The following is a 576,716-nucleotide window of genomic DNA, read 5'->3' as shown; positions in this document are numbered from 1 at the left end:
TGACCGTCAACCCAATCTCTGCCTCTCATCATTTGATATACTCCAGCACAAATCCCCTCAGTCTCCGGCGTTCCACAGAAAACAATCCAAGTCTACCCAACCTCTCCTTTCAGCTAAAGCACCCTAAACTAGGCAGCATTCCGGTCGACCTCTTCTGTACCCTCTGCAAAGCCTTCATGTCCTTCCAGCAATGGGGTGACCAGAACATTAAACCAGCCCCAGTTGTATTTTTAACTTGGCTCCCAAATGGACGGACAAATATCGACTATTCTACAAAAGAGTGGTCTAGTTTCTTTCTCATTGTAGAACGACAGCAGAGGAACAGCCCCTGGAGGGCTTGAGTTATAAGGAGAGGCACCACATTTTCCCAGGAGCATATGAGGCTGAGCATGACCTTGTAGAAGTTTATAAAATCACTCGGCCAAGTGGGCCCATTGGGCCCAAACCTCTCCTGCATTGGTGCAGCACCCTCTCCTCCCCCATTCCCCTCTCCCCATTCTCCTGCCTTCTCCCCATAACCCCTGACACCTGTACTAATCAAGAATCTATCTATCTCTGCCTTAAAAATGCCTGTTGCCTTGGCCTCCACAGCCTTCAGTGGCAGAGTTCTACAGATTCACCACCCTCTGACTAAAGGCTAGGGAGGGACGAGGAACATGAACACAGGGAAGGAAGTTTAAAATGGAGGTGTTGCCTGACCTGTAAGTCAGTGCTGGGCCCAGCACAGAGGGAGGCAATGGAAGTCAACTCGGCCTAAATGCTGGAGTAACTCAGCGGGACAGGCAGCATTTCTGGAGAGAAGGAATGGGTGATGTTTCGGGTCGGGACCCTTCTTCAGGCAGAGAGTCAGGGGAGAGGGAGACACAGAGATATGGAAGGGTAAAGTATGAAAACAACAGATCAAAGCAGACGATAATCAAGGAAATGTAGAATGGTTCATTGTTGGCTGGGGGGGAAGGTGAAAACGAGGCATACAATCAGAAAAATTAATCAGGAGGATGGTGAAACTAATCGGAGAACTAGGGTGGGGGAGGGACAGAGAGAGAGGGAAAGCAAAGGTTAATTGAAGGACAGTGAAACATATCTCCAGTCTCCCTCTCCTCTGACTCTCAGTCTGAAGAAGGGTCACGACCTGAAAGGCTACCCATCCCTTCTCTCCAGAGGTGCTGCCTGTCCCGCTGGGTTACTCCAACATTTCGTGTCTATCTTCGGCGTAATCCAGCGTCAGCAGTTCCTTCCAACACACAATGTTAGAAACTGTCGAACAATGCAAAAGGTCACGCCAGAGAAGCAGGGAAAGGCTTTCATTCTACAAGGTAATAATCAAGTAGCTAAGAGAGCAATAAACACAGGGAAAGAATGAGAACAAAAATGAAAACAGGAAGTGCTGACAAATACAAACCAGATCACGTGGTAAAACAGGGCCCAGAGCCAAAACCAAGGCCTCAAACCATGTTCCCTGCCATGGCGTGTTCGATGGAGGAATTATAAACCGAGTCTTTTGATTAATAAATTAAAAAATAAGATAAATGATGGGAACACAAATGCATAGTGCTGGAGAAACTCAGTGGGTCAGGCAGCATCCGTGGAAGGAACGGACATATGATGTTTCTGGTCGGGATCCTGCTTCAGACTGATGGATAGGATGGGGGCGGGGCAATGCCTGGTAAGTGATAGGTGGATACATGTGAGGGGAGGGGCAATTGGCAGATGGGTGGAGTAAGTGACAAAGGCCGGAGGTGAAAAGGAGACAAAAGGATGTCAAATAAGGAGAGAAGGGGGTAAAGTCAGAGAGAGGGATATGGTGGGAAGGTGACAGTGGAGTGGTGAAGGACAATAGACAATAGGTGCAGGAGTAGGCCATTCAGCCCTTCGAGCCAGCACCGCCATTCAATGCGATCATGGCTGATCACTCTCAATCAGTACCCCGTTCCTGCCTTCTCCCCATACCCCCTCACTCCGCTATCCTTAAGAGCTCTATCCAGCTCTCTCTTGAAAGCATCCAACGAACTGGCCTCCACTGCCTTCTGAGGCAGAGAATTCCACACCTTCACCACTCTCTGACTGAAAAAGTTCTTCCTCATCTCCGTTCTAAATGGCCTACTCCTTATTCTTAAACTGTGGCCCCTTGTTCTGGACTCCCCCAATATTGGGAACATGTTTCCTGCCTCTAATGTGTCCAATCTCCTAATTATCTTATATGTTTCAATAAGATCCCCCCTCATCCTTCTAAATTCCAGTGTATACAAGCCTAATTGCTCCAGCCTTTCAACATACGACAGTCCCGCCATTCCGGGAATTAACCTAATGAACCTACGCTGCACGCCCTCAATAGCAAGAATATCCTTCCTCAAATTTGGAGACCAAAACTACACACAGTACTCCAGGTGCGGTCTCACCAGGGCTTGGTACAACTGTAGAAGGACTTCTTGTACAAGGAGGGGGCATTGAAGTGAAATATGGCAGGTGGAGGTGGGAGTTGAGCGTACGGAGGAGGGGAAAGGAGCAGAATGATTAGGGGAGACACAAAGTGCTGCAGTAACTCAGCGGCTCAGGCAGCACCTCTGGAGAAAATGTCGCCTGTTCCTTTTCTCCAGAGATGCTGCCTGACCCGCTGAGTTACTCCAGTATTTTGTGTCTATCTTCGATGTAAACCAGCTTCTGCAGTTCCTGACCACACAGGATGATTCGGGTGGTGGGAAACGGTGGGAGAAATGTGTGCACACTGGGATGATCGAGGGTGGGGATGGGGGTTTGGGGGAGCGGGGATTGGTTGGTGTAATCTTGGGCCAATACCTCACTTTTACATTGGACAGGTCAGCCTCAAATTCCATTAAGGTTACGGTCCTTCCTTCACTGCCAAAGAGTCAGGAGCATCACAAAGGCCGTTGGGACCTGGGCTTAGTTTGACTGCCTTTGGTGCAGCAGTCAGCACAGTGAGATAGCAATGCCCATACAATGCATGCGGTCCCCGATATCGCAGTGTTGACAGATGTTTAAAACAACAACACATTAACCAGCCTACAATGCACTTAAGCAAAGTCTATTGACTGGGCTGTTTTTAGCTGTGACAAGGTCTATGATTAATTTAGGGATTTTCATATTCAGATAAGGGTTCTTAGTACATTCCTGAAAACTGATGGCTTGACAGCCAGCACGTTAACCTTCCGCTGTCTGCCTCTGTGATCGTATTGCTTGTGACGGGCAGTCCTTTGTGCCGGTGGAAAGGCGCTTGGTGCATCACGTAGCTCTCCCCGTTCTCTCTGCATCTGCTTTTCTCCTCTTAAAGGTCCAGAGCCAAGCCACCCCTCCCTCCCTCCGCAGGGCCGCCAGCGATCCCGCCCAGTCCCCAGCGTCACCATCGGGGACGCACACAGAGCCCCTGCGGAAATTCCTGCTGAAGGTTCACCGAGTTTGAACTCGGCTTCGGCCAAATGCAAACCTGAGCCGAAGGCCTCCTGTGATCTGGCTCACATGTCGCCTGGCTATTTCCCAGTGCAGCCTGGCCACCTGCCCAGAAGGTTTGGCTCTCATCCCCCATTGGAACATCACGCTGCCCTCATGCGATCCAGCCTGATGCGATCGAGCCCCTGTCACTCTGTCCACCGGCACTCACGTCAACTTCCACGAGAGCACACTGGCTGGTCGCATCGCGGCCTGGTTTGGCAACTCGAATGCTGAGGCAGGAAGGAGATTCCAAAGGGTGGCAGATCAGTTGATGAGCAGACAGCGGAGGAGAAAGAAGCAAGATGGCAGGGGTGGGAGACTTACGGCTGAGGTTAAATATAGTGGTCATTTCAATTTGCCACAAGCGCTTGGTCTGTTTTCATTATAGTGGAACTGCTTTTAATGGACAGCTGTGAGCTCTTCTGCCATGTTGCTCAATATGCATCGGTTTAAAAATTAAATCAAGGCTTTCCTTAATCCTCTCCCCCCCCCCCAAAAAAAACCCCACCACATTCTGCTCTGTTTATCTTGCACCTGGAGCATGTTTCTAGAATTCTTCGGTTGGACTTCTCTAGGATCTCCTTCATCACTCAAGATCCTGCTGGAATGCAAACAGAGCCTAGCAGTTCTGAAGACGGGGACTAACACCCTGATCACAGCCTCTCAGATCCTTGGTGGAGATCAGCTCCTTCGGCAATGACTGGTTATTGAGGCTGTCTCCGTCAGATATTATTTGGCAACCCAACACATTGGTGCGATCAGAAAAAAATTCAACGCCTCTACTTCCTCAGAAGATTGAGGAGATTTGATACATGACTGAATACCCTGTCAGACCTCTTTTGCCTATGGTACGGAGCACGCTGTCTGGTTGCATCACAGCCTGGTTCCGTAATTCGAAATGCACAGGAATGAAGGAGGCCACAGAGAGTGGTAGACATTTCCTCGTCCACCACAAGAACTGACCTCCCCACCGTTGAAGGGATCTGTAAGAGCAGCCGCTTCAATAAGGCAGTCAGTATCATTCTGAAGAAGGGTCTCGACCTGAAATGTCATCCACACCTTCTGTCCAGAGATGCTGCCTGCATCGTTGAGTTACTGCAGCATTTTGTGTTTACGGTATAAACAACCATCTACAGTTTCTTCCTACACAGTATCATCAAAGATCCACATCACCCTGGCCATACCCTCATTTCACTCCTTCTACAGGGGAGAAGGTACAGGAGCCTGAAACCAGTAACCACCAGATTCAAGAATAGCTTCTTCCAATCAACCATCAAGCTCTTTAATACTGAGCTATAATAACCTCAACTATGAACCTTCATGGACTATCTTTGGTTGCTCTAAGGACTTTGGTTTTTTTGCACTAGTATATGGTGGCATGGTGGCACAGCGGTAGAGTTGCTGCCTTACAGCACTTGCAGCGCTGATCCCGACTATGGCTGCTGTCTGTACGGTATTTGTACGTTCTCCCCGTGACCGCATGGGTCTTCTCCAAGATCTTTTGGAATTTTTTGAGGATGTCACAAGTGGAATGGACACGAGAGAGACAGTGGATGTGGTGTACCTGGACTTTCAAAAAGCCTTTGACAAGGTTCTGCACAAGAGATTAGTGTGCAAAATTAGAGCACATGGTATTGGGGGCAGGGTATTGACATGGAAACGGTTGGCAGACAGGAAGCAAAGAGTAGGAATTAACGGGTCCTTTTCAGAATGGCAGGCAGTGATTAGTGGGGTGCCGCAAAGCTCGGTGCTGGGACCCCAGTTGTTTACAATATATATTAACGATTTGGATGAGGGAATTAAATGTAACATCTCTAAGTTTGCGACACTGAAACAAAGTTGGGTGGCAGTGTGAGCTGCGAGGAGGATGCTATGAGGCTGGAGGGTGACTTGAATAGGTTGGGCAAGTGGGCAGAAGCTTGGCAGATGCAGTATAATGTGGATAAATGTGAGGATATCCACTTTGGTGGCAAGAACAGGAAGGCAGATTATTATCTGAATGGTGTCAGATTAGGAGAAGGGGAGGTGTAACGAGACCTGGGTGTGCTTGTACATCAGTCACTGAAAGTAAGCATGCAGGTACAGCAGGCTGTGAAGAAAGACAATGGCACGTTGGCCTTCATTGCGAAAGGACTTGAGTTTAGGAGTGAGGAGGACTTACTGCAGGTGTACAGGGCCCAGGTACAGAGACCGCACCTGGAGTATTGTGTGCAATTTTGGTCTCCTAATTTGAGGAAGGTCATTATTGCTATTGAGGGAGTGCAGTGTAGGTACACCAGGTTAATTCCCGGGATGGCGGGACTGACAGATGTTGAAAGAATGGGTCGGCTGGGCTTGTATTCGCTGGAATTTAGCAGGATGAGAGGGGATCTTATAGAAACATATAAAAGTATTTACAGGGAAAAGGACACACGTCACTTTACAACTTTCAGTGATCCCGTTTGGCCAGACCACACGGCAAAAGACCTCACAACTGTCCAGTGTAAAGAAGTTCCACTGTCATGAAAACATTGGAGCGGCACGGTGGAGCAGCGGTAGAGTTGCTACCTTACAGCGCTTGCAGCGCCAGAGACCTGGGTTCGATCCCGATGACGTGCTCTGTACAGAGTTTGTACGTTCTCCCTGTGACCTGCGGTGGGTTTTCTCTGAGATCATCCGTTTCCTCCCACAGCGGTAGAGTTGCTGCCTTACAGCGAATGCTGCGCCAGAGACTCAGGTTCGATCCTGACTACGGGTGCCATCTGTACGGAGTTTGTACGTTCTCCCCGTGACCTGCGTGGGTTTTCTCCGAGACCTTCGGTTTCCTCCCACACTCCAAAGACGTGCAGGTATGTAGGTTAATTGACTGGGTAATATGTAAAAATTGTCCCTAGTGTGTGTAGGATAGTGTTAATGTGCGGGGATCGCTGGGCGGCGCGGACTCGGTAGGCCGAAGGGCCTGTTTCCGCGCTGTATCTCTAAAAAAAAAAGAATCCAAAAACTTACAGGTTTATAGGTTAATTGGCTTGGTATAAATGTAACTCGTCCCTGTAGGATAGTGTCAATGTGTGGGGATCTCTGGTCGGGGCAGAGGGTCTGTTTCTGTATCTCTAAACTAAAAAAAACAGACTAAGAGCTTGTGACAAATTGGAATAACCACTAGAAATAACCCCAACTTTTAGTCTCCCATCCCTCCCCACCCCCACCCCCAGTCACCTTGTCTTTTCCCCCTCCTCCGTACACTCATCTCACATTCCAGAGTCTTATATCCCTCCTCTTCCCCCCCCCCCCGTCTCCTTCCACCCATATCCTTCCCTCTGGTTTTACATTTCACTCCTCAGCTTCCTCTCTTTATCTGACACCCATTTTGTCTCCTTTTCACCTCCTTGTCACATACTGCAACCATCTGCCAATTGCCCTCCCTCTCTTGCAATTACTCACTTGCCAGGCTTTGCCTCATCTCCAGCTCTCTTTTCCAGCTCTCTACCCCACCCCCCCTCACCCCACCCCCCGTCCCCCTACCCCACTCCAATCAGCCTGAAGAAGAGTCCTCACCAAAAATGTCTTCTGTCCATTTCCCTTCCCAATTGCCGCCTGACCTGTTGAGTTGCCCCATGCACTTTGTTTGTTTCTGCTTAAGTGTATATTTGCTTCTCTGTGTATCTTGCTTGGCATGAGCACAAAAATCAGTACCAACGACCAGGAACAGCGCGGTTCTCCGCACCCACACCTCCGCCCTGTTTCCCAGGGCCTGTAACTGACCTGGTCTCAGTTCCAAAAGAAGATAGACGCAAAAAGCTGGAGTAACTCAGCGGGTCAGGCAGCATCTCTGGAGAAAAGGAAAGGGTGACCTTTCGGGTCGGGACCTATTTTCCGACTAAGTTCCTAGTTCTATCTGGCTTGTTAACAGATGGTAAAAGTGCACAGCTCCCTGGAGACTGGCTGAAATTGGAACTTGGAATCTTCCTTCTGCGTACAGAATCAGAGCAGAGCTAAGAAGAGAACGACGGGTTAAACGTTAACCTTGGGTTTTGGTGCACTGGGCCTAAAAAACAGGATATTTACTTTTGCCACCGGCTTTTGTTGTTTACTGAAAAACGTTCGAAGTTCCTCTTGGCTGGCTTTGATATGAGATTACATCTGGGCGCATTATCTCAGTGGCCTGCCAAGACTTCAGTGCAGAATTACCAGGACATTACCCTTGTATAGGAAAAAAAAGGTTGCGTCTGCTGTCGTTTGTGACGTGAAATGTCACGTGTGATTTACTGTGCCCTGAACTATTCCGTGCAGAGACCTTGGATAAACTGCAGTGCCTTGTTTAAGTAACTCATGTGCAGGAGTCTGTACATTCTGTAATGGAATTTGTTGAAAGTCAGGAACTCACTGAGCACACATATTTTACACCACTGATGAAGGCGGGCTGCTGTCAAAGTTGAAAAATTCACTGGTGATGCTGAGCACACACATGACTGCCAGGGTGAATCCATGGAATTCCGAAACAATCATGGAAAACTGAAGAGAAAATAGACAGTGCCTAAAAAGGTTATGAAGAATGACAAGCCCAGGAATAGCTGGAGTACCATACAGCGAGTTCTGCTATTATGCAATGCGGTGCTCCTAATAATTCACATGTTGTAGAAAATCATGTTATAGAACAATGGTGTCAGTGAGAAAAGGGGGTGTGGGTGGGGGGGTTAAGGGACTAGAGAGTTTCAATAACAAAGTTATTCTCCTGCAGGATTTTTAAAAATACCGTTTTTTTCAAGAGCAATAAGTTACGGCAAGCTAAAAATACTGAAGGGTGTATGTTACATTTTTTAACACAGTATCGCTGCACAAGTGGATAGATGCAGAGTCTCTTGCCCACAGTAAGGGTAATCGGGAACCAGAAGACATAGGTTTAAGATGAGGGATAAAGATTTAATAGTAACCTGAGGGGCAGCTTTTTCCACACCAAGAGTGGTTGTTGTATGGAATGAGCTGCCAGAGGAGGTAGTTGAGGCAGGGACTAATGCAACATTTAAGAAACAATCAGACAGCTACCTGGATAGGATCGTTTTAGAGTGATAATGGCCAAATGCAGACAGGTTGGACTAGTGTAGATGGGACATGTTGGTTGGTGTGGGCAAGTTGAGCCGAAGGGCCTGTTTGCACACTGTGTGACTATGACTCTAAGTGTCAATAGAAGCCATTGCTTGTCAATTGAAATGGCCGCCCACTGTGAAACTAGCAGTCCGAGTTCTTCATAGACAAGGTTGTAAATACACTGCAGGGAGGTTATATGGAACTACTGTTTAAATCCAAGACAGCTTTTTTTCTAGAGGTAGAAACAAGGAACTGCAGATGCTGGTTAATGCACAAAAGTGCTGGAATAATTCAGCAGGTCAGACAGATCTCTGGAGAACATGGATAGGTGACGATTCGGGTCGACACCCTTCTTCAAGTGCTCTTTTTCTGCTTTCAAGTTTCCAAAGTTACTTTTAGCTGGTTCTCTGGTTCTCCACTGAAATGGTGTTATAACCAATTCAGCCCATGGAATAGAAATATTGTTCCCCAACTCAGCATTGGCATTGTATCTGATTTGCTTTATGCAAGCATGCCTTAAAGCAGAACTACCAGTACAGTATAAAACAGAACCCTTTTCCAGGATATCCTCGTTGTGGTTTTAAGGAAAGATCTTCTCAGTCTGAGGCCAATTGGCATCTCTCAAATCCAGGGGCTACCTCCTCTACTAAATGTTCACCAATTTAAGCCAAGCATCCCTCGCCCACCACATACTGCTGGTGGAAGCAGCAGCATTTAATTTTTAGGCATTGATGTTGAAACCTACAGGGTTTGTATTTAGCAGTGCCGTGCAAGTGCATCCTTGTAATCAGGTGCAGTGCACAGTTTGTGACTGCCTTTGATCAGAGAGCACTCAGGGCTGGTCCCAAGGTTTGGTCTGTGATACACCAGCAGGCTGGGATATCTCAGTCCCCAGCGGTGTTGGTGGGAATCAGTGCAAGGCCTTGACCAGTCTGGGAAGAGGTGAGGAGGGCCCATTGCCAAGGTGGAGTCCGCGTGAGTGGCCACTTCAGCCCCTGTCAATGAACCAATTCAACCATATTGCACAGTTTGGCAGTGAAGGCTGTGGAAGCCAAGTCAATGGATGTTTTTTAAGCGGAGATTGATAGATTTTTGATCAGTACGGGTGTCGGGGGGTTATGGGGAGACGGCAGGAGAGTGGGGTTGAGGGGGAAAGATACTGTAGATCAGCCATGATTGAATGGCGGAGTAGACTTGGGCCGAATGGCCTAATTCTGCTCCTATAACTTGTGAACTTATGAACAATCTTGGGTATGTTTTCCCAGTCACTTTGAAGTTTCAGTTGAAAGTGAGAGGGGCAAAACTCAGGTGAGAGGGGGAAACTTTGAAGGTCCATTTTGTTTTTGCACAGAAAGTGGTAGGTGCCTGTAACATGCTGCCAACGATGGTAGTGGAGGCAGATATGACAAAGGCATTCAAGAGGCTTTTAGATAGACGCATGTATACGTAGAGGATGGCGGGATATGGAACACATGCAGGCAGAGGAGATTACTTTAACTTGGTATCATGTTTGGGACCTTCATTGTCGGCTGAAGGGCCTGTGCTGCAGTCCAATATGTCCGATGTTCTCCCTTTCCTGCGCTTCCATTCTTGGCTTCATCACTTCATAATTGTTAGGATTACTGGAACCAAAGTGAAACTTTCTGCAATGTATTGCTCACTGTGGAAAGAGATCAGGCATTCCTGTCCTAATGTGGGTAAGGTTGAAGCTCTGACTTGGAGAAGGGATGGCTTCCAGCACAAGATGAATCTGGAGGTCCTACAAGACTCAACAAGCTCACACAGAACAAGTAACGTAGTAATCGTGAAAACACAACAGACAGTTGGTTCACTCGTCCGACACAATTAGCAAAGGCAAACGTCGCGAGATAAGGCTCACATGATTTATGCTGCTGTTGTGCAAAGTTAATATGGGCGCCTTCAGATAAATGATTTCTGTGCTTTCAATGCCCCATCACTCCCTGACCGCAGAGTGGAGAGGTAGGGTTCACAATTACAATCACTTGCGAATTTCATCCAGTTTGGTTGGAACAGAGTAGTGTGTAGGAAGGAACTGCAGATGCTGGTTTAAACCGAAGATAGGCACAAAATGCTGGAGTAACTCAGCGGGACAGGTGGCATCTCTGGAGAGGAGGATTCCAAGAAGACGGTTCGGGTCGTCTGAAGAAGGGTCTCGACCCGAAACATCACCCATTCCTTCTCTCCAGAGATGCTGCCTGTCCCGCTGAGTTGCTCCAGCATTTTGTGTCCATCTTTGGTTGGAACAGATTTGGTTGGAAGTGGGGTTCAGTTTGACAGCTGAGAATGTGCGGAATCCTCAGTTAAAATCCTTTGGTTCCCTTCGTATTCAGTCGATCTCTGCTTTGACTAGCAGTGGGTTATGTCTCGACAGTCTTCCTGGGGAGAGAATTCTCTGGGTCAAGAAATTCTTTCTCATCTCAGCTTGATGGATGACCCTTTCTTTTAAGACTGTGATCCCTTGCCCTAGACAGACAGGGAAGCACCGACCTTGTCAAGCTCGGTAAGAACTTTCAATGGGATCGTCCCCCATTCTTCTGAGCTCCAGAGAGGACAGGCCCAGCCTGCATCATCTCTCCTCAGAAGACAACCTGTTATCCCACGAATCCATCAGATGCACAAAATACCAAGGCAAACGTTTCATTAACTTTTAAGAGTTAGAGCCAGCCACATACAAGGTTTGTAACAGTCGATCCACCAGTCTTCTGACTATGCTCCTTTAACTAGTGTGAAAGGGTGATCGATGGTCTGCATGGACGCGTTGGGCTGAAGGGCCAGTTTCCACACTGTATCTCTAAACTAAAGAGGGGGGATCTTATTGAAACATATAAGATAATTAGGGGATTGGACACATTAGAGGCAGGAAACATGTTCCCAATGTTGGGGGAGTCCAGAACAATGGGCCACAGTTTAAGAATAAGGGGTAGGCCATTTAGAACGGAGATGAGGAAGAACTTTTTCAGTCAGAGAGTGGTGAAGGTGTGGAATTCTCTGCCTCAGAAGGCAGTGGAGGCCAGTTCGGTGGATGCTTTCAAGAGAATAGTCTATTGTCTATTGTCTAAACTAAATTAAATTCCAGTGCACTCCTGACCAGCTCATGCCTCTGCAATGACTCATCCAAAACCTGCCATTCTTGTCCTCACCCAACATGTCCCAATAGACAATAGACAATAGGTGCAGGAGTAGGCCATTCGGCTCTTTGAGCCAGCACCGCCATTCAATGTGATCATGGCTGATCATTCTCAATCAGTACTCCGTTCCTGCCTTCTCCCCATACCCCCTGACTCCGTTATCCTTAAGAGCTCTATCCAGTTCTCTCTTGAATGCATTCAGAGACTTTGCCTCCACAGCTTTATTTATTTATTTTTTATTTTTTATTTAGAGATACAACGCGGAAACAGGCCCTTCGGCCCACCGAGTCCGCGCCGCCCAGCGATCCCCACACATTAACACTATCCTACACACACTAGGGACAATTTTTACATTTTACCCAGTCAATTAACCTGTACGTCTTTGGGGCGTGGGAGGAAACCGAAGATCTCGGAGAAAACTCACGCAGGTCACGGGGAGAACGTACAAACTCCGTACAGACGGCACCCGTAGTCAGGATCGAACCTGAGTCTCAGGCGCTGCATTCGCTGTAAGGCAGAGAGTTTACAATTCTCTGACTGAAAAAGTTTTTCCTCATCTCCGTTCTAAATGGCCTACCCCTTATTCTTAAACTGTGGCCCCTGGTTCTGGACTCCCCCAACATTGGGAACATGTTTCCTGCCTCTAACGTGTCCAACCCCTTAATAATCTTATATGTTTCGCTAAAATCCCCTCTCATCCTTCTAAATTCCAGTGTATACAAGCCTAGCCGCTCCAGTCTTTCAACATACGACAGTCCCGCCATTCCGGGAATTAACCTAGTAAACCTATGCTGCACGCCCTCAATAGCAAGAATACCCTTCCTCAAATTTGGAGACCAAAACTGCACACAGTACTCCAGGTGCGGTCTCACTAGGGCCCTGTACAACTGCAGAAGGACCTCTTTGCTCCTATACTCAACTCCTCTTGTTATGAAGGCCAACATTCCATTGGCTTTCTTCACTGCCTGCTGTACCTGCATGCTTCCTTTCAGTGACTGATGCACTAGGACACCCAGATCTCGTTGTATGTCCTCTTTTCCTAACGTCCCAACATGTCCCATTCATCCAGCTCACTCTGTCCATGGGCTACCTTGGACCCAGTTACGAAACATCTCAGCTTTAAAGATCTCCTGCCTACTTTCATGGCCTTGTTTCTTATGTCTGTCACCCTCCTCCAGCTCTCCAGAACTTTTCATCTCTGGCCTTTGGTCAACCATCTGCTAATCACCTTTGTCCCACCCCACCTCTCTTCCTGCTTTATTCCCCCCACTACAATCAGTGGATGTAGTGTATCTGGACTTTCAGAACGCCTTTCATAGGTTCCCACACAGGAGATTAGTGGGCAAAATTAGAGCACATGGTATTGGGAGTACAGTATTGACATGGATAGAGAATTGGTTGGCAGACAGGAATAAACGGGTCACTGTCAGAATGGCAGGCAATGGCGAGTGGAGTGCCGCAAGGCTCGGTGCTGGGGCCATAACTATTTACAATGTATATTAATGATTTAGATGATGGAATTAAAAGTAACACTAGCAAGTTTGCAGATGACACAAAGCTGGGTGGCAGTGTGAACTGCGAAGAGAATGCTAGGAGCTTGCAGGTTGACTTGGACAGGTTGAGTGAGTGGGCAGATGCATGGCAGATGCAGTATAATGTAGATAAATGTGAGGTTCACCACTTTGACGGCAAGAACAAGGAGGCAGATTATTATCTCAATGGTGTCAGATGAGGAAAAAGGGAAGTGCACCGAGACCTTGGTGTCCTTGTACACCAGTCACTGAAAGTAAACATGCAGGTACAGCAGGTAGTGAAGAAAGCTAATAGCATTTTGGCCTTCATAACACGAGGATTTGAGTATAGGAGTAAAGAGGTCCTTCTGCAGTTGTACAGGGCCCTGGTGAGACCACATCTGGAGTATTGTGCGCAGTTTTGGTCTCCTATTTTGAGGAAGGACTTCCTTGCTATTGAGGAAGTGCAGCGTAGGTTCACACGGTTAATCCCCGGGATGGCGGGACTGTCATTTGAGGAAAGATTGGAAAGACTGGGCTTGTATTCACTGGAATTTTGAAGGATGAGAGGGGGTCTTATAGAAACATATAAAATTATAAAAGGACTGGACAAGCTAGATGCAGGAAAACTGCTCCCAATGTTGGGGTAGTCCCGAACCAGGGGCCACAGTCTAAGATTAAAGGGGAGGCCATTTAAAACTGAGATGAGGAAAAAACTTTTTCACAGAGAGAGATGTGAATTTGTGGAATTCTCTGCCACAGAAGGCAGTGGAGACCAATTCACTGGATGAATTTAAAAGAGAGTTAGATAGAGCTCATGCCCAGCGGAATCAAGGGGTGTGGGGAGATGGCAGGCAGGGGTTACTGGTTGTGGCTGATCAGCCATGATCACAATGAATGGCAGTGCAAGGGCCGAATGGCCTCCTCCTGCACCTATTTTCTATGTTTCTTTGTTTCTATCTACCACTTCTCTGCCCACTCTCCCAACCTGTCCAATTCCTTCTAAAGAGTCCCTGCTTTCTCTACACTACCTGCCCCTCCACCTATGTTCGTATCATCCGCAAACTTTGCCACAAAGCCTTCAATCCCCTCGTCCAAATCACTAATGTACAACGTGAAGAGCAGCGGCCCCAGCACCGACCCTTGCGGAACTCCATTGGTTACTGGCACGGTGGCGCAGCGGTAGAGTTGCTGCCTTACAGCGAATGCAGCGCCGGAGACTCAGGTCCTGACTACGGGCGCCGTCTGTACGGAGTTTGTACGTTCTCCCCGTGACCTGCGTGGGTTTTCTCCAAGATCTTCGGTTTCCTCCCACACTCCAAAGACGTACAGGTATGTAGGTTAATTGGCTGGGCAAATGTAAAAATTGTCCCTAGTGGGTGTAGGATAGTGTTAATGAGCTGGCCGGCGATGACCCGGTGGGCCGAAGGGCCTGTATCTGCGCTGTATCTCTAAATCTAAAATCTAAACCAGAAAAAGCCCCCTTTATTGACAATCTTTATCTTCTGCCATCCAGCCGACCTGCTGTCCATGCTAGTGTCTGCCCTTTGATACCAAGTTAAACTAATCTTTTCCAGGTGTATGTGATCTGTATCCCTCCATTCCCTGCCCATCCACGTGCTTATCTGAAAGTTTCTGAAATGCTGCTATTGTGTCTGGCACGTGGATGCAAATACTGCCCTGAGCGAGGACAATCCAAACGATGTCTGCCAAAGATTAAAACATTGGCTCAAGTTATACTTCAAGAAGCAGCTGGCTCCTATTTTCTTGGAGGCTGCAAGTATCGACTACATGTATTCATACATAATAATACATTCAAGGTACTGCCTAAATCACATTAATGCCCATCTGGAACGAGGCGGCTAAAGTTGCAACAATGCCCAACCACATCTTTCTGAAAGCCACTGCAATAGCAGTCCGATGATCCAATCCAACATGCATCTGAGTTGTGTCTCATGCCATCACCTTCTCAATTTTAGATTGAATCGAATGTGACCTTGGGTTTCCTCTATTAATAGCCCAGACAAACGCTTCAGTAGTAATTCAAGCTGCAGTCTTTGAACAGAAGCTTTTCGGACCGTGACACGTAACAATAGAGGAAGTGCATGGCGATTGCTTATTCCATTCTGGAGAGTGGAACTGAAACAAGGATACCATCAGAGGCGAGGGAGAATGTTGAGGAAGCCTGGAGCCGGTTTTAATGGGTGCAGGTGGTCTGGAGATCCTCTGCTTGCCCGCGAATGGACCTTCAAATGAGTGATGAATGTAGTCATGGGCCAGATGGTCAGATTTGTAAAGAGCACAAGTAAGAAGGGTCTCGGCCCGAAACGTCACCCATTCCTTCTCTCCAGAGATGCTGCCTGTCCCGCTGAGTTACTCCAGCTTTTTGTGCCTATCTTCTGAGCAATAATCCTACCCGCCTGCACAACTTAAAAGCTTAAAGGCTGGGAAGTACCTGGCCTCTCCCGAATCTATTCCTCTGGTCATCCCCAAATGTTATCACTCCGCGACTAGTGGCCGTGCCTTCAGATGCCTGTGTCCTGAGTTTTGACATTCTCTCCTTTGAGCTTCTCCCAACCTCCATCTTCTTTACGACGACTGGTTATGCTAACCTCACTCTCTGTGTCTCTTGGTCAACTAATATTCGCCGCGCCCGGTGCGGCTCGGCCGCGGGACCTAACATCGCAAGGCGCGGCTCGGCCGCAGGGCCTTCCATCGCCCGGTATGGCTCGGCCGCGGGACGTTTCAGTGCCCGGTGCGGCTCGGCCGCGGGGACTTCCATCCCCTTGCGGGGGCTGTGAGGGTCGGTCGCCTCGGTAGGGGTCGAGTTGTCTGTCCGTGGGCGTGGGGGGGGAAGAGAGTGGAAGTTTTGTTGCCTTCCAGTGAGGGGGTGTTTGGAGTCACTGTGATGGATGTTTGTGTTGGGGTCGGGTGTCTTGTGTTCTTTTCTTTTTTTGTTGTGTTCTGTGACTGCTGGCAAATGTAATTTTGTTCGATATCTTGGTACCGAATGACAATAAAGCTCTGTATAAATGTCTTGGGACATTTTGCCACATTGGAGGTGCTATATGAATGAAAAGTGTTGGAGTAGCATTGGGTTTGAACACTGAAGTAGTCCACAGTTAACTTACTCATGGAGTCATAGATTCACATGTGATAAGAGCAGAATTATGCCATTCGGCCCATCAAGTCTACTCTACCAATCAATCATAGCTAATCTATATTCCCCTCAACGCCATTCTCCAGCATTCTCCCCATAACCGCTGACACCCGTACTAATCAAGAATCTATCTCAGCCTTAAAAATATCCATTGACTTGACCTCCACAGCCTTTGTACAGCCTTCATAAACAGGCCCTATGGCCCAAGTCAAGTCAAGTTTATTTGTCACATACACATACAAGATGTGCAGTGAAATGAAAGTGGCAATGCCTGTGGATTGTGCTAAACTACAAACAGAATAGAAAAAAAAAAATTAACACAAAAAATAAATGAATACAGTAAATTAAATTAGTCCCTGGTGATATGAGAGTTAACAGTCCTGATGGCCTGTGGGATGAAACTCCGTCTCATCCTCTCTGTTTTCACAGCGTGACAGCGGAGGCGTTTACCAGCTGGAACAGTCCGTTGCTGGGGACTTGCCCGTGCTGACCACTACACTAGTCCAACCTGCCTGGGTTTAGCCCATGTTCCTCTAAACCTTTCCTATCCATGTATCCGTCCAAATGGTTTTTAAATGTTGTGATAATCAGGGGTGCAGTGCTGCCGGAGCTCATGGGAACGTCGCTCCGTCACCTCTGTAAAAAAAAACTAAATAAACAGCGGGGAATTTTAACTAGTGGGAAATTTAACAGCGGTCGCCCTGGCATCAGTGACAGCTCCGGCACCTAAAAAATTAGCGCTGCAACATCTGTTATAGTACCTGCCAGAACTACCTCCTCGAGCAGTTCATTTTATATATCCACCACCCTCTGTGTGGAAAATGTTGCCCCTCAGGTTCCTATTACATCTTTCTCCTGTCAGGTTAAACCTATGTGCTCTGATTCTTCACTCCCCCTACTCTGGGTAAAAGACTCTGCACATCTACCCTATCTGCCCTCATTACAGGAGCACACACACACACACAGTTCCACAACTTCCAGAACGTGGGCAGCACACTGGCGCAGTGGTAGACTTGCTGTCTTTCTAGCGCCGGAGATCCAAGTTCAATCCTGTCTATGGGTGCTGTCTGCATGGAGTTTGTACGTTTTCCCCGTGACTGCATGGGTTTTCCTCCCACGTCCCAAAGATGTAGGTTAATTGGCTTCGGTAAAGATTGTAAATTGTCCCCAGTGGGTAGGATAGGCTGGTGTGCTGGGACCCACTGGTCATCGCGGACCCGGTGGGCCGAAGCGCCTGTTTCTGTGCCATAGCTCTAAACTAAAAATAAAACGACTCTGCACAGTTGCTACCATGTTGTGCGTTCAGGGCTGGCGGCTGGGGGTGAATTTCACGTTGATAGAGAGGGAAGATTTACTTTCCAGTGTGGGAGCCGTGCTGACATTTTCGGGAACATGAAACACTCAGTAGCCACTATTTACAACAGAGCAGACTGTGGAATCCTTCAACAAAAAAACAGATTACTAATGTGAAATAAACAGTTCAAAATCAGATTATTGAAGAATCTGATGGACTGAAGCTCAACAGCATATGGATGAGTACAAACAGGATACTGCTTCCTCAGTGTAGCTTCTTACGATTAAGATACATCTCTTTGCCCATGAGAGATTACAGGGATGAATGTGTGATTGAGCCGGGCAGAGTATCCTGGGTTGAATTATGTCTTAGCTCCGAGCTGTGCTAATTAATTAACTCCTTCGGGGCGGCACAGTGGAACAGCGGTAGATTTGCTGCCTTACAGCGCCAGAAACCTGGGTTCAATCCTAACTACGGGTGCCTGATCCGCTGAGTTACTCCAGCATTTTGTGTTCCAGAAATGCTGCCTGACCCGCTGAGTTACTCCAGCATTTTGTGTTCCAGAAATGCTGCCTGACCCGCTGAGTTACTCCAGCATTTTGTGTCTTCCTAACTACAGGTGCTGTCAGTATGGAGTTTGTATGTTCTCCCTGTGACCATGTGGGTATTCTCCGGGTGCTCCCACACTCCAAATATGTACAGGTTTCCAGGTTAATCTGGTTTTGGTAAAAATTGTGAAGTGTCCCCAGTGTGTAGGATAGTGCTAATGTACGGGGGTTGCTGGTCGGTGGGGTCTCGGTGGAACGAAGGGCCTGTTTCCGTGCTGTATCTCTAAAACTAAAACTTCAAAGCAACCTGCAAACAGCTCGGGAATTCAGCATTGGACCAGTCAAACTTTCATTACTTTAAATTGGAATAGGTTGTTCTATTTCCTACTATGCGACTCATTGCCATCTCCCTTCACAGGAGGGAAGCAACTGCAGGTTATGCCTGATGCGTAATGATCCAAGAGGCCTCTCAGAGAGATGAAGAGAGAATTCAGACAGCAACCCCATGCCGGGTTCAGACCCGAAACGTCACCCATCCTTTTTCTTTCCAGGGATGCTGCCTGACCCGATGTGTTACTCCAGCCAGCACTTCCTGTCTACCTTTGCCTCAAATGCTACACATGGTGTGACTCTGGGCAACCCAAAGGTACAGTCACAGTGGTCACAGTGCAGAGGAGACTAGGGACGGGCATTGGGAAGCTCAGTCATCTAGGTAGAGATGGGAGGGTGGGCTTGCCATATTAGAACGCTCATCGAATCCAAGCCACCAAACACTCAGGGTTGGACCTTCAACATAGTCCATGTCCCTTGGTGCCAGCGCAAGGCAACGCTTTGCCTGGTGGTTGCCAAGGAGGATCTACTATCATCGAATACAATCACCCCACTGTTTTAAATCTCTTTCCCATTTGTAAGTCCAACACTATTTCCAGTTGTACCAACAAGATTGGTACTTGAACTATATCCTGCACTCTGGCATTTTTCCATCCATTGTACCTATTCCACTTGTATTTGGCTTGATAGTTTACATGTATGATATTATCTGATTAGCCCATGTGACAATAAACCTAACTCATTAGCTCCAATGGGACACTCCCCACTTGTGGCAGATCCAGACAAGGATGGGTTGCCTGTTCATGGCCATTCTCTTGATCCTTTCTCCAAGCCCTGGGCAGCCCAGTTGTCTTGCAATTGAATGACTGAGCAACAACTTCAATACTCCATACTCTGTTGCTTTTGGAACTAATTCCTTTCATCTCCCACTTTTCTTGTTTGGATCCTGCAACACTCAGGATCCAAGAAATACACCTCAGGTAAAATTAATTATTTGAAGCAGATTTTCTAAATTAGAGAAAACCAGGGCAGCATGGTGGCGCGGCGGTAGAGTTGCTGCCTTACAGCGCCAAAGACACGGGTTCCGTCCCAGCTACGGGTGCTGCCTGTACGGAGTTTGTACGTTCTCCCCGTGACCGTGTGGGTTTTCTCTGACATCTTTGGTTTCCTCCCACACTCCAAAGATGTACAGGTTTGTAGGTTAATTGGCTTGGGTTTGTATACTTGGTATAAGTGTAAATTGTCCCTAGTATGTGTAGGATCGTGTTAATGTGCAGGGATCGTTGGTCGGTGCGGACTCGGTGGGCCGAAGGGCCTATTTCCGCGCTGTATCTAAACTAAACTAGCAACAATGAAAGTTGTAGGTTTTTTTGACTGATTGTTTAAAGACTGGAGCATTGAAACAGCCTTTCAGCCCACCAAGTCCATGCTGAAAATCAGTCACCCATTCGCACTGGTTCTGCACTATTTAACATTCTACATAATTTCACATCCACTTCCTACACACGAGGGACAACTTGCAAAGGGCAACTTAGCTACTATCTCGTACATCTTTGAAATGTGGGAGAAAGCTGGAGCACACTCCAGTGTGCAAACTCCACACAGGCAGCACCAGAGGTCAGGATCCGACCCACCCCAGGGGTGGCAGGGCAGCAACTCCAACACAGATCCGGCCTTTCTGTAGGAAGGGAACACTTGACATGAGCAGTGGGTGCAGCCCTCAGTGACCTTTGACTCCGCAAATGGTTCCTTTTTTAATATTAAAAATAAACTTTATTCAGAGTAATAAAACATATACAAGGCAGGTACAGTGCAAACAAAAATCTTCTGACATTCTCAGAGGCTATCCACACATTCAGTGCATCATAACATGGTGTTTACAAATGTTACCCCACAGCCTTGCCATCCTGGGGTGATGACCCACCCTTGTTTGAGGGGGCGTCTCCACCACACCTTGCCCCCCAATGTCCAGCAGCGGAAGGACCGCAGTGGTCCTCCCCCACAGTGCCCTGGCGTTGGCTGCACCAGGAGAAGGCGAGAGACCTCTGCTCAGATTATGGAAGAACCAAACTCTTTTCAAGAGAGGGCCAAGGCAGTGTTTTCTCACTCACCTTTCACCCTGGTGAAGTAGGGCCACCTCGACTGCAAGATGAGGCTCTTTGTGGCTGAGTGATCACTATCCACAAACACAGCCCTGGGCCACTCCACTCACCCTCCCCCAGTTACATTTACCTCTTTTATATGTGCACCATATGCAAACAATTTCTTGTCTCATTACTGCAGCAACCAGCGGCAATCAAGCTAGTTGACATGTTAACCCTTACCTTACCAGTAGTTTCTACAATGTCTGTTACATATGTCACGGTGTTTTAATAAACGATGCAAAGTGCGGTGTATTTAACTGGGAGCAATAACTCTCCAAGTTAATCTCCTACATTAGGCCAGCACTCATTTAAAATACATTAAAACTAGAATTTGAAGCGGTTGATCGGTATTGTTACTGGTTTATTATTGTCACGTGCAACAAATTGCAGTGAAAAACTTTGTTTTGCATGTAATCCAGGGAAATCATACCATACATGAGAACAGCAGGTTGTGCAAAGGGAAAGTCATCAGTGCAGGATACACTGTTACACTTCAGAGGAAGTGCAAATGGAAAAAAAAGTGCAAGGGCCGCAATGAGGTTGATCGAGAGATCAAAAACTCATCCTGAGTTTACGAGAGACTTTAGACTTTAGAGATACAGCACAGAAACAGGTTCTTCGGCCCACCAAGTCCTCGCTGATCAGCGATCAGCCTATGCACTTGCACTATCTTACACACTAGGGACAAATTACAAATTTACCAAAGCCAATTAATCTCCAAACTTGTATGTCTTTGGAATGTGGGAGGAAACCTGAACACCCGGAGAAAACCCACGCAGTCACAGGGAGACTGTACAAAATCTGTACAGACAGCACTCGTAGTCAGGATCGAACCCGGGCCTCTGGTGCTGTGAGGCAGCAACTCGACCGCTGCACCACCGTGCCACTGTTGACCATCCCCACTTCAGCAGCGTTCACACAGGCCGGGGTGTGTACTGCATCTCCCTTCCTGAATTCGCCAACCAGCTGTTTTGTCTTGTTGACATTTAAGGTGAGGCTGTGGTCTGGACACCACGGCACACAACTCTTTATCTCCTTCCTTTACTCCATGCCGTCACCGTGTGAAGTCCGCCCCACCACCCTCTCTCACACCCGACCTCTCCCTGTAGATCAGGCCGTTGAGTCCTGGCAACATCCTATTCTCTTTCAAACAGTGCTGAGGGAGGAGGGCTGCACTGTTGGAGTTGGCGTGATTGGGGTGCAATGTTAACTGAGAATAAACACAATATACTGGAGTAACTCAACGGGTCGGGCAGCATCTCTGGAGAGAAGGAATGGGTGACATTTCGGGTTGAAAAGAAACGTCACCCATTCCTTCTCTCTAGAGACGCTGCCTGTCCCGCTGAGTTACCCCAGCATTTTGTGTCTATCTTCGGTGTAAACCAGCACGTGTAGCTCCTTCCTGCACAATGTTAACTGACAATACACAATACACAATAGACAATAGGTGCAGGAGGAGGCCATTCGGCCCTTCGAGCCAGCACCGCCATTCAATGTGATCATAGCTGATCATTCTCAATCAGTACCCCGTTCCTGCCTTCTCCCCAAACCCCCTGACTCCGCTATCCTTAAGAGCTCTATCTAGCTCTCTCTTGAATGCATTCAGAGAATTGGCCTCCACTGTCCTCTGAGGCAGAGAATTCCACAGAATCACAACTCTCTGACCTCAGCTGAAGAGCAAAGATCCTACAGCACCATGTCAAAGATGAAGAAGGGAGTGCGCTGATCAATATATATTTCTCAAACAACAACTTAAGACATCTCCTCTGGCATTGTCACATTGTTGTTTGTGGGTGTTACAAAATGCTGGAGTAACTCAGCAGGTCAGGCAGCATCTTGGAGAGAAGGAATGGGTGATGTTTCGGGTCGAGACCCTTCTTCAGACTGAATTACCACAGACAGCACTGTGGGAGTTGCTATGCACACACTGGCTGTGGTAATTACCCCGTACTAACAGTGGCCGCACCTCAAATGCTCGTCTTTGACTCAATGGTGCTTTGAGACATCCTGAGGCAGAAAGCCCGACTCTTGTTGGTAGTAGTACTCCACAGGGAAACCCCAACGAAACCCATTCACGTATTTTGCAAAGAATTTAATCAATGGCATTCAAGAGTCATTTGAAAAAAAACACAAATCACCAGATCTTAATTAAGACATTCTTTGATTAGGCACAGATATTCAGAGGCAAACAATCCATTTCTGGTCATTCCTCTTGGGGTTTGCTCCATTTAGCATTGACAGCATGTGGATATTTAAACTGTACAACACCTCCTGCTTCTGTGTGGGGTAAACAGACTCCCCTCCCCCCCCATCCTTCCCCCCCCCTCCCCCCCCCCCCCCCCCCCCAATCTCCCCAATCTTTGCACATCTCCAATCCTTCCCACTTGTCACTTTAATTTCATGTTTCATCTATCTGTTGTTTTATAACTGTTGGCAGATCAATTTCCCTCCTGGGATAAATAAAGTTCTATCATATTATATCATTACACCTCAATCTCACATCAATGTAAAGATTAAATGAAGTCTTTCCTTAATCCTCCTTCCCTTAAAAAGTCACATCGCGGTCTGTTTATCTTATCCCCTGTGATGTCCCGGAACTGTCCCGGCTGGACTTCCCTCAGCACTCTTTAATCTCTCAAGGTGCTGTTGCAGCAGGCAAACATAGCGATTAGGTGCCTAGCAGTTGTGAGGACAGTTCTAATACCCTAATAGCCTCAGACCCTGGGCAGAGAGCAGCTCCTTCAGCACTGACTGGCTATCGTGGCTGGCTCAGTCGAATATGATTTGGTAACCCTGCACATTGACACAATCACAAAGAAAATCATACTTCCTCTGATGAATGAGGGGATTCGGCATTTCGCCGAATACTCTATCGAACGTCTACAGGTGTACGTACGGTCCTCTCATTCCCTGAATATCCATGTGCGAGCCTAAAAGCCTCTTAAATAGCACTATCATACCTGCCTATTCCACCACCCCTGGCAGCGCGTTCCAGGTCCCCACCACTCTTTGTGTAAAATCCATGCCCCACACATCTCCTTTAAAGCTTGCCGCACACTTTAAAGCAGCTATGCCCTTTACTCTTTGACATTTACATCCTGGGAAATGAGTTCTGACTGTCTATCGTATTTATGGCTCCCATAACTTGATATACATCCATCAGTCTGAAGAAGGGTCTCAACCCGAAACGTCACCCATTCCTTCTCTCCAGAGATGCTGCCTGACCCGCTGAGTTACTCCAGCATTTTGTGTCTATCTTCCATCTGGTCTCCCCGCAACCTCCAAAGCTCCAGAGAAAACAATCGAAATGTGTTCAACTTCTCCTTCTTTTCGACACGATCTGCTAGTGTTGCCACTTTCTGTGAGCTACGGACTTGGACCCCATGATCCATCTGCACATCACTATGCCAGTGGGGATCCTTTGATTCAACTTTTTATTGACACGCTGCAGGGTTTGTTCCTTGTTTTACCGTGAGTGAAAATCGCAGGTGAGAGGTTGTGCCTTGAACAGCCACTTTCTGTTTGGAAACGGTCGAGGGGCGGCACAGTGACGCAGCGGTAGAGATTCTGCCTAACAGCGCCAGAGAGCCGGGTTTCATGCTGTCTGTAAGGAGTCTGTGCGTTCTCCCCACGACCCACGTGGATTTTAACTGGGTGTTCCAGTTTCCTCCCGCACTCCAAAGACTTGTCGGTTTGAAGGTGAATTGGCTTTGGTAAGAAATGTAAATTATCCCAGGTGTGCAGGATAGTACGAGTGTACCAGGTGATTGCTGGTCGGCGTGGACTCAGTGGGCTGAAGGGCCTGTTACCACGCTGCATCTCTAAACTAAACTAAACTAAACTGAACTAAACTAAACTGGCAGCACGGTGGCGCAGCGGTAGAGTTGCTGCCTTACAGCGAATGCAGCGCCGGAGACTCAGGTTCGATCCTGACTATGGGTGCTGTCTGTACGGAGTTTGTACGTTCTCCCCGTGACCTGCGTGGGTTTTCTCCGAGGTCTTCGGTTTCCTCCCACACTCCAAAGACGTACAGATTTGTAGGCTGGGCAAATGTAAAAATTGTCCCTAGTGGGTGTAGGATAGTGTTAATGCGCGGGGATCGCTGGGCGGCGCAGACCAGGTGGGCCGAAGGGCCTGTTGCTGCACTGTATCTCTAAAAAAAAAAAACCCCAAAAAACTAGAATAAACACAGAAATGGCTGTAACACACTTCAGATGTAATTGAATGTACGTACACCTGATGCTGGATACATGTCAGGCACACAGGGGCAAAATGCTTGGGCTACTTCCAGATCGTTGCAAAATCGACTAGGCATGATGGCTGGCAGGATGTGGCACACACAAGATGACTTCAACACAAATGACACCTAAAACACATCCGTTTGAATGCAATATTCCGCCCCAGTCATCCCCTCTCCTCCTCTCTCCCTTTGGGCAGAAGGTACACAAGCCTGAAAGCACACACCACCAGATTCAGGGACAGTTTATTCCCCATTGTTATTAATCTACTGAACTGTCCTCCGATAAGATATGAGTGCAGTCCCGATCTTCCAACCTACCTCATTGCAGACATTGGACTTTTCCTCTGGAACTGTAACGCTGTAACGTTGTAAATTCTACTCTACGCTCTAGAGTAATTTTTTTGTTGTAAATTCTACTCTACGCTCTGGTATTTTTCTTTGTATTATCTGTTGTACTTGTGGATGGCTGGGTTTTATTCATGCATGATGTGATTTGATTTGACTAGATAGCACAGAAATAAAAGCCTTTCATTGTACGTCAGATCCAAAAGCTTGAAAGTATGCACCACTCGATTCAGGAACAGCTTCTTCCCCACTGTTATTAGCCCCACTGAACTGTCCTTCCACAGGCTAGTGGGTAGTTCCCATCTTCCAACCCATCTCACCACGGATCTTAGACTTTTCCTTTGTAACTGTAATGTTATAACGCTGTAACACATTTTTTGCACTTTGGTATTTTTCTCTTTACACTATCTGCTGTACTTGTGGATGGATAGATTGCCCTCAAGTATAATATGATTTGATTTGACAAGATAGGAGGCAAATGAAAGCTTTTTGCTTCTCTCAGTGCACGTAGCAATAATGAACCAACACCAATGCCAATCTCTGGGTGGAAACACGGACCTGCAGTTGTTGGTCCACACGAAAGGACACAAAGTGCTGGAATACCTCAGCGGGTCAGGCAGCATCTTTGGAGAACATGGACAGGTGACATTTGGGTCAGGACCCTTGTTCAGACTGATTGTGGGGAGGTGGGGGGAGAAAGCTGGGAGGAGAGGTGGGACAAAGCCTGGCAAGTAGTGGGTGACACAGACACAGTGGGTAGGGGTGGCTGTTGTGTCGGCAGATACATGGAACGTAGGCCGGAGATTAACTTCTGAGTCAGAAGGACTGAAGAGCTGCAAATTGTGAAGGCAGAAAAAGGAATGTAGGATATGGGGGGAGGAGAGGGAAAAGGTGCGAGTGAGGGTAGGGCACAGGGGAGGGGGAAAAGGTGGCATGTGGGAGTAGAAAGGGGAGAGGGGAGTTGTTAGAGGTTACCTAACATTGTGTTGTTAGCTACCCAATCTCAGGGTACCTGTTAATGAATTCAGTTCTCTAATGTAGAACAGCATCTTCCACTCCCAACGTCACCAAATGAAGGCGCACAGCCGAGCTTGCCATAGTTGACAATGCTTATTATGTGTTGTGTAACCCAGCCAAGTGTTAGAAAGGTGATCGTCTTACTGCTGCCCGCTAGCTTGGGGTGTATCTCTACCACTGTAGTGCGCTTGGCTTTACACATCGAAGCCCTCCACTCAATCCTGGCTGAGAGTTTACAGGGTCCTGGACAGCTGTATATTTTTCTTTGAAAATTTCAATTCTGAGTAAATTCAGACTAATGCTGCATTTAAATTATTTTCTTAGTACACTTTCTCATTTCTTACACAATACTTTACAGGGAAAAACTTGTCATTAAACACACATTCAGCCAAAGCTTGCAGCTGCTTTTTTTTACACAAATGGGGAAAGATAAGAGTCGATTTTTTTTTTAAACCTCTTTCTTCGAATGAAGAGTCCCCTGAGACAGATACTGGGCACACAGACTCGTTTCTCTCAATTGTCAAACGTCACATCCCTTGAAAAACAAGCTTTTACTTGACTTTCACCGTTGACCGGAATGTTTATGCTGTGTTCCTCTTTCTTCTGAAGTCACTGTGTGATGCTACAACGTTCCAGAATTGCCCGAATCCATTCCCTTCCCAGTGTACACGCACACACACACACACACGAATGCACACACACACACACACGAACGCACACACACACACACGTACACACACACACGTACACACACGTACACACACACACACACGTACACACACGTACACACACACACACACACGCACACACACACGCACGCACGCACGCGCACACACACACACACGCACGCACAAACACACACAAACACCCCCACACGTACACACACACACGCACACACGTACACACACGTACACACACACACACACACACACACACACACACACACACACACACACACACACACACACGTACACACACGTACACACACGTACACACACACACACACACGTACACACACGTACACACACACACACACACACACACACACAGTGTGTGCTATCCAGTTGCTTGCTTTTCCTTATTTGCTCACAGATTCCCTTTTGCAAGAATCAAATCATTTTACGAGACTATGGGAAACTGGAGCAGGAGTCTACCTCTTCATCATTTTTATGGAATTAGACACAATCTGATCTCAGTCTCAGCTCTACTTTCCTGCCTGTTCCCCCCCCCCCCCCCCCCCCCCCCAACTCATGAACTTTTATTATTGCTGTGAATGTAACCCTATAACACCATAACACCATATTCTGACACTGTTCAATGTGCACTTACACCTGGTTGACGGTGGAGGCAGATGCGATAGTGGTGTTTAAGATGGTTTTACAAAGGCACGTGGATATGCAGGGAATAGTGGGTTATGGATTACATGCAGCAGAGGAGGTTGGTTTATAGTTTACCTTGGCATCAAGGTCGACATGGACACTGTAAACCCAAGGGCCTGTTCCTGTGCGGTAGTTCTCTGTCTTCCAAGCTCTATTATTACTTAATAGGTTTCACCAGAAGATACTTGGACACTGTTTTTGGCAATCAATAATCTTTTTAACAGTAACACGTGCGAAGAATGTAAGTATTTTGAGGATTATCATCTTGTTGAATCTTGGGCCAACCAGAGAACAGAGCAGCACAGGGTCAGGCCCTTCAGCCCACAATATCCATGCTGAACATGACACCGAGTTAATCTAATCTCCTCTGCCTGCACGTGATGCGTGCCCCTCCATTCCCTGCATATCCACGTGCCTATCTGAAGGCCTCTTAAACACCATTATCGCGTCTGCCTCCACCACCACTCCTGGCAGTGCTAACCCGTCACCCACTACTCTGTGTAAAAAAACATGGCCTGCACATCTCCTTTAAATCATGCTACTCTCACTTGAAAGCTGTGGCCTCTCGTCTTTGACTTTTCTACCGTTGGAAAAGATTCTGACTGTCTCTCCCATCTAAGCCTCTCGTAACTTTATACGGAAATTTCCATCAGGTCTTCCATCAAACTCTGACGCTCCAGGGAAAACATTCCAAGTTTGTCCCTCCTCTGCTTATAGTTATTCACTGATCTGGGCAGCATCCTGTTAAACCTCCTCTGCTTACATGTGATCCATATCCTCCATTCCCTGCATATCCATGTGCCTATCCAAAAACGTCTTAAATGCCACTATCACATCTGCTTCCACCATCTGCCCTGCAGTTCATTCCAGGCACCCACCATTTTCTGTGCAAAAGACTCACGACGCACATCTCCTTCAAACTTTGGCCCTTTCACCTCAAACCTGTGCCCTCCAGTCTTTGACATTTGCACCCTGGGGAAACAAAGTTATGACTGAAAATCTTTCTCCGGTCAATCATCGCCACTCTGGAGAAAACAATCCAATATTTGTCCAACCTCTCCTTCTGGCCAATATCCTCTAAATCCAGGCAGCAGACTCTTCTGTGTGGGAAGGAACTGCAGATGTTGGTTTACGCCGAGGAGGATTCTCTTGAACATCTACAGGTGTACAGTAGAGAGCATATTGACTGGTTGCATCACGGCCTGGTTCGGCAACTTGAACGCCCAGGAGTGAAAAACACTGCAAAAAGGCGCAAACACTGCCCAGTCCATCACGGGTTCTGCCCTCCCCACCGTCGAAGGGATTTACCGGAGTCGCTGCCTCAGAAAGGCAGCCAGCATCATCAGAGACCCACACCACCCTGGCCACACACTCATTTCACCCCTGCCATCGGGAAGAAAGTACAGGAGCCTGAAAACTGTAACGTCCAGGTTCCGGAACAGCTACTTCCCTGCAGCCATCAGGCTATTAAACGGTACAACTTCAAATAAGCTCTGAACTACAATAGACTATTATTATTAATATTATTATTTTACTACTATTGTTTGTTTTTTGTGTGTACGTATGTGTGCGTGTGTGTATATATATATATAAATATATATAGAAAAAAAGTTCAGTGTGTGTATATAACACATACCCACAAGTATATATATATATATATACTTGTGGGTATGTGTTATATACACACACTGAACTTTTTTTCTCTCGTTTATTATATTGTTTACAGTGTACTATGTTTACATATTCTGTTGTGCTGCAGCAAGTAAGAATTTATTCTTCCATCTGGGACACATGGCAATAAAACACTCTTGACTCTTGACTCTTGAAGATAGACACAAAATGCTGGAGTAACTCAACGGGTCACGCAGCATCTCTAGAGAAAAGGAATAGGTGACGTTTCGGGTCGAGACCCTTCTTCAGATGGATGCTGTCCACAGCCTACACCTGTCTGAAGAAAGGTCTCGACCCGAACCGTTACTTATTCCTTCTCTCCACAGATGCTGCCTGGCCTACTGAGTTACTCCAGCATTTTGTGTCTATCTTCATTAACCTCATCTGCACCCATTCCAAAGCCCCTATATCCTTCCTGGAATGGGACCACTAGGAATGCACGCAATCAAATTTAGAGGCACTATTTAAAAAAATATTTAAACAATAATTTGGACTTTTCCTCTGGAACTGTAACGCTGTAACGTTGTAAATTCTACTCTACGCTCTAGAGTAATTTTTTTGTTGTAAATTCTACTCTACGCTCTGGTATTTTTCTTTGTATTATCTGTTGTACTTGTGGATGGCTGGGTTTTATTCATGCATGATGTGATTTGATTTGACTAGATAGCACAGAAATAAAAGCCTTTCATTGTACGTCAGATCCAAAAGCTTGAAAGTATGCACCACTCGATTCAGGAACAGCTTCTTCCCCACTGTTATTAGCCCCACTGAACTGTCCTTCCACAGGCTAGTGGGTAGTTCCCATCTTCCAACCCATCTCACCACGGATCTTAGACTTTTCCTTTGTAACTGTAATGTTATAACGCTGTAACACATTTTTTGCACTTTGGTATTTTTCTCTTTACACTATCTGCTGTACTTGTGGATGGATAGATTGCCCTCAAGTATAATATGATTTGATTTGACAAGATAGGAGGCAAATGAAAGCTTTTTGCTTCTCTCAGTGCACGTAGCAATAATGAACCAACACCAATGCCAATCTCTGGGTGGAAACACGGACCTGCAGTTGTTGGTCCACACGAAAGGACACAAAGTGCTGGAATACCTCAGCGGGTCAGGCAGCATCTTTGGAGAACATGGACAGGTGACATTTGGGTCAGGACCCTTGTTCAGACTGATTGTGGGGAGGTGGGGGGAGAAAGCTGGGAGGAGAGGTGGGACAAAGCCTGGCAAGTAGTGGGTGACACAGACACAGTGGGTAGGGGTGGCTGTTGTGTCGGCAGATACATGGAACGTAGGCCGGAGATTAACTTCTGAGTCAGAAGGACTGAAGAGCTGCAAATTGTGAAGGCAGAAAAAGGAATGTAGGATATGGGGGGAGGAGAGGGAAAAGGTGCGAGTGAGGGTAGGGCACAGGGGAGGGGGAAAAGATGGCATGTGGGAGTAGAAAGGGGAGAGGGGAGTTGTTAGAGGTTACCTAACATTGTGTTGTTAGCTACCCAATCTCAGGGTACCTGTTAATGAATTCAGTTCTCTAATGTAGAACAGCATCTTCCACTCCCAACGTCACCAAATGAAGGCGCACAGCCGAGCTTGCCATAGTTGACGATGCTTATTATGTGTTGTGTAACCCAGCCAAGTGTTAGAAAGGTGATCGTCTTACTGCTGCCCGCTAGCTTGGGGTGTATCTCTACCACTGTAGTGCGCTTGGCTTTACACATCGAAGCCCTCCACTCAATCCTGGCTGAGAGTTTACAGGGTCCTGGACAGCTGTATATTTTTCTTTGAAAATTTCAATTCTGAGTAAATTCAGACTAATGCTGCATTTAAATTATTTTCTTAGTACACTTTCTCATTTCTTACACAATACTTTACAGGGAAAAACTTGTCATTAAACACACATTCAGCCAAAGCTTGCAGCTGCTTTTTTTACACAAATGGGGAAAGATAAGAGTCGATTTTTTTTTTAAACCTCTTTCTTCGAATGAAGAGTCCCCTGAGACAGATACTGGGCACACAGACTCGTTTCTCTCAATTGTCAGCAAGTAAGAATTTATTCTTCCATCTGGGACACATGGCAATAAAACACTCTTGACTCTTGACTCTTGAAGATAGACACAAAATGCTGGAGTAACTCAACGGGTCACGCAGCATCTCTAGAGAAAAGGAATAGGTGACGTTTCGGGTCGAGACCCTTCTTCAGATGGATGCTGTCCACAGCCTACACCTGTCTGAAGAAAGGTCTCGACCCGAACCGTTACTTATTCCTTCTCTCCACAGATGCTGCCTGGCCTACTGAGTTACTCCAGCATTTTGTGTCTATCTTCATTAACCTCATCTGCACCCATTCCAAAGCCCCTATATCCTTCCTGGAATGGGACCACTAGGAATGCACGCAATCAAATTTAGAGGCACTATTTAAAAAAATATTTAAACAATAATTTAAAATGCGATCCCCTCTCTCTCTCTCTCTCTCTGTTTCTCAGCGGAGGTTCTGCTGGCTACTGGTAACATTATGTGATTACTGTATTTTCTATCCAACTGCTCAGTGGATTAAGTGACCTGAAGGAAAATAATTGTTCAGCAAACAATAGTAATAGGCTGAAGTCATATCACGTTATTCATCAGCAACTTATGTACAAATTAGTGATGCTTTTTAAACCAATTAATCTTACTTGTCAAACCCTTTGACAGTTGTTAACTTAGAAGAAAGAGTAGCACTTAACTCCATGATATCCATCAATGCTTCCATGGTGATGTGAGAAGAAACAGTCTTTGAAAGTTGTGTTACGGCATGTTACAGATTTATCACATGTCTTTGTTGCAGTCCCAGCGGCCTAACATGGGTCTAACTCTACCCTGCATCCCTGTTGCATGAGCTAGGAATATCCCAGACTAGATCCTCTATCCTAGGGGAGATTTGGTGTCATTGGTACACCGGGCATAACCTCAAGCAGGAAACACACTGCATGATCAAGAAAACAAACAGTAAAATGAGGCTGGATTTTTTAATGGCATCAAAACATTTCACTGATTTGAGTCTTGTGTCGGCATGTGAATAATGGGGGCAGATTGGACAATTTATGCTGCTTACACATTTGCAGGAGATGTTGGTGAGGCTGCACTGACAACACTGTCAGTCTTGGATGCCCTGCTTTGGATGTCATTAGGTTTTTCCGCTGGCTGGTTAGCACGCTACAAAAGCTTTTCACTGTACCTCGGTACACATGACAATAAACTAAACTGAACTGAAGCTGGAAAGAGAGCAGAGAAGATTTACGAGGATGTTGCCAAGACTTAAGGGTCTAAGTCTTTATTCTGCCGGGTGGGGAAAAGGGAAATCATGGGGGGAATAGATAGGGTAAATGTGCAGTCTTTTTTCCCAGGATAGGGGAATGAAGAACTAGAGGGCATAGGTTTAAGGCGAGAAGGGAAAAAATTAATCGGAACCTGAGGGGCAACTTTTTCACACAGAGGATGGTGGGTAGATGGGATGAGCTGCCGAAGGAAGTAGATGTGGCAGGTACAATAATAACATTTAAAAGATATTTGGACAAATTCATGGGTAGGAAAGATTTAGAGGGACATGAGGCAAATGAGTCAAACACGGGCAAATGGGACCAGCTCGGGCAGGGCTTCTTGGATGGCATGAAGGAGTTGGGCTGAAGGATCTGTTCCCATGACCGTTCTTGTGCTCTTTCTGCATCTTGTCAAGTGCAGATTAGCAACGGCCATTTCTCAGAAGTTGCCGGTGAATGCTTTGGGCTATCCAGAGAGGAAGCAAGGTGTTCTGGATATATTGGTCTTCATTTGACCTGCCAATTGGGGTTAGGTTTTCAGTTTGCAGGCAGTGGGATAATCATCCATCTTATTGTTCTCACGACTGGAGATTCAGTCTCACTGGAGATGGCCACTGTGATCTGGCCGACGACATCATGACTTTCATCCAAATCCACCTGGATTTATTAGGCTCCAAATGGACTCATTATCTTACCCTTCTTCCTAATGTGAATTCATTCTTGTTTAGAGCCATAGCGTCATGTTTAGTGCAGGACTTCTACACTCTTGAACTTCTACAGGCATATGGTAGAGAGCAGACTGACTGGTTGCATCATGGCCTGGTTCAGCAACTCGAACGCTCAGGAATGAAGGAGATTATAGAGAGCGGTGGACACTGCCTGGTCCATCACAGGTACTAACCTCCCCACCAACGACAGAATCTATCGGAGGCGCTGCTTCAAAAAGGCAACCGATATCATTAAAGACTCACATCACCCTGACCACCCTCTCATCTTGCTCCTACCATCAGGAAGAAAGAAGGTGCAGGAGTCTGAAAATTGTGATCACCAGGTCAAAGAGTAGCTTCTTCCCAGCAACCATCAGGCTCTTGAACACTGCACAACACTGACCTCAGCAACTCTGATCTTCTCGGGACTGTCTTTGGTTGCACTACAAACTTTGTTTTTTTCTTAGTATTATGGTTATTAATTTATTATTTTTAAAAATAATGACTATAATCTAAAAATAGTTATTATATGAATGGGCCTCTAATGTTGCAGCAAGTAAGAATTTCATTGATTAGTACAGGTGTCAGAGGTTACGGGGAGAAGGCAGGAGAATGGGGTTAGGAGGGAGAGATAGATCAGCCATGATTGAATGGCGGGGTAGACTTATAATAATAATAATAATACGCATTTATTTTATATAGCGCCTTATCGGGAGCTCAAAGCGCTTTACAAGAACAATCATAACATAAAAACAAACAGACAAACTATCCTAACGGAGAAGCGGCGAATAAACAGCGCCAGCGTCCTCTCACGTCAGGGTCCGGCAGTAGACAACAAAAAGCACAGGACACACAGATACAATTTTTACATAAACAGCCATCACAGTGATTGCTCTAGGCACACCCTCACTGTGATGGAAGGCAAAGAAAAGTCTTATCTCCTCCTCATTCTTCTCCCGTGGTGCCATGAGGTGATCGAGGCTCCCAACTTTTTGAAGCACCCACCCGACTTGATGGGCCGAATGGCCGAATTCTACTCCTATTCCTTGTGACCTTATGACTTTAGGACCATTGTCCCATTGTCGGTACATATGACATTTAAACACTCTTGACTCTTGTTTCTTGATGACTCAAGATGACGTTAGCTTTGTTTATTTTACTTTTTGTCAAAGTTCTTAATTGTAACTTAGGGTTACACTTGATTATAGTTCGGGCGAGAGTTAGGGCTGGTTACTGCCTCTGATTTTTAATGGATTTATATTCAGAATGTGCAGCGATTGGCATGCCAGCAGCCTCTGTGCTTGATGTTAACTGGATCTTAACTGAGAGTGCACCAGTTTTCCGATGTCACGGGATACTTTCTACAAACTGATAGGCTGCATTATTAAAGAAAAACTTGAGTCGATAATTATTCTCAAGGGTCGTGGCTCTGTGTGAGATTTTTTTGTCAGTTTCATTGCCCCCGGGGATCTGTGAATTAAGTCCATTCAGTCTTGCTACTGCATAAATTATGAAATACTTTGAAATAAAATCAATATTGGTTTTCATATCTGTGGGTGTGGAAGGTTAGCTGACCTTGAATTTCTAATTTATTGGGTTCCGCAATAGGATCAAGACAGACAAGGCCATGCTGGTGACAGATTTACAGCATTGCTGCCTCTCCTCTGAATTGGTCGGGACTGAAATGTTATTAAAATCGAGTGACTTTGGAGTTAAGGGCTTTGTTTCCAATGAAGTGCGAAGAATTATACCGAAGAATGGTCCGAGCACGAAAGTGTAAGAAAATAACTGCGGATGCTGGTACAAATCGAAGGTATTTATTCACAAAATGCTGGAGTAACTCAGCAGGTCAGGCAGCATCTCAGGAGAGAAGGAATGGGTGACGTTTGGAGTCGAGATCCTTCTTCAGACTGATCACGTCCGAGCACGAAACATCATCTGTTCAATTCCCTTCAGAGATGTTGCCTGATCTGCTGAGTTCCTCCAGCACTTTGTTTTTTACTCAAGATTCCAAGCATCTGCAGTTCCTTGTGTGGCCATTTTACATCTCCACTGCAAAATCTCCTCGATCTATGTGTAGATTTTTAGATTTTTTTTTAGATTTAGAGATACAGCGCGGAAACAGGCCCTTCGGCCCACCGTGTCCGCGCTGCCCAGCAATCCCCGCACATTAACACTATCCTACACACACTAGGGACAATTTTTACATTTTACCCAGTCAATTAACCTACATACCTGTACGTCTTTGGAGTGTGGGAGGAAACCGAAGATCTCGGAGAAAACCCACGCAGGTCACGGGGAGAACGTACAAACTCCGTACAGACGGCGCCCGTAGTCAGGATCGAACCTGAGTCTCATGCGCTGCATTCGCTGTAAGGCAGCAACTCTACCGCTGCGCCACCGTGCCGCCCTGGAAGCAACTGCAGATGCTGGGTTACACCAAGGATAGACACAAAATGATGGTGCAACTCAGCGGGCCAGGCAGCATCTCTGGAGAAAAGGAATAGGTGACATTGTGGGTCGAGACTTTTCCTCAGACTGCTGTCTGAGGAAGGGTTCCGACCCGAAACGCCATTGATTCCTTTTCTCCAGAGATGCTGCCTGACACGCTGAGTTATACCAGCATTTTGTGTCTATCTCCTCTTTGAAGAGGTTCTCTTCCTCTCTATGGGGGGAGGGTGGGGGGGGGGGGGAGATCAGAGATCCTCTCTCACTGCTCCCCCTGTGACTCCTGCTACCCTCCTGCTCTTCGATCATGTACTGACAGCCATTTTCCTTCAACACCATCTTGTCCCAGGTGGTTTCCAACTTGGTTTCCAGTTCGGGCCCAGCCAGGATTCTGAAGAATGGTCTCCACATAAAATATCATCGTCCATTACCTCCATGAATGCAAGCTTGCCTGTAGAATGCCTCAACACTTTGTGTTTTACAGTGGCGAAGCGTTAGAGTTGCTGTCTGACACCACCAGAGAACTGGGTTCAACCCTAACTACTGTGCGGTGTTTGTACGTTCTCCCTGTGACCGTGTGGGTTTTCTTCGGGTGCTCCAGTTTACTTCCACACCCAAAAGATGAACAGACAGGTTTGTAGGTTTCGGTAAAATTGCAAATTGTTCCTAGTGTGTAAGATAGTGCTAGTGTACATGGTGATCGCTGGTCGATGCGAACACAGTGGGCCGAAGAAACTATTTCCCCGCTGTATCTCTCTAAAGTCTCTAAAAGGTTCCAGCATCTGCAATGGTTCAATGAAGAACCGGTCTGAAGAAGGGTCTCGACCGAAACGTCACCCATTCCTTCTCTCCTGAGATGCTGCCTGACCTGCTGAGTTACTCCAGCATTTTGTGAATAAATGCAATGGTTCAATGGTACTTTTACTGCCACATGTGTGAAGTGCAAATGCACAGTGAAATTATTTTCTTACAAACAGTCCAGTAGAGTATTGCTATACCTAAGCACATTCCTGATTAGTATTGTGTACCGAAATAATCTTGTTTCTTGTTTATGGTGTCTCCAGATTATTATAAAAGTCCACCAATTTCGCTGCAGGAATGCCACCATTATTCTTCCTTAGTCTGGTTTAGTTTAGTTTAGAGGTACAGCACGGAACCAGGCCCTTCGGCCCACCGAATCCGTGACGACCTGTGATCCTCGCACACTAGCAATATCCTACCCACACACACTAGGGACAATTTACAATTTTAATGAAGCCAATTAACCCACAAACCTGTACGTCTTTGAAATGCGGGAGGAAACCAGAGCATCCGGAGAAAACCCACGTAGGTCACAGGGAGAACGTACAAACTCCGTACAGACAGCAGCGGTGGTCAGGATCGGCCCTGGGTCTCTGGCGCCGTAAGGCCCTAGTCTAGATTGTATGTGACTCCAGATCAGTGTGGTCGACCCTTAACGATCCATGAAGTGGTCCAGTATTGTGAGCCAGCCGGTGGACAACACCATCTAGCCTCGATGGCCAGACCCGTCTCCCATGAGGGAATTTGGAAAATGTATCTTAGTGTTACAAGTGTATGCAAATCAGTTTAATTATAAACAATTGAAACAACACTGGAGAATAATTAGAGCTCAGAAAGAACAACTTGCGTTTAAAAACACTCATTCAGAATGTCCCAACGGTCTCCCGCAACCAGTGAACTACCCTTGAAATGTCGACAATGTTTCAACGTAAGAAAAACAGTCAGTTCCAAAGACCAGCAATGTAATCATACAGACAATTTTCATCCAGGGAGGTTGTTTGAGGGGGTAACTATTATCGAGGGAACTCGGGAGAATTCACGTGATCTTTTTCAGCGTAGCTCTCCTTCTGAGAGCACAGTCTCAGAGCTTCACTTAAGAGTCACATACGGGTGACTAGTGTGACTATTTACAGCGGGTGTGACTAGTTACTTACACTCACAACCTTCTCACACAGAAGCAAGTGTGGTGCCTAATGAGGCAGGGCAGAGTCACTGGCCCTCAGTCCAGGTAGATTTGCTTTTCGAAACCTTAGTGATGTGGAATCAAGAGCATTTAATTGTCATATGCTCTGGGAAAGGAACAATAGAATTCTTACTTGCTGCAGCTTTACAAGCACATTAATGCAACAACACAACAAATAAATGTACAATAATCCAAAATATAATAAATTATCAGTGACGCTAGTTAATTAGACCACGATAGCGCAAACAAAAGTACAGGGTATAACCAAATAAAAGATAATGGCACTGTGAGGTAAGATTGCAGGCAGTGTGGTTTAAGAGCCTGATGATTGATGCGAAGAGAATGTTCTTGAACCTAGAGTTTGCAGTTCTCAATAGACAACAGACAATAGGTGCAGGTGGAGGCCATTCGGCCCTTCGAGCCAGCACCGCCATTCAATGTGATCATGGCTGATCATTCTCAATCAGTACCCCGTTCCTGCCTTCTCCCCATACCCCCTGACTCCGCAATCCTTAAGAGCTCTATCCAGCTCTCTCTTGAATGCATTCAGAGAATTGGCCTCCACTGCCTTCTGAGACAGAGAATTCCATAGATTCACAACTCTCTGACTGAAAAAGTTTTTCCTCATCTCGGTTCTAAATGGCCGACCCCTTATTCTTAAACTGTGGCCCCTTGTTCTGGACTCCCCCAACATTGGGAACATGTTTCCTGCCTCTTCTCAGGCTCCTATATCTACTTCCCGATGGCAGCAGCGAGATGAGGGCGTGATCAGGGTGGAGTGGGCCTTTGATGACATTAGCTGCCTATTGAGGCAGTGCTTCCTGTAGATCCCTTCGATGGCTGGGAGGTCAGTAGGAATGTCGGGCCGGGCAATTGTATTGTGAGCTATTTTGGGGCACCATATTTGAGGAAGGATGTGCTGGCCCTAGAGAGGGTCCAGAGGAGGTTTACAAGAATGATCCCAGGAATGAGTGGGTTAACATATGATGAGCGTTTGACGGCACTCTCTGGAGTTTAGAAAGATGAGGAGGGACCTCATTGAAATGTGAAAGGTTTGGATAGAGTGGATTTAAAAAATATATATTTAAAAAAAAATAAGTGCAGGAGTAGGCCATTCAGCCATTCGAGCCAGCATCGCCATTCAATATGATCATGGCTGATCATCTAAAATCAGTACCCCGTTCCGGATTTTTCCCCATATCCATTAATTTCCAGAGCCTAATGAGCTAAATCTAACTCTCTCTTGAAAGCATCCAGTGAATTGGCCTCCACTGCCTTCTGTGGCAGAGAATTCCACAGATTCACAACTCTCTGGGTGAATTTATTTTTCCTCATCTCAGTCCTTCATGGCTTATCCCTTATTTTTAAACAGTGATCCCTGGATCTGGACTCCCCCAACATCGGGAACATTTTTCCTGCATCTACCCTGTCCAATCCTCTAAGAATTTTATATGTTTTTATAAGATCGCCTCTCATCATAAATTCCAGCGAATACAATCCCCGTCGACCCATTCTTTCATCATACGTCTGTCCCGCCATCCCGGAAATTGACCTGGTGAACCTACGCTACACTCCCTCAATAGCAACAATGTCCTTCCTCAAATTAGGAGACCAAAATTGCATACTCACCAGGGCCCTGTACAACTGCAGTAGGACCTCCTTGCGCCAAAACGCAAATACTCTCGCAATGAAGGCCAACATGCCATTAGCTTTCTTCACTGCCTGCTGTATCTGCATGCTTACTTTTAGTGACTGATGTACAAGCACACGCTGGTCTTGTTGCACCTCCGCTTCTCCTAATCTGACTCCATTCAGCCAATAATCTGCCTTCCTGTTCTTGCCACCAAAGTGGATAACCTCACATTTATCCACATTTTACTGCATCTGCCATGCTTCTGCCCACTCACCCAACTTATCCAAGTCACCCTGCAGCCTCATAGCATCCTCTTCGCACCTCACACTGCCACCCAGCTTTGTGTCATCTGCAAATTTAGAGATGTTACATTTAATTCCCTTGTCTAAATTGTAAATATATATTGTAAAACAACTGGGATCCCAGCACCGAGCCTTGCGGCACCACTAGCCACTGCCTGCCATTCTGAAAAGGACCCTACTCTTTGCTTCCTGTCTGCCAACCAATTCTCTATCCATGTCAATATCCCACCCCCAATACCATGTACTCTAATTTTGCACAATCATCTCTCGTGTGGGACCTTGCCAAGGCTTTTTGAAAGCCCAGATACACCTCATCCACTGGATCTCCCATTCTACTTGTTACATCCTCAAAAAATTTCAAAAGATTAGTCAAGCATGATTTCCCCTTCATAAATCCATGCTGAATTTGACGGATCCTGTCACTGCTTTCCAAATGCGCTGCTATAACATCTTTAATAATCGACTCCAGTATCTTCCCCGCTACTGATGTAAGGCTAACTGGTCCATAATTCCCCGTTTTCTCTCTCTCTCCTTTGATAAAAAGTGGAGTTACAATGGCTATCCTCCAGTCCACAGGAACTGATCCAGAGTCGAGAGAACATTGAAAAATGATCACGAATGCATCCACGATTTCTAGGGCCACCTTCTTGAGTACTCTGGGATGCAGACCATCAGGCCCTGGGGATTTATCTACCTTCAGTCCCAACAGTTTACCTAACACCATTTTCTGACTAATGTGGATTCCCTTCAGTTCCTCCCTCCCACTAGATCCTCGGTCCCCTAGTATTTCCGGGAGATTGTTTGTGTCGTTTAACTGTTCTGCCATTTCCTTGTTTCCCAATATAAATTCACCAGCCTCTGACTGTAAGGGACCTACATTCGTCTTCACTAATCTTTTCCTTTTTACATACCTAAGGAAACTTTTACAGTCAGTTTTTATATTCCCCGCAAGCTTTCTTTCATGCTCTTCCCCCCCCCCCCTCTTAATTAACCCCTTTGTCCTCCTCTGTTGAGTTCTAAATTTCTCCCAGTCCTCTGGTTTGCTGCTTCTTCGGGCCAATTTATATGCCTCTTCCTTGGATTTAACACTCTCCTTGTCTTCCCTCGTCAGCCACGGTTGAGCCACCTTCCCAGTTTGTTTTTTTCTCCAGAGAGGGATGAACAATTTCAGGAGTTCATCCATGCGGTCTTTAAATCTTTGCCATTGCATCTCCACTGTCAACCCTTTAAGTATAATTTGCCAGTCTATCCTAGCCAATTCCCGTCTCATACCTTCAAAGTCTCCCTTATTCAATTTCAGGACCCTCGTCTCTGAATTAACCATGTAACTCTCCATCCTAATTCAGAATTCCACCATGTTGCGGTCACTTGCACAACAAGATCACTAACTAATCCTTCCTCATTACACAATACCCAGTCTATGATGGCTTGCCCTCTAATCGTTTCCTCTACATATTGGTTTAAAACCTATCACGTATACATTCCAGGAAATCGTCAACCTCAGCCTGTTACCAATTTGGTTAGCCCAATCTATATGTAGATTAAAGTTACCCATGACAACTGCTACACACATCCCTAATTTCCTGCTTGCTGCTATCCCCAACCTCCCTACTGCTGTTTAGTGGTCTGTATACCACTCCAACAAGAGTTTTCTGCCCTTGGGCATTTCGCAGTTCTACCAATACCGATTCTGCAGCATCTAAGCTAATGTCTCTCCTTGCTATTGCAGGATGTGGAGAGGATGTTTCCACCAGTGGGAGAGTCTGGGACCAGAGGTCACAGCCTCAGAATTAAACAACGTTCCTTTAGGAAGGAGATGAGGAGGAATTTCTTTAGGCAGAGGGTAGCTAATCTGTGGAATTCTTTGCCACAGATGGCTGTGGAGGCCAAGACAATGGACACTTTTAAGGCAGAGATAGATAGATTCTTGATTAATATGGTTGTCAGGGTTTATGGGGTGAAGGCATGAGAATTGGGTTAGGAGGGAGTGATAGAACTGCCACGATTGAATGGTGGAGTAGACTTGATGGGCCGAATGACCTAATTCTGCTCCCATCACTTATGACCTTATGACGTTATATTTACCACTCTGCAGCCAGGACTAATTACGGAAAGGGTTATTTACTAAGAGTAACCCGCTGAACTGAAAAGCTTGGGATGACAATGCTGAAGTTTTAGATCCCAGGAAACCAATATTCAAAGGTTTACTATGTATAACAAGAACACAATTTCTATTAACATCAGAATGTTCAAAACTGGTTTTTTAAAAAAAATTGCTGGAAATACTCAGGCAGGATCTGTGGAAACCTAAATGGTCAAAATTTCAGATCAGTTACTGTTCATCAGAACAAGACAAAGTTAGAAATTCAACACGTTTTAATTAGTGGACAAGCGGAGGCAGTTGAAAAAGGAGAAGGAATACTTGAGGTAAAGATTAAGAGACTGTGATGAAAGTGGTGATAGTGCCAATGCAAGAGTGGTGAATATTTGCTGATCACAGCTTATCTGTCCAGAGGAGAGGAGAGATGTTTCCACCAGTGGGAGAGTCTAGAACCAGAGGGCATAGCCTCAGAATCAAAGAACAGACCTTTAGAAAGGAGATGAGAAAGAATTTATTTAGTCAGAGGGTGTTGAATCTGTGGAATTCATTGCCACAGACAGCTGTGGAGGTCGTCATTGGATATTTTTAAGGCGGAGATTGACAGATACTTGATTGGTAAGGGTGTCAGGGGTTATGGGGAGAAGGCAGGAGAATGGAGTTGAGCGGGAAATATAGATCAGTCATGATTGAATGGCGGAATAGACTCGATGGGGCGAATGGCCTACTTCTGCTCCCATGACATGAATTTATAAATAGAGGGAGATAAATGAGAGTGGAGGAGATAAACAATTATTGCTTGAAAATGATATATAAAGGAAAGCAGTTGGTGGAAATATGAGATTAAAGGGAACGCTGCCCAAAAGATCACACAGTTGACTTTGACAGCTAACACAGATGGATGACTTTGCAGCGAAACGAGCCAGATCCGACAGCATCAGAAAAGGTTATCTGAAACTGGAAACACAAGGATCTGTAGATGCTGAAATCTTGTACAGAACACAAAGTGCTGGAATAATTCAACAGGTGAGGGAGGATCTCCGGAGGACATCGTTAGGTGACATTTTGGGTCGGGACCCTTCTTCAGATTCCTTGGTGGGGAATGGAGATGTAAAGGTTCTAGACGTGCATAGTAAAGAGGAGGCGATCGGGGCATATGAATTTAACATTACTGAAGTGTCATGTAATAAAGGCAGTGCAGCGTAGGTTCACGAGATTGATCCCTGGGATGGCGGGACTGTCATATGAGGAAAGATTGAAAAGACTAGGCTTGTATTCACTGGAGTTTAGAAGGATGAGAGGGGATCTTATAGAGACGTATAAAAGTATAAAAGGACTGGACAAGCTAGATGCAGGAAAAATGTTCCCAATGTTGGGGGAGTCCAGAACCAGGGGCCACAGTCTTAGAATAAAGGGGAGGTCATTTAAAACTGAGGTGAGAAGGAACTTTTTCGACCAGAGAGTTGTGAATTTGTGGAATTCTCTGCCATGGAGGGCAATGGAGGCCAAGTCACTGGAAGAATTTAAGAGAGTTAGATAGAGCTCTGGGGGCTAGTGGAATCAGGGGATATGGGGAGAGGTTGGGCACAGGTTACTGAATCTGTGATGATCAGCCATGATCACAATGAATGGCGGTGCTGGCTCGAAGGGCCTCCTCCTGCACCTATTTTCTATGTTTCTATGTCGAAGAGCGTGTGAGGTGTCTCAGATGTAGGTCGGAAGGGACTGGACGAGGGGATACAAGATAAAACTGATGTTTAAGGTTATCTGAAATTGTTGACTTACATGTTGGGCTCTGTTGTCTGATGTGTGACGTTCCTTGAGATTATCATGTTGAAGAGTGTAAGAGAATGAGAGAAATAAGATGAATTAAAGTGAGAGGTGAATGCATCACTTCAAGATCATCACTGCAGGTTGCATGGAGGTGTCCTTACAAGAGTCAGACAATCCATTTTGTTTCTCCACACGTTCAACATTAACATCAAATATAGAAGAGAAATTTGGGAAAGCAAGAGCTGATTATGCAGAGGCATGGCTTTGTGTGTGGGAAATTGTGTCTCACAATTTGTTTGAGTTTTTTGAAGAGACGACCAAGAGGATTGATGAGGGCACGGCAGTCTACATGAACTTTGGCAAGGGCTTTGACAATGGTCCGCTTTGTAGACGGGTCTGGAAGGTTGATGGGATCCAGAGAGAGCTAGTCAATTGGAAACAAAGTACAGTTGACACAAGGAATGGCAGAAAAAAAGACACAAAGTTCACATAGGTAGATACGGGTGAGGGGAGTGAGGGTTAATTGACAGATGGTTGGATGGGGGCCAGAGATGAGAAGACAAGAAAGTGTGAGATAAGGGTAGAAGAGGCGTGAATTGTGAAACCAGATGAAAGAATATAGGTAGAAGAGTACGGGAGGGGGAGAGTAAGGGAGAAATCACTTTCCAATAGACAATAGACAATAGGTGCAGGAGGAGGCCATTCGGCCCTTCGAGCCAGCACCGCCATTCAATGTGATCATGGCTGATCATTCTCAATCATTCCAGACTTTGTCCTGCCTTCACCTCTCTTCTTTTACAACCCCCCCCCCCCCCCTCCCCCACCCCCCACCAGCACAATTAGTCTGATGAAGGGACCCAAAACATCGCCTGTCCATGTTGTTCTCCAGAGATGCTGGAGAATTTTGTTTTGGTCACAAAATTGGTTTAGTATTAGGAGTCAGAGTGTAGTGGTGGACGGCTGTTTTTTTTCAGATTGGAGGCCAGTGACTAGTGGCAGTCAAAAACAGTTGCAAAATTAAAGAAAATATTTTGAAAGTTCAGAGCTAATCCCAGGCTTTGATTGTCATTTGCTGAGACATTGAGTATTATTCCCACACAGCTATGGGGGAATATCAATTCAGCTTAATAACCTATCAAGAATGACCGAGTAGAAACAAGGAAACGCAGACGCCGATTTACAAAGAGAAGACTCAAAATGCTGGAGTAGTTTAGCAGGTCAATCCGGGATGAAGGGTCCTGACCTGAAATGTCACCTATTCATGTTCTCCAGAGGTGGTTCCTGATCCGCTGAGTTACTCCAGCACTTTGTGTGGTTTTCCAAAAATCTGAAATGAAAATCTGGTATCAATAATGAGCATGAAAGTGCCGGATTGTTGTAAATGTCCATCTGGTTCACCAGTGTCCTGCTGGGAAGGACATCTGCTGCCCTTACTTTTAGTTTGGTCTGCATATGATTCCCGAACTACCACATTGTAGCTGACCCTAACGTACCTCCCTAAATAGATCAGCAGGCCACTCCAGCCCAGGGTATCTGAGGATGTGCAATAGATGTCGGCCTTGCCATTGACACCCACATCCCCTGAATGACTAGATAGTAAAATACTCATGAATACTCCAACAAGATGTTCTATGACTGAATATAGAACATAGAACAGTGCAGCACAGGAACAGGCCCTTCAGCCCACAACATCTGTGCTGATCATGATGCCAGGTTAAATTGCCTGCACATAATCCATATCCCTTCACATTCATGAGCTCCACTCAAAACCTCTTAAATGTCCATATCATGTCTGCCTCCATTATCACCCCTGGCTGTGTGTTCCACACACCCACCACTCTAAATAAACCCACCCCACACATCTTCATTAAAGGTTGTCCCTCTATAAAAGCTATGCCTTATAGTCTTTGACATTTCCAACCTGGGGAAAACGTTCTAAGTATCTATCCTATCTATGCCTCTCATAATGTTATATACTTCCATCAGGTCTCCCCTAACCTCCAACACTCCAGAGCAGCGTTTCTCATCTGGGGTTCCCAGGAACGCTAGGGTTCCGCGAGAGGTCGCTAGGGGCTCCGAGACAAACAGTGATAAATAGGCTAATCATATGTAGACGCATTTTTTGAGTCATTTTTGTGTTTAATTTCATTTTCGTAATTTTATTATACACGTTATTTTATTATACCAGTTATCAGAAAAATATATTATGTTTGCCTTATGAACTTTAAGTTTATGAAGGAGAAAGAGATTAATAAAGATATATAATAATTTTTATGGAGGGTTTCCCTGAGACATGAAAATTATTTCAAGGGTTCCGCAAGGGTATAAAGGTTGAGAAACGCTGCTGCAGAGAAACCAATTCAAGTTTGTGCAATCTTTCCTTATAGGTAATATCCTTTAATGCAGGCAGCATTCTGGTAAGCCGCTTCTGCACTCTCTCCAAATCGTCCACATCCTTCCTGTAACGGGGTGACCAGAACTGCATACAATATTCCAAATGTGGCCACATCCAAAGTCCTATAAAACTTCAACATTACTTTCTGCATTCTTTTCTGCTAACTATTTCCACTCCGGGATTGGACACATTAGAGGCAGGAAACATGTTCCCAATGTTGGGGGAGTCCAGAACCAGGGGCCATAGTTTAAGAATAAGAGGTAGGCCATTTAGAACGGAGATGAGGAAAAACGTTTTCAGTCAGAGAGTTGTAAATCTGTGGAATTCTCTGCCTCAGATGGCAGTGGAGGCCAATTCTCTGGATGCTTTCAAGAGAGAGCTAGATAGAGCTCTTAAAGATAGCGGAGTCAGGGGGTATGGGGAGAAAGCAGGAACGGGGTACTGATTGTGAATGATCAGCCATGATCGCATTGAATGGCGGTGCTGGCTCGATTGGCCGAATGGCCTACTCCTGCACCTATTGTCTATTGTCCATATTTTGTTTAGCTAATTCACATTTTATAATTTACAACATCTTTTCTTTAAAATAATCCATGAGGTTGTTTGGCGATTTTATCCCAAAGCTGTTTAAGTGGAAGTTCGATGTTTGACGCCGTGGGATGTCCTGAAGTTTTGGAAAACCGTAATGGAAATACAAGGCGTATTTTAAATGTTTTTAAACCTGTTAAGAAGTTTTAAAACCTTGTGCCTTGTCCTTCTCCTTCTCAACGGGTCTCGTGGGATCAAGGATTCCAAGATAGTGGCGTTTAAGAGGCTTTTAGATGGGAGTATGGATGTGCAGGGAATAGAGGGATATGGATCACGTGCCGGCAGAGATTAGTTTAACTTGGCAACATGGTTGGCATGGACATTTTTCTTGGCTGAAACACCTGTTCCTTTGCTGTACAATGTTCTATGTTAAATGCAAAGAAGCATTTGGATCAACATTCATGTTTGGATGAATGTTGGATGGCTTGCAAAGGCTTAAAAATCTCCCTCTTCAACTTCTATCCCAATGCCATTTCCAAAATACTATCCTCAAAAGTCCTGATCCCTTACCGTGCAGGAATTTATTATTCTTTGTTCTTAATGAACACAGTGAGCCTCCTGAACCCTCCAAGGTACAGACCTCCAAAGATTCACAATCCTCTGAGTGAGGAAATATCTCCCTTCCTCAGTGCTTAACAGCACAGTATTATTGTCAAACTGTGCCTACTGGTCCTAGACTCCTTGTTCAGGAGAAAGTCATAAAAACATAGAAAATAGGTGCAGGAGGAGTCCAGAACAAGGGGTTACAGTTTAAGAATAAGGAGTAGGCCATTTTGAACGGAGATGAGGAAGAACTTTTTCAGTCAGAGAGTGGTGAAGGTGTGGAATTCTCTGCCTCAGAAGGCAGTGGAGGCCAGTTCGTTGGATGCTTTCAAGAGAGAGCTGGATAGAGCTCTTAAGGATAGCGGAGTGAGGGGGTATGGGGAGAAGGCAGGAACGAGGTACTGATTGAGAGTGATCAGCCATGATCGCATTGAATGGCGGTGCTGGCTCGAAGGGCTGAATGGCCTACTCCTGCACCTATTGTCTATTTGGCCCTTCGAGCCGGCACTGCCATTCATTGTGATCATGGCTGATCATCCACAATCAGTAACCTATGCCTGCCTTCTCCCCATACCCCTTGAGTCCCTCCCTAAATAAAAGATTCTTAAACATTGCTATCTTGGACCCTGCATTCCAGGAGACGCTAGTTCTCTTGCTATTTTCACCATTTGTATCCCTTCATTATCACCATGTCCCCAGCCAACAATGGACCATTGTGGGCTCCACCTTTACTGAGTCATCGATGTAGGCTCTGCTTTGTTCTGTACTCTCTCATACCTTCAGTTTCCCCCTCCTCGACTCTCAGTCTTGATGAAGGGTCTCGACCCGAAACGTCACCAATTCCTTTTGTTCGGAAATGCTGCCTGACCCCCTGAGTTGCCCCAGAATTTTGTGTCTTCAATGTAAACCAGTGTAAACCGAAACAGTTCCTTCCTACACAAGCTGTTACTGAATGTGGGCATCACAATTTTCAGACTCTTTCTTTCCTATGGCAGGAGTGAAATGAGAGTGTGGCCAGGGTGGTGGCCAGGGAGCTAGATGACGCTGGCTGCCTTTATGAGGCAGTGCCACTTATAGATCCCTTTGATGGTGGGAATATCAGTACTGGTGATGGACTGGGCAGTGTTCACCACTTTTGTAATCTACTTAATTCAAGTTGACAAACCAGGCTGCGATGACACCAGTCAATATGTTCTCTACAGTACACCTGTGGAGGTTCTAGTGAGCATTCCCACTTTCCCATCCACTCCGAGCACATTAGGGACAATTTACAGCGATTAATTGACCTACAAGCCCGGACGTCTTTGGGATATGGGAGAAACTGGAGCATCCAGAGAATATGTTGTCATGGGTAGAACATGCGAACTCCACACAGACAGCACCGGAGGTCAGGATCCAATTTTGGAACACTCTACCAGCTGGGCCACTAAGCAGAATAAGTTCATTTGTTCTAGGAGCAGAATTAGGCCATTCGGCCCATCAAGTCTGCTCATTCAATCATGGCTGATCTGTCTTTCCCTTTCAACCCCATTCTCCTGCCTTCTCACCATAATCTGTACTAATCAAGAATCTATCCATCATTGCCTTCAAAATATCCATTGACTTGGCCTCCAGAGCCCTCTGTGGCAATGAATGAAACAGTTTCATCACCCTCTGCCTAATTCCTTCTCATCATTCTATTTGATTCCTTTTCTTCCGAGGCTATGACCTCTGGTCTTAGAGTCTCCCACGAGTGGAAACACCCTCTCTACATGCACTTTATCCAGGGCTTTGGTACATGAAGATAGCTTGGAGAAAGGGTTTACTGAGTAAAAAGGGACTACTCACTTTGTTGATTAATCTGTGTCACTTGTGATGGGGAGAAGGCAGGAGAATGGGGTTAGGAAGCAGAGATAGATCACCCATGATTGAATGGTGGAGTAGACTTGATGGGCCGAATGGCCTAATTCTTCTCCTATCACTTGTGATCTAAGGTAATCACCTTGTTGGGGTTCAACTGTCGGCCCCCAAATAGTATTTTGGAATTAGAGGAACACATACACTGGCCAAGATGGTTCTCTCTTAATGAAATGTTCTACATCTTGTTTTTATTTACTTTGTAAGGGAAAGATAAAAAAAAGTTGTGAAGGGCCCCGACCCAAAACGTCGCCTGTCCATCTCCCTCCACAGATGGTGCCCGACACGCGGAGTTCCTCCAGCACTTTGTGTGGTTTTTTGTTGTTGTTGTTGCTCCCTCCAGATCCCACCATCTGCAGTTCCCCGCGTCTCCGTGAGATGCTGGCTTTTTGCTGGCCCCGATCGGGTTACATGTAGCACGCAAATGGCTGGCTGCCTCAGGGCACCTCAGCCCTGAGTCAGAGACTCATGTCACTGAGTGCTGCCTGGCTTGTATCTCCCTCCCCCCCCCCCCCCCCCCCCCATGCCCCAACCTCCCAACCTCCCCCATCGCTGGAGCTCGGCCAGAAAAGGGGGATGGAGGGAAGGCTCCACCATCATCATCATCATCACCACCAATCATCTCCCCTCCCCCTGGCCTGGCCTGGCCTGGCCGGCGGGAGGCTTGGCCCGGGACGCCTGCCAGCGAATGGAAGGGTGGCAAGCCCATCACACACCCCCTCGCACGTCAGCCGCTGTTACCCAATCCCATTCAAACTGGCGACACACAAAGAGGAGGCTAGGTTCCCGGCCGCGGCCGCAGAAAGCCATTGCTGGCAGCAGAGGCAGAAGAAGGATGAGCTGATCAAAGTCAAGCAGAGAGAACAGAACTTACAGACAGACAGACACGCACACACACAGAGCAGAGCAGAGCAGAGCAAGCCCCTCTACCGAGAGGGAGAACCTTGACCCACGACCAAGAGAGGGACAGACAGACAGAGAGAGAGAGAGAGAGAGAGAGAGAGGGAGGACTTTGTGTGTATTTTTTAACGACGCTTCAACCGGGAGAGAGAAAGTCTTTCCCGAGAGACTTTCACCGGGAGACTGAGACTGAGACTGAGAGAGAGAAGGAGAGGGAGATTCTACCAGCGGAGAGAAGACTTCTCACCGCGGGTGATTTCCCATCGCCGGGACGCCACCCGCACACACACACACACGAGAGAGAGAGAGAGAGAGTGAGAGAGAGGGGGTGAGAGAACAGTCTTCACCGGGACAGATCGCCTGACAGCGAAGCGCCCTTTGCCCGGGACACCCACCGACACCCCCACCGGCCTCAGGATGGCCGATGACAAGGTAAGAAACCTTGGTGGCCAGCTGGCCGGAGCATGGAGGGAGGGAGAGAGGGAGTTGTTAAGGCCGGGAGGGGGGTTTGTGGCGGCGGCGGGTCCTTGTGAGCTAACGGGCACTGTGTGTGTGGACACATTGAGACCACCCAACCCCCAGCGGGACTCTCCCCAACGCGCTTCGTGTAATCTGAGGCCGGTCGGCCCATCTCTCTCATACTGGCCCGGTAGAAGGGGGGGGGGGGGAGTTCCTGACAGCTCTCTCCCCATGGGGGTGGGGAGTAATGAATAACCCCCCGATCCTCTCCCCTAATCCCGCACCACAACTCCCCACTGTGGCGATCAGTCCCTCCCTCCCTCCCTCCCTGATGTTACAAGACACGGCTCTGTCCGGCCGGGCAGAGGGGTGGGAGAGCAAGGGGCGGAAAGGTGGAGCAAGAAGCCGGCGACTGGGAGCAGAACCCTTGCCCTGTTTGTTGGAGGTGCCCGCAGTCTCTGCTGAACGTCACAGAGCCGCCTGTGTGCGGTGGAGAAGGAAGAACTCTTTAATTAATGGGCAGAAAGACCAGCCGGAGCCCACAGGCCCGGCTTCGTACACAGCACTGAAACCCTCTTTTTCACCCGCAAACCCTTCAAGATTTAGTTTTGTGTGGGGGGTGGGGTGGGGGTAGGGTTTATTATTGTCACGTGTACCGAGGTACAGTGACAAGCTTGGTTTTTGCGTCAAACCAGCCAACATTAAACCTAGATACAACCAAACTGAAGTACAGGAAATAAAGAAAAGGATAAGATACAGAGTGCAGAGTTATAGTTCTCAGCATTGCAACGCACCAATTTCACACACAATGGGGTACACGGGTTATAAGGGTACCATCCAGCTTATGGAAGGGCCATTTACAAGCCTGATAACAGAGGGGAGGAAGCTGTTACCGAGTCTTGTGGTCGTGCTTTCAAACTTCTGTTACAAAAAGACTTATTGTTATGGAGGCGGTATTTGGAATATAGAATCCAAGTTTCCCCCCCCCCCCCTCCCCCTCCCCCTCCTGCCTTGGGGATCATGCCATTCAGACGAAAAGAGTGTAGAGAAGATTTACAAGAATGTTGCCGGCAATAAGCAGGGACATTTTGGGCGACCTAAGAATTTATTGTGGAGGGGGCGAGAGGCGATCTTAGAGGATGTAAAGAACCGTGGGGGGAATAAATAGGATGGATGCACCGAGTCTTTTTTTCCCCAGTGCTGCCAGTGAACCAAGAACCACATGTGAATTGAAGAGGGGCAAGATTTAGTAGGAAACATTGGCATCTGTTTCACTCGGGGTGGTGGGTACATGGAACGAGCTGCCAGGGGAAGTAGTTGAGGCAAGCACAATAACAACATTTAAAAGACATTTAGACAGGTACAGGGATAGGATGGGAGTTGGATAGAGCTCTGGGGGCTAGTGGGATCAAGGGATAAGGGGAGAAGTTGGGCACAGGTCATCGATTGTGGATGATCAGCTATGATTACAATGAGCCGACCATTCGGTTCGAAGGGCCGAATGGCCTCCTCTTGCACCTATTTTCTCTGTTTCTATATGGGGGGAAATGGGACTAACGTACCTTGGAAGAGTTGGACTGAAGGGTATTTTGTTTCTGCGCTGCATGATTCCATGGGTCTCCTTTGACGGAAACGGGATGAAATTAAAAGTCAGATTGAAATCAAAAAGTTCGAGACAAAGAGTCCAATCGACATAAAATCAGAAAACGCGGGAAACGCTCAGTGTGTCGGAGACCCCTCCAGAAGCCCCCATCTCCTATCTCCAACCTCTTCTGCTTCTAGTTTAGATTTCCAACAGTCGCAAATCATTTTTGTTTATGTTTAACCAGTCTATTCGCAAACTTTGATGCCATTAGATTTTTTTTTTGAAAGCTCCATGCCTTTGTTAAATCAGCGGGTCTGAATTCAATGTTGTACGAATTCAATGTTAATAATCCACCGAATTCGATGCTCTGTAGCTGATGCAATGTTTTCCATTGATCGGGTATATAATTTATATAAACACTTCCTTCACAACTTGTCATTCGAAACAGCTCCCAGATACTCGTGGTCGCGTTTGAACCCCCAGATCTGCTGGGGTGTAGAAGTTTGAGCGAAGTAAATTCAGTTTAACATTCGCTGGCATTTATTTCGGGTTATCTCCAGGGGATTTCTGTGTGTGGGGTAATGTCCCCAATCTCTGACCCATGGGGCGGCTCTAAGGTTGATTCCAGGTGGGACGTTGTCTCTTTTTATTCACAAAATGCTGGAGTAACTCAGCAGGTCAGGCAGCATCTCGGGAGAGAAGGAATGGGTGACGTTTCGGGTCGAGCCCCTTCTTCAGAAGAATTGGTGCAGGGGGAGGCCATTCTTCAGAAGAAGGGTCTCGACCCGAAACGTCACCCATTCCTTCTCTCCCGAGATGTTGCCTGACCTGCTGAGTTACTCCAGCATTTTGTGAATAAATCGATTTGTACCAGCATCTGCAGTTATTTTCTTATGGGACGTTGTCTCTGTTGGGACCGCTTTTAAATATAATCTCCGAACGCCTTGGTTTCACTGCTTATAACTCCCCAACTGACAGCTTACAACGTTGTCCAGGGGGCTCGGTGTAAAACAACAGTCCCCACTGATTCATGCTGCACCATCCGAGTGTAGCCGCCTCTCGCCATTGTGTGAGTCCCACGCTGTGCGTGGTTGAGACAAATGGGGCGAGTGGTGTGTGTACGTGAGGAAGTGAGCGTACCTCGTCGCCCACCCACACACACATGCTCTCTCTCTCTCTCTCTCGGTCTGGGAGGCTGCCCTGATGATTTCTGCGAGGTTTTTAGTCCTGCTTTCTTCTTCCCACCAAAGAGACTATACTTTTGAATTCTTAGCTGGCAGAAACCCCCTTCTGCAGGTTGCCAGTTACGGTCAGTGCCATCCCTGACCAGCTTTGCAGATGAAACAAGTCCTTTGGAACTATCGACTTCTAACCAAATTAGGAAGGGAATGAACGGTAGATATTTTTTTTTTAATCGCTGCTGTTCTACAGTGATTTATGATGTTGGACATTGGAGATGGGCCATTGTGGATAATTTGTTCCAACTAGGGCATTAAATGCTATTTTAATAGTTTCTGGCTATAATTTATCCCCCCCCCCTTCTGGCTGTTGGTGATGAGACATCAGTCAGCGACCTGAACAAGGCGGAACTGTCGGCTGGAATCACGTGAAAGGATATCAGAGCTGAAATGCTTTCAGGGATCTGTTGCTGTAGCAACAGTGAATATCATAAATTCTTAATCAGCACAATCTGTATCTAACCAGAGAGAGAGAGAGAGGGGGGGGGGGGGGGGACGACGACAGGGACAGGGGGACTCCTGCGGATCTTCAATCAACTAACATAACAGGTCTCCACATTTATTATCTGAGTATTTTGTTTATGAAAGTGATGAGATCAGTTTCCTGATTAATCCTGGCATTTGCAGGTCATCCCCAATTACAAAAAAGAGAGTCACAGGAGACAGCAGATGCTGGAATCCTGAGCAAAAAAATAACAAACTGCTGGAGGACCTCACCCAAGTTCTTCCCAATACCTTAGTCATGGAGTAAGCAAGCAGGCCCTTTGACTCAACTTGTCCATGCCATCCAAAAATGCTCATCTAAACCATTGCCCCGCTGAAGATGGACACAGAATGCTGGAGTACTCAGCGGGTCAGGCAGCATTTCTGGAGAAAAGGAATAGGTGATTTTTCATTTTGATTATTCCATTTCTCCAGAGATGCTGCTTGATCTGCTGAGTTACTCCAGCATTGTGTGTCTATCTTTGGTGTAAACCAGCATCTACAGTTATTTCCTTCCCCATTTCCCCACGTTTGGCCAATATCCTTCTAAACCTTTCCGATCCACGTACCTTTCCAAATATATTTTAGAAGTGGTTACTGTACCCTCCTCAACTTCTTCCTCGGGCAGCTAGTTCTATATTCCCACCACACTATGGACTGCTTGATTGTAATGATGTATAATCTTTTACCTGACTGGATAGCACGCAACAAAAAGCTTTTCACTGCACCTTGGTACATGTGACAATAATAAACTATGCTAACAGTGTGAAAAAGTTTCCCCTCAGGTCCTATTAAATATTTCTCCTTTCTGCTTAAACCTATGCCCACTAGGCCTTGAGTATAGGAAAAAAAAAACCCTGCAGATGCTGGTTTAAATTGAAGGTAGACACAAAATGCTGGAGTAACTCAGCGGGTCAGGCAGCATCTCAGGAGAGAAGGAATGGGTGACGTTTCGGGTCGAGACCCTTCTTCAGACTGATGTCAGGGGTGGGGTGCAGTTTTGATCTCCAAATTTGAGGAAGGACATTCTTGCTATTGAGGGAGTGCAGCGTTGTTAATTCCCGGAATGGCGGGACTGTCGTATGTTGAAAGGCTGGAGCGACTAGGCTTGTATACACTAGAATTTAGAAGGATGAGAGGGGATCTTATTGAAACATATAAGATTATTAAGGGATTGGACACGCTAGAGGCAGGAAACATGTTCCCAATGTTGGGGGAGGCCAGAACCAGGGGCCCCATTTTAAGAATAAGGGGTAGGCCATTTAGAACGGAGATGAGGAAAATCTTTTTCACTCGGAGAGTTGTAAATCTGTGGAATTTTTGCCTCAGAAGGCAGTGGAAGCCAATTCTCTGGATTTTTTCACGAGAGAGCTAGAAAGAGCTCTTAATGATAGCGGAGTCAGGAGGTATAGGGAGAAGGCAGGAGCAAGGTACTGATTGTGAATGATCAGCCATGATCACATTGAATGGCGGTGCTGGCTCAAGCGGCCGAATGGCCCACTCCTGCATCTATTGTCTATCAGCAAGGCATGAGTTTGATTAAATCTCTGCTTCGGTTAGTTCCATGTTGGGAATGGAATTTACATAAACTTTGAGCAAACTGGAGTTTCAGAGATGCTCTGTATTTCAAGGTTATTTTTAATTTAAAAAAATCAATTTAATGTAAGATGCATATTTAAGTTTCTTCATCTCAATGATGTTTTTAAAAACACTATGTCAGGGAAAAAACCCCAACTCCACAATCAAAGTAGTGACACATCAAAAATCAACATCAAAACACACGATGCTGGCTCGCTGGGTCAGGCAATTTCTGTGGAAGGCATCGACGGATGATGTTTCGGGTCGAGTCTCTTCTTCAGACTGAAGATACGTGAGGTTTTGTGTTGGGATCCTCCAGACTACCTCAGTCGAAGAAGTAAAGTGATTCTTTGGTCTGAAGAAGGGCCCCGATCTGAAACGCCCCCTGTTTGTTCCCTCCACAGATTCTGAGTTCCTCTAGCACTTTGTATTTTGATACTGATTCCAACATCTGCAGTTTCTTCTAGGTCCACTAAAAATCACCAGTTGCTTTTTGCCAAACTTAGTTGCAGATCGACGGGATTTTAAAAAAAAGCTGAAGTCTCCCGTTCTGACAAAGAGTCTGTAAACTGAAACGTTAACTGTCTTTCCCAGCAGACATTGTCTGACCTGAGTATCTCGAGCCTTTTCTGCTTTTATTGCAGATTTTCTGCATCTGTTTTGATAAGGCTTGTAGGAGGAGTGTAGCTGTATGTAAATGTGTACAGATCACAATGTGCCCACACCCTGCTAGTTGTTAGGAATTGCAAAGAGATTTGGGAGTTATAATGTCATAATGTTTCCCATCCTTGAAATAATATGTAAAAGTGGATCAGAATTTGTTTCGGAAGCTACTGAGGAACAACATATCATGGAATTGGGGGAATATCAGTGCATACGTGACAAATAAGCACACTGCCCATCGCATTATCAGGTGCTAAGAAATGTAGCTTTGAATCACATTGAACTAGCTGCTGGTATTTTTGTTACTTGGTTGAATAATTATTACAAAATAGCAGGTCATTGGGTCCATGACAACCCCAACAGAACAATTAATTTGTAAAATGGAACTGCAGCTGCTGGTTTATACTGAAGATAAACACAAAGGAGGAACTCAGTGCTTCAGGCAGCATCTCTGGAGAAAAAGGGTGGGTGATGTTTCGGGTCGGAACCATTCTTCGGATTGAAAGTAGAGGGGAGGGAACTAGAGGTAGGGAAAGATGTCACATTTCACTCCTCTCCTCTCCTCTCCTTATCTGACACCCTTTTGTCTCAGTCTCACCTCCAGCCTTTTGTCACTTACTCCACACACTCGCCTCTCTTTTCCACCTTTCTCCCCGCCTGCTCCACTTAGTCCCAAGGTCCCACCCAGACATTTTGCCTGTTCATTCCCACCACAGATGCTGCCTGACTCGCTGAGTAGTTCCTCCAGCACTTGGGTGCTAGACTCCAATCATTGAATTTGTCCCATTGCCCCCCTGCTTATTTCCCAGTACCTCTGCAGCTTATTCCTTCTTACACACGCCTGCCAGCTTCCATTTGATTTGGTTACCACTTACCTACAGTAGCCAATGAACCCACCAGCATGTCTTTGGGATGTAGTTAGGAACCAGAGTCCCGGGGGAAACTTGTGTGGTCACAGGGGAGAATGTAAAACTCCACACTGACAGCGCCCCAGATCAGGATCTAACCCATTTGGTGGCTTAAAGATGTGCAGGTCTGAGAGTTAATTGGTTTGGTGTAAATGTAAATTGTCGCTAGTGTGTGTAGGATCGTGTAAGTGTAGGGGATCGCTGGTCAGTGCGGACTTGGTGGGCTGAAGGGCCACGCTGTATTTTTAAACTAAACTAAGCAAAGCTTTTTACTATATCTCAGTACACGTGCCACTAAACTAAACCATTCCCACCACAGATGCTGCCTGACTCGCTGAGTTCCTCCAGCACTTTTGATATCGCTTCCAGCATTTGCAATTTTTGTCTCTCCAAAGCAGATTATCTGGTCATCTTTGTGACTTTGTTCCGGTCGAACTGACTAACCCCATTTACCTTGTGAGTTGATTAGGCGTGAAACACATTGGGACATTCCAATCTTTTGAAAGGCATGGCAGAAATGCACTCACTTTTTTTTCCTGAAGTTAGTCTGGGACACTGCTTTGCAATATAATCCTTTCTACAACAAAAGGACAATAAATCCACAGATTTTTTAAAAAAACTCATCTCTATGGTTGCCCGAATTATGCAACTGGTTTAGAGTGTCTCCATGCCTGTATGATTGCATGGTATCAGATTGCACACTGCGTTGAAATCACTTGACTGTTCACATGCGGGACAGGGTTGGAAGGGCACGGATATATCGGGAGAAGGTGATTAAGTTGCGTCTGGGAGTTGTCAGGCGATGGGTGACGTTATTTGGGACGGTGACCGTGCGGTATTAAAAGAATTTGGAGAGAGCAAGTGAACATGTGCTGCACCTCCTCCAGTGACTCAATTCAATGACACTTTATTGTCATATGTACCCAGGTGCTGTGAAAGGTGTTTTGCATGTAACCCGGTAATATCGTACAGCAGACCTCCCCCAGGCAGTACACAAGAGTCACCACGTTCCTGGCGCCAAGAAAGTTAAAAAAAGGTTAATCGAACAGGTTTTATCTTATGCGAACCAGGTCTGCAGCTGCACATGGCAACAGGCAGCCCCCACCGCCACTGGGTCCCCCAATCTCAGCTGCCTCCCCCCAGCCAGGCCCCCCCTTCGTTCTCACGGCCCCCTTGCCAGGTAGCTCTCAGCGGCACAGGGCCCCTCCTCCCTCTCGATGGTGCAGAGGCCTGATTGAAGTGCCGTCATAGATCATTGAGCATTACAGCACAGGAACAGGCCCTTTGGCCCACAATGTCTGTGCTAAATATGATGCCACGGTAAAATGAATCTCCCCTGCCTGCCCTCCATATCCATCTGCCTACCTAAAAGTCTCTTAAATAACATATTGGATTTGCCTCCACCATCAACCCTGACAATGTGTTCCAGGTACCCACCACTCTCTATGGAATTAAAAGACTTACCCCACATATCTCCTTTAAACTTTTGTGTAAGAAAATAACTGCAGATGCTGGTACAAATCTTCACAAAATGCTGGCGTAACTCAGACAGGACAGGCAGCATTTCAGGAGAGAAGGAACGGGTGACGTTTCGGGTCGAGACCCTTCTTCAGACTGAGGAAAACTTTCCTTCTCTCACTTTAAAGGAATACCCTCTGGTCTCTGGCATTTTCACCCTGGGAGAAAGGTTCTGACTGTCTACCCTATCTATGCTCCTCATAATTTAACATATTCTATCAGGCTTTCCCCCAGCCTCCAATGTTCCAGAGAAAACAATCCAAGTTTGTCCAACCTCAGTTTAGTTAGTGTATTGTCACGTGTACTGAGGTACAGTGAAAGCTTTTTGTTTCGTGTTATCCAGTCAGCGGAAAGACCATACATGATTACAGTCAAGCTGTCCACAGTGTTACAGAAACAGGATAAAAGGGTGTTACGTTTGGTGCAAGATAAAGTCCAGTAAAGTCTGATTGACGATAGTGAGGTAGAGAGTAGGCCAGGGTTGCTCTCTGGTGGTGATAGGGTGGTTCAGTTGCCTGATAGAACCTTTCCTTGTAGCTAATGCTCTCTAAGGTCTAAGCTAAAGTGTTCTGGTAAACCAGTTTTGCATCTCACCAAAGCTTCCACATACTTGCTCTAATGGGGCGACGTTATGGGATGATGTTTGGTTTCAATCAGCCTTGAGGTTCTGCTAGTTTGCACCATTGAACCTTATAGATAGGGAGTGATGTGCTGGGGAAACATCAGGGATCACAGCTGTCATGGCGAGTTTGGGCGAAGGTTCCTGCAGGTGCCTGGGGTCAGACTGTGTAGAAATACCCGAGTCCCCTGGGTGGGGCAGTGGTAGTGTTGCTGCCTTACAGCACTTGCAGCGCCTGAGACCCGGGTTCGATTCCAACCATGGGTGCTGTCTGTATGTGAGTTTGTACATTCTTCCCGTGACCGCATGGGTTTTCTCCGTGATCTTCGGTTTACTCCCACACTCCACAGATGTGCAGGTTTGCAGGTTAATTGGCTTGAGTTTGTCTACTTGGTATGTCTAAATTGTGTAGGCTTGTGTTAATGTGCGAGGATCACTGGTCGGTGCGGACTCGGTGGGCCGAGGGCCCTTTTATCAATGCTGCATCTCCAATCTAACTAAACTAAACAAGTACACACTTACCTGTGTTCACCCTTGAGATCCCTCATGTCCAGCAGGAATGGTAGTACCGATTCCTGGTTCAGACTGAAGTTCTTCTGAAGTCTTGTCTGAAGATGGGAACAATATTTGACATGGCAGCTAGAAAGTCCTTGAAAAGTACAAGACGGAACTGCGCCCGTGACTTTTGTTTGATCCTAACCTCGGGTGCCGTCTGTGTGGAGTTTGCACGTTCTCACTGCGGCCGCATGGGTTTACTCAAGGCTGGTAGAATAATTGCCCTCTGTAAATTGCTCCTGGTGTGTAGGGAGTGGATTAGAAAGTGGGATAACGTGGAACTGGTGTGAACAGGTGATCGATGATCAGCGTGGACTCAAAGATTAAGTGAACGGCAGGGTCTCGAGGGTGAGGAGGCAGAGAGAGGTTGTGTCCGCAGGCATTGCCACTTTCATTTCACTGCACATCGTGTGTGTGTGTATGTGACAAATAAACTTGACTTGACTTGTCTGGTGCTGAAGAAGGACACCGGTGGACCCTGTCATCTTGGGTTGTTTGCTGAAGCATCTGTTAAGACTGTTTCTGGTAGAATGGGATGAGTGTAAACGGTGGACACAAAATGCTGGAATAACTCAAGCGGAACAGGTTGCTACTCTGGAGAGAAGAAATGGGTGACATTTCGGGTTGAGACCTTTGTTCAGACACTTCAGGCTGAAGAAGGGTCTCGAACTGAAATGTCACCCATTCCTTCTCTCCAGAGAAGCTGTCTGTCCTTCTGAGTTACACCAGCATTTTGTGTCTATCTTTGTATGAATGGTGCTTTCTGGCCAGCATAGTCTCAGTGGCCTGTTTCTACGACTGTCTATGAGGATCCAGTCAGGGTTCCTGCAATGTCTTCCACCCTTAGCCGTACATTCGAACTCTCCTCCCCTTTCTGATTGCCGTAGATCTTTCCCATCTCCACTTGTTCCCTGTACCGACCTGAAACATTGATCTTGTTTTCCTCTCGCCTCCCAATATGGCTGAATATTTACAACAAGTTATGTTCTTTTAAATTTTGTGTATTTAACCTTTGTCTCAATTTTTATTTGGCTCTTCAATTGTAACTGCCCTTTTGTCATCGAAGGGGAGTTCTTCAGAGTTCATTAACCCAACTAAACCTCAAAATGGTTGTAGCCATCAGAAAACTCGGAAGCTGAGACCTTGAGCAAAACACAAAGTGCTGGAGGAATCAGCTGGTCAGGCAGCATCAGTGGTGGGAATGGACAGGCAATGTTTTGGGTTGTACACCCGTCTTGAGATTGACGATGGACCAATTCGATCAGTCTGAAGAAGGGTCCTGACCCGATATGTCGCCAGTCCGTTCCCTCCACAGTTGCCGCCTGGCCCGCTGAGTTAGCCCAGCACTTTGTGTTTTTGCTTAGAATGTCCGTCTTGCTTTTGAATCTTACCTCCGTTACGGTAATCTTATTACGGTTTTTAATCTTTATTTTGCATGGTTATTGGGGGATGAGAAAAGCTTGCTCTAATTAGTTGGAGAAGGGGGAACTTATTGAGCTGCATTTAAGCTCACCTGCTTTTCAATCAATTCAGGGCTTTGTGCAGCAAGGCAAGTGACCGAAGCCGCTTATTGCGTGGCTGAAATAAAACTGCTGGACGTGGAGAAACACAAATCACTGTTCACGCTCTCCATTCTCTGCATTTTGCTGAAGTGCGTAGTAAGGGACTTAACAATGTGATTTGTCTCTATGAAGCCAACCTTTGTTGTCAGAACAATGCCCTATTTGTTACCAGAAAGAACGATGTAAACAGACTCTGGCCAGCAAGCCATGCATGTGGGAAGTTGCATCAAAGGCAACCGTGCTCTAGAACAGTCAGTCTCTCAAGTACCTGGATCCCTCCATCTGGGCTTGGTTCAAATCCCACCGTGGCCACGGGAGAGATTACATTCAAGTAATTCAATAAATCGTGAACAATGGCACAATCCCCTTTTTTTTCCTCCAGGCGAGGGGAATGCAGAACTAGAGGGCACAGGTGTAAAGGTGAGAGGGGAATGTTTGAAGAGGGACCTGAACGGCAACTTTTTTTCTCACAAGGTGTGGTGGGTACACGGAACTAGCTACCAGAGGAGGTAGTTGGGGCAGGTACTATAACATCATTAAAAAGACATTGGACATTACATGGATAGGAAAGGTTGAGAGGGCAATGGGACCTGACGCGGGCAATAGGGACTTGCTTAGATGGGGCATCTTGGTTGGCATGGCTGTTTGGGCCAAAGAGTCTTCTTGTGCCGAATTACTCCATGAACTTCTAATAAACTGCGTAACAGAACCATGAACAATAAACTTTTTGGATTGTCATGATTTTATTGTTGCCAGAGATGCCAGGGTTTACATAGAAACATAGAAAATAGGTGCAGGAGTAGGCCATTCGGCCCTTCGAGCCTGCACCGCCATTCAATATGATCATGGCTGATCATCCAGTCTGTTCGAACTCCTTCCATCGGGCAGACGATACAAGGCCTTCTATGCCCGCACCTCCAGACTCAGGAACAGCTTCATCCCCAGGGCCATAGCTGCTATGAACCGGTCCTGCTGAGCCGGATGGCCACAACGCATAGATCAACTTGCACTTTACCCTGTCCAAAACTGTTACAACTGTTCGTTTCGTTGGGTTGCTGCTGTCTAAATTACCTAAATTATTGCATCGTATGGGAGGCGCATTCCCTATCTCGTTGTACCCCTGGGTACAATGACAATAAAGATATATTGTATTGTATTGTATTGTATTGTATTGTATTGTATCCCGCACCTGCCTTCTCTCCATACCCCCTGATCCCTTTAGCCACAAGGGCCACATCTAACTCCCTCTTAAATATAGCCAATGAACTGGCCTCAACTACCTTCTGTGGCAGAGAATTCCACAGATTCACCACTTCTCATCTCGGTCCTAAAAGACTTCCCCCTTATCCTTAAACTGTGACCCCTTGTTCTGGACTTTCCCAACATCGGGAACAATCTTCCTGCATCTAGCCTGTCCAACCCCTTAAGAATTTTGTAAGTTTCTATAAGATCCCCCTCAATCTTCTAAATTCCAGCGAGTACAAGCCGAGTCTATCCAGTCTTTCCAGTCGGAGAAAGGGGGAACTGAACTGGGTCTTTATTTATCGAGCCAGTGGAGGGGTGACAAATAAAGAGCTTTAAAATAAGTGAATGCTGAGAGATTGTTTCCACCTGTGGGGAGGATATAATCAGAGGCTGTCAATGCAAGGTGGCCATTGGGAAATACAATTAGGAATCCAGAAGAAGCTGGTCGGACTGCTGCCTCACAAGGCCAGGGACCCGGGCTCAATCCTGACCTCCGGCACTGTCTGCGTGGAGTTTACACATTCCCCCTGTGACAGCTTGGGTTACCTCCGGCTGCACCGGCCCCCCCCCCCCCCCCCCCACATCCCAAAGACGCGCAGGTCAGTGGGTTAATCGGTCGCTGCAAGTCGCCCCATGCATGTCGGGGAGTGGACACGAGAGTTGTGAATCTGTGGAATTCTCTGCCTCAGAAGGCAGTGGAGGCCAATTCTCTGAATGCATTCAAGAGAGAGCTAGATAGAGCTCTTAAGGACAGTGGAGTCAGGGGGTATGGGGAGAAGGCAGGAACGGGGTACTGATTGAGAATGATCAGCCATGATCGCATTGAATGGCAGTGCTGGCTCGAAGGGCCGAATGGCCTACTCCTGCACTTATTGTCTATTGTCTATTGAGAGTGGAATAACACAGAACCGTGAACGGGTGATTGGCGATTGACGTGGACCTGGTGGGCTGAAGGGTTTGCTTCCAGGCCGTATCTTTCAATGAATCAATCAAAGAGCAGTGAGAATTTGCAGCTGACTCCGATGGGCACAGATTGGGAGCCCAGTGGGTCCATTGTCCTTTGATTCAGCTTCCCGCATCCTTCAGGAAGACAGTTCCTCCCAAGCCTGACAGGGGAAAAACCATCTCTACTTAATACGTGTGCCCCAGGGATCAGTGCAGGGCCCATTGCAGTTTGTGGTTTATATGAAAGATATGGATGAGAATGCAAAAGGCATGATTAGTATCTTGGTCGGCATGGACGAATGGGCAGAAGGGCCTTTTCCATGTACTATGCCTCTATGTACTATGCTACTTCGCTGGTCAGGCAGCATCTGTGGAGGGAATGGAGAGGTGATGTTTTGGGTCTGGGCCCTTCTTCAGACTGACAGTAGTAGGGGAGGAGAATGCTGCTAAAGAGGTGGGAGTGGGACAAGGGCTGACAAGTGATAGGTGGGTACAGTTGAGAGGGGAGAGTGGCTGGTGGGCAAATGGATGGAGTAAGTGACAGAGTCTCGAGGTGAAAAGGAGACAACGGATGTCAGAAGAGAGTGAAGAGAAGAAGCGAAATGGAAAGCCAGAGGGAGCGATGTGGATGAAAGTTGAGTGGGTGGGGGAGAGAAAAGGGGATGAAAAGAAATATGGGGATGGGAGAGGAGTGTTTGGCAGGAGAGGAAAGGAGCAGGGTGACCAGATAGTAGGAAACAGAGTAAGTGTGCACTGGAGTAGGGGGACGGGAAAGAGAGATGTGGTGGGGGGGGGGGATATTACTTGAAATTGGTGAATTCAATCTACTCCAAACTGGCCCATGTTCTCTTGAGATGCTGCCTGACCCGCCAAATTACTCCAGCACTCTGTGGTCGTTCAATATTCATACCGTTTGGGTTGTAGGTTACCCAAACGGAATATGAGGCGCTGTTCCTCCCGTTTCCACGTGGCCTCACTCTGGCAATCGAGGAGGCTCATGACGGAAAGATGGGAAGGGAAGCTAAAACGGTTAGCAACCGGGAAATCCAGCACGTCCTTGCAGAACAAGGGCAAACGTAAGGGGAGCTTGATCTTGCGTGAAGGGAGCCGAGATTCAGATGTAACTTGGGGAAGAGGAGTGTTGTGAAGGGTGGGGGTGGGGAGAAGGGAAGGAGCATGGTGGCTGTGTAGATGGAGTGAGCGTACATACCATCAGTCTGAAGAAGGGTCTCGACCCGAAACGTCTCCCATTCCTTCTCTCCAGAGATGCTGCCTGACCTGCTGAGTTACTCCAGCATTTTGTGAATAAATACCTTCGATTTGTACCAGCATCTGCAGTTATTTTCTTATACATACCATCATAGTTGGGCTGAATATATCCTGCTACTCCTGTAGTTCTTTCCACTAATGAATGGCAGGGAAGGCGGCTGCAGACCTTGCCCTGTCTGGCCCGGGATGACTCAAGACTCACCAATGTAGTTAACCCTTAGGTGCCTCTTGTGTGGCCTAGCAGGCCAGTCAGTTCAGTAGTGATGCCAAACAATGATGGAGATTATAGAGATTGTCCAGTTCATCATGGTTACCGACCTCCCCTCCACTGAAGGGATCTACAGGATGGGCTGCCTCAAAAAGGCAGATAGTATCATCAGAGTCCCACACCACCCTGGCCACGCTCACATCTCACTGTTACCACCAGGAAGAAGGTACAGGAGCCAGAACCGTGAACTAGCAGAACAGCTTCTTCTCAGCACCCATTAGCCTCCTGAACACGGCACAACACTAACCTCAGCAACTATGATCTTCTCTGGACTCTGTCTTTGGTTGCACTACGGACGCGGGTGGGGGGTTTTTTTGCACTAGTATTATGGTCATTAATTTATTGAATTTAAAAAAATTGAATGAAATTCTTATTTGCTGCAACTTAAGAGGCCTGCAAATGTAAAAACCATTTTTAGATAACAGTCATAGATTCCTACAGTGTGGAAACCAAAGATACTAACGGAACAAGATAGACCACTCCACCCTAAAGACCATAGTATGTTATGGCGCCATTTTAGTAGGCAGAAACTTGCAGAAACGTTTAAAAAGAAAAATATCAAAAATCTGTGAATTGATAGATGAGATATAATCTGCATTTTAATGGTATAATCACACATACTGTTTACACAAAACACCGATTACACTGCGAGAGGCATAACGAACGGCGGGTTTCGCCTACTAAAATGGCTCCTTTGCGTACTGCACTTCAGTGTTGGCGATTTCAACGGAGTGGTCCATCTTGTTCCTCTAGTATCTTTGGTGGAAACAGGCCCTTCGGCTCAACTTGCCCACACAGATCAACTTGCCCCATCTATGCTAGTCCTACCTGCCTGCGCTTGTCCCATATCCTGTCCTCTAAACCTATCCTATCCATAGGTTCCGACCCAAGACGTCACATCTTCCTTCTCTCCAGAGATGCTGCCTGACCCGCTGAGTTACTCCAGCATTTTGTGTCTACCTGTCCAAATGTCTCTTCAACGTCATGTCAGTACCTGCGCATATGAGTCCGCTCATTTGACAATTAATCACTCGTGACTCTTGACTGATGGACTCTTGACTCACTGCTGGTCTCTGGTGTGACATCTACATCTCTGTTGAGACTAAACAGGAAGTGCGAGAATAATTTGACACATTTAGTTATTATTCATGGAATCCCTTTACTGCGGACGTTCTCTGAATAATAAAATAATCCTTTATACGGAAAGAGAGAGAGAGAGAGAGAATGTGGGAAGGAACTAATCCCACAGTGTCTGTACCCTGACCATCTGTATTCAATTATCGTTTCAGGAAAGTCTGAGCACAAACTTGGAAGTCTGAGCACAGGTCTTGGCCTTTGGTCCATTCCAGCTCGCTGTTTATGTTTGACGCAAGCAGTATGGTGTGTGATTTTTGTCTTCTTTTGAATGTGTTTCAGAAAATTACCAAGAAATTGGTGCTGGCAGTGGGCACTGCTGTGATGGGATCCCTGCAGTTTGGGTACAACACAGGTGTCATCAATGCTCCGCAGAAGGTAAGGTGTCCATCCGCAATAAAGAGCCGCGGGAAATGTCCACTCAGCTTCACAATTACCTTGTCCGAAGAAGGGTCTCGACCCGAAACGTCGCCCATTCGTTCCCTCCTGAGATGCTGCCTGTCCCGCTGAGTTACTCCAGCATTTTGTGTCTGCCTTCACAATTACGTTTGCCGTTCTGATGGGATTGTGTAGTAAACGTCGGCAAATTCATTTCATTCGTTGCCTGTCCTGGTGACAACCCCGAGCCATGTTTCATTGGCGAGATTTCAGCCGACACAGTGGCTTTGAAGGAACAAAAAAGAGACACAAAGTGCTGGGGTAACTCAGCGGGTCAGGCAGCATCTCTGGAGAACAGGGATAGACGATGCTTTGCTCCGGGACCCTTCTTCAGACTCATTCCGAGCCGAAACGTCACCTATCCATGTTCTCCAGAGATGCTGCCTGACCCGCTGAGTTACTCCAGCACTTTGCGTCCTTTTTGTTTCTAAACCAGCATCTGCAGGTCCTTGTTTCTACAGTGAATTTGAATATATTTAAGGAAAAGATCGATTGCAAAGAGCTGGATGTTAGGTTCCTGGGGAGTCTGGAGGGTTACTGTCACAGACATACTTGCACATTGGATCGGACATGAGCCTGGGTCACTCATCACCGCTCCTGATTAGAACACTTGTATCATTCCTTCAGGTTTGTTGTACCGTATCAGAAAATGTTGAGAAATCTTTTTAGCTATTTAGTTCCAAATTTCTCTCAGGTTCTGTGGGTACGTCCATAAAATAAGAGTTTCTGCAGTTAGAATATCTAACCCTACCATAACTTGCCCCCTTCTGCAAAACATGCCCCTCCCCTCTATTCCAGGCCCCTCCCCTCTTTACCATTCCCCCTCTATTCCAGGCCCCTCCCCGCTATAACATGCCCCTCCCCTCTATTCCAGGCCCCTCCCCTCTATACAAGGTCCCTCCTATCATATCATATATATACAGCCGGAAACAGGCCTTTTCGGCCCTCCAAGTCCGTGCCGCCCAGTGATCCCCGTACATTAACACTATCCTACACCCACTAGGGACAATTTTTACATTTACCCAGCCAATTAACCTACATACCTGTACGTCTTTGGAGTGTGGGAGGAAACCGAAGATCTCGGAGAAAACCCACGCAGGTCACGGGGAGAGCGTACAAACTCCTTACAGTGCAGCACCCGTAGTCAGGATCGAACCTGAGTCTCCGGCGCTGCATTCGCTGTAAAGCAGCAACTCTACCGCTGCGCTACCGTGCCGCCCTCTCTATACTAGGCCCCTCCTTTCTATACTAGGCCCCTCCCCTCTATACCAACCTCTCCCCTTTATTCCAGGCCCCTCCCCTCTATACCAAACCCCTCCCCTTTATGCTGTCCCTCCCTCTATACCATGTCCCTCCCCTCTATACTAGTCCCCTCCCCTCTATACCACGTCCCACCCCTCTATACCATGTCCCTCCCCTCTATACCATGCCCCCCTCTATACCAGGCCCCTCCCCTCTATACCATGCCCCTCCCCTCTATACCATGCCCCTCCCCTCTATACCATGCCCCTCCCCTCCCCGTAACCTACATCTCCCAATCGCCCCGTAACCTGCACCTCCCCTCTCCCCGTAAACTGCCTCTCTCCCTCTGTGACCTGTCCCTCTCCCTCACCATTACCTGCTCTTGTCCCTCCATAACCAGCCCCTCCCCATCCGTAATCTGCCCCCCTCCCTCCCCCGTTACCTACCCCACCCCTCGCGGATTATCAGGGGCATCGAGGGAAATGATTATATTGGCCTTACCCACCTGCTTTAGCTATGTGCCTCTGGGAAGTGTATTTTCTGAGTAATGGCACCTCACTGAGGCTTGCTTCATGCCTGAGAGTTGAGGATTCCCCTTACAGCTCTGAGCAAGGCTTGAGAGGAGCTGTTTGAACTGGAGAGGTTTGAGATTTATTTAACTGAGAATGAGTGGCAATAGTGAATGCATCAGAGACTGGAGTTGAGGAGCAGGGCACTCCTGGTACAATGCTGTTGTGTCAATATTTCTATGGTGAGTTCAGCGTTCAAGGTCTCCAAAGGCAGTGCATTGAAAGCCAGAATTTATCATCCTGAACGGACAAATCCACACGAAACCAGGTGCAATGTTTTACAGTTGATGCAATAGTTTCTCCCGCCAGCCACTGTGGCAGCAGGTTAAAGCGGTCCACTCTGCAAAGCTGCGGGGCAGTGCACTGATTGTAGGAAAATCCAACTGGCTTAAAAATGAGATGATTCTCTAGCATCTGAAAGGAAGTAACACAAATGTAATTTGTTTCCGACATTGTACTTGGTTGCTTGAGTGATCTTTCCATTACCGGGAGTGTGATGGGTTGCTGATAGAATTATAGCAATGGTGTGTGAGGAACAGCGTGGTGTGTGTGTACAAACAGCGGGGTGTGTGTGTGTATAGGAACAGTGTGGTGTGTGTGTACAAACAGCAGTGTGTGTGTGTGTATAGGAACAATGTGGTGTGTGTGTACAAACAGCGGGGTGTGTGTGTGTATGTGTGTACAGGAACAGTGCGGTGTGTGTGTACAAACAGCAGTGTGTGTGTGTGTGTCGGTACAAACAGCCGTGTGTGTGTACAAAGAGTGGCAAGTGTACAAACAACGGTGTGTGTGTACAAAATGGTGTGTGTGAATAAAAAAAGGTGTGTGTGTACAAACAGCGGTGTTTATGTGTACAAACAGCTGTGTGTGTGTGTGTACATGAACAGCGGCGTTTGTGTGTGTGAACAGGAACAGTGGGCTGTCTGTGTACATGAACTGTGATGTCTGTGTGAACAGAAACAGTGGTGTGTGTGTATACAGGAACTGTGCGTGTGTACAGGGACAGTGGTGTGTGCGTGAGTGTTAGTGTGCAGGGAGAGCGTGGTGCGATGGAGTACCACGGGCCTGATCAATGTTGGCTGGAATAGCGAACAGTTTCACCGTCATGGGGATGATGCCAGTCTCTCTGCCTCTCTCTCTCTCTCTCTCTCTCTCTCTCTCTCTCTCTCTCTCTCTCTCTCTCTCTCTCTCTCTCTCTCTCTGTCCTACCTTCTCTAATTGGATGAATGTGCTCGGCAAATTCGTCCTCTCGGCTTTTCACAATCCGCTGAAAGTGGGGCAAGTGGGATTCTCCCAGAACGGGGGCAGCAATCAGCACACTGCCAGGGTAACGCGGACGTAGCTGCATGCCTAGGGCCTGACTGCAAAGAGTAAACCTGTCGGACGGAGCTCATTCATCATGAATAGCCTGAGCCTAGCATAACTCTGCCTGTGAATTAGTTCAGTCTCAGTCCCCGCCCCACTAGTGTTCAAACTGCTCCGATTTCCAATGACCCTCAACCCAGTGGAGTCAAATATGTAGCTGCGAGCATTTGAGGTGGAGTCATATATGTAGCACGGAAACAGGCCCTTCGGCCCACAACGTCTGCACCCATTATACGCCACTCACTTGGCCTAATTTGGTCTTCAATCCATTTTGTTCTTTCCATATTCTCACCAACTCCCTCCAGACACTACCCCTCAACCATATACTGGAGAGAGGGGCTGACAGTTACAGCGATGGATTAACCTACTAGCCTTCATATCTTTGGGATGTGGGAGGAAACCGGGGCACTCGGGAGGAACCCATCCGGTCCCAGGGTTCTGACTGTCCACCTTACCTGTGCCTCTCATCATTTTATATACTTGTAACCCGTTTCCCCTCAAGCCTCTGGCATTCTAGTGAAAACCACCCAAGTTTGTCCAACCTCTCCTTTTAATTTAGTTCATACATATAGCAAGGAAATAGGCCCTTCGGCCCACTGAGTCCATGCCGACCATCGATCACCTGTCCACACTAGTTCCATGTTATCCCACGCTCTCATCCACTCCCTGTACACGAGGGGCAATGCACAGAGATCAACGGCACGGTGGCGCCGCGATGGAGTTGCTGCCTTACAGCGCCAGATACCCGGGTTCGATCCTGACTATGAGCGCTGTCTGTACGAAGTTTGTACGTTCTCCCTGTGACAATGTGGGTTTGTAGGTTCATGGGTTCGCTAAAATTGTAAATTGTCCCTAATGTGTGAGGGATAGTGTTGGCGTGCGGAGATTGCTGGCCGGCCGGCATGGACTCTGTGGGCAGAAGGGCCAGTTTCCGCGCTGTATCTCCAAACTAAACTAAACTAAACTGCAGGGACTGAGGAACGTCTGTCCTCGCCCCGGTCGGCCCCTACGTGCAAGGGCTGCCAAGCTGCGGTCTGCTTTGAGCTGTGAGAACGGTGAGCGGGCTTGCCCAGACCTGATGGTCTTTCGTTCAAATTTTGTTTAAATTTCTTTCAAACTTGTTTTGAATGACAAGTAAAAGTATTCTGTTCTCTGTGTTTCACTGATCAACCTATTAGTTTATGATGGAGGATTCTATTCTATGTAACTGGTTATACGTTGAGTCAGCCAGCCCAGCACAACAATGTCTATTCACCTCCCCTCTGCCTGCACGTGATCAATATCCCTAGAAGGACTGAAAGAAGGTCCCGACTCGAAAGGTCACCTATTCCTTCCATCCAGAGATGCTGCCTGTCCCGTTGAGTTACTTCAGCATTTTGTGTCCATCTTCGGTGTAAACCAGCACCTGCAGTTTCTTCCTACACAATCTTGTCACCTCATTCTCTGCACAACCATGTGCCTATCTGAAAGCCTCTTAGCTGCCACTGTCATAGCTGCCTCCAGGCAGAACATTCCAGGCACCCACCACCCTCTGCGTAAAACAATTCCCTCACACGTATCCGTTAGACTTTGCCCCTCTCACTTTAAAGCCACTTTAAATGCCTTTGGATCGTTCACCCTGTCGTGGGGAAGAGGCTCGCGTGCCCTCATGATTCCGAGAGCGATGCCGTGGGAAGCACTAGCTTCTGGTAGGGCCACCCATGGCAGTAGGGTCGAGGATGAGGGTCCAGGCTAAGAACGGTCCAACGTACAAGACCTCAACGGCGGACATAGTTATCTTGAATCCGACGGTTATGAAGGCTGCAACAGATCTACCAGCTCCAATCGTCATGGTTCCCTTGCCATTGGAATTAGTTGATTGATTTGTGAAGGAGCATGTGCTTCTTGGAGTGCAACATTAAATACACGTTAAACAAACACACGCACAGGCGTCTTCGTTCTGTGAGCAGCGCAAAACTTCACTCAAGACTTTCGGCGATGGGGGGTGATGGGAGCAGGCTACGTGGTGGCCGAAAGCTCCTCGTCAAGGACTGGCATGGAAGCAGTGAATACTTGATTCAATCGCTCATCTTTGGACTCATGAGCCACCTGAGAGTTCATAAAATCACCAGAACGTAGACCATCATCCTCGACCTCGAGGGATAGCCACGACAAACGCCCTTGATATTTCCATTGTTTGAGGGAATATATTTCACAGCCTTTTGGAGAGAGCTTTACTCCAGGAGTCTAAAGTCAGGCCGTACAAGTTGAGTCAATGTTCAGTTTTGCTCAGCCTGCCACGGGAAAGATATAATTAAGCAGGAAAAAACGCGGAGAATATTTATGAGGATGTTTCCAAGACCTGAGAGGCTGAGGTATAGGGAGAGGCTAGGAATCTATTCCTTGGAGCGCAGGAGGCTGAGGGGTGATCTTGTCATATGCAGCCGTCAGGGGAAGAGAAGGGTACTTGCACTGTTATTTTTTACCCAGAGTAGGGGAATCAAGAACTACACTTATGATGTCAGCATTTTGTTTTAATTTCAAAACATAAAATTTATTCATAATATAAAAAAATATATATATATATTAAAAAATACACAGTGCAAAGCTCTTAATAGATTTTTAGTATTCCTAGTGATCAGTCTGAAGAAGGATCCCAACCCGAAAACATTGTAGAAACATTCCCTTTTCAGATGCTGTCTGACCCGCTGAATTCCTCTAGCATTTTGCTTTTTTTCCCTCAAGATTCTGACATCTGCAGACTGACTCACTAGTCAGAGGCTGGTGAATCTGTTGAATTCGTTGCCTCAGACGGCTGTGGAGGCAAAGTCAATGGATATTTTTAAGGCAGCGATTGACAGATTCTTGATTAGTACGGGGTTATCAGGGGTTATGGGGAGAAGGCAGGGAGAATGAGGTTGAGAGGGAAAGGTAGATCAGCCATGATTGAATGGCGGGAGTAGACTCGATGGGCCGAATGGACAAATTCTGCTCCTAGAGCTCATGAACTTTAATGTTTCCTGAACATATTCTTAGTGTTGGGTTATACATTCAGTGTTGCTGGTTTTACACACAATAGTCCGAGCACATCTGTTTTTGTACATGGCCGCACTGCCAATTACGTGTCACCTTGGGGTGACACCCCCTCCCCTTGTTTGAGGGCTAACCCCTATGACTCAACATGCAGAAGCAGAAGGTTCCTGGACTGTAGTCCTCCCCACGGAGCAGACATGTGCCACATTGAATTCTTCAATGCAAGAATATCTTTCCTCAATTTTAGGTAACTAACCTACAAACAACTCTCTCCCCTTTTTTCTTCCCTCTCATCCCTGTGCTCCCTTTTCTCCCTTTCCCCTTCCCACCACTCCCTTCCACCTACATCTCTTCCTCTGGCTTCACGTTTCACACCTCTTGTATCCGACGCTCTTTATCTTACAATTTTTGTCTATGGCTTATGTCCAACCATTTGCCATTCAAACCCCCCCCCCCCGCCCCACTGCTTACTTGTATCCACCTATCACTCGCAGCACTTTGTTCTGTCCCACCTCTCTCCATGTTTTCTATCCCCCTACTGCAGTCAGTGTGAAGAAGGGTCCTAGACTGTCGTATGTTGAAAGACTGGAGCGGCTAGGCTTGTATACACTGGAATTTAGAAGGATGAGAGGGGATCTTATCGAAACGTATAAGATTATTAAGGGGTTGGACACGTTAGAGGCAGGAGACATGTTCCCAATGTTGGGGGAGTCCAGAACCAGGGGCCACAGTTTAAGAAGAAGGGGTAGGCCATTTAGAACTGGGATGAGGAAAAACGTTTTCAGTCAGAGAGTTGTAAATCTGTGGAATTCTCTGCCTCAGAAGGCAGTGGAGGTCAATTCGCTGAATGCATTCAAGATAGAGCTCTTAAGGATAGCGGAGTCAGGGGGTATGGGGAGAAGGCAGGAACGGGGTAGTGATTGAGAATGATCAGCCATGATCACATTGAATGGTGGTGCTGCCGAATGGCCTACTCCTGCACCTATTGCCTATTGGGTCCAAACCCGAAACTTCGCTGGATTCCTCCAGTGACGTGAGCAGACCAGACCAGACCAGACCAGCCAGTACAGGTTTCTTCTCGCACAGTGCCTTATGGTACATATCAATCTGTCCACAGGCCAGGGTGTGGTAACTGTAGGTGAAACGGGTTCCTGTAGTTTGTCTGCTTAACCAACATTACTGCAGTTTAAAAATTGCAAATGACAAGTACGGCAGTGAATCCAGGAGATCAAGTAGTGGTAATTTTGCATTGTTCACTTGAACTCTGATCAGGTGCACATGGGGGTCTGCTGTAGATTCTGAGGGGACGGGGAGAGACAGGGAGAGAGACCGAGAGAGATGGGGGAAGAAAGCGAGGGAGCAGGAGGAGGGGGGGGGGGGTGTGAGAGAGAAGGAGAGAGAGAGAGGGGAGGGAGAGAGAAACAGAGGGTGAAGAGAGAGAGAGAGGGGTTTAGAGATACAGCTTGGAAACAGGCCCTTTCGGCCCACCGGGTCCGCGCCGACCAGCGATCCCCGCACATTAACACTATCCTACACCCACTAGGGACAATTTTCACATTTACCAAGCCAATTAACCTACATATCTGTACGTCTTTGGAAAGTGGGAGGAAACCGAAGATCTCGGAGAAAACCCGCGCAGGTCACGGGGAGAACGTACAAACTCCATACAGATAGCACCCGTAGTCGGGATCGAACCCGGATCTCTGGCACTGCATTAGCTGTAAGGCAGCAACTCTACCACTGCACCACCGTGCCATGAGAGAAAAGGAGATTGGGGGGGGGGGGGGGGGGGGGGGGTAGTGGGGGGGAGAGAGAGAGAAAGGTCACTAAAAGGAAGAGATGGGGGAATTCATGTATTTATCGCTCACAGCACCAGAAACCTGGGTTTGATCCTGACCTCAGGTGCTGCCTTTGTGGGGTTTGCATGTTTTCCTTGTGAAAGTTTCAGGCAAATGAACCATCCTATCACCAACTGGAGAGTGGTCCTGACCTACCTTCTACCTCATTGGAGACTCTCAGTCTATCTTTAATTGGACTTTATTGGATTTATCTTGCACTAAACGTTATTCCCTTTATCGAGAAGATAAACACTGGAGTAACTAAGCAGGTCAGGCAGCATCTCTAGAGAGAAGGAATGGGTGACGTTTCAGGTCGAGAGCCTTCTTCAGACTGGTTAGGGATAAGGGAAACGAGAGTGGTAGATGGTGACGTGGAGAGATAAAGAACAACGAATGAAAGATATGCAAAAAAGTAGCGGTGATAACGAAACAGGTCATTGTAAACTGTTTGTAGGGTGAAAATGAGAAGCCAATGCGACTCGGGTGGGGAAGGGAAAGAGAACGAGGGAATGCCGGGGCTACCTGAAGTGAGAGAAATCAATCATAGGTCGGGAGAGATGGGACCAGGGGGGATCAGATGGAGTCGAGGGATGTGGAAATCATTTCTGTGGGTCAGGAGCAGGCAGAAACAATGGGTCTGCCAGGGCAGTTGTGTTTGTGGATTTGGGGGGGAGGGGGGGAGGAGGGAGGAGGGAGGAGGGAAGGAGGGGAGGGGGGAGGAGGGGGGGGGGGGGGAGAGGGTAAAAATAGGTTTTGCGGGGCTGGGAAACGATAAGGTTGGAGGCTGTGGAAGGCGGGCAGCCAGAAGTGATGAAATCAGTAATGGTGTTTGAGATGAAGGCCTGGTGCTATCTGGGGGATCATGATCCAAGGATAAGTAGGAGGAGGTGTCTGAGAGTTGTCGTCTGGCCTCAGCCCGGTCGGTACAGGTCAGCGCGCCAGACCTCCCTTGTCGGCGGGTTTGTTTATAATGTGGGGATTGCTGCAGAGTGAGCGGAGGGCCGTACGTTCAGAGGGGGGTGAGGTTGGAGTAAGTAAAGGGAGTGGAAACGTTGAGACGGTTAATGTCTTGCGCCGTCAGTCAGGAAATAAAGAGGTCTAGAGAGGGTAGAAGGCCTCTGTGGGGCGTCCAAGTGGAGGGGGACCGGTGGAGATGGGAGAAGGGGGTCATCACTGGGTGGTGAGGACTCCTTCCCATAGAAAATGTCAGAGGCGGAGGCGACGGAAGAAAAGCTCTACGTCCCTTTATCCGCTGTGAACACCTTGATCACGAAAATATGGTGTCTTCCTGCTGACTGGATAGCACGCAAAAAAAAAAGTTTTCCACTGTATCTCGGTACACGTGACAATAATATACTGAGCGTGTGTGTTTCCTCAGGGTGTTCTGGTTTCCTCCCACATTCCAGAGGTTAAATTGCCTTGGTGAACTGCTGCTTTGTGTCGGGTGTGGATGTGTAAGTGGGATAACATCTCAGCAGACACGCGATAAAACCAAGCAGCTCGTTACTTTCACCTTTTATTTTTCCATCAACAACATGTCACTAAATCCCCTGTATTGCAAGCACAAACCAGGACATTTTTCTTTGAAAAAGAGGAGGTTCCGCTGTATTCGCTTCCGAGCGGGCGGTTCAGTGTCAGGAAGCATGTCCCCAGGAAACGTCCTTGTGCTGTGACCTTCCACTGAATTCAAAGTCAAACACTTCACTACGCAGTAACATGAAGTGAAATAGAACAGTTGTGTTATCAAGGGGCAGAGCATGTTCTCAACAAATGACCCACTGCTGCCACCTGCTGTTTACAACATCACACTGCCCCTCCAGGAAGTTGTCTCTTTCGCTCTCTTGTTCAGCTGGATTGTACAGGTGCTGCCTGGCTTACGATGCGTTGACTTGCGATATTTCGACGTTGCAATGGTGGAAACGGCAGCTCGCTTCCGGCCACGTGATCAGGAGTATTAAATGCATTTCGACGTAGAATATTTTCGGTTTCCGATGGATTTCTCAGAACGGAACCCCATCGTAAGCTGAGGGGCACCTGTACTCTTGTGCAGATGCTGGTTTAAACCGAAGACGGACACAAAAAGCTGGAGTTACTCAGCGGGTCAGGCAGCCTCTCTGGAGAGAATGAATGGGTGACGATGAGAGTCAGTCTTAAGAAGGTCCTCGACCCGTAATGTCACCTAATCCCTTTCTCCAGAGATGCTGCCCGACCCGTTGAGTAACTCCAGCTTTTTGTGCCTGTCTTTGGGATTGTAGCCATGATTGATCTGATTTAATTTTGAACAGCATGCAAACAAAAGCTTTTAACTATACACGTGACAATAATAAACCAATCCCAATAATTAGCAGCGTTAAGATCGATGATCATGAAAGATTGTGTAAAGTCATGGCGATGACTGTGCACTTTGTATGTGATGCAATATTAATCAGTGTTGAATTTCCACTTCAGGTAATTGAGGGCTTCATCAACGACACTTGGATAAAGCGTTTCCATGAGCCCGTTAGCTCAACATCGCTCACCTCCATTTGGTCACTGGCCGTGGCCATTTTCTCTGTGGGAGGCATGATTGGATCATTTTCAGTGGGATTGTTTGTAAACCGGTTTGGAAGGTAAGACTTGATCATCATCAATTTCCTGATTCACTGAGCAAAATATCAATAGACAATAGGTGCAGGAGTAGGCCATTTGGCCCTTCAAGCCAGCACCCCCATTCAATGTGATCATGGCTGATCATTCTCAATCAGTACCCCATTCCTGCCTTCTCCCCATACCCCCTGACTTCGCTATCCTTAAGAGCTCTATCTAGCTCTCTCTTGAAAGCACTCAGAGAATTGGCCTCCACCGCCTTCTGAGGCAGAGAATTCCACAGATTTACAACTCTCTGACTGAAAATGTTTTTCCTCATCTCCGTTCTAAATGGCCTACACCTTATTCTTAAACTGTGGCCCCTTGTTCTGGACTCCCCCAACATTGGGAACATGTCTTAATATTCTTATATGTTTCAATAAGATCCCCTCTCATCCTTCTAAATCCAGTGTATACAAGCCTAGTCGTTCCAGTCTTTCAACATATGACAGTCCCGCCATTCCGGGAATTAACCTAGTAAACCTAGGTTGCACGCCCTCAATAGCAAGAATATCCTTCCTCAAATTTGGAGACCACAACTGCACACAGTACTCCAGGTGCGGTCTCACTAGGGCCCTATACAACTGCAGAAGGACCGCTGCTCCTATCCTCAACTCCTCTTGTTATGATGGCCAACATTCCGTTGGCTTTCTTCACTGCCTGCTGTACCTGCATGCTTCCTTTCAGTGACTGATGCACTAGGACACCCAGATCTCTTTGTATGTCCCCTTTTCCTAACTTGACACCATTTAGATAATAATCTGCCTTCCTATTCTTACCTCCAAAGTGGATAACTTCACACTTATCCACATTAAACTGCATCTGCCATGCATCCGCCCACTCACACAACCTGTCCAAGTCACCCTGCAACCTCATAGCATCTTCCTCACAGTTCACACTGCCACCCAGCTTTGTGTCATCTGCAAATTTGCTAATGTCACTTTTAATCCCTTCATCCAAGGCATATCACAACTACACTCCATCTCCTCCACTCTCCCGTCAGGCAAGAGGTACAGATGTGTGAAAACGCACGCCTCCAGATTCAGGGACAGTTTCTTCCCAGCTGTTATCAGGCCACTGCACCATCCTGTAATCAACTTAGAGAATGGTCCCGACCTACCATCTACCTCATTGGAGACCCTCGAACTATCTTTAATTGGGATTTTTGTTGCATCTTATCGTGCACTAAACATTATTCCCTTTATCCAGTGTCTGCAGTGTGGATTACTTGGTTGTAATCATGTATAGTCTTTCCGCTGACTGGGTAGCACACAGCTTTTAAAAAACTTTTCATTGTACCTCAGTGTTGTACTTCGTGGTCCGGTACCTGTTGTACCTTTAATGACTCTGGAAGGACCACAAGTACACTTGTGTAAAAGGTTACATTGCTGGAGCTCAACTCCAGGCTGTTTATTCCGTGGCCACCTGCATCCAGAGTGACCGCCTAATCACACCCATCACTTATATACACAGCCATACAAAGTAGTTCTTGGATACACAAAGTAGTCCCAGCAATATCACAACATCCCCCTTGTCTTATATATTACAACACTCAGTACACTATGCGCAAGTATGTGACAAAGCTCAAACCGTGGCAATGTATTGCACGCAACGCAACTTGCAACGCAAGGGCAGTCATTCCCTTTGCTAGCTTTGGTCTTTAAATAAATACTTTCACATTGGTGAGGCCGCACTTGGGAGTATTGTGTTCAGTTTCAGTCACTCTGCTACAGGAAAGATGCCACTAAGCTAGAAGGAGCGCAGAGAAGATTTTACATGGTTGTTGCCAGGACTCGAGGGCCTGAGTTAGAGGGAGACATTGGGCAGGCTAGGACTTTATTCCTTGGAGCCCAAGGGGCTGAAGGGTGATCTTATTGAGGTGTGTAAAATCATGAGTGGAATAGATAAGAGTGAATGCACAGTCTTTTCCCCATGGTTAGGGAATCAAGAACCGGAGAGCAGAGGCTTAAGATGAGGGGAAACGGTTAATAGGAATCAGAGTGAGCAACCTTTTCGGACAGAGTGGTGGGTGTATGGAATGAGGTGTCAGTGGAGGTAGTTGAGGCAGGCGCAACAGCAACATTTAAGAGACATTTGGACAGGTACATGGATCGGAGGAAAGGTTTGGAGAGGTATGGGCCAAATATAGGTATATGGGACTAGCTTACATGGGGCATTTTGACTGGCATGGAAGAGTTGGGCTGAAGGGCCTGTTTCTGTGCTGCATGGCCCTATGACCTGCATTTTGCGTCTCCTATTTTGATAATAGTCATCCCATCTGGAATCCTATGCTCTACAACCTGTTGGCAGTAAACAAGGCTCTCTCCCCATTTGTTGACACCTCTCTGCCCCCCCCCCCCCCCCCCCATCATTCAGGTAAACCTCCCCTGCACCCTTTCCAAGGCCTCCACGTCCTACCTGTAATGGAGTGATCAGCAACATACTCCAAACACGTTCTAACTGAAGTCCTGCATCACTGCAGAGCGACTTCTTGGCCCATATGCTCTATGCCCTGACCAGTGAAGGCAAGCATACCACACTTCTGCTTCACTACTCCGTCTATTGTGTTGCCACCTTCAGGGAGCAATGGACTGGACTCTAAGATCGGCGCGGGAACTGGCCCTTCGACCCACATTGTCTGCGCCGAGCATCATGCCAGTTCTCGTGATGAAATGTTTTTGAAGTCTGTGGGCACTAACTCAGTTTGAATTAAAAAGTCGTGTTTCCCTTCATTCCCAGGCGGAATTCCATGCTCATGGTCAACGTCCTTGCCTTCATTGCCGCGGCCCTGATGGGTCTCTCCAAGGCGGCCAACTCGTTTGAGATGCTGATCGCGGGACGGCTCATCATTGGCGTCTACTCGGGTCTGAGCACGGGCTTCGTGCCAATGTACGTAGGCGAGATTGCCCCCACGGCTTTGAGAGGAGCTTTGGGCACCCTGCACCAGCTGGCCATTGTGTGCGGAATCCTTATCGCCCAGGTAAGCAGTCCTTCATTAACCCCCACCCCCCACCCACCCACCGACCGCACTGCGAACATCAGCGCATCGCTCATGACAACCGTTACGAACAAGGCAACTCGGATGAGGGAATCTGCAAAAGACAGTAGCGTGACCTGGTGCGGGTTTAGTCAGCGACAATGTGTAAAGATGGCCGGGAGAAGGTTGGTTGGCATGGGCAAGTGACCCGCCCTGGCACCACACAGCTTCCCAAGCTCGGCCTCCAGCTCGGACCACTGCCAGAACTGTAGCGCCCCCAGCTGACTGACCGCTCCCCCCTCACCCACCAAACCCCCTCCCCCTGCACCAGATAACAGTCACGGCAGGACGCCACTCGGCCCCTCGAGCCCGACCCACCATTTAATATGATATGGCAGATCTACGCCAGCCTCACCCCTCTTGGCATAGAGCCGCACGACACGGCAACAGGCCCCTCAGCGCAACTCATCTGCACCAACCAAGTTGGCATTCTGAACCAGTCCCATTTGGAGCAGTGTAGCGTAGGAACAGGCCCTCTGGGCCTCAACGTCCGTGCCAAAGGTGGTGCCAGGTTAAACCGGTCTCCTCTGCCTGCACGTGATCCATTCATCTCCATTCCCTGCATATCAGCAAGGTCAACATCAGACTGGTCGCATCGCGGATTAGTTCGGCAATTCGGACGCCCAGGGATGAGGGCGATTACAAAGTGTGGCGGATCACAGTTCCATCACAGTTTGCAGTGGACCTTCCCACCATTGAAAGGATCTACATGAAACCCTGCCTCAAAAAGGCAGCCATTATTACCAAAGACCCACCCCTTGCCCTGTCCATTCTCTCATGTCATTCCTCCCATCAGGAAGAAGTTCGAGAAGTCTGGAAACCGCGACCAATGAGTTCTAGAGTAGTTTCAACCATCATGCTCTTAAACCACACGAGCCAACTTTAACCACAACCGTACCTCAGCAAGAACTTATGAACTTTGTTTAGTTTAGTGTTGAGATACCAAACGTCGATCACCCATACAGTAGTTCCATGTTATCCCACTTTCACATCTAATACACTAAGGGGCAATTTACAGAAGCCAATTAACCTACAAACCTGCACGTTTTTGGTTATGTGGGAGGAAACTGGAGCTCCTGGTGAAAACCCACGCAGGTCACGGGGAGAACGTACAAACTCCGCACAGACAGCACCCGTGGTCAGAATCAAACCCGGGTGTCTGGCACCGTGAGGCAGCAGCAACTGTGTCATGCACAGCGTACTTTGGTTCAAGCTACCAACTATTCTGAACCATAGATACAACACAAAATGCTGGAGTAACTCAGCAGGACAGGAATGGGGAGAAGGAATGGGTGACGTTTCAGGTCGAGATCCTTCTCCAGACTCTGAAGAATACTCCAGCATTTTGTGTCTATCTTTGGTTTAAACCAGCTTCTGCAGTTCCTTCCTACACACTACGAACCATAGACCATCTTTAGTTTGCACTAAGGATTTGCGTTTTATTTGCACTATTATTGTAGTTATTAATTTATTGAGTGTTGTTTATTTACTATCTACTGTCCATGTGCATTGTGTTTTCAGGCCTGGTGAGTTGCTGCAAGTAAGAATTTCAATGCTACATTGTTGATACATATGACAATTAAATGCTCTCTTGAGATTGTGTGGCTTTCTTTCCCGAGACGATGTGGGTGAACTGGTCTCTCTCTCCGCTGTAGGTGTTTGGCTTGGATGTCTTGATGGGGAACAGTAAACTCTGGCCACTGTTGCTTGGATTCACCTGCTTGCCAGCCTTTTTTCAGTGTGCCGTCCTGCCATTCTGCCCCGAGAGCCCGCGCTTTCTCCTCATCAACAGGAACGAGGAAAATAAGGCAAAGACCAGTAAGTTCACCCATCGTCTTTGATGATGCATTAATGCCCGCACTTCATGAAAAGTCAACCCACCAAAGTTCTAACCACCATCCATTTTTTCCTTACAATGAGACCACGTGGCCCATTGGGTCTATGTTGGCTCACCATGCGATCCACCTCATCCCCACCCCCACCCCCACCTGTCTGTGTGTCAGGCCGGAGTTTGCCCTTTCTCCCCGTGACCCTGGGGGTTTCCCTCGGGTGTTCCAGCTTCCTCCCATCTCCCGGAGATGTGCCGGTGGGTTAATTAGCTGCTGTAAGTAACCTGCAAAGTAAGTTCAGGGGTAAGGGGGTTATAAGGAGAGGGGTGTATGAAGTTGTAATAACGAGGAATCGTTTAACTTCATATAAAGTACTTTATTAGCCATAAGCTTCAGAGACCGCAAAACAGAGTCTCTCTCCAGCATTCACTTCTCTTATCAGTAAAACTCAACCAGGCATGCGCTGGACAACCAGGCATGCGCTGGACAACCAGGCATGCGCTGGACAACCAGGCATGCGCTGGACAACCAGGCATGCGCTGGACAACCAAGCATGCGCTGGACAACCAGGCATGCGCTGGACAACCAGGCATGCGCTGGACAACCAGGCATGCGCTGGACAACCAGGCATGCGCTGGACAACCAGGCATGCGCTGGACAACCAGGCATGCGCTGGACAACCAGGCATGCGCAGGATATCAGGGCAAAAACCCGACCTGGATCAAGCATATAGTGACTGATCTGCAAGGGGGGGGGGAATGGACTGATAGGAATGAGACTCACAAGAAAGGTCCATGGCAAGGAGACTGGGCGGTCCCTGGGAAGGGTTGATGGGATTGGTCCCTTGGATTGGGCAGCAGGGTTTGGTCCATTGGAACGGGCCGCTGAGTTTGGTCCATTGGGGTTGGCCTTCTGCGTTCCCGCGGAGCTCCACGCGCGGATGTCGGCCCCTTCGGGGGAACCGTACTGTTGCGAGCGGCGGAGGGCGTGGGTTCTGCCTGGGTGCACAGTCTCACTTCCCCGGCCCCCGGTGTTGGCCCCTCGGGGCACCGTGCTGTTGCGAGCGGCGGAGGGCGTGGGTTCTGCCTGGGTGCACAGTCTCACTTCCCCGGCCCCCGGTGTCGGCCCCTCGGGGCACCGTGCTGCTGCGAGCGGCGGAGGGCGTGGGTTCTGCCCGGGTGCACAGTCTCACCCCCGGCCCCTGGTGTCGGCCCCTCGGGGCACCGTGCTGTTGCGAGCGGCGGAGGGCGTGGGTTCTGCCTGGGTGCACAGTCTCACCTCCCCGGCCCCCGGTGTCTTCCAGTTCTGAAGCAGCTCCGCGGTGTGAATGACGTGAGCGCAGACCTGCAGGAGATGAAGGAGGAGAGCAGGCAGATGATGAGGGAGCCGAAGGTCACCATTCCCGAGCTGTTCCGCTCGCCCATGTACCGCCAGCCGATCATCATCGCCATCGTTCTGCAACTCTCACAGCAGTTGTCCGGAATCAACGCGGTGAGTCCTCGCAGTCCCGTTGTCCCCCCTCACTCCATCTCACCTCACGGGCACGCTTTAGGTCCGAGGGGGTCACTCCAAGCCGTCGCCTTGCTAAACTCATCGGCACTCTCACTGGAAAAGCCAGCTCTGTGGAGACAGAAAACTGGGATCTTCAACAAAACACAAAGTGCTCTTGATCTGGCCAACCCCCTTTCTCTTCAACTACAAAACTGTGGTCCATTGAGAAAAAAACATAAAAGTGCTGGGGGTCAGGCAGCATCTGTGGAGGGAATGGACGGGCGACGTTTTGGATCGGGACCATGGGGTGGGGGGGGGGGGGGGGGGGTGGGAAAGCTGCAAAAGAGACGTTGGGCCTGGCAAGTGAGAGTTAGTAACTCTGGACAATCGGTTGTCATCATCTCCCGTCGCGTGCCTTAGCCATTGTTTTGCGCGGGTTCTTCTGCCAATGTTTATTCAAACTGTGTGTCTTTGCTCTGCAGATCTTTTATTATTCCACAAGTATTTTTGAGAAGGCTGGAGTGGCGAAGCCCGTGTACGCAACCATTGGGACTGGCGCGATTAACACTGCATTCACCGTTGTATCGGTGGGTATTGATGGATTATGGAGGGGTATTGGTGGTGTGCAGGCCGTGGAGATTAGTTTAACGGCACCATGTTTGCCAAACCACACACACACACACGCACACATACACGAACACACACTCCCACATGCACACGCACGCACACACACCCACACGCACGCGCACGCACACACACACGCGCGCGTGAGTACAATCAGCCATACACAAGTACAGCAGGTAGCACAAAGATTCTGTTCAAAGGTTCTGCATCCACAACCTGAAAACGTTAAAGCACGTACCACCAGATTCGGGAACAGCCTCTTCCCCGTGTTATCAGAACACTGAACGGTCCTCCCATAAGCTAAGGCCATAATCCCGATTTTCCAACCTACTTCATTGGGGACCTTGCACTTTAAAAAAATATTTGCATGTTCCCTGTAACTATAACGCTGCAACACTATATTCTGCCCTCTGGTATATTCCCTTTGCACTTGTGTGGGTTTCGATTGTACCTCGTGTATGGTTTGATGTAACTGAACAGCTAACAAACGTCAATGTTTCACTGTCTCTCGGTACACGTGATAATAATTAATCAATAGCAAGAGTGTTTTGAAGACTGAGTGAAAAAAAGTTCTCTCATTTCTGAATTCAATGGGTGGTGCTTATTGTTGAAAGGTTGTGTCCCTCATGATTGCATCTCCTTCATTCTCGTGCCTTTCCACACCCGCCTTGTGGTCATCATGCCCGCCAGGCCGGTCAGGTGTGGAGTCCTCAGGGCTTTGCATGTTTCCCAAAACGATAGCGGGGAGAGGCCTTGCAGCCCCTCGAGCCTGCCCCGCCCGCCGTTCATCAAGGTCATGACTGATTTTCCTCCTCAGCACCATTTACCATTTTCCATTGGGCTTCTGTAAATTATCCCTGGTGGGCGGCACGGTAGCGCAGCGGTAGAGTTGCTGCTTTACAGCGGTAGAGTTGCTGCTTTACAGCGAATGCAGCGCCGGAGACTCAGGTTCGATCCTGACTACGGGTGCTGCACTGTAAGGAGTTTGTACGTTCTCCCCGTGACCTGCGTGGGTTTTCTCCGAGATCTTCGGTTTCCTCCCACACTCCAAAGACGTACAGGTATGTAGGTTAATTGGCTGGGTAAATGTAAAAATTGTCCCTAGTGGGTGTAGGATAGTGTTAATGTACGGGGATCACTGGGCGGCACGGACTTGGAGGGCCGAAAAGGCCTGTTTCCGGCTGTATATATATGATATGATATAGGATGGAACCAGTGTTTTGGTGATTGTTGGTCGGCGCGGTCTCGGTGGGCCCAAGTATTCCACACTGTATCTCTGGAGTAAACTAAACCAACCAACCTCCTCCCGACAATCGCCTGTGAGATACTTTGCAGATCCAATAAGATGGCCGCTGCGAGTCCGTGCGCGGTGGGGAGTGCGGTCGTCGGCGGACGTCACCAACCAGATGTGCGTTTTGTCTCCACAGCTGTTTGTGGTGGAGCGTGCGGGGCGGCGAACTCTACACTTGATCGGCCTGGGGGGCATGAGTATCTGTGCTGTCCTGATGACCATCTCACTCGCCCTTCTGGTAAGAGGCACGCGGAGGGAGGGAGGGAGGGCTTCGGCCCAAGTGAGACGCATACAGAGGATCATCAGAGGGTGGAGTCTTAGCGTGTCCGACAATACGATACCAGACGACAGAACTTTATTTATCCCATGAGGGAAATAGATCTGCAAACAGTCATAAAACACAAGAAACATGAAACTTGAAATTAAAGTGACGAGGATTGGGGATGTGCAAACAAGATATGGGGAGGGGATGGGGGGGAGAGGGGAGGGGATGGGGGGGAGAGGGGAGGGGATGGGGGGGAGAGGGGAGGGGATGGGGGGGAGAGGGGAGGGGAGTCGGTCTATCCCATGACAGAAAGGGGTGGAGTTGTACAGTTTGATAGCCACAGGGAAGAAGGGTCTCCTGTGGCGTTCTGTGCTGCATCTTGGTGGAACCAGTCTGTTGCTGAAGGTGCTCTTGAGGTTGACCAGTGTGTCATGGAGAGGGTGATCTCCATTGCTCCTCCTGCACCATTTGCTCCACCAGGAAGATCGGACCTGATGTTTTACAGCAGAACCATTTGAGAGGGTGGTGGCTGTATGGGACAAGCTATCAGAGGGTGGTGGTTGAGGTACTATAACTACATTTAAAAGGCACTTGGACAGATGCATGGATAAAAAAGGTTTAGAGGGATATGGGACAAATGTGGGCAGGTAGGTCTAGTGTGAATGAGGCATCTTAGTCGGCATGGGCAAGTTGAGTGAAGGGCCTATTTCTGTGCTGTATGACTATGTGAAAAGAGTGGAGGATGTGGAACACGTGCATGCAGAGGAGATTAGTTTAATTTGACATTGTGTTCAGCATGGGCATTGTGGGCTGACGGGGTTGGTCAGGTGCTGTACTGTTCTATGTTCTAAGGAGCAGTAGAAGTTGACGTAGGCTGATCAACTTGCCCCAATTGGCATTTCCAACACAGGGGTTCAACCAAACTACCATGGAGTAGAGTCGCTGCCTCAGAGCTCTGGCGGCCCTGGTTCAATCCTGACCTCCGCCACTGTCTGTGTGGAGTTTGCACGTTCTCCCTGCGACTATTTGGGTTTTCCCTGGGGTGTTCTGGTTTCCTGACACAAATAAGACTCTGACTCTAGATGGGGCGACCTTGGATGGCCTGGACGAGTTGAGCCATGGGGTCGTTTTCCCTTCTGCATGGCTCTGTGTCTGGGTTAACGGGTTAATCGGTTATTGCACGTCGCCGCTAGTGCGTGGACGAGGGGCAGGAGTTGTTGGAAATGTGTCGAGAATAATAAAATATGGAATTAGCGTGGAATCAGTGGACCGAAAGGTCAGCTTCGGTGAGTGCATGACCCTGGGAACAATCTCGGCCTAGGCACTGAGGTGAAAGGGTAGAGCCCTCCGATGAGTTGTATGTGCATCCCGGCCATCGGTGCTGTTTGTGTAGAGTTTGCACGTTCTCCCTGTGACAGTGTGGGCTTTCCTCCGGGTGCTCAGGTTTCCTTCCACTTCCCGAAGCCGTGCGGGTCGGTGGGTCAATTGGCCTCAGTACATTGCCCCCCCGGTGTGTGGGTGAGGGGTAGAAGCTGGGGGGGAGGGGGAGAGTGAAGAACAAAATAGGATCAGTGTCGAGGTGGTGCAAACAGGTTGACGATGGTCGGTGTGATCTTGGGCAACGTGGATTGGAGATTCATTTACAGGGGTGATCCATAAACTTGGTGTTTTGGAACTGCCGGGCCTGCCTCACCCATCGGCCTCAGTGCTTGCAGCGATACACCCAGTCACGGTGACAGTCCTTGGCCTTCCTTCTAAACCCACCCCCCCCCCCCCCCCCCCCCCCCACAGCCGAGCCCCTCCTCACATCCCTGCCACTCCACAACAACTCCCCCAGTTCTGCCCCCTTCACTCCCACCGTGTTCTGGATTTTTCCTTGTCCCTGAATTTAAAGCATCATCTCCTCAGATACACGCGATAATAATTCATCAATACCGAGAGAGTTTTGAAGACTTGCTGAGAGAAAAATAAAAGTTCTCGTTTCTGAATTAAACAGGTGGTGCTTATTATTGATGTATTGGACCCCCCCCCATGATTGCATCTCCCTCATTCTGATGCTTTTCCACATCCACCTTGTGATGAGCCCTCAGGACTTTACACGTTTCACAAAACGATAGCGGGGAGAGGCCTTTCCTCAGACCTCAAGATGAGCTGCCTGGACCCAGGGGTGTGGAAGTTTTTTTTAAGAGATATATGGCCCACTGTCCACACACATTCGCATCCACTCCCTGCACACTTTTGTTAATTTTTTATTCAGATACCAATTAACCTACAAACCCGCGTGCATTTGAGATGTGGGAGCAAAACCCTAAATCTATGACTAATGGGGCATAGCCGGGAACGCTACCGCCTCTGAGTGCCACAGAACCGGGTTCGATCCTGATCACAGGATGTTGTCGTTGTGGAGTTTGCACCTTCTCCCTGTGACCGGTACGGTGGCGCAGCGTTAGAGTTGCTGCCTTACAGCGAATGCAGCGCCGGAGACTCAGGTTCAATCCTGACTACGGGTGCTGTGCTGTACGGAGTTTGTACGTTCTCCCCGTGACCGCGTGGGTTTTCACCGAGATCTTCGGTTTCCTCCCACACTCCAAAGACCTACAGGTTTGTAGGTTAATTGGCAGGGCAAATGTAAAAATTGTCCCTAGTGATAATGTGCGGGGATCGCTAGGCGGCACGGACCCGGTGGGCCGAAGGGCCTGTTTCTGCGCTGTATCTCTAAGTAACTAAGTAACCTCTACTTTTCTCCCACGTCCCAAAAGACATGCAGGTCTGTCAGTTAGTTGTCCTCTGTGCATTGCCCCCAGTGTGCAGGGAGTGGATGTGAAGGTGAGATAACATAGAGTTAGAATGAAGAGAGTAGACTCAATGGGCTGAAGGGCCTGCTTCCATGCCTTATCTCTAAAACGAAAAAGCTCGCTCTTGGATCAAGCTTTTGGTCAAGATGTGTCTCTCTGCGTGATTAATTGGGAGAATTAGTTCCTGTGAATTTAATTGTGATTTGGGAATTTTGTACTGGTGTTAATGTTGGGGTGAATGAGCTAAACGTTTGTCACTCTGGCGGTCTAACACGGAGGTGTTTTCTTTTTTGCCACAGGAAGGGCTGCCTTGGATGAGCTACATTTGCATCATAGCTATCTTTGGCTTCGTTTCCTTCTTTGAGATTGGCCCAGGGCCCATCCCGTGGTTCATCGTGGCTGAGCTCTTCAACCAAGGTCCCAGGCCAGCCGCCATGGCCGTGTCCGGACTCTCCAACTGGACTGCAAACTTCTTAGTGGGCATGTGCTTCCAGTATGTGGAGGTAAGCGCATCGTTTAACACAGCTCCCAACACCGGGGAGGGACAGATCACAGTCGCTTGTGGCATCCAAGTATGCAAACCCTCAGCAGGTCAGGTGACCTTTCAGTTCAGTTTAGAGATACAGGGCGGAAACAGGCCCTTTGGCCCACTGAGTCCGCACACGTAACACTACCCTACACACACTAGGGACAATTTACAATTATACCAAGCCTACAAACCTGTACGTCCCTGGAGTGTGGGAGGAAACCAGAGCACCTGGAGAAAGCCCATGCTGACGCAGGGAGAACGTACCAACTCCGTGCAGACAGCACCTGTAGTCAGGACCGAACCTGGGTCTCCTGCTCCGAGAGGCAGCAACTCTACTGCTGCGCCACCGTACCGCCTTTGTTTTCACTTTGGGCTTTGGTTTTTCCACGACTGAGGTTGCCTGGGAGAAAGGTCAATAATTTATTGAATTTTCTTAATGATATATTTATCTGTGTGTCTTGCTGCTGCAAATAAGGTTTAGAGGGATAGGGGTGGAACACAGACAAATGGGACGAGCATAGATGGGGCACCTTGGTCGGCGCGGGCGAGTTGGCCCGAAGTGCTGTGTGACTCCTGCGTCTCTTTCTCTCTCCTCTCTACAGCAAGTAACCGGCCCGTACGTGTTCATCATCTTCACCGTGCTGCTGGTCCTGTTTTTCATCTTCACCTACTTCAAGGTTCCTGAGACCAAGGGGCGGACATTCGAAGAAATCTCCTCCGGTTTCCGCCATGGCACCGAGGTCGAGTCTCCGGAGAAGATGGGGCCTGACGAACTCAACATCCTGGGTGCCGATGACTCCCAGGTTTAGCGGGTTACCGAGCCACGGAGCGAGAACGGAAGCCAAGAGGACGGTTTAGCCCACACTACTGATATATGCTTAAGGGGAGGGGGGGGAGGGGTGGGGGGGGGGGGGAACCGCGACTTGCTATTCATGAGTTTCCTGTATCTGTGTAGGAGGCTAGTTCCAATTTGCAGGCCAGTCCACATCTCCAGTTCTGTTAAACCTGCCTGGGCAACACGTTGACTAATGTTTTGAATTTTTTCCGTAATTATCGATTAATGTTTCAAGGCTTTCCACGTATAGAGTTAAATATTTATATGTGGGATATGTTTATAGTGTTTATAGTACGATAAATTATAGAGCTAATGTAAATATAATAAGCCCGAGACACGATATAAATGTACAAATGTGGGCAAAATGTGCTCTAGTTTGTGTAGACTTTGATGGTTGTACATGAGGGGTTTCTTGCTGTACAGCACCTAATGTAGAAAGCTATTTCACAGCTTAAGGTAACCCAGAATATTTTTTAAAAGTGGTTTGTCAGTAATGGAGAAAATGTTAAATTGACTAGAGTATTATCCCTGTTGGCGATATTGGTGGATAAATGCCTCATTCATTTCACGTTTCTCTGCTAGTTAACACGGCTATTTATGTTGGAGCAAACCAACAGAGGAATAATAACCGAACAGGTTAAGTAACTCGTCAACTAGTTAAGTACTAGTTCAGTGAGCAGCGTCCCAAAGCCGAATTTATTTTTGCGATTGTTCCCAGAAGCGGTTTAAAACATCTTGAAATAAATTGGTGTCGCCAGTGAAGGACGTGGTTGGGGAGGAGGGCTGCAGGCTTATGTTTGTCCCAGTGTGTGTTGAGCCTTGAGTGTCAGTTGTGTATAGGTATTGTGAAAGGCAACTAGTGTTTTACAGTTTCTAAAGGACCACATGTCCTCTTTTCAATCCGGATGCTTTAGAGAAGGCAAGTGTTTTCTCCAATACCAAAGGTGGCACAACAAGTCCGTTTGTTTCCCTCTTCAAAGTAACCAACACAACACAAAGTTCCATTTTCTATCCAAAGTATTATTCATACCCTGGAAATATGAATGGCAATCTGCCCTGTGGAACTTGTAATCTCTCTCCCATCAGTCCAGCATTGACAGTTCGTATTGCCTGTTTAAACTCTCAAGCGTAACGAGATTCTGTTTTTTCTATTCTCGTTAAGGATTTGGAACCAATTTCCCCTGGAATTCCCACAGAGCTCGCAGACTGGCACAGCTGGCACTGGCACAGCTGGCAGTGCCACTGCCTCAGTCCCAGAGACACACATTCAACCCTGACCCCTTGGTGCTGTCTGCGTGGAGTTTGCGTGTTCTCCCAGTGACCGTGAGGGTTTCCTCCGGGTGCTCCGGTTTCCCCGCACATCGCAAAGGCGTGCGGGTTTGTAGGTTAATTGGCCCTCTGTGAATCGTCCCTCGTGTGTAGGCAGTGGTTGCGAGAGTGGGATAGCATAGAACGAGCAACAACGGATGATCGATGGTCGGCGTGGACACCGAGGGCCAAAGGGCATGCTTCCATGCTGTGTCTCTAAACTAAACTAAACTAAATTAACAGACCTGCTTCAAGGTAGTGTGGAGATTTCTGGAGATTGGACCCACTATGAAACAGTCCTAGGATGGGTCCCTGTACACTGTGAGTAACAGACTCGGCCTGGTGCCTCAGGACTGCTTCACCCCTGGAGCCTCGCTCCCTGACCTGTGGCTGCAGCCAGTATCTCTGGCAACTGCTTCTGTCCCATGCTCTGCACTAAATCCAGCACCAGCTTTTCCCCCACCCTCCCCAAGACCCCGACCCCGTCCACACACACACTTCAAGCCATGTCACTGGCTGAATTGCACCTTCGCAAGGGGTGGGTGCAAAATGCTGGAGTAACTCAGCGGGTCAAGGCAGCATCTCTGGAGAAAAGGAATAGGTGGCGTTTCAGGTCGAGACCCTCCCCCCTGACTGAAAGTCAGAGGAAAGTGAAACGAGAGATATAGACGGTGATATGGAGAAATGTAGAACAAATGCATGAAAGATATGCCAAAAATAAGAAGGGGCTTGTCTCGAAATGTCACTTGCTCATTTTCTCCAGAGATGCTGCCTGACCCGCTGAGTTACTCCAGCTTTTTGTGTCTATCTTCGGTTCCTTCCTGCACACGTTGTGTGGGGGCAAATGTCAGACATTTCATTTCTTCCCCTTTTATTTGGGGTAGACTTCCCCAACCACAGGTTGGAATCTCCAAAACACTGGGGACGCCAACTGGTGGAAGCCAAGGGAATCTTTCTTTTAAACTTTGGCAGGCATTAATAATGACTATTTGCAGGATAAAGTGGCGAAAGGAAGGCCTTCAATAATTTTGGCAGGTGGATCGATTTTAGCTGGGGGAAATATGTATCATAATAACAGGAAATACAAATGTTCACAACACTGCTGGTAACCATTGGGAGGAGGTTAAGGTGGGGCAGATGGACTGAACTGGGGAAGAGGACCTCCTCTATCTCAATGTTGGTTCCCAATCACCTCCTCGGGCAGCCTCTGAGGAGTGCACTAACATGAGCCTCGATTTATTTTGAAATAAAGGGGTACATCCAAACTGGAAATATCTCCCCGATTTAATGAATAACATGGATTTCCCACTATTTTTATAATGCTGTTATTTTACTTTAGAACTGTAATTGTAATGCAGTAACAACGAACATGTCGACCGGAAACGGCACAATGTAAGGCAGATGCATGAGACTGCAGACGCTGGGATCACATGAGGTCTCACGAAGGGTCTCAACCTGAAACGTCATCTGTCCATTTCCCTCCACAGACCCTGCCTGACCTGCTGTGTTCCTCCAGCAGGTTCCCATTGTGATGTAAAGGTTGATGTGAACAGTATCACACTTTGTTTAAATAGTGTTTGTACACAGATTTTGTACTTATTTCTTCCGAAATGCTCACCTTAGTGACGACTAAGCTGAAACGTAATTAAAAAATGGACAAAATGTGCTTGTCTTCTTGTTTTTGTTGAGTTTAGTTTAGTTTAGAGATGCAGCGTGGAAACAGGCCCTTTGGCCCACCGAGTCCGCGCCGGCCAGCGATCCCCGTGCACGTTAATACTATCCTCCACACACTGGGGACAATTGTACTGAGCCAATTAACCGGCTAACCTGTACGACTTTGGAGTGTGGGAGGAAACCGAAGATCTCTGAGCAAACCCACGCAGGTCATGGGGAGAACGTACAAACTGCGTACAAGACAGTAGGATCGACCCAGTTCTCTGGCGCTCTAAGGCAGTAGCTCTACCACAATGCCACCCCGATTACCTACAGTTACTTATCCCAGTAACAAAATAAGTGAGGCTGGATGAATTATTTAGTAAAAGCAACAAGTACGTGTCAAATGCTAGGGAGTTTGATTCATTGCAGAAGCAACTAGATAAGAACTTGAATCACCAAGGCTACAGACCAAATAGGAGTAAATGAGACCAGGAGGGTGAAATCAAGGGATTGATTGTCCTATGGACTGACAATTGAACAAAGAAGTTCTCATTTGCAGCAGCAGTAAGTGCAATACACACAGAAATTTAATTTATTGATTTTAATTTCTACCAGGCAACCATGGTAGTGGAAAAACCGTAGTTCACAGTGAAAACAAAGGTGACACAGTGGCTGCTGCCTTACAGGGCCCCGCCACCCAGGTTTGATCCTGACTGTGGGTGCTGTCTGGAAGAAACCTCCCTGTGACCCCACGGATTTAATCCAGGTGCTCTGATTTCCTCCCCCACTCCAAAGTTTGAAGGTTAATTGGCTTTGGTAAACAAAATTATAAATGTTCCCTCATGTGTCGGACAGTGTTAGTGTGCGGGGTGATCGCTGGCTGGCCTGCACTCAGTGGGCTGAACCGCCTGTTTTCGTGCTTTTTTCTCTAAACGCTAAAGCCTATAAGACACAGTTCATAGTTGCTGAGGTTAGAGTTACGTAGAGTTTCAAGAGCCTGATGATTGCTGTTCTTGATTAAACAGTAGTCGCAGTTTACAGACTGCTGTGCCTTCTTACCGATGGTAGGAACAAAGTGAGAGTGTAGCCAGTGTGGTTTTGGTCTGATGATGCTGGCGTCTCCCATAGACCCCGTCAATTGTAGGGAGGTCAATACCTGTGATGGACCGGGCCGTGTCGAGCTCTCTAATCTCCTTCGCTCCTGGGCTGAACCAGACCATGAATTGCTGAGCCAGACCATGATGCAACCAGTCAGTACAGCGTACATCTCAGCACGGTGGCACAGCGGTAGAGTTGGTGCCTTAAAGTGCTTGCAGCGCCGGAGACCCGGGGTTTGATCCCGACTACAGGTGCTGTCTGTACGGAGTTTGTACGTTCCCCCCGTGACCTCGTGGGTTTTCTCAAAGATCTTCAGTTTCCTCCCACACTCCAAAGAAGTACAGGTATGTAGGTTAATCGGCTTGGTGCATGTGTAAATTGTCCCTAGTGTGTGTAGGAGAGCGTTAATATGCGGGGATCGCTGGTCGGTGCAGACTCGGTGGGCCGAAGGGCCTGTTTCCGCGCTGTATCTCTAAAACTAAAGCTGAACATTTGTAGAAATTCAATTGGATATTCATCGGCATATTGAAATTCCAATCTTCTAAGCCTTCATTGTGATTGCATTCATGTGCTGGGCCCAGGGCACTTCTTCAGAGATTTGCACACCCAGGAACCTGAGGCTGTTGGCTCTCCCCACTGGCATCCTGTTGATGAAGACAGTTTGTGGATCCTTGGCCTTTACCCCTCCTGAAGTCAACAATCAGTCTTGCTGACATTGGGAGCAAGATGGTCCTTCTGCCATCATTCAATCTGAATGGCACAGATAGGATAAGTACAATGGTTGGGATGGATGTAGTGGGCCGAAGGGCCTGTAGCAATGCTGTACGATTCTGTGGCACTAGATTGTCAAAAAACCAGAACACATTAGCAATGGCAACTCGGTCAGTTCGCAGACTTTAGTTCAGCTTTCAATACCATAGTCCCCACCAGACTTGCTGAGAAGCTGTTGGAACTGGGGCTTAACACTCCTCTGTGTTCCTGGGTCCTGGACTTTCTCACCGCCAGGCCCCAAGTGGTCAGGATGGGGGAACACACATCTGGCCCCCTCACTCTGAACACAGGATCCCCAGGATTGCGTCCTTAGCCCCCTACTGTACTCCCTGTACACACATGACTGTGTGGCCAGGTTCAGCTCAAACTCCATCATCAAGTTTGCTGATGACACTGTGGTGGTGGGCCGGATCTCCAACAACGATGAGAAGGCCTACCGGGAGGAGGTGGCTGATCTAGCACTCTGGTGTCGGGACAATAGCCTCCTCTTGAATGTCAAAAAAACTAAGGAGCTGATTGTGGACTTTAGAAGGGCTCAACATCCAAGGACGTAAATGCCACTGGAAATAAATGGGTCTACTGTGGATAGGGTAAGCAGCTTTAAATACCTGGGAGTCCACATCACAGAGGATCTGACATGGGCAACGCACATTGCCGCAATGGTGGGTAAGGCAAAGCAGCGCCTTTACCACCTCAGACAGCTGAGGAAATTCGGAGTGTCTCTGAGGATCCTTCAATGCTTCTACTCTGGGGCTGTAGAAAGCATCCTGTCTGGCAACATCACAGTCTGGTTTGGGAACAGCTCTGCCCCGAACAGGAAGGCCCTGCAGAGAGTAGTGCGTTCGGCAGAACGCACCATGGGAACTACACTCGCCCCCCTGCAGGACCTATACATCAGGAGGTGCAGATCAAGAGCAAGCAAGATTATGGGGGACCCCTGCCACTCCAGCAACGGACTGTTCCAGCTGCTATGGTCAGGCAAACGCCTCCGCTGTCATGCTGTGAAAATGGAGAGGATGAGATGGAGTTTCTTCCCACAGGCCATCAGGACTGTTAACTATTATAACTCCAGGAACTAAAAAAAAAAATTCTGTATTAATTTAAATTTATATGCTGTAATTGTAATTTTTTTTTTGCAGAATCCGCAGGCATTGCCACTTTCATTTCACTGCACATCGTGTATGTGTATGTGACAAATAAACTTGATTTGACCAAGTATAAAATAGTTTGTTTCCACCGCTCAATGAGGATAGTCAGTCTGAAGAAGGGTCTCGACCCGAAACATCACCCATTCCTTCTATCCAGAGATGCTGTCTGTCCCACTGAGTTAATCCAGCATTTTGTGTCTACACAATGAGAATATGTCGATCATTATCCAAAGCTATATAGCGAGCCGCCGAGAGCGAGGAGCGACCTGGTGTGGCGGCAGGCAAAAGTTAGGACTGTTCGGTGAACTTCTGTAACTGTCTGCTATATGATTTTACTGGGTTGTATGCAAAACAAAACATTACACTGCACCTGGTGACTATAATGTATCACTGTAAGAAAATAACTGCAGATGCTGGTACAAATCGAAGGTATTTATTTCACAAAATGCTGGAGTAACTCAGCAGGTCAGGCAGCATCTCAGGAGAGAAGCAATCGGTGACGTTTTGGGACGAGACCCTTCTTCAGACTGATGTCAGGTGGGCAGGACAAAGGAAGGATATTGGTGGCACCTTATATTTTGCTTGGGCAGCTTGCAGCCCAGCGGTATGAACATTGACTTCTCCAACTTTAGATAGTTCCTCTGTCCCTCTCTTCCCCTTCCCAGTTCTCCCCCTATCTTCCTGTCTCCACCTATGTCCTTCCTTTGTCCCGCCCACCTGACATCAGTCTGAAGAAGGGTCTCGACCCAAAATGTCACCCATTCCTTCTCTCCTGAGATGCTGCCTGACCTGCTGAGTTACTCCAGCATTTTGTGAAATAAAGCATCACTGAATCATTAATTATTCCTTTCAGAAGAGATTTTGGTCACTTAGAACATAGAACAGTACCACACAGAAACAGTCCCTCTGCGCCTACAATATCCACGCCGAACATGATGCCAAGTTCTCCTTGGAACTAATCTCCTCTGCCAGGTCATGATCCCTATCCCTTCGTTCCTTGCACATCCATCTACCTATCTAAAACCCACTTAAACAGCACCAATATATCTACCTCTCCCATCACCCCTGCCAGCGCATTCCAGGTACCCACCACTCTCTGTAAAAGAACGTGCTCCGCCTATCTTTAAACTTTGCCCCTCTCACTTTAAATCTGTGCCCTTTGGTCTTTGACATTTCCACCCTGGAAAAAAAGGTTCTGGCTGTCTACCCTCTCTATGCCCCTCATAATTTGATATACTACTATCAGGTCTCTCCTCAGCCCCCCACGCTGCAGAGAAGGAGGTCTGAGGTCCTCCCCACCTGCGGCTGAGTTGCTGGTAGAATTGTGCTGAAGAGGTTCAACAGTCTGACGGACCTTCGCTCAAACCGCTCTCTGCCTTCATGGCGCCGCCCGTACAGCCGCTGCCTCACAGCCTCAGTGAACCAGGTTCAATCCTGACCCCTGGTGCTGTCTGCAGGGAGTTTGCACGCTCTCCCCGTGACCATGTGGGTTTACCACTCCCCCCAGCTACACTGGTTTTCTCCCACGACCCAAAGACCTGCAGGCTGGTAGGTTCATTGGCCACTGTAAAATCAAGGCAGTCAAAAGTGTTTTATTGTCATCTGTCCCAGATAGAACAATGAAATTCTTATTTGTAGCAGCACAACAAAATATGTAAACATAGTGCTTTGTAAACAATATAATAAACGAGAGAGAAAAAAGTTGTGTGTGTATATATATACACATACTCACAAATACGCATGACATATATATAGATTTTATATATATAGATTTTATATATATATATATATTTATATATAAGAAAATAACTGCAGATGCTGGTACAAATCGATTTATTCACAAAATGCTGGAGTAACTCAGCAGGTCAGGCAGCATCTCGGGAGAGAAGGAATGGGTGACGTTTCGGGTCGAGACCCTTCTTCATATCATATCATATATATATACAGCCGGAAACAGGCCTTTTCGGCCCTCCAAGTCCGTGCCGCCCAGCGATCCCCGTACATTAACACTATCCTACACCCACTAGGGACAATTTTTACATTTACCCAGCCAATTAACCTACATACCTGTACGTCTTTGGAGTGTGGGAGGAAACCGAAGATCTCGGAGAAAACCCACGCAGGTCACGGGGAGGACGTACAAACTCCTTACAGTGCAGCACCCGTAGTCAGGATCGAACCCGAGTCTCTGGCGCTGCATTCGCTGTAAAGTAGCAACTCTACCGCTGCGCTACCGTGCCGCCCTATATATTCTTCAGATATATGCACGCATATGTACACACACAAAACAAACCATAATAGTGCAATAATAACTAATAGTCTATGTAGTTCGGAGCTTATTTGAGGTTGTAGTGTTTAATAGCCGAATGGCTGGAGGGAAGAAGCTGTTCCTGAACCTGGACGTTACGGTTTTCAGACTCCTGTACCTTCTTCCCGATGGCAGGGGTGAAATGAGTGTGTGGCCAGGGTGGTGTGGGTCTCTGATGATGCTGGCTGCCTTTCTGAGGCAGTGACTCCGGTAAATCCCATCGATGGTGGGGAGGGCAGAGACGGTGATGGACTGGGCAGTGTTCACAACCTTTTTGCAGTCTTCATCGCCCCTGGGCGTTCAAGTTGCCGAACCGGGCCGTGATGCAACCAGTCTATTCCACTGGTGCATGGGTGAGGGGAAGAATCTGGGGGCAGTTGATGGAAACATTGGGAGATTAAAGCATGGTTGGAGTGTATATGTAAGACTGTTGGGCAGTGTGCACTTGATGGACTAAGCTAGTCCCATTTGCCTGCATTAGGCCCAAAGCCCTCTCCACACTTCCTGCCCATCTATCCATGACTGGAGAGAGGAACAGAGGGGCCCTCAAGGGGTTTGAAAACAGGTGGAACTTTTCACAAAGTTCACTAGGAGCAGAATTAGGCCATTCAGCCCATCAAGCCTACTCTGCCATTCAATCATGGCTGATCTATCTTTCCCTCTCAGCCCCATTCTCCTGCCTTATCCCCATCACCCCTGGCACCCGTTTAAAACTGGAGGCAGCGGGGGTGGGTGGGCAGTCCTGGTGGGGCTTGGCGTGAGGGTACGGGCAGCCGGTGGAATGAAGAAGGTGGCTCTGGGGAGAGTCAGAATGCTTGAGTCTGGAACAACTGACTGGCGGAGCGAGAGGATCCGTGTCAAAGATGGGAATGTTATCTCCAGACCTGACACAGGGCTCTCTGTTGAACTGAGTGCAATGGGAAAGTGATTTGAGCCACCAGCAGAGGGAGCAGTTTCATAAGCCTCACTCCACAGCAGCAAGGTGGGTGGGAAAGACCGAGCAAACGTTGACTCTGAGATTTTATCGGATTTTATCTTGCACTAAATATTGTACACTGTCGATGGCTTGCTTGCAATCATATACAGTTTAGTTTAGTTTAGAGATACAGTGCAGAAACAGGCCCTTCGGCCCTGTTGGATCTGCGCCAACCAGCGACCCCTGCATATTAACACCATCCTACACACACTAGGGACAATTTTTACATTTACCAAACCTACATACCTGTACGTCTTTGGAATGTGGGAGGAACCCGAAGATCTCTGAGAAAACCCACGCAGGTCATGGGGAGAACGTGCAAACGACGTACAGACTGCACCCGTAGTCGGGATCGAACCGTGGTCTCCTGTGCTGCAAGCGCTGTAAGGCAGCAACTCTACCGCTGCGCCACCGTGCCGCCCTTTTCTTTGACTGGAAAGCACGCAACAAAAAGCTTTTCAATGTACACATGACAATAATAAACGAAATGAAACGAGCATGATTTGATTTGACAAGATAGCATGCAAACAAAAAATTCATTATATCTCAGTGCATTTGACAATAATAAACCAATAACAAAATACTGTCCTCTGGCACTGTCTGTGTGGAGCATCTTCATCCTCCCTGCCTACAGGTTTCCTCTTGGTGCTCTGGTTTTCTCTTACAGTCCAAAGATGTGCTTGTTGTAAAGTTAAATAGCTGCTATAAATTACCCTGAATATGCAGGTGATGCTGGATCTTATCGAAACGTATAAGATTATTAAGGGGTTGGACACGTTAGAGGCAGGAAACATGTTCCCAATGTTGGGGGAGTCCAGAACCAGGGGCCACAGTTTAAGAATAAGGGGTAGGCCATTTAGAACGGAGATGAGGAAAATCTTTTTCAGTCAGAGAGTTGTGAATCTGTGGAATTCTCTGCCTCAGAAGGCAGTGGAGGCCAATTCTCTGAATGCATTCAAGAGAGAGCTAGATAGAGCTCTTAAGGATAGCGAAGTCAGGGGGTATGGGGAGAAGGCAGGAACGGGGTACTGATTGAGAATGATCAGCCATGCTCACATTGAATGGCGGTGCTGGCTCGAAGGACCGAATGGCCTCCTCCTGCACCTATTGTCTATTGTGAGTGGTAATATCAAGGGGAGGGTTCGTTTAGTTTAGTTTAGAGATACAACGCGGACACAAGCCCTTCAGTCCACCAAGTCCACACCGATCAGCGTTCCCCGCACACTAACACTATCCTACACACACTAGGGACAATTCACAATTTTACCAAGCCAATTAACCTACAAACCTGTACGTCTTTGGAGTGTGGGAGGAAACTGGAGCTCCCGAGAAACTGGAGCTCCCAAGAAAACCCATGCGGTCACGGGGAGAACGTACAAATCCGTACAGACAGCACCCGTAGTCAGGATTGAACCTGGGTCTCTGGCACTGTAGGGCAGCAACTCTACCACTGAGCCACCGTGCCGGGGGGTATGGGAATTGGTTACTGGCAAAACTGTCTGGGTATCTGTGAACCAGCGTAGACTCGATGGGCCAAAGCGACCTCTTTCTATGTTGTATGGAAATATAAAAATGATGAAAAGACTTGAGTTTATGTTGTGCCTTTCACGGTGCATGCACCCCAAGGTCTCCCTGAACTGCAGCCACTGTGTGACGAAGACGACAACACAGTTGATTTGTACACAGAACAATCCCACTGGCAGGAAGATGATAACAACCAGCCGATTGGTGATGTTGGTTGAGGGGTTGGGTTTTGCAGGACAAAGGGGGCAAATGCTTTGCTCTCAGAATCATAGAGTCACGCACCACAGAAACAGGCCCTTCGGCCCAACTTGTCCATGCCGTCCAAGATGCCCCTAGTCCCATTTTCCCGTGTCTGGCCCAAAATCCCTCCAAACCTTACCTATCCATGTGGCTGTTCAAATGTAATTTAAATGTTGTTATCGTACCTGCCTCAACTAGTTCCTCTGGCAGCTTGATCCATATACCCTCTGCTCTCTGTGTGAAAACATTGCCTCTCGGGTCCCTTTTAAATCTTTCTCTCATCTTAATCCTATGGTTCTTGATTCCATGGGGAAATGACTGTGTGCATTTACCTTACCCATTATGATTTTATAGGCCTTCAATAGGCCGCCCCTCGGGACCTGTCCTGGTGCTGTATTGTTCTATGTTGTATGTTTCTTACACAGAGGGTGGTGGGTACCTGGATCGCACTGCCAGGGATGGTGGTGGTGGTGGTGGTGGTGCTTAAGAAGCTTTTAGATAGTCACATGGATATGCAGCAAATGGAGGGATATGGATCACATGTGGACGGTAGTGATTAGCCCCATGCTCGACACAGATCGCATGGGCTAAAGGGCCTGCTCTGTGCTGGACTTCTACATATCTTGGAGATGGCGTGATGAAGATTGATTCCTGGCACAGGAAGTGATTGAGTAGAAATGGTCTCAACACACTGGAGCTGAGAAGACGAACAGGTGGCAGCAGAATAGATGGTTTTTGGAGGGATTATCAGGTGGATTGATCAGTGACTGAGAGACTGATCCCTTCGGTGCAAGCTCTTGCCGTCTGAGGGTAAGGGGGCTGAAGCATCTAGATGAGGGGACATATTGTTTTAGTCATAGTTTGAGTTGTTTGAGTCATAGAGTCATACAGCATAGAAGCAGGCCCTTCAGCAAAACTTGCCCACGCCGACTAACATGCCCCATCGAAACTAGTCCCACCTGGCCACGTTTGGCCCTTATCCCTCTCACCCTATCCTATTCATGGTTGTGTCTACCTCCTACTCATGTACCTGTCCATTGTGATAGTATCTGCCTTAACTACCTCCCATGGCAGCTCGTTCTGTACAGCCACATCCCTTTGGGTTGCCCCTCAGGTTCCTATTAGATCTTTCTCCCCTCACCTTAAACCTATGTCCTCTGGTTCTTGATTCCCCTACTCTGGGTAAAAGATTCCTCCTTAGTCAGGGGTTTGTGAATCTTTGGAATTCTCCATTCGCTGGAGCAGTGGATGCCGAGTTACTGCGTACCTTTGAGGTAGACATTGGTATGAAGTGGGGGGCTTTGAGCATTTCGGAGTAAAGAAGACCAGTGAGAAAGGAGCAGCAGTGATTGTCATCAGTGGAGGAGCAAGCTTGGGAGGGTGAATAGCCTCCTCCCTGGTCCGCTTGCACAAAGTGGTTTGGATGTCCTTTATTGACAAACCTTAACCTAGTCATCATGTTTCTGATCGCTGGACGTTTTAAAGACTGTTGACGGTGCTGTGTTGCACTCTTAATGCTTTGGTCTGGGATTGTTATTTGATGCTGGAGAGAGACTCCGGCTGTGGTGTCGGATGTTTCCTCATCGATCGAAGCGCCTGACTGTCAAACGTTGTGGCATCCTTCCCCGCAGTAACGATCGAAGCATGTTTAAGAAGACGGCAGCGAGAGAGGGGAAAGAAAGAATCTTTATTAACGCATTGGCCTGCCCGTCGAATTACTGTATCCTCCTTTGAATGCATTCCGTGTTTAATTAGCTTATTATTGCTGATTATTTGGAACCCTCTATTTCACTGCCAGCAGGGGCTGGTTCTGATTCAATCCATTCAACCTGTAATTGCGGAGAAAATGGGAATGTTTTTAAAGTTATCTGCATGCTGTTGTTAAAAGATCAGAGTGAATGAGTCACAAATATCAGCCTTGTACCTAATGATTATGCAGAGGCTTCTCAGCTCACCATTTATGTATCTTTTCTCTTACATAAATCAGTTTCGGTTCACCATTCAAAGTCTTCCTCTGTATTTATTCTTGCATGAATATTTTCAAAGGTGTGATTATGCAAGACCAGGGATGGCTGTAAATTAAAGGCTACTTGAAAAAGGGAAGTTTTTCACTGTACCTCGGTGCATGTGAGAATAATAAAGCTGCACCTATAGCTGACTGCGGGCTGGGTCCAGACCTCACTGGTGGTCTGACCTCTGAGCTGATCGTGCTGTGTGTTCCTGCTATAAAGGCCCATCGTTGTAACACCCCCGACACACACCCCTCCTGCTCGGGGTGATCTGGCTTGCATCAGGCGAATGCCCTCCACAATGGAGGGGCAGGGGGAAAACCAAATGCGAGATATTGGAGTCATTCAAATTGGGATTGATCAGTAGGAGCAGCACAATACAATGCCTTTCGCAGACCGAATGAAGTTTCTTATGACACTACTGTCCAAGAATTACAAGAATAATAATGATTCTTGTGTGCTAACCAGTCAGTGGAAAGACAATACATGATTGCAATCAAGCCATTCACAGTGTACAGATAGATGATACAGGGAATACCGTATAGTGCAATAAAGAGTGATTAAAGATAGTCCGGGGGTCTCCAGTAAGGTCGATAGTAGCTCAGGACTGCTCTCTAGTTGTTGATCGGATCTTTCAGTTGCCTGATAACAGCTGGGTAGAAAATGTCCCTGAATCTGGAGGTGTGTGTTTTCACACTCCGCTACCTCTTGCCTGAAGGGAGAGGGGGGGGGGAAGATGGATTGACCAAGGTGAAACTTGTCCTTGATCATGCTGGTGGCCTTGCCAAGGCAGCGTGAAGTGTAGATGGAGTCAATGGAAGGGAGGTTGGTTTGTGTGACAGTCTTGAGAATAGTCCACAATTCTCAGCAATTTCCTGGATAGCCGAAAGTGATAGAGGTCGCATTTACAGATTAAAAAAACAACTGCATGATTCCACAAAGAACTGTGGATGCTGGAATCTTGAGCAAGATTAAAAAAAAGTGCTCAAGCAACTCAACGGACCAGGCAGCATCTGCGGACGGAATGGACAGACAACGTTGCAGGTTAGAATCCTTCTTCAGACTTATGGTGTGGGGGAGGCCATGAGAAAGCTGAAAGAGTCCATTTCCCTCCATGGACGCTTCCTGGCCCACTGAGTTCCTCCAGAACGTTGCGTTTTGCACAACTGCATGGCGAAACGGAAGGAATAAAGGGGTGGAATATGAATCCACAACCACCACATCATTATCATTAAACCTCACCGATATGGAGTCTTGTGTAGCGAATGTGCTTTAGGCCTGACGAAGCCCCCAGTAGTTGGGTCCCCTGCTAAGTGCGAAGAATTCTCTAAATTGTTCACTCGCAAAGTTGAGAACATTAGAATGAATATTTCCCCTCCCACCCGTGACCTAGCTGTCTCACAGGTCTGTTCGTCTAAATTGGACCGTTTCCAACCCATCACTCTAACCTCCCTTGCAAAGCTTGTCTCCACTATGAAACCTGCAACCTGCCCCCTTGATCCTGCCCCCACTGCCTTTCTGAAGGATGTCATTGCAATAGCCGGTCCCAGCATCCTCTCTATTATCAAAAGTTCTCTGGCCACTGGCACTGTTCCAACCTGTTTCAAGTACCCGGTGGTCCAGGCCCTCCTGAAAAAACCTAACCTAGACCCCACCTTGCCTCGCAACTACAGACCCATTTCCAAACTGCCATTCCTGTCAAAAGTCCTTGACTTTTGCGGTTGCAGCTCCTAGACTGTGGAACAGCATCCCTCTCCCCATCAGAACTGCCCCCTCCATCGACTCCTTTAAGTCCAGGCTCAAAACCTATTTCTACTCCCTAGCGTTTGAGGCCCTCTGAGGGGGCGCTGTGAACTGTTTATGTATGTGCTGTTATGTTTGTGTGCCATTGTATGTATGTGTTTAGTACCTGAACTGACGTACAGCACTTTGGTCAACCTGGGCTGTTTTTAAATGTGCTATACAAATAAAATTGACTTGACTTGACTCTCAAGTACCGATCTCCCTGCCTCCTCTGTCGAATTTGATGGCGATGATTTCCTTAGTCATTTTCAAAGCTGTAAAAGTAGAAGAGTAAGAGTCAGCTTCACCCTTGTAACTGCACCACTGACAGTCATTGTTCGACTCGCAGAGAGAGTGGGGGGTAACTTTACCGTGCTAGAATGACTGAGAGCGCTCTTGTCTGTTGGTGGCTGCAGGTTTTTCATGAAATGTTGGCTCATGTGGGAAATAGTCAGACATTTCCACGACCAGAACAGGAAAACAAGTGGCGAGGGTTCAAAAATTACTTCCTCTCAAATTAAAGAAAACCATGGTTGAATCTCTGCTGAAAGTCCAGATCCAAGATTTTCCCAAGAAGGCTGACTCCACACGATGCAGGAAGACCAAGCATGTTCAGCATAATTTTACAAAAATCATCCCGGCGATGATAGGGTTAACGCTGATGAGAATGATCCTCTGGATGGCTGGGTTGACGTATGATAAGCATTTGACAGCACAGGGCTTGTACTCGCTGGAGTTCAGGAGGATGAGGGAGGGAACCTCATTGAAACTTACCGAAAAAGTGAAAGGCCTGGATATGAGTGAATGTGGAGAGGACGTTTCCACTAGTGGGAGAGTCCGGAACCAGAGGTCATAGCTTCAGAATGAAAGGACGTAACATTAGAATGTAGATGAGGAGGAATTTCTTTAGTCAGAGGGTGGTGAATCTGTGGACTTCATTGCCACAGAGGGCTGTGGAGGCCAAGTCATATATCGGCTAAATATTTCTCTTGGTTGGTTCCTTTTTGAGAGAGGGGTGGCTCGGGAACATCTTGGTCAAATCTCTTACAAAGCTCAGGTGATGGACCAAAGGACCTACACCTGTTCCAACCAGATGGGAAATAAACACAATTATCCTTCCATTGGATAATTGGACGATTAACAGTTGTCCAGTTTCTATCTGTCCGTAGTGCATAGGCGATGATGACAAACCTTCTTTTGTCAGTCTGAAGAAGGGTCTCGACCTGAAACGTCACCCATTTCTTCGCTCTACAGATGCTGCCTGTCCAGCTGTGTTACTCCAGCATTTTGTGTCAACTTTCTTTTAAATGTGTTCTAGCTCAAACCTTTTTGCAGAGGAATTGATTGTTGAGCATTGGAATTCACTGAGGTGTGGAATTAATTGGCTTAGCGTAGAATTAAATTCAGAAGATTGAAATTAAATTCATTCCTTTGTAAGATTTGTAAACATTCATGAATGTTGCCAAGCAGGTCAAGGCTGTAAACAATCCCCTGATTCAGAAGAGCTGGCAGTTGAAGAGATTGCTCTCTCTCCCCCACCTTGCTCATGATACCTGCTCATCGAACCTGATCATTGTGGCTCCTTTTGGATTGAAGTGTCTGCTTCAATCATTGATTGATAAATGACATAAATTACTGCAGAAATTGAATTTATCTTAAAATCTTGATATAAAATTGCCTGTGCGTGTCACTCCGTGTCCTGAATCGTTGAATGTCACAGATACTCTATCATCTGAGTCTGCAGGTGTAGGTTTAAATTGGAGGTCGACACAAAATGCTGGAGTAACTCAGTGGGACAGGCAGCATCTCTGGATAGAAGGAATGGGTGACGTTTCGGGTTGAAACCCTTCTTCAGTCTGAGTCAGCTGGTTTCGGTATAACTGGGAATAGCAGTTAGAGTCACAGAGTCATACAGCACGGAAAAAGGCCCTTCGGTCCAGCTCGTCTATGCTGACCAAGATGCTCCATCTAAGCTAGTCCCATTTGCCTGCATTTGGCTCATATCCCTCTAAACCTTTCCAATCCATGCACCTGCCCAAGTGTCCTTTAAATGCTGTTATAGTACCTGCCTCAACTACCTCCTCTGGCAGCTCCCATATACCCACCGTGAGTGAAAAAGTTGTCCCTCAGGTGCGTATTAAACCTTGTCCTTCTCACCTTAAACACATGCCCACTGGTTCTTAATTCCCCTACCCTGGGTAGAAGACTCTGTACATGCATGCTATTCATTCCCCTCTTGATTTAACATGGTCCTAACATGGTCCAATAACACTGCTGCGCTGGTCAAGAAGGCACAACAAAGACTGTTCTACTTAAGAACACTGAAAAAGTCTGGTCTACCCCAACAGCTGCTGACGACCTTCTACCGCTGCACCATAGAGAGCATCCTAACGCATGGCATCCCTGTGTGGTACCTCAGCTGCATGGAGGCAGAAAGGAAAGCTCTACAGCGGGTAGTCCATAGAGCTCAGAGGGCCATCGGAACACAGCTACCAGACTTGGAGGGCATCTACAACACACGATTGCCTCAGAAAAGCCACCAGCATCCACAAAGACTCTTCACACCCCTGCAACAGTCTGTTCGAACTCCTTCCATCGGGCAGACGATACAAGGCCTTCTATGCCCGCACCTCCAGACTCAGGAACAGCTTCATCCCCAGGGCCATAGCTGCTATGAACCGGTCCTGCCGAGCCGGATGGCCACAACGCATAGATCAACTTGCACTTTACCCTGTCCAAAACTGTTACAACTGTTTCATTTCGTTGGGTTGCTGCTGTCTAAATTACCTAAATTATTGCATCGTATGGGAGGCGCATTCCCAATCTCGTTGTACCCCTGGGTACAATGACAATAAAGATATATTGTATTGTATTGTATTGTATTGTATTTTATAGACAGGTGGCTTATAATAACAAAAATCCAGCATTTTTCACTGTAGGCATGGGATTCAAAATCATCACCCTTACTCTGCATTGAAATCTGAAACATTCACCCTTTTCCCTCACGGCATCCAAAGTGATGAGTTTAAATAAAACCTCATCGACTGTGTGTCCCAGGTTGTGTTGATCTGCTCTGTGGCCATGTTTTAATCGGCCCGAAACGTCACCCATCCTTTTTCTCCAGAAGTGCTGCCTGTCCGCTGAGTTACTCCAGCACTTTGTGTCTACCTTTGATATCCCATTTCCCGAAGCACAGATCAGCCATATTACAGCCAAGCATTTGCAAACCAATATCAAGAAGGAAGAATTAAATGACTAAGGACCTCCACGCTACAAACGTGCTGGCAAGTTTAGTCGATGGACTGAAGGGGCAAAGGCACACTGTATGAGCAAAGATGGGTGTGAGGAAATTAGGTAAACGTATACGAGCTCATGATGGATGATGGCCCTCGAGAGGGGGTGTGGAAGCTGGGTGTTCCTGGCACAGTGGCACGGCAGTTAGAACCACTGCCTCCAGCAACCCACGTTTGATTCGAGCCTCTGGTGCTGTCTGTGTGGAGTTTGCAAGTTCTCTCTGTGGCGCCATGGGTTTCCTCCAGGAGCTCCAGCTTTCTCCCATTATCTCCAGGTTAGTAGGCGAGTTGGCTGCTGTGAATTATTCTGATGGAAAGTACCTCAGAACATTGAAGTCAATGATGAAGGCTGTCTCGTCATTGGGTAAAGTCTTATTCCTTTATCCAGTGGGGCCCCTTAGCTTCAGTCCGCCTGGCAGAGTCTTTGGAGCTCGGGTCTATGGCGCTCTAAGGCAGCAGCTCTACCACCGTGCCACCCCAAATTCAGGATAAGGAGCATCCGAGACAATCACTGAAGATCTAGTGACAGCTTTAAGAACACAGACTGGCGCAGACTGACAATTCTTTTCCCAGAATTTTTTTCATAAATTCATCAACTGTACGTCTACCCTGCCAAGCCCCCTGAGAAACTCATGCTCTTCATTACAATCCCTCTCCTGAACTCACGGGAGTAAGATCCAAAGCTGCTTAACTATCTTCATCAGCCAATCCTGATATTCCAAAAAGAATGATTCCAACTCTATTTTTTCTCCAGTTATATTCGCCTCCTATGCTTAGCTTCAACCATCTACATCCACATTGTTCATACATATTTCAACATATCAATAAAGTATTCATTGAAAAATCCTCATGAACTCACGGAAGAACTGCAGCCGGTGATGTGCGTGGGGCCCGAATTTAATCATTTAAGGCTATAAATCTGCAAGTCTCTCCGAGTTGGATAATATAGATCCCCTGGCCATGTTGTCATGTCCGAGACAATATTCCTCTCTCAGCAACGCTCCATACAGCAGATTTCCTCACCTTTGAGTTCGTGGAATCATCCTACGCCATATTTGCCACCTTAACAACAAATGTCAAAGGGTATTGAGACACGTTTGACACATGAGCTGAAATAGAACCACAGAACTGCGAAGTGAGGAAGAAGACCATTCACTCCATCGAGTTTATGCCGGCCCTTGTGGTCCCTTCCATTCAGTCCCTATCCTAGATCCTCTCCACAGCCTTGCAATTCATAGAGTCATGGAGTGACACAGCATAGAAACAGGCCCTTCGGCAAAACTTGCCCACACCGACCAGCATGTCCCATCTAGATAGGCATAAAATGCTGGAGCAACTCAACGGGTCAGGCAGCAACTCTGGAGAAAAGGAATAGGTGATGTTTCGGATCGAGACCCTTCTTCAGGTCCCATCTACACTAGTCCCATCTGCCTGTGTTTTGCCCATTTCCCTCCAAACCTATCCTATCCACGTACCTATCTAAAGTTTCTTAAACGTTGGGAGAGTACCTGCCTCAACTACCTCCTCCGGCAACTCGTTCAATACATCCACCACCCTATATGTAATAAGGTTACCCCTTAGGTTCCCATTAAATCTTTCCCCCACTCACTTTAAACCTATGTCCTCTGGTTCTCGAACCAGTATCCCATCATTTCCCATCTGTATCTATCCAGTCCCTTTTGAAAACTCCAATGGACTCTGATTCCAGGCAGAGCGATCACCCAGAGGGCAGCATGGTGGCATAGGCGGCTTGGCGGTCGAGCTACTGCCTACAGTGCCAGACACCCGGGGTCGATCCTGACCCCGGGCACTGTCGGTACAGAGTTTGTACGTTCTCCCCGTGACCTGTGCGGGTTTTCTCCGAGATCTTCGCTTTTCTCCCACACTCCAAAGATGTGCAGGTTTGTAGGTTAATTGGCGTGGTGTAAATGTAAAATTGGCCATAGAGCGTGGAGGATAGTGTTAATGTGCGGGGATCGCTGGTCGGCGCGGACTCGGTGGGCCGAAAGGTCTGCCTCTGTATCTCTAAACTAAACTAAACTAAAGACACAAGCTGAGAGAGCACCTACCTGTGCCTTCTCGGGAGAGAAGGAATGGGTGACGTTTCGGGTCGAGACCCTTAGAAGGGTCTCGACCCGAAACGTCACCCATTCCTTCTCTCCCGAGATGCTGCCTGACCTGCTGAGTTACTCCAGCATTTTGTGAATAAATACCTTCGATTTGTACCAGCATCTGCAGTTATTTTCTTATACCTACCTGTGCCTTCTGCCTATCACCTTAAATCTGTGACCCCCCCATCACTGCCTCACTTTCTTCCCCCCTCTCAACCCCCCCTCCCCCCCCTCCCCCCCCCTCCCCCCATCCCCCTCCCCCTTCCCCCCCTCTCCGGCTGGGAAATAAAACCCTCGTGGGAGCAGCAGTTCCTGTGCTTCCTTTTGGTCTTCATTTCCCCGTCAGCGATGCTCTTTGTTCTTGTATTTTTCATTCCTGCACTAACGGCGCAGTGCATTTTCACAACCTGACAGCTCATCTTGGATTCCACGGGAAGGAATGAAGTAGAAGGAATTGGTTTCCAAATGTCAACCTTGCAAACAGTCCTGGATAAAAGGCGTCGAACAGCAGGTCGGACAGAAGAGCTGTGTTCGTCAGAGTTTACCACAATTATTCCCATGAATGAGGAGTTTAGTTTAGTTTAGTTTTGTTTTCATGCGTACTGTATAATGTAGGCCCAGTGAAAAGCTTTTGTTGCGTGCTATCGTTTTTGTTTTTGCGGGCATCGAGGTATCATTTTGGAAAACACAAATCTGGAGTGTTCATTCTGTACAGAGTCATATTGTCGGAGATATGCAGTCACACTTCATGAAAACAGCCTCTTCAGGCCAGCTCGCCTATGCCGACCAAGATGTCCCATCCAATCCAGTCCCGTATCCCAGCATTTGGCCAGGATCCCCCTAAGCCTTCCCTATCCATGTACCTGCACAAATGTATTTTAACAGCTGTTATTGAAAATCTGCCTTAACTACTTTCATAAGCAGCTTGTTCCATATACCCACCGCCCTCGGTATGAAAAAGCTGCCCCTAAAGTGTCTATTTAATCTTTCTCTTCTCACCTTCATGATTCCCCATCTCTGGGAAAAAGGCTCTGTGCATTAACCCTATCTATTCCGTTCATGATTTTAGATATATACTAGACCAAGTGGACCCATTGGGCCCAAACCTCTCCTGCGTTGGTGCAGCACTGTCTCCTCCCCTACTCCTTCCTTCCCTCTCCCCCCCACCCCTCTCCCCCCCACTCCCCCCTCCCCTCTCCCCCCTTCTCCCCCTCTCCCTCTCTCCACTTCCCCTTCCCTCTCTCTCCACTACCCCCTCCCTCCCCCTCCCCTCTCCCCTCCACCCCTCACTCCACCCCCCCTCCCCTTCCCCTCCCCTTCTCCCCACGATCCTCCTCAACCCCCCTAACCCCCCCTCCCTCCCCCCCCTCCAACCCCACCTCCCTCCCCTCCCTCCCTCCCCCCCCCTCCCCCCCCTCCCCCTCCCTCCCTCTCCCTCCCTCCCTCTCCCTCCCTCCCCCCCTCCCTCCCCCCTCCCCCTCCCTCCCTCCTAGGAGATAGATTTAAATTTAAAATATGAATAACTTAAAAAACATAACAACAATTCCAATGAAACTTCTTCCATTAGCACCAAAGGAACGATGGTGAGTAAGTTGGGCCTAAAATTGTCGTGCTATCATGTACCGTTTTGGCTGTAGTTCAGGAACGAACAAACAAACAAACAAGAGTTTTAGTATATAGATATCTCTACAAGATCACCCCTCACTCTAAGAAATACACATATAGCCTGCCCAATCTCTCACTATAGCTCGGGCCCTTGAGTTCCGGCAATATCCTTGTAGGATAGACACAAAACGCAGGAGTACCACAGTGGGTCAGGCAGCATTTCTGGAGAAAAAGGATGGGTGACCTTTCGGGTTGGGACCCTCCTTCAAATTTCTTCAGACATCCTCGTAAATCTTCTCCGTACACTTTCCAGCTTAATGGCATCTTTCCTCTCGTGGGATGGCCAAACATGAACATAACATGCCAAGATAGATAGATTGATAGATACTTTATTGTGCACATGAACCATGAAGGTACAGTGCGATTCTTTGTTTTTGCCTACACAGTACACAAAAAGGTCGCCACAAGGCACAGACAAAGTTACAAAGTACCGTTAAATATTGTTGGTCCTTTCTTCATCCCCCCCCCCAACCCCCACCACCATTAAAGGTCCCTCTTGTTCTCGGTGCTCCCCCCCCCCCCCTCCCCTTCCCATGCCGGGTCCTTTTTGTGCCAAGTGCTGGCTCACCAATGCCTTGTAGAAATGTAACATAACGTCCCAATTTCTAAACTCAATTCCCTGACAGATGAAGGCAGGCATTGCAAAAACCTTGGTCACCACTATCCACCTTCTGTATCTGGTTAGCTTTCTCTCCCTGGATCCCGTGTGATCTAACCTTTCAAAGCAGCCTACCATCTGGAACTAATACTGATACCAATACTTAGTTTTCGTCTTACATCTGTATCATCTGGAAATTTGGCTGAAGTACATTTGATTTTTTCCAAAAATGATTAATGTGCACTGCCTACAGCTTAATTCCCAGCGCGGGTCCCTGTGGTACTCCATTGGTTACAGGTTGCCAACCTAAAAATGACCCTCTTATACCTACTCCCTGTTTCCTGCCAGTTGCTCAATCCGCCATTCTCACCAATGTACGCCGACAATATCCTTCATATTTCTTTGCTGCAAACCTCACCGGTGTTGAATACAAACCTACGTCGGTCCCTACTTTCAGGGTCAGGGACAGATTCAGGGATAGTTTTTTCCCAAGACAGACACAAAAAGCTGGAGTAACTCAGCAGGACAGGCAGCATCTCTGGAGAGAAGGAATGGGTGACGTTTCGGGTCGAGACCCTTCTTCAGACCCTCTTCTGAAGAAATTGTCTCGACCCATTCCTTCTCACCAGAGATGCTGCCTGTCCCGCTGAGTTACTCCAGCCTTTTGTGTCTGTCTTTGGTTTAAACCTGCATCTGCAGTTCCTTCATACACATCGTTTCTTCCCAACTGTTATCAGGCAACTGAACCATCCTACCCCAACTGGAGATCAGTTCTGAACTATTATCTACCTCATTGGACTATCTTTTATTGGACTTTGCTGGCTTTATCTTGCACTAAACGTTGTTCCTTTCTCATGTAATCGTACACTATGAATGGCTCGATTGTAATAAAGTGTAGTCTTTGCGCTGCCTGGTCAGTACCCAACAAAAGCTTTTCACTGTACCTTGGTGCATGTGACTATAAAGTAAACAAAACTGAACGTTTAGATGACCCATGGAGTTGTAGAGCTGCATAGCATCGAAACAGGCCCCTCAGCACACATCCCGACCAACTTTGCATACTGGGCCAATTGAGCATAGTTGACCATATGGACCACCGATCATAATCGGCATATTGTTGCATGAGCAAAGGGCAGAACCTAGGGAGACCTGGTTATCAAATATTTAAACAATTGGTCAAAGGATCAGTTTAGCCTATCAGGTTTTTTTTAATGTGCTTGTAAACATGTAGGCACCTGATTATTGCAATTGGAGTTCGTTATTGTCCTTAGCATAAGTTTGTATAATCAGTTTAAAATCAGTTTGGGCGTTGGGCTTTGTCTTGTAATTGTAATCAAGAGAGATCAACCAAGAAAGATAAGTTTGATGTTTGGTTTAGAAACCCGATAGAGGTATCGCAGAACGCAAAGGCGCTGGAGAAACTCAACAGGTCAGGCAGCATTTGCGGAGGGAATGGGCTGTCGAGATTTCGGGTCGGGACCCTTCTTCAGACTGATGGAAGTAGAAGTATATGGTTTAGGAGATGAATCGATTGGTAGATAAAATCTTTATTTTCAGATGGTAAAGCCCTCAAAAACAAGGGTGAGAGGAAGGAGATTAAATTTGTTTTAGAGATACAGCGCAGAAACAGGCCCTTCGGCCCACCTAGTACGCGCCGACCACCGATCCCTGCACATTAACGCTAACCTACACACACTAGGGACAATTTTTTAACACATACACCAAGCTAATTAACCTACACACCTGTACGTCTTTGGAGTGCGAGAGGAAACCGAAGATCGCGGAGAAAACCTACGCACATTATGGGGAGAATGTACAAGCTAAGTACAGATAGCACCCGTAGTTGGGATCGAACCTGGGTCCCTGGCACTGCAAGCGCTGTAAGGCAGCAACTCTACCGCTGCGCCACCGTGCCGGTTTCAAAGGGGTAAGTGTTTGGCAAAGAGATTAGTTGATATCTGGAACTAATTGCCAGAGGAGGTGGTGGAGTCAAAGGCAATCACTAGATTTAAGAGGCATGTGGACAGATACTTAAATTGGCAAAGCATAGAAAGATATGGACCTAATGCAGTGTCATAGCATGAATGTAGATAATCAAAAGAGTCGGTATAGACATGATGGGCTGAAGGGCCTGTTTCTGTGTACAACTCCATGACTCAAAAGCTCATGCTACGCTGGTTGAGCACAAAGCTGAACGGAGGGAGTTCTAATGATAGCAATTCACTCTCTGAGATGGAAAGGGACAGGTTGGTGTGCAGAATTACTAACGACTGGATTCAGAGGCATTCAGAGGTGAATCTGACCTTCAAGAGCTCGCTGAAAATTGTCCGCGCAATGGAACTGACAAATAAAAGCACACAGGACTTGCAAATGAGACCTGCTGCTCTGTGTAACAGTGTGCACAATGGACACGCCCTACTGGAGCAAACTGAACTTCATTTATAACAAAATAAAAACCAAGGCCGTACCATTCATGTCATCTAAATGGTGGTTCAGGCAAGAACAATGTCACATATGTAATTTAGAAGGCCTAATTTCAGGAGCTTGTTTTTTTTTAGTTTAGTTTAGAGCTACTGCGTGGAAACAGGGCCATTCTGCCCACCGAGTCTGTGCTGACCAGAAATCCCCCTACACTATCCTACACACACTAGGGATAATTTAACATTTTTATCAAGCCAAGTAGCCTATAAACCTGAAGGAAGGAACTGCAGATGCTGGTTTACACTGGAGATAGATGCAAAATGCTGGAGTAACTCAGCGGGCCAGGCAGCATCTCTGGAGAGAAGGGTATTGACCTGAAACATCACCCATTCCTTCTCTCCAGAGATGCTGCCTGTCCTGCTGAGTTACTCCAGCATTTTGAGCCTACAAACCTGTATGTCTTTGGAGTGTGGGAGGAAACCGGGGTTCCCGGTTAAAAACCCACGCAGGTCACGGGGAGAAAGTACAAACTCCGTACAGACAGCACCCCTAGTCAGAATTGAACCCGGGTCTCTGGCGCTGTAAGGCAGCAACTCTACCGCTGCACCACTGTTCTGCCATCGTGCCACTTGTAGGAATAAATGTTGAGCAACGAATATGAAGCGAAGGAGATCAAAATGTCCACATACTCTCCATGTAGAGGAGGCCTCTACTGTTGTACAGAGGAAATGTTCACAAAAATCTATGCTAGTATAAGAAAATAACTGCAGATGCTGGTACAAATCGAAGGTATTTATTTCACAAAATGCTGGAGTAACTCAGCAGGTCAGGCAGCATCTCGGGAGAGAAGGAATGGGTGACGTTTCGGGTCGAGACCCTTCTTCAGACTGAAGAAGGGTCTCAACCCGAAACGTCACTCATTCCTTCTCTCCTGAGATGCTGCCTGACCTGCTGAGTTACTCCAGCATTTTGTGAAACAAAAATCTATGCTGATGGTTTAGGAGAATGCATATCCCTCCAGATATGCAAGTTAAAATCCCAATTACCCTCTCATATGATATGAAACGTCACATGGTGGAAAATCAAGAATAGCTTCTTCCTGACAACCATCAGGTTCTTGAACACTAGATAACACTAACCTCAACTGTGAACTTCAATGGGCTGTCTTTGGTTGTACCATGAACTTTGCGGTTTTTTTGCACTCATATTTCCACAGAGGCTGGTGGGTATATGGATCGAGCTGCCAGAGGAGGTAGTTGATCAAGTACAACAAAAACAACTTTTAAAAGACATTTGGACAGGTACATGGATAGGAAAAGTTTATCGGGATATGGGTAAACGTGGGCAGATGATACTAGTGTAGGCCAGCCATCTTGGTCGGTATGGGCAAATTGGGCCAAAGGGCCTGTTTCCATGCTGTATGACTCTGTGACTCAATGGGGCCATCAATTTGTTTATTGTACGTTATCTACGTGGATTGTGCTTACAAAACTGTTATGCTTATGCAGATAAGAATTTCATTGTTCCGTTTTCAGTACATATGACAATTAAACAGTCTTGACTCTTGCCTCTTGTCTTGAAGTGACATGGTGCAGCGATCTTGCTCTGGGTTATACTTATCCTTGAACCAAACTCAGCAACAGTATCTAATCTGACCATGACTAGTATTGCTGTTTGTGGAAGCTTGCTGGGCACATTTATTGGCTGCCGGTTTTCACTGAGTGACTACTTTTCAAAAATACTTAGAAGCATAGACATAGAAACATAGAAAATAGGTGCAGGAGTAGGCCATTCGGCCCTTCGAGCCTGCACCGCCATTCAATATGATCATGGCTGATCATTCAGCTCAGTAGCCTGTACCTGCCTTCTCTCCATACCCCCTGATCCCTTTAGCAAAAAGGGCCACATCTAACTCCCTCTTAAATATAGCCAATGAACTGGCCTCAACTACCTTCTGTGGCAGAGAATTCCACAGACTCACCACTCTCTGTGTGAAGAAATGATTTCTCATCTCGGTCCTAAAAGATTTCCCCCTTATCCTTAAGCTGTGACCCCTGGTTCTGGACTCCCCCAACATCGGGAACAATCTTCCCGCATCTAGCCTCTCTAACCCCTTAAGAATTTTATATGTTTCTATAAGATCCCCCCTCAGTCTTCTAAATTCCAGCGAGTACAAGCCCAGTCTATCCAGTCTTTCCTCATATGTAAGTCCCGCCATCCCAGGGATCAATCTGCTTTCCTGTTCTTGCCGCCAAAGTGGATAACCTCACATTTATCCACATTATATTGCATCTGCCATGCATTTGCCCACTCGCCTAATCTATCCAAGTCACTCTGCAGCCTCCTAGCATCCTCCTCGCAGCTAACACTGCCACCCAGCTTCGTGTCATCCGCAAACTTAGAGATGTTGCACTCAATTCCCTCGTCCAAATCATTAATATACACTGTAAATAACTGGGGTCACAGCACTGAGCCTTGCGGTACCCCACTAGTCACTGCCTGCCATTCCGAAAAGGACCCGTTTATTCCTACTCTTTGCTTCCTGTCCGCCAACCAATTTTCTATCCACCTCAACACTGAACCCTCAATACCGTGTGCTTTAAGTTTGTACACCAATCTCCTATGTGGGACCTTGTCGAAGGCCTTCTGAAAGTCCAGATATAACACATCGACTGGTTCTCCCTTATCCACTCTACTAGTTACATCCTCGAAAAATTCTATAAGATTCGTCAGACATGATTTGCCTTTGGTAAATCCATGCTGACTTTGTCCGATGAGATCACCACTTTCCAAATGTAATGCTATCACATCTTTAATAACTGACTCTAGCATTTTCCCCACTACCGATGTTAGGCTAACTGGTCTATAATTCCCCGTTTTCTCTCTCCCTCCCTTTTTATGGATGTGAAAGGCTTTGGGATTTTCTGGGTCAGAGAAATGCGATGCTTTCAGTACTCCTACAGGTCATGAAACCAGGGAAAATTAAACACAACTGACAAGCTAAATGTTGACTTGGAGTGATTGCAAACCAATGTCGACGCCACTGTTTGAGAATACTTGAATGGGGATTGGTGTATAAAACAGTGAATGACTCGACAGGCTGTTGGTGGGTCTGCACTGTAGCACCTCTGGTATTTGGTCTCGTTATTTGAGGACGGGGTGTGCTTGCACTGGATACCATTCAGAGGAGGATCACATCTGCAGGAGACACAAAAAAAAGGTACATGGATAGGAAAGGGCCAAACGTAGGTAGGTGGGAATAGTGTAGATATGGGGAATCTTGGTCGAAATGGACAAGATGGGTCAAAGGCCAGTGTCCGTGCTGGATGACTCTGTGACTTTATAACTGCAGATGCTAGAACTTTGAACACAAAGTGCCAGAGCAGCACAGCAGGTCAGGCGGCATCTCTGGAGAACATGAACAGGTAACGTTTCGGGTTGACCACTCTTCGGACTCTGCAATCCCTTGTGTCTCCATCACTAGGTTGATTCCCGGGATGAAGGGGCTGTCCTGAGAAATTGTTGGAATTGTTGAGTAAGCTGGGCCCATAGTCACTAGAAAGAACAATGAGAGCTGGTCTTACTGAACCACATCTAATTCTGCAGGGGATCGGTAACAAAGCTGCTGAGAGGATCAATCCTCTATTTAGGATATCTAACACGAGCGGACATAGATCGAGACTGGGAAGAGGAAGAATTTCTTCTCTCGAGGAATGATACATCTTCAGAACATTATCCCAGAGAGTATCGGGACTGAATCTTTGAACATGGTGAAGACCAACGTTTGGTCAATCTTTGATGTTCCCTAAAGATCCTATAGTGTTTGATCTCTAGGGGAAATCAAAGGTTTCACTAACTAGGTACTGGTAAGAAAGTTAAGCAGAAACCAAGGTCAGATTCTCTGCCATCCTTCCAAAAAGTGAAACAGGCTTGAGAAATCTCATGTCCAATTCTACTTCTTATGTACTCCCATGAAGAGCGATAAAACTCCCTACTGTAATTAGAAGTCAGATCAGATCCAGTTCACCCCGAGCAGTTCATGTCAGTTGTACTTGTCCAAGCATCCCTGCACACTGTACAATCTGTTGGAACGGATCAGTTTTAATGAGAATGGCCCTTACTGTAACTGCAATGCCCTGTAAGTAAGATGGCTGCAATTGGTAATAAAGCAGCAACAGTTGCCTCTCAATTAAACATTGCAGAATCTCAGAACACCGAACGACAAAATTACAGCCTGGGCTTGATTCACATCAGATTACGATCATTATGTGCCTCGAAGGAAATCCAATTGGATGCAGACAGTAAGTCCAGCTGCGGCAAAGGCAAATGTGTTTTTAATTACAACCCTGTGCTGCCTCTGTCTTGTTCTGCTCTTTCACCATGTCTTGAGTTTGCTAATATTAGAATTGTTCCAATGTGACGAATACCAACACTTGTCAATGTGTGATGCACCCCAACAGATACTTAGGTGACTGGGCAGTCCACTTGTGCCTTGGTCTGGTATAGAATTATCATTCCGTTTGAAATTTTTTTTCCAGTATAGAAGTTAGGAGGTCATGTTGCAGGTATATAAGACATTGGAGAGGCTGCATTTAGATTATTGTGTTCAGATCTGGGCGCCATGTTTTAGGAAAGATGTTGTCAATTTCAAAAGAGTACAGAGAAGATTTACGAGGATGTTGCTCGGACTCGAGGGTCTGAGTTATAGGGGGAGGTTGAGCAGGCTGGAACTCTATTCCTTGGAGCGCAGGAGGATGAGGGGGTGATCTTAAAGAGGTGTATAAAATCATGAGAGGAATAGATCGGGTAGACGCAGAGAGTCGCTTGCCCAGAGTAGGGGAATTGAGAACCAGAGGACATAGGTTTAAGGTGAAGCGGGAAAGATTTAATAGGAATCTGAGGGGTAACCTTTTCAAACAAGGGGCCACAGTTTAAGAATAAGGGGTAGGCCATTTAGAACGGAGATGAGGAAGAACTTTTTCAGTCAGAGAGTGGTGAAGGTGTGGAATTCTCTGCCTCAGAAGGCAGTGGAGGCCAGTTCGTTGGATGCTTTCAAGAGAGAGCTGGATAGAGCTCTTAAGGATAGCGGAGTGAGGGGGTATGGGGAGAAGGCAGGAACGGGGTACTGATTGAGAGTGATCAGCCACGATCGCATTGAATGGCGGTGCTGGCTCGAAGGGCTGAATGGCCTACTCCTGCACCTATTGTCTATTGTCTATTGTCAAACAAAGTGGGGTGGGTGTATGGAACGAGCTGCCAGAGGAGATAATTGAGGCAGGGACTATTGCAATGTTTAAGAAACAATTAGGCAGGCACATGGTTAGGACTGGTTTAGAGGGATATGGGCCAAACATAGGCAGGTGGGTCTAGTGTAGATGGGGCACATTGGTTTGTGTGGGCAGGTTGGGCCGAAGGGCCTGTTTCCACTCTGTGTGACTCCATGACTCTATGATTGCAGTTTGCCTGCATGTGACAGTGCATGGGCAGGTCAAAGAATGCATCGGTAATTGCAGAACTTTGGCAGAGACTGCATCTGCAGTTATGTGGTGGGTCACCTGGCTCACTAAAGAAGCTATTAAGCTGGAAAGAGTTCAGAGAAAATTTATGAGGATGTTGCCGGAACTCGAGGTTCTGAGTTATACGGTGAGGGCGGGCAAGCTAGGACTTTGTTATTTGGAGTGCACAAGGGATCTCATAGAGGTGTGTAAAATCATGACTGGAATAGACAGGGTGAATGCACAGATTTTTCACCAGAATCAAGAACTACAGTGAATAAGTTCAAGGTGTGAGGTGCAAGATGTAAAAGGTGACCGAGGGGCAACTTTTTCACACAGACGGTGGTAGGTAAATAGAACGAGCTGTCAGAGGAAGTATTTGAAGCAGGTACAATAACAACATTTAAAATACACCTGGACAGGTACATTGATAGGGAAGGTTTTGACGGATATGTTGCCAAACAAGCACAAATAGGATCAGCTTGGATGGAGCATCTTGGTTGGCCATTTGGCCCCCTGAGCTGCAGGTGGCGCTATGGGACACATGACTCCATCCACTCCTCATACTGTCTAGGGAAGGCGGCCAACATAATCAAGGACATTTTTCACAATGGTCATCCCCTCATCTCCCCTCTCCAACCAGGGAGAGGATACAAAAGCTTGAATGCATTCACCACCAGATTTAGGGACAGCTTCGTCCCCACTGTTATCCGGCTAGTGAATGATCCTCCCTTACAAAAATAAGTGTGTAGTCCTGATCTTCTTTTGCAGTTTTTAGAGATACGGCATGGAAACAGGCCCTTCGGCCCATCGACAGCATGTCGACCACCAATCATCGATCACCCTAGTTCTATGTTAGCCCACTTTCTCATCCACACCCTACACACCAGAGGCAATTTACAGATACCAATTAACCTACGTACCTGCACGTCTTTGGGATGTGGGAGGAAACTGGAGCACGCAGAGGAAATCCATGGGGTCACAGGGAGAACATGCAAACTCCACATAGACAGCAACCGAGGTCATTATCAAACCTGCATCGCTGACGCTGTGAGGCAGCGGTTCTACCAGCTGCACCACTGTGCCAAATTCTAACCTTCCTCGTTGCGGACATTGGACTGTTTCTCTGAAACTGTGATGCTGCAATGCTGTCAACTCTGTTCTGGCATGCTGGTATTACATGCAAAGAGAACATTTATACAACACTATGGCCTTAAAGTCTGAATGTCTAGAGTCTGGAGTCTGAGGAAGGGATTTCGATCCAAAACGTCACCCATCCTTTTTCTCCAGAGATGCTGCCTGACCCGCTGAGTTACTCCAGCACTTTGTGTCTATCTGTTGTACTTATATATGGCTTGATTTTACTCATGTATAGTAAGTAGCATTAGACTTGACTGGATAGCAAGCAAACAAATGGTATTTACTGTACCCCGATACACGTGCCAATAATCATGCCGAGAGTTACGTGTGTTTAATTGTCATATGTACTGAAAACGTAACGTTGAAATTCTTACCTGCAGCAGTCTAACAGGCCGGTGATTGGTAACATAAAAAACAAAAATAGTGAATAAACCAAAAACCGCAATATTATTGTCAAAAGCCCGATGATTTAGTGCAACCAAGACAGTTCGTAGTTCATACTTCAGTCAGTGTTTGCAGTGTTCAACAGCCTGATGGTTTTTGGGAAGAAGCTGCAGTTGGGAAGGTCACAGTTATCAGGCTTGGAGCTTCAAGACTGGAGCGACTAGGCTTGTACACGCTGGAATTTAGAAGGATGAGAGGGGATCTTATAGAAACATATAAGATTATTAAGGGGTTGGACACGTTAGAGGCAGGAAACATGTTCCCAATATTGGGGGAGTCCAGAACCAGGGGACACAGTTTAAGAATAAGGGGTAGGCCATTTAGAACGGAGATGAGGAAAAACTTTTTCAGTCAGAGAGTTGTGAATCTGTGGAATTCTCTGCCTCAGAAGGCAGTGGAGGCCAATTCTCCGAATACATTCAAGAGAGAGCTAGATAGAGCTCTTAAGGGTAGCGGAGTCAGGGGGTATGGGGAGAAGGCAGGAACGGGGTACTGATTGAGAATGATCAGCCATGATCACATTGAATGGCTCGTAGGGCTGAATGGCCTCCTCCTGCACCTATTGTCTATTGTCTATTGCTTCCATACCTTCTTCTTCAACAGTTCAACAGTTCAACGGAGCTTTATTTGTCATTCGGTACCGAGGTACCGAACGAAACTACATAGCAGTCACACACAAAAAAGAACACAAGACACATGACCCCAACACAAACGTCCATCACAGTGACTCCAAACACCCCCTCACTGTGATGGAGGCAACAAAACTTCCACTCTCTTCCCCACGCCCACGGACAGACAGCTCGTCCCCGACCGACCCGCACAGTCCCCGCAAGGGGATGGAAGTCCCCGCGGCCGAGCCGCACCGGGCGCTGAAACGTCTCGCGGCCGACCGGGCGATGGAAGGCCCCGCGACCGACCGGGCGATGGAAGGCCCCGCGACCGACCGGGCGATGGAAGGCCCCGCGACCGAGCCTTGCGCAGCTAAGTCCCGCAGCCGAGCCGCACCGGGCGATGGAAGGCCCCGCGGCCAAGCCGCACCGGGCGATGTTAAGTCCAGCGGCCAAGCCGCACCAGCGATGAAAAGTCCCGCGGCCGAGCCGCACCGGGCGATGGAAGGCCCCGCGGCCAAGCCGCACCAGCGATGAAAAGTCCCGCGGCCGATGGCAGGAGTGAAATGAGAGCATGGCCAATGTGGTGCTGGTCTTTGATGACGCTGGCTGCCACTTTGAGTCAGCGCCTCCTATAGATCCCTTCAATGGTGGAGAGGTCAGTACCCATGATGGACCAGGCATTGTCCGCCACTTTTGTGTAACGTCCTTCATTTCTGAGCGTTACCAAACCAGGCCATTATGCAGCCGCTCAATATGCTGTACGCCTGTAGAATTTTAGGAGAGTATTCATCGACATACTGAATCTCTACAATCTTCTAAGGAAGTAGAGTCATCGATGAGTTTTTTATGATTGCATTAATATGCCGGGCGCAGGATAGATCTTCAAGACAGATTTGCTTGCCCAAGACTAGAAACAAATACCAATAAATAGATTAGGTTCCATATTAAATTCATTCTCATTGCCAACTCATTCAATAAAGTTTTGCAATACGCATAACCAGAATATTTTGCTCACACTTTCTATAAATCGGGCTCAAATGTATTTTTGGACTTTGTTCATTGATGTCTAGTGGTAACTTGTGAAATCATTTTTCCAAACCATCATCGAGTAAAGTCATTAAAGTACAATTATCCTTTAGAATACATGTTTTCAAAAAAAATCCAGCTTGTGTAAAAACTAATTTCCCAAGTGAAATGTTTAAACTGTCGGGCCCTTTAGTTGTTCTTGCATCAGCACTGATAAAGCTCAGGTCAAACCCCAGCTGGAACAGCCGCAATCGGCTGAACGGTCTGTTCCTGTGCTACCAGTGTCGCACAGAGGAAGGTGGCATACTTGCTAGTTTCAAGTTAGGTTGAGTGGAGTTTATTGTCAGAGGCTCAGTTATGGTGAGGTGCAGATGCAATGAGAATCTTGCTTGCAACAACGTCACGGGCACATAGACTCAGACAACACATGGGCACATAAATTCAGTGTGAATTGCGCATAAACCACACAGAAATTCTGCAAGGCAGTAAAATGACAAAGACTGTGCAAAAATCAACACAAGTTTGTGCCAATTCCAATTAGAATGCATCCATAGAAGTGCAAGACATGCTCTGTAGTGTTCCGTTCTCGAGGTAGGAATAGGGTTGTGCGGATCAGTTCAAGAACCTGATAGTTATTAGAAAGTAGCTTTCCCTGAACCTGGTGGTGTGGGACCTCAGGCTTCTGTACCTCCTGTCGACTGTTTTATTCTGCGGACAGCAAGTGTTTCCACCACAATGGTTGTAATTGGATCATCATTACTCAGCGTAACCTCAAACCTCGGGATCTCAGCTGGCATAGGTTCCTGGTTTGTGGCTGGCTTCCCAGCGGCCACCTCCTGGACTAAATGTGTGCAGACAAGCTTGGCCTCAGGATAGTCCCTCTGGCTTTGTCACCAGTTGGTCCGTTGTTAACTCTAGCAATGTTCACAACCTAACTGGATCTGTCGCATGGAAAGGCACATTGACGCAGCAGTAGAGTTGCTGAGATGTGTGTTCAATCCTGTCCTCGAGTGCTGTCTGTACGGAGTTTGCACGTTCTCCCCTGTGAAAATCGCGTACATTTTCATCGGGTGCTCCGATTTCCTCCCACATTCCAAAGACTTGAAGGATTGTATTGTCCCTAGTGTGCAGGATGGAACAATTGTACGAGTCATCGCTGGACGGCATGGACACGGTGGGCCGAAGGGCCTGATTTCAAGTTGTAATCTCTAAACTAAACTGAAGGATAGATGGAACTATTAACCAAAGTCCGTAGACCAGCATCCATTGTCAAAAGTATTCTTTTGAATGGTCATGATCACATTGAATGGCGGTGCTGGCTCGAAGGGCCGAATGGCCTCCTCCTGCACCTATTGTCTATTGTCTATTCTAGTGCAAGTATTTTGTCTGAATCCTAATCTTCACTTCCCAGCTCAGGTTTGGATGGGGATGGTGAGATCACACAGGTGTGAACAAGGTGGGGTGGGTCAGGTGGGACTGGTGCAGTAAAAATTGGGTTGGGTAAGGGAAACTTTTTCACACAGAGGGTGGTGGGAATATGGAATGAGGGGTAGCTGAGGCAGGTACTATAATAACATTTGAAAGTTATTTGGACAGGTACATGGATAGGAAAGGTTTAGAAGGATATGGGTCAAATGAGGGCAGGTGGGACCAGAGTAGATGAGGCATTTTGGTCAGTATGGGCAGGTTGGGCCGAAGGGGCTGTTTCCGTGCTTACAGCTCTGTAACTATAACTCTCAAACTCGTTGTTGACCACTGATCCTCCAGTTCAGCTTCTTGATTAAATGTCAGGTTTTTGACTTTAATCCCTCTGCAGCTTTAAATACTGAGAGCGATTTTCAGAAATTACGTTTTTAATCGCATCATGAACGATCACTCACATCATCAAGGAAGGTTAAAGCTCCCTGGATTTACCTGCGACATAAAGACACTCATCACTAAAATAGCCGAGGATATAAATTTGTCCATGAAAATTAAAGTTGAGCAGATTGGACTTAGTCCAAACCACTGGGTGAGAAATATTTCTCCTGTTTAAAAAAAAAAAATTCTCTGCAAAACCAAATATTATTGTCCAACTTCTGGTAGTCCAGAGAACAGATAGCTTGCTGGGTCATTTCTTTGGCCAGTTAGAGGACTTTCTCAGCTAGCCATGGCTCACCAACTTCCCTGGCTGGTTGGATGTCCAGGAACAAACAGAATGGTAAATGTTCGCTGGAATCCACTCAACTCACAACGGCTTGACTGAGTAAATGCAACTCCTATCCAACCCCCTTCCCCATGTGCAGCCATTGGTGCTACAGTCACCCACACCTTGAAATCCAACCGCATCCAGGAGAACAGGCGGCATAGTGGCGCAGCAGTCTAGATGCTGCCTCACAGCGCCAGAGACCCGGGCTCGATCCTGACCACGGGTGCTGTCAGTACCTTCTTCCTTTGACCATGTGGGTTTTCTCTGGGAGCTCCGGTTTCCTCAAACACTCCAAGGACGTACAGGTTTGTAGGTTAATTGGCTTCAGTAAAAAAAATGTAAATTGTCCCTGGTGCGTAGGACACTGTGAGTGTACGGGGATCGCTGGTCGGCGCGGACTCGATGGGCTGAAGGGCCGGTTTCCATGCTATATCTCTAATCGCTCCCAGGTTCGATGCTGACCTGGGGCGCAGTCTGTGTGGAGTTTGCACGTTAACCCCGTGACCGCATGGGTCACCTCTGGGGGCGCCACCTTCCTCTCACACCCCAAAGACGTGCGGGTTTGTAGGTTAATCAGCCTCTGTAAACCTCCCTTGGTGTGTAAGGAGTGGGTGAGAAAGTGGGATCAAACAGAACGAGTGTGAACGGGTGGTCAGCGCAAAGGTGGGCCGAAGGGCCAGTTTCCAAGCTGTATCTCCAAAACAAAACGATTATTGAACCAGGCGGGTTTTAAGGAACAATATCGCCTTCTCTCCGAGAATGGATTTTATTCTTGTCTTCTTCGATTGCTTGAATTTTAAATTTCCCGCAGGATTCAATAGTCCAAGCCTCTGAGTAACGGTCTTGTAATGTGACCTCCAAGCTACTCATCCCAGGTCATGTCCTATCTTACAGAAATACATTGCGAACAGCTTCCCCTTTGCTTGCACTTTATATTACTGGCGGAAGAAGGACATTAAGATTCAAATCAGGGAGAGCAAAGAGCACAATCTTTTGCTGCATTCATTTTTGCTTTTCTATAATCTTAAAATAAATATTTGAGAAGCAGTTTTTGATACAGCACAATATTTGGTATCCTGGTGTTTTGTAATTTTGCTGCAGATTATTAAGCATTCTATTGATTCACGGCACCCTGACCAGAGAGCACTGCTGCTCCATCACATGCACACATTAGCCTTTTATTGATCTGATGAACTCCCTTTGATCACAGCCAGAGAGCTGCGATTGATTGAATGAAGCGAGGTTTACCATTGAACAGGGGAATACAATGATAAACTGACCCGGCAAATATCCGCATAAACACATTTCTGAGCGGCTGCATGATTTCTTTTTCACAGGCACAACGGCAACAAAAACAAATGCAGTAATTCAGAGACACAAGGAACTGTGGATGCCGGTTCATGAATAAAAGATACAAAGTGCTGGAGTAACTCACCGGGTCAGGCAGCATCTCTGGAGAACATGGATAGGTGACGTTTCGGGTTGGGACCCTTCTTCAGACTGTAATCCATCCAGTTTCTCACCAGGACCCTACATCCCTGTTGGCTGGACCTGTCAATAGCCATCTTGTGGAGTCAGAGTCATACAGCAGGGAAACAGGCCACTCAGGCCAACATCGACCTATGGGCCGAATGGCCTCGGTCTGTGCCACACCTTTCTGAGAATGAAATTTCTCTGCTGCCATTGGAATTTGAACTCATTCTCCAGATAATTAGTACTGGCTTCCCGCATTACTGGCCCAGTAACATAATCTCCCTTCGGCAAGTTACGTAGCGTGATAGAGGTTTAAATATGTAGTGTGTCAGGACTGGTGAAATATTTATACAGAGATAGTTAAATTAATTGTTCATTCTGAGACCTGTGATTATCCTATCATACAAATGGTCATACATTGGCAATGATTAGCCCACTCCAGCACAATTCCTCATACCATATTGAGTAAGAATTAATTTAGTCCGCTGCTGATGTCCGAACTTTCACCATCCATTTTCCCTGATGGTCCTATCCTCTCCAACCCGCACTGAGTCCTCATGAAGCAACGTCTCAGTTTTTAAATTCGCACCCCCTCTCCCTTTGTTTTTCCTCTCCCTACATCTGCACACTCCTCCACCCTGGTGCCTCTCTGAGATGCCCGGACTCCTCCACTTCCATTCTCTTGACCAAACCTCAATGTGATCCCTTCCACCCTGCCCAGCCCTATCCTCACGCACCTGTCCAAAAGTGTCTCACGAGTGGTAATTGTATCCGCTTCCATAACCCTGTCATTCCAGTTCATTCTCTATCCTCTGGAGGAAAAAGTTGTCCCTTGGCTCCCTCTTAAATCTCTTTCCCCTCACCTTAAGCCCTGTGCATAGATCAGCCATGATTGAATAGAGTAGACCTGATGGGCCGAATGGCTTAATTCTGCTCCTAGAACTTATGAACTTCTGCCCTCTAGTTTTTGAATCCTCTACCCTGAGGTAAAGACTGTGAGCATTCATTTCATCCATGGCCCTCAAGATCTTGTACACCTCAAGATACCACCCCTTGGCCTCCTACGTTCCAAAGAAAAGTCCCAGCCTATCCAACCTCCACCTATAACTCAAGCCCCACAATCTCAGGTAACATCCTGGTGAATCACTTCCGCACTTTTTCCAGCTTCCAGCCATCTTTTCCGTAGCTAGGTGAACAAAACTGCGCGCAGTACTCCAAACGTATTCTCACCAACAACCTGTACATCTGCACCACGACATCCCAATTTTTATGGTCAATTCAAACCAAGCAATTAATGTCTTGAGCAAAACACAAAGTTCAGTAGGAACTCAGCGGGTCAGGCAGCATCTGTGGAGGCAATGTTTCTGGTTACGACCCTTCTTCAGATTGATTATAGCAGCAGGGAGAAAGCTAGGGAAGTGAAATGGGAGAAGCACAAAGCCTGGCAAATGACAGGTGGGTATCGGTGAGGCGGTTTTTGAATGTCAACTGGGTGCAGTAAGTGACAAAGGTCAGAGATACAGTAAAAAGGAGGTGAAAGGATGTCAGATAAGGAGGGAAGAGGAGTGAGACATAAAGGCGGAGGGAGAGGTATGGGTGGAAGAGTATGATGGCGAGGGGGGGAGAGGGGGATAGAATCATAGAAAATAGGTGCAGGAGGAGGCCATTCGGCCCTTCGAGCTAGCACCACCATTCATTGTGATCATGGCTGACAAGTAAAAAATTAATATTTTCTGAATTAATCATCATATCATATCATATATATATACAGCCGGAAACAGGCCTTTTCGGCCCACCAAGTCCGTGCCGCCCAGCGATCCCCGTACATTAACACTATCCTACACCTATCCTACAAAATTTCAAGTACTTCATTTTTTTTAAAGTTGAAATATAATTTGAGAGACAAATATGTGAAGCGTGGGATTGCCACGGCTGCATGTTTATCAACAGGCTGAGTGTGCCCTGCTGTGGGTAAACATGATTCTGGTGCAGTAGATTAACCTGGAGACAGCGTGGCCAATGGACCAGATTGATTCTGTTAATGGAGAGCAGCAAAGTTCAGCTCGCTGGAGCACTCACATTTCTGAATGAATGGATTGAGGACACTGTTTCCAATATTTGGAGTGACTGCAGCGTCTCTCTGCGGAGCTGTAAACAGCAGCAGCAAAGGGGACAGACGAAGGTTTGCGTGCCTTCAGTCCACCATCGTCCACCTCTCTCCTCCAGGTTGCAGCGTCAAGGTCTTCCCTTCCAGTTCCTCGAGGTTTGACTTGATGAGATTTGCGGGGTTAACCTTCGAAGCAGTTCACGGGGTCAGTTGGCACAAATAAGCTCAGCAAGCCTCAAGACAGTGTCGTGACGGGGAAGGAGGAGGACCTACTGCTGAGCAGTCACATGTTGCGGGAGATGTATCAATAGACAATTAGGGCACATGGTATTGGGGGTAGGGTACTGACATGGATAGAAAATTGGTTGACAGACAGAAAGCAAAGAGTGGGGATAAATGGGTCCCTTTCGGAATGGCAGGCAGTGACCAGTGGGGTACCGCAAGGTTCGGTGCTGGGACCCCAGCTATTTACGATATACATTAATGACTTAGACGAAGGGATTAAAAGTACCATTAGCAAATTTGCAGATGATACTAAGCTGGGGGGTAGTGTGAATTGTGAGGAAGATGCAATAAGGCTGCAGGGTGACTTGGACAGGTTGTGTGAGTGGGCGGATACATGGCAGATGCAGTTTAATGTAGATAAGTGTGAGGTTATTCACTTTGGAAGTAAGAATAGAAAGGCAGATTATTATCTGAATGGTGTCAAGTTAGGAGGAGGGGGAGTTCAATGAGATCTGGGTGTCCTAGTGCATCAGTCAATGAAAGGAAGCATGCAGGTACAGCAGGCAGTGAAGAAAGCCAATGGAATGTTGGCCTTCATAACAAGAGGAGTTGAGTATAGGAGCAAAGAGGTCCTTCTACAGTTGTACCGGGCCCTGGTGAGACTGCACCTGGAGTACTGTGTGCAGTTTTGGTCTCCAAATTTGAGGAAGGATATTCTTGCTATGGAGGGCGTGCAGCGTAGGTTCACTAGGTTAATTCCCGGAATGGCGGGACTGTCGTATGTTGAAAGGCTGGAGCGATTGGGCTTGTATACACTGGAATTTAGAAGGATGAGGGGGGATCTTATTGAAACATAAGATAATTAGGGGATTGGACACATTAGAGGCAGGAAACATGTTCCCAATGTTGGGGGAGTCCAGAACAAGGGGCCACAGTTTAAGAATAAGGGGTAGGCCATTTAGAACGGAGATGCAGAAGAACTTTTTCAGTCAGAGAGTGGTGAAGGTGTGGAATTCTCTGCCTCAGAAGGCAGTGGAGGCCAGTTCGTTGGATGCTTTCAAGAGAGAGCTGGATAGAGCTCTTAAGGATAGCGGAGTGAGGGGGTATGGGGAGAAGGCAGGAACGGGGTACTGATTGAGAGTGATCAGCCATGATCGCATTGAATGGCGGTGCTGGCTCGAAGGGCTGAATGGCCTACTCCTGCACCTATTGTCTATTGTCTATTGTCTAATAGACAATAGGTGCAGGAGTAGGCCATTCGGCCCTTCGACCCAGCACCGCCATTCAATGTGATCATGGCTGATCATTCTCAATCAGTACCCCGTTCCTGCCTTCTCCCCATACCCCCTGACTCCGCTATCCTTAAGAGCTCTATCTAGCTCTCTCTTGAATGTATTCAGAGAATTGGCCTCCACTGTCCTCTGAGGCAGAGAATTCCACAGATTCACAACTCTCTGACTGAAAAAGGTTTTCCTCATCTCAGTTCTAAATGGCCTACCCCTTATTCTCAAACGGTGGCCCCTTGTTCTGGACTCCCCCAACATTGGGAACATGTTTCCTGCCTCTAATGTGTCCAACCCCTTAATAATCTTATACGTTTCGATAAGATCCGCTCTCATCCTTCTAAATTCCAGTGTATACAAGCCTAGTCGCTCCAGTCTTTCAACATATGACAGTCCCGCCATTCCGGGAATTAACCTAGTGAACCTACGCTGCACGCCCTCAATAGCAAGAATATCCTTCCTCAAATTTGGAGACCAAAACTGAACCATCTCAGGCACTGAATCATCTCAGCACACCTGGAGACAGATCAGGAAATGCTTTTATTGCCACACTCGTATAGAACCAGATAAACTCTGGGACTGCGGAAGAGGCCTTTTGGCCCATCATATCAATGCTGCTGGTCAAAGGACCACCTGTAGTGTATGCAACAGTAACTGTACCTTTAAGGACCCTTGAGAAGTGTCTGCAGTGTACATCTGCAGTGTATGAAGGAACTGCAGATGCTGACTTAAACCGAAGATAGACACAAAAAGCTGGAGTAACTCAGCGGGTCAGGCAGCATCTCTGGAGAAAAGGAATAGATGACGATTCTGGTCGAGACTCTGTACAGTTGGTGTCATGGGATATATTCATGATCTTATCAGGTCTCGTGAATATGTGTGTGGATATGCGCGGTGTGCTTTTGTAAAATAAAGAAGACCCACATTGACAAGTGCTTGACCGAAACCTTATCGTATCAGATTATTGATTAGTAAGGGTGTCAGACATTACGGGGCGAAGCCAGGAGAATGGGGTTGAAAGAGAAAGATAGATCAGCCATGATTGAATGACGGAGTAGACTTGATGGGCCAAATGGTCTAATTCTGCTCCTAGAACTTATGAACTTATCCAGAGGGTCGCGGGTCATTATCCTTGCATTTGTGTGAACTTTCCGTACAGAATTTGTATTCTGCGTTGCTCATGCAACCACAATGCCAAAGTACTTCTGCGGCTGTGAAGCTCTTTAGGTGAAATTGATGCAAAATGTGCCACCACCTTTTCGTTCACAATGAAGCAAGGAGCAAAATCTATGTGCGAACTGCTGACTCCTGGACTGTTCCTGCCAGTGGTGACAGCACTGGACGTTACTGCGGTGTGTGATCCCAGCAATGATTTCTGCACTGGCTGATGGCCATGTTAAATCAGCGGAGTCAGGTTGCTGGGGAGCAGCCCTGGATCGACAGTGGGATGTGAGACAGGCACAGTGTGGAAATATAAAGCTGGAGACTAGAAAATAGTCATTTGTTCAAATTCTTGTCCACAAACAGCATAACACACATGGTTTGGTGTTTCTTAGTGGTGGTGTGTGATCTCCCGGTGAAGCCTGGGGCATTCCTGAAACTTTGTATCATTTTCAAGGTACTTTGCGCACTTTGTGATTCACCAATGCACGCAGGGCCTGTGGTTTACTTAATGATAGAGACTGGAGGAAAATGTCTCAATTTAGGTCCAAGTAATTCACACATCGATAGATACCCTGCTTTATGTATAGGAAGTCAGGCTGAAACGTTGGAACCACAGGCCCTGCATGACAGAATCTGACCTTGTATCTGTGGGAGGAATCTGTTATCTTTACTGAGAGGAAGCAGATAAACTTGGTTAATACGAAATATTTTCTTTGCCTGACATTAATTGCGATATAGAAACGCACTTGCTACCAATGAAGAGAAACGAAATGAGAAGGCTGTCAACAGCTTGGTCTGCGGCGTCATTTTCTGTACAACATAGGAGGCCATTCAGATGAAACATCATCTACCCATGTTCTCCAGAGATGCTGCCTGACCGACTGAGTTACTCCAGCACTTTGTGTGTTTTCTTTTTGTAAACCACCACCTGCAGTTCCTTGTTTCTCCATAATTGTTTCCTTGGACATTGACATGGCCCCGGAGAGGAGATATTTAGAGTTTAGAGAGATACAGCGTTTGGCCCATCGAATCCACGCCGACCATGGGTCACCCATACACTGGTTCTATGTTATTCCACTTTCGCATCTTACACACTGGGGGCAATTTGCGTATCCCAATTATCCTACAAACCTGCAAACCTGAATTATCCTACAAACCTGAATTTGGAATGTGGGAGGAAACCGAAGCTCATGGAGAAAACCCACGCAGGTCTCGAGGAGAATGTACAAACTCCGCACAGACAACACCCATAGTCAGGATCGAACCTGGGTTTCTGGTGCTGTGAGGCAGTGCTCTGCCTTAGTGCCCATCTGTTCCCCTGAGACTGCCGATTGCTGCAGGACTGTTCACATTGCCAGGATCACCTGGCCTAGACTACAATCTCTAAAATCTGTACCGAGTGACCAAAGATCAGGAGCATGGGGCTAAAGTGCAGCCAGAACTTGAGGAGCAACCCCTTTAGATAGGGCATCTCACCCCAGGGTGCTGAGAAGCCCAAATAACTTGGCAGGCAAAGTCATAATGGCACAACGGCCCTGGCCTTGTCAACCAACACATGCCTGCAGAATGTAAAAACAAGGAACTGAAGATGCAGGTTTATCAACAAAAATGACACAAAGTGCTGGAGTAACTCAGGCAGCATCCCTGGAGAACTTAGATAAGTGACTTTTCCGGTCAGAAGCCTTCTTCGGGACTCGCCCCTCGCAATAAGTCTGAAGAAGGCCCCCGACCCGAAATGTCACCTATCCATGCGTAGGAAGGAACTGCAGATGCTGGTTTACACCGACGATAGACACAAAATTCTGGAGTAAATCAGTGGATCAGGCAGCATCTCTGGAGAAAAGGAATAGGTGACATTTCGGGTCGAGAGTCCTATTCAGTCACCTGTTCATGTTCTCCGAGATGCTGCCTGACCCACTGAGTTACTCCAGGACTTTGCGTCTGGTTTTATAACAAAGGGAAGTTTGGTTGGAACTTCACCTTCAGCACCTGTTTGCAGCACAAACTCTTGCTGAATAAAATTTGCAATTATTTATATTGACTCTGCACACACCAAGTTTGCAGGCACTCGGGATATTTGTGCTCGTTAAAGAGATTAACTAAATAGCCAAGTACCTGCGACACGGCTGAGAGAAACTATGGAAGTCACCTCCACATCCGGCCACTGGCTATGTGCGAGATGGGGAACAGAATTCAGACACTCTGACCTTTACTGCAAGAAACCACAGTTCTTTAAATCATATTCGAGTTGACATGGGAGGAGTCGTGCCTCATAACTTAACAACAATCTTGCCTCTTCATGAAGCAATATTAATAATATTAGACATTGGTCCGGGCAATAAGATTATCAGGCACTGACCGCACAAGGAGTAACAGGGTAGTGAACTGAAGTAGTGAGAATAGAATGGGTGGGGGAGGGGAGGGGGGTGGCACCCGAAACCACTGACATTCATCCCCCACCTCCCTGCACAAGGTGGTAACCCAGCAAGTCCACACCCTAAAGGACACAAAGTGCTGGAGCAGGGCAGCACAGTGACGCAGCGGTAGAACTACTGCCTTATAGTGCCAGAGACCCAGGTATGATCCTGACTGCAGGTGCTGTCTGTACGGAGTTTGTACGTTCTCCCAGTGACCGCATGTGTTTTCTCTGGGCCCTTCGGATTCCTCCCACATTCCTAAACGTGCAGATGTGAAGGCCAATTGGCTTCTGTAAATTGCCGCTAGTGTGCAGGGAGTGGATGCAAAGGTTAGAGAGTTTATACATCTAGTGTGTATGGGTGGTCTCTGGTCAGCGTGGACTTGGTGGGCTGAGGGGTCTGTTTCCATGCTGCATCTCTAAAACTAAATCTAAAAACCCAGCAGGTCGAGCAGCGTTTCTGGAGAACATGGATAAGTGACATTTTAGGTCGGGACCTGTCTTCAGGTTAAACCCAAAAACCGTCTAAATACAGGGAGGGTTCCAGGGTCTTCTGCTCTTTTGGTCTATATTCCTCTCCCCTCCTCCTTCCCTTCCCACCCCATCGCTTGGCTGAAAATCAACCTCCTCATCCCCTCAGCCTGAAGAAACATCACCTATTCCTTTTTTCCAGAGATGCTGCCTGACCCGATGAGTTACTCCAGCTTTTTGTGTCTATCTCTTCATCTCATCTCGATTCCTTTTGCCACTTACTCTGTCTGTGTTAAAAAGGTGTGCAGTACCCTTGCCTCCATCGATCAGGGCTACAAGAATCAGGGCGTCATGTTGCAGGTTTGCAGGAGTTTGGTTAGAAGGCATCATAGAAACATAGAAACATAGAAAATAGGTGCAGGCCTTTCGAGCCTGCACCGCCATTCAATATGATCATGGCTGATCATCCAGCTCAGTAGCCTGTACCTGCCTTCTGTCCATACCTGATCCCTTTAGCAAAAAGGGTCACATCTAACTCCCTCTTAAATATAGCCAATGAACTGGCCTCAACTACCTTCTGTGGCAGAGAATTCCACAGACTCACCACTCTCTGTGTGAAGAAATGTTTTCTCATCTCGAAGGATATGGAGACTTTGGAGAGGGTGCGGAAGAGATTTACCAGAATGCTGCCTGAATCAGACGTTATCAGCTATAAGGAGAGTTTGGACAAACTTGGATTATTTTCTCTGGAGTGCCAGATATTCAGGGGGGGACCTCATAGAAGTTTATTAAGTTATGAGAGGCACAGATAGGGTAGACAGCCAGAACCTTTACCCTAGGAAGGAAATGTCAAAGTGTAGGGGGCATAGGTTTATGGTGAGAGGGACAAAGTTTAAAGGAGATGTGCTGGGCAAGTTATGTACACAGAGAGTGGTGGGTGGCTGGAACGCACTGCCAGGGGTCATGATGGAGGCAAATACGACAGTGGCATTAAAGAGTCATTAGATAGACGCGTGGATATGCAAGGATTGGAGGGATGTGGATCACGTGCAGGCAACATGTTCGGCACAGACATTGTGGGCCGAAGGGCCTGTTCCGGTGCTGTACTGTGTGATGTTCTATATTCTACACACCTCATTGCAAAGGGAAATAAGTCATTTGAAAGTAGTAACCGGGGCATCAGGAGAGAGCTCGTGGCTGATCCGATTGTAAACTCAACTCTCCACTCCTGCCCGCTCCTGGTAATCTTTCACCTCCTTGAATACCAAGAATTTACCTATTCAAATACCTTGCTTTTAGCGTCATTCGAGGAAGAGAGTTCAAAAGACTCATAAACCACCATGAGAGAAAAATATCACCTCATCTCCTTGTCAGTGGAATAACCCCTTATTTTTAAACAGTAACCCCAAGATCTAGTTTCTTCCAACAGGAGGAAATGCTCTTTTTACTATCGCAGAGGCTGCTTGACCTGTTGAGTGTTTCCAACATTTTCTGTTTGTCTTTTCCTGTCAAACCCCTCAGGACTCTACAGAGTCCTTCCTATTTACTCTATCTAAGTGCCTCATAACTTTTCACACTCCCATCTTCCATTCCAGAGAAAAACTAATTCCCCAAGCTATTCCAGTTACAACTCAAGGGGCTACTTTCCCGGTCCCGACAACACTGTAAAACTTCCAGGATCACCGCTGAACAAAGGAGACTGCAGAGAATGGAAGGCATAGCCTGGTCCACCACGTGTACTGACCTCCCCACCATCGAAGGGATCTACGCACGCTACTGCCTCAGAGAGACATGCAATATCATAAGGGCGGCATGGTGGCAAAGTGGTAGTGTTGTTGCCCTACAGCACCAGAGACCCAGGTTCGATCCTGACTATGGGTGCTGTCTGTGCGGAGTTTGTACGTTCTCCCCATAAATGCGCATAGGTTTCTCCGCTTTCCTCCCACACTTCAAAGACGCACAGGTTTGTGGGTTAATTAATGTCAGTATCATTGTTCCTAGTGTGTGTAGGATACTATGGCTAATACTATGGCTGGTTGGTGTGTAGGATAGTGCTAATGCATGCGGGTCGCTGGTTGGTGTGGACTCAGTGGGCCGAAGGGCCTGTTTCTGTGCTGTATCGCTAAACTAAACTAAACCCACACTGACCCAGGCCATGTCCTCATCTCACTACTACTACTACTACATTTAAGGACCAGGAGCCTGAGGACAGTGAAATCCAGGTTCAAGAACAGCTTCTTCCAAGCAACCAACAGGCCCTTAAACGGTGCGTAATACAAACCACTACCTCAGTGTGTACACTCTTCTGTTTTTTGGACTTTGTTTGCATTGCACAAAGGACTTCGGTTTTGCACCATTCTGATCTATTATGGTTACTCAGTACTACAGCTTATTAATTTACTGAATTATTGTTTATTGTATATTTATTTCCATGCTATTGCATTACTGGGTCTGTGGAGCAAGTAAGAATTGTATTAATCCATTGCCGATACACATGACAATGAAATACTCTTGACTCTTGAGACTTGAATGCAAGGCCATTGCAGCAGTTGCTTCAGAAGCAATCATCTGACAAATCTGAGTGTCCTCTCCAGTCTCTGTGAATTGATAACGGAGGTTAAAATGCCTCCAATCTAATTTGCCGCTGTGTTCAATTAGCTGACCAGTAACGTTGAGTGAATCAGGCTGGCAGGTTCAGTGCAATTTTAACTTTGCACATCAGCAAATGCAAGTGCAAAAGGCCTGAGGTGAACTTCTGCCAAGGAATGCTGAAAGCACACTTCTGTGATTCTGCGGAAGCCTTGCGATTGGAAGCTGAGATCACTGCCGCCAGTCCTGAGCTTTACGCACATATTTCATAAATGTCAGAATAATCCAAGGGATCGATGGCAACAGACAAGAAATGCAGAGGTGGGTTTAAAAACAATGACGTTGTGCTGCAAAAGAGCCCTTTGATTTGGCCATTGCAGCCGTCGCATCCATCCGTTCGTCCCGTGAACCGACGTCCCCTCTCCTTGCTCAGCCATCCTCACGACACGGTGGCACAGCGGTAGAGTTGCAGCCTGACAGCGCTTGCAGGCTAATTGGCTTGGTATAAGTGTAAAAACTGCCTCTAATGTGTGTGTAGGGTAGTGTGAATGCGCGGGGATCGCTGGTCTGCACGGACTCGGTAGGCCGAAGGGCGTGTTTCCGCGCTGTATCTCTAAACTAAACCAAACTAAATTAAATTATGTTGTGATATTGCAAGGACTACTTTGTTGTATCACAAGGACTACTTTGTTTGCCCGCGTAGTAATACGTGTATAAGAGAATGAGGTGATTTGGTGGGCACTCTGGTTCCAGGTGGCCGTGGATTTGGAGCCTGGATTTAAGCTTCAGCTTTCTAACCTTTTAAACACGTGTACTTGTGGTCCGTCCAGAGTCATTACAGAGGTATAACAGATACCGGACCACGAAGTACAACAAACCTAACTAAACTCGTGTCCCAGGGCTGTTTCCCGCAGCGGACCTTCAAGGCGTGAAGGTGAGACCCTCCTGGTTCTTCCTACCATCCCTTGTCCAGCGTCCAGCGTCCACCGCCGTCCCCGACTCCCTCCACCTCCTCTCTGCCTGTCTGTGGTCTTTGGGTTGAGCAGGGTCCGGGCTCGACGGCTTCCCTCCCCCGGTTCTGCGGCGGGCGAGCCAGGCCTGGTGTCCCGGCTCGCTGGGCCGAACGTGGCTGGTTAGATGGGCTGAGTGGCCTACCCCTGCTCCCCTTCTCTTCTGCTCTTGAGTCAGAGGTCCCCTTGTTTTAAACTCCGCCGATTGCGGTCTTACACTCGGTAGTTAATTTCTTATTATTTTTAAAAAGGAATCTTGTTAAACACTAGCATACCTGTAATTAGATATAATTGCGTGCAATTGCTATCAAACCAAACATATCTAACATGGAACCATGAAGCCCTGGCAACCTGACCAGAAGAACATCACCGATTGAAATGTCTTGTTGTGCTGACTTCTCTCACGGTGAAGTTCACCATGGTCACGGCCTGCCCCCCCCCCCCCCGTACCTTCTCCGATAATCCACATTGCCTCTTGATGAAGACTTTTGCCACTCCTCCCAATCTCACCAATGTTTACCAGCCTCTCCCTCTCCACAAATCACCCACCCACGTGGACTGCAACACCTTCTTGTTGTTTTGATCATCAAGCAAAGATTCAAAGACTCACATTGACTTGGAGCCTTTCACGCCACTTTCCAGCTTTAAGTCATAGAGTCAAACAGTACAGAACGAGGCCTTTCGGCCTAACTCATCCGTGTGGACCATCTAAACTAATCCCATTTCCCCTCGTTTGGCCCATATCCCTCTGAACCTTCCCTATCCATGTGCCAGTCCAAATGTCTTTTAAATGTTGTTATTCGATTACCTTCTCTGGCAGCTTGTTCCATAGACCCACCACCCTCAGGGTGAAAAAGTTGCCCCTCGGGTTCCTACTAAATCTTTCTCCTCTCACTTTAAACCTATGCTCCTCTAGTTTTTGATTCCCCTACCCTAGGAGAAAAGACTACATGAATTCACCCTATCTATTTTCATCATAATAATGTATACCTCGATGAGATCACCCTCTCAGCATCCTGCACTCCAAGGAATAAAGTCCTAGCCTACCCAACCTCTCCCCATAGCTCAGACCCTCGAGTCCTGGTGACATCCTTGTAAATCTTCTCCGCACTCTTTCCAGGTTAATGTTGTTCGTCCTTCGGGTTCGAAGTTGACCAAGACTTCACTTTCAGTTGGAGGATTGGTGACTGTGAGTCCGGAAGTGACTGGTGAGGCCAATCCGGGCCCGGAAGGCACGCCCACAGGTAGGACACAAGTGGATGGGTGCTGCAGTGGAAGTGGAGGTAGCCTGGGCCTTGCACGTGGTGCGTTTCCTCTGGGCCTCTCCAGGTTAATAGCTCCTTTCCTACTGCAGGACTCTGAGACAATCCCAGTATCTGTGGACTAACCAGGTTGCAAAGCTCCAGGCAGAAGCTAATCCATGTACAAGGGTCGTGATAGCCTCGCCACCACATTGACCATGATACTCCCAGTCAAGCATAAAGGGCCAAGTGCTTTTAATTGCCATATGTATAGATATAGGCAATGGAGCAATGAAATGCTTACTTGGCTGCATCTCAACAGACCCATTAATGCAATAATGCATGGGAAGATTTATAATAATAATCTTTTTTAAATCTATATTTGTAGCAGTAATAAGAGGTCATTATAATTGTGCAAAACTAAAGTCCATAGTTCAATCCAAGAGACATCCATGGTCGATCACAGTTGCTAAGGTGACTATTGTGCAGTGCTCAAAAGCCTGATGATTGCTGGAACAACCTGTTCTTCAACCAGGTGCTCACGGTTCTCAGACTCTGATACCTTCTTCTTGATGGCAGGAGCAAGATGAGCACGTGGCCAGGGCGGTGAGGGTCTCTGATGATACTGACTGCCTTTATGAGGCCATGCCTCCTATGGATTCCTTCGATGGTGCAGAGGTCAGTACCTGAGATAGACTGGGCAGTGTCTAGCACTTTCTTGCACCTTTGACCCTTACATTAGCCGGAGCATGAGAACATAACAACTAGTAGGATGAGGCCATTTGGCCCTGGGTGTCAACCACCGGGTGGCGCCATTGAGAGTGATCAGCCATGATCGCATTGAATGGCGGTGCTGGCTCGAAGGGCTGAATGGCCTACTCCTGCACCTATTGTCTATTGTCTATTGCCATCAGCGATGGCAGCCTCGCCAACATTCTGTCTGTCTTTTCGTCTTTTTTGTTATTTTTAGTGTGTTGTAAAAGTTTGTGTTAATGTGGGGGGTGGGGGGTGGGGGAGGGGGTCGGGGGAACTTTTTTTCAATCTCTTACCTTGACGGAGATGCGATTGTTTTCCGGATCGTATCTCCGGTTGCTCTGCGGCAATAGGTGCAGGAGTAGGCCATTTGACCCTTTGAGCCAGCACCACCATTCCCATCATGGAGCTGGAGGCCTTGCTCGAGACTGACTTTGAACCCTACCGCAGGGCCGTGGACTTACCATCGGAGCCTGCGGTCCCTTGCCTCAGATCGACGTTCCAACCACAGCCTGCGGATTTCAACATCGAGGAGCTCGCAGTCTCGGAGGAGACTGATGTCGGGAAGCTCCAAATTGCAGAAGGTTCGACTAACCCCGACCTGGATCCGATCGGCCAGCGCGGGGAGCTGAGATCCCACCGATACAGGAGCTTGATCGCCCCGACACGGAGGGCTCGATCGCCGGCGACGGCTGCCAAGATCGTCCCGTCAACGGAAGGTTCGAGGCCCCCGACCACGGGAGAACAAAGAAGGGAAGAAGTTGGAACTTTTTTTCGCCTTCCATCACAGTGAGGAATGTGGGGGAGTCACTGTGGTGGATGTTTATGTTAAAATGTGTTTTGTGTGTTCTGTTGCTTTTTATTGGTATGTCTGTATGGCAAAACAAATTCCTCGTATGTTGCAAAACATACTTGGCTAATAAAGTATGATTATGATTATGATTATTATGATGATTATGAGGTGCCTGCTCTGCCTTTATAAGGGATTCAGGCCTGACAGGGGCAGTCTCAGGAGGGGGTTGCATGCAGATTGACTTAGCATTGCGATGCATTTTGCATGCGCAGGAGATGCAACATTGCAGGTGGCACAAAGCGAACTGCAGGGTTGCGATTGCAAGTCACTGTGGAAGATGCACACAATTGGGTGTCTGTTCCACTGAAAGCATCAGTCAGTTTAGTTTATTGTCACGTGTACCGAGGTGCAGTGAAAAGCTTTTGTTGCATGCTAACCAGTCAACGGAAAGACAATACATGATTACAGTCGAGCCATTTACAGTGTATAGATACATGACAAGGGAATAACGTTTAGTGCAAGGTAAAGCCAGCAAAGTCTGATCGAAAATAGTCAGAGGGTCACCAATGAGGTCACTAGTAGTTCAGGATTACTCTCTGGTTGTGGTAGGATGATTCAGTTGCCTGATAACAGCTGGGAAGAAAATGTCCCTGAATCTGGAGGTGTGCGTTTTCACACTTCTGCACCTTTTGCTCGATGGGAGAGAGGAGAAGAGGGAGTGGCCAGAGTGCGACTTGCCCTTGATTATGCTGCTGGCCTTGCCGAGGCAGCGTGAGGTATAAATGGAGTCAATGGAAGGGAGGTTGGTTTCCGTGATGGTCTGGGCTGTGTCCGCAATTCGCTGCAATTTCTTGCGGTCTTGGATGATGGAGCTGTTCCCAAACCGTGCTGTGATGCCCTTGTGATGACATTAAAAAAAGTATAACAAGGTCCATGATTCCGGCCATAAAATGGCTGACTGCCGCCATCTTGGCGTGCTGGACCATCGCCGCGGTCGGTACCAGCACACATTCGGTTTGCTCGCAAGCTGGCCGAGGCAGCGACAGGGTGGTTTGTGCGCTCCACACTGTGGATCAGAGACAGGCTGCTCTGTAGTATGCTGAGAAATACGTCGCACACCAACTCTGGCGTCGAGGAGGGCCGACAGGTAGGTGAGAGGAGCTCCGAGCTTTAGCATCTGCGAGCAAGATGTTCAAACCTGCCAGGTCCGTGGGGTGTGCCGGGGAGGTGGGAGCGAAGGGGACCCGGCAGGAGGTTGCTCCAACCCCCCTCCCTTGCGGTGAAATCCCCCGCTGGTCTGGCAAAGCAACGAACGTAAGGTCCTTGCAGGAGATGTCAGGGTGCGGTGCCCACCAGGGCAAACAGAGGCGGGCAGCCGAACCAATAATTGGACCAGGGATTCATCCCGTGGTGTGTTGTGATCCACACGGGTGGTCCTGCAGTGGAGGGGTGAGTCGGTTACGCCCTGCCATCTCTCTCAGCAGGTCATTGATGAACATGGAGAAGCCCAGTTGGTCTGGATTGGGGAACAATGATGGAGTCATACAGGCATTACAGCAGGGAAGCAGGCCCTTCGGCCCATCTAGTCGTAGATACCCCATTGAAGCTGGTACCATTTACCCCTGCCTGGTGTCACTATCACCCTTCCCCATCCATGTACATGCGCAAATGTCCTTTAAATGTTGATATTGTACTTCCCTCACTACTTCTGATGGCTGCCCGTTCCATTTACCCGCCTTCTGATTGAAAACATAGAAACAAGGAACTGCAGATGCTGGGTTACAAAAAAAGACACAAAGTGGTGGAGTAACTCAACAGGTCAGGCATCATCTCTGGAGAACAAGGACAGGTGACGTTTCGGGTTGGGAATCCTACTCCAGAGTGAAAACCTTGCTCCTGTGCGTCTGCAGGTCCATCGATACCTGCACAGTCAGTGCCTCTGTCCACCACTCTGCAGGGAGATGGTATTCCAATGGGACTATCCTCCAGCAGCTTTCCTCACCCTGTTGCTCTCTTGCTATTGATGACTAGAGTCATAGTCATCGGGTCATACAGCGTGGAAGCAGGCCCTTCAGCCCAGCTTGCGCACACCGGCCAACATGTCCCAGCTACACGAGTCCCACCTGCCTGCGTTTGGCCCACATCCCTCCAAACCTGTCCTATCCATGTACCTGTCAACTGTTTCTGAAAAGTTGCGATATCAAAAGAAGCATCCCTACTCTGCCCATTCCCTCCACAGATACTGCCTGACCTGCTGAATTCCTCCAACACTTTGCTTTTTTGCTCACTTATTCTTTTTGTTCCCGTTACTTAAAAACAGGAGTTTCTCATTGCATCCTTTATAATTTAATTGATGACCACAATTTACCTCAGGCGCCTGCAAACTGCAGCTCTTTACTTGAGGTGTGTGGTAATAAATCATGGCTCCACGATAAATCACTCAGTTCCTTCCCACACATATTTAAGACAGGATTTAGCCTGATTAATAAGTTGCAAACTGATAACAAATTAGTTCAGTTACACATTTGTTGATTATTAGGATGAGTTTAGAGATACAGTGTGGAACCAGGCCCCTTGGCCAACCGAGTCCGCACCGACCAACAATAGATCCCCGTACTATAGATCCATCCTAAACTTTGGGGGAACTTACAGAAGCTAATTAACCTGTGATTGGAGTGAGGTGGGAAACCGAAGCACCTGGAGGTAAACCTACGTGGGCACTGGGAGAACTCCACACAGACAGCACCTGTAGTCAGGATCGAACCTGGGTCTCTGGAGCTGCAAGGCAACAATTCTACCGCTGTACCACCGTGCCACCTCCGACGACTGGGGATTATTAATAGAATTAAACTGTTTTCCAGAGGTTATTTTTAACCTGGGTTTCTAAGAAATGTCTTGGAAATTACAAAATATCATTTTGAATATGGAAAAATGCTCACCTTCCACAATTAACAGCAGCTATAAAGCAAACTCTTTTGAAGGATGGGTTTCTGTTCTGGCAAAGATAACTTAATTTGGGTTCGGGAATGGGATGTGCATCATTGCTGGTTGTTTGGGTTTAAGCTTGGATTAAGGATCCCACGACACTGGTTATATCTGGAAAACTAAGGGAGTTCCCAAACCTCCTTTAGCAAGAAGGATTGAGTTGGGAGCAGTATTGGGATGAAACGTCAGTGCCAACTGCCCTGACTTAGTCGGCAGCAGTTAGTGCTGCTGTCTTGCAGCTCCAGTGATGTGGATCCTTTCTGTCCATCGGTGCGATGTGTGTGGAGTTTGCACGTTCTCCCTATGACCGTGTGGGTTTCCTCTGGGTGCTTCAGTTTCCCAAACCCCACACCCCAAAGACATTAGATTGTTTGGGCCATCGTAAATTACCCCTGGGAGTAGGTTCAGGGGAACAAAGCATCGTTAAGGAGTTATCGCTTGAGCAGCTTACAACCCAGTGGAGGTAGACACAAAATGCTGGAGTAACTCAGCGGGTCAGGCAGCATCTCTGGAGAGGAGGAATGGGTGACGTTTTGGGTCGAGACCCTTCTTCAGACTCTCGACCCGAAACGTCACCCATTCATTCTATCCAGAGATGTTGCCTGGAGTACTGTGTGCAGTTTTGGTCTCCAAATTTGAAGAAAGATATTCTTGCTATTGGGGGCGTGCAGCGTAGGTTCACTAGGTTAATTCCCGGAATGGCGGGACTGTCGTATGTTGAAAGACTGGAGTGACTAGGCTTGTATACGCTGGAATTTAGAAGGATGAGAGGGGATTTTATTGAAACCATATAAGATTATTAAGGGATTGGACACGTTAGAGGCAGGAAACATGTTCCCAATGTTGGGGGAGTCCAGAACCAGGGGCCACAGTTTAAGAATAAGGGGTAGGCCATTTAGAACGGAGATGAGGAAAAACTCTTTCAGTCAGAGAGTTGAAAATCTGTGGAATTCTCTGCCTCAGAAGGCAGTGGAGGCCAATTCTCTGGATGCTTTCAAGAGAGAGCTAGATAGAGCTGTTAAAGATAGTGGAGTCAGGGGGTATGGGGAGAAGGCAGGAATGGGGTTCTGATTGTGAATGATCAGCCATGATCACATTGAACGGCGGTGCTAGCTTGAAGGGCCGAATGGCCTCCTCCTGCACCTATTGTCTATTGTCTATTGTCCTGATTAAATATTACTGATTGTATGCCTCATTGTCACCTTCCCCTCTGTTAACAATGCACCATCTTACATTTCCTTTGATCTGTGTTTTCACACCTTATCCTTCCATACGTCAATATCTCCCCCTTCCCTGACTCTCAGTCTGAAGAAGGGTCTCGACCCGAAACGTCACCCATTCCTTCCCTCCAGAGATGCTGCCTGTCCCGCTGAGTTACTCCATCATTTTGTGTCCATCTTCGATGTAACGGTTGTTGAAAGGTGTGTGTGAGAGAGAATAGGATGCAGTGGCACAAAAAATCAGGAGGGGAATGGGTCTGATGGAATTGCTCCCATGATGTCCACCCGTGCTTGCCCACAATTCCTAAACGAACTGAGCCTCAAGAAGCCGTCACCCCATCACTTCCGTTTGGAACCAGCATCCGTCAGTCTTAAGCTTCCCGCGGCGATATGTTTCATGCTTTTGGCATGCCCGGAAGCAAATCCATTGAAGGCAGAGAGAGCGCAGGGACTCAGTCGTACAGACGCCTAACCCATTAACGGCAAAGTTCAAAAGGCACTGCTTGTCTGTGCCTCATCCGGCAGTGAAAGGGTTAAGATTTTGTCCATCATTTGTACAGAACTAGCATTAGATGTGAGCCCAAGGGAAAGACATTGAAGATTATCCCTTGTCAAAGTCTGCTCAGGGTGACAACTGAACTAAGAGCAACAAATAGTCTCTTTGTTACCATCTTCATCATTTTAATTCAGGCTGTTTTATCAAAATCTTCAATGTTTTAGTATCAGGGGAGATGCAATCTATTTGATCGGGAACCGACATTGCCAATGCTTTGAGCTTTAAACTGCTGATAAATAATCCATTCGCTGCACTGGGTCACGAGCTGTTGAGCAAACATTCAGGCAAACGCTGCCCATTATAACATCTCTATTATCTGGACATTTTACAGTGTTGTAATTGTGAGATTGCTTTCCAAATAGCACCGTCTCGTTCTTCTTGCCACATCATATTCTCGTAAACAAATATGTGTCTGACCCAGGCAATTTATTGAGTGGGCTTGCTTCGAAATAAAGAGAACTGCAAAATTAGAAGAAAATACATGAACAGATAGCTGAAATACCAGTCAGCAATCAAAGTACTGTTTGCATAAATAAGAGCGAGACTGCTTAATTTTCATATCTGGCAGTAACCGAACAATGTAAATCATATTTGATGCAGCGTAATAGGCCCGTTAATGCAATAATACACAGTTAAATATATAATGATCAATAAGACAGTAATTAATCATCGTAATGCTAGGTAACCATAATAGTTAAAAATCAAAGTCCATTGTTCAACTAAAGATAAAGTCCCTAGAAGATCAAAGTTGCAGAGGTTAGTGTAGAAAGGAACTGCAGATGCTGGTATATACTGAAGATAGACGCAAAGTGCTGGAGTAATGCAACAATTCAGGCAGTATCTCTGAAGAAAAGGGATGGGTGACGTTTCGGGTTCAGACCCTTCTTCAGACTGAAAGCAGAGGGGAGGGAACTTAAGGTGGGAATAGGCCTTTTGTTGCCAGCCCTGCTTTGTTCTGGCCTTTTCCTACCTCCAGTTCCCTCCCCTCCACTTACAGTCTGAAGAAGGGTTCCGACCCGAAACGTCCCCCATTCTTTTTCTCCCGAAATGTTGCCTGCCCTGAAGGTTACTCCGGCACTTTTGTGTCTATCTTTCCTGAGGTTAATGTTGAGCAGCGTTCTAGATCCTGATGGTTGCTGGGAAGAAGCTGTTCTTGAACCTGGTGGTCACAGTTTTCAGGCTCCTGCACCGTCTTCCCGGCAGCAGGGAGATGATTACATGGCCAGGGAGGATGGTGTAGGTCCTTGAGGGATATTGGCTGCCATTTTGAGGCAGCGCTGCCTGTAGATTCCTTCGATGGTGAGGAGCTCAGTACCAGTGATGAACTGGACAAAGTTACCACTCTCAGTAGTTCCCTTCAATCCTGGGCGTTCATGTTGCCGAACCGGGCCATGGAGCAACCAATCAATGTGTTCTCCTCCAAACACCTGTAAAAGCTCAATGGCGTATTTGTTGAGTATTCAGGGTAATGTTGGTGAGATCTTGCAGTAGGCATCTTCCCAGGAGAATCTGCATGCAGAAAGGTTGTGGAAAATGCACATCCATCCATTTAGAAATGTGCAGCTTCCGCTCATGGAAGCAATGAGATCTTCTTCTTATCGAGTCCAGGTCACAAGATTAGAAATTGTTCACTTCTCAGCATCTGCAAACAATGACGTCTTGCGCTTCTTGTGCGTGGTGGTGGAAAGATTGGTGGAAACTGGGCCGCGACGTGAGCGCTCTTTCCTTGACCCCCATCAATGAGATCAGTGCATCTCTCATCTTCCTTCTCTGATCATGGTTTCAGTTTAGCGTGAAGTTTAGATGGAGTCACTAGTGGGGAGACTGGCCTGTGTGATGGACTGAGTTACAACCGCAACTCTCTGCAAATTCTTATGGCCTTGGGCAGGGCAGTTCATGTACAGTCCAACAGCTTTGCTGTCATCAATACCGATGTGAGCTTTTTATTCTGGGTGCATTAATGAATTGAACTTAAATTCTCCAACTTCCAGGATGGAATATGTAAAGATCTCACATTCTCTATTCTGCATCTTTCAGTGTTGTGATCCCTATGCTAGTGTATCTCAGTCTGGGTTACTTTATCAGAAAGTTGGTAGTACAGTAATTATATTACTAGTCCTAGGATAGTCGTAGAGTCATACAGCGTGGAAACTGGCCCTTCGGCCCAACTTGCCCATGTCGACCATCTACACATCCCACCTGCCCACGTTTGGCCCATATCCCCTTAAAAGTTGCCTATCCACATACCTGCCCAAATGTCTATTAAATGTTGTTGTAATACTTGCCTCAACTACCTCCTTTCAGTTTAGTTTTAGAGATACAGCGGGGAAACAGGCCCCTCGGCCCATCGAGTCTGCGCCGACCAGCGATCCCCGTACACTAGTTACTGTATATCCTACACCCAAGGGACAATTTACAGATGCCAATTAACCTACAAGCCTACACGTCTTTGGAGTGTGGGCGGAAACCAGAGGTCCCAGAGAAAACTCACGCAGGTCACGGGGAGAACGTACAAACTCCGTACAGACAGCAACCATAGTCAGGATCGAACTTGGGTCTCTGGTGCTGTAAGGCAGCAGCTCTACCGCTGCGCCATCGTGCTGCCTTCCTCCGGCAGCTCGTTCCATATATGAAAAACAAGGGGGTGTAGTTTTAAAGGGATCTGAGTGGTAGGTTTGCTGCACTGAGAGTGGTTGATATCTGGAACAAGCTATCTGACGAAGTGGTAGAGTCAGATGCAATCACAGTCTAAGAGCTATATAGTCAGGCACTTAAACAGGCAGGGCATGGAAGGATATGGTCCTAATGTGGGCAAATCAGATTAGTGCAGATGGGCAAAAGATGTTAATATCAAAAATGGAACATATTTAGATGACAAAGCTGTTGTTTCATTTAAAGTGAATTCATGCTTTCTTTAAACAGTGAGTAGAGAAATGTAGTGGAGCTAATTATTTCATTGAGAATGCCACTTATGGTTGTTTTTCATATTATATTTTCAGTTTTTCTCCTGACCTAGATGTAGGCAATATGACCCATCAAGTTCAGTTGAGAGATACAGCATGGGACAGGCCTTTTGAGCCACCGAGTCCACACCAACCATCCATCACCCATTCTCACTAGTTCTAGGTTATCCCACTTATGCTTCAACCTACTATGGTTCTGTTTGTTACTTTGAATTAGAACGGTACCGCACAGAAACAGGCCCTTTGGCCCACATTGTTCATGCTGAACATGATGCCAAATTATGCTAATCTCCTCTCCTCCCACTCTATCTATGCCTATAGTAATTTTCTATACTTCTATCAGGACTCCCTGGGGCAGCACGGTGGCACAGCGGCAGAGTTACTGCCTTACAGTGTTAGAGACCCAGGCTCGAACCTGACTACGGGTGCTGTCTGTTCGAAGTCTGTACGTTCTCCCTGTGACTTGCGTAGGCTTTCCCTGGGATCTCCGGTTCCCTCCCACACTCCAAAGACGTACAGGTTTGTAGGTTAATTGGCTTGGTATAATTATGAATTGTCCCGAGTGTGTAGGATAATGTTAGTGTGCAGTGATCGCTGGTCGGTGTGGACTCGGTGTGCCGAAGGGCCTGTTTCCACACTGTATCTCTGAAGTAATATCCCCTCGTCCTCTAAAGTTCGAGAGAAAACAATGAATGATTGTTGAAACTCTCCTCACAGCTAATGCTTCTAATCCACGTAGTGTTCTGGTAAACCTCGCGCCTTCTCCCTAGTCTCTATATCCTTCCAGTAATGGGATGTCTAGACTGCATACAAACTCTAAATGCGGCCTAACCAAAGTATTCTTAAATTCTGACTTCTTGACTCTTTTACTCAGTGGCCCAACCAATGAAGGCAAGGATACCAAACGCCTTCTTTACCACTCTATCTACTTGTGTTGCCACTCTCAGGGAGCTGCGGAATAATCTAGATTATTGACCTTGATTGTATTCACTCCGCGCATAAACAGCCATGAAAACAAAAGTGAGCGACATTCTTCCTTCTCTCCTGAGATGCTGCCTGACCTGCTGAGTTACTCCAGCATTTTGTGACATTCTAAAGACAGGGGGTATGGGGAGAAGGCAGGAACGGGGTACTGATTGAGAACGATCAGCCATGATCACATTGAATGGCGGTGCTGGCTCGAAGAGCCGAATGGCCTCCTCCTCCTGCACCTATTGTCTATTGTCTATAGTTTATTCCAATCAGTAATCCAGAGGACTTATTATTTTGCATCGTTTTGGAATGTGTGGCCCTGAGGCAGATTTCTGTGAAAATTTGTCTTTTGGTCTTGTTCTCGGTGTCATCAAAATCCATTAAAATCAATGGTTGGCTTTGTGTCAGAATCCATCCCATTTAACGTCAGGGTCGACGTTGTGAATTTTCTACAAAGTCATGCCAAGTACTCCACCAATTAATTACTTTCTCCCAGGTCATATCTCCATCTTGATGCCAAGATACATCAACATTCTATGTCAATTAAAAGGTAAGTGTGGAATATTAATAGTAAGCCCAGGCACACTTTACTTTTTTCACAGTTTCGAATGTTGCCCTGTCTGATGGATAGAATTTCAAGTAGCCAGCGTGTTGAGCCAAGATTAATAATTCAATGCCCACAGCAGCATGCCTGGGTACATAATGCTCGTCACAGAAGAAAACATAGTCATTGAGTAACGCAGCGTAGATGCAGGCCCTTTGGCCCACCGTTTCCATGCTGCCGAGAGTGTTATCCAACAATGGAACTGTGGCACTGTGTGTAGAGCTGCTGCCTCAGAGTGCCAGAGACCCGGGTTCGAACCTGACCTAGTGTGTCGTCTGTGTGGAGTTTGCATGCTATCCCTGTGACTGTGTGGGTTTCCATCAGGTGATCCCACATCCCAAAGATGTATGGATTTGTAGGTTAATTGGCCTCTGTAAATGATGCCTTGTATGTAGGTGAGTGGTAGAATCGGGGGGGGGGGGGGGGGGTGGTGGGGGGAGAGGGAGTTGACAACATGGAGAGAATAAAATTGGATTAGATTAGTGTAGGATTAGTGTAAATGTGTGGTTGATGGTCAGCATAGACTTGATGTGCCAAAGGGATGCTTCCATGCTTCATTTCTCTATTTATCACTAAGAAGTAGGCTAAACCAGAAAGGTTCGGAAACAAAATCTAGCCATAAGAGAAAGGTGGGGTGGGTGCTTATGGGGGCAGTTCCAGAGCTTGGGATCCAATGAAAGGCACCTGTGTTACGGCGACAACACGACCAGAAAGAAAGGAATAGACATCCACGCAGTTTGCATGCTACAAGGATACCAAGAAGCTGAGAAATTCATATTGGTCAAGTAAGCAAGGTGTGTAAGATGGCAGCAGCGGTGCAGTGTACCCCATCCTTGAAATACAGACTTTAGACTTTAGAGATACAGTGCGGAAACAGGCCTTTAGGCCCACGGAGTCCGCTCCTTCCAGCGATCACCATGCACTCTCCTCCCCCTTCCCAGTTCTCCCTCTGTCTTCCTGTCTCCACCTATATCCTTCCTTTGTCCCGCCCACCTGACATCAGTCTGAAGAAGGGTCTCGACCCGAAACGTCACCCATTCCTTCTCTCCTGAGATGCTGCCTGACCTGCTGAGTTACTGCAGCATTATGTGAAATAAATACCTTCGATTTGTACCAGCATCTGCAGTTATTTTCTTGCACTACCGTAAACTAACACTATCCTACACACTAGGGACAATTTATAATTTTACCAAAGCAAATTAACCTACAAACCTGTACGTCTTTGGAGTGGGGGATGAAACCGGAGCACCCGGAGAAAACCCACGCGGTCACAGGGAGAATGTATAAACTCCACACAGGCAGCATCCCGTAGTTAGGATCGAACCCGGGTCTCTGGCGCTGCAAGACAGAAACTCTAACGCTGCGCCACTGTGCTGCCCACCATTCATCCTAAATGGGTTCAGCTCAATGGAAGGACACATCAGGCCAATTTCAGATTGACAATCTTGTGGATCGCCCGAAGTGGGACCCCCGATATGTACCAAAGTAACTAATGAAACAGGAGCAGGAAATACTGGAAGACCTCAGCCAGTCGAACAGCATCTGCAGAACGAGAAACCTCAAGGACCCTTCAGTGTGGACAAGAGGGTCTGAGCAGCCTCCTATGCTATAAACCTTTCAACCTTTAAACGCATTCGTTTCCTCCCGCCTAGACTACTGCAACTCCCTATACACTGGGATCAGCCAATCAATAGACAATAGACAATAGGTGCAGGAGTAGGCCATTCGGCCCTTCGAGCCAGCACCGCCATTCAATGTGATCATGGCTGATCATTCTCAATCAGTACCCTGTTCCTGCTTTCTCCCCATACCCCCTGACTCCGCTATCCTTAAGAGCTCTATCTAGCTCTCTCTTGAATGTATTCAGAGAATTGGCCTCCACTGCCCTCTGAGGCAGAGAATTCCACAGATTCACAACTCTCTGACTGAAAACGTTTTTCCTCATCTCTGTTCTAAATGGCTTACTCCTTATTCTTAAACTGTGGCCCCTGGTTCTGGACTCCCCCAACATTGGGAACATGTTTCCTGCCTCTAATGTGTCCAACCCCTTAATAATCTTATACATTTCGATAAGATCCCCTCTCATCCAATCATCCCTGTCCCGCCTGCAATTGGTCCAAAACGCCGCAGCGAGACTCCTGACGGGTACCCGTAAAAGGGACCACATCACCCCGATTCTGGCCTCTCTCCACTGGCTCCCAGTACGGTACAGAATCAACTTCAAGCTCCTCCTATTCACATACAAAGCCCTAAACGGGCTTGCCCCACCCCCCATATCAAAAATCTTCTAACCCATCACTCTATCTCCAGGTCCCCCAGGTCGGCCGACTTGGGGCTACTGACTATCCCGCGGTCTAGGCTTAAGCTCAGGGGTGACCGCGCTTTTGCGGTTGCAGCTCCTAGACTGTGGAACAGCATCCCTCTCCCCATCAGAACTGCCCCCTCCATCGACTCCTTTAAGTCCAGGCTCAAAACCTATTTCTACTCCCTAGCGTTTGAGGCCCTCTGAGGGGGCGCTGTGAACTGTTTATGTATGTGCTGTTGTTTTTGTGTGCCATTCTATGTTCGTTCTTAGTACCTGAATAAAGTTAGCACTTTGGTCAACGTGGGTTGTTTTTAAATGTGCTATACAAATAAAATTGACTTGACTTGACTTAAAGATTCCAAGATTTTTTGGGGCCAAGTTTCCTTTCTATGTTAATTTTTACATGGATAGAATTAATAACAGGAACAGTTTTCCTGGTTGTATTCTGGAGTTACACAGTAAACCATCTTCACCTGACCTTTATCATATGGATAATTATCCTGCGTGGACCTTATTAACACGAATCCCAATAAAGACATCACAGGAGTTGTAGAATCATTAACCCCCGGGTCAATATTTTCAATTGTTTCCAACCTGGCTGGATCAATATTGTGAATGTAACGTATCCAATTTTGGGTGGACACAAAATGCTGGAGTAACTCAGCGGGTCAGGCGGCATCTCGAGAGAGAAGGAATGGGTGACGTTTCGGGTCGAGACCCTTCTTCAGTCTGAAGAAGGGTCTCGACCCAAAACGTCACCCATTCCTTCTCTCCTGAGATGCTGTCTGACCTGCTGAGTTACTCCAGCATTTTGTGAAATAAATACCTGTGTTATAGGGAGAGGTTGGTTAGACTGTGACTTCTTCCTGTGGAGTGTAGGAGGCCGACAGGTGACCTTACTGAGGTGTCAGAGATTATGGAGAGTGGGGTTAAGAAGCAAAGATCGATCAGCCATGATTGAATGGCAGAGTAAAGTTAATGGGCCAAATAGTCTAATTGTGCTCCTATCACTTATGATTTTTTAAGACTATGAAGGAACTTGGATAAAGTGAATGTTCACAGTTGTTTCCCCACAGTAGAGGAGTCCAAAACTAGAGAAGGCATAGGCTTATCATGAGAGGGGAGAGATTTAAGAATGACCTCAGGGGCAACATTTTCGCTCAGAGGGTAGTCGGTATGCGGAGTGAGCTGCCAGTATAAATAAAAGAAGCAAATGCAATCTGGAGGTGCCCGGTTTAGTTGCCAAGTTGCCAATCATACGAAAATGGTTGCTCTCCAGAGATCCCTCATCATTTGTGACACTCTGAAGGCTGCCGTTCCCTCTCCCGATGCCAAACTCTCCTTTCCAAGAAAGTCCGTCTGTGAATGCAGCTCATTTATTTTCACCGACTGGCTGGCTTTATATTGAAAGTAGTCTATTTAAAACTATTTTGATTAATACCCTGTATCACTGACCCAATTAGGAAATATTGGCAGCTGAGTGGAATTCTGCTGCTGAGCTCCTGACACAGCGATCCCAGGCAGAGCAGGAGGATGGTGGGAACTTTAATTAGGAAGAGACAAGAGAAGAAGAACATGATTTATAGACATATCTCTCTGTGAATATTGGGTTTTGGAAACCTGTTCTTTTTCTAGTGATGTGCAGTTTGCTTCTTCTAACTTAATCTCCAGAGTAAACGAGCCCAGCACCATACCTAATAGCGTAGGAAAGAACTGCAGATGCCGGTTTATACCGAAGATAGATGCAAAATGCTGGAGTAACTCAATGGCTCAGGCAGCCCCTCTACTGTCATGGAGAATGCTAAGACTCCTTTCCTCCAGAGATGCTGCCTGACCCGCTGAGTTACTCCAGCATTCTATCTTCTATCCGTAATAAGATGGACGAAGGAGGATGGGCTCCATAACACATTTTTCCCAAACCCAAGGCTACCTCCCTTGCATTAACCAATCGCTTGAGATAGAGGGTAACTTGCTTCCACTCTAGTTCAATGGTGTCCAAGGTGGCTGAAGTCACAAGTGGGGTCTTCAGTCTCTGCCTTCGCTCATGCAGGAGATGTTTGAGAGTTTGCTCCTCCCACCTTCGTCCTTGGCTTCCACGTGCTCCTGACACGTTACACAGTGAGCCCAATGCACCTTTTCCGCCTTGATCAGCCGTAGGCTTGGCATTCCCATTAGTCGAACTTGGAGTTCACAAGTTCATAAGTTCTAGGAGCAGAATAAGGCCATTCGGCCCATCGGGTCTACTCCTCCATTCAATCATGGCTGATCTGTCTTTCCCTCTCAAACCCATTCTCCTGCCTTCTCACCATTACCCTTGACACCCTTACTAATCAAGAATCTGTCAATCTCCACCTTAACAATTTCCATTGACGTGACCTCCACAGCCATCTGTGGCAATTAATTCCACAGAATCACCACCCTCTGACTAAAGAATGCCCCTGACTAAAGTTTCAATGCCTGTTTCTTTACTCGCTCCGGACAGAATCAATGGTGCAGGGATAGAAATGATCGAGGGCTTCAGGCTCTGAGTCGTAAATATCACCAACGATTTGTCCTGGTGCAACCTCATTGAAACTACGACCAAGAATGCACACCAGCTCCTCGGAGTGAAGCCGGGCAGGCCTCCAACGCCCTTCGGCAACTTCCCCAGATGCACCGTGGGAAGCATCCTGTCGGGATGCATCGCAACTGGGTTTGGCAACAGCTCTGCTCGAGAATGCAAGAAATCGCAGGGAGTTTTGGACGCAAACCCAATCCATGACACAAACCAGCCACCACCCACGCCTCCATCATCTCCATCTACACCACACTGCCTCAGGGAAAGCATCCAACATAATCAAAGACCATTTCCAGCCCATTCATTCCCTCTTCACCCCTCTCCCGTCAGGCAAGAGCTAAAAAAAGCTTGGAAGCACATACCACCAGATTCAGGAACAGAATTATCAGGCCTCCTATATGCTAATGGTGTGGTCCCGTTCTCCAAACCTACCTCATTGTGACCTCTGCATTTTTCTTTAACTGCCCCTGTTCCTCTCTAACCAATGCTATATTCTGCACTCTGATATTCTTCTCCTTCCACCACCTGTTTTACTTGTGTATTGCCTGATCGTATCCATAAGGTATGATTTATGTGGATAGCATGCAAACAAAGGATTTTGCTGTATCTCGGTACATGTAACAGTAAATAACCAATGCCAACACCGAATCAATAGGGAAATGTCGGGAACACTCAGCAGGAGGACAGTCAACATTCGGGGCAGGAGAAACAGATAATATTTCGGATCAATGACCTTTAATATTAACTCTGCTTCTCCATAGATGCTGCCTGAACCACCGAGTGCTTCCACCATTTACTGTTTTCATTTCAGGAATGGGGCAGTGGCTTAGCTGGTAGAGCCATTGCCTCACAGCAACAAAGACTAAGGTTCAATCGTGGCCTACGTGGAGTTTGCATGTTATCCCTGTGACTGTGTAGGTTTCCCCCGGGTGCTCCGGATTTCTCCCACATCGCCAAGACAAGCAGCTCTTAAACATGCACAACACTCACCACTACCTGAGCAACAATGATCTGTTATGGACCGTGTCTTTGTTTGCACTATGGATTTTGGTTTTGCACTAATATGGTTACCTAGTATTACTGATTATTTTTCTCTTGTGTTATTGATTATAATATATAATCCGTGTGTTATCGCATTTATGGACCTTTTAAACTGCAGCAGGAAAGAAATGTAATCGTTCCGTTGCTGATGCAAATGGCAATTATTTAGATTTTGATTTAGAGATACAGCGCGGAAACAGGCCCTTCGGCCCACCGAGTCCGCGCCGCCCAGCGATCCCCGCACATTAACACTATCCTACACACACTAGGGACAATTTTTACATTTACCCAGTCAATTAACGTACATACCTGTACGTCTTTGGAGTGTGGGAGGAAACCGAAGACCTCAGAGAATATGCACGCGGTCACAGAGAGAAAGTACAAACTCCGTGCAGACAGCACCGATAGTCGGGATCGAACCCGGGTCTCTGGCTGTAAGGCAGCAACTCTACCGCTGCGCTACCGTGCCGCATGTACCAGAACAATTATCTGCTCTTCACTCTTGAGTACTGAGGACCTTGGCCAGGGAGAGGGATCTGATGTCCCATGTTGTGGGAACACACTTGCATTATTTCTACTCTGGAAACCAGGAGGTTTCTCCGAGGAACCACCAGGCTCTTGAATGTTACTCAACAATCACCTCAACTTTAAACTACCTCAGACTGCATCTTTGTTTAGTTTAGCTTGGAGATACAGCGCGGAAACAGGCCCTTTGGTCCACCGAGTCCGCACCGACCAACGACCCCTGTACATTAACACTATCTTACACACACGAGGGACAATTTACACTTGTACCAAGACAATTAACCTAAAAAACCTGTATGTCTTTGGAGTGTGGGAGGAAACCGAAGACCTCAGAGAATATGCACGCGGTCACAGAGAGAACGTACAAACTCCGTGCAGACAGCACCCATAGTCGGGATCGAACCCGGGTCTCTGGCGCTGCATTCGCTGTAAGGCAGCAACTCTACCGCTGCATCACCATGGCAACCCTTTGGTTGCATTACAGACTTGTTTTTTCTTGCACGAGGGTCATGCATTATGGTTATTAATTTATTGAATTTTTTATTATTAAATTTATCTGTGTGTATTATGCTTGCTAGGCCTATTATGCTGCTGTAAGTAAGAATTCATTTGTTCCGTTGTCGGCACAGAGGTCAATTAAACAGTCTTGACTCTTGCCTCTTCAACACACTCATTTTCCTGGGAGTTTTAATGTCCACTTTGTGATGTTAAGAACCAGCGGCTATGTTCCTGTGCTGTTCTTTTAATCATGTTAATGCAGTCACCATTAGAGACTCCTCTCTGGGCCACTTTACAATCCAAGTTAAGCTCCCTGGAAGACTCTATGTGAATCTGCCACTGAAGGCCAAAGAGCACATTGACAGCAATGAGAAGGTTGTTCATGCATAACTGGAATGCATCAATATATAAAGATCATACATGCACTCTTTATGAATTTATAATCAGCACGCTGTTATAGAAGCATAACCTTTCAGTAAGCAAGTTTGCTCTTGGCTTGGTGTTTCTGTTTTCGGATTGAATTTAAACGATGCGGAATTTCCCTCAGCAGTGCAAAAGTAATTCCATTCATTATGTATGGTATTCCACAAGCATGGGGTTATCTTGGTTGGGGTGGGGGTCTCAGCTGTGTTAGTTCATACACAATACATGAAGCTTGCAACATGGTGCCATTTTAAAAGCATTCAGATAACTACCTCGTAGAATGGAACGGTAAAGAAGGCTTGCCTTCAAAGGTCACAGTTTAAGAATAAGGGGTAGGCCATTTAGAACGGAGATGAGAAAAAACTTTTTCAGTCAGAGTGTTGTGAATCTGTGGAATTCTCTGCCTCAGAAGGCAGTGGAGGCCAATTCTCTGAATGCATTCAAGAGAGAGCTAGATCGAGCTCTGAAGGATAGCGGAGTCAGGGGGTATGGGGAGAAGGCAGGAACGGGGTACTGATTGAGAATGATCAGACATGATCACATTGAATGGCAGTGCTGGCTCGAAGGGCCGAATGGCCACCTCCTGCACCTTTTGTCTATTGTCTATTGTCTATTGTCAGGGCATGGAGTATAAGGTCAGGAAGTCACATTGCAACTCCGGTTAGGCTGCATTTCAAGCAGTATGTGCAGATCTGGTCGTTCCATCACAGGAAGGATATAGAGGCTATGGAGAGAGTACAGCTGAGGTTTACCAGAATGCTGCCTAGATTATCGGGTATTAGCTGTAAGGAGAGATTGGAGAAACGTGGCCTGTTTCGTCCAATGCATTGGAGGCCGAGGGGAGGCCTGATATCAGAATATAAAATTATGAGAGGCACAGATAAGGCAGAGTCAACACCTATTTCCCATGGTGGAAATGTCAATGACGGAGGGCATAGCTTTAAGGTGAGAGAGGCAAAGATTAAAGGAGATGGGCGGGGCAAGTCTTTTCCGCAGAGAGTGGTGAGGGCCTGGAATGCTTTGCTGGAGGTGATGGTATGATATGCAGCTATGATAGTGGTTTGTGAGAAGTGTTCAGATAGGGACACTTATATTCAGGGAATGGAGTGCCCATGAATGTGGTCACGTGCAGGCAGAGTTGATTAGTTTAACTTAGTATCGTATTCAGCACAGACATTGTGGGCTGAAGGCTCTCTTCTTGTACTATACTGTTCCGTATTCTATGTGCTCCATGTTCTCTCTCCCACAGGATTCCTTGCACATTGCGCATCTATGTTGGTCTCTGTTGCAATTCCAACGTACAGGAACACAAGAGGCAGCAGAGAAGTTGGCCTCAACCACGCCCATCACGGGCATCATCCTCCCCAACATCTAAACAAATCTACATGAGGCGCTGCTTCAAGAGGGCGGCATCTATCTTCAACGATCCACACCATCCCAGGCCATGCCCTCTGCTCGCTGCTACCGATGGGCAGGAGATACCGAAGCCTGAAGTCCCACACCACCATGTTCAGGAATAATATAAGAAAATAACTGCAGATGCTGGTACAAATCGAAGGTATTTATTCACAAAATGCTGGAGTAACTCAGCAGGTCAGGCAGCATCTCAGGAGAGAAGGAATGGGTGACGTTTCGGGTCGAGACCCTTCTTCAGACCGTTCAGGAATAACTTCTTTCCATCACCTCCTGTGCGTTGGAATTTCAATAGAGACCAGGTCCTGAACTGACCCATTGAAGGCCAATCCTACCTCGACAATGGAACACCTCTTGCTCCATCATGAACATTTTGCTTTTAAATATTGTGTTTTGCGCTAGTTTCTTTTGGGCATTTTGTAAAATTCTTGCCTCGCAGGATTGTTTTAATGTCTTGCAGAACTTATGGGTAATTAATGTGCAACTCTTGTTTTCGAGTGTTACCTGCGTCCACGTGCCAGATTTTCATCGCACCCTGTTCGTACAACAATAAACTCGGCCTGACTTGATGTGACTTGACTCTGTTACCTTTCATCATTTTAAGCTTTTGACCGCAGCCACATCTCCTTCTGTTTCAACCTGAGCTTCCAGCTGCCTGTCACTTCGATTCTCCAACCATTCTTCACCTGATTTCTCTCTCTGTTTGGCTTCCTACACTGTTCCAGGGAGGAGCAGCATGTCATCACAGCGCAGTTGTCTGGACTCGACAATGAGTCCAGCAAATTTAGATAATCTGGATTTGTATTCTACATTTCCAGCAGACATTTGCTTTCTCCTCACTCTCTGCTGGTGGCAAACAAGACTTAATTTGATGGCTCCTATTAACAACTCTACTAGACGTCACCATCACCTTTTGCTCTCCATCGCCAGACTTCCCCTTTATCCTCAACAGCTACTGGAGGAAAGCGCTCGAGGAACTCAATGGGTCAGGCAGCATCTGTGGAGGGGAATGGACTGGCGTTTTGGGTCAGGACCCTTCTTCAGATTAATTGAAGTAGGGGGGAGAAAGCTGGAAAGGGGAGGTGGAAGTAAGGCAAAGCCTGACGTACAGAGTTGTATTGCACGGAAACAGGCCCTTTGGCTCATCAAGTCAAGGCCAACTATCATTCACATTAATCTTACACTAATCCTGTTTTTTTCTTCCAATTTCAAAACAACCCCCCCCCCCCCCCCCAGATTCTATCACATAAGCTAGGGATGAAATCCTGATCTTCCAACTGACCTCATTGTGGCCCTTGCACTTTTTTAAAAATCTGCACATTCTCCTAAGCTGTAACACTATGTCCTGCTATCTGCTTCCTTTCTCTTCTTGTACTACTTGTGCTCACGTACGCCATGATTGTACTCATGTAATGTATGGTCTGCCTGGACAGCAGGCAAAACACATTCTTTACACTGGTTCTCCATAAACATGACAATAATAGACCAATGCCAAGTTGAGCACAAACTGCAGGCTGCCGGTCAGTGCGGAAGTGCCGCACTGTCAGAGATGCCATCTTTCCATTGAGATGTTAAACTGTTACGTCTGCTAAGTCTACTCTCTAAAGTGGAGGTTTAGGATGCAATGGATGTGGAGAGGATGTTTCCACTAGTGGGAGAGTCTAGGACCAGAGACCTGAATAAAAGGGCGCACCTTTAGAGAGGGGACAAGGAGGAATTTCTTTAGTCAGAGGGTGGTGAATCTGTGGAATGCATTGCCACAGAAGGTTGTGGAGGCCAAATCATTGGATATTTTTTAAGGCGGAGATTGATAGATCCCTAATTTTGTATGGGTGTCATTCTGGGGAGAAGGCAGGATAATCTGGTTGAGAGGGAAAGATAAATCAACCATGATTGAATGGCGGAGTAGAGTTGAAGGGCCAAATGGCCTAATTCTGCTGCTATAACTTATGAACTTATGAAGTTAAAGTGTCCAAGGCACTCTTCCAGAGAAGAGCATGGGGATTGTGAAGGAGGCACAGGAGGAATTAAAAATCTTGGGAGCTGGGAAATGGTGGTGGCCCCACAAGTGGTTCCACTGGTAGAGCTGCTGCCTCACAGCTCCAGAAGCCCAGGTTCGATCCTGATCTCCGGTGCTCTCTAGGTTCCTCTCCCTCTGTCGTATGTCTTTTAGACCTGCAGCTCCGTTGAGGCGAGCCAGGCCAACGTGTCATCGTCCAGGTCAATCAGACCTCGTTCACCATTCGGTGGGCGGTATTTGGGGCAACTGGCGATGATGTGCTCCACTGTCTGTGTGTTGGGTCCCCACACTCGCAGAAGGCACTGTCCACGAGACCCCACCTCTTCATCGCCACTCCATAGCGTCCCACGCCTGTCCTCGAGCGATTGAGGGTTACCCACTGCTTCCGGGGCAGGTCCTGGCCAGGGACATCCATGGGTTCACCAATGTAGCGGTGTGGCCTAGTTGGTTCCGCTGACTTCCACTGGTCTCTCCATCTCGGCTTGACCCAGGTGGCCTTGGAAGGGTCAGCCGGTGTTGTACAGAGCAGCTCGTGGGCTTGCATGGCAAAGGGTGAAGTCTGCACATTCTCTCTGTGACCATGTAGTTCTCTCCCAGGTTTCCTCCCACATCCCAGAGATGCACAAGTTGGTGGAGACGCAAGGAACTGCAGGTGCTGATTTGCAAAAAGAGGTTCAAAGTGTTGGAGTAACTCAACTCGTCGGGCAGCACCTCTGTAGAACATGGATGGATGACAATTTGGGTCAGGACCCTTCAAGTTGGTAGGGTAATTGGCTTGCTGTAAATTGTCCCTTGTGTATGGGCGATTGGTAAGGAGTTATGGGGATAATAACGTTGTTTAGGGGAGGATTAGAATAGAAAATTATAAACTAATAAATGAACAAAAGTACACAACCATGAACAAATGAACAAAATCCCTTTTGTTCATTATTAGTTTATAATTTTCTATACTAATCCTACCCTAAACAACTTTATATATATATATACACATCAAACAAACAAACAATAATAGTGCAATAAGACCAAAAACAGTGCCCCCAAGTCTCTGTAGTTCAGAGCTTATTTTGAGGTTGTGGTGTTTAATATCATATCATATCATATCATATCATATATATACAGCGCGGAAACAGGCCTTTTCGGCCCACCAAGTCCGCGCCGCCCAGCGATCCCCGCACATTAACACTATCCTACACCCACTAGGGACAATTTTTACATTTACCCAGCCAATTAACCTACATACCTGTACGTCTTTGGAGTGTGGGAGGAAACCGAAGATCTCGGAGAAAACCCACGCAGGTCACGGGGAGAACGTACAAAACTCCTTACAGTGCAGCACCCGTAGTCAGGATCGAACCTGAGTCTCCGGCGCTGCATTCGCTGTAAAACAGCAACTCTACCGCTGCACTACCACTATCCTTTTGGCAGTGGAGAAGAAACTGTTCCTGAACCTGGACGTTACAGTTTTCAGGCTCCTGTACCTTCTTCCCGATGGCAGTGGTGAAATGAGCGTGTGGCCAGGGTGGTGTGGGTCTCTGATGATGCCGGCTGCCTTTTTGAGGCAGCAACTCCTGTAAATCCCTTCGATGGTGGAGAGTTTAGTACCCATGATGGACTGGGCAGAGTTCACCACCTTTTGCAGTCTTCCTTGCTCCTGGGCATTCGAGTTGCCGAACCAGGCCTCGAGGCCTAGTTTATCATTGTCACATTTTCCCAGCTACAGTGAAAAGCTTTTGTTTGTGTACTATCCAGTCAATGAAAAAAAAACTATCCCTGATTACAATCAAGCAGTCCACAGTGAATAGATACAGGATAAGGGGAAAGGCTGGATGTTATGGCCACTCTGCTGGAATTGCATGTAATTGTATTTTAATATAACTGGGTTTGGTATTTGGCCGGCATGTTGGGCAGACTTTTATATACTTTGGGGAACTAATTAAAATAACAATAATGATTGTGATGAAGCTTGAACCATGGAGAATAAATCAGGGGCGGCCTCACCAAGAGTTCTGAAGCACTTGAAACAGACAGGGAATATAGAACTGTCTGAGACGGGCATTCAGGCAAGCAGCGAGAACAGCTCTGGGTTGGAACGGTTCTGTTTTTAATAATGAATGAGCAAGATGATTTATGATTTAATAATGCCCAGTAAATAGTCTGAAACTAGGTGCAGCACCGCCATTCAATGTGATCATGGCTGATCATCCAAAAATCACTTCCTGCTTCCCCCCCATATCGAAGACAGACACAAAATGCTGGAGTAACTCAGCGGGACAGGTCGCATCTCTGGAGAGAAGGGATGAATGGGTGTCGTTTCTGGTCGAGACCCTAAGTAAGAGCGTAATTCCGTTAGACCTCAGAGCCTTTGGTTGTGGCAAGAGTTAAAAATAAAAAGCCCAGTTTCCAGCCCAGTCTCTCCTCTGTGTTTCAACGTGAATTATTATCTGTCTTTTGTCCATTCCTGTCACTCTCTGTTCATCGTTCAACTCGCCCCCTTTCTCTCTCTGTCTGTCTTCTCTCTCTCTGTCTGTCTTCTCTCTCTCTGTCTGTCTTCTCTCTCTCTGTCTGTCTTCTCTCTCTCTGTCTGTCTTCTCTCTCTCTGTCTGTCTTCTCTCTGTGTCTGTCTTCTCTCTGTGTCTGTCTTCTCTCTCTGTCTGTCTTCTCTCTCTCTGTCTGTCTTCTCTCTCTGTCTGTCTTCTCTCTCTCTGTCTGTCTTCTCTCTCTGTCTGTCTTCTCTCTCTGTCTGTCTTCTCTCTCTGTCTGTCTTCTCTCTGTGTCTGTCTTCTCTCTGTGTCTGTCTTCTCTCTCTGTCTGTCTTCTCTCTCTGTCTGTCTTCTCTCTCTGTCTGTCTTCTCTCTCTGTCTGTCTTCTCTCTCTCTGTCTGTCTTCTCTCTCTGTCTGTCTTCTCTCTCTGTCTGTCTTCTCTCTGTGTCTGTCTTCTCTCTCTGTCTGTCTTCTCTCTCTGTCTGTCTTCTCTCTCTGTCTGTCTTCTCTCTCTGTCTGTCTTCTCTCTCTGTCTGTCTTCTCTCTCTGTCTGTGTCAGTCGGATTGCCACTTGGCACAACATTTCCACCTCGACAGTTAACGCAATTAAAAAAAAAAACCAAACAAATTCACCCCTGTCTCAGTGCGAGGGTTTCGCTCGTGGAGGAACATTTAATTTTAAATACCCCAGTTGCAACCCCCTCCCCTCCCTTTATGCCTGGGCAGCCGCTAAGTGCCCATTCCCAAGGGTTAGCACCTCAATGCTGTGTGTGTGTGTGTGTGTGTGTGTGTGTCTGTCTGTCTGTTGGAGTCGCAGCGCCACGGATTTCATCGCTCTGTGCGTTCGGATCCCGGCATCCAGAGATCTGATTTAAAATAGGACGCTCTCCGGTTCCAGTTCCAATGCAGTGAAGCATGGAGCTGTGTGAAGTCACATGGCTCGGGCAGTTTTAATACAGAGGGGAGAGAGAGAGAGAGAGAGAGAGAGAGAGAGAGAGAGAGAGAGAGAATAAAAAGCCTCCTCATCACGATCTGGCAACTGCATTGCTGCAGACTTTAGGACGTGTCCCTCACATTACTCATCTCGCAGCTTCATGAAACCTCCCTCCCTCCCACCCACCCTCCTAGTCCACCCTCCCTCCTAGTCCACCCTCCCTCCTAGTCAACCCACCCTCCTAGTCCACCCTCCCTCCTAGTCCACCCTAGTCCAGACTCCCTCTCTCTCACTCTCTCACTCTCTCTCACACACACCACCACCACCGCTGGTGCACCTACTGTAAGCAGCAGGGCAATGTAAGGTAAGTGGACAATCCTCTGCTTTTAACTTTGGTTTTTTTGTTTTGCGAGGGTTGAATTTGCCTTCCTCCAAGTGCCTCTCCCCCCCCCCCCCAACCCAACCCCACCCCACCCTTCCCAACCCCCCCCCCCCCCAAACCCCAACCCCAACCCCACACCCCCAACCCGAGTGAGCTGGTTAATGTGGAAATAGCCATGACAAGACGCGTCTCAGGTGATGTTGAGCAGCCTCCACTTTCCCCAGTCACATTTTCCCAAATACTTTTTTTTTTCACGCTGTTCGCGTTAATTTGACTTTGTGGACGAGGTACCGGTGAGCATTTTTTTTGTCTTTCAAAGCCTGGAGACCTGGTCCCTCGAAATCCATGCAGACTGGTCCCAAAAAAGGCAAGTTTGTCGTTCTTTTTTAGCAACGAGACCAAGGGAATTGATTTGTGATTTTTTATCCCGTCCGGGCAAGATCACATATTCTGCTACCACGGCCCGGCGAGTTCTGTCGTTTTGAGTCAGATGTTTCTGTCTCTCTCTCTCTGTCTGTCTGTTCTTGGGATTTGAACTGAGTGGTAAAGACTTAAGTGACGGTGTTAGGAAGGAACTACAGATGCTGGTTTACACCCAAGATAGACACAAAAGTGCTGGAGTAACTCAAGCAGCAACACCTCTGGAGACAATAAATAGGTGACTTTTCAGGTCGGAACCCATCTTCGGACATGACGACCTGAGTGGAAATGAGCTTGATATCTTAATATCAGTCTGAAGAAGGGTCTCAACCCGAAACGTCACCCATTCTTTCTCTCCTGAGATGCTGCCTGACCTGCTGAGTTACTCCAGCATTTTGTGAATAAATACCTTCGATTTGTACCAGCATCTGCAGTTATTTTCTTATACTTTAATATCCCCTGTTTCGTTTGACTGCTATTGGCCTCAGGACCTATGACGACCACCCACTCCTCACCCCAACAACATCGCTCTTACACCCTCTTACAACATCAAGGAATTAGGGTGCACATTGATATTTAAGCCCAATTAGAAAAATACAGGTCATTCAAAGGGGTGGGAATGTGGGGAGCAAAGAGCAGTACAGCACAGGAACAGGCCCTTCGGCCCACATTGTCTGTGCCGTACATCATGTCAGGTTAGACTAATATCTCCACTGCCTGCATGTGATCCCAATCCCCTGCAGTCCCTGTGTATCCATGCGCCTTTCTAAAAACAGACACAAAAAGCTGGAGTAACTCAGCGGGTCAGACTGCATCTCTGGAGGAAAGGAATGGATGATGTTTCTGGTCGAGATGCTGTCTGACAGCTACTCCAGCTTTTTGCGTCTATCTTCGGTTTAAACCAGCATCTGCAGTTCCTTCCGACACATTCCTTTGTAAAAACCTCTTAAATGCCATTACGTTTTCTGCCTGTATCGCTGACCCTGCCAGCGCATTCCAGGCATCCACCAATCTTCTGTGTAAGAAAAAGTGCTAAACTGTGCCCTTCTCGCCTCAAAGCCATGTCCATGAGTCTTTCATCTTTCCACCCTGGAGAAAAGGGCTCTGACTGTCTACCCTCTCTATGCCTCTCATTATTTTACATACTTCTATCAACCTCTATCCCCTCAGCCTCTGATGCTCCAGAGTTGGACAAATCCAAGTTTGTCCAACCTCTCCGAATAGCTAATACCCACTAATTCAGGCAGCATCCAATCTGGTGAACATCGGAAATCTACCAAAATCTGCATTGTAAAACCCGAGATTAGCCAAGAAATGGTGATATTCTACAGTCTCCCGTTTGAAGTGCCGTTCCAATAAAGAATCACATTATTGATGTCTGCGCACTTAATTATGTTAAGGCCGATCTCTAGGCTTGGTTCTTGTCGAACTAGGATCTAATTTATCTTTTTGTTATCTCTTTCCTTTGTCAGTAGGAAATTATTACAGTTCATTGAACTTGTGTCTTCAATTATTCCCTGGTGATTTGTCTTAATACCGTAGAATGCAACAGCTTTTATGTCATGCCTGAGATGTAGTTATATAAAAATTACAATATTCCCTCTTTACCCCTGGAGACCATTAATTGCACTTTAAGATAGTCACGGTACAGTTACTGCTGGTGACGTTTATTATATGGAGTGAAAGCAGTGGCTGGCGGTGTTCAGTTAAAGAAGCCGGTTGCATTTCACAGTGAAAATACCATGACTCAGGGAAAAAGCCTCAGCTTCGGTGTGGGAAACCATACCTGCCTCTCTTCAAAGGTAAGAGCAGAGAAGTGTGCAGGGAATTCCAAATCCACGGGATGTAATGTTTAGCTGGGGGCTTGCAGCAACTGTCTGGAACAGATAAGACTAATCTCACAGCACGAACGAGGTACGAGGTACCATTAATAAAACGTGGAAAAGGGGAAAACAAAATGGATGGGATGGGTACATAAGACATTGCAGATGCTAGAGTCTGGAGGAAAACACAAAAGTGCTGGAGGAAGTCAGTAGGTCAGTCAGCATCTATGGACAGAATGAACATGCAATGTCATAGAGTCATAGAGTTTTACAGTGCGGAAACAGGCCCTTCGACCCAACTTGCCCACACCGGCCAACATGTCCCATCTACAATAGGCCCACCTGCCTGCATTTGCCCCATATCCCTCTAAACCTATCCTATCCTTGTAGCTGTGTAAATGTTTCTTAAACGTTGCAACAGTACCTACCTCAAGTACCTCCTCCAGTAGCTCTATCCCATGCACCTACCACCCTTTGCATGCAAAACTTACCCCTCGAGATCCTATGAAATCTTGCCCCACAAAATCCCTGCCTGAAATGTTGTCTGTCCATCCTCCACAGATGCTGCCTGACTGGCTGAGTTCCTCCAGCACTTCTTGTTTTACTGGACAGCAAGAGCAGACCATAAAGCATTGTCTTCCATTTCATCCTCTCAGACCCATCCCTGTTCTCTACAATTGCAAAACTGGGTTCAGTGAGCAAAACACAAAGGAACTTGGCATGTCAGGCAGCATCGCGGAAGGAATGGAAAGGTGACGTTTTGGGTCGGGATTCTTCTACAGACTGGTTGGAGTAGCAGGGAGAAAGCTGGAAAAATGAGGTGGGGGGTGGGGCAAGGCCTCAGAAATGATAAGTAGACACAGGATTCAGCGACAGTTTCTTCCCCGCTGTTATCAGGCAATGAATCATCCTACCACAACCAGAGAGCAGTGTTGAACCATTATCTACCTCATTGGTGACTCTCGGATGATCCTTGATCGGACTTTGCTGGCTTTACCTTGCACGAAACGTTATTCCCTTATCATGTAGCACGGCACGGTAGCGCAGCGGTAGAGTTGCTGCTTTACAGCGAATGCAGCGCCGGAGACTCAGGTTCGATCCTGACTACGGGTGCTGCACTGTAAGGAGTTTGTACGTTCTCCCCGTGACCTGCGTGGGTTTTCTCCGAGATCTTCGGTTTCCTCCCACACTCCAAAGACGTACAGGTATGTAGGTTAATTGGCTGGGTAAATGTAAAAATTGTCCCTAGTGGGTGTAGGATAGTGTTAATGTACGGGGATCACTGGGCGGCACGGACTTGGTGGGCCGAAAAGGCCTGTTTCCGGCTGTATATATATGATATGATATGATATGTATCTACCGCACTGTAAATGGCTCAATTGTCATCATGTTTTGTTTTTCTGCTGACTGGTTAGCACGCAACAGATGCTAGCAATCCCCGCACATTAACACTATCCTACACGCACTAGGGACAATTTAACATTTACACCAAACCAATTAACCTATAGACCTGTTCGTCTTTGGAGTTGTGGGAGGAAAGCGAAGACCTCACTCAGATAAAACCCATGAGGTCACGGGGTGAACGTACAAGCTCCGTACAGACAGCACCTGGAGTCGGGATTGAACCCGGGTCTCTGGCGCTGTAAGCACTGTAAGGCAACAGCTCTACTGCTGCGCCACCGTGCCGCCCACCATGCGAGTGTTCTTCCTGCTCCTTAAGTTACCTTTCTTGGAATAGAGCAGGAGAGGAGACTCCATGGCCAAATTAAGGATCAAGAAGGTACAATGCCTGATGGCGTTATCATGTGAAGGCAACAAGTAGACCCAGTTAATAAGTCACTGGGCACAGTCGCAATGAGCTGTTAACCCAGTTAATTATGTAATAGCGTTGGGATTAAACCTTGTGATTTATCAAAGACTTGAGTTTAAATCTGGATCAAGGACATTAAAACTTTGCTTCAGCTCATTCATTATGAAGACGGATTGCTGTGCATTATTGATGGATTGTTCTGCAGTCTTATGACTGTCATTCCAGTGGGAATGTGTAACACACTGAACTCTCTCTCTTCAGCTCTCCTGTTCCTTGACAAATGGGCATGTGTTGAATTGCGCTCAAATGGTGTGACAGGTTGTGAACTGGGTCACTGTAGTCAGTAAAACTGCTGTTTAGGGAAGCATTCATAGTCTTACAGCATGGAAACAGTCTCTTCGGCCAAATTTGCCCACACCGGCCAACAAGTCCCATCTACACTAGCCCCACCTGCCTGCATTTGGCCCATATCCCTCTAAAACCTGTTCTATCCAAGTAGCTGACTAAATGTTTCTTAAATGTTGCGATAGTCCCTGCCTCAACTACCTCCTCCTTCAGTTCATTCCATACATCTACCACCGTTTGTGTGAAAAAGTTACCCCTCAGGTTCCTATTAAATCTTTTCCCCCCTCACCTTGAACCTATGTCCTCTGGTTCACGATTCCCATACTCTGGGCAAGAGACTGTGCATCTACCCAATCTATTCTTCTCATGATTGTTTACACCTTTTACAAGAGGTGTCTACAAGATGTTGTAATCTTGAAGCAAACACAAACTGCTGGAGAAACTCAGCTGGGCAGGCAGCATTTGTGGAGGGAAAGAACAGATTTTGTTTTGGGTCTGGACCTTTCTTCAGCCAGATGAAGTTGGGGGGAAAACAGAAGGGCCCGTTTCATAGCTGTGTCTTTCAATCTTTCAATCAGTAGAGTTGCTGCCTTAAGTGGCGGAGACCCGGGTTCGATCCCGACTACGGGTGCTGTCTGTACGGAGTTTATACGTTCTTCCTGTGACCGTGTGGGTTTTATCTAAGATCTTCGGTTTCCTCCTGCACTCCAAAGACGTACAGGTTTGTAGGTTAATTGGCTTGGTATAAATGTGCAATTGTCCCCAGTGTGTGTAGGATGGTGTTCATATGCGGGGATCGCTGGTCAGGGCGGACTCGGTGGGCCGAAGGGCCACTTTCCACGCTGTACCTCTGAACTAAACAGTAAATCGGAGATATGGAGAAGTAGAAACAAGGAACCACAGACACTGGTTTACAGGGAAAGAAATCGGAGAAATCGATTATTTTCAGCAAGAAACAAACCCTGAATGAAAAGATTATCTTGTGGCATCTGGTTTTCTTCAGACCTTCTGCCAGTGAGAATTTGGGAGAAAATTCTGAATAACTGCTGTACATTTCAGCGTGGCGGGTCATGCATGAGGCAAAGTCTTGCTTGGAATAACTTGCAGTGGCGCGGGCCTTTCCAAGCACAGGCTCAGTATCTCATGGGTGTGCAGAGTGCATCAGTCACCTCTGAACCATCCAGGATATAAGAACAGCTAAGTGCAGCCTATGTAGCTACGGAACGAGATATCCTTCATGTATTATTAACGTACTGTGCTCCGCTTCAGGGATTAGCTGTATGTGATTCCCAATAATCTGTTTAAAGAAAAATGTAAAGGACTCCAGTACCGTGACGCCAGGTGGAAAGACTAAACGTCAAAAACTCTGCAAAATCATTGACAGGACTAGGCTTGGGTTCCCGAAGCTACTGATTTTGTTTTCCTCTCTCACTGAGGATGTTGTTTTATTGATCCATTCGTGGGGTGTGGACATCGCTGGCAACACCATCATTTATTGTCTGTCTCTAACTGCTGCTGCTAAGAGTCAAAGACAGACACAAAAAGCTGGAGTAACTCAGCGGGACAGGCAGCATCTCTGGAGGGAAGGAATGGGTGACGTCTCGGGTCGAGACCCTTCTTCAGGCCGTTGCCGGAGTCACATGCAGGCCAGACAAGTAGGAACCAAGGGTTCATCTCCCTGAAGGATTGGTGAACTACAAGGGTATTTATAGCATTCCAGCGTTATCTTAATGAGAAGAACATTTTTTTGTTTTTGCATCAAATGCCAGATTTATTTAATTTACTTTAATTTAGTTTCTGCGCTATTATAGTGAGATTCGAATTTGAGCTTCTGGATCAATGGGGCAGAATCCCAATTGTCTGGTGATCTTTGAATCTAGGATTCACATCCATTAAGAGTCTAAAAATAGCACCATCTTGTTGCGCTGACTTCCAACAAATCAATCTTAACCTCTACATGTGTATGTGTTTGTAAGTGACTTTTATTTTTCCATTGGCGATTTAGCAGAGGTATTTTGTTTGCTGATTGACGATTGAATTTATTGAAAGATACAGAATGGAATCAGGCCCTTTGGCCCACTGAAGTCTATGCCGACCATCGATCACCTGTTCACACTAGCTCTGTTATCCCACTCCCTGCACACGAGGGGCAATTTACAGAGGCCAATGGGGAGAAGGGGGTTGGGAGGGCGAGATAGATCAGGCATGATTGAATGGCGGAGTAGACTTGATGGGCCGAATTGCCTAATTCCGCTCCTACCACTTATGATTTTATGAGATTATGAACATTCGGACCCGCACGTCTTTGAGAGATTTCGCCCCCGTACAGAGAGAAAGGTGAAAAGATCAATCTTGATTGTAAATCAGTTTCTTTAATGTAATGAGGATCTGGTCTCATTTCATCTCCCAGAGGATATAAACCCACAACACAAACTGCTGTTTCAATTAGCAGCAATATTGGGGTGTGAAAACATTTTAATTTGCACTGCCATCCAGCTGTGCTGACCTAGATCAGGATGGAGTTTAAAGAGTTTCTGAACAAAGGTTCCTCTAAATTCACAAGTCATCAACATTTTTCAAAATCTTATAAAGCTTGAAACTTTATGAAACCCAATTTATGGTCCCTTCAAATTAACTTCTAAAAAACTTTTTATAATAGTTCTCCAGAGGACCATAGAATCATTCTCAATAAAACAACATATAAATATTTGTTTTGCTTTCTTGCATTTTCATAGAGTTACACATCTGTGGTGGAGATTACTAAAGGCAGGGAGAGATTTAGAGGGATAAGGGCCAAACGCAGGCAAATGGGACTAGCTTTAATGGGGGATTTTGGTTGGCATGGAAGAGTTGGACCAAAGGGCCTCTTTCTGTGCAGAATGATTCTTTGACTCTGAGACTCCATGATGAGCTTGAAAAGGGTTTTTGCTTTAGTTAATTTTCTCAATATCTCAGGCTCTGTGGTTCAGTTTAGTTTAGTTTAGAGATACAGCAGGGAAACAGGCCCTTCGGCCCACCGGATCCGCGCCGCCCAGCGATCACCACACATTAACACTATCCTACACCCACTAGGGACAATTTTTACATTTACCAAGCCAATTAACCTACAAGCCAGTACGTCTTTGGAGTGTGGGAAGAAACCAAAGATCTTGGGGAAAACCCACGCAGGTCACGGGGAGAACGTACAAACTCCACTCAGACAGCACCCATAGTTGGGACCGAACCCGGGTCTCCGGCGCTGCATTCTCTGTAAGGCAGCAACTCTACCTCTGTGCCACAGTGACTGCCAGTACTATCAGTTTGAAGACCAGTTAATTCTGCCCTGTCCTGTCTGAATATCTCCTGCTGGAGACCTGTTTACCATGAAGCAATCCGCCTGTAAACAAGAACAAAAGGATTCCAGTTGATGCTCAGTCTTGTTCAGCAGGGATTAATGGCATTAACGACAGAGAGAAATAATGTAACCTCACCCCTTCCCTCGATGAAGATGATGGGCGATTACAGGAGATTATGTTTGAGGCTTTGTGTTCATCCATTTTATCATGTGGTTCATAGCTGACTTAAGAGTCGGAGAGTCGTACAGCACAGAAACAAGCCCTGAGGCTCGACTCATGCATGCTGACCATGATACACCAACTGGTACCTCTGGCATCATGTTCCACCACCCTCCAAGTTGCCCCTCAGTTGCCTTGAGGCATCTTGGCCATTTGAGGCATCACGATAGCTCCATTCATGGACAACTGTAACATCATGTCCCAACTTCTATGTTCAATTCCCGGACTGATGAAGGCCAGTGTGCCAAAAGACCTCTTCACTATTCTACCTACCTGCCAACCCAGTTGAGGGAAATGATGTACTTGCACTCATATTTCTAACTCCTCTGCACTATTCCCCAGGGCCCTATCATTCCCCGTGAAGGTCCTACCCTAGTTTGGCATCCCAAAATCAGACTCCTTTAGCGAGGCTGAAAAAGGGTCTCGACCCGAAACGTCACCCATTCCTTCTCTCCCGAGATGCTGCCTGACCTGCTGAGTTACTCCAGCATTTTGTGAATAAATACCTTCGATTTGTACCAGCATCTGCAGTTATCTTCTTATACTTCCTATAGGGAGGCGTTGGGCAGGCCAGGACTTTATTCGTTGGAGCATAAGAGACTGAGCGGTGATCTTTTAGAGGTTTATAAAATCATGAGGTGAACCAAGAATGAGAGGGCAGAGGTTTAGGGTGAGAGTAATATGAAGCTGATGGACAACATTCACATAAGAGGGTGGTGGGTATATGGAACAAGCTGCCAGATAAAGTAGTCGAGGTAGGTACAATGATAATATTTCACAGGCATTTGGAAAGGTGCATGGATAGGAAAGGTTTGGAGGGGTATGGGCTGCAAGCAGACAAATTGGACTAGCTTGGATGGGGCATTGAGGTTGGCCTGGATGAGTGGGCTGAAGGACCTGTTTCTGGGCTGTGTGAGTCTTTGATCGATGCAGGGCTTCGACCTGAAACGTCGACAATTCCTTTCCCACCATTGCCGCAACTCGACCCACTGATTTCCTTAGGTAGATTGTTTGTTGTTCCAGAGCTTGTTTAAAGAGGAACAAGCTGACTCCAGTGCCTAGCTGGTGACAGTTTGTTCCCAATCCTGGTAGCAACCATTATCAAGTGGTTTCCGTGTTAGACTAAGAGATTTGCATAAAACGCTGAATGCAAAACAGGTAATTAAATTGGCATGGAAGACAAACAAACAGATGGCAGGCGATCCTTCAAGTGCCCCAGCAGAAATTGAAGCACAGGAATCTTGCTGTTGGCTTGCGTCAGAGATGGAGTGCAGGCAGTGATGCGAGAGGGAGCGTGTGGATGGGGAGAGAAGAATGTGGGAGCATTGAGGGCATGTTTATAGGTCATGGTTGATGGGTGTGGAGATGCTGTTATCAGGCATCCCACCTACACCTAGAGAGCAGCCCTGCGCCACAATCTACCTCATTGGAGACCATCTGACTATTTGTATAAGAAAATAACTGCAGATGCTGGTACAAATCAAAGGTATTTCTTCACAAAATGCTGGAGTAACGCAGCAGGTCAGGCAGCATCTCAGGAGAGAAGAAATGGGTGACGTTTCGGGTCGAAACCCTTCTTCAGACTATCTGACTATTTGTGATCGGACTTTATCTTGCACTCAGCTTTATTCATGTTATTCCTTTTATCATGTATCTGTGCACTGTACATGGCTCGATTGTAAACATGTATTGCCTTTCCGCTGACTGGTTAGCAGGCAACAAAAGCTTTTCCCTGTACCTCTGGACACGCGACAATAAATCAACCTCAAACTCAGAAGCCTCTTCAGCAAACCCAAGTTGCTGGAAGCGGGCCAGGCACCATCAGTGGAGGGAATGGACGGGTGATGTTTGGGTTCAGGAACCCTGTTTCGACAGATGGAGTCGGGAGGAGGAAGCTAGAAAAGAGAGGCGAGGGTGGGGCAAAGCCCGGTAATTGACAGGTGGGTCCAGGTGGGGGGGTGATTGGTAGAGTAAGTGACAAAGGCTCCAGGTGAAAAGGAGACGAGGGTGTCGGATGAGGAGAGAAGAGGAGGAGTGAAATGGAAAGTCGGACAGAGGGATGTGCGTGGAAGGGGACAGGAAGGAGGTGAAGGAGGGGAGATAGACGGAAATATGGGACTTGGGGTTTGGAGATGGGCGTACGGATGAGGGGAAAGGAATGAGATGGCTGGAGTGGGAGGTGGTAGGTGGCACAGTGGCACAGCTGGTAGAGCTGCTGCCGTACGGCGCCAGAGGCCTGGGTTTGATCCTGACCTCGGGTGCTGTCTGTGCTCAGTTTGTGCGTTCTCCCTCTGACAGCGTGGGTCTCCTGCCAAACCCTGCAGACGTGTGGGATTGTAAGTGGATTGACCTCTGTAAATTGTCCCTGGTGTGTAGGGAGTGGATGAGAATGTGGGATAACATAGAACTAGTGTGAAGGGGTGATCGAGGGTCAGTGTAGACTCAGTGGGCCGAAGGGCCTGTTTCCATGCTGTGTCTCTGAGCTAAAATAATCTCTGTTCACTGGGATTAGGAGAGGTATGAGAAAGAGAAGGGAGGGGTGGGTGCTAGGTGGAGTCATTATTCAAAATAACAGTGAATTCAGTTTTCATACCATTGTGCTGTAAGCTACACACGTGGGATACGAGGTGCCGCTCCTCCAGTTGCAGGCGCTCTTCCCTCTTTGGGAAAGGCAAGAGCCGGGCTGGAGCTGGGAACGGCTGTGTCAGGGTGGTCATCATTAGTGACGCATGGATTAGCAGTGCCGCAGAGAGCTTCGCATCATTGCAGTGGCATCGGGCGTCAGTGACTTGGAAGGAAGGTTTGTGGAGCTCGGGGATATAGTTACTCTTGCATGGCCAATGTTGGCAGTGAGTGGCTGCAGAGAAAAAGGCAGAGCCTGGAAACGTACAGCCCCGAGAGAGAGCGGGAGAGAGTGTGAGAGTGTGAGAGTGAGAGAGTGAGAGAGAGAGAGTGTGAGAGAGTGAGAGAGTGTGAGAGTGTGAGAGAGGGAGAGAGGGAGAGAGTGAGTGAGAGTGTGAGAGGGAGAGAGTGAGAGAGAGGGAGAGAGTGAGAGAGGGAGAGAGGGAGAGAGTGAGAGAGAGTGAGAGTGAGAGTGAGAGTGTGAGAGGGAGAGAGTGAGAGAGAGAGTGGGGTGGGGGTGGGGGTTGGGGGCAGTCCATGGCACTGTTCCTGCTTGTTGTTGCTCCTTATCAGGCCACCTCCAGTTCCCATTCCCGACAAAAATGATTTGCCAAATTCCTTTCTGAAATGAATTCTTAAATATCACGACTTAACCCTGAATCCTTGCTGATGCTGTCACATTTACACAGTTGCTGTAACGTCATCTCTGCGAATGGAGCCATTGTGATGCCTCAAATGGTCAAGATGCGTCAAGGAAAACTAAGGGGCAACTTTGTCTCACAGAGGGTGGAAAGAAGAATGAGAATTTTATCGTTCCGTTTCGGGACATATGACAATAAATTTACCCTTGGCGGATATACGCAACGAGCTGCCAGAGGAATTACTCGAGGCAGGAAAAAATAACATTTTGGGGACATGTAGCCAGGTTTAGAGGTATGTTGGCCAAACACAGGCAAATGGCAGTAGCTTAGATGGAACACCTTGGTCTGCATGGACTAGTCGGACGATAGGGCATGTTTCCGTGCTATCTGACTCGATATCTCAAAGTAAAAACAAAACTGATGTATTGACCGTATATCAAATGAAGACGATGCGACGTGGCTAAAAACGAAAACCAGTTTAATCTGCCCGATATCATGGGCAATGTTCCCACTCGTAAAACTTAAATTGAAATTTCATGTAATTTTCTGTTCATCCCCGGTACAGTTTTTTTTTCTAAACCAGATTCAGGTACAGTGGTGCAGCAGGTAGTGCTGCTGCCTCACAGCTCCGGAGACTTGAGTGCAGTACTAACCTCTGGCGCTCTCCGCGTGGAGTTTGCACGTTCACCCTGCACACACTTGGGTTTCGCCCCGGTGCTCTGGTTTCCTCCCACAGTGACACCGGGCATCAGTCAAACGAGTGTGGATTGATGGGTGAGTTAACCACTGCACCTGACCCTTGGTGGGAGCTGGGTGGTGGAAGCTCGGGGGAGTGGACAAGAACGAGGGGAAATAAAGGGTGAGTTGCCAGAACTGAAGGAGAATAAAATTGAGTTGTTTGAGATGGACACCTAATGGTCAGTGTGGGCGTAATGGGCTGATGGGCCTGTTTCCATACAGTATGACTCCTCCATAGTAAAATAGTCAATTCTCAGTGGGATATGACAATTTCCACAGATGTGGCATTGTTTATGCAACAGACACCACACAATAGGTCACAGAAGATAAAAATCAGATGCCAAGGTGATAAGACAGATTACCAAAAACCTGGCCAATGAATTGGAGTGATGGGCCGTGGCCGGGGCCTCATCGAACTGAGCTAGAGGTAGCGCCGCCGGGAACAAAGGAGGACCCGACGTGGGGGCACCGTCATGAGGGGTGGGGGGGGGGGGGGAACAAAGGAGGACCTGGCGTGGGGGGACCGTCATGAGGGGTGGGGGGGGAGAACAAAGGAGGACCTGGCATGAGGGTGGGAGAACAAAGGAGGACCCAGCGTGGGGGGACCGTCATGAAGGGTGGGGGGGGAGATCAAACGAGGACCTGGCGTAAGGGGTAGAGGAGGGGGGGGAAGAACAAGGGAGGACCCAGCGTGGGGAGGACTGTCTTGGGGGGGGGGGAAGAACAAAGGAGGACCCGGCGTGGGGGGACCGTCGTGAGGGGGGGAGAACAAAGGAGGACCTGGTGTGAGGGGAAGGGGAGGGGGGGAAGAACAAGGGAGGACCCAGCGTGGGGGGACTGTCGTGGGGGGGGAAGAACAAAGGAGGACCCGGCGTGAGGGGGGGGGGGGGGGGGGGGAGAATAAAGGAGGACAGAGTTAAGGCTTTAATGAGATTAAAATAGGCCACATGTACTGGTTGCTCACTGAACCACTTTGGACATAGTTGTGCGAGATACAGCATGGAAACAGGCCCTTCAGCCCACTGAGTCCACGCTGACCATCGATCACCCGTACACTATTTCTATGTTATCTGACATTTTCATCCACTCCCTACGCACTCAGGGTTATTTACAGAGGCCGATTAACCTACAGACCAGCACGGTTTGGGGAAGTGGGGGGGCAAACAAGAGCACCTAGAGGAAACCCGTGCGGTCACAGGGAGAGTGTGCAAACTCCACATAGATAGCACTCGAGGTCTGGATCGAACCAGGATCTCCGTCGCTGTGAGGCTGCGGCCCGAGCGATCACGCCACTGGGCATCAGGATGGGCAAGAATCACCACCACATCCCAGTGACAGGGAGGAGGCAATGGCGGAGGTTCACCTGCTCACATATGCATCGCACACACTCACCTGTGATTCCCCGTGCCAAGAGTAGAGTGTTTAATTGTCGTGTGTACCGACAACAGAACAATGCGATTATTTTTGCAGCAGCTTAATAGGCCAGTAAGCACAATAATACACAGGCAATGTATAATAACCAGAAGTACCATGAAGAAAAACAGTAGTACTAGGTAACCATAATAAAGCAAAAACTGAAGTCCCTAGTGTAACCACAGACACAGTCCATAGAAGATCATGGTTGCTGAGATTAGTGCTGTACAGTGTTCAAGAGCCTGATGGTTGCTGGGAAGAGACTACTCTTGAACCTGTGGATATCAGCGTCTCGTCTTTATTTTTCCAAGCCTTGAAGCAAAGAAAAACAAGAAGTTTGACTATTTCTTTTCCTCCTTCTCCTTTCGTATGTCAACTATAACAGTCAAAAGTGCTTCAGAGTACCCTAGTAGAACTACCCAGGGTGGACGACGAGAACCTAAAGCAGCTCCCACCCCATTTCCTTTCCTGTTCCAGCTCTATCTTTGCGGATTCTGGCCGAGCATAAAATGTCCAATGTCAAAAGTGAGCAAAAGTAATGAAAGAAGTCTGAACGCTTCCTAAGTGATGTTTGCCACGTAGTCCATGATGTATTGGGATGCAAGGCACGAGGCTGGGACAAAGCACACAGGGGCCGTTTCCAAGCCATTGGCAGGCAATTGTTGTGGCCATTGAATCATCAGGCACGGCCACACTCAGGCTTGCCAGCGGTAAGCAGGAGTCCCACTGACCAGGATCTACAACAATAAGACTTTATGAGGCACATCCTGCTGTCAGACTGGCCAGATATAGCCACGATGCAACAAAAAAACCTGTTACAAGAAACCCCATCTTGTTTAAAATGGCATTGTATCTGGTGAGTGTACGAACCCGGAATAAGGCGAGGAGAAAGTTTTTTTTCACACAGAGTGGTGAATCTGTGGAATTCTCTGCCACAGAAGGTAGTTGAGGCCAGTTCATTGGCTATATTTAAGAGGGAGTTAGATGTGGCCCTTGTGGCTAAAGGGATCAGGGGATATGGAGAGAAGGCAGGTACAGGATACTGAGCTGGATGATCAGCCATGATCATATTGAATGGCGGTGCAGGCTCGAAGGGCCGAATGGCCTACTCCTGCACCTATTTTCTATGTTTCTATGAGCCAGGTGAATTCCACAAGGGTTGTTTAATTAACTCAAAACCACTACCGTTCGCTTCAGTGGGAGACTGAAGACTGGAAGCCTCGCGCCCAAAAAGCCCTGTATGGAAAGCCAGTGGCCTAGGCCATCCCAGGTCCTGTCCATCACAGTGCCGAGGGGTTCGATCAGTGGCCTAACCTTTAGCAGCTGCCACAGGATTGAGATTGAGAAATCAGGCCATTTAAGAGGACCCTGCATTGAGTGGACCTACGTTTTACAATGTAAAGAGGAGCAATGGGAAATAAGACGTAAAAAGTCAGAAGTCAAGGGACGTAAGAGTGTGTTTATTTATCATATGAATTGTGAACAGAATGTTGACATTCTTACATGGTGCAGCTCTACAGGCTTATTAACATAATGCACACTAATAAATAGACAACGATAAACAACACAATACATTAATAATCAGTTTAAAGTGCTGAGTGTAAATGAGATGGGCAGGGCAGGTTTTTGTACAGAGGCAGTGGTGGGTGCCTGGAGCACACTGCCAGGAGTGGTGCTGGAGACACATGCAATGGGTTTTTGGATGGGCGCGTGGATATGCAGGAAATGGAGAGATATGGATCACGTGCAGGCAGATAGGAAGCATGCCGGTACAGCAGGCAGTGAAGAAAGCCAATGGAATGTTGGCCTTCGTAACAAGAGGAGTTGAGTATAGGAGCAAAGAGGTCCTTCTACAGTTGTACCGGGCCCTGGTGAGACCGCACCTGGAGTACTGTGTGCAGTTTTGGTCTCCAAATTTGAGGAAGGATATTCTTGCTATGGAGGGCGTGCAGCGTAGGTTCACTAGGTTAATTCCCGGAATGGCGGGACTGTCGTATGTTGAAAGGCTGGAGCGATTGGGCTTGTATACACTGGAATTTAGAAGGATGAGGGGGGATCTTATTGAAACATATAAGATAATTAGGGGATTGGACACATTAGAGGCAGATAACATGTTCCCAATGTTGGGGGAGTCCAGAACAAGGGGCCACAGTTTAAGAATAAGGGGTAGGCCATTTAGAACGGAGATGAGGAAGAACGTTTTCAGTCAGAGGGTGGTGAAGGTGTGGAATTCTCTGCCTCAGAAGGCAGTGGAGGCCAGTTCGTTGGATGCTTTCAAGAGAGAGCTGGATAGAGCTCTTAAGGATAGCGGAGTGAGGGGGTATGGGGAGAAGGCAGGAACGGGGTACTGATTGAGAGTGATCAGCCATGATCGCATTGAATGGCGGTGCTGGCTCGAAGGGCTGAATGGCCTACTCCTGCACCTATTGTCTATTGTCTATTGGCTATTTAACATGGCATCATCTTCGCCACAGATATTATGGGTTGAGGGGCCTGTTCCAGTGCTGCACTGTTTTCTGTGCGGTGTAACCAGGCCACAAGAGCCTGGGACAAAACAAACCAAGACAAAGTTGCTGTATAGTTGCCGAGACAGGGTTGTGGTTAGCGGGACAGGCAGCATCTCTGGAGGGAAGGAATGGGTGACGTTTCGGGTCAAGACCCTTCCAGACTGGTTAGGGATAAGGGAAGCGAGAGATATTGACGATGATGCAGAGAGATAAAGAACAATGAATAAAAGAGAGGCACAAAAGTAACAATGATAAAGGAAACAGGCCATTGTTAGCAGTTTGCTGGGTGAAAACGAGAAGCTAGTGCGACTTGGGTGGGGGAGGGATGGAGAGAGAGGGACCTGGAACTGACTTCTCTTCCAGCATTTCACAAGATATTTAGAACAAAAATGCTCTGTGCTGAATGTGCAGTTGAGTGACATTGAACTCTGATTGGGAAATGTTCTCCATTGATCTCAACAGCCACCGAATCATGAGTTTGAACCAACAGCGGAAAACTTCTGCCTCGTGGTCTCCTGGCCCTGAGGTTGTGTTGGCTGGTTACAGATCCCACTCAGATAGAGAGAGGCTTAGCTGAATTCACATGCAACTTCATCCATACAAAAGGACAATAGCTTACATTGATGTGGTGTCTTTTGGAGTAGTACAGCATCTTGTAAAATTTTTGCATTGAGCCAATTTGCGCATGAGACAGTTTCATGAAGAAGAACTTGGCTAAATAGGGGCAGGTCAAAGGAAGAAAGAGAAATGGACAGAATGAAGGAGAGGTTTGGTAAAGGGGGTACTTTCATATCTTGCCATATCTTTCACATCTTCCAAAGAGTTGGCTGCTGGTTGGTGTGTGGTTGTGATAAAGACCGGAACCTGGGAGTGTGGAATCGGGCACTTTAGCCCGACTAGCCCACGCTGACCAACATGCCCCTTCTACACGAGCCCCACCTGCCCTCGCCTGGTCCATGTCCTCTCATGGTTTGATGCACTTGAAAGAAGTATGTAAAACCATGAGGGATACAATTATTAGAGATGTTTAAAATTGGAGGTTGAGATGTTTTGACAGATCCTGGGATTGAGGGAGATGGGGAACTCAAGATAGGCCGTTGGCTGATCAGCCACAGCTTTTAGACAGGAACATGGATATGCAGGGAATAGAGGGATGTGGATCATGTGCTGGCAGAGGAGATTAATTTACCTTGGCATCATGCTCGGCACAGACATTACGGGCTGAAGGGCCTACTCCTGTGCTGTATTGTTCTAGGTTCTCCATTTCTTCATGTATCACAATGTACTGATGCCCACTCAGAGACATAGAGTGATACAGTGTGGAAACAGGCCCTTCGGCCCAACTTGCCTACACCGGCCAACATGTCCCAGCTACACTAGTCCCACCTGCCCGCGTTTGGTCCATCTCCCTCCAAATCTGTCCTATCCATGTACCTGTCTAACTGTTTCTTAAATGTTGGGATAGTCCCTGCCTCAACTACCTCCTCTGACAGCTTGTTCCATACACCCACCATGCTTTGTGTGCAATACACCCACCATGCTTTGTCAGATTAGGAGAAGGGGAGGTGCAACGAGACCTGGGTGTGCTTGTACATCGGTCATTGAAAGTAAGCATGCAGGTACAGCAGGCAGTGAAGACAGCCAATGGCATTTTGGCCTTCATTGCGAGAGGATTTCAGTTTAGGAGCAAAGAGGTCCCACTGCAGTTGTACAGAGACTGCACCTGGAGTATCGTGCGCAATTTTGGTCTCCTAATTTGAGGAAGGACATTATTGCCTTTGAGGGAGTGCAGCGTAGGTTCACCAGGGATGGCGGGACTGATGTATGATGAAAGAATGGGTCGACTGGGCTTGTATTCGCTGGAATTTAGAAAGATGAGAGGGGACCTTATTAAAAAAGAAAAACAATTCTTAGAGGATTGTACAGGATAGATGCAGGAAAAATGTTCCCAATATTGGGGGAGTCCAGAACCAGGGGTCACAGTTTAAGAATTAAGGTGTAGGCAATTTAGGACTGAGATGAGGAAAAACGTTTTCACCCAGAGAGTTGTGAATCTATGGAATTCTGCCACAGAAGGCAGTGGAGGCCAATTCACTGGATGTTTTCAAGAGAGAGTTAGATTTAGCTCTTAGGGCTAAATCAAAGGATATGGTGAGAAAGCCAGAACAGGGTACTGATTATGGATGATCAGCCATGATCATATTGAATGGCGGTACTGGCTCGAAGGGCCGAATGGCCTACTCCTGTACCTATTTTCCAGGTTTCTATGAACCATGCACTTGCACTCCTGGATCCCTCTGCTCTCCAACACTGCCCAGAGCCCCAACATTCACTGTGTAGGTCCGGCCCATGTTAGACTTTTACTTTTACTTGGATATTGTTTTTATCAGAATGATAACGACAGAAAATAGATCTGCAGTAATCCAATGTTACTAAAGCAATTGTGTTCAGCGTCATTAAGTGGAGCTGGATGGCTTTCAAAGTGTCTAAGGCTCAGAAATGCTGTTCTTGGAATAGCTTAATGTGTCCTTTGTGACTCATTTGAATTGTCCCCACTCAAAAGCCGATGGTATAAACTGCGAGCTATTGTATGACTCACCAGAGGTCACTAAGTCCAACACCACTCCTTTATATTTTCTACATTTGTTTTCTAAGTCATCATCTTTCTCTGCACAAAAAGCTCTACTCCAACTCATCCATACACCATAAAGCGTGTCAAGACTGAGTCAACAATTCGGTTCATTCCCTTAATAACACATCCGTTTAAGTGGACAAATGGAGCATTAAGGATACATTTGGGGTGCTATGCACAGTTCTGGTTGCCCAATTTTTGGAGAAAAAAATTGGCAATAAACTGGATTGAGCGCAAAAAGATTTGCAAGGACATTACTGAGTCTGAAGGGTTTAAGAAGAGACTGGGTGTTTTTTCCCTAGTGACCTTATAGATGATTATAACATCGCCAGGGGCATAGGTACCAATAAGTAGTCTTTTCCCCACATCAGGTGAATATTTGCTGCAAATAATAATAATAATAATAATAATAATAATAATAATAATAATAATAATAATAATAATAATAATAATAATAATAATAATAATAATAATATTCATTTATTGTCGTTGCAACAAGTACAACGAAATTAAAAAATAGCAATCCTGACGGTGCGTAAAAACATATATGCAATAAATGCAAACAAGTAAATACCAATATATTAAATACAAAAGTTTTAACAGTGTGACCTATTGCAGAAAGTAGTGTTCAGTTCTCGTATGGCCCTGGGTAAAAACTGTTCTTGAGTCTGTTTGTTCGGGATTTGTGATTGTTTTTGTGTTGGCCACTGAAACCAATCCAATAACTCTTCCCTTTAGGTAATTCGTACATGGTCCAAGATGTTGCAACTCATTTGCCACAATTGCTTAGCTCCCAGAGTAATGGAATCTAAAATTAGAGGGCATAGCTTATGGTGGAGAGGGGATGATTTGAAAGAGATTTGATGGGTAATTTGATGGATTTAATGATGAATAATCCTCATAATAAATGATCGTTAAATCCATTAGTTTGCACCTTCTCCCTGTGACCATGTGGGTTTTCTCCAGATGCTCCGGTTTCCTCCTACATTCTAAAGGCGTGCAGGTTTGTAGATTAACTGGCTTCTGTAAATTGTCCTTGGAGCGTAGGGTAGAATTAGTGTACGGGCGATCGCTGGTCGACGCGCACTCAGTGGGCCGAGGGGCCTGTTTCCACGCTGTGTCTCTAAACTAGACTAAACTGAAGGGCCCATTTCCATGTTTTATGTCTCTCTGGCTCGTTGACTCCATTTGTAACAGAAAGTTGCAATCATTCCAATAGCATTGTACATGGTTGCAAAACTCCTTAATCACAAAAGCTCATAAATAATTAATTTGGAATGAGCGGACAAATTCACGCTTTGCATTTAAATGCGGCAGCTATTGTTTGTGAATAGTTTGTGCAGATGAGTTATGGGTACATCTTCAGTGGCGGGCGTGTGTGATAGGACTTGGGTCTGTCAAAAATGTGTTGTCACTTTCCAACCTCAAGGTTTCTAGTACTATTGGACTGGTTTAAGTCGCTAAGACAAAAACTGCCACAATCTACGTGAAATATTCATCCTATTTCTTTCTTGGGATTCGATGGGCCGAAGGGCTGCATCTCTTAACCAAATTAAACCAAACCATCAACACTGGCCAGATGGTCTATTTTTAATGTGTAGGAAAGAACTGCAGATGCTGGTTTAAATCAAAGGTGGACACAAAATGCTGGAGTAACTCAGCGGGGACAGGCAGCATCTCTGGAGAGAAGGAATGGGTGACGTTTCGGGTCGAGACCCTTCTTCAGACTGAGAGTCGGGGGAGGGGGAGACATGGAGATATAGAAGGGTAAGGTGTGAAAACACAGATCAAAGGGGACGATGATCAAGGAAATGTAGAACGTCACCCATTCCTTCTCTCCTGTGATGTCTGTTCTGCTGAGTTACTCCAGCATTTTGTGTCTACGGTCTATTTTTAATGATGAATAATGCTTATAATAAATGATCGTTAAATCCATTCTCAGCCAAATGGGTACAAATGTTAACAATGAGCATTGGAGACATAAATCCTGCATTCTGTGAGCATCCACAGTCACAGTTCACGAGAGACCTCATTTCAGTTGAATAATCACCGTATCCTTAACTTGATAAAAACACACACGGCAATTATTGGACACAGCCCAGCTGCAGAAAACTGAAAAACGTAAACGAATCCACTGGGCAAAAGAATACCCTTGCAGAATTATCAAGCACGGAAAATGCCGCAGATGCAGAAATCAGACCACGTCTGTGAAGAGGATGTGATGTTAATTTTGTGGGTGTGATTGGATAGAGACGGCAGACTCAGAATGCTTATCTATCCGTCTGCGCACTTTGCTGATTAGACCGTCCGATGCCCACTGGAATCTGCAGTTTCCGCCCCTAATGCTTTCCTCTGTGGAGCTGTTGTTTAACAGCTCCCTCGCTTCACAGCAGAGACATGGGTTCCATCCTGACCGCGGGTGCTGTCAGTATGGAGTTTGTACGTTCTCCCTGTGACCGCGTGGGTTTTCTCCGGGGGGGGCTCCAATTTAATCAGCTTTGGATAAATATTTGTGAAATGTCCCTGGTGTGTCGGATAGTGCCAGTGTACGGACGGGGTGATCGCAGGTCAGTGTGGATTCGGCAGGCTGAAAAACGTGTTCCTGCTCTATTTCTCTAAAGTTTAAAACCTAAAGCTCCACTGGATCTTTGTTCAAGATTCCAGCACCTGCCGTTTCCTGTGTCTCTAGGTAGTTCTAAACTGTATTGGGGGTGCCCAACCCCATCACCATCACCTACTCTGGTGCTGATTCCAACTACCCTCAGAGTGAAACAGTTCTTCCTCATATCATCTCTAAACTGCTTTTTTCTTATCCAATACCCATGTCCTCTAGTTTCTGACGGATCTGTTAAGGGGAAAGCTTCCTAATATCCATTTTGTCCATTCCCTCATCATTCTCTCCACCTCCTTCAGGTCTCACCGCACCCTCTTGTGTTCCAAGGAAAATGAACCCAGAATATCCAACCTTCGCTCCTGACTAACGAAGGCTAGTATTTCGCAAACTGTACGTGGGTACAGCTAGGATATGTAAAATGCACTTGGATAGGTACATGGATAGACACTGTTTGGAGGGATATGGGCCGAGCACAGGCAAGCATGACTAGCTCAGTTAAGCGACTTGATTAGCGTGAACAAGTTGGGCCGAGGGGTTTGGCTCTATGCTGTATAATTCTATGACTCTATGGACATGGTGGACAGACGGGCATGTACAGTACAACTTCATGACTGTAAGGCAAAGTGCTAGAGTAACTCAGTGGGTCAAGGCAGCAATATGTGGAGGAAATCATCCTGATACTTGATAGTTGCATAAGAAGGGTTGACATCAGTCAGTTCAACTTCATCAACAAAGGGCTCATTCTTATTTGATCAGACATATCGACGAAGCAACACAGGCCCAGGGCTAGTCAACCATGATGGCAGCGAAGTACCACTCGAAGAACACCGTTTGAAGTTAAAGAACTGCTCATGTGTAGTAGTATTGGTAGCAGTTGACAGTAGAGATCTGATGGAGTGTAATGCATCTGGTAGAACACATTCCCACTGCTGATCTGGTATGTCATTTGACTTTAAAGCCAGTTTCACTGCTTTCCAAATGATTCCGTTATACCTCTCAACCTGACCATTTCCAATAGGATGATATGGTGTTTTTTTACATGTTGCAATTCCTCTATTAGAAAGGTAGTCCTTTAAATCTTTTGACATGAATGAGGTGCCCCTATCAGAATGTATGTAACTTGGAAATCCACAGAATGAAAACAGTTGATCTAATCATTTGATAACCGTAGCAGCTGACATATTTGGACAAGGAAAGGCAAATGGAAACGTCGAATATTCATCAACTATGGTAAGTATATAAGCATTTTGAGAGGAGGATGGTAAAGGCCCTTTGAAGTCAATACTCAAACGTTCCATAGGTTGAGTAGCTTTGATCAATCTTCCTTCTTCAGGATGGAAAAACCTTGGTTTTAATTCAGCACAGATTCTACATGAAGCACACGTCATCTTCACATCTTCTTCGAGAAAGGTAAGTTTTTGGAACGAACATAGTGTAACATACGAGTGACTCCAGGATGACACAGCCCATTGGGAAGATCAGTGAGTGCAGAAGAATGAACAGAGGCACAAAATGCTCGAGTTAATGTATCCGGAGCAACATTAACCTTACCAGGGCGGTACTCAATTGAATAACTATATGCAGATAATTCAATCCTCCATTCATGAATTTTACTGTTTTTAATCTTCATTCGTCTCCAATTATCTAGCATAAAAGCTACTGAACGCTGATCTGTTATCAAAGTGAAGTGCTGGCGAGCAAGGAAATGACTCCATTTTCTCACTGCTTCAATAATTGCTGTAGCTTCCTTTTCGACGGGTGGGTAATGCAATTCACTACCTTGGAGAGTACGAGACATGAAAGCCACTGGTCGTCCTCCTTGATTTAATGTTGCTGATACTGCTAAATCAGAGGCATCACATTCAACAACAAAGGGGAGATCCTCATCGATGGCGTGTAATGTCGCAGATTCTAATTGTTTCTTTAAAGAAGTAAAGGCACCAATTGCTGTAGAGTCAAGGGGGAAAGATTTTGCTCTAATCAAAGGTTGAATTTTGTCAGAGAAATTTGGTATCCATTTAGCATAATATGCAAACATGCCAAGAACCCTTCGTAGAGAGTTTAATGTAGCTGGAACATGTATCTCTTGGAGTGGACAGAGTCTTTCTGGATCACATCATTTCCAACCCAATAACCAAGAATATTAATTGATGACACTGATATTATTGACAGCCTCATTTAATGTTAGAATTTTAGAATGTACAACTTCTAAAAACCGGTGTACATTTTTGTCATGTTCAGCTTGGTCTTTTCCTGCAATAGTTGTATTATCAAGATAAGGGAAAGTATCTTTAAGGTTTTCCTGTTCAACAGGTTTGTCCATCTCTCTCTGAAAAACTGCCACACCATTAGTTACACCAAAAGGAACTCTGCAGTAGTGGTATAATTTTCCATTTGCTTCAAACGCACTGTATTTCTTTTCTGATTCTTTCAAAGGAATTTGGCAGTAAGCACTTTTTAGGTCAAAAGTAGAGAATACCTTATACTTAGCTAATGTATTGATAATATCTTCTATACGAGGTAATGGATATGCATCAAGCTCCGTGAACTGGTTTATAGTTTGAGAGTAATCAGTGCAGCAGGCAGTGAAGAAAGCCAATGGAATGTTGGCCTTCATAACAAGAGGAGTTGAGTATAGGAGCAAAGAGGTCCTTCTACAGTTGTACCGGGCCCTGGTGAGACCGCACCTGGAGTACTGTGTGCAGTTTTGGTCTCCAAATTTGAGGAAGGATATTCTTGCTATGGAGGGCGTGCAGCGTAGGTTCATTAGGTTAATTCCCGGAATGGCGGGACTGTCGTATGTTGAAAGGCTGGAGCGATTGGGCTTGTATACACTGGAATTTAGAAGGATGAGGGGGGATCTTATTGAAACATATAAGATAATTAGGGGATTGGACACATTAGAGGCAGGAAACATGTTCCCAATGTTGGGGGAGTCCAGAACAAGGGGCCACAGTTTAAGAATAAGGGGTAGGCCGTTTAGAACGGAGATGAGGAAGAACTTTTTCAGTCAGAGTGGTGAAGGTGTGGAATTCTCTGCCTCAGAAGGCAGTGGAGGCCAGTTCGTTGGATGCTTTCAAGAGAGAGCTGGATAGAGCTCTTAAGGATAGCGGAGTGAGGGGGTATGGGGAGAAGGCAGGAACGGGGTACTGATTGAGAGTGATCAGCCATGATCGCATTGAATGGCGGTGCTGGCTCGAAGGGCTGAATGGCCTACTCCTGCACCTATTGTCTATTGTCTATTGCAGAGTCTCTCTCTATGTCTCTCCAAGGGGTCCTTAACCACAACAACTTGTGCCCTCCAAGGCGAAGAGTTGGGCTCTATGATACCTTCTCATAAAAGATTAGTTACTTCTGTGTTGATAAAGTTTTTGTCATCCTTACTAAAATGTCTTGATTTTGTAGCAATTGGCTTGCACTTAGAGGATAAATTAATGAATAATGAAGGACATTCAACAGATGCAGCAGAAAAAAACACACAGTACTGGTGGCTTTGACAATACAAGATCAGGCATAGTTCCTTCATACAATATTTGAAGTGATCTGTGCTGTTTCTGGAAATCCTGACCTAGAATTATATCGCGACACAAATTTTCCAAAATACCAAAGACATACAGATTTATAACTAGTTTTGTTCAGAATAAAGTCTACAATACAAGATCCAATAATTTGAGCATTGAGAGATGTCAGAGCCATCGAGATTTCTCTATTTGAAGGAATTGTAGTTAGATTGAGTCGAGACACAACTTGTTCACTTATAAAACTTTCTGAACTGCCAGAATCAAGTAGCACATTAAGTGTATGGCCATTGATGGATACTGTTGTAGCTGCATGAGACAAGCTCTGAGGAAATGCAGCTGTAATTGCACATAAATAAAGGCATATACATGGCGGCAGTCACACTTTTAGTCGTTCCTTTGGACTTGCATACTCTAGAATAATGTCCCTTCTTGCCACAACTATTACAAGTTGCCTCTCGAGGAGGACATATCTCCCTATTATGAATATTACCCCCGCAAAAGTAACACTTCCTTTTTGGATAAGTATATGCTGCAGCAAGGGCACATTTATCAGTAGAAATTGTTTCAGCTTGCTCCTTATTAGTACTTGGGTAAGATTCTTTTGTAGTAGTTGCAGTAGAATACACATTAGATGAGCCATAAGCAGCATCTGAATTTCTCTGAGCCAAGTCGAATGAGTAAGCATGATTGTAAGCTGACTGTAAATCCAAGGTTTTGTTTTCTAATAGTCTCTGTCATATTAAAGGCGATGCCAAACCATTGATAAATGACTCTCGAATAAGTTCCTGTCGATATTGATCAGCTGTAACTGCTTTGAAGGCACAGTCTTTACTAAGTCTCTCATTCAAGTGAGAGCTAGATAGAGCTCTTAAGGATAGCGGAGTCAGGGGGTATGGGGAGAAGGCAGGAACGGGGTACTGATTGAGAATGATCAGCCATGATCACATTGAATGGTGGTGCTGGCTCGAAGAGCCGAATTGCCTACTCCTGCACCTATTGTCTATTGTCTAAGTTCTTGTAAAAACATCAAGTGACTCACCAGGTTTTTGTTTACGAGTAGCAAGGAGGTGTCGAGCAAATATTACATTGGGTGTCTTAACGAAGAGTCTGCTTAGTACATCAATAGCAGAATCATAAGTTGTACATTCCTCTATGTAATCATATACATCATAACAGAGCTTATTAATGTCCTGAATTTGTCCGGTGCATTGTCACCACACTCATCAAAGAAGTTATTTAGTGTACGGAGCCAGTGCTTCCATTCCTTTGCTACAGTAGGTGAGTTGGGATCCAGATCCAAGCGTTGTGGTTTCAATAGTTTCTCCATCTCGATGTCACCACACTGCTTAACCTCTGAGATTGAGTTGCTTAAATTGTTGTGAGGCAAATGAAAATTCCAATTTACTTAAACTTTATTTAAGCTTTAAGCAACTCATTTCTGTAATGCACATCTTCAAAGCGTCTGGAAATGATCGCTGATTCGGCAGGCCTCGCCCGCCCGAGAGTCCCGCACATGCGCACACTTCACACCCTTTGCTCTTTGATCATGGTTGGTCTCAAAGCAATGAAAGAAGATGATGATTATTTGCCCAAGGAGGGTGTACAACGTTTAATTTTGCATGATTGCAGAGGTATACCCGGAGGGGAAAAGGCGACACAATGTTATCCCGAATTGTTGCAGGCTTTTGAATGCTCAGCACCAACCATAAGGGAAGGTGAATAATTCAGAGAAAGAAAGGAATGGTAATGAGATTTATTCAATTTGTTAATTTTGAGGAACTGCAGGGTGTCGGTCTTGTCAGCGCTGTCCTGTATCATTTAAATCAACACAAGTGCATCATTTCCACAGCTTCTGAGTGAATTCCTGTAACATCTTAGCTCGGTGGAAGACTTCAAAGGGATCGGATTAAACCAACATTCACTTTGATTTCAGTAGCAAGTGTGGTACTGACGGACTATATACTTTCAGCTGTACAACCTGTCAAGTGAAGCCGAGAAAGAGAAACTCTAGAATATTTTCCAGTAAGAATCATTTGCTTCCGGTGCATAATGTCAAATTAAATTTGAAACCATCTCAGCCATCTTGGCCTGATTAGTACGGGTGTCAGGGGTTACGTGGACACGGCAGGAGAAGGGCATCGAGAGGGGAAAGATTGATCAGCCATGATTGAATGGCGGAGTAGACTTGATGGGCCGAATTGCCTAATTCGGCTCCTAGAACTTATGAACAAAGAGTGCTTAATTGTACTGGCAAGGGAACAATAAACTTATTTCTTGCGAGGCCCTTTAATGCAATAATACAACAAACAATAAATAAACAATCATCAATGATATTAATTGATTAAAAATTAAAAGGTGAACAATGAGTAATACAAAACAGGCCATAATAGTGCAAAACGGAGGTCGGTAGTGAAACCAAAACAAAGTCCATAGTCGACCATAGTTGTTGAGGTAATTGTTAGTGTTCTGCGGTGTTCCAGAGCCTGATGGTTGGTGGGAAGAATGTTTTACATTGGTCAGTAACGTGGTGATCCAGCGTGCTGATTGAGGGTTCTATCATTCTGTAAGGCGAAAATGTAGTATCCTTATTTAAACTAGGAAAAGGCCAACTCTGAGTTTGATTTTGCAGTTGCTGCCAAATATACTCTGGGGGCAATTTCTGCATTTAATCATTTTTTTTAGCACTTTAAAGCAGATACAAAATTGACATTTAAGCAGCGTTTCTGTGGATAGACATGACTTTGCAGGCAATGGAGGGATATGGAACACATGCAGGCAGATGTGATTAATTTAAGTAGGTAGACACAAAATGCTGAAGTAACTCAGCGGGTCAGGCAGCATCTCTGGAGAAACGGAATAGGTTCACTTTTTGTGTCGAGACCCTTCTTCAGTAGTTATCAAGTTCAGCATGGACATTGTGAGCTACACTGTACGATATTCTCTGTTCCATGTAAGTGAAGCTTAATGTAATAGTTTCAATGCCACAACAGTGGATGCCGGCGAAAGGTGACACGGTTCACGTGATTGTGTGGATGATCTTGGAGTTTGTCTCCAAGAATATAAGGGGAGAGAGTCATGGTCTCCTGACAACCCATAGTTTTCCATGTGATATTGTTGTGTCAATGTGGAAAACATGGACCTATTATCTACAAGTCACCGCCTTAATCCCAGGGTGGAGATGTCAAAGACTAGAGGGCACTGCTTTAAGGTGAGATGAGCAAAGGAGATACAAAGCAGAGCAACTTACTCAGAGAGTGAGGGTGCCTGGACCACGTCCAGGGGAGGTGGCGAAAACAAATCTGATAGTGACGTTTAAGCGGCCCACATGATGGGCATGTGGATATGCAAGGAATGAAGGGGTTTGGTACAGAATTGTGGGCTGAAGGGCCTGTTCCTATGCTGTACTGTTCTATGTTTTAGGTTCTCTTGATACTCAAACTTGTGAGGAAATTACAAGCTGTACCGCCGGGAACCTCTATCCGCCTTTCATTAGCAATCTATAACATTACATAGTCAAGGCGATAACATAATCAATGAAGTTCCTGTAACTAGGGTGTTGTCACTGCTGTATTCTATGTCCCTTTTAGGCTTTGTCTGCAGTTTCCCCATCACCACATTAGCACAATCTACATCCCCGTTTACTAGTTATGAGCCCTCACTATGTTTTCAGTTTAGTTCAGAGATACAGCACAGAAACAGGCCTTCTGGCTCACCAAGTCCGTGCTGACCAGTGATCTCCTTAGATTAACACCATCTTTTACACACCAGGGAACATTTTAATTTTACCAAGCCAATTAGGTTACAAACCTGTATGTCTTTGGAGTGTGGGAGGAAATCAGAACACCCGGGGGAAAACCCACGCAGGTTACGGGGAGAACGTACAAACTGTGTACGGACTGCACCCGTAGTCAGGATCGTACCCGGGTCTCTGGCGCTGTGATGCAGCAACTCTACCGCTGCGCCACCGTGCCACTGGTGTTTCCCCTACAACAGCAGCACACACAGTGGAACCACCCTGAGGCTTGTCTCCCCTCTTGTCCAACCGTCTGGCGATGCTTGACTCCCCTCTTCAACACCCCCTCGCTCTGCCCCACTCAGTTTTCAACAACCATGTTAATTTACGTGTCCAATATGAAAACCTATCCCTGGAAATCTCCTTAAATCCTACTGCAAAAAGACCAGAGCCACTCTCATCATTTCCAGCACACGAACTGTTCCATCACTACAGCAGCAAATCCCATCTGAATTGGCCGTGACTTCAAGGGGAGCTGGTCTCATAACGCATGGCTGTGAGACTGGCGGAATCATCTGGATATTTTCTCCTCACAGCATGCGAAGAAGTAAGCTGTCTGCTGATGAGAGAGAGAGAGAGAGAGAGAGAGAGAGAGAGAGAGAGAGAGAGAGAGAGAGAGACAGACAGACAGACAGACAGGCAGAGAGAGAGGCAGAGAGAGAGGCAGAGAGAGAGGCAGAGAGAGAGGCAGAGAGAGAGAGAGGCAGGAAAATAGCACAAAGAAACAACATTGAGCCCTGATTAAACTAACCTGTTCTCCCATTTTAGCTTTCGGTGGTTTGAAACATAGAAACATAGAAAATAGGTGCTGGAGTAGGCCATTTGGCCCTTTGAGCCAATGCCGCCATTCAATACGATCAGGGCTGATCATCCAAAATCAGTACCCCGTTCCAGCTTTCTCGCCATATCCCTTGATTCCGTTAGGCCGAAAAGCTATATCTAGCATTTAATGACTTGTTGTAAGAAGCTTCTTTGCAGTCCGCCTCAAACAGGTCTCCAATATTATCAAACACCCACACCAGCCAGGCCATCTCATTCCTACCATCAGGAAGAAGGTACAGGAGTCTGAAAACCGTGACCACCAGTTTCAAGAACAGCTTCTTGCCCTACAACCACAGGCTCTTAAACACTACACAACATCAGCCTCGACAGTGAACTAGAGGCTTCACTATATATGGTTGCACTGAGGACATTGGGGTTTTTAACGCAAGTGTTGGGGTTAATAATATATTGAATTTCTGTTTATTCTCCATTATCATTGTGTATTGTGGTTTCAGGACTGTTAAGAGTCAAGAGAGTTAAGAGTGTTTTATTGTCATATGTCCCAAAATGGAACGATGAAATTCTGAAACATAAAAACACAGAAAACAGGTGCAGGAATAGGCCATTCGGCCCTTCGAGCCAGCACTTCCATTCAATATTATCATGGCTGATCATCGAAAATTAGTACCCTGCTTTTTCCCCATATCCCTTGATTCCTTTAGCCCGAAGAGCTAAATCTAACTCTGATCTATCTGAAGAATGGTCTCGGCCCAAAACATCACCCATTCTTTCTCTCCAGAGATGCTGCCTGTCCCGCTGAGTTACTCCAGCTTTTTGTGTCTATCTTAAAACCAGCATCTGCAGTTCCTTCCTACACAATGAAATTCTTACTTGCAGCAGCACAGCAGATATGTAAACATATGCTGCTGCGTGTGAGAATTTCATTATTTTGTTGTTTCATTATTTTATAATTTCATTATTTTATATGACAATTAAACACTCTTAACTTGACTCTTGACTTCCCATGACTCAGAACCTTAATGTGTCCTGAAATTATTTTAGAGGACAAATTAAAAGTTGCATAGCTTTAAAATTATCCTGCAAACACATGGTTTGATGCCTAAATCTCATTAGTTGCCAACTGGTCTTCACACATTAACAGCCCATCTCGGTTATTCTGCTAATGAACTCATTATTGCCCTTAATTACATTTGTGTTTAGTACAGATGGCACATTTGATTGCAGTTGAAAAGGATGTGGGATGCCAAGTGTGGTACAGCAGCCACCCTTTAAGCTGCTCCAGAGTGTTCCCCTCCCTACCCTCTCTGCGGCACGGTGGCGCAGTGGTAGAGTTGCTGCCTTACAACGAATGCAGCGCCGGAGACTCAGGTTCGATCCTGACTACGGGTGCTGTACTGTACGGAGTTTGTACGTTCTCCCCGTGACCTGCGTGGGTTTTCTCCGAGATCTTCGGTTTCCTCCCACACTCCAAAGACGTGCAGGTTTGTAGGTTAATTGGCTGGGCAAATGTAAAAGTTGTCCCTGGTGGGTGTAGGATAGTGTTAGTGTGCGGGGATCGCTGGGCGGCGCGGACCCGGTGGGCCGAAGGGCCTGTTTCTGCACTGTATCTCTAAATCTAAAAAAAATCTAAAAACTTACTGCAGGGACCACACTTGCTGTGACCAAAAGTCAAAGTGCTGGAGGAACTCAGCGGGTCAGGCAGAATCTGGGCAGGGAATAGACAGCTGACATTTCTTCACTTTAGACTTTGCACTTTAGAGATATAGAGCGAGAACAGGCCCTTCGGCACCGACCAGTGATCACCCTGTACACGAGCACACACTACACACTAGGGACAATTTACAATTTTTTACCAAAGCCAATTAACCTACAAACCTGCACATCTTTGGAGTGTGGGAGAAAACCGGAGCACCCGGAGAAAACTCACACGGTCACGGGGAGAACGTACAAACTCCGTACGGACAGCACCCGAGGTCAGGATCGAACCCAGGTCTGGCTCTGTAAGGCAGCAACTCTGCTGCTGCGCCACTGTGCCGCCCTTCGGGTGGGACCCTTCTTCAGCCTGCAGTTTCCTGTGTCTTCATCTCTCTGTGACTGCCCGCTTCACATCCCTCCTCACCCATCTCTCCTCCTCACCCAGGCACCTTCCCCAGCGATCCTAGGAGATGCAACACTTGTCCCTACACCTCCTCCATCTAGGGATCTAATCAGCTGTTCCAAGTGAGATAGAGTTACCTGCACAGCCTCCAATCTTGTCCGTTGCATTTGGCATTCTCAATCTGGCCTCTTCTCTATCCACAAGACCAAACGCGGACTAGATCACCCATTTGGCCAGCTCTGTGCTTCATCCACAGCAACTTCCCTTAGTTCCCAGATGCATGTCTCTTCAACTTTCCCCTCCCATTCCCACGCCAACCTATCTACCCACTGTCTTCTTCACTGCACATCTTGTATGTGTATGTGACAAATAAAGTAGACTTGACTTGACTTGACTTGACTTCCTCCCACATTCCAAAGATGTGCAGGTTTGTAGGTGGTTAATTGACTTCTGTAAATTGTCCCTAATGCTTAGGGTAGAACTAGTATATGGGTGATCATCGGTCGGCATGGACTCAGTGGGCCAAAGGGCCTGAGTGCATGCTGTATCTCTAAACGTAAACTAAAATAAACTCCTTTCTCACCCCTCCCCAGCACCTCTTTATACAGCCGCTCTCCTCTCACGTTTGTAGGTAAATTACAGATTTAATTTGTTCCTAGTGTGTAGGATAGTGCGAGTGTATGGGGTGATCACTGGTCAGTGCTGGCTTGGTAGGCCGGAGGGCCTGTTTCTGTGCTGTACGTCTAAAGTCTGCATTGAAAAGTGTCCCAAACTATAAGGGGCCATCAGAAGATACCAGTTTGGAAAGGACTAGTTGTGCAGCAGTAGAGTTGCTGCCTTCCAGCCCCAGAGACCCAGGTATGATCCTGGCTACAGGTGCTGTCTATACCCTCTCCCCGTGACTTGCATGGTTTTTCTCCGCGAACTTCGGTTTCCTCCCACACTCCACAAAGATGTACAGGTTTGTAAGTTCATTGGCATAGTATAAATGTAAATTGTCCCTAGTGTGTTGTAGGGTAGTGTTAATGTGCGGGGATTACTGGTCGGTGCGGACTCGGTGGGCCGAAGGGCCTGTTTCCACGCTGTATTTCCAAACTGATTAATCCTCACTGTCAGTGATTGCGACATATTATTGTCCAAGACAGGTTAGCGGGGAGTCACACTTCACCACAAGGAACATGAACCAACTTTGTGGGGCATCAGAGGATTTGCCAGATACTCTGATGATCGAAGAATCTAGTTCAAGTGGACACACTCCACTATGGCATCTTGTACTCCTTGGATGAGTCAAGCAAGTGGCCTAATATCAGCCAAATGTTTCAGTGAGTCAGAAAGTGGCATCAATTATATTGTCTCCTAATATACAAGCCGTTAGCATCGACTGAAGGTTGTTAAGATTTCAGGCGTAAATGTTCTGGGCTCCAGACCAGCGTTATGAGAGATAGTGCTAACTGTTTGTGTCTGCACCAGCTTTAAAATCAAAAAATCTGGAGCTGAAGTGTGAGGTTGAATGTTGCTCTCACAGTTTCCAGTATCTTTGGAGCTGTTTCCACTCCAGTTCTGAGGGTTCTGAGGTGGTTGACTGGGTCATTTTAGGGATCACAGACCCTTCCACAGATGGAGCAGCAAGTGGGGCAGATGGGGTGGCCAGATGGTTAGCTGGTGTGGTGCTGACTTCCTTCTGATGCCAGCACAGTGCATTTGTGTGGTGTCAATGCAGGGACTCAAGGTTTTCGATGTCAGCCTGTATTCTCCTTCTCCACTGAGCGACGGTGGGCCTGATAAACCCAGGAATTGGTGGTGATGTTGTATTTCTTCAAGCAAGCCTTGAGTGCATCCTTAAATCTTTGTCTCTGCCCACTAGGTGATCTCTTCCCGTAGTAAAGCTCAGAATGGTGTCGGTTGGGATTTCTGGGCATGGAAGGCATCGGTCTGAGTGTCCCAAAATCGTCAGTGCTAGCAATGTTGTCCTGGGAGAGCTCATATGATGGTAGTTTATTTACTCTGTTGTTGCATTTCAAACGTTTCCCCAGGGTAAAAATATCAAATACTAGAGGGGATAGCTTTAAACCATCTCCTACTGATCGCTGGTCAGTGCTGGCTTTAAACCATCTCCTACTCTTGTGCTGGCAAGATCCAATTTTATGCAGTAAATGTTTTCAGAGTACAAGGTGCAGTGATGGGTGTATTGATTTGGTCGTATTGAGATAATAAATTGTAGTTCAAGTGATTTAAACCACTAGGATTTGGCAGGCCGTGGCATTGCTACTCAAAGCTGATAGAGCTGCTGACTCACGGCACCAGTGACCCAGGTTCGATCCTGACCTTGGGCGCTGTCTAAGTGGGATTTACACATTCTCCCGGTGACCGCAAGGGTTTTAATTTTAGAGATACAGTGTGGAAACAGGCACTTCGGCCCACTGAGACCGCGCTGACCTATGATCACTTGTACACTAGCTCGATCCCACACACTAGAACAATTTACAGAAGCCGATTAATCTACAAACCTGCATGTACTTCTTTGGAGTGTGGGAGGAAACCAGAGCACCTGGAGAAACCCCACGAGGTCACAGGGGGAGCGTGTACAAGCTCTGTGCAGACAGCACCTGTAGTCAGGATCGAACCCGGGTCTCCAGCGCTGTAAATCAGCCACTCTACCGCTGCACCACTCTGCCGCCCTTTCCCTGGATGCGTCATGTGCCACCCATATTACAAAGACATGCAGGTTTGCAGATTAATTGGCCTCTGTAAATTGCCCCTGGTGTGTAGGGAGCGTATGAGGAAAGTAGGATAACGTAGAAACTAGTGTGAACAGGTGGCCGGCGTGGACTCGGTGGGCCGAAGGGCAAGTTTCCATGCTGTATCTTTCAATAAATCGATCAAATTCCAACCCAAGTGGGTGAAACCAAAGACAGTGGGAGAGGATGCGATGTGCTGCTACCAGAGTCCAGGCCTATGCAAGCGGTTAGTCCAGCTACCTGTCAGTGTCACTGGAGAAAGTGGAGTATATATTTAATCCTCTTTCCTCATTGTGATTGTAAATCCTGATAGTGAATGCGCAGACAAATAAAAAGCAGATTTTAAATATGGGGCTGTCAATTTGCTGACAACATAAACAAATAAGTTAACTTATTTTACCTTGCACCAACCAATTTTTTTAATTGCACATTTGAAAAGATTAACTCATTAGTAATTCCACTTAATTACAAACGCTCTTTTTTCCAATTAGTTGGTATATTTTTGGCATTTTAGTTGGATATTGAGCGGTAGATGCAAGGAACTGCAGATGCTGAAATCTTGGGCATAACACAAATATGTGGTGGTATAATGCACAGCCTCTCGTATAGAAACATAGACACAGAAAATAGGTGCAGGAGTAGGCCATTCGGCCCTTCAAGCCCATTCAATATGATCATGGCTGATCATCCAAAATCAGGACCCCATTCCGGCTTTCTCCCCATATCCCTTGATTCCGTTAGCCCTAAGAAGTAAATCTAACTCTCTCTTGAAAATATCCAGTGAATTGGCCTCCCCTGCCTTCTGTGGCAGAGAATTCTGTGGCAGAGAATGGAGTTTGTACATTCTCCCCGTGACCTGCGGGGGTTTTCTCCGAGATCTTCGGTTTCCTCCCACATTCCAAAGACGTACAGGTACGTAGGTTAATTGGGTTGGTAAATGTAAAAATTGTCCGTAGTGGGTATAGGATAGTGTTAATGTGCGGGGATAGCTGGGCGGCGCAGACCCGGTGGGCCGAAGGGCCTGTTTCTGCGCTGTATCTCTAAATCTAAATCTAAAAAAAATCCACAGATTCACAACACTCTGGGTGAAAAAGTTTTTCTTCATCTCAAAATGATAATCATATAAAACACAAAATGCTGGAGTAACTCAGTGGGTCATGCAATATCTGGGGAGGACTTGGATAGGCAAAGTTTTGAGTCGGGACCCATCTCATGTGCTTCCCAAGTGCTGCTTGACCTGGTGAGTTACTCCATGACTCAGTATTTTATATAAGAAAGGGGAATGGTTGTGTGTTATATGACCAAATGGCAGCATGGAGACACAAGGCATTGCAGACTCTGAAATTGTCAGTAAATAACAAAGTGCTTGAGGGACCTAGTGGTTCAGGCAGCATCTGTAGAAGAAAATGAACCAATGACCAGTTTTCCCTCCTCCACTCCATCGTGGGCTCTTTGCCAATCGGTGCCGGCTCTGATTTGATCTGTACATTTTCATACCTCTAGTTTCCCCCTCCCCCAACTCTCAGGCTGAAGAAAGGTCTCGACCTGAAAGGTCACCTATTCCTTTTCTCCAGAAATGCTGCCTGACCCACTGAGATATTCCAGCATTTTGTGTCTATCTCCAAACTGTCATCTGTCCATTTCACTCCAAGATGTTGCCTGAACCACTGCTCCGGTTTCCTCCCACACTCCAAAGACCTGCCGCTTTCGTAGATTAATTGGCTTTGGTAAAAATAGCGTGCGGGGAATGCTGGTCAGGGTGGACTCGGTGGGCCGAAGGGCCTGTTTCCGCCCTGTATCTCTAAACTAAACTGAACACCTTGAGTTCCTCCAGCACTTTGTGTTCTGCTCAGGCCTTCTCCCTTTGTTGGTGACTCCACCATGGATTATGTTTGTTTAGCTTTATTCACATCATCAGTTGTGTTTGCAATCTTTCCAGCTGTGAAAACCTTCACGACACTATTTGCGGGGAAGTTCCCCAGAGCCATCATTGTCATCGATTCACCACACTATTGTTGGAAAGATGCTGCTGCATCTCACCAGCTGTTCCACCGACTTACAGAACAAATTCAAAGCAATTAATTCCATGTAATGCAGTTTGAAATATCATAATTAGCTTTCACATCAAAGAAACCTCTCCCGCTAACACAATCTTTCCAACGTCACGCTGAATGATCTATTAATATGTCCGTCCCACGAGGTGAAGTGGTGACATTTCTATTTTTATCAAGTCCTTATTTTACAATTGAAATTTAAACTGATCTTGTTATGTTAAAGCATTACATTTCGGAAGATTACATTAATGGATTTCATTGTCAGCTGCAACCTGTCTCGGAACTAAGTAAGAGAATTTTAAAACTGTGATGTTGCTCAACCAAGTGTGAATCTAGATCAGACTCGTGGTTGAGTTAACACAGTGGGAGTTTTTTTGTAAACATAAAGGTGTCAGTACACATATCATTCCTTGCCAGATTTATTCCTTAACAAGGAGCTTTTATTCAAATAATCAGTTACAAAGTACTGGAAGGATCAAAAACTGGCCAGCAGTTTGCCAACGTCAATCAATCAATCAATCAATCAATCAATCAATCAATCAATCGATCAATCGATCAATCGATCGATCGATCAATCGATCAATCGATCAATCGATCAATCGATCAATCAATCATAAAAATGACAAGGTCATCCATAATCCACAACACATTTTACCTCCCTCCCCCCCCCCCTTTCCCCCACCAGCATTCATGGTAGCCGTCAGAGTCCCCGTGGACACTGCATGTTCCCACTCCACAGACATGCGGTCACGGACGTGGGCTCGGAGTAGGGGCAGGCAGTCGACCCGTGCAGGATCCTCGACTGCCCACTGCCTGGACCCGTGAACGGCCATCTTGGTCAAGCCCAGGAGCAAACCGACGGGGAAATCCCCCCCCCCCAAACCTCACCCCCCCCCCTCCCCCTCTCAACAATGAGGGGGGACCTCATTGAAACATACAGAATAATGAAAGACCTGGATAGAGTGGATGTGGAGAGGACGTTTCCACTAGTGGGAGAGTCTAGAACTAGAGATCATCGCCTCAGAATTAAAGGACGTTCTTTTGGGAAGGAGATGAGGAGGAATTTCTTTAGTCAGAGGGTGGTGAATCTGTGGAATTCTGTGGAAGTCAAATGGATATTTTTAAGGTAGAGATAGATAAGATTCTTGATTAGTACAGGTGTGAGAAGTTATAGGGAGAAGGCAGGAAAATGGGTTGAGGAGGGAGTGATAGATCAGCCATGATTGAATGGCGGAGTAGACTTGATGGGTTGAACGGCCTAATTCTTGACTCCTGTTCCTTATGACCTTATGACCTATGACCCGCACCGACCGCCCTCCCCCCTCCCTCCTCTGTACCGGGTGATCAAAGATCAGGACCGTGGTGCTGAAATGCAGCCAATACTTGAAGAGCAGCCCCTCCGGCCACTTCATTCCTTGGTACTGGTGTCTATGTCAGGTAGTCGTCCGAAAGGCTGCTTCAGCTGGTTAAAGGCCTGACTGCGTGCGTTAATTTTTAAAAAACTTTTTAAACTCTGGTAATCATTTTGTAATATTATAACATTTTTAAAATTTGAAAAGCTAGTTTTTAATCTTTTAGCGTTGCCACTGCATCGAACGGACACAAAAACGACACAGTGCAAATACAACAAAACTGCAGATGCTGGAAATGTGGCGATTGTTGGGGGAACTCCAGAGGTAACTGTGCAGGAGTGGGAAGAGAAGCCTTTGATGGTGTCTAAGATTTAAGTCAGTCTCATCAAGCTTGGCAATGGGAAGATGGAGGATGGTACATTTATTTATCAAATAGGCACCCCGGTGGCACCACAGTAGAGTTGCTGCCTTACACCAACAGAGACCCAATTTCGACCCTGACCATGGGTGCTGTCTGTATGGAATTTGCACGTTCATCCACTGACCACATGGGTTTCCTCCAGGTGCTCCGGTTTCCTCCCACACTCCAAAGACGTGCAAGTTTGTAGGTTAATTGGCTTCTGTAAATTGTCCCTAGTGTGTAGGATAGCACTAGTGTACGGTGATCGCTGGTCGGCGCGGACTCAGTAGGCCGAAGGGCCAGTTTCCACGCTTTATCTCTAAACTGGACTAAAAATAATGAGGAATCTTTACCTTTAACTGCTTCTTAAACTACATTTAAGAGTCCTATATAACATAGACCAGGTGCGGACAACAAATTTCCCGTCCTTTAACCTGCAGTTGCATGTTTACAAGTCTGTAATGATTCCTATTCAGATTTGCCGTCTGCATATGTGGGACTTGAACTCGTGTCTCAGCAGCAATGGACCAGAATTCAGGCGACTGCTCATTCCACTAACCACTGTACTACTATTCCTCATCTGTGAAAGGCTGCAGGCAAATCCATCTTGCTGAATCCTGTGTCTATTTTTAAATGCCGTTTGGGTATTCAGAGCTCAATTCAGATGACTGAACAAAGTAGATTAAAGAAGGGATTTATTTAACCAGACTACATTTTATTTGTTAAATTAAACTTCCCAGTAAATCTTAATAGTGATTAAAATGCCACCAGTGATGCTTGTGAAACATTTAGCCATTCAGCAATTGGTTTGAGAAATGATTGACCATGAAGGATTTGCACATTAGAAATAGAATAACATATTGATTAAGAATCGTTGAGATTATCTGTCAGAACATTTTTTCCATTACCACAGTTCTAGGTTTGTCCCAGAGTGTTCAAACGTTAAGGTTAGACCAGTAGCGCAGTTGGTAGAGCCACTGCCTCACAGCACACGATTCCTGGGTTTGATCTTGACCGTGGGTGCTGTCTGTGTGGAGTTTGCATGTTTTCCCTGTGACTGTTCCAGTTTCCTCCCATATCCCAAAGACGCGCGGGCTTGTAGTTCAATGGCTTCTGTAAATCTGCTCTGTCGGAGGTGGATGTGAAAGTTAGATAACGTGGGACTCGTGTGAAGGGGTGGTCAATGGTCAGCGTGGACTCAGTGGGCTGAATGGCCTTTTCCATGCTGTGTCTTTCAATCAATTGATTCAAGTAACCCTGGAAAAATTCAAGGGTACTCTCAAATCACTTTGAAAACTTTTAATTTATTACAGTTAAAATATTGAGAAGAGAAGTAAAAGCTGTTTCCTTGGGGTGCCCTCCCAAAGCAGACAGAGACAACATGTGAACATTAAGCTTGAATCATCCGGTGTAAGATGTCCATCTTCATGGTTCAAAACGGTTAACTATGAAGACACATAAACGAGAGTGGAAGTGATTGAAGAAGTATCAGGATGAAAAGGTGTATACACTGGAATTTAGAAGGATGAGGGGGGATCTTATTGAAACATATAAGATAATTAGGGGATTGGACACATTAGAGGCAGATAACATGTTCCCAATGTTGGGGGAGTCCAGAACAAGGGGCCACAGTTTGAGAATAAGGGGTAGGCCATTTAGAACGGAGATGAGGAAGAACTTTTTCAGTCAGAGGGTGGTGAAGGTGTGGAATTCTCTGCCTCAGAAGGCAGTGGGGGCCAGTTCGTTGGATGCTTTCAAGAGAGAGCTGGATAGAGCTCTTGAGGATAGCGGAGTGAGGGGGTATGGGGAGAAGGCAGGAACGGGGTACTGATTGATAGTGATCAGCCATGATCGCATTGAATGGCGGTGCTGGCTCGAAGGGCTGAATGGCCTACTCCTGCACCTATTGTCTATTGTCTATTGTCTATTGTCTATTGTGTTGGATGTCTGACTTGTTGTACTTCGTGGTCCGGTATCGGTTGTACCTTTGTTGAGACTCTGGACGGACCACAAGTACACGTGTTTAAAAGGTTATCATGCTGGAGCTCATATCCAGGCTGTTTATTCCAAGGCCACCTGGAACCAGAGTGCCACCTAATCACCTCATTCTCTTATATAGACATTACTACACAGGCAAAGAAAGTAGTCCTTGTGATGCAACAAAGTAGTCCCTGCAATATCACAACATGACTCAGACATGAATGAAGAATGAAGTAAAGTATTTTTCTGTGATGCAGTGACTTTACATTGACCTCTGTAAACCACTTCATCATAAAGCCCTCCATGATCATTGTTTAGATTACAGGAGACTCCCTGAGTTTAATTGTTCCTCCCACTGGTGGGGGGGGGGGGGGGGGGGGGAGGGGGAGATGTCATCAGCTGTCTGGGCCTCAAGCTCGGGAATTCCTTGTTGCACCCGACTCAATCTGCCCATCAGCCCCTCCTCATCCAGATCCACCTATTCTGCTATCGGGGAAAAGGCCTAGGAGACTGAAAACTCTAACGTCCAGGTTCAGGAGAAGCTACTGTGTGTGTGTGTGTGTGTGTGTGTGTGTGTGTGTGTGTGTGTGTGTGTGTGTGTGTGTGTGTGTGCGTGCGTGTGTATGTGTGTGTGACGTCACCTCACCCAGCCAGCGGACACGTGCTCAAGCTCCACCAACGGCAGCCGCCCGGGCCGGGAGGCGGGTTGCTATGCAACCTCCATTAGGCAGGGCCTCTGGGCCTACACTGTCTAGGCTTACAGCCACCCCCGGGCCTCCAGAGAGCAGGCCTACAGTATCTGTGTCTGCAGCGCCCCCCAGGTCTAATACGGGACAAGGGCAGTCCTGTACGGGACAAACCAATTTAGCCCAATATACGGGATGTCTCAGCTAATATGGGACAGTTGGCAACCCTAGTGTAATATATATTATAAATATAAATAAATTATATATACTTTGGCTGTTTATTATGGTGTTTACAGGGTACATATTACATCTGTTCAACTGCTGCATGTAAGAATTTTACTGTTCCGCTTTGGGGCATTTGACAACAAAATGTTCTTGACTCTTGCTCGCCAACTCTTGCCTCACTGCTGTCCTCACCTCTTTATCGTGCCTAACTCCCCCCTTTTACGCTCAGTCTGGATGCAGGGTGCCAACCTGAAATGTCGACCATCCCACTGCCTCCACAGACGCTGCTTGACTCACTGAGTTCTTCCTTTAGATCCTCTTTTTGCTCCAGATTCCAATATCTGCAGACATAGAAACATAGAAAAATAGGTGCAGGAGTAGGCCATTTGGCCCTTCGAGCCAACACCTCCATTCAATATGATCATGGCTGATCATCTAAAATCAGTACCCCGTTCCTGCTTTCTCCCCATATCCCTTGATTTCTTTAGCCCGAAGAGCTAAATGCAATTCTCTCTTGAAAACATCCAGTAAATTGGCCTCCACTGCCTTCTGTGGCAGAGAATTCCACAGATTCACAACTCTCTGGATGAAAAGGTTTTTCCTCATTTCCAATAAACCTGTCTCTGTCTCTCTCTGTCTCTGTCTCTGTCTCTCTGTCTCTGTCTCTCTCTCCCCATTTTAGAACCTGTCTCTCCAGCCTACGTTTGGCACAAGTCCCAACATTTTCTTTTGCGGTCGGATGACAAATGACTCTTGTGTGAAGTGCCTTTGGCACATTTAAAGTGCTAGATAACCACCAATTGTTACTGTGTTTGTTTATTTGTTCGTTCAGAAGGTGATCCGTTTCTGGAACTAGCTGCCAGAGGAAACTATAGAAGCAGATACAATTGCAACTTTTAAAATACATTTGGGCAAATATATGAATAGGTAGGGTTTAGAAAAAGGCAGTGGTAGTTTCATCAGTCTGAAGAACGGTCTCGACCCTAAACGTTACCCATTCCTTCTCTCCCGAGATGCTGCCTGACCTGCTGAGTTACTCCTGCATTTTGTGAATAAATACCTAGGGTTTAGAAGAATATGGACCAAATGCAAGCAAATGGTAGCCCAAGATGCCAACTTGGGCAAGATGGGCCATAGGGCCTGTTTCCATATTGTGTAGCTCATTGACTCTACTGTCAGTTCCATGTTCAGCTATAGTTTGGGAACAGCTCCATCCAAGACTGCAAGAAATTGCAGAGAATTGTGGACGTAGCATAGACCATCACATAAACCAACCTCTTTTTCATTGACTCCATTTATACCTCATGCTGCCTCGGCAAGGCCAGCAGCATAATCAAGGACGAGTCTCCAATCTCCCATCAGGTAAGAGGTACAGAAGTGTGAATACGCACACCTCCAGATTCAGGGACAGTTTCTTTCCAGCAACCGAGCCATCCTATTAACAACTAGAGAACAGTCCTGAGCTACTATCTACCTCATTGGAGACACTCGATCTATCTTTAATCGACTTTACTGGACTTTATCTAAATGGTGTTCCTTTTATCATGTATCTGTACACTGTGGATGTTCTGATTGTAATCATGCGTAGTCTTTCTGCAGAAGATGTACACAACGTGCTGGAGTAACTCAGGGGGTCAGGCAGACGATATTTCGGGTTGAGACCCTTCTTCCTGCTGAATCCGAAGTCTGACACAGGGTGGCACAGTGGTGCAGCGGTAGAGTTGCTGCCTTACAGCGCCAGAGACACAAGTTCAATCCCGACTACACGTGCTGTCTGTACGGAGTTTATACATTCTCCCTGTGACCGTGTGGGCTTTCTCCGGGTGCTCTGGTTTCCTCCCACAATCTAAAGACGTGCAGGTTTGTAGGTTAATTGGCTTCTGTAAATTGTCCCTAGTGCTCAGGATAGAACTAGCGTACGGATGGTCATTGGTCGGTGTGGACTTGGTGGGCCGAAGGGCCTCCTTCCACGTTGTATCTCTAAACTAAATTAAAGCAGCACTTGTCCATTCCCTCCAAAAAGCTGGAGTAACTCAGCGGGTCAGGCAACATCTCTGTGGTTAGCATGCACCAAAATCTTTTCATTGCACCTTGGTGCACGTGACATTCAACTAAACAAAACTAATATAAGACAATGGCATTTCACCACTGCATTAGTTTGATTTGGCAAAGAATTAGGCTTGAAGGTTAAATGACGTCAATAAATTTACAACTCTTTGCCCTCCAACTCTTTGTAATGAGACCAGTCTGCATACAATGGATTTATTCAGAAACAAAACAAATAACGTGGCTTTCCTTACTTCCCTGCCAGCCAACGACTTTCACAATCCTCTTCATTTCGTGCTCTGGAGACGTGTTGCCCTGCAGCCTCCTGTCGTATGTTGCCTTCTACTTTTTTTGACACTACAATCATTGCACTCTTTTACCTATTCACGATTGTGCTTATGTATGGCATTATGTTGTACTGGATTGTATGCAAAACAAAGCATTTCACTGTATCGAGGTGCATGTGAGAATAAAGTAGCTGTTAACTCCAATTAACCATTGATGGGCCCTCGATGCTGCCTTGCTAATGAGCCGCTTTCTCTGATTTCATTTTCCTCTCACTCTGAGATCACGATGCTGTCCCATTTTACGTGTGGCATGGAAACAGGCCCTTCGGCCCGCTTAGTCCATACCAACCATCGATCACCCGTTTACACTAGTTCACTTGTTTACACACTAGGGGTGATTTACAGAGGCCTGTTAACCAGGCATGATTTTGGGAAACCAGTGAACCCGAGTGAAACCCACACGGCCACAGCATGAACATGCAAACTCCACACAGAGAGCACCCGATGTCGGGATCGAAGCTGGGTCTCGGGTGCTGTGAGGCAGCAGCACTACCAGCTGTGCTGCTGTAACGCCCTAAGTGTAATGACTTCAGATGTGCTAATGCCCTGGGTGATGTTCAATGGAACCACAAACTTCACCTTCGTTATTCAGGCCCAGCTTACTTCCCTGGCCCAGGACCTTCCATCCATGTTTCTTTCACGCTTTAACTGTGCACTCTTCTTGGGTGTGAGCTGGTAACATGTCACAGAGCCACATAGCCCTGTCAAACTGCCTGGCCTTAATGCAGTATTTAGAGTCACAGAGTCATACAGCATGGAAACTGGCGCTATGCTGCAACTCATCCACACTGACCAAGATGCCCCATGTGGGAGGAAACTGGAGAACTGGGAGAAAGCCCATGTGGTCACAGGGAGAACGTGCAAACTCTGTACAGATAGCAGCCGAGGTCAGGATCGTATCTGGGTCTCTGACGCTGTGAGGCTGCGACTCTACCAGCAGTGCCACCATGGCACCATGGCACCATGCCACCATGCCACCATGCCACCATGCCACCATGCTGCCATGGCATCAGGTTTTGTCAGGGAAAGGTTCTTTCTCTGAGCTGGGTGATCTAAAGCTGTGGAGTGTGAATCAAGAGCAGAGAACTGCTTGATTGCTTCGTTTACTGGGGCACTTTTGAAATGAAGGATTATTATAGTTTTTATAATTGGTGTGCGTGGGAGGTGTGCCGTGTGTGCTGAAATAGTGCAGGCTTACTCTGCATAAGAAGGTTGTGGAAACCCTTTATCACTGACCACTTTACATAATCACAACATAATTCTTCATATCATATTCAATTTCTTGATCCTCTTTCCTGTTAATAGATTGGCGGTATTTACTGCCATAGTCTACTAACCTAGTTACTGTTTCTCTGAACAGTGCGTGCCATGGAAGTGCTGCTCAATTTTGTCTTCAACAAGAAATAGTCCAACTGCCTACCGTTGATAGTCGGTGCTGGAGGAACTCAGCGGGTCAGGCAGTAGAGGGAGTGGACACACAACGTTTTGGGTCTGGACCTTTCTTCAGATTGAAGTCTCCACAGATGCCGTCTGACCGGTTGAAGCTCTTCCAGTACTTTGTGTTTTGCTCAAGATTCCAGCATCTGTAGCTTCTCGTGTCCCTACCTTTGATATTCAATGGCATTGACATTGGCCGGTCCCGCATCATCAAAATCCTGGGGTCACCATTGACCAGAAACACAAGTGGATCAGCCATGTAAACACCAGGGATTACGGGGAGAAGGCAGGAGAATGGGGTTTGGGGGGGGGGGGGGGGTGGGGGGGGGGGTGGGGGGGGGGGGGGTGGGGGGGGGGGGTGGGGTGGGGGGGTGGGGGGGGGTGGGGGGAGGGAGGAGGGAGGAGGGAGAGATAGATCAGCCATGATTGAATGGCGGAGTAGACGATGGACCGAATGGCCTAATTCTGCTCCTATCACTCATGAACTGATGAACCGTAGCTACAAGAGCAGTTTAAGAGCGGACTCTCAATGGACGATTCACTGCCCAACACATCAAGCCCTTTCCACCACCTACAAGGCACAAGTCGGGAGAGTGACGGAATGCTCTCCACTTGCCGGGGTGAGTGTAGCTCCAACATCTCTCAAGAAGCTCAACATCTTGAGGGACAACACAAGCGACTGCAGACACTGGAATCTGGAGCCAGTAAAAACCAACAACATGGATGAACCCAGTGGGTTGACTTGACTGGACAGCAGACACTGTATCTCGGTACACATGAGAGTAATAAATTAATACCAATACCACAGTGTCCAGGATCAGAGGGCACAGTGTCCAGGATCAGAGGTCTCAGTGTCCAGGATCAGAGGGCTCAATGTTCTGGATCAGAGGGCACAATGTTCTGGATCAGAGGCCACCGTCTCCAAGACCAGGGTGTGTGTCTCTGATTAAGGATAACGGTCAGGCCATTTAAGACCGAGATGAGGAAGACTTAATTTTCTCTCAGAAAGGGGTAAACCTGTGAAGTTTTTCTCCATCACAGAAAGCAGTTGAAGCCAAATCATGAATAGATTTCAGAAGGAATTAGAGCTTGTCCTTAGGTCCAGAGAGATCAGGGGATGTGGGGAGAAATCTGGAGCATGGAACTGGATCTGGATGACTAGCCACGATCACATTGAATGGCAGAGCTGTCTCGATGGGCTAAGTGGCCTTCATCTGGTCCTATTTCCTCTATTGTGTAGGAAGGAACTGCCGATGCTGATTTACAACGAAGATAGACACAAAATGGTGGAGTAACTCAGCAGGTCAGGCAGCCTCTTTGGAGAAAACGTCATCTATTCCTTTTCTCCAGAGATGCTGCCAGATCAGCTGAGTTACTTGAGCACTTTCTGTCTTTTTGTGCAAACCAGCATCTGCTGTTCCTTGTTTACTGGCTTCTGTCCCCATGTTTTGACTTCAATCAGTTGATTTAAGAGTGGTAGTGTTGTAGCCAAGAGCGAACAGAGGTTGAGGAAGTCAGAACAAGATGGGGGTTCTCGTCCAGCAAGAATCACGGACAGATGATCGGGTGGATAGGAACAGTGATGTCCAGGAGAGAACAGCAGGCCGGAAAGCCTGTAGTTCAACCTTCCCCCCCCCCCCCCCCCCCACGGCCTTGTATGTGTCACCGACAGGGCTGCATTTCAAGTTCGTACGTCTAAGCTCTTTATCACCACTCAGTGGGGGTTTTTTTAATATTTGGTGAACATTGGTTAAACTGAGAATACAATTTGTGTGTAAATTGTTAAGGTACTGTGGTGGTAAGTTATGAACTTAATATGTCGGAAGGAACTGCAGATGTTGGTTCCAACTGAAGATAGATGCAAAAAGCTGGGGTAACTCAGCGCGACAGGCAGTGTCTCTGGAGAAAAGGAATAGGTGACACAATCGAAGGTATCACAAAATGCTGGAGTAAATCAGCAGGTCAGGCAGCATCTAGGAGAGAGGGAATGGGTCGAGACCCTCAGGAATAGGTGACGTTAATTCATTGAGTCCGAAGAAGGGTCTCGACCCGAAACGTCACCTGTTCCTTTTCTCCAGAGATCTCGCCTGACTCTCTGAGTTACTTCAGCTTCTTGTGCCGATCCTCCTTATGAACTCGATGGCTGGTTATGTCCACAGACCAAATCATTCTTTCCGCTGTGGGAGTGATGATAAATGGAAATCCCTCACTCTAAAGTCTGTGGTGTGTCGCAGGGACCTGCTCTGCTTTGGCCCGCTATTTCTGGTGTATCATAAAATTCACTAATGACTCGAAAGCCCGCCTGAACATAGCAAATGGAAAACAGAATGCTTTTAGAGGGATTTAGATTAATTAAGCAGATCGAGTGAGAAACAGCAGATGGATTTTCAATGTGGATTAATGCAAAGTGCTTCACAAACAAGCAGTGAACATTTGGAGAAGATGGGAGATTGTTCTTTTTTTAATTTTTCTGCTGGATGGGGCTGGGAATATTGATGAAATATTCACAATTGCCCTTGAGAAAGTGTTGGAGTGCCAGCTCCTCAAACTGTTGCAGACCTTCTGGTGAAGGTGCTCCCATGGTGTTGTTGGGAAGAGAGTTCCAGGACTTAAACCCAGCAAGGCCTGTCACTGTACTTGCAGGGCAGAAGGTGTGTGACTGGGGGGGCACCTCCAGGTCGCTGCGTTCCCTGTGCCTGCTGCTGCCCTTGTCCATATTGGCAGTAGTGGTTTACAAGGGGATGCTGCAGTAACGGAGGCAAGGGAACACCAAGGCCAGAAGGAACGCATTAAGTGTTGCTCAAGAGAGCGGTTTCATGATGTGTGCGGGCAGGTTTCCAATACTCCGTGCCAGACTGAGGAAGAGCATCGGGGGCGTGAACCCTGGCCAGACCCACGGTTACTGCCAACACGCATCACCACGGCTACAGGTAGTGTCCATCCCGTCTCCCTTCATATGTGAGCAATACACACTCACACTGAATCTGTACACACACACACACACACACACACACACACACACACACACACACACACACACACACACACACACACACACACACACACACACTGAACCTGTTCACACACACACTCACACTGAACCTGTTCACACACACACACACTGAACCTGTTCACACTCACACTCACACTAAACCTGTTCACACACACTCACTCACTGAACCTGTTCACACACACATATACACACTCATTCACACTGAACCTGTTCACATACACACACACACTCACACTGAACCTGTTCACACACACATATACACACTAATTCACACTGAACCTGTTCACATACAAATACACACTCACACTGAACCTGTTCACACACACTCACACTGAACCTGTTCACACACACACACTCGCGTACACTGAACCTGTTCACACATACACACATACACAAACACACACTCATACTGAACCTGTTCACACACATTCACTCACACTAAACCTGTTCACACACACATACTCACTCACACTGAACCTGTTCACACACACACACACGCACACACTGAACCTGTTCCCCTGTTTTAATCCAAACTCCCAAACTCTTAACACATCTCACAGTTTGTACCCCAACGTATATTGTGAGGATACAATGGTACAGATATCATTCCATTCATTATTTTACACCCACAAAGTATCCGTTAACACAATTAATATTTCTTCTCGTAATACCATCTATAAATGTACAGCCCAGTTAGCAAGCTGCAGCACTCAGGAGAATTCCTGCCATCATAAAAAACCTCATCTCTTTAAGAAATAGCTAACGATCAAACTTTATTACTCATCAACCGTGCATTAATTAATAGAAAACGCCGGTCAAAATATAATTTATGTTTTTTTTTAAATGGAGATCCATATTAAGTGCTCCATTTGACTGTCACAATAAAGTGCAGGGAAGTGTGCATAAGAGCCACTTCGATCAATGGCTTATAGATAAGCCATAAATACAGTCACAGAGAGGATGGCCAAGCCGTATGCACAGTTTGACTATGGAACCATTTGCCCCATTCAAGGTGGACACAAAATGCTGGAGTAACTCAGCGGGACAAGCAACATCTCGGGAGAGAAGGAATGGGTGACGTTTCAGGTCGAGACCCTTCTTCAGACCGAGGGGGCGGGACAAAGATAGGATGCAGTCATAGACAGGAAGACTAGTTGGAGAACTGGGAAGGGGGAGGGGATAGAGAGGGGAGCAGGGACTACCTGAAGTTGGAGAAGCCAATGTTCATACCGCTGGGGTGTAAACTGCCCAAGCGAAATATGAGGTGCCGTTCCTCCAAGCTCCTTTTCAAGCTCACGTTTAAATGAGTGGGTGAACAGTCACTGTTTAATATCACTCTCTCTCATTCCAGATGTGCTAACATGAAGTTCTCCTCATCTCCCTGACAGGAGTTATGTGAGACCCTCTCCCATTGCTCCCCCTCTGGGATTTCCGTTGCTCTGCCATTTAACCCCCCCTCCTCCCTCCTGTATCCACCTATCACCCGGCTGTGCCTTGCTCCCACCTCACTTTTCTCCCTCCTACTCCAATCAGTCTGAAAATGGATCCCAACCTGAAACGCAAGCTACCATTCCCTCCACATGCGCTGCCTGACCCGCTGAGTTCCTCCAGCAATTTGTGTTTTGGACTAACATTAAACCTTTCCGTTTATACCACAAAAACACAGGTGAGTATTGGACGAAAGATATTGCAAAGGAAAGTGGACACAAGACTTAAATGGATGCTCACTATACTCCTAGCATTGAACAGGAGGCCACAAAAACTGGACACGAGAAGAACTGCTAATGCTGGATTCCTGAGCAAAAAAAACAACGTGCTGGAGGAACTCAGCAGGTCAGGCAGCATCTGTGGAGGGAAAGAACAGATAATGTTTCGGATTGGGCCTCTTCTTCAGATATCCCTGCTTTAAGAAATTGCTATTGAGACTTGCTGCCCATTAAGACTGTCAAAAACTGACTTGTGCATTTCACAGACTTGGGCTGACCACAGAACATGGGTCAATGGTGACAGGAGATTTCTCAGTGGCTGGGGTAACTGTGTGTCTATCTCCATGAACACGGTTGTAGGTGGTCACACACCTTGGCCATGAGCTACAGCAATAGGTCTGGTGAGGTGGTGAGGTGCAGGGACCAATAATCTTGTTTTAATGGCATTTGAAAAATAGATAAATGACTTCTCCGGGGAGGGACTCTTCTGGTCACTGGTTGGAGCTTGCTGCACTCCTTGCTTTATTATGTTCCTTTAATGTGAGGACTTTTAATCCAATTTATGTTTTAATGAGTTAGAGTCATCAAGTTATACAGGAATAGAACATGGAAACAGACTCTTTGGTTCAACTTGTCCGTATCGACCAAGTTGGCATACACAAAATGGTGGAGTAACTCAGCAGGTCAGGCAGCATCTCAGGAGAGAAGGAATGGGTGACGTTTCGGATCGAGACCCTTCTTCAGACTGATGTCAGGGGGGCGGGACAAAGGAAGGATATAGGTGGAGACAGGAAGATAGAGGGAGAGCTGGGAAGGGGGAGGGGAAGAGAGGGACAGAGGAACTATGTAAAGTTGGCATACACGATTAGTCCCATTTGCCGGCATTGAACTTGCATCTCTCTAAATTTTCAGCAAAACACAAAGCACTGGAATAACTCAGCGGGTAGGGGAATGCATTGGACAGATGATCCTTGGGAACTCTATATTGAAGGGCCCAACCTGAAATGTAGCCTGTCCATTCTCTCCAAAGATGCTGCCTGATCTGTTTGGTTCCTCCAGCGCTTTGTATCTTGCTCACGATTCCAGCATCTGCAGTTCCTTGTGCCTCCATCCAAATCCTTCCTATCCAGAGACAGAGTTAATATGAGCCACGCATGTTAATGATACCACCGGAAAACCTGCTCCTGCCCTGGGTGATGTGATGGGAGGTGCCTGGACCAATTTCCGAAGAAAGAGATTACATCTGGCAATTGGCATTAACACTTCTCACATAAAAACAACATCAATGGCCGGACTCCCGGCAGTGATGGCCACAAACACACATTAGATATGTGACTGACTGATCTGTACTGGTTGACCCTGGGCCACCCAGTGTGAATTCAGCCCCAGTTCCAAGACTTGACTCATCAGTCTAAGGTCACTTTCCAGAGGTCAATTCAAGTAGTGTTATATGGCTGGATGTGACATTAAATGGTAAAGTGGTCACAGAGTCAAGGAGTCATAGAGCTACACAGCATTGAGGCAGGGCATTTGGTCCGCCTTGTTCACACTGACATTGGATTAATGAGCAACATGTGAATTATTGAGCTAGTCCCGTTTGTATTTTGCCCTCTGTTTGTCTGTATTTTGTCTGTATATAGCACTCTGAACCCATCTTATCCGTGCATTTGTACAAAGATCTGTTAAACGTCATCATTGTACACGTTTCTAATGCTTCCTCGGGCAGCTCAGTCCAGATAGGAGTGGAAAAGCTGCCCCTGAGGTCTAGTTTAGTTTAGTTTAGGGATACAGCATGGAAACAGACCGTTTGGACCACTGAGTCCGTGCCGACCATTGATCCCCGATATACTATTTCTATTCTACACACAAGGGACAATTTACAGAAGCCTAATGATCCTACAAACCAGCACGTCTTTGGAATGAGAGAGGAATCCAGAGGACCTGGAGAAAAGCCATGCAGTCACAGGGAGAACATACAAACCCCATTCACCCCATGCACCCGAGGTCAGGATCCAACCCAGGTCTCTGGCACTGTGAAGCACCAACTCTACCGCTGCGCCACAGTGCCGCCTCTCTTTAACCCCCCCCCCTCTCAACATAAGTCTGCGCCCTCTGGTTTTGAATCCTCCACCATGGGAAAAAGACTGCCAGCGTTGACTTTATCCATGGCCCCTCATGTTCTTCTCCACCTCAATCACCCCTACGCTCCGAAGAAGTAAAGTCCCTTCCATGTAGGCGCACTCAACAAAGCTATGAAAGAGTCATTTATTGCAAAACAATAGGTACATAGCAAAATTGTTAGAGAATAGGCTGGTCTGTATTTGGCAAGAAGGTGGGGTGCATTACTGGTTGTATAATCTAGCTTGCAGCAAAAGTGTTGACTACATCAATATCGAAACACAAATGTGAAATGTGTATAATGTGTGTATGTGTGGAAAAGAACTAGTTTATTTCCCAATGTGTAATGACAACAATGTCTCATCGTGACATTTCAGTTGCTGGATATCTGATATGAAACAGAAAGAAAACACAAAAGGTCAGGCAGTAGCTGTAGAAGGAGGAACAGAGTTCAGGTGGCATGATGACTCAGTCATAGAGTTGCTGCCTTACAGCGCCAGACACCAGTGTTTGATCCTGACTATGGGTGTTGTCTGTATGGAGTTTTTATGTTCTCCCAGTGACTGGGTGGGTTTCCTCCGGGTGCTCTGGTTTCCTACATTGCAAAGGTGTGGTTTGTAGGTTAATTGGCTTCTGTAAATTGTCCCTAGTGTGTCAGATAGAACTAGTGTAGGGGTGATGGCTGGTAGGCATTGAACTCGATGGGCTGAAGGGCCTATTTCCACACTGTATCTCTGAACTAAACAAAATGCTTCAGGTCAAGCCTTTCAACTGAAGTGGGAAAGGTAGATGCGCACAAAATTAAAAGAGGCATGATAAATATGTGGTGGATAAATCAGGAGCTTTTATTCCCCCGTGGTAGGGGTATCGAAAACAAGAAGGCATGGGTTTAAGCTGAGAGGAAGGGTTTTAGAGGAACAGAGGTGTGAGATTTTTATACAGAGAGTGGTTGATATCTGGAACAGGCTGCCGAAGGAGGTGTTGGGATCAGATACAATTTATTTAGGAAGCATTTAGTAAGGCATAGATGATACAGTCTTAAAGCAGGCAAGTGGGATGAGTGCAGTTGGGCAAAAAGGTTGCGATGGACATGTGGGTGATTGATGGTCAGCATTAGACTCAGTGGGCTGAAGGGCCTGTTTCCATGCTGAAGCTCTAAACTCTAGACTGAGACATGGTGGGCTGTTTCTGCACTGTACACTCTGAGAGAGAAACAAGTTGGCTTTACATTGTGAAGAGGTGCTGGAGGGGCAGGACAAAGGGAAGGTCTGAGTGTTTCCAGAAATTTCCGTTTACCCCACTATGAAATGGGTTGATTTATAACGTGTGCGTGCCATTGGCAGTGCCAATATTAATGAATCCTTATTACTGACAACGTATCTTCCAAGCATCTGAAGAGATTGGTGTTCAAATGAAAAGCAGACTTTTATTTCCACTGCACCTTACACAATTGCACAGATGTTGAACAACGCCATGCTGCCAAGTGAGGTCAGCACAGTAGCACAGAGCTAGAGTTGATGCCTTACAGCGCCAGAGGCCCCGCGTTCGATCCTGACTACGAGTGCTGTCTGTGCGGAGTTTGTACTTTCTCCCTGGGTGCTCCGATTTCCTCCCACACTCCAAAGACAAGCAGGTTTGTAGGTTAATTGTAAATTGCCCTTTGTGTGTAGGATAGTGTTAATGTACAGGGATCGCTGGTTGGCGCGGATTCGGTCGGCTAAAGGCCATTGTCACAGGAAATGCAGCTGCCAATTTCCACACAGCAGTATCCCATGAAGATTAACAGATTATTTATTATTTAGACACATTTATTGAGACATAAAAAGGTAGAAAATTGAAGCAAGCATGGGCCATTGTGTCCCCACTGTCTGGTCTTTCATCCAGTAACACCATCTTTCACCGCAGCACCACTTTCCTGCACCAACACACACACCTCGCCATTCTCATGACATCCACCAACCTATCGAACTGTGTCTTTGATCAGCTTCCTATACATCATGGGTTGAGAATTTCACCCTCTGGGTGAAGATGTTCCTATTCATACCTGTCCTGCATGGCTAATCCCTTTCAGAGACTGTGACTCATAGTTCTGGACACCCTAGCCAAGGGAAACGTTAACTGATCATTAACTTGGCTAAGCCTGGAGCACTTCAAATTTAACATAGAACCTCTAGTAGTTCATGAAAATGAACAGGCAAAGTGACAGCCACCCTAGCGATGAGTGAGGACCCCAACACAAGAGGAGAAGATGCAAATGGAGATCTCATATATGACAACACTGAGGTAACTTGGTTTGTTTTCAATTTCCGTGGAACTTGAGTTGAACTATGATTTACACTTGAAATATAATAATTGTCTTGCACTTAACATTTAAGCCTTATATTTTTAAGAATCCATGAACTGGTGACTTTGGGCAATATTTATCTTGAGCCACATAAAATTATAAAAGGCATAGATAGGGAGGACAGGCAGAACATTTTTCTTAGGATGGAAATATCAAATACTAGAGGGTAAAACGTTAAAGTGAAAGGGGCAAAGTTAAAAGGAGATGTACGGGACAAGTTTTTTACACAGAGGGTGGGTGAGTGCCTGGAACATGTTGTCGGGGATGGTGGAGGCAGATGCTACAGTGGCATTTAAGAGACTTTTCGATAGGCACAAGGAAATGGAGGGACTGGAGAGATATGGATTTGGAGAGATATGGAGTTGGACTTGGCATCATGTTCAGCACAGATATTGTGGGCCATCATGGCTGTTCATCTAAAATCAGTACTCCGTTCCTGCCTTTTTGTCAGATCCATTGATTCCTTTTGCCCTGAGAGCTAAATCTTAACTCTCTCTTGAAAACATCCAGTGAATTGGCCTCCACTGCCTTCTGTGGCAGAGAATTCCACAGATTCACAACTTTCTGGGCAAAGAAGGTTTTCCTCATCTCAGTCCTAAATGGTCTACCCCTTATTCTTGAACTCTGACCCCTGGTTCTGGACTCCCCCAACATCGGGACCATTTATCCTGCATCTAGCCTATCCAATCCTTTAAGAATTTTATATGTTTCTATAAGATCCCCTCTCATCCTTCTAAACTCCAATGAATACTCTGAACGTCAGTGAACACAATCCAGTGGTTACAATAGCCAACCTCCAGATTTGTACAAGTACAATTACATTTCAATAATTTGACATATCTAGAGTAAAAGTTAGGTAGTTGCAGCTTTACATGACTTTGGTTAGGCCATATTTAGAGTGTAGCTCTACTCACCCCTTTACAGGAACGATATGGAGGAATTGGATAGGATGCAGCTTGGAGACAGGCCCTTTGGTCCTCCATGTACACACCAACCATTAATCATCCATTCACACTGGTTCTGTGTTATCCCAACTTCTCATCAACTTCCACCATACCAGGGGCAATTTTACAGAGGCTAATAAGCCTACAGACCTATACATCTTTGGGATATGGGAGGAAATTCTGTGGAATTCTCTGCCTCAGAAGGCAGTGGAGGCCAATTCTCTGAATGCATTCAAGAGAGAGCTAGATAGAGCTTTTAAGGATAGCGGAGTCAGGGGGTATGGGGAGAAGGCAGGAACGGGGTACTGATTGAGAATGATCAGCCATGATCACATTGAATGGTGGTGCTGGCTCGATTGAAACCGGAACACACCGGAAAAGAAACCCACATGACCACAGGAAGAGCATGCAAACTCCATGCAGACAGTACCCAAGGTTATGATCCATTAAGCTAGGGCAGGGGGCATGGGCCCAGTGAGTGGAGGGGATAATGGGCATGTTGAGGGTGGGTGACAAATGGGCAAATATCATGTTGTGAGCAAGATGTCGATGGCAAGACTTCTGAATAACATGAAGTGAATTCTTGAAGTTCTACTGTAATCAAAGGCAGCAAATTATTATTGTACTCGGGGCCTGGGTGGTGCAGATGTTCCAGTTGGAATAGCAAACTTGCTGTGAGAGTCAGTAATTAAAGCACAAGGAAGTGATTTTCTGCTTCGTTTGCTCACCTGAGGCTCGGAGGAATCCCATTGTTGAGGCAGCAACAGAAAAACATTTAAGACACGGCGGTAGAGTTGCAGTCTTACAGCGCCAGGTTCGATCCTGATTACAGGTGCTGTCTGTGCGGAGTTTGTACGTTCTCCCTGTGACTGCGTGGGTTTTCTCTGGGTGCTCCGGTTTCCACCCACACCCCAAAGACGTTCAGGTTTATAGGTTAATTGGCTTCTGTAAATTGTAAATTGTCCCCAGTGTGTAGGATAGTGCCAGTGTACAGGGTGATCGCTGGTCAGCGTGGGCCTGGTGGGGCAAAAGGCCTGTATCTCCAAAATCTCCAAAATCTGACGACATTTGGATAGCTACTTGGATTGGAATGGTTCAGAGGGATATGGATCAAATGTGTGCAAAAGGGGCTAGTTTAGATGGGGCATCTTCGTTAGCATGGATGAGTTAGGCTGATTTCCATGCAGTATGACTATTCTAAGAAAAACCTAGACGTGTGCTGTTATCAGGCAACTGAATAGTCCTACCACAACTAGAGAACAGTCCTGAACTACTACAGGTGCTCCCCGGCTTACGATGCTTCGACTTGCGATATTTCGACTTTGCGATGGTGCAAACGGCAGCGACGCAGCTCGCTTCCGGCCACGTGATCGCGTGTAATCAATGCATTTCGACTTACGATATTTTCGGTTTGCGATGGGTTTCTCGGAACGGAATCACGTCGTAAGCTGAGGAGCACCTGTATCCACCTCATTGGTGACCCTCGGTCTACCTTTGATCGGACTTTATTGGCTTTACATTGCACGAAACATCATGCGTCTGTACACTGTAAATGGCTCGATTGTAATCATGTATTGTCTTTCCGCTGACTGGTTAGCACGCAACAAAAGCTTTTCACTGCACCTCAGTACACGTGACAATAAACAAAACAAAAACAAAAAAGAAGGCCTATTACCCAACCTCAATTGGGTTGCGACATGTGGAATGGGACCAACAGTTAGGAGATGGACTGAGTGCAGAGAGAAGTACTCTTCGAAGTACCCATGAATTGTTTGGATGGGTGTTGCTACTAGCAACAGTTGAATTGAAGGTTAGGCCTCACCTCAGGGTTAGGCCTCACCTCAGGGTTAGGCCTGCACATGAGAATTTCCTGCTCATTAGAATGACCGGAGCCCAGGAATGTGGCACGATTAGGTGGAACAATCCTTGAGCCCTCTCAGCCTTAGGGAGGGACGGGTGTTGAAGAGGAATAAGAACACCCATATCTGATTCCAGTTTTTAACTCACTTTCTGAACTACCTGTTCCTCTTTGGGCTTTGGTCTGAAATTTGCCAGCAAACAGCGATCTCTCTTGCATCCATAGTGGAGTTTGATGGAAGGAGATATCTGATCTGAAAGCCGCTGAAATGTCTAACGCCTCTTAAGATGTCACCACTGCACTTCAACCTTTCAGTTGTTAACCATCGAGCAAAAACAGATTAAAAATGTGAAATAAAATGAACATTTTATTTTGGATTAAAATGGAATATTTGCAATGTTGTCATCAGAGTATTGATTTAGTGTTCTAGTATTCCCGGCCTGGCACTCAGGGGTCCCACATATACCTTCTCCCTTTTTATACCCCAGGAAGCTTTAGCATTTGTTTTGATCTTATTTTATAATTAACTCTCAGAAACAATAATCTGATTCCTTATAGCATTTTACTTACTCACTGCTGGTTCCTGAAAAACTCTCAGTCCTCCAGCCTTGCACCAGCTTCTGCACATTGAACGCTTTAGTTTTTGATCTGATGTTGCCTCTGACCTCCTTTGTAAACCACAGGTAGTTTACATTGCCTATTGAATTCCTCTCTCTCTAATTGGGATATGTTCCCGCTGAGCATTGTGGAACAGTTGCCACTTCACATCTCCAGACCTATCCTTTGGCTCATTTTCCCAGTTCCCCCAGACAACTCTACCCTTGTAATTATCCCTTTTTTTTTAAAGTAGAGGACATTGGTTTTGGAGAAGGTGTTTGATAGATTGATTGGACGATATAGCATGGAAACAGGCCCTTTGGCGGAAACCGAGTCCACGCCGGCATCGATCACCCGTTCACACCAGTTCTATGTTATCAATCCTGCTTTCGCATACACTCCCTGCACACTTAGGCCAATGTACTGAGGCCAGTTCATTTACTGTCTTTGGGATGTGGGAGGAAACCGGAGCACCCCGAGGAAACCTACGCTGTTGCAGGGAGAACGTGCAAACTCCACACGCGCAGCAGCCGAGGTCAGGATCGAACCCGGGGGTCTCTGGCGCTCTGAGACAGCAGCTCTGTCGGCCGCGGCACTGTGCTGCCCTTTACGGTGAAAGGAAACAGGGGCGGAAGCAGGCATTTACTACTCTATCAAGCCTACTCTATCATTCTGTAATGTAGAATTCTACTAGAACCCAAAGCAGTGTCTCAAACTTAAAGGAGGATAATGAGAGATGTGAGGGCAAGGGTAGGAGATGCTTTTGGTCGTGGAAGACTGGGCGTGGAGGGGGGAATGGTGTCAGCTGGCGGGCAGGGCGCCAGCAGCTGACTTTATATAATGTCTTCTCATTGGCAGAGAAGCAAAATTATTGAACAGGTTTTCAAAAAGACGGATGCTAAATATTGAATCCTTCTCTTTGCTGCCTTTGTGAAGTTACTGAATACTCTTTCAAAGCGAGGAGTGAAACAAGTGTCTGTATGTATATTGCATTCAAACAGCCACAGCCAATCACTGACGCTGGCTTGGGTTGCCATTTCTGCCTGGAGAGATGTTTTGCGCCCAGTGATTGGCCAATGCCTGGTACGTCGGTGTGGGATGGGGATTTGTGTAAGAGGTTGCAGAGTTTACAAAGAAGGTGGCAGGAAAAGCCTAAATCCTGTGTTGACCTAGATTATTGTTTGCAAAGATGATTTGTTTGTCTTTCTTTGTCTCAACAATGTTCCCATCGATGTGAAAGGCAATAGAGTGGGGAATTGTGTTAGTGATGACAGCAGGCAGCAATGTTCACACACACACACTGTAAGCACAAATTCAGACACAAGGAACTGCAGATGCTGGAATCTTGAACAGAACGCAAAATGCCGGAGGAACGCAATGGGTCAGGCGGCATCTGTGGAGGGACATGGGCAGACGACGTTGCGGTTCGCGACCCTCCTTCGGACTGATAGTGTGGGGTGGGGGAATAAAGCTGGAAAAGAGATGGGGAAGGGGACAAACCAGTCAAGTGATAATTGGATACCAGTGAGGTAGAGTGCGGGGAGATTTGCAGATGGGTGCGGTAAGTGACAAAGGCTAGAAGGTGAAAAGGAGACAAAAGGCGTCAGATATGGGTGGCATGGTGGAGCTGGGGTAGAGTTGCTGCCTTACAACATTTACAGCGCCAGTGACCCAGGTTTGATCCCGACTGCAGGTGCTTGTCTGTGCGGAGTTTGTACGTTCTCCCCTTGACCTGCGTGGGTTTTCTCCGAGATCTCTGGTTTCCTCCCACATTCCAAAGACGTACAGGTTTGTAGGTTAATTGGCTTGGTAAAAAATTGTCCCTAGTGTGTGTCGGGGATCGCTGGTCGGTACGGAAAAATTGTCCATAGTGTTAATGTGCGGGGATCGCTGGTTGGTACGGACTCAGCATGCCGAAGGGCCTGCTCCACGCTACATCTCTAAACTAAACTAAACGAGGCTAATAAGGAGAGTAGAGGAAGAGTAAACGTAAAGCCAGAGGAAGGTAGATGGGTGGAAGGAGTAGGGGGAAGGGAATGAGGGGGGATAAAGGGAAATAGGGGACTCGGGAATGGGAGAAGAGGGTACTAATTGTCCTTGTGAGAGTAAAGAAGAAGTGCAGGAGTAACTGGAAACATTGATGTCATGATGGTGACCTTGATTGCAAAGAAATAATGAACATCCATGTTTAGTTTTGATCACCCTACTCTAGAAAAGATGTTAAGCTGGGAAGATTCCAGAGAAGAGTTACGAGGATGTGGCCAGGATCTGAGTGCCTGAGCTATAGGGAGGGGTTGGGCCGGCGAGGACTTTATTCCTTGGAGCACAGGAGGCCGAGGGGTGATTTTATACAGGTGTTAAAATCATGAGGAGAATAGAATAGATAGTGCAGATGCACTGCATTTTACCCAGTGTAGGGGAATTAAGTATGTTTAAGGTGAGAGGGGAAGATTTAATAGGAACCCGAGAGGTTATTGTTTCACACACAGGGTGGTGGGTGTATGGAACGAGCTGTCAGGGGGGGTAATTGAGGCAGGATTAGTGTAGATGGGGCATCTTGGTTGGCACGGGCAAGAGAGGTGGGGATGGGGCAAAGCCGGCCAAGTGATAGGTGGGTACAGGTGAGGGCAGTGAAAACGCTTTTCACTGTACCTCGGTACACGCGACAATAAATTGAACTGAACTGAGGCAGAATAATTGGCAGATTGGTAGAGGAAGTGATAAAGACTGGAGATGAATAGAAGATAAAAGGGTGTCGGCCAAGGAGAGAAGAGTGGGTGTGGGTGGATTGTCCAAGGGGGAGGGGAAAGAGTAGGGGGGGGGGGATCAAAGGGAAATGAGGGATTTAAGGATTGGAGAAGAGCATACAGAAGTGGAGGAAGGAGTGGGGTGACTGGGGTGGTGGGAGATGGGGGGAGGGCAGTTGTGTGGACACCAGGGTTGGGGCCGGGGCATGCAAAAGAGAGAGGAATATTGCTAGAAATGAGAGAATTCAACGTTCATGAAAAATGGTTTGTTTCTTTGCCTGTGCACTGCCTATTTGCTCAAATGTCTCGGCATGACTTTAATAAAGACAACTTTAAATTATACTTGCCAGGATATAACGCCCTGGTTGGCAAATGTGAACCCTCTCTGCCTAAATCGATAGCGGATGAATGACTGACTTTCACTGACAGGCCAAGCCGCACATACACACATTTACTCTTCCTTTCTTGCTCGTTGTTATCAGCCGATTCCAGCTGCTTCTTAAAGAACACGCTCGTTAAGTTACATTCTGAGAGTCGGTGGGAAAATGCACTTACATCTGTTCATTGAATAAGTCTGCAGGGCTTTTTAAAGAACTCTTGCAATGAAGTCTTTATATTAACTGGTTCAATCGCACTTCAGCAAACAAAGTGCAGAATTGAATTGTCAGTACACTATCCCCTGCTTTGACATAGCATTCTGTACTATCTGTCCATAGAATAGAATAGCCTATGTAACATTAATGTAGACACCAGGAACTGCAGATGGTGCTTTGCAAAAAAAGACACAAATTGCTGGAAGAACTCAGCAAGTCAGGCAGCAACTCTAGAGAATGTGGATAACCAATGTTTTGGGTCAGATGTTATGTGGCTCATTGAACAAGAAATTTCCTTTCATTCATTGCAAAGACTAGACTTGCACAGTGTATCGCAGGGCCCTGGACAGTGTTGTAGATCTTGGAGAACTAGGGCTACAAGTACATAGCTCCCTGGGTGTGGAGACACAGGCAGACAGGGTGGTGGACACACAGGTAGACAGGGTGGTGAAGAAGGCATTTGGCATGCTTTGTCTTTATTGGTCAATGCATTGAGTTAGGACATCATGTTACAACGGTATAAGATGTTTGTGAGATCACACTTGGATGTTTGTGAGATCACACTTATGCACAGTTCTGGTTACCCAATTCTAGGAAGGAAGTCATTAAGCTGGAAAGAGCAAAGAAAAGATTTGTAAGGATATTGCTATGACTCAACTAGCACTAAAGCACTTGAGTTATAAGAGACTGTATAGGTTGGGACATTTCTCCCTGGAGTGCAGGAGGCTGAGGCACGATCTTAATGAAGTTTATAAAATAATGAGGGGCAGATAGATGGTGGATGGTCACAGTCTATTCCCCAGGGTAGGGGAGTCTAAAACTAGAGGGCACAGATTTAAGGTGAGATGGAAAAGTTTTAAAGGGGAACTGAGGGGCAGTATTTTCACATAGGAGGTGGTGGTATGTGGATTGAGCTGCCAGAGGAAGTGGTAGAGGCAAGTATTAGAATGTTTAACAGATATTTAAACAGGTACATGGATAGCAAATGTTTTAAGGGATATGGGCCAGGTGCAGGCAAAAGGGACTTGCACAGGTGGGCATCTTGTTGTTTTACTCTATGAGTCCATGATCATATGAATGGTGGGACATGCTTGAGGGGCCGAGTGGTCTTCTGCTCTATTTTCTTACGTATGTATGTTCTCATGGGCAGCCACAGATGCTGCCTGACTCGCTGAGTTCCCCCAGCACTTTGATCTTTACTCTAGATTGCAGCATCTAGTGTTTCCAGCTTTCATTTTATTACATTACTGCACTATGCTGTGCTAAGGTAAGAAACAAAATAGATCAGAGAATGTTCGATTCCATAAAGTTTGTGAACTATGATTTGGACAAAGAAATACATTCAAAGACAAAAGTTTGCCGACATGTTGTGAATCTCATATTCGGACAGGTTGGGCTGGTGAGGTCTATATTTACAGGGTGGCAGAATGAGAAGGGATCTCAGGGAAACATGCAATATTCTGACAGCAGGAAGACTGCAGATTGTGGAGGGCATTGTGTACAGCTTTAAAGTCAGCAGGTAAAGGAGATGTATGGGGCAAGGTTTTTAAAGAGTGGTAGGTGTCTGGAACGCCCTCCAAAGAGTGGTGGTGAATTTTAAATAGGCACATGGATATGCAAGGAAAGGAGGGATATTGATCACATGCAGACAGAGATTCGTTTAACTTGGCTTCAAGTTCGTCATGGCCATTGTAGACCAAAGGATCTGCTCCTGTGCTGTACTGCTGTCTCAAAGCACTTCATCACCATGGATGTTAGTGCCACCGGTTGGTTGCCATTGAGGCAGATCACCTTACTCTTCTTGGGCACTGGTATTATTAATGCACTTTTAAAGCAGGTGGGAACCTCAAATCTTAGAAACAAGATCGATGTCAATGTTCCATACAAGTAGGTCAAGCAGCATCTGGGCTTGACACGTTGAGTGCTGTTTCCATCTGCCGGGTGAGTCCAGAACTAACGTCACCGTCTCGGGATACAGGGTGAGGCATTTAGTGTGAAGGTGAGGGAAAATCTCTTCCCTCAGAGGAATCAAGAGTGTTTAATTGTCATATGCACCAGCCAAATATGATGCAAAGTTAATCGAATCACCTCTGCCTACACATGACCCATACTCCTCCAGTCCCTTCATGTCCACACGCCTATGTAAAAGCCTCTTATGTCACTTTCGTGTCTGCCTTCACCACCACCCCTGATAGTGCATTCCAGGCACCCACCACTTTCTGTGTAAAAACTAAAAAGCACCTCCTTTAAAAGTTGCCCGTTTCACCTTAAGGCCATGCCCTCTAATCTTTCCACCTGGGAAGAAGGTACTGACTGTCTATTTTATCTTTGCCTCTCATAATTTTATATCGTTCCATCAGATCTCCCCTGAACACCTCCAGTGTTCCAGAGAAAACAATCCACGTCTGTCCACCTTCTCCCTACAGCTCATGCCCTCGAATCCAGGTAGCTGAAATTCATCAGTAAATTCACGAGCAATCTCTCCTGGAAGCTAATGTCCTGGTTTTATAGAATCACAGAAAAATGTCCTCATTATAAACAATGCATGACAGCTTTCAGAATTGTCCCCTGGACCACTGCCACGTGCAATCCCTAATTGACCCTGAACAGACTGAAGTCCACTCCACCTCAAAGGGTTCCAACATCCAACATTATCTGATCTGCCTCTACATTTGATCACCTTGTGCCAAAACCCTCATCCATGTCTCTTGCCAGTACCAGACATACCTCCCAACACACTTGGCTTGTTCTTCTATCCAAACATTTGCCTCTTAAATTTGCCCCCAGCGAGGTTCAACCCTCGCATCACCCTTGTGCTCACCCTTGTGTTTGCCATGCTACACAATAAAATCCCAATCCTCTACAACTCACCCAACCTCTCTGTACATAGCCACCTCTTCAACTTTCTGAGAACTCCGTGTTCTTTGACCTTGGGCCTCTTACCACATTTCTTGATTAATTCCATTTGGAGACGTGGATACCAATGGCATTGGTATTGGTAGATACATGGAACTGCAGACGCTGGTTTACGAAAAAAGACACAAAGTACTGGAGTAACTCAATGGGTCAGGCTGCTTCCCGGGAGATCGTGGGTAAGCTAAGTTTCAGAAAGGGTCCTGACCCGATATGTCGGTACTGGTATTGGTTTATGATTATCTTGTGCACCAAGATACAGTGAAAAGCCTTTGTCTGCTTGCTAGCTAACCACTCATATCAGTCTGAAGAAGGGTCTCGACCCGAAACGTCACCCATTCCTTCTCTCCCGAGATGCTGCCTGACCTGCTGAGTTACTCCAGCATTTTGTGAATAAATACCTTCGATTCGTACCAGCATCTGCAGTTATTTTCTTATACTCATATCAAATCATACTCTACATGAGCTCAATCAAGCCATACACCAGTACAACAGATAGTCCAAAGAGAAAAATGCCAGTGCAGAAAATAGTGTTACAGCACTTTAGCGTTGCAGTTACAGGTAAATGAGTCTAAGGTCCACAATGAAGTCGGTTGGAAGATCGGGACTACACTCTAGCTTAAAGGAAGACTAATCAGTGGTCTGATAATAACTGGGAAGTAGCTATTCCTGAATCTGGTGTAATGTGCTTTCAAGCTTTTGTATCTTCTGCCCAATGGAAGAGTGGAGATGAGAGAATGAATGGGATAATAAAGGTCTTTGATTATGTTGGCTGCTTTTTCGAGGCAGCGTGAAGTGAGGATGGAGTCAATGGTGGGGAGGCTGATTTGTGTGATGGACTGGGCTGCTGTTCCCAAACTAAGCTGTGTTTTCGAATGGGCATCTGTGGAAGTTTGTAAGAATCATTGGAGACATACCAAATGCCTTCACTCTCCTGAGTGTCTGGCCTGTATCTCTCTAACCCTGCAGTTCTCAGCCTGTCCAGACCTGTACATTAGCTCAGTCTTCCAGCAATCATTATTAAGTCCTCCGCAACAGAGCTAAACTACCCATAAAACTTTCAAGCAAAAATAATAGAAAACACTGGGGATATTCAACAGGTCAGGCAGCATCGATGGAAAGAAAAACATCCTTACAGGCCGATCTGAAGTGGTATTTCAGTATTTCCCATTAAAGAAAAATGTTGTATGCAAATATCACAAACTGAAGTTTCAGTTCTTTGTACCTGCTCCCACATTGGCTGCTCGCTTGACTCTTTTACCTTTTTTTATGTTGTAGTGCGGGGGGGGGGGGGGGGGGGGGGGGGACACTATTATCCTCTCAAGAGCAATTAGGGATGGGCAACAATGCACCACCCATATCCGTGAATGAACAAAAAAAATGCTGTACGACAGGTAGTGAGCCTGCGGCTTCTGCCAAAAACAGTGCTGCCTCGAAACAATAGAGGTTGATTCACGGCAGAGCTCAGAACCCTGCAAACACCTCTGAGCAGCACGTCGGATTCTGGAGGGAGCACCAGCTGGAATTGGAAGTTACCAGATCACTGAGTGATCCGAGGGTAACTCTACCTCAACATGCATGGTGCTAATGCCAGGTAAAGTATTGTTGATCGAGTTTAGATTAACCTGCTGTACTCGCTCCCTTCACAGTTCATGTGCATTGACAGCGGTGACTGTGTATTGACTCTGAGCATGAGACCGTGAACCAGAAGTCCGATATACTGTACAGTAGGACTTCTTAAAACTGTGTGTATATGTGACTGGCTTTTGCCAAGTTGAATTACTATTTGCACTTTGGGGTGCGATTTCGACTATTGATAAATGGAAATTCACTTCTGATTACAATACTTTGAAACTTGATTCTGAATTTGATAAGTGTCTGTAATGGTGGAAGAAAGTGGACCTCTTCCCATTTTCCTTTGGGAAGAATGCTAATATTCTATATATATATAATTCTTATGGAATGTCTGTGTGTGTGTATATATATATATATATATATTTATACACCTTAATCCATCAGACATTGCACAAGCTGATTGCTGTGGGAGACTGCTCTGGGTAGATTTGCCTGATGATTGCATTTGGAAGGTGCTTATTTCATTCACATTTGGCATTGCACTGAAGATCAAATAAACCTCCTGACCTGACTGATGAATAATCTCTAAAGGAATAAAATCCAGGCTCCTTCAGCTTCAATCCTGCTTCTGTGACGCAGGTGGGAAAGAGAGGAGCAGAGAGAAGTAGGGAGAAGATTGCAGCTTTCCTTTCCAGAGGCTGTTCACTTGTGGGTCAGCATGACACAGGAGAGTGGAAAGTAAGAATGAAGCTAGCTTAAGGTATGAGAGAAAGAAGATGCAATCTCAGTGGCACAGCTGCTGCCTCACAGCGCCAGAGACCCGGGTTCGATCCCGACCTTGTCTACTGTGTGTGTGGAGTTTGCACGTTCTCCCAGTGACCGTGTGGGTTTCCTCCACATCCCAAAGACGCACGGGTTTGTAGGCCTCTGTAAATTGCCCGTGAGGTGTAGGGAATGGATGAGAAAGTGGGATAACGTAGAACTAGCAGGAATGGGTGATCGATGGTCGGTGCGGACTCAGTGGGCTGAAGGTCCTGCTTCCATGCTGTATCTCTAACCTAAACCTTAAATGGATTTCAAAGCATTGCAGAGAGTGGACTATTTTGTGGTTTTTAGTAACATTTTACATTAGTAAATATACTGAAGGTTAAGTCAATATTTGGGTTACATCAGCCCCAATCACTCTCAAAGACAGAACTAAGAATGTAATGCGTGCAACCTGTCAGCGTAGGATCATGAGCTACTTATAACTTAATGTACTTGTTTCTGTAAAGGCATTGACTGCTCATCTTGAAACAGGCACTTGTGCTCACCACACATTCAATGTATTTTCCTGGGTAGAAACAGGCAATCAAAATGTTGAGCTTTGTTTGCAGTACTGAGTACACTGGCAAAGGGCTGGCGAACATTCATCAAAGTTTGGCTCCATCATCGTATCCAGTTTGATTGTTTGATTGAAAGATATAGCATGGAAACAGGCTCTTTGGCCTAACGAGTCCATGCCAACCATCGATCACCCCTTCACACAAGTTCCATGTTACCCCCACTTTCCCTTTCTACTCCAGACACACGAGGGGCAATTTACGGAGGGCCAATTGACCCTCAGACCCAACTGTCTTTGGGATGTGGGAGGAAACCGGAGCACCCAGAGGAAACACAAGCGGTCACAGGGAGAACGTGCAAACACCACACAGACAGCTCCTGAGGACAAGATCACACCTTGGACTCTGGCACTGTGAGGCAGCAGCTCTACCAGCTGCGCCACCCTGACACCCAGCTGTGGGAGCAAGACTTTAGGAAGAGTGCTCAGGCTTTGCAGAGGGTGCAAGGTGATATATAAGCACATGACTCCATGGGGAGGGAGGGGGGTTAAAACATGAAGGGTAGAGTAATGGTGAAAATCAAACAGTGGCAGGTGCTGTTAAATCTGAAATTTAAGAAACTGAAATTGCTCAACAGGTCAGGAAGCATCCATGGAAAGAGAATCAGCGTAATGTTTCTGGTTGAAGGCCCTTCATCAGAGCAGAGAGCAGAGAGAGATAAATCGTTTCCAATGATTAAAAAGATCAAGAACTAAAGGATGTCGGATGAAGGCATCTAGCAAAAGGACCAGACGTGACCGGTGGACATTTTTTTAACGCAGAGAGGGATGAGAATCTGGAGAGAGCAGATTCCATTATAATGTGCAAAGGAGTGCTTGAAACCAAGGAATTTGTACAGCTGTGGAGAGGGCAGGAGAGTGACAAGCTAGATTGTTTTCTATATTGAGCCAGCATGGACAGGCCAAATGGCCTCCTTAATCGTTCAACATATCAGAACAGTCAGAACAAGGGGCAGCACAGTGGTGCAGCTGTCAGAGCAGCAGCTGCACATCACCAGAGCCCTGGGATCAACCCTGACCTCAGGTGCTGTCAGTGCAGTTTGCTGCTCACCCTGTGACTGTGTGGCTTTCCTCCAGGTGCTCCAGTTTCCTCCCACATCCCAAAGACGTGTGGGGCTTGTAGGTTCATTGGCCTCTGTAAATTGCCCGCAGTGTGTGAGGCGTGGTTGTGAAAGTAGGATGACGTACAGGACTTGAGGGCCTGAGCCAACAGGAGAGGTTGAGCAGGCTTGGACTCTATTCCTTGGAGCGCAGGAAGATGAGGGGGTGATCTTGTAGAGGTGTATAAGATCAGGAGAGGAATAGATAGGGCAAATGCACCGTGTCTTTTACCCAGAGTAGGGGAATCAAGAACCAAAGGACATAGGATTATGATGAGGGGGGAAAGATTTAATAGCAAACTGAGAGACAACTTGTTTACACAAAGGGTGGAACAAGTTGGCCGGAGGAGGTAGTGGAGATAGGTACTATTGTAATGTTTAAAAAACATTTGGTCAGGTACATGGATAGGATAGGTTTAAAGGGATATGGGTCAAGCACAGGCAGGTGGTACTAGTATAGATGGCGCATGGTGAAAGGCATAGGCAAGTTGGGCCTTTGATTCTATATGATTCTATTTGATTCTACATGATTCTATGATTCTATAACTAGTGAGAAAGGTGATCGATGGTCGGCGTGGACTAGGGTTGCCAACTTCCTCACTCCCAAATAAGGGACAAAGGGCGCCCCACGTGACTTCACCCAGCCAGTGGCCACATGCTCCCGCTCCACCAATGGCGGCCGCCCGGGCCGGGAGGCGGGTTGCTATGCAACCTCCGTCAGGCGGCGCCCGGGCCTACACTGTCCGGGAATACAGCGGCCCCCGGGCTACAGTGTCCGGGCCTACAGTGTCCGGGCCTACAATGTCCGGACCTACAGTGTCCAGGCCTACAGTGTCCGGGCCTACAGTGTCCGGGCCTACAGTGTCCGGACCTACAGTGTCCAGGCCTACAGTGTCCGGGCCTACAGTGTCCGGGCCTACAGTGTCCGGACCTACAGTGTCCGGGCCTACAGTGTCCGGGCCTACAGTGTCCGGGCCTACAGTGTCCGGACCTACAGTGTCCGGGCCTACAGTGTCCGGGCCTACAGTGTCCGGGCCTACAGTGTCCGGGCCTACAGTGTCCGGGCCTACAGTGGCCGGGCCTACAGTGTCCGGGCCTACAGTGTCCGGGCCTACAGTGTCCGGGCCTACAGTGTCCGGACCTACAGTGTCCGGGCCTACAGTGTCCGGGCCTACAGTGTCCGGGCCTACAGTGTCCGGACCTACAGTGTCCGGGCCTACAGTGTCCGGGCCTACAGTGTCCGGACCTACAGTGTCCGGGCCTACATCGCCATCCTGGCTTAATACGGGACAAGGGCGGTCCCGTACAGGACAAATCAATTCAGCCCAAAATACAGGATGTCCCGGCTAATACGGGACAGTTGGCAATCCTAGTGTGGACTCAGTAGGTCGAATGGCCTGCTCCCGTGCTGTATCACTAAGCTAAACTAAGGTTCCCAACCCAAATCTTTGTCTGTCCATTCCCTCCACAGATGCTGCCTGACCCACTGAGTTCCTCCAGCACTCTGTGATTTGCTCAGGATTGAAGCATCTGCAATTCCTTGTGTGCCCTCTTTAAAATAAAGAGAGATTTGCATTGCTCTTGAGGCAATTGTTAAAGTTCTCATTTTCTTAGGGAAGGGCATTTTACATTAGGTCACATCCCAAAATAACCTTATCTGTGCTCTAACTGAAAGGTTAATCCAAATTCCTGTGCCCCTGGGAAAGGGATAAAGTGACTAGGCATGTAACGTTGAGTGAGTGATCTCTGCTCTATAAGCCGCTCCTGTCTTTACCATTGTCTCTTCATTGCTCAGATATTTCATGTACAGCTATCCTTCTGCTCCTATTATATTTAATTTGCCCTCGTTCCCCCAAGGCCTAGGGCCCAGTTAATTATCCCCAAGCCTTGCTTTAACACACTAATTGGGTGGAAATGTCCCAAAGTTCACACATCAATTCTTAGTGTAGATGATTGAATAGATTGGTTGGAAGATACAGCGTGGAAACAGGCCCTTCAGCCCATCGAGTCCACACTGGCCATCGATCACCCATTCCCACCAGTTCTGTGTTATCCCACTTTTCGCATCCACTCCCGACACACTCGGGGTAATTTAGTCAAGAGTCAAGAGTGTTTTATTGTCAGATGTCCCAAATAGCACAATTAAATTCTTACTTGCAGCAGCACAACAGAATATGTAAACATAGTACACTATAAACAATATAATAAACGAGAGAGAAAAAAAAGTTCAGTGTGTGCATATGAGTGTGCACACTCACAAATACACCCATATATAGGTACAGACAAACAAAAAACAATAATAGTGCAATAATAACAATAATAGTCCATGTGGTTCAGAGTTTATTTGAGTTTGTAGTGTTTAATAGCCGGATGGCTGTCGGGAAGAGGCTGTTCCTGAACCTGGCCAATTAACCTACAGAGCCACAAGTCTTTGGGTTGTGAGAGGAAACCGGTGCTGGAGTAACCCAACAGGATCAGGCTGTTTCTCCGGAGAAAAAGGATGAGTGACATTTCAGGTCGGGACACTTCTTCAGACTCAAGTGTTTGGATCAGTGGAACGCAGCTCAGGGCTAGTAGTCAGTAACGTGGCCACTATATTAGCATTCCCATTCAGATGTAAATGCTGAATTGGGGAAATTCCAAATCTGTGGATGATTGTATAGGAAGGAACTGCAGATGCCGGTTTACACCGAAGATGGGCACAAAATGCTGGAGTAACTCAGGGGGTCAGGCAGCATCTCTGGAGAAAAGGAATTGGTGACGTTTCGGGTCGAGACCCTTCTTCAGACTGAGAGTCAGGCGAGAGGGAAACTCGAGGTTTGAAAAGGTACACAGAACAAATTAGAGCCGGCACCGACGACTCAAGAAATGTCAAGAAAGGTTGGGTGGATTCAATCGCTATTGTTTAATGGGCATTGCTGGCTGACTGACATTGTGAGCCACAGAGGGGTAATTTGAGTGAGAGCAATTTCTTGCCTGTTGGTTTATACCGTCAATTCTGATGGTTGTGCTGTTTGCTCCTTGTTGGAAACGCACCGCAGATTCCCATTCGGCTTCTCCATCTGTGTAATTTATTGTGAGCAGGACACCTCGCTCATCGTGAACTCTCAATGCAAACCACCACCTCTGACAGACTCAGTAAGGTAATGCTGAGTCGATGAAGTATCGGCTTGGGAAACGCCATTGCAGGAATACAGTTCGCACTCCTAGAACAACTGCAAATGTAAAGTCGGTGAACTTTAGTCACCGTTTCCTTTGCAGATAATAAATGAATGTGATTTTAATTACCAGGGCAGTTGGAAATGAAAAGCAGACACAATAAGCAGGACCACAGATGCTGTATTAAAGTGCACAGAGGCGGCCAATTCTTAATATGAATTTTTAAACATGGTTCTGGTTTTACAAGCAATACAAAGTGCTTTCCTCTGTCAGTCTGGGCGGCACGGTGGCGCAGCGGTAGAGTTGCTGCCTTACAGCGAATGCAGCGCCGGAGACTCAGGTTCGATCCTGACTACGGGCACTGTCTGTACGGAGTTTGTATGTTCTCCCCGTGACCTGCGTGGGTTTTCTCCGAGATCTTCGGTTTCCTCCCACACTCCAAAGACGTACAGGTTTGTAGGTTAATTGACTGGGTAAATATAAAAATTGTCCCTAGTGTGTGTAGGATAGTGTTAATGTGCGGGGATCGCTGGGCGGCGCGGACTCGGTGGGCCGAAGGGCCTGTTTCCGTGCTGTATCTCTAAATCTAAATCTAAAAAATCTAAAATCTAAATTTAAATTGGTCGGTAGAAATAAGGGGAACTGCAGATGCTGGTTTATGAAAATAGACACAAAGTACTGGAGTAACTCAGCAGGTTAGGTAGCATCTGCCTGTTTCTGCCTGACCCTCTGAGTTACTCCAGCACTCTGTGTCTATTTTCATAATCCAGCATCTGCACTTTGTGTCTCTAAATCCATCAGTGTTGTGTGTGAGCCGGAGCAGGTCTCCTCCCCACAGGCTTTGACATTGCATTGGAGGGAAACTACGTACCAGCACCACTGATATGCAAGGCGCAGAAGATGTGGCTTTCCAGCACTTGCGCCATGCCACCACGAGTGCAGTTCCTGCCATATTTCTTTGTTCCCCAGGTTCCCATATTAGCTCAGAGCGTCTTCCCAGCCAAGGGGTTCAGCAGCAGCCTACAGCCCACCTCCACCATCGGGGCAGACCTCCCATGTCTGTCAACGTCCTACGAGATCCACCTTTAGAGCCTCCATGTATGTACTTGTACTTCTAGATCCCTCTGCTCTAAAACACTCTCCAGGGCCCTGCCATTCACTGCCCTGGTTTGACATCTCAAATACAACACCTCATGCTTATCTGAATTAAATTCCATTTGCCATTCCTCAGCTCACTTTCCCAGCTGATCAAGATCCTGCTGTAATTCTTGATAACCATCTCCACTATCCATGATACCACCTATTTTTAGTGTCATCTGCGAACTTTCTAATCATTCTTTCCAAAGGCAGGCACAAAATGTTGGAGTAACTCAGGGGGCCAGGCGGCTTCTCTCCAGGAGAGAAGGAATGGGTGACGTTCTGGGTCGAGACCCTTCTTCAGACTTTTTAGTTTATTTTTTTAGTTTATTTAGTTTAGAGAGAGCGCGGAAACAGGCCCTTCGGCCCACCAGGTCTGTGTTGACCAGCGATCCCTGTACACTAGCACTATCCTTCACACTTGGAACAATTTACAACTTTTACCAGCGGCAATTAACCTGTACATCTTTGGGGTGTGGGAGGAAACCGGAGCGGGGAAAACCCACTTGGTCACCGGGAGAACGTACAAATCCATACAGACAGCACAGGTAGTCAGGATTGAACCTGAGTCTCGAGCGCTTTAAGGCAACAACTCTACCACTGTGCCAGTATGCTGCCTATATATATTCTCATCTAATCATGGATATAGATGGCAAACAGCAGTGGGCCCAGTGTCGATCCCTGAGGCAAACGGCTAGTCACAGGCCTCCAGTCTGAATAAACAACCTTCAACCACCACCCTCTGTTTCCTTCCATGAAGCCAATTCTATATCCAGTCAAAGATACACACAAAATTCTGGAGTAACTCAGCGGGACAGGCAGCACCTCTGGAGAGAAGGAATGAGTGACGTTTCGGGTCGAGACCCTTCTGCAGACCCATTCATTCTCTCCAGAGATGCTGCCTGTCCCCCTGAGTTACTCCAGCAGTTTGTGTCTATCTTCGATTTAAACCAGCGTCTGCAGTTCCGTCCTACACTCTATACCCAGTCAGGTAGCTCTCCAAGGATTCCATGAGATCTAACCTTCCAGAGCAGCATAACAAGTGATGGTAACAAGAGATTACAAATTGTGTGGCGAAGATTTACCCAATGTTGACACTTCAAATACAAGCTATGTAACTACTCTTTGCACGCAATGGGTGGAGACAATGGAGGGAATGCACTCCAGTAACCACATGTGTGTCAGCCTGTGCCCATTAAGTAAATGTTAATGCAATGGCCACAAGCTTGCGTGTCATCTCCCCTCCTATGTATTTAGTGCAGGTGTTTATTGGTTTATTATTGAGCAGGTTGAAGAGGGGATATTGGACAAAGATGCTTTGCAAAACAAGCTGTCCTTCCAAGGTGTCAGGGACTACTTCAAAAACTATTGGCAAATCTGACACTCCAAAGACTCAGAAAAAGTAGTTCTCCAACAGCAGATGCATTGAGAATAGGTTGCAGCAAAAGCCTGATTCAAATTGTCAAAATGTTGGTCAAAAATACCATGAATGGAAGAAGAGTAGTTATGGAGCAGCAGATTAGATTTAATTATAGTTTTAAAGTGATTTTGCTTACGTATTATTTTGAATTGCAGTCACGGAGTAATTTTAACCTTGCCTTCTGCTAGGCGCTGACTGAGGGATTTAGCTCCATGTTTCTGTAAAGTAAAATCAGTCAGCATGCCACTAAGCAGCTGCAACAGTTCAGTGAGTTGATCCATGAGTGAGGGCTTTAATGTGGCCAGCTGTTAACAGCTGTCAGTACGGTGCTGCCTCTCCGGTCTGCAATGGTGTAAGAGAGTCTTGCATTTCCCCATCACCTTTCATGTCCATGGGGTCTCTCAAAGCTATTTGCATCTGCTTAAATACTTTTGCTTTGAAATAAATATTCCAGCCAGGGAATTTATTCAGGGAAACCTCCTAATGACAAATGACCAACTGTTGAAAAGCAAAAAAAAGTTGCAAATTCTAGAAATCGGAACTAAAAACTGAAAGTGTCTGAGATACTCAGGAGTCCAGCGGCATCTGTGGAGAGGGAAATGGATTTGCAATTTAGCCTAATGACGTTTGTAGTAGGGTCTGACTTGCTGAGTATTTTCATGGTCTCTTCTGGATGTCACCAGCTGTTCTATCTTCAGCTTTGTGTGTGCGTGTGCATGTGTGTGTGTCCACATGTATACATGTGTACGTGTGTGGGTGTGTACGTGTGTGTGGGTACGCACATGTACATATGTACATGTGGGTGTGTCACTTGGACAGTTTCCTCTTTCCTCTTGCCATGTTCTAACTGATGCCTAATACCTGGTGTCACCCCAGGACATTGCATGTTTTCATTAGCGACTATTGACTGTAGAGTTCTTGAGGCAGAGCACAGGGAGTCAACTGGAGAGTCAGGAGTGTTTAATTGTCATATGCTTCTTCTTCTTAAGCCCTTTGCTCCTCTAGGGAGCATAGGCCATTGACAAATGTCCTCCACCTCACTCGGTTGTTGGCGGTTCTTTCGAGATCTCCCCAGTTGAGCCCACTCCCAGACATTTCTGCCTGGACACCTCTTCTCCAGCTGTTCCTGGGGCGACCTCTTTTTTCCTTTTTCCTTGGGGGTTCCATTTCAGGGCTTGCCGGGTGATGTTTGTGGCAGGTTTTCTGAGCGGGTGTCCAATCCAACTCCATTTTCTCCTTCAAATTTGTACGTCAAAGGGATCCTGGCTTGTTCCTTTCCACAGGACCACATTTCTTACTTTGTCTCTCCTCCAGATGTTTAGTGTTCTCCTGACGCAGGTGTTAATGAATGTTTGCAGCCTGTTTGTCGTGTGTTTTGTTGTTTTCCATGTCTCTGATCCACACAGCATTACCATTCAAATGTGAAGCAGGTACTGCTGTATGGATCAGAGAGTCATATGTACTGGGGATGAATTGGAACCATAGTGGGGGAGAAGGGGAGAGGGAGAGACCACTTTGCTGAACACCTAAACACCTGCACTCTATCCGTCAGGACTATCTGGAGTTCCCAGTTGCTAGCCACTTCAATTCCCCTTCCCACTTCCATAACGAGTGGGCTAGAGTGTAGCCCCATGCAAACTAGAAGAAGAGCGCCTCACCTTCCACTTGAGTAGCTTTCAAACCTCACTGATTGTGGTCTGGGGGTCAGAAAGTTGAGGATCTAGTGGCAGAGGGAGGTGCTAATTTCTCGGACCAGAAGTTTGCAGATGAGTTTGGATGGAATTACGGTGTTGAAAGCGGACCTTTAGTCAATAAATAGGAGTCTGACGTAGGAGTCCTTGCTATCTGGGTGTTCCAGAGATTAATTTAGGGCCAGGGAGATGGAGTCTGCCCTGGATCTGTTGTGACGGTAAGCAGACTGCAATGGATCAAGGCTGGCTGGGAGGCGAGTTAATGTGCACCGTCACCAGTCTTTCAAAGCACTTCATGGTGGTGGATGTTAGAGCCACTGGATGGTTCAGTTTAGTTTCCTTTATTGTCACAAGGACCAAAGCTTTTTGTTGCATGCTTTCCAGTTAGTGGAAAGGCTACACATGATTACAATTGAGCCGTCCACAGTGTGTAGGCACAGGATAAAGGGAATGACGTATAAGATAAAGTCCAGTAAAGTCCAACTGAAGATAGTCCGAGGGTTTCCGACCAGTTAGATAGTAGCTCAGGACCACTCTCTCGATGTTGATAGGATGGTTCAGTTGCCTCAAGACAGCTGGGAAGTAACTGTCCATGTAAGGCATGTTATTTTACTTTTATTTTGGCACTGGGACGATAGTGGTCTTCTTGAAGCAGGTGGGGACCTCAGAATAGAGCAGTGAGTGGTTGAAGATGTCTCTGAGTACCTCTGCCAGCTGATCTGCGCAGGTCCTGAGGACATGGCCAGGGACTCCATCTGGACCAGGGACTCCATCTGGACCAGGGACTCCATCTGGACCAGGGACTCCATCTGGACCAGGGACTCCATCTGGACCAGTTGCTTCCACGGGTTCACTCTCAGGAAGGCCGATCTTCCTCTCCCTATAGCTCAGGCCCTTGAATCCTGGCAACATCCATGAAAATCTTCTCCCACTCTTTCCGGCTTAATGGCATCTTTCCTGCAGAAGCATGACCAAAATTGAACACAATATTCCAAGTACAGCTTCATCAGCGTCTTGTATAACTAAATGAGCACTTGCGTAAATTATCCTATTTCTGCTTTAAACTGAAAATTGGAAGGGCTTCAAACAGATACCTGAAGCTACCTATTAGAACGATGTCCAAGCACACTCAATATTCTTGGATATGTTTGTTGAGGCGCTTTGAGGAATTATTGTGTTGTAGCCTTTGTAGATGCTCTGCTTCAATTTGGATAGAAATTAGCATTTGATTCTATTTTCCATCCGCCTGAATTTTCCATGTTGAATGGATTTTTGATACAATGTTTGGGCATGTCTATTTGTGCGCCCAATTGTCCAGGCCCAGGATGGCTGTGCAGCTGCGAGAGATTTGCAGCGTGTTGTTCACGTAGAAGTGATTGTTCTAGCCTTCACTTAAATTAATTGCGTTAGGTTCCTCCAAGCATCCGGTTCCCGGGAAAGTCGGGATAATTAAATTAAGTTGCAAATTCATTTGCAGGCATGTGAAATGAGGCAATATCTGGCATTTTTACAAAAGAAATTAAGACCAGTTTCTCCAACCATCAATTTGCACTCGTAAATAAAATCAAAAATTGTCGATGCATATTACGAAGGAATGATTAATTGCGATTGAAATGTGATACCTGTATTTGATGAATTTCAATGTGTTACATCAGTGCTCTTGAACATGTTCTTTGTGTATATTTGACGTACTGGGTTTATCTCTGGATGAACAATTGCCGAAGGACTGAGAAAGTTCAACTTGGGCGGCACGGTGGCACAGCGTTAGAGTTGTTGCCTTACAGCGCTTACAGCGCCAGAGACCTGACTTCAATCCCGACTATGGGTGCTGTCTGTACGGAATTTGTACATTCTCCCCGTGACCGCATGGGTTTTCTCTGAGATCTTCAGTTTCCTCCCACACTCCAAAGACGTAGGTTAATTGGCTTGGTAAGAATGCAAATTGTCCCTAGTGTGTGTAGGGTAGTGTTAGTGTACGTGGATCGTTGGGCGGTGTGGACGGGATAGGCCGATTGACCGAAGGGCCTGTTTCCACACTGTATCTCTAAACTAAACTAAACGAAATTGCTAATTGAGGACTCACCCAAGAGCTTGGTTATCTCATGGTGAGATGCCAACCAGTGATCCTGTGTAACACCTTGAGAGGTGGTGATATTTCGTGTCGAGACCCTTCGTCAGACTGAAGAAGGGTTTCGACCCGAAACGTCACCCATTCCCTCACTCCTAGATGCTGCCTGACCTGCTGAGTTACTCCAGCATTTTGTGATACCTTCGATTTGTACCACCATCTGCAGTTATTTTCCTACACAAGATTTTGAATTGATAATCTTATTGATACAGATACAATCAAAATGGAGTTTCAAGCATTCAGCACTGATTGTTTCCGTTCTTCAAGTAAGTCCAAGTACAAACGGAATTAGTTTTGTTGGTAAGAATCAGAGACTTGACTGACTGAATCTCATTCCATCAGGGACTGTTTTCTATACTGCAGCAGAGTGAATGTCACTCTAAATAAATTCCATTTCGATCCTTCATCCTTTCGGAAAACATGAAGGGAGAGTATTAGCTTTTGCTTGCAGATAATTAAATAAATCTTCCAGAAAGAATTTCAGCGGGCTTTCTTTACCAGTGAATGTTGAAGGAACCGGTTTTAATAAGTAACTCCATTTATTTTAAGTACCTCTTTAATATTCTTTAAGGATGGCCCAATAAAAAAATGTCTGTGGTATTTCTGAAATGCAGTCACTGTTGTAAATTTAGGAAATGCAACAACTAATTTGCACATCTGCACTGCTGGAATAACCATGCAATCTACATTAATTATGGATGTTGCTTAGGAATTGAATATTAGCCCCAGGATACCAAGGAAAATGTCTATCATTTGGAAAGGAATACAGAATTAACAGTGTGAGGAAGAGTTCCAACCTGAAACGTCACCTGTCCAGAGATACTGCCTGACCTGCTGAGTTATTTCAGCACTTTGTATCTTTTTTGACAGAATTGACAAATCTACACTTCATCCAAATGGAGATTAACTTCACAATCTTTATCTCTTGATGTCCACTCAAGATATTCCTTTCTTTTCCTTCTCTAGACACTCAAGATTCCTTTCATTTTGACTGTTGTATTGGACAAGAACTAAGTCCCACCTAGGAATCATTCATGGTCTTGAATACTCTGCCTTAACGTATGATGTATGATATATGATATTACAAATCATGCTTGGTGGCAGAGTATGGTCTTGTATGGTTCCGAGGTTCGATTTAATTCTGCTGCATGTTTTAAAGATGCATCTTTCTCTCAAGAAAGCTATCTTAAATATGTTGGACCCATTCCCAGGAGCATGGATGACTTTCCCTTCCATACAATCTATTTAAACCGCCCCACTAAATGCAAGACAGCTCCCCGCACTTCACGAAGCTTTTGAACATTGGGCAGGTGTGGCATTGACCCTGATGTCCACCCATGCGTGCATTAGCAGGATATTTTTGACACCTCTATCACAGGCTAACCTGTCATTTCTCTCACATTGTTCTAAAGCTATTTCTCAGCAAGTAACGTTCACACCAGCCACGTGTCCGACAGTGGCCTTCTTCATAAAACAATACTCTAACCATCTTTCTCTGATATTTAATTGGATTGCTGGCATCATCCCATTTCAGGGGTCAGCACTGACTAGAAAATCAACTCGTCCAACCACATAAAGACATAAATGCAAGAGCAAGCCAGAGACTGGGTACCCTGTAGTGACTGACTCACCTCCTGATACCCTAAAGTCTTTTTGCAAGCTGCTAGTAAGAGAATGATGGAATACTCTCCACCTGCTTGGGTAAGTAGCTTGACACATCCAACTCAAACTAGCGTGCTCTATTGACATTCATTGGTGTTGGTATTGGTTTATTATTGTTGCGTACCAAGATACAGTCAAAATCTTTGCATGCTACCCAGTTGCACAATACTATCTGTGGATACAAATCAAGCCACAGACTAGCACAACAGGTAGTACAAGGGGAAAGATACAAGAGACCAATATATAGTGTTACAGCATTATAACATTACAGTTACAGAGAAAGTGCAAATAAATAAAAGATCAAGAGCCACATTGGGGTAGGTTGGGAGATCAGGACTACACCCTAGTTATGGAGAACAGGCCAGTAGTATGATAGCAGCAGAGAAGAAGCTGTTACTGAAGCTGGTGGTACATGCTTTCAAAGTTCTGTTAGCATGTTTGTAAGTTCTGCCCGCCGGGAGAGGGGAGAGGAGGGAATGTGTGGGATGAAAATTTCACTTCATTATGTTGGCTGCCTTCCCAAGGCAGTGTGAAGAGTAGATGGAGTTGACTGAGGAGAGGGTGGTTTATTGTGATGGGCTGGGCTACATCCACAACTCTCTGAAATAGGTCTTGGGCAAAGCTGTTGCCAAACCAAGTCATGATGCATCCCAATAGGATGCTTTTTAAAGTGCACCTGACCCATCCACCACCATGAACATTCACTCTGCGGTCCACGAACATTGACGTCAGGTGATCCACCTACAGTGTTACTGACAGACAGCATCCCAATCACCAACTAGAGAGTGGTCCTGACCTACCATCTACCTCATTGGAGACCCTTGGACTATCTTTAATGGGACTTTACTGGACTTTATCTTGCATTAAATAATGTTCCCTTTATTCTGTATCTGTACACTGTGAACGGCTTGTTTGTGATCATGTATAGTCTTTCCACTGCCAATTGACAATAGACAACAGACAATAGATAATAGACAATAGGTGCAGGAGTAGGCCATTCGGCCCTTCGAGCCAGCACCACCATTCAATGTGATCATGGCTGATCATTCTCAATCAGTACCCCGTTCCTGCCTTCTCCCCATACCCCCTGACTCTGCTATCCTTAAGAGTTCTATCTAGCTCTCTCTTGAATGCGTCTTTCCACTGCCTGGGTAGCACGCAACAAAAAAGCTTTTCACTGTATCCCGGTACATGTGACCATAAACTAAACTAGACTAACAAAAAACCTGCAACATTTACCGACGAGAAGAATAAAAGTTCTGGAAACAACTTCTCCTAACCTGGAAATAACTTGTTGTTCCTGGAACTCCCTGACACTGCATAAGCACCTTCTCCACAACAATTCAAGTCAGCCACCTTCTCAAAGGGTGACTCCGTTTGCTGACTCCCAGTCCAGTTAACTTATGAGCCTCTGGAAATAGCAGCATGTGTTTATCGAAAATCCAATCTGGCATTTTTCTACAAAGCAGCCTTTCTTGACTGAAGAGGCAGCTTTTCAAAACTCTCAGTTCTTATCACAGTTCAATGTTTTTCACCAATTTGTGTTAAAACATTTTCTCCATTTTCAGAACAGGATTAATTTGTCGACCGAGGTTACAATGAGGGAGCTTTGTGTTCAAAAGCTACAGTTCCTTTGAACTCCAGTCTAAATCAATACGTTGTTGTCAGTGATGGATTACTGGGACTGTGTTCTCCAATTATCCACCTTTCTATTTGTGGGCATTGACTGTGGTATCAAAGGACGTTTTATAAGTTGAATATTTTAGTATGTTTGCCTCTGAAGTGATGAAATATTAACTATTGAGGAGGTGAAGCTATGCTTAAAAAATGGAGTGAAAACATGAGTTAAGTATTTTCACCCGCAAATGTTTCTGTGCGAAGGTTTCTCAGAGGTTCAGCTGAACGTAATATGAATTACGGAGATGCAGGTGCTGGATTCTTGAGCAAATAGGACGGCACTGTGGCGCATAGGTAGAGTTGTCACCCAACAGTGCCAGAGACCCAGGTTCGATCCTGACCTCGGGTAATGTCGGTGTGGAGTTTGCACGTTCACCCCGGTGAACGCGTGGGTTTGCTCGAGGTGCTCCAGTCTCCTCCCACGTCCAAAGGACTGATTTATAGATGAATGAATCTCTGTAAATGCAAAATGCCCCTGGTGTGCAGGGAGTGGATGAAAAATTGGGAGAGCATAGAACCAGTGTGAAATAATAAAGTGCCGGAGGACTCAGTGGGTCAGGCAGCATCTATGGAGGGAATGGACAAAATAGGCTGTCGATCCACTTCCCTCCACAGATGCTGCAGAACCCGCAGAGTCTCTTTATTATTTGAATTACACCAGGTTTTGGATTCAGGTCAATATTGGAAATGAGGATTCCATTCAGCGAATGTTAGTTCAGTCAGTTCCCACGGTCAACAGGCAAGTGATACATTAGTGGGACCCTTGTCTTATCCATTATCCCCACTCTGCCCAACTGACTGTTGAAACAGGTACAATAACAACATATTTAAAAAAATATTTGAGCAGGTGGGTAGAGAGGACAAGTTTAGAGGGATAAGGGCCAAATGCAGGCAACTAGGACTAGCCTCTTATCATATCATATCATATCATATATATACAGCCGGAAACAGGCCTTTTCGGCCCTCCAAGTCCGTGCCGCCCAGCGATCCCCGCACATTAACACTATCCTACACCCACTAGGGACAATTTTTACATTTACCCAGCCAATTAACCTACATACCTGTACGTCTTGGTCAGCATGGACCAGTTAAGTACAAGGGCAGCTCTGGGGCGCAGAGGGTGGCATGGTGGTGCAGTGGTAGAGTTGCTGCCTTACAGCGCTTGCAGAGCTGGAGACCCTGGTTCGATCCCAACTACGGGTGCTGTGTGTACGGAGTTTGTACGTCTTCCCCGTGACCTGCATGGAATTTCTCTGAGATCTTCGGTTTCTTCCCACACACCAAAGACGCAAAAGTATGTAGGTAAACTGGCTTGGTAAATGTTAAAATGGTCTCTGGTGTGTAGGATAGTGTTAATATGCGTGGATCGCTGGTCGGCGCAGACCCGGTGGGCCAAAGGGCCTGTTTCCGCCCTGTATCTCTAAAACTAAAACTAAACTAAGTTGGGGCCCAATGGCCTGTTTCTGTGCTGTATGACTCCGTGACCGTGAGACTGGAGCACTGAAACAGCTGAAAGCAAGTTGGCTTCAATGTTGGAGTAAGGCTGAGGTATATGAAAGGGGATAATGTGCATCATTACCTTCATAACAATTTTTTTGAACAAGTCAAAATCATCCTCCCTGTTTGGGAATACCTGGAGCTGGAATAGAAATGAAAGCATGTTCAAGTGGCAAGAGTGTTTAGTTGTCTTATGTACCGGCAACAGACCAATGACATTCTTATTTGCTGCAGCGTAGAATAATCAATAATCCAATAAATGAATAAAACGGGCAAATGGGACTAGCGTAGATGAGGCATCTTGCTTGGCATATATAAGCAGGATGAGGGGGCTTTCCGTGCTCTATGACGCTATGACCGACTGACCCAAATACTCAATAACCGGATCATAATAGTACAAAGTAGAAGTCTGTAGTCCAACCAAAGACACAGCCCTTTAAAGATTGTTGCTGAGGTAGTGGTTAGGGTTGTACAGTGTGGTTCAAGAGTCTGACAGTTGCCGGGAGGAAGCTGTACTTGAACCAAGTGGTCACAGTTATCAGGCTTCGTCTCAATGGTAGCAGCGAGATGAGAGCATGGCCTGGGTCGTGTGGGTCTTTGATGATCTTAGCTGTCTTGTTGAGGCAGTGTCTCCTGTAGAACCCTTCGATGGTGTGGGGCCAGTACCTGTGATTGACTGGGCAGAAGATAGACACAAAATGCTGGAGTAACTCAGCGGGTCAGGCAGCATCTCTGGAGAAAAAGGATGAGGGACGTTTTGGGTCAGAACACTTCTTCAGATTGGGTAGAATCTACCACTCTCCTTCATGCCTTGGTGATTGGGTTACTGAACCCGACCGAGCCTGGTGCAACCAGTCAGTATGCTCTCTGCAGCCCACCTGTAGAAGTTCAATATGGTTTTCCGCAACATACCAAATCACCTTGTTACTTTCTGAATCACTTTGTAACCAACCACTGAAGTGAAAATGCAGTTGATGTATGAAATGAACGCAGGAATAATCCATTCAGCCCTGTGTTAAAATTACGGCTAATCCTTCAGCTCAGTATCACTTTAATGCCCTAACCACATGTCCTTCGATTCTCATGTTTTGATGTGAAGAGAGCAACGTAAGATTGCCGTTTTGTCAATCAAGTTGTTACCCCAGCAACATAATAAACATTGTTAATGAGCCCAATAGCTGCGGTCGGTGCTGTCCAATAAACATAATAAACTTTATCTGGCTATCACAGTGCAAGAAATGTCTCGCTAATGGAACAATAGACAATAGACAATAGGTGCAGGAGGAGGCCATTCGGCCCTTCGAGCCAGCACCGCCATTCAATGTGATCATGGCTGATCATTCTCAATCAGTACCCCGTTCCTGCCTTCTCCCCATACCCCCTGACTCCGCTATCCTTAAGAGCTCTATCCAGCTCTCTCTTGAATGCATTCAGAGAATTGGCCTCCACTGCCTTCTGAGGCAGAGAATTCCACAGATTCACAACTCTCTGACTGAAAAAGTTTTTCCTCATCTCAGTTCTAAATGGCCTACCCCTTATTCTTAAACTGTGGCCCCTTGTTCTGGACTCCCCCAACATTGGGAACATGTTTCCTGCCTCTAACGTGTCCAACCCTTTAATAACCAAATCTTGTCATCTCTATCTGGACAATTTCTGAATAATTTCCTACACACTTGTGCAACACACTTTACAAAAAACAAGTAGAAAATGCATGCTGTATAAAGATTGAAATATGTTGTCCAATGAAAGGTAACATTTTATGTCGCCTTCATGCAAATGGCCAGTGTTTTTGGATTACTGTAAATGAAGCCCTGGTTTCTTATTACAACTTAGTGGATGCTTCATTGGTGATAAGTAGAAATCATATCTGACCATTTAAAAATTAATTGAACACCTTGCACTCTCTGAAACTTTACAATGGCTTTGAGCTATTTTGAACTCTGAGCTAATAATCATGAATAAAGATACTTTGTGCATTTCCTTTATAAATATCAATGGTTCAATGTGCAAATGCACAGTGAGAATATTTTCTTACAGACAGTCTAGTAGAGTACTGCCATACCTAAGCACACCCCGATTAGCAAGGTGTCCAGAAATTGTCCACAGAGCCTGCATGCAAGAGGCGCCGGGGTTTGGCGCCATTTTCAAGGTCCAGTCCATTCAAGTTATTCTTTAATGTTATATTTTCTCCATAGACATAGCCAAGTGTGAGGCCTTCAGGAAGATTATTGGAGAAATGCTGAGCTGAGTCTCTTGTATCTTGTATCTTGTGGTCATCACTTCCGAAGAGTCCGCCAGGGACTATACTGGAAGTTGACGAGAGTGGGTCTAGTCTGGTGACGAGTGTGTCATCTGTGGGCCTAGATGGAGGTCTTGAAGGTTGCGTAGGTGGGCATGTGTCAACAGAGGATTGTGGGAGGGCATTCCAGAGGGAAATTGCTTCAGGGAAAAATGACTGGATGTAGGGAGTAGATGCGTGTTCTTGAACTACAAGTTGCCTGTTGTGGCTTGTTCTGGATCTTGTTGTTTTCTCTTTGACGTATAAGTCAGCGTGGAGGTCGATGTCCTTGTTGATGATCTTGTGAAGGGCCGTCAATCTGAGCATCTGGCGTCTGGTTTCAAGGGAGTCCCAGTTTAAGTCGGTGAGCATTTTGGTTATACTGGATTGTCGTCTGAAGTCGCAGTACACAAACCGGGCTGCTCTTCGTTGAACATTTTGAAGAACATCTTTATTTTTCTTGGTACCGGTTCCAAGCAGCAGAGGCATACTCCAAGTGTGGTTGGACTATTGTTTGGTACAAATTTTTTTAAACAGTTTTGGAACAATGGTGGAAGTGGTTGAGCATCTTCATGGCTTTGTTTGCAGCATAATGTGACTGCTTATCCCACTTCAGGTTGTTTTGTATAAAGACACCAAGATATTTGTCTTCAGTGACCTCCTGTAAGGTTTCGCCAAGCATAGAAGTGTGAGTGTACAAGGAGTACGGAGTAGATGAGAAAGTGGGATTACAGAGAACTGGCATGAATGGGTGGTCGATAGTTGGCATGGACTCGATGGGCAGAAGAACCTGTTCCATGCTATACTATCAATCAAACGAACAATCAATCAATCAACCAAAATGAACTTAATTCTCCAGCAGTGATTGCATCATAGGAACATAGAAAAATAGAAAATAGGTGCAGGAGTAGGCCATTCGGCCTTTCAAGCCAGCACCGCCATTCAATATGATCATGGCTGATCATCCAAAATCAGTACCCCATTCCTGCATTTTCCCCATATCCCTCGATTCTGTTAGCCCTAAGAGCTAAATCTATCTGATCAATCTTTGATATATATTTATGCCGTATCTTTAAACTTAAACTAAACTAAACAGTAGATTCTGAGGACATTTGCCTTTTGTAGAAAAGTTGTTATGGAAAGGGGCAGAAAACTAAGAGTTAAGGGAAGAGATTTAAGAAGGTTGTCAGGGGCAACCTTTCACTCGGAAGGTAGTTCGTATCTGGAATGGGCTGCCAGAGGAATTTGTCGAAGCCAAATCAAGTATGACTTTTAAAAGACATTTGGACAGATATATGAATAGGAAGGGTTTAGAGGAGTGAGACTGAACTAATATGTCAACTTGTGTTTAGGAAGGAACGTCAGATTCTGGTTTATACCAAAGATAGACACCAAGTACTGGAGTAACTCAACAATTCAGGGAGCATCTCTGAAGAAAAAGAACGGGTGACATTTTGCGTCAGATTGTTGCAGCCTGAAAAAGGGTTCCGACCCAAAACATCGCCCATCCTTTTTCTCCAGGGATGTTGCCCGACCCGTAGAGTTATTCCAGCACTTTGTGTGTAACGTGTTAACTTGGTCGGCATGGATAAGGTGGGTCAAAGGACCTGTTCCCTTGCTCCATGACTCTGTAATTCTAAGAGTTAGAAGAGTTTAATTGGCATACACACCGGGACCAGAACAATTAAATTCTTACTTGCTGCAGCTTTGTGGCCCATTAATGCCATTAATTAACATGAACATGACAAATAAATGTATAATAAGTAATAATCAGAACAAATTATCAGTCAAATTATGTAACCAGACAGTGAATTGTTGTGTGATACCTTGGAAATGTAAGTAGTTATCAGCTTCAGGCAGCTGTGCTGGGGCTAGTTTTATTTCCCAATAGGTCGGCATAGGCAATTGGGTTTTTGATAAGCAGATGGCTGGAAGAAATGCCAGTGATAAGATCAGAAGGTCCGAGACAGGTTAGGAGAGGTGCATTGTGAGGCTAGAGGTGGGAGTCCAGGTGGGGCATAGGAATGGGAAGTTGGGGGGGGGGGGGGGGGGGGAAGAGAGGGCGGGCAAACAGGGGAAATGGAAAGGAGGGATAGGGGTAAAAACCTTAGTGTCCTCATCTTGTTCAATCCCAAGTGTCTGACACCATGTAGTCTCCATTGCCAGCCCACCCATTGCCACAAAATGTCACCTTTCTCCCCCAAGACCCATCTTCCAGGCTGGACTCAGTGCAGGAGCAATGGCAGCTGGAATAGACAACCTCAAAGAAATGTGCTTTCTTATAATCACTAGAGGATTATAACCACTGATGGAATTATAATGATATAAGATTTTCCTACTTAAAATCAATGTTTCCTTCTAATATTACAACGACACACTCATTAATCGAAGAAAAACATGCAATCTATCTCATTACTTTACAGTCAAGATTTTAGGGTTATGGATCATGTGCACACAGAGGAGATTAATTTAACTTGCAATTATGCTCGGCACAGACATTGATTTTACAAATTACCTTAAATTCAAAACTTAAATGATTGCAAAGTAAAAATCATTCACTGGACAGTAAATGAGTGGTCCTAATTGTGAGCTGGGTACAATTGGCAACCAACCAAAATACCTTCCTGGCTGATCGACCGTGCATATTAGTTTAGTTTAGTTTAGTTTACAGATACAGTGTGGAAACAGGCCCTTCGGCTCAACGAGTCCACGCTGACCAGCGACCCCGGTACATTATCCTACATGCACTAGGAAGATTTCACAATTATACCAAGCTGGAGTGTGGGAGGAAACCAGTGCACCCGGAGAAAACCCACACGGTCACGGGGAGAATGTACAAACTCTGTACAAAACGCGGTTCACTGGCGCTGTAATGCGGTAACTCTAATGCTGCCCCACCGTGCCACCTTTGAATGTTGTTACGCAGTGATGTTTTTTACTCTTATCATAAGTGTTTAGTCAGATAAACACACCTCTGGCAAGTGCTATTGTTGTGTTTGGCTTTTCTACTGATCCAAACAACAATGCGGATTCTCAAGGCCAAGACGTCCTTAAACGTTCTTGTATTTCATAAAAAGAGCATTGGGGTTAAGTTAAAACACTCAGTAAGTCAGGTCACCTTGTAGAAACAGAAATGGAGTTAATGTTTCAGGGTGGAAAGCCCTATATAATGTTATCCGCAATATGAATTTTGGGCCCATTGATCCAGAAAAATGAACGTAGAACAGGACAGCAAACAGGGCCCTTTGGCCCAAAATATCTGTGTGGAACATGATGCCAAGTTACACTAATCTCCTCTACCTGCGCGCGATCCACTGTGACAGAGGGGGCTGTGAATGCCTTTGTTGCAACAAACAAGATTGACATGGGGATTTAGTTGCGTTGTATAAAATTACGCAAGGTGCAGCACGATTGAAAAAGAAGCCCCTATTTCCTCCAAAGGTGGGATGAATAACTCAGGGGAACAGATTGGAGTTTATCGCTGGAAGGATGGCAAGGGAGAGGAGGAAAAGGTGTTGCCATGTGCAGATGGAGTTGAAAGCCACTGAATGATAGGGAGAAGCAGAAACCTTCATCACTTTGAAATGGTTTCTGGAGAAGCACTTGAAAGAGTCTCAACCTTCTTCAGACTGGTTGAGAATCTTCAAGTGCTTCTCCAGAAACCATTTCAAAGTGACGTCACCCATTCGTCACCCATTCCTTCTCTCCTGAGAAACGTCACCCGTTCCTTCTCTCCTGAGATGCTGCCTGACCTGCTGAGTTACTCCGGCATTTTGTGAAATAAATACCGTCGATTTGTACCAGCATCTGCAGTTATTTTCTTACATTACTCAACCAATAACCTACATTGTAGCCGGCATGCAGAGAAAACTGTCCTCCTTGTCCTTTCATGGTCTACCTTGTCCCAACCTAACTCTGGAACCTCTCCTGGCCTCTCTGATTTCTTTGACTCTGAAGTCTCCCCACTGCACCCACTCTGCATTGGTCACTGGTTGGTAAAGGGATGATCTCTGCTGCACTGAAGTCCTGACTGAGGATTTTTAGTTAATGGGTTACGAGCAAAATTCCTTATTCCTTTAGCTCATGGAGTCACACAACACAGAATCAGTCCATTCGGCCCGCCGAATCTCTGCTGACCATCGAGCTTCCATTTACTCTACTTCAATTGAAGATAACTGGGTTAACATGCGATGAGCCTTTGACGGTACCTGCTAGAGATTAGAAGGATGAGGAGGAACCTCGTTGAAATGTACCCAATAGTGAAAGGCTTGGATAGACTGGATGTGGAGAAGATGTTTCCGCTAGTGGGAGAATCTAGAACTGAGGGCGTAGCCTCAGAATAAAAGGAAGTACCTTTCGAAAGGAAATGAGGAGGAATTTCTTTAGTCAGAGGGTTGTGAATCTGTGGAATTCATTGCTACAGACAGTTGTGGAGGCCAAGTCATTGGGTACTTTGAAGGTGGAGATTGGCAGATACTTGATATTTGAGAAAGCTGGAGAATGGAGTTGAGAGGGAAAGATAGATCTGTCATAATTGAATGGTGGAGTAGACTTGATGGGCCGAATGGCTTATTTCTCTACTTCTATGACTTAAGAACATATGAACAATCCGGATCCCATTATGTTCTCCCCACATTATATTCAACTCTCCTCAGATTCTGCCACTCACCGATACACTCGGGGCATTAGACTATCAATCAGCACATCTTTGGGATGTGAGAGAAAACCAGAGTTCCCATGGGAAACCCACACGGTCACAGGGAGAACGTGCAAACTCCACACCGACAGCATTCGAGATCAAGATCAAACTTAGATTGCTTGAGCTATGAGGCGGCAGCTTTATTAACTGTCCCACTGTGCTCATGGTTGAGATAATTATAGGTATCTTAAGATAACTCTTAAGAAAACTCTTCCATTTCTCTTTACCCCTTTGTACCACAAACTGTCCAGTGCAGGATAAAACCTGCTTACGATCCAAAGAGGCACATCGGTATGTATTTGGACTTTAGACTTTAGAGATACAGCATGCAAACAGGCCCTTCAGCCCACTGAGTCCATGCTGACCAGCGATCACCCCATACACTTCCACTATCTTACATACTAGGGACGATTTACAATTTTTAAAAACTGAAGTCAATTAACCTACAAACCTGTACAGCTTTGGAGCGTGGAAGGAAACCGGAGCACCTGGAGAAAACCCACGCGCTCACAGGGAGAACGTTCAAACTCTGCACAGACAGCGCCAGCAGTCAGGATCGAACCTGGGTCTCTGACGCTGTAAGGCAGTAACTCTACCGCTGTGCCGTCTGGGTACATGACCAGGCCAACCTACTGACAAAGAAATCTTACCCCATTTGCCATAAACAATTGTAATTGTATCTCCTCTTTACATTAGGACATTCTTACCCCTCACCACCAATCTAACCACGCTGGCTTCATCTCCTTTCCTCTTCTGCCTGATATTTCTGCTAAATGTTTGTCACAGATTTTAATATTACGCTGTCATAATTTCTGAGAAACGTTCTAGGTGGCCAGGTACAATTTTAGAAAGTTGTATACTTGCACAATGGGATGCATCTCAAGTGGGAGGACACAAGCTTTCACCATTTTCCAACACCTGCTTTCTGTTTATTGAAATCAAACTAATGACATTAAATGCCTTGTGAACTCTAACTAGTCATTAAGCTGTTTAAGTAACTCCTTCTCAATGTTTCAAAAGGCCGCCTGCCTTTGTTAGATTATCTATACATTTCAGAGCCTATTTTCTGGCAAAATGATGAGTTTTATAGCTCAGTCCATGGTCAATAAATAGTAGAAACCAAGAGCTGCAGATGCTGGTTTTTACCAAAGATAGACGCAACGTGCTGGAGCCACGCAGCGGGTCAGGCAGCATCTCGGGAGAAAAAGTTTGCATGACTTTCCGGGTCGGAACCCTTCTTCAGAGTCGAGCGTTCTTCAGACTTTGAATCTGAAGGAGTGTCTCAACCCAAAACCCGAATCATCGTCATCATAATAATAATAATAATAATATATTTATTTTATATAGCGCCTTAACACATGCACAAAGCGCTTTACAAATACAATTAACATAGAAACAAACAGACAAACTATCCTGACGGAAAAGCGGCGAATAATCAACGCCAGCGTCCTCTCACGTCAGGGTCCGGCAGTAGACATTAAAGAACACAAGACACACAGATACAATTTTTTACACAAAACAGCCATCACAGTGATTGCTCTAGGCATACCCTCACTGTGATGGAAGGCAAAGTCTTATCTCCTCCTCGTTCTTCTCCCGTGGCGCCACGAGGCGATCGAGGCTCCCAACCCCTTGAAGCCCCCACCGGGCGATGGAAAGTCCCAGGGTCGAGCCGAGCAGGCCGATGAAAGTCCTGAGCCCCCACCGGGCGATGGAAAATGCCGCGGCCGAGCCACGCAGGGCGATGAGAGTCCTGAGCCCCCACCGGGCGATGTAAAGTGCTGCAGCCGAGCCACGCAGGGCGATGAAGGGCCTGCGAGCGGGTTGATCGTGCCTCGTGCTTCGGGGCGGTCGAAGCTGCTACGGCTGGAGCTCCCAAAAGCCGGTCGCCAGCCAGGGACCTGCGAGCTCCCGATGTTGCGGTCTGCAGGGCCCACGGCCGAAGCCTCCGAGATGGTAAGTCCAGGCCCTGCGACCGGAGTCTTCGAGGTCGATCCCAGCTGGAGGCCGCCGACTCCACAATGTTAGGCCGTTGCGCGAACGGAGATACGACACGGTAAAGGTCGCATCTCCGTTGAGGAGGAGATTTAAAAAAAGGTTTCCCCCAACCCCCCCACCACCCCCTTACATACACAGAATTAAAAATAAAACAAAACGTACATTTAACATCAACAATGACAAAAAAACACAAAAAAAACGGAGAGACTGCCGGTGAGCCGCAGCTGCAGAACACAGCCACGCCCCTAAACTCATCATCATCATCATCATCATCATTCTCTCTCCCTCTCCCTCTCCCTCTCCCTCTCCCTCTCCCTCTCCCTCTCCCTCTCCCTCTCCCTCTCCCTCTCCCTCTCCCTCTCCCTCTCCCTCTCCCTCTCCCTCTCCCTCTCCCTCTCCCTCTCCCTCTCCCTCTCCCTCTCCCTCTCCCTCTCCCTCTCCCTCTCCCTCTCCCTCTCCCTCTCCCTCTCCCTCTCCCTCTCCCTCTCCCTCTCCCTCTCCCTCTCCCCCTCCCCCTCCCAAACATCACCAATGTGTTTCTGCAAAATCCTCCAGGTGTATTGAGAGGATGAGTGTACCAATGCCAATGTCCTACCCTGGGCCAACACGACCAGTATTGAGACCCTAGTTAGTTTGCACAGCTTCATTGGGAAGGTCGTACTATTTGCATGTTTGGATCAAGACTCCAGAAGCAGACACTCTATTCTGAGCTCTATCACAAGGAGTGAATACTGGGCAGTCGATAGACCAAACCTCAATGTCCTCAAAGCCTCCTTGAAGAAGCCCACCATCTCCGCTGACTTTTGGGATCCCTGGTCCTTGACCGCTCAAAGAGTATCAAGCACCTTGGTTCCATGTACCGGGAGCAAACAGAAGCCAGGCCTACGTGAGAGAAGAGCTAACTACCCAAACTACATTTGTGGGGGAAACTGTAACTTCCACAACTTCTCATCAATCATTTCACGATGACTAAACTGGAGTGGAAACAATCCTACTTCAATTCTAATCAACTGCCTCAGAAGAAGAAGTTCAATGAGTCATTTCAGAGCTTTGACAAAGCCAAATCTCTATCCTAGAGTCATAGAGTCATTGACCCTTAGAGCACGGAAACAGGCCCTTGGCACCTCGTCCTTGCCAACCAAGTTGGTATATTGGGCCTGTCCCATTTGCCTGCATTTGGCCCATATCCCTCAATGTGTCCCATATCCTGTGAAATATCCTCTAAACCTCTTCCCCTCCACTTCCCACCCTTCACTTAAGACATCTTATTGAAACTGTCCCTTTAAGGGATTTAGCTCACTCTTTATTGGCACTGCATGCATCTTCTCCTTGCCCCTTCATTAAGTGCCTCGGGATATTTTCCACACGGAGTTGTACAATTGTATCTTTAAAAATACAAAATCTTAAAGGTCAAGCAGCAAATCTGCCTCCTTTTTCTCCCAATATTGCTACAGTCTCTTGATATTCAGAATTTGTGCAGACAGTTGGCTTTTATAAACACATTGGCTGAATTCTAGCACAATCCTCCTTTTCCATTCTAAGTTGGAGTTGTTGATGGTCACATTGACAACCCAAACTTCAGGAGACCAAGGGTTTTCAGATGGTAAACTCAAAATGCTTGAGTAACTCATTGGGACAGGCAGCATCTCTGGAGAGAAGGAATGGGTGGCCTTTCGGGTCGAGACCCTTCTTCAGACTAAAAAGGTTTTTGGATTATTTCTCCCAAGGCAATGTCTCTGAGAAAAGGATTCAAACATCAAGAGTGGTCAATTGTCACATGTACCAACAAGGGAACAATGAACTTCTTACTTATTGCAGGTCTATTAACGTAAAACACACAATATACAATAATCAACAATACAATAAATTAATAACAGCAACACTAGATAGCTAGAACCGAATAGTGCAAAACTGAAGTCCATGGTGCAACCAAAAGAAAGTCCAGAGAAAGTCTTAGATACTGAGGTTAGGTTAGTGTTGGGCAGTGTTCCATTCTGATAGTTGCTGGGAAGAAGCTGCTATTCAACCTGGAGGTCGTGTTTTCCATGCTCTCGTACTTTCTTCCCAATGGTGAGAGAGAGCATGGCCAGGGTGGTGTGGGCCTTTGATTATATTAGCTGCTTTTTTGAGGCAGCATCTCCATTAGATCCTTCAATGGTGAGGAGGTCTGTACCCATGATGATGGGCTGGGAAATGTCTACCATCTTCTGTAGCCTCCTTTGTTAAGCTTAACGAGCAATGCTCTGATGATCACAGAGTTCACGAAGCGCATCAAAGTGTTGCGTTTGATCTACAAGACTTCATGCTGCGGTTGAGTACAGATGTACCAAAAAAATAAAATGCTAGGTGTAGAACACAGCAGGTCAGGAAGCAAGTGTGGAATGAATGGATAGATGATGTATTGGGTCAGGACCCTTTTTCAGACTGATGGAGTCGGAGGAAAGCATTGTCAATTAATTATTATGTTCCGATTTAAAAGGATGGATTCAACAAGATGGATAAACATGCTGAACCTGTTCATTTAGGAACACAAAAACCAAAGTCTATGCTGCTGTGATATTTCTTCACTCCAGATACTTGATAAACCTGAATGAAATGTGCTTTGTAATACAATTATGTGAAAAAATGAATGATAGATAATCACACCTCCTCTATCCTTATCCCCTTGCCTCACACCGTCTGTCTTTCCATACCTGGCCTTTGTCCAACCATCTGCCAATGCCCCCTCCCCTGACATCAGTCTGAAGAAGGGTCTCGACCCGAAACGTCACCCATTCCTTCTCTCCGGAGATCCTTACTGCCTGACCCGCTGAGTTACTCCAGCATTTTGTGTCTACCGTCTGCCAATGAAACTCCCCTCGCCTGTATCCACCTATCACTTGCCAGACTTTGTTGCTTCCCCCACCGATCTTCCAGCTTTCTCTTCCCCCTCCACTACAATCAGTCCGAAGAGGGGGTCCCGAGCTAAAACATCGCCTATCCGTGTTCTCTTAAGATGCTGCCTGGCCCATTGAGTTGATCCAGCACTTTGTGGGGGGGTTTTATAAACTAATATCTGCAGTCTCTTATGCCTATACACATTTTTAAACCTTTGGTTTGCTACACATTCTATGCGCAGGATCACTGAATTCTCAATGATTTGCCGAGTCCAGAAGTAGCGATTTTAAACTTTTATTCAAGCATGATGGTTATTTTGCATCAGGATAAAGCTTTCCAATATCTGCAGACCTTAACTAAAAACTGAACATATCTTAGCTAACAAAACCAAGAAACTATGGAATTAGAACGAAATGACTGAAGACTGAACAAGACTAGAGATAAAAGACACGGGACTTCCAACTAACAACTTTCACACAGAACACGCTGCTGAAAAACAGGCTTCTTTGGTTATTTAGAGTCATTAGTTTAGTTTAATTTATTGTCATGGTACAGTGAAAAGCTTTTGTTGCGTGCTAACCAGTCAGCAGAAAGACAATACGTGATTACAATTGAGTCATTTATAGTGTATAGATACATGATCAGGGAGCAATGTTTAGTGCAAGGTAACGCCAGCAAAGTCCGATCAAGGATAGTCCGAGGGTCACCAATGAGGACCTTGCACCGTGAAGGGCCCATTGCACATTGTTCTGTTCAGGCTCCTATGTTGTAATCTTGAATTCACAAGCTGTTCTTTGCCACCGAGCTTACCAAACCTGTTCCCAAGCAGTTAACGGTCTTTTTTAATAAACTAACACCATCAGTTCTCTGCAAGCGTCAACACATGTAAAAACTAACAAAGGCGAACTTGAGTTGGCCCGGACGCACCTGTCCGGGTTAAGAGCCTTGAGGCTGTGCACTGCTGATAATTAAACTTCTCTCCTCGTGTCAATCAGTTCAGTCAAGTCAGCACCTCCTCTGAAAGAGTGGGAGAGGAACTTCCAGCCAACGAGCTAATTTTTCACGAGAGCATCAAAGTAGGCCGAAGATAGACACAAAATGCTGGAGTAACTCAGCGGGTCAGGCAGCATCTCCGGAGAGAAGGAATGGGTGACGTTTCGGGTTGAGACCCTTATTCAGAATGATGTCAAGGGAGAGGGAGATACATGGATAAGGAAGTGTATCGTGTGGCAGACGACATTCTGCCATCGCTTTGCCACAGCCAGTGCCACATCTGTGCCTCTGCGGAGATCGTCCGCAGTGCATGCCTCTCTGCCGCAAGTCATTAGGTGAGCCATTGTCTGCACCTCTCCACAGTTGCATCTGTCAGAGTCCGAGAAGCCCCACTTCTTCAGGTTGAGTCCGCAACGTCCCACTCCAATGCGGAGGTGGTTTAGGGCTTTCCAGGTAGTGTAAGGCAGGGGGTGTCCTGGTGCCATCTGTTGTTTGGAGTGCAAGGTGTGAAAATAGGACAAAGGGAATGGAGATGAAAATGTAGAATAGATCATTGTTGGCTGGGAGAAGTTAACGACAAAGCAAACAGAGATAAAATGTAGTTGGAGACCGGTCACTCATTCCTTCTCTCCATAGATGCTGCCTGCCCCGCTGAGTTACTCCAGCATTTTGTGTCTGCCTGCAGTTCCTTCCTACATATCAAACTAGGCAGACTGGGAGTTCCTCCATTGTGGTCCCTGAGATCTTCAGTACAATTCAACTACTGATTAAAATCACTCAGAAAGTTTCCATCGTGGTCTTACAGTTTGAATTGTAGTTTCACGCTTGCTGGGTTGAAGGGGGCTTGAAGTCTAAATGATCAGCCAGCAGCCCCAGAACCAACTGGGCTGTCAAGTGCCATTAAGAGCGAATGCGTCCGAGTGATTTCACCGAGGGGTGAATCCAAACAAGCTCTGTCAAAAGGAACCTTTGCTTTCTGTGAGTGGCAAGCTCAGACATATCGAACAGTCAACACTCGATAAGGACAAAGCCTTCAGATACACCAGCGGAAAACTCTGCCACTTTTAACTCGTCAGTTGAACAATTTTGCTTGTTTGATTAAACTTTATATTTAAAAAGCGAGTTAGCGGCATTATATAACAAAGAATGAGTCAGAGAGCATCATCACAGTATTTTGTTCATACTTTCCACAATTATTCCATCCTCTCTGTAGTTGCTATTGGTTTATTGTTGTCACATCTACTGAGATACAGTGAAAAACTTTCGTGTACTTCACAGGTACATTCATGAAATAACACAACAAATAAATATACAATCTGACAATAGTATAATAAATTATAAATAATATTACGTAACCAGACCATGACAGTGCAAACCAAGGTACATGGTGCAACTACAACGAAGTCCATAGTAGACCACTGCTGGGCTCGTGGTTAGTTTTGTGCAGTGTGGTTCAAGAACGGGATGAGAAGAAGCTGTTCTTGAACCTCAAGATCATTCCTCTCAGGCTCCTGCCCTTCATCCTGATGGTAGCAGCGAGGCGAGGGTGTGGCCAGAGTGGTGTGGTTATTTAATGACATTTGCTGGTCTTTTGAGGCCATCGCTTCCTGAAGATCAGGAAATGGTGTTAGATAAACTTAGTCAGGAAATGGTGTTAGGTAAACTGTTGGGACTGAAGGCAGATAAATCCCCAGGGCCTGATGGTCTGCATCCCAGATTACTCAAGGAGGTGGCTCTAGAAATCGTGGATGCACTGGTGATCATTTTCCAATGTTCTCTCGACTCTGGATCAGTTCCTGTGGACTGGAGGGTAGCCATTGTAACTGCACTTTTTAAGAAAGGTGGGAGAGAGAAAACGGGGAATTATAGACCAGTTAGCCTTACATCGGTCGCGGGGAAGATGCTTGAGTCGATTATTAAAGATGTTATGGCAGCACATTTGGAAAAGCAGTGACAGGATTGGTCAAAGTCAGCATGAAGCTTGACTAATCTTCTGGGATTATTTGAGGATGTAACAAGTAGAATGGATAAGGGAGAGCCAGTAGATGTGGTGTATCTGGACATTCAAAAAGCCTTTGACAAAGTCCCACACAAGAGATTAGTGTGCAAAATTAGAGCACATGGTATGGGGGTAGGGTATTGACATGGATAGAGAACTGATTGGCAGACAGGAAGCAAAGATTAGGAATTAACAAATCATTTTTAGAATGGCAGGCAGTGATTAGTGGGGTGCTGCAAGGCTCGGTGCTGGGACCCCAGTTATTTACAATATATATTAACGACCCACTGAATTACTCCAACACTTTGTGTTTTGTACAAGTAATGGGTGGAGGGTGGGGGCTGATTAACACGGGTGGAGTAAGTGACAAAGGTTGAAGGTGAAAAGGAGACAAAAGGGTGTCAGATGAAGAGAGGAGTGAGATGTGAAGAAGGGAGGGAGGGAGGGAGGGAGGGAGGGAGGGAGGGAGGGAGGGAGGGAGGGAGGGAGGGAGGGAGGGAGGGAGGGAGGGAGGGAGGGAGGGAGGTGACAGTGGGAGGAGAAAGGGGTGAAATAACAGAAGGGAGGAACGGGGATGGGAGATGAATGTTCGGAAGAGGGGAAAGGAGCAGGGTGAGCGGGAAGGTGGGAGATGGTGAGAGAAATGTGTGCACACCAGGGTAGGGAGGAAGGTAAAGAGAGGGGGGGGGGGTGTAATACTGTCATATTGGTGCATTGGAACTTACCTTTGAAACTCATTGAATTATCTTCAATGGACTGACTACTATCAATTCCTTTGGTATTTTTTGCTGTACCAGACTTCAGTCATCATATATTATTACAGCAGTAAACATATCTGGGTATATTTTATGATCTGAAGACCATGGTTCAGTGATCACAGGGCTTCCAGCAACTGGACTGGAAGCCGTTACCTCCTTCTGAGTAGCACAATTTTCTAGGGGGGAGATTTAAATTGGTCCCGGAAAACAATGTGCAGGAACCTCATTAGGCGTCTGCACAAATGGTGATAAGCACGGACAGTTTGGGCTTTCTTTGATATTTGCCGAGGGTTTCGGTTTGAGCAGAGAGGAAAGCAGTTTCCACATTTCAGTGTTAGATTCTCAGCGTTTTTTTTGTGGGGGGACTTTGAGTCCCTGTGATCTTTGGATTGGATTTAGATCCCCACCCAAGTCGCACCAGCTTCTCGTTTTCACCCGACAAACAGCTAACGATGGCCTGTTTCCATCATCGTTGTTACTTTTTTTGCATATCTTCCATTCATCGTTCTTTATCTCTCCACATCATTGTCTCTCTCTCTCTCTCTCTCTCTCTCGTTTCCCTTATCCCCAAACAGTCTGAAGAAGGGTCTCGACCCGAAATGTCACCCATTCTTTCTCTCCAGAGATTCTGCCTATCCCGTTGAGCTACTCCAGCTTTTTGCGTCTCTCTTTGGATAGTCTGAGCTTCAGAACTAGACAGTAAACAGAAAGATGGTTTAAACACTTCTCTTTGTGAAGCTGTAAAACAAAATACTGGAGTCAACTGGTGGACAAATTCAAACAACATTAAAATTGAAACTGAATGAGGAAACTCAGGCAACATGAGTAGAAGGAGAAAGCAACCCAAAATACCAATGAGCAGGTTAAAATGTTGCATTATATTTATAATAATAGCTGTAAAGTGCTGAGCTCATTCGGATCAAGTTAGTGGTGAAGTCACCTGCGTTTTCTTGCCTTTATTGTCGCAGAAGTTCATGACGGGCCGAAAAACCCGAGGACAGGAGTTTGGTGAGACTAGAGAAAAGGAAATGGCAAAAAGCTTGTGGATTATAGCTCATCTTGAGTTTACAAGAAACAGTCGTCTGGGTTTTTTTTTTAGTTCTGTATTTCACTATGAACGTGTGTCACAGATTTCCACAAATTTGTGTCAGGTTTATGCCCAGAAATGAAATTGATTTTTGGCACGCTGCAAATTAAACCGAACGAAAAAAGAAAATAAAGTAAAATAAATTATTGCAAAGTATGTAAATGTTTGGAAGTGGAACGATGTTAAATTAATACTTTATTGTCACATGTGACAAATCACAGCAAAAATTATTTGCTTGCATGCCCAAGGTATGCAAACAGTCGCCACATAAAGGGCACTGACAAAGTTACAAAGTATCCTGGACCAGATCCTTCTTTATTTCTCCCCCCCTTTTCCCCCATGTCCATCTTTGGTCTCCCCCCCTTCCCCCCTCACTGCCGTCCTCCCACGCCAGGTCCTCCTTTGTCCCCCCCCCCCCTCCCACATCCCAGCCGTTCCCCCATGACTCCAGCCGTCTGGTTTTTGAGCTGTAGAAATAGTTTTACCTTTCATCAGGCCTGTAATGTTGGTGATTTTAAAGCTCTGTCTCCGAATCCTTGAAGCATGGAAATAGCATTCCTCTACTGATCCTGTACAAACCTGCACGCCTCCATCAAATCCCCTCAGAACCTTTGTAGCTCCAAACAGGACAACCCTTTGCTCCAGTCTAACCTTTAGGTGACATTCCACGACCATGCAACCATTTTAGTACACCTCTTCCACCTCTCCTCTCCAACCCCCACTCCCTTCTGAATTGTGATGATCAAAACTGGGTGCAAATTTCTAGTTGTGACCAGACAAGATTCAATTTAACCATGTAGGCAAAAGAGATTGCAGGTGCTGGAATCTGCAGCAAATAACAAAATGCTGGAGGGAGGCAAAGGGCCGGGCAGAATCTGTGGATGGAGAGGGATGTTTGAAGTTTCAGGTCGACACCTTGTATCAGCACTGAGTGTAACTGCAAGATAGCCAGTATAAAGGTGGGAGAGGGAGAGGTGTGACCGGGGTTGGTGGATGCGAGGTGGAACCAGGGACAACCAGGTTTAACATGTTGTACTTCGTGGTCCGGTATCTGTTGTACCTTTGTTATGACCCTGGACGGACCACAAGTACACGTGTGTAAAAGGTTATAATGCTGGAGCTTAACTCCAGGCTGTTTATTCCGTGGCCACCTGGAACCAGAGTGGCCACCTAATCACCTCATTCCCTTATATACGTTACTACACAGGCAAACAAAGTAGTCCTTGTGATACAACAAAGTAGTCCCTACAATATCACAACACAAAAGCTGCTTCTTTCCAGTAGCACACAAAGTGCTGGAGGAACTCAGTGGCTCAGGCAGCATCTGCGGAGAGAATGGACAGACAAATTTTCAGGTCGGGACTCTTCTTCAGACAGACGGAGTCATAGTCAAGGGGTAGGTATGAGGTGTCCAAGAGTCCATCAGTCTGCAGAAGGGTCCTGACTCGAAACGTCGTTTGTCCATTCCCTCCACAGACGCTGCCTAACCCGCTGACTTCCACCAGCACTTTGTGTTGTGCTCAAGATTCTAGCACTTGCAGTTTCTTTTCCCCATAGTTGATAAGACATTTGAAGTGAGAAAATTTGTAAATAGATTACATTTTGCATTCAATTTCACATCCACTCCCTCCACATTAGGGGCAATTTTCAGAGGCCAATTAACCAATTCTGTGTCAGTTGTGTCCTCCTTGGCCCTTGTAGTAAAGCAGTATCTCAAGGGACAGACGGAACAGTTCCATTTCTGTTTGCTGAATGCTGTGCAAAATTATTTTGTTGAAAACACTCAGCAGGTCAGGCAGCATCGGTGGAGAGAGAAACCGGGACAGAATTTCCATCTGTGTGACCTTTCATCAATACACAATTGAATACATACAAATTGATGCTGATTTAATTTGGATTGTAGAAACAAAACATTTATTATCCTCACACCCAGTTAATGGAAATGTGAACTTTTAATGAAAGGACAATGACATATTTGATTGCCAACTCTTGGTTCTGAAGAGAGGTCCTGGTCAAAGAAACATTAACTCTGTTTCTGTCTTCACAGACACTGCCTGACCTGCTGAGTGTTTCCAGCATTTTCTATTTTTATATCCCATGTCCAACGTTTTTCTCTTTCTTTCTTCAATGAATGATTAAAAACAAACTTACTTGAATCAAATAAGATAAATTGATTTGTTGGTTGCCTGCAATTAAGGAAATATTATGTACTGTTTCAAATGAAAAAAATGTGTTCAAGTCCTTTCGTGCCCCACCCAGATGCATGCTATCCTGCTCCACTTTTCCTTTCCCCCCATCTCCGTCCACCTATATCCTTCTGGCTTCACAATTCGCTCCTCTTCTCTTCTTATCTCACAGCCTTTGTGCTTCTTCCCACATCAGCAATAAGAAACAATTAGACAGGTACATGGACAGGACAGGTTTAGATGAATATGGGCTAATCGCTGGCATGTGGGACGAGTGTAGATGAGAGTGGGAGTCCATTTCAGAGAAAGGATTTGAACAAAAAATAGCGATGCAAGGAACAGATGTTGGTTTACAAAGAAAGGCACAATGCACTGGAGTAGCTCAGCAGGTCAAGCAGCAGCTCTGGAGAATGTGGTAAGCAGCATTTTGGGTCGGGAAACTTCTTCGGACTGATGGCAGTAGGATATGTTGGTCGGTGTGGGCAAGTTGGGCCGAAGGGCCAATTTCCCCGCTGAATGACTGTATGACTCTCTATGACTCTAAATGCCCTTTGTCCACCCATCTGCAAATAAAAATCATCCTCATATGTATCCACCTATCACTTACCATGCTTTGACCCGCTCCCACCTCTCTTACAGCTTTCTTCCTTCCTATTACCATTAGTCTGAAGAGGTGTCTCGACCCAAAATGTTGCCTATCCTCGTGCTCCAGAGATGCTGCCTGACCTGCTGAGAGAGTCCAGCGCATTGTGTCTTTCTTTGTAAACCAGCATTTGTTCCTTGTATCTTTACTTTTTGTTCAAATGCTTTCTCTGAAATGGACTCTCTCACTCTCAATTATCTTTAAAATAAATTATAGCCAGGACCTAATGTTTTTTGCTGAGGTTCCCTGGAGTGCAGGCACATGCAACGCTTAGGGAAAACTGCTGGGGTACAGAAGGGAAGGCCACCATTTCCTAAGCCGCACGTTGTACACGGGCGCTGTCCGCGGTAGAGGTAATAGGCTCGGCAAGGTGGTGCAGTGGTGGAGTTGCTGCCTTGCAGCCCCAGGGACCCGGGTTCGATCCTGACTGCAGATGCTGTCCGTATGGAGTTTGTATGTTCTCCCTGTGACCACGTGGGTTTTCTCCGGGTGCTCCGGTTTCCTCCTGCACTCCAAAGACGTACTAAGGGCCGGTCCAGGAGCCGAGCGTTGTGTGGAGGCATTGGCGTGCTTTCTTGACCATATCATCAATGTGGTTGGAAATTGTTGGTAAAATTTACACTTAGGAACTTGAAACTCCCGACCATTTGCACTTCAGCACCAGCAATGCAGACTGGACATGTACTCCATGAAGTTTTAGACAGGTACATGTATAGGACAGGTTCAGAAGAATATGTTTTTAGAGGCATGTACTATAAAAACATTTGTAAGACACCTGTGCAGGTACATGCAGAGCAAAGGTTCGGAGAGATATGTATCAGGTGTAGAACCAGCTAAGTTAATCAATTGTTCACCATGGAGGGGTTGGGCTTAATGGCCTTTTTCCACGGTTTATCACTTTATAAATCTAATGGACCTCCAGAGAGATTAATAACCAACTTAAAGCAGACATGCTTGACAGGGTTCAGAGAAGATTCACCTGGATGCTGCCAGGACTTGTGGGACTGAGTTATAGGGTGAGGTTGAGTAGGCTAAGGCTTTATTCCTTGGAGCACAGGAGGATGAGGGGTAATCTTATTGAAGTGTACAAAATCATGAGAGGAATAGATTGGGTAACCTCACAGTGTTTTGCCCAGAGTAAGGAAATCGAGAATCAGAGGGCATCAGTTTAAGGTGATGGGGGAAAGATTTAATGGGAATCTGAGGGGTACCATTTTTACACAAAAGGGTGGTAGGTGTATGGAATGAGCTGTCAGAGGAGGTAGGTGAGGCAGGTACTATCGCCACGTTTAAGAAACATTTGGACAGGTACATGGATAGGATGGGTTTAGAGGTATATGGGCCAAAAGCAGACAGGTGTGACTAGTGTGCATGGGGCATGTTGGTCGGTGTGGGCAAGTTGGGCCGAAGAGCCTGTTTCCACGCTGCATGTCCCTTTGCTCTTTGCGAGGTCACCACAAGCTCGAGGGTGCCCCGCAACCTCACCCTGCAAGTAAAATCAAGGGCAGGCCTTGCCCTTGTTTCTCATTCAAAGCACATCACTCTCATTACACCTAGACTTCCCCAGGGATCATGGGAGAGCCCAGACTGGTGACGTCAGTCGTCATTGTCTTTGTCTGTGGAACTGTTTGATCTGCAAATGAAATATCTGGGGATCTCGTCACACGACAAAAGAGCTGGATCTGCACATGTGCGCAGTGGGTAAAACGCATGTAAAAATGGCTCAAAGGCACAGGGGCTTCATTGCACAGACTTTGGTAGGGGGACCGCAGGTTTACCGCACTTGAGTGAAAGCTGAATTTAGTCACCTCGCTAACGCTGACAGACCTTACCCTTTCGGGGATTGCTAACTAGTGCCTGGTGCAGCTGACTTTGCACAAAGCGTTCTCAGCTTTACACTCTCACAGGGACTAGACAAAGGATGGCATTGAGAATATACTGTACATTCCCCTCCCAACAAAGCAGACTGTGTCTGCTCTCGCACTTTAAAAATATGAGGTTAGAACGATATGTGATTTTTTTTGAGTGAAGAGAAGCACGTGTAACATTCCTGTTGGACTTAAAACAAGGCTGCTTCTATCTTCAACTATCTCTGATTTAATTACCTAATTGTCATGCACATTTTCCCTCCTGATGATGAATAGACATACAGTCCCCGGCACAACATAAATCATACAATTGCTTTTATTTTAGCAAATTGATGTAGGCGATCTATTAGAATTGGAGAGGTTTTGCATCGTGTATGAGTCCAGATGATAATTGACAATCAGCGTTATGAGCCAATTTTTTTTTTTCTTCGTTAAATCCACCGAAAGATGCTGATTGTTGGCAGTTTACACTGAGAAGTTCTGGTTGACAGGAGTGTGGTTGTTGCCATGAGATACAGGAAATATAGCTTTGAACTTCTCCTTTCTGCCTGAATGGCAGCAGTTATTTCTTGAGGAAGCAGGCAGTGTGGAATAAACTCACTCGCTGCTGTCCCCTGAGGGGCCAAGTACCTCCCCTGTCGACCCGCCGCGAGGAATCTTTTAGCAGGGGGAGAGAAGATGGAGCGGAGGAAAAGAAGCTTCACTTTTGGAGCGTACGGAGGGTGAGTGGTGAAACCATAACAACAAATAGCCATCCATGAAGTGCTGCTGACTAAACCCCGATGCTGGATCTTGTAAAATACACAGTCAAATCGCTTTAGATGTCCGTTTTAGAACCCGCGTCTTTGGTCGCAGTTCAGTTGTTTGGGAGATGGTTTTGAAACCCTTCCAGGAATTAATTTTGGCATTTTAAATTTTGATTTTGTTACTGGAGTTTAGTTTTGCTCACATGTGAGATGTCTTGCATGCACCAATTTAATGTTGATGCAGAGTCTGCAGTTGAAACATTCTGGAATAAACTGCTTAATAGATTTATAACAACAATTAGGCATCAGTTCGCAAAATTAGACCGAAATTTGTTGAGTGAAGCAAAACACTATTATCAAGATAATTGCATTTTAGCTAAGTGTTTGTCAGTTGGCAACAACTTTATACCCAGCAACAGTTTTGTTCAGTTAAATCTGGGGATCATTGAGGTGCTAAATGATCAGCAAAATCAGCAAAAAAAGACACAAAGTGCTGGAGTGACTCAATGGGTCAGGTAGCACCTCGAGACCTGACCCGCTGAGTTACTCCGGCACTTCGTATCTTTTCTTGTAAAACGCCATCTGCACTTCCTTGCGTCTGAATAAATCACCAACCAAAGCCACCAAATCAATGCCCTTTTATTAATACTACCATTTGGTGCAGCTGTCAGGACAGAGCTGGTGGAAAAGAACTAACCAGAATGAATGATTCTTGCACGGGAATATATGCTTATGTGTGAGAAATAGTTCCTGTGTGCCTAAGTGTGTGTGTAAGTGTGTATCATGAGTGTGGTTGTGCATGGTTGTACATTATCTGTGTGTATTGTGTTTACGGCCCTGTAAGCTGTTGCATGTAAGAATATCATTGTTCTATTGGTGGTACATATGACAATTAAACACTCTTGAATTCTTCAGGCACTTTGTTTTTCTAACACAAGACAATGTCTTCCTCTGGTAGCTTCTTTACATTTTCAGAGTGAACACTGGGAAAGGTACATGTCCAAGGTGCCAACTGGCCCACTCATTGTCACAGAAACATAGAAAAATAGAAAATAGGTGCAGATGTAGGCCATTCAGCCCTTCGAGCCAGCACCACCATTCAATATGATCATGGCTGATCACCCAAAATCAGTAGCCCGTTCCTGCTTTCTCCCCATATCCCTTGATTCCTTTCGCCCAAAGAGCTATGTCTACCTCTCTCTTGAAAACATCCAATGAATTGGCCTCCATTGCCTTCTGTGGCAGAGAATTCCACAGATTCACAACTCTGGGTGAAAAGGTTTTTCCTCATCTCAGTCCTAAATGGCCAAGCCCTTATTCTTAAACTGTGTCCCTGGTTCTGGACTCCCCCAACATCGGGAACCTTTTTCCTGCATCTAGCCTGTCCAATCCTTTAAGAATTTTATATGCTTCTATAAGATCCCCTCTCATCCTTCTAAATTCCAGTGAATACAAGCCCAGTCGACCCATTTTTTCATCGTATGTCAGTCCCGCCATCCCGGGAATTAACCTGGTGAACCTACGCTGCACTCTCTCAATAGCAAGAATGTCCTTCCTCAAATTAGGAGACCAAAATTGCACACAATACTCCAGGTGTGGTCTCACCAGGGCCCTGTACAACTGACACAACCACCTCTCTTGCTTGTCAAAGGCTATGCCCTCATAACGTGAAATGGTAACCTTGAACAAAACACAAAGTGCTGGAGGGGAATTAACAGATCAGGCAGCATCAGTGGAGGGAATGGATCGGCATTGTTTCAGGTGGGGACCCTTCTACCTTATTGTGGAGGCAGGTCAGAGCCCAAAATAGACCCCCCCCCCTGATCATCTTCTCTGACACCTTGGTTCCCACTCTCGTTCACTGCATAGGTACTCCCTGTAAAAAAAAAAAAACTGCAGTTGGCAGAGCACTCTGTACCTATTAAAAAATATACAATTCTGGTCTCAACCGGGCTCCTGTGACCTGATGGAGCTGCTTAATAAAAGGCAAAGTGACCCGCTGGTCTTAAGTCATAAAATTTACAGCAGGTGGAATTAGCCATGGAAATTGGCATCAAATCGGGAGCAAAACATTATTAGTCACAACTATTTAGTGCAGTTTTTTAAATAAAATGTTTTCTTTAGTGTTGGGTCATATGAACACCTGGAGTATGGCCTTGGTCAATTAAAAAGAAAGATTTTGTTTTTCTTTGTTTATTTGTGGATTTTGGTGTGGCCAGTAATGCCCATTTGATGGCCCATTCCCAATTGCCCTTGAGAAGGTGGGGTGAGCCACCCGCTTGGGTTGTTGCCATCCTTCTGGTGAAGCTGTGTCCACACTGGGCTAGGGATTCCAGGATCCCAGCAGCGATGAAGGACTGGAGTTACATTTCCAAATTAGAATGCACTGTTTACAATCCTGCAGGATAGTAGCCTCATGCACTTGCACCTTTAGTTTAGTTTAGTTTAGAGATACAGCGTGGAAACAGGTCCTTCGGCCCACTGAATCCGCACTGACCAGCGATCCCTGTACACAGGCATTATCCTACACGTTAGAGACAATTTACAATCTTTACCGTTGCCAATTGACCTCCAAACCTGTAGGAAGGAACTGCAGATGCTGGTTTAAACTGAAGATAGACACAAAATGCTGGAGTAACTCAGCAGCTCAGACAGATGTTCTACATCTCTCCACATCGGCGTCTACATCTCTCGTTTCCCTTTCCCCCGACTCTCAGTCTGAAGAAGGGTCTCGACCTGAAACGTCACTTGCTCATTTTCTCCGGAGATGCTGTCTGACCTGCTGAGTTACTCCAGCTTCTTATGTTAACCTACAAACCTGCATGTCTTTGGAATGTGGGAGGAAATCGGAGCATCCGGGGGAAAACCCACGCGGTCACGTAGAAAACGTACAAACTCCGTACAGACAGCAACCGTTGTCAGAACCCGGGTCTCTGTCGCTGTAACTCTACCGCTGTGCCATGGTGCCACCCTATTGTCCTTATTGGAACCATTGACTTGAGAGATGCTTTTGGATAGTCTCAGTGAGTGCTTGGCACAACGTGCATTTCTAAAGCACCAATACATCCCTTTCAGGTTATCCCAATGTGCTTTGTGGCCAATTATGGTTTTTTAAAAAGTAAATGCAGCATACAATTTGTGCACAACTTGGTCTCACAGAAAAAACACAATGATATTGATGTGGTATCTGGTTATTTTTCATGACCTGTATTACTTTGGGCATTGCTATTCCAAGGCTGGACAAGAACTGTTCTTCGGCTATTACTGATAGTCAGTCTGAAGAAGGGTCTCGACCCAAAGCGTCACCCATTCCTTCTTTCTAAAGATGCGGCCTGTCCCGCTGAGTTACTCCAGCATTTTGTGTCCATCTTCAGCTATTCCTGATTGTCATCCCAGCCAATTGTCTTATATAATCTCCTTCAGGCCAACGCCACTGGATCGTGAAAATAAACAAATTGCACTTTGGCCTTTTGTTTTTCTTCCCATCCCATACTGAGGTAACAAACTGCAAATGGAGAGGGTTCTCAATTGACCCCGTTCCTACCACAGATCAAAATGAAAAATGTCTCGGGTAAAATGGGACAAAGACCGAGATTTACTGACGGAAATGGGCATTTATGTACAAGGAGGCCGCCCGTATAGGCCATATACGGAGAGCAGCTGAAGACTCCAGAGGAACGCACAGCTTTGTCAGCAGTCTGTATAGATAACTTGCTGCCTGCCACTAACCTAGTTCCTGTGCTGTGACCCAAAGCTCACCCTTACAATCTTTGGCACTCTGACTGCACAATGCAAAATGAAAACAGACAACGCCAGAAATACTCGGCAGGACATAAGGTCATAAGTGATAGGAGTGGAATTAGGCCATTCGGCCCATCAAGACTACTCCGCCATACAATCATGGCTGATCTATCTCTCCCTCCTTACCCCATTCTCCAGCCTTCTCCCCATACCTCGGACACTTGTGCTAACCAAGAGCCAAGGTCAGGCAGCATCTGCAGGCAGGGTGCCAGATACATTTTGGCAGCACCTATCCGAGCAGAGAGAGTGTGAAGTTGAGTGTTCATGCCTGTGAATGCATCAAAGAAATTCCTGGAAGGAGCCCCAAACTGCATCATTGCCTTGGGCTGGTGAGAAAACCAATCAAAGATTAAAGATCAGAAAAGAGAACATAGCACATACTACATAGAACATCTGTGTTGAACACGATGCTACGTTAAACTAATCTCCTCTGCCTGCACATGATCCATATCCCTGTATTCCCAGCATATCCATGTACCTATCCAAAAGCCTAACAAATACCACTATCGTATCTGCTTCCACCTCCGCCCATGGCAATGCTTCCAGAAACCCATTTAACTCTCTGTTTAAAACAGTTGTGCCACATATCTGTTTTAAACTTTGCCCCTCTCACCTTAAAGCTATGCCCTCCAGTCTAATCTTCCATTATAGATGAGGCTCTCACTAGGGCACAGTGCCTCTCACTAGGGCTCTCACTCTGCCTCTATATCCCGCAGCTCCGCTCTTGCTCCCCCTCCCCCCATTCGTAACAAGGACAGAGTCCCACTTGTCCTCACCTTCCACCCTATCAGCCAGCGTATCCAACAAATTATCCTCCAACATTTCCGTCACCTCCAAAGGGATCCCACCTGTCCCTTTACCTCCCTCCTCGACTCCATCCAGGGACCCAGTTTTTCCAGGTGAGGCAGAGGTTCACCTGCACCTCCTCCAACCTCATCTATTGTATCCATTGTTCCAGATGTCAATTTCTCTACATCGGCGAGACCAAATGCAGGCTCGGCGATTGTTTTGCTCAACACCTTCGCTCAGTCCGTCTTAACCAACCTGATCTCCCGGTGGTTGAGCACTTCAACTCCCCCTCCCACTCCCAGTCTAACCTTTCTGTCATGGGCCTCCTCCAGTGTCACAGTGAGGCCCACCGCGAATTGGAGGAACAGCACCTCATATTTCGCTTGGGCAGCTTACAGCCCAGCGGTATGAACATTGGCTTCTCTAACTTTAGATAATTCTTCTTTCCCTCTCGTCCCCTCCCCCTTCCCAGTTCTCCTAGTCTTCCTGTCTCCACCTATATCCTTTCTTTGTCCCGCCCCCTCTGACATCAGTCTGAAGAAGGGTCTCGATCCGAAACGTCACCCATTCCTTCTCTCCAGAGATGCTGCCAGACCCGCTGAGTTACTCCTGCGTTTTGTGATACCCTGCATATCCATGTGCCTATCTGAAAGCCTCTTAAACACCTCTATCGTATCTGCATTCATCAACGCTCAAGACTCATCAATAAAGAGTTTTGTTCTTCATATTAGAAACATAGAAACATAGAAAATAGGTGCAGAAGGAGGCCATTCGGCCCTTTGAGCCAGCACCGCCATTCATTGTGATCATGGCTGATCGTCCCCAATCAATAACCAGTGCCTGCCTTCTCCCCATATCCCTTGATTCCACTAGCCCCATGAGCTATATCCAACTCTCTCTTGAATACATCCAGTAAATTAGGCTCCACTGCCTTCTGTGGCAGAGAATTCCAGAGATTCACAACCCTCTGGGTGAAATATTAAGTATCAAATAACTTCATTGATAAGAGAAAGAATATTCTGTTTGCAAACTCATAAACAACTCTAATTGTACAAAAGGGACGGATTGCACCTTAACAGGTGGAGGACCAGCATTCTGGCAGGCAGGTTTGCCACTGCGACACGGGTGGTTTTAAACTAAATAAGGGGGGGGGGTGTCAAATGGGATAGTCGAGGATGGAGTTAAAGGGAAAGAGAGTAAAGGGATAGTTAATGACCCCAGAATTAACGGGAAAGAAAGCTCACAAAGGGATAGGAGAGAATGGCCAGGTGCAATAGGGATCGATGTGAAGGGTGAGATGAGTAAGGAATTTAAAGTATTGTATATGAATGCGCGAAGTATAAGAAGTAAAGTAGATGAGCTTGAGGCTCAGTTAGAGGTTGGTAGATATAACATTGTGGGGATTACAGAGACGTGGCTGCAGGAGGATCGGGCCTGGGAACTTAATGTTCAGGGTTATACATCCTATAGGAAGGACAGGCAGGTGGGCAGAGGCGGTGGGGTAGCTCTGCTGGTGAGGGATGAAATTCAGTCCCTTGCGAGGGGAAGACATAGGGACTGACGAGGTAGAGTCACTGTGGATTGAGTTGAGGAATTGTAAAGGCAAGAAGACACTAATTGGTGTTATCTACAGACCCCCGAATAGTAGCCCGGATGTAGAGTGTAAGATGCAGCAGGAGTTAAAACTGGCATATAAGAAAGGTAATGCCACTGTGGTGATGGGGGATTTCAATATGCAGATAGACTGGGAAAATCAGGTTGGTTCTGGACCCCAAGAAAGAGAGTTTGTAGAGTGCCTCCGAGATGGATTCTTAGAGCACCTTGTACTGGAGCCTACGAGAGAAAAGGCAATTCTGGATTTAGTGTTGTCTAACGAACCAGATTTGATAAGAGAACTCGAGGTAAAGGAACCGTTTGGAGATAGTGATCATAATATGATTAGTTTTAATCTGCAATTTGAGAAGGAAAAGGTTAAATCGGAAGTGCCAGTGTTGCAGTTGAACAAAGGGGACTATGAAGGCATGAGAGAGGAGCTGGGCAAGGTAGACTGGAAAGGGATCCTAGCAGGATTGACGGTGAAACAGCCTGCTAGGATGTTAGGGATGGAATTTCTGGGCATAATCCGGAAAAGGCAGGATAATTTCATTCCAAAAAGGAAGAAAGATTCTAAGGGGAGTAGGAGGCAACTGTGGCTGACAAGGGATGTTAGGGATGGAATAAAACTAAAAGAAAAGATGTATAACACAGCAATGGAAGCCAGAGGATTGGGAAACTTTCATAAGACAACAGAAGGTAACAAAACGGGCAATACAGGCTGAAAAGATGAAGTACGAGGGGAAGCTGGCCAAGAATATAAAGAAGGACAGTAAAAACTTATTTAGATATGTTAAGAGAAAAAGAGTAGCAAAGTCAAATGTGGGTCCCTTTGAAGGCAGACACGGGTGAAATTATTATGGGTAACAAGGAAATGGCAGAAGAGTTGAACAGGTACTTCGGATCTGTCTTTACTAAGGAAGACACAAACAATCTCCCAGATGTATTGGAGGACAGAGGATCTGGGGGGTAGAAGAACTGAAAGAAATTTTCATTAGGCGAGAAATAGTATTGGGTAGACTAATGGGACTGAAGGATGATAAATCCCCTGGGCCTGATGGTCTGCATCCCAGGGTCCTCAGGGAGGTAGCTCTAGAAATAGTGGACGCATTGGTGATCATTTTCCAATGTTCAATAGATTCAGGTTCAGTTCCCGTGGATTGGAGGATAGCTAATCTTATCCCACTTTTCAAGAAAGGAGCGAGAGAGAAAACGGGGAATTACAGACCAGTTAGCCTGACTTCGGTTTTGGGAAAGATGCTGGAGTCAATTATTAAAGAGGTAATGACGGTGCATTTGGATAGCAGCAAAAGGATAAGTCCAAGTCAGCATGGATTTATGAAAGGGAAATCATGCTTGACTAATCTTCAGGATGTGACAAGTAAAATGGATGAAGGGGAGCCAGTGGATGTAGTGTATCTAGACTTTCAGAAAGTCTTTGATAAGGTCCCGCACGGGAGATTGGAGACTAAAATTAGAGCACATGGTATTGGGGGTAGGGTGTTGACATGGATAGAAAATTGGTTGGCAGACGAAGCAAAGAGTAGGAGTAAACGGGTCCTTTTCAGAATGGCAGGCAGTGGCGAGTGGAGTGCCGCAAGGCTCGGTGTTGGGGCCGCAACTGTTTACCATATATATTAATGATTTGGAAGAGGGAATTAGAAGCAACACTAGCAAGTTTACGGATGACACAAAGCTGGGTGGCAGTGTAAACTGTGAAGAGGATGTTGGAGGTTGCAGGGTGACCTGGACAGGTTGAGTGTGTGGGTAGATGCGTGGCAGATGCAGTATAATATAGATAAATGTGAGGTTATCCATTTTGGCGGCAAAAACAAGGAGGCAGATTATTATCTCAATGGAGTTAGAATAGATAAGGGGGAGGTGCAGCGAGACCTGGGTGTCCTTGTACATCAGTCACTGAAAGTTTGTGTGCAGGTACAGCAGGCAGTGAAGAAAGCTAATGGAATGTTGGCCTTCATAACAAGAGGATTTCAGTTTAGGTGTAAAGAGGTTCTTCTGCAGTTGTATAGGGCCCTGGTAAGACCACATCTGGAGTATTGTGTACAATTTTGGTCTCCTAATTTGAGGAAGGGCATCCTTGTAATTGAGGCAGTGCAGCGTAGGTTCACGAGATTGATCCCTGGGATGGCGGGACTGACATATGAGGAAAGATTGAAAAGACAAGGCTTGTATTCACTGGAGTTTAGAAGGATGAGAGGGGATCTTATAGAAACATAAAATTATAAAAGGACTGGACAAGCTAGATGCAGGAAAAATGTTCCCAATGTTGGGCGAGTCCAGAACCAGTCTTAGAATAAAGGGGAGGCCATTTAAAACTGAGGTGAGAAAAAACTTTTTCACCCAGAAAGTTGTGAATTTGTGGAATTTGTAGAGGGCAGTGGAGGCCAAATCACTGGATGGATTTAAGAGAGAGTTAGATAGAGCTCTAGGGGCTAGTGGAATCAAGGGATATGGGGAGAAGGCAGGCACTGGTTATTGATTGGGGACGATCAGCCATGATCACAATGAATGGCGGTGCTGGCTCGAAGAGCCGAACGGCCTCCTCCTGCACATATTTTCTATGTTTCTATGTTTCTAATTTAAGTTGCTAAATAGCATGAGGAATATTTTACCCTACAGCTAGAACTCCTGACATAAATCACATTTAACTGTTACCCTGTAAACTAGATTAATTTATATAATCTTTCTACAATTTCTAGGTCAAAGTAAAGACATTTTTATACTTGACTGTAAAACATTTTTTTTAAATTTATGAGTACAAATATATCAATCTAGCACAACTCATAGCCTGGGAACAGTTCTGTCATATGTACATATGTAAATATATTCATAAAGTACGCACTGACAATATATTTTCTTTGCAAAAAAAGATAGTTATAATCAGTTTTCACAGAATTAGACTGAATGCAACATGATTTAAATATGAAGAACAAAGCAACAAAGCAAAGAAGAGTGGGAAGCCAGAGGATTGGGACTCTTTTAAAGAGCAATGGAAGATAATTAAAAGGCAATACAGGGAGAAAAGATGAGGTACGAAGGTCGACTAGTCAATAATATAAAGGAGGATAGTAAAAGCTTTTTTAGGTATGTAAAGAGGAAAAAAATTGTCAAGGCAAATGTGGGTCCCTTGAAGACAGAAGCGGGGGAATTTATTATGGGAAACAAGGAAATGGCAGACGAGTTGAACCGGTACTTTGGATCTGTCTTCACTAAGGAAGATACAAGCAATCTCCCAGATGTTCTAGTGGCCAGAGATCCTAGGGTGGCGGAGGAACTGAAGGAAATCCACATTAGGCAGGAAATGGTGTTGGGTAGACTGATGGGACTGAAGGCTGATAAATCCCCAGGGCCTGATGGTCTGCATCCCAGGGTACTTAAGGAGGTGGCGCTAGAAATTGTGAACGCATTGGTGATCATTTTCCAATGTTCTATAGATTCAGGATCAGTTCCTGTGGATTGGAGGGTAGCTAATGTTGTCCCACTTTTTAAGAAAGGAGGGAGAGAGAAAACGGGAAATGGAAAACCAGTTAGTCTGACATCAGTGGTGGGGAAGATGCTGGAGTCAATTATAAAAGACGAAATTGCGGAGCATTTGGATAGTAGTAACAGGATTGTTCCAAGTCAGCATGGAATTACGAAGGGGAAATCATGCTTGACTAATCTTCTGGAATTCTTTGAGGGGAGAGCCGGTGGATGTGGTGTACCTTGACTTTCAGAAAGCCTTTGACAAGGTTCCACATAGGAGATTAATGGGCAAAATTAAAGCACATGGTATTGGAGGTAGGGTACTGACATGGATAGAAAATTGGTTGACAGACAGAAAGCAAAGAGTGGGGATAAATGGGTCCCTTTCAGAATGGCAGGCAGTGACTAGTGGGGTACCGCAAATCTCGGTGCTGGGACCGCAGCTATTTACAATATACATTAATGACTTGGATGAAGGGATTAAAAGTACCATTAGCAAATTTGCAGATGATACAAAGCTGGGTGGTAGTGTGAACTGTGAGGAAGATGCTATGAGGTTGCAGGGTGACTTGGACAGGTTGTGTGAGTGGGCGGATGCATGGCAGATGCAGTTTAATGTGGATAAGTGTGAGGTTATCCACTTTGGTGGTAAGAATAGGAAGGCAGAGTATTATCTGAATGGTGTCAAGTTAGGAACAGGGGAGGTACAACGAGATATGGGTGTCCTAGTGCATCAGTCACTGAAAGGAAGCATGCAGGTACAGCAGGCAGTGAAGAAAGCCAATGGAATGTTGGCCTTCATAACAAGAGGAGTTGAGTATTGGAGCAAAGAGGTCCTTCTGCAGTTGTACAGGGCCCTAGTGAGACCACACTTGGAGTACTGTGTGCAGTTTTGATCTCCAAATTTGAGGAAGGATATTCTTGCTATTGAGAGCGTGCAGCGTAGGTTTACTAGGTTAATTCCCGGAATGGCGGGACTATCATATGTTGAAAGACTGGAGCGACTAGGCTTGTATACACTGGAATTTAGAAGGATGAGAGGAGATCTTATCGAAACGTTTAAGATTATTAAGGGGTTGGACACGTTAGAGGCAGGAAACATGTTCCCAATGTTGGGGGAGTCCAGAACAAGGGGCCACAGTTTAAGAATAAGGTGTAGGCCATTTAGAACTGAGATGAGGAAAAACCTTTTCAGTCAGAGAGTTGTGAATCTGTGGAATTCTCTGCCTCAGAAGGCAGTGGAGGCCAATTCTCTGAATGCATTCAAGAGAGAGCTGGATAGAGCTCTTAAGGATAGCGGAGTCAGGTGGTATGGGGAGAAGGCAGGAACGGGGTACTGATTAAGAATGATCAGCCATGATCACATTGAATGGCGGTGCTGGCTTGAAGGGCCGAATGGCCTCCTCCTGCACCTATTGTCTAAGGTCTATAAGAACACAGGCAACTAAAAACAGCACCTAAAGAGCTTGTACTGTTTATGACGCCTTATCCATCCACAATATGGCCCTGGCACTATGGCACAGCGGTAGAGTTGCTGCCTTACAGCGCCAGAGGCCAGGGCTCGATCCTGACTACGGGTGCTGTCTGTACGGAGTTTGTACTTTCTCCCTGTGACTGCGTGGGTTTTCTCCGGGTGCTCTGGTTTCCTCTCACATCTCAAAGACGTGGAGGTTTGTAGGTTACTTGTGATGGTGTTACTTGTGATAGTGTTCACTAGATTAACCGTCAGGAAGCCAATGTTCTGTTTCATTTGAGGAAAAGGCGGATGAAATAATCCCTCCAACACAGGTACAAATTCAACCTCAATTAGTTCACAGCTCCTTCTGGAGTAGGGAGGTTGTGGGATGGAGCCTCATTGTTCAAGCACTTAATCTAGATCTGAAAAAGGGTCTCGACCTGAAGCAAAATCACCTATATATGTTCTCCAGAGATGCTGCCAAACCCATTGTTACTCCAGCATTTTGTGTCTCGTAAACCAGTAATAGTAGTTTCTACATATAACCTAGACTGCTGCCCGTGCTGCCAGAGTGCTCACAAGTTATAGGAGTAGAATTAGACCATTCGGCCCATCGAATCCACTCTGCCATTCAATCATGGCTGATCTCTGCCTCCTAATCTCATTTTCCTGCCTTCTCCCCAAAACCCTTGACACCCGTTCGACTCAAGTGCTGTGTGGTCAGAGGTGCTCTGTTTTAATTCAGATTTCAAACTAAAGCCTATCTACCTTCTCAGATTCCCGCAGAAGTAAATGTTAAAGAAGGTTAAGAGGAAATGAAATAGAACCTAGAACAGTACAACGGAGGAACCTAAGGCCTGTGTCAAACATGATGCCAAGTTTAACTGATCTGTACACTGTGGATGGCTCGATTGTAATCATGTGTTGTCTGGTTACCATACAACAAAAGCTTTGCACTGTACCTCGGTACACGTGACAATAAACTAAACCCATTGGCAGCTCTTAGTCTCGAAAGACCCTGCTTCTGCGCCATGGTGAGGTCTCCAGGGTCGTTGCACGCGTTGGCAACGTCTGCCGCGGCTGACCAGCCCAATTCTCCAGTGACGGTCTTTGCCGCAGTGGGGACAGATAAAGGAGGCCTTTGGGGCTGTAGAAGCTCGTTTCCTTTCTCCGGATATTCTAGAGAGCATATTGACTGGGTGCATCACGGCCCGGTTCGGCAACTTGAATGCCGAGGAGCGAAGAAGACTCCAAAAAGTTGTGCATACTGCCCAGTCCATCACCGGCTCTGACGTCCCCACCATCGAAGGGATTTACCAGAGTCAATGCCTCAAAAAGGCAGCCAGCATCATCAGAGACCCACACCACCCTGGCCACACACCCATTTCACCCCGGAAAGCTGTAACACCCAGGTTCAGGAACAGCTTCTTCCCCACAGCCATTTGGCTATTAAACACTACAACCTCAAATAAGCTCTGAACTATCCCCTCCTCCTTCCCAGATCTCCCTCTATCAATTCCCCTCCTCCTTCCCAGATCTCCCTCTATCAATTCCCCTCCTCCTTCCCAGATCTCCCTCTATCAATTCCCCTCCTCCTTCCCAGATCTCCCTCTTTCATTCCCCTCCTCCTTCCCAGATCTCCCTCTATCATTCCCCTCCTCCTTCCCAGATCTCCCTCTATCATTCCCCTCCTCCTTCCCAGATCTCCCTCTATCATTCCCCTCCTCCTTCCCAGATCTCCCTCTATCATTCCCCTCCTCCTTCCCAGATCTCCCTCTATCAATCCTCTGTCCCTCCCTTCCCCTCCTCCTTCCCAGATCTCCCTCTATCAATCCTCTGTCCCTCCCTTCCCCTCCTCCTTCCCAGATCTCCCTCTATCAACTTCTCCAACTTCAGATAGCTCCTCTGTCCCTCCCTTCCCCTCCTCCTTCCCAGATCTCCCTCTATCAATTCCCCTCCTCCTTCCCAGATCTCCCTCTTTCATTCCCCCCCTCCTTCCCAGATCTCCCTCTATCATTCCCCTCCTCCTTCCCAGATCTCCCTCTATCATTCCCCTCCTCCTTCCCAGATCTCCCTCTATCATTCCCCTCCTCCTTCCCAGATCTCCCTCTATCATTCCCCTCCTCCTTCCCAGATCTCCCTCTATCATTCCCCTCCTCCTTCCCAGATCTCCCTCTATCAATCCTCTGTCCCTCCCTTCCCCTCCTCCTTCCCAGATCTCCCTCTATCAACTTCTCCAACTTCAGATAGCTCCTCTGTCCCTCCCTTCCCCTCCTCCTTCCCAGATCTCCCTCTATCTTTCTGTCTCCACCTATATCCTTCCTTTGTCCCACCCCCGACATCAGTCTGAAGAAGGGTCTCGACCCGAAACGTCACCCATTCGTTCTCTCCCGAGATGCTGCCTGACCTGCTGAGTTACTCCAGCATTTTGTGAATAAATCGATTTGTACCAGCATCTGCAGTTATTTTCTTATAGATAGACTATTATTGTTATTGCACTATTATTGATTGTTTTTTGTGTGTGAGCTTTTTTTTCCTCTCGTTTATTATATTGTTTACAGAGTACTGTGTTAACACATTCTGTTTGCTGCTGCGTAAGAATGTCATTATTCCATCTGGGATATATGACAATAAAACACTCTTGACCCTCTTGGATCTCCCTCCTATGCTGTAATTCATCTTCATCCGTATTTCGTCCGACAACGGTGGTGTGTCAGTGAATTTAAAGGTGGAGTTGGAACTGTCCGGCTACTCGGTCATGGGTTTAGCACAGGGGACTGAACACACAGCCTCCAGGTGCTCCTGTGCTGATGGTTATCGAGGAGGAAATGTTGTTGCCAATTTACACCAATTGTGTTCTGTTGATGTGGAACTCACGGATCCGTGTTGCAAATGGATGCACAGAGGCCCAGTTCCCTGAGCTTGATAACAAGTTTGGAGGGGATGATGGTGTTGAATGCTGAGCTGTAGACTATGAACAAGTCTGATGTGCTGTAGGTGTTTTTATTGTTCGTGTGATCCAGTGCAGAGTGTAGAGCCAGTGAAATTGCATCCGCCATTGATCTGTTGTGGCAGTAGGCAAATTGCAGTGAGTCCAGGTTCGTGCTGAGGTAGGGGCCGTAACCAGCTACTCAAAGGCACTTCATCACCACGGACATTAGTGTCGCCAGTTGGTAGTCACTGGGGCATGTTCCCTTATTTTTCTTGGTAATATTGATGTTCTTTTAAATGCCTTTTGGAACCTCAGATCTCAGTAACGAGAGGTTGAGGATGTCCGCAGAAACTCCAGCCAGTTGGTCCGTGTAGGTTTTGAGAACGTGACCAGGTACTCCATCAGCTCCAGACCCTTCCTGAGTGTTCATCCTCCTGAAGGATCAGTACCGCACCCACAGTAACACAGCAAAAGGAGGGGTGGGGTGGGGTGGGGGGAGGTTGGAGGATGGGGAGGAGTAGGGCAGCAATCACCTGTGCCGCTGAGCATCCACTAGCCTGATGGAGCTCTGAGCTGAACGCGGTGTGGGCTAATGACGGGGACCATTGTCAGTGATGTTTGTGGACCATAGGGGAATGAGCTTGCGAGAGGATGTGAGAAAATTGATGTTCCAGTGGGGAACCTGTAATTCAGGTTTATTTATTGACATACTGGAAGATTTGATATGGTTTTACCGTGAGTTAAAAACACAAATCATAGATCGCACTTTGAACCACCAAGTTAGAGTTTAGACGTCAGGCTTTAGAGATACAGCGCATAAACAGGACATTTGGCCCACCGGGTCCACGCTGACCAGCGAACATAACCCGCACTTTAGCACTATCCTGCACACTAGGGACAATTTAGAATTTTTACCAAAGCAAATTAACCTACAGATCTGTACGTCTCTAAAGTGTGGGAGGAAACCGGAGCACCCAGAGGAAACCCACGCGGTTACAGGGAGAACGTACAAACTCCACACAGGCAGCATCCGTAGTCAGGATCGAACCCGGGTCTCTGGCGCGGTGAGACAGAAACTCTACCGCTGTGCCGCGCAATTTCTATAGGTAAGTGTAGCAGTGGCCAGAGAGCATGCAAGGTTAGATTGTATATCTGATGTTGGATAGATATCAGACAAACTAAAATGAACTGCAACCAGAATTACTCAGGCCTATTTCCCAATCCTTGCAAATCCACCAAGAAATGTTCCCTGGTACAACCTAACGTGGACTCCACTCCATGTTCAAAACTCCACTTTAAAAGGTTCACTTAAGTGGTCCAATTGCTAAGTGACCTTTTGTGCTGTCGGAGGGGGGAGTGTAGTATGTGTCCAGATGCACCGTTGTTCGGTGGAAAGGAAAGAATAATAATTTGAAAGAGCCGTGGTTTTCCAGGGAAATTGGACACGGGTCGGAAAAAGAGGGAGATATACAATAAATATAAGCGGCAGGGAGTAAATAAGGTTCTTGAGGAATATAAAGAATGTAAAAGGAATCTTAAGAAGGAAATTAGAAAAGCGAAAAAAAGATATGAGGCTGCTTTGGCAAGTAATGTAAAAGTAAACCCCAAGGGGTTCTACAGATATGTCAATAGCAAAAGGATAGTGAGGGATAAAATTGGTCCATTAGAGAGTCAGAGTGGACAGCTATGTGCTGAGCCGGAAGAAATGGGGAGATATTAAACAATTTCTTTTCTTCGGTATTCACCGAGGAGAAGGATATTAAATTATGTGAGGTAAGCGAAACAAGTAGAGTAGTGATGGAAATTATGAAGATTAAAGAAGAGGAGGTACGGACACTTTTGAAAAATATAAAAGTGGATAAGTCTCCAGGTCCTGATAGGATATTCCCTAGGACATTGAGGGAAGTTAGTGCAGAAATAGCAGGGGCTATGACGGAAATAGTTCAAACGTCATTAGAAACGGGGATGGTGCCGGAAGATTGGCGCATTGCGCATGTTGTGCCTTTGTTTAAAAAAGGTTCTAAAAGTAAACCTAGCAATTATAGACCTATTAGTTTGACGTCTGTGGTGGGAAAATTAATGGAAAAGATACTTAGGGACAATATATATAATTATTTGGACAAACAAGGCCTGATTAGAAACAGTCAACATGGATTTGTGCCTGGAAGGTCATGTTTGACTAATCTTCTTGAATTTTTTGAAGAGGTTACCAGGGAAATTGATAAGGGCAAGGCTGTGGATGTTGTCTATATGGACTTCAGTAAGGCATTTGACAAGGTTCCACATGGAAGGTTGATTAAGAAGGTTAAATCGTTGGGTATTAATAGTGAGGTTGCAAGATGGATTCAACAATGGCTGAATGGGAGATACCAGAGGGTAATGGTTAACAATTGTATGTCAGGTTGGAGGCCAGTGTCTAGTGGAGTGCCCCAGGGATCTGTGTTGGGTCCACTGTTGTTTGTCATTTACATTAATGATCTGGATGATGGTGTGGCAAATTGGATTAGTAAATATGCAGATGATACTAAGATAGGTGGTGTAGTTAGTAATGAAGTAGAGTTTCAAAGTCTACAGAGAGACTTGGGCCTTTTGGAAGGGTGGGCTGAAAGATGGCAGATGGAATTTAATGCTGATAAGTGTGAGGTGCTGCATTTTGGTAGGACAAATCAAAATAGGACGTACAGGGTAAATGGTAGGGAATTGAGGAATGCAGTGGAACAGAGGGATCTGGGAATAACTGTGCATTGTTCCCTGAAGGTGGAATCTCATGTGGATAGGGTGGCGAAGAAGGCATTTGGTATGCTTGCCTTTATAAATCAGAGCATCGAGTATAGAAGTTGGGATGTAATGTTAAAATTGTACAGGGCATTGGTGAGGCCGAATCTGGAGTATGGTGTGCAGTTCTGGTCGCCAAATTATAGGAAAGATGTCGACAAAATGGAGAGGGTACAGAGGAGATTTACTAGAATGTTGCCTGGGTTTCAGCACTTAAGCTACAGAGAGAGGTTGAACAGGTTGGGTCTTTATTCTTTGGAGCGTAGAAGGTTGAGGGGGGACTTGATAGAGGTTTTTAAAATTTTGAGAGGGACGGACAGAGTTGACGTGGGTAAGCTTTTCCCTTTGAGAGTGGGGAAGATTCCAACAAGGGGACATAGCTTCAGAATTGAGAGACAAAAGTTTAGGGGTAACATGAGGGGTAACTTCTTTACTCAGAGGGTGGTGGCTGTATGGAATGGGCTTCCGGTGGAAGTGGTGGAGGCTGGCTCGATTTTATTATTTAAGAGTAAATTGGATAGGTATATGGATAAGAGGGGATTAGAGGGTTATGGTCTGAGTGCAGGTAGATGAGACTAGGTCAGGGAGAGTGGTCGGCGTGGACTGGTAGGGCCGAACGGGCCTGTTTCCGTGCTGTAGTTGTTATATGGTTATATGGTTATATGGTTATATGGTTATAGACAAACCTGCAAAAAAACCTCAGGTCTTTTTAAATGGGGAAAAAAGCATGCGTGTGGGATTAATTTAAATCTTTTGCAAAGAGCCATCACAGAAACAATGTGTCATTAGGTTAAGTTTGCTGCTGTTTAGTTTTATGACACTAAAACTCTTGGTACCATAATTAATTTAAACTCCCTGTAGTAAACACCTTATGCTTAGAGTCATAGAACTGTCGAGCCCAGAAACAGGCCAATCCACCCATCTGGTCCATGCTGACCAAGAGGGCGTATTGGATTGGTCCTATATTCCTGGATGTGACCCGTATCCCTCTGAATACTTCCTGTCCAAATGTCTTTTGAAGGCTGTAATTGTATCAATTTAGACTTTAGAGATACAGCGCAGAAACAGGCCATTCGGCCCACCGAGTCATTGCCGACCAGCGATACACTAACACTATTCTATACACTAGGGACAATGTACAATTTTTACCAAAGCCAATTAACTTACAAACCTGTATGTTTTATTTTCGAATGTGGGAGGTAACCAGAGCACCCGGAGAATACACAGGCAGTCACAGGGAGAGCAGACAAACTCTGTACGGACAGCACCCGTAGTCAGGATCAAACCCGGGTCTCTGGCGCTGTAAGGCAGCAACTCTACTGTTGGGCCACTGTGCCGCCAACTTGAAACACCTAAACCATTGGTGATGTAACTGTCATCTTACGCTTTAGGTTGAAAGGTCCTTGGTTTGGGAAAGGCTATTGTAGAAGCGACTATTTGACTACAATCTGAAGCTGCTGGGCCACTGTGCTGCCCCCTATACCTTCCTCTAGCAGCTCATTCTAAATATGGACTACCCTCAGAGTGACAACGTTACCCCTGAGATCCCTCATAAATCTCTCACCTTAAGCCTCCAACCTCTAGTTTAAGAATCCTTTACCCAGGGAAAGAGTCTGTGAGCACTCACTTTATCCATGCCCTTCAATATCAACTTGCGCCATCTCCATCTATTCTGAGGCAATAATCCCACACTAGGACACTGAAATCTCCTGAGTGGTGCCTCTGGTACTGTCATTCTGCAGGGCTTGCTTGAGTACAGTGTACCATTTTCTCTTCTGCCCTCAATGCCGCCTGCAGTCAGTTCTGTTCCTACTAAAAGTTGAGATTTAAACTGGATCACATCAGAATCTTCAACGTTCATCATTCTGGGGCGGCCTGATGGTGCAGTGGTAGAGTTACTGCCTCACAGCGCCAGAGACCCAGGTTCGATCCTGACCACGGGTGCTGTTTATACGGAGTTTGTACGTTCTCCTTGTGACCAGGTGGATTTTCTCTGGGTGCTGCGGTTTCCTCCCACACTCCAATGATGTGCAGGTTTGTAGGTTAATTGCCTTTGGTTACAACAAAAAAATGTAAATCGTCCCTCGTGTGCAGGATATTGTTAGTGTACGGGGATCGCTGGTCAGAGCAGACTCAGTGGGCTGAAGGGACTTTTTCTACTCTCTTGAGTAGAGTTGAGTTTCTACTCAAAACTAAGTAAACTAAACTAAACTAATTCATAGCACACCTGTGACTCCAGAGAACATATTGTGTTGTACTTTTAAATTTGATCATAATCATTATGTATGTGACTCATCAAAGGCCTAAATTATATATAATCAGGTTAAAGATCATGGTCATGAGATTACCTCTCACTGTACACCTCATCACTAATCTCAAAGCCACTTGACATATTACATCGGCTCTGAGTTCTTCTGGGTGCGAGTTAATTAATGTTAGAGTAATCTTTTGAAACATTGTGCTAACATTCTGAATCAAAGTTAGTTTACTCCCCTGTTAATAAAAGTCACCAGTACTGCACTTCTCCTGCATGGTTTGAGGGCAAGGCTTGGTTGGATTGTCGGTAAATGCCTTGTAAAGCAGGAAAGGTGCTGAGTGTTGAAAATAACTTTTTCTTTTGTGGGGATAGGCACAAAATACTGGAGCAACTCAGCAGGACAGGCAGCATCTCTGGAGAGAAGGAATGGGGGGAAAGGAAGGAAAGATGTTGCCTGTCCCGCTGAGTTACTCTAACATTTTGTGTCTATCTTCGGTTTAAACCAGCATCTGCAGTTCCTTCCTACACAGTTTTTTTGTGGGGCGAGGGGGGACCTTATTGAGATGCACAAAATCACGAAGGGCATATTTAGTTTAGTTTAGAGCGGAAACAGGCCCTTTAGCCCATCGTGTCTACACCAAACAGCCAACCCTGCACACTAATACTGTCCCACGCACACTTGGGACAATCTTACAATTTTGCCAAAGCTAATGAATCTACAAACCTGTGTGTCTTTGGAGTGTGGGAGGAAACCGGAACTGCCAGAGAAAACCCAAGCTGGTCACAGGGAGAACGTACAAACTCCGTACAGACAGCACCCGTAGTCGGGATCGAACCCAGGTTTTTGGCGCTGTAAGGGAGCTTTTTCAAAGGATAGTGGATTCTAAAGGTAGAGGGTAACGGCTTAAGGTGAGAGGGGAGAGATTTAAGGGGGACCTCAGGAGCAACTACATTGTTGAGAGGTAGCAGAGAACGTGTATAGGGGGTAAGAAGAAGCCATGAAACTTGTGAGCATTATAATCCCTGGCTGATACAGGTGATTCAATGCTCTAGCTTGCAGTTTTCTGTATCACTATTTCCTGACCTGCACAATGTTCCTCCAATGTTTCTAAGACTACAGAAATATTTGATACTTTCCATATTTTTAAATACATTAAAATCGAAATATTTTTTCAGGCACCATGCCATTGATCTGCTTGGATTATTTTCACTCATTTATTTCACCTTTCATCTTTCTAAAAGCACAGGTGCACTTTGCAACGTTGAAGTTAGTTTGACCTGTCAGAATGTGCCATTATCGCCAAGGTCTTTCACTGGCCCCATTGTTTTCTATGGGAAAGTGCATGCAATGAGAGCGGAGCACAGTTTGTACTGTGAGTTCTACATCAGTGGACCAGACCGTTGCTGGACCATTGTGGGTCTGTGGTGTTTTGGAAGCGGACTAAAGCAGGGATTACAATGCATGCTGCGAGCCGCAGATGAAGGCGGGCTAAGTTGACCGTAGCATCTTGCCACGAGACTGCCCACTCACTGGGTGTTCCAGCAGAGCGTTGGTCGACAGCAAGAGTAGATCAGACAACTGCTTGATTTCTGATATCTTAATGGATGGCTGAGAGTGGGAGCGTATCGGAGCGAATAAAATGGTAAGATGCGACCTCTTTCCCCAGGGTTGAGGAATCGAGGACCAGGGGGCACATGGGTGAGAGGAGAAAGATGTAAAAGGTGCCCGAGGGGCAACTTTTTCACACAGAGGGTGGTGGGCACATGGAGGGAGCAGTTGAGGCAGGTAAAATAGCCAACATTTAAAAAATACATTTAGAAAGGAACATGGATATGAAAGGTTTAGAGGAATATGGGCAAAGGGGACTAACTTAGATAGACATCTATTCACAAAATGCTGGAGTAACTCAGCAGGTCAGGCAGCATCTCAGGAGAGAAGGAATGGGTGACGTTTTGGGAAGAAGGGTCTCGACCCAAAACATCACCCATTCCTTCTCTCCTGAGATGCTGCCTGACCTGCTGAGTTACTCCAGCATTTTGTGAATAAATACCTTCGATTTGTACCAGCATCTGCAGTTATTTTCTTACACCAGATAGACATCTTGGTCGACTTGGGGGATTTGGGCCGAAAGGCCTGTTCCCGCGCTATATAGCTCAATGAATTAATGGCTCTATTTCTGAGACTGCCAAATGTCTTTGCCTGCTGCTAGGGGCAGGTGGTAGATGTCTCTGCACTCTTTACAGTATCTGACTTTTTTTGGTTTAATTTGTATATGTTAGAAGTTTAGACTTGATACAGGCCCACAGCAGACCTGGCTTTATATAAAAATAAAAGTGTGGAAGCACTCATTGACCATCAAAACCCAACCTCTCGGGCTCGCCATCTACTGACCATCAAAGCCATCTTCACAGGATCACCATCTGCTGACCATCAAACCCGCCTCCATAGCTCATCAGCGAGAGTGTGGTCCTGTGGTAGATGGTCCTGTTGTCAATGAGGTAGATGGAAGGTCTACCTATCTTTAATCGGACTTTATTGGACTTCAATGTTACATCTTTGCACCAAACGTTGTACCCTTTATCCGTTATCACTGTGGACAGCTTGATTGTATTCACGTGTAGATTTATTTTTGACTGTTTCTCGGTGCACGTGACAATAATAAACTAAAGTAAACTAAACTGAATATGACTTCCAACCACTGACCACCAAACCCACCTTTAAGAGCCCCAATTGGGCCCTACCCAACGACATTGGACTTATCAAGCACCCAGTGGCAGCCTATAAAAACAGAACCAGCCTGGCTCCCCTCTCCAGGTTAATTTCCTGCTAAATTTTACTTGGTAGGTATTGCAATAAACCTTGTTTTCAAGCTTTTAAATGCCAAAGACCCATAACAGTTTTCCCACTGGTAGTCTTTGTGGCATGTCGGACTATGTGAATTCAAAGAAATATTTCTGGTTCGCACATTTTAGTTGGGATGAGAATTTGAACAAGGAACCAATTTATGTGAAGCGCACGAGTCCAGTCATGGGTTCTTGTGGTACTGGCAAGAGCTCAGGAGAAATCTTAAGTTTCAGGAGCCAGCAAAAAATAGAACACAAAGAAGGGGCTAGTGGACATCGTTACTGTGGGAATAGAAAATAGGAGCCAGGTAAGGCCATTTGGCCCTTCCAGCCATTCAGTCATTCAATGTTATCATGCCTGACCCTTGGTCTCAGTATGATTTCCCAATTTCCCTTGATACCTTGTATTGAGACTCATGGTGTTTGTACAGGGTTCCTCTGTTCGCAGTGTTAACATTGATAACGATGTTGTTTTAGGCAAAATTACCATATGTTAAACAAAACACAAAGTGCTGGAAGAACTCAGCAGGTCTGACAGCACCTGTGGAGGAAATGGACAGATAATGTTTTGGATTGGGACCCTTCTTCAGACTGATCTAACCCGTTGAGTTCCTCCAGCACTTTGTGTTTTGTTCAAGTTTTCAGCAACTGCATTGCCTTGTACCTAACAGGTACAAATGTTTACCTGTTTGAGGATTGGCTTGTTAACTGCTAAGGTTCTCATCACATCACTTAGGCACCAGGTTCACCGAGAAACCAGTACTGACCACTACCCACTGCCCTGGAGTCATCTATATACTAAAACTCTCGTTTGTTATCTTGTTTGTGACTGAACTTTAGCCAAAACGGTACACGATAGCGCCACAATTTTAGGCCCACCTTACTCACCATTGTCACTTTAGTGATAATGCAAGTAGTTTTATTGAAATCGTTTTTATATTTTTTAAGTTATTCACATTTTAAAGTTTAAAAGGAGGGGAGGGGAGGGGAGGAGGGAAGGAGGGAGTGGGGGAGAAGGGAGAGGGGAGGGGGGGGGGTTGAGGAGAGAGGGGGGGGGGGTGCTGCACCAATGCAGGAGAGGTTTGGGCCCAACGGGTCCACTTGGTCTAGAAGAGTCATAAAGTCTTACAGCGTAGAAAGTCTTACAGCGTAGAAAGTCTTGCAGCGTCTGACCCAACCAGCCAACGCCGCCGACAAGTCCCATCTACACTAGTCCCACCTGCCTGTGTTTGGCCCGCATCCCTCTAAGCCATGTACTGCCGAGCTGTTTCTTAAACATTGTGATAGTACCTGCCTCAACTATCTCCTCCTGCAGTTCGTTCCATACATCCACCATGCTTTGAGTGAAAAAGTTGTCCTCCACGAATCAGTTGCACATCAGCTAAAGTGAAGCTCTTGCTTGGGCAGTAGCCCAGTGTCTGACCTGGGCAGACTTTCTTGATTTAACCTCTAGTAATTCTGCCGCATTTTAAAGCACATGGCAAAATGGCTTGATGTGGAAACTTTGACGGGTTCAAGTGAAGCATTGGAGCAATTGTCGCCCATGGTGGAATTGCAAATCAATGGTCTTCTCAGTTTCATTTGTGTTATCTTCACAATGGCACCTCCCACCATAAATGAACCTTTTACAAGGACAGGCCCAGAGGGGTTCTGACACTGCTGAGACTCATTTCAGAGGTGGACATCATGGCAGGGTTTGCTATGGTTTCTGAAATGTGCAGTTGTTATATTTAGTTTAGTCTTAGTTTTAGCGATACAGAGCAGAAACAGCCCCTTCGGCCCACTGAGTCCGCGCCGATCAGCGACCCCCGCATATTAACACTACCCCACACAGGACAATTTACACATGCACCAAGCCAATCAACCTACATACCTGTATGTCTTTGGAGTGTGGGGGGAAACCGCAGATCTTGGAGAAAACCCATGTGGTCACTGGGAGAACGTATAAACTCCGTCCAGACAGCACCCATAGTAGGGATCGACCCCAGGTCTCCGACGATGCAAGCCCTATAAGGGAGCAACTCTACCGCTGCGCCACCGTGCCGCACCATACATTTAATGCTAGTTTATTATTGGCAGGGGGTATCATTATAATAACAGCAGGGAAGTAGCTGTGCCTGAATCTGGTGGTACGTGCTTTCAAACGACTGACCAACAGGAGAGGGGAGAAGAGAGAACATCTGAGCTGAGAGAAGTCATTGATTATGATCACTGTTTTCCCGAAGCAGCGTGAAGTGCTGTTGGAGTTGAAGAGGGGGCCGCTGGTTTGTGTGACAGACTGGTCTGAGTTCACAACTCTCTGCAATTTCCTGCTGTCCTGTGCAGAGCAATTTCCAGCCCAGGTTGTGATGCATGCTGTAGCGGCCAGCTTCTCGTCTATCAATTAGCTCCCAAGCTGCCACTTGCATGGACCGGGTGAGCGATAAGCATAATGACTCGAACAAATAATAACGGAGACCTTCCTTGACATTTGAACAGTTAGTCGTCTTTATTTTGAAGGTGCAATAAACATATTGGCATATCTCTTGTCATCGACTGGTTATTGATTCGCTAGGTAAAATTCCATATCTTACCACAGTCTATGCGATCGATACGAATTGCCAGATATAACTTCGGCGGAGTCTGTATTAATCTTCTTGTTAATAAGATCTTACAACCGATTACATCTTGGTTAATAAATCTTTTGGCGGAGCCTTTGGCTGAACCTCTGTCAGCTCCTCCTGGCTCACACACCCTCTGCCAGCATGTACTCAACTGCTGTAACTCTAGCTCCCCCCAGCGCACTGCATTAACTCTATAGTGTCCAAACCACAGCATGATACAAGGTAATAATAATAGTAAGCAAAAATAACTAATAAATGCAAAATGGCTCCTACACATGCAGATAGCATTTTGTCTGTGGTGCATCAGCAGAAAGTGGTAAGAGTCATTGGAGAGACATGCCATCACTTAAGGCACATCAATGACCTTTTGTGTATATTCAATGTATGCCCAAAGAGTCACCCTGTAGCCTGGTAACAAATGCCTGGTATGCATACAGGGAGCGCCAGTTGCATTTGGCAATCAGATTTTTCAGATAAAAGGAACTGGTGCGTAGTGCATGTAAATGTTATGCTGCATGGAGGAATTTCTGGAGGTGTGGTTGTCCTCTGATTATCTTGGCTCCCATTTGGATGGAGGTGGCAAAATGTAGCACTGCACAGCTTTGTGGGAACGAGTAGGTTGAGGAATGGAGGGACATGGATCACGTGCAGGTAAAGGAGGTTAGTTTATCTTGACATCGTGTTCAGCACAGACACAGTGGGCCGAAAGGCCTGTTTCTGTGCAGTAATGTTCTATGTTCCATGTTCTACATTCTACCGCAGTGCATGCATTGACCCCTGTGGTAATCCACAGGTCATGGGTTGTCCACCTGCAAAAAACATAACCCTTATTGCTGTTTCCTGGCTATGTAGGCTATCTATACCAATATCTGATTCTAAGGCAGGTGGGATAATGTTTCCCATTTTGGAAGGTAGCTTGGGTGAGTAACTAGAGTGTGTTTTGTAGTTGATACACAGACTGTGACTATTGTGCACCGACAGTGCTGAGAGTGAATCTTTACAGTGGTTGATGTAAATGCCATTAACTGATCGATCAGCTATCCACTTTTTTTAGTTTGTCGGGCTGTGCGTTCCCTGTTCAACCCTATCCATCAGGCCAAGATCCCCACTCCCACGCAGAAGCAAAAGAACTACAGATTCTGGTTTAAACCAAAGACGGACACAAAGAGGTGGAGTAACTCAGCGGATCAGGCAACATCTCTGGAGTAAAAGGACGGGTGACGTTTCGGGTTGGGACCCTTTGCGGTCTGAAACGTCACCCATCCTTTTTCTCCAGAGATGTTGCCTGTCCTGCTGACTTACTCCAGCACTTTGTGTTTATCCCCACTCCCACGATCAGTTGACTCTGAGCGTGACTTCCTATGAGCAGATCTCAAACCCTGGGATAAAGGCTCTTGGGTTATGCCAAGTCAGAGCATTCCCATTGTACTTGTGCTTACGGTGGAACTAGGCCAGAAAAAGCCTGGTTCCATTACAAAGAGAAGGAATGAAAATTACAGGGATTGTATACGTATGACACCCGGGCCTCAGGCTATACGTGGTAAACAGAACCGAGTAGGAAGAACAAAGATTACCTGACATGTAAGTATTTTGAAATTTCAGTTATGGAACATGGGCAGGACAGGAATTTAATGGCTGGTCCAAATTGCCTTTGAGAAGGTGAGTTAGATGTTTTCCTGGAACATTTCTCCAGCGTGCCTGCTCTTGGGGAGGGAGTTACAGGATGTAAACATAGCAGGAATGAAGGAGGGGAACCTGCAAGGTTCAAGACCCACCAGATCATGGGTGTGAAAATATCTAAGAGGTATCTAGACCCAGGTATCTAGACCAGCATTTGGATTGCCAAGACCTAGAAGGCGAGGGGGCAAAAGGTGGTAAATAAGATTAGCGGAGCTGGGTACTTGATGGTCGGCCTGGACATGATGGGCTGAAGAGCCTGTGTCTGTGCTGTTTGACCCTATGGCTGTATTGGTCACAGTGGTAAGAAGGAAGTGGTAGAGAGTGGTGGGGGAATGTGGATGTCGAGGCTCCATTTAGAGCCTAGGGGTTGTTGAGTCAGATGGTTTGGAGATCAGAGCGTCAGAGTCTGCCATTAGCAAGGGGGTGGGGAAGGGGTATCAAAGAGTTGGGTGAACCAAGGTGCCTTGCACCAAGATTTATACTATTGCGTGGGGCAGGAACATCAGACGGATTCAAGACCGGGACCTAGGTCGCACCGTGAGGGTGGAATTCTGTACTTGACTAAAGCAGATACACTTCATACGGTGAATCATCACAGGGGTTCACTGTCAGATCTCCTTTGTTTAGGAGCTGTGCACTTAAAGCTGGGCACTGAGATCATTAAAGGTGTTGCATAGATTGAGAAAGCAGTGATAAAGCCACACACAACTCCAGGTTTCATCAACAGAGCATCTATATACTAAGACTCTTGTTTGTTTGTTTGTTTGTTCCTGAACTACAGCCAAAACGGTACACGATAGCGTGATAATTTTAGCCCACCTTACTCACCGTCATCTCTTTGGTGCTAATGGAAGATGTTTCATTGAAATCGGTGTTATATATTTAAAGTTATTCACATTTTAAAGTTTAAATCTATCTCATAGGGAGGGAGGGGGAGGGAGGGGAGGGGAGGGGAGGGGGAGGAGGGAGGAGGGAGGATAAGGGGGTTGAGGGGGATGGAGTGGGGGGGAGGGGGAGGGAGGGGTGAGAGATGGGGAGGGGGTGGAGCAGGCGGGAGGGGGGGAAGAGAGGGAGGAGAGGGTGCTACACCAATGCAGGAGAGGTTTGGGCCCAACGGGTCCACTAGGTCTAGTAGAATATAAAAGCACTGCGGTCATACTGAACTTTTATAAACGGTGGCCTGGCCTTAATTAGAGAATTGTGTTCAGTTTCGGTTTCCTTCATTGTAGGAAAGACAGAGAAGGTCGACAAGAGGTTTACTGGAATGTTTCCTGGGATAAAAGACTACTGTTACAAAATCAGAAGATCAGATAATGGGCTGGCATTCCAGCTGTCAGTGGGTGTGGGAGCATTGCTGTAGTGGAATCAGGGTTTGGGACGCAGGGAAAACTGTAGGCAGCAAGTTTCCAGAGAGCATCAGTGAATCGTGAGCAGTACCTCCTTCAATCAGTGGGAGCAATCGACCAGGATTCCTGCTGCTCTTCAGAACACTGCCCTTGTGTTCTTTATGAGAGACCTTTACTCACTGTGTTAGATTGCTGTTACACTTTTCACTCAGGAAAGGAATCCGTTTTCACACATGGGTGAACTGTGAATGGCAGCCGTCTCAGTACACAGGCATGTTCAAATATATTAAAATAGAAGGGTACATTGCAATGAATGTCTCGAGCATTGTTTTGGTTGCACTACCGACTTTGGTTTTGCACTATTGTGGTCTAGTGTAACTGATTATTAATTAATTGTATAATTGTTAAACTATGGCGAGTCCGGAAACTTGTTGGTTGTAGAAGAAGTTTATTGCAGCCGCAATATTCGAATACAGAGTTAAACAACAAGGTAAAGGACAACCATCAAAAACTTACTGTCTTCTTCGAAGACTTCACCGAACTGCTTATTTCGGGCGCCAAAAGCGCACATGACCACGCTGGCCAATCAGCGATGTCGCTCCCTGGACCAATCCCCATGGTCGCGTTCACACGTGACCTCGCTGGCCAATCCGAGGGTTCGACGACCTGGACCATTCTCTATGGTCGCTACATGACCCCCCCCAGAACCCGAGGTGCGGAACCTAGCAGGGAGCCGGATTTCGCGACCATAACGAGTACGGAGAGGGACAGCCTGAACCACAGGAGCCGGGGGTTCCGGACTTGGTGGAACAGCCGGAACGGGAGGTCCTGGAGGAACTACCGGAACGGGGGGTCCTGGAGGAACTGTCGGGACGGGGGGTCCTGGAGGAACTGTCGGAACGGGGGGTTCTGGACTGAGCGGAACTAACGGAGGTCGGCCTCTCCTAGGGGTTTGACCGACGAGGACTGGTTGATCCGGATCCAAATGTGCAGGTTTGAGCCGGGACACCGAGACAAGCTCACTCTTGCCGCACATGTCTAAGGTGAAGGTAGCCGTTCCCTTACGCAAAACCCGGAACGGCCCTTGATAGACCCTCTGCAACGGGGCGCGATGGGAATCTTTTCGCAGAAAAACAAACTCGCAGTCCTTCAGGGAAGGCGGTTCATGTACCATGGGACACCCATGACGTGAAGTCGAAACTGGAGCCAGGGAGCCTACCCGTTCCCGGAGAGATGCTAACACTGATGGGGCTGTGGGCAGCTGGTCTGAAAGGTCCGGAAACAAATCTCCGGGTACTCGAAGTGTCGAGCCATATACTAGCTCCGCGGACGACGCACCGAGATCTAGCTTAGGAGCAGTCCGGATGCCCAAAAGAACCCAAGGGAGCTGGTCTACCCAGTCCGGGCCTTCAAGCCTTGCACTGAGGGACGCCTTAAGTTGATGGTGGAACCTTTCTACGAGTCCATTTGCCTGGGGGTGATATGCAGTAGTGGGTTGTAACTTGGAACCGTACAGTTCTGCGAGCGCGGCCCAGAGGGACGAAGTGAACTGTGGCCCTCTGTCAGTGGTAATAACTGCCGGGACCCCAAAACGAGCTACCCAATGAAGGGCCAAAGTCCTAGCACAAGACGCTGACGAAATATCAGACAATGGGAAAGCCTCTGGCCACCGGGTGAACCGATCCACCACCGTGAGGAGGTGGGTGTAGCCCCGGGAGGAAGGCAAAGGCCCGACCAAATCCACGTGAATGTGGAAAAAACGAGCCGCTGGGACCTCGAAATCCCGTACGGGGGGCTGGACATGGCGCTGGACTTTAAGGGTCTGACAGGGAACGCAGGAACGCGCCCAACCCGCTACCTGTTTCCGTAGGCCATGCCAGACAAACCGAGCTGCTACCAAGGCAGAGGTGGAGCGGATGGACGGGTGCGCCAGCCCATGAATGGCATCGAAAACCCGGCGCTGAAGGGAGGGCGGTACTACTGGCCTGGGACGGGGAAGAGAAACATCGCACCAGACGTTTGTGCCTTCTGACCCACAAGCTACCTGGGCCAACTTCAATCCCGAAGTGGTGGACTGGTATGTCGAAACGGTATCTGCTAGAAGCTGTGCCTCCGCAAGCTCCTGGGGATCCACTTCGCAGTCCACCGCCGAAATAGGGGGAAAAGCAGGTCTAGACAGGGCGTCAGCAACGGCATTAAGCTTACCCGCGACATGACGGACATCGGTGGTGAATTCGGAGATAGCAGTCAGGTGCCGCTGCTGGCGGGCCGACCATGGGTCAGACAATTTAACAAAAGCAAATGTTAACGGTTTGTGGTCCGTAAAGGCCACAAATGGGCGGCCCTCAAGGAAGTACCTGAAATGACGAACAGCTAAATAGAGAGCCAGAAGCTCTCGGTCAAATGCGCTATACTTCAGCTCGGCCGAATTTAGTTGCCGGCTGAAAAATGCTAAAGGCTGCCAACGGCCACCGACCTGCTGCTCCAGAACCCCGCCCACCGCCACGTCAGAGGCGTCAACCGTCAGGGCCGTGGGGGCGGAGGGGCTCGGGTGGACCAACATGGTGGCGTCTGCCAAGGCTGCCTTAGCTGCTGTAAAAGCCGACTCTGCGGCCGGGGACCATATCAACTCTACCGGTTTTCCCGCAAGGCACTGGAAGAGCGGGCGCATGACTCGCGCAGCTGCCGGAACGAACCTATGGTAGAAATTAACCATGCCTACGAACTCCTGTAGCCCTTATACTGTGGTGGGCCTGGGAAATGCCCGGATAGCCTCCACCTTCTCGGGCAAAGGGGAGGCGCCGGGAGGGGTAATTCTGTGCCCTAGAAGATCAAGAGCAGGGAGGCCGAATTGACACTTGGAGGGTTGGATAATGAGCCCGTGGTCTTGGAGCCGCTGGAACACGGTCCACAAATGGGCCTGGTGTTCTTGCACTGAGGGGCTGGCGACCAGGATGTCGTCTAAATAAATAAACAAAAAGGGTAAACCCCGGCCCACGCGGTCCATCAGTCGTTGGAAAGCCTGTGCCGCGTTCTTTAAACCGAAAGGCATACGCAACCATTCAAACAACCCGAACGGAGTGATCGTTGCAGTTTTCTGTATGTCCTCCGGTCGCACTGGGATCTGGTGGTATCCTCGCACCAAATCGATTTTGGAGAACACCACCGCTCCTTCCAGCCCAGACGAAAAGTCCTGTAGGTGCGGTATGGGGTAGCGATCAGCCGTGGTGACAGCATTGAGACGCCGATAATCGCCACATGGTCTCCACCCCCCAGATGCCTTGGAGACCATATGTAACGGCGAGGCCCAAGGGCTGTCAGACTGACGGACAATTCCCATTTCCTCCATCTTCCTGAACTCCGCCCGTGCCACCACCAGTTTGTCTGGCGGTAGTCTCCTGGCCCGAGCGAAAACGGGAGGGCCTTCGGTGCGGATGTGATGGACCACGCCGTGCTTGGCCGAAAGCATGTCAAAACGTTGAATGAGCAGCTCTGGAAACTCCGCCAGGATCTCAGCATACGAGTCAGGGGCCGCGACGACGGCCTGGACAGTAGGGCTGGGCGGGGAGGCGATTGTCGGAGCGACGTGCTCATCTCCGGCGGAGGGTCGGAGGTCGTTACCGCGGACATCAGGGACCAGTGAAAAAGCCCAGAGAAAATCTGCGCCCAGGATCGCTTGTCTGACGTCGGCTATGATGAATGGCCATTCGTACGTGCGGAGGCCTAACACAAGGGACATCTTCCGTATACCGAAAGTGCGAATTGGGCTGCCATTAACCGCGATGAGGGTGGGACCTGTCTTACCCGATCTGGTTTCGAGGTCGGTCGGCGGCACTATACTGACGATGGCTCCCGTGTCCACCAAAAATTCTGTGTCCGTGAATCGATCATGGACATAGAGGCGCCGGTTCTGGCCAATCGTAACTGCCCCTATGTACGATCGGCCGAGGCATTTCCCGCGAAGGTACAAGGCGAGCGGCAGTTGCGGGATTCGCTACCCCATCGTAGGTGATAATAGCACCAGCCGCGCTTGTGCGGATCTTTTTGGCGGGCTTTCGGAGAATTGGCGGGAGACGCGGCGCCATCTTGACGTCGCTGTGGCGTGGTCACTGATGTCGAGAGCTTGTTGATCGACCCGCTTGCCTTGTTTTTCGCCGCTATGAGCGCGTCCGCTTTCGCTGCATATGCTTCGGGGTCCTTAAAAGAACAATCCGTGAGCAGCAGTCGGACATCCTCAGGAAGCTTCTCGCGGAATGCCTGTTCGAACATAGGGCAATCCGTATGCTCACCGGCTAGCATCATCATTTCGGCCATGAGGACGGAAGGCAGTCGGTCTCCAAGATCCGGTAGGTGCAGAAGTCTTGCAGCACCACCATGCTTATTAAACCCGAAGATTCGCAGTAACACTTTCTTCATGGCCTCGTACTTGCTTTCCGCAGGTGGATTAACGATGAAACGCATTACGCGCGTGGTCGTCTCCGACGATAGAGCGCTGACGAGGTAGTAGTACATCGTGGAGTCATCCGATATCTTCTTTATATGAAATTGAGCTTCGGTGTGGATAAACCAAGATTCCGGTGCGTGCGTCAAAAACAACGGAAGGTGAATGCTTGCCGCGCTTAACTCCGGTGTGCCCGGCGCGGCCATCGACAACGAGGCGTCGGGTTCCTGCATAGTCGGTGATCGTTCAGATCACGTCGGGGTCACCAATATGGCGAGTCCGGAAACTTGTTGGTTGTAGAAGAAGTTTATTGCAGCCGCAATATTCGAATACAGAGTTAAACAACAAGATAAAGGACAACCATCAAAAACTTACTGTCTTCTTCGAAGACTTCACCGAACTGCTTATTTCGGGCGCCAAAAGCGCACATGACCACGCTGGCCAATCAGCGATGTCGCTCCCTGGACCAATCCCCATGGTCGCGTTCACACGTGACCTCGCTGGCCAATCCGAGGGTTCGACGACCTGGACCATTCTCTATGGTCGCTACAATACATTTGTTTTGTGTGTTGTTGCTTTAATGAGCCTTTAAAGCTGCAGTAAGTTAGAATTTCATTATCCCATCACCAGTAAATATGCCAATTAAGCACTCGACTCACCCCTTGACAGGAAAAGCTTGGAGTTTATCTTGAAGGATAAGCTTCCATAAGCTTTGAGATTGAATATTAATTTTTCTGCTAGTAAAAGCCATTATTCTTCTGTCAACATGACAACTACAACATTTATATATATATAACATATATAACATATAACAACTACAGCATGGAAACAGGCCTGTCCGGCCCTACCAGTCCACGCCGACCATTCTCCCTGACCTAGTCTCATCTACCTGCACTCAGACCATAACCCTCCAATCCCCTCCTATCCATATACCTATCCAATTTACTCTTAAATAATAAAATCGAGCCAGCCTCTACCACTTCCACCGGAAGCCCATTCCATATATATAACTTTTTATATACTTCTATTCATAGGTATCACAAAATGCTGGAGTAACTCAGCGGGTCAGGCAACATCTCAGGAGAGAAGGAATGGGTGACGTTTCGGGTCGAGACCCTTCTTCAGACTGAAGAAGTGTCTCGACCCGAAACGTCACCCATTCCTTCTCTCCTGAGATGTTGCCTGACCCGCTGAGGTACTCCAGCATTTTGTGATATCTTCGATTTGTACCAGCATCTGCAGTTATTTTCCTACTTCCACTCATATATTACTTTAAAAATCCCAAGCTGCCTTGCAGGAGTATTAGAAATTATTTGATTAACACGGGTGTCAGGGGTTATGGGGAGAAGGCAGGAGAATGGGGTTGAGAGGGAAAGATGGATCAGCCATGATTGAATGTCGGAGTAAACTTGATGGGCCAAATGATGGGCTTAATTCTGCTCCTTGATCTAATGAGTACTGCCAAGCAAAGAATAGTTGATCCTGAGCAATAGGAGGAGATATAGGCAGCAGGTCTGGTCATGGAGGTGAGTTCTGAGGAGGAGGCAGAGGTATCTGGGGGTGTGAAGGGCTCTTCTTGATATAAACGCCTGGCAAGTGAGGGCACCTCTACTTCTAACTGAAGGATGTAAATCTGGAGTGATTAAAATGAGCTTGAGTGTAGAGAACTGGAAGACACTGCAGAGCAAAATGAGGCACTGTTACAATCTAACGAGAGATAACTCTTTGCCAGTAAACAAAAATTTAGTGTTTTGCAGATTAACACATGGTATAGCATTGCTTGTAAGTAAAGCAACAGTTTTCACAGTTTATGTTTTCATTGTAATCTGCAGGTGCCTGAACAACTCTAACACCTCGGAGGAGGCATAGCGTTTGTGAATAGACTTTCAAATTTGTTAAACAACATAAATTTGCAGGCAGTCCAATTCTTAGACAGGACCAAGCACGAGGGTGTTTTCTGAACACATTGCTCGTCTTCCAATCTTATCACTTGATAATTCATGTTTGTATAGTTGAATTCAGAGTTTAGTGTGAATTTAGTTAAACAATGTAGATTTGCAGGCAGTCCTGTTCGTCGACAGGACCTAGCATGGGGGTGTTATCTTAACACATTGGTGGCCTTATGATCTCATCACTTGACAATTCATGTTTGCGTAGTTGAATTCAAAGTAGGAAAGGAAGTGTCTGCTAATTCTCAGCCACAGCAATCAACTTGTGATTTTTCAAATTGTGGTTATTTTAATTGGGTTTTAAACTCTGGTTGTTAACTTAAGGAAAGCTCAAAAGCCTTGTTCCTGTTTTGTGAAAGTGCAGGTTCCACGAAGGTTCCCAATCAAGGGATAACAGTGAATTGGGTAATTATTCAGCTCAAGTTAATTGAATGCACTGTCTGCCTTTACCTGTTGTGTGATTGATTAAGAAGCTGGCCTTCCACAGTAACTCCTGTGGGACTCCTTTGACCTTCCCCTGTCAAGTAGTTTGCACTTGCCCTGTTGACCAATTGTAATTACCTCAAAATGAAGTTTTGTGTTCTGTTTTGGGCTGGTGCTTGTTTTCTTGTCTCGAGCTTGAATTATTTCCAATTGTGATCCAGCGCAGGTGGCGATGAGGTTTCCTGATTTTCAAATCCCCTCTTCGATCAGTGAGCTTGCAGCCAGGATTTAGCAAGATCCAAAAACTCATTGCACAAGGAATAACTATTCATCCACCTAATGTGCTGTTTCCAAACCTAGATCAAAGACCAGAAATGCCTTCCTAAGGTACTGAATGTGAATTAATCCAACACTTGATGTGGCTCTAATGTCGAGTGCAGTAGATGAAACCTCTCGGCCTTTAAGTCTTATGATATTCTTTAAAATGATGAAAATATCTCTTTTTTTTCTTGCCTAGTTTATTTGATTTGATGTCCTTGGACCATTAATTGGAGGGCTGGTTCTATGGGCAGGTACTGCCTCTGAACAAAAGTACAGTCAAGCCTTGTTTTAACGGACCTCTTTATAATGGATTTTGGTTCTAGCGGACAGGGCTGCCTACGCCACCCCTGGCTCGCTCTGCCTGCCTGGCCACTTGCTGCCCACCGCACCCCACCCCTGGTCACTGCCTTATCTGTGCCTGCCAACACTGGCCAACACTGGCCCACACACAACTTCCTTGGCCGCCTCTGCTGCTACCACCGCATGTACTGTTGTATTGGGGCCTTGGAGCTTCGTTGTCAGCATAGGTAGGAAGGCTTTGGTTTAATGGTTCATCAGAAAAAGTGCACCTGTGTCAGTACAGTTCTTGCTCAGTCTAAATCTTATTGCTGGGTATCTACACGTGAAGTGCCATATATTACACTGTTATCGCAGACAATGGCAATAACGGACACTATTCCTGTTACAACGAGGGCTTACTCGTTTGTGATGATGGTGATGATATTGACCGCTATGGATGGACAGAGCGGCGTGTAACGCTGAAGGGAAGAGTGGAGCAAGGTTTCTCGCAGTGATGTCAAGTGAGAATTAGTCTCACAGAGGGACTGTTGCTGGAAAATAAGTTGGATGCTCCAGTATGTACGGTCAAAATACACATGATGTGTGGCACAATGGTGCGTTCAGCAGAGCTCCCGGTTAGGCGGCACAGTGGCTCAGCGGTAGAGTCGCTGCCTTACAGTGCTTGCAGCACCAGAGACCAGGGTTCGATCCTGACTAAGGGGGTTCTTTGTACGGAGTTTGTACGTTCTCCCCATGGGTTTTCTAATGTGCAACTTCATTGTGGTGTGAAGCACCAATTAGGTTTTCGTGCCATACAGTATGAAAAATGGCCCTTCAGCCCAACTCATTTGTGCCAACCAAGTTGCCTAACTAATCTAGTCCCATTTGTCTGCTCCTAGCCTCTCCTGGTCTGCTCCTGGCCTCTCCAGATCTCTCCTATCCATGTACCTGTTCCATGTCGTAATTAGACCCACCTCTAACACTTCCTCTGACAGCTCGTTCCATGTACTCTCCACCCGCTGTGTGGAGTCATAGATAGGGTAGACGGTCAGAACTTTTTTTCCCAGGGTGGGACGGTCAATTACAAAGGGTACAGCTTTAGGATCGGAGGAGAGAAGTTTAAAGGAGAGGATTTTTTTTTTGCAGAGTGGTAAGTGCCTGAAACATGCTGCCATTGGTAGTGGTGGAGGCAGATATAATAGTGTCATTTAAGATGCATTTGGATAAGGCAGATGGGAATGGAACGACATGCATCATGTGCAACCACAGGAGATTAGTCTAACTTTGCATCATATTCAATGCAATGAACTACAAACTGCCTGGATTACACTTGGACTTCAGGTTTTGTTTTGTTTTTTGCACTGTGTTGTTTTTTTAATTTATTGGACTTTTTCTGTTTGTTTATTATGTTACCTATTGAGTACTGTGTTTACAAACCTGTTGTGCTGCTGCAAGTAAAGGTTTTGTTGTTTGGTTTCAGTACGTATGACAATAAAACACTCTTGACTCTCTCTCTTGACTTGTGTTATTTTAGTTAAAGTTAAAACTGATCCTCCTACAAGACTGTAAGACATAGAAGCACAAATGTGCCATTCGGCCCTTCGAGTTTACGCCACCATTTGAACTTGGCTGATCCATTATTTTCCACATGAACCCCATTCACCTGCTTTCTCCCCATAACCTTTGACGACCTTTCTAATCAAGAATCTATTGATTGGCGTAGGTTTAAAGTAAAAGGCTTTAAAAATAATCATTGTCTTGGCCTCCACAGCCGTCTATGGCAATAAAATCCTCACCACCCTCTCATTCCAAGCCATTTAGAAACATAGAAACATAGAAAATAGGTGCAGGAGTAAGCCATTCGGCCCTTCGAGCCAGCACTACCATTCAATAAGATCATGTCTGATCATCCAAAATCAGTACCCCGTTCATGCTTTCTCCCCCTATCCCTTGATTCCGTTAGCCCTAAGAGCCATATCTAGCCCTCTCTTGAATACATTTAGCCACTGCCAAGTTAAATGTGTGCAAATAACCACAGATTTGTGCATTAACAATTTCTGAATTGAAGATTAGAAAACGGTTGGATGAAAATAAAAAATCTCAGTGCCATAATTCTTTGTTATTTCTTCTGTTTTAGGATAGACAAGTCTTTCATTCGCTTGAGAAGTGCACAGTAAGTCAACGGTTTTATCTAATTTGTGCAGAGATGCTTTGCTGCCGGGTTGCTGGATTGTGTGCTGCTATTTTCATTCATAATGTGGATGAAAAATACTTAATGTCGTGGGGACATTACAGGAGGATGGCAGAAGAGGATTAACGGATTGAAATTGTTGACAAGATCTGACTGTGTGTAATCTGCTTGTATTTAATATTACCAAAAGACGAAATCCTCTGTGAAGCAATGTAAGACCATTGAAAATAGCACTGCAGTAATGTTGCTGTATTATTTTAAGAGCATTGTTGCTATCAATATAAAGTAATTGTCTTTAAATTATGATTGTTATCTTGTTAGGGATTTGTAGCATGAGGATTAGTGCATGGATGCTGAAAGGACTTGCTTGCTATGGGATTCCAGTCACCACTATTAAGAGTGTATCAATTGCCTGGACAGGCTGTATCAACTCCTAAACGAACTGCATATGCCGGATAGCCAAGCGCAGAGGCATCTGTATTACTGCTGAAATTGTCATTGTTTTGTATCAATTTGTTAAAGATTTGGAGGGATATGAACCAGGCGTGGACCAAGGGACTAGCACAGATGGGGCATCTTAGTCAGCATGTCGGAGTTGGTCTGAATGGCCTGTTTCCGTGCCGGATGACTCTACAATCAATTATCATCCCATTGATGGACCCAAAGTGCTGGAGTAACTCAGCAGGTCAGGCAGCATCTCTGGATAACATAGACAGATGGTGTTGCGGGTTGAGCCCCTTCCTCAGACATAGGAGTAGAATCAGGCCATTTGACCCATCGACTGAAGTAGGGTTTCGACCTGAAAGGCCACCTATCCATGTTTTCCAAAGATGCTGCCTGACCTGCTGAGTTACTCCAGCACTTTGTGTCCTTTTGTGCAATAAACCAGCATCTGCAGCTCTTTGTTTATACATCGTCACATTGATCATCATTTGCATTCAAAATGTTCCATGAATCTATTTCAAGATTCAAGATTCAAGATTCAAGATAGCTTTATTTGTCATCCAATATTGGACGAAATTCAGTCACCCACAGTCCAACAATAAAAGCATTAAATAGGCATTAAAATTACACAACCACAAAACACACAAAAAAAGAAACATCCATCAAAAAAAACATCCATCACAGTGAGTCTCCGCCAGTCCTCTCCTCACTGTGATGGAAGGCCACAATGTCTTTCCCTTCTCCTGCCGTCTTCTCCCGCGGCCAGGTTGTTGTGGTTGGAGGCCGCGCCGGACGGTCCGCAGCGGCCCGAGCCTAAGGCGAGTCGCAGCCGCTCCCGCAGCCGCTCCCGCAGCCTCCGAAGACGGCCGGCTCTGCCGATGATAAGTCCGATCCGGGGCGGGCGAACACGCTGCTGCTGCCGCTGTTGCTGCACGTCGGGGCGGTCGTGGCTCCCGACATTGAAGCCCCCGCCCAGCAGAGAAAAATCCCGCGGCATATTTTAGGCCGCGCCAGACGGTGAAATGTCCGCGGCCCAAGCCCCGCGATCCGGGGCGGGCGAGCACGCTGCCGCTGCCGGAGCTCCCGATGTCGGCATCCACGCAGCCCAAGCCTAAGGCGAGTCGCAGCCGCTCCCGCAGCCTCCGAAGACGGCCGGCTCCGCTGATGGTAAGTCCGATCCGCGGGCTCTGCGAACCGGAGCCCTGGAGGCCGCCAGCTCCAGGAGTTGGGCCGATGGTAAGCCGCAGCAGGAACGGAGACAACACCCAGAAAACAAAGGTCGGGTCTCCGTTCGGAAGGGACACATATTTACAATTTTACAGTTCCCCCCCTCCCCCCCACATACACACACAGTACACAAACACAAAAACACGACATCACAACTACAATTAAGACAAAAAAACAACAAAAACACAAAGACAAATGGACCGCAGGTAAGCCGCAGCTGCTATGGCAGCGCCGCCATTTTGGATCAAGCTATTTGAAGGAAGGTGGAGAGTTCTCCCTCAATAGTTACTTTTCAACATTATGCACAATGGATCATCTGGCCCATTATTTGCTTTTCTTTTTGCATATGGTACAGTGCCGATGAGAGTACGATAACAAATTATTTTGGGCGTCATTTTAGCACGCGAGAGGCTGTTGGATAGTTCTGGAGATTTCCAAAAGTCCACTTGTCGCTTGTTGTTTGCTAAGTCAACAGTTTGCCAGAGAAGGTGGTGCCCTTCTGTAAACGATTGCCTTTGTAAACAGCACTCCTCTGCCTGACTCAGTGCCAGTTTCCCAATTTTTAACGGTGATTGCCTGAAGTTTAAATGAGAACCTGAAGGGTGCCACAGTTTCTTCCTCTTCTCTCAGCCTGGGGTACAGAGGACTAGGGTATCCCATAGCTGCAGCTCTAGGGATCTATGATCCAGTATCAGTCAGTGAATTCCTGAGTGACCACACCAATTGTGAGGATGACAGTCTCAAGTCATTGTGGTCAGGAACTTTACAACATTTTCCTATTCTCCCTCTTTAGGCTTTAGAGGTACAGCGTGGAAACGGCCCACCAAGTCCACGTCGACCTGCGATCACCCCGTACACTAGTACTATTCTACACACTAGGGACAATTTACAATTGGAAGCCTATTAACCTACAAACCTGAATGTCTTTGGAGTGTGAAACGAATCCAGAGCACTTGGAGAAGACCCACATGGTCATGGGGAGAACGTGCAAACTCCGTACAGATAGCACCCATAGTCCGGATCAAACCCGAGTCTCTGGTGCTGTAACTCTACTGCTGCACCACTGTGCCACCCTTTCTTTGCCCTAACTATTATTTAAGATTTTTCTTTCTCAGTCACAATGATTTCGGACAGATTCTAAGAAGGTTTCCAGAGCAATGCAATAAACATCAGGGGGCACCATTTTACAGAGTCTGTGTTTTCTTGGGAGCATTTTCCTGGGACTTCTGTCCCTATGAGGCCCCATATTCCTTCAGCAGTCTTGGAAAGGTGGCCTCGTCGGGAGGATCTCGGTCAGGTTCACCAACCTTTGTGGAATTATGTTTGTATTTTTCCTGGAATGTGATCATTGAAGCAGAGTGTCTGTTTCCGAATGGCCTTTGAGAGGGAAGTAGGATTGTCTGCAATCTGATGATGGATGTGCTAACCAAAGATACTAGAGGAGCAAGATAGACCTCTCCACCCTAAAAACAGTAGTACGTCATGGCGCCATTTTAGTAGGCAGAAACTTGCAGAAACATTTAAAAAGAAAAAGTAACAAAAATCTGCGAATTGATAGATGAGATATATTCTGCATTTTAATGGTATCAACACACACACTGTTCCCCCAAAACACTGATTACACCGCGAGAGGCATAGCGGATGGCGGGTTTTGCCTACTAAAATGGCGCCTTTGCATACTACACTTATAATATCATATATATACAGCCGGAAACAGGCCTTTTCGGCCCACCAAGTCCGTGCCGCCCAGTGATCCCCGTACATTAACACTATCCTACACCCACTAGTGACAATGTTTTACATTTACCCAGCCAATTAACCTACATACCTGTACGTCTTTGGAGTGTGGGAGGAAACCGAAGATCTCGGAGAAAACCCACGCAGGTCACGGGGAGAACGTACAAACTCCTTACAGTGCAGCACCCGTAGTCAGGATCGAACCTGAGTCTCCAGCGCTGCATTTGCTGTAAAGCAGCAACTCTACCGCTGCGATAGAGTTTCAACGGATTCAACGGCGATTTCAACGGAGTGGTCCATCTTGTTCCTCTAGTATCTTTGGTGCTAACATTGAGGGAATTCCTTCTCTGAATCACATGGAATTGTTTGATTTGTGATTTTTTTGTTGTTGTTTAGTTTAGAGATACAATGTGGAAACATTCAGCCCAACAAGTCCATGCTGGTCCATGTGCACGAGCACTATCCTATACACTAGGGGCAATTTACAATTTTCACCAAAGCCAATTAACATACAAATAGTGTGGGAGGAAACCAGAACACCCGGGGGAAAACCCACACGGTCACGGGGATAACGCACAAACTCAGTACGGACATCACCCATAGTCAGGATCGACCCCGGGTCTCTGGCGCTGTAAGGCAGTAACTCTACCTCTGCACCACCATGCTGCCTGGGGATTTGTTTGGAGCGATTCATAGATGCCTGGAGCTGGAGCAGTGAGGTACCATAGTTACCACTGCTAAGTAGTATTTTCTTTTAAATCCCACATTATTGAGTTACTTAATTTTAATTACCCCAGCTGAGAAAATTAAGTTAACCACATTGTCACCACACCCAGCTCTCAAGGATTATGTAATGACTGGTGTTACCAGTCGTTCTAATAGTTACTGGTTTCCTAATGTTCATAGGATTATAGACCGTACAGCACAGGAATTGGCTCAGCTTCTCCATGTCGACCGTGAAATCCATCCGCACTAATTCCGTTTGCCCAGCATTGATCTATCTTCGCCTTTCCTATCCAAATTCTTGTTTTTAACACATGGAAACATAGAAACATAGAAAATAGGTACAGGAGGAGGCCATTCGGCACTTCGAGCCAGCACCACCATTCATTGTGATCATGGCTGATCATCCACAATCAGTAACCTGTGCCCAACTTCTCCCCATATCCCTTGATTCCACTAGCCCCCAGAGCTCTATCTACCTCTCTCTTAAATTCATCCCGTGATTTGGCCTCCACTGCCCTCTGCGGCAGAGAATTCCACAAATTCACAACTCTCTGGGTGAAAAGGTTCCTTCTCACCTCAGTTTTAAATGGCCTCCCCTTTATTCTAAGACTGTGGCCCCTGGTTCTGGACTCCCCCAACATTGCACCTTTTAGAAGTTGTAATTGTATCTGATTTTACTACTTCCTCTACTACTTCATACAGTAACTGCTCTCTGTGTGGAAGAACTTACCCCTTGGATCTCCTTTAAATGTCTCCCCTCTTGCCTGAAATCTGTGCTCTCTAAATTCCCTTACCCCGAGGGGAAAAAAGATTCTGACTATCTATTATATGTGTGCCACTTGTCATTTTATAAAAATCCATAAGGTCTCCCCTGAGCCTCCAACTTGAAGCCAATCTATCCAATCTCCCCTTTCATGTAATGCCCTTCAGTCCAGGCAATATCCTGGTGAAGGTTACCAACCCAAAATGTCACCAATCCATGTTCTCCAGAGATTCTACCTGACCCATTGATTGGGTCGACTCCAGTCATTCTTTTGTAAACCACCACCTTTAGTTCCTTGTTTCAACGTTCTGCTGAGCCTCTTCTGCACACTTTCTATTGCTACCACATCCTTTCTGTGGTGTGGCCACCATAACTGTACGCGGTACTGCCAAGATCAATCTTGCGTCCATGCCCGGGTGTCCCTGTAGGAGGCGTAGCCCTGGCCCATTGGCATCTTGGCTGCCCTCCGGGAGCGTTGGGTGCCAAAGGGACTTGAGTGCACCTTGGATATGAATGTAAACATTTCGCTTTGATACTTGTTTTTGTATGTATATATTTCTTTTGGATTGACATTTCCCAATGTTTTGTATGGTGGTACATCTCTACCCAATACCTCAGCCTGCAAATGCAAGATGTCAAATGCCATCCCCATCACTCTATCCAATAGTGTCACCTACTGGGTCACCAATCATTCAGCCTAGGGTCCCAACCTGATTTCTGAAATGCTCTCCGTTACTGCCTTGCTGAATCCTGAGGCACTTTTCCAATGTGGGTCAATTTGCCTTCAGTCAATCTCTTAAGTTCTGGGAATTTGGTTTGAGGTCCTAACACGGGGAAGGGCTGGAGATAGAATTGTAAATATTGACACTTCATGCCAATTTTAAAATGGCAGATTTGATTGAGACATTTGAGTAAAATATCACAAACGTAGAGATTTAAGATGAAGCCACAAGAAACTGCAGGTGCTGGTTTACCAAAAAAAAAGAGACAAACTATTGGAGTAATTCCGCAGATCTTTGGAAAACATGGATAGGCGATGGGTCTGGAGAAGGATACTGACCCAAAACATTGCCTATCGATGTTCTCCAGAGATGATGCCTGACCTGCTGAGTTATTCCAGCACTTTAGCTCTTTTTAAGATGAAACCATTCAGTTTATCCACAATAATCTGAGCTAATTGCTCAAAAATACGTTCAATTTATTGACATTTAACTGAGCTATTTTTATTCACTGCAGTTTAACACTAATGATAAAGCAGTTGGTGTCTTAACTATCTAATCATAGATGCAACATCCAGAATGTACTATAATAAAAGCAGAAAACACTACAAATATTCATCAGGTCAGGTAGCTTCTGTAGAGAGAAGCGTTTCAGCTTGAAGACCCATATCTAACAAAAGGTCTTGGATTGAAAACATATATTGTTTCTCTTTCCACACATGTTATTTGACCTGCTGGATGTTTTCAGCATTTTGTTTTTATTTCAGATTTTCAGTATCTGTTGTTTTTTTCATTCCATTCTAGATTAGTTTAGAGATACAGCGCAGAACAGGCCCCTCCGCCCACTGAGTCAATAGACAATAGACAATAGGTGCAGGAGTAGGCCATTCGAGTCCACACCGACCAGCGATCCCTGCACATTAACGCTACACCTACACGCACTAGAGACAATTTGTTAACATTTTATACCAAGCCAATTAACCTACAAACCTGTACATCTTTGGAGTGTGGGAGGAAACCAAAGATCTCGGAGAAAACCCACGCAGGTCACAGGGAGAACGTGCAAACTCTATACGTAGTCAGGATCGACCCCGGGTCTTTGGCACTGGAAGGCAGTAGCTCTACCGCTATGCCACCGTGCCACCCTTCATTTGGTGGAAATGGTTTAATCGTTAAGAAAAAGAAACTGGATCAATACTTGAAAAGGAATGGGAAAGGCTGTGGAGAATAGTGTTGCTGTGCTTGTGCAGAGAGCCCAGCTGGACAAGAAGGGTTTTATGTGCTATGCTTACTGCTTCATAGTTTTGTGATTCCATGAATCAGTGAATCGAACTGTGCAAACACTTTGTTAAGACGGAGCACAATGCACTCTGAATCGCACAGGTTGTGTAATTGTTCGATTAAACGTCTGAGAACAGTACAGAAGGTTTTGAATGTACAAATAGCTCGAAGCCCTGTGTGCACGTGGTAACCAGCAGTGGAATGATGATTCGGGTGTAGTATTGGAGATGATTTAACAGTTCTTCACTAATGTTGGTCACAGCGGGTCTTTGGGAGGTCAACCAGGACTGTCTTTAAACTAAAGCACAAGGTGTTGGTTGAAGGCAATGGGTCAGACAGCATCTGTGGAGGAAAATGGACAGACAGTGGTTCTGAAGAAGCGGCTCGACCCCAAAATGTCATCTGTACCATTCCCTCCGCAGATGCTGCCTGACCCGCTGAGTTACTCCAGCACTTTGTGTTTTGATCTATTCCAGCGCCTGCAGTTTCTTGTGTCTGCTTTTAAACTGTTGAAGATTCAATGGTGGTTTTAGCCCAGATTTCGCTGACTCTACCCCTTCAGAATAAAGAGTACCCGTGAGAAAGAATGTGTAGGAAATAATAATAATAGTAACAATTTTATTTGTCATATTGGCACTGGGTCAATGATACAATGAAATGTATTTGACAAGACAATGGGTCACCTCAGCAGTAATATTCCAAGGATAAATAAGATAAAAATGACATTAGTAAGGTAAAAAGACAATATTAAAAATAATCAACATATATGATGTGAAATGTGTTTATGAGTTCAGAAGCCTGATGGCCTGATGGTAGAAACTGTTCTTAAGTCTGGTGGTAAGCGCAGTCATACTCCTGTATCGTCTGCCTGACGGTAACAAGGAGACCAGCCTGCGTGCTGGGTGGCTGTGGTCCTTGATGATGCTGCATGCCTTCCGCAGGCACCGCCGGTATAAAATGTCCTGAATGGCCGGGAGACAGTTGCCAGTGATGTGCTGTGCCGTGCTTTGTGGCTGTGGGCAGAACAGTGGAAAGAACTGCACGTGCTGGTTTATACCGAAGATAGCCACAAAGAGCTGGAGTAAGTGGGTCAGGCAGTATCTCTGTGGGAAAAAGAATAGGTGACATTTTGGGTTGGCTCCCTTCTTCAGCCTTGTCCGAATTATCCGTTTTTTTCCATGTCTCTCGGGATTGGGGAGAACATGGACAACTGCATGATAAGAAATGAGTCTGAACAACCTATTTCTTTTTCTCCAGAGATGGTGCCTGAACCGTTGAGTTACTCCAGCACTTTGAGTCTACCTGTGATCAAGAATTGTGTTGCCGCGGTTATTTACAGAGCTTGGACCTTACAAGGAAGGGACTGGGGGAATGAATGGCTTGCATTGGGAACTTTGTGTCATTCTCAATGGTTGCCACCAGAGGGAAGCAATGCTCTAATCGCTCTCTGCCTTCACCCTGCCTGCGGCTGGCATGTTGTGTGGAAGCATCCATTATTATCCAGCAGATGTCACTTGAGCAGCCTTCTCTGCAGTGGTCCAAGCTCTCAGCTACACTGCCTGCTTCTTTTATTCACACACACACTGCCATCTGCTGATGACCCAAAGATCATTCCTCTTTGAAACAAAATGCTGCAGTAACTCAGCGGGTCAGGCAGCATCTCTGGAAAAAAGGAATAGGTGACCGTTCGGGTCGGAAACCCTTCTTCAGACTCACTCTTCTTATCAAGCAGTTGTCCATGTTTCCCGCCAATCCCTGGAGATATGGAAACGCCAGGATAATTCTGATAAGTCTGAAGAAGGGTTGCAACCCGAAACATCACCTATTCCTTATCTCCAGAGATGCTGCTGACCCGCTGAGTTACTCCAGCATTTTGTGTTTATCTTCGGTATAAACAGCATCTGTAGTTCCTTCCCACACGTTGATCTTTGAAATGTTTTCCATGTCTCCAAGGATTGGGGGGGGGAGCATGAACGACTTCTTGATAAGAGGTGAACAGCTTTAATTTAAACAGGCTCCAATTTTAGGTCACTAAGCTACAAACAACCCCCACTCCACCTTTTTTTTTTCTTACCCCCTCTTGTGTGCGCCCCACCTGGACTCACACCCACTCTCCCCTGTGGGTCTTCATTCCTCTGGCTTCACAATTCACACCTCTTCTATGCTTACCACACACCTTTTGTCTTTTCATCTCTCTAACTTGTCAAACCATCTGCCTAACAACTCATCCCCCCCCCCCCCCCCCCAACTTGCCTGTGTCCACCTAACAGTTGTCAATATTGACACAAAATGCTAGAGTAAAGGGCCTGTCCCGCTTTAGGCGATATAAAGGCGACTGCCGGCGACTGTCAAAGTCGTAGCAGATCGCCAAACTTTACTTTTACCCGACGACAATGACCACGACAAGCCGAGTCAGGTCGCGATAACAGCGTCTTCGAAAACATCGCAAAATTCCCACGCTGTCAATGCTTCTCCGGCGTCCTAATTTTCGCTGAAATCACTGACAAGTCGGTAAATACTTGAGAGTTTTGAACTATAACATCTTGTATGGGTTACTTAGAAACCAAGCTTCACTATAACAAGGCATAAACTGGATTTTCTTCCAGTTTACTAATAGCCGTATTAAAATTTTTTTTTTAAAGTGGATTTTTGTGAAAAGTGTGTGGGTATTCTTTCAAAATGTACGGGTGCATATCTGGTTTCTGGGTTGCATATCTGGGTTGGGAGCCCACTTTAAATGTAATGGCTGATGGCCATAAACATTGCGAAATTCCCACGCTTACCTGACCGTTAAACTGTCGCCTCCAATCTACCTGTCAAATGTCCTGACGGTAAATAAATTGGTTAAACACAAGCATTTTATGGTATTTTGAAATGACTTTACTTATTTTAATATTATTTGCTTCTAAATGCATCTGAGAGAACCGAGCAAACCTGGGGACAGCATGCGACAGCGCCCGCAATAAGCAACGATACCTGGCGACAAGCCAGCTGTTGCCGAGAAATTTCACTCCGGATGATTTCTCAGCGACGCGCTGAGATCCACTACGATTCTTGGAAGACTCCTCACGATCATGCCCGCGACACCCCGGCGAACTGTCGGCGACAGCCTAGTCGCCGGCAGTCGCTTTAAAATCGCCTAAAGTGGGACTGGCCCTTAACTCAGCGGCCTGTCCCACTTTAGGGAGAGCATCTCTGGAGAGAAGGAATGGGTGACGTTTCGGATCAAGATCCTTCTTCAGACTGTTGTCAGGCTTTGTCCTGCCCCTCCTCTCTTCCAGCATTCTCACCAACCTCCCTCCGCCCCCCCACAATCGTTTGTAGAAGGGTCCCGACCCAAAACGTTAACTATCCATGTTATCCAAGGAACTCATCGGCTCAGGCAGCATTTCTGGAGAAAAGGAAAAGGTGATATTTCACTGGGCAGTCAGCAGTAGAAGTTCTGACAAAGGGTTTTCAGTCTGAAATATTGACTCGAGCAGCTTCTATCTGTGCAGGTGCTGCCTGACCTGCTGAGTGTTTTTAGTATTAGCCACTTCATTATGCTGTGGCACCTGTAGAGTGATGAAGTGCTCACCCATTTACAGCAGCAACAGTCAAACTGTTGGGGCAAACCATGCCCATTGCACTGAAGTCAAAGCGTTATCTTCCAGCACATGTTTTTTTATCTAACTGATTGGTATAGATACTAAAAAACTGAGGGGGCAGTGGTGATCTCTCTGCTCCCCAGTTCACAGCAGATCACCAATCCAAAGAAAAACAAATCCTTCAATTTCTACTGCGGAGGATCCAAAAGAGATAAAGTTACAAGTCAGCAACCTTTCACCAAAAGGACACAACGTGCTGGAGGTCAGGCAGCATCTCTGGAGAATGTGGCTAAGTGATGTTTTGGGTTGAGACCCTTCTTCCGATGCACCTTCCACACTAACCGTTCACCATCTGTTTCTCCCTCCACAGATGCTGCCCGACCCGCTGAGCTTTTGCGGCATTCTGTTTTTCAGGTTTCCGGCATGTGCTGTATTTTGCTTCAATAGACAATAGACAGTAGGTGCAGGAGGAGGCCATTCGGCCCTTCGAGCCAGCACCGCCATTCAATGTGATCATGGCTGATCATTCTCAATCAGTACCCCGTTCCTGCCTTCTCCCCATACCCCATGACTCCGCTATCCTTAAGAGCTCTATCCAGCTCTCTCTTGAATGCATTCAGAGAATTGGCCTCCACTGCCTTCTGAGGCAGAGAATTCCACAGATTCACAACTCTCTGACTGAAAAAGTTTTTCCTCATCTCAGTTCTAAATGGCCTACCCCTTATTCTTAAATTGTGGCCCCTTGTTCTGAACTCCCCCAACATTGGGAACATGTTTCCTGCCAACACGTGTCCAAACCCTTAATAATCTTATACGTTTCGATAAGATCTCCTCTCATCCTTCTAAATTCCAGTGTATACAAGCCTAGTTACTCCAGTCTTTCAAAATATGACAGTCCCGCCATTCCGGGAATTAACCTAGTAAACCTACGCTGCACGCTCTCAATAGCAAGAATATCCTTCCTCAAATTTGGAGACCAAAACTGCACACAGTACTCCAGGTGCGGTCTCACTAGGGCCCTGTACAACTGTAGAAGGACCTCTTTGCTCCTATACTCAACTCCTCTTGTTATGAAGGCCAACATTCCATTGGCTTTCTTCTCTGCCTGCTGTACCTGCATGCTTCCTTTCAGTGACTGATGCACTAGGACACCCAGATCTCGTTGTACGTCCCCTTTCCCCTTTTTGTTTTTGACCACCCCTCTACATTTGTACCAATGTTGCCACAATAACAAGATGCCCTTAATTTGTGCAAAACCTTCTGCATGGCACCTTATCAAAAGTAAACACGTAAGAAGGCTCATCTGCCGGGTGCAGGGACCGCTGAAGCTGTTACGGGCCATCTGCCATTAAGTTGTCAGTCTGCCAGGTCACTTTAAAGGTAGCCAAGCATTTAGATAGCTGCATTGTAAATGATGATGCTGATTTTATTGGTTTTCCTGCATGTACGGTAGGCAGTACATCATTTATACAAATCAAATAATCTACACAAACATTGCCTTGCCTTTGGCAGGTGGTACAGATAAGCAATCTGCTCATCGTTTGTGTTTTAACATTCCCTTTCATCTTCAGGGACACAACCAAGTATCTAACTGATTGGTATAGACACTGTAGAGTTGCTGCCTTACAGCACCAGAGACCCGGGGTCGATCCTGTCAATGGGCGCTGTATGTACATTCTCCCTTGACCCAACCTCTCTCTATAAGCTCAGGCCCTCGAATCCTGACAACCTCCTTGTAAACCATCTCTGTACTCATTCTTGCTTAATGACATCCTTCCTGGGGCAGGGTGACCAAAACTGAACACAGTATTCCAAATGCACCCTCACTAATGTCTTGTACAACTGTAACATCATGTCCCAAGTATTACTGTCTTAGTTACACATGATCTTATACATGTGGGTGTCACAGTAGCGTGGCGGTAGAGTTGCTGCCTTAAAGCACCAGAGACCTGGGTTCCATCCTGACTAGAGGTGCTCTCTGTATGGGGTTTGTACATTCTCCCTGTGATCACGTGGGTTTTCTCCAGGTGCTCTGGATTCCTCCCACAGTCCAAAGACGTGGAGGTCTACAGGTTAATTAACTTCTGGAAATTGTAAATGATCCCTGGTGCGTAGGATAGTGCGAGCAAACGGGGTGATCGCTGGTCGGCGCGGACACAGTGGGCCGAAGGGTCAATTTCCACGTTATATCTCGAGAGTCTAAAGACTAAATCTTGAATTTTCAGTGCTCAAGGTTTGGAATACTGGATGGGTTTTGGTGCAATTGAATCAATACTTGAGGGAAGAAGTGTGATAGCTTATGTTTATCATCAAAACCCCAAGGAATGATAATTGTTTAAATCACTGACAATTAACTTTCTATTGTAAAATAAAAAGCCTCATTGTTTCTAATATCAAGAGGGCTGTGAAATTTGGATTGTGTTGTTTTCTAAAACGATGGAGGAGGTATCTAATGATGCATCCTTCATTTAAAATAATTTCTCAAAATAAAGAGAAGTGTACAGATATCATTGAAGCTTTCCTGGACAGATGATAATTCTTGATTAAGTTTACCATTCCCAAATGGCAGATAAATGGAAATTACCCGACAAATGGCCATAACGTTCATCTGGGATATAATGACTTGGTATTAAATAACGTATTAAACTGAAGAATGGCTTAACTTTTTTTTAAAAAAGCATAGTTTTTGAATCTAGCGAAGACACCAAAGATTTCACGATGAGACTAGTTACCGGGGTAAAGAGATTGCCCCATGAAGATCGACCAGTCAGTTCACAAGAACAAAAGGTCAAGGCACATACATCTGGAAACTGGATCACACAGTGCATTAGCTTCCTGTATTCCTGATCTAATCTTGGACGAATATGTGAAAATTGAACGTAGAGGATTTAAAGAATAGTGAGACAATTGTGATTTTCATTTTAAGCAATTTGCGCTTCTGAGCGTTTAAGGCAGAGGATGCAGGACACGTACTGTGGTGTTGAATGTTGTGCCTGACACTAGTTTAGTTTAGAGATTAAAAATACAGTGCGGAAACAGGCCCTTCGGCCCACCGACCGGCAATCACCGTACACTAGCACCTATCCAACACTCTAGGGATGATTTAGAATTTTTACCGAAGCCAAATAACTTACAAACCTGTACGTCTTTGGAGTGTGGGAGAAAACCGGAGGCCTCAGAGAAAACCCTGTAAGGCAGCAACTCTACCGCTGAGCCACTGTACCGCCTACGATGCGTAGAAGATCGTGTACAATACGACAGTAACACTTGGGATATTATGTTACATTTGTACAAGACATTTGTAAGGGCACATTTGGAGTATTGTGTTCGGATTTGGTCACCTTGCCATAGGAAGGATATTGGAGAGCAGGAAAGAATGCAGAGATGATTTACGAGGATGTTGCCAGGACTCGAGGGCATGGGTTTATAGAGAGAGGTTGGGCAGACAAAGTTATTATTCCTTGGAGTGCAGGAGGCTGAGGGGCGATCTTACATAGATATATAAAATCATGAGGGGAAAAGATAGGGTGAATGCTCAGCGTCTTTATCCCAGGGTAGAGGAATTAAGAACTAGAGGGCATAGGTTTACGGTGAGAGGGGAAAGTTTTAGCAGGACTCTGAGGGCAACATTTGCACTGGGTGTATGGAATGAGCTGTCAGAGGAGACATTTGAGGCAGCTACTACAACATCACTTAAAAGAGTCTTGGACAGCTATATGGATATGGATTTAATCAGGGTTTGGGAATATATGGATTTGGAGGGATATGGGCCAAACGCGGGCAAATAGGACTTGCTTAAATGAGGCATCTTGGTCGGCATGGATGAGATATGTCCAAGGACCTGTTTCCATGCTGTATTGCTCTATGACTCTACGTGTCATAGGGACTGACCACACACTCTGAGGAGCACCAGTGATGAGAGTCAGGGAGGGGACAATGTTATGACCAGTTCTGACCCACTGAAGTCCACAGTGCGCACATCACCCATCTCCGAGTCACCCCTCTCTCTCCTTCCACACAGTCCCATCCCTCTGGCTTTACATTTCACTCCTCCTCCTCTTTCCTTACCTGATGTCTCCTTTGTCTCCTTTACACCTTTAGCCCTTTGTAATTTACTCCACCCATGTGCCATTCACCCCCCCTCATCTGTATCCACCTATCACTTGCCAGGCTTGGTCCCGCCTCTTTCTCTCTTTACCAGCCTTTGTTCCCCGACTCAAATCACTCTGGAAAAAAATTGCCAACACAAACATCACCTGCCCACTTCCTTCCATAGATGCTGCTTGACCCGTTGAGTTCCTCCAGCACTTTGTGTTTTGCTTATGATTTCAACATCTGCGGTTCCTTGTGTCTCCACTTTACTGCGACCATTAAGATGTTAACTTTGATACATTTTCATGCGTGTATGCTTACAGTAAAGGCCAGAATATCGTAAACAAAACTTAATTTTTACGTCAATTTCTAACCATCTGCCTCATGTTAATGAAATGTTTTTAAGCTTCATAACACACAGTTTATTGGTCTACGGTGAATTTTTCATTGGACTGACTTGGTCTCTTTTTCCACTTCATTGTATTTTTAATGGTGTTTGATTCAGCCTGAAGCTGAATGCAGAAGCATGTCAGCAGTAACACAATAACAGTGCCATAAATACATTCGATGCGCCGAATAGAAAAAACATATTACTGCAAAAAAAAAAAAATCATTTAAGTTGGTAAGGAAAGAAAATATCTTCCAAAATATTCTACGTCTGTTTAATTAGCGAATGCAAATTAGTCAGCAGGATCAGGCTGGGTTGGTCTTGGACTCTCCTCTGCCACTGTACTTGTGTTCTCTGCTCTATATTTTTGGGGATGACAGAGGACATTCGGTTTCTTGAGGCTTTTCCACCATTCAATCATTTGGGTGGCGCAGCTGGTAGAGTTGCTACGTCATGGCGCCAGAGACCTGGGTTCGATCCTGGCCTTGGGTGCTGACTGAGATGTTTGAGCGTTCTCCCTCTGACCGTGTGGGTGTTGTCCGGGTGCTCCGGTTTCCTCCCACACTCCAAAGGTTCTATAATAATTGGCCTCTGCACATTTAAAACGGGCTCTAATATTGCAGGGAATGGTTGAGAAAATGGGATAACATAGAACTGGTGTGAACAGATGATTAATGGTCAGCGTGGACCTTGTGGGACGAAGGGCCTGTTTCCATGCTGCATTTGTAAACAAAACAAAAATGTCAAGCTTGATCCTTGACCTCGGTGCTACTTCTCATTCTTAGATTTCCTCGCAGTTGTGGTTATGAGTGGATTCACCCACTGTGCCATTCTAGTTATTGACACCACTGTACCTCGGGTCCACTGGCATCAATTTAACCAAAGCTGTGTGCAACCAGTGAACATTAACGTTGGATATATTCAACACCGGCCATGAATGTCAGATTTCCCCGCCCCCAGAATACTGGAGTATTTGATGCTTTCAGGAGAGAGCTGGATGTGAATTGAAACGCGAGTACTGGGCAGTAATCGGTGGGCTTAGTGATGACTGATGAGACCTGCTTCTCATTTTGTCTGACTCAAATGAGTTTTTAATGCAGTGTGATGGTTTATTTATCTTTGTTTTCTTCACGAAAATCCCATTACATTTCTCCTCTGCATTAACGTGAAGCCAAGACCGATGAAATGCCTTCTTCATCGATGCAAGACGGTGATTAAAATCTAATGGAGAGTGCGAGAGAGAGCAGGTATAAGAGAGCTTAAAGTGGATTGTCTGCCATTAGACCCATGATGATTCACCGGTACTTCTCTCAAGCAGACCTGATCCTTGATACACTTTCCATTATGGTTAACAGCAACCCTGAATACCCTGTGCTGTAGAGGCCATTCCCATGCTGTCTTCAATGCTGTCTTCCATGACTCTGTTTCAATGCAGTCCTCTGTTCAGATTTCGTCACCCCTGCTTTAGGAAAGATACCATGAGGCTGGAAAGAGGACAGAGAAGATTTACCAGGATGTTGCCAGGACTTGGGGCAGGTTAGGATTTAATTTCTTGGAGGCTGTGGGATGATCTTGTACAGGTGGGATAGACGGAGTGAATGCACATAGTCTTTTTGCCAGGGTATGGGAATTGAGAACTAGAAGGCATAGGTTTAAGGTGTGAGGCCAAACATTTAATAGGAACCTGAGGAGCAACCTTTTCACAGAGAGAATGGTAAGCATTTAAAACAAGCAGGTACAATACCAATTAACAGACATTTGGACATTCTCATGGATAGGAGAGGTTTAGAGGGATATGGGATTAAGAGGCATGGGATTAACTTGGATGAGACATCTTGGTCAGAGTGGATGAGTTGGGCCGAATGGCCTGTCTCTGTGCTGAATGACTCTGCCTTTATCTCCTGTTCATGTTGCCAATGTTTTGTGTCCTGGTTTTCGGTGAGTAGTGTTTTTAATGAGGGTTATGCAGAGGCAGCTCTTTAGTGAAACAAACTGACTCTGAAGCAGATGGAAAACTGAGGTTCTTGCAGGGAGCATAATATCTCAACTGAAAAGAAACTGGGGTTGGAGTTGATTCTTGAGGGATGGTGAGGGTAACATTTTGTGGCTTATCTCTAATTCAAGGACGGTCTTGAATCATCTTCTGGAAATACAGTAGGTCATATGTGGAAGGGGCTTCCTTGGTTCTGCAGTGAAGGGAGTAGCAGGATTTTAATCCAATGACAATAAAGGAACAACGATATGTTTCCAATTCGGGATGTTCTGAGACTTTCTGCATGACCTGCACTTTGGGTAATTGCATGCATCTACTGGTCTTGCCCTTGGCGGTAGAGGTACGTGTTTGGGATGTGCACGAAGAGTTGAGCCGAGCAGTCGTTGTGCAATTTGTCGGTGGTACACTCACTTATACTCTGCCAACTGGGGTCATTGGCCGAGATGAGACTAACCTGCTCAGCTCGGACTTGATCTCCAGCAATCCAGTACCATCAGTATGAAGAGTGTTTCCTTGTACTCCACATTTGCACTGCTAGTTCTGCAATAACACAACAGGTGTGTCCCCAAAGAAACCTGATGTTATTGAAAATCAAGTTTCATGAATGATTGTGTCAATGGTAAAAAGGGGGTTAGGAGCTAGAAAGTTTCAATTAAGCTATTTTTCCACAGAACTTCCAAAAATGAAGGATGTTTTTAATGACTGTTTATTTTTGATACTGCAAGCAAAAAATACTAAAGGCTGTCTGGTACACCGTTTAATGGAATAATTTGTATCTGCTCAAGTGCTTGCATGTCAAGTTCAGTGGCCTCTCTCAGTGAAAAGTGACACCCATGTTCTTAAGAGACATGGTGTCTGATTACTGCCGGGAGGCTACATGGAAACATTTTTTTCTCCACGACAGCTTTTTTTCTTTTTGCCTACCAACTCCCAAAGCAACTCTTCAGTGGTTCGCTAATTCTCGATTGAAGTTGCTTTACGACCAATCCGCCCTGCTTTATGCAAATAGTGTTCCCTAATTTCATCGATCAAGTTATATCCAATTCATGTTGTGGACACTCAAAACAGAACTATCTGTACCTGTAGAAAGGTGTTTAGGTATCAGAACCCGAGTCATTCAACACACGATAGTTCATATGTTCATAAGTGAGCAGAATTAGGCCACTTGACCATCGTCAACTCCGCCATTCAATCATGGCTGATCTATCTTTCCTTCCTAACCCCATTCTCCTGCCTTCTCCCCAAAACTCCTAACATCCGTACTGATCAAGAATCTATCAATCTCTGCCAATATATCCATTGACTTGGCCTCCACAGCCGTCTGTGGCAATGAATTCTACTGATTCACTGCCCTCTGACTAAAGAAATTCCTCCTCATCTCCTTCCTAAAGGAACATCCTTTAATTCTGACGCTATGACCTCTGGTCCTAGACTCTCACAATGGATCCTCTCCACATCCACTCTATCCAGCAATTGATCTGCTTTTTGGCAGCAACAGTATTTGTACTTTCCAGTTCATAGTCAGTGCAAAAAACAGATCCTTCAGCCCATCTTGTCCATGCTGACTCAGATGGCATATTGGGCTATTCAATTTGCCTGCATTTGGCCCATAATCCCTCTGAACCCTTCCTATCCATATTTCTGTCCAAATCCTTTTTAAAAGTCGGAGTTGTATATGCTTCTACAGTTTCCTCTGGCAAATCATTCCAGATATGGGCTACCCACTGTGTGAGGAGAAAAGTTATCCCCGAGGTCTCTCCTAAATCTTTCCCCTCTCGCAAACCTATGTTGTCTAGTTTTTGGGGTCCTCTACCTAATTGGGGGGGGGGGGGTGGGGGGGTGGGGGGGGGGGGTGGTGAGTGGTGAGGGTAGTTGTGGGTAGTTGTGGGTGAGGAATAAGACTCTGAGCGTTCTCTTTACCTATGGCCCTCATGAACTCATACACCTCAATCAGGTCACTCCTCAGCCTCTGACGCACCATAGAAAATGCCCTCTGACTATCCAGCCTCGACAACTATATTCTGCAGTCTGTATCTCCCCCTTTGCCCGACCTATTGTACTTGAGTTTGACATTGGCGTGTAATCATTACCAGAGCTGCATAACAGTTATTGTACAGCATATCCATCTGTTTGTATAGCATGCAAAACAAATATTTTTCACTGTACCTCGATAGACATGACGGTAATAAACCTAAACCTCTCCCTATAGCTCGAGCCCGCAAGTCAAAGTACCATCCCGATGAATCTCCTCTGCACCTTTCTGAGTTAATGACATCCGTGGCCATTCCTTGCACTCGGGGATGCAAATGCGATTGAAAGTCAGAGAATGCGTTTGACCATCGCTTGACTGCATGGTTCAACTTTCCCAGTTGAGCCCCTGTTTCCCCGATGATTGCATCTCTGCTGTGCTGGTCTGCACCAAGGGCATTTAATTCATAAAACCGATTGGCATATCTGAGCAGATCGCGTACGTGGACTGAAGCCAGATGAGGGAATTAGCTCGATGATCACTCTCTGGATTAATGTTAGTACATGAGGAGAATAACACGGATGCCTGACTAGAACGAACAAGACTGCAGGATTATAATGTGTGAAATTAAATCTTCACGTAAGCAAATATAGAGAAAACTAAACATATGACATAAAAGTTTGTGCATTCGGATCCTCCTGCTCGTACCCCAAGGGATAAAGACTCTTTTATAAAGTGAAGTTCTGCTTGAATTGCCTTGCGTTGTATTGAAATTAGCTGTGGTCAAGCTTCACATACAGTCGTGCATCAGCGCTCTGTGCCATTCCTTTGCTGGAAGTGGATTGTATTTCCAGAGGCTGCAGGCTCTGCACAGATAAAGTAATGGACTACTGACAGTCGGCTGGTTACAGCAGCACAACGGTTGTTAAGTGTATTTTGTATATAAATCTGTGCTCTGGATAGGATGGTAGAGTGGGGGGGTTCTCGAGGAGCAAGCATCCGTGGTTTACACCTCTGCTTCATTAGGTTGCACTGGCGATGGGAGGCAATAATTTGATTTGTTTTACTCCCTCTGATGCATGCTGAGCTCTGGTCAGGTATCGCCAACTAGTGGCCCCCTAGTATTAATTTTTTTTAAAGCACCAGGCATGTCAGCTTCGGGTACCATCCTCACTGACTTGGTGTCCTCCCCACTTTTCGGCTAACATCTATGGACGAGAGCAGGCTTCCTGGGTCAGTCTTCGATGGGCTTTCCTCGTGCTGATTGCACTGGTGTTTTCCCAGGCAGCTCCTGTCGGCTGCCCCAGCCTGTGTACAGCACTCTGTCAGCCCAGGGCAAGACTCCCTGAGCTCTCAGCACTGTTCAAGGGTCTCTGCTTTAACAGTCCTCTGCAGTCACTCAACATGCCATGTTCCCCCTTCAGGATTGGGAAACCCAAGAAATTCTGGTAAGTTTTATTTTCAATCTTGACTCTGAAGAGATAAATTATTTTTCTCCTTCTGTATGGTAATGTTAATCCTTTATTATCACTTTACTATATATATCACTTTAGTATATATATATATATATATTAAATGCTGGCTTTTCAAAAAGCATTGTTTAATTCTTTCTCGCTTTGCGTTATACCTCTGACTGCTTGAGAACGTGAGAGATTTTCCCTTCATCCTATTCAGTGAGGGCATTTGCTTCAAAGGTTGCCACTCTGTGAAATGTTCCCCTCTCCCAACATGACCTAGTGGAACCACAGCAAAGCGCTGGATGCTCATTTATCAGAATAAGTCACATTAGCACTCCTCAATTAATCTTGCTGTTTATCCAAATGCAGCGCTTTGGGGAAAAGCAGCCACTGTTGGCAGTAAATAAAAATGCTTCCACACTGTCCGTGGAATGCAAAGCAGCTGGCCAGCTGTTCAGAGCCGCAGTGTGGAAGACTGACACACGTCAGGTGGCTGAATGTGGCTTTTAGCAGCTTCGATCAGGACAGAAGCAGAGAACTTGTGAGGTAATTTGTTATCAGGGCCAAAAGGAGAAATTCCTTTGGACTTATTTTTTAAACGTCAGAATAGTCATCAGGTATTTTAATGCAATTATCAAGAAGGGCACATTAGCATTCCCCGTCTTTATTTAATAGACACTCGCACTTACAGCACGGTTTGTCTCAGACCAGTGAAATTTAGCAAAGATCCTCGCCCGTTGGTTTGGAGAATCGTATTGACAGCAACGGTGCTGCATTTTTATCATCGACTTCATTCATATTCCATGAGCCTGTTCTCGGCTGCATTCCTGCAAATAGCATTGAAAAACTCGATAGGCTTTTGTTCCATGAAGGCTCCGAGATTGATTGAATCACCAAGTAAGTTTAATTGGATTCCATCACTGTCACGTTGAATGTTGAATTACAGAATGAAGTTGGTCAAACCTGCCCCAACCATTTATGGTGCATTGGCGTGTAATCATTACCAGAGCTGCATAACAGTTATTGAAATTACTTGTGTTGGGATCAAACTACCACGTGTTTGGATCAGAGCTAAAGCAATCTATAATTAAGCAAAACATCACCAACTAAATTAAATGTCCACCTGATCTGTTATATCCCAGCAATAATTTGAACTTCCACATCACTTTTAACTTTCTTTTTGCTTTACGTAGCTGTGTGTCTTGTTGCTTTTCACTTAGTATGGTAACTCAAATTTCACTGCACCTTAATTGGTACGTGTGACAATAAATTGATCTTGAAATCTTGAAATCAAAACATCTCAGGATCATTGTCGATCAAAACGTTGCATGTTGGCACAAGGGCGTATGAGGACAGGTGGCCAAAAACCTTTGTCGAATTTGGTCGATCTCTTAAGTTGAATCTTTCTAGCAGAAGGTGGGGAATTTCCCTGCTCGGTGACCAGGCAGCTGAAAGAGAAGGCCACCAGCTCTGGAATGTGACCAGAAATTAGATCAGTAAATCTGGGAGTATCAAAGAGTTGAAGGGTAGTTTCAACGGATGGGCAGAAACGGGACAGATTCAGGTAATGTTAATAAGTTGAAGGTGAACGGTCTTGGTGTTGATGTAGAGACCAGGACTCCTCTCGCAGTTAGATCTGTCAACATGGTTAAAAGGAAACTGAAAAAGACTCAAAGTGCTGGAGTAACTCAGCGGGTCACATGGCATCCCTGGAGAGCATGGATAGGTGACGTTTCGGGTCGGAACCCTTCTTCAGACAAAAGGAATTGTGGTTCAGCTTCAGACATTTGTCAGGAAGAGGGATCGCTGCTGATGAGGATAAAAGATTTGTAACAGGAATCCAAGATGGCAACTTTATACTTCCTTGTATTTAAATTGAATGCATCGCTTTTGTTAAATAACATAACACCCAGCAGATGAGGAGAAAGGGGATGAGAAGGAATTTCTTCAGTCAGCGGGTGATGCATCTGTGGAATTCATTGCCACAGAAAGTTGTGGAGGCCAAGTCAATGGATAATTTTAAGGCGGAGATTGACAGATTCTTGACTCGTACGGGTGTCAGGGGTTATGGGGCGAAGGCTGGAGAATGGGGTTGAAATCAGCTATGATTGAATGGCGGAGTAGACTTGCTGGGCCGAAGGGCCTAATTCTGCTCCTATCAAATATGAACTTATTATGTGATTCCGCCTCCTGTCTGTTTATTATGAAAGGGTCAATGGATAGATTTGCAGCATGTGTTGGTGAATAGATTTTGCGAGAGGCGTTTGTCAGGCACATGAACAGGTGGGGAATACAGGGATATAGACCATATAATAATAATAATAATAATACTAATAATATGCCTTTATTGTCATTGTACGAACAGTACAACAAAATTAGAAGTGCTACACCTGAAACAGTGCGATATGTAAGCAAATAGGATTGTTTAATATGTTATCGTGGTTAGCCAGACATTGTGAACTGAAGGTCCTCTGCTTTACCTTACTATGTACATTCTATGTGCTTCTGCATTTGCCCCCCTCTTCACTGAACAATTAACACTCTATTTGGTCAACTTCCAGTTATTTGCAAGCAACACCCAAAATGCTAGAGTAACTCAGGAATGGATAGGCAACATTTCAGTTAGGGGCCCTTCTTCAGTCCTGACCCTGAGACATCATATATCTATTCTCTCCACACAGATGCTGGCTGACCCTCTGGGTTAATCCAGCATTTTGTGTTTTGCTCAAGATTCCAGCATCTGCAGTGCCTTGTGTCTGCTTTGTAAACTCATTTGTTTGTTTACTAAATGAAACAATTTTTGCAATTTTTGGGGATGGTCTGAGATAAGATACCAGCCTGCCAGCTGTCAGAATGTTTTTGTCTGTTAGAAATCTGCTTCACTATTCCCTCCCCCTAACCAAACCCCCCCACCCCTCCCCCCCACCCCACCCCATCCCCCCCAACCCCTCCCCCCCACCCACTCCCCCCCACCCCACCCCCTACCCCCCCCATCCCCTATCCCCCCCACCCCCTACCCCCCCACCCCCTACCCCCCCACCCCCTATTCCCCCCACCTCCTCCCCCCCACCCCCTACCCCCTACCCACACCCCCTCCCCCCACCCCCTCCCCACCCCACCCCACCTCAATAACACACAAAGTGCTGGAAGAAGTCGGCAGATCAGGCAGCATCCGCAGAGGGAATGAAGAAACAATGCCCCCAGGTTGGGACTTTTCTTCAGACCTGAAACATCGCCTGCCCATTCCCGCCACAGATGCTGCCTGACCTGCTGAGTTCCTCCAGCGCTTTGTGCTTTGCTCGAGATTCCAGCATCTGTCGTCTCCTGTGACTCCCTCTCAGTGTGTGAAAGGTGTGTTTACAATCAATACCTGCTGCCATAGAACACGTGGGAGCTGGTGCTGGTCCTGAAAGCTTAACAAAGGAATGATGAGGCTTTTGATTTGTCTTCTCATGCTGTCTTTTCACGTTATACCAGCGGTTACTCCAGTTAAGTTCAATAAGAAGCACTTCCCTTTATGTCCCACCACAGCCTGTCATTGGAGAACAAATTGAGCTGGTGGAATTAACTATATCCACCATGCAGAGTTGTATATCTTCAGCACAACAATTTTTCCCAAATGTAAATGCTGTCATTAAAGTTAATGGGTGATGACTGCAGCTTGCATTACTAAAATCAGTTGACTCAGCTGAAAATTCACCAGTACAGAAACTCTTTTCCAGTAATGAAGGATGGCTCATCTCTTGTGAATATAAAACAGGGATGAAAGATTGAATGCAAGTCATTTTGAACTGAGGGTGCAAGATTCTGATGAAGCTGTGGAGGTTGGGATGGAAGCTGTGGTAATGGTTACGTTGGACGAGGTGCAGAATAAAGTGATCTGGGAGTAGAATGGGTAAAGAAGGTTGGAGCCATTGACTGGTTGTGTGATGTGAAGAAGCCTAGGCTGTTAGGCCCAAATAGCTTGTTGCATGAATCGAAAACAAAAACTGCAGATGTTCAACTCTGAAATCTGTTGGAAACTGTCAGTAGGTTTGGTGATCTCTGTAGGAAGAGCGATAGTTAATGTTTTGGGTGGAAGTCTCTTCATCGGGACTGTGATATTGCCTCGCTGCAGGTACCATGTGATGGTCTACTTTGGTGGCCTCAATGTACTGTAGTGGGGACCCGACTTCTGGTCCACAATGACTTTGGTTCATATTCCTGTCGTCAACACAATGCCGCTATTTTGTGGGAAATGGGAGCAGAATTAGGCCATTCTGCCCATCAAGCCTACTCCAACATTCAATCATGGCTGATCTATTTCTCCCCCTCAACCCCTTTCTCCTCTGCATCAGGAAGCCTGCCTTGGAGTCGAGTTGGTAGCAGAGAACCAGAGGTCCATTGTTAAGTGCCTTGGTATTGATATTAGTTTATTGTTGTTGAGTGTATTGAGATACAGTGAAAACATTGTGTGCAACAGGTCGTGCAAAGAGAAAAAAACCCAGAATGAAGAGTAAAGATTTACAGCGATACAGAAAGTGTAGATAAAGAAAAGTGCAAGGACCACGATAAGGTAAGTTGGGAGATGAGGACTATTTGGCTTATGAGAGAACGGTCAGTGGTCTAATGACAGAAAGGAGGATGCTGCTCCTGATTCAGGACGCTGTGCCTTCAAGCTTTTGTATTTTCTGCCTAACGGGAAAGGGGAGAAGATCAAATGATTGGGCCTTGATTATGTTGGCAGCTTTTGCGGGGTTTCACATCTGGAACCTTTGTAAATCATACAGCACAGAAACAGTCCAATCGATCAATCGTCAAAACCCAGCACTGCACTCCCCACAACCCTCCCCTCATCCCGAAGAATGTCTCACCCTGTCCACTGATCCTTTTGTTCCTTTCTCCATCCTGTGTTTTTCCACAACTCTTTTTTTTCCGCACAGTTGTAGAAAGGATGTCAATAAGTTGGATAGGGTGTGTGATTCACCTGGATGTGACCTGGGCATGGAGGCTTGAAGCAGAGGAAGAGGTTGGATAGGCTGGGACATTTTTCTTTGGAGTGTAGGAGGCTGAAGAATGGCATTACTGAGGTGTACAAGATCACGTGGGGCATGGATAAAGTGAACACTCAGTCTTTTTGCCCAGGAAAAATGGATTGTAAAACTAGAGGGCTTAAGCTTAAGGAGAGATGAGAGATATTTCAGAGGGATCTCGGGAACAACCTTTTCACTCGGATATAATTCAAAGATACTTTCACAATATAATTATGACTTTTAAAAGACATTTGGACAGATGTATGGATAGGAAGGGTTTAGAGGAATATGGGTTAAATGCAGACAAATAGATTAGCCCAGTATGCCAACATGCCAACCAAGTTGTCCAACATGCCAACCAAGTTGGCCAACATGCCAACCAAGAAGGAAGGCTGTCCTCCAATGAGGGGAGTTGAGGTTAATGTGCAAATGCAGCACTGAAGGAGGCCAATGCTGTCATTTTGAATGAGATTTTAAATCCAGCTCTCTCGGGTAAAGTTCAAAGTCCCTGTGATGTAAAGGTGTGGAACCGCAGGGAAGTTCACCCTGGTGTCCCAACCACCAATATTCACCAGTCAGTCATTTGGGCAACTGGGTACGTTGGCGTATGTCATGTGTCAAGGAAGGAACTGCAGATACTGGTTTATACCAAAGATGGGCACAAAACGCTGGAGTAACTCAGCGGATCAGTCAGCATCTCTGGAGAAAAAGGGTCTGAAGAAGGGTTCCGACCTGAATCATCACCTATTCCTTTTCTCCAGACATGCAGCCTGTCGGCCTGAGTTCTTCCACCATTTTGTGTCTATCTTCAAGTCATATGTCAACTTGGTCAGCGTGGATAATCTCCATTGTACATTCCGAATCCTATGAGAACGTGACCTGATCAAAATATCCCCTTCGCTCAATTGGAGCTCCACCCAGCCATGCTGCCCCGAGCGTATAGTTCTTCCTCCCTGTGACCTGCTGCTGCTGAGTAGGCGTGTTATTTACACTCGAGTAATGTTGATCCAAGTTGAGTATTTAGTGAAACACTACTCCACAGTTTCCCTGAAAGAACTCCATGACCCATTCAAGTTCTTCGCAACCTGCCTTCCCAAAATTTGGACTGCTCAGGTGTGTTTATTTGCTTATTCCCAACTTAAAACCAGCAGCAACTGGCATGTCTGGGTGAGTTTGATTGTTAAACTCTTTTTCTTCAAGTAATGTGAGTTTTCATTAATAAATAGCCTGAGCCTGGGTTTACATTAATTATTGACATTTAGCATAGTGTGCGTAAGTCAGAATGTTTGGAGCCGTGACTATAATTTGGTCGAAAGATGTAACATTTATTTATAATTCAGCTCAATGTGTGTAGTTTATAAATTAATCAACAGCAGCAGCCCAAATGTTTATTTAATTGATAAGCTGCAGTTGCTGGGGTTTGTATGTAGTACAACCTCCACTGTGTTTTACCTGTTGTACCACGGTTTCAGATACTCACTGGTGTCAGAGGGTAGTTAATCTGTGGAACTCATTGCCAAAGTGGACTGTGGAGGCCAAGTCAGTGGATATTTTTAAGGCAGAGATGGACAAATTCTTGATTCGAACGGGTGTCAAGGGTTATAGGGAGAAGGCAGGAAAATGGGATCAGGAGACAGAGTTCAGCCATGATTGAATGGTGGAGTAGACTCGGTGTGCCGAATGGCCTAATTCTACTCCTGTAATTTGTGTTCTTGTATACTTCGAGATGGATGTCTTGTGTTTGTGAGTTCTTGAGCTGCATTAACTTTGTGCCTGTGAGATCTATAAAGATCGATGCCTGAGTTGTAGTTGCAGCCCGATCCATCGTATAAAACAGTTCCCCTAACCCCTCCCCGAAACTCCTCTCCCACGTTAATTCCATCCTTGCTTCACAATGCAAACATTAAACACACTGGCTTCATCAACCCTTATTTGATAAATTCAATCGCATTAGGCACAGTGTTTCCCGAAATGCACGCGGCCTGTCTGTGATTATTAGGAAACAATGTCCTCATTCTTTAGGAAACGGGGGTTCCCCTCTTCCATTATAGATGAGGCTCTCACTCGGGTCTCCTCAATATCCCGCAGCTCCGCTCTTGCTCCCCCTCCCCCTACTCGTAACAAGGATAGAGTCCCCCTTGTCCTCACCTTCCACCCCATCAGCCGTCGCATACGGCAAATTATCCTCCAACATTTCCGCCACCTCCAACGGGATCTCACCACTGGCCACATCTTCCCATCTCCACCCCTTTCTGCTTTCCGCAGAGACCGTTCCCTCCAAAACTCCTTGGTCCATTCGTCCCTTCCCACCCAAACCGCCCCTTCCCCAGGTACTTTCCCCTGCAACCGCTGGAGATGCAACACCTGTCCATTTACATCACCCCTCGACTCGATCCAAGGACCCAAACAGTCTTCCCAGGCGAGGCAGAGGTTCACCTGCACGTCCTCCAACCTCATCTATTGTATCCGCTGCTCCAGATGTCAACTTCTCTACATCGGCGAGACCAAGCGCAGGCTCGACGATCGTTTCGCTGAGCACCTCCGCTCAGTCCGTCTTAACCAATCTGATCTCCCAGTGGCTCAGCACTTCAACTCCCCCTCCCATTCCCAATCTGGCCTTTCTGTCCTGGGCCTCCTCCATTGTCAGAGTGAGGCCCAGTGCAAATCGGAGGAACAGCACCTCATATTTCGCTTGGGCAGTTTACACCCCAGCGGTTTGAACATTAACTTTTCCCACTTCAGGTAGTCCCTGCTTCCCCTCTCTATCCCCTCCCCCTTCCCAGTTCTCCTGCTAGTCTTCCTGTCTCCGTCTATATCCCATCTGTGTCCCGCCCCCTCCCCTGACATCAGTCTAAAGAAGGGTCTCGACCCGAAATGTTACCCATTCTTTCTCTCCTGAGATGCTGCCTGGCCCGCTGAGTTACTCCAGCATTTTGTGTCTACGTGTCTGTGATTAATCTTTGCCCTGCTAATTGAAGGTTTACGCTTTCCCTCAGAAATAATTCCAACAAATGTGCAAGTCACCGGTGTGAAATTAATTGGTCTGCAATGAGTTTATTCTTTCCTCCCTATTTAAACAACGGAACAACATTAGCAATCCTTCAAGTATTTGGCACCACCCCTGGACTTGGGTGGATTGAGCAATGATGGTCAAAGACTCTGCAACCTCCTCTGCTTCTTTCCACCACCCAGCCACCTTTGACATGGGCCTTGTGATTTAATCATTTTCAATGAAGCTACACGCTGAATACGATCTCGTTTACCGTGTTTATCCCATCCAATATGTCTAATTTCTCTTAATATTCTTCAGTATTATCCCTCCCTTTTGTGAAGAACAAAGAACAGTAAAACACAGGAACAGGCCCTTCGGCCCACAATGTTACATGATGCCAATTTAAACTAATCTCCTCTGCCAGCACATGGTCCATATCCCTCCTATATCCCTTGAATATCCATGTGCCTATCTTGAACACCACTGTCATATGTGCCTCCACCATCATCCCTGGCAAAATGTTCTAGGCACCCATCGCTCTCTGTGTAAAAAAAAAACTTGTCCCGCGCATAAACTTTGCCTCTCTGACCTTAAAGTTATGCCTTTTAGTCTTTGACATTTTTATTCTAGGGGGAAAGGTTCTTGACTGTCTACTCTATCCTTGCCTCTCATCATTTTAATACTTCTTTCAGGTCTCCCCTCAACCTTCAATGTTCCAGGGAAAACAATTCAGGTTTGTCCAACCTTTCCTTTTCAAGACCATCACAATTATCATTAAGACCCTTGCCCACGTCTTTGTTCTCTACCCACATTAACTTCACAGTGGGCGACACACGTACCGTGTCCTTTTTAATCTTTGTGAACTTAGAAAACAGAGCCAACGAATTACAAAGCATGGAAATATCCTCCAGTCCAATTCGTAAATTCCGACCACGTTGTCTACCTGAGCTAGTTCCATTTGCCTAAGTTTGGCCCATATCCCTCTAAACCTTTCCTGACCGTGTCCCTGTCCAAATTTCTGCAAATGTTAGAGATAGACACAAAATGCTGGAGTAACTCAGCGAGTAAGGCAGTCTGAAGAAGGTTTCCAACCCGAAACATCACCCATCCGTGTTCTCCAGAGATGCTGTCTGACCCCCTGACTTACTCCAGCATTTTGTGTTTATCTTTGGTATAAACCAGCATTTGTAGTTCCTTTTAATTATATTTTATATTTTATTAGATATTATATTTTATCTTTCAAATGTTGGTATTGCACCTGCCTCAACTGCTTCCATGGACAATTTGTTCCATATACCCACCACCCTCTGTGTTGCATCTTTTTGCTCTCACCTTAAACCTATTCCCTCTAGTTTGAGAACCTCCACCCCATGACATGCGGGGGTAATACCTTTGAAATGAGTTGGATGCACTGGAATTTAGAAGGATGAGAGGAGATCTTATCGAAACGTATAAGATTATTAAGGGGTTGGACACGTTAGAGGCAGGAAACATGCTCCCAATTTTGGGGGAGTCCAGAACAAGGGGCCACAGTTTAAGAATAAGGGGTAGGCCATTTAGAACTGAGATGAGGAAAAACTTTTTCAGTCAGAGAGTGGTGAATCTGTGGAATTCTCTGCCTCAGAAGGCAGTGGAGGCCAATTCTCTAAATGCATTCAAGAGAGAGCTAGATAGTGCTCTTAAGGATAGCGGAGTCAGGGGGTATGGGGAGAAGGCAGGAACGGGGTACTGATTGAGAATGATCAGCCATGATCACATTGAATGGCGGTGCTGGCTCGAAGGGCCGAATGGCCTCCTCCTGCACCTATTGTCTATTGTCTATTGATTTTATGGTCCAGTATATTTTGATGGCTTCTCCTTCCACCCTTGTCCTCCATGGCTATGTTTTCTGTCGTCTTCCAAGCTGTCACTGTGTCTGGCATTTTCCTTCCTCTTTTTGTTGACTACTGACCTCTATGAACCTTGTTATTCAAAACATAGAACAGTACAGCAAAGTAACAGGCCCTTCTGCTCACAATGTCCGTGCCGAACATCACGCCAAGTTAAACTAATCTGGACGTGATCCATTTCCCTCCATTCCCTGCATACCTCCACCATTACCCCTGGCAGCATGATCAAGGCACCCACCACATTCTAAGGGGGAAAAACAACTTGACGCACCCATCTCCTTTTAAACTTTACTCTTTTTGCCTGAAAGCTAAGCCTGCTAATCTTTGACACTTCCATCCTGGGAACAAGATCTGACTGTGTACTGTCTTCAGATGGCAACCATAGCCTTTATCTTTGTCGGTACACATTTGCGATGAGCCCTTTAGACAATAGACAATAGGTGCAGGATTAGGCCATTCGGCCCTTCGAGCCAGCACCACCATTCAATGTGATCATGGCTGATCATTCTCAATCAGTACCCCATTCCTGCCTTCTCCCCATACCCCCTGACTCCGCTATCCTTCAGAGCTCTATCTAGCTCTCTCTTGAAAGCATTCAGAGAATTGGCCTCTACTGCCTTCTGAGGCAGAGAATTCCACAGATTCACAACTCTCTGACTGAAAAAGTTTTTCCTCATCTCAGTTCTATATGGCCTACCCCTTATTCTTAAACTGTGGCCCCTTGTTCTGGACTCCCCCAACATTGGGAACATGTTTCCTGCCTCTAACCTGTCCAACCCCTTAATAATCTTATATGTTTCAATAAGATCCCCTCTCATCCTTCTAAATTCCAGGGTATACAAGCCTAGTTGCTCCAGTCTTTCAACATACGACAGTCCCGCCATTCCGGGAATTAACCTAGTGAACCTACGCTGCACGCCCTCAATAGCAAGAATATCCTTCCTCAAATTTGGAGACCAAAACTGCACACTTTAATTCCTTTACCTCTTATTGCTTTGATACTGATTTACCTGCAAGTCACTGTTTCCAGTCCACGTACACTAAATCGTGCACAACTAAGAAAATAGAGTTATACAGCACAGAAACAGACCCTTTGGCCCAACTCATCCTGTCAACCAAGTTGTCCACTTAAGCTAGTTCCATTTGCCTGCGTGTAGCTCACATCCCTCTTAAATATTTCCTATCCATGTACCTGCCTAAATGCCTTTTTTAAATGTTGTTGTTGTTCTTGCCACGGTAGTCTCATAAGGTTTGCAATCTTTTGTCCAAATTTATATTTGTCGTTTTCTGTAACTATGCTACATTTTAACGGCATAATGTTTCTCAACATAATATTCATCTCCTGCAGATGCTCACTTCACTATCCAGCTTCATTCCCTGAATACCAACAGTACTGACTGTCAAATTAATTGATTATTATGAGAACTTTTCTCAATAACTTGTGGAGGGTGCAAATGTCTTTTTAAATGTTGCAAATGTACCCATCTCTACCACTTTCTCTGGCAGCTCGTTCCTTATACCCACCACCCTCTATGAGGAAAAAGTTCTCCCTTGGGCCCTTTTTGTATCTTTCTCCTCTGACCTTAAATCTAGGCCCTTTAGTTTAGTTTAGAGATACAGTGTGGAAACTGACCCTGCAGCCCACCGAGTCCACGCCGACCAGCGATCCCCGCACACTAACACACTATCCTACAAACACCAAGCCAATTAACCTTACCTATGCGTCTTTGGAGTGTGGGAGAAAACCAATGATCTCAGAGAAAGCCCACGCAGTCACGGGGCGAATGTACAAACTCCGCACAGACAGCACCCATAGTCGGGATCGAACACAGGTCTCTGGCGCTGCAAGCGCTGTAAGGCCACAGTTCACCGTGGCCGCCGTCTAGTTCAAATTCCCCTACTCTTCTAGAGGCTGATGAAACTCCTGATGTGGTTCTGAGCCGTAGAGGAGAGGTATCCTAAGATAGAACAAAGTGTTGGAGTGACTCAGCCGGCCAGGCATATCTCTGGAGAAAAGTAATTGGTGACATTTTGGATCAAGGCCCTTCTTCAGACTGAGAGTCAAGAGAGAGTGAAACTAGAGGTATGAAAAGGTTCAAAATAAATCGGAGCCGGTACCAATGACCGAGGAAAGGTGGAGCCCACAGTGGTCCATTGTTGGCTGTAGAAGAGGTGATAAAGTAGGGATATGCGGATGCAAACAGCGGAACCAGTGGGACGACTAGGAGAGGCGGAGATGGCCAATGACCTGATTTCTATGGAGTGTGAGCCAGAGAAGGATCAGGATCTGGGTGTTTTTAGATACAGATCGACTGTTCCTTCTTACAAACGGTGCACTGGATCTAAAAGACCACCTACTGGCTCACTGAGACCCGCAGGAGGGCAACCCGAGTTTCATAAAGTCATGAGGAGTAGGAGCAGAATGAGACCATTCGGCCCATCAAGTCTACTCCGTCATTCAATCATGGCTGATCTATCTCTCCCTCCTAACCCCATTCTCCTGCCATCTCCCCGTAACCTCTGACACCTGTACTAATTCCCTGTACATTGACCCTCTGACAGAGCAACACTTCCTCAGCACTGCAGTGGACTCTTTGAGCAGGCGTCTCTCTCAGTTTTTCATCTTCTGACTGGGGGAAAGGGGTGGGGGATTATTCCACACTGATCAACAGTGTTGGCCTTCGCAGCACGGTCCCTTGGCTGCGAGGTATTATAGACAATAGACAATAGGTGCAGGAGTAGGCCATTCGGCCCTATGAGCCAGCACCACCATTCAATGTGATCATGGCTGATCATTCTCAATCAGTACCCCGTTCCTGCCTTCTCCCCATACCCCCTGACTCCGCTATCCTTAAGAGCTCTATCTAGCTCTCTCTCTTGAATGCATTCAGAGAACTGGCCTCCACTGCCTTCTGAGGCAGAGAATTCCACAGATTCACAACTCTCTGACTGAAAATGTTTTTCCTCATCTCCGTTCTAAATGGCCTACCCCTTATTCTTAAAGTGTGGCCCCTGGTTCTGGACTCCCCCAACATTGGGAACATGTTTCTAACGTGTCCAACCCCTTAATAATCTTATATGTTTCGATAAGATCCCCTCTCATCCTTCTAAATTCCAGTGTATACAAGTGTATTCTGGTGCTTGCCGGGAGCATCCGAGATGCCAGAGGAGAATGGGACCCTGTTTTGCTCATTCTGCAACACAAGTCCCCCTTCTACAGCTGCACTATGAACGCTGGTAGCAGTTTCCCTCTTCGCACAGAATATGTGACCCAATTGTGTCCTTGACTAAAATACAACTGTGTACATGCAAACAATGTTTATCAGATAATGCACCAAAAAGCATGCAAAAGCTTATAGAATACAGAACAGTACAGCACAGGAACAAGACCGTCTGCCAATAATATCCAATGTTGAACATGCCAAGTTAAACTCGCCTCCACTGCCTGCATGTGATTCGTATCATTCCATTACCTGCATATCCATCTCCCGATCCAAAAGCCTTTTAAGCGCCACTATCGTATCTGCCTCCACCACCACTCTTGGCAGAACGTTCCAGGCCCCCACCACTATTTTGTATAAAAACGTCTCCCGCACACCTTTTAAAATATGTCCCTCTCACTTTGAAGCTCTCTATGCCCTCTAGTCTTTGACACGTGAACCCTGAGAAAATAACACTGACTGTCTACCCGATCTGTGCCTTTCATAAAGGCATTTGCTTCTTCCAGGTGTCTCTTCAAACTCTGGTTTTCCAGACAAAACCACACAGGTTTGTCCTTCCCCATCTTGTGGCTAATACCCTCCAATCCAGGCAGCTTCTTGGTAAACTGTTCCTGCGTCCTTTCCAAAGCTTCCACCTTCTTACTGTGATGGGGTGACCAGGACTGTGAATAATTCTCCAAATGCAGCCTAACTAAAGTCCTAATGAACCGCATTGTGAAATCCCCCAGTGCTTGCTCTTTGCTATCACAATGCATGTCCTTATTCCATGGGCGGCACAGTGGTGCAGCGGTAGAGTTGCTGCCTTACAGCACTTGCAGCGCTGGAGACCAGGGTTCGATTCCGACAACGAGTGCTGTCTGTACGGAGTTTGTACGTTCTCCGCGTGACCGCGTGGATTTTCTCTGAGATCTTTGCTTTCCTCCAACACGTACAGGTTATTTGTAGGTTATTTGGCTTGGTGTTTGTGTAAATTGTCCCTGGGTGTGTGTAGGATAGTGTTCGTGTGCTGTGATCACTGGTCGGCGCGGACTCCGTGGGCCAAGGGGCCTGTTTCCGCACTGTATCTCTAAACTAAACGTGATCATGGACAAAACTCTCTGAACCTATCGATAACCTAGAGATGTAAGCAGTGTATATTGCCGGATATTGTCTGGCGTTAACGGGACAAGAAACGGATAGATCAGTGTGTACCTGACCATTACCATGTAGAATCTTTCCTGTATCGAAGCTGGTGCGAGCCAATAATCAATAGCTGACCAGACCTAAAGTTTAAGAACACTAATTTTCTCATCCCGGTTTCTGCAAATATCCTTTTATCGAAAGCAATTTCTTGATTCTCTTATTTTTTACGCACTTTTGCCTCCTCTCCTCTCCTCCTGCTGCCAATATTAAGCCCGGTAACCTTTAAAATTTTGAATAGAAAAATCACATGCCCCACAGTCTCTGATATCTCCGTCAGCTCAGGAAGGAACTCGTGCTTTGTTTTTATCACCAAAGACAGCTTGAAGGTTACAAGAAAGGGTACTCTGGCAACCACTCTGGGTGGTTGTTTATTGGTCTGTTAGATGCCAAGAACATCATTAAACACAGGGAGCGTGGTATTCCCCTGCCCATTACTTGAAATGCACTGTCGGGCAATGTTACCTGTTATTTAGATTTAAAGGTCGGTGGAGGAATTAATGTGGACAGCATGTGTCTACTGGTCTTGTGCGAAGAGTTCCTGCCAGACAACACTGAAATATAAGGGCCTTTAAATGACATGAACTACAACGGGGCGATTTAAAAACAAAACGAGGGCGGTGCTTCACTTTGACGGACCATCTCCCAGAAAGAGTAAGCTGGGGATTTATCACAGAAGGGTCGACGTGGAACTGTCTGCATTCATGCTCAGAGGTGTCTGCACGGAGTTTGTACGTTCTCCCTGTGACCGGGTGGGTTTTCTCCGGGTGCTGTGGTTTCATCCCATACTCCAAAGAGGTAGAGTTTTGTAGGTTAATTGGTTTTGGTGGTTTAGGAACCTGAGTGAATCCAGGAGCCCCTGACCCTGGTGGGCACATTCCCTCAATGAACTCCCACCTCTGCTCCATTGCTTGGCTCCTGCAGCCGAGCAGAATTTTGCTGGAATCACCAACGTTTGTCTTGGGGAAGCGTGTGGTGTTTTGTGGGTCAGGATTTTTGTGTCTATCTCAGGATCCACAAAGACCCATTTTCGTCAATTTTAGAGACCTAAAAAAGAAAGTTTTTTTTTTAAATTGAGAAAGTTGCATATTATTAATTACATGCACTCAAAATATTGTAAATGACCATCTGAGACCATTGGATTTTCAGGTGATTTAAAAAAAAAAAGGTAATAGCTTGGGTTTATTATTGGTCCTGTTTTTTTTAGCTTTAGTGATACAGCGTAGAAACTGGCCCTTGGGTCCACTGAGCATGTGTTGGGCCATGTGCACTTGGGGATAGCGAACAGCTTGTTTTTCCATGCAATTCAATCAGATCAGATAATACCATGCATCAATCCAATGAGGTCGAGCTTCAGTACAATAGTTTAGTTCAGCTTTCAGTAGTTTAGAGATACAGCGTGGGAGCAGGCCCTTCGGCCCACTGAGTCCGTGCCGAGCAGCGATCACCCGCACACAAGCACTATCCTACACCCGAGGGACAATTGACAATTTACAGAAGCTAATTAACTTACAAACCTGCACGTCTTTGGGGTTGAGGGAGGAAACCGGAGCACCCGGAGGAAGGCCGTGCAGTCAAAGGGAGAACGTACAAACGCGGTGTAGACAGGATTGGATCTGGGCCTCTGGTGCCGAAAAGCAGCAGCTCTACCGCTGTGCCACCGTGCCGCCACTATGAATGTTTACAGTGTTATCCTCGGGTAGACGATTAACTTTCACCAAGTGCGGCCTTGTAAATGTCCTGTATGCACTCTCTCGTATATTAAATTTCATAAACTATTGCAGAGATGTTGCATTCCCTTTAAAGTCAGAAATTCTATTCCACAAACTGATCACAGGCAAAGTATTTCTCAACATCGGGTCCAAACTTACATTTGGAGACCTTCAACCAGTTTATGGTTTGAGCAGTAAGTTACAAATAGAGTCACAGAGCTGTACAGCACGGACAGAGGCTCTTCGGCCCGCTTGTCTGTGGTGACCAAGTCACGCATTGGGCTTGTCCCATTTGCCTACATTTGGCCCATAGGAACAAGACATTTGTAACCTCATTACTCTTAAGACAAAGGCATGCAAGCACAACTCGGTGGCTTCTTGGGGTGTACGGGCTTGTAGAAAAGACAAATGCATCATCCTCCATGCTTTTGTAAGCTCCCAAAAGTAAAGATACCAAATGTTTGCTGAGCTAACAAGTTAAATCACATGGGTTGGGTCAAGAACTGTTAATAAGACACATGGTTATTACATTCCCAGACATAGAGTAGGTAATTTGTTAGCCAAATCAGTACGCAAGAACAATTCAAATGGAACTCCACCTAACCAGTTCAAACAGCTGGTTAATCATTCACCACTTACCATGCACTGGGACTACCTAAAATATTTCACGTGAAGACCACTTGAAGTTGTTAATTGTGGTGAGGGGCTGAGTATAATTCCATGCACTCCAATAGACTCGCTTGTGTTAACTCTGATTCTGCTGGGGCCAGGAGAAGCACCTGAACAAGATTGTTCCTTCATTGTACCGGTGATGATGGCACGGAAGAAGCATATTTGCCCCATTAAATCTGTTCGGTTCCCTTTCCTTCCCCTTTCTCGTAAACCTGCAAATTATTTTCTCTTTTGTTTCTCCAGTTCCCTTTTGGAAGCGTGTGGAAAACGAACTGCAGATTCTGGTTTAAACCGAAGATAGACACAAAAAGCTGGTGGAATTCAGCGGGTCAGACAGCATCTCTGGAGAAAAGGAATGGGTGAGGTTTCGGGTCGAGACCCTTCTTCAGCAGTCACAAGAAGGTGTCTCGACCCGAAACGTCACCTGTTCCAGAGATGCCGTGTGACCTGCTGTGCTACTCTAACTTTATGTATCTATCTTCCCTTTTGGAAGTTCTAATTCTGTTTCTATTTTAGACGAACACTTCCACTCCCTATGTTAAGATGTTCACACGCACTAATCTGCTTTATTGTCACAGGTGCAAGTACACTGAGGTAAAGGTACAATGAAAATCTTGCTTGCAGCAGCATTGTCAGTACATGTGATCTCAGACAACCCACAAAAACTTTGTACCGAAATGACATTTAAAAACATAGAAACATTGAAAATAGGTGCAGGAGTAGGCCATTCTGATCATCCAAAATTAGTATCCCGTTCTTGATTTCACCCCATATCCCTTGATTCCGTTAGCACTAAGAGCTATATCTAATGCTCTCTTGAATATATCCAGTGAACTGGCCTCCACTGTCTTCTCTGGCAGAAAATTCCACAGTTCACAACTCTGGGTGAAAAAGTTTTTCCTCATCTCAATCCTAAATGGTCTACCCCTTGCTCTTAAACTGTGACCCCTGGTTCTGGACTCTCCCAACATCGGGAACATTTTTTCCTGCAATTAGCCTGTCCAATCCCTTAAGAATTTTATATGTTTCTCGAAGATCCCCCTTCATCCTGAATTCCAATGAATATTAGCCCAGTCGATCCATTCTTTACATACTGTTCTGATAGACAATAAAAAGTAAAGACTACAAAGAAACTAAATATTAGACAAAACACAATTAACAAAAATGACCATGGTAGTGCAAGAGATGGTTTGTTATGTTTCCTTGTCAAATCCATGTCCACTGCCCCTTAATCCAACTGGTTATGGGAGATTTCAACATGCAGGTAGACTGGGAAAATCAGGTTGGTACTGGAAAGGGAGTTTGTGGAGTGCCTCCGAGATAGATTCTTAGAACAGCTTGTACTGGAGCCTACCAGGGAGAAGGCAATTCTGGATTAAGTGTTGTGTAATGAACCTGATCTGATAAGGGGACTCAAGGTAAAAGAGCCATTAGGACCCATGGCTGACAAGGGCAGTCAAGGACAGCATAAAAATAAAATAAAAGAAGTATATCATAGCAAAGAAGAGTGGGAAGCCAGAGGATTGGGAATCTTTTAAAGAGCAACAGAAGATAACTAAAAAGGCAATACGGGGAGAAAAGATAAGGTACGAGGGTAAGCTAGCCAATAACATAAAGGATAGTAAAAGCTTTTTTAGGTATGTGAAGAGGAAAAAAATAGTCAAGGCAAGTGTGGGTCCCTTGAAGACAGAAGCAGGGGAATTTATTATGGGGAACAAGGAAATGGCAGACGAGTTGAACCGGTACTTTGGATCTGTCTTCACTAAGGAAGATTCAAACAATCTCCCAGATGTTATAGTGGCCAGAGATCCTAGGGTGACGGAGGAACTGAAGGAGATTCACATTAGGCAGGAAATGGTGTTGGGTAGCCTGATGGGACTGAAGGCTGATAAATCCCCAGGGCCTGATGATCTGCATCCCAGGGTACTTAAGGAGGTGGCTCTAGAAATTGTGGACGCATTGGTGATCATTTTTCAATGTTCTGTAGATTCAGGATCAGTTCCTGTGGATTGGAGGGTAGCTAATGTTATCCCACTTTTTAAGAAAAGAGGGAGTGAGAAAACGGGAAATTATAGACCAGTTAGTCTGACATCAGTGGTGGGGAAGATGCTGGAGTCAATTATAAAAGACGAAATTGCGGAACATTTGGATGGCAGTAACAGGATCGTTCCGAGTCAGCATGGATTAACAAAGGGGAAATCATGCTTGACTAATCTTCTGGAATTTTTTGAGGATGTAACTAGGAAAATTGACAGGGGAGAGCCGGTGGATGTGGTGTACCTCGACTTTCAGAAAGCCTTCGACAAGGTCCCACATAGGAGGTTAGTGGGCAAAATTAGAGCACATGGTATTGGAGGTAGGGTACTGACATGGATAGAAAATTGGTTGACAGACAGAAAGCAAAGAGTGGGGATAAATGGGTCACCTTTCAGAATGGCAGGCAGTGACTAGTGGGGTACCGCAAGGCTCGGTGCTGGGACCGCAGCTATTTACAATATACATTCATGACTTGGATGAAGGGATTAAAAGTACCATTAGTAAATTTGCAGATGATACAAAGCTGGGTGGTAGTGTGAACTGTGAGGAAGATGCTATGAGGTTGCAGGGTGACTTGGACAGGTTGTGTGAGTGGGCGGATGCATGGCAGATGCAGTTTAATGTGGATAAGTGTGAGGTTATCCACTTTGGTGGTAAGAATAAGAAGGCAGATTATTATCTGAATGGTGTCAAGTTAGGAAAAGGGGATGTACAACGAGATCTGGGTGTCCTAGTGCATCAGTCACTGAAAGGAAGCATGCAGGTACAGCAGGCAGTGAAGAAAGCGAATGGAATGTTGACCTTCATAAAAAGAGGAATTGAGTACAGGAGCAAAGAGGTCCTACTGCAGTTGTATAGGGCCCTAGTGAGACTGCACCTGGAGTACTGTGTGCAGTTTTGGACTCAATTTGAGGAAGGATATTCTTGCTATTGAGGGCGTGCAGCGTAGGTTTACTAGGTTAATTCCCGGAATGGCGGGACTGTCATATGTTGAAAGACTGGAGCGGCTAGGCTTGTATACACTGGAATTTAGAAGGATGAGAGGGGATCTTATCAACACATATAAGATTATTAAGGGGTTGGACACGTTAGAGGCAGGAAATCGATTTATTCACAAAATGCTGGAGTAACTCAGCAGGTCAGGCAGCATCTCGGGAGAGAAGGAATGGGTGACGTTTCGGGACGAGACCCTTCTTCACCCATTCCTTCTCTCTCGAGATGCTGCCTGATCTGCTGAGTTACTCCAGCATTTTGTGAATAAATCGATTTGTACCAGCATCTGCAGTTATTTTCTTATACTACTTAGAGGCAGGAAACATGTTCTAAATGTTGGGGGAGTCCAGAACCAGGGGCCACAGTTTAAGAATAAGGGATAGGCCATTTAGAACAGAGATGTGGAAAAACCTTTTCAGTCAGAGAATTGTAAATCTGTGGAATTCACTGCCTCAGAAGGCAGTGGAGGGCAATTCTCTGAATGCATTCAAGAGAGAGCTAGATAGAGCTCTGAAGGATAGCGGAGTCAGGGAGTATGGGGAGAAGGCAGGAACGTGGTACTGATTGAGAATGATCAGCCATGATCACATTGAATGGTGGTGCTGGCGTGAAGGGCCGAATGGCCTCCTCCTGCACCTATTGTCTATTGTCTATTGCTAATGGGAACAGCTTTACTTTATTTATCTAAACCTGCTGTGCCCTTGATGAAATCTCACATAGTTATGCAGGAAATGGAGGGATAGAGATCACATGCAAGCAGTTGAGATTAGTTTAACCTGGCAAGATGTACAGCAACGATGTTGTGGATACAGGGCCTATTCCTGTGCTGTACTGTTCTCTGCACTCTAAGGGGATCAGCTCAACATTGAGTTACCTCATTGAAACTTACAGAATAATCAAAGGCATAGATAGAGTGGATGTGGAAAGGATGTTTCCACTGGTGGGAGAGTCGAGGACCAGAGGTCATAGCCTCAGAATTAAAGGGCGCTCTTTTAGAAAGGAGGTGCAGAGGAATTTCTTTGGTCAGAGGGTAGTTAATCTGTGGAACTCATTGCCACAGTTCCAAGGGCATAGAACACTGAATGGAAATGACCGAAGCGAGTGTTTGTTGTGTGGAGGTGGTGTCTGGAACTTGGACTAATTTATGTTTGCATGCTATGTAGATCGTATCTTGTGACCATGTGATGTGATAATGTGATGTGATAATGATCCGCGTTGATAGTGGTATCACCATCAACAGCCACTGTAGAACTTGTATGTGGGTGTTACAGTGGAGATGCAAGTACCAAGAACCATTAGCTGCAAGAAAACTAGCGGCATTTACAATCTACCCTGTGAAAGTACAGACTGTGTTGACACCTTATTTGAAGAGGGATTGTTATAAATCTTTGATTTTTCTCCCAAATGGGGTTTGGAGGTCTTTGAAGTCCCCGAACCTACTGTTTTATCCGTGTCCATTACTAATTCCCCCAAATCCATTGTTCTTAAGTATCGTAACCACCTCCTGAATTCTATTGTGAATCTATGAGCTGTAATTTGCTCTGGATAATGGATTCTGCAGCAAAGTTTAGAGTTCAATCCACATTTCATTTCCAGTAAATGAAGCCATTACTTGAGAGAGATTTTAAATCTACCGGATCGATATCCCTCTTGTAAGTGGAACACGCTTGGAACCTGGCCAGAACTGAAGTTTCACAGAAGGGTAATATTGAGTTTACTGATATCACAAATATTTTCAAACTGCACCGCAGTTTACTCTCGTTGTCAAGATCCTGACTCGTGCTGATATTGTTTTAAGTTATAAGTTAGCCCACCTCACAAATTAGCCGAGCTAAATCACATGGACAAAACATTAACTCTGATTCTTATACCGACTGGCCCCACACCTCTGAAGTTCCCTTAACATTAATTTGTTTGTGTACGTGTGTGTATATATCGATATGTATCTATGCGTGTATATATAGAAACATAGAAAATAGGTGCAGGAGGAAGCCATTTGGCCCTTCAAACCAGCACCGCCAATCATTGTGATCATGGCTGATCATCCACAATCCGTAACCCGTGCCTGCCTTCTCCCCATATCTCTTGATTCCACTAGCCCCAAGAGCTCTATCTAACAGTGTTTTATTTACATATCCATTGTGATGTTGCAAGTAAGAATCTCCTTCTTCCATTTTGGGACATTTGACCACAAAACACTCTTGACTCTCAACTAGATGTTGTTTTATCTCTGGCAGTCCTGCTTGATAACCTGGCTTATACTTGGGATGACTGATGAAGACCATTGACTTTCAGATGGAACACGAGGTAGAATTAACCTCACTCTTACAATTGCTGTTCTGAGAATATTATATTTTAAGACTCTCTTAAATTTGAACTTTACCATTTCGGTACCAGTTTGGAATTAAGCAATGTAATCAAGGTAACGGCAAGGATCTGGCATTTTTGTCCCAAACCCTACATTTGAATCTCAAATCTGACTAGATGCAAGTCTCCAGTATCTGATCATAGTCATAGTCATGCAGTGTGGAAATAGGCCCTTCGACCCAACTTGCCCATGCTGACCAATATGCCCCATCGACATTAGTCCCACCTACCTGCTTTGGTCTCTGCTGTTGGTGTATGAGGATTTGACACAAAGGATAAAATCAAGTTGATTGCAAAGAAAAATCTGGGAGCTGTCGACCAGCAAGCCTGATATCTGTGATAAGTAAGTTACTGGCAGGAATCTGATGGATGCATTAAGTGGAAAGAGTGCAGAGAAGATTTACTAGAATGTTAAGGGGACCAGAGGGCCTGAGCTCCAGGAAGAGCTTGGTAAGGCTCGGACTTTACTCCTTGGGAAGAAGGAGGGAGAAGTTATCTGAGAGAGGTGCATAAAATCATCAGGGGAACAGACAGGGTGAATGCACAGTCTTTTACCCACGATAGGAGAATCAAGAACTAGAGGGCATAGGTTTAAGATGAGACGGGAAAGATTTAACAGGAACCTGAGGGGCAACTTTTTCACACAGAGAATGGTGGGTGTACAGAACAAATTGCCAGAGGAGGTATTTGAGGCAGGTACTATAATGACAGTGACGTGCATAGGAAAGGTTGAGAGGATAATAAGTCTAACTCGGGGGAAATAGGGCAATCTTAGATGGGGCATCTTGGTTGGGATGGATGTGTTGGGCTTGTTTCTTGACTCCATGGCAACCAAATCTGGTTCGGGCCTGTATTCTCCTTTATCCTCCATCACTGTCAACAGAAGTCTCACAGAAAATGAACGATCCGAAGCAGCAACATGCTTTTCTTTGGCAGAAAAAAAGTTTTTAACACACTCTTGTCACTGTGTCAAACATTTTATCTGGTGGCAACACCAAAGTGCGGCCCACCATTGCCTTCCCGTGTGCACTGTAATGATAGTATCTCCCACAGGACAATGGATAAGTACCCATTTCATAGTGAGAGCCATCCTCTCGAGCTCAATAGCTCCTGCTCTGACTCCGCTCGATTCATCCAAGTGGGAGGTGTTGCTGTGGAAACCCATGTAGGCCCTGGTTATGGATGCAGCTTTGTGGGGTGGGTGGAGTGCCATTGTATTCCCTCCTGCTCTGCTGTCCTTCCTCGCCCCTCTCTCCGGTGTATCGATGACTCCATCAGTCAGAACATTCAGGCAAGCCACAAGGTGCTGGAGGAACTCAGTGGGTCAGGCAGCATCTGTGGAGGGAATGGGCGGGTGACATCTTGGGTTGTCTGTTCAGAGAATTCCTGCAATCTTTGCTTGCTCTCACCGTCGCCTGACCCATCTCCATCACTATCCCTCTGCCTCGGCAAGGCCCGCAGCATGATCAGTCTCGCCTCCTCCCCCCCACTCCCTCTTCCCCCCTCTCCCATCAGTCATGAGGCACAGAAGAGTCATCAGGTAACTGAACCATCCTGAGCTACCACCTACCTCACCCTCCCCGTTGGCGCAGCGGTAGAGTTGCTGCCTTACAGCGAATGCAGCGCCGGAGACTCAGGTTCGATCCCGACTACGGGTGCTGTCTGTACGGAGTTTGTACGTTCTCCCCGTGACCTGCGTGGGTTTTCTCCGAGATCTTCGGTTTCCTCCCACACTCCGAAGACGTACAGGATGTAGGTTAATTGACTGGGTAAAATGTAAAAAATTGTCCCTAGTGTGTGTAGGATAATGTTAATGTGCGGGGATCGCTGGGCGGTGCGGACTTGATGGGCCGAAAAGGCCTGTTTCCGCGCTGTATCTGAAATATGAAAAAATATGAAAATAAAAATAGCTTAGTTTAGTTCAGCGATACAGCGTGGAAACAGGCCCTTCAGCCCACCAAGTGAACACCGACCAGCGATCCCCACACATTAACACTATCCTATGCTCACGAGGGACAATTTACATTTATACCAAGCCAGTTAACCTACAAACCTCTATGTTTTTGAAGTGTGGAAGGAAACCGAAGATCTCGGGGGAAAAACCACGCGATCACATACAAACTACATACAGACTGCACCCATAGTCGGGATTGAACCCGGGTCTCTGGCGCTGTAACTTTACCGCTGCGCCACCATGCTGCCCAGATAGTTTAAACTAAAATATGTTTTCTAGTTTATTCCATTTTGATTTGGAGTTGGATGCAAAATTACAGGCAGCTCTTGTGTATTACAGGCAGCTCATTGTGTATTCCCAAAAATGTGCGTGACCTTAAAATATTCAATAAAGACATTCTTACTGCTTCATTAAGAGCTGGAAATGATATTGAACAGCAAGCTTTGAAAGATGATTTTTTAATGTTGTTTATTCTGTTTGTGCCAATATTTTCTCAGCTCGAATACATTTAAATTTTTAACCTTCAAAACATATTATTGGATGAATACATTTTCCGGAAAGAAATTCCATCTTGTCAAGGAGTACAAAATTAATGTTGGTTTATGCAATTCTGGTGAAACCCACAGGTGACAGAAGTTGTTAGAAAATCCATCACAAATAATGATAAAGTTTGGAACCAATGTGAATTATAATGCACTTTTGTCAAGTCATTTCATTATGCTCCAACTTTGTATTTGCATGAACAGGTATCACTTATATATACAACTTAGAACACAGAACAAAGACCAACACAGGAACTGGCCCTTCAGCCCACAATGTCCATGTCGAACATGATGCTACATTAAACAAATCTCATCTGCTTGCACGTGACCCATTCCCTCCATTCCCAAGTGCCTATCCAAAAGCCTCTTAACCGCCACTATCATCTTTGCTTCCACCACCACCCCTGGCGGCATGTTCCACGCATCCACCGTCCTCTCTGAGTAAATTCAAGAGAGAGCTAGATAGCGCTCTTAAGGATAGCGGAGTCAGGGGGTATGGGGAGAAGGCAAGAACGGGGTACTGATTGAGAATGATCAGCCATGATCACATTGAATGGCAGGGCTGGCTCGAAGGGCCGAATGGTCTCATCCTGCGTCTATTGTCTACTGTCTAAATAAAAATATACTTGCCCCGCAATTGCCTTTAAATATTGCCCCTTTCACCTTAAAGCTACACCCTTGGTATCACAGCTGGCTGCGGAGGCCAAGTCATTGGGTATTTTGAAGGTGGAGATTGGCAGATTCTTTATTAGTACGGGTGTCAGGGGTTATGGGGAGAAATCAGGAGAATGGGGTTGAGAGGGAGAGATAGATCAGCCATGGTTGAATGGTGGAGTAGACTTGATGGAGCAGGCTGAATGGTCTAATTCCGCTCCTATAACTTATGAATTTATGAACAATGTATACTGAGATCATTGAGCCCAGAGTGGATGTGGTAACTTTGAGAAAGAGCACATATTTAGCACTCCTTCTCCGTGACACTCCAAATATATTCCGTTTTTCCTAAGGAAGCATGGACAAAGTGGATCTGGAGAGGATGTTTTGCCTGTGGGAAAACTAGAATAAATGAGGGAATTACTGTTTAAATGGTAAAAGGCTGACAGATGAGTCTTTGCGAGTCTTTAGATTCCTCCCAGGATTTGGAGGGATATGGGTCACGTGGAGGCAGAGGAGATTAGTTCAACTTGACGTCATGTTTGACACCTATCCATGTTCTCCAAGGATGCTGCCAGACCTGTTGAGTTACTCCAGCATTTTGTGTCTTTTCTTGCAAAACCAGCATCTGCAGTTCCTTGCTTCCACCTCCCAGGGTTATGCTGCCCGGATGAGGTGGTGTTATCTAGAAGAGGGGTTGGGCAAACTTGGGTTGTTCACTCCAGAACGCCCGAGGCAGAGGGAAGACCTGACAGAAGTGTATAATATGATGAGGCATAGGTAGGCCGGACGGTCAGAATATTTTTCACAGGGAGGAAAGGTCAAAGACTGGAGTGCATAGCATTAAAGTGAAAGAAGCACATAAGATGTGCTGGGCATGGTTTTTTTTGCACAGAGTGGTGGGGGCCTGAAACGCAAGCCACGGGTGGTGACGGTGGCAGATAAAATAGTGGCATTTCAGAGGTTTTTAGATGGGCACGTTGATATGGAGGGTTTTGAACTATATGCAGGCTGGTGAGATTAGTTTATCATGGCATCGTGTTTAGCACAGACACTGTGGGCTGAATGACCTGTTTCTGTTTTTTGTACTTTTCTATGTTCTTCAAAGGGTGGTGGAAGCAGATTTGGTTTAGTTTAGTTTAGAGATACAGCGCTGAAACGGGCCCTTCGGCCCACCGAGTCCGCGCTGACACTCACTAGCATCATCCTACCTACACCAGGGACAATTTTACCAAGCCAATTAACCTGCAAACCTGCATGTCTGTGGAGTGAGAGAGGAAACTGGAGCTCCCGGAGAAAACCCACACAGTCACGGGGAGAACGTACAAACTCTGTCCAGACAGCAGCCGTAGTCAGGATGGAACCCGGGTCTGTGGCGCTGCAAGGCAGCAACTCTACTGCTGCGCCTCCGTGCCACCAGTATGTTGATATGTTGGACTTTTTTTAAGAAGGGGAGGAATGCATTCTTGATAGACAAGAGGCTGAAAGGTTATGAGGAATGATGAGAACGTGGAGTGGAGGTTATAGTCAGATCAGCCACGTTCTAGCACATTGGAACAGCATGCGAGAAAGACCTCGTCTCCTGTCCCTGCTCCTACTTTGTATGGCTGTCTACATTGGAATTTAGAAGGATGAGGGGGGATCTTATTGAAACATATAAGATAATTAGGGGATTAGGGGATAATTAGGGGATTGGACACATTAGAGGCAGGAAACATGTTCCCAATGTTGGGGGAGTCCAGAACAAGGGGCCACAGTTTAAGAATAAGGGGTAGGCCATTTAGAACGGAGATGAGGAAGAACTTTTTCAGTCAGAGAGTGGTGAGAGTGTGGAATTCTCTGCCTCAGAAGGCAGTGGAGGCCAGTTCGTTGGATGCTTTCAAGAGAGAGCTGGATAGAGCTCTTAAAGATAGCAGAGTGAGGGGGTATGGGGAGAAGGCAGGAACGGGGTACTGATTGAGAGTGATCAGCCATGATTGCATTGAATGGCGGTGCTGGTTCGAAGGGCTGAATGGCCTACTCCTGCACCTATTGTCTATTGTCTATTACATTCATTTCTGAAAATTCCCATTGTTTCTTCCCCTTACAACACAGTGCAATCCAGAACCAAGCAACAGCATTGCCTGATGTAATTTTCATCAGCTTCTCTGTCACATCATTGAAGTACTTCCTTTATTCCCCATCACATTTCCTATATTTTCTATTACACTTCCTTTATTTACTGTCACGTTTCCTTTATAAAGTATTTCCTTTATTCTCGATCACACCTCTGAAATATTTCCGTTTCTCTGCGCACTCGGTCAGTTCAAAGCATATTCTGACCTTATAAAAAAGGGAACTGCAGATACTGGTTTACCCAAAAGGACACAAAGTGCTGGAGTAACTCAGCGGGTCAGGCAGCATCTGCGGAGAACATGTACGGGTCGGGACCCTTCTTCAGACCTGAATTTAGATTGTAGAAGGATTGACTTAGTTTACGTAAATCAAAAGAATGGAGGAAGAAGAGGAGGGTAAAAACAGAAAATGCTGGAAACATTCAGCAGGTCAGGCAGCATCTGTGTAAAGTGAAACAGATAATGTTTCAGATCGATGGGCTACCTTTAAGCCATCAACCTGAAAAGCCTAGTCTGCTTTTTCTCTCCATTGATGCTGCCCGACTTGCCGAGTGTTCCTAACATTCTGTGTTCCATATTCCCAACATCAAGTTGCCACTTATTGCTCTCAAGAAGATGGTGTTAAGGCTACTGTCTTTAACTGCTGCAGTCGTTCTGGTGAAGATGCTTCCACAATGCCTTTGGGCAGCACTCCAAGATTTAGACCCAGCGATGATGAAAGACCAGAGATATATTCCTAAACCAGGATGGTATCAGTTCATAGGTTCATCACTCATAGGAGCAGTAGTAGGCCATTTGGCCCATCGAGTCTACTCTGCCATTCAATCATGGCTGACCGTTCATTCCATCTTAACCCCATTCTCCTGCCTTCTCCCCATAACCTTTGACACCCTTACTAATCAAGAATATGTTAATCTCCGCCTTTAAAATAGCCAATGACTTGACCTCCACAGCCGTCTGTGGCAATGAATTCCACAGATTCACCATGCTCTGACTAAAGAAATTGCTCCTCATTTCCTTTCCCTCAGGTGCATTGTTTTATTTCGAGGCGATATTCTCTGATCCTAGACTCTCCCACTAGTGGAAACTTATTCTCCGTTTCCACCCTATACCGGCCTTTCACTATTCTGTGTGGAATGCTAGACCGTGTATAGCACAGAGGAAACCGGAGCACCCGGAGAAAGCACACCCGGGTCACGTGGCGAACGTGCAAACTCCACCTAGACAGCACCCGAGGTCAGGATCTAACCCGAGTCTCTGGCACTGTGAGACAGCAGCTCTACCCACTGCACCCCTCTGCTGTCCGTTTTAGTTATTGATGGCATAAAATAAAATTATATATTTTCCAGTTTATTCCTTTGATCGGGTGGTTGAGAAAGTTGCACTCAGCTCTTGCCTTTGCGATGTATTCCTAACAATGTGTGGCCACATATATACTTCTATGGGTGATGGTTCCAGAGAGGTTATTCTTGAACCTGGTGATCATGATTTTCAGGCTCCTGTACCACCTTCCCAAGGGTAGAAGGTGTAAGATTTCATCAGCTGATGGAGGGCTGTAGGTGGTAGTCAGACCAATGGTCCCTTGCCCACTTTTGACCTGATGCCACGTGTTTTTTGCACTAAATGTCAAGGATTCCCAGACACCCACTCTTCCATCTATGCAACCACTTCAGAAGCTTCTGTCATGCGAGACGGGACATACCCAGGGGGGTGGTGATGGAGGAGTCCGGATACTGACTGGGAGTCTACTAATATCATAGTTTAGTTTAGTTTAAAGATACAGCGCAGAAACAGACCCATCGGCCCACCGAGTCCACGCTGACCAGCGATCCCCGCACACTAACACTATCGTACACACTAGGGACAATTTACAATTATACCAATGTAGGGACATAGGGATTGGCTGGGAGTTCGAACCCTCGGATTGGCTAACGATGTCACGTGGTGTGCCAGCGCGGGAGAGACAAGTTAGTCTAGTGTTGAACTCCGTCCAGTAAGGACGTATTCGTTGGTTGTCTACAGTTGTGAGTATTGCGTTTGTTACGGGGTTTTTGCCCATGCAAATAAACTCCGTCTTCAGCACTCACCCGCTTCTGGACTCGCCACACCAAGCCAATTTGCCTACATTCTTGTACATCTTTATAATATCTCGTTTAGTCTTGTTTTTTTTACCAAAGATAAATGTAATCAATTATTACAAGAATAATATGTACAACACAACACAATACCAACAAACCCACCACCATAATACAAAGTATAACAAATATTCTTAAATATAAAATATACTGAGTATTAAACAACTATGTTACAATCCTTGATAAGGATACATTCCACCCCCCATGATGCTCAGCGGTCCTGGAAATCCTCCAGGGTGCCCATGGACAGTGGTATAAAGTTGCCAACTGTCCTGTATTAGCCAGGACATCCTGTATTTTGGGCTAAATTGATTTGACTCGTACGGGACTGCCCTTGTCCCGTATTAGGCCCGGACGGCGATGAAGGCCCGGACACTGTAGGCCCAGGGGCTGCTGTAGTCCCGGACAGTGTAGGCCCGGGCGCTGCCTAATGGGGGTTGCATAGCAACCAGCCTTCCGGCCCGGGCGGCCACCATTGGTGGAGCGTGAGCACGTGGCCGCTGGCTGGGTGAGGTCACGTGTGGTGCGGGGCGATGACGTCACCCTTTGTCTCTTATTTGGGAGTGTGAGTTGGCAACCTTAAGTGGGTAGTCCCTCTCTAAAAGCACCCGGGTGCGGACGTAACCCTGGAAAAGGGACAGGCAGCCGACTTGGGTAGAGGCATCTTCCGCCTGGTGCCATGACTTGCGGATGGCCAGCTTGACCGGGCCTAGGAGTAACTCATCCAGGACATCTTCAGCTCTACACAGGGTGTCCAAAGATAAGGATGGTGGGTGTGAAATGTAGTCAGAAGGCGAGGAGCATCCCCTTTAGATATTGGAACAGGGGCTGCAATCTCGCACACTCCATGTATACATGGAACACAGACTTGTCCAGCCCGATCGTAGTCTCATTAGTGATTAGTAAAATGATTCTGTATTCAGAGGGCGAGCTCCATGTGTACAGCTCAACGACTATTGATCGTCCAAAGGTCAGGATAAACATCACTACAGCCTCCCGAATGTTACACAGAGTTACACAGAGCTGAGGTGATCAGATCACGGGCAACAAGACCAAAGTACTGGTGTGGTCCATGAAACGACAGGGGATGTCAGAGTGGTGCAGCTGGTAGGGCTGTTGCCTCACAGCACCAAAGCCCCAAGTTTGATCCTGACGTTCAATGGCTGTGAACAGTTCTCTGTGTACAGGTTGCCAGTCCTCCCTGTGAACCCGTGGGGTTCCTCACAGTGCTCCAGATTTCTCCCATGTTCCAAAGACGTGCGGGTTTTTTATCATTTGCCTCCTCGTACGTGAAGGAAGTGTTTAAGAAAGTGGAGCATAACATAGAAACAGTGAGAATGGATGATCAATGGTCAGCGTGGACTCCGTACCATGCTGTGCTGTTCCATGTTCTCCGCTCAATGGGAAACAAATCCAACTAGTTTCTCCTCATAACTGAAATGCGCCATCCTGGTGAATTTTGGCTGCCGCTCTCCACTGAAGATTATCGAAGGCAGCCTCCATGTCATGTGATGATACAATAGTATTTACTGCACAAAATGCTGGAGTAACTCAGCAGGTCAGGCAGCACCTCAGGAGAGAAGGAATGGGTGACGTTTCGGGTTGAGACCCTTCTTCAGTCTGAAGAAGGGTCTCGACCCGAAACGTCACCCATTCCTTCTCTCCTGAGGTGCTGCCTGACCTGCTGAGTTACTCCAGCATTTTGTGAAATAAATACCTTCGATTTGTACCAACATCTGCAGTTATTTTCTTACACTACATAGTATTTACTGCGATTGATTTAGAACAATGTGTATGCACAGTGTCCTTATTTTTCCCAGGGTAGGGGAATCAACTACGAGTGACAGATACATGCACTTAAGGGGGATATTTTTTGATAAGGTTTTTATCCCTGGCCTTTGTCTAACCATCTGCCTATGAATAAAAAACCTTGCCTGTATCCACCTATCTATCAGTTGCCAGCCTTTGTCCTGACCCTTATCTCTTCCAGCTTTCTTCCCAGCTCTCCCCATCCACCCACCCCACCACAATCAGTCTGAAGAAGGGTCCAGACCCGAAATGTCACCTACCCACATTCTCCAAAGATGCTGCCTGACCCTCTGAGTTACTCCAGCACTTTGTGCCCTTTTCTTTTCAGGCAAACAGGACTAGTTTGGATGAGCACATTGGTCAGCCTAGACTATTTGGGCTGAAGGGTCTGATTACGTGCTGACCCTGAGATCCAGAAGCACTGCACTGGTCACCCATGTTGGTGGCTTTACTGGTGCTGAAAGTTTAACTCTACTGTGCAGATCCCTGTTGAAACAGAGACCAAACATTGATTCTCCCTTGATAGGTACAAAATGCTTGAATAACTCAGCAGGTCAGGCAGCAACTCTGGAGAAAAGTAATCGGTGATGTTTCGGATTGAAACCCTTCTCTTCTGTATAAACCAGCATCTGCAGTTCCTTCCAACACATTGATACTCCCTTGCTTTCTTATAATATGCAGAGCACGGCTGTAAAATAAACTATTATTCCATTCTCATTCAGTGCACACAGAATGTTGTACAAGGCTGTCATCCATTTATGCTTTGCTTTTCATCCATTGTGTTTTATTAAACCATTTCCATTTTTCAATATCTGAAACTGAATAAAATATTTTCCTGAATTCATCTTCAAGTCAGATCCATTCTCCACTCGAAAGCAATCCCATTATAAATATTTCATGCAAGTTGAAATGCAATTGTGGAGGGAAAAGATATCAAATTGATATTAACTTCTTTAATAATATTTTTTCTATCTCTCAAAAATGCATCCATATTAACAAACTCAGACAAGTGGTTGATTGTTAGAAATCTAGAGATAACGAAGGAGGGGCAGTCGATCAACAATATTAACTCGATCTACACCCTTTGGTGTCAACTTTCCTTGCCTATCAAAAAGCAATCAACATTTTCAATCAAACCTTGCCCTTAATTAGTTTTTGGGAACAAAAGATCCCAATTTCTGTGAATCGTGTTATAGGGATTTATAATGGTTTATTATTGTCAGGTGTAGTAAGAAACAGTGGAAGAACTTTGTTTTCATGCTATCCTGTCAAATCAATACTACACGTGAATACAATCAAGCCATACACAAGCACAGAAAAACCCCACCGGAGTGCAGAATATACTATTACAAGAGTCATAGCATTACAGGAACAGAGAAAAAGTGCAAGGTCCATAATGAGGCAGGTTTGCAGACTGGAACTACAAATATAAGATGACGGTTATCTGTTCAGTAGTTTGATAAAAGAGGGGAAGAAGCTGATCCTGAGTCAGACTTTGGTAACATGTGACCTACTGGAGAGGGGAGAAGAGGGAAAGGCCAGGTCCTTGCTTTTATTGGCTTCCTTTCCAAGGCAACGTAAGGTGTAAATCGATCGACTTGGGGCGAAGGGGGGTTGCTTGTTCTGTTTGATGGACTGGGCTACATCCACAACTTCCTGCGATTTCTTGATTGCATTATAAACCAGATTCAAAACTTGGGGACCGTTTATTGATAAAGTGAACCCAAAATGTAAGTGGAAATGATGAAAGTAATTAGGAGAGTGGGGGTTTCACACAAACGAGTTTGAAGAAGAGCCCAGGAATGTCATCTTTTCAATTATACTTATCAGTTTCCTTTTGGGAAAAGCTATGTTTGAGTTTCTCTGTTAAAATGACCTACTGCATGAATTCTGTTAGAAAAGCCATAATTTGTACAACTTGGATTTCAACAGATTTTCATGTCTGTGATCACAAATCCCCACAGGTTTTCATTAGGAGCAGGAGAGAGGGGGACAGAGTCAACCAGCATCTGTAGTTCCTTCCTACACAGTAGGCTCAACCATTTAATGTCATCGTGGCTGACCATAGCAATATCTACCTTCAATATCTCTGCTGAATTTCTGTTCCATTGATTATAAGTGGCAACAATAATCACCATCATTGGTCTGATCTCGATCTTATACTCTGGTACCCAGGTCGGCCGAATGTACCGTATCATCTATCACTCCTGGGCTTTTAGTTCTTGATGGATGCAGTACTCTGACTGCATCGCAATGAGCGTTAATCAATTAATCAAACCCAGTGTTGGCCTGGTTTCACACACAAGGCAAACCTAGCCAGCGTGTATTATTCGAGTGCAGTGGATGTCTGATTGAATTTTAGTTTTGAATATGAGTTTGAAATCCTTTTTGTGTAGTGGAGAATTAATCTTGCATTTCGCCGACATGTTAACAGGATCTTTGATTAAACCGAAATCCATTTGTGCATTTGGGCAATTTACTCTCAATGGGAAAATAGGTTTGGACACAAACACTGTTTGTGGATGAGCCTTGTCTGAGGATTCCTTTCATCTTTTTCTTTCTAATCTATATCGTTCTTTTTTTGTGCCTTTGAAGGCAAAGAGTGTGCTGTAAATGGATTTCCTGCCTGTTAATGCCAGGGAAAGAAATAAGACGAGTCAGGCAGAGCGACAGAGAGCCCTGCTGTAATGTGCAAATCTGAAGGCATTGCCAAGCCTTGCGTCCTTGTTAAAACTGAGGCAACTTGCCAAAAGCTGTTGCAAGCCACCTAGTTCGACCAGAGACACTCTGGTTATGTTTCCCTTTGCACTACCTGCTGTACGTGTATGGCATAATTGTTTAGTTTAGTTTATTTTAGATATATAGCACGGAAACAAGCCCTTCGGCCCATCGAGTCCGCACCGACCGCCGATTCCCGCACATTAACAATAGACAATAGACAATAGGTGCAGGAGGAGGCCATTCGGCCCTTCGAGCCAGCACCGCCATTCAATGTGATCATGGCCGTTCATTCTCAATCAGTACCCCGTTCCTGCCTTCTCCCCATACCCTCTGACTCCGCTATCCTTAAGAGCTCTATCCAGCTCTCTCTTGAATGCATTCAGAGAACTGGCCTCCACTGCCCTCTGAGGCAGAGAATTCCACAGATTCACAACTCTCTGACTGAAAAGGCTTTTCCTCATCTCAGTTCTAAATGGCCTACCCTTTATTCTTAACACAAGAGTACACACACAATTTACACTTTTACCAAGTATACAAACTTAAACCAATTAACCTACAAACCTGTACCTCTTTGGAGTGTGGGTCGGAAACCGAAGATCTCGGCGAAAACCCACGCGGTCACGGGAAGGACGCACAAACTCCACACAGACAGCACCCGTACTCGGGATCGAACCCGGGTCTCCGGCGCTGCATGGGCTGTCAGGCAGCAACTCTACCGCTGCGCCACCGTGCCGCTCCAATTGTATTCATGTATAGTATGGTGTCATCTGCATAGCACATGCAGTCAAGGATCATTCTCACCCCAGCCACCCTCTTCTCCCCTCTCCCATCAGGCAAGAGGTACAGAAGTTTCCAAAAACGTTCCTCCAGATTCGGGGACAGTTTCTTTGCAGGTGTTGCCAGGCAACTGAATGGTCCACTCAACGGCTAGAGTGTTATTCTGTTGGTCCAGGCAACTGAATGGTCCACTCAACAGCTAGAGTGTTATTCTGATCTCCCATCTACCTCACGAGACCCCTTAGAACTATCTTTAATTGGACTTTATCTGACTTAAACGCTCTAAATGTTATCCCTTTTATCCTGGATCTATACACCATGTACAACTTGATTATAATCATGTATAGTCTTTTTGACTGTGAATAGCACACAAACAAAAGGGTTTTACTATACCTCGGTATACATGGCAACAATAACCTAAACTAAACAAGTTTTTCATTGTATCTTGGTACACGTGGACAGTAATAAAACTCCAGCATAGTTCTGCTGCTTCAGGGCAGCACAGTGGATTACTTCATCAGGGAAATCCTGTCATTGAATTAACGAGGCAGCTGAAACTCTGTCGAATTAATCTTGTTGTGTCTAAGTCAGAAACCCCAACGGTCAACTTTTAAATTATAATTAAAAAGCTCAAAACAAAACTTTGAACACCTCAAAAATGAGCTTCCTTGGGAATTAATTTGTGGAATTAAATTTCCGGGAAGGATGTTGAAGTTAGGAGTAGAAGTGAAGAATTCCAGCAAACAAATTGAGAGATTGGAGTGCACTACTTTTGAAACACAGTCTCTTTGTAATGCAGACAAAATGACAACTAATCTACCCACAGCAGCCTCTATACACATTGATCAATGTTATGATCCACTGTTATCAGGCAAGGTTGTGAACCATGCTATCAACAGCTAGTGAGCAGTCCTGAACTACTACTCATTACGATCTACCGCCCCTCCCACAGTGCAGTGCTCCCTCATCACCCCTCCCATAGTGCAGCGCTCCCTCACTGCCCCTCCCACGATGCGGTGCTCCCTTACCGCCCCTCCCCATCGTGAGGCGCTCCCTCACCACCCCTCCCACAGTGTGGCACTCCCTCACCACCCCTCCCTCATTGTGGCGTTCCCTCACCGCCCCTCCCGCAGTGCAGCGCTCCCTCACTGCCCCTCCCACAGTGTGGCGCTCCCTCACTGCCCCTCCCATAGTGCAGCGCTCCCTCACCACCCCTCCCACAGTGCGGCACTCCCTCACTGCCCCTCCCACAGTGCAGCACTCCCTCATCACCCCTCCCATAGTGCAGCGCTCCCATACTGCCCTTCCCACAGTGCAGCACTCCCTCACCACTCCTCCCAGTGCAGTGCTCCCTTACTGCCCCACCCACAGTGCCGCACTCCCTCAGTGCCCCTCCCACAGTGCAGCACTCCCTCAGTGCCCCTCCCACAGTGCAGCGCTCCCTCACTGCCCCTCCCACAGTGCAGCGCTCCCTCACTGCCCCTCCCACTGTGCGGTGCTCCCTCACTGCCCCTCCCACAGTCCAGCGCTCCCCCAGCGCCCCTAGCCGCTCCTCTCGCTGCGCGCTATCCCGAACACTGCAGTGTAGTGTCAGCCTGAACATTTATGCAGGGATTAATATTGGGAACAATGGACTTCTGACAATGATTTAAAACCTAGTGATTTCCAGTTGCACCACTCAAAATGATTTTGCTAATAAACCTCTCCACTCTGGAGATTGATCAATGGCAGCCATTTCCCTCTATCTCCCTCTCTCTGTATCTCAGTTACATCCCCTCTCGTCCCTCTCCCCTCGAAGAAGAGTGATCTCAGCTTCTGCAGCTTTCCCTGCAGCACATCCCTGATCCCTGGGCTCTTCCTTAGAGCTCATGCCTGAATCCACCGTGACTTAAAGTCCAGAGACTAGGCCCGAGTGCAGTGCTCCAGTTATGGCCAATCCAACATTTTAAGATGGTTCATAAATTCCTGGCTTTTATGAGCATCTGTTGAAGTTATTAACATAGGCCATGCAACGGCACAGAATGACAATGCCGAACGATGCCCAGTTGAACTAATCTAATCTACCTGCATGCGATCAATACCCCTCCATTCCCTGCATTTCCATTTTAAATGGCGCAAACACCATGATCATCTGAAGAAGGATCTCGACCCGAAATGTCACCCATTCCTTCTCTCCCAAGATGCTGCCTGACCCGCTGAGTTACTCCAGCATTGTGTGTCTACGGTTTAAACCAGCATCTGCAGTTTTTTTTCCTAAACACCGTGATCCTAGTTGCTCTCACCACCACGTTGCAGGCACCCTCCACTCTCTGTGTTTAAAAACAAAACTTGCTCCACACATCTCCTTTAAACTCTGCCTCACCCTCCTTAAAGTTATGCTCTTGTGTAGTTGGCATTTCCACCCTCGGAAATCTACGTTTCCCTGCTGCGATTTCTTGCTTCGTTATATTTTCCTGTGATCAAGGCTCAACACCTTCGCTCAGTCCGCCTTATCCAACCTGATCTCCCAGTGGCTCAGCACTTCAACTCCCCCTCCCACTCCCAGTCTGACCTTTCTGTCATGGGCCTCCTCCATTGTCATAGTGAGGCCCACCGCAAATTGGAGGAACAGCATCTCAAATTTCGCTTGGGTATTTCTCATATACCCAAGCGGTATGAACATTGATTTCTCTAACTTCAGATAGTTCCTCTGTCCCTCTCTTTCCCCTCCCCCTTCCCAGTTCTCCCAGTGTCTTCCTGTATCCAACTACATCCTATCTTTGTCCCGCCCCCTCCCCTGACATCAGTCTGAAGAAGGGTCTCGACCCGAAACGTCACCCATTCCTTCTCTCCTGAGATGCTGCCTGACCCGCTGAGTTACTCCAGCATTTTGTGATACCAATGCTTTAAACCCACCTCTTCCTCAGGCCGTGTGCATCATAGCTCACATTTGGAAACATATAATATATTTGTTTCCACCCTTTTATGCTTTTCAATGTGAACGGCTGCTCTCGACTTGTGGTGGAATTAGCGGCAAAGCTGGACTTTGAATGAAGTTAGCAATCTGCTCTGGACACAGAAGTATCCTCTACTGAGTTGATCACAGATTTTAGCAGCTCCTATGTCTCATGACAGACGATGCATACTTAAGCCAAAAAAACAGAATACAATTTGATAGAAATAGATAACCTTAAAGTATGAGCTGTGGGGATCCATTTAATTACAGCACTGATAATTGGCGAAGCATTTAATTTGCACCATTCGCTTTTAATTACGAGGTAAAACAAGAGTGCTTTGGAAGCTCAGAAGTGGAATAGACTGTGCAGCAGGGACCTAAAATGAAATGGGTTTTGGTGGGGATGCGATAGGAATAGCAAATCTGGCTGCCTTACAGAATGCACGCCACAAAATTCAATCACAAAACACAGGGTTTTACAGTGTTGTGCCTCTGAAAATTGTTCATTTTCTCCCAGACTGAGATGTATGGAGTATTTCCAGGTTATTATGTGTCTCTTTTGGAACTTCAGTTATAGGGAGAGGTTGGATAGGCTGTGACGTTTTTCTTTGGAGCAGAGGAAAGTGAGGGGTAACCTTATTGAGGTGCACAAGATCATGAGGGGCGTGGATGAAGTGAATGCCCTTTATGATGAAGAGCTTAGAGCAGTGCAGCACAGGAACGGGTCCTTCAGCCCCATTATGTCTGTGTGAACATAATGCCGAATAAATTAATCTCCTCTGCCTGCATGTGATCCAAATCCCTCCACGTGTCTATGTAAAAGCATCTTAAACATTACTATCATATCAGCTTCCATCACCACCCTCGTTCCAGGCACCCACTACCCTCTGTTTTTAAAAAAAACGTCCCGCATATCTCCTTTAATCTCTCTCCTGAGATGCTGCCTTCTCTCCCGAGATGCTGCCTGACCCGCTGAGTTACTCCAGCATTTTGTGTCTATCTCCTTTAAACCTTAAACTGTGCCCTCTGGTCCTTGACATTTCCACTCTGATGAAAACATTTTTGACTGTCTACACTTTCTATGCCTCTCATAATTTTATACACTGCTATCAGTTCTCCCTCAACCTCTGACGTTCCAGAGAAAGCAGGGCAGAGGACTCTAAAACTAGACGGCAGAGGCTTAAGGTGAGAGGGAAAAGATTTAAGAGGGACTTGGGGGGCAGCTTTTTCACTCTGAGGGTAGTCGGCATCTGAAATGTGTGACCAGAGGACGTTACAGAAGTGGATACAATTAGGACCTTTAAAAGAAATTTGGAAATACATAGATAGCACGAGTTTAGTGCGATTTCGGTTAAATATGGGCAAATGGGCCGAGCACAATTTGGTCGGCATGGCAAGGTGGGACAAATGGTCTATTACCATGCTGTACAGCTCAATGACTCTAATTGGACTGGGCTTCATGTGGGCAGGTCACACTTCTGTCCCCAATGCATGTTCTGCAGTACATGCACCAGACGTGACTTCATTCCACAAGGCCCTTTCCCAATGGTGCGTTCTAGGGAGTATAGACCACCTTGTCCTTAGACATGCCAGAGACAACACTGTCTTCCCAAGCATGCTGGCATTCAGGCATTCATCCAGAGACTAGCTCTATATGCCGGCCAATCAGTCCTGACTTTCTTCCCAATCTCTAATCTGCACCCAAATCCCCCTCTACCCCAAACATATGTGTAGGAAGGAACTGCAGATGCTGGCTTACTGAAGGTAGGCACAAAGTGCTGGAGTAACTCAGCGGGTCAGGCGGAATCTGTAGAGGGAAATGGATACAGAGATTGCCTGACATACTAAGTTCCTCCGGCAGATTTTCTTTTTGTTTAGGATTCAAAATGAAAAAAATGTACTTGGACAATGGCATTGAAGAGGCTTTAGATAGGCATGTAGGTATGCAGGGAATGGAGAGAACTGGATCATATGCAGGCGGATGAGATGAGTTTACCCTGGCATCATGTTCGGCACAGATATTGTGGGCTGAAGGGCATCTTCCTGTGCTGCATTCTTCTCTAATTGGATAGGAAGGGTAAGGAACCAAATGCAGGCAAATGGGACTAGCCCCGTATGACAACTTGGTCAGCACAGACAGGGTGGGCCGAAGGGCTGTGCAACTCCATCACTCTGTTGAAAGTAAAGGAGACCTGACTAAAGACTCGGCAGGAGAGGCAGCATCTGTGGAGAGAAGGAATGGGTGACTCTCACCAGAGATTCCCTCTCGCCAGAGATGCTGCCTGCCCCACTGAGTTACTCCAGCATTTTGTGTCTAACTTCAGTTTAAACCAGCATCTGCAGTTCCTTCCTGAGCATAAAGTTTAGTGTTAACGTGTAGCCCCTCACAAACAAAGGAAGGATTTCTTGTCCAGCTGTTATCAATAATCCATGTTAAATTGGCATAAAAATAAAAAATCTGGCAACCACAGAGACCACCGAATGGTTGCACCAAACAAGGTCTCAATGAACAAAGGCTTTGCCCCAAAGTCCACGTAACTCCGAGAACGATCACTTTGGGAGTGCACCCCCCTGTGTATTTTGAGATGATCTTTGCCTCCTTCACTTGTGCATTCACAATTAGAAAAACAAATGGGGTAAATTCTGAACATGTTGATCAACATCAGAAGAGGAGGAATGAGTTCTCACGCCATCAGTCTCCTTCCTGCAGGCCATTACCGTGAGGTCTCCTTGGCTTCAGGCCGGCCGTCTGCGCTGGTTAACCTGCTGTGAAATCCACGCTCTACAGCAGCCATACCAACCACATTGTGTCATTTGTTCTGCAGTCACAACATAACTTGGCAGGCCAAGTGAACTGTGAACTCCCCGTTAAATACAGTCTGAATGGCTAAGATGGTTGCGGAGATTAGTCTCATTGTGTAGGATCGCTCTGCGCTGTCAGGAGTCATGGAGGCAAAGAAACAGGCTCTTCGGCCTAACACAAGGTGCCACAGCTAAGCTAGTCGCATTTCCTCTGCTTTGGCCCATATCCCTCCGAACCTTTCCCATCCGTGCACCTGTCCTAATATCTTTCTCGGCACAGGAGAATCACTGGGTAAATTGTTAGTCCTGGAACCAATTGTGAATCACTTCTCTTCCCATTGATGTGATTGTTGTCTTTGTCCCCAAACCTTCAGTGGAAACATCATTCTTCACAACGCAATGCCTTCAGCAGTCTACTCAATCCCATAGGAAGTCCCAAACCAAAACATCATCTGCCCATTTACTCCAAAGAAGCTGCCTGACCCTCCAGCACTTTGTTTAATTTGGTTTAGTTTGAAGATAGAAACAGGCCCTTCGGCCCACCAGGTCAGCGATGACCAATGGTCACCTGTACACTAGTTCTGCCCGGGACACTAGGGAGAATTTAGAGAAACCAATTAAGCTACAAACCTGCTCGTCGTTGTAATGTGGGACGAAACCGGAGCACCCAGAGAAAACCCACGCAGTAACAGGGAGAACATGCCTACTACACACAGACAGCACCCATAGTCAGGATCGAACTGGGTCTCTGGCATTGTAAGGCAACAACTCTACCACTGTGTCACTGTGCCACCCTAAAACATACCTAGTGTTTTGCTAGAAGGATGTTTGGGCGGGTGGGGGGGGGGGGGGGGGGGGGGGGGGGAGGGGAAGATTTTGCACTCATTATACTTACCGAGTTGCATTGGATATTGATTTGGATAGGACTACATTTTAAAGTATTGCTGCCATTATCCTGAAGCATTCGGAGGATGACCTTGATTCTGTTACAGTATTCCCAGAAGTGGTTTACTAAAATATTTCAATCAATATTTTTAATGATTAAATCTTGGACCTAAAATTACTTCAGGGTAAAGTACTGTTGGGTAAGTTGATCTTTGCTTTGTCATTACAATCAACCTTAAACTCCTCTGCAAACTCGGGACAGTATAAACCAGTGAATTCATTTGAGAAGAATATGGATCTCAGGGAATTCATTGAATAGAGCAGGAGAAACTCTCTCACGAGACACACGTTTGGTCATCAGAATTCCTTACTCGGCAGTCCCTTGGGGTAGAGGATAATTTGATTCCACTCTGATGTGCGGTTAATGACTGTTCGTAAATTCTTTTAACAAGGGCGGCACGGTGGCGCAGCAGTAAAGTTGCTGCCTTACAGCGCCAGAGACCCGGGTTTTATCCTGACTACGGGTGCTGTCTGTGCAGAGTTTGTGACCACGTGGGTTTTCTCCGGGTGCTTCGGTTTCCTCCCACACTCCAAAGACACACGAGTTTGTAGGTTAATTGGCTCGGTATAATTGTAAATTGTCCCTAGTGTGTGTAGGATAGCATTCGTGTGCAGGGATTGCTGGTGGGCATGGACTCAGTGGGCCGAAGGGCCAGTTTCCGTGCTGTTTCTCTAAAACTAAAACTAAATGTGTTGGCATTGACTTGATACTGATGGAAGCAACAAAAAAAAAACAGGATTTTAACCAGGGCCAGCAGGTGGCAGCAAAGGACAAAACTATTGCCCCAAGTTAGATTTCACAGCGAAATCAGAGGGTTAACATGGAAACAGGTCCTGCAGGGATGCACAGTTGCAATCCAGAATCTTTCTCGGGTTCCGTTTGAAATATTGTGCATTTCTAATAACTGTGGTGGTGGTGGGTTGGTGGATGCGAGTCGATGCACAGACCACCAGCTGATAAAGAACTTTGGTGTGGTTATGGTCACGCAGAGTTATACTGCATGGAAACAGGCCCTCCAACCCACCTTGTCCATGCCGACCAAGTTGGCATACTGAGCTAGTCCCATTTGTCTGCATTCGGCCCTTATCCCTCTAATTCCTATCCATATATCTGACCAAATGACTTTTAAACATTATAATTGAATCCACTTCCATAGGTTCCTCTGACAGTTCATTCCAGATATGGACCTCCGTCTGAGTGAAAAAACTGCTCTGAGGTCCTTCTTAAATTTCTCCTTTCTCACCTTAACCAAACACCCTCTCCCATTAGAATCCGCTACTCTGGTAAAAAGACTGAGTGTTCACCTTATCCACGTTCCTCATGATCTTGAACACCTCAATAGGTTTACCATTAAGCTTTTCTATGCTCCAAAAAAAAAAGTCCTGCCTATCCAACCTCTCCCTATAACTCAAGCCCACAAGCCCAGGTAACATCTCAGTGAAGTTCTTTTTTTTCCGAGAGATACAGCGTGGAAACAGACCCTTCCTTCAGCCTACTGAGTCCGCACTGACCAGCGAACCCATTATATTTGTTCTAACCTACAGGTTAGAGGCAATTTACAGAAGCCAATTTAACCTACACACCAGCATGTCTTTGGAATGTGGGAGCGCCCAGAGAAAACTCACACGGTCACAGGGAGAACGTACAAACTCTGCACAGATAGCACCCGTAGTTAGGAACGTACCTGGGTCTCTGGTGCTGTAAGGCAGCAACTCTAGTGCTGCTAAACTGTGTTGCCTCTTCTGTACCCTTTCGGATTTAATGATATCTTTCCTATAGCTGGGTGACCAGAACTATGCACAGTCATATTTAGTGTGCTGTGAGCCCAGTGATGTCCTCACCTGTGCTGGCTCTTTGAGAGAGTTCTCTGATTAATCCTACACCCCTGCTCATTCCTTATATATATATATATATATATATCTGCAACTATTACCGTTTCAAATATTTATCCAATTCTCCAATGATTAAATTTACTTTCCAATAACACTCTGGGCAGTCACTTTAGAAAATAATGATCCTTTATTTGTGGAAGGTTGAACTGAGAGGAAGGGAGGTTTCCCTGTGTCACAGGGAGTTGGGATGCTCTCTGTACTGGGATACTCACTCTGAACCATTTTTTTAATAAGGTGAGGGCATCACACGGTGGCACAACAGTAGAGTTGCTGCCTTACAGCGCCAGAGACCCAGGTTCGATCCCGACAACGGGTGCTGTCTGTACGGAGTTTGTACGTTCTCCCTGTGACTGCGTGGGTTTTCTCCGAGATCTTTGGCTTCCTCCCACACTCCAATGACATACAGGTTTGTGGGTTAATTGGTTTGGGTTTGTATACTTGGTATAAGTTTAAATTATCCCTAGCGTGTGTAGGCTTGGGTTAATGTGGGGGATCGCGGGTCAGCGTGGAATCGTTGGGCCGAAGGGCCTGTTTCCACGTTGTATCTCTGGGCTCACCTGGGCTTGTGCTGTATCTCTAAGCTAAACTAAACTATCATTCCGACGCATCAGGGAACAGGAAACCATTAGTCATTGACCAATACAGCACATCATGTCCATGCCGACCAACTTACACTTCCAAGTCAATCCTGTTTATCTGCATTCGGATGGAATCCTACAATGCTTTAAAAGACAGAAAGTGTTTGAGTTGGTTCAGTGGGTAGAGCTGCATCTATGGAGAAAATGGATAGGTGAAGATTTGCATCCAGGAGGAACATCACCTGTCTACGTTCTCCAGAGATGCTGCCTGATCCGCTGAGTTACTCCAGCACTTCCTGTCTTTTTGTTTTGTAAACCAGAATCTGCAGTACCTTCTTCCTCCTATGCTTCGCCTAGTTGAGTGTCTCATCAACATATTGATTATATCTGATTCCATCAACCCTTCTGACAGTGAGCTCCTGATGTCAACACACTCTGTAAAAAAAAACTTTTCCCTTACATCTTTCCAGCTTCTTCCTCTCACCTCTAATCTATGCCCCTTGTCTTTGACATACCTGCCACAGGGAAAAGTTGTTTCCAGGCAGCAGGAGGTCATGAACGGAGCCTCACTATTTGGAGGAGCAGTGGAGGCAGGTCCAAAGATACTGGAGCAGAGCAAGATAGACCACTCGACCCAAAAAAACGTAGTATGTCATGGCACCATTTTAGTAGGCAGAAACATAGAAACGTAGAAACGTAGAAAATAGGTGCAGGTGTAGGCCATTTGGCCCTTCGAGCCTGCACCGCCATTCAATATGATCATGGATGATCATCCAACTCAGTATCCCGTACCTGCCTTCTCTCCATACCCCCTGATCCCTTTAGCCACAAGGGCCTCTTAAATATAGCCAATGAATTGACCTCAACTACCTTCTGTGGCAGAGAATTCCACAGATTCACCTCTCTCTGTGTGAAAAAAAACTTTCTCATCTCGGTCCCTTTTCCTTAAACTGTGACCTTAAACATTTCAAAAGAAAAATAACAAAAATCTGTGAATTGATAGATGAGATATATTCTGCATCTTTATGGTATCATCATACATACTGTTCCCCCAAAACACTGATTACACTGCGAGAGGCATAGCGAACGGCGGGTTTTGCCAACTAAAATGGCGGACGTTACACTCCTTTGCGTACTACACTTCAGTATAGGCGATTGTGATGGAGTGGTTCATCTTGCTCCTCTAGTATCTTTGGGCAGGTCCAATTGTCAATTTCAAGAGCATTGAATAGGTTTTGCAGCAAGAAGAATAAAAGTAGTTAACGAGGAGCACCTTATTCAGGGCAAGACAAGCCCACACCAAGGGCGTCAGAATGAAGTGTGTTGCAATTGGGTTCCAGGTTAAGCCAAAACCATTCAGCAGTATGATCCAGGCCAATATTTAGACCAGGGGGTGTGAAGAGGAGGTTGGAGCCTGGTCTGTTTATTTGATGCACAGTGTAGCATTTGGCCAATGTGATTTGCATTTAGATCTGGCTGCATTCGGAGAGATCAGCCGCACTGTATGAGGAGCTGAGGGAGGTTGAGGGGGGAGGGGGCGTGGAGGGGGAGGGAAGTTGAGGGTGAGGTGGAGGGGGAGGGGTCAAGAGGTGCAGGGTGTGGGACTGGGAAGTGGGAAGATCAAGAGTTCCTGATCTCCAATACCATCAGGGCTGACACAAAATTCTGGAGTAACTCAGCGGGTCAGGCAGCATCTCGGGAGAGAAGGAATGGGTGACGTTTCGGGTCGAGACCCTTCTTCAGACTGATGTCAGGGGAGGGGGCAGGACAAAGATAGGATGGAGTCGGAGACAGGAAGACTAGTAGGAGAACTGGGAAGGGGGAGGAGATAGAGAGGGGAAGCAGGGACTACCTGAAGTGGGAGAAGTCAATGTTGATGCTGCCTGACCAGCTGAGGGACTCCAGCATTTTGTGTCTACCTTCGATTTAAAACAGCACCTGCAGTTTTTTCTCCTACCATCTGTGCTGAGTTTGCACCTTCTCCCTGTAGCCGCATGGATTTCCTTTGCTTTCCTCCTATGTCCCAAAGGTGTGTTAGTTGATGAATTAAATCTCTCCTGTAAATTACCCCTGGTGCAGGAGAGGGGCAGCAAAATCTGTGGTTGGGCGTGGAAGGTGTGTGTTGGGCATGGGTTGGGGGGGGATGGTGTTGGGCTTGGGTTGGGGGGGATGGTGTTGGGCATGGGATGGGGGGGGATGGTGTTAGGCTTGGTTTGGGGGGGATGGTGTTGGGCTTGGGTTGGGGGGGATGGTGTTAGGCTTGGATTGGGGGGATGGTGTTAGGTTTGGGTTGGGGGGGATGGTGTTGGGCATGGGTTGGGGGGATGGTGTTGGGCATGGGTTGGGGAGGATGGTGTTAGGTTTGGGTTGGGGAGGATGGTGTTAGGTTTGGGTTGAGGGGGATGGTGTTGGGCTTGGGTTGAAGGGGTAGGGTTGATGGGGTAGTGTTTTGTGGGGGTGAGATTGTTGGGGGGGGTACTATTGGGCTTGGGTTGAGGGGGTAGGGTTGATGGGGTAGTGTTTTGTGGGGGTGAGATTGTGTGTGAGGGGGATGGTGTTGGGCTTGGGTTGAAGGGGTAGGGTTGATGGGGTAGTGTTTTGTGGGGGTGAGATTGTGTGGGGGGGTGGTATTGGCTTGGGTTGAGGGGGTAGGGTTGATGGGTGGGTTAATGGGGTGTTGTTTGAGGGGGTGAGATTGAAGGGAATGTGAGGGTTTGGAGGTTTCGGGATAATGAGATTAATGTGTTTGTTCTGAGACAAATGGCAGTGATCAGCTTATCTGAATGGCCTCTTGTGTGTCATTTATGAAAACTAAGATGAAAATGGATATGAGGCCTCAGCAGATGGGATACTGCCTGCTGTCACCTGCTCTGATGAGAGGTGCTGAGCTAGGGAGATTACCACAAAGCTGCCAATATTGACTTTGCTATTTTCGCTCCTTAACTATGATGGATCGCTCTTGTTTAAACCTTGTCTGGTGGTGTTTACTCTGCTACTCTCTCTCAGTGAGTGCTGCTGACCTTTGCTGTCTGTGGAGACTGTGACCAGGGACTCTGTTTGATCTCCAGACTTGCGCTCCCTGAGCTGTGTGTTGTTCATTCATGTATGTTCCAAATGATGGGCAATTCAAGGAGCAACCAGTAGGGGGCAAATACTCACTGGGGGGGGGGGGGGGTCCCTTCTTCAGTCTGAAGAAGGGTCTCGACCTGAAACGTCACCCATTCCTTCTCTCCAGAGATGCTGCCTGACCTGCTGAGTTACTCCAGCATCTTGTGAATAAATACCTTCGATGCGTACACAATGATTGGTGCGGACATGGTTGCCCAACGGCCCTGTCTCTGTGCTGCTTCAATACAGGAGACTATGACATAGCTTTGCATTCAGTAGTTTCACAGATAATGGTCGGCACAGTGGTGCAGCTGGTGGAGCCGCTGCCCCTCCACGCTAGAGACTCAGGTTCGATCCTGACCTGGGCTGCTCCCTGTGCCGAGTTTGAACGTTCTCCCAGTGACTGCGTGAGTTCCCTCTGGGTGCTCCGGTTTCCTCCCATATCTCAAAGATCTAAGGGTTTGTAGGTTAATTGGCCTCCTGTCTATTATCCCTACTGTGTCGGGAATGGACGTGAAAAGTGGGATAGCATGGGACAAGTGTGAATGGGTGATGGATGGATGGTGTGGACTCAAGTGGGCTGAAGAGCCTGTTTCCATGCAGTATCTCTAAACTACTTTAAACAATACGGGAAGTCTTGTCCTGGAAGGTTTAACCTGGTTATGCGTAGGAAGGAACTGCAGATGCTGGTTTAAACCGAAGATAGGCATAAAATGCTGGAGTGACTCAGTGGGTCGGGCAGCATCGGTGGGAAAAAAAATAGGAGATGTTTCATAAGAAAATAACTGCAGATGCTGGTACAAATCAAAGGTATTTATTCACAAAATGCTGGAGTAACTCAGCAGGTCAGGCCTGACCTGCTGAGTTACTCCAGCATTTTGTGAATAAATACCCAGGAGATGTTTCCGGTCAGAATCCTTCTTCAGACCCTGGAAATGTTGTAGATCAGAGAACTCTGATTGAAAGAGACATTGAGTTGTAGAGTATAGAAACATGCCCTTTAGCCCACCATGTCCAATTTGACTGTGATGCCTATGCTACTCCCATTTGTCAGTGTTAGGCCCTTATCCCTCTCTTGCTTCTCCATCCAAGTACCTGTCCAAATGCCTTTTGAACAATGTAATTGGAGCTGCCTCCTCCACCTCCTCTGACAGTTCGTACCACCACTCTGTGAAGACTTGGCCCTCAAATCTTCATGTTTGATTTGAAGATATTGAAATGGTGCTGAAAATAGCAGATGAAGCACATGCTGAATCTGCAAAATAATTAAATGTTTCAATTAAAATTAAACAAGCCTGTTAATTAAAATGAGAATCAAAATCAAGCTTGTTCCCTCAGTGTCAATGTGGTTCGAAGGGACGCAACAAGAAATATATCAAAGGCTTTTGAGTGTAGTACTCCGCATGAAAGTAGAAACAAAGATGCTGGTTTATTCCAAAGATAGACACAAAGCGCTGGAGTAATTCAGCAGGTCAGGCAGCATTTCTTGAGAAAATGGACGGGTGACGTTTCGGGTCGAGACCCTTCTTCAGACCAGAAGTTCCGACCCAAACGCCACCCGTCCTTTTTCTCCAGAGATGCTACCTGACCCTCTGAGTTACTCCAGCACCCTGTGTCTATCTTTATTCTGCATGAAATCCCTGATAACACAACGCAAGCCTACTTGTGATGAGCAGAATGCAGAAGGGAGATATCACCAAGCTCTGGTGTCAGAAATCGGCCACATTTTTAATAGAATCCAAATGTCACAGACAGTTCAGTGAAAGTGCCTTCACTGTATCTCACACGCCTCCTGAGTTCTTCCTCGCAGCAATCTCTACTAAACACCTGACATTTCTGTCAGTCAAATGCTGCCTGGATGGTCTCAGAGGCCACTACTGTGTGATGCAGGGAAAGGCTATTTGACAGTAGATTTGAGTTGCTTGCTGTAAAACAGGCAGCACCCAGATAAGAGGCTTGAACGCTGTCGAATAGCATCACAGGACAATACATCAGTATAGGTAGTGAACTACTGCAGGTCATCTGTGAGCTGAAATAGAAAAATACATGAATTGTGGAGATTTCAAAATGTTCTCTGACCAGATGTGAAAGTAAAGAGCCTTTTGCATTCCACTCGTCTGTTCATCTTATTTGCAAGTTACTGCCTAGTTTGGACTTCACTGGCTGAAGAGTACAGACTCCTGAACTAAACTCATCAGGTCATCGACCAGCCTGTTGTGACCTGTTGTGATCCTGTCCTTATTCTGTTTGGTTCCAACGCCTCTGCAATGTTCGTCAAATTACAGAGTGCTGGGGTAACTCTGTGGAAGGAAAGGGGATGGATGACATTTTGGATCAGGACCCTTCTTCAGACTTCAGGCAGTTAGGACCAGCCTACCATGGCAGACTGTATCAGCCCTGGCACTTTCAATGAATTCAGACTTCAGGCAGTCAGAAGCGAGGTCCCAACCTGAAATGTCGCCTGTCCTGTCCATTCGCTCCACAGATGCCTTGATCCTTTGTGTTTTGCTCAAGATTCCATCGTCTGCAGTTGCTCGTGTCTCTGAGATGTTCTTGCTTGGTTTGCTTATGTGTTGTGAGTGTGTGCCTGCATTTCGACCCTCCCGCATGGCCTGCCTTGACTTTCATTGCACTGTTAAATTGTTCGCTGGCACTGCAGGGTTTAAAGGTGCTCGATCTGACAGGGTGGAATGAGGAAATTAATTGCATCCCAGATTTATTTTTGTTTTGTTCACTCACTGGAGTTGGGCCTCACTGGCAATGCCAGCATTTCTTTTTTCGTTTAGAGATACAGCGTGGAAACAGGCCCTTCAGCCCACCAAGTCCTTGCTGTCATGTACACATACTGTACACATATACACACACATACACAAACACGTAAACATATAGCGACATACCAGCGATCTACACTAACATTAACACTATCTACACACACTAGGGACAATTTACAATTATACCAAGCCAATTTACCTACAAACCTGTACGTCTTTGGAGTGTGGGAGGAAACCGGAGCACCCGGAGAAAACCCACGCAGGTCACAGATAGAATGGGCAAACTCCATACAGACCCATAGTCAGCATCGAACCCAGGTCCGTGGCGCTGTAAAGCAGCAACTCTACTGCTGTGCCACCGTGCTGCCCTCATTTATTACCTAATCTTCAGTGACCCTCAATGGCCAAGAGTTACCAACAATGGCAGCTGGCCTGTCACACATAGCAAAGACTGGGTAGGGATGGTGGGTTGCCTTCTCTGATGGATATATACAAACCTTATGGGTTTTTAAGACAATTCAGAAGTTCCACAGTCACTGTATCCAAGCCTAGATTTTTGGGTTTAAAATCAGATTTAGTTAATTATTTGAATTTAAATCTCCCAGCTCCCATGGTGAACTCCTGTTTTCTGATCAGTTGTCTGGAATTCTGGCAGCTAATCCAGTAATGGTTTATGGATCAGCCCACCATGGGGGACTATCTCGGCCCGGCGACTTTCAATGAGACGGGCACAAAACCCTCCCGATGTCCTTGTCTAGAATGATATAAATCTCTACTTAAAGCGGCACCTCCTAGCCTTTGACATTCCATCCTGGGAAAATAGGGAGGCACAGCAGTAGAGTTGCTGCCTTACAGCACTGGAGACCCGGTTTGATCCTGACTACGGGTGCTGCCTGTACGGAGTTTGTACCTACTCCCCGTGACCGCGTGGTTTTTCTCCGTGTGCTCCGGTTTCCTCCCACATTCCAAAGACGTGTAGGTTAATTGGCTTCTGCAAATTGTCCCTTGTGTGTAGGATAGAACTAGTGTATGGGTGATTGTTCATCGGTGTGGACTCGGGACCAAAGGGTCTTTTTCCATGCTGTATCTCTATAACTAAGTGAAGCTAAAAGGGTTCAATGACTCTCAGGATTTTATATGCAGAGAAAACAATCTAAGTTAGTCCAAACTCTCCTAATAGCTAATACCCTCTAATCCAGGCAGTAACATGGTGAGTTTCATCTGCGCCCACTCCAAAGCCCTCCATATCCTTCCTGTACTGGGGCAACCAGCCCTGCACATATGACTCCAAATGCCAAACATGATGCGAATCACCTTTGCCTGCACATGATTCATATCCCTCCACTCCTTGCATATCCAAATGTTTCCAAAACTCCACTATTGTATCTATTTCCACCACCACTCCTGGGAGCGCATTCCAGGCACCCACCACTGTGTAAATAATAATAATAATAATAATAATAATAATAATAATAATAATAATAATAATAATAATAATAATAATAATAATAATAATAATAATAATAATAATAATAATAATAATAATAATAATAATAATAATAATAATAATAGTTTTTTTTATTTTTAAACTTGCCCCACACATCTATATACTAAAACTCTTGTTTGTTATCTTGTTTGTGACTGAACTTCAGCCAAAACGGTACACGATAGCTCAACAATTTTACGCCCACCTTACTCACCATTGTCACTTTAGTGATAATGCAAGTAGTTTTATTGAAATCGGTGTTATATTTTTAAAGTTATTCACATTTTACAGTTTAAAAGGAGGGGAGAGGAAGGGAGGAGGGAGGGGGGAAGGGGGGAGTGGGGGTGGAGAGAGGGGAGGGGGGGAGGTCAGGGTGCTGCACCAATGCAGGAGAGGTTTGGGCCCAACGGGTCCACTTTGTCTAGTGCCCTTTAAAGTTTGCACCTCTCATCTTCGAGCTATGTCCTCCAGTCTTTGACATTTCCACCCTGCCTGTCAACGTGATCTCTGCCTCTCATAATTTTATGTACCTCTATCAGGTACCCCCCTCAGACTCTCCAGAGAAAATAATCTGAGTTTGTCCAACCTGTGCTTGCAGCTAACACCCTCTAACCCAGGCAACATTGCTGGTAAACCTCTTCTGCACCCTATCCAAAAAAAAACATATCCTTTGTGCAATGGAGTGACCAGAACATTCTCCAAAAGGTGGAACTGGGAAATATAATTATTTTGTATCATTAACTGGTTATTTAGCAGAAATCTTTATTGTAAGAATAGAACAATCTATTCTAACATGCCTGCTGTGTAGCTTCAACGGATCAATGGCTTTAATGGGTTAGCTTGAAGTTGACCAACTGGCTGGGGCTGATGTGATCAAATTCATGGGGCTTACAGCTGGGACCCTCTCATTAAAAGGGTTTCACTAATTGGAGCAAAGTCATCCTTTGTCACAGTTCAGAGGAAGCACTGCATGAAACCCTTGCTTCAAGATGGTGGGCAGACTGTATTCATCAGCTACAGAATAACATCCATTGATTAGAACCAATCTCAAGACTGTCAGTTACCTGGCAACAGGCTGCCTCTGTCTATTTCATGCAAGCTGCCAGCTTGTTCCTTGGGTTAGGCGAGGCAAAGATTCATCAAAGTTCCTGCTTTAAGTTGCTATCCAATATATCTATACAAAGATTGACACAAAATGCTGGAGTGACTCAGTGGGACAGGCAGCATCTCTGGAGAGAAGGAAAGGGTGACGTTTTGGGTCGAGACCCTTCTTCTGACTGAGAGTCAGGGGAGAGGGAGACACAGAGATATGGAAGGATAAGTTGTGAAAATGAGAGATAAAAAGGGGACGAGGATCAAGGAAAATGTAGAATAGATCATTGTTAGCTAGGGGAAGGTGGCAACGAGGCATATAATCAGGAGGACAGTCAAACTGTTTGGAGAACCAATATGGGGGAGGGATGGAGAGCGAGGGAAGGCAGGAGAACTTTATAAAGTCTGGTAGAGTTGATTCCAACTTACTAGAGATACAGAGATAATGTCTGAAGAAGGGTCTCGACCCGAAACGTCACCCATTCCTTCTCTCCAGAGTTGCTGCCTGACCCGCTGAGTTCTTCCAGCACTTTGTGTCTACAGAGATAATGTTTCAGGTCTGGGCCCATCTCTGTGAAGACAAAGCATGTGCCAATATCTGCAGATTGAGCTCCTTGTAAACTCGAATCTTCGTGAGTCAAGAGAGTTTATTTGTCATATGCACTATGAGCGCAACAGAAAGTTCTTACTTGCTGCAGCTTTACAGGCACATTAACGTAACGACACTGCACAGCTGGTAGAGCTACTGGTAGAGCTACTGCCTGGCAGTGCCAGAGTCCCGGGTTCGATCCTGATGTCGGCTGCTGTCTGTGTGGAGTTTGCACTGTGACTGTGTGGTCGTCCTCCAGGTGCTCTGGTTTATTCACACATTCCAAACACGTGCTGGTTAATTGACCTCTGTAGAATTGTTCCAGGTGAGTAGGGAGTGGATGAGAAGGTGGGATAACATAGAACTAGTGGCAAAGGGTGATCAATCAATGGTCGACATGGACTCGATGGGCCGAAGGGAATGTTTCCATGCTGTGTCTCAAAACTAAACTAAATACTCAATAAAGCAACAATGCCACAAATGAAATCAGTAATTCTAGATAGTCAGAGCAAGATGGCCCATAATCTTCAAAGATTAAGCTTTTAGATTTAGATTTTTAGATTTAGATATACAGCGCGGAAACAGGCCCTTCGGCCCACCGAGTCCACGCCGCCCAGCGACCCCCGCACATTAACACTATCCTACACACACTAGGGACAGTTTTTACATTTACCCAGCCAATTAACCTAAATACCTGCCCGTCTTTGGAGTGTGGGAGGACACCGAAGATCTCGGAGAAAACGCACGCAGATCACGGGGAGAACGTACAAACTCCGTACAGACGGCGCCCGTAGTCAGGATTGAACCTGAGTCTCTGGGGCTGCATTCGCTGTAAGGCAGCAACTCTACCGCTGCGCCACCGTGCAGGTGAAGATAATGTTAAAAAGCCGTTTTTACAGAGGTGTCAATATTACTTAAACCAAAATCTCAAAGTTCTGCCAACACTTAGCAGGAAAGGGAACCAGAGTTGTAAAAAAATCTAACTGGTTTTCTCCTTTTCTCTGATTTGAAACATTAACTCTGCTTCCCTCTCCAGACATGCTAGCCTGATCTTAGCTTAGTTTAGAGATACAGCGCAGACACAAGAGCCTGCACCAACCAGTGATCCCGCTACCCTACACACACCAGGGACAATTTACATTTATACCCAGCCAATTAACCTACAAACCTGTACGTCTTTGGAGAGTGTGGGAGGGAAACGAAGATCTCGGAGAAAACCCACGCGGTCACGGGGAGAACGTACAAACTCCATACAGACAGCACCCATAGTCAGGATCGAACCCGGGTCTCTGGTGCTGTAAGGGCAGTAACTCTACTGCTACGCCACCGTGCCGCCATATCTGTTGGATGTTTCCAGCATTTCCTGTTCTCTGTTTCAGATTCCATATTTTTATTCTGATTTTTATTTACTAGTGAAGGCAACGTAGAATTCTCTGTCAACATTGAACACCGAATTCTCCAATTTCAGATGCTACCCCACTCACACATCTCCTCCACCATTTCCAACCACCCAGGTCACCTTCTCCATTCCCCTCCTCTCTACACTCCTCCCTATTTCTGAGTTCATTATTTCCCTTTCTTCCCCCCCCTCTTTCCCGTCCCCTGCCACCCATATCCCTCCCTCTGGTTTTACATTTCACAACTCCTCTCCTCCCCTTATCTGACACCTATTTGTCTCCATTTCATCTCTGACCTTTGTCACTTGTTCCACCTATTTGACAATCCACACCGCTTCCAACTTGCTTGTATCCACCTATCACTTGCCAGGCTTTACCCTCACCCCTGCCTCTTTCTTTTCAGTTTTCTCCCCCCCCCCCCCCCCCAAACAGCGTCTGTCCACTCCCTACGCAGATGCTGCCTGACCTGCTGAGATCTTCCTGCACTTTGGGTTTTGCTCAAGGTTACAGCATCTGCAGGTTTTCATGTCTCCTCTTTCTCACCAGTACCAGTAAGTTCCCTTACAAGACACCCTGCAGCTTACTCAGACTGCACCACCTTTCTTTCTGATAACTTGATTATTTTCATTGGCATTGCAGCAAACAATTAGGCCATTCGGTCCATCTAACCAAGAACAGCTTCTCCAGGGACCATCCAGTGCAAGGAGAAGGCATTCATAGCTTGGTCAGACGAGAAGTCTTCAGGCACACACCTCCGCTTTATAATGCTCCTTCAATAGCATCTGCCACAACTCTTTTAAACGTCTCCCTTTTCTAAGCTATTGAAGGAGCATTATAAAGTGGAGGTGTGTGCCTGGAGACTTCTCGTCTGACCAAGCTATGATTGCCTTCTCCTTGCCAAACATTCCTTCCCTGCATTGGGACTGAGGTTCCTTCCAACCTCAAACTTGCATTGTTTACTCTGGAACGCTAAACGGCTGAGGGAAGGCCTGATAGAAGTATATAAAATGATGAAAGGCATTGACAGGGTAGACAGTCAGAACCTATCTCCTAGGGTGGTAAGACTAGCGAGCACATAGCTTTAGGGGCAAAGTTTCACACAAAGGGTGGTAGGTGTATAGAAGAAGCTGCCAGAGGAGGTAGTTGAGGCTGGGACTATCCCAACGTTTAATAAACATTTAGACAGGTACATGGATAGGACAGACTTGGAGGAATATGGACTACGAGCAGGCAGGTGGGAATAGTGTAGCTGGGACATGTTGGCCGGTGTGGGCAAGTTGGGCTGAAGGGCCTGTTTCCACACTGTGTCACTCTATGACTCTATGAGACATGTGCGGCAGGTTTTGTTACACAGAGTGTGCTGGAACCCACTGCCTGTGGTGAAGTGACATTTGTGAAGCTTTCAGACGGCCACATGGATATGCAGAGACTGGAGGGATATGGATCATGTGCAGGCAGAGGAGACTAGTATCTTGACATCATGCTAGGCACAGACATTGTGGGCCGAAGGGCCTGTTCCTGTGCCGTACTTTTCTATGTTCTCCATCCTGTCATTTGATTGCACCCCACAGCTCACTTAGTCATCCGTGTCTGTGAAGTTTACTTTTCAGGAAAAAGCGGCCTTGCCAAAGTGAAAAGCAACTGCTCGAAGCATGCTCATTAAAGCAAGGTCAGGGAAATGATTCAGAGATGGACGTAGATCAACAGAGAAATAACAAACACAATATTTCTGAATGCACTCTCAACAAGTAGTTTAGTTTAGTTCAGATAAGTTTGGTTTAGAGATACGGCATGGAAACGGGCCCTTCGGCCCATCGGGTCCACGCCAACCAGCGATCCCCGCACACTAGTACTATCCTACGCACACGAGGAACAATTTACAATTATGCCAAGCCAACTAACCAACAATCTTGTACGTCTACGGAGCGTGGGAGGAGACCGGAGATCTCGGAGAAAACCCACGCAGGTCACGGGGAGAACATACAAACTATGTTCAGACAAACACTAGTAGTCAAGATCGAACCCGGATTTCTGGTGCTGTAAGGCAGCCTCTTAAAGAAACGGAAAACAAAAAGTAGATTTTAAAAAAATGAGTTCCACTCTAAATGATCCCAAACGTGACATAATCTGGAGTGACTAAGAGTATATGCACCAAATGAATGATTTTTCTGTTCATATGAGAAGCCCTGGGCAAACCTCCCAGAGCTGAACACAAAGAAAGCATTAAAAGAAGTAGAAATAGGAAATAAGGCAAGTGTTGGTCCAGGAATAAATAAAAAGAGGAAAGATTTGTTCTGGAAATGTGCAAAGTGGCCAATCATAATCCCTGCCATAATTCTTTGGCGATGATTAGAAACAGGAGAGGATTGGAATGCAACCAGCAAAGTAGAAAATTTTAAATAAGTGTGGTGTCAAAAACCGCTGGCCGCTGAATCCGACTTCTGCCCTCCTCGATGTATCAGAGTTCTGTGGCCGAGGGAGTGTGGATCACAAGGTGGGAGGGAATCGACAGAGATTCATGGAAGCGCAGCTTTGCCGAATCTCCCGACGGGAGACTGACGAAGGAATAGACCTTGGAACCGTGATTCTGGGGAGATAATGTGCTCAGTTGTCAGTGAGGTCCATGCCAAAGCAGTGATTAATTCTCACCGCGAGGTGTTTTCCAAGGTGAAGTCAGAGAAAACGGGGGATGGTTTCTGTGAGTGGGAAAGAAAGACGACAGATGTAGGAATAAAGTGCTGGAGGAGCTCAGTGGGTCAGACAGCATCCGTGGAGAAAAAAAGATGGGTGACGCTTCAAGTCAGGACCCTTCTTCAGACCCTCTCAAGTCAGACCCAAGTACAATAGGTAGAGCAAAGGGGAAGATACAGAGTGTAGAATATAGTTCTCAGATTTGTGGTAAGGAGTCATAGACAATGTCCAATGTCCTCAATGGGGTCGAGGTGAATCGAACAGTACCATAACTTATGGAAGGGCCATTCAGAAGCCTAAAAACAGAGGGGAAGAGGTTGTACCTGAGTCTGATGGTGATATTATCCTGTGAGCGAAGAATCTGCCCACACCAGCCCCCACCAGAAGGACTCACACAGAGGACATTGGGCATATGGAACGAGCTGCCAGATGGAGGGGTTGAGGCATTTTTAAAATTAATAATTACATTTAAAAGACATTTGGGCGGGTACATGGATTGGAAAGGTTTGAAGAAGGGTCTCAACCCGAAACATCACTCATTCCTTCTCTCCAGAGATGCTGCCTGTCCCTCTGAGTTTCTCCAGCTTTTAGTGTCTATTCAAGGTTTTGAGGATACAGGCTAAGTGTGGGCAAATGGGATTAGCTGAGATGGGGCACCTTGGTAGGCATGGACGAGTTGGGCCGAAGGGTATGCTTCCGTGCTGTATGACTCTCTGCATCGGGAGTTGAGGACTGAACCCAAGGGGTTGCTGGTGTCCTGGCTCTCACTTCCATTCAGAGTTTGTTTGTATAAAATGTCCAGTGTGCCCGGTCTGAAATCTCCTCTGTGGTTGTGCGGTTGACTCGGTAATAAAGGAAATCCCAATGACTGTACAGGTGTTGGCCATGCCGCGCTGAAACTCAAGAGAAGCACGTCGAATGGATTAAAACAACGAGACATAAAGCAAAGAGTGGGGATAAATCGGTCCCTTTCAGAATGGCAGGCAGTAACTAGTGGGGTACCGCAAAGCTTGGTGCTGGGACCGCAGCTATTTACAATATACATTAATGACTTGGATGAAGGGATTAAAAGTACCATTAGCAAATTTTCAGATGATACAAAGCTGGGTGGTAGTGTGAACTGTGAGGAAGATGCTATGAGGTTGCAAGGTGACTTGGACAGGTTGTGTGAGTGGGCGGATGCATGGCAGATGCAGTTTAATGTGGACAAGTGTGAGGTTATCCACTTTGGTGGTAAGAATAGGAAGGCAGAGTATTATCTGAATGGTGTCAAGTTAGGAAAAGGGGACGTACAACGAGATCTGGGTGTCCTAGTGCATCAGTCACTGAAAGGAAGCATGCAGGTACAGCAGGCAGTGAAGAAAGCCAATGGAATGTTGGCCTTCATAACAAGAGGAGTTGAGTATAGGAGCAAAGAGGTCCTTCTGCAGTTGTACAGGGCCCTAGTGAGACCGCACCTGGAGTACTGTGTGCAGTTTTGGTCTCCAAGTTTGAGGAAGGATATTCTTGCTATTGAGGGCGTGCAGCGCAGGTTTACTAGGTTAATTCCCGGAAAGGCGGGACTGTCCTATGTTGAAAGACTGGAGCGACTAGGCTTGTATACACTGGAATTTAGAGGGATGAGATGAGATCTTATCGAAACGTATAAGATTATTAAGGGGTTGGACACGTTAGAGGCAGGAAACATGTTCCCAATGTTGGGGGAGTCCAGAACGAGGGGCCACAGTTTAAGAATAAGGGGTAGGCAATTTAGAACTCAGATGAGGAAAAACTTTTTCAGTCAGAGAGTTGTGAATCTGTGGAATTCTCTGCCTCAGAAGGCAGTGGAGGCCAATTCTCTGAATGCATTCAAGAGAGAGCTAGATAGAGCTCTTAAGGATAGCGGAGTCAGGGGGTATGGGGAGAAGGCAGGAACGGGGTACTGATTGAGAATGATCAGCCATGATCACATTGAATAGCGGTGCTGGCTCGAAGGGCCGAATGGTCTCCTCCTGCACCTATTGTCTATTGTCTATTGAAATCGTGGTTAAGAGCGCGATCTCTGCTTTACCCTGCCCCAGAGTGTGGAACGTGGGCTGCTTCATCGTGCCTTTCTCAGAGTAAAGCAGGAGTGGGCACAGAGCCCAGTGCCTGGCAAAGTGCACCGGCTACTATGAATCATGTCTGAGTTTCTGGTCTGAGATGCTCAGCTCTCTCTCCGCTCACTTTGCCTGCAACGTTTGCAGCTTCCACAGAGAGCGCAACTCTGAGATGAGAGGACGAGAGGGGATCTCATAGAGACATTTCAAATTATAAAAGGACTGGACAAGCTAGATGCAGGAAAAATGTTCCCAATGTTGGGGGAGTCCGGAATCAGGGGCCACAGTCTTAGAATAAAAGGGAGGCCATTTAAAACTGAGGTGAGAAGGAACGTTTTCACCCAGAGAGTTGGGAATTTGTGGAATTCTCTGCCATAGAGGGCAGTGGAGGCCAAATCACTGGATGAATTTAAGAGAGTTAGATAGAGCTCTGGGGGCTAGTGGAATCAAGGGATATGGGGAGAAGGCAGGCATGGGTTACTGATTGTCTTTCTGCGGACTGGATAGCATGCAACAAAAACTTTTCAAGTCAAGTCAATTTTATTTGTATAGCACATTTAAAAACAACCCACGTTGACCAAAGTGCTGTACATCTGATTAGGTTCCAATGGAAAAAAAATGAAACATACAGTAGCACGCAAACAGTTCACAGCGCCTCCTCAATGAGCCTCAAACGCTAGGGAGTAGAAATAGGTTTTGAGCCTGGACTTAAAGGAGTCGATGGAGGGGGCAGTTCTGATGGGGAGAGGGATGCTGTTCCACAGTGATCTAGCCCAACATACCAACTTAGTCGGCATGGACAAGGTGAGCTGAGGGGCCTGTTTCCAAGTCAAGTTGCCTAGAATCTAATGCCTGGTGCCAGTCATCATGGTTAGTGCACAGAATATTGGAACAACAAATCATTTTATAAAATAAATAGTAGCAGCTGTACATGCAGAGAATATTCTGCGTTTCGAGTAATGAGTTATTGATGTTTCAACTACAAAATTAGCAGTCTGGGGTGATAATGTGTTGGCTCAGTTTGAAATAGCCACAGTTTTGAGTAATATTTCCTGCTGCACATATTTAAGTAGCAGCCTTTCACCAGTGCAAATAACATGGGCACAGTGAGAATATTTTGCTGCACAGTACTCATCTCCTGCATTGTTGACTGGGTCTGTGCTTAGAATGGATGAGAATCTATTATCTATAAATTAGTTTAGTTTAGAGATACAGCAAGGAAGCAGGCCCTTGCGGCCACGCCTACCATCCATCACCCGTTCACACTAGTTCTATATTATCCCACTTTCTCATACACTCCCTGCACACTACAGTCAATTTTACAGAGGCAAATTAACCTACAAACTCACGGGTCCTAGGGCACCCATAGGAAACCCACGCGGTCACCAGGAGACTGTGCAAACTCTACACAGGCAGGTGCTGAGGTCAGGATCGAACCGGCATCTCTGAAACAGCAGCTCTACCAGCTGCGTCGCCATGCCTCCTACATGCAGTTTCTCCACAACGGCAGCTGAGAGTGTGTGTGAGTGTGTGTGAGTGAGTGTATATGTGAGCGTGTGTACCATACGATACGATAGAACTTTTATTTATCCCAGGAGGGAAATTGGTCTGCCAAGTCGTAACACACAACAAGATTCATGATATTTGTGTTTGAGTGTGTGTGAGTATATGCGAGTGTGTGTGTATGTGTGTGTATACAATGGGAGCTGAATGTGGGTGTGAGAATGTGTATCGGAGAGTGTGATTGAGTGTGAGTGTATGTGTGAGTGTGAGTGTACGATACGATACGCTAGAACTTTATTTATCCCAGGAAGGAAATTGGTCTGCCAACAGTCATAAAACACAAGATACATGAAACTTGTGTGTGAGTGTGTGTATATACAATGGCACCAGAGTGTGTGAGTGTGTGTACACTATATATATACAATGGCACCTGAGTGTGAGTGTGTGTGTGAATGTGTGTACATATACAATGGCACCAGAGTGTGTATGTGTGAGTGTGTACAGTATATATACGATGGCACCCGACTGTGCGTGAGTGTGTGTATATATACAATAGCACCTGAGTGTGTGTGTGTGCGTACATTTCCAATGGCACCTGAGTGTGAGTGTGTGTGTGAGTGTGTGTCTATATATAATGGCACCCGAGAGTGAGTGTGTGTGTGTATGTATATATATATATATATATATACAATGGCACCTGGGCGAGTGTGTGTGTGTGTACAGTACATATACAATGGTACCTGAGTGAGTGTGTGTATATATATACATTGGCACCTGAGTGTGTGTGTGTATATATAGAATGACACCTGAGTGTGTGTGTGTATGTATACAATGACACCTGGGCCAGTGTGTGTATGTATGTATGTATGTATGTATGTATGTATGTATGTATGTATGTATGTATGTATGTATGTGTGTGTGTATGTATGTATGTATGTATGTATGTATGTATGTGTGTGTGTATGTATACAATGACACCTGGGCGAGTGTGTGTGTGCATGTATGTGTGTGTGTGTATGTATGTATGTATACAATGACACCTGGGCCAGTGTGTGTATGTATGTATGTGTGTATGTATGTATGTATGTATGTATGTGTGTGTGTGTGTGTATGTATGTATGTATGTATGTATGTATGTATGTATGTATGTATGTATGTATGTATGTATGTATGTATGTATGTATGTATGTATGTATGTATGTATGTATGTATGTATGTATGTGTGTATGTATGTATATATACATACAAGGACACCCGGGCAAGTGTGTGTGTGTCCAGTATATATACAATGGTACCTGAGTGAGTGAGTGTGTATGTATACAATGGGCAACAGTGTGTGAGAGAGTGACCCAGCCGTCCTGTCTGCATTCTCACAGCAGTCTGCCACTGTGATTATCATCCAGAGCCCTGCGTGCACTCAGCTCCAGCCACAAACTGAGTTAGCGGCTTGCCCCCCAGCAGTGTGGCGCTCTGTGTATGACTGCCCGCTCTCTGGTAGTAAGTAGGTGGGCCGGCTGAGTGGATGGTTCCCCCGTCAGTGGCTCCACTCCCCTCCCTTTATTGAAATTCAGTCTGCATTGGCGAGATGGAATTGGTGGCATGATTTGAATGCTTGCACTTTCATTCGAGCAGTGATTCTCGTCTGGGGTGGGAGGTATGTAAAGGAGAGCATAGCCTTTATACATCCACCCACCCACCCTCCCTCCTGATGATGACTGTCTTCCTGTGGAAGTTTGCAGCTCTGTAAATCAGTGGATGCTTGGACGGACTCGGTGGTGTTTGTAGTGTGTGAGTGAAGCTGGCAGCCGGCCCCTCACTCTCCTGCCCCACACACAGCTAGCTGCTCAGGGCAGGGCCAGCCCCCCACTCTCCTGCCCCACACACAGCTAGCTGCTCTGGGCAAGGCCAGCCCCCCACTCTCCTGTCCCACACACAGCTAGCTGCCCAGGGCAAGGCCAGCCCCCCACTCTCCTGTCCCACACACAGCTAGCTGCTCTGGGCAGAGCCAGCCCCCCACTCTCCTGTCCCACACACAGCTAGCTGCCCAGGGCAAGGCCAGCCCCCCACTCTCCTGTCCCACACACAGCTAGCTGCTCTGGGCAGAGCCAGCGACTGTACAAAGACCCTTCCCCGACTCAGGTGGGTGATCCAGACCGACACAGACATGCCCGGCAAGAACGTGAAGCTGCGAGCCCTGGTCATCCTGCTCAGCCTGCTCCACCGAGCCAGGAGGAAGAGGTACTTAAGGTAGAGAGCGTTTGATTTCCAGTTTGATGAATGAAAGTTGTTCACTGGTGTGTGTGGTCTGGAGTCGCAACTCTCACCAATGGCTGTTTGCTGCCGTTAAAGTGGAGAGAATTGTCTGTACTTCTCTGAACATCGGCAATTTGGTCCGTGAATAAAATAACTATTCGGGTCTCCGGTGTTAAACTATGCAATCTATCCACGAGAGACTGTATCAATCCCAGAGTTGGGCCGGTTTCGTTCGTGGAGTTAGTTGTACTCCAGCTTAGAAACTGACCCTCGGCGATTTGAGACAGTGCAGAAGTTTGGAAGTTTTGTTACAGTTGTACCAGACGTTGGCGAGGCCGCACTTGGGAGTATCGTGTTCAGTTTTGGCCATATTACTCTGGGGGATATGCCTACTCAGCTGGAAATAGTGCAGAGAAGGTTTTAATAGGATGTGCCAGGACTAGTTGAGGGCCTGAGCTGAGTAATGGGGAGAGGTTGGGCAGGTAGGACTTTATTCCTTGGAGCACAGCCTGGCTGAGGGTTGATTTTATAAAGCGGTATAAAATCATGAGGGGAAGAGACAGATTATTTTTCCCCCCTCAGGGGTAGGGGAATCAAGAACTGAAGGGCATATGTTTAAGCTGAGGGTGGAAAGATTTAATAGGAATCTGAAGAGCCGTTTTTTCCCCCCAAACATTGGGCGATTGGTATATGGAACGAGCTGCCAAAGGAAGTAGATGAGGTACAATAAGAACATTTAAAAGACATTTGGACAGGTAGGTGGCTATGAAAGGTTTTAGAGGGATGGGCAAATGGCACAATATTAGACGGAGCATTCTGGTTGGCATAGATGAATGGGGCCGAAGGGCCTGTTTCCGTCCTCTATGACTCCTTGGAATTTCATGGAGTTACGCAACAGGTCCTTCAAATCCAAGTTCAACCATCAAACATCAATTTGGACTAATCCCACTGAGTTCCTTGTACTGTTCCTACATTCCTCTCAACTGTTCCTCCTGCACTCCCCCCCCACCCCTCCCTCCCCGCCCCTGATTCTATCGCCTACCTACCCACTCAGGACAAGTGACAGTGGCCAGTTAACCCCTATATCTTTGGGATGTGGGAGGAGATCAAAACATGCAGAGGAAACAAGGTTACAGGAAGAGCATGCAAACTCCACACAGACAGCTCTGGAGATCAGAATTTGACTGACACCTTGTGACTGAAGGCAAGCTCCAGCAGCAAATAACTGTAGGGGTTGTTAAGTTTTAACCGGGAAAGGAAAGTTCTTTGAAGTTCTATGTTTTTGAGAAGTTTATTTGTTCACTGATGATTGAATATCCTGACCAGCAAGACCTGAAATTAAACGTTTCTAGTCGAAGGTAAAGATAGTGACAGAAATGAGAAAGTGAGGTGAGGTTTTGAATCGAGCTCCTGGAATAGAAAATAAGAAAATAACTGCAGATGCTGGTACAAATCGAAGCTATTTATTCACAAAATGCTGGAGTAACTCAGCAGGTCAGGCAGCATCTCAGGAGAGAAGGAATGGGCGACGTTTCGGGTCGAGACCCGAAACATCGTCCATTCCTTCTCTCCTGAGATGCTGCCTGACCTGCTGAGTTACTCCAGCATTTTGTGAATAAATGAGGTCCTGGAATATCTTCATGTGGAAAAAGCAGAACGTAAGTAAGCGGGAAGCAGCCTTTAAGATGGTGGTTTTGCAAGCATCTTGGAGTCAGGGTTGTGATTTTATTGTTTTTGCGGAGAGTGCTTGCTTCGATGCCACACGACATGGAAGCAATGAAGTGCTATTTCTGCTCTGAATGGTTTGAAACATTCTGCAGCCAGCTTATTATCTTGACGGTGCCCATTTCAGTACAAAACTGGCTCTTGAATGTCTGGTTAAAAAAATATTAAGCATATAGCTTATGGAATATTAACTCTTTGCTGACCGATGCTCCATCAATTACTGCACCACTTGAAACGCTGGTCAGTTTGAATGAGGGAACATTTGTGGAGAAGTCGAGAGGGTTAATCTTGCAGCACAGGAACAGGCCCTTCGACCCACAATGTTTTGCTCTTCGGCCCAGCTGCTTGCCCATGCCGATTGAGGTGCCCAATCTACACTAGTCCCACCTATCTGTGTTTGACCCATATCCCTCTAAACCTTTCCTGCCCAAATGTCTTTTAAATGTTGTTAATAGTTTCTGCCTCAACTCCCTCCTCTGACAGCTCATTCCATATTCCCACCACCCTCTGTGTGGGGAAAAAAAGGTGCCTCTCAGATTCCTATTAAATCCTTCCCCTCTCATCTTAAAGCTACATCTAGTTCCTCCCCCCCCCCCCCCCCCCCCCCCCCACTTCTGTAGCTCAGGCCCTCAAGTCCTTGTAAATCTTCTCTGCACTCTTTCCAGCTTAGAATAATGGCCTTGGGGTGCATGGTACACCAGTCCCTGAAAGCGGTGACACAGATGGACAGGGTAGTGAGCAAGGTGGATGGCGTGCTTGCCTTCGTCAATAGAGCACTAAGATGCAGAGGTGGGACATCTTAATACAACTCAACAATACATTGATGAGACCACTCGTGGAGTACTGCATGCAGTTCTGCTCATCAAGCTGGAGGAAGGTTGTCATTAAGCTGCAAAAGATGTCACGATGGGAGACAATGGACAATAGACAATAGACAATAGGTGCAGGAGTAGGCCATTCAGCCCTTCGAGCCAGCACCGCCATTCAATGTGATCATGGCTGATCACTCTCAATCAGTACCCCGTTCCTGCCTTCTCCCCATACCCCCTCACTCTGCTATCCTTAAGAGCTCTATCCAGCTCTCTCTTGAAAGCATCCAACGAACTGGCCTCCACTGAGTTATTAGAAGCGCCTAGATTGGCTGGGTTACTCTTCTCTGGAGTGTGGGAAGAGATGAGGGGTGATCTTACACTGGCTTATAAAATCACGAGGGGCACAGTTAAGGTGGGTGGTCACAACCCTTTCCCTTTGGTAGGGGAATCTAGTGCTTCCATGGTAGGGGAGGGCACTGATTTTTAAAGCGAGAGGGGAAAGATTTAAAAGTGACGTGAGGGCAATGTTTTCACATGGCGGGGTGGTAGGTAGTTACAGCAGTGGTGATGAGGCCGCTGGATTGCAGCTAAAGGGTCTACTCCACTCCACGCCCTTGAAAGCAACTGAACCTGCCCACACCAGCACCCAATTGAAGGAGTCACGCAGAGGGTGGGGGGTTTTATGGAACGAGCTGCCAGAGGAGGAAGATGAGGCAGGTACACGAACAACGTTTAAGAGACATTTGGACATATTCATGGATAGGAAAGTTTTGGTGAGATGGGTCAAACACTAGCAAGTGGGACTAGCTTGGAAGGGGCATCAGGGTCAGCCTGGACTAGATGGGCCAAAGGTCCTGTTTCCGTGCTGTATGTCTCTATGACTCTCTGCGCTTTGTACTGATGGCATCTTCCCGAACTGTGGCTCACACCTACACCTTCCCAAATTGGAGAATTCTGCAACATTAATATTGATGTTGCGATTATTACATTTTAATGCTGAAATAACCTTTTTTACCGTCACATGGCAAAAAAATGATTTAAAATGTTCTCCTCTCCTCATTTTGCTCATCTATTTCAATATTGTGTTAACCTCCCTCCCCCTGCCCCCTTGCTTTTCAGATGCCTTGCTTTTGTTTTGTGGTGTCTCTTTTAGAATTTTGCATGTAATTTATCTATAATTTTACGGAATCAAGGGATATGGGGAGAAAGCTGGAACCGGGTACTGATTCTGGATGATCAGCCATGATCATATTGAATGGCGGTGCTGGCTCGAAGGGCCGAATGGCCTACTCCTGCACCTACTTTCTGTGTTTCTATGTATAATTTATTTTCTCGTGTGTTTGTCTGGATCTGTAACTGTGATGCTGCTCATTGAACCTGTGCCTCGCCGTTCTTGTGCAAATGACAATAAACTGGAACTTGATGTTCTATTGGCACTGTTCCCACTCCTCCATTTTGCTTTGCTTTTGTGTATGGTCCTGCCTTCAACGAGCAATGTGGCTTCACTTTCATCAACAAAAGCTTCTCTTGTTCCTCGGCACAGACCACCCTGAGCTGTGAAGTCGACAATAGCAGCAGAGTTTACCGCCAGACCCACAGTTCATTCCATTCATGTTTGCGAGACCAGGGTGAGTGTTCTGGATCCCACCATTGATTGTAACGTTGGTCCCTGTGCCACGTTTCCACCAACGCTCTGTGCCTGAGGAAACTCCTTCCCATTCTTAGAGCTATTCCCACCCATAGCTATCATGTATGTGCGCCCCAGTGTTGGATCACTTGCCTTCATTGACATGGGTGGTGCAGTGGTAGAGTTGCTGCCTTATAGTGCCGGAGACCTGGGTTCGTTCCTGACTATGGGGGTAGTCAGTACGGTTCTCACAGTGACCTGCGTGGGTTTTCTCCGGGATCTCCGGTTTCCTCCCACACTCCAAAGACGTGCAGGGTGGTAGGTTAATTGGCTTGGTATAATTGTAAATTGTCCCGAGTGTGTGTAGATAGCATTAATGTGCGTGGATCGCTGGTCGGGGCGGACTCGATGGGCCGAAGGACCTGTTTCTGCGCTGTATCTTTAATCTAAACTAAACTAGAATGGAACGTGTTCAACAGTTAACCTGTGCAAAATGTACCTTGGCAGTACATTATCCAAGAGAGCACCAATGTTATAATGACTGAACACATTTTTGTTTTTGGTACCCCGTTTATCAGTAATCCCCTCTTCTATATTCTGAATATAGTTCCAGGCTGTGGGTGGACAAATCGGAGAGAGTGGCAGAGCTTTAGAGAGAGTGGTTAATAAAGCACCCCCATTTCTGAACTATAGTAAATAAAACACAAAATCTTGAAGGCAGATACCACCAGATTTGGATTCATATCTTCCCCAGCTACTGTCAGTTTACCGAATGGTCCTCCCATAAGTTAGGGTGTAGTCCTGATCTCCCAATGTATCTCATTGCAGACTGGAGACTTTTGACTTCATAGAGACAGCCCCATCGGCTCACCAAGCATGCACTGACCAGCAGTAATCTTGTCTACTAGCACTATCCTACATACTAGGGATCATTTTCCATTTTTACTGAAGATAAATTAACCTACAAACCTGTTCGTCTTTGGAGTGTGGGAGGAAACCGGAGCACCCGGAGAAAACTCATGCAGTCACGAGGAGAACATACAAACTCCGCACAGACAGCACCCGTAGTCAGGATCGAACTCGAACCTGGGTCTCTGGCACTGCAAGGCAGCAACTCGGCCACTGTGCCACCCTTGCGCCTTTTAAAAGATCTGCGCGTTCTCTATTAATGTAATGCTATAATACTATAACACTATATTCTGTACTCTGGTGTTTTTCCTCTTTGTACTTGTGTATGGCTTGATTGTATTCATGTATGTATGATTTCACTGGCTAGCACACAGTTTTTTCCCCACTATGTATCAGTACACTTAACAATACTAAACCAATACTAATAGAGTTTAAAAGAGTTTGTGCTGAACCTTTATAAAATACTGGTGCAACCAGGACTACAGCTTCACGTTCACTTCAGGTCACCACATTAGAGGAAGGATGTGATGGCATTAGAGTCCAGGGGAAATTTAAGCAACAATCAAAGACCTTCTGAGTTCTTCCAGCTGTTTTTTTTTGCTCAAGGTTTCAGCATCTGCAGTCTCCAGAATGGATTTACCGGAATGCTTCCTGGGACAAGGGACTACAGTTGCAAGGAGGGATATGAGATGTTGGAACTGTTTTCCTTGGAGGAGGGGAGATTCTGATGGAAGTACGTACACGACGAGGGGTCTGAACAGAGTGAACATAGAAACATAGAAAATAGGTGCAGGAGTAGGCCATTCGGCCCTTCGAGCCAGCACCATCATTCAATATGATAATGGCTGATCATTCGAAATCAGTATCCCGGCCCTGCTTTCCCCCCTTGATTCTGTTAGCCCTAAGGGCTATATCTAACTCTCTGGCAGTGGGAGTCTGTTCCGATTGATGGAAGGTTGACGATTAGAGGGAACAGGTACAAAATAAATGAGAAGAGAATTCATAGTGACATGGGGAAAAACCTTTCATACACAGATTGCGGTTGGTATCGCAGATGCAATGCCCACAGATGGGGTGGAGGCAGTTTCTATTGTGGCCTTGAAGAGGGAATTGGATAAATAAATGGTGGAGAAAAATTGGTACGGCTATGGAGAAAGCAAGGGGGGTTGGAACAAAGGATTTGCCTATACCCCACTACTGGCCACATCTTCCCATCCCCTCCCCTTTCTGCGTTCCGCAGAGACCGTTCCCTCCGTAACTCCCTGGGCCACTCGTCCCTTCCTACCCAAACGACCCCATCCCCGGGCACTTTCCCCTGCAACCGCAGGAGATGCAACACCTGTCCCTTTACCTCCCCCCTCAACTCCATCCAAGGACCCAAACAGTCTTTCCAGGTGAGACAGAGGTTCACCTGCACCTCCTCCAACCTCATCTATTGTATCCGCTGCTCTAGATGTCAACTTCTTTACATCGGCGAAACCAAACGCAGGATCTGCGATCGTTTCACTCAACACCTTTGCTCAGTCCGCCTTAACCAACCTGATCTCCCGATGGCTGAGCACTTCAACTCCCACTCCCAGTCTGACCTTTCTGTCATGGGCCTCCTCCAGTGCCATAGTGAGGCCCACCGGAAATTGGAGGAACAGCACCTCATATTTTGATGGGGCAGCTTGCAGCCCAGCGGTATGAACATTGACTTCTCCAACTTTAGATAGTTCCTCTGTCCCTTTCTTCCCCTCCCCTTCCCAGTTCTCCCTCTATCTTCCTGTCTCCACCTATATCCTTCCTTTGTCCCGCCCCCCTGACATCAGTCTGAAGAAGGGTCTCGACCTGAAACGTCACCCATTCCTTTTCTCCTGAGATGCTGCCTGACCTGCTGAGTTACTCCAGCATTTTGTGAAATATATATAAAAATATATATGCAAATCCTTATATATATCAGATGTATATGTATATATGGATAAATATACATGTGTATAAATATATATACTGTATGTATGTGTATACATAACTACACATAAAAACAAACCAACAATAATATTGCAAAAAGCCAACCACTGCCCCCAAATCTATGTAGTTCAAAGCTTATTGCCGAGTCTCAACAAAAAGTTGAGCACCAAATCCTGGCTCTGGCAGTGAAGTTCCACATCCCAGAAAGCAATTAGGAAAAAATCCCGGAGCAGTTCAACCTGACCAGAAGTGCGCTATAAGCGTATAAGTTAGTAGATAAACAAAGGTAGGAGTAGGCCATTCGTCCACTAGTGCGTGCTAATCACTCTGAGATTTGGCTGTTTGCCTCACTCTCCTGTTCTATCCCCACATCCCTGGATTAATTTTAATATTTTAAAATCTATCAGTCACTTAAATGTTCTCAGCAATTATTTGGGCGGCACCTGGCACAGCGGTGGAGTTGCTGCCTTGCGGTGCTTACTGCTCCAGAGACCCGGATTCGATCCTAACTCCAGGTGCTCTCTGCGCGGAGTTTGTAAGTTCGTCCGCGTGGGTTTCCTCCGAGCGCACTGGTTTCCTCCCACAACCCAAAGACTTGCGGGTTCGTAGGTTAATTGGCTTAGTGTTTAGGAAGTGGATGAGAACATGGGATAACAAAGACCTTGTGAGAATGGGTGATCGATGATCGGCGTGGATACGCTGGGGCTTGTTTCCACTCTATCTTTCGATCAATCAATCTTTCAATAAATCACAGGCTTACCACATTGGGGAAAAGCCTCTGTACTCTTGCAGTCAAATGCTCTTACAACAAGGGGCAGCGTGCCAAGACGACTCATTCCACAATCAATTATAAAGCAAGTTAAAAAACAGAATATGTAAGAAGATAGACACAAAACGCTGGAGTAACTCAGTGGGTCAGGCAGCGTCTCTGGAGAAAAGGAATAGGTGACATTTCGGGTCGAGCCCCTTCGTCCAGATTTTGTGTCCATTTTTGGTGTGGAATGAAGGGTCTCAACCCGAAATGTCCATTTCTCCAAAAACAGAATATAGTTGGGCAGGAAAGAGAATAGCAAAGGTTTAGTGGGATGTGGGTCAAATTGAAAGCGAATGGGAATAGCTTTGATGGCTGTCTTGGTCGACATTGATGTGCTGGGTCAAAGGGCTTGTTTTCGTGCTGTATAAATCTATAATGCTGGAATACAAAATTGGATTGGGCAGAATTACTGTACATTTATGAATGGAAAAAAAATCACATTTGACAAATCAACGTTTTCTGAGGATGTAACTACCAATGGAATATTTTGGGTGAACTAGCCCATACAATGAATTTGAACTTTCAAAAGACTTTCAATAAGATGTCACACAAGATATTATTAAACAAAATTAGAATGGACAAAATGGGATAATATACCAAATGGAATGAGAATTGGTCAAAGACTCATGCTGGGGCCCTGCTAAGCTTACATCAGTGATGGGATCATGAACAATAATGCAGAGGTGTTGATGATACAAAGCCGGGTGGAAGTGTGGGTGTGGGGCAGGTGCAGAGGAGCTTCAAGGGGATGTAGGTGAACGGACAAAAACCTGACTGTGGTGGAAGATGGAAACATGGTGTATTTTTTAAACAGTAAATGATTGTAAGGATAGACACAATTGCTGGAGTAACTCAGCGGGACAGGCAGCAACTCCGGAGAGAAGGAATGGGCAACGTTTTGGGTCGAGACCCTTCATCAGACAGATCAGTCTGATGAAGGGTCTCAAGCCCAAACATCACCCATTCCTCTCTCCAGAGATGCTGCCCGTCCCTCTGAGTTACTCCAGCATTTTGTGAATAAATCGATTTGTACCAGTATCTGCAGTTATTTTCTTATACTCCAGCATTTTGTATCTATCTTCCGTTTAAACCAGCATCTGCAGTTCCTTGCTACACAATGATTGTAATGAGTTGATTTAGAGGGTACCAGGTGCCCTTACACACAAAACCCTGACAATCAGCTTGCAGATGGAGCAAGCAATTGGGAAAGGCATCAGGGCAACTGATCAAGGATTTCCTGTTTTCTCTCCTGCTACCTCCCAATCTCTGGAATTGTTCTACAACCTATGGAATATCGGAAGTTGACATCATCAGAGTGTGCATCATCTCCATCGCCATCTTCCTTAATGCCCACTGGGAACACACATCGCCAGGAACTGGGAATGTGTTCTTCTACAGTTCTTGTGAATTCTCCAGTGCCAATGTATCTACTAATACAAATTTCTTTTGAATTCTTCACACACATCAGACTATTGGTCCTCCGACATTTCTGGGCAAATTCCAACACCTTCAATAAAGATAGACGTTTAATGTTTGTGGATTAGAGGTTATAAACTATAAGGGACATTTAGATTGTTTTCTTTGGAGCACCAAGGCTGAGGGAAGACCTGATATAGAGGCTTCGACAGGGTAGACAGGCAGAACCTTTTTCCCAGGGTGGGAATGTCAAAGACTAGAGGGCGTAGCTTTAAGGTGCGGAGGGAGCAAAGTTTAAAGGAGATGAGCAGGGCAAGGTTTTTTGTACACACAGAGTGGTGGATGCCTGGAACATGCTGACAGAGGATGTGGTGGAGGTAGATGCGATTGTGGCATTTAAGAAGCTTTCAGATTGGCATAAGGATATGTGGGAAATGGAGGGATGTGGATCATGTAGAGGCAGTGATAGTTAGCTTTACATGACATCATGCACAGACATTCTGGACTGCAGGACCTGCTCCTGTGCTGTTCTATGTTCTATGTTTGTTTAATTTCTTCCTCATGTACCAACATTATGCCTCCTGTCTCAGTCTGTAAAGGACCCACATTAACTTTTTCTGAATCTTTTTTCGTTTTAACTATCCATAACTGCATTGGCAATCTGTTTTTATGTTACCTCTAACCTACTTGTAATTGAAGCATCCTTGTAATTAAGGCAGTGAGGCGTAAGTTCATGACATTGATCCCTGGGATGGCGGGACTGTCATATGAGGAAAGATTGAAAAGACTAGGCTTGTATTCATTGGAGTTTAGAAGGATGAGAGGGGATCTTATAGAGACATATAAAACTATAAAAGGACTGGACAAGCTAGATGCAGGAAAAATGTTCCCAATGTTGGGCGAGTCCAGAACCAGGGGTCACAGTCTTAGAATAAAGGGGAGGCCATTTAAAATGGAGGTGAGAAGGAACTTTTTCACCCAGAGAGTTGTGAATTTGTGGAATTCTCTGCCACAGAGGGCAGTGGAGGCCAAATCACTGGATGAATTTAAGGGAGAGTTAGATAGAGCTCTGGGGGCTAGTGGAATCAAGGGATATGGGGAGAAGTTGGGCACAGGTTACTGATTGGGGATGATCAGCCATGATCACAATGAAGGCTCGATGGGCCGACTGGCCTGCTCCTGCACCTATTTTCTATGTTCCATGTTTCTATATTACTCTTATACAGTATACCCAGCCTAATGGCAATTTGGGTAACGTAGATGTGACCTTTTGGAATTTACAAAACGCGGCCTAAAACATTGAGATTCAAAGTAAAAATTCTCTCTAAATGCACAATGTGATTTGAAGCATCACATTTTTACAAGGGTGCGCCTTAGGGAAAATAGGGTTACGGACAATTTTCTGGGAACACATTGCTCTGTAATGCAAGAGTATACATTAGTGTATTAGATAGACACATAACGCTGCAGTATCTCAGTGGGTCCGACAGCATCTCTGGAGAAAAGTAATAGGTGACATCTCGGGTCAAGACCATTCTTCAGACTGAGAGTCGGGGGGTAAAGGGAAACAAGAGACATAGACAGCGATATAGAGAGATGTAGAAGAAATTAATGAAAGATATGCAAAAAGGTAACAATGGTAAAAGAAACAGGCCATTGTTAGCTAGACAATGAGACTCAACAAGATGACTTAAGCGTGTACGACTTGGGGTGGGGGAGGGATGGAGAGAGGGGGGGATGCAAGGGTTACTTGAAGTTAGAGAAATCAAAATTCATACCACTAGGTTGTAAGCTGCCCAAGGGAAATATGAGGTGCTGTTCCTCCAATTTGTGTTTGGCCTCACTCTGACAATGGAGGAGGCCCAGGTCAGTGTGGAATGGGAAGAGTAATTAAAATGTTTGGCGACTGGTTGATCAGCTAAGTCCAGGCGGACTGAGCTTCGAGCTTCCCTTCCATGAACAGTGGCTCGGTCATCCTCTGTTATAAGACTTTCCCAGTCCTCGGCAATTTTAGGCAATGTTTTCCTCTGCCTTGTTGTGTTCAAAGTGATGCACAGTAAGAAGATTAAACCTTTGTCAGTTGGCAGTGTGAATGAGCCAGTGGGCCAGACTGTCCTATCACTGAGAAACACCTGCCACCTGCTGGAGCCGTAGTGGGACTGCAGGAGAAGCCAGTTCAGTGCAGAGTGAAGACGCAAGCAAAGGCAGATGCTGGTATCATGAGAAAACACAAAGTGCTGGAGGAATTCAGCGGGGTGGGCAGCATCTGCAGAGGGATGGACAGACGCGATTCAGGTTGGGACCCTTTTTTCAGCCTGTTCAGTGTAGAATGGGACTCTGTGTATTGTGTGCGTGAAAGAGGGAAGGGTGTGGGTGCAAACACAAGGAAGTGCAGATGCAGCAATCTTGAGCAAAGCAAGAGTCTGAAGAAGGGACCCAAACTGAAACGTCACCTTTCCATTCCCTCCTGAACCGCTGGGATAGCTGTACGGCTTTTAAGAGCCTGTCCCAACTTAGGCGATTTTTTTTAGGCGACTGCCGGCGAATGTCAAAGTCGTAGCAGGTCGCCGAAATTTCCTTTTACCCTACGACAATGACCACTACAATGCCGAGTCAGGTCGATACCAGTTACTTTTTTTGGTGAAACTAGCACCTGGCTAAGAGATTACACCGTCTTCGGAAACATCGCGAAATTCCCACGCTTGCCTGACCGTCAAACTGTCGCCTCCAACCTACCTGTCGAATGTCCTGACGGTAAATAAATTGGTTAAACAAAACTATCTTCTGGTATCTTCAAATGCCTTTTCTTAATTTAATATTACGTGCTTCTAAATGCATCTGTGATAACTTAGCAAACCTGGGGACAGAGTGCGACAGCGCCCGCAATACGCTACGATACCTGGTCACGTGTGGCGGCGCCTAACGGCTGCGGCTCGCTGGCAGTCTGTTCGTCTTTTTTCCTTTTTTTTGTTGTGTGTCGGTGTTGGGATGGTTTTTGTTTTTGTTTTTTGGCTGTGTATGTGTGGGGGGGTGGGGGGGGTGGTGGGGGAAACCTTTCCTTTTTAGGTCTCTTCCTCACATCGCTGGTGCGGCTCGGCCGCGGGACCTAACATCGCCCGGCGCAGCTAGGCCGCTGGACTTTACACCGCTGGTGCGGCTCGGCCGCGGGGCCTTCCATCGCCCGGTGCGGCTCGGCCGCGGGTCTTTACATCGCTGGTGCGGCTCGGCCGCGGGACCTAACATCGCCCGGCGCGGCCGCGGGACGGTTCAGCGCCAGGCGCGGCTCGGCCGCGGGACTTAACATCGCTGGTGCGGCTCGGCCGCAGGACTTAGCAGCGCACGTTACGGCCGCGGGGCCTTCCATCGCCCGGCTCGGTCACGGGACGTTTTAGCACCCGGTACGGCTCGGCCGCGGGGACTTCCATCGCCCGGCTCGGCCGCGGGACTTTTCAGCGCCCGGTGCGGCTCGGCCGCGGGGACTTCCATCCCCTTGCGGGGACTGTGCGGGTCGGTCGGGGACGAGCTGTCTGTCCGTGGGCGTGGGGAAGAGAGTGGAAGTTTTGTTGCCTCCATCACAGTGAGGGGGTGTTTGGAGTCACTGTGATGGATGTTTGTGTTGGGGTCATGTGTCTTGTGTTCTTTTTTTTTGTGTGACTGCTATGTAATTTCGTTCGGTACCTCGGTACCGAATGACAAATAAAGCTCTGTATTCTGTATTCCTGACAAGCCAGCTGCCGCCGAGAAATTTCTATCTGGAATTTTTTTCCACGCTGAGATCCACTACGATTCATTGAAGACTCCTCACGATCATGCCCGCGACACCCCGGCAAATGTTTGCCGACAGCCTAGTCGCCGGCAGTCGCCTTAAAATCGCCTAAGTGGGACAGGCCCTTTAGTTTCCACTGCATGATCTTGTTGATGTCTCTCGGTTTCTACTGGTGGTGTAATATTTACCGATCTTAATCTGTACAGATAGGCCTCTTAGGCAGGGAAACTAAATGCATTAAAAGACATTTGGACCGCTACATCGATAGAAAAGGTTCAGATGTACTTAGGTTAACTGTGACAAGCTTAGATGTGGAATCTTGATCGGCATGATTTAGAGATTCAGCTTGGAAACAAGCTCTTTGGCGAACCGAGTCCCCGACGCCCAGAGGTCATCCCGTACACTAGCACTATCCTACACACATTAGGGCCAATTTACAATTTTACCGAAGCCAATTAACCTTCAAACCTGAACTTCTTTGGAGTGTGAGAGGAATCAAGAGAAAACCCACACAGTCACAGTGAGAACGTACAAACACGGTACAGACAGCATCCATAGTTGGGATCGAATCTGGGTCTCGGATGGTGTAAAGCAGCAACTCTACCGCTGCGCCACCGTGCCGCCCCTGATCAAGTTGGGCCAAAGACCTGTCTCTGTATGTCTCCATAAAAATTGATTGTTCTGAAGCCCTTTAATCTGAAAAGCCAGCCAGCGATAGTGCTCGTGGAAAACAAGTGGATGGGTCCGAGAGAGAAGGCAGACAGAGGATCCGATCAGACGGGAGGTGACCTTCCTGCGCTAATGCAGTCTGTGTTGTGTTTCTAAGTCCCTGTCGTCCAATCTCGAGGGCAGTGTGTGATTGCAGTTCAACTGCAGCTCTCTCTCTCTAAATCATGCCGATCAAGATTCCACATCTAAGCATGAACACTTGAGACCCATTCATTTCACCTGCATAATTTAAACCGCATTCTGAGTAACCTCAAAAATAGGTGCAGGAGTAGGCCATTCGTTCCTTCGAGCCTGCACCGCCATTCAATATGATCATGGCTGATCATCCAAAATCAGTATCCTGCCTGTTATTTTCAAACATTTCTCATTTTTCATACTTCATTTTTGACTCGTCTGCCAGCTTCCCTGCCACACTTTGGATGCTGAAGATGCAACTTGGCAGCACCATTTAATAATCTGACCAGCTCATATATTGCAGCTACCCTCTATGTGTTAAAAACAAAGTGCTAGAGAAATTCCACGGGTCAGGCTGCATCTCTGGAGGGAAATGAGCAGGCGGCGTTTTGCATCAGGACCCCTCTTCAGGCTGGAATAGTTTAGAAAGTCAGGTACCACAATTATTCTTTGTATGAAACAATTGACGGCTATTCTTTTATCTCAGTGTCACTCTGTCATTGTAACCCCATTCCCCTTCTTTCTTTTAATATCTAGTAATCTATTCTGGTAAACATCTTCTGCACCCTCTCCAAAGCCTCCAAATGCATCCTGTATTGGGGTGACCAGAACTGCATGCAATACTCAATGTTTAGTTTACCAAGGTACGTGTGCCAAGGTACAGTGAAAAGCTTTTTGTTGCAAGCTGACCAGTCAGCAGAAAGACTAAACATGATTACAATCGAGCCATCCACAGTTTACAGGTGCATGATAAAGGGAACAGCGTTTAGTGTGAGGTAAAGTCCGATTAAAGATAGTCCGAGGGCCTCCAGTGATGGAGATAGTAGCTTGGGACTGCTCCCTGGATGTGGTCGGGTGGTTCAGTTGCCTGGGAAGAAACTATCCTTGAATCTGGAGGTGTGAATCTGGAACCATAGAGCAGCTCAATTGTGATCATGCATCAGGTTATTGGGAATAGGAGAAGAATTGGGCCATTCGGCCCATCAAGTCTACTCCGCCATTCAATTATGGCTGATCTATCTTTCCCTCCTAACCCCATTCTCCTGCCTTCTCCCCATAACATCTGACAGCTGTACTAATCAAGAATCTATCCATCTCTGCCTTAAAAATATCCACTGACGGCCTCCACAGCCTTCTGTGGCAAAGAATTCCACAGATTCACCACCCTCTGACTAAAGACATTCCTCCTCGTCTCCTTCCTAAAAGAACGTCTTTTAATTCTATAGTCTTTCTACAGACTGGTTAGCACGCGACAAAAAGCTTTTCACTGTACCTCGGTACACGTGACAGTAAACTGAACTTAGCTGAAACTATTTCTGTGCTGTGCAGCTTATGACTTCCTGTTCTGAAGAGAAGGGTTCTAGGGTCCATGCCAAGGCAATTTGGCAAGCAAATTGATGAATGCAACAACAGTAATTAAAGTACCGCAGTAATTAAAATTAAAGTAATATAATTGCAAGAAAGCTTGTTTCATGCTGTTGTGTGCGGCCCATTTGAAGCTGCCTCACTGGGTGCATAGCAGTGAGTAATATCCTCCCTGCAGAACTGTGCCCACAGGGATCTCTTCTGAAATACAGCCTTGCTGCCTGTGCGGTTCATTTACATGTTTATTAAATTTCAGAAATATCCAGATATTCACTTTTCTTTTTGAAGCCAGCTAATTTATCCAAAAATCCACTTGGTCTACATCACTTGGGCAGCACGGTGGCGCAGCGGTAGAGTTGCTGCCTTACAGCGAATGCAGCGCCGGAGAATCAGGTTCGATCCTGACTACGGGCGCCGTCTGTACGGAGTTTGTACGTTCTCCCCATGACCTGCGTGGGTTTTCTCCGAGATCTTCGGTTTCCTCCTACACTCCAAAGACGTACAGGTATGTAGGTTAATTGACTGGGTAAATGTTAAAAAAAAATTGTCCCTGGTGTGTGTAGGATAGTGTTAATGTGCGGGGATTGCTGGGCGGCGCGGACTCGGTGGGCCGAAGGGCCTGTTTCCGCGCTGTATCTCTAAATCTAAATCTAAAAAAAATTAAAAATAATATTAACATTAGATTTTAGGGAGTGGGTGTTTAAGGATCGGCTTGGACTCTGTGGGCTGAAGGGCCTGCATCCATGCTGTACGAATCTGACCCTAACCCACTAGTTTTCTGAATGCTCTTGCTTTGGTAGGCTTAACCTGTATTTTAGAACTTAGAACAGTACAGGTGCCTTTCTGCTGCCTGTCCCGCTGAGTTACTATGCTGCCTGTCCCACTGAGTTACTATGCTGCCTGTCCCACTGAGTTACTATGCTGCCTGTCCCTGCTGAGTTACTCCAGCATTTTTGAGTTATAAGAGTGATACAATATGGAAACAGGCCAACTTGCCCACACCCATCAACATGTCCCAGCTACACTAGTCCCACCTGCCCATGTTTGGTCCAAATCCCTCCAAACCTTTCCTGTCCATTTTGTGTCTATCTTCGGTCTAAGCCAACATCTGCAGTTCCTTCCTACACAGTACAGCACAGGAACAGGTCCTCAGGCCCACAATGTTTGTGCCGAACATAACGCCAAATTAACCAACCACATCTGCCGGTGCATAAGGTCCTAAGTGATAGGAGCAGAATTAGGCCATTCAGCCCATCAAGTCTACTCCGCGATTCAATCATGGCTGATTTATCTCTCCCTCCTAACCCCATTCTCCCATCTTCTCCCCATAACGCCTTGACACCCGTACTGATCAAGAATCTATCTATCTCTGCCTTAAAAATACCCCTTGATACATGATCAATATCACTCTATATCCTGCACATTAATCTGCCTATCTGAAAGTCTCTTCAACGGCATTAACATGTCTGCCTCCACCAACACTGCTGGCACCATGTTCTATCATATTTGATGATGATTTTAAAATCAGACATGATTGCTGGTGTGTGTTCTGTGTATATCCCTGTTCCGATGGATTCAACTGGCTCCAAACGTTACCCGGTGATCCCTGAACACTACAGCGTGGTGTCTTCAATAAAGTAAAGCTGCAATTTCTTTCAGCAGCTGAAATGGAATCATCAGCAATATACTCCCAACTGCAGTTAAATAATATAAGAAGATAACTGCAGATGCTGGTACAAATCGAAGGTATTTATTGACAAAATGCTGGAGTAACTCAGCAGGTCAGGCAGCATCTCGAGAGAGAGAAGGAATGGGTGACGTTTCGGGTCGAGACCCTTCTTCAGACAACACATAATGATATCAGAGCCCAGAGGTTTATCCATTCAGAACCCCTTCACTAGTTGGCAAGAAACAGATTAAGTTATTGCTAAATTTGGAGGAGTCCAGAACCAGGGGCCACAGTCTTAGACTAAAGGGGAGGCCATTACTGAGGCAAGAAGGAACTTTTTCACCCAGACAGTTGTGAAGTTGTGGAATTCTCTGCCACAGAGGGCAGTGGAGGCCAAATCACTGGACGAATTTAAGAGAGAGTTAGATAGTGCTCTGGGGGCTAGTGGAATCAAGAGATACGTGGAGCGGATGGGCCCAGGTTTACTGATTGTGGATGATCAGCCATGATCACAATGAATGGCGGTGCTGGCTCGAAGGGCCAAATGGCCTCCTCCTGCACCTATTTTCTATGTTTCTAATATTTTCTTCAAAGTTTTGAACTGAAGTTCTTTGATATTTGACAGTTGAAATCACTGGCTCTTTTAATCGTCTAAAGCTGCCCTCCCATAATACCTGCGCTGTTATAAATGTCACTGTAGCGATGGAGAGTAATTGGCCTCATAATTACCTCCTGGGAGATTAAACTTCCCAGGCCGTGATTGTATAAAGATTAATATTGATGCTTTCACTTCTAATGACAGAGACATCCATTTCACTGCTTTACATGGTCAGGGATTAGTGGTGTTCTCCAAAAAGAAACGGTGAGAGGCTTATATTTCTGCAGTTACTTTCCCATCCATTGTCATTCCATGCGCTTCACTGCCAAAGAAGTAGTCTCTTGTACGGTCAGTTATAATGTAGAAAATGCAGGAGTAAAGTAATCTCCTTCAAAGAGCAGTGAAACAATGGCCAGTAAACCTGTTTTAGTGATAGGGATTAGGCCCAAATACTGTCCAGGAAGCCTGGGGAAACTTCAAGATAGCCCACTATGCATGTAGCACAATAGATATATTTGTGTGTAACTGAGCATCTCAGACTATTGAAAACAGATGCTCCAATATGTTTGAGTTCCACATTAGCACTTGTGCAAGGTAACGGTCTGAAGAAGGGTCTCGTCCCGAAACGTCACCCATTCCTTCTCTTTCAGAGATGCTGCCTGGCCCGCTGAGTTACTCCAGCTTTTTGTGTCTATCTTTAGTCGTTAGACCTTACACACAATCTGAGATTCATCAGCAGAGCCACTGGTCACACAGCTCCAAGGTTGAAAGTTAGACCCTGCTAGGATTTGTGTTGGGTCAGTGAACTTGGACTTCAGTTTCTCCCTCTTCCCTTGGTCCTTGCACAAGGAGGGTGCCTTTGATTCTGTTGTCCTGTTAGTGTTGTAGTTCCTGGTTGCTCTGGGATTCTCATTGTCTGATTGAAAAAGCAATGCATATCATGGCCCTGTGAATTCAGCCAAAAATGTCCCTGACTGTGGCCTGGTCCAATGGACATTTACACACTTGCCAGTCTGAGCATCCTCCCCTTCCAAAAAAAACCCCCAGGAATGTATTTGTATAGTTTCATTTTGTCATATATATCGAGATACTGTGAAAATCTGTTAGTGCGCTATTGAGTCAAGTAAAATCATATTATATACGAGTCTAAGGTATTTATTCACAAAATGCTGGAGTAACTCAGCAGGTCAGGCGAGAAGGAATGGGTGACGTTTCAGGTCGAGACCCTTCTTCAGACTGATTTACCTTCGATTTGTACCAGCATCTGCAGTTATTTTCTTATACATGAGTCTAATCAATCCATACAACAGGAAGTGGAACGAAAATATGCCAGAGTGCAGAACATAGTGGTACAGTGTTCTAGCAATATGGCTACAGAGGGAAAATTCCAACGTTTGCAATCGGGACTGTACTATGAGCTCATGAGATGTCTAAACCGTAGTTTGTTTATAGTAGGGAAGAAGCAGTTCCAGAATCTGGTGGTATGAGCTTTCAAATGTTTGTACTGTGTCTTTCAAACGTTTGTACTGGCCCTGCAGTTGTACAGGGCCCTAGTGAGACCGCACCTGGAGTACTGTGTGCAGTTGTACAGGGCCCTAGTGAGACCGCACCTGGAGTACTGTGTGCAGTTTTGGTCTCCAAATTTGAGGAAGGATATTCTTGCTATTGAGGGCGTGCAGCGTAGGTTTACTAGGTTAATTCCCAGAATGGCGGGACTATCATATGTTGAAAGACTGGAGCGACTAGGCTTGTATACACTGGAATTTAGAAGGATGAGAGGAGATCTTATCGAAACGTATAAGATTATTAAGGGGTTGGACATGTTAGTGGCAGGAAACATGTTCCCAATGTTGGGGGAGTCCAGAACAAGGGGCCACAGTTTAAGAATAAGGGGTAGGCCATTTAGAACTGAGATGAGGAAAAACTTTTTCAGTCTGAGAGTTGTGAATCTGTGGAATTCTCTGCCTCAGAAGGCAGTGGAGGCCAATTCTCTGAATGCATTCAAGAGAGAACTAGATAGAGCTCTTAAGGATAGCGGAGTCAGGGGGTATAGGGAGAAGGCAGGAACGGGGTACTGATTGAGAATGATCAGCCATGATCACATTGAATGGCGGTGCTGGCTCGAAGGGCCGAATGGCCTCCTCCTGCACCTATTGTCTATTGTCTTCTGCCGGACGGGAGCGGGGAAAGAGAGAACGACTGGGGTGAAAAACGATCCTTGATTTTGTTGGCTGCTTTCCCGTGGCAGCGTGAAGTGCAGATGGAGTTGATGAAAGGGGAGTCTAGTCTGTGTGATGGACTGGGCTACATCCACAGCTCTCTGCTGCGGTTTCCTGCGATCTTGGGCAGAGCTGGTTGCACACCATGCTGCGATACATCCCGACAGGATTCAGAAGGGACAGAGAGTCTCCTTTCACAAGTATATTTTGCGATACACAACCGAATCATCTTAAGACCAAATCAGTGGAAAATTCAATTATTGTAATTTATTGGAGTGGAATATCATAGACAACTTGTGTTCAAAACTGGTGACGACTGTTTCTATAACAAATCATAGCGTATAACCATTTTGAATATAAAGTGCAAAATCAATTTAATATTATTCTCCTGCCCCAGTAGCTTGTTATTGTGCAGATGGAGTATTTTTTTTAAATTTGATTAGTACTTGAAGATGTATAGGCAGAGAAATGGCAGCTGGGGTTTAATCCAAGCAAATGTGAGGTGTTGCACTTTGGGAGGTCGAATATGAGGGGAATATATTCAATTAATGCCAAGATCTTTATTATCCAATGATGTACAGAGATATTTTGGGATCCAAATCCATATCTCCCTGAAAGTGGCAACATAAGTAGATAGAGTGGTCAAGAAGGCAAGTGGTATATGCTTTTCTTTGTTGGTCGATGCGTTGAGTAGAAGAGTCAGGAAGTCAAGACAGAGTTTTATACAACTTTGGTTAGTCCACATTGGGAGCCTTGTGTGCAGTTCTAGTTTACCCCAAAACAGGAAGGATGCAGGGGAGGTTTATCAGAATGCTGCTCAGATTACACGGTGTTGGTACAAAGAGAGGTTGAACAAATCTGGATTGTTTTCTCTGGAATTGGGGAGGTTGAGGGGAGACCCGATAGAAGTATATAAAAATCTGAACGGCTTAGCTAGGGTAGACAGTCTATTTTTCCCAGAGTGGAATTGTCAAAGACTAGAGGGCATAGTTTTAAGGTGAGAGGGGCAAAGTTTAAGCGTGATGTGCGGGACAGGCTTTTTTTTTAACATAGGGAATCTAGAACGCGCTGCCAGGGATGGTGGTGGAATCGAATGCAATAGTGGCGTTTGACATGCTTTCAGATAGGCGTAGATATGCAGAAAATGGAGGGATGTGGACCAGGTGCAGGCAGTGTTGTTAAGTTTATCTTGGCATCATGTTGGGCATAACCATTGTGGCTAAAGAGCCTGTTACTGTGCTGTACTTCTATGTTCTATCAACAAGATAAAGATATATCTTTAGTCAAACATCATTACTTCCAATCATCTAGTAAGATAATCATTATAAAAGGCAAGAGTCAGGCTAATGTGGATCAGAAAGGTTGTGTAGCAGACAGTAATGAAAATATAATTACAGTTGAGACCGCACCTAGCAAACCAATTAGACTGGCGAACTGTGTAATGGATATTTAAGGGTGGCACAGCTGGCACAGCTGCTGTCTCACATTGCTAGATACCCGAGTTCAATCCTGACTCAGGTGCTATCTAGATGGAGTTTGCACGTTCTTCCTGTGATCATGTAGGTTTAGTCCAGGTGATCTCATTTTTTTTCCCCGCATCCAAAAGATGTGAAGGTTTGTAGATTAATTATCCTCTGTGAAATTGCCCCTCGTCTGTAGGAGGTGGGTGAGAAAGTGGGAGAAAATGGTGCTGGTGTGTACGGGTGATCGATGGTTGGCGTGGACTTGGTGGGCCAAAGAATCTGTTTCCATGCTGTATCTTTCAACTAAACTAAACAAGGAACTGCAGATGCTGGAATCCAAAACACCCAAGTGCTTGAGAAACTCAGTGGGTCAGGAGTCTGAAGAATGGTCCCGAACCAAAAAAATTGTCCATTAATTCCCTCCACAGATGCTGCCTGACCTGTTGAGTTACTCCCGCACTTTGTATTTTGATAATTGTTGCTTGCTCCTGAAACCCTTGAGAGTCTTTTCACTAGATTGGTGAACTATCATAGAGTCATAGAACTTTACAGCATGGAAACAGACCCTTCCACACACACTCTCCATGCCAAGCAAGTTAGTCACATTTGCCTGCATTTTGCCCATATCCCTCTACGCTTCCTACCAAATGTCCTTTGTACAAATGTCTTGTTGATGTGAACTTTACTAGTTGTGACACCTAAAACGATGAGGAAAACAGAACCCCTCTCATTGTTACCCTGACCATCAACGAAGCAAGCAGTAGAATTCAGAACTCCTCGCATTCTGTAAAACCGGCAGTATTTCCAATTTCAGGTAACCGCACTCCAACTGTTCTCCACTTTCTCTTCCCTTTTGATCCATCCAAGTTCTCTCAACCACCTCTCTTCTTCTCAAACCAACATTCATCTTCTCTGTTACCCAGTTTCTCTCCTCTCTCCAACCTCGCTCCATCTGTCCACGACCCACACACCTAACCCATTGGGCCTCCAATCCCCTGTCCCACTCTTCCCATTACCCCTCCCTCATCTGGTTCCACTTCTCCCTTACTTCACATGAAGTCACCCTCGGTGTCCATGCTTCCTCAGACACAACAACCTTGTAGCCGAGGCCTGCTTCATAGGGGCGTAGAGTACAAAAGTCAGGAAGGGTCTCAACCACTGACTCCAGCATTTGCAGCGTGTGGCATCTCCACATCAGCTTCTGACTCTTTCCACTGCCTCCCCTCTCCCCACTTATCTCCATTTGCCTACCACCCCCCTCCTCACCTGGTTACATACCTATCACACCTACCTCAGCCCCCCTCCCCTCCTTATACTGACTACCCCCCCTACACTCTCAGTTCTGAGGCAAAGTCATCACTAGAAACATTGACTAACCCTTTCTCTCTATGGATGCTGCCTGACCCACTGAGTTCCTCCTGCAGTTTGCTTTGGGCTCCAGATTCCAGCATCCGCAGTATTTTGTGTTTCTCACTAGCCGTGCTTTACGTACTTTTAGGGGAACTTGCATCGCCCAATTAACCAAGCAGCCCACACTCCTTTGGAAAGTGAGAGGAAACCAGTGCACCTGGAGAAAATCTACGCAGTCACGGCGAGGACGAGCAAACTCCACACAACAAGCAGCACTGTAGAATGGGATTGAACCCAGGTGTATAGAGCTGTGAGGCAGCAGCTTCCCCATCCGCTGTGTTTCCCTCAGTAACTCGAGAATAACTAATCATCTAGCGAGAGGAAGGTCGGCTGTTTTTGCTCATCCTCTCCAGAACTGTACCCTGGACTCTCATTACATGTCCCCATTGTGTAGTTGTACAACTCGGCAGTTAGCTGGTCAGGCTTGTGTGAAGCAAGATATCGATCTCAGCATGGATTTAGTCAAGGTACAAAGTCCTACTGCTGTGGCACAGTGTGAGTGTGCTAGAGTTGTTGAGATAATGTGGCCTTAATGTGCTTGACTTGGGGTAGCCATGAAGGTTGTTTCTCAAATCTACACCAAAATGACACGTGAGCACAATACTCGGATCACAGCATGCCCGGATGCATCACGGCACGGTTTGACCCGATCCTTCTCTCCAGAGATGCTGCCTGTCCTGCTGAGTTACTCCAGTGTTTTGTGTCTATCTCCGGTTTGAACCAGCATCTGCAGTTCCTTCCGACACATGACCAAGACCACAAGAAATTGCAGAGACTTGCGAAAGCAGCCCAGACCATCACGCAAACCAACCTCCCTACTCCATTTACACCTCACGCTGCCTCGGCAAGGCCAGCAGCATAAACGTATAAGATTATTAAGGGGTTGGACACGTTAGAGGCAGGAAACATGTTCCCAATGTTGGGGGACTCCAGAACAAGGGGCCACAGTTTAAGAATAAGGGGTAGGCCATTTAGAACTGAGATGAGGAAAAACTTTTTCAGTCAGAGAGTTGTGAATCTGTGGAATTCTCTGCCTCAGAAGGCAGTGGAGGCCAATTGTCTGAATGCATTCAAGAGAGAGCTAGATAGAGCTCTTAAGGATAGTGGAGTCAGGGGGTATGGGGAGAAGGCAGGAACGGGGTACTGACTGAGAATGATCAGCCATGATCACATTAAATGGCGGTGCTGGCTCAAAGGGCCGAATGGCCTCCTCCTGCACCTATTGTCCATTGTCTATAATCAAGGATGAGTCTCACCCTGGTTATTCCCTGTTTTCCTCTCTCATCAGGCAAGAGGTACAGAAGTGACTAATATTCCGTATTCTAATGGAAATATGATGATTTTGTATGTGGTGGATTTAGTTCTGGGTGGATACAATCACCAGGTTGTACCTAAAACATAGAACAGCACAGCACAGGAACAGGCCCTTCAACCCACAATGACTGTGTCCAACATGAAGCCAAGATAAACTAATTTAATCTATCTGCACATGATCTCCATTCCCTGCTATCTATCTGCCTATTGAAAAGGTGCCTAATTGCCACTTTTGGGTCTACCTGCACCACCACCCCTGACAGCAAGTTTCAGGCATCCAAACAAAATCTTGCCCCACGCATCTTTGAACTTTGCCCCTCTCACATGTACCTTTGTCTTCTAGTGTTTGACATTTTCACCCTGGGCCAAAAGGCTCTGACTCTCTGTGCCTCGTATAATTTTCAATACTTTCTATCGGGTCTCCTTTCAACCTCCAGTACATCAGTGAAAACAATCCAAGTTTGTCCAAACCTCGCCCTGCAGCTAATGCCCCCAAATCCAGGCAGCATCCAATAAACCTCTTCTGCCTCTTTTCCACATCCATGGGTCAACCGGAATTGCACACAATGGTCAAAATGCAGCCTAAGCAAAGTCTTATAGAGCTGCTTCATGACTTCCAGATTCTTATACTCAATGCCCCAACTTATGAAGTCAAGATTGTTTAATTGTCATATGTCCTGAAACAGAACGATGAAGTTCTTACTTGCAACAGCACAACAGACACGTAAGCATAGTACTCTGTAAACACCATAATTAACTATAATAAGGCGCATATCCAATACACATTTTTTACCCCTCTCGGTTTAAACATTTGAGATAGAGCGTGGAAATAGGCCCTTCAGCCCACTGAGTCCATGCCGACCAGCAATCACTTTATACACTAGCACTATCCTACACACGAGGGACAATTTACAATTCACCAATTAACCTACAAACCTGCACGTCTTTGGAATGTGGGAGGAAACCCATGCGGTCAAAGGGAGAACGTACAAACTCTGTACAGACAGCGCCCTTAGTCAGGATCGATCCTGACTCTCTGGCACTGTAAGGCAGCAACACTACCACTGCACCACTGTGCCGCTTAATGGAACACATTCATCACCCTGGCTATAGCAGGTACCATCTAGAGGATAGACTGCAGCTATTGATGAAGCTAAATGTGTTGGCTTTACTATTTCTCCATCCGTCATCAGACACTCGGGCGAGTGATGAATATTCCTCCTCTTCTAGTCTGTGATTTAGTCTGCTTTCGTCTTTGTTTCTGGGCAGCACATTGAATGAATCTACTGCCTCGCAGCTCCAGTTAAGTGACTTCAATCGCAGATCGGGTGCTGTCTGTGCGTGGAGTTTGCATGTTCTCCATGTAAATGTGCAACTTCCCCACCCCCCCCCCCCCCCCCCCAGATGCTCTGGTTTTCTCCCACATCCCGAAGGTGCCCAGGTGATGGATGATTTGGCTGTCAGACCCGTTGAGTTCCTCCAGCACTCGTTTTTTGCTCAGCGTACTATCTATTCTTCCCCGCATTCCCACATTGGCGACTTTGTTTTTAGCAGGTTAGGCTGTATAACCTGCTGAGCATTTTCAACATTTTCTAATGTACATAAATACAAGTTCATTCTTGCCATTAAGGACTGGGGTCACCTGTGAAACGTCTCGCTCCACAAACTCTGTGTTCATGTGGTAAAGCTGAGCTGAAAATGTAATGTGCAAGAAATGGAGGCTGCTGCTGGCCAGGTGAGATCCATTGCATCATTACCTGCAGGCAGGAACCCAGATGTGGCAGATGCCTTAAACATCTTCATACTGCACTCCAGTGCTTCTGCAGTTTCCATGGTGGGTCTTCCAATGCTTTGCCTTCAAGGCAGGAGCAAGTTGGCACATTTGCTCTGTGAATTTACACTTTATATCACTGTGGAGGGCTGAAGCGAAAGATCTAAGATTCTTGAGCTTGAACCTTGTTTCTGAGCTCAATGTAGAAATATGGAACTGCAGGTGCTGAGTTTTTTTTCTGAGTTTAGAGAACCTACGTGATCTTGGTTTTAATCCACATCAACCAAGGCTCTTGGCCCTTTCATTCATTCTTGCTCTGTTGCTTTTTCTTTCAGCGCTAATTCTTCCTGTACCCAGTATTGTTTATTGTATTTTATAATTACATCTGCTTTTGATAACGATTGACCGGAAAGGGCGAAAATTAGACGCCATAAATAGAAACAGCAAATTGCCGTCAGTCTTTTACGCTGACTAATCACAACAACAAAAGAAATGTCCTTCACGTTTACTTGCTTTGAGCATCCTGACCTGATCTACGGTTCATTTTGTAAATGCTGCAAAGATGTGCATTGAGATTTAGAAAATTAGTTTGGAAAATATCTCATTTATTTGTGAATGTGCCTGAGGTTTTTTTTTCTTTCATGTTCTGATTCTTCCTCCCAACCCCCACCCCTCCCCACCGTTGCTCTCCACACCTGGGTGCATAGTGAGGGACAGTGGCTTATTCAGTCCCACCCTGGGCGCTCACAAGAAATGGCTGCATTTCTAAGCACCTTTCATGTTTTGCAAGCAGCTCCATCTCCCTTCAGTCGCTCGAGACTTGCTGCCGACAGGGAAACACTTTTAGTGCGAGTGAAAATCCAGGCCACTGCTCCAGAGAAATACTGATATAATATTAATGAAACCTGATGCTATTAAGGATTAGCACTTGCTTCTGCTGGCTTTGTCTGAGCGTGGTGGGGCTATGACTGCTGTTACCTTATAGTCCAGAACAGAACAGAGGAAATACAACGAGCCACAATCTGTCAGTAACTCTTTGATCCATCTGCATGCATCCTCCCCTCCTTCCCCCCCACCCTGCTCCCATTCCCTCTTTCCCCTCTTTCTTCTCCTTCTTGCCTTCCCTTCCCTCTCATCCTCTCTATCCCTCTTCCTCCCCCTTTCCATACTCCACTGCCTCCCATTTCCCACTTTCCCTCTCCGACCATCTTCCACTCCTCCCACACCTTTCCATTGCTTCGTCCTCTCTTGTCTCTTCCCCTCTTCTCCTTCCTGCCCTTCCCTTCCCTCTCATCTTCTCTTCCCCTCCCTCTTCCCACACTCCCCTTCACTAAGGCCCCTTTTCTGATGTGCCTCATCTTCAACTCCTCCCCCACCATTCCATATCTCCCATTCCTCTTGCCTCTTCCCCATCTTCGCTGGCCCCTCCCTTTTGCCACCTTCTCTTCACCCCCCCCCCCCCCCCCCACTAATCCTCACAAACTCTTTTACCCCCCTCACCACCGAATCCCTGGGTCTGATGCTGAATCCCCTAAAAAATGCCGTCGGCATGGCAACGTGCTTTCTGGAGAGGGCAGCTTAATTAAGGCACACATCATAAATGCAAAGCAAACACTCAAATGGTATATGCTTTGCTGCTCAATTGCCTTTTCTGGGAAAGGCAATAAATGTGCAGTGTGTGAGTCTACCGCCTTCACTTAGCAGAAGCAGGACTGAGGGCACACAGCCCACTGCTGGCTCTGAAAGCTGATTTCAATCCTTGCATTGAGATTGTCTGCCCTGCGTTACCGGACACTTGTTTTATTTCCTTACCTGCGATGACCGAGTGGTTGGAGTTGATGTATGTGTTTCTCACCTGCAGCATGGCTTTGGCTTAAAGATCTCGGTGTACAGGTGAATACTTTTCCATATTTTGATGTTAACATATTGTTCTGTACTATCATATCTGTAAATGGTCCTGAAATCCCACCCAGGCGCTCAAATGAGGCTGAAAATGTTCAGGATTAGAATTGTAGTTAAATTATTTGAAAGATATTTTTTGCACTGCGGCAAAATTTATTTTTCTGTACTGTGTCAAGAACTCCAACTGCTCTATCGGTCGGTTGATGGTCACAAAAGATGCAGTCTTTTCATCGGCTGTTTTATATTCATCCGTGGCTTTGCTAAATTAATCCTGGGATATGAACAAATTGAAGGCGATCAGGACCAGGCAAGTTTTTTAAAAACGAATGCATTCTTAAAATAGGGAAAGAAATTCTTCATAATTTTAACCACGTTGTTGCAATATTTTCAGTGTTTTGTAAGATGCTCAATGAGGGATTGTGTGGTGATCTTAAATGATAAAGAAGTTTTGCGAGCAAATTAAAGGTCTAGACATATGTGCTTGTGTTTGAAGTAACTGTGGTTTAACACAGACACACAGCGGTCATCCTGTTGCCCATCAGTCAAGCTCTGCTTGAAGATTATGTCAAAATCCAGAGAGCAGGCAGGGTCTTCCGTTCTGTTGATCATCATAAGTGATAGTAGAATTAGGCCATTCGACCCATCAAGTCTACACCATTCAATCATGGCTGATCTATCTCTCCCTCCTCACCCCATTCTCCTGCCTTCTCCCCATAACCTCCGACACCCGTACTAATGAAGAATCTATCCATCTTGATAGATTTTGCCTCCACAGCCTTCAGTGACAAAGAGTTTCACAGATTTACCACCCTCTGACTAAAGTCGGTAAGAACAGTATGGAGGGTAAAATCAGAGGGAATTGTGTTACAGTTTAGATAAAATTACTTCCTTTAAAATATGAGGATACTGTCCACAATGTAAAAAAAGCTAAGATCCCTAATTAGTTCCTTTTCTCTCCAGTAGCACCAAGATCCCACTAACTGCCGATCTAATTTTACAAGCACCAGGAGGGATATTAGATGCATGCAGACAATAGGTCCCTACTTTCATTCCTGCCGCATGTAAAATTTAGAGCAGACTTTAGAACAGACATTCAAACAGGTACATGGATAGGAAGGGTTTAGAGGGACCTGGGCCATAAGCAGGCAAATTGGACTAGCACAGAATGCCAGCACGGAAGGGGTGGGCTGAAGGGCCTGTTTCTGTGCTGCACTGTTCTATGACTTTAGAAAGGTTGGTCGAAGGATCTTGGTGCTACTGGAAAGAAAGGAAGTTAATTGTTCATCTGGAGTGCCATCTTAGTTCAGCAAGGACCTATACACCAGCAACACTGAAGTTGCTGAATTCATCCCCAAAACATCTCTGAGTCTTGTGCCCTCTAGTCCAAAATTGTTTGAAATTGGTTCAACCAGTGCTTTATCTACAGACTGAAGTATGCATTTCAATTATAATTAAGCGACATTTATCAACATTTTTTTTCCCTCCATCAATATACCCTCCTCTTCTGTATTGATTTTGTGCCCAATCATTTGTGACCAATTTCATTTGGACAGGAAAGGTTTCAAGGGACAAGTGCCAAATGCAGGCAGGTAGGACTAGTGTAGATGGGGCATCTTGATCGGCATTGACAAGTTGGGATGAGCCCCATTATGGTGTGGATGGAGGATTGGCCAGTTAACAGGAAGCAGAGGGTAAACACAAGGGTTTGGCTTAATGGTTGATGTGATAGCTCAGGGGATGGGGGAATATGGATTACGTGCAGGCTGTTATAAGTTGGTCTTGGCATCATGTTCAGCAAAGATTTTGTTGGCCGAAGGGCCTGTTTCTGTGCTGTACCGTTCTATGTTCTCTGCTCTATGTTGGTGAGGCCAAACCTGGAGTGTTATGTTATGTTTTGGTCTCTCTGCCATAGGGAAAATGCTATTAAGCTGGAAAGAGTGCACAGAAGATTCATGAGGATGTTGCCAGGACTTGAGGGCCTGAGCTATAGAGAGAGGCTGGTCAGGGTAGGACTTTATTCCTTGGAGCACAGGTGATATTGTAGTTGTGTATAAAGTCATGAGGATAAACGATAGGGTGAATGCATGGTCTCTTTCCCCAGAGTGTTGGAATCAAGAATTAAAGGGCATAGTTTTAAGGTGAGACATGAGAGATTTAATAGGAACTTGAGGAGCAACCTTTTCACACAGAGGATGGTGGGTATATGGAACAGAGAGAAAGTTGTTGAGGCAGGTACAAAGGCACCTTTTAACAGACTTTCGGGCAGGTTTATGTGTAAGAAAGGTTTAGAGTGATATGGGACTAGCTTGGATGGAGCATATTGGTCGGTCTGGACAAGTTGGACAAGTTGGACCGAAGGGCCTGTTTCCATGTCCAATGAGTATAAGAAAATAACTGCAGATGCTGGTACAAATCAATTTATTCACAAAATGCTGGAGTAACTCAGCAGGTCGGGCAGCATCTCGGGAGAGAAGGAATGTGTGATGTTTCGGGTCGAGACCCTTCTTCAGACCCTTCGTCTGAAGAAGGGTCTCGACCCGAAACGTCACACATTCCTTCTCTCCCGAGATGCTGCCTGACCTGCTGAGTTACTCCAGCATTTTGTGAATAAATCCATGTCCAATGAACTCCCTGACTCAATATAATGAGTGGTTAGTGCAGGGGATCGACAATTTATAATTTGTATAAAGATCTTGGATGAAGACAATAAAGTTGCTAATGTTACAATGGTAGACGGGGCAGCAGTGAAGAGGTTGTACAGAAATTACAAAAGGATGGGCGTAGGTTACACGAGAGGGCAAAGAACTGCAAAAAATTGCCCTTTTTTACAGGAAAAATAACAGAGCCAAACGATCCAAATGATGAGAGTGTGGGGCTCTGAGGTGCAGGGAGATCTGTATACCGGCTTCCTGAAGCTCGTGGCAGGCACGTTCTGATCAGTCTTAATCCTGTTAAATGGTGGGATAGGCTTGAGGGGCCTCCACTTGCTCCCAATCCGTACGTTTGTAATGGAACTCTGGACGTAAACCTTGTGGAAAAAGATCAGAGGATGGAACGGAGATGGTTGCAAAATGGAGGGCAAAACCGAGACGCGCCAATCTAATGACTCGCTTTATTCACGCAGGAAGCATGACGGCGGGGAGCACAACATCTCCAATTCGTTAGAGCCGCCGAGCCTAGAGCCACAGCCACTGTACTCAACACGGCCCAACCTCAAGGTAGGAAGTCCTGAGCATTGTGATTGATTCACTGCATCGTCCCATTCAACAGCACACGGGCACGTGGTGAGGGTCCGAGGTTTGACAGACTCGTGTGACAACTTCAAGGTGCGGTTGACAATAGACAATAGGTGCAGGAGGAGAGCATTCGGCTCTTCGAGCCAGCACTGCCATTCAATGTGATCATGGCTGACCATTCTCAATCAGTACCCCGTTCCTGCCTTCTCCCCATACCCCCTGACTCCACTATCCTTAGGCTGCTTCAAGGTGTTGAATGGCTGAAGCCTATCTGCGTAGGCCTGAGCACACTCGGAGCCAGCGATGTGTTGCGTCTGGTGCTGACTGTGGACATTCATTCAAAGTATTCACAGTGGATGAGGTATTTCTCCTGGTAGATTTGCGCAAAATGCTGGGGTAGCTCAGTGGGACTGGCAGCATCTCTGGATGGAAGGAATGGGTGACGTTTTGGGTCATAGAAACATAGAAAATAGGTGCAGGAGGAGGCCATTCAGCCCTTCGAGCCAGCGCTGCTATTCATTGTGATCATGGCTGATCATCCACAATCAGTAACCTGTGCCCAACCTCTCCCCATATCCCTTGATTCCACTAGCCCCCAGAGCTCTATCTAACTCTCTCTTAAATCCATCCAGTGATTTGGCCTCCACTGCCCTCTGTGGCAGAGAGTTCCACAAATCCACAACTCTCTGAGTGAAAAAGTTCCTTCTTGCCTTCAGTCGAGACCCTTCTTCAGTTTACAGCCCTTTTCAGTGTAAACCAGCACCTGCAGTTCCTTCCTGCGCATGATTTCTCCCGGTATATCTCTTGGCATTATGTACGCATGGATGTTGTGATTTGTGCTGTGCTGCTCTATATTTTATGCTCTTGTTCAATGATGACTTGATTTAATCCGTCCTGATGCCATGGGGCCTGCTTTAATTATTAACACCAAGTATAGCATTCCGCTCCACACTCTGCCCCTCTGGTTACAGCCTGGTTTTATCTGGTCAATCTCACTACTTGATAATTCAAACCCCACCTCCTTCCAATCATCAATCTGTTGTTATAACTAAAGCAGACACAAAGTTTGCACAATAGCGTTGATATTACCTCAAGTCAAGCCATGGGCTATTTGTTCCAATATCCTTCCTGTACTGTGGAACCCAAAACTGGCATCTATTACCCCAACTGGAGACTTGCTAAGGAATATCTTCACTACTGCATCCTACCACTGGGATGCAATGGATATTTCCTTGCTATTTTACTGTTTACATTAGTTTAGTTTAGAGATACGGTGTGGAAACAGGCCCTTCGACTCACCGAGTCCGCACGGACTGGCGATCCCAGCACATTGACACTACCCTACGTACACTGAGGACAATTTTTTTTCTATGTACTCCAAGCCAATTAACCTATAAATCTGTACGTCTTTGGAGTGTGGGAGGAAACCAAAGATCTTGGAGAAAACGCACGCAGGTCAAGGGGAGGACGTACACACTCCATACAGATAAGCACCCGTAAGGATCAAACCGGGGTTCCTGGTGCTGTGAGGCAGTAGTTCTACCGCTGCGCCACCGTGCCGTGCCGCTGGTTTGACTATGGATGACCATGGTCCTCATCCTCTGCGAATACTTAAAACATAGAACAGTACCACACAGGAACTGGCCCTTCAGCCCACAACTTCTGTGCCAAACACGATGCTACGTTAAACTAATCTCATCCGCCTACACCTGATCCATATCCCTCCATTCACTGCATATCCAGTTGCTTAATGATAAACCTCTTAAATGCCACTATTGTGTATGCCTTCACCACCACCCCCAACACTCACTGCCCTCTGTGTAAATAAATATACGTACCCACATTTAGGGCGGCACGGCGGCACAGCGGTAGAGTTACTGCCTTACAGCGAATGTAGCGCCGGAGACCCGGGTTCGATCCCGACTACAGGTGCTGTCTGTACAGAGTTTGTACGTTCTCCCCATGACTTGCGTGGGTTTTCTCCGAGATCTTCGGTTGCCTCCCACACTCCAAAGACGTACAGGTTTGTAGGTTAATTGGCTTGGTAATGTAAAAATTGTCCCCAGTTTGTGCAGGATAGTGTTAATATGCGGGGATCGCTGGTCGGCACGGACCCAGTGGGCCGAAGGGCCTGTTTCTGCGCTGTATCTCTAAACTAAACTAAACACATCTACATTACATGCACATCTACATGAAACTTTGCCCCTCTCTCCTTAAAACTACACCCTCTAGTCTTTGACATTTCCACCCGGTCCTCCTGACTGTCTACCGATCCCTGCCTCTCATAATTTCATATACTTCATCAGGGCTCTCCCACAACATCTACTGTTCCAGAGAAAACCATCCACATGTGTCTGACCTCCCCTTCTAGCTAAAGAGCCCCAATCCTGCTGGCATTCTGGTAAAGCACTGGAAAAGGGAATGGGGATGTATGGAACCAGTGCAGCTATGAGATCACATCACAGCGCTGATGATGGAGGATAAACACCAATGTGGAGTGCTTTTTGGCACTAGAGTACTCCTTGAATTCTCAAAGTATTTACATCACAATGTATTCATCTGCAGCAAACACTTTAACAATTGAAAAATATACGAAGAGCAATTATGTGCTTCAAAAAAAAAAAGACACAAAGTGCTGGAGTAATTCAGTTGGTCAGGCAGCATCTCTGGAGAACATGGATAGGTGGACCTTTCAGGTCGGGACCCTTCTCTAGTCTGAGAAGGGTCCCATCCAAAAAAACTCCAGAGCTGCTGCCTGACCCTCCGTTTTACTCCAGCGCGTTGTGTCTTTGTTTGTAAGGCAGCATCTGCAGTACCTTGTTTCTGCTATTCTATGGCTTTCCCTTTTAACATGTCGCTGTAAAATGCCTGACTGCATTTTCACTTGTAAAGGCGTCTGTGTAGTGGCTGCTTTATACTCGTGATCCAGGGGCAGTGAAGTGCTTGTTATCGTGGACTGAGACCAGGCGTCAACTCCAGGAGGCAATCTCACGGCACTTAGCACGGCTGGAAGTGAATTGTCACTGATGCAAGGCAAAGTGGCACGGTCCTTGAATTTCTTCCTTAATTGTTACCGAGGCATGAAGCATTCACTGCCTCTCTGGCATTGGAAGAGTCAATGCATATTAAAAATTAACCTGCACTCGGTCTGGTGAGAAAAGCAAAGAAGACATGGGAACGCGTACAGGCACACCGTTGTGCCCCTCGTCGAAACAGTTATGCAGATCCCGAAGCAAGGGGTGAATTGTCACATGTGCCGAGGTGCAGTGAAAAGCTTTTATAGCAGGCTATCCAGTCAGCAGAAGGACGATACATGATTACAGTCGAGCCCTTTACAGTGTTTCGATAGATGCATGATAAGGGAATAACATTTAGTGAAAGGTAAAGCCAGCAAAGTCCAATCAAGGATAGTCCGAGGGTCACCAATGAGGTGGATAGTAGTTCTGGTTGTGGTAGGACGATTGAGTTGCCTGATTGTCGGCTCAGACCTCCCACATATAGTATTCTTGCCACTCCAGCTTCCTCCCACAAACCTGCAAAGAGGCAATTTCCACCCCTTTTTCAGCATACACTGTCTCAGAGTTATCCCTCACCCTTAATTACAATGCTCAGCAGCAGTTCGTCATGTTCAGTATCTGCATAATGAATAAGAAACCATTAAAAGTGAAGATTCAAGCTAGTAGTTGGATTTATTAATGCAGTAGTACTGCTTCAATGTCGGGAGCCACGACCGCCCCGACGTGCAGCGGCGTCTTCGCCCGCTGCGGACCTTTTACCGTCCGGCGCCACCTGGAACGTGGGAACTTCAACAGCCTGACCGCGGGAGAAGACGGCAGGGGAAGAGAAAAGACATTCTGGCCTTCCATCACAGTGAGGAGGTGACTGGAGGAGACTCACTGTGATTGATGTTTCTTGTTTTCATCATATCATATATATACAGCCGGAAACAGGCCTTTTCGGCCCACCAAGTCCGTGCCGCCCAGCGATCCCCGTACATTAACACTATCCTACACCCACTAGGGACAATTTTTACATTTACCCAGCCAATTAACCTACATACCTGTACGTCTTTGGAGTGTGGGAGGAAACCGAAGATCTCGGAGAAAACCCACGCAGGTCACGGGGAGAACGTACAAACTCCTTACAGTGCAGCACCCGTAGTCAGGATCGAACCCGAGTCTCCGGCGCTGCATTCGCTGTAAAGCAGCAACTCTACCGCTGCGCTACCGTGCCGCCCTTTGTTTTGTGTTGGTTTGTGGTTGTGTGTGTAATTGCTTATTTTTATTGCTCTTATTGTTGGACTGTGGGTGACGAAATCTCGTCCAAAAGACTTGTTTTTTTTGGACGACAATAAAGGTAATTCTGATTCTGATTCTGCTCGTAAACACAGCTAGTACGATAAGCCCTGAAATTCCAATGGGATCAGGGAGTGGGACTGTAATGCTGAAGTATGACTGAGGAATCAAAGTGTTTCTGAGATAAAATAGGACCCATCCAATACAGTTTTGTGGAACTGTGCAGCACTGGAAAAGCCCCTTCGGCCCACAATATCCTTGGTGCCACGTTAAACTAGTCTCCTCCGCCTGGAAAACTGGAAATGTTGAATGCAGCTTGGGCCTGCTGGCTTTCAATGTCATGAGAAGAAGCTCGCTTGTCTTGATGGGTGATTCTTGCATCCGTTACCACAGGAACCAAGGCCGGAAGGATCCGGGCATTACATCCATTGGCTCGGGGTGGTTTCATTCTTTAGGTTGGAACTGCCTCTCCTAAATTATAATTTTAATTGTGATTGTAATTGATTTTATCAGCCGAGTATGAAAACAAAACAAGTATGTAAACCATACGAGGAATTCGATTTCCCTACATACAGTCATTACCAAAAAAGCAACAGAACACGCAACCACATAAAAATTTAACATAAACATCCATCAGTCTAAACAAACAATGCTTCAGTCTGATGGCGAGGCACCTCTACACGGTTCACTCATCAAGTTCACCGAACCCCAAATAATTAATTTATAAGACACAGAAGCCACAGGTGGCTCTGGAGGCCAAGTCAGTGGATATTTTTAAGGCCGATATAGAAAATTCTTAATTAGTACGGGTGTCAGGGGTTATATGGAGAAGGCAGGAGAATGGGGTTAGGAGGGACAGATGGATCAGCCTTGATTGAATGGCGGAGCTGACTTGTTGGGCCGAATGGCCTAATTCTGCTATCACTTATGAACCATGAAATTTAGTTTAGATTAGGCACTTCGGCCCACCGAATCCGCACCAACCAGCGATCCCCGCACATTAACACTATCCGACACACACTAGTGACCATTTTTGCATTTACCAAGCCAATAAACCTACAAACCTGCACGTCCTCGAAGTGTGGGAGGAAACTGAAGATTTCAGGAGAAAACCCTTCCGGTCACGGGGAGAACGGACAAACTTCGTAAAGACAGCACCCGTAGTCGGGATTGAACTCGGGTCTCTGCTGCTTCAAGCGCTGTAAGGCAGCAACTCTACCACTGTGCCACTTTAAGAACATTACCCTAAGAGTCAACCCCCAATCCACAAATGCTCAATTCATTAGTCCGGCTAAGATCACGATATGAATTGCATTAAAGAAATCTTAAACAAATGTCAATGTGTAGCGTTAATGTTTAAATGTCAGTGTCTTTCCCATATATTTATTGTCTTGCATTAATGGCTCAACAATGGAAATAATTGGACTGGCCTATTCTATGGCTATTCACTTTGTAATCAACACCATCTGACACCATCCTAGGGATATGGGCCAAATGCCGGTAAATGGGACTAGCTTAGATGGGGCACCTTGGTCAGCATGCACATGATGGGCAGAGCGGCCTGTTTCCATGCTGATTAACTATGTAGTTTTTGTCCTTTCGCTAAAGGTGTTCATGTCGAGGGGGCAAAAGGTCTCATGGTCAGTTCCCTAGATTGGTTGCAATTGCATTGGGAGACGTAGACTTTAACCCGAGCATTAATTTAGTCTTCCTGTCTCGGGCAACGTGAAAGATAGTAGGGATAGTTCCTACTTCATCACAGAAACACTTTGATTCCTCATTTATATTTCAGTGGTTACAGCACACAAAGACCTGAAAAGGTGGTTCTTAGATACAGCTGAGAGATTTGAAGGTATTTGCTTTCTAGTGAGAGTTGAAGACAGATTTGTTAGCTAACGAGGTGTGTTAGTTCCCCAGGGAATCCGCGTGCCTCCGAAGTGGAATTGCCTTGAAATTACAGTGAGCATATGAAGTACAAGTGCATTAACATTCTCTAACAGCATTCTCCTGTCTGTCATGAAGATCAGGAGTCGAGAGTATTTAATTGTCAGATGAACTAGGAACGGAAAAATGAAAGTCTTTCCTGCTGCAGCTTTACGGACCCATTAATGTAATGACACAACAATAAATGTGCAATAATCGATAATTCAATAAATTAATCATTAGTAATGCTAGGGAACTGGATCTGTTAGGAAGGAACTGCAAATGCTAGTTTGCACCAAAGATAGACACAAAGTGCTGGAGTAACTCAGCGGGACAGGCAGCATCTCTTGATAGAAGGAATTGGTGTCGTTTTGGATCAAGACCCTTCTTCAGGCTGTGCATCAGGGGAGAGGGGAGATCCACATCCTCTTTGATGTCTTATGTTCACATCTTACCCTTCCATTTCTTTGTGTCTCCCTCTCCCCTGACTCTCAGTCTGAAGAGTGTGGGAGGAAATCAAAGATGTGTTAACCGAAGATGGTTAAAGTACACGTGTGTTATACATTTTAGTTTTACCATGTAGAAATTACAGCAGTGTTTGTGCATAGTTCCCCCCATTTCAGGGCACCATAATATTTGGGACACATGGCTTCACGGGTATTTGTAATTGCTCAGGTGTGTTTAAATGCCTCCTTCATGCAGGTATAAGAGAGCTCTCAGCACCCAGTCTTTCCTCCAGTCTTTCCATCACCTTTGGAAACTTTTATTGCTGTTTATCAAAATGAGGACCAAAGTTGTGCCAATGAAAGTCAAAGAAGCCATTATGAGACTGAGAAACAAGAATAAAACTGTTAGAGACATCAGCCAATCCTTAGGCTACCAAAATCAACTGTTTGGAACGTTATTAAGAAGAAAGAGAGCACTGGTGAGCTTACAAATCGCAAAGGGACTGGCAGGCCAAGGAAGACCTCCACAGCTGATGACTGAAGAATTCTCTCTATAATAAAGAAAAATCCCAATCCCTGCCCAACAGATCAGAAACACTCTTCAGGAGTCAGGTGTGGATTTGTCAATGACCACTGTCTGCAGAAGACTTCATGAACAGGAATACAGAGGCTACACTGCAAGATGTAAACCACTGGTTAGCCACAAAAATAGGATGGCCAGGTTACAATTTGCCAAGAAGTACTTAAAAGATCAACCACAGTTCTGGAAAAAGGTCTTGTGGACAGATGAGATGAAGATTAACTTATATCAGAGTGATGGCAAGAGCAAAGTATGGAGGAGAGAAGGAACCGCCCAAGATCCAAAGCATACCACCTCATCTGTGAAACACGGTGGTGGGGGTGTTATGGCCTGGGCATGTATGGCTGCTGAAGGTACTGGCTCACTTATCTTCATTGATGATACAACTGCTGATGGTAGTAGCATAATGAATTCTGAAGTGTGTAGACACATCCTATCTGCTCAAGTTCAAACAAATGCCTCAAAACTCATTGGCCGGCGGTTCATTCTACAGCAAGACAATGATCACAAACATTCTGCTAAAGCAACAAAGGAGCTTTTCAAAGCCAAAAAATTGTCATTTCTTGAGTGGCCGAGTCAATCACCTGATCTGAAACCAATTGAGCATGCCTTTTATATGCTGAAGAGAAAACTGAAGGGGATTAGCCCCCAAAACAAGCATAAGCTAAAGATGGCTGCAATACAGGCCTGGCAGAGCATCACCAAAGAAGACACCCAGCAACTGGTGATGTCCATGAATCGCAGACTTCAAGCAGTCATTGCATGCAAAGGATATGCAACAAAATACTAAACATGACTACTTTCATTTACATGACATTGCTGTGTCCCAAACATTATGGTGCCCTGAAATGGGGGGACTATGTATAAACACTGCTGTAATTTCTACATAGTGAAACCAAAATGTATAAAAATGGCCTTTATTAAAATCTGACAAAGTGCACTTTAACCACATGCGATTTTTTTCTATTACAAATCTCAAATTGTGGAGTACAGAGGCAAATAAATAAATGATGGGTCTTTGTCCTAAACATTATGGAGGGCACTGTACATTATTGATCTCTTGCTTGTTCACTCTCCTACTCACCCCTCCTCACCCTCCCCATCATCCCCTCCCTCTGCCCACACCCACTCAATCCCTCCCCACCTAGATTCAGTCATTGAGGGCAAGCTGAACATTCTGAAAAATGAATCTGGGTTGATCTTGGTTAATCTGCTTTGCTCTTATACTCAGCACTGTAATCATTAAGCAATCAGGCTTATTTAATAAGCAAAGGATTTTCAAACCAAATACAAGGAGCTGCAGATGCTGGTATACAAAGAAAAGACATAGTGCTGGAGTAACTCAGTGGGTCAGGCAGCATCTCTGGAGAACACAGATAGGTGACGTTTGGTGCAGGTCCCTGACCCTTAAATATTTGTCACCCATCCATATTCTCCAGAGATGCTGCTTGACCCATTGATTTACTCCAGCACTTTGTGTCCGCTGCTGAATCCAGATTTGTTTCAGGTTGGCTGATTATAAAACTTATTTTTATGATCAAGTCATGATCAAACAAATAAAATTCCATATACTGGTTATATTTCAACATTTTTATTCTTTGGGGTAACTAACGAAATATTGTTGAGAGCAACCTCTTCTGTGTGACTTGGAGGATTCTGCCCACGAATGCACCATGTCCCGATCCATTGGGAAGTATGGGACAGCTCATGAGAGATGCAGGGTTAAATCAATGATACTTTATTGTACCTGTACCCTAGGTACAGTGAAATTCTTTGTTTCTGCATACAATCTGGTAAAATCCAGATTGCAGCAGACTTCACCCAGGCAGTACTCAACAGTCGCCATGTTTCTAGCTACACCAAAGTTTCAAAAGTTCTTAGTACAAAGTTTCAAAAGTTCTTAGTACATTCTTACTTTCTTGCAGTCGTGGATATGTCCTGTGGCCCCAGGCAGCCCGCAGGGTCCCTCTACATTCTCAGCGGCCCCCCGCCGGGTCCCTCTTCATTCTTGGTGGTACAGTACACTGGGTCCCTCTCTATTCCCGGTGGTGTGGTACACTGGGTCTGGGTGGTGCGGTGGTCTGGGTGGTGCGGTAGACTAGGTCTGGGCGGTGCTGTACACTGGGTCTGAGCAGCGTGGTACACTGGGTCTTGGCGGTGCGGTACACTGGGTCTGGGCGGTGCGGTACACTGGGTCTGGGCGGTGCTGTACACTGGGTCTGAGCAGCGTGGTACACTGGATCTTGGCGGTGCGGTACACTGGGTCTGGGCGGTGCGGTACACTGGGTCTGGGCGGTGCGGTACACTGTGTACCTCTTTGTTCCCGGTGGTGTGGTACACTGGGTCTGGGCGGCACCGTACACTGGGTCTGGGCGGCGCGGTACACTGGGTCTGGGCGGTGCGGTACACTGTGTACCTCTTTGATCCCGGTGGTGTGGTACACTGGGTCTGGGCGGTGCGGTACACTGGGTCTGGGCGGCGCGGTACACTGGGTGGGTGGAGCGGTACACTGGGTCTGGGTGGAGCGGTGGTCTGGGCGGTGCGGTACACTGGGTCTGGGTGGAGCGGTACACTGGGTCTGGGTGGAGCGGTACACTGGGTCTGGGTGGTGCGGTGGTCTGGGCGGTGCGGTACACTGGGTGTGGGTGGTGCGGTACACTGGGTCTGGGTGGTGCGGTACACTGGGTGTGGGTGGTGCGGTACACTGGGTGGGTGGTGCGGTACACTGGGTCTGGGCGGTGCGTTACACTGGGTCTGGGCGGTGCGTTACACTGGGTCTGGGTGGAGCGGTACACTGGGTCTGGGTGGAGCGGTACACTGGGTCTGGGTGGAGCGGTGGTCTGGGCGGTGCGTTACACTGGGTCTGGGCGGTGCGGTACACTGGGTCTGGGTGGAGCGGTACACTGGGTCTGGGTGGAGCGGTACACTGGGTCTGGGTGGTGCGGTGGTCTGGGCGGTGCGGTACACTGGGTGTGGGTGGTGCGGTACACTGGGTCTGGGTGGCACAGTACACTGGGTCTGGGTGGAGCGGTACACTGGGTCAGGTGGTGTGGTACACTGGGTAGGTGGTGCGGTACACTGGGTCTGGGCGGTGCGTTACACTGGGTCTGGGCGGTGCGTTACACTGGGTCTGGGCGGTGCGGTACACTGGGTCTGGGTGGAGCGGTACACTGGGTCTGGGTCGCACGGTCCACTGGGTCTGGGCGGTGCGTTACACTGGGTACCTCTTTGCTCTCGGTTGCTGGGCCTGCCAGGTCCCTCCTCGTTCACAGCGGCGCAGTCCGAAGGCAAGTGTGCTGGGGATAGAATAGGGAGCAGGGCATGCAATTATACCTGCCTTCAATGAACTCAACCACTGTGCACACCAGTCACTGGCCCTCTGACCCACGGCGGTTTTTAGTAGTTTCTGGACTCCTGTTGTGAGGGAATTATGTTCATCAAGGTGGAGGATGTTTCCCATGGAGAATATTGCCATTTCAATCATCAGCGTCCAGCAGCCAAAGGTCACAATCACTGAGCTCCTGCTGTTTCGGACACCATGATGATGTGGCTCGGTTCCTAATGAGTGGAGCTCCTCCCCTCTGGCAGCAGTGACAGATTTCTACCTGGACCTGGACAACTGCATTTCTTCATAGCTTCACAAATAAACTTTAGTCAGAATCTCAAAAAATATACACAGAACAAAAACCATGTAAAACTCGTAATGTGTAGGAAGGAACTGCAGATGCCGGTTTAGGCAGCATCTCTGGAGAGAAGGAATGGGTGACGTTTCAGGTCGAGACCCTTCTTCGGACTAGTTAGGGAAAAGGGAAACGAGAGATATTCACAGTGATGTAGTGAGATAAAGAACAATGAATGAAAGTTTCGATGATAAAGGTAACGGGCCGTTGTTGACTGTTTGTTGGGTGAAAACGAGAAGCTGGTGCGACTTGGGTGGGGGAGGGGTAGAGAGAGAGGGAATGCCGGGGTTACTTGAAGTTAGAGAAATCAATATTCATACCACTGTGCTGTATATATCATTTATATGTCCACACATTCAACATTGCTAATGCTCTATCCAGTCGTGTTAGCATCTCCCTTTTTTCTTGCATATCACATCTTTACCACTCATGTGGCCTCCTGGGGTGATATCCCTGCCCATGTTTGAGGGTTGTCCCCACCAGACTCAATGTCCGGCAGCTGAATGACCCTAGGTTGTGGTCTTTTCAAACTACTGCTCTGAGGACCTTTCCTATTACTAGGAGTATACTATGACAACCAGCCCAGGAAATAGCTCTGCACATTAATCTGTGGCTGACGAAGCAGGATACCCATTCCTCGTGTATGATCGGTAATGGATATCTGATAGTAATTAGCAAAAGAAAGTACGGTAGCAAAAGAGTAACGGCAACAGGAGCCCTCCAGCCCTCTGCTCCTGGTCCATTATGTGCTTCGTCCAGTAATACGTTTTGTGGCACAGTGGTGCAGAGGTAGAGTTGCTGCCGTACAGTGCTTGCAGCGCCAGAGACCCGGGTTCGAACCCGACCACGGGTGCTATCTGTACGGAGTTTGTACGTTCTCCCCGTGACCTGCGTGGGTTTTCTCCGAGATCTTCGGTTTCCTCCCGCACTCCAATGACGTACAGGTTTGTAGGTTAATTAGCTTGGTATAAGTGTAAGGGCCTGTTTCCGGGTGCCTGGAACACTCTACTGGAGATGATGGTGGAGACAGATACTGTGCGACAGTGGTATTTTAGAGACCTTTAGGCAGACGCATGGACCTGCAGGGAATGGAAGGGGATGGATCACCTGTAGAGAGAGGAGATTAGTTTATTTTGGCATCATGTTCAGCACGGGCATTGTGGACAGAAGGGCCTGTTCTTTACTTTCCTATGTTCTATTAAACTGATTTGCCTCTGGGGATACCTTATGTTTGGACTTTTACCAGAAAGAAGGTAATTATTGCTATGGTGATCAATTTTGAGCTGGAAAGATACATTTCAAAAACACCAGTTCTGGAGTTATTTTGCACGTTGCTTAGATTGTTGTGGAATTCTGCCAGACTCTTTTCACAATCCCTTTGACTCTCTGCTGACACTAATACGGCTCTGGCCCCAACCAAGTACTGTTCAGCAATGAAGGTGGACTCAAAATGTTGGAGCAACAGTGGGCGAGGCAGCATCTCTGGAGAGCAGGAACGGGGTACTGATTGAGAGTGATCAGCCATGATCGCATTGAATGGCGGTGCTGGCTCGAAGGGCTGAATGGCCTACTCCTGCACCTATTGTCTATTGTCTAGAAATAGTGGAAGCATTGGAGATCATTTTTCAATGTTCTATAGATTCAGGATCAGTTCCTGTGGATTGGAGGATAGCAAATGTTATCCCACTTTTTAAGAAAGGAGGGAGAGAGAAAACGGGGAATTATAGACCAGTTAGTCTGACATCAGTGGTGGGGAAGATGCTGGAGTCAATTATAAAAGACGAAATTGCTGAGCATTTGGATAGCAGTAACGGGATCATTCCGAGTCAGCATGGATTTACGAAGGGGAAATCATGCTTGACAAATCTACTGGAATTTTTTGAGGATGTAACTAGGAAAATTGACAAGGGAGAGTCAGTGGATGTGGTGTACCTCGACTTTCAGAAAGCCTTCGACAAGGTCCCACATAGGAGATTAGTGGGCAAAATTAGGGCACATGGTATTGGGGGTAGGGTACTGACATGGATAGAAAATTGGTTGACAGACAGAAAGCAAAGAGTGGGGATAAATGGGTCCCTTTCGGAATGGCAGGCAGTGACCAGTGGGGTACCGCAAGGTTCGGTGCTGGGACCCCAGCTATTTACGATATACATTAATGACTTAGACGAAGGGATTAAAAGTACCATTAGCAAATTTGCAGATGATACTAAGTTGGGGGGTAGTGTGAATTGTGAGGAAGATGCAATAAGGCTGCAGGGTGACTTGGACAGGTTGTGTGAGTGGGCGGATACATGGCAGATGCAGTTTAATGTAGATAAGTGTGAGGTTATTCACTTTGGAAGTAAGAATAGAAAGGCAGATTATTATCTGAATGGTGTCAAGTTAGGAGGAGGGGGAGTTCAACGAGATCTGGGTGTCCTAGTGCATCAGTCAATGAAAGGAAGCATGCAGGTACAGCAGGCAGTGAAGAAAGCCAATGGAATGTTGGCCTTCGTAACAAGAGGAGTTGAGTATAGGAGCAAAGAGGTCCTTCTACAGTTGTACCGGGCCCTGGTGAGACCGCACCTGGAGTACTGTGTGCAGTTTTGGTCTCCAAATTTGAGGAAGGATATTCTTGCTATGGAGGGCGTGCAGCGTAGGTTCACTAGGTTAATTCCCGGAATGGCGGGACTGTCGTATGTTGAAAGGCTGGAGCGATTGGGCTTGTATACACTGGAATTTAGAAGGATGAGGGGGGATCTTATTGAAACATACAAGATAATTAGGGGATTGGACACATTAGAGGCAGATAACATGTTCCCAATGTTAGGGGAGTCCAGAACAAGGGGCCACAGTTTGAGAATAAGGGGTAGGCCATTTAGAACGGAGATGAGGAAGAACTTTTTCAGTCAGAGGGTGGTGAAGGTGTGGAATTCTCTGCCTCAGAAGGCAGTGGAGGCCAGTTCGTTGGATGCTTTCAAGAGAGAGCTGGATAGAGCTCTTGAGGATAGCGGAGTGAGGGGGTATGGGGAGAAGGCAGGAACGGGGTACTGATTGAGTGATCAGCCATGATCGCATTGAATGGCGGTGCTGGCTCGAAGGGCTGAATGGCCTACTCCTGCACCTATTGTCTATTGTCTATTGTCTATTGTCTATTGTCTATTGTCTATAGTACCCCGTTCCTGCCTTCTCCCCATACCCCCTGACTCCGCTATCCTTAAGAGCTCTATCTAGCTCTCTCTTGAAAGCATTAAGAGAACTGGCCTCCACTGTCTTCTGAGGCAGAGAATTCCACAGATTTACAACTCTCTGACTGAAAAAGTTTTTCCCCATCTCTGTTCTAAATGGCCTACCCCTTATTCTTAATCTGTGGCCCCTGGTTCTGGACTCCCCCAGCATTGGGAACATGTTTCCTGCCTCTAACGTGTCCAACCCCTTAATAATCGTATGTTTCAGTAAGATCCCCTCTCATCCTTCTAAATTCCAGTGTATACAAGCCTAGTCGCTCCAGTCTTTCAACATACAACAGTCCCGCCATTCCGGGAATTAACCTAGTAAACCTATGCTGCACGATCAAATTTGGAGACCAAAACTGCACACAGTACTCCAGGTGCGGTCTCACTAGGGCCCTGTACAACTGTAGAAGGGCATACTACAGTTTTTAGGGTCTAGTGGTCTATTTTGCCCTGCTCTATTATCTTTGGTCCCCATGATCTCAAGACTGGGCACCACTTGTATTGAATTATCGCGCAGTTACCATGTCCACTTCAAGGATATAAGCATCGCATCAGAGCTGGAGCTTATTGGCCTCAGGAGCATGGTGGTGCACCTGTATCTTTAGCCAAAGCTGTTCTGCTGGTGAAGGTCCTTCAGCAGTGCTGCCGGGGAAGGCGGTTCAGGGTCAAGACCGAGCGGTGATGAAGGACCGGCACTATGTTTCCAAATCAGTATGCTTGTGACTTGGGAGGGAAACCTGAAGGGGAGTGGTGTTCCCATATGCCCACTGCCCTTGCCCTTCTGGGTTGTAGATGTCTATAATGACTAATATATAATTGGAGGGATTGGAAACTAAGCAATGAATAAGGTGTTCAGAATTAAGAACACTGGCAGGGGTGTTAAGGAAGCTGGCGAGCCAAGAAATCGTATCATATCTGGTTGAAAAGTCAGGAATGTGCTAATTGTAGAAACAGATAAAGGACATTTCTTTCTGGGAAAAGCAAACAATGAAATTCTGACGTGTAGCAGCGTAACAGGCCTGTAACTGCATAGATTAAAAATATAATAATCAGGAAAAAAAAGTCAATAAATTAATCACCTGTTCTGCTACTTGCAAAATGCCGCCACACTCTCCAGACTTTCTAATCTATTGGACATAGATGTTATCGGAAATTTGATTAGTACAGGTGTCAGAGGTTATGGGGAAAAGGCAGGAGAATGGGGTTAGGAGGGAGAGATAGATCAGCCATGATTGAAGGCAGAGTAGACTTGATGGGCTGAATGGCCCAATTCTGCTCCTATCACTTAAGAACATTCAATGTTTTGAGCTTGGCCTGGGTCAGTGGGAGTTGGCGATGAGCAAGGCCCACATCTTGTTCAACAGTTCCCTTCTAAATTCTCTGGGATGTTGGAACTCCAACAAAAGATTCTGACTTCAACCCAGAACACTTTCATTCCCCTGCCACCCCATTAATGTTTTTAATTCAGAATGAATTCATTCCCGTTTATTGGAAGCTGCAATACCTTAAGGCCATCTCTCCAGGAGTAAATGAAGACCTGCACCAACAGATTTCCATGTATGTAAAGCATCCATAATAACTAAGGTTTGGAACTGAAGATGGGGCTTTGTGAGTAGTCATTTGCTGTTGTGCAGATTCAAGTTTCCGAAGTCACACAAAAACAGGCTGAGAAAAGAAATGGGATTTCTGATGTAAGTTGTTTCAACGTAACATGACGTACAAGGATACCATTTGGCCCTTCAAGTCTATGCTAGCTCCTTTGTAAAGGAATCGCATCAGCTTATCTGCCCTGTTCTTTACGCACTGTTCTTTCTCAAATCCTATCCAATTCTACTTTGAAAACGTCCTTAATTTTGTTTCCACTCCCGGTCAGGGGGTGAGTTCCAGATTATAAAGACAGCATCACTTCCCCTCTGCAGAACACAAGTGCTGGTGTAACTCAGTAGGTCTGGCAGCATTCGTGGACGACATGGCTAGGTGACGTTTGGGGTCATGGCCCTTCTTCAGACACCTCCTCTAATCCTGCCTCATGCAAGGACGCCATCCCCCTACTCTCAATTTCTCCGTAAATGCTCCTTAGATGAAGCTTTCCCCTCTCGGGCATTGGAAATATCTTCTTTCTTCAGTAAACATGGTTTTCCCCCTGCTGTTGTGAATTGATGTCCTGCAGATGATTTCAACATCTGCAGATCCTTGTATCTCCTCCTTTTGAATGCATAAATATTGACAGAGATAAGATAATAAGTTTGGTTTGGTTTAATTTCATTATTTTCACGTGCAGTGAAAAGCTAGTTCTGCACGTTAGCTATTCAAATCGTACTGTACACGAGTACAGTCATTTGCAAGTAATAGTAACATCGCACAGTGAACCGGCACAGATCTACTTGCACTTTATTCTGTTTTAAAACTGTTCTAATCTGTTTCATTGGGTTGTTTAAATTAATACTGACTAGCTAATTAATTTATTGCATTGTATGGGAGGCGCATTCCCAATCTCGTCGTCCCCCTGAACAATGACAATAAGATATATTATATTGTACTGTATTGTATTGTGAAATGATTGCAAGTAGATCCTCTTCTGGAACAGCACTCAAAGAGTCTCCTCATTCTGGTCACAATATGTGAAAACACCAGATGGAATTTATGCCGTGACAATCTGTGGCTTGTACGTATCTCATTGAGAGAGTGTCAGCATAGTTAGCATCACGTCTCTCACACACTGTAAATCACTTTGGCGATAGACTATACAACAACATTTACAAGTCGCGGGGATTTTCCATGCTCAAAGATTTAAGAGACTGAGTCATTGAACCAATTGTCAAACACCAACGGGAGAAGGCGGGCCTCACAAACTGGGTGGTTACAGGTGAAGAAACAAGAACCTGGAGATATTGATTTACAAAAGAAGACACAAAGTGTCGGAGTATCTCTGCGGGTAAGGTAGCAATTCTGCAGAACATGGATAGATGACTTTACATGCTGGATCCCTTTTTAGGAGTCTGAAGAAAGGTCCCGACCCATTACATCACCTATCCATGTTCTCACCCACTGAGTTATTTAGTTTAAGTTGAAGGTGGGAATTTTGTAGCTGTTGACAAAAGTAATTTTGTCCTGTGCAGAGTCAGTTTCATGGAACTGAGTTCACTTGTGACATGGAGTAAAGAGAGGAAACAATCTTACACCACAGTAGTGTGGATCAGTCCTGACTGTACTCATGTATAGTATGATTTGACAGGATAGCACACAAAGCTTATTATCACATGTATCTCAGCACATTTGACAATAATAAACCAATACCATTCTGACACATTTCCTCTCTCCAGGGGTACAGCCTGACCTGCAAAATGCTTTCAACGTCAAAATTGCAGCATTTAATTTAGTACATCAATAACCGCGCTGACCATTCCATTGATTTATACACCTTGAACAATGTAAGGAATATAAACTAAAAACATCCCCCTCGATATTAAATGTAATACAATGTAATAAATACCCGAAGTTTAAAACCCATTTCTTTTATAATAAAGAATTCGTGAAGAATTCTAGAACGAGTTCCGAGATGAAGGATTATCGAGTGGAGAAAGTGGGGATGATCCCTCGGGCAAGGGAAGGTTGAGGGATTTGATCAAACGTGAACAAGATCATGCTAGGACAGAGAAGCTGGAGTAACTCAGTGGAACAGACAGCATCTCTGGAGAGAAGGAATGGGTGACATTTCGGGTCGAGAGTGAAGAAGGGTCTCGGCTTGAAACGTCACTCATTCCTTCTTTCCAGAGATGCCGCTGAATTACTCCAGCATTTTGTGTCTTTATTCAGCATGGTGGAGTGAATGGATAGTCAAAGTTACAGTTAGGGTGGAGAAAACTAGAAACGAGAGGTGTGGCCGGGACAAAGTCTGGCAACTGACAAGTGGATACGGATAAGGGGGGTTTGATAGGCAAATGCATGGTGTGTTCGGCAGAACGCACCATGGGAACTACACTCATCCACCTGCAGGACCTATACATCAGGAGGTGCAGATCCAGAGCAAGCAAGATCATGAGGGACCCCTGCTACCCCAGTAACGGACTGTTCCAGATGCTACGATCAGGCAAACGCCTCCGCTGTCACGCTGCGAAAACGGAGAGGATGAGACGGAGCTTCTTCCCACAGGCCATCAGGACTGTCAACTTTTATAACCCCAGAGACTAAATTTTTGTCGACACTCATAGTAACTTATTAACTTTATTTATATGCTGTAACTGTAATTCTTTTATTGTGCACAACCCGCAGGCATTGCCACTTTCATTTCACTGCACATCGTGTATGTGTATCATATCATATCATATATATACAGCCGGAAACAGGCCTTTTCGGCCCTCCAAGTCCGTGCCGCCCAGTGATCCCCGCACATTAACACTATCCTACACCCACTAGGGACAATTTTTACATTTACCCAGCCAATTAACCTACATACCTGTACGTCTTTGGAGTGTGGGAGGAAACCGAAGATCTCGGAGAAAACCCACGCAGGTCAGTAAGCGACGAAGATGGTGCCCTTCCACCTATATCCCTCCCTCTCTCCGGCCTTACATTTCACTCCCTCTCTTCTCTCCTTATCTGACATTGTTTTTTGCCTCCTTTTTCACCTCCAGCCTTTGTCACTTACTCTCCCCATGTTCCAATCACGCCCCTCACCTGTATCCACCTATCACTTGCAAACACTTAGCAGGACTGGCTTTCTCCCCCCTACTCCAATCAGTCTGAAGAAGGGTCCCATTCCGAAACACCACCTATCCATCCCCTCCCTAGATTCTGTCTGACTCGCTGAGTTACTCCAGTTCTTTGTAGTTTTATATTCAGAGGTATTTGCTTTCAAACTGTTCATCAAAAGAGTATTTGCTCTAACATCTGATTCAGATTAATGAATGCCAATAAGTTCTCCTACATCATGGTATGAATATTAACAAAGTGATAAAACATAGCTTGATGGTCAGGTTCAATAGCCTTCCAACTTCCTTCATTGTTCTAGATGCTCAATAATTAAAGGGTTGTGTTACTCCTGCAGTCCATGCAATGCCAGTAATACACAGGCAGGTTAATTTATCATATTTCTGCTTATTATTTATTTATCTGCAAGTTATAGTGTTTGTGGGGCCCATTAGCTGCAGCAAGTAAGAATTTCATTGCTTTGTTGTCAGCACGTATGACAATTAACCACTCATGGACCCGAGAAGTCAGAACTGCTTCAGTTGATCTTGGGCAAGGAGGTTGAAGGGTAACACTTGTGCATCAATGTGGGGACTCTTTTATTCCGAGTCTCATCAGCAAAGTAGCTGCTGTCCACTAAAGTCAAGGGGAACAGCAGATGGAAATGTTGCTTTTAGTGAAAGGTGAATGCCATGGGTTTTTCCAACTCATTCACAGGATGCAGCATCAGTGGCTAGGTAACATTCATTACCCATCCCTAAAGACTCTTCAAAATAAATGGCTTGGTGACCATTTCTCAGAAGACATGTCCATCTCTGAACGGTCCTTCCATAAGCTAGTGTACTGTCCGATACACCTCTAACCCATTGCGGACATTGGACTTTGTCTATGGAACTGCTGCGCCACAATGCTTCTGTTCCACAGACAGTCAGAAGCTTTTTTTTCCAGGTTGGGAGAATCAAATGAAGGAGAAGCATAGCTTTACGGTGAGCGGGGCAACGTCTAAAGGAGATGTGCCAGGCAGGGTGGTGGGTGCCTGGTGCGAGCTGCCAGGGTTGGTGTTGAAGCAGATATAATCATGGCATTTAAGAGGCTTTTGGAGAGGCACATGGATGTGCAGGGAATGGAGGGAAATTAATTTTGAGTGGGGGAAAATGGAGATGGTCATCATGTTCAGCTCAGACATTGTGGGCCGAAGGGCCTGTTCTTGTGCTGTACTGTTTTATGTTGCAATGCTGAGAACTAGATTGTACACTCTGTATCTTCACATTTGCTCTACCTGATTTAGCATTAATTGCATTTATGTATCATATTATCTGATCTGTTTGCATAGCTTTAGACTGTACCAGGGTACTTATTTTTTTATTATCAAAAAATACTTTATTCAAGAAATAAATATATACAAAACATGTTCCTTCCAAAACTCCATCCGACATTCTCGGAGGCTATTCATACATTCAATACAGATGTTCAATACACCAATTACACAAAATTACCCCCCACCCTTGCCACTCATGTGACCCACTGGCATGGAATCCCTTACATTATTTTGAGGGGCGTCTCCACCACACCCTGCCCCCCATGTCCAGCAGCGGAAGGACCCTAGGCTGTTGTCCTCCCCCACAGAGCCTTGGCGTTGGCTGCACCGAGCTTCAGTGTGTCACTCAGCACGTACTCCTGCAGTCTGCAGCGGGCCAGTCGGCAACATTCCCCGACGGACAGCTCGCTCCGCTGGGAGGTCAACAATGCTTGGGAAGACCAAAGAGCGTCTTTCACCGAGTTGATGACCTTCCAGCAGCACTCGACGTCAGTCTACATGTGACAATAATAAACCTAAACCAACACATTGCTGCAGAAAGCCAGTGATAGACCAGGTGAGGGCAGCAGACCTCCTGCGCTGTGGACCAGGACGAGTTCTCATCACAGTCTCATATTTCATGGTCATGTTCATTCACACAAATGTTTTGTATTCAGGGTTATTTAAGTGATTGGATTAAAACTTCCTGCTAACTATGGTGGCTTTTAAATTTGTTTCTCTGGATCAATAGCATCAGTCCAATTACAAGGGGGGTACGTACGGTGGCGCAGCGGTAGAGCTACTGCCTTACAGTGCCAGAGACCCCGGTTCGATCCTGACTATGGGTGCTGTCTGTAGATTTTTTTAGATTTAGAGATACAGCGTTGAAACAGGCCCTTCGGCCCACCGAGTCCGCGCCGCCCAGCGATCCCCGTACATTAACGCTATCCTACACACACTAGGGACAATTTTTACATTTACCCAGTCAATTAACCTACATACCTGTACGTCTTTTGGAGTGTGGGAAGAAACCGAAGATCTTGGAGAAAACCCACGCAGGTCACGGGGAAAACGTACAAACTCTGTACAGATGGCGCCCGTAGTCGGGATCGAACCTGAGTCTCTGGGGCTGCATTCGCTGTAAGGCAGCAACTCTACCGCTGCGCCACCGTGCCGTGTGGAGTTTGTTCGTTCTCCCTGTGACCCTGTGGGTTTTCTCCGGTCTCCTCCCACACTCCAAAGGGGTACAGGTTTGTCGGTTAATTGGCTTGGTATGAAATGTAAACTTGTCCCTACAGTGTGCAGGGTAGTGTTAATGTGCAGAGATCGCTGGTCAGCGCGGACTCGGTGGGCCGAAGGGCTTGTTTCTGCACTGTATCTCTAAACTAAACTAAACAAGGATTATGCTATCATTGATGTTGTCGACACTAATAGTAACAACAATAGCCTACTTTTATATAGTGACTTCCATCCAGTGTTTTTCTTGTAGACAAAAAGGTGCCGCATCCATATCGTTCCTTGCTATTAGTGTCTCTGGCTGATTGTTGTCAAAAAAAGCAGCGTAAGCTGACCATCTAACTTAATTAATAAATATTATTTTTAAATCATTAGTGATCTTTTTGTAATATGAAAAAAAAAAAATAATGAATAAATCTAGTTTTTAAATTTTAAGAGGTGCTGGTACATTGTACTGGTGTGCCCTGTCACACAAAATGTTCCTGTGACAAGTATAAAGATAATTCTGGGGAAAATAGGCGTCAAAGCAAAGAAGGGAAGATGCCAAAATGGTGGACAGTCCAACTTCGGAATTACTTTAAAGTTTGACTTGTCTCCCCTCCTCTCCCAAAAGGTTCTCTACTCATGTGCATTTACAACAAGTTGGACTTGAATAGAAAAAGAAAATAGGTGCTGGCTCAGTCCTTCAAGCCAGCACCGCCATTCAATATGATCATGGCTGGTCATCCAAAATCAGTACCCTGTTCCGGCTTTTTCCCCCATATCCCTTGATTCCCTTGGCCCTAAGAGCTAAATCTAAATCTCTCTTGGAAACATCCAGTGAATTGGTCTCCACTGCCTTCTGTGGCAGAGAATTCCACAGGTTCCCAACTCTCTGGGTGCAAAAGTCTTTCCTCATCTCAGTCCTAAATGGCCTACCCCTTATTCTTAAACTGTGACACCTGGTTCTGGACTCCCCCAACATTGGGAACCTTTTTCCTGCATCTACCCTGTCCAATCCTCTGAGAATTTTATATGTTGCTATAAGATTCCCTCTCATCCTTCTAAATTCCAGCGAATATAAGCCCAGTTGACCCATTCTTTCATCATACGTCAGTCCTGCCATCCCGGGAATTAACCTGGTGAACCTACGCTGCACTCCCTCAATAGCAATAATGTCCTTCCTCAAATTAGGAGACCAAAATTACACACAATACTCCAGGTGTGGTTTCACCGGGGCCCTGCACAACTGCAGTAGGACCTCCTTGCACCTAAACTCAAATCCTCATGCAATGAAGGCCAACATGCCATTGGCTTTCTTCACAGCCTGCTGTACCTGCATGCTTACTTTCAGTGACTGATGTACAAGCACACCCAGGTCTCATTGCATCTCCCCTTCTAACCTGACACCATTCAGATAATAACTTGCCTTCCTGTTCTTGCCACCAAAGTGGATAACCTCACATTTATCCACATTATATTGCATCTGCCATGCTTCTACCCACTCACCCAACCTATCCAAGTCACCCTGCAGCCTCATAGCATCCTCCTCGTAGTTCACACTGCCACCCAACTTTGTGTCATTCGTATTCTTACAGATGTTATATTTAATTCCCTCGTCTAAATCGTTAATATATATTGTAAACAACGGGGGTTTCCAGCACCGAGCCTTGCGGCACCCCACTAGTCACTGCCTGCCATTCAGAAAAGGACCCGTTAATTCCTACTCTTTGCTTCCTGTCTGCCAACCAGTTCTCAATCCATGTCGATACCCTATCCCAAATTCCATGTGCTCTAATTTTGCACACTAATCTCTCGTGTGGGACCTTGCCACGGCTTTTTGAAAGCCCAGATACACCTCATCCACTGGCTCTCCCATTCTCCTCAAAAAATTCCAAAAGATTAGTCAAGTATGATTTCCCCTTCATAAATCCATGATGACTTTGACCGATCCCGTCACTGCTTTCCAAATGCGCTGCTATAACATCTTTAACAATCAACTCCAGTATCTTCCCCGCTACCGATGTAAGGCTAACTGGTCTATAATTCCCCATTTTCTCTCTCCCTCCTTTCTTAAAATGTGGGGTTACATTGGCTACCCTCCAGTCCACAGGAACTGATCCAGAGTCGAGAGAACATTGAAAAATGATCACCAATGCATCCACGATTTCTAGGACCACCTCCTTGAGTACTCTAGGATGCAGACCTTCAGGCCCTGGAGATTTATCTGCCTTCAGTCCCAACAGTTTACCTAACACCATTTTCTGACTAATGCGGATTCCCTTCAGTTCCTCCCTCCCACTAGATCCTCGGTCCCCTAGTATTTCCGGGAGATTGTTTGTGACTTCCTTAGTGAAGACAGAACCAAAGTACTCGTTTAACTGTTCTGCCATTTCCTTGTTTCCTAATATAAATTCACCTGTCTCTGACTGTAAGGGACCTACATTTGGCTTCACTAATCTTTTCCTTTTCACATACCTAAAGAAACTCCTTGCATTGGGTCCCATCCCCCTGCCTGTTAGTTTAAACCTGACCTTTCCTGCACTCTCTTTACCGTTAGCTGCACGGATACTCGTCCACGTTGTTGACTCCACCCCCCCCACTGTTTAGTTTAAACCCACCCGTGTTGCACTGGCAAACCTGCCTGCCAGAACGTCAGTCCCCTTCCAATGAAGGTGCAACCCGTCCCTTTTATACAGGTCACCCCTGCCCCAGAAGAGATTCCAGTGATCTAGAAATCTAAATCCCTGCCCCCTGTACCAACTCCTCAGCCACACATTCAGATCCCCTTTGTCCCTATTCCTACCCTCATTAGCACGAGGTACAGGAAGCAACCCAGAGACAACCACCCTAGAGGTCCTGCTTTTCAGCCTCCTACGTAGTCCTCCATACTCACGTTGCAGAATCTCCTTCCTCTTACCCGCGTCATTTGTGCCTACATGCACAACTATTTCCAGCTGCTCGAATGATCAGCCATGATCACATTGAATGGCGGCGCTGGCTCGAAGGGCCGAATGGCCTCCTCCTGTATTGTTTATTGTCTATTGCACACCTTCCCTCACGAGGATGTTCTGAAGTCGGTCTGAGACGTCTTGGACCATGGCATCAGGGAGGCAACACACTATCCTCAAGTCTCGCCTGTCGCCACAGAATCTCCTGTCCGCACCTCGGACAATGGAGTCACCCACCACTATGGCTCTGCGTGACGTCGGTCTCGCCGGTCGAGTCTCAGCGCTAGGATGCGAGTCACAGACCTGTCCGCCGCTCGGACTGGAAGAGCCGTCTGCCCCGACAGCCCCCAAGAGGGCGTACCTGTTTTTAACAGGTGCTTCCTCCTGCACTCACTTCATCCCCTTCCTTTCCGTCCCTACCTGTCGCACCTCCTACACTCTTGGAGTGACGACCTGGCTGCAGGTCCTGTCCAGGAAGCTTTCGCCATCCCGGATGGACCGCAGGTCATCCAGCTGCTGCTCCAGTTCCCTAACTTGGTCCTTGAGGAACTGTGTCTGGACACAGTTACCACAGGTGTAGTACTAGTCAGTGGCACCAGCAGTGCCCCTGACCTCCCACACCCCAGGAGAAAGCCTTCCTTCAGCCAGACCACCCTCTCGCTGGTCTGGCTGCTGCTGCCCTGTGATCTTCCAGGTAATTGCCTGTGTGTTTGCCTGGGAAAGAGCAACTATTGGGTCCAAAAGGAGAGTCTTTCAATGAGACAACTCTGGCTCAGAGCTAAATGCTTTCAATTTCAAACGCTCGGACACTGTTGAAGGCAAATGTGGGAGTAGATTTCTTGCAACATCACAGCTGCCTGCCTTTGCTTCTCTGAAGTGATTCATCACACCAGGCGCCGGTTCTTATGTTGGGCCAGTGAGTAAAAGCAAAGAATTCCATCAGCAAGCAAGGCTGTGCTGGCTTCACAGGGCAAGTGGAAATGTTCCTTTCAAAAAGTTCCGTGTAGCGCCTCAAAGAACAGCTGCAAGGAAGGCTTTCACTTCTTGTGGAATTGATGCCAAATGAGGAACCTAGCAAAAGCTGATCAATAGTTTCAAAAATAGCTGGCATAATTCCCAGCACGTCATCAATGATGGATCAGGGCTGGACATCTTTCACCAAAGGGTGGGATAATATTAGAAGAAGAAAGACACCAAGTGCTGGAGCAACACAGCGGGTCAGGCACCATCTCTAGATGGATAGGTAACGTTTTAGGTTGGCAACCTATTTCGGACTGATTGTGGCGGGGAAGAAATGAAGCTGGAAGAGAGGAGGGCCAGGACTAAGCCTGGCAAGTGATCGTTTGATATAGGTGAGGTGAGAGGATTTGATGGGAAGATGGTTGGACAAAGGCCAGAGATGAAAAGGCAAAAGGTGTGAGATAAGGCGAGAAGAGTTGTGAATTGTGAAGCTGGAGGAAGGAATGTAATTGGAGGGGAGAAATGGGTACAAGTCCAGTTGGTGCACAGGGGAGAGTGGGTGGGGGGAGAAGGCGCGTGAAGATCTGATTAGTTACCAATAATTAGAGAATTCAATATTCATACCAATGTGTTATAAGCTACCCAAGCTTTGTATTACTTCATTACACAACAAAAGTATTGCAGACCCAAGCAAAACTTTGCAGAATAACAGTGTTTACAATCAGTGATCAAAGTCTCCAGTTAAGATGTCGTCCATTCTGGGAAGGAATAGGAAGAAGATTCTTCGACCAGAGGGTAGACATTTTTGTGAATTCTCTACCCATGGTGGCTAACATATTCCTTATATTCTCATGTTCTGAGCTTAGTGAAGTACTTTAATTTGCATTCCTAGATTAAAACAATTCTAAAGTCCTGAAAACTGCGACCAACACATTCAAGAACAGGTTCCTCCCAGCAATCATCAGGCTCTTGAGCACTGCACAACACTTACCCCAGCATCTATGATCCTTTATGGACTCTGTCTTTAGGTGCACCATTTTTGTTTTTTGCACTATTACGATTATCTAGTGTGACTGTTATTAATTTATTGTATCAGTGATATTAATATATATATATAGAGTATTTATGTTATTGCATTAATGGGCCCATAAAGTTATAGCAACTGTCTGTGCAAAGTTTGTATGTTCTCACTGCGACCTGCGTGGGTTTCCTCCGGGATCTCTGGTTTCGTCCCACACTCCAAAGACGTACAGGTTTGTAGGCTAATTAGTTTAGTATAATTGTAAATTGTCCCTAGGTGTGTGTAGGATAGCGTTAGTGTGTGGGGATCGCTGGTCGGCGTGGACTCGGTGGTCCGAAGCACTTGTTTCCAAGCTGTATCTCTAAACGAAAAACTAAAAGTAAGAATTTAATAATTCAGTTGTCAGCACATATGACAATTGAATACTCTTGACTTTTGAAGACTCTCTTGAGTCTTAATGCTTGATGTGCAGAGCTGGTTTAATTGAAATCAGTGTGGAAATCTATTCAGGCAGTTATCTACAGCAAACTACTGCAATTTGTCAAATGGTGCTGCTGCAGTACCAGAAACACAGCTGAACTGTCTCAGAATATTCATGAAGGTTTTCACGCCTGGAAGAGGTATGTTACAGGACAAATTTGGCACTTCGGTAGGGTAAGTACTGTCCATTCTCAATACAAAATTACATGCACACGCACCCCTCTCAAAGCTCATTGATGTAAATTGTGCTTTTGATGTAGGAAAGAGGATTGGAGCTGAGAGGCATCATGAAAAGACAATGTTTCAGGCAGGACAGGGACACAAAGACTGGATTCTCAATGCTCACTTTGAACTCTCAAGATGAGGAGAGTTTGGGTGATAAGTGTCATAGAGTTACACACCACAGAAACAGGCCGTTCAGCCCAGCTCATCCATGCTGATCAAGACGTTAATCAAGCTAGTCTCATTTGATGGATTTTTGCCCATATTTCACTCAACCTTTGCTATCCATGTGCCTAGCCAAATATCTTTTAAACATTGTAATTGTGTCCGTCTCTCATCCTTTCTCTGGTAGCTCATTCCATATACCCACCATCCACAGTATAAAACAAGCCCTTCAGATGCCTTATAAACCTTTCCCCTCTCACCCTAAATCTATGCCCTCTAGTTTTAGACTCCTCTACCCTGGGAAAAGCGTGATGACCATCCAGCTTATCTCCATCCCTCATGGTTTTATATTCTCCATAAGGTCACGCTGCAGCCTCGTGGGCTCCAGCGAAAACAGTCCTGGCCTATCCAGCTCCTCCTTATAACTTAAGCCCTCCAGACTCAGTAACTAACGCCCTTATGAATCTTTTCTGTCCAGTTTAATGACATCCTACCTATAGCTGGGTGAACAGAGCTGCTCACAACACTCCAAGTGTGATCTCACCAACAACTTGTCCAGTAGCAACATGAAATCCGACCTCCTGTACTCATTGCCCTTGACCGATGAAGTCACGCTTGCCTTCTTCAACAACCTCTTTAGGGCGCCATGGTAGCGCAATGTTGGAGTTGCTGCCTTACAGTGCCAGAGACCGGGGTTCAATCCTGACTATGGGTGCTGTCTGTATGGAGTTTGTACATTCTCCCTGTGACTGCGTGCGTTTTCCCCGGGTGCTCCAGTTTCCTTCCACATCCCAAAGACGTCCAGGTTTTAAATTAGCTTTCGTAAATTGTCCCTAATGTGTAGGATAGTGCTAGTATATGCAGTGTTTGCAGGTCGGCCTGGACTTGGGCCAAAGGGCCTATTTCCATGCTGGTTCTCTGATGTAAACTCTTTCTGTGTCTCCACCTTTGTACCTGTACTCCTAGGTATCCCTGTTCTTCAACACCCTCTAGGGCCCTGCCATTTACCGTGCAAGTCCTGCACTGGCTTAACGTACAAAAATGCAACATCTCGCATTCGGCGGAGATAAATTCAATCGGCTGTTCCTTGACCCTCTACCCCAGTTCACCAGTTCATCTCGATCCTTAATTCACAAAATGCTGGAGTAACTCAGCAGGTCAGGCAGCATCTCGGGAGAGAAGGAATGGGTGACGCTTCGGGTCGAGACCCTTCTTCAGACTGATGTCAGGGGGGCGGGACAAAGGAAGGATATAGGTGGAGACAGGAAGATAGAGGGAGATCTGGGAAGGAGGAGGGGAAGAGAGGGACAGAGGAACTATCTAAAGTTGGAGAAGTCGATGTTCATACCACCGGGCTGCAAGCTGCCCAGGCGAAATATGAGGTGCTGTTCCTCCAATTTCCGGTGGGCCTCACTATGACACTGGAGGAGGCCCATGACAGAAAGGTCAGACTGGGAATGGGAGGGGGAGTTGAAGTGCTCGGCCACCGGGAGATCAACTTGGTCAATGCGGACCGAGCGCAGGTGTTGAGCAAAGCGATCGCTGAGCCTGCGCTTGGTTTCGCCGATGTAAATAAGTTGACATCTAGAGCAGCGGATGCAATAGATGAGGTTGGAGGAGGTGCAGGTGAACCTTTGTCTCACCTGGAAAGACTGTTTGGGTCCTTGGATGGAGTTGAGGGGGGAGGTAAAGGGACAGGTGTTGCATCTCGTGCGGTTGCAGGGGGAAAGTGCCCGGGGATGGGGTGGTGAGTAACAGCACCTCATATTTCGCCAGGGCAGCTTGCAGCCCGGTGGTATGAACATTGACTTCTCCAACTTTAGATAGTTCCTCTGTCCCTCTCTTCCCCTCCTCCTTCCCAGATCTCCCTCTATCTTCCTGTCTCCACCTATATCCTTCCTTTGTCCCGCCCCCCTGACATCAGTCTGAAGATGGGTCTCGACCCGAAACGTCACCCATTCCTTCTTTCCCTAGATGCTGCCTGACCTGCTGAGTTATTCCAGCATTTTGTGAATAAATACCTTCGATTTGTACCAGCATCTGCAGTTATTTTCTTATACATCTAGATCCTTAATGTTGACTGTTAAACTCAAACATGGATGATGTTATCCAGACTAACCAGGGAGAGTACACATTTGATCTGTGATGCCATCTTCTGTGTCTGGTCTCCCATCAATTTTGTTTTGCTGTGCTTTATACATGAAGCATATGCAGCAACTGTGAAATCTCTTTGGCTTATAACCAGCATTGGACAAGGTCTGTGCTTGATTTGAGTTGTGTTCTCAGAGAAAGGACATTGCTCTCAATAAATGGGCATTTAATTCTGAACACTGGCTTACAAAAGCAATTATCAGTGCCAGAATGGTAGATTGGATTTTTACTAAGAGTGTATCATAAATTTTTTAACATGTAAATGTGTTTTGCAATTGTAACCTATTCCAGCGAGGCTCCCTTTTATAGAGAAGAATCCATGCTGTCAGGGGAGGGCCAGACCAGGCCAAGAATTGGCCTTTGTTTCCTGGCATCTCCTTCAGCCTTTAATTCTTCTGACTTGGAATATTGTCTTTGGGATGTGCACATTTAGCGTTCCTTAAACCTGGCTCATGTTAAACTGCCCACACACAGATCAATAATAATAGCAGGTAAACCAAAGTAATTTGTGTAGTAATGCTCTCTCTGTATTTCCTTCACCATTGAGCCAAATGTCCCAGTGCTGGACACACAGCTGTGAATCTCGTACGTTTATTCATAGATTACAGAGACATACAGCACAGAAACAGGCCCTATGGCCCAATTCATCCTTGCCAACCATGATGCCCCATCCAATCTAGCCCCATGTGCCTGTGTTTGCCCACATCCCTCAAACTTTCCTATCCACGTACCCAACTAAGTGTCTTTTAAATGTTGTTACTGTTCCTGCCTCAACTACTTTTTCAGGCAGCTCATTCCATACACCCACCACCCTCTGTGTGAAAAAGTTGCCCCTCGGGTTCCTATTAAATCTTGCCCCTTATAGTCTGAGGAAGGGTTCCGACCCGAAACATCACCTATTCTTTTTCTCCAGAGATGCTGCCTAACTCACTGAGTTCCTCCAGCATTTTGTGTCTATCTTCGGTGCAGTCTGATATGTGTATTGCGCTCACAGTGTGTATTGCACTCACATTGCTGAGAATACAACAACTGATGCCCACAGACATGTCCCATCTGCCCGCATTTGGCACATATCCCTCTGAACCTGTCCTATCCATGTACCTGTCTAAATGTTTCTTAAACGTTGCGATATTTCTTGCTTCAACTACCTCCTCCAGCAGCTCGATCCATACATCTACCACCTTTTGCGTGAAAAAGTCAAACTGTGTGGAAGCAGGCCCTTCGGCCCAACATGCCCACACCGACCATCATGTCTCATCTACACTAGTCATTTACTATTTAAAAACGATTCCATGTTTCTATCTTCCACCACCGTCAACTAAATCGTGGCCCCTTTGGAGAGACCAAACATTAAAACCGTGCCTGGATGAAGTATAAGAAAATAACTGCAGATGCTGGTACAAATCGAAGGTATTTATTCACAAAATGCTGGAGTAACTCAGCAGGTCAGGCAGCATCTCAGGAGAGAAGGAATGGGCGACGTTTCGGGTCGAGACCCTTCTTCAGACTGGATGAAGGGTGCCTGGATGAAGGGTGACTTGGTCCTTTCTGCAACCCCTCCAGTTCCGTGGGATCTTCCCCGGCCAGCGGCCTCTGCAAGTGGCAATGAATTGACGTAAACAGAAGGCGCTGCAGCTGAGGGATGAACGGAACCATGGTTTGGCTGCCAGCTGCTTGTTTGTTGATGAAGATGCCTGGCACACGATGGCAGAAATTCCTGCCTAGGATTGGCAAGCTGCCTGTGAGCTCAAGTTGCCTGGGGTGTGTTGGCAGGCCTCCCACTGGAACGGGATGTGAAGCTTGGTCAGAAGATTGCTTCTGAGTGCTTGGTTCGAACTCGGTGTTCACTGCATGAGTGCAGGGGGACCGAGGAACATTAACTGTGAAGGCAATGCTTAGTCACATTTATGGTAAAAGTCTCCAATTTAATACAGTTAAATACTTTCACCAGCTGCAAGTGCTCGCCTCTTGCACAGCAGTTCTAATGCCTCCCCCTTGGCTCTGTGCCTTCCTTTGTCGGGTGACTCTTTAGTTTAGTTTACTTTAAAGGTACAGAAGGTAAACAGGCTCTTCGGCCCACCGAGTCAGCCCAGCCCAGCCCACCAACCAGCACACTAGTTCTGTCCTACACTCCAATAACAATTTACAGAAGCCGATAAACATTCAAACCCTCACGTCTTTGGAATGTGGGAGGAAACTGGAGCACCCAGAGAAAACCCATGCGGTCACAGGAAGAACGTGTAAACTCTGTACAGTCGGGATCAAACCCATGTCTCTGGCGCTGTAAGGTAGCAGGTCTACAGCTGCACCACCGTGCCGCCCAAAGTCTGCAAACCGTCTTCTGCGGAGCACTGGGATATTATATTTCCAGTGCTGCATATTGCTAAAACCTTCAGAAGTGAACATTGAACATAATATAGTACAGTGATATATTACAGTAATATTATAATATAGTAATTTAGTCTGAAGAAGGGTCTCGACCCGAGACGTCACACATTCGTTCTCTCCAGAGATGCTGCCTGTCCCGCTGAGTTGCTCCAGCCTTTTGTGTCTATCTTCGGTTTAATCATGTCTTATTGCAGTTCCTTCTTACACATAATATAATACAGCACAGGAACAGGCCCTTAAGCCCACAAAGCCTGCAGCAAACACGAAGCCAAATTAAACTATTTGTCAGCCTGCATGTGAAGCAGAACCCTCTGATCTATACATATCCATGTGCCTTTCTAAAAGCCTCTTAAATTGACCTATTGTGTCTGCTGCCACAACCACCCCTGGCAGGCTGACGAAGGGTTGGTTCCAAGCTGAAATGCCGTCCGTATATTTCCCTCCGCAGAGGCTGCCTGATGCGCTGAACTCCTCCAGTGCTTTGTTTTTGTTTTGCTGGAAGGTGATAAACTGGAGGACAAATGTTGCCAGTGCTGGAATCTGATCAGGGAGGGTGGTGATAATGGGAACCATTTGGGGAGAGGTGAAGGGCAACAGCTCTGGCCAAGAACTCAACTGAAATTGTGGAGACTTGGGGATGTAGCCCGGTCCTTCACACAAGACTAGACTTCTCACCCCCACTGACTCCATCTATACTTCACACAGTCTCTGGAAACCAACCAACATAATCAAGGATCACTTGCACCCCGGGTCATTCTATCTTCTCCCCTATCCCTTCGGGAAGATGGTACAAAACGTTGGAAGCACATAAGCACAAGAACAGCTTCTTTCCTACTGTGGGTTGTCAGACCCATGAACGGTCCTCATGAACGGTGCAATCCCGATCTCCCAACCAACCTCATTACGGCCCTTGCACTTTTTTAAAATGATCTACATTTGCACTTTCTCTGTAACTGTATAGCTGTAGCACTATATTCTGCACGCTGGTATTGTTTTCTTCACACTACTTGTTGTACTACGGTATTTGTGTATGGCTTGATTGTACTCATGATTTGACCTAATAGCACACAAACAAAGCTCTTCACTGTATCGCGCTACACGTGACAATAATAAACCAACACCAACGAATAGCAGACGAACCACAACAACATGTGGAAGAGTTGAACTCCCGATGCCCATCTAGGTTGGCTGGGATTTTCTCACATTTGAATATTTCCCCTTATGAATTAAATGAGGTCTTTCAGCCATTGAGTGTCACTGCTAGCTCTCAGTGCGACCCCATCAATGGCCGTTTTCCCACTCTTTTCCCCGTACCCTGTTCTCTATCATGTGCCAATCAGCTTCCCTCTAAATCCCCTGTCAGTTATCCTCACTCATTCTCACCAATTAGCCGCTGTGTGGAGGGGTGGGGATGTGGGAGGAAGCCATGGAACCTTGTGGAACCCTTGGAATCAAAGATGCTAGAGGAGCAAGATGAACCACTCCGTCAAAATCGCCTATACTGAAGTGTAGTACGCAAAGGAGCGTAACGTCCGCCATTTTAGTAAGCAAAGCCCACCGTTCGTTCTGCCTCTCCTAGTGTAATCAGTGTTTTGGGGGAACAGTATATGTGATGATACCATTAAAATGCAGATAATATCTCATCTATCAATTCACAGATTTTTGTTATTTTCCTTTGTAACTGTTTCTGAAAGTTTCTGCCTCCTAAATTGGCGCCATGACGTACTACGGTTTTTAGGGTCGAGTGGTCTATCTTGCTCTGCTCTATTATCTTTGGTTGGAATGGAGCGATCCTTGTGTGGGTTTCACTGGAAGGACGTAAACATTCCACACAAACAGCACCCATCGGGTCAGGCAGCGTTTGTGAAGAAAGAAACAGAGTGAACATTTCAGGCCAATGAGCCCTCCAGGGCCATCCAACTCGTTAGAAGCGTTGTTGACCTGAAACATTAACTTGTCCATGAACCTGAAACGTTAACAGATGAGGATGGAACCAGGTTTGATGACGCTGTGAGGAGCTGGGTCTACAGTCAGAGCTCAGGGGAGGACATCAGAGAGCAAGGTAGGAGGAGGAGGAGGACAATAGACAATAGGTGCAGGAGGATTTATTCACAAAATGCTGGAGTGAGTGACTTAGCAGGTCAGGCAGCATCTCGGGAGAGAAGGAATGGGTGACGTTTCGGGTCAAGACCCTTCTTCAGACCCTTCAGGTGCAGGAGGAGGCCATTTGGCCCTTCGAGCCAGCACCGCCATTCAATGTGATCATGGCTGATCATTCTCAATCAGTACCCCGTTCCTGCCTTCTCCCCATACCCCCTGACTCCGCTATCCTTAAGAGCTCTATCCAGCTCTCTCTTGAATGCATTCAGAGAATTGGCCTCCACTGCCTTCTGAGGCAGAGAATTCCACAGATTCAGTGGTCAGGAGGTTTGGAGCAGCAAGGGTTGCAGTTCTGAGAGAGAGCACCTTCTCCCATACAGCCAGAGCACTCCTGATCCGATCTCTTCATCCAGGCAAGTTGCTGACTTTAGGCAGAGTGAACTGGAGATACCCAGCAAGTCAGGCAGCATCTGTGGATGAGTTAATGTTTCAGGTCCATGGCACCTTCCTTGGTGCGGGAAGGTACTGGAGGGGTCATTGGCCTGAAATGTTCACTCTGTTTCTTTCTCCACATATGCTGCCTAACCCAATGAGCGTTTCCAGCATTTTCTGCACTTATTTCAGATTTGCACCATCCACAGTTTTTTTTCAAGTTGTTGGGCTTCCTTGGTGGTGGGTACATAGAACAAGCTGTCAGAGAGGGTAGTTGAGGCAGATCCTACGACAACATTTAAAAAGGCACTTGGACAGTTACATGGATATGGGCCAAATGCAGACAAGAGACTAGTGTAGATGGGGCATCTTGTCAGCATGGGTGAGTTGGGCTGAAGAGCCTGTTTCCTTGCTCGATGACTCTGCAAGTCCTCCTGGTTTGCGGCAGGCCTCCTTTGAGCACAGGCTGAAGCAGAACAAGGCGTTCCTGCAGACGGCAAATTCACAACCTTTCCTTACTAATGAGTAGAATTTAACGCAGCTTAGTGTGAGGTGACGCATCTTGGCAGAAGGGATCTGGGAAGAGGCAATATCCACACAATGACAAGTTCCAAAGGGAATCAGAAGGACTTTGGAGTCTTGGAGACTTTGGAATCATTGAAAGTGGCAGGACATAGTCCGAGAAAGTTGGCAGAACAGATGGGATCTTGGGGCTGATTGACCAAGGTGTTGGAGAGCAGAGACACTGCAGAGACCTCTGATGAGGTCACGCCTAGAGGATTGTGTCCACTTCTCATTGCAAGACAATGGGGAGAATGTGAGCGGTGCAGAGAGGTTTTGCTAGAATTGTTTCAGGGATGAGAGATTTTCGCTATAAACATGTTGGAGAAGCGGAGGTAACGGAGGTCGAGCAGAGAACTAACGAGAATTAAGACCGAGTTGCAGTAGGAAAAGTAGTTTTCATTAGCGGATGGCACAAGAACCGGGGAACAGGATTGGAGGTTCCTATCGTGGGAATGAAAAGATGTGAGGAGAAGTTTATTTGGATGCAGTGAGTGGCGATGAGCTGGTTCTCACCGGCCTTGAGGGTGGAGGTATTGGAGATGATCAGTGATTTCAAAAAGGAATTTGACCTGCACTGGGGTGGAGTAACTTGCAGATAATGAGGAAGGAGTGGGGGAATGGGACCGACTTGATTGTTCATTAGACCTGGCAGAGACTCGATGGGCTGAATTGCCTCTTTCTGTGTCATTATCACACTTTCATGATGCTGGTTCGATTCATCTAGGAGCGGTGGACCAAGTGTAAGGCAGGGAACTCTTTCCACTCAATGTGCAATGAAATAGAGCCAGCGTTGCATGAGGCACCTTTGTGGGTTAGTACAATGTTTTAACCTCAGAGGTTATGCATGGCCTTGCTGATCTGCCTGTAGAAAACCAAGTGAACATATCAATCATTCCAATAGAAAATTTTGCCTGAAGCACAATCCATTGAAAGTCAGATCTCTGTTTAATTTTGACAAAAGGTGATTACACTGAGGTTGACCAGTAGATCTGCAAGGCAGCTATTATTACGCGTGTCTAGGTTCCACATGCCATAGAGGGCAAGAGGGCATGCTGGTATGAGGAGGGCATGGTGGGATAATGGACATCCTGGTTATTGTCCCATTGCATAAACTTTCTATTCTGATCCTGCACCAGCCCTTGATCACAAATACAGGCGTTTTGCATTTCCTGATAGCTAAAGCTCGGAGCATGGTACAGAAGATTGTAGATAGTCATGGTCTAAAGGGACCCCGCAGAAAACAAGCCCTTCGGCCCATCGAGTCCCTGCCACCATCAAACACCCATTCCAGCACTAATTCTATCTCAGCCATTTTATGTTCCCCACAGAGCCATCAACACCTTGCAGATTCTGACACACCAAGGGCACCCAGTTCACCCACCAGCTCCACACGTCTCTGGCAGGTGGGAGGAAACTGAGGCATCCATTGGATAAGACACACAGGGAGAGTGAGCAAACTCCACCCAACAACGCTGGAGGTCGGGATTGGGGCCTTAACATGGGGGTTGCCTGTATACTCTTCTCCAGAGAGACTGGGGAACTCGCGTGACCATGACTAAAATGGAAAATCAAGATCGCACCTCTCCTTTCAACTGGTCATTTTGGCTGCTAGTATACCATGGGACCCTCCCTGTGCCCTGGCCAACATTTATCCATCAGCTAAGGGGTCGTATGTATCGGATGGTCGTTAACAAATTCAGTCAGCGTTTCAGGGGAAACCTTAACAAGCAAGCAGTGGGAAGTGGAGCATGCTAAAGCACAGAGAGTGGTGCGGGACAGGTCACTGGTGCCTTTAGTAGGAAGCTGGGTCAGTGTACAAGAGAGAGAGAGAGAGAGCGCGAGGAAGAACAAATAGAGTGTGTGGGAAGAAACTGCAGTCTGAAGAAGGGTCTCGACCCAAAACGTCACCGATTCCTTCTCTCCAAAGATGCTGCCTGACCCGCTGAGTTACTCCAGTATTTTGTGTCTGTCTTCAGAACAGTTACAATGATTGACTGGATGAGGAAGGGAGGGAGGAGGCCTTGTATTGAGCTGCAGAGATTAGTAAGGTAATTGCACATTCAAGATAACCAATGCAGATAAAGTGAATTAAATGACCAAGTACCTCATGGCTGCTTTTGGGATCATGATATGTCCAGACTGCCTAGATCCGCTCTACATTTGGAGAGTGACTATAAAAGCAGTATCTGATCCATCAAGCACTCTGGAACCTCTTAGGTTGTGACGGATACTGAACAAATAAATACAACCTCTTTCTTTTAAAACCCAGAGCAGCCATGTTGTTGCCGTGTTCCAGTGGCAAGACCATCTCCAGGAAGCCGGGCATCAGGGGGCAGGGTCCATGGGGTCTGTAGCCTGTGTCTAGCCTCCAGAGGAACACACAGTAACTTGCCAACACCCTGGTCAACTCAGGGATGGCACTGTTGGCAAAGCAGTAATCAACCTGCAACTCAAACCTTGTTGGGGTGTCCAAGTTGGCTTTAGTCCAAGGCTCCCTTCACTCCCTTATCCAGAGGAAAAACTTTGGTAGTTTTACATCTGCAAAGCAAATAAATTACCAAAGGTAATCCAGGGAAATTCCAGGAACTTCTAAATAAGGAATTAAATGCTTGAATATGATCACGTTTACGTGTAAATTTAAAACTACCAAAGATTTTTCCTTTGATTAAGAAACGAAATGTATAGGGGACCATCGACTCAGCACATGTTGCATTTTGAAGCAAACTCCAACTGCTGGAGGGGGTATGGGGTAAAAGGGGAGAGGGAGAAGGGGGGCACAGTGGTGGAATGGTAGTTGCTGTCTTACCAGTGACCCAGGTTTGATCCTGACTGTGGGTGCAGTCTGTATGGAGTTTGTACGTTGTCCCTGTGAGTTTACCACGTGGGTTTTCTCCGAGTGCTCCGGTTTCCTACCACGCTGCAAAGAAGTCCCAATTTACAGGTTAATTGGCTTCAGTAAGTTGTAAAATTGTCCCTGGTGTGTGTAGGTTAGTGTGCAGGGTAATCGCTGGTCAGTCCGGACTTAGTGGGCCGAAGAGCCTGTTTCCACGCTGTATTTCTAAAGTCCAAGGAGGGAAGGGTGGGTGGAGGGGGGGGGGGGTTGGCGGGAGAGAATATTAGTGGGCATCTATTGAAGCTGCCAAGAGTCTGAGCTTAAAGAAATGTAGTTGAACTGTAAATACAACACTGAAGGAAAGATCAACAAACATTGTTCAAATTCTGAGCCATCACACTGTGAAAACCCGAGACAAAACCCTATTAAGTGTAAGCAATGGGTGGTGCGTATTGAGTGGTTAATCCTTTTTGGGCGACTAGCCACGTACAAGGAAGAGAGGCAGCAAATCTTAATGTGAGAAACATAAATCGCGCATACGTACACGTCAATGAAAAGAAAAAGACTGCTTTAGAAAAAAACCGAATTAGTTTGCAAGTCCAATGTTGTGCAGGATCCGATGCTGAGATAGGATTAGAGTTGTGCAGGTTGGTTCAAGAACCTGATGGTTGTCGGAAAGCAACTGTTCCTGAACCTGGTGATGTGGGACTTCAGGCTTCTGTATCTCCTGCCTGACGGAGGGCATGGCTTGGATGGTGGGGATCCTGGACGAATGATTAGATGCTTAGTCTAATTCGAGGCTTTTGATGGTGGGGAGGGCTGAACCTGTGGTCCAACTTGTCAGCACCATCTGAGATTGAGTTAAAAGGCAAGTCACGCAGAATATTTTCCCTGCATATCGGAATCAGAATCAGAATAACCTTTATTGTCATCCAAAAAAACCCAAGTCTTTTGGACGAGATTTCGTCACCCACAGTCCAACAATAAGAGCGATAAAAATAAGCAATTACACACACAATCACAAACCAACATAAAACTAAAAAAAAAGAAACATCCATCACAGTGAGTTTGTCACCTCCTGTGATGGAAGGCCAGAATGTCTTCTCTTCCCCTGCCGTCTTCTCCCGCGGTCAGGCTGTTGAAGTTGCCACGTTCCCGGCGGCGCCGGTCGGTGAAAGGTCCGCAGCGGGCCGACCCAAGCCCCGCGATCCGGGGCGGGCGAAGACGCTGCCGCTGCACGATCAATTCCTGATCGGATTGTCCAATGCATTGGGGTGTGGTTGCTTATTAAGGATTGTTTCAGTAATGTATTTAAATGTCCTGGTTGCTGTATTGCAGTTTTGTATTATTCAAACCACAAGTTCAAGGAAACAACTTTAGTTTCCTGTTATAATTTTTGAAAAATGCAAGTTTAGTTTAATGGAGGTTGGCCCGAACTAAACCCGATGACTCCAAAGACGTACAGGTATGTAGGTTAATTGGCTGGGTAAATGTAAAAATTGTCCCTAGTGTGTGTAGGATAGTGTTAATGTACGGGGATCGCTGGGCGGCACGGACTTGGAGGGCCGAAAAGGCCTGTTTCCGGCTGTATATATATGATATGATATGATGATATGACTGTCAGAGTCAGTCACTGAGATGCACGGTACGAGGTGAACACGATCTTGCTGTGGCACTTGGCCTTCAACACCACACCAGAAATAAAACCGTGTGGTGTGGTGGCAAGCTAGCAGCCCTAAGGTCAGTGCTAATGGACAATCACCATGGTAAAGATAGACACAAAATGCTGGAGTAACTCAGCGGGACAGGCAGCATCTCTGGAGAGAAGGAATGGGTGACGTTTCGGATCGAAACACTTCTTCAGACTTATCGCCATGGTAATCCGTGATCCAAACTTGCTTTGGATTTTCTGATTGTGAATGGGATAGGAACATAAGGTCATAAGTGATAGGAGCAGAATTAGGTCATTTGGCCCATGAAGTCTACTCCACCATTCAATCATGGCTGATCTATCTCTCCCTCCTAACCACATTCTCCTGCCTCCTCCCCATAACCCCTGACACCCGTACTAATCAAGAATCTCTCTATCTCTGCCTTAAAAATATCTATTGACTTGGCCTCCACAGCCTTCTGTGGCAAACATGACTGGCCATATTTGTAGTCCATCCCTCATATCCCTTGGATACAATAGATTACGGGGTCATTGCACAAGGCAATGAAGAATCGGCATCCAGGTTTCGAGTCTGACCCAGTAAATGCGGAGGGTTTCCTCCGTGGAACAATTGGATTCCAGCCACTCAGACCACACCTTTGCTCAGACATGTATTTTATTCCATCTAAGGTAAGAGAACAAATGAATCTGTAGAAGCCATGAAGGTTTGGTGTTTGAGATCGGCGAAAGGCCAACTGATCTTATCTGGGACAGTGTGAGGTGGGAAAGCAACTCTCAGCATCATCGGCCATGGCATGGAAAACAAGAGGCACTTCCACTGTTGCGTGACTCTCCAACATGGACCAACCGATAGACCCTGACACCACCCCACTGGTCATTTGGCTTGTGAACTCATGAAGTAATGAATACTGTGCAAAGTCCACGGACCACTTCCCCATGGAAATCTTTCTCTTTAGCAGGTCACAGGTTTGAATCTTGGCACATCTTGTTTAGATTCTTTTTTTAGTTTATTTTAGAGATACAGCGCGGAAACAGGCCCTTCGGCCCACCGTGTCCGCACCGTCCAGCGATCCCTGCACACGAACGCTATCCTACACACACTAGGGACAATTTTACATTTACACTGAGCCAATTAACCTACAAACCTGTACGTCTTTGAAGTGTGGGAGGAGACCGAAGATCTCGGAGAAAACCCACGCAGTCACGGGGAGAACGTACGAACTCCGTACAGACAGCACCCGTAGTCAGGATTAAACCCAGTTCTCTTGTGCTGTAAGGTGCTGTTGATGGATGAGAATATTTTTTAAAGTGGAATCGGGGCAATAATAAAAAAATAATTGGATAAGACAATCTGAATAAGAAAGCTCTCCCACATCTTCCGCAAGTCCGTCCCATCCTGTCTCATTCCCAGTGTTTCTCGGATAATGTCTATGGCCTGTACAGTGAAGACCAACACTTCAAAAGCAGGTCAGGCCAATAGACTAATGGCCCAACCTTCCACCTTCAAACATCCGAGGAACTTCAAGTAGGCAGCCCGTTTGGTCTGGGCTCTGAAGGACGAGACAATGGTTGATTTGCAACGGGCCATATCCACTGTCCCCTCTCGGTCCTGACGTGGGGGCCTGACCCAAACTGTCGACCAATCCTTCCCCCCACCACAGATGCTGCTCAACCCGCTGAGCACAGGTTAGTTTAGAGATACAGCATGGAAACAAGGCCCTTTAGCTCACCGAGTACGTGCCGACCAAGAATCACCCATACACTAGCTCTACAGCAGGGGCATTGTACAGATACCAATTAACCTACAAACCTGCTCGTCTTTGGAATGTGGGAGGAAACCCCACATGATTCACAAAGACAGCACTAGTAGTCAGGATGGAACCCGGGTCTCTGGCACTGTGAGGCAGCAACTCTACCGCCACACGACTGTGCCTGCAGTAGTTTGTTTGTTAACTGAAATGCATGTACCTGAGGCTCATTGTGATATTGAAGCAGAAAGCTCAAGTGCCTCAGGTCAGTGATAACGAAGCCCAAACTTCAGTGAACGGCGCTCAGACCTACTTGCTCACCTGTAGAAACATGAATGCTTCTCCCAGAGCTGATGCACTGGGTGGTTGTATCCCCTGCATTACAATGCCTTGGTTTATAGTGCATGACAATAATACATTTCACAAAATAATCCGATTCCCCCTGAGGCAATTCTATATTTGCATTAAATTGCAGAATGTATTACTTAGTTATTGTGCAGAATCAAATGGCTGTTTCTGATGAAGAGCTAAACTAATGACGGCATTCCTTGACTATCAACATATATCAGGCCAATCTGTCTGAACAAGTTTTAGTTGATATAAGTCAAACCATAACCTTGTTGGAACATAATTTGCCTGATATAATTTTTCTTCCAAGATTAAGCGCAGCAACTCTGACTGAATGTTAGCCATTGTCTTGAAACTGGTAAATTAGTCGAGTTGGTTTGAATACCTGATTACAGCACAAAGTGCCGGTGGAACTCAATGGGTCATGTGAAGGGAATGGACAGAGGCCGTGACGGGTCAGGACCCTTCAGCAGGGACCCTTCCGAGTCTGAAGAAGGGTCCTGACCTGAAACATCGTCAGTTCACTCCATCTGCAGATGATGCCTGATCCCATGGTTACTCCAGCTGTTTGTGTTCTGCACATGATTCCAGCATCAGTATTTCCTCCTGTATTCCTCATCAGTCTGCTAGAGAGAGATGTGGTGACCTTGAAACAGGTTATGGAAATGATAGAATGTAGAGCAAACGCTAACCATTGAATAAATGGGTGGCACCGTACAATGGCAGCCTCACCAAAAGTCTGTCTCATCCTTTCCTTTCTTTGTTACTTTTAGTATGTTGTTAGATGTATGTTTTGGTGTATCTTTAACTTTGTATTATGCAGGTGGGGGGGGGGGGGGTTTGGGGGAAACGTTAAAAAAAAATCTTTCCTCGACGGAGATGCGATTTTTTTCCATATCATATCTCCGTCCGCACTGCGGCCTAACATCGAGGAACTGGCGGCCTCTTGCTAGGATTCGACTTTGGGAGCTCCAACCGCGTGAACCTGTGGACTTAACATCGTGGAGCTGGCGGTCCCTTGGTTAGGGATCAACGACGGGAGCTCCAACTGTGGGAGCTTTGGCCGCCCCGATCGCAGGAGCTTCGATAGCCCTGCGACGCGGGAACTTTGACCGCCCCGACTGCGGATGGTTCGACTGCCCCGTCTGCAGGAGATAAGATTTCATTGCCTTCCATCACAGTGAGGAATGTGGGGGAGCTGCTGTGGTGGATGCTTATGTTACCTGTATCCAATTATGACCTGTGACCTGTGGGCGGCACAGTGGCACAGCATTAGAGTTGCTACCTTACAGTGTTGGAGACCCAGATTGGATCCTGACTATGGGTGCTGTCTATATGGAGTTTGTACGTTCTCCCTGTGACCGCCTGGGCTTTTTCTGGGTTCTCCAGTTTCCTCCCACACTCCAAAGACGAACAGGTTTGTAGGTTAATTGGCTTCGGTAAAATTGTACATTGTCCCTGTTGTGTTAGTGTACGGAGTGATCGCTGTCGACGTGGGCTCGGTCGGCCGAAGGGCCTGTTTCCATGCTGTATCTATGGAGCATGAAGTCTAAAACACTAAAGACATTTAGGCATGCCAATGATGCAATGGACTCTATTAACCAGTCCCACTGTAGAAATATTTTCTCAACCAGTGGTTGTCATTCTGGAAACATTTGGCGAGAAACTATGGTGACAACACCCACCTTACACAACAGGGCCCTGGCTGCACGCACCACACGCAATAGGAACCCTGGTTCACCCCATCACACACAACAGGATGACTGGTACTCCCACTGCACTCAACAGGTAGTCTGGTACCACAACAATCCACTGGAGGAACTCCAGGTAGCATCTGTGGAGGCAGCATCTTCAACCTGAAGAAATGCTTTGATATTATCCGTCACCTGTCCATTGCCTCCACAGACGCTGCCTGACCTGCTGAGTTCCACCAGCAGTTCACTGTATACACGTACCCTGTGCACCAGTCGTACACAGCAGCAGCTGGTGAAATACGATCCGCTAAATCAAAATGGACGTCAGATAGCATCTCCGATGTCATGCCATTTCAATATACTCCATTGATATATGAAAAGTAAGAGGTGTAGGTTGCAACGCTTAACAATGCCTCCAGATAACAAGCGTAGGAGAAGTAGGAATACAGTGTAAGGCAGTGCACACTACCTTCCTCTCCACCCACCCTCCCAACACATTCTCCCTGTGAATTAAACGAACCTTTACATGCACAGAATGAACTCGCTAACACATATGGGTGTCGTGGGTTATGGGGAGAAGGCAGGAGAATGGGGTTAGGAGGGAGAGATAGATCAGCCGTGATTGAATGGCCGAGTAGACTTGATGGGCCGAATGGCCTAATTCTGCTCCCATCACTATCAACTTATGAACGTACGAACTCTTACTCAGTGTCAGTCACAGAGCCATACAACATGGAGACAGTCCATTCAGCCCAGCTCGTCCATGCCGTGCATGAAGCCCCATCCAAACTAGTCCCATTTACCCATGTCAGACCCATCTATCTATATACTAAAACTCTCACTTGTTTGTTTGTTTGTTCCTGAACTACAGCCAAAACGGTCCACGATAGTGCAACAATTTTAGGCCCACCTTACTCACCGTCGTCCCTTTGGTGCTAATGGAAGAAGTTTTATTGAAATCGGTGTTATATTTTTTAAGTTATTCACATTTTAAAGTTTAAATCTATCTCCTAGGGAGGGGGGAGGGGAAGGTGGAGGGGCAAGGGGAGGGGGGGAGGGGAGAGGGGAGGGGGGAAGGGGTGGGGGGTGGGGAGAGGGTACTGCACCAATGCAGGAGAGGTTTGGGCCCAACGGGTCCACTTGGTCTAGTATCTCTCTAAACCTTTCCAATCCACGTATCTGTCCAATTGTCTTTTAAATGTTGTTACTGTACCTGTCTCAACTACTTCCTCTGACATATACCCACCACCTTCTGATGAAAAGGTTGCCCCTTATGATCCTATTAAATCCTTTACCCTCTCACCTTAAACCTATATCCACTGGTTCTTGTTTCCCCTATCCTGGGAAAGACTCTGTGCATTCGCTCTAGGTATTCCCCTCATGATTTGATACACCTCAGTACGATACCAACACACACTGCACTTTTCTTGCAAAATGGCTCTGCTTTTATTGGGAGAGGTTACTGACGTTTTGTCCAGCTTCCCCTGCTTTTTGTTTCTGAGTTTAGCGATAAAATTGAGCGTTTGGTGTGGGCCAAACACTTTTATTCCCCTTCCGATTCCCACACAGACCTTTCTGTCCTGCGTTTCCTTCATTATTAGAGTCAGGCTCATCGCAAATTGAAGGAACAAAATCTCATATTTCGCTTGGGCAGCTTACAACCTCGTGAAGGAATCTTGATTTCTCTAACTTCAAGTAGCCCATGCATTCCCTCTCTCTGTATCCCTCCCCCGCGTTTGGGTTTGTATACTTGGTATAAGTGTAAAATTGTCCCTAGTGTGTGTCGGGCAGCGTTAATGTGCGCATATCGTTGGGCGGTGCAGACTCGGTGGGCCGAAGGGCCTTTTTCTCTAAAAAATTAAAACTAAAACTAAACACAAAAATAAATGCCTGGCCAGCGATGGCCTTAAGCAGAGACTGAGAGCAGTTGCTTCACGCCACCTACAGCCGCAGATGAAGGGCAGAAACCTGCCTGGAGACCAGAGTCAATAATCCGATGACGAGATCTGTCAGACCACATGTCGGCTGCTTGAAGCAAACTTCCTCTGTCGATAGAGACACCACTGATTCCGCAGCAGGCAAAGCTCTGTTGCTTCAGTCAGCGAGAATAATTGTGTCCACAGTGGTGGCAAAGATTTTTGTTCTATTGACTGAAAGAAGACAGAATAATGCTAAACAGTGGAAGAAACAAGAGACAGGCATCACCATGCTAAATAATGCTATCAGCTGTTTGCAAAAGCTATCTCTTTGGCTGAATTCCCTGCAGCGATTTAATTAACAGAGCCCAACAGAAGATGGGACCAATTAACATTGTGCCTGTTCCTCAGAAATGAGAACAGGCGCAAAACTAAACATGTGAGAAAAAGCAGGAAACTCTTCAGCATAGTTATTGTTGTTCACTCTGTTTAGTTGAGTTTAGAGATGCTGTAAACCATGGAAACAGGCCCTTTGGCCCACCGAGTCTGCACTGACCAGCGATCTCCACACATTAACACGACCCTACACACACTAGGGACAATTTACATTTATACCAAGCCAATTAACCTACAAACCTGTACGTCTTTGGAGTGTGGGTGGAAACCGAAGATCTTGGACAAAATCCACGCGGTCACGGGGAGAACGTACAGACTCTGTACGGACAGTACCTGTAGTCAGGATCGAACCTGGGTCCCTGGCGCTGTAAGCGTTGTAACGCAGCAACTCTACCGCTGCGCCACTGTGCTGCCCTAAAGGTTGGACTAGCTTGGATTGGTCTTTTTCTGGTGCACTGGGGGTTGAGGGGAGACCTGATAGAAGGTCCAGCATTAATTGTCCGGCACTCTTGGTTACAGAGCCTTGCCGGACCAACAGAGGTCATATAATAATGATGCAACAATACATCTCTGACCCTCTTCTGTGTCTCTGACACACCACGGACTGTTAGAAACTTAAATAAATCAAATATTAAATGTAAAGTTACGGGGAAACTTGCATTTCCTGCAGGGGCAGCCCAAGTGCCGGTTAACGGGTTGCCCTCAGAAGTCCTGATGAAGGTCGGGTCGGTGTCCGCTTGCGGTGCTGAGGCACTGCTTTCCCAGCAGAACCACCGGGCCGACCCCCCGCCGACCTGTCGCTCCCTCTGTCCGACACGGGCCTCCGAAAGGAGTTGAACTGAACCAGAAAGGTTCGCCCTAGGTTGCCGGGGAGACGAGCAAAGTCGGCCTCGGAAGTCAGCTTATGGGAACGGATCCGCAGAGCTCCAGCCACGGGGAAAACTCGACCTTTCCATCGGCCACAGAAGTCCCGGTGAGGCCGAGATTGGCCGCCTCACCTGGCCTTGAAACCACATTTTCAGGGGGTCTTCCAGGGGGGATTTCAAAATTGCATTCTCATAATTTAGTCCGGATTAAAGAAGGCGGCAGACTGTGAAAAGCAATTATATGGTAGACAGTCAGAACCCTTTTCCCAGGCTAGAAGTGTTAAAGACAAGAGGGCATAGCTCAAAGATCAGAGAGGGAAAGTTTAAAGGAGATGCGTGGGACATTTTTGTTACATAGATGTGCATTGGGTGCATGGAACTTGCTGGTGGGAATGGCGGTGGAAGCAGATACAATGGTGGTGTCTGGGAAGCTTTTAAGTGGGCAAATTGATATGCAAGGATGGAGGGATATGGATCATGTGTACGCAAAGGAGATTCGTTTAACTTGGCATCATGTTCAGCTCGGACATTGTGGGGCGAAGGACCTGTTCCTGTGCTGTACTGTTCTATGTGCAAAAAGGATTCCAGTGACAGCTACCAATTTCTACATGGGTAACATCTCTCCAGAGATGCTGCCTGACCCACTGAGTTACTCCAGCATTTTGTGTCTACCTTCAATTTGAACCAGCATCTGCAGTTATTTTCCCACCAATTTCTACAGATGCTCCATAGAAACCATCCTATCGAGATGCATCATAGCTTGGTTTGGCAATTGCTCTGCCCAAGACTGCAAGAAACTGCAGAGAGTTGTGTATGTAGCCCAGTCCGCCACGCAGACCAGTTTTCCCACCATCAACTCCATCTATATTTCACGCTGACTCGGGAAAGCAGCCAACATAATCAAGGACCATTAATTAACATCCTGGTCATTCCCTCATCTCCCTTCTCCCATCGGGCAGAAGATGGAAAAGCTGGAAAGCATATACAAGATCAGCTTCTTCCCCGCTGTTATCAGGCACTTGAACTGACCTCTCAAATGATAAGGGCAAATTGAGGAAGGATATTCTTGCTATTGAGGGCGTGCAGCGTAGGTTTACTAGGTTAATTCCCGGAATGGCGGGACTATGATATGTTGAAAGACTGGAGCGACTAGGTTTGTATACACTGGAATTTAGAAGGATGAGAGGGGATCTTATCGAAACATATAAGATTATTAAGGGGTCGGACATGTTAGAGGCAGGAAACATGTTCCCAATGTTGGGGGAGTCCAGAACCAGGGGCCACAGTTTAAGAATAAGGGGTAGGCCATTTAGAACAGAGATGAGGAAAACCGTTTTTAGTCAGAGAGTTGTGAATCTGTGGAATTCTCTGCCTCAGAAGGCAGTGGAGGCCAATTCTCTGAATACATTCAAGAGAGAGCTAGATAGAGCTCTTAAGGATAGCGGAGTCAGGGGGTATGGGGAGAAAGCAGGAACGGGGTACTGATTGAGAATGATCAGCCATGATCACATTGAATGGCGGTGCTGGCTCGAAGGGCCGAATGGCCTACTCCTGCACCTATTGTCTATTGTCTATAATTCCAGATCTTCCAATCAACCTCGCTGTGACCCCTGCACTTTCTTTCTCTTATTTCAATCTGCATTTTCCCTGCAGTTACAACATTATATTATGCACTCTATTTTCTCTTTTGCATTAACAGAAGCACTTGTGGATAATATAATTTGTCGGGATAGCATGCTAAGTTACATTTCTCACTGTATCTCACTACAGTAAGAAACCAACACTTTACACATTAGTTTTCTGTGCACAAATCTTTAAATATAACTTTTAATTACATTTTTCATTCTCTGAGTTCACAAAGAACTCTTTTCGCTTCATGCTTTGTGATTTAATATCATAAAATAATTGAGAAATCAATTTTTGAATTTTTTCATTAAAAAACTATGATTTTCAACATTTTCCAGTCTTTTATACATTTGTATCTTCCGTTTCAATGCCAGAACAAAGCGGTTCTGCTTTATATCTTTTCCAGAAGTAATCTCATCTGACACAGGGAATAGATAAGAGAAGTACAGTACAATTTGTGAAACCAGACACAAAGTGCTGGAGTAACTCAGCGGGTCAGGCAGCATCTCTGGAGAGAAGCAATGGGTGACGTTTTGGGTTGGGTCACTTCTTCAAACCGTTTTGGGTCAGGATCCTTCTTCACACCAATTCAGACCTTGAAACCAATTACCAAGTAGAAATATTCTTGGGTGTTTTTCTATACAGAGTTTGTATGTTCTCCCTGTGGCCTGTGAGTTTTCTCTGAGATCTTCGGTTTCTAATTACCAGCACCTCTCAGTCAGTAGATATTCCTCCTCATTTCCCTCTCAGCTCCCGATCACCTGATACTGTGTGAAACGGTTACCTACTATGCTAAATGGCAGTGGGTAGAGCTGCTGCCTCAGAGTGGCAGGGACCCGGGTTCGATCCTGACCTCGGGTGCTGTCTGTGTGGAGTTTGGACGTTCTCCCTGTGACTGCTTGGGGTTTCCTTCGGGTGCTCCAGTTTCCTCCAACATTTCAAAGACATGCAGGTTTGTATTTTGATTGGACCCTGTGTAAAAAATAATTACTCCTAATGTGTAGGGCCATGATCACATTGAATGGCGGTGCTGGCTCGAAGGGCCGAATGGCCCCCTCCTGCACCTATTGTCTATTGGAATGGATGAAAACATGGGATAACACAGAACTAGTATGAACAGGAGGTCGATGGTCAGCATGGACCCAGTGGGCCCAAGGGCATGTTTCCACGCTGTATCTCTAAAATGAACTACACTTAGGATGCATGATTAATCTTATTGTAGGAAGGAACTGCAGATATTGGTTTACACCAAAGATAGACTCAAAACGCCGGAGTAACTCAGCAAGTCAGGCAGGAATCAGTGGCGTTTCGGGTGGACATCCTTCTCCAGTCTGCATTTTGTGTCTATCTTCCATGACTATTCTTTCCAGTGTCTGATCAGTCTGAAGAAATGTCGCCTGTCCATTCCCACCGCCTGGCCCGCTGAGTTCCTCCAGCACTTTGTGTTTTGCCCAAGATCCCAGCACCTACGGTTCCTTGTGTCTCTGCGTATGTTTGAATGTTTCCGCATTCCCTGACCCCCCCCCCCCCCCCCCCTGAGTCCTGGCGCTCACCACCATCACCTGTGAACGGCGCCGGCAAAGAGTTAAACAAACTCATTGCTGCAAATGGCCCGGGGCTGCGTTTTGGTGAAGAGGTAAATCATGAAGCGTGTCACAAGACTCTGAATAGTGCATGAGATGGAAGGGGTGTCTGAGTCTTCGCTCTCCCTGGTGCATAGATAGATAGCATCGACTTTGCAACATGCTGGCACTGGCCGGCTCTTGCACAGGCAACCCTGCCTTGCTGGCGGGGAGCCAGTGCTCGCATCGACTGTTGTAGCACGATATGGCAGATGCACAGACCGCCGGCACGTCCTCCTGTTGCCGGGCGTTCAGGTTCAAGCAGGCGACCTTAAGGAAGGAGAGATGGGGAATAGTGTCCCTCTGATCTAGCGTGCCTGCTGTGTGTGTGTGTGTGTGTGTGTGTGCGAGCGCCCAGGTCTCGTCTGCACTGTCCCAGTTGAACAGGCGGCACCTGCAGCCGAATGCAGAGATGGAGTCAGCTCTTGCCCCACCACTCCAACCCCGGGCTGACGATGTGAGTAAAACCTCTCCCCCTCCCCCTCTCCCTCTCCCCCCCCCCCCCCTCTCCCTCCCCCCCCCTCTCCCTCCCTCCCCCTCTCTCCCTCCCCTCCCTCTCTCCCTCCCCATCCTCTCTCCCTCCCCCTCCTCCCCCTCTCTCCCTCTCTCTCTCTCCCCCTCTCCTTCTCCCTCCCCCTTCCCTTCTCCCTCCCCCCTTCCCTTCTCCCTCTCCCTCCCCCTCCTCCTCTCCCTCCCCCTTCCCCTCTCCCTCCCCATCCTCCTCTCCCTCTCCCTCCCCCTCCTCCTCTCCCTCTCTCTCCCCCTCTCCCTCCCCCTCTTCCTCTCTCCAACCTTCCGAAAGTACTTGGGAAAGCATTATTTAGTGAGCTTACACTTGTCTATTGTCAAGTCCAAAGCTGGAGTGATCATTAAGAGCTGCACACGGTTGCTTTTGTTAATGAAATAGTCCGACTTAAGTGTTGCGCCGTCAGTGAATGGGATCATGTCATTGTTCACTCGAACATTTCCCACATGCCTTAAACTACAAAGTGAAGGCTACTGAAAGCATTGATGCTGTCGGCTTGTAATGTTATTAGTAATTATAAGCCAGCCTGTCACTTTCTTTTAGAGTGCTGACATTATTGTGAATGCCTTGTTTTACATTACCTATTCAAAAGCAGCGTGGAAGATTAGGGAAGGGAAAATCTGAGGAGGAATTTATAATCTATATATAAAACTAGTATCTTGCACATATGTGACAGTAGCTGTTTTCATTTCAAGCCGCCTGTGTTCAGGCTGGGGATGGAATCTGTGGCCCAACCCTCGTACATTCACAGCCCTGCCTGTGGGCCACAGCTATCCGTGGTATTCTGGCTCTGAAGGCAGGCTTTCCCCATGTACATGGCAGCATTGGAAACCTCTGCGGGTGTCAGGGGTTATGGGGAGGAGAATGGGGTTAGGAGGGAGAGATAGATCAGGCATAACTGAATGGTGGAGTAGACTTGATGGCTGAATGGCCTAATTCTGCTCGTAAAAGTCATGAACTTATGAACTTCACCAGAGCAGAGGCTGGAGTGATCATTAAGAGCTGCACACGGTTGTTTTTTTAAAGAAATAGTCCTACTTAAATGTTGCACCGTCAGTGAGTGGGATCGTGTCATTGTTTACTAGAACATTTCCCACATGCCTTAAACTACAAAGTGAAGGCTTTGATGAAACCATTGATGCTGTCAGCTTGTAATGTTATGATTAGTGATTATAAGCCAGCCTGTCATTTATTTTAGAATGCTGACAATATTGTGAATGCCTTGTTTTACATTACCTACACAAAAGCAGCATGAAAGAATCAGAATGGGGAAAGTCTGATTGATTTATTTATAATCTATTAAACTATATAAAACAAGTGTCTTGCACATATGTGACAATGTTATTTTCATCGGGCATTTCAAGCCGCCTGTGTTCAGGCTGGGGATGGAATCTGTGGCCCAAACCTTGTACATTCACTGACAAGCCACAGTCATCCATGGTATTCGAACGCACATTCTGGCTATGAAGGCAGGCTTTCCCCATGTACATGGCAGCATTGGAAGCCTCTATTCATACTGCCTCCCACGTCACAGTATAGAGATAAGGATTAAAGAGCAGTAGTGTGGAGCGAAACTCTCAGAAGGTGCATTTAATGCCACATCGGGTCCCGTGCATCCATCGCAATGCTGCTTAATTGTACTGCTTGCAGCATCGCCTCAGTGTGACAACTTTTCATCCCTGTTTTCAAATTGCGGCTATTATGCTTACCTGCTTTTACGGGTCTTGTATTCTCAATTATTACCTGTGTGTAATTGCATTTACGGGCCTGTTAAGCTGCAGCAAGTAAGAGGTTTGTCCCATTCATCATCATCATATATATACAGCCGGAAACAGGCCTTTTCGGCCCTCCAAGTCCGTGCCGCCCAGTGATCCCCGTACATTAACACTATCCTACACCCACTAGGGACAATTTTTACATTTACCCAGCCAATTAACCGAACATACCTGTACGTCTTTGGAGTGTGGGAGGAAACCGAAGATCTCGGAGAAAACCCACGCAGGTCACGGGGAGAACGTACAAACTCCTTACAGTGCAGCACCCGTAGTCAGGATCGAACCTGAGTCTCCGGCGCTGCATTCGCTGTAAAGCAGCAACTCTACCGCTGCGCTACCGTGCTGGACACTCGGGGGAAGTTTACAGTGAACAATTAACGAACCCATCCACGCCGTGGGAGGACACTGGAGCACCCGGGGGAAACCCAGGCGGTCACAGGGAGAACATGCAAAGCAGCCCAGGCCAGAGTGGAACCCGGGTGTCTGGCGTCTGAGGCAGAGGCCGTACCAGCTGCCCCACCATGTCACCCTATACCCGTACACGGCGTGGGGTGGCATGGTGACGCAGCGGTAGAGTTGCTGCCTTACAGCGCCGGAGACCCAGGTTCGATCCTGACTACAGGTGCTGTCTGCGGAGTTTGTGCATTCTCCCTGTGATCGCGTGGGTTTTCTCCGGTTTCCTCCCACATTCCATAGACAGACATGCAGTTTATAACTTAATTGGCTTCTGTAAAATTGTGCCTATCTGTATGGGATAAAACTAGCGTGAACGGGTGATCGCTGGTCGGCACGGACTCGGTGGGCCGAAGGGCCTGTTTCTACGCTGCATCTCGAGATTAAATTAAACAGCACCACAGCTGGTCTGGGGAGGTACTCTCAAACCAGTGTTGGGAAAAGTGCAGTTCAAATATTATTGAAGACATGGTGTGAAAGGGAAATTTAAGCTTGCTTCTTCCTTTATTGGCTATTCCTGCTCACTTGTCTTGCTGTTCTGTGAAAGCAAACAAGAAGTCCAGTCTGCCATTAAGTGTACTGTGTAGACTTGGGCTGCACCAATGAAAGAATTCCTGCCCAGTCCAATAAAGAAAGTGGAGAAGAAAATAGAACCAAGAATGGAGGATTATGGTGACAGGAATCAATGGTTGGGTTCCAACCCGAAAAGCCGTCTGCCCATTCCCTCCACAGATGCTGCCTTTGGACAAAGTCCGCACTGACCAGTGACCACCCCGTACACTTGCACTATCCTACACACTAGAGACAATTGTATAATTTTCCTGAAGCCAATTAACCTTCAAACCTGTGGAGCGTGGGAGGAAACCGGAGCACCCCGGGGAAATCCCACATGGTCACGGGGAGAACGTACAAACTCTGTACAGACAGCACCCGTAGTCGGGATCGAACCCGGGTCTCTGGCGTTGTAAGGCAGCAACTGTACCGCTGTGCCACCCGCCTGACCCACTGTGTTTCCTCAGCACCTTGTGATTTGCTAAAGAATGGAGTATTATGTTGGCTTGCAGAGTACATTGAACCCATCACTATAAGGCATATCGTAGAACAAGCTTTGTTAGCCATAGACACAAGCAATAATAGATGCTGGTTCACAAAAAGAGACACTGCTCAAAAAGAGTGCGTACCTCTCTTCCAGCTTTCTGCCCCCTACTCCAATCAGTCTGAGTAAGGGTCACCTATCCATGTCCTCCAGAGATACTGCCTGACTGGCTGAGTTACTCCAGCACGTTGTGTTTTTTTAAAGTTTTGTTGGCTGCTTTTTGTTTCTCCAACTTTCCACTCAAGGCTGATGTCCTTTGCAGCCTGTTCCAGACTAACCCCACCTCCCTCTGCCCTGCAGTCCAAGACACTGAGGGGATCAATGGAATGAAAGTAACGATCCCAACCGCCCAGTATATTGAGAATTGTGTTCTCCTCTGGCCATTGAGCCATGAAGTCAAACATCACCGGAACAGGCACTTCGGCCCAACTGGTCCATGTTGGTCAAGATGCACATCTACCCTCAGCACATTAGAGGATGAGTGTGACTGCATGAGAGAAGCTCCATTGGAGATTGGCCAGGATTGTAAAATTCTAGCTATGAGGAATGACTGGATAAACTGGGTTGGGTTTTATTTTTATCTAAAGAATAAATTCCAGCATCCTGCCTTAACGCTGGTTAATGTTAAACAAAACAAAGAATGGGGGTAGGGCGGGGTGTGGCGGGGTGATCGGGTCGGCAACCTGTGGGTCAGGCAATATTTATGGAGGGAAATGATCAGACGACATATCAAGTCGGGACCCTTCTTCAGACTGATGGAGAGGAAAGGAGATAGGTATTAGAGAGAGGTGAAGGGGAGAGGTGGGACAAGAGCTGGCATGTGATGGGTCGGTCCATGTAAGAGGGGTCAATGGCGGATGAGACGGGTGGTGGATGGAAGGGTGGATGTTGGTTACTGTGCCTGATTCACCTTGTCCCAGTTCATATCACCCCTCGCAGACCTTTTTTTCCCCCCTCCTCTCTTCCCTGTGCCCCACCTGGATGCTTACCCATTTCTCCCACCATCCCACTCCCTTCTACCCCTCTACCCCTGGCTTCACATTTCACACTGCTTCTCTCATCTCCTTCTCTCACAGCCTTTTGCCTGTTCATCTCTGGCCGTTGTCAAACATCTGCCATACAAACCCCCCTCCCCCTCATCTGTATCCACGTCTCACTTGCTTGGCTTTGTCCTGCCTCCACCTCTCTTCCAGCTTTCCACTGTAATCAGTCTGAAGAAGGGTCCTGACCCAAGCGTCGCCTATTTATATCCTCCAGAGATGCTGCCTGACCCACTGAGATACTCCGGCATTTTGTAGTCTTTTTTTGCAAACCAGCACCTGCAGTTCTTTGTGTCTAACTTCACAGATCCTTGGCAAATGCACACTGCTCAAACTATTGTGTGGTGGGGATCATTGCTTCGATTCCATTGGTTCCCCTTTATTACGAATGCCCTGCTGTGATTTTTATTTCTCCTCAAACTGACCGGCTGCTCTTTCTGTTTCTCCCTCAGAACACTGACTTCTTTGAAATGATTGAGAAGATGCAGGTACGTTGTTGCTTTTCGCGTTGGGAAAGCAAAGCCATTGGATGAAGAGAACATCTCAAAGCCAGTTTGATACACACGGCCAAGACTGTCGAGACCCTTGCGGATACGGCAGTGTGTCCAAGAGGCTTTTGGATGGGCACATGCAGGGAATGGAGGGACGTGGGTCATGAGGAGGCTTCAACTTGGCATCATGTTCGTCATGGACATTGTGGGCCTAAGAGCCTGTTACTGTACTGCTCTATAATTAATAAGCAAGCGCGGGACACATGCGGGACTTTAAGTCTTCTGGATTTCTCGGAGGCATCGTGCCCGCCCTTCCATAACAGGACACGTGTGCGCACCTGTAATCTGCAATGTAAAGGGGGCGTGTGGAGTACTCTTTCCCCCCTCAGCCCAGCCCGCTCCCCCATGGCTGACTCTTCCCATTCCCCATGCCCCGTTTGGTGGAATTCTCTGCCACAGAAGGTAGTTGAGGCCAGTTCATTGGCTATATTTAAGAGGGAGTTAGATGTGGCCCTTGTGGCTAAAGGGATCAGAGGGTATGGAGGGAAGGCAGGTACAGGTTACTGAGTTGGATGATCAGCCATGATCATATTGAATGGCGGTGCAGGCTTGAAGGGCCGAATGGCCTACTCCTGCACCTATTTTCTATGTTTCTGCATCCCTGTACAAGAAGGTTTCTTTTATCAAAACCTTAAGAGAAAGAAATGATCTGTCCTGTGACACTTGCCTCAGGGGAATCAATCATTGGCGATGTGGGGAGAGTATTCCTGTACAGTCTGCACCCCAAGCCCACCGTGTATTGCAGCCCTGACCCCAACATCAGACTGGCAGCCACTTCTGGGCCCCCTGATATGGGGCCGGTCTGAACCTGAAGCTGCTTTGCTTGCCGGCTGCGCTCAGTGAAACCTGTGGGTAGGGAGTTGTCTGAGGCTACAAGAAGAAGGCAGGAGAATGAGGTTTGGAGCGAGAGATAGATCAGCCATGATTGAATGGCAGGATAGACGTGATGGACCAAATGGCCTAATTCTGCTCCTATCACTTATGAACTAATGAACCTGCCACCACACCCATCTATTGCCGCCAAGAAGTTAAACAAGCCTTTTGTGCCTGCCGTCGCCTCTGCTGATCGCCAATGCAAAGTGTACATTTGATTAGGGGGAGATTTGCGTATTTGTTTGGATGCCGTGGTGTTTGTATGTTACTGATGCAATCACATTTCTTCCCATCTCTTCCTGGTTGTGTGATGTCACCGTCTAGGGGTGCAGAATGGACGAGCAGAGATGCACTCTTCCACCATCTCTTAAAGTAGGTGTTGCCCACTGGCGTTTCTGGTCAAACACTCCAGGGTATTAATTAACAAGGTGGCAAGGTTAAGAAATGGGCAGAGTGTCCTAATTGATTGAAAGGAACGGTATTGAACCAGTCACTTTGACCTACCAATGCAGACAGGGTTATGGGGATGACTTCCTGGATGACCTTCTTTGCATTTGGTTCTGCAAAGAAAGACTGGAGGTTAATACCGAAGATAGGCACAAAGCAACTCAGCGGGTCAGGCAGCATCTCTGGAGGTGACGTTTCCTGTCTGTTTTTTCCAGAGACGCTGCCCGACCCACTGAGTTGCTCCAGCACTTTGTGCCTATCCTCGGTATAAACCGCATCCGCAGTTGCTCCCTGCCCAGTGGAGGTTAATATATGTGTCCATGCCAAGCACAGCTCAGACCCCTTGTAATATATGTGTTTGTTGAAGACTGCATTTGAAGTTTGGAATTAAAAGAACTAAAATGGAGAGGCAGAGTTGAACTCACAGAGCTAAGAAACAACTTCAACCCCCTAAAGTCAGACTATAATGGTGATGACAATGACTGCAAATAGCAGTGTTTTGTGAGTGAGTTTAAAGGTGAGACAAAGGCATACAGGTATATAGGTTGATAGATAGACACAAAAGGCTGGTGTAACTCAGCGGGACAGGCAGCATCTCTGGAGAGATGGAATGGATGACGTTTCGGCATGAAACGTCACCCATTCCTTCCTTCCAGAGATGCCTGTCCTGCTGAGTTACTCCAGCCTTTTGTATCGATCTTCAGTTTAAACTAGCATCTGCAGTTCCTTCCTGCACAGGTTTGAAGGTTAATTGGCTTTGGGGAAAAAATGTACATTGTCCCTAGTGTGTATAGGGTAATGCTAGTCTGCAGGATGATCACAGGTCAGCACGGACTCGGTGGGCCGAAGGGCCAGTTTCCACGCTGTATCTCTAAGCGAAAGTAAACCAAGCAGCTTATGGGGTGTGTCCATATTCCAGATGTGGCAGGCGAGGTGTGGTAAGACTGTTAGTTGCATTGTTGATACTTCGACAAACTTAACTAAATTGAAATTACATTCTGCAGACCTCATCGTAACTCTGCTCTGCTTCTTCTTTTACAGACAGAAGAAGATTACATTCCTTATCCCAGTGTTCATGAGGTAAGGCCTTCAGATTTTATTTCATGACGTGGAGGTAATGATGACTAGCTGGTCTCTTGCACCTGGAAACAAATCTGAGTCCTGCTCTTGTTCCAAATGAGTTTGGGGTTGATGCCCTATCTGCACATCCACCTTCCTGCGCCTTTCAACAACAGTAAAGGCTTTAAACGTGTCTGTAGACCGGATAACTCTGATTGGAAGAGTAGGGGAAATCCCTACCCTCTGGTTGGATCTATTGTCAAAGACTAGGCAGCCACACACTGAATAACGGATGGCCCCAGTCAACAGAGGAAACTGGAATTCTAAAATGTAAACATCTGACTTTGATAAAGCTTCCATCAAGCTGTTCACCGTATCCTAGAATGAAACATTTAGACAGGTACATGGATAGGACAGGTTCAGAGGGACATAGGCTAACTGAAGGCAGGTGGGACTAGTGTCGATGGGGTATATGTTGGTCGGAGTGGGGGATTAGGCTGAACAGCCCGTTTCCACACTGGAGGCTTCTATGACCCGATGGTGAATAGAGCTTTTAGAGTTTCTAAATTGATTGATTGCCTGAAGGATGAAGCATGGAAACAGGCCCCAATAGATCCACACTGACCATCGACTGACCCATTAACAAAGTAATTCTAAGTTATTCCCACTTGCGCATCCTCTCCCTGCAATTTACAACGGCCAATTGACCTACAAACAAAGGTTTGTAACAAAATTCAAGGAAGTGTACTGAGTGAACGTTTTCGATCTTTACATTTTCACTTTAAGTTGCACTATATACATTTACTAGGATGCCACCATGAATAATAAGTGAAAATTGGGTCGACTTGAAGTTCGAAGCTTTCTATGTTGGAACTGGAAAGGTTCCTGACAAAGATCACAATAAAGCCCTTGGCAATTCTTCCCACTCACTAGCTAGATGTCACCAAAAGAGAGGGGTTTAAAATCATTACAGAACAGACCAAGGGTGAAATTGGAAGAAATTATTTGTACAATAACATAAGGCACCGTGTTTTCAAATATTATTTAACCACAATTTTTTTTAAATAATTTTTTTTACTGGTGTTTTTAAAAGGGGAACGTGAAAGGTTACAGACTGTCAACAGCAAAGCCCATTATAGCACTGGATAATTCCATAGGTATTGGATGTATTCAACAGAGAGTTAGATATAGCTCTTAGGGCTAACAGTATCAAGGGATATGGGTTGAAAGCAGGATCAGGGTACTGATTCTGGATGATCAGCCATGATCAGTTGTGAAGCTGTGGAACTCTCTGCCTCAGAAGGCAGTGGAGGCCAATTCCCTGGATGCTTTCAAGAGAGAGTTAGATAGAGCTCTTAATGATAGCGGAGTCAAGGGATATGGGGAGAAGGCAGGAACAGGGTACTGATTGTGGCTGATCAGCCATGATCACGGTGAATAGTGGTGCTGGCTCGAAGGGCGAATGGCCTACTCCTGCACCTATTGTCTATTGTCTATTGAATGGTGGTGCTGGCTCGAAGGGCCGAATGGCCTACTCCTGCACCTATTGTCTATTGAATGATGGTGCTGGCTCGAAGGGCCGAATGTCCTACTCCTGCACCTATTTTCTCTGTTTCTATAAGATGGGAAACAGTGGATGAATTTTATATCTAGGACTGGATGTGGAATTTTTAGATGAGCAACAAAGAATGTAGTCTTCGTAGGAAGTTCCCCAAAGATTTCAATTTTTCCAGACACACTTACATTCATAAAATTAGTTACGTTGCCAGAATTTGTGTAATATCAAACAAATTGCTTGAAGGAGATTCTAATGGCCACGCTGAAGTACTTGTTCCTGTTAATATTGCCTCAGCAATGTCTCCATGCGGTGTGATCAATACAATGTTGAGGTTTCAGAACTGCTGGTTCAATGGAAATTCATAATGTAATAAGCATTTACAATTATGGGTGGCACTTTGGCGCAGCCGGTATTACTGACTGTATCTAGTCCCGATTCTTGCGGCTCAGGGAGGGTGGGGAGAGAAGGCAAGCTATGGGTGGCGGCCCAGTGGCGCAGCTGGTACAGCGCCAGAGCCCCCGGTTCGATCCCGACCTCAGGTTCTGTTTGTGGGGAGTTTTCTCATTCTCCCCGTGACCGCGTGGGTTTCCTCCGGGTGCTCCGGTTTCTTCCTACATCTCAAAGACGCGCAGGTGTATAGATTAGTTTGCCTCTGTAAATTGTCCCTAGAGTGGATGAGAAACTGGGGTAACATAGAACTAGTTTGAATTGATGGTCAATGGTCAGTGTGACTTGATGTGCCGAAAGGCCTACTTCCATGCTGTATCTCTAAACTAAACTAAATGAAACATACAAGTTATAGGAGTAGAATTAGACCATTCGGCCAATCAAGTCCATTCCGCCATTCAATTATGGCTGATCTCTGCCTCCTAATCCCATTTTCCTGCCTTCTCCCCATAACCCTTGACACCCATTCTAATCAAGAATTTGTCTTACCCTGCCATAAAAATATCCATTTACTTGGCCTCCACAGCCCTTCGTGACAATGGGTTCCACAGATTAACTAAAGAGGTTCCTCCTCACCTTCTTTCTAAAAGAGCGCCCTTTAATTCTGAGGCTCTGACCTCTGGTCCTAGACTCTCCCACCAATGGAAACATTCCTTCCACATCCACTCTATGCCTTTCACTATTCTGTAAGTTTCAATGAGGCCCCCCTCAACCTTCCAAACTCCAGCGAGTACAGGCCCAGTGCTGTCAAATGCTCATTATGTGCTAACCCATCCATTCCTAGAATCATTCTTGTAATCCTCCTCTGGACCCTCTTCAGAGCCAGCATATCCTTCCTCAGATATGGGGCACAAATTTGCTCACAGTGCCCCAAATGCGGCCTGACCAGCGCCTTAGAGAGCCTCAGCATTACATCTCTGCTGGTATATGATAGTGGATCTGCATCAATGTGTCCTAGTGAAATTTAAATTGGCATTATCAAAAACATTCCCGGAGTACATTTCCTCATCCTTTGTTATAGGCAGGGTACATCAAGTTTTAGAAAAGTTTTTACTTTTTCAGTCAGAGAGTTGTGAATCTGTGGAATTCTCTGCCTCAGAAGGCAGTGGAGGCCAATTCTCTGAATGCATTCAAGAGAGAACTAGATAGAGCTCTCAAGGATAGCGGAGTGAGGGGGTATGGGGAGAAGGCAGGAACGGGGTACTGATTGAGAATGATCAGCCATGATCACAATGAATGGCGGGGCTGGCTCGAAGGGCCGATTGGCCTCCTCCTGCACCTATTGTCTATTGAAAACTATCTAAGAAGAGGAGAAGGTATTGATAGATGATTTATAGAAGTTAACTGTAGATCCTCTTCAAATTTCAGAATCCAGAACGTATAAGTTATTGTCCTTGCTTCTTGTATCCCATCTTCAAGGCTGGTGGTGTTAGATATCATTAGTGGCTGCTTTGTCCACGGTGGTGATTTTCCCAATCTCCCATTGGAAGCCTCCCTTTAGGCTCGAGCAGTATGAAGAAACAGCTAAAAGCAGACATTACCGTTCATTCGCAAAATACAAAGTGCTGGAGGAACTCAGTAGGTCAGGCAGCATTGATTCTTGATTGGTAAGGGTGTCAGGGGTTATGAGGAGAAAGCAGAAGAATGAGGTTGAGAGGGAAAAATCGATCAGCCACGATCGAATGGCAGAGTAGTTTCGAAAGCCGAGTGGCTTAATTCTGCTCCAATGTCTTATCAGGGGAGGGAACAAGCAGGCAACGTTTTGGGACAGGACCCTTCTTTAGACTGGATGGACTTCTCTGCTGCCTGACTTGCTGAGTTGCTCCACGATTTGTGTTTTGCTCATGATTCCAGCCTTTGCAGATCCTCGGGAACCATGTTACCCTTCTTTCGCTGAGGGCACAGGATGGAAAGTTTGAAGACACTGGAAAAATCTGCCTGTCAAACCCTTCCTGACGTCAGACCATAGAAAAAGACATCTCTCTCTCACAGTCTCATTAATTTCACTGCAACTCTAAACCTCCAGTGACTCCAGGGCAGTACAGTGATGCAGCGGTAGAGTTGCTGCCATACAGCGCCAGAGTCCCGATGCTGACTATGGATGCTGTCTGTACGGTGTTTGCACATTCTTCCTGTGTTTTTCCCGGGTGCTCCAGTCTCCTGTCACACTCCAAAGACGTACAGGTTTGTAGGTTTGTAGGTTGACACAAAAAGCTGGAGAAACTCAGAGGGACAGGCAGCATCCCTGGAGAGAAGAAATGGGTGACATTTCGGGTCGAGATACCTTCCTACCGGTTTGCAGGTTAATTGGCTTCAGTAAAGATCGTAAAATTTTTACAAGCACGGTGGCGCAGCGGTAGAGTTGCTGCCTTACAGCGAATGCTGCGCTGGAGACTCAGGTTCGATCCTGACTACGGGCGCCGTCTGTACGGAGTTTGTACGTTCTCCCCGTGACCTGCGTGGGTTTTCTCCGAGATCTTCAGTTTCCTCCCACACTCCAAAGACGTACAGGTTTGTAGGTTAATTGGCTGGGCAAATGTTTAAAAAAATTGTCCCTAGGGTGTAGGATAGTGTTAATGTGCGGGGATCGCTGGGCAGCGCGGACCCGGTGGGCCGAAGGGCCTGTTTCCACGCTGTATCTCTAAATCTAAAATTGGCCCTAGTGTGTAGGTCAGTGCTACTGTACGGGGATCGCTGGTCAGCATGGGCTTGGTGGGCCGAAGGGCCTGTTTCCGCGCAGTATCTCTAAACTAAAAGACGCGGCCAGCACACAACCTCGGTACTTGAATCATCTGCTAAGGAGCTTCTGTTTGCATTGAGTTTCTACCTGTCCTTCCGGTAGGTTCTGCAGCGCGACACACCGTACCCAATCATCCTCCTCCCTCAGTTTGGTGGCTACTGGATCGAGGGGATGAACCACGAGATGACAAGTTCCCCCGAGGCAGAACAGGTCTCATCTCCGCCATCCAAACCCAAGCTGGAATGCAACACCATCGCTAAAATCTACAGGAAACACTTCCTGGGAAAGGTATGAAGCTCCTACATTTTAACTGACAAAATCGATCATTGATCACGGCCTGACCATTGACCAGGGAGGCACGGTGGCGCAGCGGTAGAGTTGCTGCCTTACAGCGAATGCAGCGCCGGAGACTCAGTTTCGATCCTGACTACTGGCGTCGTCTGTACGGAGTTTGTACGTTCTCCCCGTGACCTGCGTGGGTTTTCTCCGAGATCTTCGGTTTCCTCCCACACTCCAAAGACGTACAAGTGTGTAGGTTAATTGGCTGGGCAAATGTAAAAAAAATTGTTCCTAGTGTGTGTAGGATAGTGTTAATGTGCGGGAATCGCTGGGCGGCGCGGAACCGGTGGGCCGAAGGGCCTGTTTCCGCACTGTATCTCTAAATCTAAAAATCTAAATCTTCAATAACGTGATTGATGGAATATATTTTTAAAAATCAGGATAGCATTTTGAAGATTCAGCAATAACATGCATAGAAGGGAATTTTTCTGAAGTCTCTGATTCACATCGGATGAGTAATCACTGGAATCAATTACTTTCCTACAAAACATCAGGTACTTGAACTGACCTGCACAACCCTCATACTACCCCGCCAACTCAACACTTGTTGCACTGCACACAAAATGCTGGAGCAACTCAACGGGGCAGGCAGCGTCTCTGGAGAGAAAGAATGGGTGACGTTTCGGGTCGAGACCCTTTTTCAACCTGAAGAAGGCTCTCGACCAGCAAAAGTTTCGGGTTTTGGGTCGAGTCCCTCCTTCAGATTGAAACGTCACCCATTCCTTCGCTCCAACGATGCTGCCTGTCCCGCTGAGTTACTCCAGCATTTTGTGTCTATCTTCGATTTAACCCACCATCTGCAGTTCCTTCCTACACACGTGTTGCACTGCCATGGACTTGTGTTCCAAATGTGTATTTTTACACTAATGTCTTTTTTTTTAATATACAGACTTGTTCTGTTCACTGTCTTGGGTCAATTCATCCCCGTTAAATGTTTCTTGAAGATATCAACAAATATCTTTGATATTGATTTAAGTTCTGATTTAAGTTATGGAGGCATAGATTTAAGTTATGGAGGATTCTGATTTAAGTTATGGAGGCATAGATTCATGGAGCACAGACAACAGGCCCGTGCTGGTAAAGGTTCCCTCTGAATATTTGACTCGACTTGTTTTTTCTCTTCCTCAGGAACATTTCAATTATTACTGCGTTGACAATGCTTTGGGCCACTTGGTGTTCTCCATCAAATACGACATTATTAATGACCAGGAGCATCTCCGCCTGCTGCTAAGGTAGGTCAGTGGGCAGGAGTTAGACATCCTGGCCGTTTACAAATAATCCCTGGCCCTTCTCATCCACCCAAGGCAGTGCAGACTGCTGGAGGCTGTCACACAGACTCCACTCATGACTAACTCTGCAAACTCACTCCTCTGGCCAGTCCATATTCCTAGCCTGGTTTTAATCAGTTTCAAACGGGATCTGTGTAGGAAGGAACTGCAGATGCTGGTTTAAACCAAAGATCGAAACAAATCTTCGAACCCAGTATCTGCAGTTCCTCCCTATACGTTTCATCTGCTCCACTGTGAAATCTCCTTAAGGTATGTCTACTTTGAAGAAGTTCTCCTCCTCTCTCCCGATGAGAGTTCTGCAACATCCTCTCTCGCAGCTCGCCCTCTGTGATTCGTCCTGCTCTCCGACCAGTCTGAAGAAGGGTCTCGACCCGAAACATCACCCATTGCTTCTCTCCAGAGATGCTGCCTGCCCCGCTGAGTTACTCCAGCTTTTTGTGTCTATCTTCAAAAAGGATCTGCTGATTTTAGCCAAGGTTGCGTCTGAACATCCACATCAAACAATACAGAATAGGAACAGTGCCTTTCAACCCACAATGCCTGCGCTGCCTGCACATGATCCATACCCCTCCATTCCCTGCCTATCCTTGTACCAATCTTAAATGCCCCCATTGTTTGTGCCTCTACCACCAGCCCAGGCAGTGCATTCCAGGCACCCAGCATCTGCTGTGTAAAGCACATCTCATTTAAACTTTCCCCGCTCACCTTAAAGGTATTTAAGGTGAGAAATTTCTGACTGTCTATGCCTCTCATAATTGAAGACACTTCTATCAGGTCTCCCCTCAACTCCCGAAGCTCCAGAGGAAAAAAATATCCAAGATTGTCCAACCCCTCTTTGTAACTAATATCTTCTAATCCAAGCAGCATAGGTTAAAACAGTGGATATCTTTAGTACACTTGTAAACTTCTTCCACAACTGAGATCATTTTTTTTAGATCATTTTTTGAAAGATCAGCTAACTGAAGATAATGGGGAACGAGCAGAGAGGAGGACTTGAGGCCTGGGGCATTGAATGATGGCTCAGGCTTGAAGGGCTGAATGGCCTACTCCCCGATCCTTTGTTCTTAAACATCTCATGGGTGGCACGTAAAATTATCTTGCTTAAAGACTACGTTTAAATGTTTTTGGTTCCCATTCTTGGCATGATGCATTTAATAACTTCCACTCTTTCTCTGCAGAACCAAATGCAAAACCTTCCATGACATCATCCCCATTTCCTGCTTGATTGAGTTTCCCAACGTGATCCAAATGGCAAAGGTGGGTAAGAGCTGAGCAGCCGCCGATTGAGTTTAGTTCAGTTTATTGTCACGTGTGCCGAGGTACAGTGAAAAGCTTTTGTTGCCTACTAACCAGTCAGCAGAAGGACAATACAGGATTACAGTCGAGCCATTCACAGTGCACAGATGCATGATAAAGGGAATAGCGTGAATAATGTTTAGTGCAAGATAAAGTCCAATCAAAGATAGTCTGAGGGTTTCCAATGAGGTAGATAGTAGTTTAGGACCCCTCTCTGGTTGTGGTAGGATGCTTCAGTTGCCTGATAACAACTGGGAAGAAACTGTCCCTGAATCCGGAGGTGTGAGTTTGATTGGAGGGCTTTCAAACTCTGAAGGGTTATGATTGACCGTGAATGGGTGATTGATTGATTAAAAAGTATAGCATGGAAAAATAACTTTCGGGCCCACAAAATCCATGCTGTCACCCGTTCTATGTTAACCCACTTTCTCATTTGCTTCCTGCATGCTAAGGGCAATTTTACAGACACCAGTGAACCTACAAATCTGCGTGTCTTTGGGATGTGGGAAGAAACCATAACACACGGAGGAAACCCACGCGGGCACAGAGAGAACTGAGCCACACCCTGTAGAGCAGCTGCCTCACAGCGCCAGAGACCAGACCTCTGGGTGTAGTCCGTGTGGAGTTTGCACGATCTCCCACGCAAACACCAACCAAGGTCAGGTTAGAACCCGGGACCTTGGCGCTGTGGTATAAAGCATACGTTTTTCCGCACGGAGGGTGGTAGATAATATGGAGCCAGCCGTCAGATGTGGCGACAGAGGCGAGTAAAATTACAACGTTTAAGAAGATTTGTGTCTGGTATGTGGATGAAAAAGGAATAGAGGGATCATATCATCATATCATATATATACAGCCGGAAACAGGCCTTTTCGGCCCACCAAGTCCGTGCCGTCCAGCGATCCCCGTACATTAACACTATCCTACACCCACTAGGGACAATTTTTTTTAAACATTTACCCAGCCAATTAACCTACATACCTGTACGTCTTTGGGCCAAATGCAGGAAAGTAGGATTACGGTAGATGGGGCATCTTGGTCAGCATAGACAAGTCGGGCTGAAGGGATGTTTTCCGTGCTATGATGAAAATTTGATTCATAACAAAGCAACTGTATTGCACAAGTTTAATCAACCTTCTGTTCTATTTCCAGCTTGTTTGTGAAGATGTCAATGTGGACCGTTTTTTCCCAGTTTTATACCCCAAGGTAGGAATCAGTCTTGGGCGTAGTTTAAAATGCTTTTCTTTCGTCTGATTTACTTTTTCTATTCTCATTCCTGCTTTAAAAAATAACTCTCGTTGCTGGAAGAACTCAGCGGGTCAAGCAGCATCAGTGGAGGGGATGGACGGACAATGCCTCGGGTCAGGCCTTCTTCAGATGTCTGAGGTCTGGGGAATGTTGTGGTGTGAGAAACACACCGGCAAATTTGGCATTTGGACCCTTCTTCAGAATAGTCTGTCAGTCTTGAGACATCATCCGAAGACGGGTGTCAACTGGAAAGGTCATCTCTGAGTCTGAAGAAAAGTCCCGATCGGACATGTCGTCCGTCAGTCTGAAGAAGCTTCCTGACCCAAAACATCACCTGTCCGTTCCCTCCACAGATGCTGCCTGACCCACTGACTTCCTCCTGCACTCCTGCGTTTTGCTCAAGGTTCCAGCTTCTGCAGTTCCTTGTTCCTTCTTCCTGTCTATGTTGTTTGTGGGTGGCTGCAGTTGCAAACGATGAAGCCAGGCTGTAGAGAACCATGTCACGCGTCCCTCTGTGTCTTTCAGGCCTCCCGTCTGATTGTGTCATTCGATGAACATGTCATCAGCAATCACTTCAAGTTCGGGGTTATTTATCAGAAGCTCAGACAGGTGAGTGCTCTATATCCCAACTATAGCCGTTGAGCCTGAATCCTCCTGATACTGTAACAAGATGTAATGTAATAAGGTGGTCTCCATTTCAGTCTTCGGTTTGGTTCATCAGCCTGGCGAAAGCACAAGTTGGACTATAACATCAGACTGCTTAGTTTAGTTTAGTAGGCCTACCGAGTCTGCGCCGACCAGCCATCACCTGTACACTAACACTATCCTACACACCTGGGACAATTTACAATTTTTACCAAAGCCAAATTAACCTACAAACCTGTACGTCTTTGGAGTGTTGGAGGAAACCAGAGCACCCGGAGAAAACCCATGCGGTCACAGGGAGAAAGGAACAAACTCCGAACAGACAGCACCCATGGTCAGGATGGAACCCGGGCCTCTGCCGGGTTTCTTCGGAGCACTCACTATTCTGTGAGTGCTGGACTCTGAGCCACACGTTGTTCTACGTGGACCAATAGCTTGTTGACACTCAGTACCAGAATACTTCCTCAAAGTACCTGCACCCCAGCAACACAGAACTGAGAGGAGGAGAATGCACTGAGGAGCTAGCTGCCATTACAAAGGAGAGCGGTGCTGGGTTGGGTTGAGAAGGGGATAGATAAGGCAGATGGTAAAAATAGACACAAAGCGGCATGGTGGCGTAGCGGTAGAGCTACTGCTTTACAGCGGCAGAGACCTGGGTTTGATCCTGACTAAGGGTGCTGTCTGTACGGAGTTTGTACGTTCTCCCCGTGACCTGCGTGGGTTTTCTCTGAGATCTTCAGTTTCCTCTCACACTCCAAAGACGTCCATGTTTGTAAGTTAATTGGCTTGGTATAAATGTAAAAAATTATCCCTCGTGTGTGTAGGGTAGTGTTAATATAAGGGGATCATGGTAGACTCGGTGGGCCGAAGGGCCAGTTTCCGCGCTGTATCTCTAAACTAATCTAAACTAAAGTGTTGGAATAACCCAGCGCGTTGTTGCATGACTTGGAACAATGTTATTGTAATCTAATACTTGTACTAAATGAAATCATTGGTCTTATTTGGGCCATCCTATCATCAACTCGAGAGCAGTCCTGAGCTACTGACTACCTCATTGGAGACCCTCGGGCTACCTTTAATCGGACTTTACTGGACTATGTATGCACTCTGTAAACTGTGGATGGCTCGAATGTAATCATGTATTGTCTTTCCACTGACTGGTGAGCACGCAACAAAAACCGTTTCACTGTACCTCTGTACACGTGACAATAAACTAAACTACACTACGTGGTCAGTGTGTGGAATATTGCGCAGCCCGTGCTTCAGATGAACAGTTCCCAGGCAATCCTTTCCTGGCACCCCATTTCAGAGAGGGCCGTTTCTCTGTCCCACACTGCATGCCCCATTCTCGTTGCAAACACTAAATAAAAGCTATGTGCTTTGAGGACTGCACCCCTGCTGTGATGTGACCGTGCACCTGTACGGTGCTGTGGCACAAGGTGTGTCTGCAGTGTGAGATATTAGTGTACACCACTGCTGATAAAATGCTTCCTGGAACAATTTGCCTTGCAAATTTTGCAGGACTTCTTCTGCCTGTGTATATTTAGTAACAAAATTCATTCGGGTTTAATAGCATTCTGTCTGAATGAACAACAAACAGGTTATGCCAGAACATCCACCTGTATTGAAGACCAAAATCCTTGTCTCTAACTGATAAACTTCTTGCATGGTTCATTAGTGCCTATTTTCTTCATGGAACAACTTAAGTTTTGGAACAAAGAACAGAAATAGTACAGCACAGGAACAGGCCCTTCGGCCCATTTTGTCCATGCTAAACATCATGCCAAGTTAAACTAATCCCTGCATGCATGTGATCCATGTCCCTCTTTAGTTCTTTAGTACTTTAGAGATCGAGGGTGGAAAAGGGCGAGTCCATGCCGACCAGCGATCTCTAAACTAAACAAAACTAGTGAATGTAAAGCCGGCTGGAAACGCTTCAGAACAAATGTCCCACAGAACCTCGATCCCAATTGAGCAGAGTTACAGGCAATTTTTATCCAGTTCCCTGCCTCTCCCTTTCATCTCCTCACCAAATGTGCTTGCACTCAGCAGATGATATTTTGTTGCAAATGAAGGCGCTCATTATGTTTTAAAGAGTGAGAGAACAAACAGTGCATTAGAAGCACATTATGGGAGGTTGTTCATCTGCTGTTCTGGCTCTTGTATATTGCGAATGGCCCTTGAATCTTTCAAAGGAGTTTGGACAGGATGAGGACATTCAAATGCAAGCAGCAACCAATTAATTGCATGTTGCTTGGATGTGCTTCCTTTCTTCCTTAGCCCTTCCAGACCCTCTCGAGTGACAATAGGTCTCTTGCCAATTCACTAGGGCTTAAAGACTATTTAATTTGCATTAAGAGAGGGATACTCGGTGAAAGCGTGTCAGTGATGGGGAAAATAATTTGAATCTGCAAAACTGTGTAAGGGAGGAGAATAATCAGCTGTTCACTATGCTGAGTTCACATTAATAATTAATTGCGTTGATCAGCTTGCGACTTAACTTAACACAGCCCGTTGTGCGGCTTGTGACAAATTGGGTTTAACGTTTAAAGGGGGGACATTCTGCTCTATTGGTTGTCTAGTGAAGTGTAATCCATACTTAGAAACGGGTTTACAATTTTAATTACCTACGTACAGAAATCAACATAAACAATGGTTCCAAGCCAGTAAATGCAAATGTAAAACATGCATTTATATTGTGCCTTCAAGGTCACTCCAAAGAACAATACAGCCAATGAAAATATGGTGTCGTCTAAACTCTAATATTTTACGACTTAAGAGATACAGCATGGAAATAGGCCTTTAGGCCTACCGAGCCCACCCGATAATCGATCACCCGTTCATTCTAGTGCTATGTTATCCCACTTTTGCATCCGCTCCCTACGCACTAAGGGCAATTGGCAGAGGCCAATAAACCTCCAAACCTTTGGGATGTGGGAAGAAACCAGAACACGCGAAGGAAACCCACGTGGTCACAGGGACAAACTTCACACAGGCAGGACCCGAAGTCAGGATCGAACCCCAGTCTCTGGCGCTGTGAGGCAGCAGTTCTACCCACTGAGCCACTGTGGTGCCCTATGGTTGATGTATTTAGTATGAATACCTGGCCAGACTGAATAAATATTAAATCCCAGGTATCACAAAATGCTGGAGTAACTCAGCGGGTCAGGCAGCATCTCGGGAGAGAAGGAATGGGTGGCGTTTTGTGTCGAGATCCTTCTTCAGACTGATGTCAGGGGAGGGGGCGAGACAAAGAAAGGATGTAGTTGGAGACAGGAAGACAGTGGGAGAACTGGGAAGGGGGAGGAGAAAGAGGGGGACAGAGGAACTATCTGAAGTTAGAGAAATCAATATTCATACCGCTGGGGTGTAGCTGCCCAAGCGAAACACGAGATGCTGTTCCTCCAATTTGCAGTGGGCCTCACTATGACAATGGAGGAGGCCCATGACAGAAAGGTCAGACTGGGAGTTGGAGGGGGAGGCACCGGGAGATCAGGTTGGTTAAGGCAGACTGAGCAAAGGTGTTGAGCGAAACGATCGCCGAGCCTGCGTTTGGTCTCGCCGATGTAGAGAAGTTTTAAATCCCTGTAGACAACCAATGCCCAATGTTGCATATCTTACACTAATTTGTTCCATGCACCTTTTCATATGTCTTGGTTCCCTTTCTCCAGACTCTCAGTCTGAAGAAAGGTCTCTTTCTCCAGAGATGCTGCCTGTCCCGCTGAGTTACTCCCGCTTTTTGTGTCTATCTTCGGTGTAAACCAGCATCTATCTGCAGCTCCTTCCCACACCCAATGTTTCCTCTTCTATTCCAGACCTCGGAGGAAGAACTCTTCACCAACATCGAGGAAAGTCCTGCCTTTGTGGAATTTCTGCAACTGTTGGGGGAGACAGTTGAGCTGCAGGACTTCAAAGGGTGAGTGTACTCCTGGTCCGACAGTGGCCGTTTCTGTGTTCATGTCCATCGACAGCGGAACAGCAAAGGTTAACTGCGGAAGGAACATTTTGGTTCAGTCGGATAGGATAAATAATATTGATCACTTCCATTGACTGGACACAGTGTTTGGCCGTCTGAGAGTTGAAACTGTTTCCACGTACTTAACCCTTCAAAGTTCCTGTCTTAATAAATCACTGGGAGTGAGCTGTTGTTATCCGTTAGATCCCATTGAAAATGATCCCATGCATTAGACTGCGAACGGAAGCTCTCAAGGGTGAATGACTTTGGTTGATTGAGGGTGACAAAGTGTCCCACACTCCATGAATTAGACAGGGCCCTGGCTTGACCATAGAGTCCTGAGCATGTATGAATGGTAGTAGTTAGAGTAGGAATAGGAGCAGGCTGTTCAGCCAGAGATGCATTCAATTGGATTGTTGGACATGTTGGCAGGGTTAGGGGTAGGGGACCTGAAGGTGAGCTCATGACCTAAAGGGGACCCACCAGAGGTGACATCACAGAGGCTTCCTCTGGTAGTCCCCTTGAACTCCCACAGAACATACAATATAAAATAGCACAGAACAGGAACAGGCCCTTTGGCCCATAATGCCTGTGCCGAACATGATGCCTACTTAAACATCTCCTCTGCTTACAAATCCCTCCATATCCAAGAGTCAAGACTCTCTCAAGTCAAGAGTGTTTTATTGTCATATGTCCCAGATAGAACAATGTAATTCTCACATGCAGCAGCACAACAGAATAGGTAAACACAGTACACTGTAAACAATATAATAGACAATAGACAATAGGTGCAGGAGTAGGCCATTCAGCCCTTCGAGCCAGCGCCGCCATTCAATGTGATCATGGCTGATCATTCTCAATCAATACCCCGTTCCTGCCTTCTCCCCATACCCCCTGACTCCGCTATCCTTAAGAGCTCTATCTAGCTCTCTCTTGAATGCATTCAGAGAATTGGCCTCCACTGCCTTCTGAGGCAGAGAATTCCACAGATTCACAACTCTGACTGAAAAAGTTTTTCCTCATCTCCGTTCTAAATGACCCACCCCTTATTCTTAAACTTTGGCCCCTGGTTCTGGATAAATGTGCCTATAACCCTCTTCAACACCACTATGGCATCTACCTTCACCACCACCCCTGGCAGCACGTTCCAGCCACCCACCACTCTCTGTGGAAACAAAACACTGGCCCGGTACATCTCCTTTAAACTTTGCTCCTTTCACCTTAAAGCAATGCCATCTCGTCTTGGACATTTTTACCTTGTACAAAGGTTCTGACCGTCTACCCTATCTATGCCTCTCACAATTTTACAAACTTGTCTCAGATCTCCTGTCAATCTCAAATGCTCCAGAGAAAACAATCCAAGTTTGAAGAAGGGTCCCGACCCAAAACCTCACCCGTCCATTTTCTCCAGAGATGCTGCCTGACCCGTTGAGTTATTCCAGGACTTTGTGTCCATCTCCAAGTTTGTCCAACATCTAATACCCTCTAATCTAGGCAGAATTCTGGTAAACCTCTGCTTCATACTCTCTAAAGCCTCCACGTCTTTCCGTTGATGGAGCAACCAGAACTGCACACAATGCTCCAAAAGCGGCCTAACTAAAGTCCTATAAAGCTGCACCATGACTTCCTGACTCTTACAGTTATGCCCCAATTTGATGAAAGCAAGCATACCATTTAGGGTGGCACGGTGGCGCATCGGCAGAGTTGCTGCCTTACAGCGCTTGCAGCGCCAGAGACCCGGGTTCGATCCCAACTACGGGTGCTGTCTGTAAGGATTTTGTACGTTCTCCCCGTGACCTCGTGGGTTTTCTCGGAGATCTTCAGTTTCCTCCCGCCCTCCAAAGAAGTACAGGTTTGTAGGTTGAATGGCTTGGTATAAGTGTACGATTGTCCCGAGGGTGTAGTGTTAATGTGCGAGGATCGCTGGGCTCGGTGGGCCGAAGGGCCTGTTTCCATGCTGTACCTCTATACTAAACTAAACGTCCGCCTTCTTTACCACTCTATCTACTTGTGTTGCCACAAGGTAGATAGAAATCATCATATGGGAGATCCATATGGGAGATTGATCTCTGCTGGTTGCGCTGGGAACAATCCTCTGTCAGTCCTCGGTGCGTGGGAGATTCCAGAATCAAGATAGCCTACCCTGATCGACGAGATGAATCCCAGATTTATTTTCATGTTATATTTTCCTTGGAGATTGGGCTGCAATGCAGAGTTACCACGGCGTGAGTTTATTTGGAAGGAGGGGCTCTCCGATTCTCACTCCCTTTGAGTGAGAATTTGCTTCAAAGGGAGTGCCAGCACGGTGGCTCAGCGACAGAGTTGCTGCCTTACAGCCTCAGAGACCCGGGTTCGATCCTGACTACAGGTGCTATCTGTACGGAGTTTGTTTATTCTCCCCGTGACCACGTGAATTTTACCGGGTTCTCCAGTTTCCTCCCACGCTCCAAAGACATGCATGTTTGTAGGTTAATTGGCTTTGGTAAAAAAAAATGTAAATTGGTCGTAGTGTGTAGGATAGGAGATCGCTGGTCAGCGCAGACTTGATGGGCCAAAGGGCCTCTTTCCGCGCTGTCTCCAAACTAAAACTAAACATCCGCTGGCTCTGATTATGTTATCCCACCCTCCTCCTTCTCCTCACCCTTCCTCACCCCCCCCCCTCTGGTTTACAACAAAATGACTAACAGCTTCTCTCTAATCTGCCGACTGCAACCTCTAATCACCTTAAACAATTATCTCAGCCTTAATCTCCATCACACGAGAATACAACCTGACCTTGTAATATAACCCTTTCAGTTTTGGCCAATGTCTCTTCACTGGGGAAATAAATGACGCAAACCGTTGGAATAGCCCGGCGATCGGGCAGCATCTGTGGAGAACATGGATAGGTGATGTTTCAGGTCGGGACCCTAGTTCGGGACTGAAGGGGCGGGTTTCTGACCCAAGGCGTTGCCTGTGCTTATTCTGCAGAGATACTGCCTGATCCGCTGAGTTACTGCAGCATTTTGTGTCTTTGTTTGTAAGCCAGCATCTGCAGTTGCTCTTGTCTCTATATTTCGCTGAACTGGGAGGCTGGTCTTTGAAACAATATTCACCACATCCATCCTTCTCTATGGTTCTGGAGGCCACAAAGAAGTTAGGAGATGCTGTGATGGATGCAACAAGAATCTGTGCCCTAGCTCATGTGAAACTGGAATCATAGAGTCATACAGCAGGGAAACAGACCCCTTCAGCCCATCACGTCCATACCAACCATCCAAGTTAGTCCCATGTACCCGCCCCTGACCCATGCCCCTCTAAACCTTTCCTATCTATGTAACTGTCCAAATCTCTTTTAAGTGTTGTTATTGTTCATGCTCAGTAAGTCGGCACGGTGGCGCAGCGGTAGAGTTGCTGCCTTACAGCGAATGCAGCGCCGGAGACTCAGGTTCGATCCTGACTACGGGCGCCGTCTGTACGGAGTTTGTACGTTCTCCCCGTGACCTGCGTGGGTTTTCTCCTAGATCTTCGATTTCCTCCCACACTCCAAAGACGTGCAGGTATGTAGGTTAATTGGCTGGGCAAATGTAAAAATTGTCCCTAGTGGGTGTAGGATAATAGTGTTAATGTGTGGGGATCGCTGGGCGGCGCGGACCCGGTGGGCCGAAGGGCCTGTTTCTGCGCTGTATCTCTAAATCTAAAAATCTAAATCAACTTCTTCCGGCAGCTCGTTCTATATACCCATCAAGAGGCACAGGGAGAACATGCAAACTCCACACAGAACAGCACCCGAGGTCAGAATCGAACCTGGGTCTCTGGCGCTGTGAGGCAGCAGCTCTAGCAGTTGGGACAATGTGCTGCTCCTAATTGCAATTATAACGGTCTGGTTGGAATAACCTAATCCTTTGCTCTGTAGATTTCGAGGCGGTCTTGATGTTGCACATGGCCAAACGGGGGCAGAGTCAGTTTACTGTCGGTTCCGAAACAAGGAGATAATGTTCCATATCTCCACCAAACTGCCGTACACAGAGGGAGATGCACAGCAGGTAAGTCTGCGGTGACACTGGGCAATGCTGCTACGCTGGACAGAGTATGTCCTTAACACACACAGTTCTCCATGGATGGTGGGGCATCTGTTTGATTTTGATCCAGAGAAATATCATAAGGACATAAGTGATAGGAGCAGAATTAGGCTATTCGGCCCATCAAGTCTACTCTGCCATTCAATCATGGCTGATCTATCTCTCCCTCTTAACCCCATTCTCCTAACTTCTCCGCAGCACCCCTGACACCCGGACTCAACAAGAATCTGGTGTTTCTGCTGTTTCCTGGTGTTTCCTTCCTATCTTCTTTCATGCAAGGAGACGGTCAGTCACAATCTCACTGAATTGTAGAACGATCCCAGGAATGATTGGGTTAACATATGACAACTGTTTGATGGCACTGGGCCTGTACTCGCTGGAGTTTAGAAGGATGAGGGGGGACCTCATTGAAACGTACCGAACAGTGAAAGGCACTGGATAGGGTGGATGTGGAAAGGACCAGAGGGCACAGCCTCACGATGAAAGGAACGTACCTTTAGAATGATGAGGAGGAATTTCTTTAGTCAGAGGGTGCTGAATCTGTGGAACTCATTGCCACAGACAGCTGTGGAGGCCAAGTCATGGGGTCTTTTTAAGGCGCAGATTGACAGATTCTTGATTTGTAAAGGTGTTAGGGGTTCTGGGGAAAAGGCAGGAGAATGGGGTTGAGAGGGAAAAATAGATCAGCCATGATGACTTGATGGGCTGAATGGCCTAATTCTGCTCCTATAACTTCTGAACTTTTAGGAATTGGCATGAACAGTGGAATGTTTTTATTTCTTGGGTGTTACATTGAACAACAGGCCTCTGACGAGCTGTAGAGGCAGATACAGTTACAGCGTTCAAAAGCTATTTGGACAGATGAAGACACGAGACAAAATGCTGCAATCTTGAGCCAAGCACAAAGTGCTGGAGGAACTCAATGGGTCAAGCAGCATCTGGGGAGGGAAATGAACAGACGATTGAATCAGTATGATGAAACCTCCTGACCTAAAGTGCCGCCTGTCCATTCCCACCCCGGATGCTGCCTGACCCATTGAGTCCCTCCAGCACTTTGTGTTTTGCATTCAGATGGATACTTGGATAGGAGTGGAATAGGGATGTGGGCTTAATGTAGATCAATTCTCTGCCAAATAACTTGACCTCCGTGACATTGTATTGGGGTTATGATTGGAGAAGAAAGTAATGTGTTTTCGAATGTCAAATACTAACATAATGTACAGAGTAAATGGCGGGAATCCTCAGGATGTACAGAGGGAACTTGGAGTGCACGTCCATGGTTCCCTGAAAACGGTGATACAGGTGGATAGGATAGTGAAAAGGCAATGGGCATTCTTACCTTCATAGGCTGAGGCATTGAGCATCAGAGTTGTCATGTAGCAGCTGTACAAAATACTGATTAGGTTCTACTTGCAGCACTGTGTACAGTTCTGGTTGCATCACACAATAGGATGAATGCGGTAGAAATAGGTGGTGTTCAGAAGAGCTTTGCCAGGATGTTGCCCGGAATGGATAACTTTAAATAAAAGGAGATATTGGCTGGGTTATTTCTCAGTAGAACATACAAGACTGAGGAATGATCTTACAGTGGTTTATAAAACTGAGGGACTTGGACAAAGACAAAATGGATAGTCAGTCTTTTTTCCCCAGGGGATTCTAACACAAGGACATAGATTTAAGGTGAGAGGGGAGCAATTTGAAGATCTGAGGGGCGGGTTTTTCACACAGTGGGTATATGGAACAAGAGGAATTTGTGGAGGCAAATATAGTTACAAAAAAGCATTTGAACAGGTACTTGCATAGGAATAGTCAGTAGATCGAAAAGTACTATTTGAACATGGATATGCAGGGAATGGAGGGATATGCATCAGGTATAGACATATGAAAATAGTTTATCTTGGTATTATGTTCAGCATAGACACTGGGCCAAAGGCCCTTTTTCTACGGTGTACTGTTCTGCATTCTATGTTTAATGAAAGTAGAGGGATGTGGGCAGATGGAATTAGCACAATCGGCATGGATGAGATGGGCCGAAGGGCCTGTTCTATAACTTTATGTATTGAGACACCTCACAACACTCCAGTGGCTCCAAGTAACTAATGTCCATGTGACATTCGTACAGTGATAACCTCAGTTACTGCTGCCTGGCTTGTTCCTTGTGACCCAGTGATTCAAGGAATTCTTCACACATAGCAAGTAAATAAATCAATTGACTAAAAATTGTACAGTATATTGCTGAGCTTTCTCTTTCCAAAGCTGTGCAAAGGATTTTTTTTTTTTTTGGACTGAAAGACAATTACTGTATTATAATTTCCTTTTGGTTTCATGAAAGATTCAACCAGGCACTTTCAGGCACGAGTAACCCTTGCAACTCTGATGTAATTTAATGTGGAATATATTCCAATTTCTACTATTCTCAAAAATTCCTCTTCAGTGAGTTCTGATTAACAATGTTGCAGTCTACACTTGATCTGCGCCTAAGAATTATTCCGGTCCACCATTCTTGAAAGCTCCAATTTGTAACTGATGGGTTATCTCTTCTGTGCAAATTGTGGCATTACATTCAAGTCAAGTCAATTTTATTTGTATAGCACATTTAAAAACAATCCACGCTGACCAAAGTGCTGTACATCAGTTCAGGTACTAAAAACGAACATACAATGGCACACAAACATAACAGCACATACATAAACAGTTCACAGCGCCCCCTCAGAGGGCCTCAAACGCTAGGGAGTAGGTTTTGAGCCTGGACTTAAAGGAGTCGATGGAGGGGGCAGTTCTGATGGGGAGAGGGATGCTGTTCCACAGTCTTGGAGCTGCAACCGTAAAAGCGCGGTCAACCCTGAGCTTAAGCCTAGACCGCGGGATAGTCAGTAGCCCCAAGTCGGCCGACCTGAGGGACCTGGAGATAGAGTGGTGGGTTAGAAGATTTTTGATACAAGGGGGGGGGGGGGGGGGGGGCAAGCCCGGTTAGGGTTTGTATGTGAATAGGAGGAGCTTGAAGTTGATTATGTACTGTACTGGGAGCCAGTGGAGAGAGGCCAGAATCGGGGTGATGTGGTCCCTTTTACAGGTACCCGTCAGGAGTCTCGCTGCGGCGTTTTGGACCAATTGCAGGCGGGACAGGGATGATTGGCTGATCCCAGTGTATAGGGAGTTGCAGTAGTCTAGGCGGGAGGAAATGAATGCGTGGATGATTTTTTCAATGTCGTCAAATTGGAGGAATGGTTTGATTTCAATGCAAAGTAATTTTATTTATGGCTCCATTGCCAAGGTTAAAAGTAAATGAGTGTGGACATCACCTCTATGAAGATGCCAATGAACCTCCAGTGAGTGTGTAATTGGTTTTCATTTGAGACCTCGTGTTTAGGTTTATTATTATGGTCAGCTGGTGCGAAGAATAATGAAAAGCTTTGTTTTACATGCTGTCCTATCAAATCCGATAAAACTATACATGGATAAAATCAAGCCAAACCCAAGTATAATAATAGAGCAAAGGAAAAGATCGGGCATCAGGTAGTTCTCTGCATTGCAGAGCAACACTTCCGGAGTCAAAATCGAATATCCGCAAAGGGATAGAGGTGAATTGGCCTCCTCCAGTGCCATAGTGAGGCCCACCGGAAATTGGAGGAACAGCACCTCATATTTCGCCTGGGCAGCTTGCAACCCAGTGGTATGAACATCGACTTCTCCAACTTTAGATAGTTCCTCTGTCCCTCTCTTCCCCTCCCCCTTCCCAGATCTCCCTCTATCTTCCTGTCTCCACCTATATCCTTCCTTTGTCCCGCCCCCCTGATATCAGTCTGAAGAAGGGTCTTGACCTGAAACGTCACCCATTCCTTCTCTCCTGAGATGCTGCCTGACCTGCTGAGTTACTCCAGCATTTTGTGAATAAATACCTTCGATTTGTACCAGCATCTGCAGTTATTTCCTTACACGAGGTGAATTGGACGGTCCTCTAGCTTATGGAAGAAGCCTTCAGAACCTTGATAACAGAGGGAAAGAAGCAGTCCCTGAGTCTTAAAGTGCAATTCAAGTTTCTTACTGCTTCTGCCCAACAGGATCCCTGGGATGGCGGGACGGTCATATGAGGAAAGATTGAAAAGACTAGGCTTGTATTCACTGGTGTTTAGAAGGATGAGAGGGGATCTTATAGAGTCATATAAAATTATAAAAGGACTGAACCAGCTCGATGCAGGAAAAATGGTCCCAATGTTGGGGGAGTCCAGAACCAGGGGCCACAGTCTTAGAATAAAGGGGAGGCCATTTAAAACTGAGGTGAGAAGGAACTTTTTCACCCAGAGAGTTGTGAATTTGTGGAATTTTTTGCCGCAAAGGGCAGTGGAGGCCAAATCACTGGATGAATTTAAAGGAGAGTTAGATAGAGCTCTGGGGGCTTGTGGAATCAAGGGATATCTGAAGAGGTTGGGCACAGGTTACTGATTGTGGATGATCAGCCATGATCACAATGAATGGCGGTGCTGGCTCGAAGGGCCGAATGGCCTCCTCTTGCACCTATTTTCTATGTTTCTATGCAAGGAATGACCGGGGTGGGACAAGTCTTTGATTATGTTGCCTACCTTTCCAGGGCAGGGTGGTGTAGATGGAGTCAATGGTGGGGAGACTGGTCTGTGTGATCAGGTTCCTGTTGAAGGGGTTCCCAACATCAGAACCAACATTTAGAGGGTATTAGCTGTAAGGAGAGATTTGACAAACTCGGACAGATTTCTCTGGAGCATAAGAGGCTGAAGGGAGACCTGATAGAAGTATATAAAATTGTGAGAGGCACAGATAGCATGGCCAGTCAGAGCCTTTATCCCGGGGTGGAAATGTCAAATACTAAAGGGCAGAGCTTTAAGATGAGAGGGGCAACATTTAAAGGAGATGTGCTTGGCAAGTTTCTTTTATACAGAGAATGGTGGGTGCCTGGAACATATGGCCATGGGTGGTAGTGGAAGTACATTTAAAAAAGTGGTGTTTAAGAGGCTTTTAGGTCGACACATGGATAGAATGTTGAATAATATAGCCACTGGCCTGCCATGTCTGTGTAGAGCATGATGCCAAGATATGGAGGGATATAGATCACGTGCAGGCAGAGGAGATCATTTATCTAGGCATCGTGTTCGGCATGGACATCGTGGTCCAAAGGACCTGTTCCAGTGCTGTCCTGTTTTATGTTCTAACAGTTTTTTTCTGTAAGGAGCAGGAGTAGGCCGTGTCATGACGGCACAGGGGAACGGTTGATAAAGCTGCTGACTCACAGCTCCAGCAATCTGGGTTCAATCCTGACCTCGGGCGCTGTCGTTGTTAGCTTTGTACATTCTTCCTGTGACCATGTGGGTAGCCCAATTTTCTCCCACGTCTCAAAGACGTTCGAGTTGATGGGTGAGTTGCCTCTGCCAATTGCCCCTTCAGTGGTAGGGTCTGGGTGGCTGATGGGAATGTGGGGAGAATGGATAACAAGGAAAATTAGTGAGGACTCTGATTGCTCTTCGAGCTGGCATAGACTCAAGGGGCCAAATGACCTCCTGTGCCATAAGAAAATATAGAACCACGTCTCCTTAACCCTGTTTTGTCGTTCAATAAGGATTGGTTTGTCCTTGATCTCTGCTCCCTGCCTTGTCCGTCTCACACTGGAACCTGCAGTACACAAAAGCTGGCACACAGACTCCCCATGCTCTCTCATTCCCCGGCTGTCATTCCAGAAAGCTGGAAGCCAAGCGTGATCCAGGAAGTGGTAAGGTCTGAAAATATCTTCTGAAAGTTTAGCTTGTGGCAAAAAACATTTTATCATTGTTTGGGCATTTTTCCGTTCTAACTCGATGAGTGTGTTTTGTAATACGTGTCGCCTGCAGTCAAGTGGAAGCAGATTCGTTGAAGATTTCAAAAGTGTGTCAGGGGTTTTTTTTTTAACATGAAAAGCAAGGTGAGGTGAGCATTGGAGAGGACAGGCACTAATTATTTCAAAGAATCTTCAAAGATACACAGGGGCCAAAGGCAAATTCTGTGCTGTCTGACTGCAGGACATGTTCCTACACGATATGGAAGCTGCCACAGTAATCCTGGTCCTGTACAAACAGGAATAAGTGTGGCTTTGACCCGACAGTTTAGTTTAATTTACTTTAGTTTAGTTTATTATTGTCACGTATACCGAAGTGCAGTGAAAAAACCTTTGTTGTGCGCTATCCAGTCAGCAAAAGGACTATACATGATAACAATCATGATTACAACCCACGATTACAACCCACAATTAAAACCCACAGTTACGGTGGCGCAGCGGTAGAGTTGCTGCCTTACCATGCCAGAGACCGGGGTTCGATCCTGACCACGGTGCTGTCTGTACGGAGTTTGTACGCTCTCCCCGTGTCCTGCGTGCATTTTCTCCGAGATCTTCCCACACTCCAAAGATGTATAGGTTTGTAGGTTAATTGGCTTGGTATAAATGTAAATTGTCCCTAGTGTGTGTAGGATAGTGTTACTGTGTGGGGATCACTGGTTGGTGCAGACACGGTGGGCCGAAGGGCCTTTTTCTGCGCTGTGTCTCTGAACTAAAGTAAACTAAAATTACATCCCAATGGGTTCTTGGTTTAACAATCCAGGAAGGCCCAGTACCATCACAGTATTAATCTGAAAATACCTTAAATTCCAGTGTACAGCACAGGAACAAGCCCTTTGGCCAACAATATCCTTGCCAAACATGATGCCAAATTAAAAAATCTCCTCTACAATATCACCCCTCAACCTCCTGCGCTCTAAGTAATAAAATTCTAGCCTGCCCAAATGCTCCCTGTGGCTCAGATCCTCTAATCCTGGCAACATGCTTGTAAAGCCCCTGTCCCAGTTAGACGATTTTTTAGGCAACCTCAGGCGTCTAGGCTGTCGCCACACGGTCGCTGGAGTATCGCCTGTACGGTCGTGAGTCGTCTCCAAAGAGTCGTAGCGTTTTTCAGGTCGCCGCTGGATTTTGAGATGTTTAAAAAATTTCGCCGACTGTTGGTTTGACGCCAATGATCGTAGCTTGACGTTTCCTGACGTAGGAGCTGTCGTACGCTGTCGCCAGGTGACGTAGGTTGTCGCCGGTGCTGACTTCGGTGAATTCCTTTGGCGACTACCTACGTCAACCGGCGACAGGTACCGGAGGCGAAAATGACGTGAATTGTCTTCAGTTGTTGCCGACAGGGTCGTAGCTTGTCGCGGGTAGACGTAGGTTGACTTCAGTTGTCGTTGGTTGTCGCCAGTGTGGTCGTAGGTTGTCAGAGGTGCGGTCGTAGGTGGACGTCCTAAGTCGCGACGATTGGGTCGCCGGTTGTCGGTTGCTTACCGTAGCTTGACGTTGACTAGGTGGTAGGTTGTTGTAGCTTGTCGTAGACACTGTCATAGGGGGGGTCTGGTCCCTGGTTTTTCGGTGACCTGCTACGACTATGACAGTCGTCGGCAGTCGTCTAAAAAATCGCCTAAGTGGGACAGGTCCTTAAATCTTCTCTGCACTCTTTCCAACCTAATGGCATCTTTAATGGCAGGGTGACTAAAACTGAACATGAGAGTGATGGAACTTTAGTTACATTGATCTTGTACACCTCTCTTCCACCATTCCAGACGTATAAATGGATTAGCAAACTGAAGGGGTTTATAGTACTAAAGTGGCTCTATTTTCTTTTAAAAGGAGCTTTGTTACAAATGGTAATGTAACTACTCACATAGAATATAGAAGAGAACAGCTCAGGACAGGCCCTCTGCCCATAACATTATGCCAAGTTAAACTAACCTCCTCTGGCTATGTGGGATCCATATCCCTCCATTTTTTGCATATCCATGAACCTATCTAAAGTGTAGGAAAGAACTGCAGACGCTTGTTTAAACTGAAGATAGACACAAAAAGCTGGAGTAACTCAGCAGGACAAGCTGGAGAGAAGAAATGGGTGTCTGAAGAAGGGTCTCGACCCCAAAACCATTCCTTCTCTCCAGAGATGCTGAGTTACTCCAGCTTTTTGTGTCTATCTACCTATCTAAAGTGCCTATCTAAAAGATTCAAGATTCAAGATTCAAGATAGCTTTATTTGTCATCCAACACTGGACGAAATTCAGTCACCCACAGTCCAACAACAAAAGCATTAAACAAGCATTAAAACCACACAACCCCAAAAAACCCCCAAAACACAGTCCAACAATAAAAGCATTAAATAGGCATTCAAATTACACAACCCCAAAACCCCCAAAACACAGTCCAACAATAAAAGCATCAAATAGGCACTCAAATTACCCAACCCCAAAAACACACAAAAAAGAAACATCCATCAAAGAAACATCCATCACAGTGAGTCTCCTCCAGTCCTCTCCTCACTGTGATGGAAGGCAACAATGTCTTTCCCTTCTCCTGCTGTCCTCGCCCGCAGTCAGGTTGTTGTGGTTGCAGGCCGCACCGGACGGTCCACAGCGGGCCAAGCCCAAGGCGCGTCGCGTCGCAGCTGCTCCCGCAGCCTCCGAAGACGGCCGGCTCCGCTGATGATAAGTCCGATCTGGGGCGGGCGAACACGCTGCTGCTGCCGCTGTTGTTGCACGTCGGGGCGGTCGTGGCTCCCGACATTGAAACCCCCGCCCAGCAGAGAAATATCCCGCGGCCTATCTTAGGCCGCGCCGGACGGTGAAATGTCTCTTAAACTGAAGATAGACACAAAAAGCTGGAGTAACTCAGCAGGACAAGCTGGAGAGAAGAAATGGGTGTCTGAAGAAGTGTCTGAAAAGCCTCTTAAACAGCACTATCATACCTGCTTCCACCACCAATGTCACCAGTATTGGCACTGGTTGGCCTTGTACATGTATTGCTATTATCTGGCATCTTATTGCTTTCATCATCCAGCAAATTAAGGAAGAATGAGATGTGATCCGAATGAACTCTGTAGTGCGTGAGAGATTAACACAGTAGATGGCAAGTTCCCTGAAGCTGGAAAGTGTAGGAACAAGGGCAGAGAGTCAGGATTCAAAACTCTGAGGGGGGGAGAGATTTCTTGGGGACATGAGAGACTGCAGATGCTGGAATTTAGTTTTGTTTAGTTGAGAGATACAGCACAGAAACAGGTCGTTCCGCATCGACCAGTGATCCAGGCACATTAACACTACCCTACACACACACACACTGGGGACAAGATTACAGACCTGTACGTCTTTGGAGTGTGGGAGGAAAGCGAAGATCTCGGAGAAAGCCCATGCAGGTCACAGGGAGAACGTACAAACTCTGCACAGACAGCACCCTTAGTCAGGATGGAATCCGGGTCTCTGGCGCTGTAAGGCAGCAACTCTAACGCTGCGCCACTGTGCCACCCTTGAGTAAAAAAAAACACTGTTGGAGGAACTCTTATGCTAAAGCCAAACTGTTTAAGGAACTCAATCTGAAGAAGAGTCCTGACCCGAAAAGTCACGGGTTGTATCCCTCCACAGATACTGCCTCACCCACTGAGTTTCTCCAGCATTTTGTTATTTGTTTCTTCTCTTGGGCTCGGTTATTGAGAACATTTAACGCTGCAGTGATAGATTTATGGACAGCTGGGGAATCAGTCAGGCAGGCGTACACATGGGGCACAAGATCCCAGAGACCTTTGGAGTATCGCGTACAATTCTGGTCTCCCCATTACAGGGAGAATGGGGAGGCTTTGGAAAGGGCGCAGAGGAGGTTTACCAAAATGATGCTTGGATTAGGGGATATTAACTACAGGGAGAGGGACAGACTTAGACTGTTTTCTCCGGAATGCCAGAGGTTGAGGGGAGACCTGACAGAAGTATATGAAATGATGAGAGACGTAGATAGCAGCGGCAATCGGAACTTTGTTCCCCAGGATGGAAAAATCATATACTAGAGGGCATAGCTTTCAGGTGAGAGAGGCAAACTTTAAAAGAGATGTGAGGGGTAAGTTTTCTCCACAGAGGGTGGTGGGTGCCTGGAACATGCTGCCAGGAGTGGTGGTGGAGGCAGATACCATAGTAACATTTAAGAGACTTTTGAATGGGCATATGGGTATGCAGGGAATGGATATAGGTTATTATCAGGGAGATAAGATTTTGTCTTGGCATCTTGTTTGGCATAGACAGTGTGGACCGAAGGGCCTGTTCCAGCGCTGTACTGTGTTTAGTTTAGTTTAGTTTATTGACACATGTACCGATGTAGTGAAAAGCTTTTGTTGCGTGCTAACCAGTCAGCGGAAAGACAACAACAATACAACAATATATCTTTATTGTCATTGTACAGGGGTACAACGAGATTGGGAATGTGCCTCCCAAACGATGCAATAAAATAATTAGCTAGTCAGTATTAATTTAAACAACCCAATGACACAAATTAGAACAGTTTTTAAAACAGAATAAAGTGCAAGTAGATCTGTGCCTGATCACTGTTCACTCAGCAGGACCGGTTCATAGCAGCTATGGCCCTGGGGATGAAGCTGTTCCTGAGTCTGGAGGTGCGGGCGTAGAAGGCCTTGTATCGTCTGCCCGATGGTCGAAGTTCGAACAGACTGTTGCAGGGGTGTGAAGAGTCTTTGCGGATGCTGGTGGCTTTTCTGAGGCAATCGAGTTATCCACAGTGTACAGATACATGATAAGGAGAATACCATTTAATGCAAGATTAAGTCCAGTAAAGTCTGATTAAAGATAGTCTGAGGGTCTCCAATGAGGTAGATAGTAGTAGGAAAGAACTGCAGATGCTGCTTTAAATCGAAGGTAGACACAAAATGCTGGAGTAACTCAGCGGGACAGTCTGAAGAAGGGTCTCGACTCGAAACATCACCCATTCCTTCTCTCCTGAGATGCTGCCTGCCCCACTGAGTTACTCCAGCATTTTGTGTCTACCTTCGGGGTAGATTGTAGCTCAGGATTGTTCTCTAGTTGTTGATAGAATGGCTCGGTTGCCTGATAACAGCTGTTCTGTGTTCTTTGACTGCACTCATAAGCTGTTGATTCACTGGTGTATTGATTTTAATGCCTTGTTTCTTTGTTTAGCTTCAAAGGAAGCGGCACATAGGGAATGATATAGTGGCCATCATCTTCCAGGATGAAAACACCCCATTTGTACCGGACATGATAGCGTCCAACTTTCTGCATGCCTACGTTGTAGTGCAGGCCCAGAACCCCTGCAGTGACAACACACTGTACAAGGTAATCGCGATCTCGAGTTGTGCTCTCTGTTTATTCCTGATGGCCAGACAAAGGAATTACTATTTGGTTGTGGGACCACGGTGGTTAGCTTGCTGCTCCTGTACCCAGAGGCCTCGGAGCGTTGACGTTTAGGCAATACGTTCAAATTCCTCCATGGCATCCAGGGAAATTAAATACAAGTAATTAAATTAATTTTTAATGAAAACCTGTCATCAGAAATGGCACCAGATTGTTGTAGGAACCCATCTGGTTTTACTACTGTGCTTCAGGGAAGGAAATCTGCCATCCTTACCCAGTCTGGCCTCCTCGTCACTCCAGACCCACCAGTGTGGTTGACTCATTCACTACTCTGTGAAGTGGTATTGGCTTATTATTGTCACACTTGCTGAGATACATTGCAGTACAGTAGACTGGTTGCATCACGGCCTGGTGCGGCAATTTGAACGCCCAGGAGCGGAAAACACTGCAAGAAGTTGTGAACGTTGTCCAGTCCATCACCGGCTCTGCCCTCCCCACCATCGAAGGGATTTATCGGAGTCGCTGCCTCAGAAAGGCAGCCAGCATCATCAGAGACCCACACCATCCTGGCCACACATTCATTTCACCCCTGCCATCGGGAAGAAGGTACACGAGCCTGAAAACTATAACGTCCAGGTTCAGGAACAGCTTGTTCCTTACAGCCATCAGGCTATTAAACACTACAACCTCAAATAAGCTCTGAAGGACAATAGACTTATTATTACTATTATTATTGCTATATTATTGTTTGTTTTTTGAGTATATATACACACTGAACTTTTTTTCTCTCTCGTTTATCATATTGTTTACAGTGTACTATGTTTACATTTTCTGTTGTGCTGCAGCAAGTAAGAATTTCATTTGTTCTATCTGGGACATATGACAATAAAACCCTCTTGACTCTTGATGTTGAAAAGTGTTTGCTATCCAATCAAATCAAGTGATACTCTGCATGAGGACAATCAAGCCACACACAAGTACAACAGGTAGTGCAGGGAGAAAAATACCAGAGTGTAGAATATAGTGTTAGAGTGTTGCAGTAACAGAAAAAAGTTCAATATTCGCCACGAGGTAGGTTGGAAGATCGGGACTACACCCTCGCTTATGAGAGGATCTTTCAGTAGTAGGTAACAGCAGGGAAGAAGCTGATGCTGGGTCTGATGGTATGTGCATTCAAGCTTTTGTATATTCTGGGAGAGGGGGGAAATGGGAATGACCGGGGTGTAAAAGGCCACTCAGTTCAGTGGCAATTATGGATGGCTCAGAACTCAGCCGCCAAACATTTATTAAAGCACATAAGGATCTGTCTACAGCATGCACCTTCTGCAAAATCATCCAAATGCCAGCACTTACCTTGCCCCTCCCCTCTCTCTTGTTTGCCAGGTCTCGGTCACTGCGAGAGATGACGTGCCATTCTTTGGCCCGACACTTCCTGACCCAGCCATCTTTAAGAAGGTAATTTGTATCTGCAGATTGACTACATTGATCTTGACGTTGTTCAGTGCACCAAATTGTTGGAACACCTAAAAAAAGACACAAAGTGCTGGAGTAACTTAGCGGGTCAAGCAACATCTCTGGAGAACGTGGATATGTGACGTTTCAGGTCATCCAAGACCGCAAGAAATTGCAGCGAATTGTGGACGCAGCGCAGACCATCACACAAACCAACCTCCCTTCCATTGACTCCATTTACTCCTCACGCTCCTTTGGTATATGTGACAATAAACGAAACTAAACTCTAACTCAAACCTTGAGCGACGAAGACAAGTGTGCCAAACACCTTCATCAGCGCTGGAACTATGTACCTCTCACCTAGGTCCCTCTGTTCTCCAACACTCCTCAGAGCCCTATCACTTACTGTGTAAGTCTTGCCCTGGTTTGACCTTCCAAAGTCAACCCCCCATCCCCTTTTTTATCTGAATTAAACTCCATTTGCCATTCCTGGACCTACTTCTCCAGTTGATTAAGATCCCATTGTAATCTTAGATAACTTCACTCTTCCGCCAAATTTAGTGTCGGCTGCGAACTATCTAACCAGTCCACCAACATTCTCATCCAAAACGTTCATATAAATAAATAAGTCATTATCTTAAGTTTTGAAAAAGTGTGAAACTAGGGGGGAGTGGGGTTTGCGTAACAAACGTGTCCGTTTTTCCTTCAGTGTCTTTTGAATTTCAGCTGTGCCAATGTATATTCTTTCCATTTTATTTTGCCAGGGTCCTGAATTTCACGAGTTCCTACTCACAAAGCTCATTAATGCAGAATATGCTTGCTACAAGGCTGAAAAGTTTGCTAAGTTAGAGGTAAGATATGAATTTTTCATAAACCTTTGGGCACAACGTGTCTCAGTCATCTGAAGAGTTATGTTGCCAAAAAGAAGTGCGTCAAACTTAATCAAGATTTAAATATTCATGAACGGTAAAAGATAAATCACCTGCCTTTCTGTAATGGTACAGTATGCCATGGTATTTTTAAAAAGGCAAGATTGTATATGCGCTTGCAAACAAATGACAGGCGGGTTCTGGAGTACGAGCAGGAAGTGGATAGATCTTTCAAACAGATAGCATAGTCACAATGGAACAAATGGCCTGAGGGGAAAAAACGTCAGGACAGAAATGTTCTGAAATGGGCGGCACGGTGGCGCAGCAGTAGAGCTACTGCCTTACAGCACCAGAGACCCGGATTCTATCCTGACTACTGGTGCTTGTCTGTACGGAGTACATACATTCTCTCTGAGATCTTTGGTTTCCGCGTTGTATCTCTAAACTAAATTAAATGTTTGCGATGGCTCAAAGGCGATAGAGGGAGTGCAAAGATCAAGAAGGTTTTATCAATAAAGCTAATGTTACACGAAGCAAATACATCTCACCCACTCTGGAGATAAAAACCAAACCTGGATTAAACATGCCAACACAAAGGCCCAAGTGTGAAGTGTGTTTTGTGAGGATGTGAATTAGACTGAAATAAAATATGATCTAAATCTGGCCTGCTGTAAGATTCCTTGGTGCTGGTTGAGAGGATAAGATTGTAAAAGATTTAATTCACAGTGATGTGAGAAATTCTTTGTGCTGTTTCCTGACACAATCTCTGGGAAGTCTTTCTTCTTGGGTTCTGAAGGCAAATGTATTATTTTTCAACAACCCTGTTGTCAGTATGGTCTCTGGATCAATTAGCCTTGATGCGGAAACCTAACCTGAAATAAATAATCATGCTGAGGTTTAGTTTAGAGAGATACAGCATGGAAACAAACTCTTCAGCCCATGCTGGCCATCGATCACCAATGCACACTAGTTCGATGTTATCCCACTTTCCCATCCACTCTCAACACACTACGGGACCATTTACAGAGGCCAATTCACCTACAAATCTGGACATCTCTGGGGCGCGGGAGGAAACCGGAGCACCCGGAGGAAACCAACATGGTCACAAGGAGAATGTGCAAGTTCCACACAGACAGCAATCGAGGACCCGAGGTCATAGAAACATAGAAACATAGAAAATAGGCGCAGGAGTAGGCCATTTGGCCAGCACCGCCATTCAATATGATCATCCAGTTCAGTAACCTGTACCTGCCTTCTCTCCATACCCCCTGATCCCTTTAGCCACAAGGGCCACATCTAACTCCCTCTTAAATATAGCCAATGAACTGGCCTCAACTACTTTCTGTGGCAGAGAATTCCACAGACTCGTCACTCTCTGTGTGAAGAAATGTTTTCTCATCTCGGTCCTAAAAGACTTCCCCCTTATCCTTAAGCTATGACCCCTAGTTCTGGACTTCCCCAACATCGGGAACAATCTTCCCGCATCTAGCCTCTCCAACCCCTTAAGAATTTTATATGTTTCTATAAGATCCCCCCTCAGTTTTCTAAATTCCAGCGAGTATAAGCCTAATCTATCCAGTCTTTCTTCATATGAAAGTCCTGCCATCCCAGGGATCAATCTGGTGAACCTTCTCTGTACTCCCTCTAAGGCTAGAATGTCTTTCCTCAGATTAGGAGACCAAAACTGTACACAATACTCCAGGTGCGGTCTCACCAAGGCCCTGTACAACTGCAGCAGAACCTCCCTGCTCCTATACTCAAATCCTCTTGCTATGAATGCTAACATACCATTCGCTTTCTCGAAGCCGGGTCTCTGGTGCTGTGAGGCAGCAGCTCTACCACCTGTGCCACTGTTGCATCCTCTCAAGGGCGAACCACACAAAATGAGAATTACCAATGGCTACATGTGGTCGAGCTGTTGCCTTGCAGCACCAGAGACCCAGGTTCAATCTTGACCTTGGGAGCTGTCAGTGGAGTTTGCATATTCTCCCTGTGACTGCGTAGGTTTCTTCCGGGTCCTCCGGTTTCCTCCCACATCCCAAAGGCATGTGAGTTGGTAGGGTAATTACCTGTGAATTTCTTCCAGTGTATTGGAATATCATCATATCATATCATATATCTACAGCCGGAAACAGGCCTTTTCGGCCCTCCAAGTCCGTGCCGCCCAGTGATCCCCGCACATTAACACTATCCTACACCCACTAGGGACAATTTTTACATTTACCCAGCCAATTAACCTACATACCTGTACGTCTGATTGGAAAGAATGGCAATGTAGGGAGAATAAAAAATGAGATAGGTTGGCAACCCTTAGTGGGCTGAAGGGCCTGTTTCTGTGCTGTATCTCTCTGTGACTTAATAAATAACTGTCCCCGATCGACCTGTTACAGTTTCTAGATTTGGGATATCATTGGTTTCAATGCTTTGCCATCATTGTTTGCTTCAATAAAAATATACTTTAGCTTAATCAAAACACAGGGTTTAATATATTTCCTATAATATTAGAGGCTAGTACCATGAGACTGAATACTGAAGGATGTAAGTTTATGCTGATGACATAATTTTTGTTATTTATTCACAAAATGCTGGAGTAACTCAGCAGGTCAGACAGCATCTCAGGAGAGAAGGAATGGGCGACATTTCGGGTTGAGACCCTTCTTCAGTCTGAAGAAGGGTCTCGACCCGAAACGTCGCCCATTCCTTCTCTCCTGAGATGCTGCCTGACCTGCTGAGTTACTCCAACATTTTGTGAATAAATACCTTCGATTTGTCCAGCATCTGCAGTTATTTTCTTATACATAATTTTTGTTACATTGCCTTTAACATTGACAATAGATTTATCATTTTTGATGAATCCATCATTTTGAAATAATCTGGACTTTTAAAACAAAACTCCATTCATTCATTTTGTGATCCCACTTCACAACCAGTGAAGTCTGGGGGAACCGGAGACATGAGATGTTGGAATATTTGGCAAAACACAAAGATGGCGGCAGATACAATAGTGGCATTTAAGAGGCTTTCAGATCGGCACGTGGACATACAGGGAAAGGAGTGATATTTATCACATGCAAGTAGAGGAGATTTATTTAACGGCCTCATGTTCAGCATGGACATTGTGGACCGAAGAGCCTTTCCTGTGCTGTACTGTTCCATGTTCTACATAATTTTGACGAGCCACTCATCATCTCTCAATCTGAGAAGCTATATTTGCCTCAGTACTTAACTATAAATATCATGACAAAGATCCTAGTACCCATTGCACAAACCTCTAACGCACCGTGTCCATGTTGGTCACCAGTCCAAATTAGTCCTCATGCAAGGACATAGAATAGTGAAGTACAGAAATAAGCCCTTGGCTCCACAATGTCTGTGCTGAGTACGATGCTGAGTTAAACTAATCGCCTCTGCTTGCATGTGATCCACATTCCTCCATTTTCGCACTTCTTTCTGCCTACCTAAAAAACCTCCTAAATCCCAATATTGTACCTGCCTTCACCACCACTCCTGCCAGCGCGTTCCAGGCATCCACCACCTCTGGGTAAAAAAAACGTGCCCACATATCTCCTGTAAACATTGCCCCTCGCACTGTATAGCTATTGCCTCTCGTCTTTGGCATTTCCACCATAGGTGAAAGGTATGGTGCCATCTATGCCCCTCATGATTTTATACACCTATCAGGTCTCCCCTTAACATCGAACTTTCGGGGGGAAAAAATAGGTGTACTCAAAGTAGTATGGAATCTTGAAGTGAGGGTCTCCTGCCTCGCTAGAGTCATGCGAGAATGGGTATCTGTGTATCGCAAAACCAGTGGCTATCAACTGAATGGATTCCAATCTTACTATAGAAACTGGAGTACAAGATCGAGCTCAGCCCAGTGCAGCAATGAAGGAGTGCTGTCAGGTGGGGTTTATAACTCGGGTCCCTCTGCTCTGGTGAAGTTTACGAGCAGAATTAGGCCATTCAGCTTATCAAGTCTACTCCACCATTCAATCGTGGCTGATCTATCATTCCCTCTCAACCCCATTCCCCTGCCTTCTCCCCATAACCCCTAACACTCGTACTAATCAAGAATCTATCAATCTCAGCCTTAAAATTATCCATTGACTTGGCCTCCACAGCCTTCTGTGACAATGAATTCCACAGATTCACCACCCTCTGGGTAAAGAAATTCCTCTGCATCTCCTTCCTAAAGGAACGTCCTTTAATTCTTGAGGCTATGAACTCCAGTCCTAGACTCTCCCACTAGTGGAAACATCCTCTTCGCATCCATTCTATCCAGGCCTTTGACAATTCGACAGCTCGGAAGGATTGCAGCTTAATTTAACGCTGGGTTTTATCTGCTTTTCTCCCTCTGTACGGTTCACCCGACGAAGGAGAGGACGAGGTCAGCCTTGCTGGAGACCCTGTACGAAGAGCTCCACACAAACAGCCAGGCAATGATGGGGCTCGTCAGCGAGGAGGATAAGATCGAGAACGGGGGAAGTGGAGGAGGAGGATTGTTTGAATCCTTTAAGGTAACGTGATCTTTCATCCACCGCATTTCACGAGGTTGCCACCCAGTACCTTACGCTGACCCTGAACCTGTAATTGGTTCAATTAACATCGCAGTCAATGTTCTAGCAGCGTAATGCTTTCAATTAATTACATTGATGGAGATGATCGCTCCCTTTGAAACGATGAAGCTACAGCCCACAGATGAATCTGTGAGTTTGCACAGCTCCGCGGAAGCATTTTCACTGAGTAGCTTCTGCAGTTTAAAAATGATAAGTGGGTCCTGACTGCAGTCTAGTGATGTTATGAGAAAATAAATGCCCGGGGAGCTCGCTGTTCCTTGAGCATCATTTTATTGCAATAATGTCAGCAGAAGCATTCAAAAAACTGTTTATTAAAAACCCTTTGTCGACAAGTGCATACGATCCAACATTGCTTGTAATCGCCACAATGAGAAGTCACCACTAATGTGTCACTGACATATAATTAACAAGTACTGAATTGTCTGGTAGCTCATAAATTGTATAAATCACCGTTTAACTGTAACAGGTTGGTAAGCCGATCACATCGGCCAAGTTACTGATTTAATTCTTGGAATGTAAATGGATCCAGCAAAATCCTTCATTATTTGAGCTTTCCATCTTTATGAGCTTTTAATGTGAATACCAATATATATATATATATATATATATGTATATATATTTATATATTCTCGAAGTAAAACTACTCGCATATCAGATGAAATATTAATGCAGCAATTTTATCACCATTAAACCGAATATAAAAATGAAGCAATTAAATTATTTATTTCTGCTTGTTTTCTCATCTGCTTCCCTCCCCAACTTCCCTGCAACTCCCATTTGTCCTATCTGTTCTCATTCTTTGAATTAATATGTTATGTTCTCAGTTGCCTTTAACAGCCCCATCTCCCACCCATCTGTCTTGTGATGAGGTCAATTTTACAAATATTGCCAACTAGAAGATTTCCCCTGTGACTTGAAACAAACCAATTTCTTCTTCAGAAACTATCTCCAATCCCTGCTGCAAGGGGAAAATTGATCCCTTGGGCGTTCCCTCGGTTCACAGACCACTTCACATCACGGATGCGACATTCAGACATACAGAGCTTACCTCGAATCCATACTAGAAGATTGATGCCAACTTTGATGTCCACTGCCTGATAGCTGCTGGGGGAATAAAAGCCCCTATGTTGCCTGACGGTGAAAAGGTGGTCTCTACAATTAAGACGGAATTAAACCAATGTAAGCAGAAAGTCTCCAACTGTTTCGATGTCACTTACTCTCCTGTTCACCTGAACACGTGAAGTGTTTTCTCGACGTAGAAAAATTGACAAACGAATGCAGGCGCTTTGAGAAACATTGTATCCCCACCTGCTGAGTGGGAACCCTTGAGCTTAAATGCCAGCTCTCCCCCTTGCTCTTTGTCCCCCTTTAGTTAAACTCAACGGCGAGTTAACATTTGGCAACAAACAAGAGCTGGAACTGATCATATTAATTACCCGACGGGCAATTGCGATTGAAACTTTCTTGGTCTTGCTAACTCCTCACTCTTACTTAATTCACCCGAGATACAAGTCCACTGCTGTGGGAAGGCAAGTATAGTTATCGCAGGGCTGCAGTCAGTATGCCAGACGCTGCAGAATAATCCCTGAGACAACAAACTACAATTGACTAAAGTGGGGTTTGGGCTTCTAACCACAGTGCAATGTGAAACCTCCACCATGTCTGGTGTCTCCCTGTCTGTCTGTGCTGTGCCCCCCCCCTCATTGTTGATGTGTACATGTCTTGAATTTTAATTTACTATTTAAGTGGGTATGCCGTCGTCATTTCTGTAACTGATTGGAAACCCTTGCGGGAGAGGGACAGGAGGCAACTGAAGCAAACAGTAGGAGTTGTACGTGAATGCTAATCTACACAGACAGCCATTAGACATCACGTCCTCCACAAGTCATTTGTACCAATGGCTCATGAAGGGACCATTTTGCCAAAAAAAATTCAGTCACACCGATGATCTTAATAATTTAAACATTTTTAAAGGGGAACTAAATGTTGTAGTTCAGCTCAATGCCCAACAGAATTTAAAGAAAACTCACAGGAAATGCTGGAAATATTCAGCAGGTCGGGCAGCATCCGCGGAGAGAGAGAGAGAAAATGTGTCGGGTTGGGCGAGCTTGAGTAGATGTCTGCCTGAAAAGTTATTGGAGAAAAAAAGTGTGTTTCCAAGTAATTTGGACCATCTATAAAAGGCAACATGACTGATTAACCCTTTTTTATCCAGCTGGTGATTAATATTCACCTGGCCTCTGGACCAATTTGCTCCACTTGCAAAGTTATTATCACTTTCTAGTAAGGGGCTTGTCAAGTGTTCTCCATGTTGGGTTAAGTAGAGGAGGATTAATTTTTTTCTCCCAAATGGTAATGGATCTGAGGAATTCTCTCTCCCAGAGATATCTGTGCAGATTCCAGGTGGAAGAAATTAGGAAGTGTGTGAAAATCTCTTTGCTGAGAGGCCAGTGAATCTCTGCAATTCTCTGCCCCAGAGGGTGGCGGGTCAATAGATATGTTTACAATGGAGGTGGATAAAACTTTGGAAGATTGGGGAACTGAAGGTTGTTGGAACAAGGACACAAAGTGCTGGAGTAATTCAGCAGGCCAGGCAGCATCTCTGGAGACATGGATAGGTGGTGTTTTGGGTTGAGACCCTTCTTCAGACTGGAACAAGGAGAAGATGAGGTGAGGCCAGCATGGGGCTGCCATGATCATATTGAATGGTGGCACAGGTTGTAGAGGACTACTCCTGCTCCTATTGTGTTCCTCTGTTCTTGGAACTGGATAGATATTTGGTTCATGAATCTAAGCATCGTGGGGCTTGGGTCCAAAATCGGATCTGCCTTTTTCTTACTGAACGTGGCACCAGGTGAAGAGATCACTCCAGCTCCTGTCTCCTCAGGTTTTTGTCCTGAAGAGTTAGTATGTTTACACCCGATCTCCTGGAACAACGATAAGAATGCACCACGCGTGGACTTGTCTGACTTCACTTCTGGTACATGCTCAGTTCAGTTTTAGTTTATTAGTCACGTGTACGGAGGTACATTGAAAAACTTTTGTTGTGTGCTAACCAGTCAGCGGAAAGATAGTACGATACAATCGAGCCATTCACGGTTACAGATACATGACAAGGAAATAATGTAAACTAGTAAAGTCCGATCAAGGATAGTCCGAGGGCCCCCCGAAGAGGTAGATAATAGTTGAGGACTGCTCTCTAGTTGTGGTAGGATGGTTCGGTTGCCTGATAACGGCTGGGAAGAAACTGTCCCTGAATCTGGAGGCATGCGTTTTCACTCTTCTGTACCATTTGCCTGAAGGGAGAAGAGGTTGTGACTCGTCCTTGATTATGCTGCTGGCCTTGCCGAGGCAAGGTGAGGTATAAATGGAGTCAATGGCAGGGAGGTTGGTTTGTGTGATGGTCTGTGCTGCGCCCACAATTCGCTGCACTATTTTTGCCTCGTGTTCCTTACCGAGACTGCATCATTTTGATCTTTCGCACACTCTAGTGAGAACTGGTTTGCACAGTTCTGGTCAGCATACACCTCATTGCCCCGATAACTCACCGTGTGTGCTTGCACATTTATCTCCCAGGTGATCTAATGTGTATGTGTGTCTCTCTCTCTCTCTCTCTCTCTCTGTCCTCACTATGTGTATACATGTCTGGTCTTCCTGTTGTACAGCACCTGACCGTCCCTTCAAAGCCTGCACTGTGAGTTGTCTTCTGTCTGGGAAAGTGAGGCACAGAGAGATTATATCCTCCGAAAGTGCGAAGTTAAATTGTTTAAAGATTTAGGCGTACCGAGTTCCAACCCAAATCCTTAAATCCCAATGAGCACCAGGAATAATTTGTCAAAGCATGTTTTGTGTTGAAGTGGCACTATCAGATCTGCAGCAGCTGCCTTTCGAGATGAGAGATTAGGTTCTATATGTAGCCAGCTCTCCACTCAGCTGGACTGAGGGGGACTCTGCTGGAGAGAGATAAAGTCCTTGTATCCACGCTGATTGTTTTGTCTATTCCAAGAGGAGACACTTGACAGCTGCAATCCATCATTAGTGGAGATACTTCTATCAGTGTCTTCCAGTGTCACCCAGTTATGCGGTGCATTTAAAGTAAAATGTAACTGGAAAGCCCCCAATTTAAAACATTTTTATGTCTAGTGTGAAAGGAAAAAAAAGTTTATTCTGTATTACAGAAAAGTACCAACTACCATTGGTAGTTGGTGCAATAGAATAAACCTTGGGGCAGCACAGTTATAGGCTGGTTAACATAATAGACCTGCAGACTGCATTCTGTATCATTGAGAGCAAGTTGCAACAGGGCAGCTGGGGACTTAAATGTAATTAACTATGGCCAAATGTTCAACTACATTGCTGGTTTCAGTAACCTTAATCAAGAATCCAGCAGATTATCGCAAAAAGTGTCTGTCTAGTTTTGTTTAGTTTAGAGATACAGCGCGGAAACAGCTCACTGAGTCCGTGCTGACCAGCGATTCCCATACGCTAACACTAGGGATAATTTGCAATCTTTACAGAAGCCAATTAACCGACAAACCTGAACGTCTTTGGAGCGTGAGTGGAAACCGAACATCCCGGAGAAAGCCTACGCAGTCACGGGGGGGGAACGTACAAACTCAGTACAGACAGCAACCGTAGTCGGGATCGAACCCGGTTCTCTGGCGCTGTAAGGTAGCAACTCTACCGCTGCACCGCTGTGCAGCCTTGACTGGTTGATTAGTATCTTTTCAAGGAAGGAAATAAATCTGCCATCATTCCTGATCTGCCCTGGGAGTGATTTCAGACCCACCCATTCTGACTTTAATTGTCACCTTTAGTTTGGGGGCAATTAGGTGTGTGCATAAATGCCAGCATCGAGAATGGTTTCCACAGCCATGAATACTGTTGGAAGGAAGAGCAGAAGGTGCAGTATCCAACGGTCCCTGTACGATTACAGTCTCCAGCACATGTTGTGATTGACCAGCTGTATGCCAGGCTGGAATTGTTAATAAAATTACACTTGAGTTCAGGTTTATTATTGTCACGTGTACCGAGGTACACTGAAAACCTTTGCTATCAAACAGATCAGATAACCTTTTCAAATGTACAATTATGTCAAACGCTGGTGCATTAGATAGAGCAAAGTGGAAAGACACAGAGTGCAGAATATAGTTCTCAGCATCGCAGAGCACCAGTTCCAAAGATTAAATTAGGTTCATAAGTTCTAGGAGCAGAATTAGGCCATTCGGCCCATCAAGTCTACTCTGCCATTCAATCATGGCTGAACTATCTTTCCCTCTCAACCCCATTCTCCTGCCGTCTCCCCAGAACCCCTGACACCCGCACTACTTATTATTGACTATTATCAGTTGGATTTGACTTGTTCCATTTCTACAATAATATCTGTTAATTAATATTAACATGGATTTAATATTTAACATTACATTGGCCTAATTTCATGGAACAGAAATAAGTTCAGAGTTTTGAAAGAGTACACTGTGCTGACTCCAATTTCATTTCTAAACACTGTGGTTGTTAGAACGGGCCAAAGGCAGGGGATCCTGTAGAAACAACTCCCCTCCTGTCTCCCTACAGTTCTTATCCAACATCCAGGTAGGTGGGACTAGTGTAGATGGGACATGTTGGCCGGTGTGGGTAAGTTGGGCCAAAGGGCCTGCTTCCATACTGTAAGACTCTTTGACTTTGTCCACCAGTCAGAATTGTGATGGAATACTCTCCACTTGAACGCAGGTCAACAACTCTCAAGAAAGTTGTCACCATCCAGGGCAAAGCATCTGCTCCATGACCCTTCCACCTCCTTCACCATTCACTCTCTCTATCACTGGTACGCCGTGGCCACTGTAGTTACTTGCCATGGCTACTCCAGCAGCAGCACTCAAGCCCACAACCGCCACCACAAAGAAGGATAAGAACAGCAGGGAATCGCCACTGCCTACTGGTTTCCCTTCCACACTGCACAATGTCCTGACTTGGATATAAATCTAGAGACTCCCCCCACTCCAGCTGTAGTGAGGGCCCATACAACACCTGGATTGTGGTCATTCAAGGATGCTACTCACCACTTGTTCTCAAAGGCGGCACAATGGCACAGCTGGTAGAGCTGCTGCCTCACGGCAATAAAGGCACGAGTTCGATGCTGACCTCAGATGCTGCACCGAGTTTATGTGTTCTCCCTGTGACCACGTGGGTTTTCTCCAGGTGCTCGGGTTTTCTCCCACATCCCAAATATGTGGGTTTGTCGGTTGATTGTCCTCTGAAATTGCCCCTGGTGTGTCGGGAGTCGTTGAGAAAGTGGTATAATGTAGACCTAATGTGCATGGGTGATCAGTGGGCAGCCACGACTCAGGGGGCTGAAGGGCCTGTTTCTATGCTCTATCTCTAACAAAAAATTGCCACATGCCAGAAAATGAATTAGTTGAAAGGTTTTGATAAGATCAGTAGAAAGAGAGAAGACATTTTTTAAATGCAGTTCAACTTTTTTTTAACTCTAAACAACTTCACATGGTTGCTTTTCCACTTGAGAAAGCTCAGTGAACTTAGCAAAGGTCAAAGAGGATAAAGAGCTGGAGAGAAACCTACTAACCGTTTCAGGAAGATGAAAGGTGTATTTTAAAAAAGATACAAAGTGCTGGAGTAACTCAGTGGGTCAGGCAGCATCTCTGGAAATCAGGGATTGGTGACGTTTCGGGTCAGGACCCTTCCTGCTTTAACTTGTTGAAGAAATTGGATGTACCTTTAGGAAAGCGATGAGGAGGAATTTCTTTAGTCAGAGAGTGATGAATCTGTGGAATTCTGCCACAGAAGGCTGTGGAGGCCGTCAATGGATATTTTTATGGGAGTGATTGATCGATTCTTGATTAGTACGGGTGGCAGGGGTTATGGGGAGAAGGCTGGAGAATGGGGTTGAGTGGGAAAGATAGATCAGCCATGATTGAATGGCGGGGTAGACTTGATGGACCAAATGGCTTCATTCTGCTCCTATCACTTACGAACTTAAGACATTGAAAGCTTGGTTTCACCGAGGCTATTTTATCACACTCAATGCACCTCATTCAGATACATATTCACAAAATGCTGGAGTAACTCAGCAGGTCAGGCAGCATCTCGGGAGAGAAGGAATGGGTGACGTTTCGGGTCGAGACTCTTCTTCAGACTGATGTCAGGGGAGGCGGGACAAAGAAAGGATATAGGTGGAGACAGGAAGAAGAGGGAGAACTGGGAAGGGAGAGGGGAAGAGAGGGACAGAGGAACTATCTAAAGTTGGAGAAGTCAATGTTCATACCGCTGGGGTGTAAGTTGCCCAAGCAAAATATGAGGTGCTGTTCCTCCAATTTCCGGTGGGCCTCACTATGGCACTGGAGGAGGCCAGAAAGGTCAGACTGGGAGTGGGAGGGGGAGTTGAAGTGCTCAGCCACCGGGAGATCAGGTTGGTTAAGGCGGACTGAGCGAAGGTGATACATGCTATTTCACAAACATGCTTGGTACTGCCGAAAGTAAACATAATTTTTAATATACTGACACTTTTTTTTTTTAAATCAGGGCAAATGGATAATAGATTGGAGACTAAAACTTTCCAAGGTGCAAGTGTATTAAGGGTTAATGTATTTCAGTCAGTACCGAGCATGCTTGTGCACCAGCCTGCACCTTGTCTAGCCTGGGACCAGTACACACAGGTAGCCAGATGCTCTAGATGAAGGCCAGGCAGCATGGTCTGTGGATCCACTGTGGATCCCCAGTTTCCTCTTGGCTTTTACCTCCCGAAAGTATGCAGGCTAGTGGGTCAGGTGACTTTATTTCACAGGTGAGGGAAGGGGGAGGGGGTGGAGAAGACAAAGAGCTGGAATAGCTCAGCAGGTCAGGCAGCATCTCTGGAGTATGCAGACAGGTGACGTGTTGGGTCGGGAACCTGTAAAGGGTATTTTGATAGATGGTGCAGTTTGATTTGTGGACAGAAGTAGACCGTTCAGCCTTTGTGTTGGGATTGACCAAGAGAAGGAGCAATCCAGACTAGTCCCTCTTCCCAGCACGAGGGCCGCAGGCCTGTAGATCACGGCACCTCCACTGCTCGACTTGCTGCTCTGTGAAAGTGAGGATGATGTTGATGGTGCTTCCTTCACTTATTGATCAGTGAAGTCCAGCTAAACTCTCCTTTCACCTTCCAACCACCCTTCAATCCAGGCCGCTACTTGTTTATCACCCTGCCATGAAAGTAGATCTTTCCATTTACCTCACAATGTTTTAGGTATGGTGTTTAAATGTTCCATGGGTCTCTTCCGTTCTAAAGTAGACACGGTGGTGCAGCGGTAGAGGTGCTGCCTTACAGCACCAGAGACCGAGGTTCGATCCTGACTACCGGTGTTCGCCTGCACGGAATTTGCACGTTCTCCCCGTAACCTGCGTGGGTTTTCTCTGGAATCTCCGGTTTCCTCCCACACTCCAAAGACGGACAAGTCTGTAGGTTAATTGGCTTCTGTAAATTGTAAATTTTCCCTAGTAGGATAGTGTAAGTGTGCGGGGATCGCTAGTCAGCGTGGGCTCGGTGGGCCAAAGGGCCTTTTTCCATGCTGTATCTCTAACCTAAACAATCCTATCCCGAGCGGTTCTCTGCCCATAGTTACAACTCTGCAGCCTGCAAGTCTCCTCTGCATTCTCCCGCATGTTAACTCAACCTACCTGGTGACTAAGTCTCTGTGCAGTACTCCAGCTGTGGTCTAACCTGTGTTTTGTGTGGCTTTAGCATGTTCTTATACACTGTGCTTTCTCCAATCTAGGACAGAACCCTCTGTGTGCCACCTTAACCACTCCACTCTTTTATATTCCTCGTAACCACTGACTATTTATTGTCTTTCCTCACCTTTACTGCTCCTCTCTCCCCCAACTCCACACTTCTGATTAAATTATACTTTCCTGTATTATTTTCTGTCTACCTGGCCAGTCTACTGCTACAGAAGCTTAATAAAGTTTGAGGAGAGAAACCATAACCATATTGTCATACAATATCCTCAGAATCTTAGCAAGTGAAGTTTAAATACGGATGTGAGTGAAGATCACTTAGGTAGAAACAGGTCGGGCCATCACAGATGGATTTTACAACAGATACACTGACTCAGCTGAATGTGGAGGAAGGAACTGCAGATACTGGTTCATACGGAAGATAGACACCAAATGCTGGAGCAACTCAGCGGGTCAGGCAGCATCTCTGGAGGAAAGGAAGAGGGTCGGAACCCTTCTTCAGACTCTGAACTCTGACGAAAGTCTCCGACCCGAAATGGCACCTACTCTTTTTGTCCAGAGATGCTGCCTGACCCGCTGAGTTACTCCAGCATTTTGTGCCCATCTTCAGCTGAATGTGGACCTGTGGTATCACATTGCCAGAGTGCCATGCCATCCATTTTAAGAAGAGTCAGTCAAAATGGGAGCAAATATCGAGAGGTTAAATAGGTTGCTTGTTCTCTAACTGCTGATACCCATTTTAATTTAATTCGGAACATTCCATAAAAGGTGACAAATGACTGATTAACCCTTTTTTATTCAGCGGGTGATTAGAAGTCGAAGCCAGTCGATGGATGCCATGGGTCTCAGCAGTAAGAAACAGAACACTGTCTCTTCGAGTCACAGTGGCAGTTTTACCCACAACACAGGAGAGACCATCAAAGCCCCTGGCATTGTAAGTACCAGCCCCCATCAGACAGTGAAATCTAAAGGCTTTCTAAGTACCAAAGCCAAAAGCTTCGAAAACTCGCACCGGTGAATGTTTAATCCTTTGCCAAGTCAAAGAGAGATATTCAAGCAAGTGGGACGTTCGCCAATTGTAGAATCCTCTCGAACCATTGAACCACAACACACAACATCAAACACTTCTGTGCAAAGTGGCAAGAGGCTCGGAAAACGTTGAACCAAGACACACAAGTCCTCTCCAAATTAATGTCATTGATGATTTTATACACAGTTACTACGTCTGCAGCAAAAAACATTCTTGTCTCCAATTCAGAATCTAGGAGGAACTTGCTTTGTATTTTATACAATATCATCATTGACCATAATAATATTGTAAAAACTGACTTATGATGTGAACAGGAATCCATTAAACCTGTATGTGCTCCATCTACCTTTATACCTGCACACTACTGAGGATGGGAGATGGTAAATAATTTATCCTGAATGCTGGTAAAGAATTGATTTAAAGATACAGCAGGGAAACGAGCCCCTCAGCCCACCGAGTCCATGCCGACCATCAATGACCTGTTAACACTAGTTCTATGTTATCCCAATTTCACATCAACTCTCTAAACACTAGAAGCAATTTACAGAGGCCAACTAACCTACCGCACGCATGTCTTTGGGATATGGGAGGAAACTGGAGCAACTGGAGAAAACCCACGTGGTCTCAAGAAGAACTGTGTCACCTCCTGCTGCCTCATACCACCAGAGACCCGGGTTCAATCCTGACCTGGGATTGTCTCTGTGTGGAGTTTGCATGTTCTTCCTGTGACCACGTGGGTTTCTTCCAAGTGCTCCGGTTTCCTCCCACATCCCAAAGATGTGCAGGTTTGTAGGTTAATTGGCCTCTATAAATTCCTCTTACTACGTGGGGAGTGGATGCGAAAGTTAGATAATATAGAACTAGTGTGAATGGATGGTGGATGGGTGGTGTGGACTCGTTGGGCTGAAGGGCCTGTTTTCATGTTGCATCTTTGAATCAATCAAAGAGCTTTGGCTGTTTTACCGAATTTCACATTGTTCTGGTGAGTCCACAACCCTGCTTCCAATACGTAATCAGTGCTGTGTGTCTAACTCCCATGCAGTCCACTATGCCTTCAGTGTAAGAGAGGACCAGCCATTTACACCTGCCAGCCTCGAGGAACTGCTGACAGCTCAGAGCACAAAGGAGAATCTGTCAGCTCTCTTGGAGTGAAATAATTACATTATATGGTTTGATATCCTCCTGTAATCTCCACATATATCTTGGTATATATATATATATCCAGTTGCTCTGAATGAACTATTTATTCTCCACAACGCTGTCAGTTGTGATTCAGCAGAGTGGTCACGGGGGAGGGGCATGTGTTGTGCATATATCTTCAGACATGGCCATTTGGGGTCTTGAGAGTTGGCGCTCTAGGGTTAGGTTGGGAACTGTTGTTGGTTATGGATGGTTAGAGAGTGCTGGGCCGTAAGACCACTCTGAGCCACTGCCTGCTGACAGGTGGGAGACGTGTTGATTGAGAACCATGTCCATGGAGACACCAGGAACTGCAGACGCTGGATATCCCTTGAGGTAAACACAAAGTGCTGGAGGAACTGAGCAGGCCAGGCAGCATGTGCGGGGGGAATGGATGGGCAGTGTTTTGGGGATGGCACCCTTCTTCAAACTAGGAATCTCTGGAAAAGAGAGGTGGGTGGGGAGGACGAAGTGTGTTAAGTGATGGGTGGAGAAACAATGATACTGGTTTATACCAAAGATAGGCTCAAAATGCTGGAGTAACTCAGTGGGTCAAGCAGCATCTCTGGTGAAAAAGGATGGGTGACATTTCAGGTCGGGACCCTTCTTTAGTTTACACGTCACTCATCCTTCTCCAGAGATGCTGCCTGACCCGCTAAGTTTACTTCAGCACTTTGTGTCTATAAGTGATGGGTGGATACAATTAAGGAGGGGGGGGGGGCTTGATTGGAAGATGGGTGGACAAAGGCTAGAGATTTTTTTTAAAGCATCAAAAGGAGATGAAGGGTTCCAACCTGAAACGTAGTCCATGCATTCCCTCCGGAGATGCTGCCTGACTGACCTACTGAGTTACTCTAACACTTTGTGTTGTGCTCGAGAACGGTGTCAAGCTTGATTGGCATAAACTCAATCTCCATGCTGGGAAAGGCACAATTCCTGCTCTTGCTCTCTCTTCAGTGACATGAGGGGTGAGATGTGGAGGTGGACGTGCCAGGGTAAACCATAGCCGCAATCCACGATTAGAGCACAATCTCATAGCCCTCCCAGGTGAGGCAGAGGTTCACCTGCACCTCTTCTAGCCTGGTCTTCTCTCCTGCATTTGCCGCTCGTGAAGTGACCTCATAGACACTTGTGAAACCAAGGGTTACCGTTTTGTGGAGCACCTGTGCTCTGTCAGCACCAAGCATCTCGAGCTTCTGGTCAGGTTATTTTAACTGTTCTTCCCACTCCCACACTGACCTGTCTGGCCTCGGCCTTTCCTGTTGCTGAATGCAAATTGGAAGAACATCTTATGTCATCTTGGGGTACCATATAACCCAATGATATGAACATCAAATGTTCCAATTTCAGGTAACCCACTCCCCCTGGAGTTCTCCATGCACGCACACTCACCTGTCCACCTTGCTTTCTTCTCATTTTTCTCACCTTTCCCTTCGCTCTCTCCCTACCTGGTTCCATCTACCTCATTGTTCCTTGCCCAGGGGTCTCATCTATCACCTGTCAGCCTCTCACCCACCCCTCATACTGCAAGATACTAACAATCTTTCCTCTTCCCTCTCGGTCCTGATGTTGTGTCAATCCGAAACATCAACTTTTACCTTTTGCTTCCACAGATGTTGCTTGACCTGCTGAGTTCCTCATGTATTCTGTTTTTCTGTTTCAGATTCCAGTATCCGCAGTTTATTTTGTTGTGTGCAGGCCAACGCATGCTGAGGTTAATTTTTAACATATCACCTGGTTTAACAGTGCCACAATGATCTCTGAAGACTCGAGCCTCAATCTTAGTTTAGTTTTTTAGTTTAGAGATACAGCGCGGAAACAGGCCCTTTGGCCCACCGAGTTCGTACCAACCAGCGATCCCCGCACATTAACACTATCCTACACACATTTGGGACAATTTTTTACACATACCAAACCAATCAACTTTCAAACCTGTACGTCTTTGGAGTGTGGGAGGAAACCGACGATCTCGGAGAAAACACACGCGGTCATGCAACGAATGTACATACTCCGCACAGACGGCACCTGTCATCGGGATCAAACCTGGCTCTCTGGTGCTGTAAGGCAGCAACTCTGCCACCCCTTAGGCTGGAGCAACACATTGAACCATTCAAATTTCTCATGGATCTCAACAAGGTGAACCTGGAGCTAATTTTCCCCTGAGTGTGATAGATGGGAACCAGAAGTCAAAATCTTCAAACAAGGGGTTTGTCCAATTAGGGCTATGGAAGCAGATACAATTATACCATTTAGCATACAATTGAATAGACAATTGGATAGGAAGGGTTCAGAGGACCATGGGCCAAATGCAGGCAAATGGGACTAACTCAATATACCAACTGGGCTGGCATTGTTGGCTGGAGAATTCCAAAGACACACATCCATGGAATTGGGAGCTTTCTTCTGACTTAATGTGTTGTCGTTCTGACTTATTTCAAGGGAGTTTATTTGTCATATGCACCAGCTATGAACTAGAATAATGAAATCCTTACTTGCTGCAGCTTTACAGGCATATCAATGTAGCAACAGGGCAATAAATTATCCGTAATTCCAAGTAAACTGGAGCATGGTATTGCGAAAGGCATACTACTTAGAGCAACCATAGTGGTGCAAAGTCCATCGTGGTTCGATGCTAAAGCAGAGTTGTGGTGAGTGTTGTGCAGGGAGGGTCAAGAGTCTGATGGTTGATGGGCTGAAGCTGTTCTTGAACCTGGAGGTCACGGTTTCCAGGCTCCTGTACCTTCTACGATGAGATGAGAACGTGGCCAGGGTGGTGTGGGTCATTGATGATATTAGCTGCCTTCATGAGGCAGCATCTCTTGTAAATCCCTTTGACGTTATGGAAGTCAGTTCAATAGTGAACTCTCAGGAAAACAAACCAAGCTTAGTTTATTTAGACCTTGCCATCAGCCAGGTATCACAAAATGCTGGAGTAACTCAGAGGATCAGGCAGCATCTGTGGAGAGAAGGAATGGGTCGAGACCCTTCTTCAGACTTGCGATCAGCCAGAGTGGAACTGAGCTTACTTTTGATTCTTGTAATTGCTGTTAGGACCCAGGTAGTTTCAGCCCCTCTACTCCTGTACTTGGAGATGTTAAATATGAGATATTTAACTTTAATTATAGCAAACCTAACTCCAATCTGTCAGGAGGTAGGATCAAGGGAGATACAGAGTTATTCAGAGTGCAGGGTGTTAAATCTACATCAGTCCATGCCAGAGAAGTGTGCGTACAGCAGGGTACCTACAATGGGAGGGTCGGAAGAAGGGTCTCGACCCGAAACATCACCCATTCCTTCTCTCCTGAGATGCTGCCTGACCTGCTGAGTTACTCCAGCATTTTGTGAATAAATACCTTTGATTTGTACCAGCATCTGCAGTTATTTTCTTATACCATGGGAGGGAGTTGGGGGTTAATCGCAGTTAGCAAATGTTTCAGTGGTTTGTAATCATAGTGCTATACAGCATGGAAACATGCCCTACCATGCCGTTTGACTTAATGAGTACAAACTCGTCCATACTGACTCAGATGCCCCATTTATGCTAAGTCCCATTTGCCTGCATTTGGTTTCTCTTCCACTAAACCTTTCCTAGCCATATACCTGTCCAAATGGCTTTTAATAGGTAAATAAAGAAGACCCAAGGAACTGCAGATGGTGGAATCGAGCAAAACACAAAGTGCTGGAGGAACTCAGCGGGCCAGACAGCATCTGGCAGCCGGAGCCCTGGTTGAAATTTACGAGTCGTCTTTAAATACGGGAGAGGTGACGGAAAGCTGGAGGGTGGCAAATGTTGTGCCTCTATTCAAAAAGGGCTGCAGGGAAAATGCTGGGAACTATAGGCCAGTGAGCTTAACATCGGTAGTTGGAAATTTACTAGAGAGTATTCTGAGGGATAGGATATACAGGCATTTGGATGGACAAGAGCTGATAAGGAATAGTCAGCATGGTTTTGTATGTGGGAGGTCATGTCACACAAATCTGAGTTTTTTGAAGACGTGACCAAAAAGATCGATGAGGGCAGAGGTGTAGATGTTGTATACATGGATTTCAGTAAGGCATTCGACAAGGTTCCACATGGTAGGCTGCTCTGGAAAGTTTAATTGCATGGGATTCAAGGAGAGGTAGCTGAATGGATAGAAAATTGACTTCATGGAATGAAGCAGAGGGTGATGGTGGAAGGTTGCTTCTCAGACTGGAGGCCTGTGACTAGTGGTGTGCCTCAGGGTTCGGTGCTGGGCCCGTTACTGTTTGTCATCTACATCAATGATTTGGATGAGAACATACAGGGCAAGAATAGCAAGTTTGCTGATGATACAAAAATGGGTGGTTTTGCAGATAGTGAAGATGGTTGTGAAACATTGCGGCAGGATCTTGATCGATTGGCCAGGTGGACTGATGAATGGTTAATGGAATTTAATACAGAGAAATGTGAGGTGTTGCATTTTGGGATGTCAAACAAGGGCAGAACCTACACAGTGAGTGAATTGTGGGGCTCTGGGGAGAGTTGTAGAGCAGAGGGGTCTAGGAGTATTGATGCATGGTTCCTTGAAGGTCAAGTCGCAGGTAGATGAGGTGGTCAAAAAGGCTTTTGGCACATTGGCCTTCATCAGCCAGTATTGAGTATAGAAGTTGGGAGGTCATGTTGCAGTTGTATAAGATGTTGGTGAGACCACATTTAGAGTATTGTATTCAGTTCTATGCACCATGTTATTGGAAAGAGGTTGTCAAGCTGGAAAGGGTACAGAGAAGATCTATGAGGATGTTGCCAGGACTAGAGGGTCTGAGCTATAGGGAGAGGTTGAGTAAGCTGGGACTCTATTCCCTGGAGCGCAGGAGGATGAGGGGTGATCTTAGAGGTGTATAAAATCATGAGAGGAATAGATCGGGTAGATGCACAGTCTCTTGCCCTGAGTAGGTGAATCAAGGACCAGAGGACATAGGTTTCAGGTGAATGGGAAAAGATTTAATAGGAATCTGAGGAGTAACTTTTTTGACACAAAGGGTAGTGGGTGTTTGGAACAAGCTGCCAGAGGAGGTAGTTGAGACTGGGACTATCCCAACGTTTAAGAAGCAGTTAGACAGTTACATGGATAGGACAAGTTTGGAGGGATATGGACCAAACGCAGGCAGGTCGGACGAGTGTAGCTGGGACATGTTGGCCAGTGCGGGCAAGTTGGGCTGAAGGGCCTGTTTCCACACTGTATCACTCTATGACTCTAAGACTAACTAAATTATTCTTAACTTCACCAAAGTCAGGCCAACACCACAAATACATGGATGTGAACTTTTGTAGGGCATGGGACTGTATCTAAGTGTCAACTGGTCCCTTTCATTAGTCCGAGTCCAAGGTCAAATTCCCTTTTGACTTTTCTGGAGGATTGAGTAAGCAAGGTCATGTCTCTAAGGGAAGCATCCTAATTAACCAACTTATTAATTCAGTCTCTGACAATATGTTTTGTTATTTCCAACTACTGCAAATCACATTGACAATGGGAATACCATTCATGGTATTCATTCTCGATAAGATGTTTGCACTCGTGCATTGACCATGGATGTTTGCACTCATTGTTTGGATCATACATTGATCGTAGATGTCAAAGGCATCAAAGCGAGAGTGCATTTAGTTGTACAAGACATTGGTGAGGCCGTGCTTGGAGTATTACATTCAGTTTTGGTCACCCTGCTACAAGAAATATATCATTGAGCTGGAAAGAGTGCAGAGACAATTTATGAGGATGTTGACAGCACTCAAGGGCTTGAGGTTGGACAGGCTGGAACTTTATTCCTCGGACCTCAGAAGACTGAGGGGTGATTAAATAGAGGTGCATAAAATCTTGAGAATAGGGTGAATGCACTGAGTTTTGTTTTCCCCCACGGTACTAGAATCAAGAACTAGAGGGCATTGGTTGAAGGTAAGCGGGGAAATATTTAATAGGAACCTGAGAGGCAACCTTTTCACACAGAGGGTGTAAGCACATGGAATGAGCTGTCAGAGGATGTACCTACAATAACAGCATTTAAAAGACATTTGGACATGTAAATGGATAGGAAGGTTTCGAAGAAATATGGGACAAACGAGGGTAAATGCCATGTTGGTGGGTGTGGATGAGTTGGGCAGAAAGGACTGTTTTCATGCTCTATGACTCGGTAACAATAGTCTATCATTGACTATATCAGTTTAACTGGAGAAAGTGCCTATGATGATTTCAACTTTGAAAAGCCATAGTGTTAAATAAACGGGTACCTGAAGGTTTTCTGGAGATAGACACAAAAAGGTGGAGTAACTCAGCGGGTCAGGCAGCATCTCTGGAGAGAAGGAATGGGTGACGTTTCAGGTCGAGACCCTTCAAACCCGAAAAGTCACCCATTCCTTCTCTCCAGAGATGCTGCCTGACCCGCTGAGTTACTCCAGCTTTTTGTGTCTACCTTCGATTTTAAACCAGCATCGGCAGCTTTCATTCTTACTGGTTTTCTGGAGATGCTGTTTCTTTGAGACCAAGAATGTGGCTTGAATAAAAATTAATGTCTTGTGTCTCTAAAGGAAATTAAACTGCAAATGCTGTGTTTTATGGTAATAACTAGCTGCTTTAAGTGTAATGTCTGCCCAGGACCAGGTTAATAAAAAAACACTCGGCTCTCTCTACGTATTGCAGCACTGTTACACTAGCAGTCTGCGGTACCAATCTTATTGATTTGCTCCACACTCGGGTTCTGAGAGCCCAAATTACCTTCCCAAATCCCACACTAAATAGAGTAACTGTGGGCCTCACAGCAGTGTGTGAGTTCAGTTTAGTTTATTGTCACGTGTACCGAAATACAGGTGACAAAAGCTTTTGTTGCATGCTAATCAGTCAGCAGAAAGACTATACATGATTACAATCGAGCTATCCACAGTGTACAGATAAAGGGAATGTTTAAGAATTTTTCAATGCCTGTTCCGAGATCAAAATCTACAGTTCAAAACCAGCTGGACGGGAAGACTGGGAGATCAATCAGATTAGTCCTCAGGTGTAAGTTGGTGGGAAGCCTGCACTGCACGCTCTGAGCAAGCATGAGTTTTCAGTGAGAGTGGGGCAGTACGGTGGAGCAGCGCTAGAGTTGCCGCCTTAAAGCGCCGGAAACCCGGGTTCAATCCTGACTACGGGTGCTGTCCGTACGGACTTTGCATGTTCCCCCTGTGACCACGTGGGTTTTCTCCGGGTGCTCCGGTTTCCTCCCACACTCCAAAGACCAGGTTTGTGGGTTAATTGGCTTCTGTAAATTGTTCCTAGTGTGTAGGATAGTGCTGGTGCACGGGAATGGCTGGCCAGACTCGGTGGGCCGAGGTGCCTGTTTTTACGCTGTATCTCTAAAGTGTAAAGTAAAGTTGTTGAGTCTTCAGTGCACGAACATTATCACAGAGGGTTTGGATTTGCACAGGAGTGCGTAAGTAAATAAATAATATCATGGGATTATTGCTGGATCAATACCCCCCCCCCCATCCTTCATTTTAAGCAGATGCCAAGTGGAAACCTTTGCCTTTTCCTGAATTAACTTCACGTCGTTGTCGAATGGCCACATAACTATGTGAGCATCAGCCTCGATGAAAGGCCTTTAACTTGCCCTCTGCCCCTTTAATTGGCACGGGGGACGGGGCACTTGAAAGGAACAGGCCAAGAAACCCTGAAAAATCAAAGAAACAGTGGATACTGGACATCTGAAATGAAAACAAGAGTTCTGTTGAATGATCTTGGACCTAAAGCATTAACTCTGTTTCTCACTCCACGTGTGTTGTCTGACCCGCTGAGTGCTTCCAGAATTTTATGATACTCTTCTTTTCTGAGAAGAATTAATAGTGTTAAAAAGTATGGCGGAATTTTAAAAAGTTGGATAAAGAGGCCGTGTGTACCTTCCACAGCTCCAAAGATCAATTCCTTTCCAGTAGAATATCTTTGGGTGAATTTTGTTCCCTACCCTATTACTTTCACATCATTCTTGTGCTTTATGGGTGAAAGCAATGCATGATTCATTTTGTATTTTCTCCTTTCCCTTTTCTTAGTCATTGCTCGTACCCGGAAAAAGCCCAAGTAAGCATGGACGCCGAGGCAGTGCTATAGGCATAGGAACAATAGAAGAGGTTTATGTTTTACACTCACTTTATTCTCTCTGGTTGAGTCCTGTTGCTCCTGACGTGATGCTCATTGCATGATACCTAATTTAAGTCGACTGCATGTCTCCACACCGTCATCGGAGCAGGTTGCTTATGGTTGTTTGGAAGTGCACCATCTCTAATTTATATTGAAAACATCTCTTCCTATTGCCTGATCTCGCAGCCCGCATTCAATTGCGTTTTGGAAAAATTGCAAGATCGCACCATTAAAATACAGGTTGCGAAATTAGCCCTGTGGCGGTTTGAACAGATGGCTTGTAAATATGAATTGGGCTAATAGTCAATTGATGCATTTAGTTACAATCAATTTATTTGTGCATGACCTAATCTCAATGACAATCACGATTAATGAGTTCTGGTCCTGGTAACTGGTTATTATGACATGTGCAAGATGCTTTTGTTCAAACAGTGACTGTTTTGGTAACAACTTTGCTAAACTACTGTTCATGATGCATGGGTCCAGCAGCAGAGTGTGTTGACGGCGTATGGTGTAAGTGTGGTCTTCTTGAGTCCGCACTGGATTTCTGGAAGACACCAATAATCAGAAGGTCTGAATGTGGAAACCAAAGATACTAGAGGAACAAGATGGACCACTCCGTTGAAATCACCTCTACTGAAGTGTAGTATGCAAAGGAGCCATTTTAGTAGGCAAAACCCGACGTTCGTTATGCCTCTTGCAGTGTAATCAGTGTTTTGGGGGCAACAGTATGTGTGATGATACCATTAAAATGCAGAATATATCTCATCTATCAATTCACAGATTTTTGTTGTTTTTCTTTTAAAATGTTTCTGCACGTTTCTGCCTACTAAAATGGCGTCATGACATACTACGGTCTTTAGGGTCGAGTGGTCTATCTTGTTCCTCTAGTATCTTTGGTGGAAACCCATCAAATCTCCCACATTTTCTGTGCTCCAGGTATATTCAGTGAGCCTGACCCTGGATCCGGGAACCAGTTTCACCTCTCGTCTTCCTCTGCCTGTGTTGTCTTTATTCCGGTGCTAATAAAGAGCAGGGAGCAGCCTACTTGCCCAGCAACAGCATCTTGCGGCTACCAAAACCCACCGGAGTTCCCTGCCGTTTGGCATGAGATGAAACTGAGTTTGCTGCTGGTCAATGCGAGGAGCTCACCTCACGGCGAGAACGGAGGCTGGCTGGCATAACCACAGGCTGCACGAATGTATCACCAACGTACAGTGGTTTAGCAATGTGGTTGTGTCTAATACACTGTCACTGAGTGGCTGCAACCACAGTCTGAAACATACCTCCCAGCAAAGATTTGAATCAGTAAAATGGTTTGCTAATTACTGCATGATCTGATTAGTTTGTGATATGATTTAATTATTGTTGCATTGTTTGGGTTGCAATGTCATGAATACAACAGTAAATGCTGATTTTTTTTAATTTTACAAATGCTACTGTGTTACTATTAGCTAATATGTGTGAATGTATAATGGTATACAAACGTTGAAATACACAGCTCTTGTGAATCATGCTGGATATTATTCTCACGGGAGAGATGTCCTTGTACAGGAGGGGATCTTATCGAAACGTATAAGATTATTAAGGGGTTGGGCACGTTAGAGGCAGGGGACATGATACCAATGTTGGGGGAGTCCAGAACCAGGGGCCACAGTTTAAGAATAAGGGGTAGGCCATTTAGAACGGAGATGAGGAAAAGCTTTTTCAGTCAGAGAGTTGTAAATCTGTGGAATTCACTGCCTCGGAAGGCAGTGGAGGCCAATTCTCTGAATGCATTCAAGAGAGGGCGAGATAGAGCTCTTAAGGATAGCGGAGTCAGGGGGTATGGGGAGAAGGCAGGAACGGGTACTGATTGAGAATGATCAGCCATGATCACATTGAATGGTGGCGCTGGCTCGAAGAGCTGAATGGCCTCCTCCTGTACCTATTGTCTATTGAGGCAGTTCAAAGCAAGTTCAATGGGGACCTTGAGGAAGTTTTGTCAGGGAAGATTGAACAGGTTGGGTCCACGCTTAAGTGTGGAGGTGATGGAAGCACTTGATGTTCCGAGGTGGTCTGACAAAGTAGATGCTTGGGGATATTCCCACCGTGACGTTATCTGCAACCCGTGGGAGTGAAGTCTCAGATACGGAGCTGCCCATTTAATACCGAAATTATAAGGAATTTCCCTCTCAGTTCGTTGAACCTTTGTAATTCTGCACCCGAGAATGTGTGGAGGCAGAGCCGTCGACTGTGATTAAGGGCTAACTGGACAGGTGTTTGGACAGTGGGGGAGTCGAGGGGATTAGGCATAGAACTGAGCTGGAGCCAAGATCAGGCCAGCCATCATCACATTAATTGGTAGAATAGGCTGGAGGGGCAGAATGGCCTCCATTCTCATTTTTTCTCCTATTCATTTACTTACTGATTCATTATAAATGTTGAATGACTAAAGAGTAAAAGCCTTTATGTGGATAATTGCTAAGTAATGGTATTGGTTTATTAGTGTCTCATGTACCGAGATTCAGTGAAAAGCTTTAGTTTGCTTGCTATCCAGTCAAATTATACCAGACGTGATTATACAAATTATACAATCAAGCCATACAGAAGTATGTTAGCACAAAAAGAAAACTATCAGAGTGCAGAATATAGTGTTACAGCATTATAGCATTAGTTACAGAGAAAGTGACAGGTTTTTAAAAATAAAGTGCAAGATCCACAATGAGGTAGGTTGGAAGATTGGGACTACACCCTAGCTTATGGGAGGACTTCTCAATAGACAAGTATTTTTCCCAATAGTATCAGAGATGGTACATTGGCCTACGTCAATTTGGTTGACCTGGTTTTCACACATCTCAATGGATTGAAGTCAACAGATCTATACACTAACTGAAGGATGTCTCCAATGGAGTCGCTGGTCAACACATCTTCCAGCTCTATTTACAAGACAGTGTGGTCAGTGTCATTGAACATTCAGCCGCAGAATCAGAATAAAGATGTCCACCTCCATTCAAAAAAGCACAATCAAGTTAGAAGTCATGGTTCTGCAGAATTGAAGCTAAAAGGAAATTTGTTTAAATGACAATATTTGCAACATTTTCTTCACAATCAATGATTTAAAAAGTGTGACCTAAATGATTGGTGAAAAGTTACTGATCCAGGGAGCATTATTCCAATCAGCGAACCTTGACTCATTGCTTCATCTGATGGAATTATACGAGGAATTATTCCAGCTATTAGTCACAGCTCCAAATTTTCTTAAACTTAATTTGTTGACTCTGTAACACAGAAATTGGTTAGACACTTCGTGTGAATTTGCTTGTAGATGTGAAATTGTATCGAAACAAAGAAATAACCACCCCTTCCCCCAAAATATTCTGGGATTGATTTTCTGCAAAAGAATTCAAGTACCCTGAGCCACTTTTTATAAACGGGCAAAAGATGACAGAAAAACAGAATTGGGTAAGGACATTTGTGTCTTCCACAGGCTAGATGCTATACCAGAGGGCATGGTTTATCCTGGTAAATCTTCCCTACCCTGGAAACGTGCTGCCAGGCTGGTGGTGGAGGCAAAGATATTTGGGGCATTTAAGAGACTTTTAGATAGGCTCATGGATATTTAGTTTAGTGTATTATCATATCATATCATATATATACAGCCGGAAACAGGCCTTTTTGGCCCACCAAGTCCGTGCTGCCCAACGATCCCCGTACATTAACACTATCCTACACCCACTAGGGACAATTTTTACATTTACCCAGCCAATTAACCTACATACCTGTACGTCTTTGGACTGTACGTCTTTGGTGTACCGAGGTACCGTGAAAAGCTGTTTATTGCGTGCCAACCAGTCAGCGGAAAGACTATACATGAATACAATTGAGCCATCCACAGTGTACAGACCCACGATAAAGTGAAAAACGTTTAGCGTAAAATGAAGTCCAGAAAAGTCCGATTAAAGATAGTCTGAGGGTCTCCAGTGAGACAGATAGCAGCTCAGAACCACTCTTTATTAGTTGGTAGGACGTTTCAGTTGCCCGATGGCAGGAAATGGGAGGGATATGGATCATGTGCAGGCAGAGTGAATTAGTTATCTTGGCTTCATGGTCGAGACACAGACACAGTGGCCCAAGTTCTATATCTAACCAAGCAATATTAGTGGACACCATTTTGCACAATACGTTCCCATTCTTAATCTGTTGACTTAAAGCAATGATATATATGTGTGTGTAAAATGGCGTAATATAAAACACTATTAGTTAATTGGGTGTTCCTGAATGACAATGCGGTATATTTTCACAGTTGTTGATTATCCCTGGGAAGAGTCCAACGAGGAAAAAATCTGGACCTTTCAGCTCGCGACGCAGCAGTGCCATTGGAATAGAGAACATCCAGGAGGTGGCCGAGAGAAGGTACGAGGTGGTAGAACTTTACAGAATATTCAGACCCACTGTACAACTCTCTGGTAACACCATTGCAAACATTACTTACAAAGGCCTGTTTCCTAATTTGCAGCATGCTACCCTGATTAAAGAGAGTCTGAAGGATAATGTCATTAATTGTTGGTGGGCTATTATTCCAAAAGGTAATCTTACAAAGTCCCAGCCTGAGATGGTTTACAATGAAAGGTCGGGTAGACCATTCACTCCCCCGCAACCAATGCACAGAGTCTGCAATCTGTACCATCTGAGAAATCCATTCATCTGGACCGCTCCAAAAGCACCTCCCAAACCTGCCACCTTCCCCCTCCACCCCTCAAGAAAGTTAAGGGCAGCAGGAGCATGGACCACCCACCACCTGAGGGCATCCCTCAAACCGCTCATTATTACAACGGGCAAACATATCACCGTTCCTTCTTCTTGTTGAGGCCTCAGTCTTGGAACTCACTGCCCAGCAGCAAAGCGCGAGCACTGTCACCAGAAAGATATTCTATTTTTATTTCATGTCTCCAGACCAATCCTGCTTTCCAGCTCTGGGACTGCAGTTGCGTACGTTGTTGCATTTCAAGCACTCGTCCAAGTACAACATAAATGACAGTCTGCAGAAGGGTCTCGACCCGAAACGTCACCCATTCCTCCTCTCCAGAGATGCTGCCTGTCCCGCCGAGTTACTCCAGGGTTTTGTGTCTATCTGCCACATAAATGAGATGGGTGTTTCTGAACCCACGACCCTTGCCAGGCGTCTAAATCCGAGAATTGCCAAACCAACAGCACACCGAAGGCATCAGTGCAAATAGGGTTCACACCGTCTTTTCTCTGGAACATCAGAGGTTGAGGAACATCACAGGATCTGATAGAGGTATACAAAATTCATGAGGCATAGATAGAGGAGAGTTAGAACCTCTTTCCAAAATGTCAAAGACTAGAGGGCATAACTTTAAAGTGATAGGGGCAAAGTTTAAAGAACATGTGCCAGGCAAGAGTTAGACACAGCCTGTAACAAGCGGCCAGGGGAGGTGGTGGAGGCAAAATCCATAGTGGGGTTCAAGAGGGTTTTAGATAGACACATGGATATGGAGGGATATTGATCACCTGCAGGCAGAGTAGATTTATTTAACTTGGCATAATGTTCGGCACGGACATTGTGGGCCGAAGGGCCTGCTCCTGTGTTGTATTGTTCTATATTGTATATACCTTCTCAAAGGCAGTTAGAGGAGGGCAATAAATACTAGTCTTTCTGGTTGAATCCATGTCTTGTGGTTAAATAACTATCTATATATATATATACTCTGGCACAGGATTAAGGTTAGAGGTGCTGTGTTTCAGATGACATGTTAAACCCGTGCCCTGACTCTGCTCTCAAAAGAGATAAGTAATACAATATAAAGGCATTCCCTTTCATCGTGCAGTGTATCTATTTGTCAATTGTAGCGTGATAAACTGCAGATGCAAAATGGTACGCCATCACTTGATGGAGTATCCTGCCCCGGTACATATTTAAGTTGTCCACTCAATTGTGGTTCTTGTTCAAATATTAGTGAGAGTGCTGTGTGGAGATATTCTTTTCCTGTACAAATGGTGTTGAGTTTTGAAGTTCCCTGTGCTTTGGTCCCCGCAGGGAGAGCATGTCAAGTACTCAGAAGACCCCAGACAGTGGTCATATATCACAGGAACCAAAGTCTGATAACTCATCCACCCAGAGTTCTCCTGAGATGCCCACAACAAAGAACAGGTGTGTGTAACCCCTTTGTATTTCTATCGGATTTCAAAGCAATTAAAGTTGTCGTCCGTATCCCCATCCCTCCCCGATCCTCCCACTGCCTCTAAATTACAAGGCATGGCTCTGGCTTCGGGTATGGGTGAACGAGAACTTCCAAACATACATTGAGGAGATAGGGCGGCACAATGGCACAGCTGGTGGAGCTGTTCCCTCACAGCGCCTGAGACCCAGGTTCAATCCCGACTGAATCAGTCTGAAGATCAGTCTGAATCCAATCAGCCCCAAGAAGGGTCTCGACCCGAAACGTCACCCAATTCCTTCTCTCCAGAGATGCTGCCTGTCCCGCTGAGTTAATCCAGCATTTTGTGTCTATCTTCAATCCTGACTACATGTGCTGTCTGTGTGGAGTTTGGACGTTCTCCCTGTGACCGCATGAGTTTCCTCCGGGCGCTCTGGTTTCCTGCCACATCCCAAAGACTTGCGGGTTTGTAAGTTAATTGGCCACTGTAAAATTTGCCCCTAGTGTGTGGGAAGTGGATGAGAAAGTGGGATAGTTTAGAACTAGTGTGAATGGGTGATTGATGGTCAGCATGGACCCTGTTTCCATGATATATATATATCTCTAAACTAGACTGAAACCATTAACATTCTCATCCTTGTTGAATCTCTTCATGATGAAGGGCCGTATTGCTCTGTGTTCTATGCTGCCTTAAGCCGCTGAGTTCCTCCAACACTTTGTGTTTTGCTTAAGATTCCAGCATCTACAGCCTCTTGTGTCTCACAGTTACAGAGCTGGCAGGTGTGAAATCCACCAAAGCCTATGGCAAATTCAATATAGGTTTTCTAGGTTTACAAAAGATTGTAACAGAAAATGCAAACGTTGACCTTTTGAGGTGGAATCGGAACAGACCAAAAGGCTTTAGTCGTCGATGCTTTAGATGCTGAGGGCAACTAATTATTGCCATTTCTTTCAAATGTAAAAAAATTATAATCTGAGGTAAATGTACATTTTATTGTACTTACAGAGTAATAATAAATCAGAAGGCTCCAAGTGAAGGTGTTCAAGATCTCTCCCGCTCATCATCAAACGCCAGTAGCTTCACGAGTGTTGTGGAAGAAAATGAAGCACTTGAAGACTATGACACTGGGATGGTAAGCAACATATCAAATACTCAGAGATTTTGTTCAACCCCAGAACAAGGTCACCGTGATCCTTTAGTTGCTGTCCAGCCACTCCTAGATAATGACCGTCTGGCCCTTCTGCCCGTCCTCCTCACCCTCTCCCAAACCTTCGAGAGTCAAGAGTGTTTTATTGTCATAGGTCCCGAAACAGAACAATGAAATTCTTGCCTGCAGCAACACAACAGAAATGTAGACAGGCCCGCTGAGTTACTCCAGCATTTTGTGTCTACCTTCGATTTAAACCAGCATCTGCAGTTCTTTCCTGCACAGATATGATTTTAGATTTAAAAAAAAGATTTTTAGAGATACAGCGCAGAAACAGGCCCTTCGGCCCACTGGGTCCGCGCCGCCCAGCGATCCCCGCACATTAACACTATCCTACACCCACTAGGGCCAATTTTTTTTACATTTGCCCAGCCAATTAACCTACAAACCTGTACGTCTTTGGAGTGTGGAAGGAAACCGAAGATCTCGGAGAAAGCCCACGCAGGTCACGGGGAGATCGTACAAACTCCGTACAGTACAGCACCCGTAGTCAGGATCGAACCCGAGTCTCCGGCGCGGCATTCGCTGTAAGGCAGCAACTCTACCGCTGCGCCACCGTGCCGCTTTATGTAGACATTTTGTATTCTATAAAATCCATAATAAAACCCATTATGGGCGGCACGGTGGCGCAGCGGTAGAGTTGCTGCCTGACAGCGCTTACGGCGCCAGAGACCCCGGTTCGATCCCGACTGAGGGTGCTGCCTGTACGGAGTTTGTACGTTCTCCCCGTGACGGCGTGGGTTTTCTCTGAGATCTTTGGTTTCCTCCCACACTCCAAAGAAGTACAGGTTTGTAGGTTAATTGGCTTGGTTTAAGTGTAAATCGTGCCTAGCGTGTGTAGGATAGCGTTAATGTGCGGGGATCGCTGATCGGCGCGGACTCGGTGGGCTGAAGGGCGTGTTTCCGCTCTGTGTCTCTAAACTAAACTAAACAACCAAAAAAAAGTTCAGTGTGTAAGAAGAAACTGCAGATGCTGGTTTACACCGAAGATACACAAAAAAAGATGGAGTAACTCAGTGGGACAGGCAGCATCTCTGGAGAGAAGGAATGGGTGATGTTTTGGGTAAATAGTGAGTTCCCTTGGATCTGCAGCCCCCTGCCTCTTGCCCAAGTGGCATTTCTAAGTTCAATAAGTATTTAAGAGGACTTTAGATAGGTATGTGGATATGCAGGGTATGGAGAGATATGGATCACGTGGAGGCAGAGATTAGTTTAATATGGCATCATGTTTGGCACAGGCATTGTGGGCTGAAGGGCCTGTTCCTGTACCGTGTTGTTGTGTGTTCTAAACCATTCCCACAGCCATCCTAAAACAAAGTCCCAATCCACTACTCTGAAAATAAAATCTCGCAATACTGCAACTCTGAAACAGGACAAAAATACAGGTGATACTCAGCACGTCAGTCAGCATCCACAGGGAGAAATCGGAATTAATGTTTCAAGTTTCATCTGAAGTCACCTTCTCAAATCACCACTTGCTGACTCACTGCATCTTGTAACATTACGTTCAATAAGGGCCAACCCCGACAGGAGAATTAGTCCTCATGGAAACTGACTTGAAAAGTGAACTCCTTGCAGATGCTGCTTGACTTGCTGAGAGTATTACGACAATTCTGTCTCATCTTCAGCTCCAAATAAAACAGGATGTTCTTCATGATCACTGGCCTAATGCCGTCTTCAAGGTTAATTTTAATCCCTCGGTGTTAGACTGATCCAATTACCTCCCAGTGCAGTTCAATGGCCTTGCAAAGGATCATAAAAACATTTCCTCCCTGAAGCTGGAACAGTAAAAACTGTTTAAGTGCTGGATGTGCTCAACAGGTCAGGCAACATGCGTAGAGAAGGAACCAGAGTGAACGTTCCAGACCTTTTATCGGACTGCACTAGATATTCAATAGGCCAGTGACAAAGATTAGAACGAGCTTTGTGAAACAATCGCATTGGGCAGCTGCTCAGCACTCGCATGTTTCTCCTGATCCTGCCTGTTAATCGCTAAGTTATAGTCTTTCCCTTCCCACCGCCAATGCCATCCACTCCAGTCTGGCAATGTGCACCGATCCAAAGCACCTTCCTGGCCTTAAGTTGCTGCCCTGTTACCACCTGCGCATTGCCCTGCACGGGGCAGGAGCGCAAATGGTTCCAACAGAACTGAGAGAGGTGGCTGAAAGAGAGAGCAAGACCATTAGCAAGGGAGAGAACGAAACAGAGAGAGGTTCCAATAGAGAGGGAGAGAGACGCTGAGAGGAATGAGACCGACAAATAGAGACCAGGGGAGGGAGGGAAACGGGTTACAACAGAGAGAGAAATGCTGAGAGGAGGAAGATAGCCGATAGAGAGAAAGGAAGAGGCCAGGATAGAGAGGGAAACAAAGAGGTTTCAATAGAGAGAGAAGTGAGAAATTATCGGAGACACTGGTAGAGAAAGAGACGGAGGGAGAACAAAGGAGAGAGACCGAAAGAGTGAGAGGTACCGACAGAGACTGATAGAGAGAAAGAGAGCGAGGACTTGTTGAAAGTGGTCCCAGCCACCCCAGAGTGCAGTGGGACAGTCCCACTTGTGCCTCCTGATGTTCAGTTCCTCTGGTTACTCATGCCCATCAGTGCTGCCCTCCCAGTTGATCCCAATCCTGTGCCTCGATATCCTCTGGCCACACATCCAGGCAGAGGTCAGAGGTCAGTGCACCATGATCACCCTGCATCATGGCCGGCCATCTCCAACCACTTTGCCACAGACCGAAGTTGCCAAGTCCAGTCATCGTGCTGTGACCACTAAGTGATTGTGGAGAACTCTCCACAGACCCTTCTGGGCAGTACACTCAGGGTATCAGCAGATCAGGACATTGTTATGAAGAGGAAGGTGATGCCAGAGGTTTAGAGCTCCCGGAAAGGACGTTATCAATGGATCTGATGTGCTACAATGCTGAGAACTATATTCTGCACTGAACACCTTCCCCTTTGCTCTACCTATTCTACTTGAATTTGGCTTGATTGTATCTATGTGTAGTGTTACTTGCTCTGTTTGGATAGCATGCAAAACAAAGCTGACCACTGTACCTCAGTACACATGACAATAATAAGCAAAAACCTACAGCATCTGCCAATCAAACACCCCTCGCGTGTATCCACCTATCACTTGCCAGGCTGTGAAAGATGGGAACCTCAGCCTTTTCTCCAACCCTACTACAGTCATCTGAAGAAGGGTCCCGAGTCGAAACATCACCGATCCATGTCCTCCAGAGATGCTGCCTGACCTGCTGCGATACTCCAGCAATTTGTGGGGTTTTTTTGTAAACCAGCGTCTGCAATTCTTTATATCTCCATGTTAGTCCCATCTCTGGGTCACTGCTCCAAAGACGTTACAACCAATGCTTTGCATTCTACTTTGCATTTAACCTTCTTGTACATTTTGCTCCACCTCAGATTCAATTCCAAGCACAGATCGACCTCCCCTGTTATTTTTCTTTGCCCGCAGGACAGCCTATCCTCCAACGCCTCTCATAAGCGGGATTCCTTCACCTACAGCACATGGTTGGATGACAGCACCAGTAACACCAGTGCTCACAGCGCTGGGAGCTCAACAGGTGGGTCCGTCCAGCACCCTGCTCCACACACCTTTCCCCAAACTCCTCAACGGCCCGAGGGTGGCGGTGGAAGGTCGTTTTTCAGACTGGAGACCAGCGACTCAAGGGGGTCGGTGGTGAGCCCATTGTTGTTTCTCATCCATATCAACGATTTGGATGAGCAGGTACAAGGCATGATTAGTAAAATTGCAGATGACACTGAAATAGGTGGTGCCGTAGAAAGTGAAGATGGTTAAGAATCACAGCACATCTTGGTCAGCTGGGAAGGTGCGCCGAGGAATGACCAAGGGAGATTCATGCGGATGTGTGAGGTGTTGCATTTCGGTACGTCATACCATGGCATGACCTTCACATTGAATGGTGGATCATGGGGAGTTGCAGAGCAGAGGGATCTAACAGTACAAGTATATAGTTGGCATCACAGGTGAATAGGGTGGTTAAGTAGGCTTTGGAACAATCAGTCAGGGAATTGAGTATGGAGGTTGGGGACATTATGTAACAGTAATACCAAACATTGGTGAGGCCACACCAACCTGCTATTCGTAAAGATACAGTTAAGTTGGAAAAGGTTCAAAGTAGATTTACAAGTTTGTGGCCAGGAATTGAGGTTCTGAGCGATAGGGCAGGCTGGTAATTTACTCTTGGGAATGCAGGAGGCTGAGGGGTAATCTTATTGAGGTGTATAAAATCATGAGGTGAATGCAGAACTAGAAGGCATAGGTTTTTCCACATTGAGGGTGGTGTGCATATGGAATGGCCTGTCAGAGGAGGTAGTTCAGGCAGGTCAACTAACATTTAAAAGACATTTGGGCATCTAAATGGAAAGGAAAAGTTCAGAGAGACATGGGCCAACCGCAAGTAAATGGGACTAGCTGAGATGGGGCATCTTAGTCGGCGTGGATGAGTTGAGTTGAAGGTCCCTTCTACACTAGTCCCACCTGCTGACAGTTGCCCCATAAACCTGTCCTATCCATGTATCTGTCAAAATGCTTCTGAAACGTCGATTCTCTGGATGCTTTCAAGAGAGAGTTAGATAGAGCTCTTAATGATAGCAGAGTCAGGGGGTATGGGGAGAGGGCAGGAACGGGGTACTGATTGTGAATGATCAGCCATGATCACATTGAATGGCGGTGCTGGCTCGAAGGGCTGAATGGCCTACCCCTGCACATATTGTTTATTCTCTGCTGAGCGACTTTATGATTCTTCAATAGTTCAATTATATTTTATTATCACATGTTCCGAGGTACAGTGAAATTCGTTGTTGTATACAATCCAATAAAATCATACAGCAGACTTCACCTAGGCAGTGCACTGAGTCGCCACGTTTCTGGCGCCAACAAAGTTTCTAATTTAATATTCATCAGCTTTAATTGGTACCCATTAACCTGTTCACTGCCAAGTTTTTATTCACACTATTGGCTATGACCCGAGTATACTCGGGGATGGCATTGAACAGGTTAACAAGCCATGAGGCTTGGCAAAAGGGTTGTTTGTCTCAGGTTGTGTTCTCCGTCTTCTACGCTCATTGTCCACATTCAGCCCAGTGACTGAGGCACCGACTGGTAGTCCCTTCCTTCTCTTGTTGGTATCGGGATCTCCTGTGCCCTCTTCCCCACAACCTTCCTTCCTGGGGTTGTTTCATGTCTAGAAATAAGCTGGGGATTCTGAATGCACCTTGGGCCTGCAGTGTACCTGTGGAAACCACTCTGACTGGTTCTCCATCCATTCCCAGCAGCAGCCTCTGGGAGTACCTGGGATGTGAATGACAGGGGCCCTGAGCTGGGGTCCGGCAGTGACAGTGGCCCAGGAGAAGCAGGGCTGCTCCACTCAGAGTGGTCCTTAAACACTTATCATGCTCCTAACTAGCACAGACTCTGGAACCCAAAGCCTGATTCAGTCAGGGTGGCACAGCACCAGAGACCCAGGTTCGATCCTGACTACGGGTGCTGTCTGTACAGAGTCTGTACGTTCTCCCTGTGACCCGCGTGGGTTTTCTCCGGGTGTGCCGGTTTCCTCCCGCACTCCAAAGACGTACAGGTTTGTAGGTTAATCTGACTTCTGTAAATTGTAAATTGTCCCTGGTGTGGAGAATAGTGTCAGTGTACGGGGATCGCTGGTCGACACGGACTCATTAGGCTGAAGGGCCTGTTTCCACGCTGTATCACTAAACCAAAGAGTTATCTAATTGGGGAATAGAAGCCCTGCAGCCAAAAAAAAGTTCACATTGTCCCCCATTGTTTCAAGATACTCATATCTAATGATGAGTGGCTGTTAAATAACTGTGAAGACCACGCAGGTAAAAGGTACAACAATAGTGTTCCTATGAACTCAGTTCGTGAGGAGAAAGAACCAGCAACCTGGAGATGCCCTTGAGCCCCATGGTCTCAGTCACAGGGACCACTTTGGTTGCGTTGGAGCCGCGGTGATCTTGCCTGTCCCAGCACCCTGTGCTTTGATCTGTTCTCCTTGCCTCTGGCCTTGCGTGCACTACCCTCTGCCCATTCCCCCCCGGTGACTCCAGGTGGGCCTCGCACTCTACTCCTGGACACTAACAAGAGCAGGGAGCTACCCCGTCCCGAGATCAAAATTAAGCTCGAGAAATCCGAACCCCAGAAACTCTGTCAGGTAAGAAGATGCCGCTTGGATTCACGTTCGTATATATATTTGTCGGTATTTGCATTGTGCTTCCTGCATGCCTGTTATGTGGACACCCAGCCAGATGTTTGTGATGTTTGCTGCCGACGATGTTCAAAACTGGTTGCAGCTTCAATTTTATTTCACAAATGCATCTGCAATTACCAGCGATTTTGACTGCTATTGGTTTGGTTGTTGAATGGACCTGATGCCCATTCCCCAGTCAGTTCAGCAGACTGCTAAATTTGACATTAAATCCACCTGGCATGTGTGAGGCTGGCCCATATGGCCATCACCCTGGAAGTAACATAGAACATGGAACAGTACAGCACAGGAACAGGCCCTTCGGCCCATAATGTCCGTGCCAACCACAATGCCGAACTAAAGTAATTTCCTCTGCCAGCATATCCATGTGCCTATCTAAAAGCTTCTTAAATGCCTCCACCACCACCCCTAGCAGTGCATTCCAGGCACCCACCACTCTCTGTGGAAAGAAAACTTGCCCCATGCATTTCCTTTAAACTTTCCCATCTGGCTGATGTTTCCCCGTAATTAGGCAGAGAATTTTCTAAATCTTCACACGCTTGCCCGCCCATCATGAAGTGTGATTTATTTTCATGACGAGACCCTGGCAGCTGGAGGGACTGCTCAAGGGAATTTCTGGTATCAAGAATGCACTGTGCAGGATAATATGAGTTCAGGGATGCTTTGCCATGCTGAGGGGGGTGCATGAGAATGAGATGATCGGATGGTCTTTTCAGAGGGCTAGCATAACATAATGGGCAGAATAGTCACCTATTTTCATTCTAAGAAGTGCCTCAGCTAGAAACACCCCCGTTAATGTTGGGCCCTTTTAATGAGACATCCTGTACACGTAAATGATGAAAGCTGGAGTAGACATTTGCCCAGTTTGTTTACTCCCTCCCCAAACCTTGAACCAGGCTGCCAAGAGTGTTCAATCAATGGGACTTGGTCACCCACAGCTAATGAGATTTAATATAAACCAACATAATGCAATTCGTGAAAACGCAACATAGGGAGCAGCGGTAGAGTTGCTGCCTCACAGCGCCAGAGACCCAGGTTCGATCCTGACTACGGGTGCTGTCTGTACGGAGTTTGTACGTTCTCCCCGTGACCTGCGTGGGTTTTCTCTGGGTGCACCAGTTTCCTCCCACACTCGAAAAACTTACAGGTTTCTAGGTTAATTGACGTGGTGTAATTATAAATTGTCACTAGTGTGCCAAGGATAGTGTGAATGTGCAGGGATCGCTGGTCGGCGTGGTCTCAGTGGGCCGAAGGGCCTAGATCTGTGCTGTATCTCTAAACTAAATATATGTTTAGTAATGATAGAGTTAGCAGCTGAGGCACAGTTAATAAGTAGGAAGGAACTGCAGATTCTGGTTTACACCGAAGATAGGTCTGGAGAAGGGTATCGACCCGAAATGTCCTGTCCTTTTCTCCAGAGATGCTGCCTAATCCGCTGAGTTACTCCAGCACTTTGTGTCTAAGCACAGTTAATAAATCCAGGGAGCTAAACCTACTTCCAATATTTAAATGTCGTGCAAAATGTGTATTTGCTTGTAGTTTCATGTTCAGTATCAACCACTTTCCCATCTGTAATAAAATGAACTTCAAGGTTACACCTGACCATTATCATCCTCTATTCTCTAAGAGTAGATCACTTGTGAGGCACTAATTACATCTTTCTGCTGGGAATGGGATTGTTAATTGCCATAGTGCATAAACGGATGAGGTTACCTTGCATTCGGAAGCAAGCGGAGACCTGTTTGCATTGATTGTAATCTGGTGACACTAATCATGATCTTTCAGAGTAATGTGTTCGCTGCTTGGCTTTGACCATTGTTGTTGTGATATGAAAGGATAAAAATCTGATGGAGGGTTTTGTGCACTCAAATGACGTTAAGTTAAAGAGTTTTATATGAAACGTTGCTGGGGGTGGTAGTGGAAGCATATGTGTTAGTGGTGTTTAAGAGGGTTTTAGATGGATATGCAGGGAATGGAGGGATTATGGATCACGTGCAGACAGAGATTAGATTAACCTGCCATCTTGTTGAGCACAGACGTTGTGGGCTGAAGAGGCTGTTCCTGTGCTGAACAGTCTTATGTTCTATGTGGACACACCTCTGCAGAAAATTGGAACCCTCAAATTTAGCTTAAGTTGAGTCCCAGGAGCTTTTGGTCTCCTAATCTGAGGAAAGACATTCTTGCCATAGAGGGAGTACAGAGAAGGTTCACCAGATTGATTCCTGGGATGGCGGGACTTTCATATGAAGAAAGACTGGATAGAGTTGGCTTGTACTCGCTGGAATTTAGAAGATTGAGGGGGGATCTTATAGAAACTTACAAAATTGTTAAGGGGTTGGACAGGCTAGATGCAGGAAGATTGTTCCCGATGTTGGGGAAGTCCAGAACAAGGGGTCACAGTTTAAGGATAAGGGGGAAGTCTTTTAGGACCGAGATGAGAACGTTTTTTTTCACACAGAGTGGTGAATCTGTGGAATTCTCTGCCACAGAAGGTAGTTGAGGCTAGTTCATTGGCTATATTTAAGAGGGAGTTAGATGCGGCCCTTGTGGCTAAAGGGATCAGGGGGTATGGAGAGAAGGCAGGTACGGGATACTGAGTTGGATGATCAGCCATGATCATATTGAATGGCGGTGCAGGCTCGAAGGGCCGAATGGCCTACTCCTGCACCTATTTTCTATGTTTCTATACCAGTCAAAATGCCAGGACAGTCCAGGGTGAGTGAAAGGAGCAAGGCATTGCTTGTTCAACCTGAATCATTTGGGATCTGGATCAATTAGGGAGAACTGGTGAATGGCAGGATGGGAGGTAGACAGGTCCTTGTTCAAGTGCCCTGTGCAACATTGGTATCTGCAGGAAGAGGCAAGCAATAGCGATTTGGGCAGGTGGAGTCGAGAACCATGGTGAAGAAGTGTGTGCAGTAGGGATGAGATGCCAGCGATCAGCATTAAGCAGCTTTAATGAGTCATTTTGTTAGCCGCCTCTAATTACAGTGCATCAGGCAGAAATCAAAATGATTCCTGAATGTTTCCAAACAGGGATAAGATGGGAATTACACTGGCATGAGAGATGTGCCATTGTTAAGCACACACTCGTTCTGCAGCAACGATTAGTTAAGAGGCACTAGTTTGTGATTGCAATGGGTCATTAACTGGCTGGCACAGAAGCCACATGGAGACCCTGTGTTCAGTCCATGTTAGCTTTCCTTTTTAGACATGAGGCCATCTGCTGACCTCTCCCGCTGTCTTTCATAGGCATTTTCTTTTGTCTATCTGTTTTGTGTTTTAACCTGCATGGGAGGGGAAGGTGAGCAGCAGACATTTATCACTACATTTACAGTAAGAAAAATGTTTGATCCGTTTTTTTAAAAACTTGGGAACTGGAATGAAAAGCTGATTGCTTCAGACTAAAATTAGATGTATTTCAATGTAACTTTCTTGCAGCAAGATCTGGAGAAATAAATATTGAAGCAGTTTAACAGAAAGCTGAGCTTGAAACAGGTATAAATGACTTTTTGAAATTCTGAACTAACATGTCTCATTAATTGGTGTGTCTTCTTCTTGTGCTTGCTCTTCTCTGCCTCTGGTGCCTTGTGCTGTCTGCTTTGGCAGTGGTTGGTCTGGTTGGCAGTGGTCGGGGGACGCATAGATCTTGGCAATTCCTGAGGATGTCACTGCACTGAGACCACGGTCACCTTTCAGGAAACAGCCTGAGTGCAGTCAGCGTGCGGTCGTTAATCCACCAAGATTAGTTTAGTTTAGAGATGCAGCGCAAAAACATGCCCTTCAGTCCACGCCAACCAGTGATCCCTGCACACCAACACTATCCCACACGCACACACACACACACAAGGCACTATTTTGCCAAGCCAATTAGCCTACAAACCTGTACGTCTTTGGAGTGTGGCAGGAAACCAGAGCTCCCAGAGAAAACTCACGCAGGTCACGTCTTTGGAGTGTGGGAGGAAACCGGAGCTCCTAAAGAAAACCCATGCAGGTCACGTATAAACTCTGTACAGACAGCACCCGTGGACAGGATCGAACCTGGGTTTCTGGCATGCGTTCTAAAACTAGAGGGGAGAAGCTCAAGGTGAGAGTAAAGAGATTTAAGAGGGATCTCTGGGCAAGGCAGCAACACTACTGCTGCGCCACCGTTCACATTAGATATGAAAACAGTCTGTCTTGTGTAGCAGTCCTATATTAAGTTCCTCATCCCCCCAACCCCCCTTGAGAGTGCTGGGAGGAGACGAGAAGCCATGGGTCAGTGAATCAGGATGTGCACTCTTGCCCTCTCGGCAGCCTCCTGCCTGTCTGATCATTACTGTAGTTCCACTTGTGTCGGCATCCTCCCCTCCACATCCATCATCCCCCCCGAGACCCAATTAGCCAGACATCCCACCGATTTCTGTAACCTGTTCTTCGTGAAACTTAACGGGTCACGATGAAAATATACAGTATCCATGCTGATCTGGTCTCAACACAGTTAATTCTAAATTAATTATGAACATCCACTTTTTATGTTCCATTATCTCAGACAATAATTACAATGGTGCCAGGTTTTGTGACATTTGTATATCCCCCACGAGTGCTGAATGATAAAAGGGAACATTATAAAATATTCAGATTCATGAATGATTCCTGACTCATTAAAGAGGATATTTAATAATTAAAACCTTCAGTGAATATTTTGACTTCAATGAATAATTATGGCAAATTGCAATTACTGCAGACTAGATTTGTACTTTGAGATGTTGCTTCCACTCGTATGTCATAAAAATTGCCATTGGGTGGAAATTGCATCGTGTTACAAACATTTCTTAAGCATGTTTTGCAGTGAAATAATATTACTCCACGCCTTGTTAGAGGGGTGAGATTGAATTAGATTTTTTTTTGTTGCCATCCTGGGCAACCATTTTAAAACATGCATTCTAAAACAAGAGGGGAGAAAGAAGCTCAAGGTGAGAGCAAAGAGACTTAAGAGGGATCTCAGGGCATCTTTTCCCTCAAGAGGGTAATCTATGTCTAGAACAAGCTGCCCCAGGAACCTATAGAAGTAGATACGATTATGAATTTTTAAAGATATTTGGACAGATATGTGGATAGGAAGAGTTTACAGGGATACGGGCCAAATGGGACCAACTCAGAATGCCAACTTGGTCAGCATGGACAAGGTGGGCCGAAGGGCCTGTTTCCATGTTGTACACCAAGTAAATGCTGAGGGGATATCTCCTCCAACAGGATAGAGCAGACTCAAGGTCACTCTAGGGTGTGTGTCAGAACAAGGGGGCATCCAATGTATCTATCAGATGGAGAATCAAAGCTTATGGAGAAGAGTGGGTGGGGGGGGGGGGGGGGGGGGGGGAGCCATTGCATTAAACCTGCCAAAGTAGAAATGTGTTGAGATGTTGGGGGCTTTGCTCCCATCGTTCCAACACCGTTCAGTCCTGCTGACCAGGATCTCAGGCTACAGGGCAGTGTGTCAGTGAATGGGGTCAGGTAATGAGGCGAGAGAAGTGGGGAGCTGGGTGGGGAGAACATCCCTCCTTGGGATGGATTTTTTCTGCCCAGTCGATGGAAAACCAGGAGTGGGAGCAGAGGAATTGGACCTCTCCTCCCCGGAACCCAGTCACTGAAGGTAGGAGGTCCAGTTGCCTTCTGCAGGTGGGCTGAAAAAAACTAAGCAGTGGGAACAGGAGATGGCCATTCAGCCTCTCAAGCCTACCCCACCATTGAATAGGACTGAACATTCTTCGAACCCACTTTCCTGGCCTTTGCAATAAATCTGATCCTTCTCTAAATCTCATTCAGCTCCCTATTTCGATATGGCCAGCACACTGAGCCCAGTTAATCAGCTAATACCAGAACCTCACCAAAACCCCAGAACATTTCCCGATAAATAGTTCCAATACCCCCCTCACCAAAAGATGGTCAGCATGGATGACTTGGGCTGAAGGCCCTGTTTCCGTGTTGAATGGCTAGATTTTTTTTTCTTTCATAGAAACATAGAAACATAGAAAATAGGTGCAGGAGTAGGCCATTCGGCCCTTCGAGCCTGCACCGCCATTTAATATGATCATGGCTGATCATCCAGCTCAGTAACCTGTACCCGCCTTCTCTCCATACCCCCTGATCCCTTTAGCCACAAGGGCCACATCTAACTCCCTCTTAAATATAGCCAATGAACTGGCCTCAACTATCTTCTGTGGCAGAGAATTCCACAGACTCACCACTCTCTGTGTGAAGAAATGTTTTCTCATCTCGGTCCTAAAAGACCTCCCCCTTATCCTTAAGCTGTGACCCCTGGTTCTGGACTTCCCCAACATCGGGAACAATCTTCCCGCATCTAGCCTCTCCAACCCCTTAAGAATTTTATATGTTTCAATAAGATCCCCCCTCAGTCTTCTAAATTCCATCTCCCCTTTTCCTAATTGGCCACCATTCAGGTAATACTCTGCTTTACTGTTCTTGCCGCCAAAGTGGATAACCTCACATTTATCCACATTATATTGCATCTGCCATGCATTTGCCCACTCTCCTAATCTATCCAAGTCACTCTGCAGCCTCCTAGCATACTCCTCGCAGCTAACACTGCCACCCAGCTTCGTGTCATCAGCAAACTTAGAGATATTGCATTCAATTCCCTCGTCCAAATCATTAATATATATTGTAAATAACTGGGGTCCCTGCACTGAGCCTTGCGGTACCCCTCTAGTCACTGCCTGCCATTCCGAAAAGGACCCGTTTATTCCTACCTTTCGGTCTAGCTTTCACATGGTCAAATAAGTAATGCAATAGCTAACTTCTCACATGTCCTACCCGCAAAGGAAGAAGCACTGAAGCCAAGGATCACCTTGCTACTAACAGCAGGCTCTTGGCATAGGGTGTTGTTGATGGATAGTGAGATAGTGTTGTGGAAGCTCTGCCCTGTTTCTGCCTGGACATCTGTTGCCAGGAAGGTTAACTTGGGAAATTATTGCAGCAGAGCAAAATGACCAAGTGTTAGCACAGGCAGTGTTGAAGCTTGGCTTGTGTTTCCCTGCCCCGGGCTTGAATTTCACACTGGGACAAGAGCTCGTCTGCTTTCGCACCCGTGTCATTGTGTTACCTGCACGCTAACCTTTTCCTCTTCTCCCTGGCTGCTTCCCCGCTCCCTCGTTCAATGTCGGCAGCACAACCCGCAAAATCAGCCAATTGCAAAATCTCGTAAATGAAGTGCCGGAGGAACTCAGTGGACCAGGCAGCATCTGTGGAGGGGATTGACAGAAAACATATCGGGGCCCAAGATTCTGATCTCCTGACCCAAAATGTAATTTGCCCATTTCCCTCTACAAATGGTGTCTGCCTGACCCGCTGAGTTTCTCCAGAATCTGCAGTATAACATATAACATATAACAACTACAGCATGGAAACAGGCCTGTCCGGCCCTACCAGTCCACGCCGACCATTCTCCCTGACCTAGTCTCATCTACCTGCACTCAGACCATAACCCTCCAATCCCCTCCTATCCATATACCTATCCAATTTACTCTTAAATAATAAAATCGAGCCAGCCTCCACCACTTCCACCGGAAGCCCATTCCATACAGCCACAACCCTCTGAGTAAAGAAGTTCCCCCTCATGTTACCCCTAAACCTTTGTCCCTCAATTCTGAAGCTATGTCCCCTTGTTGGAATCTTCCCCACTCTCAAAGGGAAAAGCCTACCCACGTCAACTCTGTCCGTCCCTCTCAAAATTTTAAAAACCTCTATCAAGTCCCCCCTCAACCTTCTACGCTCCAAAGAATAAAGACCCAACCTGTTCAACCTCTCTCTGTAGCCTAAGTGCTGAAACCCAGGCAACATTCTAGTAAATCTCCTCTGTACCCTCTCCATTTTGTCGACATCCTTCCTATAATTTGGCGACCAGAACTGCACACCATACTCCAGATTTGGCCTCACCAATGCCCTGTACAATTTCAACATTACATCCCAACTTCTATACTCGATGCTCTGATTTATAAAGGCAAGCATACCAAACGCCTTCTTCACCACCCTATCCACATGAGATTCCACCTTCAGGGAACAATGCACAGTTATTCCCAGATCCCTCTGTTCCACTGCATTCCTCAATTCCCTACCATTTACCCTGTACGTCCTATTTTGATTTGTCCTACCAAAATGCAGCACCTCACACTTATCAGCATTAAACTCCATCTGCCATCTTTCAGCCCACCCTTCCAAAAGGCCCAAGTCTCTCTGTAGACTTTGAAAATCTACCTCACTATCAACTACTCCACCTATCTTAGTATCATCTGCATATTTACTAATCCAATTTGCCACACCATCATCCAGATCATTAATGTAAATGACAAACAACAGTGGACCCAACACAGATCCTTGGGGCACTCCACTAGACACTGGCCTCCAACCTGACATACACTTGTCAACCGTTACCCTCTGGTATCTCCCATTCAGCCATTGTTGAATCCATCTTGCAACCTCACTATTAATACCCAACGATTTAACCTTCTTAATCAACCTTCCATGTGGAACCTTGTCAAATGCCTTACTGAAGTCCATATAGACAACATCCACAGCCTTGCCCTTATCAATTTCCCTGGTAACCTCTTCAAAAAATTCAAGAAGATTAGTCAAACATGACCTTCCAGGCACAAATCCATGTTGACTGTTTCTAATCAGGCCTTGATTATCCAAATAATTATATATATTGTCCCTAAGTATCTTTTCCATTAATTTTCCCACCACAGACGTCAAACTAATAGGTCTATAATTGCTAGGTTTACTTTTAGAACCTTTTTTAAACAAAGGCACAACATGCGCAATGCGCCAATCTTCCGGCACCATCCCTGTTTCTAATGACGTTTGAAATATTTCCGTCATAGCCCCTGCTATTTCTGCACTAACTTCCCTCAATGTCCTAGGGAATATCCTATCAGGACCTGGAGACTTATCCACTTTTATATTCTTCAAAAGTGTCCGTACCTCCTCTTCTTTAATCCTCCTAATTTCCATCACTACTCTACTTGTTTCGCTTACCTCACATAATTCAATATCCTTCTCCTCGGTAAATACCGAAGAAAAGAAATTGTTTAATATCTCCCCCATTTCTTCCGGCTCAGCACATAGCTGTCCACTCTGACTCTCTAATGGACCAATTTTATCCCTCACTATCCTTTTGCTATTGACATATCTGTAGAACCCCTTGGGGTTTACTTTTACATTACTTGCCAAAGCAGCCTCATATCTTTTTTTCGCTTTTCTAATTTCCTTTTTAAGATTCCTTTTACATTCTTTATATTCCTCAAGAACCTCATTTACTCCCTGCCGCTTATATTTATTGTATATCTCCCTCTTTTTCCGAACCAAGTGTCCAATTTCCCTGGAAAACCATGGCTCTTTCAAATTATTATTCTTTCCTTTCCACCGAACAGGGACATAAAGACTCTGTACTCTCAAAATTTCACCTTTAAATATCCTCCATTTCTCTATTATATCCTTTTCATAAAACAACAATTTCCATTTCACTCCTTTTAAATCCTTTCTCATCTCCTCAAAATTAGCCTTTCTCCAATCCAAAATCTCAACCCTTGGTCCAGATTTGACCTTCTCCATAATGATATTGAAACTAATGGCATTATGATCACTAGACCCAAAGTGCTCCTCAACACATACCTCCGTCACCTGACCCATCTCATTTCCTAACAGGAGGTCCAACACTGCCCCTTCTCTGGTAGGCACCTCTACGTATTGCTGCAAAAAACTATCCTGCACACATTTTACAAACTCCAAACCATCCAGCCCTTTAACAGAATGTGATTCCCAGTCTATATACGGAAAATTGAAATCACCCACAATCACCACTCTGTGCTTACTACTAATATCTGCTATCTCCTTACATATTTGCTCTTCCAATTCTCGTTCCCTATTTGGCGGTCTATAATACACCCCTATAAGTGTTGCTAAACCTTTCTCATTTCTGAGTTCCACCCAAACAGCCTCCTTAATCGAGCCTTCTAGTCTGTCCTGCCAAAGCACTGCTGTGATATCCTCCCTGACAAGCAATGCAACACCCCCACCTCTTGCCCCTCCGATTCTATCACATCTGAAACAATGAAATCCTGGAATATTTAATTGCCAATCGCAACCCTCCTGCAACCATGTTTCACTGATCGCCACAACATCATACTTCCAGATGTCAATCCAGGCTCTAAGCTCATCCACCTTTCTTACAATGCTCCTAGCATTAAAATATACACATTTAAGGGACCCATCATTTCTTATTCTCAGTTTATTTCTTTTCCCTTTTTTCTCTCCTACATATTGGGTCTGAGTGTTTCCCTTTTCTGCCTCCTGCCTCACACACTGCCTATTAGCTATCTGTGTTTGAGTCCCTCCCCCCAACCGTACTAGTTTAAAGTCTCCGCAGTTATTTTAGCAAATCTTCCCGCCAGGATATTGGTTCCCCTCGGGTTCAGATGCAACCCGTCCTTTTTGTACAGGTCATACTTCCCCCAGAAGAGGTCCCAATGATCCAGAAACTTGAAACCCTGCTCCCTGCACCAGATCCTCAGCCACGTATTTATCCTCCACCTCACTCCATTCCTATTCTCACTATCGCGTGGCACAGGCAGTAAGCCTGAGATTATTACTTTGGAAGTCCCTTTTTTTAACTCTCTTCCTAGCCCCCTGAATTCTCCTTTCAGGACCTCTTCCCTTATCCTACCTATATTGTTGGTACCTATATGTACCACGACCTCTGGCTCCTCTCCCTCCCCTTTCAGGATATCCTGGACACGCTCAGACACATCCCGGACACCGGCACCAGGGAGGCAAACCACCATCCGGGTCTCCCGACTGCGTCCACAGAAACGCCTATCTGACCCCCTCACTATAGAGTCCCCTATTACTACTGCTCTCCTCTTCCTTTCCCTACCCTTCTGAGCAACAGGGCCGGACTCCTTGCCAGAGGCCCGGGCACCGTCGTTGCCCCCAGGTAGGCTGTCCCCCCCAACAGTACTTAAACAGGAGTACTTATTTCCAGGGGGTACAGCCACCGGGGTACTCCCTAGTCCCTGCCTCTGTTCCTTGCCCCCCCTAACAGTGACCCACTTGTCTACCTCCCGTGGTCTAGGAGTGACCACCTCCCTGTAACTCCTATCTATAACCTCCTCACTCTCCCTGATCAGACGGAGGTCATAAATCTGCCGCTCCAGGTTCCTAATACGGTCCCTTAGGAGCCCCATCTCGTCACACCTGGCGCAGATGTGGATGTCTGGAAGACTATCAGACTCCCAGATTCCCCACATCTGACACCCAGAACAAAAAACTGCCCTGGCAGTCATACTCTCCAAACAAAGCCCCGCGCTCGGTTACTAAACCTACCGCCCGGCCGCTACTCCAACCGCTCCAACCACCCACCCAAAAGAACTGAGTGATCTCCTGGGAGAGGCGAAAAACCGGATAAAAAACCCAGGCCAATTTGGGAAAAAATCCGGGAAGTTCCTCTCCGACCCCAAGCTAGGCGATCGAAACTAGTCCGGGAGATCACACAGGTCTTACTCCTTACTATCCCCACACAATCCCCACACAATCCCCACACACTACTTCCCAAGCAACACAGCTAGGTGCTGCTTGCTGCTGCTGCTACTGCTGATTGCTGCTGCTGCTGCTACTGCTGATTGCTGCTGCTGCTGCTGCTACTGCTGATCCTCACCAGAATCAAGCAGTCTCATTTTTAGACCAAGTATGCTGTTCTGGTCTCCCTATCCATTCCACTTAATCCTTTCACATTCTAAACATCTCAGATGGATAACCTCAATCTTTGGAAGGGAATGTAGAGCTGTTCATGCAGCCTGTCCTCTTCATTTAACCCTTTGTAAATCCCTGGCATCATTCTGGTGAATCTGCACTTCCAAAGATAACATAGCCTTTCTACAATGCATAACCCAGCTATGAACAACGTTTTCCTTCTGAGATCTGACCAAACTCTTCACCTGGAGTGCAGCACTATCCCAGTCAAGGTCATTTTGAGTTACTTTTCCCACCTGAAGGCTTCAGCTGTTGTTGACTCGTACAAAACCTTCTGCCCAGTTCTTAAGTTCAAAGTGGATCATCTCAAATTTCTAGATATGGAATTCCATTTGCTAGATTTGCCTCCACACTTTGAATCAGCGTCCACACAACTCACTGTATCTTCAACTTTGGGACTGATGGAAAACTTGGATCCACATCAGTACAGTGTAACAAGTGAGGGCTCCAGCCTGTAAATACCCTGAGGAATACTATCCAACACCACCTATCAAGGGAAGCACCAGTAGCTGCCCTCTAACTATGAGGAGATTCAACCAGCTAATCTTTGGGTTGAGAAGGTTGTCCCATGTCTTAGCTGCAGAAGTTGGACATGTTCTTTGGGGCTTAGAAGAATGATGAGTGTTCTTAGTGACCATAAAGGGGCATGACAGCAACAGAGATGTTTTCATGAGTGGGAGAGTTTTGAATGAGGGACAATTACAGGTTAAGGGGCTGGTCATTTAAAACAGAGGGTGGTGAATCCTCAGAAATCTCCACCCTAGAGGTAGTGAGGTTTTGTTTACCAGAGGGGTTTCCAAGAGGTAAATAAATTTTGGAAAGATTGTGGAATTGAGGGTTACAGAGGAACGGGGAGTGGTGTTGAGGCCTGGGCTAGATCAGCCACGATCAGATTGAGTGGCAGGCCAGGAGCCCTAATCCGGCTGCTATTTTCCTTGGTGCTTGCATTCTTCTATCTCTGACCTTTCAAACTTATTAAATCATCTATCAGTAAATGATTCAATTGCTTCATATTCTAAACATTGTGGGACAGGACCTGATGTGATGCCACTGCACCTTTTGAAGTCATTGGAGGATAAGAGAGTAAGAAATAGGAGGCGGGGTAGAGCATTCAGCAAGATCATGGCTGCACAGCAAGGAAACAGGCCCAACCTGCCCATGCTGACCAAGATGCCCAATTTGCACTAGTCCCGTTTACCCACATTTGGCCCATATCCCTCTAAGCCTTTCCTATCCATGTACCTGTCCAATGTCTTTTAAAAATGTTGATAGTACAGCTCGCTCCATATACCCACCGCTCTCTTTGTGAAAAGTTGCCCCTCAGGTTCATATTAAATGTTTCCACTCTCACCTTAAACCTATGTCCTCTGGTTCTTGATTTCACTACTCTGGGTAGGGTTGCAACTGTCCCGTATTAGCCGGGACATCATGTATTTTGGGCTAAATTGATATGCCCTTGTCCCGTATTAGGCCCGGGGGGCACTGTAGGCCTGGAGGGCGCTGTAGACCTCGACAGTTTAGGTCCTGACGCTCTAGGTTTCCGACATTTTAGCTCCGGACAGTCTAGGTCCGGAGGCCCAGGCGCTGCCTAACGGAGGTTGCGTAGCAACCCGCCTCACGGTCCGGACGACCGCCATTGGTGGAGGGGGAGCACGTGGCCGCTGGTGATGTCACCTTGTCCCATATTTGGGAATGAGATGGTTGGCACCCCAAACTCTGGGGAAAAGACTCTATGCAACTATCTGTCTATTTCTCTCATGATCTTATATACCTCCATAATATCATCTCTGTACAGTCAGCACCCATAGTCAGGATCGAACCGGGGTCTCTGGTGTTGTAAGGCAGCAAGTCTACCGTGTCACCCTGACTGCATCAGGCTTTGCGTCCCAGTGCCCATGCTAATTTGCGACTTGCTCTCCCTTATTCTGCTACATTCTTGCACTGGGAGTACATTCTATGGCCTCCTCCTGCACCTACTTTCTATGTTTCTATGGGAGTAATTCTGAGGTTACGACCTTTTCAGTCCTGTTTTTTAACCTCATTCCTAGCTCCCTAATGTCTGCCCGAGGGACCTCACTTATGTAGAGAACACGCCATCTTGGAATGCCACCCACAGCCCCTGGTATGCCTGTCTGAATGCCCCAGCCCCACTGCTCACCTGCTCTCCTGCCTCCCCTCCCGTGAGTTTGAGCCTCACACAGAGATACACTCTGTCGAGGAACCATCAACATTGATGAGGGAATATCTATTTGGGAGCGGCAGAGTCTCGGAAGGGTCCTGGTTCCCCCATCGACTGCCTTTTTCTTTTTTGTATTTTTAACCAAAAATAATTTATTCGACTATTTACGATAATATGTACAGTACGAAATAAATCAAAACAAACCACCACCGTAATAATGCAAGTCAAACTAATATTCTTCAATAATAAATATACCATGATACAACCGATCCAGCTGCAGCCTCTTCCTCCACATGCCCTTCTGTTCACTGGAGTCATCCAGGACCTCATACGCAAGACTCAAGAGACTTAGACAACCACCTTCACTGTCCACTATATTTAATACCAATTTTAGTGTCATCCTCAGACCTACTAACTATGGCACCTGCATTCTCATGCAAATCGTTAATATAATTAATGAACAACTGTGGACCCAGCACCGATCCCTGTGGGGAACCACTCGCGGCAAGCCACAAGGCTGAAAAGTAACCCTCTCTACCTGTACCTTCTTAAGAGTCAAGCCAATTTTGTAACTAACTGGCTAGCTCACACTGGATCCCATGGAATCTAATTTTCTGGACCAGCTTACACTGCAGTACCTTGCCAAAGTCTATGCGGGCAATGTCTGCCACACTGGCCTGATCCATTTTCTCGCTCCTCAAAAGATCTGCTTTTGCCCCCCATTCTGACCAGCCTCCCTGCCATTCGTCACCCTCACTAACAACCGACAAATATAAAAGAGGCAGAAAAGACTCACAGGATACCTACCTTTTTGGATCAAAGTTCAGCAACGCTCCCACCTCACCAAAGGCTGGACTCCAAGGACTACTGTGCACAAACCCCACTGTGGTTTATGTAAACACAGGAACAAAAACAAAACACCAAAGAGGTTATTGTAGAAATTTGTTAATGCACAGTGCCAACACATCCAAAATACAATCTTGGGGAGTTGGAACCCTCCCATTCAACCCCTCCTCCTTAAAAGAGAGTGCAGGTAGAAAGACGATCATGATGCAAGATGATCGAGGCCCAGAGTATAACTTGACCTCACACCAAATAAGGAAGAGTTCTCATGTACCTCAGCACCTCATCATCTCTGCTCAGCTTGTAACGTTCGGGCTTGATGTCATAACAATGGAAATGATTTTCAAATGTCTTTCGTTTTTATAGAATTACCAAAAGAGACACAGCTAATGGAGTTGAGAAGAACACAAATCGTTGCCATGAGTGAAGATGAAGCCTTGCTCTCGAAAGGAAGCTCCTAGAAGCCAGGATTATAAAAAATGATGAGAATTTACAATTATATTCTTGAACTGCATTGCACTTTGATTGATGGAGATTCAGTTTCGACTGCCTCTGCGTAGAAACTGTTTGTGATTATCTGTGTCTTGTGTATTTGTGTTAATATTGTCACTGGATAAAGTCTAAAAGCACAAATGATGAAGTTAGTGGATCACTGTCAAACCCTTTAAACACTGCATTAGGCTATATTTATGGAAAATGTCTCTGTGGTTTATTGTTGCTAAAACTAGCTAAATGTCACTGCTGAATGAAAAATGTGTAAATAGGCTTTTGTAAATAATGCACAATTAAAAAAAAATCATGAATGTTACAATCAAAATTATCCACGTGGTTTCTTAGTTACGGTTTGAGCTCGAACCATTTATCCCCGGATACAGGAGCTGGATCTTGGCAGGAAGACCATATTACACAAGGCACAACTCTTGGGGGACTAACACATTTGCCAATCCTACCTGCTGGAGGGACTCGGAAGGTCAGGCAGCATCAGTCTGGTGAAGGGTCCCCACACGAAACATCGTCTGTCCATTCCCTTCACGGGGGGCGGCACAGCGGTGGAGTTGCTGCCTTACAGCGCCAGAGACCCGTGTTGGATCCCGTCCACGGGTGCTGTCTGCATGGAGTTTGTACGTTCTCCCCGTGACTTGCGTGGGTTTTCTCTGGGATCTCCGGTTTCCTCCCACATTCCAAAGACGTACATTTTTTTAGATTAATTGGCTCCAGTAGGAATTGTAAATTGTCCCTCGTGTGCAGAATAATGCTGGTGTATGGAGTTCGCTGGTTGGCACGGACTCGTTGGGCAGAAGTGCCTGCTTCTGTGCTGTGTCTCTAAACTAAACAATGCTGCCCGACCCGCTGAGTTCCTCCAGCACTTTGCTCAACATTCCAGCATCCACAGTTTCATGTGTGGCCAATCCTACCTACATTTCCTTTTAGAAACCCAAACCCTTCGCTGCAACTAAGTCGACTCATTACCTCATTTGGCGATGCAAGGTTTTTTCATTGATGTCTTCAATGTGATTTTCAGAAGAACCATCTATTTTTCTTGTTTTTCCTGAGTAGGCCTCTAAAAAGTTTTTAAAAAAGATTTTCAAATTGTTACAGATTTTAATACCGCAAAAAGATTACTGAAGTTTAAAAAAATAACACTTATTAATTAAATTAGGCTATCAATAGGAAGACAATACACCAGAGATACCAACAGAAAGGAAGAATATGCAAACCAGCATTCTTTTCTCTACAAAAAATCACTGTTTCACTAGTTCCTTGGATGATGTGTTTGCATACAGGATAAGTAGGCCGTTTAGAAGAAAGAGAGGTGATCTCAGAGTCCTACAGCATGGAAACAGGCCCTTCGGCCCAACTTGCCTATGTAGACCAAGGTATCCCATCTACACTAGTCCCACCTGCTCATGTTTGGCTCGTATTCTTCTAAACTTTTCGTGTACATGAACCTGACCAAATGCCTTTAAATGTTGTCATAGTACCTGCCTTAACTATCTCCTCTAGGAGCTAGTTCCACAAACCAATCACCATCTGCATGAATAAAAGGGAATAAGGTCCCTTTTAAATCTTTCCCCTCTTACCTTAAACCTCTCGTTCTTGATTCCACTACTTTGGGTAAAATAGTATGCATCTACTCTAATTTTCCCCTCATGAACTTACACACCTCTATAAGGTCACCACTTACCCTCCTGTGCTGCAGGGAATAAAGTCCAAGCCTGCTCACCTCAAACCTATGTCCACTGGTTCTTTTTTTAAATCTGATTTTTTTTTAAATATTTATTTATTTTCCAGTCAATACAATATGACAGATTGACCATACAGTTGTGAAAGTTAAATAGTGTGTGAAATCATTGTATCAAAGATAAAACAATATAATCACACATGATAGTTTCCGACTGAAAAAAGGGTGTAGGCAGAAGCCAAATTTTATTGTGCCTACCCTTAAATACTTAACAAAATATAATTAAAAAAAACACAAGATCATAAGTCAGAAGCAGATCAACAAAACATAGAAAGAAACACAAATAGAGTCAAGAACCATCATTTCTGTCATGTCGGTTATTTCTCAGTGCTGATCACATATTTTGTATCTTTCAAATATAATATTTTTGAATATTTTCTTGAATTTACACATATTATTACACTCTTTTAATTCATTGTTGCAACTATTAGGTGGCTGCAAAGTGCCCATGTGGATGATGAGGTGCTTACAAGGTGATATAATCAGAGTCACAAAGCTAGGAAACAGGCCCTCGGAACATTCTAGAGCACGCTGACCATCAACCACCCCAGCACATTTAATCCTCCCCACATTCACCCCCTCACCTTACAGCGCCGGAGACCCTGGTTAGATCCCCACTACATTGCTGTCTGTATGGAGTTTGTACGTTCTCCCCGTGACCTCGTGGGTTTACTCCAAGATCGTCGGTTTCGTCCCACACTGCAAAGGCTTACAGGTTTGTAGGTTAATTGGTTTGGTGTATGTGTAAATAGTCCCGTGTCTGTAGGATAGTGTTAATGTGCGGGGATCGCTGGTCGGTGTGGACTTGGTGGGCCAAAGAGCTTGTTCTGCGCTGTATCTCTAAACTAAACAAAACACCCACAAGTCTCTGATGAAAAGTCATTGATCTGAAATAAGTTCCTCTTCAGACAAAATACTGACCAACATGTCCCACCTGCCTGTGTTTGCCCCATATCCCTCCAAACCTGTCCTATTCCTGTACCTGTCTAATTGCTTCTTGAACGTTGCATTTGTCCCCGTCTCAACGACATCTTCTGGCAGCTCGTTCTATATACCAACCACTTATTTGAGTTTAGAGCTTAGCGAAAGACCTGAAATTGTGAGGTTAAACATTTTGATAAGCAGAAGAGAAAAAGCAAAATATTGCTTCAATGAAGAGAGACCACAACTGGTGCAGTCATAGAGTTTTACAGCACAGAAGCAGGCCCTTCAGCCCACAATGTCAACCATTACACCCATTTAGAATAATCACATTTACCTAGGGACATAGTCTTCCTGCCTCGGTGACCCAAGTCCTTGTCCAGATGCTTCCTAGTTGTTGTGGAGTTCTGCCTCCACCAGTTCTTCAGGCAGTGCGTTCCAGTCTACTGTGGTTAAAAAAAAGGCAAAGAGATCACTTGGATGCAATGACCTTGCAGCCATGTCATTAGCAGGAAGACAGATGGAACTCTGACCTTCAATGAAATGGGATGCGATGTAAAAGTGGGGAAATCCCTGGATCTTGGTGACGAGTCGTGACAGTGTGGTTTTTGAGACAACATGTCATGGGTGGGGATTATGAACCAACAGACACAATCTCAGGGGGAAAAATGTACATTTAGGATGCAGACGGGGTGGAATTATTTTCCTTAGAAGATTGAGAATCTCTATTCCAGAGTGCAGTGGTAACTGAATTTTCAGAAGGCCAGGCTGGATTTTTTTTTTTTGGATCCATTGAAAGATACAGCAGGGGAACAGGCCCTTCAGCCCAACGAGTCCACGCTGACCATTGATCACCCATTTACAGTAGATCTATCATTCCAGCTGGGAATAAACTGTCCCTGAATCTACGACTCTTCTAACTGCCAAACTTTAATAAACAGTTTAGATTCTTCGCATGTCCAACTGCAGTGTTCTGCTACTGCAGCAAATGGAACATAGGGAGAGTGGGTGTGAGTGTGTGTGTGTGTGAGTGTGAATGTTAATGGGCTTTACAGTAGGTGGGGTCTAGGAGAATGAGATCTAATCTTATTGGAATGGCTTTAGCAGTGGATGTTCCGGAATTTAGCTAAGATTTGGAGTTATGTAAGCAGAACAGTCTGAAGAAGGGTCTCGACCCGAAACGTCACCCATTCCTTCTCTCCTGAGATGCTGCCTGACCTGCTGAGTTACTCCAGCATGTTGCGATACGCAGAACTAAATTCAGTTCTGGTCTTTTGTCTTAAGGAAGCAATTTGGAGAAGGTCACTAGATTATTAAGGAGTTGGACACATTAGAGGCAGGAAACATGTTCCCAATGTTGGGGGAGTCCAGAACCAGGGGCCACAGTTTAAGAATAAGGGGTAGGCCATTTGGAACAGAGATGAGGAAAAACTTTTTCAGTCAGAGAGTTATAAATCTGTGGAATTCACTGCCTCAGAAGGCAGTGGAGGCCAAGTCTCTGAATGCATTCAAGAGAGCTAGATAGAGCTCTTAAGGATAGCGGAGTCCGGGGGTATGGGGAGAAGGCAGGAACGGGGTACTGATTGAGAATGATCAGCCGTGATCACATTGAATAGCGGTGCTGGCTCGAAGGGCCGAATGGCCTCCTCCTGCACCTATTGTCTATAGAGTTCACGAAAGAGAGCCCCGAGATAAAGGGATTCTTTTATGAATAGGGATTATGAAGAAAGGTTAAAAATATAAGCATCCGGGAAGATAACGTACAAAGTGATTTCAAACAATTTTTCACATAAGTTGATGCTGGCTGATGCCAATGTTGCCTTCAAGGATGCCATGGTATTAAAATTCCAGGTCCTTGGAGCATAGTGTTTATTGGAAAAGAGGCAGGTGGCCTGGGACAGAGCCATGGTGAACAAGTCCACATTAGGGAGTGTTTACTCAAAATGGATGACAAAACCATGCCAGATATATTGCACCTCAAATGGCAAATTCTGACTCAATGACATAAAAATGGGTCCAGCACCAACTGGCATTAGGATGGCACGGTGGCACAGCAGTAGATCCTGACAGCGGGTGCTGTCTGTACGTTCTCCCTGTGGGTTTTCTCCGAGATCTTCGGTTTCCTCCCACACTCCAAAGACGTCCAGGTTTGTAGGTCAATCGGCTTGGTATAAGTGTAAATTGTCCCCAGTGTTTGTGTGGGAGAGCGTTAATATGCGGGGATCGCTGTATCTCTAAACTAAATTAGACTACCGCAAGTCACAGGTGAGGAGGATCAAAGGCCCACCATGACCTCAAGAATGGTGACTGCCAAATGGACCCTGCACCAGGTGAAGCTCTACGCTGTGCAGAGTTTTGAAGAAATCTCTGTCCACAAAAGAAGTAACTAAAGTTAGGCAGAGGCATCATTGTTGGCAATGGAACATAGAATTCTCCAATTATAGGTAACTAACCAACAAACACCCCCCCCCCCCCCTCCACCTTCTCCTCTCTCTTCTCTATTCCCCACCTGATGCACACTCATCTCTCACACAATCCCATCCCCCCCCCCCCCCCCCCCCCGCTACATCATCCACGCTTCTCTCCTTATCTCACAGCCTTTCGTTTTTTTCCATCTCTGGCCTTTGTCCAACCAAAGGTAGGCACAAAAATGCTGAAGAAGGGTCTCGGCCCGTAACGTCGCCCATTCCTTCTCTCCTGAGATGCTGCCTGACCTGCTGAGTTACTCCAGCATTTTGTGAATAAATACCTTCGATTTGTACCAGCATCTGCAGTTATTGTCTTACAAAATGCTGGAGTAACTCAGCGGGACAGGCAGCATCTCTGGAGAGAAGGAATGGGTGACGTTTCGGGTCGAGACCCTTCTTCAGATCTTTGTCCAACCATCCGCCCATCAAATCCTCCCTCACTTGTATCCACCTATCACTCGCCAGGCTTTGTCTTGCCCCCAACTCTCTGCCAGCTTTCTCCCCGCTCCTCCAATCAGTCTGGAGAAGGGTCCTGACCCACCAGAATCTCACTAATTCATGTCCTCTAGAGATGCTGCCTGTCCCAGAGTTACTCCAACAACTTGTGTTTTTCATTGCTGGATACCATGCACCTTATCACCACAATGTATCAAATACAACCGACAACACCACTACTACAGTGGTTACATTTCAGTGCAATGGTAACAGTTGATGTTTTGAATAGGTAATACACTATTGATATTTGTGAATGGTTAGGGAGATTGCGATCATATGCACGTGAAACCAAATTGGATAATTGAATCATTGGACTGTCACTACCCAATGCCTGGATTGGATACTTCACTGGACAATTTGCAATTCAGAGATTCATAGACAAGATGACTAAAAGTCTACGCTTGCTTAATTTTAGTTTAGTTTATTATTGAGCAACTTGTTCTGCATGCTATCTAGTCAAATCATACATTACACATACATTAAACCCTTGCTAAAACTGACCACACAGGGGGAGATGGTGTGTGTTATTACCAATTGTCCACTATAACCGAATGAGGGGGTTAATATGTACAGCGCAATTGAAAAACACCTGCCAATAACCACACACTATACAAGAAAGTACATAATATCTTGGGACAGCACAATGGTGTCACGATAGGGTTGCTACCTCACAGCGCCGAAGACCAGAGTTGGATCCTGACCTCGGGTGCTGCCTGCAGTTGCGTGGGTTCCCTTCGGGTGCTTGGATTTCCTCCAGTGCCGTGCAGACATAGAAAATAGGTACAGGAGGAGGCCATTCAGCCCTTCGAGCCAGCAGCGCCATTCAATATGATAATCGCTGATCATCCAAAATAGACGAGGCCGGTTTGTGGTTAGGGCTGGCTTCTGTGGGTCGCTGGTGAAGCTGCTGCCAGGGCGTTGGTGAAGGCAGATATGATCGTGATGTTGATGAGGCTTTTAGATAGGCAGATGGATATGTCGGGAAGAAGGGATTTTGATCTTGTGCGGGTAGAGGCATCGTATCTGGCATGGACATTGTGGACACAAGGGCCAGTTTCTGAGCTGTACTTTACGTTCTGTGTCCATGTATGTAAATAGTGATTCTAAGGTATTATTTTATGTATGTGGACAATTTATGGTTTGAACAAGTTTATTTCTTCAAGGGATTAGTGTGAGTGTACATTGAGCACCCCAAGGTACCAAGTGGTATGACTTTGTTGTCCCAGTCAGTGCTGCTCATTTCACGTTGACTGCCTTTAATGAGGCAAGTTCTGTTATTATAAGAAAATAACTGCAGATGCTGGTATAAATCGAAGGTATTTATTCACAAAATGCTGGAGTAACTCAGCAGGCCAGGCAGCATCTCAGGAGAGAAGGAATGGGTGACGTTTCGGGTCAAGACCGAAAGGTCTCCCAGCCCTAACCACAAACCGGCCTCATACAGATTGTAAACGACGACAGATGTTCTGTAGAAAGTATCCTGACTGATTCCATCATGGGCTGGTTTGGCAATTTCCCAAGATATATAGAAATACAAGAGGCTGCAGGGAGTGCTGGACTCGGCCTGGTCCATCATGGGTTTAGCCTCCCCACCATTGAAAACATCTACATGAGGCACTGTCTGAAGGTGGCATGTATCATCAACGATCCCCAATTGAACTCTGGGCAACTCTGGCCCATGCTGTCTCGGTTCTTGGCCCTCCAAAATATTCCAAATGGAATCTTCTCACTGCTACCATCGGACAAGAGGCACAGAGGCCTGAAATCCCACACCACCAGGTTCAGGAACAGCTATTTTCCTACAACCATCAGGTACTTGAACCAGCCTGCACAACCCTAATTCCACCTCAACAATAGAACACTGCAACCCACTCTTGCACCACCATGGACTTGTTTCTTCTAGAATTGTGAGATTTATGTATAATTTGTTTTATTTGTGTTTGTCCGCCTGTGATACTTCGAGATTTTTCACCACTCCTGTATCTCACTGTGCTTCCCGAAGATCACAATAAACTTAAACCTGCAGGCAAATGAACAAATCTCATTAATTAAGTTTAAATTATGAAAGTGGATGGGGGGAGAATATGTCCACTTGTGCAGCAAGCAACCACCAATGTAAGGCAGCAACAATGAAAGTTGACCAGGTATTCAGGGAACAGAGCAAAATATTTCACAGAGAAGGGAATTCCACCATTTATAAACTGGTGAATATAGTGAATGTTACACTAATCTTTGCTTCAGTCATAGAGTCATAGAGTGATACAATGTGGAAACAGGCCCTTTGGCCCAACTTGCCCACACCGGCCAACATGTCCCAGCTACACTAGTCCCACCTGCAAGCATTTGGTCCATACCCCTCCAAACCTCCCCATATCCATGTACCTATCTAACCGTTTCTTAAATGTTGGGATAGTCCGTGCCTCAACTACCTCCTCTGGCAGCTTGTTCCACACATCCACCACCCTTTGTGTGAAAAAGTTACCCCTCAGATTCCTATTACATTTTTTTGCCCTTCACCTCAAGCTTATGTCCTCTGGTCCTCGATTCACCTTTGCATCTACCCGATCTATTCCTCTCATGATCTTATACACCTCTATTAGATCACCACTCACCCTCCTGCACTCCAAGGAATAGAGTCCCAGCCAAGTCAACCTCTGCCTTTAGCTCAGACCCTCTAATCCTGGCAACACCCTCATAAATCTCTGAAAGTCCCTGAAAGGCATCAAATTATAGGGGGGGGGGGGGGAGGGGGGGAATGACACAACTGCTGCTGACTTAATTTCAAAAGGAAGAGGCACAGGTACCTAGCCTACTCCTTGGTGCTGTTGATGGGCCACTTCACTGCTGCACACTAACCACTAACAGCAGCAAGACAGAGCAGGGAACCTGATCTGTACAAAGCCTGCGTCGTTAATTGCAATAACGATGTTCTCATCTCCACTGAAAATTGCTGCTGTAAACCAAGTAGCCCGTTCAGTAACAATATCTTGTATCAACTGCTATTGTTATGTCTATGTTTCCACTGATCCTTGGGTCGCGTGTACAGGGTTTCCACCTGAAATGCCGACTATTCGTCCATCCAGCCCAAAAGCCACAGATACTACTCGACTGCAGAGTTCCTCTGGTCCTGCCATGCAGCTCTTGCATGCTTCACAACAGTAGCTGTAAACAAGCTGGGTAATTTGCTGGTGTGGCCATTATCTGTGAAGCTATTAAATACCTGTAGCTGTGATGTGGATTCAATGCTCAATTCCAAGGGAAGGTGTGGTGGTGCTGCCCCCGTGTGGCTGGCACGACAACGGCAGGCAGAGTGAACCATTCATGGCAATTTGCCAACGTTACACTAATATACTTTACATTAATATAGACAGAATGCCGGCGTAACTGGGATATGCAGCATCTCCGGAGAAAAGGAATGGGTGATGTTTCGGGTCGAAACCCTTCTTCTGACGGGTCTAAACCAGCATCTGCAGTTCCTTTGCACAAAATAAAGATGACCCGTACTTCCATGTTATTTTTCATGGTTATTTCTGAATGCACCAAAACACATTACACTCAGCGAAGTATATTTCAAAGTGTAATCCTATTAAGAGCATAAGAAATTAATACCTTTTCACACCGATAGTTTTCCTCTGCCTTGACTCAGTCTGAAGGGTCTGAGTAACTCCAGCATTTTATGTCTGTCTGCAGGAAATTAAAGTTGGCCCTTGAGCAGTTTTCATTAAAATCGGACACGTTTTACGTCTCCGATCCACTTTCCTGTCTGATCCCCACAGGCCTCACGATAGAAAAGATGGAGGCTTTGCAGAACGTGCAGAGGTGGTTTACCAGAATGCTGCTTGGATCAGATGGTTTCAGCTACATGGAGGGGTTGGATAGACTTGGATTGTTTTGTCTGGAACGCTGGAGGTTGAGGGGAGACTTGATGGAAGTATATAAAATTATGAGAAGCATCGATAGGGTAGACAGTCAGAACCTTTTCTCCCTCCAGCGTGGAAATGTTCAACATTAAAGGGCATAGCTATAAGATGAGAGGCGGAAAGTTTAATGGATATGCAAGGAAGAGGTTTTTTCTTTTTTTACACAGATCAGCGGGGGCCTGGAACACATCGCCAGGGATGGTGAAGGAGGCAAATATGGTAGTGGCATTTAAGAGGCTATTAGATAGGCATATGGAAGTTGAGGGAATAGAGGCATATGGATCATGAACAGGCCAATGAGATCCGTTTGACTTGGCATCATGTTTGGCCAAAAGGCCCGTACCTGTGCTTCACTGTTCTATGATTTAGTTTGAGTCAGATCCACAACGATAAAATTGAACAGTAGAGAGCAGGTGTGATTCTTTCTGTAAGAGTGCAGGCTATGTTGAGATATACAGTGCCGTCCATAATGTTTGGGACAAAGACCCATCATTCATTTATTTGCCTCTGTGCTCCACAATTTGAGATTTGTAATAGGAAAAAAAATCATATGTGGTTAAAGTGCATATTGCCAGATTTTAATAAAAACCATTGTCAGCTGTGGAGGTCTTCCTTGGCCTGCCAGTCCCTTTGCTATTAGGAAGCTCACCAGTGCTCTCTTTCATCTTAATGATGTTCCAAACAGTTGATTTTGGTAAGCCTAAAGTTTGGCTGATGTCTCTAACAGTTTTATTTGTGTTTCTTAGTCTCATCATGGCTTCGTTGACTTTCATTGGCACAACATTGGTCCTCGTGTTGATAAACAGCAATAACGGTTTCCAAAGGTGATGGAAAGACTGCAGGAAAGACTCGGTGCTGAGAGCTCTCTTAAACCTGCATTAAGGAGACAATTAAACACACCTGACCAATTACAAACACCTGTGAAGCCATGTGTCCCAAACATTATGGTGCCCTGAAATGGGGGGACTATGTATAAACACAGCTGTAATTTCTACATGGTGAAACCAAAATGTATAAAAATGGCCTTTATTAAAATCTGACAATGTGCACTTTAACCACATGTGATTTTTTTTCTATTACAATTCTCAAATTGTGCAATACAGAGGCAAATAAATAAATGAATCTTTGTCCCAAATATTATGGAGAGCATTGTATATATCTCCCTAGCCCCCACTCTTACAGAAAGAATCACACCTGCTCTACTGTTCAATTTGATCAGTGTGGGTCTGACTGTAAGCTCAAAAAGTGCTGGAGCAACTCACTGGGTCAGGCAGCATCCCTAGAAGACATGGATAGGTGACGTTTCAGTTAGGGACCCTTCTTCAGCCTGAAAGTAGTAGAGGGAGAACTGGTGGTGACTGGAGAATAATATACAAGTGGAAGGCGACAGGGAAAAAACGAACCTCAATTTCGTATTCTCACCTGCCTCCAGTAATCATTCATCTTTATGCTCATCAAGAATCCAATTTCTTCTGCCTTAAAATTATTCAGACTTCCTTCCACTGCCCTTTATTCAGGTCTGAGCGTTAAAAAAATTCCGCTCATCTGTTTTAAAATGGCTTCCTCCTTTGTTTTAAACAGCAACCCTTTCATTCACCCATAAAGGGAAACATCCTTTTCATTCCCACCTGAACACAGATTGGGATTTTATAATCATTTCTTATACTAAAATATTTTCAGACCTGATTACCAACAACTGATTATAGCACAGGACGGCATTGTACATGGCATTTATCCTGTGACATTCAGCTTCCTGTCCATACTCTAAGATTAAGATTAATACTTAAAGATGGGACGTTGGTTCAAGTTAATGCCCTTGATCCAAAATTGCATGTGCATAGCACAATTTAAAACTTACACATCAAAATAGCATTTCATATATGTCCGTTCATTAAACTATCTTCAGATCCTTCAGTTCTGGGAAATGTCCAATTATTAATGATACTGTATTGCTGTTAAAGCAGTGGTACAATATTTGAATGTCTGAAGAAGGGTCCCAACTTGAAATGTTACGTCCGTTCATTAAACTATCTTCAGAACCATTCAGTTCTGGGAAATGTCCAATTATTAATGATACTGTATTGCCGTTAAAGCAGTGGTACAATATTCAAATGTTTGAAGGGTCCCAACTTGAAATGTTATGTCCATCCCCTCACCAGATGCCGCCCAACCCGCTGATTCCTCCAGCACTATGTGCTTTGCTCAAGATTCCAGCATCTGCAGTTTCTTGCGTCTTCATTTGAATAAATGATGAGAAGCTTCCTAATAGGATTTGGGGCTTAATGTCAAGTGCAAACATAAAGATGAACGCAACAACATGAAGCAAGGGGAGATAGAGTATCCTGTCAAACTAATCAATGCCACAATGCTTTTTCTATGTAGGCAATCAGTATCTATAATATCTAGTTTAGGAGCTTTTTAACAATCTGGCAGTGCAGCTTATCGTTGACAAATTCACACCAGCTCAAACTAAACCTCAGACATCAAGCTGATGTCAATTTAGTTAAAAATATATCCTTAGTGCCGTGTAACATAATTGCTGGGAATAAACAAAACTAAAATTCCTTCACCTTCAACCTACAGGCTCTTAGATAAAAATGCACCATTTGTTTAATAAAAGCAGAGTTCAGTTGAGTACCTCTCTAGTTTCAGTGAAATAATTAAAGTAAGAAACACGCAGGTTTTAATACCACTGACAGAACAGCATTATACTTACCTTCAGCAAAACACAAACGTACTTGTGGGAAGTCTGAAATAATAGGAAACTTGTCCCATGTTTATAGACAATAGGTGTAGGAGTAGGCCAATCGGCCCTTCGAGCCAGACCCCATATCCTTAAGAGCTCTATCAAGCTCTCTCAAGTTTACAATGTATTATGCAAAAACTTGTCCAATCAGAATTGTAATCAGAAGTACAAGCCTTAAATTTGATTGGTGACATTAAGATATTTGTTGCACTTTATGCTTGAATAGTGCAGCAATCCCTGTGGAAATATTCACAATGCCCCTCCCAAACTGGTTAAACTGCATCACTTGTGTCGTCATGAAGCAATGTGGAATTACACCTGCGAAATCTGTGCTGTAGGCAGAGTGAAGTTGTGGATGCATTTCCAACTGTGGCATGACATGGTTTTGATTTCAATCTCCCAGCCAACTCATTGGCATCAACCTTTTACGTTATGACCACCTAAGGTTCACTGAGCTCGGACACAATTCTCACAGATCAGAAATTAGCAAATATATAACCCCACTACAATCTTGAGTTTAGTTTATCACGTGTACCAAGGTACAGTGAAAAGCATTTGTTGCGTGCTGACCAGTCAGCGGAAAGACACTACATGATTACAATCGAGCCATCCACATTGTACAGATGTCATAGTTAAAGTAAGGCGCGTTATTGTAGTAGAGATTTAAGAGTGGAGCGATTGTAATGCGTGATTGCAGATCCACTTCTGTGACTAGCAGAGTCGCCTGCGTTGGGCGCCACTATTTAGTAACGATCAATGATTCAGATGGAAGAACAAAATGGCAGTGCAGGCTGTGAGGATGCAGCAAGATTAAGAGTCTCATGATTAGACAATAGAATCAATTGCCCAGAAGAATGCAGCTCCAACTCACAATGTGAGGTTGGCATGCCATCACTCAAAACATTAATTCCACTAAATCACGGATTAAATGTACCATCCAAACTGTACTGTACACACACCTAACCAACCGAGTTCCTCCAGCACTTTGTTCTGAACAAGATTTCAGCATCTGCAGTTCCTTGTGTCTTCATTTATAGCTCCACCATGTAAATTCCTCAAAACATGGGCACTTTGAAGAAATTCTACTTTGCAGAAGGGTTCAGACCCGAAATGCCATTCCCTCCAAATATGCTGCCTGACACTCCAAGTTTGTGTTTTGCTCAAGTCAACTCCAGAATCTCTTAAACCTCCAACCTGTTAACAGACAGTAGTCATCTGGGAATACCGACCAGATTCTCCTCCAAGTTGAATAGCAACCAGGTGAAAATACGACTGGAAAAGGAAAAAAAGTTAAATGTTTCAACCCAAAATGGGTCCCACAAAAACTGCCTGACCTACCAAGTCATCTTCAGCATTTTGTTTCTATTTTAGGTTTCTAGCATTTGCAAGTTTTTAATCCCCAAATAAGTGTCCTGCTCTACATCATCGGATCTATATTTTAGATTGACTTCCATCATTCACAAGATGGTCAGTGAAGGTACACCAGTGATGCTTGGTGCATCTTCATCATAATGGTGATAATTAAGGACTTGGAAATGGCTCGCCGCTACCTTAGAATCACTTTTTTTTTTAATGGAATATTCATGTGAAATCATCCATGATAGTTACCCATACATTCGTTCCATCCTACACACGAGAAACAATTTAGAGAAGCCAATTAGAAACATAGAAAATAGGTGCAGGAGTAGGCCATTCGGCCCTTCGAGCCTGCACCGCCATTCAATATGATCATGGCTGATCATCCAACTCAGTATCCCGTACCTGCCTTCTCGCCATACCCCCTGGTCCATTTAGCCACAAGGGCCACATCTAACTCCCTCTTAAATATAGCCAATGAACTGGCCTCAACTACCTTCTGTGGCAGAGAATTCCAGATTCACCACTCTGTGTGAAAAAAAACGTTCTCATCTCGGTCCTAAAAGACTTCCCCCTTATCCTTAAACTGAGACCCCTTGTTCTGGACTTCCCCAACATCGGGAACAATCTTCCTGCATCTAGCCTGTCCAACCCCTTAAGAATTTTGTAAGTTTCTATAAGATCCCCCCTCAATCTTCTAAATTCCAGCAAGTACAAACCGAGTCTATCCAGTCTTTCTTCATATGAAAGTCCTGCCATCCCAGGAATTAACCTACAAATCTGCATTCGATTATTGAAGGAAACCGGACCTATACTTCCTTCAATTATTGAAGGAAACCGGGGACACCCAGTGAAAAACCTCGAGGTCAGAACGAAAGTACAAACTCTGTGCAGACAGCACCCATAGTCTAGATCGAACCTGCGTCTCCGGCTTGGTAAGGCAGCCAATCTACCGCTGCACCACTGGGCCTCCCTGTGCAGGCACAGGAAAGTGCAGGTAAAGAATTAGGGCAATATTTCTTTACCTAAACAATGAGTACTTCTTTCAGGAATCTGATAATAGCAGGGAAGCAGCTGTTCTCAAAACTAGCTGTGCACACTTTAAAGCTTGTTTCTTCTGCCCCTCAGGTGAGAAGAATGATAAAGATAAGAGAGATCCTTGATTATGCTGGCTCCTTGCCAAAGACAGAATGAAGTGGGGAGGATAGTTTGGGTGAATGATTGGGCTGTGGGTACAACTAATTTTTTGCAGTCCTGCACAGAACAATTGCCATAACGAGCTGTGATAGGATGCTTTCTATTGTGCATCTAGCAAGAACAAAGCCAAATACTGAAATTGTATATATTTCTCATCAGATAGTACCTGGGCATATAGTATGCAGACCTGGGCGATACCTGCCAGTAGTGCCACAAACGATCATCAGGTTAATTCCTGGGATGAGGTAGAGGCAGGTGAAATACCTTGATATATGAAACATTTTTTATGGAACTCAACATTCACTGTATGACCAGGGGTTTTAAGATTCTCTAAATTGCTCCTAGTGTGTAGGACATGGAAAGGTTTGGAGATAGAGCCTGACGCAGATAATTAGAACCAACTCTTTGGGGCCAGTTTCTATTTCTATGTCACTTAACCAGATTTACAATGTAATGCTATATTCATAACAGGCATTTGTAAGACATCACAATAGACCAGCAAAGAAAATGAGGCAGACTACAAGTAAAGGCAGTACTTAATTATAATGGATGGAAAAAAATCTAGGTGGTGGTAATTGGGATTACAAATACACCAAGTTAGAAAAAACCATGAGTTTATTCCTTGAGAAATGGACAAGTGCGGGAAAGTTTCAGCAGGTGAGGCAGCATTTGTGGAAAGAGAAAGTTAACACTTCAGCTCAAAGATCTT

At 46.1% G+C, this 576,716-nt stretch overlaps 2 protein-coding genes across 15 annotated transcripts; both read left to right on the top strand.

The window, feature by feature from the left end:
* The first annotated feature begins 49,714 nt into the window (after positions 1 to 49,714).
* On the top strand, positions 49,715 to 92,665 carry LOC144608016 (solute carrier family 2, facilitated glucose transporter member 1-like). The gene is made up of 10 exons (XM_078425239.1): positions 49,715 to 50,297; positions 66,177 to 66,272; positions 76,807 to 76,967; positions 79,723 to 79,963; positions 81,676 to 81,838; positions 83,153 to 83,340; positions 83,823 to 83,927; positions 85,392 to 85,493; positions 88,615 to 88,818; positions 89,447 to 92,665. Exons 1-10 carry the CDS (start codon positions 50,283 to 50,285, stop codon positions 89,651 to 89,653), a joined length of 1,482 nt encoding a protein of 493 aa, XP_078281365.1. The 5' UTR covers positions 49,715 to 50,282; the 3' UTR covers positions 89,654 to 92,665.
* A 71,949-nt stretch (positions 92,666 to 164,614) lies between these two features.
* On the top strand, positions 164,615 to 561,466 carry LOC144608138 (rap1 GTPase-activating protein 1-like). 14 transcript variants are annotated; one of them, XM_078425536.1, is made up of 25 exons: positions 164,615 to 164,877; positions 305,979 to 306,014; positions 420,074 to 420,167; positions 475,023 to 475,058; positions 476,319 to 476,366; positions 477,483 to 477,521; positions 482,348 to 482,533; positions 483,713 to 483,816; positions 485,052 to 485,130; positions 486,322 to 486,375; positions 486,943 to 487,026; positions 490,878 to 490,978; positions 494,913 to 495,042; positions 506,068 to 506,223; positions 507,625 to 507,696; positions 508,458 to 508,544; positions 512,939 to 513,079; positions 522,675 to 522,806; positions 532,120 to 532,197; positions 536,493 to 536,602; positions 538,248 to 538,361; positions 539,375 to 539,501; positions 543,048 to 543,156; positions 545,678 to 545,781; positions 561,029 to 561,466. In XM_078425536.1, the coding sequence occupies exons 4-25, from the start codon at positions 475,041 to 475,043 to the stop codon at positions 561,050 to 561,052; spliced, it is 2,097 nt and encodes a 698-aa protein (XP_078281662.1). In that variant the 5' UTR covers positions 164,615 to 164,877; positions 305,979 to 306,014; positions 420,074 to 420,167; positions 475,023 to 475,040; the 3' UTR covers positions 561,053 to 561,466. The 14 variants fall into 14 exon arrangements, with proteins under 14 accessions (XP_078281662.1, XP_078281667.1, XP_078281658.1 ...); XM_078425532.1 differs by lacking the exon at positions 164,615 to 164,877 and adding an exon at positions 187,408 to 187,424; XM_078425530.1 differs by lacking the exon at positions 164,615 to 164,877 and adding an exon at positions 268,721 to 268,842.
* The last annotated feature ends 15,250 nt before the right edge of the window (positions 561,467 to 576,716 follow it).

The sequence above is a fragment of the Rhinoraja longicauda genome, chromosome 30, assembly GCF_053455715.1.
Source record: "Rhinoraja longicauda isolate Sanriku21f chromosome 30, sRhiLon1.1, whole genome shotgun sequence".
In the NCBI taxonomy this organism is placed as follows: domain Eukaryota; kingdom Metazoa; phylum Chordata; class Chondrichthyes; order Rajiformes; family Arhynchobatidae; genus Rhinoraja; species Rhinoraja longicauda.
Note: the sequence above shows the minus strand (reverse complement) of the source record. Positions and strands in the feature narration are given on the sequence as shown.

Coding starts and splice junctions, on each gene's coding strand:
- LOC144608016 (XM_078425239.1), top strand. Junction 76,968..79,722: donor TTTGTAAACCGGTTTGGAAG/GTAAGACTTGAT, acceptor CTTCATTCCCAG/GCGGAATTCCATGCTCATGG. Junction 85,494..88,614: donor CCATCTCACTCGCCCTTCTG/GTAAGAGGCACG, acceptor TTTTTGCCACAG/GAAGGGCTGCCTTGGATGAG.
- LOC144608138 (XM_078425530.1), top strand. CDS start 268,799: ATGGAGCGGAGGAAAAGAAGCTTCACTTTTGGAGCGTACGGAGG. Junction 477,522..482,347: donor CTTATCCCAGTGTTCATGAG/GTAAGGCCTTCA, acceptor TCCTTCCGGTAG/GTTCTGCAGCGCGACACACC. Junction 485,131..486,321: donor ACGTGATCCAAATGGCAAAG/GTGGGTAAGAGC, acceptor TTCTATTTCCAG/CTTGTTTGTGAAGATGTCAA.